Source organism: Podarcis liolepis (genome assembly GCF_965112155.1).
Source record: "Podarcis liolepis genome assembly, chromosome: 2".
In the NCBI taxonomy this organism is placed as follows: Eukaryota; Metazoa; Chordata; class Lepidosauria; order Squamata; family Lacertidae; genus Podarcis; species Podarcis liolepis.
The window spans coordinates 13514850-14085997 of record NC_139555.1 but is presented as its reverse complement, the minus strand read 5'-3'; the positions used below and the strand labels follow the sequence as shown (position 1 = coordinate 14085997).

General features: G+C 47.0%; 14 protein-coding genes, 6 long non-coding RNA genes and 2 pseudogenes across 76 annotated transcripts in view; 12 read left to right on the top strand and 10 right to left on the bottom strand.

Moving 5' to 3' along the window:
* The window catches only part of VDR (vitamin D receptor), an 84804-nt gene extending 74471 nt beyond the window's left edge, over positions 1 to 10333 (top strand). For both annotated transcript variants that reach the window (XM_083490262.1, XM_083490263.1), the window contains 5 exons: positions 41 to 152; positions 473 to 635; positions 1685 to 1836; positions 3159 to 3275; positions 6217 to 10333. In XM_083490262.1, the coding sequence (XP_083346388.1) occupies positions 41 to 152; positions 473 to 635; positions 1685 to 1836; positions 3159 to 3275; positions 6217 to 6476 (804 nt within the window). In that variant the 3' untranslated portion in view covers positions 6477 to 10333. The remainder of the gene's footprint in view (positions 1 to 40; positions 153 to 472; positions 636 to 1684; positions 1837 to 3158; positions 3276 to 6216) is intronic.
* A 3118-nt stretch (positions 10334 to 13451) lies between these two features.
* On the top strand, positions 13452 to 32677 carry MYG1 (MYG1 exonuclease). Its single transcript, XM_083490387.1, has 7 exons — positions 13452 to 13651; positions 16043 to 16155; positions 18845 to 19004; positions 20938 to 21087; positions 25440 to 25562; positions 27178 to 27359; positions 30432 to 32677. The coding sequence occupies exons 1-7, from the start codon at positions 13490 to 13492 to the stop codon at positions 30616 to 30618; spliced, it is 1077 nt and encodes a 358-aa protein (XP_083346513.1). The 5' UTR covers positions 13452 to 13489; the 3' UTR covers positions 30619 to 32677.
* Positions 32678 to 36414: 3737 nt separating this feature from the next.
* LOC310700599 (leucine-rich repeat-containing protein 3-like) lies at positions 36415 to 40921 on the top strand. Of its 2 annotated transcripts, none has more exons than XM_083490521.1 (2): positions 36415 to 36793; positions 40071 to 40921. In XM_083490521.1, the coding sequence occupies exon 2, from the start codon at positions 40141 to 40143 to the stop codon at positions 40891 to 40893; it is 753 nt and encodes a 250-aa protein (XP_083346647.1). In that variant the 5' UTR covers positions 36415 to 36793; positions 40071 to 40140; the 3' UTR covers positions 40894 to 40921. The 2 variants fall into 2 exon arrangements, with proteins under 2 accessions (XP_083346647.1, XP_083346648.1); XM_083490522.1 differs by lacking the exon at positions 36415 to 36793 and adding an exon at positions 36815 to 37658.
* Positions 40922 to 44699: 3778 nt separating this feature from the next.
* Positions 44700 to 71772, bottom strand: AAAS (aladin WD repeat nucleoporin). 2 transcript variants are annotated; one of them, XM_083490050.1, is made up of 18 exons: positions 71642 to 71704; positions 70121 to 70205; positions 68958 to 69084; positions 67936 to 68063; positions 67021 to 67133; positions 66560 to 66651; positions 66185 to 66231; positions 65121 to 65219; positions 63329 to 63472; positions 61291 to 61411; positions 60210 to 60334; positions 59672 to 59732; positions 59003 to 59093; positions 55139 to 55232; positions 53384 to 53451; positions 50512 to 50593; positions 47151 to 47235; positions 44700 to 45134 (listed from the first exon to the last, which is right to left on the bottom strand). In XM_083490050.1, exons 3-18 carry the CDS (start codon positions 69078 to 69080, stop codon positions 44991 to 44993), a joined length of 1617 nt encoding a protein of 538 aa, XP_083346176.1. In that variant the 5' UTR covers positions 69081 to 69084; positions 70121 to 70205; positions 71642 to 71704; the 3' UTR covers positions 44700 to 44990. The 2 variants fall into 2 exon arrangements, with proteins under 2 accessions (XP_083346176.1, XP_083346175.1); XM_083490049.1 differs by lacking the exon at positions 70121 to 70205 and having other exon boundaries at positions 71642 to 71772.
* Positions 52452 to 53262, top strand: LOC310700778. The gene is made up of 2 exons (XR_014522817.1): positions 52452 to 52778; positions 52918 to 53262. It is a non-coding gene; the product is annotated as an uncharacterized lncRNA (long non-coding RNA).
* A 4927-nt stretch (positions 71773 to 76699) lies between the features above and the next one.
* Positions 76700 to 84489, bottom strand: LOC310700643 (rho guanine nucleotide exchange factor 1-like). Of its 4 annotated transcripts, XR_014522659.1 has the most exons (6): positions 83982 to 84489; positions 80388 to 81331; positions 80109 to 80234; positions 78901 to 79064; positions 78190 to 78260; positions 76988 to 77385 (listed from the first exon to the last, which is right to left on the bottom strand). XR_014522659.1 is itself a non-coding variant. In XM_083490620.1 (5 exons), exons 3-5 carry the CDS (start codon positions 80448 to 80450, stop codon positions 77302 to 77304), a joined length of 273 nt encoding a protein of 90 aa, XP_083346746.1. In that variant the 5' UTR covers positions 80451 to 80467; positions 81236 to 81331; positions 83982 to 84489; the 3' UTR covers positions 76700 to 77301. The 4 variants fall into 4 exon arrangements, 3 of the variants coding, with proteins under 3 accessions (XP_083346746.1, XP_083346748.1, XP_083346747.1); XM_083490620.1 differs by lacking the exons at positions 78190 to 78260; positions 78901 to 79064 and having other exon boundaries at positions 76700 to 77385; positions 80388 to 80467; positions 81236 to 81331; XM_083490622.1 differs by lacking the exon at positions 83982 to 84489 and having other exon boundaries at positions 78190 to 78263; positions 80388 to 81839.
* A 3961-nt stretch (positions 84490 to 88450) lies between these two features.
* Positions 88451 to 91221, bottom strand: LOC310700349. The gene is made up of 4 exons (XR_014522577.1): positions 90482 to 91221; positions 89847 to 90162; positions 88797 to 89279; positions 88451 to 88536 (listed from the first exon to the last, which is right to left on the bottom strand). It is a non-coding gene; the product is annotated as an uncharacterized lncRNA (long non-coding RNA).
* A 27129-nt stretch (positions 91222 to 118350) lies between these two features.
* Positions 118351 to 123630, top strand: LOC310700706. 2 transcript variants are annotated; one of them, XR_014522740.1, is made up of 3 exons: positions 118351 to 119071; positions 122955 to 123025; positions 123470 to 123630. It is a non-coding gene; the product is annotated as an uncharacterized lncRNA (long non-coding RNA). The 2 variants fall into 2 exon arrangements; XR_014522739.1 differs by lacking the exon at positions 122955 to 123025.
* Positions 123037 to 158448, bottom strand: SP7 (Sp7 transcription factor). Of its 2 annotated transcripts, none has more exons than XM_083490380.1 (2): positions 158038 to 158448; positions 123037 to 127184 (listed from the first exon to the last, which is right to left on the bottom strand). In XM_083490380.1, exon 2 carries the CDS (start codon positions 127022 to 127024, stop codon positions 125927 to 125929), a length of 1098 nt encoding a protein of 365 aa, XP_083346506.1. In that variant the 5' UTR covers positions 127025 to 127184; positions 158038 to 158448; the 3' UTR covers positions 123037 to 125926. The 2 variants fall into 2 exon arrangements, with proteins under 2 accessions (XP_083346506.1, XP_083346507.1); XM_083490381.1 differs by lacking the exon at positions 158038 to 158448 and adding an exon at positions 130459 to 130477.
* Positions 158449 to 179914: 21466 nt separating this feature from the next.
* On the bottom strand, positions 179915 to 180267 carry LOC310699352 (small ribosomal subunit protein eS21-like; annotated as a pseudogene). Its single transcript has one exon. The product of its transcript is annotated as a small ribosomal subunit protein eS21-like (transcript).
* Positions 180268 to 226900: 46633 nt separating this feature from the next.
* Positions 226901 to 227783, top strand: LOC310697564 (myosin light polypeptide 6-like; annotated as a pseudogene). The gene is made up of 2 exons: positions 226901 to 227182; positions 227533 to 227783. The product of its transcript is annotated as a myosin light polypeptide 6-like (transcript).
* A 2103-nt stretch (positions 227784 to 229886) lies between these two features.
* PRR13 (proline rich 13) lies at positions 229887 to 344735 on the top strand. 2 transcript variants are annotated; one of them, XM_083490595.1, is made up of 5 exons: positions 229887 to 229901; positions 334918 to 334949; positions 338517 to 338563; positions 341079 to 341494; positions 343536 to 344735. In XM_083490595.1, the coding sequence occupies exons 3-5, from the start codon at positions 338545 to 338547 to the stop codon at positions 343572 to 343574; spliced, it is 474 nt and encodes a 157-aa protein (XP_083346721.1). In that variant the 5' UTR covers positions 229887 to 229901; positions 334918 to 334949; positions 338517 to 338544; the 3' UTR covers positions 343575 to 344735. The 2 variants fall into 2 exon arrangements, with proteins under 2 accessions (XP_083346721.1, XP_083346722.1); XM_083490596.1 differs by lacking the exon at positions 229887 to 229901 and having other exon boundaries at positions 334913 to 334939.
* Positions 240384 to 259906, bottom strand: LOC310700755. Its single transcript, XR_014522792.1, has 3 exons — positions 259860 to 259906; positions 253006 to 253083; positions 240384 to 240542 (listed from the first exon to the last, which is right to left on the bottom strand). It is a non-coding gene; the product is annotated as an uncharacterized lncRNA (long non-coding RNA).
* On the top strand, positions 260054 to 289324 carry SP1 (Sp1 transcription factor). 3 transcript variants are annotated; one of them, XM_083490008.1, is made up of 6 exons: positions 260054 to 260226; positions 262692 to 262780; positions 263623 to 265063; positions 278513 to 278681; positions 280177 to 280376; positions 282000 to 289324. In XM_083490008.1, exons 1-6 carry the CDS (start codon positions 260220 to 260222, stop codon positions 282311 to 282313), a joined length of 2220 nt encoding a protein of 739 aa, XP_083346134.1. In that variant the 5' UTR covers positions 260054 to 260219; the 3' UTR covers positions 282314 to 289324. The 3 variants fall into 3 exon arrangements, with proteins under 3 accessions (XP_083346134.1, XP_083346135.1, XP_083346133.1); XM_083490009.1 differs by lacking the exon at positions 260054 to 260226 and adding an exon at positions 260564 to 260766; XM_083490007.1 differs by lacking the exon at positions 260054 to 260226 and adding an exon at positions 260806 to 261421.
* On the top strand, positions 293058 to 327484 carry AMHR2 (anti-Mullerian hormone receptor type 2). Of its 4 annotated transcripts, none has more exons than XR_014522609.1 (11): positions 293058 to 293675; positions 300277 to 300426; positions 306742 to 306822; positions 309995 to 310134; positions 314019 to 314246; positions 314893 to 315007; positions 316541 to 316701; positions 318530 to 318677; positions 323039 to 323175; positions 325783 to 326463; positions 326823 to 327484. XR_014522609.1 is itself a non-coding variant. In XM_083490160.1 (10 exons), the coding sequence occupies exons 1-10, from the start codon at positions 293420 to 293422 to the stop codon at positions 325909 to 325911; spliced, it is 1482 nt and encodes a 493-aa protein (XP_083346286.1). In that variant the 5' UTR covers positions 293058 to 293419; the 3' UTR covers positions 325912 to 327484. The 4 variants fall into 4 exon arrangements, 2 of the variants coding, with proteins under 2 accessions (XP_083346286.1, XP_083346285.1); XR_014522610.1 differs by having other exon boundaries at positions 293395 to 293675; positions 300277 to 300363; XM_083490160.1 differs by having other exon boundaries at positions 300277 to 300363; positions 325783 to 327484.
* A 15250-nt stretch (positions 344736 to 359985) lies between the features above and the next one.
* PCBP2 (poly(rC) binding protein 2) lies at positions 359986 to 384480 on the top strand. Of its 32 annotated transcripts, none has more exons than XM_083490212.1 (15): positions 360068 to 360392; positions 362738 to 362875; positions 363337 to 363360; positions 363455 to 363487; positions 364028 to 364144; positions 366084 to 366215; positions 367569 to 367697; positions 368558 to 368632; positions 370418 to 370504; positions 371321 to 371362; positions 372512 to 372584; positions 372981 to 373019; positions 374025 to 374077; positions 376181 to 376350; positions 384070 to 384480. In XM_083490212.1, exons 2-15 carry the CDS (start codon positions 362807 to 362809, stop codon positions 384104 to 384106), a joined length of 1080 nt encoding a protein of 359 aa, XP_083346338.1. In that variant the 5' UTR covers positions 360068 to 360392; positions 362738 to 362806; the 3' UTR covers positions 384107 to 384480. The 32 variants fall into 32 exon arrangements, with proteins under 32 accessions (XP_083346341.1, XP_083346338.1, XP_083346337.1 ...); XM_083490211.1 differs by having other exon boundaries at positions 374022 to 374077; XM_083490214.1 differs by lacking the exon at positions 384070 to 384480 and adding an exon at positions 379379 to 381468.
* A 5049-nt stretch (positions 384481 to 389529) lies between these two features.
* Positions 389530 to 393252, bottom strand: LOC310700685. Its single transcript, XR_014522713.1, has 2 exons — positions 390366 to 393252; positions 389530 to 390104 (listed from the first exon to the last, which is right to left on the bottom strand). It is a non-coding gene; the product is annotated as an uncharacterized lncRNA (long non-coding RNA).
* A 2425-nt stretch (positions 393253 to 395677) lies between these two features.
* MAP3K12 (mitogen-activated protein kinase kinase kinase 12) lies at positions 395678 to 505755 on the bottom strand. Its single transcript, XM_083489943.1, has 14 exons — positions 505294 to 505755; positions 427955 to 428453; positions 423103 to 423286; positions 420976 to 421167; positions 419324 to 419482; positions 416896 to 417054; positions 414849 to 414957; positions 412433 to 412542; positions 409928 to 410044; positions 407595 to 407732; positions 403896 to 404451; positions 402203 to 402273; positions 398719 to 398992; positions 395678 to 395891 (listed from the first exon to the last, which is right to left on the bottom strand). The coding sequence occupies exons 2-14, from the start codon at positions 428415 to 428417 to the stop codon at positions 395793 to 395795; spliced, it is 2631 nt and encodes an 876-aa protein (XP_083346069.1). The 5' UTR covers positions 428418 to 428453; positions 505294 to 505755; the 3' UTR covers positions 395678 to 395792.
* Positions 505756 to 513174: 7419 nt separating this feature from the next.
* Positions 513175 to 541571, bottom strand: LOC310700580 (pleckstrin homology domain-containing family A member 3-like). Of its 6 annotated transcripts, XM_083490475.1 has the most exons (9): positions 531053 to 531071; positions 530957 to 531010; positions 528450 to 528566; positions 525191 to 525346; positions 521912 to 522048; positions 519430 to 519600; positions 516909 to 516952; positions 514955 to 515112; positions 513175 to 514438 (listed from the first exon to the last, which is right to left on the bottom strand). In XM_083490475.1, the coding sequence occupies exons 2-9, from the start codon at positions 530994 to 530996 to the stop codon at positions 514377 to 514379; spliced, it is 885 nt and encodes a 294-aa protein (XP_083346601.1). In that variant the 5' UTR covers positions 530997 to 531010; positions 531053 to 531071; the 3' UTR covers positions 513175 to 514376. The 6 variants fall into 6 exon arrangements, with proteins under 6 accessions (XP_083346601.1, XP_083346604.1, XP_083346603.1 ...); XM_083490478.1 differs by lacking the exons at positions 530957 to 531010; positions 531053 to 531071 and adding an exon at positions 540447 to 541571; XM_083490477.1 differs by lacking the exons at positions 530957 to 531010; positions 531053 to 531071 and adding an exon at positions 540181 to 540433.
* On the top strand, positions 535345 to 549501 carry TARBP2 (TARBP2 subunit of RISC loading complex). 5 transcript variants are annotated; one of them, XM_083490318.1, is made up of 9 exons: positions 535345 to 535554; positions 538518 to 538697; positions 541586 to 541691; positions 542241 to 542307; positions 543183 to 543252; positions 545107 to 545224; positions 545855 to 545982; positions 546764 to 546956; positions 548940 to 549501. In XM_083490318.1, exons 1-9 carry the CDS (start codon positions 535360 to 535362, stop codon positions 549095 to 549097), a joined length of 1215 nt encoding a protein of 404 aa, XP_083346444.1. In that variant the 5' UTR covers positions 535345 to 535359; the 3' UTR covers positions 549098 to 549501. The 5 variants fall into 5 exon arrangements, with proteins under 5 accessions (XP_083346444.1, XP_083346443.1, XP_083346445.1 ...); XM_083490317.1 differs by having other exon boundaries at positions 543180 to 543252; XM_083490319.1 differs by having other exon boundaries at positions 535419 to 535554; positions 538518 to 538687; positions 542224 to 542307; positions 543180 to 543252.
* A 984-nt stretch (positions 549502 to 550485) lies between these two features.
* On the bottom strand, positions 550486 to 556906 carry NPFF (neuropeptide FF-amide peptide precursor). The gene is made up of 3 exons (XM_083490613.1): positions 555510 to 556906; positions 552877 to 553007; positions 550486 to 550802 (listed from the first exon to the last, which is right to left on the bottom strand). The coding sequence occupies exons 1-3, from the start codon at positions 555645 to 555647 to the stop codon at positions 550679 to 550681; spliced, it is 393 nt and encodes a 130-aa protein (XP_083346739.1). The 5' UTR covers positions 555648 to 556906; the 3' UTR covers positions 550486 to 550678.
* Positions 556907 to 561609: 4703 nt separating this feature from the next.
* LOC310700662 lies at positions 561610 to 566047 on the top strand. The gene is made up of 3 exons (XR_014522675.1): positions 561610 to 561798; positions 562398 to 562490; positions 565709 to 566047. It is a non-coding gene; the product is annotated as an uncharacterized lncRNA (long non-coding RNA).
* Positions 566048 to 571148: the final 5101 nt, after the last annotated feature.

The window sequence follows — 571148 nt, the reverse complement described above, 5'->3', positions numbered from 1 at the left end:
AATTGACAAATAGTTGGAATGGTACCCTTTTTTGTTTCAGCCTCCTGTGAGACTTGATTCCGGCAGAAGAAGCACAAGCAGATCTTCCTCTCTTATGTCACAAGGTTTCTCTTCTTCAGAAGACTCTTCAGACACTTTCAGCTCTTCCCCAGGTAATGTGAAGATTGCCAAATGAGCTCTAGGCCCACAGCAAACAAATCCAGGAATGTTATCTCCAGCTATGGATTTGTTTTTCTCATCTGCCAGATTCAGTTTCCCGTTGTCTTGTAGATCAGAGCTCCTTGGGTTGCACAGCCCACCCCCTCTCATCTTGTGGCTCAGTTGCTGGACTTCAATCCTCCTTCACAGAAACCTTTAATACATTTGTTAAAGCTGGCCTTTTTAAAGCCTTAACTTTTGATTTAAAAAACAAAAAAAGCCCTACACCTGAAATTAAAATTTTAATCTGTGTGCTTTCCCCTCTGTCTTGCAGAGTCCAGGATGTTATCGAATGTGGAACTCAGTGATGACAGCGATGAAAGTGCAACCATGTCCATGGACTTCTCACACCTCTCTATGCTGCCTCACGTGGCCGACCTTGTTAGCTACAGCATCCAAAAAGTGATTGGATTTGCAAAAATGATTCCAGGGTTCAAGTAAGGATGCTTGCTTTGGTTTTTTCAGAATGGTTCTATGCGTTTTCCTTCCCTTGAATGTATTTGTGTGTGTGTTTAATACATTTGTTTTAAAAATTGTACCACACCACACAGCTTCCAGAAGGAGACTTCTGGGTTGGTTGCAACAAAAATAAAAAAATTGAAAACTAAACAGTGTCAATAAAAACATACAGGAAATCATTTCCCCAGGAGAACGGTATTTTTCAACTCAATAAGTTTAGGAACTTAGAATACATTTTCCCAGCTGCCTTCTATCTGGACATAATTTGAGTAAATCCTTCAATATGGCTGTGAGCCAGAACATCCATGTCATTAATGCCTCTGCTTCTCGCTCTCCTCATCCATTTAGCCTGCAGTAAGGTTGCTTATTAAGAAATCTTGTTGTAAATTGAGCATTAATGGAGCTGTTAAATGATTACTCTGGCACATGGCTCAGTTGAATGAGGATTTCCTCAGCTTCTATATGCCCACACATTGCAGGATGTGCATCAGTTATGACTTGACATGATTGAACTTAAGCTGTTCCTATCTACTGGACAGCACTGCACTCCCACAATAAAGAGCAATGGTTATGTCAAGCTGGGAAATTTAACTGGGCTCATAGTTGGAGTTTATGAGTTGTTCATGGATTACTCCGCACTTGATGGCTCTTAACCCAATATGGGGGCTATTTACATTGAAAAGTGTTGTACAAGAATTGGGGGATACAATTCACATATGCTACAGTCAGTGTGTTATGGGCACAAATGGGTGAACCAACCCATAGTATAAATAAAATTATTATTACAGTGTGTTGCACATGGTTCTTCAGAGGAGACTGGAGGCTGACATTCGGAGGGTTGAATAAATGAGATCAGTGAAATGATGAAGTGCACAATTGTTCACTGAGGGAGCTCCTTTGAGTATCACACAGCAAACTGTAGCGCTGGAAGGAAGCAAATAATCAGTTCTAACCCCTATATAATGGAGTGTTATGATGCTGGATGCTTTGAGGTTTCAGATATATATTCTCTCTTCCCTAAATGTAGAGATCTAACAGCGGAGGACCAGATTGCTCTACTGAAATCCAGCGTCATTGAAGTAATTATGCTCCGTTCAAATCAGTCATTTTCACTGGACGATATGTCCTGGACCTGTGGCAGCAATGACTTCAAATACAAAATCAGCGATGTCACTCAAGGTACAGTAGTTTCAGGTGTGAATGGTATAAGATTCCAGTCAAGCACAAGGCTGCTCTGGAGCAGCCACCGAAATGTGCTTGTCTCATCTTGATTTGCTTACAATTAATATTAGGTATCATTATCCCTAGAAGATACAACTCAAGGCCTACAGAAGGCCAAAGTAATGCAAAAGTTAGGATAAGCAGAATCCGTGAGGTAGTGGTCCAATGATTTGCTTAATTTATTGATTAAAATATTTATATATTGCTTTTTGGGTTGTGCAAAATGGTTTGCAAAATATAATTTTGGAAATAATGCATGTTAGGTGATGAGTCCAAGAACGAGGGAGAGTTGTGTATCTCACTTAGTCTATTGATATTTTGGAACCAATTCATGCGATTGCCTTTTCAGGTTTCCCCCCAACTGTGAAGACACCATTGAGTCATTACAGTTAGGGTACGGAGGCGGGCCATTTCCTTGCTTCATAATGGACTCACTTCCAGCTTTTAGCATGCCACTACAAACACTAGCAAAAAACAGTGTTGTGTGATGTGTTCAATAAAAAGCTGGGTGCCTGTTTCAGCATTCAGACAACCACTTTGCCATCTCTGTTCTCCACCTGCAGAAAGTCAAAAGTAACTTCTCCAGCATGGAGAAGGTGGGAAGTTGAAAAAGCAATCGTATAAATTGGTCCTTATAAGTAATGGGTGAATCGTCAGTTTGGGTATTCTGTTCACATCAACAACTGAAGTGCCAGCAGCCCATCATATCCATCATATTTATAATTCTCAAACCCCTAGTTATTTGAAGATGCCGTGGCACTTGCAAAATGGAGCCAAAGTCACAGAATGGGAGGTGTCAGAATGTATCATTGCTAGCCAACCCTGAAATGGCCAGGAGATAATTTAGTGAAATCATACCTAAGTGACTTGCAGGCTGACTATGCTTCATTTTGATGGAGGGAGTGTGCAAACACCAGCTCTCGCATCAGAAGGGAAAGCTCTTGACCCTTCATAGTTCCTGAACGTGTGAGTAAAAATGGTAACAAGGCATCTGAAAATATATATTCTTTGTACAGCCTTGGCACTCATTTTGTACCTGAACATATGTGGAAGTTTCCAGGACTGGAGCGTTTCCTGTTCTGAAAGGAGGATAGTTTTATCATGCCAACTGAGCACGAGCGAGCTCGTCTCTTTTGTGAGGTCTCCAGGCAGGATTGGCTGACCAGTCCACGTGTGAATTTATCTTTAATTTTGCTTCTTGCTCTGTTTCACGTTAGCTGATAAATCTATCAAGAATCTAGAGCCTGCCTCTCAAAAGGGTTTTTATGTTTCTGTTTCAGCTGGGCATAGCCTGGACTTGCTTGAGCCCCTTGTTAAATTTCAGATCAACCTGAAAAAGCTGAACCTGCATGAAGAAGAACATGTTCTCCTCATGGCCATCTGCATCCTTTCTCCTGGTAAGAGAAACTTTTGCCTTTTCCGGCTGTATTTTAATTGTAGATTAAAACCAGCACCAACCACGGGTGGCATCTACAAGCCAGCCACTTCTGGGATATAATTTCTATATAGGAAATGTAGTGGTTGGGAGTTACTCATGCGTAATCCTGCCCCGTTTGAACATCGGATTGCCTGGTTAAACCCTCTGGACTGCACAGCCCATCTCAGCGTGGCTGCCCTTAGTCACTCGTAGAATCTGTCTGTGGGCGTTTCTTAAAGCGTTGCCAACATAAGAGTTGTTTGATGCCTAAGCGTCGCTGCCTCTCACTGCGCGGGAGTCTCCTGCGCAGGGTGGGCGTGGGCAGCAGGGTGCTTGGGCTCTCCTCACTAACTTCCAACGAAGAGTCCTGGAGCCCCTGCACCTCCCTGTCCCGTTGCTCTCCTGGATCCCTGGTGTTACACTCATTCTCTTCCCCTCTTTCCCAGCTGAGTCTCCCCCTAGCGCTGGGACCTCCTCATGCAGAATCAGAGACCCTCTCCTTCTCCCGTGCCTCTGATGTCAGTTCCCTGACAGGAAATAACATGCACAGTGGTGTATGCTGTCCTGTGTGAAAAGAATGCAAGCATCTACTTTGCCACAATTACATTTTGAGTGATGGGTGTACATGGAAGGAAAAATATAAGCCATAAGATTGGATTTTGTTCTGGGTTTTTTTACTATCCCTTCCACAGAGCAGAACAAATGTATCCTTAAAGGTAAAGGGACCCCTGACCATTAGGTCCAGTCGTGGCCGACTCTGGGGTTGCGGCGCTCATCTCGCTTTATTGGCCGAGGGAGCCAGCGTACAGCTTCCGGGTCATGTGGCCAGCATGACTAAGCCGCTTCTGGCTAACCAGAGCAGTGCATGGAAACGCCATTTACCTTCCCGCCGGAGCGGTACCTATTTATCTACTTGCACTTTGACGTGCTTTCAAACTGCTATCGTTACCCTTTGGCAAATACTGAGAAGCCGTAGCCTCCTTCATTGATCATGCAGGAATCTTTGCTACTCTTTTATTATGATTATTCAGGATCCTAATCATTTGTTGATGCTTAGGGAGGGGAGAGAAATTCTCTTCATTTTGCATTCATAGGCAAATCTACCCAATTTGCACTTTCCCATACAACACATAAACTGAAACATAGCCATCCTTCAAAATCCACAAATTTTGCAATAAAATTGTCCAGCCAAGTAACATGTGCAGCAATGCAAATAAATACCAATGCAAATACCTTTATTGGCATTACGAGTTAAAACATTTCAAAACACTAGGATACATTTAAAAGGGACAGCGGTGAGGCTGTCGAGGATCACAAGGTACTTGATCGTTCTGCTTCACCCTGTCTATTCCCTAGAGGGATGATTCATTAAGCACCTTTTCAGGTAAGATGGAGGTTAAAAAGGAAGCCACTGGGGCAGTAATGTCCTTGTCCCTATCCGCTAGGAGGAACATCATTTGGCTTTCTCTTTGAGCTGTGGGTCGCAGGAATGCATATACTAGGGTATAGTGTGCATAAACATGCATGTGTCAGTGAAAATAAGATATAAAAATGCATTACACTAGGGAAACTTGTTTTGCAGAAATGTTTACATTACGTAAAAATTGCAAAAGAAGTACGGTATATTAGGAGAAATTTGTAGCAAATTTCTGATGAATTTCCACAATGACTTCTTGTAAAAATAAAAATGCAAACTGATGATGTGGAGAACTGAATTTAACTACTTCTGATTTCCTACTAGTTTGTTTCCTTAGCACATAAAGCTGAGGAAATGGAGTCTGCTGAAGTAGGGCCTCATTTTGAGTGGCTGCTTTTTCCTGAACATCCAAGGGGGAATCAGCCATTTGCCTGACAGCACAGGGAGGTGCTTCAACATCATCAGCACCTAGCCTCCCCCTCTCCCTTATTTTTAAAAATGTTGCTAGAATGTTGGGATTGCAACGAATGAGCAGCAGAACCCATGGAGTTTTCCTTGCCAGAAGCACAAGGCAAGAAAAAGTCCAGCAAGTGGTGCAAGGGGTCTCTTTTGCTGCCTACACAACAGGGGTGGGGAACCTCCAGAGGCCAAATTCAGTTATCGAGGCCTCTCTGTCTGCCCTGTCCCTGATCCGCACCTTCTCTGAGTATTTTTGCCTGGGCTGGAGTGTTTCCTTGAACCAGGGATGGTGCCACTTGCTTGCTTGGATGGAGAGAGTCACTTCTGACTTTTGCATGGCTGGAATGTAAACTGCCGTACAAAAATAAGAGTCTCATCCATTGCTCCACCCACTTTTTTTGCTGTTTGCCAATGTCATGGGTTCCTCAGAAGAAAAATGGCAGCTGGGAAAGGTTCCCCACCTGCTATAAAAGCTTCAAAAGGAAGGAGATGGCTGCTTTCTTCAATAACCTAAGAACAATCAGCAGGGGCAGTAAGAAAGTAACATGGGCCTCAGCTCTGATAATTGCATAGAACACAACCTAAGCTACATTCAGTGATCTGAACTGTTGCTCTTAAAGGCCCGGTGCTCATTTTCCCCCCATGCAAAAGAGACCTGGGCTGATATCTTCCGCAGCTTTATTTTAGCAGAAATGAAACATGGTATTTCACGATCCTCAGATCTTAATACTCCATTTCACGCCTCTGCTTTTGGCACATGGCATGAAACGTCTTAGAGGATGTGTGAGTGTAACTGTGCAAATTCAGCAATGTTTTGTAGATTTTTAAGAGCCGAGTTGGTACCTCTGAGAGTAGTTGTGGGGATGTCCATAATAGGAAACTAGTATCAGGCAGCATGGGCTGATTGTCGGGAACTAGCATTCAGAAGACAAAAGAGGGGAAAGGACAAACTTAACCACAAGTAGAGGGAACAGAAGACTCTTGTTGTCTTTGTCTTTTTGCCTACCCTGGTCACTGGAGGTGTGTTTATGTTTTCTGTTCCTAGACCGCCCTGGCGTTCAGGACACGGCTCTGGTGGAGTCCATCCAAGATCATCTTTCAGCTATCCTGCAGACATACATTCTCTGCCGACACCCTCCTCCGGGCAACCGCTTGCTCTATCCCAAGATGATCCAGAAACTTGCAGACCTCCGGAGCCTGAACGAGGAGCATTCCAAGCAATATCGCTGCCTCTCCTTTCTTCCGGAGCACAGCATGCAGCTCACTCCGCTGGTCCTCGAAGTCTTTGGCAATGAGATCTCCTGACTCCGTGGCTGGCAATGAAGCCTGTTGAAGTAAAGGGAGACGTCAGGCCAGCTTCCCGCTGGTGGCAAACTGAGAGCTTTGGCCCAAGTTGAAGTTTTGTATATTCTGTCGGCAAGGGTTTTGATTATTTTTTTCCTTTCCACACTACCAGAGGGACTGCGTTGTTTGTATATCTTCAGCCTCATATTTTGCATTGCTGCTGAGCAGCAATTCGCAAGCTAGCCCCTTCTCTCCTGCCTATCAAAACTAAAGAGCTTTCTCACTTGTTGCTTTGCCATGATGAAACCGCTTGTTGCTTTCTTCAATGTTGAGCTTTTCAAGCCAGCAACTGAAACGTCTGTGCTGCGTCTTAAATGGAAGGTGAATGGTTGAATAACAACTGGTGGAATTTAAGATTTGTGATGGATTGGACATGGGATATTCTTTCTTTTTAACACGTTGAGAGCTTTTGGTTCAGAATGGCTATAACATGCAGGGAAGAGTAACTGTTATTCTTGGTGCAAAATGTCAACTCCCCTCACCTCTCATAATTTTCTGCCAAACCTCAGAGCTCTTCAGTACTAGAAAAAGTAGTTATTAACCTAAGAATAAACAGGAAAAACACAAGCTGTGTACACATTACCAGCTTAAAATGCAGCTAGGTTGCTCTTTTCCTTAATTTGGATCAAAGGTGATTTGGGAGGAAATGCAGGAGAGATGGAAGAGAGATACGGATTAAGATAATATCGTATGTACACCTCTTCCGAAACCAGTGGTGGGAGTGCATTGGCTGCAGAGTAAAATGGGGGGGGGGTGTACACAGCCAAGTTTACAGGAATAAATAACCTGTGTCATCTTTCTGACTTTTTTTAGTGTGTATAAATGTGCCTGGCACATTGTTGTCACTAAATAAATTTGTAATGGGAGGAAAATTATATTTGGCCTGTGACCTGGTGTAGACACTCTGGGAGTTGACTTCCTAATAGCCAAGCCCCTGCTTGGAGCGCAGCCTTGTTTCCCAAGAAATAAGCCTGCTAACAACTCACGTCCTGTTTGCAGCATTAGTTCTTACACTGTTTCAGGCACAGCCAGCTGCCAAGAGGAGTACAGAACTGGCTTTTCATCTAGCCAGCAGGCTTGAGTTTGTTCAGGATCACATTGGGTTACTTTAGAGTGGCAAGGGGAAAGCCCTGTTTATCAGGATAAGCCACATGCAAAGTAGCACCTAAAATATTCCAGCCATCATATTGAGAAGTACTCTGCAGAGGTGATTTTCAGATGTCTCCATGCTGGAGCCATAATCAGCCCTTAGTAACACTCAGGAAGGCTGAAAGTGACATTTTGTGAGTTTGACAACTTCTGGACTACTGTATATGACCTCTGGAAAAACAAAGCACATGTGAACTGTGTGCTGAAAAGGGAAGTAATTCATTACCAATATTAAAATAATTTATTTGCAGAGAACATGCTTGGGATATTTAGTTGTGGCTTCATTGGTCCCACAGAATCCAAAGTAAGATTGGAGGATACATGGCTAATAATTGCACAAAACAGAAATGTAAAATTAACTGTCAACAACAGAGAGAGAGCAAAGATGAATATAGATGTTCTCTCCTAGTCGCTTGATAGATAGTGGCCTATTCATGAAATACATACAAACGTACTACTCTCTTCAAACACATAGTGTACATTCACCAATGTGTTATTGTATTTGTGTGGTTTTTTTATTACTGCAATAGCTGCAATTTGCACACTGTATACACAGCTACAGATTGTCACTTAAAATGTCTGGTGAGATGACGAGAATTCAGTTCCGTGAATAAAGGAAGGTCACATTGAACCCCTTAGTTTAACAAATCCTTTGGGGTTGTGCTGGCATATGGGAATAAAGCAGGGTAAGGAAGGGAGCTTCCATTTTTTGGATTGAAATCTCCCTCTTGCTCACTAGGTGTCAGTAGGGTAATAGGGTAGGGTAGAAAGTAATTATGGTGCAAAGTGCCTTGAGTCAGAGCAATGAATCGGTTCCTCCCAAAGTTATGGCTAGATTCTTTTACTCTAAAATTAGTCTTAATTACTAGGATTTGGTAGGATTCATCAAAGTCTTTAACTTCCTTCTATGCTCGTTGGAGAGTTGGCACAAGGGCAGCCCACCCACATGGAGTAAGTCTGTGGTGTCCCACCCCCCAACCTCCCAGCAGTACAACTATTTCCCTTTTCACAGACCTCTGCAGCCTGGCAGTGGGGACGAAGAGAAAGTTCCCATTTGCTTCATGTATCTTTAGATAGATAGGCTTGTAATCCAAGCCTTCCAAACTCATTTTCAAAACCCACTTCAGTTGCAGGGGCAAATATCAGCTGCTTTATTCAGTTCCTTCAGAAAGGCTGGTCAAACGTTTTAAATAAAACAGATATTCTAGGGTTTTTTGGATACTGTAGTGGCATTTGCAACTTTGCATGTAAGCATACAGCCACTTACATGGTTAGCAGTGTTTCAGCCTCCTGCTGTTGCCACAAGTGCCATAAGGTTTGAAAGGGAGATGTGCATCTGCGCGCACACGGTGGGCATGCGCCAGGGAGTTGTGGCAATTCCTCGGCATGCGCCGCTGTGCTGAAAGATGCCCAGCTGCTTATCTAGGAGAACATTATTGAGTGGATGCACTTTGCAAAGCCTGCCTGCCTCCAAAAATGTGAGAAGCAGCTGTGCTAAGTTAGAGGGCATGCTGCTGATTCTGAGAGAGGTTTCTGTGTGTAGCTTTGCTTGTTAGGCTTATTTGCAAGGGGGGAATTAGCAGTTCCTTGCCATTCTTTCTTTGGTTAAGGGATGGAGGGAGAGTGGGACTTGCCTGAAACAAAAAGGCATATAACATTTGTAGGAATCACAGTCTTAGGTGCGAGATTTCCATCCTGTCTCAGGAAATAACCCTCAAGCCTAAAGGGATGGGGGTATCAATATGCTTGTCCTGTCAATGTGGAGAAGAATGGAACCTAACATGCTCCCCCAACCCGTGTGTTATTTTAAACTGCTTATAGATGAGCTAGCCCTGGGTTATTTTTTTATTTTTTAAAGCCAAGCCAGCTCTTAGTTCTATTGTGAATCTTTCGCACAGATCTATTGCTGTTTTTCCTCTGATCCTTTTTTTTAAAAAAAGAAGGCTTTTTGGGGGGTTGTCTTTTGGTTGTCTGCCCTAAGCCATGAGGATAGAAGACTGTTTGCAATCATTGGAAAACAAACCAGGCCGCTGTATTTTCCCAGTAGCTTGGGAGAGTGGTTTAGATACCCAGCTCCTGTGTTAAATCCATTAATGATGCCTACGCTGAACAATTTGCACCAGGTTTTGTGGTATAATTGAATGTGTAAATAGCTATTTAATATGGGTTGAAAATGGTCTATTGTAAAATGTAAATTGGATTTTAGACATTTTAAGGACAATGATATTTGAATCATAGCTGCTCTTTTTTCAGAGATGCTGGGGTTTATTTTTGCCAAGTCTGCATGTGAAAGCCAAACCTGTACAATAAGAGAGGAGTAGCTTCTTTCCAAATGTGAAACAGAAATCATCTCTTGTTGCCTTGTGTAATTTAAATCATGCAATGCACTTTATAAAAAAATCAGTAGAATTATTTAAAGAGACAAATCTATATTTTAATTATAGTGGTGGTAAATATGATGAAGACCTAGAGGCGAATGCTATCTTTTTATTCCTCTGTACATCTTTGGGCTTTTTTTCTAATGGATAAATAGATCTAATATTTAAAAAATCAAAACCTATTCCAGAGCTTTATTGACAGGACAAAGAATGATTGAATACTGTTTTCGTAGTTGTAAGTGTAGAATGCTGTTACCTTATTAATAAAAACGTACTGCTTTGTGAGAAAAAGATCATTTCACTTGAGTGATTTACTTACATATTATACATGTCTACTCAGAATTAAATCCCATTGAGTTTAGTGGGGCTTACTCTCCCAGGCAAGTAGAATAGGATTGCCACTTCATTCTCTTTGGGACAAAGTTGAGCTGCTCATAACCAGGTTTTTAAAAGCAGATTTCCTGGCTGCATCAATTCCCTGTTATATACCCCACAAAGAAGAAGAAAATCCAAATGTACACAGAGCTTTGCTCCACTCTTGCACCGGTTGTGGTGGTGTCTCCATAGGAGTCTGTAGTTCTTATCTCCTATACAGTGGTACCTTGGGTTAAGTACTTAATTCGTTCTGGAGGTCCGTACTTGACCTGAAACTGTTCTTAACCTGAAGCACCACTTTAGCTAATGGGGCCTCCCGCTGCTGCCGTGCCGCCGGAGCCGATTTCTGTTCTTATCCTGAAGCAAAGTTCTTAACCCGAGGTACTATTTCTGGGTTAGCAGAGTCTGTAACCTGAAGTGTCTGTAACCCGAGGTACCACTGTATAGCGACAATTCATTTAAGAACCTGCCTTAGTTCAGTAACTAACAGACACAGACACAGTGAAGAAGCACTTCAAGGATATTTTCAAAGATGCAACATGCCTGAAGATGAAAGCAAAGAAGAGTTTCTGTCCCCAAAGAAGGTGTTTCAACATGCTTTGGGAAGTTTCTTTTAAACACTGAAACAGCGTGTATTCTAATTGGATGGGGGGGCCCTGTGGGCTGAGATTCCTGCATTGGAGGGAGTTGGACTAGATTAAGGTTACCAGATTTTTTTCAATGAATCCGGGGACAGTTTTCAATTTCCTACTAAATAGATGGATTTTGTCAGGGGACTGATTTGTAAATCCGGGGACTGTCCCCGTGAAACGGGGTCGTCTGGTAACCTTAGACTAGATGACCCTGGGGAAGCCTTTCAACTGCACAATTACACACACACACACTTTAGCACAAGGTTATTCAAAATCACTGCTATCTGCCATCCTCATTTGTACCAAACATTAGAAAATGGGGAGCAGCATTGCCAGAAGTCCCTGTTCCACTCTGCATGGGCAGGAAATGCTTTGTTTGGTCTGCAGACTGTCTCGCTCATCTAGAGGGGTGAAAACTGCCTTTTTTGGAAGGAGGTTTCTCAAACTGGGAAAGAAAATGCAGAAGAAAAAGAATAAAATGCTTGTCCCCTAAATATACTTACACATGGCTTCTATTTGTGTTCAGGAAGGCGGGTGGGTAGGACAATTACTGCTTTAAAACAACAACTCAACAACCTTCACCCTTCCTTAAGGAGGGTCACAACAAGCCTATGAGGTAGGATAGACTCATAGCTGTCAACTTTCAGATTTGAAAATAAGGGCTTAGCAGCCTCAAAAATAAGGGATCAGCAGCCTCACCTGTCCTGGGAACAGTCTACGGGATATATAACAATCCGGGATAACAGCGGGAAATGGCGCTGGAATAAGGGAATCTCCTGCAAAAAAGGGAAGGTTGACAGTTATGGATAGACGGAGAGGGAAGGAGTGACTGGCCGAAAGTGAGCATGTGCAGCTGAGGGAGCATTTGAACCCAGGTCCTGTGCAAGACGATATGCAACCCACCACAGTGGCGCGTGTGTGCGTGTAGCTTGGGCTTTAAACATTTGAGAAACGCGTCTCGAGACCATGCCTGGGTGCTCCTCACGTTACTTTTCCGAGACATGACGAAGAAGCATTGCGAGGCTGATGGATTCAACTCCCAGCCCGCTTTTTGGTTGTTTAGTCATTTAGTCGTGTCCAACTCTTCGTGACCCCCCGGAACAAAGCACGCCAGGCACTCCTGTCTTCCACTGCCTCCTGCAGTTTGGTCAAACTCATGCTGGTAGCTTCGAGAACACTGTCCAACCATCTCGTCCTCTGTCGTCCCCTTCACTACTTGAAGAAGTTGGTTCCAGCCTTATGTCATATTCATTAGCCCGAGGGAGTGGACCCTCGTCCATAAATTCATGCCACAATGAATTTGGTAAGTCTCTTAAGGTGCCACAGAACTCTCTCCTGATCTGGCTGCAACAGATTGATAGCAGGGGTAGCCAGCGTGAACTACATTTCAATCATACTTGAACACTGGCCATGCTGGCCGAGGATTATGGGAACTGTAGTTCAAAACATCTGGAGGCTGCCTCACTGATCACCCTTTTAAGGGATAGAATTGTTGTTGTTGTTGTCGTTGTTGTTGTTGTTGTTTAGTCATGTCTGACTCTTTGTGACCCCATGGACCAGAGCACGCCAGGCACTCCTGTCTTCCACTGCCTCCTGCAGTTTGGTCAAACTCATGCTGGTAGCTTCAAGAACACTGTCCAACCATCTCGTCCTCTGTCGTCCCCTTCTCCTTGTGCCCTCCATCTTTCCCAACATCAGGGTCTTTTCCAGGGAGTCTTCTCGTCTCATGAGGTGGCCAAAGTATCGGAGCCTCAGCTTCAGGATCTGTCCTTCCAGTGAGCACTCAGGGCTGATTTCCTTCAGAATGGAGAGGTTTGATCTTCTTGCCTTCCATGGGACTCTCAAGAATCTCCTCCAGCACCATAATTCAAAAGCATCAATTCTTCAGCAGTCAGCCTTCTTTATGGTCCAGCTCTCACTTCCATACATCACTACTGGGAAAACCATAGCTTTTACTATACGGACCTTTGTTGGCAAGGTGATGTCTCTACTTTTTATGATGCTGTCTAGGTTTGTCATTGCTTTTCTCCCAAGAAGCAGGCGTCTTTTAATTTCGTGGCTGCTGTCACCATCTGCAGTGATCATAGAGCACAAGAAAGTAAAATCTCTCACTGCTCCATTTCTTCCCCTTCTATTTGCCCGCTTTTTCACCCCTCCATAAAATCCCCCTGATGGTTCATCCCCAGCAATATTTCCCAAACTTGTAGTCGTTATTTCTGGACTACAAGTCCCATCATCCCTGACCACTGGGTCTTGCTAGCTAGGGATGATGGGAGTTGTAGTCAAAAAAAAAAAAAAAAAAAGCTGAGACCCGAGTTTGGGAAACAGGAGGCAAGACTTCGTAGTGCTCTTGGAGTCTCAGAAATACGGTAGAGGTGGGCGGGGCGAGCGTGGGGGAGGCAGGAAGCAAAGCGCCTTCCCGGGCCGGCGTCCCATCGCTATGCGCATGCGCCGCGTGTTGGCTGGGCTTCCCCGCCTGACTCGCAGCTTCATGCCCGGCCCGAAGCGCCCCCGACCGGCCCGCATCGGCACCCACGGCGGCACCTTCCACTGCGACGAGGCGCTCGCGTGTTTCCTCCTGCGGCTGCTGCCCTCTTACCAGGTACGCAGCTGGGGGCTTCTTGTGCACGGGCCGCTTACTCCGAAGTAACGCGACCCCCCCCCGCGCGCACGTGCGTTGCGACCTCCTTAATCCGGTTCCGATTCGGAAGCCTTTTCGGATAGCCTCCATTTCCTCCCACACCCGAGATTCAATTCACATGTGACGTTCCACCCCCGTGTTGGGTTCTTGCAGGGCCTGATCTTGGGACTCCCAGCAACTGCGTGGATGCGGCAGCCTGCACGCCACGCAACGCCCCCGGGCAATGCACTTGCGCAAATATTTGAATTCCTAAGCTAATTGCACCAGCCGTGCAATTAGAATGAGTGTGCATTGATGTACAAATGGGGGGTCGCGGGGGGTGTCCTATCCTGGTTGTGACAGCAGCGTGGAGATGCGATCTTTAGCTGTTCCGGTATAAATGCACGTGGGCGTAAATCTCCGCTTGCGTATGTGTAAAACCTGGAGGTAAATAGCAGGGAATGTAGCTTGTTTGGTTTGCGGTATTTTATACAGTGGTACCTCGGGTTACATACGCTTCAGGTTACATGCGCTTCAGGTTACAGACTCTGCTAACCCAGAAATAGTGCTTCAGGTTAAGAACTTTGCTTCAGGATAAGAACAGAAATCGTGCTCTGGCGGCGCGGCAGTAGCAGGAGGCCCCATTACCTAAAGTGGTGATTCAGGTTAACGAATTAAGTACTTAAACCAAAGTATCACTGTATCCTTCCCTTTGGTCAAGACAGCAAAAGCAAGCACAAGTTATTAAATTGTAGTTCTTACAACTCCTGGGCGGTGTCAGTGGCCATTCTGGGTGTAAAGAGAATTCCACCAGCGCCATCGCAACACTTTCCCCAGATCGGATCCAGGAGCAGAATAGATGGCAATGCCCAGGCCAGAAGGGCAAGGCAGTTTTTCCCTTTGCATCCACATGTCTATTTATACCTGACAACTGAAGATCACACTCTGTGCAGCTGTTGAAGTTCACCAAAGCTACACCACAATAAAATGTGTTAGTCTTTAAGGTGCCACAAGACCCTGTACAGTGGTACCTCGGTTTAAGAACAGTCCTGTTTACGAACAATTCCATTTACAAACTCCACAAAACCCGAAGTAGTGTCCTGGTTTGCGAACTTTACCTCAGTCTAAGAACGGAAGCTGAATGGTGGAAGGGCACTGGCGGCGGGAGGCCTCATTAGGGAAAGCGCTCTCGGTTTAAGAACGGATTCAGTTTAAGAACGGACTTCCGGAATGGATTAAGTTTGTAAACTGAGGTACCACTGTAGTTTTTGTTGCAATTAATTTGTTGCAAACCACACCAAGTCCTAATAGCATAAAGGCAGGAAGCAGGAGCATTGTGCGGCTGGAATGGTGTTGGTTTATTCCCTGCGGAAAGGCAATTTGAGGATTTCCATCTTGTTAGGACTTGGTGTATTTTGCACTTAATTAGAATTCTGCACCAGGGAACCTATATAGATTATGCAAATTTTCAAGTAGTTTTGCGGTTTCCATAATTTATACAGCCTCTCCTATCAAGCTTTGGAGGGGGCTGGGGACAGAAGTTGGGGGGAGCCCTCTCCTTGCTTTCTGAGATTTCACCAGGTGTTGCCGAGATACTTTAAATACTGTCTTCAGTGTTGTGAGAGGTAGAAACTGTTCACTGTTCGTTTTTTAAAGCTATCATCATACAGGAACACACACCTCATGAAGATCAACTCAAGGGCTTGCATATACAGTGGTGCCTCGCAAGACGAAATTAATTCGTTCCGCAAGTTTTTTCTTCTTGCGAGTTTTTCGTCTTGCGAAGCACGGTTTCCCATAGGAATGCATTGAAAATCAATTAATGCGTTCCTAGGGAAACCGCCTTCAGACCAGGTCCGGGGACAGTCTGTCCCCCGACCTCTTCTGAAGGCTGGGGGGGGCAAGGGCTTTTCTTCCCACCCCCAGCCTTCAGAAGGCTGTTCTGAAGGCTGGCGGTGGGAAGAAAAGCCCTTCTCCCCACCTCCCGCCCCGCAAGCTCCGGGGACAGGAGCGCTTTGCTGCCGACCGCCAGCATTTTAAAAGAGGTCCCCGGAGATTTCCCTATGGGCTTTCTTCTTGCGAAGCAAGCCCATAGGGAAATTCGTCTTGCGGAACGACTCAAAAACGGAAAACTCTTTCGTCTTGCGAGTTTTTCGTTTTGCGAGGCGTTTGTCTTGCGAGGCACCACTGTAGGAGCAAATGGTCCCAGTCACAGCTGTTCATCTGCTTACCTTGTGTATCTTTTTCACCTGAAGGCACCAAGGAATGGTGAAGGGATAGAGATCAGAAACTGCAAAGTGGACAGCCAGGAATAGCACTGGGGCACGTTTTGTTTCACAGCTTTTGTTTGTTTTCGCCCTGCTGTGCCCTCAGGATGCAGAGATCATCCGGACACGGGATGCTCAGCTGCTGTCAGAGTGCGATGTGGTTGTGGACGTTGGAGGCGAGTATGACCCTCAAAAGCATCGCTACGACCATCACCAGAGGTACTGTTGAATTCCTGCAGCCTTTCCTCCCAGTGCTGCCAGCTTACCCTAGCAGTGGACCTTTCAAATCTCTCTTTTTTAAAATGATGTTTTTATTAAATCTTCCAAATCATTACATAACTCCAAACATATACAGTGGTACCTCTGGTTGTGAACGGGATCCGTTCCGGAACCTCGTTCGCAACGTGAGCGGAACGCAACCTGCATGTGTAGGTCGTGATTCGCTGCTTCCGCGCATGCGCGTGACATCATTTTGAGCGCATGCGCGAGCGGCGAAACCTGGAAGTAACCCGTTCTGTTACTTCCGGGTCGCTGCAGGACGCAACCTGAAAAGATTTAACCTGAAGCAAATGTAACGAGGTGTGACTGTATCTCATTTTTTTGTCACACATTTTCTTCTTGACTTCCTGTCCCTCCTTCCCTGGTGGTGGTGGTGTTGCTATTTATTATTATTATTGTTATTATTATTCCCCCTTAAGAGCTGCATTAAAACACATCTATACAGTCAAACCTCAGTTGCCGAACATAATCTGTTCTGGAAGACTGTTCGACTTCCGAAACGTTTGACAACCGAAAACTGAAAGTGGAAGCCTCAATACAATACAATAGGGAAACTCAAAACGGAAGCTGTGTAGCACGTTCAGCTTCTGAAAATCGTTCGAAAACTGAAGCAGTTACTTCCAGGTTTTCAGCGTTCAGGAGCCAAAACGGAGGTGTTCAGGAACCGAGGTTGACTGTATTTATTTTCTAAGCCCCCCCCCCCCCAAATCCATTCTCCACATTCTTCCATTGCTCATATCTCAAATCCTGCACATGATTTCATAGAAGAATGATAGTTTGATCGGTAATCCTTACCAGTGGCTTCCATTCTTTTATGAAGATATCATTTTGTCCTCTTATTTTAGCAGTCAGTTTCACCATTTCCACGTAGCCCATCGGTTTTATAAACAATTCTTCCATTGTGGGGAGTCTCTTTGTCGTTCCATTTCTGCAGTTCTAGCTGCAGTTGTTGCATACATAAAAATGTTAGTCAAGGGTGGTGGTGTTTTTGAATCTCCACCCCTATTATCCCCAACCAAAAGGCTTTAGGTTTTTGGGGAATGGTCAATTTCAACATCTTTTTCAATTCATTGTATATCATTTCCTAGAAACCCTTAGGCTTCAGAGCTTTCAAATCTAGTCCTATCCTATCTAGTGCTGCCCACCACCTTCTCATCTGCTGTGCAGTCCATGCAGAACCGAAAGGATGAAAGACAACAAGCCCAGGAGCAAAGAGACAGGAAGACATCATGGACATCATGTCCTAAATCAGGACAGAGAGCCTGTGGCCCTCCAGATATTGGGCTCCATCAGCTCCAGCCAGCACCAACAGTGGTCAGGGATGATGGGAGTTGTAGTCAAACAACATCTGGAGGGCCACAACCTCCCCATCTTTGCTGTAAGAGGCTCAACCCTAATTAAGGAGAGTTCTGTAGTGGAGAAAACCTTGGTAACTTGAAAAAGTTGTGCAAACTGACATGCCTATTTAGGTGCCCCTAATTCCCTTTCACATTCTACGTTTCCTTAAACAGCTTGTTCCAGATATATAATGCACTTCCCTCCTTACAATATTCCAGTTGCACTGCTGTTTCCAAGAGTTGCCCATTAATGTTGTTGTTTAGTCGTGTCCGACTCTTTGTGACCCCATGGACGAGAGCATGCCAGGCACTCCTGTCTTCCACTGTCTCCTGCAGTTTGGTCAAACTCATGCTGGTAGCTTCGAGAACACTGTCCAGCCATCTCGTCCTCTGTCGTCCCCTTCTCCTTGTGCCCTCCATCTTTCCCAACATCAGGGTCTTTTCCAGGGAGTCTTCTCATCTCATGAGGTGGCCAAAGTATTGGAGCCTCAGCTTCACGATCTGTCCTTCCAGTGAGCACTCATTCTTATCCTTGGAGAATGGAGAGGTTTGATCTTCTTGCCTTCCATGGGACTCTCAAGAGTCTCCTCCAGCACCAAAATTCAAAAGTATCAATTCTTTGGCGATCAGCCTTCTTTATGGTCCAGCTCTCACTTCCATACATCACTACTGGGAAAACCATGGCTTTAACTATACGGACCTTTGTTGGTAAGGTGATGTCTCTGCTGTTTAAGATGCTGTCTAGGTTTGTCATTGCTTTTCTCCCAAGAAGCAGGCGTCTTCTGCAGTGATCATTGAGGCCAAGAAAGTAAAATCTCTCACTGCCTCCATTTCTTCCCCTTCTATTTGCCAGGAGGTGATGGGCCCAGTGGCCATGATCTTCGTTTTTTTGATGTTGAGCTTCAGACCATATTTTGCTCTCTCCTCTTTCACCTTTGTTAAAAGGTTCTTTAATTCCTCCTCACTTTCTGCCATCAAGGTTGTGTCATCTGCATAGCTGAGGTTGTTGATATTTCTTCCGGCAATCTCAATTCCGGCTTGGGATTCATCCAGCCCAGCCTTTCGCATGATGAATTCTGCATATAAGTTAAATAAGCAGGGAGACAACACACACTAATTGCAGTAGTTTGTATATGAAAGCGAGGGTCTCCTAGTTTTGGGTCTGGGGCCCTGGGAAATTTCCATCTCCTTGTGGTTGGTATTATTTGCTTGGAAAGGGGAGTGTTCCAGGCTTTCCTCCCTCCTTTGGGTTCTTTTTTATTGACTCTCCCAGTCCCTCCTTGTTCCCACAGGTCATTCGGGGAGTCCATGCACAGCCTGAAGCCTGATAAACCTTGGCAGACCAAACTGAGCAGTGCAGGGCTGGTTTACACCCATTTTGGCTCTGAGATTTTGGCAAACCAGCTGGGCCTCAAGGAGGAGGATCCTGTCGTACGTGTGCTCTATGACAAGGTACTTGCGTGTGTGCATATCTGTGAGACCCCTTCCCAGCATCAAAAGCCTCTGGAACAGTGGGGGAAATGAACGAACTCAACCGCTTGGCTCTTGCAGGGATGCAGAACCTGTTTTTAATGTTTAATGCTGTTTTTAATGTTTTTAATAATAATAATAATAATAATAATAATAATAATAATAATAATAATAATAATTTATTATTTATACCCTGCCCATCTGGCTGAGTTTCCCCAGCCACTCTGGGCGGCTCCCAATCAGTGTTAAAAACAGTACAGCGTTACATATTAAAAACTTCCCTGAACAGGGCTGCCTTCAGATGTCTTCTGAATGTCAGGTAATTATTTATCTCTTTGACATCTGATGGGAGGGCGTTCCACAGGGTGGGTGCCACTACCGAGAAGGCCCTCTGTCTGGTTCCCTGTAGCCTCACTTCTTGCAATGAGGGAACCGCCAGAAGGCCCTCGGCGCTGGATCTCAGTGTCTGGGCTGAATGATGGGGGTGGAGACGCTCCTTCAGGTATACAGGACCGAGGCCGTTTAGGGCTTTAAAGGTCAGCAGCAACACTTTGAATTGTGCTCGGAAACGTACTGGGAGCCAATGCAGATCTCTCAGGATCGGTGTTATGTGGTCCCGGCGGCCACTCCCAGTCACCAGTCTAGCTGCCGCATTCTGGATTAATTGCAGTTTCCGGGTCACCTTTTAATGTTTAATGCTGTATTGTGTTTTTAATATTCGATTGGGAGCCGCCTAGAGTGGCTGGGGAAACCCAGCCGGATGGGTAGGGTATAAATAATAAAGTATTATTATTATTATTATTATTATTATTATTATTATTATTATTGGGCATCTCCACCCCTCCCCGGCTTGAGGGTCCTGCAAAAGTTCCTTGGTGTATTCCAAAGTATTCTGGGCCAAGGTGGAAGAAGTACAATGTATCCCACATTTCTGAATTAAGACAGGAGGTACATTTCGCTCTTGAGGCCAAAATATTTATTTTTAAACAATGAAAGAGCCAAGAACTATCTGCCCCGGGTCCCCTTTGTTCCTGCACGAGTCACTGCTTTGAACATGCAATCTAACCGGAGGCTGTGTGCTCTAGAGCGCCATCAGGTGGAGCCAATACAAAACGCCAAATGAGGGCATCACAGCAGGACGTTGTTATTAAATGGGTGCAGAGCTAGACTTGGGTATTGCTGTCTGATTGTGGCCACAATGATCAGGGTGGTGAGATCTGGAGTCCCAACAACATCAAGAGGACCACAGGTTAGCCACCTTGGCTGTAGTGGCGGTGGTGGTACTGATCCAGCACTGCTGCAATATGCATATATCTGTGGGGCTTCCCCTTGATGCCCTTTCTGCTACATGTGACCTTGGGAAGTATCTGCCATGCCCCTAAAGTATGCAGGCACGGGGGCTGAATCTTACCTGGCTTCCAGCCTCTCTGTGATCCACAAAACCTACTTTTCCAGGGCAGGTCACTAAACTGAACTTTTTTTTTTTTTTTTGCAAATAAATTTTTATTGGTAATTATACATATTATACATAAGTACGAATAAACGTATACAAAATTCAATACTTAAATTACGCAAAATACAATCATTCCATAAGTCTCGAATACATTGATTTTAGGCTCTGCCGAGCCTTGCACGTCCTTCTACAACTTTGGTAAGTATCAAATAAACTTTATATTCACGTATTTTATTTCTTTCACATACTGGCATTCACATTTCTTTCACATACTTAACCCAATTGTCATGTAGTTTCTGTTCATCTTGGTCTCTTATTCTAACGGTTATTCTAGCGAGCTCGGCATAATTTGTTAAATTAATCTGCCAGTCATAATATTGGGAATGACATCCGTTTTCCAGTTTTGTGCTAACATGATTCTTGCGGCTGAACTGAACTTTCTTGTTCTCTCCCTCCCTCTAGTTGTACGAGAACTTTGTGGAAGAGATTGACGCCATAGACAACGGCATCTCCCAGTGGGAGGGGGAACCTCGCTATGCCATGACCACCAATGTCAGCTCCAGGGTTGCCTACCTGAACCCCCGCTGGAATGACAAGGATCAAGACACCGAGGTAGGGATCTGAATTGTAGTTGTATTTTCCAGCTCTCTGTGTCCCCGGTAGGAAAACGAATGCTGTCAGTCATTTTGCACTCTGCACGTACTCAGAAACACTGGGCCCATAACCTGTCAGTGTTTGTAAAAAAACCAAAAGGGTTCTGACCTCCCTTTGTCGCCTCAGCCTGGTCCTCGGACCCTTGTCGGCACAAAAGAGTCCACGAGAAAAGTATCCTTGCAGGGTACTTTCTGCTTTTATTTTTTAAAGTCTTTCTGCAAAAGCGACTGACCAACTGTACATACATCAACACTACCAGCTTTCAAAAGGAGAGAACTAGACTCCTTAGAAATCAACAAAACAATGATCAACATTCTATACTCTAAACAACGTTTCTATGAATATGGAGGGAAAAACTCCAGATTACTAGCAAATAGATGTAGGAAAAAAGCACTCAAAACAAGAATACACTGCATCACCAAAAAAGACGGCAACATAACATTCTCCCCCAAAGAAATAATTTCAGAATTTGCAGAATTTTACTCCAACCTATACACCTCCCATAACCCACCAGAGAGGGAAATCAAAAAATTTCTAGCAGGACTGACCATGCCTACCCTAACTGATGAGGAACAGGAATTCATGGATAGCCCTATCACCCCAGAGGAAATAGATGCGGTCCTCAAAAACTTGAAACCACACAAAGCCCCAGGCCCAGACGGCTTCACAGCAGAATTCTATAAGAAATTCAAAGAACCCTTGATGCCCTACATGACCCGCCTATTCAACGACATCATAAAAGGGGGCCCCATCCCCAAAACCTGGACCCACTCCAAAATAGTCTCCATCCCAAAACCACTAAAAGACAGCCTCAAAGTAGAATCATACCGCCCAATCTCATTAATAAACCAAGACTACAAGATATTCACATCAATCTTGGCCAACCGCCTAAAAATCTTCCTACACAAGTTAATAGCCCCAGACCAGACTGGCTTTGTCCCTGGCCGCAATATAACAGACCCCATCAGGAAACTACTGAACCTGATCGAACACAGCAAGGCAACCAAATTCCCATTGACAATTATGTCCCTAGACATCCTCAAAGCCTTTGATTGCTTGGAGTGGAAATACATACTAGCAGTACTAACTAACATGAAATTTGGCCCCAACTTCCTACAAATCCTCAAACAAATATACTCCCAAGCCTCAGCAAAATGCAGAACTAACAATATGGATTCTAACACTATAGCTATCCAAAGAGGCACGAAACAAGGATGCCCACTGTCTCCCTTCTTATTTATCCTGGCTCTGGAACCCCTAGCAATCCGCATCCGAGCAGCCACAGACATCAAGGGAGTGGAAATAAAAGGCAGGACCTATAAATTAGGGCTCTTTGCAGATGACCTAATGGTCACAACACCAGACCCCATAAGCACAGCAACCTCCCTAATCAGAGAACTCAACGCATTTGCAATGGTGTCGGGCCTACAGGTAAATTTCACAAAGTCAGAAGCTATGTGCTTCAATACCCCTCCTCACACCCAAAAAGAACTCACGAAGGTCACCAAAATAAAACTTTGCCACACCAAGTTCAGATACCTAGGGGTACAAATAACCAGAAACCTCAATAAATTGTACCTCCACAACTACAAGCCCCTGTGGCGACAAATTAACAAAGACCTAAAGAGATGGAATAACATGAACCTCACTCTCTCAGACAAAATAGCCATGATCAAAATGATCACACTCCCAAAACTAACCTACCTATTCCAAACCCTCCCAATCTGGATCCCCTCAACCCAACTTCACAGTTGGCAGAGAAAACTACACTCTTTCATCTTCTCACATAAAAAACCAAGAATAAGCCCCAAATACCTGCACCTCCCCACCTCAGGAGGAGGATGGGGAATCCCCAACATAGAAGCATATTACAACGCCAACCAAATACGACATATAATCCCATATATACTAGAAGATGAGACAAAACAATGGGTACACTTAGAGAAGGACACAATTGAAAACACCTGCACCACAACATACCCACTCCTCCCAAACAAACTAAAGAAAATTCCCACAACACTTAACAGGTACACACAGACCATGCTCAAAGCATGGAAAACACAAATAGGCAAACTATCCCCAACCCCATCCCCACTAATCCCCCTGGCATACCACCCATTATTCCACCATGCAGCACAAAACCTCAAGATAAAAACCTGGCGAACCAAAGGCTTGTATCGCCTAATAGACTTTTATAAAAATAACAAACCCTTGTCAACACAAGAAATACAAGACAAACTAGAAGACACCCAAATGCCCTGGTTAACACAACACCAACTACATGCCCTCTTAAACAACCCAACAGTAAAATCAGCAGCAACTAGGCCCCTGACAACCTTCGAAAACCTCCTCCTAACAACAAAGGGAAACGGTAAAGGGATGGTATCCGCAATATACAAAATACTACTCCAAAATCTCGCAAATCCCCTAGACGCAATCAAAAATCAATGGGAGAATGACATAGGCTATGAGATAAACCCCACTCAATGGACCAGAATGTGGTCTAAACCCCCCTTTAAATCCATATCAACGAAAAGAAAAGAACTCACACTGAAACTCACCTACAGGTGGTACCTAACACCAAGGAAACTAGCGCTAATACACCCAGGAACCTCACCAAAATGTTGGAGAGGGTGCACCTCCACAGGCACATACTTCCACATGTGGTGGGAGTGTCCCAAAATCCAACTGTTCTGGACAACAGCCATACAAGAAATTTGTAAAATAACTAAGCAAGTAATAGACACCACCCCAGAATTGGCCCTACTAAACATCTTCCAAGACAACAATGCCCATTTACACCACAAAGAACTCATAACCCACCTGCTCTCAGCAGCCAGAAACACCATAACCAGACACTGGAGAGACCTGTCAGGAGTAAGCATGGACCAATGGTATCAAATAGTATGGGAAACAGCCCTACTAGAAAAATTAACTAATAAACTGAAACTGACCCGGGGACAAACAGAAGAAGATGCCTTCACCCCGGTATGGCTCCCCTTTATCACATACACAGCCCAACAGGACAATGACAATAATCCACCAACAGCATACAAATCAATATGGCTAACCTGATCCAAAACACCCACCCACCTCACTCACACACGAAAACAAAGATCACCGCAGCCAATCACAAGCAAACAATCACACCCTAGGCCAACCCCAACCTCTCTCACCACCAAAGGAACACAAGTGAACAACACAAGCACGCTGACACCAAACTCTACATACATTAAACATAATAGAAACACCGCCACCCAATCCCACCCTTATCCATCTTCCCTCTCTCCACCCCCTCTCTTTTTTCTCTCCTTTTTTATTTTTATTTTTATTTTCTTCTCCCCCTAATGCCTCAACAAATGAAACGGATTTGTAAAAATGTTACATGGGGAAAAATATATATGAGGCACTACACTTCTGTAAAACAAGAAAATCCTTAATAAAATATTTAAAAAAAAAAAAAAAACACTACCAGCTTTCACTAACCAACCAACCAACCCAACAACAAACTAACATTTCTCACTCTATATATACAACCCGGTGCTGGCCGCTGACTCATGCTGACCCAGCTTTTTAAGCATTAAAGAAGCAGCGGCCATTTTAGCCGTGACAGGAGTAAATAGACCTCCAAGTAGATTCAGGCATAAAATAATAAGACACATTTGTTAACTTGTGCCTTTCACTAAACGAGGAGCTGGTTCTGAATGATGGTGCTGCATCCTTAAGAACCACAGAGTGTGACCTCAGCGGTTAATTCTGGAGATCTATGGAAAGAACAGTTTAGATTGGCCTCTTCTAATCTGCATGAAGCAGTTGTGAGTGGAGGGCCTCAAGGTGTTGTGCGAGTGTGTACCCCAGATTGGTCAAGCTTTGCAACGTCTCAAAGTGACCGGCAATTTGTACTGGGACGTCCGTTCCAACTTCCCAAAGGCTTTTTCCACCCGTTGCTGCCAACTCGGGTTCAAGTACTCAGGGGCCTGGCACAGCGCCCTAATCTCTTTCCTTGCTCCTTGTGGCGTCTGTGGCCTGGTGTCTGCCTCTGCCTGACCATCACTGGCTAGGACGTGTCTCTCCTGCCCGCTGGAGCAAATCTCAGCTGATAAAGAGCAAAGAGGCAGCAGCAAGATTAAAAACCCGAGTCGTTGGCTTATCTCGAACGGTGTTGAGAGAGGTTGTCCAGGGCCGCCACTTTGCGCTCTCCAAACAGGCCAGTAGCTCAGGCATGTGTGGGGCGGGCTGCATGACCCGAGGGAGCGATTCCACATGGCTTCGGAGTAGATAATTTGCCAACCCTGTGCTTTGTTTCCCAGCCTGGTTTCCAGAAGGCCATGGAGCTGGTAGGCAACGAATTCTTGGACCGCCTCGATTACTACTACCGGGCCTGGATTCCTGCGCGCACCCTTGTGGAGAAGGCCATCCAGCAACGCTTTGAGGTACCACTGCCAAGAGGAGGGATCAAGTACAGTGGTACCTCGGGTTACATACGCTTCAGGTTACGGACTCCGCTAACCCAGAAATATTACCTCGGGTTAAGAACTTTGCTTCAGGATAAGAACAGAAATCATGCAGGGGCAGTGCGAGGCCCCATTAGCTAAAGTGGTGCTTCAGGTTAAGAACAGTTTCAGGTTAAGAACAGACCTCCAGAATGAATTAAGTACTTAACCCGAGGTGCCACTGTACTCTGAACACACCTCTGAATGTGCTTCCTTTCCCGTGAGATGAAATCTCTCTTGAGGTGGCTCCCCAAGGAGGAGAAGGGTGTACACTGCAATTTCAATTTCATGATGTGTGCACATCTTGCTGTTTGTTTGCATGAAGGGGAAGGACCATAGCTAAGTGGCTGAGCATCGGTTTTGCATGCAGAAGGTCTCAGGGTTTAATTCCTGGCAGCTGCTGGTGGGATCCAGGAAAGTCCCCCCGTCTGGAAATCCTGGAGGGCTGTTGCCAGTCAGTGTAGACAATACTGGCCTAGATGGATCAGTGGCCTGTGTTCCTTGCAGGTAGGAGGACATGGGTGGAAATGACTGGTACACTAATAATAATAATAATAATAATAATAATAATAATAATAATAATAATATATTTATACCCCGCCCATCTGGCTGGGCTTCCCCAGCCACTCTGGGCGGCTTCCAACAGAACACTAAAATACAATAGTCTATTAAACATTAAAAACTTCCCTAAACAGGGTTGGCTTCAGCTGTCTTCTAAAAGTTTGGTAGTTGTTGTTCTCTTTGACATCTGGTGGGAGGGCGGTCCACAGGACAGGTGCCACTACCGAGAAGGCCCTCTGCCTGGCTCCCTGTAACTTGGCTTCTCGTAGCGAGGGAGCCGCCAGAAGGCCCTTGGCGCTGGACCTCAGTGTCCGGGCAGAACGATGGGAGTGGAGACGCTCCTTCAGGTATACAGGACCGAGGCCATTTAGGGCTTTAAAGGTCAGCACCAACACTTTGAATTGTGCTCGGAAACCTACTAGAAGCCAGTGTAGGTCTTTCAAGACCAGTGTTATATGGTCTTGGCGGCCATTCCCAGTCACCAGTCTAGCTGCCGCATGCTGGATTAATTGCAGTTTCTGGGTCACCTTCAAAGGTAGCCCCACGTAGAGCGCATTGCAGTAGTCCAAGCGGGAGATAACCACAGCATGCACCACTCTGGCAAGACAGTCTGCGGGCAGGTAGGGTCTCAGCCTGCGTACCAGATGGAGCTGGTAAACAGCTGCCCTGGACACAGAATTGACCTGTGCCTCCATGGACAGCTGTGCCTCTTGCTTTCCACCCTGGCGGAAGCTCACTTTGCACCCTCTCCAGTTGTGGAGCCGTAAGCAGAGAGAGCATGTAATACTGAGGACTCGAAACTTTAAAAGAAATATAGAAAGAGGAGAGGTTAAGACCTCCAGTGGCCTGATGGTGCCCCTAGGTTTTGCACAAGAGTCTGGAACAATCTTACCTGGTGGACATCTCTCACCTTCTTGCACATAGTCCTCCTATGTCTGTTGTTCAGGTGGCGCAGTTGGTGACTATGAATGACATGCATCTCCTTCCTTGGCAGGTTGACCCTAGCGGTGAGATTCTGGTGTTGGCCCAGGGTGGCTGCCCATGGAAGGAGCACCTTTTCAACCTAGAGCAAGAGCTGGATGTGAAGAAGCCTCTCAAATTTGTCCTGTACACGGATCTGGGAGGCCAGTGGCGGGTCCAGTGTGTTCCTGCTGGGCTGCACACCTTCCAGAACAGGTGAGCAAGGACTCTGAAATGCCCCCCCCCACCACTTGTGTGCTGTATTGTGGGATGGGGAGAGCATTTTGAAATCCCCTAGCTCTGCCCCCCCCCCCCAATTCAGGACACCATCTCTCACCCTTGCACCCTAGACTTACATTTTTATTTAATAAAAAAAAACACGAAAAATGAAGATCATGGCCACTGGTCCCATCACCTCTTGGCAAATAGAAGGGGAAGAAATGGAGGCAGTGAGAGATTTTACTTTCTTGGGCTCCATAATCACTGCAGATGGTGACAGCAGCCACGAAATTAAAAGACGCCTGCTTCTTGGGAGAAAAGCAATGACAAACCTAGACAGCATCTTAAAAAGCAGAGACATCACATTGCCAACAAAGGTACATATAATTAAAGCCATGGTTTTCCCAGTAGTGATGTATGGAAGTGAGAGCTGGATCATAAAAAAGGCTGATCGCCAAAGAATTGATGCTTTTGAATTCTGGTGCTGGAGGAGACTCTTGAGATTCCTGTGGACTGCAAGAAGATCAAACCTCTCCATTCTGAAGGAAATCAGCCCTGAGTGCTCACTGGAAGGACAGATTGTGAAGCTGAGGCTCCAATACTTTGGCCACCTCATGAGAAGACTCCTGGAAAAGACCCTGATATTGGGAAAGATGGAGGGCACAAGGAGAAGGGGACGACAGAGGAAGAGATGGTTGGACAGTGTTCTTGAAGCTACCAGCATGAGTTTGACCAAACTGCAGGAGGCAGTGGAAGACAGGAGTGCCTAGCGTGCTCTGGTCCATGGGGTCACGAAAAGTCGGGCACGACTAAGCGACTAAACAACAATAATTCTATCCCTTAAAAGGGTGATCAGTGAGGCAGCCTCCATATGTTTTGAACTACAGTTCCCATAATCCTCGGCCAGCATGGCCAGTGTTCAAGTATGATGGAAATGTAGTTCACGCTGGCTACCCCTGCTATCAATCTGTTGCAGCCAGATCAGGAGAGAGTTCTGTGGCACCTTAAGAGACTTACCAAATTCATTCTGGTATGAATTTATGGGCGAGGGTCCACTCCCTCGGGCTAATGAATTGAATACGACATAAGGCTGGAACCAACTTCTTCAAGTAGTGAAGTGATCACCTAAATGGGCGTCTGAGGAAGATCAAACGTAAATCATAAAAACAAGATCCCAAGGAATCTCCTAGACTTCCGTCCACCCCTTTGTGGGTCCTAATTTAATCATTTCCTCCCGCATCTTCCGATCATTTCAGCATAGTCCCATCGACTTCATCTGCCATTGCCCTCTTCCTCTTCTTGTTGGGTATCATCCTTCCCATTTTCTTTGGATGCCCTTCCTAGAGCTAGTGTCACATACTGGTCAGAGTCTTGGTCTATAACCTGGGAGAACAGGATTCAAATCCTGACTCAGCCACGAAGCTGACTGGGTGACCTTGAGCCAGTCGCAGCCTCTCAGCCTGACCTTCCTGACAGGGTTGTTGTGGGGGATAAAATAAGGAGAAGAACTCTGTACGCCCCCTGGAGCTCCTCTGAGGAAAGGTTGGTTATAAGCATGATAAATAACATTAGATTCAAAGCTTTTGGGTTGAATTAATTTATAATGAATGATTTTAGAGTGTTGTTTGTGCTGTACTTTTGTACTGTTTTGTTGTTGTTGGCCGCCCTGAGCCCGTTTTCGGCTGGGGAGGGCGGGATATAAATAAAATTTATTATTATTATTATTCCTGGGGTCCTTTGGCTGGGTCGGGACGATATGGGATTGGGGGCGTAATTAGTGCCAGCACCGTCCGTTAAGAGTTTGGGTGTAATCTTCGACACCTCCCTTTCCATGGAGGCGCAGATTGCAGCTACAACAAAGGCGGCATTTTTCATCTCCGCCAAGCTAAGCAGTTGGCTCCTTACCTCTCTCGCCCTGACCTAGCCACTGTGATCCACGCAACAGTCACCTCCAGACTGGATTATTGTAACTCCCTCTACGTGGGGCTGCCCTTGAGACTGACCCAGAAACTCCAGCGGGTGCAGAATGCCACGGCGAGACTCCTTCCGGGGTCCTCGCCATGGGATCACATTCACCCGGTGCTATACCAGCTGCACTGGCTCCCAGTGGAGTACAGGATCAGGTTTAAGGTGCTGGTTTTAACCTTTAAAGCCCTATACGGCCTAGGACCCTCGTACCTACGGGACTGCCTCTCCTGGTATGTCCCACGGAGGAACTTATGGTATTCTAACAAAAACATCCTGAAAGTCCCAGGCCACAGAGAGGTTAGGCTGGCCTCAGCCAGAGCCAGGGCTTTTTTGGCTGTGGCTCCAATCTGGTGGAATGCTTTGTCACAAGAAACTAGGGCCCTGCAGGACTTGGCATCTTTCCGCAGGGCCTGCAAGACAGAGCTGTTCCACCAGGCCTTTGCTAAGGCACAGCCTGACCCCCTCCTCTGGTAATCCTCACAGAACTCTAGCCCAATGGTTGCCATTAATTTGATTTGAACTGATTTTATAATGAAATGATTTCAGAATGTGGTATTATTTTATTGTTGTTAGCCGCTCTGAGCCCGGCTTCAGCTGGGGAGGGCGGGATATAAATAAAATTTTATTACAGTGGTGCCCCGCAAGACGAAATTAATTCGTTCCGCAAGTTTTGTCGTCTAGCGAATTTTTCGTCTTGCGAATCACGAAATCCCATAGGAATGCATTGAAAATCAATTAATGCGTTCCTATGGTCAAAAAAAGTCCAAACAAAGCCAAATTTGATACAACAACAGTTTATTAACTGCTCTTTAAAGTCACACATACTGTAAAGAGCAGTTCAAAAATTGAAGGGAAAATAAATTAACTTTATAAACAAAACATGTCTTTGTTTTTAGACAAAGGAAACAAAGTCGCGAGACGTTTTCGTCTTGCGAAGCAAGCCCATAGGGGAAATTCGTCTTGCGAGGCAAATCGAAAACGGAAAAACCTTTCGTCTAGCGAGTTTTTTGTCTTGCGAGGCATTCGTCTTGCGAGGTACCACTGTATTGTTATTATTGTTCTTTCAGTCACTCTTGGCTCTCTGGCTCTCCCTCCCCTCAGGTTGTCGCTTCTGGCCGAATGGTGTGGCTTGCGTGACGAGGAGCTCTCTCAGGCCAGCGGGATACCCGGCTGCGTCTTCGTGCACTCCAGCGGCTTCATCGGGGGGAACCACACCAAGGAGGGGGCGCTAGAAATGGCGCGGAAGACACTGGCGCGGCAGGTCGAACCCGCCGCATGCAGCTCATGAGGCGCAAAGCCCCACACAGTTGGACTCGGGGGGGACGGGGACAGGTTGGGGGCTTGCCATAAACTTTGATTTTTTTAATTAAAAAAAAACAGCTTTTTTGTATCTTTTGTGAGGGAAATTGTTGGTAGAAGCAGAGGGGCTGGGGAAAACCCAGCCAGATGGGCAGGATATAAATAATAACATTATTATTATTACTACTACAGTGGTACCTCGGGTTACATATGCTTCAGGTTACAGACTCCGCTAATCCAGAAATAGTACCTCGGGTTAAGAACTTTGCTTCAGGATGAGAACAGAAATCGTGCGGCAGCGGCAGCAGGAGACCCCGTTAGCTAAAGTGGTGCTTCGGAACGAATTAAGTTCTTAACCCAAGGTACCACATTATTATTATTATTATTATTATTATTATTATTATTATTATTATTAATTAGGGTCACCAACTGGGGGTGGGGCTAGTAGCGCATTTGGAATTTTGGGGAAGCATTATTGGGTGCCAGTCGCAAGACAACTGCAGTACATGTGGTGGGGTATGACCCAAGACAAAATGGCGGTCACTTCTTAAAGAGAGGGAAATGAGACGGGATTACAAAAGGGTGTGGGCAGCCCCCTTCCCCAACTGCTTCATAAGTCGGGGGGGAGGCATCTACATAAGCCGCTGCCCCCACAGTCATTCGTAGAATTTTTTTGCACCTCTCCACAGTTCAGAACGGATAGGAGGGTGAGCATTCCATCTTGCCATCCAGTGAAATATTTGTGGGCACGTTCAATGAAGGAGAGGCTGAGGCAGGGCAAATGGGAACCTCAGCAGGAAGAGCAAACAGCCTCTTGTGCAGTGCAGATTTTTCTGGGTATATTTTACAGAGACTGTTTTGTGGGCACTGCAAGTATGGAAGGGGACACGGGGGGCCTGTAGGTAAGAGGTAAACCCTCAAAGCTGCAGTAGGACAACAAATGAAAGCAAGCCTTTGGGAACGGGTTGAAAGCTTCGCCTGCTCTTCCCAGAGTCTTTCAGGAGTTGGGCACATGGGAAGATAACCCGGGCTTTGGGGGCTTCTATTTATATCCCGCCTTTCCCCTGGACTACGCAGGTGGTGCTGTGGTCTAAGCCACTGAGCCTAGGGCTTGCCTATTGGAAGTTTGGCGGTTCGAATCCCCACGACGGGGTGAGCTCCCGTTGCTTAGTCACAGCTCCTGCCAACCTAGCAGTTTGAAACCACATCAAAGTGCAAGTAGATAAATAGGTACCACTCCAGCGGGAAGGTAAACGACGTTTCCGTGCGCTGCTCTGGTGTCGCCAGAAGCGGCTTAGTCATGCTGGCCACATGACCCAGAAAAACAGTCTGTGGACAAATGCCGGCTCCCTCAGCCGGTAAAGCGAGATGAGCGCGCAACCCCAGAGTCATTCGCGACTGGACCTAACGGTCAGGGGTACCTTTACCTTTTACTTCCCCTGGACTGGAACTCAAGGTGGCTTACAAGACCTACATTGGCTCCCAGGACATTTCCAAGCACAATTCAAAGTGTTGGTGCTGACCTTTAAAGCCCTAAACGGCCTTGGCCCAGTATACCTGAAGGAGCGTCTCCACCCCCATCATTCTGCCTGGACACTGAGGTCCAGCTCCGAGGGCCTTCTGGCAGTTCCCTCGCTGCAAGAAGTAAGGTTAAAGGGAACCAGGCAGAAGGTCTTCTCGGTAGTGGCACCCACCCTGTGGAATGCCCTCCCATCAGATGTCAAGGAAATAAACAACTATCTGACTTTTAGAAGACATCTGAAAGCAGCCCTGTTTAGGGAAGTTTTTTAATGTTTGACTTTTTTTTGTATTTTTAATATTTTGTTGGAAGCCACTCAGAGTGGCTGGGGAAAACCAGTCAGATGGGTGGGGTATAAATAAATTATTTTTATTACAAAATGAAAGCAACATGGATAAAAACAGAACGCTAAAAACATAGAAGAGACTGGTTTAAAAGTAATTACACTATAATAGAATTCAAACAATATAAAAACAAATCATTAAAATACAGATTGTGAAAACGGCACAGCACTATTCAAAGCCCTTTTTTTAAAAAAAAAAAAGTTCCCAAAAGCCTGTCAGAAGAAAATGCTTATCACCTGCCAGAGGAAGGACAAAGAGCTCACTGGGAAGGACGTTCCAAAGTCTGGGAGGCGCCACCACCAAGAAGGCCCTCTCCTGTGTCACCACCAAACATGCCTGTGAGCGTGGCAGGACTAAGGAAAGAGTATCTGTGGATTATCTTGAAGCCCAGGCACCAAGGCAAGTTCATAGGAGGGAAAATGCTGTTTCAGATAGCCCAAGCCATGCCAAGTTCTCCACATGTCAAAACCAGTACCTTGAACTGTGCCCAGAAACAGGAAGTAGAGAATCAAAGTGATGGGTTTGGAAGCAAATACAAGAGGAAAAGGCTGGCACAACAATGACAACTCTCTGCCCAGGAAGTTAAAACTGAATAAATAATGCAAAGCTGTGGAATTCACTTTGCATAATAATATTAATTTTTAAAATCATTTTTTTGTAGTTTGCTTTTACCAACCATAGAGATAGGGACAGTGCTGGCTACCCAGGGCCCTGACCTGTTGCAAATGTTCATTCGGGCAGTTTGCTGGCTTCAGATTTAGGTAGGCATTGCCTCCATGCTTTGAAGCTTCTAGGTTACAACCTTAGGATCAAAAATGGGCTGGGAGCCCTTTTCCACATTCCCTATTGGGAACTTGGAGGGCCACACGGCCGTGGTGTTGGGCCAGGAGCAAAGTGGGCAGTGCAACCAAAGTTAAACCACAGAGCCTAGGCCTTGCCGATCAGAAGTTCGGAGGCTCGAATCCCCGTGACGGGGTGAGCTCCCGTTGCTTGGTCCCTGCTCCTGCCAACCTAGCAGTTCGAAAACACATCAAAGTGCAAGTAGATAAATAGGTACCACTCCGACAAGAAGGTAAACGGCATTTCTGTGCGCTGCTCTGGTTCGCCAGAAGCAGCTTAGTCATGCTGGCCACATGACCCGGAAGCTGTACGCCGGCTCCCTCGGCCAATAAAGCGAAATGAGCGTCGCAACCCCAGAGTCGTCCGCGACTGGACCTAATGGTCAGGGTTCCCTTTACCTTTAATAGTTCCCACACATGCTCCATCCAGGCAAATGAGGTAAAGAGAACGTTGACAGAGGCTGCAAAGCAGGGTTTGTGAGGGGTGTGGGCCTGGGGAAAAGACCAGACAGAAGCCTAGAGGACCATGCCTGGCCACTGGGTCTGAGGTTTCCCCACCCCTGATCGAAAAGATCCAAGCTAGATGGACTAACACAACAGCAACCATCTTCATACCCTGATTAGTGGCTCCTGCACTGAAATTTATTGCATCCAAATTCAGGGACTTCACTGCATTATTTTGCTTTGTTGTTTTTTAGTCGTTTAGTCATGTCCGACTCTTCGTGACCCCATGGACCAGAGCACGCCAGGCACTTCTGTCTTCCACTGCCTCCCGCAGTCTGCTCAAACTCATGCTGGTAGCCTCGAGAACACTGTCCTCGGTCGTCCCCTTCTCCTTGTGCCCTCCATCTTTCCCAACATCAGGGTGTTTTCCAGGGAGTCTTCTCTTCTCATGAGGTGGCCAAAGTACTGGAGCCTCAGCTTCACGATCAGTCCTTCCAGTGAGCACTCAGGGCTGATTTCCTTAAGAATGGAGAGGTTTGATCTTCTTGCAGTCCATGGGACTCTCAAGAGTCTCCTCCAGCACTGTAATTCAAAAGCATCAATTCTTCGGCGATCAGCCTTCGTTATGGTCCAGCTTTCACTTCCATACATCACTACTGGGAAAACCATAGCTTTTACTATACGCACCTTTGTTGGCAAGGTGATGTCTTTACTTTTTATGATGCTAAGTTTGTCATTGCTTTTCTCCCAAGAAGCAGGCGTCTTTTAATTTTGTGACCTGCTGTCACCATCTGCAGTGATCATGGAGCCCAAGAAAGTAAAATCTCTCACTGCCTCCATTTCTTCCCCTTCTATTTGCCAGGAGGTGATGGGACCAGTTGCCATGATCTTTGTTTTTTGATGTTGAGCTTCAGACCATAATTATTTTGCTTAGCACCCTCCTTTTCTTACATTCATTCCTCCTAAGCCCTTTTGCCTCTCCTCATCCAATGCACTCAACATACCTAGTCTCTGGGTTCAATTCTGGGCAATTGAGACATTTCGGTCAATCCTAAATACAGTGGTATCTTGGTTCTCAAACTTAATCATTCCGGAAGTCTGTCCTAGAACTGAAGCGTTCCAAAACCAAGGCCTGCTTTCCCATAGAAAGTAATGGAAAACGGATTAATCCGTTCCAGACTTTAAAAAACAACCCCTAAAACAGCAATTTAACATGAATTTTACTATAACGAGACCATTGAGCCATAAAATGAAAGCAATAATCAATGTACAGTGGTACCTTAGGTTACAGACGCTTCAGGTTACAGACTCCGCTAACACAGAAATAGTACCTCAGGTTAAGAACTTTGCTTCAGGATGAGAAGAGAAATCGTGCGGCAGCAGCAGCAGGAGGTCCCATTAGCTAAAGTGGTGCTTCAGGTTAAGAACAGTTGCAGGTTAAGGACGGACCTCCAGAACGAATTAAGTTCTTAACCTGAGGTACCACTGTACTGTACTGTACTGTACTGTACTGTACTGTACTGTACTGTAAAATAAATAAGATGGTATTGTAGATGATAAAAAATAAAATTGAATTTTTTTCTTACCTGCACTGATAGTCATTGTTTGGATGGGGGGCTTTTATCCATTTCCGCACTCACACAATCAGTAGCTGAACAGGGTTCCACACAGTCACAAAAACAAATGAACAGAAAGAGCCTCAAAAATAAAAACTCCAAACCTAATCCGTTCCGGAAGTGTTTGACTTCCGAAATGTTCGAAAACCAAGGCGCAGCTTCTGATTGGTGCAGGTGCCCCGGAAACAATAGCCGACAACCACATTGGATGTTCGGCTTCCGAAAAATGTTCAAAAACCGGAACACTTCTGGGTTTTCAGTGTTTGAGAACCAAGGCGTTTGAATCCAACAGATTCCACACAAAAAACGCTTATGTCCCTGTGGAGATGGCAGTACTGAATCGGTGGCGCATGCCCTCCTGGCTTGCACTCTTTATAAAGACTTGAGTAATGATATTAATCACCCTCTTTTATTGTCCATTCTGGGTCGCCCAGCCACTGCCACAGTCTCCTTCCTCTTGGCACATCAAGATGAGCAGGTGACGGCAAAGGTTGCAAGGTTTTTAGCTGGGGCAATCAGAATAAGATCCACTATTTGACTATTGATTCAAAACCCTAAAATGTATTTTATATAAAGGTAAAGGGACCCCTGACCATTCCAGTCGTGACCGACTCTGGGGTTGCGGCACTCATCTCGCTTTATTGGCCAAGGGAGCCGGCGTACAGCTTCCGGGTCATGTGGCCAGCATGACTAAGCCGCTTCTGGCGAACCAGAGCAGCGCACGGAAACGCCGTTTACCTTCCCGCTGGAGCGTTACCTATTTATCTACTTGCACTTTGACGTCCTTTCAAACTGCTAGGTTGGCAGGAGCAGGGACCGGGCTACGGGAGCTCACCCTGTGGCAGGGATTCGAACCACCGACCTTCTGATCAGTAAGTCCTAGGCTCAGTGGTTTAACCCACAGCGCCACCCGCATCCCCTGTATTTTATATAACTGACTTTTTATTTCTATTCTTTGTATATCGTATTGTTGTTTCATTGCTATGGCCAATGGCTGGTGTAAACAAAAATTCATTCATTCATTCATTCATTCATTCATTCATTCATTCATTCAACCAAGGCATTTGGGAACCAGGGTACCACTGTACAGCAGAACTGAGTTGCAAAAGCCGAGCTGTCCCTGCTGCTGTTCCTTGTGCAGTCCAGCAGGGGCAGGCTCTCCCCTCTCGGTTCTCAGCGCTTGTGTGTGTCTCAAGCTCTTTTGCTGATGGGCAGTAGACAGAGAAGCTGAGCCAGGAGGATGCACTCCTAGAATCCTGCCCGCAAGGTTTCTGCCACCTGCCCACATGCTCCCAAAGGAAGGCCAGCAGATGTTTCGGGTGCTACTGAGATGGTCCCTGGAGCCACAGTCAGACCGGACCTGTTTCGGACCAGACTGACCACGAGAGCGCTGTTCACACAGGTGTGTTTGGAGCAATGAGAAGTACGGGGTTGGGGGGGTGCAGGGTGAGAGTTGCAACTAAGGCTTAAAACAGACTCCTGTGGTCTTTTGACAGCAGTCCGAGACAGAAACTCAACGGACTGTGCTTTCCCTAGCACTGTATTCAATTGATGGTTGTGGTTTTGAAAAATCTAGAAGATTATCTAACAGGAAATCCTGCTAGAGTGGGGTTTTGGTTTTTTTGTTGTAAGGTGGGGTTACATGGATCTCCCCCTCCTCATTTAACCCCCAAAGCAACCCTGCTAAGTACGCTAGGCTGAGAGGAATGACTGGCCCAAGGTCACCCAGCGAACTTTTTGGATTTGAACCCTGGCTACCCAAGCCCTCTAACCATTACACAACGCTGAGGTTTTGAGTTCCCAAACTGGGGAGGTGTATGGGCCTGCGCTCACGCCCTTGAAGAGCATGCTGAATTTGCAAGGGGGTCTTTTTCACAGCATCAAACCAAGCGAGATGACCCTGCTAACGTCTGCATGCGGCTCTTAAAGGCGCTGCGCAGAGGCTGCTAGGAAATTTGGCAACCCTAACTGAGCAAGTGACTTGAGAAACGCAGTCAACTGTTGAATAAGTCACTCAGTACAGACTAACCCACTTCGTACAAGTTTTGGCAATGTTCCTGAACGAGCCCTTTTTGGGACACGGTAGCTAAACCATTTAATACAGTCCTGAAATACCAGGAGCGTTTTTTTCATCCTTGCGGCTGCAATCCCGTCCCTGCTTAACCTGCATGAGTGAGACCCAAGGGAATGCACTGTTACAGCACAAATCGACGTGTATTTACCTGGAAGTAAGATCTACGGTGTTCAATGGGGAATGCTCCCCTCAGGTAAGCATGCAGAGGATTACGAGCCTTTATCTACTCTAAATCTGTATTTCTGCCACCTGGGTGCTTAATCCTAAAGGACAGAAAGCATGGCTTGCTGGAGAAACCTTGAAAAAAGAGAAACTAGGGCACCAGCAGGAGGAAATATTAAACCCAGGGTTCCTCCAGATGACCTTATTGTGCATTCGCCCTGATTTGCTTGCACAAAGCTTAGATGGACAAGGTCAGGTCTTCAACGTTTTGATTTCCTTTTGTGGGGTGGTTATATGACAATAAGCAGCCGCCTCGATTTGCTTGAGGATTGGTTACATGTCTTATTGTTCATTCAACCTACACTTTTGAGGGCCTTTCCCTGTAATTTTTCCAAACTGCAAGAAGTCTGTCGCTATTTAAGTGGATTTGTTGGGCTGGGGCGACAGGGCGCTTTAATAAACTTTTAGTACACAAATCTAAAATTCCACTATGCACTTGAATCTCAGAAAACTGTGACCGTCTGGAGGAACCTGTATTTAATTCAGAGTGAGATAACAGCTTTTGATATATACTTTGGATCGCCCTCTTTTGGAGGTAGGTGTGTAATTAGTAAAAGATACATGCACAACTCAGGTTATACCATCCCAGTGCAGAGGTGCAACAGATTTACTCACCCCCAGAAGAAGCACAACCAAAACAGTGACTCATACAGAAGCAAACAGGGTGAGCACTGGTTTTCTTACTCAAGGAATCGTAGCTGGAAGAGACTTTGCAGGTTGTTTAATCCAGCATTAAATGGTTGTATTTTGGTAATTCTGCTCCATACATGACAAAAAAGGGAGATCATAATCTTTCAGTTTGTTCTTGTTTCTGACTCCCCTCATTCTGGTAAATTCAGTTAATTTCACCATCGTTGTAAAGTCGTATGCTTTCATAATCCAGTCTTTTTTAATCTTGGTATTTGAGATGGGCGCCATTTGGCAACAAGTGATGCATAATAAAATTTCTTACCAGAATGACATGCTCAGAACTGTATCTTTTCCCATATACCCCAGAATAATCAACAATGGGCTTAAAAGTAATTGACATCCAATTATAACTTCAATAGTCTGAATAGTCTTCCCCCAGTCATCCTTCGCTTTTTCAGATTAGTTGCCACTTTTCTAGAACTGATCATCAAGATTCTTGCTATGTGGTGGAAAGTTAGATAGTCCAAGAGTTTTTAGTGTTATTCTTATTACTTCTCCCACACATTTTATAAGCACTGAACATCATTCACCACCACCACCCCAAGTATTATTCTAATAGACTATTTCCACTGTCGAAGCTGGTTTAGCTGTGATTGTGTGTCTGTCATTCCAATTTTCCCACACTCAGCTACACACACATTTTATTTGCTGCTGAATCAGAGGGGGATGTGAAAACTCTGAAGGGGCATGGCATGGGCATTTAAAAGACCCCCCCCAAACATATTATGCTGTTGGAGGGTATGTGTCAAGAATAAAATATAAAGCAAATTTGGAAAGAGGCTCCTTTCACAAAACTTATGGGTACAGAACTGAGCACAGCAGCCTTTGCAACATATAGCAGGATTTAAAATCTGGAGAGAGAAACGCTAAATAAGTTTTAGAGAAACTAAAGGGCTGGGAGGTGGCAAAAGCCGGGGCGGGGAGAGAAAGAGATCAGTTGTCCCAAATGGTCACTATGGTAATGATCAGATCTCTACAAAGAACCAATTTCCACTTTTAAAAACAAGAAGATCGCAAATCAAGGTGAGATGCAGACTGCAGCGCATACCTGGAGCAGATGTTGAAGCCTGGTTAGAAAAAAATATATATGCTAGTGTGGTCAGTCCTTTTTTAGGGGGGGGGGAGCTACTCAAGGGTACAAAGTACCCGCACATTTTTTCTGGAAGGAAAACATGGGTTAAAAAGGTGGTCCTTACTGTGGTTAAAAAAAAAAAGAAAAAAGGTAAAGGACCGCTGGATGGTTAAGTCCAGTCAAAGGTGACTATGGGGTTGCGGCGCTCATCTCGCTTTCCGGCCAAGGGAGCTGGCGTTTGTCCACAGACAGCTTTCTGGGTCATGTGGCCAACAGGACTAAACCGCTTCTGGCGCGATGAAACACCGTGACGGAAGCCAGAGCGCACGGAAACGCCGTTTACCTTCTCGCTGGAGCGGTACCTATTTATCTACTTGCACCGGTGTGCTTTCGAACTGCTAGATTGGCAGCAGCTGGGACAGAGCAACGGGAGCTCACTCTGTCGCGGGGATTCAAACTGCCAATCTTCTGATTGGCAAGCCCAAGAGGCTCAGTGGTTTAGACCACAGTGCTACCCGCATCCACACTGGGTGTGGTAATATTGTTAAAAGAAACCCATGGAATGTGTTAGGAGGCTCTTTCTCACTGGCTCATTTTTGTCTCCCCTGCCCTCTTTTCCAGGTCAGATTCTGGGCCCTTCTCCACCTCGTGACCCCCACCATACCCAGAGAGAGAGGAGAGCAATGCAGAGATGCCAGCATCGTCCTCCCTCTTCCTCCTGGTCCTGATCCTGCACGGCGGCCTCCCCTGCCCGCAGAGCTGTGACTGCCCGCCGGGGAGCGGCGTGGTGTGGTGCAACCGGAAGGACCTGGTGACCATCCCTTTCGACATTCCCCCCGACACCCGGGTCCTCTACCTGGACTCCAACTGGATCACCCACGTCCCCAACGGGGCCTTCTACGGCCTGACGCAGCTCCGCGAGCTTCACCTGGCGGACAACCTGATTGAGAGCATAGCGCCGGGGGCCTTCCGCGGCCTGGGTGGGGGGCTGAGGCTGCTGGACCTTTCCGGCAACCAGCTGGAGAGGATGGAGTTTGCCCCTTTTGCCATGCTCACCTGGGTCCGGCTAGAGCTGTACGACAACCCCTGGCACTGCGACTGCTCCCTGCAGAAGCTGGTGGAGGCTCTTCCTCTGGACGCAGAGACCGTGGAGGACGTCGTGTGTGCCACTGCGGAGTGGGAGGAATACACCGGGAAGACCTTAGCTCGCTTGCTCAACACCGGCGTCAACTTCTGCCTGGGCCAGCAGAGGAACACGGACCTGGCCATGCTGCTCACCATGTTTTGCTGGTTCGCCGTGGTCATCACCTACGTCATCTATTACGTCCGGCGCAACCAAGCGGAATCCCGACGCCACTTGGAGTATCTCAAGTCTCTGCCCCTGCCCAGCAAGCAGCCCAGCCCGGAGGAGTTGGAAGAAGACACCCTCAGCACCATCCTCTGACAACTGAGGGTTTTGAGGAGCCCCACCCCCAAACAAACAGAAACTGCTTTGAAAACGGTTCTAAAACTTAACTGTTGTCAGCTTCTTCCTATCAAGAAATCTGGGAATTAGGTGTGTGAGTGGGTTGACCTCGGTGGGTTGGTTCCCCCTTAAAACGGCCCTTGGACCCCAGTTCTTGCTTCCCTAACCCTATGACCTCCTAGCAAATGAAAGAGGGCCAACCCCATATGCCTTCAGGGGACGCTGGTTGGAAGCCAAAAATGAGTTGCTTAAAATCCAATTTCCCCCTTCTGCACAATACATTTTTTTCTGAATTACAGGCTGCATTGCTCCTATGCAGCAAACCCAACCCCAACCCCCCCCCCCAGAGAGTCCTCAAGCTTCTCTTTCCCCATTTGCCAGGGATTTAGGCAAAGATATTACAGCTTAATGCTAGGGGGATTAACCATGAAACAATCATAAGTCCCTGTTCCCTTAAATCCCTTATTTTGACTGGGGCGTTTCTGCCCCATCTGTTCTGCTGCAGCCACTTCCCTTTCAGTGGCTTTTTCTGCCTCCTTCCAGTCCCCTTTTCTCCACATTGTGGGGCAGGGAAACCTGCAGACGGAACAGCTGCATTTAATCCTGCCTCTTTGGTGACTGCAGAACGTATATACTAAGTCAGAGCTTTGGGTCTATCTAGTTCAGTGTCATCTACACTGACTGGCAGCACCTCTCCAGGGTTTCAACTGGTTATGAGTGGCTCTCCAGTGCCCCAAGCAGGGTTCTCTCCCAATCCTCCCTGCAGATGGATGGAGCCTGATACCTTCTGCATGCAAAGCAGTTGCTGCAAGCTGCAGCCTTTCTCCTTTCTGGGCTGCAGATAAGAAACCTGTTTCCAAACACACATTTTTCCCACTCGCACATTACGTTTTACAGAGACACACTTTAAACAACTTGGACCAGAGCTTCAAATGAAAGCAGTGTGTGTAAACAAGGTCTCCAGTTTCCCGGTTGTAAGAAATCAATTTTCACAAGCAGCCACCACTATAAAGACGCAGAGACTGGGTGGTTATTCAGTCCCATTCCAAAAATGCAAGTGTTTTCTGCAGAGGAGCAGAGGCTACTCAATGGGAGCTTCCAAGGAAAAGACCCTCCAAACTCAGGAAGTTAGGAGATTTAAGAACCCATAAAACGGCCACTTTTTATTTCAGTATCAAAAAGGAAGTTGAACCCATAGCTGGGATGGCTAAAAGATTCATGCACTGCAGGAGGAGGAAAAGATGATCCCTTGTGGTCCATTCCAACTCTACGGTTCTACGATTCACATTTCTTGGGCCTGAAACAGATTTAGGGCAGGCAATCTCTTTACAATCAGGTACTCTTGTAAGCATTCCAGATCCTTATACTTTGAACACAGATAGCAGGCAGGTATGCTCTTAAAGTGTAAAGGTAGGCTCACTCATAAGATCACTGGTTGAAACTTAGCCAGATCCAGAGTGTTTTTTGAGAGCAATGCAAGGCCCAAGACTCAAACCGGGCATTGGGGTGAGGGAGCGAAAATAATCTTATTTTTATTACTGGATTGCTTTAAATGTCCCCTTTGGTTCTAAAATGCCCCATTGGTTCTAAAAATGTAACTGTCCTTCATGAGACTTCTGAAAGACACAAAATAAAATGTATGATACCCAATAATATGGAGCTTGGTCCTTCTTTCTAAATATGCCTTTGGCGATCTTTAAGAAGAGGCTGTTCAATTTCAGTCCTCAGATTTCATCGTTTCTGCTTATTCCCTAGTGCTGCTGCTCCTAGCCACTTTTAATTGACCAAGCCTTTTAAGTAACTGAACCGAATCTATTTTCATATTTTCAAATAAGAGGCCTTTGTTTCCCTCCTTTGCATGGCAAACTGCTGACCATGCCTTCTTATCTTAAAATAACTCTTCCGGTTATTAAAGACTGCAACTGCTCTAGAGAACTTTTCCCCCCTTTGCAATTATGGTAATCACACGGCACTTGAGCAAAAAGTCTGCAGCAGGGAGGCTCAGATTCAACAGAATCTGCAGAGGCAGCTGATAAAGGCTGCAACCCACCCGACACACACGAAGGAGTCAGCTGTTGCTGAAAACGAGAGACTTTTAAATACAAATGCACGGGATGATGGATGAGGGGGCAAAAGGGGGGGTTTCAGCAGGTGCTGTCGTCTTCACATTGGTACTAAAAACTACCTGCTGAAAAAGAGGTCTTTTAACACCATTCATAATTTTATAACTCTCAAAAGCCCCCAGACACTTGACAGCTGTGCACACAACTGCTTAGATGTTTTGACAGCTGCACACAATACCGGGATCGAGACACATACCGTATTTTTCGCTCTATAGGACACACTTTTTATCCTCCAAAAATGAAGGGGAAATGTGTGTGCATCCTATGGAGCGAATGCAGGCTTTCGCTGAAGCCTGGAGAGCGAGAGGGGTCGGTGCGTCTGCCTGCTTCCCGAAGCCCGGGGATCACTTCGCAGCGCAGCGCACCCCGGGCTTTCGGCAGATATCAGCAAGCCTTGGGAGCCCGGCGGGAGTGCCTGCCGCGCTCCCAAGGCTTGCAGATAGCAGCCTGCATCCCGAAGCTCGGAGAGCGCAGAGCTGGGCTCTCCAGGCAACTATCCGCAAGCCTTCTGAGCGCGGGGGAGTTCCCGCCGGGCTCCGAAGGTTTGTGGATAGCAGCCTGTTCTGGGGGCTGGGGTCGGGGGAAGCTCAGGCTTCCCCCGTGCCTGGGGGTGGAAAATAATGTTTTCCCCTTTATTCCCCCCCCAAAAAAAACCTTGGTGCGCCCTATGGGCTGGTGCGCCCTATAGAGCGAAAAATACGGTATATGCTCCACTATGCGCAGGATACAAGTGCAACAGTTTAACTTCTGTATTGCCCCTAAGATAATACGCTGGAAGGGAAAGCTGCCTTTATACAGAAGCAGGCCTCTGGGCCACACCTAGCTCAGTACTGTTCACACTGACTGGAAAGGTCTTCTGGGGTCACCCCCTATCTGGAGATCCCAGGGACTGAGCCTAGGATCTTCTGCATACAGTGGTACCTCGGGTTACAGATGCTTCAGGTTACAGACTCCGCTAACACAGAAATAGTACCTCGGGTTGAGAACTTTGCTTCAGGAAGAGAACAGAAATCGGGCTCCGGTGGCACGGCGGCAGTGGAGGCCCCATTAGCTAAAGTGGTGCTTCAGGTTAAGAACAGTTTCAGGTTAAGAAAGGACCTCCGGTATGAATTAAGTACTTAACCCGAGGTACCACTGTACAAAGCAGATGCTCTACGACCGAGCTATGGCTCCTTGATCTCTCATTATATGTTTCCCCCTTTTATGAAGTGATACAGATAGCATTGGTCAATTCAGCTCAGTACTGCCTACAGCACTGACTGCCAGTGGCTCTCCAAGGTTTCAGACAGAGGACACTCCCAGGCCTACCTGGAACTGCCAAGCACAGAACTTGGGACCTTCTGCATGCAAAAGGATATGCTCTGCCACTTAGCCATGGCCCTGCCCAACTTCAGTCTCCTGGCCGCCCTCACACCTCTTTCATCCCAGCATGCAAACAGTGGAAAGGGATGCGAAACTGGCAGATCCATAAGCAGCACAACGATCTGTGAAAAAGATCCTTGCTGGGGAGGACGCAGAAATAATTGAAATATCCAGGCACTGCTGCTTGTGCAGATGGAGGGTGTTGACTTGGGATAATTTCCGAGATACGATGCCCTCTGAAGCCGATGACGTAAAAGCCCCAAGAATGCTTCTGTTTGGAAACGTTGAAGGAATAAAACATTCACCCTTTGTTGTTTTTATTTTCTGTCTCAAATGCGAAAACTACAAAGTGGTCCATCTCTGGCAGACGTTCTTCTGGCTTCAAAGGCTGCTTGTGGATAGCCTACTAACACTATCAGCATGTCAGCTGCTCAACGCCTCAACTGCAACTGACAGAAAGAAGACGGCGCTCTCCAAAGTTGGACTTGGGAAGAAGCAGCCTTCACAGTGTGTATCTCCAATGTTCTGAAGGTATCTGCAATGTTCTGAAGGCACACAGGCTGGCAGGGAGGAAGCCCAGGATGTTGACCCTTAGAGTTCAGAAAACAATGGCTGCTCCCGTGTGCTGCTTCTACTGCCCAAGGGTATGAGGGGACTCTGCCCAGGACTGAAAGATGGAAACTGGGCAACCACAAAGAAGAAGGGGATGTGGCTGACCTTTCCTGTTGACCAGCACTGAGAAGAGAGAGAAGAAATAAATAAATGAAGTAGGAGCAGAAGATAACCTTTTGCATATCCTGCCCTGACCTTCCAGGCTTCTCAGTCATACTGTTTGGCCCTCAACAAGAGGGGATCCTTATGGTGGGATGGAACACAGAGGGCCCTTTAGCAGGACCGCTGCATATACACGCCCCTGCACTAGGAAACTTGTTCCAAGAAAAGGTGGGTTCTGTCACCTATAGATATTACAAAACTTGGCATATTTGTTTGCTACGTTGCATCATTTCATCTGCTTCTCGTGGCTGGAAGGAGCCCCTCCCTCCTGGATCTGGCCTCTGAAATGGCACTGGACACACACTTCTCCTGTGCTCCCAAGCGGCGGTTCCCAAACTTTGCCCTAGGCAAGCTAGCACGCCGTAAGAAAACTCCTGGCATGTAACAAAAAAATAAGGAAGCCCCAGAACATCCAACCACAGGGGGAAGCTGCCACTGCCATCCTAGGAAGCGATGCAAGAGTGACCCATTCTCAAAAAGTGGTGGTTTCTTGCATCTCTGAGTTAAATTGCTCCTCTGAGCTTAACTTCCTCCATTAAAGCAGTATGCCCAAATCAGTTCACGAGAAGCACAGGAATTGAGCACAATAAAAGTGGGCAATTTATACTCTAACCCTTTTCAGCTCTTAAGAGGGACGTACGTATGTGTCGGGCTCTCAGAGGTTGGGGGAAAGAGTCTCAAGGGCTAGAAGCTCAATTTAAAAAGCTTGAGATTTGTGGATTGTTGAATTCTGTGCCGAGCCCAGGACAGAATCATACACAAACCTGAGTGGTGCACAAGACACCCAGACCCCAACTGAACAGATCAGCCGCTGCCCTCCAGACACACAGTGTGCCAAAATCACAACAGTATGTGCTCAACAATGATTCCAGAATCCTTAAAGCAAACAAGACAATATGCATTTCACAGCCCGTGAACATTTTGACCCACCCTAAATAAGGTTACTGGTAGCATTCCGAACATTAGCAAAATGCATCCTGCAACTGGTACTAACCCGAATTTGCGTAAAATAGATTATTCAGCTTTTTCACCAAGGAAAAACCCTTGAGCTGATAACAGGAACTAGGCCACCGTTACTGCATAGCTCATGTTAAAAAGGTAAAGGGACCCCCGACCATTAGGTCCAGTCGTGGCCAACTCTGGGGTTGCGGCGCTCATCTCGCTTTATTGGCCGAGGGAGCCGGCATACAGCTTCCGGGTCATGTGGCCAGCATGACTAAGCCGCTTCTGGCAAACCAGAATAGCATATGGAAATGCCGTTTACCTTCCCGCCAGAACGGTACCTATTTATCTACTTGCACTTTGACGAGCTTTTGAACTGCTAGGTTGGAAGGAGCAGGGACCGAGCAACGGGAGCTCATGTTAGCCTAGCAGTAATCCAGGTGTGCTATGGTGCCTGTGTTTGACTGCAGAGCATGTTGAGTCCTCCAATTAATGCCTCATACCAACATGCATGAGGGACGCGGGTGGCGTTGTGGGTTAAACCACAGAGCCTAGGACTTGCCGATCAGAAGGTCGGCGGTTCAAATCCCCGCGACGGGGTGAGCTCCCGCTGCTCGGTCCCTGCTCCTGCCAACCTAGCAGTTCAAAAGCACGTCAAAGTGCAAGTAGATAAATAGGTACCGCTCCGGCGGGAAGGTAAACAGCGTTTGCCAGAAGCGGCTTAGTCATGCTGGCCACATGACCTGGAAGCTGTACGCCGGCTCCCTCGACAAATAAAGCGAGATGAGCACCGCAACCCCAAAGTTGGCCACGACTGGACCTAATGGTCAGGGGTCCCTTTACCGTTACCAGCATGCATTATAGTTACTGTTATCCCTTTCTCCTACTAGTCCACAGGCCCGTCTAGGTGTGCTGCTTAGCCAAGTTAGAAGTCATTCCAGCAGCTCCTATCTGGGGCAATAACAAGCCCTTATCAGCATTCCCACAGGCTATAGCAAATGCTCCTCAAAATCTCGGCGATGGCTTAACGCTTACCACTGTCAGAAGAGCTCCCTTCTTAAAGCAAGGGTGGAAAGCAACTAGTTGTGGCTGAGCCCCATCTTCTCCCTGTAAGAAACCACTGAGGAAAGGAGGGGTGGGGGAAAGAGAGATACAGATATCATTATTACAAGGGACACTCATAAGCTGTTGTGATTTGATGCTGCAGGCCTAGGCTCCAATACAGGCACACAAAAAGTAGTCTTAGGACAAAAAAACAGCCCATTGGCCTTTGCTGCTGTCTTATGTCTGAAACTGCCTCCCAGAGCACAGCCTTAAACTCCCACAAGGCCATCGGGCTTAACCCTTTAGCCTTTTCTTTCCTCCTTAGGTTTATTTATTTTAACCATTCAGATTAATTGAGAGAAGGTTGTGTTGGATTACAACTCCAATGCCAGCAGGTCTGATGAGAACGACAGTCCGCAACATTTGGGGGGCAACAGGTTGGCAGAAGCCGATTCAGACCATGCTGCTTCGATGAATCTACCCTCTTAAGGGAGAGCCGTAGAACCTTTTGCTTACGTTAACCCTGTAAAATACCATGTGTACTGGTGGTATAACCCTAATACTTTCTCAAAGGCATCAGAGAACTGACAGGTGCTGCATTTCTGGGGCACGTGCAAAGGAAAGGGCAGGCATCACAGGGGGAAGCAGTTGTGATGGGGTGAATCCTTTTGGCAGTATTGTCACCACCAGCAACAGTGGAAAAACTGTGCTTGCCAGTCTCCTACCCCCTATGGCCTTTGTGCTAAGGAGGGCATTTGCTTCTGGAGTGCAGAAGTGGGACATTTTAAAGCACTAAAGCTTTAAGTTAAGTGGGACATTTTAAAGCACTAAAGCTCCAGCTTTCATACAACATCCTTCACCTTGACTACAGTGGTGCCCCGCAAGACGAATGCCTCGCAAGACGAAAAACCCGCTAGACAAAAGGGTTTTCCGTTTTTCGATGTGCTTCGCAAGACGAATTTCCCTATGGGCTTGCTTCGCAAAACGAAAAAGTCTTGCGAGTCTTGCGATTTCCCCCCCCCTTTTCTAAGCCGCTAATAGCCTTTAAGCCGCTAAGCCTTTAATAGCCGCTAAACCGCTAATAGTGCTAATCCGCTAATAGGGTTGCTTCGCAAGACGAAAAAACCGCTAGACGAAGAGACTCGCGGAACGGATTATTTTCGTCTTGCGAGGCACCACTGTACTTATCAATTTTCAGGCAAAGCATCTGTTCTCCAAAAAAATTAAGAAAAACATGCACTGGGTTTTAGTGACTAACATACAGGTGAGGATTTAAAAAATGTCTCACCTATTCTAAGATTAAAACACCAAAACAAGATGTTTTGCTAAAAACACCTGCTGAAAGCATTTGTTTAGGCAAGCCTATTCAGACCTATATAAGAGGTTGATTCTATTCTTACTGTTGATTTTCATTGTTTCTGAATGTTTCAAATATTTTTTTTAACTGTTTCTCTTACTGATAATTGCATTGTTTCACCTGTTTTGCAAACTGCTTTGAGGTTTAATTACAATCAAGTGGTACATAAATGTGAAATAAATACACTAAAGCTCAAAATTACAATGCATTAAAACCCATTTACATTAAACGGGCATTAATCAAGCTGCGATCTTTCGTCGATTTGGACTGGGGCAGAATAAATATGTAAACAATAATCCTCAAGAACTCAACTTCTGATTTTTCTATGCATGCATTGTCCTTTCCCGCATCCCACAAGTCTCCAGTGCTATTTTAGGGTAGGAAGTGAGATCAGTAGCATTTACTAGAAGTTAAGACATTCCCTCTTCAGTATTCCTATTAGAACTTCTCCCCTGGCGTTCAGAAAAGGCTGCAACACACATTTGACTGGAAGTTTGGGGGTTTGGTTAAGAGGTTAATTCATCACTGTTGTTTTTGTGCCGACAAATATAGGTTTTGTTTTATGGCACATGCTTCAAAGCTTCTTCTAAACTATTTTTAGACACTGCTTGTGAACCACCTTGAGTTATGAATAGGCGAACTATAAATATTTGAAATAAGTTAGGGCTGTCACTCGATTACAAAGTAGTCTCAAGGGAATAAATCTGATGAGTTTTAAACCCAGTAATAAGAGAATAGAAGAAGTATCTTCTGTTTGTTAAGATGATTTGTGTGTGTGTGTGTATATATATGTGTGTGTGTGTGTGTGTGTGTATATATGAATGAACTATTCTAGAAGAGGCATCCCCTTATGAGAGAGAGGAGTCCTTCTTCTAAGCCAAGCTTTTTTAACAAATGAGGCTCAATCAGAAACAGCTTTTAAATTAAAGAATATTAACTGATCAGCTCAAAATGCTATGGCCCATAAATAAATTAGAGGGCAAGATAATCAGACCTACGGTTACACGCTGAATTGTGGGATTTGGTATCTATGAAAGTTGCCTTGTGCTGAAAACAAACCACATGATGCTGCCCTTTACGGTCTCCTCTGGCTAGCAGAACATCTCTAAGATCTATCTTCTCATCCCATCTTTCCTACAACTGCTGCAACACATGTCACAATTGTCTCACTTGACTTCACTGGTTCATGAGCTCAATTTAAGGGGCTGGTTCTTTAATAAAAACATTTTTTAAAAAAATTAAAGGGCTGGTGCTAAGCTTTTAAAGCCCTAAACAGTGGATGACCTTCTTTCAAATGTCCGTCTTGCACATCCTCTGCTCACCAGAAACTTTGGATCTGTGTTGAGGCCTGGCAAGCAACTGCAGCAGCGCCAACCTTACAGAATGCTCTGCCCACTGAAGTTTGCTGGGCCCAGACTCTTCCTAAACTTTGCATAGGAGGCGTGCAAAAACTATTTAAAAAACAACTTTTTTAAAAAAATTCAGGTCTTTACCAAATGTTTCCCTGTTTTTGTTTTTTTCATTGCTCCCCCAATATACCTGTTTATTGTTGGCAATTTATTATTATTATTGCATCACTGCCACACAAGACACAATCCCTGCCAGCTCCCCCATGCAATGCAATTGTTCTTCAATCATTTTTTAAAGCCTGAACATCTCAGTTTTCATATTAAAAGAAGTGGTACCTCAGGTTACATATGCCTCAGGTTACAGACTCAACCTGTGGGTCCCCAGATGTTGTTAAACTACAACTCCCATCACCCCTAGCTAGCAAGGCCAGAGCTCAGGGACGATGGGAGTTGTAGTCCAACAACATCTGGGGTCCCATAGGTTGAGAACTGCTGATCTAGAGGGTCATATACTCTGACCAGGTTATAAGGCACCTTCCTAACATTTTGACACCTACAGCAGCACAAAGGCTGGAATGACATGGGGCTCACGGATTCCATTTCCAGTTTAAGAGCAACCAGAAAACCAAAGCATGTCAATACGAACCATGGCAAGAGCTCAAACACAGGGCTGTTGCGGGTGCGAAACACGGCAATGATGACCCTGCAGTCGGGAGCATCACGATTTCCTGCCAAAAGAAAACAGAAAAAGGTGAGGGAACAGAGCGACATGTAGAATTTATGTGCAGAAATCTGACAGAGCCTACTGTTTTAGATCTGTAGCCTTTAAAGCCATGATGATAGGCTTTTTAAAAAGTACAGTGGTACCTCGAGTTACATACGCTTCAGGTTACATACACTTCAGGTTACATACGCTTTAGGTTACAGACTCCGCTAACCCAGAAATAGTTCTTCAGGTTAAGAACTTTGCTTCAGGATGAGAACAGAAATCGTGCTCCGGCAGCGTAGCGGCAGCAGGAGGCCCCATTAGCTAAAGTGGTGCTTCAGGTTTAGAGCAGTTTTAGGTTAAGTACAGACCTCCGGAATGAATTAAGTACTTAACCCGAGGTACCACTGTATTTCCAATGCAATCTACAAAGTCTGCTGAGGGCAGGATACTAGGTGGGTAGGGGTTCAGTACCCTTGGTGTCTCTGTTGAGGCTTCTAGAACACCTGGATAATGGCCTGGGCTCAGACTGCAGAGATGGAAGTACACCAGACATCATGTTATGTTTATTTTTCGCAACAAGGGTGGCGACCCTTTTTTCAGACCGAGGGTCGTGTGCCCTTGTAGACAATCTTCCATGGGGCACCATGTCAGCAATGGGAGGAGCCAAAGGCAAAAGTGGATACACCAACTAATGTGACTGGAATGGTGCTTGTTTACTCCCTGCAGAAAGGTAATACAGTGGTACCTTGGTTCTCAAACTTAATCCATTCCAGGAGTCCGTTTGACTCCCAGAACTGTTCAAAAACCAAGGCGCAGCTTCTGATTGGCTGCAGGAGCTTCCTGCACTCAATCGGAAGCCATGGAAGCTGTGTCGGATATTTGGATTCTGAAAAACGTTCACAAACGGGAACACTCGCTTCTGGGTTTGCGGCGTTCAGGAGCCAAGCCGCTCGACAGCCAAGGTACCACTGTGTGCTGGTTTCTACATACACTCACAAACCTCTTGCCACCCGACACCCAGTGAAGCAAATGGCATTAAGAGGGCAGGCAAACGCATTCTAGCCAGGCTACAAAAACACTCAAGGAGGGTACGAAGCAGGGCTGGCAAAAGGTGTGGCTGAACAGAGAGTGTTGCCTGGGCCAGGCAGTGGCCTGCTTTAGTAGGAAAACCACAGTTGTCTCTTTCCCATTGAAACAAGTCTTTCCCATCAAATACGAAGCCACGAGGAAGGAGCAGGTGTGCTTGCAAACTGGTGCTGCTATCGTCCCTCCCACACTCTTTCAAAAGATTCAGGGCTCATGCAAAAAACTGCCTGGTTTAGAATTCGGAATCCCATTTTAGGAATTTTGGACCAAGGTGCAGCCTGGACCTCTCCCTCTCTTTCGCTGAAGCCCCAGCCTTAGAGAGGATCACAGAGTGCTTTAAAATGCAGATTAGAGAAGGGTTATTTTAAGCACTACCAAACACAAGCCATTTCGTGCTCTTAAGCTTACGCGTGGGACACTTGCCATCTCTCCAAAAGGACAGGGTGAAAAAATGGGCTGGTTCTCGTTTTCCTTTTGGGAGCAAGGTAGGGGTGGACATGTAGGGATGTATGGAAGTGAGAGCTGGACCATAAAGAAGGCTGATCGCCGAAGAATTGATGCTTTTGAATTATGGTGCTGGAGGAGACTCTTGAGAGTCCCATGGACTGCAAGAAGATCAAACCTATCCATTCTTAAGGAAATCAGCCCTGAGTGCTCACTGGAAGGACAGATCGTGAAGCTGAGACTCCAATAGTTTGGCCACCTCATGAGAAGAGAAGATTCCCTGGAAAAGACCCTGATGATGGGAAAGATGGAGGGCACAAGGAGAAGCGGACAACAGAGAACGAGATGGTTAGACAGTGTTCTTGAAGCTACCAGCATGAGTTTGACCAAACTGCGGGAGGCAGTGGAAGACAGGAGTGCCTGGCGTGCTCTGGTCCAGGGGGTCACAAAGAGTCAGACACAACTAAACGACTAAACAACAACAACAGGGATGGACATCCTGGTTTTCGGGTGCAAAAGCTCAACAACTTTGCAGGTGTCAGGAATTTTACTTTTTGAAATATGGCAACCCTACCTTAGGCTCGCCATTCAAGAAACGGGGTAGGACGAGGAGAGCCATACAAGTGCCACAAAAACCAAACCACGAGGACTAGAAACTTACAAGTGAGAAGTATGTGCGTATGTATCCTTTGTCCATTAAAACAAATGCACAAAAAGCAACTGGGAAAAGGGCCAGCCACTACCTGCGTGCATTTGAAAAGAACAAAAAAGAGGCAGACACATTTTTCACTTGACTATACACATCTGCATAAGGTGACTGAGGGTGCATATCTGTTGCTCCAAAAAGTAAAATAAGAAGCAATGCTTTATTGGGGTTGGGGGGAATGGGTGTCCCCCCCCCCAAAAATGTTGTCTTCTGATTTGGAATAAAAATTACCATATTGGCCTGAATATAAGCAAGACCGGCAAATAAGCCACACCTTTAAAATTCAAGGGGGGGGGGGGAGAGACAATACCCGAATATAAGCAGCTCCCTTAAAATTCCGCAGGCACTCATACCCAAAAATGTGAAAGAAAATCCTACAGCGATATCGTAAAAGCCAATTTTTAAGGTCGTGGATTTAAGCCGCACTTTAACTTTTCACGGTTGGAATTTGGGGGGGGGGAGTGTGGCTTATATTCAGGCCATTACGCTATGTACTGGCTTATTGTGAGAAACGCACCCAGCCTCCCCAGCTCTCCCTATCTTGTCAAAAGGTTTGGCTGTAGAGGACTTTACCTCTGATGACAACTGCAAGCCTCTCACCACTGGGGTCCCAGACCATGGAAAGAACCTCCCCTCCAATCCTGGAACACAAGAATACAAAGTGAAAGGCCAATAGAGGAACACTCAAGGTAAGACATCCATACTCAGGCCAAAAGAAGAGTTGGGGGTCACAGTCAGGATGTGGAATGATGACACTTGGGAGGGGGGGGAGTGGTACAGTATTTGTCGAGTACTAGGCCTAGGAGACCACCGGATGACCTTGTGCCAGTTACTGTTGGAAAACCAGCCCCATCTGGAGAGGCTGTCCCCTCTCCCTGCTCCTGGAGCTGGCTTACCGGTGATCTGCCTCTGGCTGCGTTCCCAGACAGGTCAGGGAGATCTTGATATAGGCGACATCTCCCAGCTCGGGAAAATGCACACCCACTTCTCCCCCTTCCACAGCGGAAAGAAGAGTAGTCAGAAATCTATTTACATGATGTTTATTTCTGACATTACAGCTCTACAGAAAACGTGTCCCATCACTTCAGTTTCCATCCAGCAAGAGACAAAGACTTCCTGTACATACGCAAGAGGAAGGTCTCAAATTACACACTTCAGAAAGACTTTTCCAGCCTGTGAACTTCCGGGAAGGTTCTTTCCCACAGCTAGCCATATCACATGATGTCAACAAGCTGACTGTCTGCAGCTGCGATGTTCTCATATTGTAACAGTTACTACCTCTCAGCCTAGCCTACCTCATAGGGGTGTTGTGAGGATAACACGAGAAGGGGAAGAACGCTACCTCAAATTCCTTGGAGGGAAGGTGGGATATAAATGTAATAAACCAACAAAAATGATAGCTGCAGGGCAGGACTTTTGCATATTCATACCCTGATTATTAAAACAGGTTTTTAAGATAAACAAGAAAATAATCAAAATGCTAAAGCCTTTATTCATTTCCCGGCTCGTGCGTATTCAGCAGTGGGTATAAAACTTAACATCTTGTTAATTTTGTTCCTATTGTTATTTTTAATAAAGCAGGTTTCCAGCCCTCCGAGACTACACAGATACACTTGCATTCATTCGTTTTATTTGTATGCCAAAAATTATGCTCATAGCGGCTTACAACAAAGAAACAGGACATTTCGAACAAACACTACAAAAATAATTTCAGAATAACGTTGCAAAACAAAAATATAGCAACATATTTAAAAACCCACCACATTTCTATACTATAAATATAACAAGATTACTTAAACAACATGCAGCACCCAATTGCAAAACTAAGAAGGGAGCTTCACTTTCTAGGCTATAAGCAATGCCTGGAAAAATTCACAAGCTGGTTGTGAATAGCAGAGTCCCCTGTAGTGAGAGTTTGGTAAGGCTTCAAAACCACGGCATATCACTTTTTGTCCCTCCTTTTGCATGTGACTGGCAGAATCAGAACCCAGCAAATTAAGCAAATGCTCATGCATTTCCAGGGTAATAAAAGCATGGATTTTTAGACCATCTAATAAATAATCACATGTTGGGGTGGGGTGAACTCTCTCAAAACAACACAGCACCAGTCTCTCTGATTCTGCTCCTAATGATGAAGGGAGTGCAATATAAGACTTTCTGCTCGGAAAGACCCCAACCCCACTCCCTTTCTGAGATTTCACGCAACACTGTCCATGTTCTGAATCCTCTCTTAGCAGCCTTAAAGGGCTAGAATCTTGCACCAACTAACACTCAGTTGTGTGCTTGTGCGGCACTTACAAGACACACGTTTTTCTCCCTTCCTCTCACCTCTCCTCTCCATACAGGGTCTCAAAAGTGGTTTCCGACAGATCAGCCACGATGGAAGCTGTTTTCGACCCACCAACCTGCCCTTGCTGTTCCCCTGAGAAGAGGATGGGAAAAGTCATTCCGAGGGAAACAAAACAATAGGAGGAGGAAGAACATAGGACATTTCCTTATAGCAGGTATGGGGAACCTGAAGCCTGGGGGAAATGGACCCCCACAGGGCCTCTCTACCTAGCCCTTGGACCTAGCCCCAGACCAAACGCCTCATTGGCTCTTCTTCGCACCCTGAGTGCTTTTGCATGGCTGAGAGATGTGTCACTCTCATTTGCCTGGATGGAGGGGTGTGTAAGCTGACTGTGCAAAGTTAATAATCACATTTGTTGCTCTGGCTGCACCCACCACTGATATGCAGCCCTCATCAGGGAATGTGACCCTCAGCCTAAAAAGGTTTTCCACTCCTGCCTTATAGGAAATCAAACTGTCTGTTTCTCTAATCCAGTACTGTCCACCTGCGGGAAGGAGAGTGGGTACTGGCCAGCAGGTAATGGCTTTTCCCACCTGCCTTGCCCTAGGAGCTTTTATAAGAAAGCTGTTTCCAGAGGAAGAACTGGGAGGGGAGACTCTGTTTGCCATCAGGGGGTGGTTGGTTTCACCTTGGTTCCCCCACCTCCAGCCTGAGGAACCTTCAGAAGGGAGTTGCTGCCACAGGCATTATATGGATTTTAAAGAGCAGTGAAACAGTGAAATGTTATGGTTAATTGGGTTGTGGAAAGTGTGTGTATGAACAGGGCATAGTTTACCTTTTGGTTGCTATTTTGTAGGTGCTGTTAATATTGTTTTATAGATTATAAATGCTGTATTGATTTGTTAATCATATACAGTGGTACCTCGGGTTAAGTACTTAATTCGTTCCGGAGGTCCGTTCTTAACCTGAAACTGTTCTTAACCTGAAGCACCACTTTAGCTAATGGGGCCTCTTGCTGCCGCCGCGCCGCCAGAGCACGATTCTGTTCTCATCCTGAAGCAAAGTTCTTAACCCGAGGTACTATTTCTGGGTTAACGGAGTCTGTAACCCGAAGTGTATGTAACCCCAGGTACCACTGTAATAGGACTCTTCCTTAATGTTTAGCTTATTTGCTTTGTTGACAAGCTGGAACGTGTGCAGAGGAGAGAGATTAAGGTGATCAAGGGTCTGGAAACTAAGCCTTATGAGGAGCGCTTGAAGGAGTTTGAAGGATGTATCTCAAGGGCTGTCACATGGAGAAGGGAGCATGCTTGTTTTCTCCTGCTCTGGAGGGTAGAACTCAAACCAATGGCTGTAAGTTACAAGAAAGGAGATTCTGACAAAACATTAGGAAAACTTTCTTGCTAGTAAGCTGTTCAGAAATGGAACAAACTCCCACGAGAGGTGGCAGACTCTCCATTATTGGAAGTTTTTAAGCAAAGGTTGGATGGCCATCTGTCCTGGATGCTTCAGCTGAGATTCCTGCATTGCAGGGGGTTGGACTAGATGACCCCTGGGGTTCCCTTCCAACTCTACGATTCTATGAACAGCGTTTTACAGATTGCAATTGTTTCACTGATGATTCATGAATGCTTCTGTATGATTTACGCTGCATTTGTGGTGTTCTACTACTGCGTTCTTTCATATTATAGTTACTTACTGCTTGTAAGCAGCTTTGGGATTCATTCGAATGAAAATTAGAGAAGGAATTCAATAAATAAAAAACATGACTGGCAGCTGCTCTCCAGGGTCTCAGGCAGAGGATGCTCTTCCCCAGCAGCTGCTACCTGATCCGTTAAAACACAGACACACAAAAGTTCCAGACAGAGGCATAGAAGGGGGGGCACTGGGTGCCACATTGTGGGGGGCGGCGGCACTTACCGCGAGACCTGCAGTGTGCCCAAGCCACGCATCTCTTCTGGGATTGACGCGGTGGCTCAGGCACCTACAGGCTCCACGCTGCACAAAACTGCAGCATAGTGTTTGTGTCTGCCTGCCACCTCTCCCTCAGGCTGTCGCCGTACAGCTAAGGGGAGGGAGAGCAGCAAGGCTCCACATAGCACACCCTGCCACAGCTCCCCCCGTCCCCATGAGTGGCTCGCTCTGCTCCAGGGTGCAGGGCACACATGCCGCCCCAGGCACCCGACCAGCTAGCTACGCCGCTGCTTCCAGAGGTGGTCAGGTATTGTATGTGCACACCTTCATTCAGCTACAGTCTCTCCTCTAGTAGTAGTCAGGAGCGGGAGTTGGTTGGGGGGAGCCAGAAGGAAGCTTTTAAATAGAGGGAAGTGCTGGTATACACAGGATGATAAACAATTGCGTGCGGTAGGTCAGAGTACCAAAAATAAAGGTCTGAAATTAAAGGGTGGTGTTATTTGTGGTAAGTACTAGGTAGGGAGAGCATGGCATCTGCAAGCAACTTTGAGAGGAGATAAATGCCTGTAGCCAACCCCCAACCAGCCACAGAGCTTACTGGGTAGCCTTACAAAAAATCACCTCTCTCTCAGCCTTCCACACCTCACAGGTTTTGTGAGGATGAAGCAGACACCACATAGGCTAACTCAAGGTCCTTAGGTGAAGGACAGCCCACATACGAGATGCTAGATCAGGGGTCTGCAACCCGTGGCTCCGGAGCCGCATGTGGCTCTTTTACACCTTTGCCGCAGCTCCGGGGCGGATACTAGCGAGGGGAGGAGGCGCATTGTGCACCCCGACACTCCCCACTGTGGCAGGCGCTGTACTGGCTGTGACGTCGCATGGGGGCAGTGCGTGCGTTAGTCACGCACCGTCCCGGCGTCACCTTCCCGCCCACCTGCCCGCTACATTGTAAGGGGCATGTACGCTGGTCACTGCATTGAAAGGGGGCATGTATGCTGGTCACTGTTTTGAAGGGGAGTGAAGAACACACACACAAAAAAGGTAACTTGTTAATTTAACGTTTATTTCTATGAGGAGGAGTAATTTTGAGTGGTCAAACAAAGAAATAATAAAAAAGTGACAAAAAAGTTATTTTTATAATGACGAGTTTTGCGGCTCCGTTTTTTTTTCTTCGGAAACAGGTCCAAGTGGCTCTTTTTGTCTTAAAGGTTGCAGACCCCTGTGCTAGATAGAACAGAATTGGAGGCTGCCAGGGGGCAAAGGTCCCTGTCGCAACCAGGATTTCAAAGCCTCCCCCTGTAGCACTTATAGCAGAGGTCGGCAACCTTATCCGAGGATGGGCCGGTCAATGCTCCGTCCGTCAGAGGATGGGCTGGTGTGCGCACACGTGCTATTCCAGATCGGAGGAGTGCCCGTGAGCATGCACGCACGTTATTTCCGGCGCTCCTCCGACCCAGAGGTGCACCGGAAATAGCGTGTGCACATGCGCACGGGCACTTCTTCGTCCCGCACACGTGCACACACGCTATTTCCAGCGCACATCTGGGTCAGAGGAGAGCCCGTGCACATGAGGACAGGCGCCATCAACCCAGAAGTTGGTCCCTGCGCTGCACTGCACCAGTAAGAGCAGGCAGCGGCAGGGGTCAACATGGCCTGGTTAAACAAGCCTCTTGGGCCGCTACCGGCCCATGGGCCTTAAGTTGCCGACCCCAGGCTTATAGCAAGGTTTCCCAAACTTGGGTCTCCAGCTGTTTTTAGACTACAACTCCCATCATCCCTAGCAAGCAGGACCAGTGGTCAAGGATGATGGGAATTGTAGTCCAAAACCAACTGGAGAATCAAGTTTGGGAAACCCAGGCTTATAAGTTAGAAACTTATTGAGACAGACAAGAAGATGCAGTGGTGGGCTTGGAACCCACTTTCTGCATTTGCAGAATCCACACAGCTTTACTAGTTACAAGCCGCTCAAGTTACAAGTTACTCACCGCTATATTCCAGGAAAGACAAAGAATATATCACCGATTCCCCCTGGACCGTGAAGAGCAAGCGGCTGCCGTCCGGACTCCAACAGCCAGTCTTTGGGGGAAGACACATAAACAGACACACTTTTAACTTAGGCGAGGGTCAAGGAGGGTCTAAAAATCCTGTGCTAAACACATAATATGACTTTCAAGGTGAGAAATGCCCCATTCAGCAAATGGGACCTCGTCAGGACTGTTGTAGCCGCGGATATTTCAGAGGCTGACTCATAAAAACCGAGGGGAGTCAGAATGAGGCTTGGGTGAGTCAGGTTGCTGAAAGTGGGGCTTGGAAGAAAACCCATGTGGTCAAGCAAGGAATAAATGGAGGCCTAAGTCTGGGGGGGCAGGGAATCTCAGCAAAGCCACAAACTCGCTGGGCACAAGTTACTCTATGTTTCTACAGCAAATAATAGCCTATATAGATTATTCTAACAGCGATAGGGACCTGTAACCCTGCAGGTGTTGCTCAACGACAACTTGCAACATCCCTGAACGTTGCTCACGCTGATGGGAGTTGTAGTCCAGCAACATCTGCAGGGCCACAGGCTCTGAAAGAGAAACCAATAGAAAAATAAGAGGGCCTGGACGGTTGCTTTTGTCAACATATTCCCCCATGCTGCCTCCCTGACTTACGCGGCAAGGACCTTTGATGGTCGGCCACTTCTCACAAGTCCACATCTGAACTTCCCATACCCTGCGAAGAGAAGCACAAGGGGGTAGAAAGAAGCAGAGTTACTTTGAGTGCAATTCAGTATAAGGAAACGCTCACGGGAGAACTGTGGCAACGAATGCTTCTCCACTTTAACCTGCTGCCATGGTCCAGCACTAGACAAGGCACAGAGGGCTGATCAATGTTGGCTGCTGACCACTGGGATTGGTGGCGTTGGAAAGCAGGGAGGCCAACAGCAGGTGGTGCTAGAGTCAATGGGGGAGTTTCAGTTCTGTTCCCATCCTCTCTGCTCAATTCTTCAAGGGCAACTCTGAGACTAAGGAGGAGGAAACTGGCAGGCAGGACCAACCCCTGGACTGGTTGCAAATAAGAAGGCAGGAAGGTGGGGGGTGGCTGAGGACAGGCTGCGGCTGGTGGGGCAGTGTGCCTCATTTACTTTAATGAAGCAGCCTCTCCTGGGGTTGACCCCATGCTGCTGGCTTCCAGGCCCTCTCTACTCACCTGAAGACTGCTGAAGGTGTGGCTGCTAATACTTTGCTGCCGTCAGGAGACCAAGCCAGGTATGTGACCCCTCCTCCTCCAAACCACTGCAACTGGATGCAGTTTTCTGTGGATACATCCCACACCTAAAGGGAACAAGGTCTGAGAATCAGAGAAGAGCACCACAATCATCGCTCTTAGCCAGGTATCCTCAAACACGGCCCTTCAGCTGTTTTGGGACTACAATTCCCATCATCCCTGAGCACTGGTCCTGTTAGCTAGGGATGATGGGAGTTGTAGTCCCAAAACAGCTGGAGGGCAGAGTTACTGCTTTTAGCAGTATTGGACTTTTATTTTCTGTCTAGCTTTAACACAACGCATGTCTGCAGGAATAAGTTATCTTTCCTTCGACAGCTTGGAAGCCCTTCTGCTTCCACAGCCGATGCCCAGTAATCTCTCATCCTTTTCCTGTGGTTGTGAGCTACAGGCACACGAGGTCATTGAATGGCCACAGCTTTACATGCTCTGACTGCCACCGCTTTTGTGGTCTCCCTCCTGCATCATAAAGGCAGAAATTGCCCATGTCACCAAATATGGTGGCTAGATTGTCAACAGGGACTAGGTGCACTGGCTCCACATTAATTTCTGGAGATGCAGCCCTACGTGGTTAAGGACCCCAGTATCTGATAGAAAGAGTCTTCCACCTGTGCCTCCAAGGGCTTTCCAAGGTGCAAAGGGTGGCAATGAAGGAGTGAGTGAGTCTTCTTAGTAATGGCCCCAACTGATGAATACTCTTTCCCCCAAAAGGCCTTCCTGGCATCTGTATTGTTTCCATGCCATGAAAGGACTTCTCTTTTCTCCCAAGTCGTTTAAACTGCTTAAACTGCTTTATTATTTCTTATACTGCTTTCCCCCTGTGAACTGATGGTGATTCCTTCTCTGGTATTGAGGTATTAGTTGCTTGGCTCAGTGTGTTGCTTCTACTGACCAACGGGTATACTGTTACATTGGATCATTATTAACATTTCATTTGTACATCATCTAAAGGCTCTGGGAGCAGCCAAGTAACACATCTGGTAAATAAATGAACTGCCCTACTTACAAGCATGGCAGTGTCAACAGGTGAGGCTGAGAGTAGCAACCCTCCACTGGGTGCCCAGGCCAGGCTGGTGACGGGGCTGTGACCAGGGTGGCTGAGTACCTGGGCGCAGCCAGATGAAGGCCTGTTGGGGGACAGGAGAGAGAGACAATATCACTCCTCCACAGGCAGGAGGAATGCAAACAAAGAAGCAGTAATAAGCAGGGCTATGTATATTCTGTACACCTGAGATTACACAGCTGTCCTGCAGTCCATCATCCTGAGAATGCTTGCTTTGACTGTATATGCAGCTATAGAAATAGGCAACATGCACATTGCCTAGTGAAATACCAGGAGCCAGAGAAGGCGGAGATGAACATCAAAAGCAGGGGTTGGGAAACCTTTCGCACCCTGATGGCCATGCTCTCTTGTGGGCAACCTTTCGGGGGCCACATAACAGTGGTGGGTGTAGTCAGAGCAAAAATGCTCCCCATCCTTATCCAGGCAAGCAAGAGCTATTATGAGCATTGAGGGGTACATTCCAGCCAAGAAGAACCACAAGTGGCACACAGCAGGGTCACTGAGAGCTGAGACCTGGGATGGGGGTCATAATCTTGAAGGCCGGATAGAGAGGCATGGGGGGGGGCACATTCAGGCCATGGGCCTGAGGTTCCCCACCCCTGATCTAACCTTCAGCAAAGTGTCCATCCCACAAGGGGAGCAAAAGAAGAACCGTCGTGTACTGATTTGCTTGCACCATCTTATCAGATCGGATTGGGGAGGGGGGGCTTAAGAGAGGTACAGTTTTCTGAAAAATGTGGAAAGACAGGTGGATAAAGGTTGTGGAACCTTGAGCTTGTTTGGAGGTTCTAGCAGGGGAGCGCAGCTATCGTATACCCTTGACCGAAGAACGGTACACTCCTTCTGTCTGGGATGGTCGTCCTCTTCCACCGAGCGCGCAGCTTTGGGAGGGACGCACATGGAGCGGTGAGGGAGGAAGGGGACACCCGCCTAGCCAGCCAGATCAGCCGAATCAACCCTGGCGATCAATGGGGTGACAGATGTCGCAGCCAGATCGCCCTCACATCCTATTGGGACAGAGCTTCTCCGAGACTTGATGTCTAATATAAAGGACTACCAAAAAAACCGGCAGAGAGGGACTGAGAGAGATTTGAGGGCCTCGGACGTGAGATCTCCAGGCTGATAGTGGATGGACTGATGGACATTTTTTGGGGATCGAAACCGGGAAGTCAGGGAAAGATGTTAAGAAAACAAGGATTTGAAACTATACTTGTTATTTGTGTTGTGTTTGTTTGTGTTTTTGTGTTTGTTTAAAATTTGCGAAACTTTAATAAAAATGTATATATATATAAAAGATAAAGGTTGTGGAAAGGGGAAGATCAGCTACTTGACATCTTCTGTGGCCCTTCTTTATGTGCCTCCTCCATGAGAAGTCCGGAGAGCGGCAACAAGAGAACACGCCTTTTCTACAGTGGGTCTCCATTTGTGGAATGCTCTCCCTAGTGAGGTTTGCTTGGCACCTTCATTATACACCTTTAGGCACCAGGCAAAAACGTTCCTCTTTAACCAGGCCTTTGGTTGATGCCCTTTTAAAATGCGTTTGGGAGGAGGGGAATTACTGGGTTCTTTCTGTTTTTGTTTCTATTATGTATTTTGTGTTTTAATACTGTGATTTTATGCTATGAACCACCCTGAGACCTGGGGGTATAGGGCACTATACAAATGAACAACAACAGGATAGCCTTTAAAGACAGAGCCCAGGGCGAGAAAGGAATCCCTGACGATCTCAAGCACTTGAAACCTGCTAAGTCAGGAATGGGGGAAACTGTGGGGGCCCATTGCTGATTCCCAGCTCCCATCAGCCCCAGCCAGCATTGCTGATGATTAGGGATGTTGAGAGTTGCAGTCAAGCAACATATGAAGGCCTCAGGGGGTTCTCCTACCCCTTTGCCAAGTGTCTCCTTACAGCTCAGATCGTGGCAACAAGCAGCCACTGGGCCAGTCAAACTTCAGACAGGCCCTGCAGCAAGTGGCTGGTTACCTGGTGGAAAGCGAAGTGGGGTCCAGATGCCAAACCAGCACACAGCTGTGACATGCCACGGCAAGGATAGATGCACACAGCGGCTTCCATGCCACTGATGCCACGTTCCTCTGCAAGCGATGCTTCAGGATCGGGATGGTGGCGCTGCAGAAGAGAAGCAGGGAAGAGGGAACCACAGAATTGAACCAGAAACTTTCCAGCCAAGGGGATAGCCATGGGCTGTATCAGAACAAGAACTGGCAGCACTGATTGGCCCATGACAACCCTGTGCTCTTCATAGCCAAGGATTCTGAAGTCACATTCAAGCCCAATACTTTTGGCCACAGCGTTCTGCTGGTTCACAGGGTGGACTGGACCTCTGCTCATCCTCTATGCCCCTTAGCACAGCTGTGACAACTACTTTTAGCCCCTTGTTTACAATGGCCAACGGTGCTATGGTCAATGGTGTTGAGTTCTACAGAGGGCACGGGCAAAAGATGGTGCAGAAGTCCCCTGCGGTCTGTTCCAGGAGGGGGATTTAATTAGCACCTGCAGGTTGCTAGGATCCTAGGAAAGAATGCTGGACTAGTTCAATCTGTCTTTAACCCAGTCAGCAAGACACTTCTTATTTCCTAAGGAATGCACCCTCAGGAGCACTTAACATTGGTAAGTTATGCTTAACTGACAGGACACTCTTGCATTGTAAAGTTCAGAATGCATCCACGGGCCATGAGGTCACTGGATTAATTAAAAAATACAGTGGTACCTCGGGTTACATACGCTTCAGGTTACAGACTCCGCTAACCCAGAAATATTATCTCACATTAAGAACTTTGCTTCAGGATAAGAACAGAAATCGGACTCTGGCGGCGCGACAGCAGTGGGAGGCCCCATTAGTTAAATTTGTGCTTCAGGTTAAGAACAGTTTCAGGTTAAGAACGGACCTTCAGAATGAATTAAGTACGTAACCAGAGGTACCACTGTATATATGTTGTGCAAGACTGAGGTCAGAGCACCCGTATGGCAGATTACACTCCTCTGGGAATTTTAACTTGTATTTGTCCCCAACACCCTTGGCCAGCTTAGTCCCTAGTCAGCACTGAGGTCTGCTAACCTATTATAGGCTGGGAAATAATTACATAATTCAATTCAAACCTAGAAATGGCAGGGGAGAGCTGGAGTGTCCTCATGGCTTGCAAGGAGACCATCCCAGGAGCCCAAAGAGGATGTCCATGAGGGTGGAGGAAGCCCTGAAGAGACCGGAGGTGCGGGGGGGGGGGAGCTTTGTTTATGCTGCTCAACCTCCCCGCATGACAGCTGATGTGAGAGTTAGCACAGCAGCAGCAGCTGCTTTCCTGTGTGTCCTTCAGCCTTCTGCCGGCCCGTGAGCTTCAATTCTAGTTGCGAATACAGTATTTTTTGGTATGGATTGAAGAGAGAGCAGCAGAGAGGGTGTTTAAAGGGTGCTCCCCACTTAGGCGATTTTCACTTATGCATGCAGGGGCCCAGAACATAACCCCCGTGTAAACAGGGGAGGGGCGTCTGTATTCTTTTTCAAGGCTCAACTCGCTTATTGGGTTGTTGTTTTTTTAAAAACAAGATCACTCTTCTTTGTATTTAACTCAGTTATTTTCCTTGCCCTGAGATGACAAATTTGATTGCACTGCTGCTGCTGCACACTGCTAGAGAGATTCTGGCATGCAAGCTCCATGCTTTGTTCAGAGTTGCCTGTGAGCAGATAGATGGGGCCCTGCCAATCCTAAATAGAAACATGGCTGCTCAGGTGCGGAGAAGAAAACCCCAACCCCCTCACCTGCTTGCGTTGTAAACACGGATGGAGTCATCCAGCAGGGCCACAGCAAACTTGCTGGTGTGAGGATGCCAAGCGAAGGCTCGGATTGAGCAGCCTGCCCTGGAGAGTGAAGACAGGAAAGGGTAAGGGAGCATTAGGCAAGTTTCAATAAACAAAGAGTCAGATGGCAGCTAAGGTATGTGGAAGCTAGACACATTTGGGTGGATGGGACCCAGAGTACACACTCAAGGAAGGCTACATGCAAACTGCTCACCCCCTGAGCAGACTATATTCATATTGTATACATAAGAAGGATGGCTGAGTATTGGTTTAAAGGAGGAGCTCCTCCATCACCAATATTTCATTGCATAACTGCAGGTGAAGTGAGGATCCTTGTTTGTGCTAGTAATTATAAATGGAGAACCAATGAGTGGTAGTTATTCCAGGTTCATCAATCTAGTAAATATAAGAGTGGGGGAAAGGCCAATGGGTGCAGATCATCCTGCAGGGACTGCTTGGGAATAAGCCATTCATACCTATACTGCACAGTTTTAGTGCCTAGATCCAAGGCTCAATCTCACCAGGAGGTACAGGAAGATGTAAACAAATGTGCCACTGCCTCCTTGCTTCAGATCGAAGATGAAGCAGAGCTTTCCCTTACACCCACTGGGTACTTGGAGCTTGGGGGGAAGAGGCAGAGGAAGCTGAGTCATCTCCAGCCTTCCTCTTTAGCTCCAAGCTAGAGAAGGGAGCTTGCCATTACAGCCAAGAGATGCTCCCAGTGCCCCTTCTGTACAGAGCAAGCCTCTGAGCTGTTGGAGGGGGGCTTGTTTTCTGCACCCCCACAGCTCTAATCTTAGAGCTGAACGGCGATTTCCCCCTAGAACTGAATTCGAGATGTAGCATAAGGTCAGGGGCAATCCTTGTCCTGATGGCAACTGTTTTTTTGGACAGTCAAAGCCAGCAAAAAATTGCTGTCCCCTGCCTAGCACCTAAGTAGATGGGAAACTGCTCAAAACCTTACATGCATGCCAAGAAGTGTACACACACACACGCGCACACACACGGGTGGGGAGATAACTTACCAATCCACAGCCTGGGAGAACTGTGCTATCATGTCTTCACTTTGCAGCTTTGGAGGAAATGATAGACAGAAAAATTTAGTACTTCTAACAGCAACCGCTCATGATGTGGCCCAGCTTTAAATCTGGATCTGAAGCAAGCTACGTGTTGAGCACAGTTTCAAGGGAACTGGTGGGTGGCCAACATGTGAATAGGGTGGGGAATAAGATTCCTTCTAGAAAAAAGGGGGAAGGGAAACCATGCAATCAGTGTTCAGTTGCCATGGCTGTCCTCCCTCCCCCTCCCCCACAGCCCTGCTCCCAGTGTGGACCATTAGATTATCTACCAACTGCCAATGTTCTTCGGTCCTGCTCAGGCCTACTTTGCACAAGCCTCACCGACAAATGGGGAAAGAAGGAGCCATGGAGAGAGGAGACCCAACAGCAGAGTGCTAATGTGTAGCGGGATCCTGCCTTCATCCATCGGAGAGCTGCAAAGGCAAGGAAGGAGATGGTGGAAGAAATCTGAGCCATTTGTCAAAGCAGTGTGGAGCCTCAAGACAGGATTTGGCAAGCAATGGGTCTTGATCCTGTACCCCGGATGGGGTGGGGGGATTAAAAGCAGCCCCAAAGAAAAAGACATTGAAGCATCTTTGCAGTGAGTTTAAAGCAGGGATGGGGAGCCTGCGGCCCTCCCTCTGTTGTTGCATCACAGCATCCATCAGCCCCAGTCAGCATGGCCAGTGTTCGAGGTTGATGGGAGTTGATGGGAGTCCAATAAAATCTGGAGGCCTCAAGTCCCCTGTACCTGGTTTAAAGTGAGGAATGGGTCCAATATGTACAACTATATTGAAAGCTACCTAGCTCCTTTGCAGAATCTGTCCAAGGCAGCTCATCCATCTCCTGGTCCAAGTCACCGTCCTCCTCTGCATATGCAAGCTCTTCAAGAACTCCAGCGATTCCAACGTCACGCCTAGGGGCAGAGCATTTTGTGAAATCTCCTGCACCTCAACAGGGGGAGGTGGCGTTGTGCAAATGTTATTTTCATTGTGCAAGCTACTAATGGGCAAATATGCTTTTTAATAGCAAAAGGGAGGTGCATGTAAGGTGTGCAAAACTTTCCTCCCAGGGACCAGTTATCTCCCTATAGTCTGACCTTGCTCTTCAAAGGTGCTTTCTCCTCAGTGGTGCTCTGATAGCAGCATAGGTAAAGGTAAAGGGACCCCTGACCATTAGGGTCCAGTCGTGACCGACTCTGGGGTTGCGGCGCTCATCTCGCTTTATTGGCCGAGGGAGCCGGCGTACAGCTTCCAGGTCATGTGGCCAGCATGACTAAGCCGCTTCTGGCAAACCAGAGCAGCGCACGGAAATGCCGTTTACCTTCCGCCGGAGCGGTACCTATTTATCTGCTTGCGCTTTGACGTGCTTTCGAACTGCTAGGTTGGCAGGAGCAGGGACCGAGCAACGGGAGCTCACCCCATCACAGGGATTCAAACCGCCGACCTTCTGATCATTAAGTCCTAGGCTCTGTGGTTTAACCCACAGCGCCACCCGCGTCGCATAGTACTTGCCTAAGTGAGAAAGCTTTGCATGGTGGGGTGTGGGGAGGCAATCAGTGAGCAGAAGGAAGGAGGAATTTGCATTCTTCCCCTCTGTGCCCCATCTGCTGTTAAGAATGGGTTCTTCCCCCCTTCCCAACTCATCCCTTTTACTATGTGACTGGGGCAGATCAATGTTTTAACAGCCAGGTCAGATCAAATTTGGCCCATACTCACCAGGCGTTGATGCACCTCTTCCATAGTGACTCACGGTGATGGATGAAGGCAGGTTTAGTGTTGTGTTCCTGTCGACTGTGAGCTTTCAGAGTTTCTTTAGGGATGCTCAGGACAGGCAAGTCTTCTAGCTGTACAGCCAACCGAGACAATCAATAGTAAGTGAAAAGGCCTGGGGGGGGGGGGATGCTTGAACAAACAAACAAAACTAGGAAAGAGAATCAACCAAAGCAAAAGTTTTGTTTTACACTGCAGTCCACAGATGCAGGAACTGGAATTCATGGGTACAAAATTCAGAATAGGTAAAATCTCGCACTTTTTGGAAGAAGAGGAGCATGTTTCTAGTCCTTCAAGCTGATTGAAGCACTGGAAAATGTGCAGGCAACACACAGTGAAATAAAAATAGCCAGAAACTGGGTCTACGTAGGACTTTTCTTATTAAAGGTGTAAAGCTTCGTGCGCTGCATAGAACTTTGCCCTTCTTTATGACTACCAGAAGTAGAATGAATTGTGAAAATAAATGTGCAAATCTGCATAAGATATATAGGTCACAGAATTCAGGTGTGGAACATAACTTTTTACTTCTATTTTAAGTATCTAGTACATCAGTGATGTCCAACCAGTCGACCGTAATGATACAGTACATGATACAGGCAACTCCCATTTTGTGCATGTTTGATCTATGCATAACCACGGATCCATGCTCCATGTTCAGCACCAGAAGAGGGCGGAAGAGGCTTACACGCACTCCACTGACACATGCCATGACCTGGAACGTAACCCCTGCATAAACAGGGAGTTGCCTATATTTGTTTACTACATATGCCCACCAGTATTCTTTTCAATAATTTTCTCTGGCTGACTGCTCCTTTTCTGGCTGCACATTTATGTGACAAACAGCATGTTCAATTAGTAGTTATGGAAGCCTTTTGACAGCCAAAATGACTCAAGTACAAGCTAGAACGTCTAGTCTCTCATCGCTACCTAACATTAGTTTCTTCCTGTGACTGAAAACTGTTGCTTACCTGTCCTTGGAAAGAAAGTGGAAGCTTCTCAAAGCTGCGGCCAGAAACCAGGGCATTATTAAATTCATAAAGTGTGATGTCTCCCGGAGGCGGAGGGGGTGGGAAGAGCGCTAGAGAACACATCCTCCTGGGGATCCAGAGAAGAAGCCACAAGTTGCAGCAAGAGAGAAAAAAATTGCTTGTTCAGTGCCATCAAATGTACCATTTTCATATTTTTCTAGTAATCAGTATGATTTGGACTATATGTCTACCAAATTTACAGGCAGCTTGGAAGAACCACCACTTCAAAAGTACTTCAGGTACTTTTCATTTTTGAGAAGGGGAGTCATTTTCAGATTCTTCTAGGAATTGAGATGTCTTAGAAGATATATGTGCTCATTAGGAGGTATCCTAACAAGTCCAACCACCCCAGCCAGTGTGTTCTGCTTATCTTTATAGGAAGAACATAAAAACATTGACTAGTGAATATAGTATGTTTAGTGGGAAAGGGCTAAATGAATCCAGACTCCTCCTGCTGAATTGGTGCTATCAACAGTGATCTAGCCAGTGCTACAGCTCCTGGACTGGGCATGTGCAGTGTAAGAAAGAAAGAGATAAAATGCTTATGAATATATACAATTGTGAGTCATTTCCCTGTATAAAGTGTTACTTAGGTAAAGGTAAAGGGAACCCTAACCATTAGGTCCAGTCATGACCGACTCTGGGGTTGCGGTGCACATCTTGCTTTATTGGCCGAGGGAGCCGGCGTACAGCTTCCGGGGCATGTGGCCAGCCTGACTAAGCTGCTTCTGGCAAACCAGAGCAGTGCACGGAAACGCCGTTTACCTTCCCGCCAGAGCAGTACCTTGCTGGAGCGGACTTGCCAATCAGAAGGTCGGCGGTTTGAATCCCCACGACGGGGCAAGCTCCTGTTGTTCGGTCCCTGTTCCTGCCAACCTAGCAGTTCAAAAGCACATCAAAGTGCAAGTACATAAATAGGTACCGCTCCGGCGGGAAGGTAAACGGCATTTCCATGCACTGCTCTGGTTCGCCAGAAGCAGCTTCGTCATGCTGGCCACACGACCCAGAAGCTGTATGCCGGCTCCCTCAGCCAATAAAGCGAGATGAGCGCCGCAACCCCAGAGTCAGTCATGACTGGACCTAATGGTCAGGGGTCCCTTTACCTTTTTTATCATATGAACACTGGGAGGAGTGTGGAGAGAGAAAACGCCATGGTGTACCTGCAACAGTGAAACTGGACACCCCCATCTGCAACAAAACATGTCTCTCCTGTATTGGTCTCTACAGTAGGCGCTGTGACTCTCCAACAGTTTGACTTTAACCCCCCAAAGCATGCTCCTCCACTGTCTCTTCAGACAGATGGATGCCAGCAACAACCACATCTCCTCTGAGTCTCCTCTTTTCCACGCTAAACACCCAGCTCCCTCAACCATTCCTCATAAGGCTTGGTTTTCAGACCCTTGATCATCTCGGTGGCCCTTGTTTGGTTGTTAAATCGCTTTGGGTCACCCTGAGCAAGATAAAGTAACTAACAAATTCAACAAATGATGACGACGATTTACTTATTCCAGAACATCTTTAATTTTTGTGCACTATCCAAAGATACGGCTTCCTATTTTTGGCGAAGTAAAGAAAGAGCGAGTTAAAACTTGACTTTCAGGGTTCAGTTCGCTTGTTGCGGCGATACTGCGAATACCCTTAACGGCGGCACAGAAAGCTGTCAACTTTAACACAGGATTTTTAAAATGCTGCTTGGTAGCCTGGGAAGCATTATTATGTACAGTGGTACCTCGGGTTAAGTACTTAATTCATTCTGAAGATCCATACTTAACCTGAAACTGTTCTTAACCTGAAGCACCACTTTAGCTAATGGGGCCTCCTGCTGCCGCCACACCGCCGGAGCGTGATTTCTGTTCTCATCCTGAAGCAAAGTTCTTAACCTGAAGCACTATTTCTGGGTTAGCAGAGTCTGTAACCTGAAGCGTATGTAATTGAAGCGTATGTAACCCGAGGTACCACTGTTAAGAACCTTGGGTTAAGAACTTAATTTGTTCCGGAGGTCCGTTCTTAACCTGAGAGTGTTCTTAACCTGAAGCACCACTTTAGCTAATGGGGCCTCCCACTGCCACCACACAATTTCTGTTCTCATCCTGAAGCAAAGTTCTTAACCTGAAGTACTATTTCTGGGTTAGCGGAGTCTGTAACCTGAAGCGTCTGTGACCCGAGGTGCCACTGTATTGGCTGCCTCCCATGCACGTCACAATGCCATGTACAAAATGCAATAAAAGCAGCAGGAAGAAATAGCAAGCTGCTCCTGTTGGCCAGAGCGTGGTGCTGATAACGCCAAGGGGGCAGGTGCGACCCCTGTATGGGGCAGCTATATATTCCTGTAGTGTGGGGAGGGGGGGGCTGGACTAGACGACCCTCAGGGTCCCTTCCGACTCTATGACCCTGGGATGCCGAGGCCTTGCGCTGCAGAGGCAAGGCGGCCTGGTGAAGGAGCGGGCAGCCGCGACGCCTGCACTTCCACAGGTGAGGAGGAGGAGCAGGCGGAAATTCAACAGGTGCGGGTTTGCCTGACCCCGGGGCTGGCTACTCATCGCTTAAAAGCCCCATTCCTCGATTAATAGGGGGTTAATAGGCCTGCCCACCCACCGCCCGCCTCGGAAGCGGCCCTCACTCACCCGCAGGCCCGCCGCTTTCGACGCAAACGCCTCACAGCCGACTTTGGCTTTTCCCGGGCGCCGTTCGGGCAGCGGCGACGGGAGCCGCGAGGCGCCACAAGAGCCTGGCAAGCGAACGCCTCGCGCAGCCGCAGTCGAGGAGGGGAGAGCGGTGTGTTCCATATGGCTGAGCTCGCGGCTCGCCACCTACTGGCTCTGGCGGGTAGCGCAGCACCCTTCTCCCCGAGTCCGGCGCGCGGTGCTTTCTTAAAGGGGCCGACGCCCCGTTGCAACACACAGCAAGAGGTATGCGGGTTGCAGGCTGATACTATTGAATTCTCCCAACCAAGGCGATGTGGTGCTGTGCGCTGCAACATACTTCCTTTCGCAGTAAGACTTGCATGCATGGACATAGCCAGGATTCCCAACCCCGCTGTTTTTCTGTTTTCTTTTTCACGTATTTTTATTTTGTACTTTTCAAGTTTATACATTTCACTAATTTTATGCATTTCTCTAATTTTGCAATCCTTTTGACATTTCAAAACTTGACTTCCTTCCCTCTCCTTCTACTATTCCTTAAATTTATTTTTAATATCTTCTGCATATTCAAATTCTTAATTTGCTCATTTATTCATCTTTAAATATACACTCTTATAAAACGGCAGGTTATTACGATAATTCTGCCAATGTTTTTATCTGTTTATAATTTATCTGTAAATGTTCAATAAACCATTTCCATTCTTTTATTTAAAAATTGTTATCTTGAGTTCTTATTCTTCTGGTAAGTTTCGCCATTTCTGCGTACTCTAAGTTTTCGTATCCATTCTTCCTTTGCTGGGACTTCTGCTTCTTTCCATTTGGGGGCAAGTAACATTCCTGCTGCTGTAGTAGCATACATGAATATGTTTCTACAGTGGTACCTCAGGTTACATACGCTTCAGGTTACAGACTCCGCTAACCCAGAAATAGTGCTTCAGGTTAAGTACTTTGCTTCAGGATGAGAACAGAAATCGTGCTCCGGCGGCGTGGCAGCAGCAGGAGGCCCCATTAGCTAAAGTGGTGCTTCAGGTCAAGAACAGTTTCAGGTTAAGTACGGACCCCCGGAACAAATTAAGTACTTAACCCGAGGTACCACTGTATGTTTTAGGTAGTTCTGTCCCTATAATTCCCCGAAGAAAAGCTTCTCGTTGTTTTTTTTACAAAGGTTATTTTAAACATCCTTTTCATTTTATTCTATATCATTTTCTTTTCTGTTTTCTTTTCTCTGTCACTTCTGTTTTCTTCACTTCTCACTTCCCTCTGTGATCGCATAGTCCCATGCCGTGGGTCTCCATTTATGTGATTTTCACCTGTGTCCTCCTTGGAATATCTTGGGGGTGACCAGGGGCCCATTTGCTTGGGGAACACTGTTGTAAAGCCACCCGTAAAATGGGATAAATGTCCCGGAGAGGTTGCAGTTTTTTTGTGGCAATGAGATAATCTTTTCTAGAGTCCCTGCTCTTGGAGTATGGGCAAAGCAAAGACACCACCTTGTGGTAGTTATTATCATTAAATGTGTTTATTAAAAGTGTACATTGCCCTTAATCCACAGAACTCAGGGTGCTGACAACATAAAAATGCAATATAAAAGCACTAAATACATGACAACATGAACAAAAAATAAACAACCCATGCCCCACCCACCAAATAATAACATTATTAATTAAGGCCTATAAACTCACTTTTATAAATGAAAAACTCTGTAAACATTAAAATAAAATGTTCCATTTCTTTAATCTTCAATCCAAATTTTAAGATTAAAAATTTTAATCTATTTGCCAATCTATTTGTCAATTCCTGCTCACGGGAGTCATCTGTTGGGGCCGGCTGCAGCCACGGACGGCTTTTATTTACAATATTTTGTTCAGGTTGGCGCCCATAGGTGCTAAGTCCAGGGGGGCCTGGGGGCCTGGGCACACATATATTTTTTCATGGACCATTTATTGATGTTTCAGTGCATATACATAATATTTACATAGAATTTCATATTTCCTATACAGTGGTACCTAGGGATGCGAACGGGATCCATTCCGGAGCCCTGTTCGCATCCCGAAGCGAACGTAAACTGTGTCTGCTCATGTGCGGGTCACATTTTGCTGCTTCTGCACATGCGCATGACGTCATTTTGAGCGTCTGCACATGCGCACGTGGCAAAACCCGGAAGTAACACGCTCCATTACTTCCGGGTCGCCACAGAGCGCAACCCAAAAATGCTTATCCTGAAGCATATTCATCCCGAGGTATGACTGCACAGTGGTACCTCGGGTTAAGTACTTAATTCATTCCGGAGGTTTGTTCTTAACCTGAAACTGTTCTTAACCTGAAGACCACTTTAGCTAATGGGGCCTCCTCCTGCTGCCGCGCCGCCAAAGCACGATTTCTGTTCTCATCCTGAAGCAAAGTTCTTAATCCGAGGTACTATTTCTGGGTTAGCAGAGTCTGTAACCTGAAGCGTATGTAATCTGAACATATGTAACCCGAGATACCACTGTGGTCATTATCATTATGGAATGGGACATCCCTATTTCCATTGGAGAAATGTTGGAGGGTATGTCTTTGGGCATTTGTGGAAAGCTCTGCCAAGAGGACTATGTCACTGCAAGTCTTTTGAAAAGGTCCTGAAGGCTTGTTTTTTTCTATTGCATTCTCTTGGATTTTTTAATACAGTGGCACCTCAGGTTACATACACTTCAGGTTACATCCGCTTCAGGTTACAGACTCCACTAACCCAGAAATAGTGCTTCAGGTTAAGAACTTTGCTTCAGGATGAGAACAGAAATAACCCAGAAATAGTGCTTCAGGTTAAGAACTTTACTTCCGGATGAGAACAGAAATCGTGCTCTGGCGGCGTGGTGGCAGCGGGAGGCCCCATTAGCTAAAGTGGTGCTTCAGATTAAGAACAGTTTCAGGTTATAAGAAAGGACCTCCAGAACAAATTAAGTACTTAACCTGAGGTACCACTGTACTGTATTTATACATTCACATTTTCTTTTACATTGTAGATCCAAATTTAGTTTTTACTTAGTTATGTCATACATGAGACATATTATCTCTCCATCACTGACAAAGTGACACTAAAAACAAAACAGCATGATCTCCGTCCCCCTCCTCTCCCTGCAGGGGTTATTCCTTATTCCCCCACTCCCAGTTGCCTTGCTCAACCTCCCCTCCCATGTCTCTTCCCTCCCAGGTTCTCTGTTGGGGAAAATGAAAGATCTCCAGGAGAAAGCCCCCCCCCCCATTGAGGAGATCTGGGACCTCCTGCTTTCCCAGGTAAGGATCCCAGAGCAGGGCAGAGAGGCTGGCGGCAACTGGGAAGGGGCTGCCTGTGGGTCTCCAGTTGAGTTGGGCGCCTTGATTTCCTGATGCTCACCAGGCTTGTTTCCTCTCTCTCCCCTGCCCCCTTCCTTCCTCCCCCCCCCCCCCCAGTTTGGGGTGGCTGCAAGCGAGGAGCTCCAGCAGGCCATTACAAAATGCAGCTTGCAGCAGGCCAGGGACCTGGAGTTCCTTCAATCGAAGCAGCAGAGGGGTGTGTCATCCAGGTAAGCTGTGTGAGAAGAGGCGGCTGAGCTCAGGGAAGGGGCCTTCTCAGCTGCTGGCTTGGCACTGTCTCTCTTTTCCCATGGGGGGCGGGGGTGGGCAGGCAGCCTGTCCTCTTCTCCCTGCTGCTCACTCCCTGGGCGCCAGAGTGCAGGAGAACCAGCTAGGTGGTGTCGATTAGGTGACATACTCTAGTTGCATGGCACCCAAATCTCCAGGTGGTGTGAGATTCCAGGGGGTCTGGGGGCTTTCCCTAGGTTTGGTTTCCTTGGAATGAGGGGCAGCCTCCTGTTCTGACAGCAGCCGCCCAGCTGCCCCGAATGAGAAGCCCCATAGCAAGCAGGAGCTGAGCAACAAGACTCACCCCACTTGCTTTGTTGCTTGTGATCCTGGAGGTGGCTGACTCTCTGAGGTGGCTGATCAGGTGGCTGATCCTGGAGGTGGCTGACTCTTTTGAGAGCCAGTGTGGTGTAGTGGTTAAGAGCGGTAGTCACGTAATCTGGGAAACCGGGTTCGTGTCTCCGCTCCTCCACATGCAGCTGCTGGGTGACCTTGGGCCAGTCACACTTCTGTGAAGTCTCTCAGCCCCACTCACCTCACAGAGTGTTTGTTGTGGGGGAGGAAGGGAAAGGAGAATGTTAGCCGCTTTGAGACTCCTGAAGGGGAGTGAAAGGCGGGATATCAAATCCAAACTCTTCTTCTTCTTCTTCTTCTGCTGTCCAGAAACATGTTGTCTGTCTGCTTCCTTCTCTGCCTCTCCCAGGACATCAAGAGCAGCCCCCTGAACGCCACCACCGCCAGCTGACCAATTTCCTGGGATGTGAGCTGCGGCGCCTGGCCAGCTACTCTCTGCTGCTGAATAACACCATCCAGCACACTAATGGTTTGCGCTGGGAGCTGCTTTGGGTTTCAAACTAAAACAAAACCAACTTTGCCCGTGTCTCTCTCTCTATCACCCTCTCGCTCTGCACCTTCTTCGCTCAGGGGCGAGCTGGGAGCACCAGTACCTTTGCCTGGTGCGCAGTGAGTGCAAGGAGATCCTTGAGGACGACCAGGCAGAGCTGAGGCAGGCAGAGAACCACCAACGGCTGCAAGCCTACCAACAGTGCCTGGATGCCCGATCCCTACGCAAGAGCAGCCGCCCACTGGCCAGGCCCCTCCTGGTAAGGTCTCCTCTTTGCCCTCCCCTCCAATCCCTGGCCTTGTCCTGCTCTTCCCCTCCATGAAATGCTGCCTTTTTCTGCCCCTGCTGCGCAGAACCTTGACCTCATGGAGCACCACATAATCCAGGAGGGGCTTCTGCAGCTGCGCATCAGCAAGAAGAAGACTGTGGGTACATGGAAGAAATGACCTCTCGTGCCCAAACACACACACATGGTAGAGACACAGGCCCAGTCACCGGAGTGGGTGGCAGGGGGCAAATTTTGATGGCGGCTGGGCCCCCAGGACGTGGCACCTATGGATGCCAGCTTGAACAAAATATTGTAAATAAAAGCAGAGACAAGGATCCTCACAGCAGTCCTGAGCAGTGGTGCCGGGAGCTCAGGGGCCCAACTTAGACAAGGAGACTTGAATGGAACTTCTGCCTGACCGTATGAGCAGGAATTGATAAACCAACAGCTGTTGGATAAGGAATTGAAGACGAGGAATAAATTGTCAGAGATAAATACATTACATCAACTGCAACAGGGGGGAAACAGGGATGCATCAAGGAACTAGAGCCGGAAGTTAACTTTTTTGTCTTAAATTTGATGTAATTTGGCACTGATTTGTTAAAAATTGGGGGGGGGGGGACCCAATAAATATTGGCCCCAAAGAAGGAACTTCTGCCGTACAAATGGAGTCATCTTCAAGGAGGATAAGATCAACTACTGAATAACACAATAACTTCAGAACACTTTCTTTCTGTTCTGAATTTGTGTTTAGCAAAATAGTTGCTTTCCTTGCTTAAACAGGCCTCTGGGGCTAGCCTCAGGGGGATCCAAACTCCCTTCTGCAACATAGAGTTTTGAGGAGGAAAATAGGCACTTGCCATCTGTGGCTATCGGAACAGGGTGGCGGTTTTTTTGGTGCTCGTATGAGAAGATGCTGTAGAAGACATTTCAGCACAGCTGGTTTTTGCTAGATGTTCCTCTTTTGCAGCAATTCACAGGCCGTGTAACGCTCCACTGCTTCTCCTCCATCTCCTGCAAAAGGGGGAGTCCAATGGAGAGGGGTTAGGTACCCCTGAGAATGTGGGCAGCCGCCACTTGCCCCCATGGGAAACCTCCTGGGGACTTCTTGCTGACAGTGGGAGGGGCCAAGGCCCAAAGGTTAGGCAGCCATGGATGCAGCTCCCACTTCTGCCCTGTTGGCAGACAGGCCAAAAGTCACCCACCCCCACCTCCTCTGTCCACGTGGCCTCTTGTCCCAGCTCAGGAAAGTGGTCCAGCCAGGCAAAGACCCTTAAGTGGAGCGTGGCGTCAATATGGGGGCTTTGAGGGGTCTCTCAAAGACCCCTCCTCCGGCTCTCTCCTCCAGCTGCTTCTTGCTCCAGGGGCAGACATTGCCCTCTGAGGCTTGGGCCAGCTCCTTCTCCCTTGCCTGTGACTCCAGGTGGGCACGGGGTGGTCGAGAACTGAGAAATAGTGGCAAGGGCGGTTGAGGGGTATGGCAATGGAGCTCAAAGTGGAAACCTATTTTGTTTTCTTGGCCTGGCAAGGGGCTGGCAAGGCTGGAGACCCTGCCCCCTACATGCCCGCTGTCCCTCATCCTTTTGACTTTGGTCCTCCCCCACCAACTCACACAAACACACAAAGCTTCCGCTATTGCATCCTCTCAGGCTCTGGGTTTGGACAAAAGATTCAACTCATTGCCCTGCCTCCCACAGCAGAGGCCATGTGCAGATGTTGGAAAGTGTTCAGAGGAGGAAATAGGACTGGAATAGCAAGGGTCTGCCCCCACTTGCATTTCTTTGGCCTGCTAGGACACCCTCTTGCCCGACTCCTCACCTCCAGCCTCTCAAGCTTCCTTGGGATCTTCCTTGGGATTCTCTGGGTCTTTCTTCCTAGCCGCTCCACCTCTGCTAAGAGACAAGGAACCCTCAGTATAAAAAAGGTCAGCCTTTGAGATGCTTCCAGGCTCTTTGCATGCAGGGAGCCTGCTACCCAGGACGTTTCCTAGTCTTGCCTCCTACGGGGCCCAGGAGTTCCCTGGGTGGCCAAGCAACCCCAATGAGTGAGGAACTGATGCCCACCACCCAGCCCTGTTCTCCAGGCCCAAATACCCATTGCACACCTGCTTAAATTCTACCCCAGGCCAGGAAACCTCAGGGAGATGGCACCTGGTGGGGCTGCCTGCAGGGCAGAATGATGGTTTGCCTGCTGGTTTTGGCACCCTCTCCAGATGGTGCAGGCACCTGCCAGGAAAAGCAGGAGGAGGGGAGACAGAGAGATTCTCTTAAAGCCCCAGAGGAGGGGCTTCGATTCGCCAGTTGGAAAGGCAGGCAACCAAAGCGTGACCCCACATTTATTTCAGCAGCGTCTTTCTTCAGGGGGTTCTAACACTATTCTAATCTATCTATCTATCTATCTATAAGACACACATACCTCTACCCTGCTTTTTGACACTTAAGGTATTTATAGCTTGTTTTAAACTGCTTGAATGGTTGTAATTCACCCTGGGAGAAGGGGAGGGGGGAGAATAAGAGGCAAACATCTTACGCTTATATGATCCTTTTGTTAGGGCTGGACATCACCATCAGAGAGACCATCAGTGTGCTGGATGGCGTTATTCAGCAGCAGAGAGTAGCTGGTCAGGTCTGCATCTCAGACTCAAGGAAATCCTTTAGCTGGTCGTGGTGGTATTCAGGGCAGCTCTCGATTTTCTGGGAGAGGCAGAGAAGGAAGCAGACAGACAACATGTTTCTGGACAGCAGAGAGTCAGCCACCTCCAGGATCACAAGCAGCAAAGCAAGTGGGGTGAGTCTTGCTGCTCAGCTCCTGCTTGCTATGGGGCTTCTCCTTCGGGGCAACTGGGCGGCTGCTGTCAGAACAGGAGGCTGCCCCTCATTCCAAGGAAACCAAACCTAGGGAAAACCCCTGGATCCCTTTGGAATCTTGCGCCACCTGGAGATTACGGTAGGGTGCAACAATAGTTTAGCACCCAAGAGCCACAGAAAAGGGTCACCGACCGTTCAAAGTGAATTTGAGTTATTTTGTACCTTGGTAGGTTCAACAAGCCATAGCATGCAAACCACAACTAACACATATGTAAGCATACTTTTTTGCAGACTCGGCGAACCATGAACTTATTATATTTTAAAAATAAGAAGGGTGTATTTGTGGTTATAAAATATTTAAAAAGTAAGCTTTATTAATTATTTAATAAAACACGTCTCAAAACCCTTTTCTGTGGCACTTAATGCCATTTTTAATGCCTTATTTTGAAAGAGACCAAAATTAGCTTTATTTTGATACCAAAATAAGCCCAATTGGTTGAAAAATAAGTGAAACTGGAGTTTTTTTTCTAAACTGACACAGAAATTGCATTAGCCTAAATCATGTGAAAATAGAATTTAAAAAATATTACTCCTGCGCCCAATTTTGGACCAAAAAATATTTTAAAAAATAATTTAAGGCTATCTCATAGGCATCTACACACAAAATTTTTTTTGAAGTAAATCTGAGTTGTGAGAGCATGGTTGAGTATTAAAATCAGGTGATCTGGCGTGGAATGACCCCTAACTGACATCATCTGGCTGGTTCTTCTGCACTCTGGCATTTGCCCAAGGAGTGAACAGCAGGAAGAAGAGGAAAGGCCTCCTGCCTCCTCCCCCAGAATGGGAAAAGAGCCCCCCAGGGAGAGTGCCAAGCCAGCAACTGAGAAGGCCCCTTCCGTGAGCTCAGCCTCCTCTCCTCACGCAGCTTACCTGGATGAAGTGTTGCAAGTGAGCATCCTTCCGCTGCTTGGTCTGCAGGAACTGCAGGGCCCTGGCCTGCTGCAAGCTGAATTTGATGCCGGACTGCTGGTCCTCTTTGCTTGCACCCACGTCAAACTGGGGGTTAGGAAGGAAAGAAAGAAGGGGGCAGGGGAGAGGAAACAAGCCTGGTGAGCATCAGGAAATCCAGGCGCCCAACTCAACTGGAGACCCACAGGCAGCCCCTTCCCAGTTGCCACCAGCCTCTCCGCCATGCTCTGGGATCTTTACCTGGGAAAGCAGGAGGTCCCAGATCTCCTCAATGAGGGGCTGTTTCTCCTGGAGATCCTTCATTTTCCCCAACAGAGAGCCTGGGAGGGGAGGGAAGATACATGGGAGGTGAGGTTGAGCAAGGCAGGGACAGAAGGGGGACAGAAATGGCCTGCTCTGTTTTGAGTGCCACTTGAGTGCTCAGTGGTGGAGAGACAATGTGTCTCATTTATTTATGTCATTTACATCCCGCTTAATGCTCTGAGATCATTACCTGGGAAAGCAGCTTAGGCATTGGTTCAAATTGAAGCTGACCCAGAAACTCCAGAGGGTGCAGAATGCTGCAGCGAGGCTCCTCACGGGGTCTCTGCCATGGGAGCATATTCACCCAGTGCTTTACCAACTGCACTGGCTCCTGGTAGAGTACAGGGTCAGATTTAAGGTGCTGCTTTTGACCTTTAAAGCCCTTCATGGCCTAGGACCCTCGTACCTACGGGACTGCCTCTCCCGGTATGCCCCATGGAGAGCCTCAAGGTCCATAAATAGCAACACCCTAGTGGTCCCGGGCCCTAAAGAAGTTAGATTGGCTTCAACCAGAGCCAGGGCCTTTTCAGCACTGGCTCCGGCCTGGTGGAATGATCTGTCTCATGAGACAAGGGCCCTGCAGGATCTGCTGATAATATCCTGCTCATTGACATTTTAATAAGTACACCTGAAATAGGAAAATATTGATAATCAAAATGTTTTTCCCCTAAAACACAATAGAATGACAATGACTCAAATTCCACGGTGTTGAGTTAGCAATACGAGCATATAAACACTGCCTTGCAGACTCAGACCAATAGTCCACCTAATCTAATATAATCTACCTTGTTCCACAGTGGCGGCTTTCCAGGGGTTTTAGTCTGTTGGTTGCTTCAAGATTCATAGGCAGAAGCCCTGGCCACCTGACACCCATTTGGCATCTTTGATATGTGAGCAGAGAGAATACAGGGGATGGCAAAAGAGAAAATACTGAACACAATCCTATGCACATCAACAGAAACAAAGCGCTGAATTACACTGATACTGAGAGTCAAGACCCACAGTTCAAAGAGTCCCAACAGAGCATAGACTGGCAGAGTGAATGCTATGTCATACATTGATTAGAAATGGGCTTGGACAATTCGCAAAGACCCCCATCACATTTTATGAGCCACAAATGGATACATAAAACTGCAGGAATGGGGAAGCTGTGGCCTTCCAGGTGCTGTCAGACTCCCAACTCCTATCAGACCCAGTTAGCATGGCTAATGTCAAGAGAGGGGATGGGGATGGTGGGAGTTAGAGTCCACAGCATCTGGAGAGGCATAAGATCCCTGACGCAAAGCAAGGACAGTGACCCAGGAATACATTAAACTCTCCCGGTATGCCCCACGGAGGACCTTAAGGTCCATAAATAGCAACACCCTAGAGGTCCTGGGCCCTAAGGAAGTTAGAGATTAGCCTCAAACAGAGCCAGGGCCTTTTCAACACTGGCCCCGGCCTGGTGGAACGCTCTGCCTCATGAGACCAGGGCCCTGCAGGATCTGATTTCTTTCCGCAGGGCCTGTAAGACAGAGTTGTTCCGCCTCGCCTTTGGCTTGGAGCCAATTTGATTCCCTCCCCCTCTTTCTTTTTTCCTTTCTCCTCCTGTGATGAGGCTGCATTATAATGTTTTGATGTTTTAATGTTGTATTTTAATCTTGTTTTTAAGTTGTAATCATTCAACTTGTTTTTTATTATTGGTTGTTAGCTGCCCTGAGCCTGGCTTTGGCTGGGGAGGGCGGGGTATAAATTATTATTATTATTATTATTATTATTATTATTATTATTAAATTGGTTGGTGGAGGGGTAAGTGCCTGCCCCTCCAAGGGAATTCCGTTAAAGGAATCCAGGGGCTTGCCATTCTTTTCGTCCTTGTCCCTGGCATCGGACTTGGGCCGTGCAAGCCACCAGGAGCATGAGGGTGAGAAGTGAGGGGCTGAGGCTCAGCTTCATTTTCTCCCCAAAATTGTTTCCCTCACTGGCTTCAGCTGGAATCCAGAAGTCAGTTCTGTCCCTGGGCAAGGACAGATAGTCAGAACCAATGCCTAAGCAACCACTCACATGTGTGTATTTAAATAAAGTTGTGGCCAAATTCATGCCAAAAACCTTAAACAAAAATTGATGTGTGAAGTGTGAGTTATTTGGGGTGGCCTGGGGAACCTCGACACGCAAAGCAGCTTGGGTGGGAATGCAGCATTTCCCCTGTGTTGTTCACACAGTAAAATATTTCTGAGACCTGAGGTAAGAGCCACAGAAAGACACCCCCCCAGTCACCACCAGCCTCTCTGCCCTGCTCTGTGCCTCCTCCTTCTCCATCCTTGCAGATTACCATATTTTTCACTCTATAAGACATTTTTCCCCTCCTAAAAAGTAAGGGGAAATGTGTGTGTGCATTATGGAGCGAATGCAGGCTGCGCAGCTTTTGCTGAAGCCAGGTCCCTCTTGCTCACCTGGCTTCAGGGATAGCCGTGCCAAGCCTCTTCAGGGCAATGGGAGGAACACTCCCCCTGCCCTGAAGAGGCTTGGCATAGCTATCCCAGAAGCCAGAACAGCAAGAGGGATCGCTGCTTTCGCTGTGCATCTATCCCTCTTGCTGTTCAGACTTTGCTTCGCTGGAGAGGCGCTGCGCAGCTTTCCCTCTCTGCGCAGCACCTCTTCAGTGCTTAAGAGGCGCTGCTCAGAGAGGGAAAGCTGCGCAGCACCCCTTCAGCAAAGCAGGAGGAGAAACGGAGCCCCTTCCATTTCTCATCCCGCTTTGCTGGAGAGGCGATGCGCAGACAGGGAGAAAATATATTTTTTCTTGTTCTCCTCTAAAACTAGGTGCATCTTGTGGTCGGGTGCGTCTTATAGAGCGAAAAATACGGTGGGTGCCTGTCAGCCACACATTTTGAGGGGATTTTGCCTCTCCTCAAGGAAAAACTCACCGAACTCTGTGCCAAGTCACTACAGTGGTACCTCGGGTTAAGTACTTAATTCGTTCCGGAGGTCCGTTCTTAACCTGAAACTGTTCTTAACCTGAAGCACCACTTGGGGTGCCTCCTGCTGCCGCCGCGCCGCAGGAGCACGATTTCTGTTCTCATCCTGAAGCAAAGTTCTTAACCTGAAGCACTATTTCTGGGTTGGTGGAGTCTGTAACCTGAAGCGTATGTAACCTGAAGCGTATGTAACCCGAGGTACCACTGTACAACTTTTTAAATAGACAAAAGGCACCACAAGTTACGTCTCATTTTCCAAAGAGTGCAGAGCGGATCCCCAGGGCTGCTCTCCTACAGATGGCTAACAAAGTCCTTTCCTCCACTTTTCACACTGGACAGCGAGTGACTAATTCTGGCTACTCATCAGGGCCAGGATAAAGTCCTGACCAGCCACCCAGGGCCATGATGCCAAATTACCCTGATGTTTTCTATATCAAGCCTCCCCCAAATGGTGGTGCCTTCCAGATGTTGCTATGGGACTCCAACTCCCCTCCTCTCCCTCCCCCTGCCCCCCTGGCCTGCTATCTGGGGCTGGTGGGAGTTGGGAAACTGATTCAAGATGCCGGAAATGTACCTGAGGCAGAGAGTCATTCTGCTCCAGTTTTGATGCTAAACTAATGTTAGCAGGCATCCCCGGTTCCCAGTGACAAACCAGTCCCCATACAAAATCCATTGAGGTTGAAAAGTGTCCTCGGATTCATTGAAAAAAATCTGGTAACCTTACGGTAAACCGAAAAGGGAAACTCGGATAATTCACCAGAAAAACTCCCTGGGGAAATTGCTGGCTCACGTAATAACCAGCGTGAGATTTAAAAAGGTCACATGACCAAAGAGCATCTTTAAAAACTGGTCATGTGGCTGGGGCATGAATCTTCAGGATGCCTCCCCTATTGCCCATGACTTTGCCAGCGCCACATTGTGCCATGGGGCTGGAAGACAGAAGATGTCCACAAAGTCAGTTAATCCGAAGGGCTTTCAACTGTTCCAACTGACTTTCAACTGACTAAGGAGCCTTTCCAAAAACTCAAATGGTCTCCTAGGAAACGGAATTCCGCAGCAGGATTCCGCCGCCGGTTGTGATGTCAGAGAATTAAGAATGCGGCAGCTATACTGGTGACTGGGAATGGCCGCCAAGACCATATAACACTGGTCTTGAAAGACCTACACTGGCTTCTAGTAGGTTCCCAAGCACAATTCAGTGTTGGTGCTGGCCTTTAAAGCCCTAAACGGCCTCGGTCCAGTATATCTGAAGGAGCGTCTCCACCCCCATCGTTCTATCCGGACACTGAGGTCCAGCGCCGAGGGCCTTCTGGCGGTTCCCTCACTGCGAGAAGCCAAGTTACAGGGAACCAGGCAGAGGGCCTTCTCGGTAGTGGCGCCCTCCCTTGGAATGCCTTCCCACCAGATGTCAAAGAGAACAACTACCAGACTTTTAGAAGACATCTGAAGGGAGCCCTGTTTAGGGAAGCTTTTAATGTTTGATGTATTACAGTATTTTAATATTTTTTTGGAAGCCGCCCAGAGTGGCTGGGGAAAACCAGCCAGATGGGCAGGGTATAAATAATAAATTATTATTATTATAAGGGAGAGCTATCAGCATGTTTGTGGAACCCAAAAGTTTGCAGAAGTGCAAAAAAAAGCTTTAAAAATAAAACACCTAAGGGGCCGTCTTTCCTGGCCCCAAATAGCCCACACAGGACTGAATACACACAGCTGCGCCGCCACAGACTGCACAAAAGTCTTCCCCAACATGGTGCCCTCTAGATCTTTTCAACAACTCCCATCAGACCCAGCCGAAACATGTCGAGGGCACCAAGTTGGAGAGAGCTGCTGTAGAGTGACAGGAAAGAAAAAAACAACAACTGTGGGATGGGGAAAGCACTCAGACAGGGGAAACACTGCAACATTTTGTTGCAGATTTGTTTCTTCTACTTTCCAGCACTTTGCTCTGGTGGGTAAGGATTTACATACCCAAAGAGAGATGTCAGCAGCTTTGGTTGTCCATATTTGTTGTGCCCACACACAACAAATAGGGTGTGTACAGGCATGTAAACATGCGTGCCTATTTAAGTGTGTACAGGCATGTAAACATGTGCCTCTGTGCGTCCAGGTTTGTACAGGTTAGGTAATGCGAGTTGAAAGCAACAGCGTTCTTGTGCAGTCATATGTGAATATTGTGGCACCGTCCACATGATCTTCGCTTCATCGTGCAAGCCCACATTTGTGCACCTCCTTGTGCATGTGTGTGTGTGATCCCTGTTCCATTTATGCCCCTCCTGGATCCCAGCCGTTGGTTAGGAAAGCTTCCAGTCCCTTCTCGGGGGCTATATTTTCGTCTCACTTTTATTATATTTATCTTTGTTTTTCCTAGCGGCCGCAGAAGTTATTTTAAATTTTTTCAGGATATTAAATAAACGCTGTGGCTGGGGGGGCAGGGGCCCAGAAAACCTAAAATTCCTGCCCCATCAGAAAGAGAGAGAGCGAGAGAGCGAGAGCGCACAGGAAGGGCTCGATAGGAGCCGTGTCTATTTAGATGGAGCCTTAGCCTTGAAGAGATCAGAAGCACCACAAGCCTGGCTCGAGTTCTCTGGTGTCTGGACACAAACATAGGCAAAAGGCAGGCGGGAAGAGTGTGGAGTCAAAGGGAACACACAGTATGTGCCTGGCTGAGAGATGATGATGAATCAGAGGCGTGACCCTTTCCCCTAGTCAGATAACACCATTAGGAAGCTAGTACCGAAAACTGCTAATTATTTAGCATCCAGTGTGTGCCAGGTGGTATACTGTATATTGTATATGCAATATACAGAAATGATGCGCTCCCATTCCAGAGGGTTATATAGTCTGTGTTGGAAGAACTGGGAAGGAGGTCAAGGGGTAGTCAGTGGGGAGGAGTGGGGCAGGAAGTGGTGCAGACTCCCTTTCCCCAGGGAGGCAAAGTTTTCAGAAGCTTGGAGGATTAGTGGCTGGTCAGAAGCAACACCAGGCTGGGGTCAAATGAGATGCACGGCTGCTGCCTAAAATAGCAGCTGCTTGACTCGCTCCACCACCACCCAAACTGCAACATCTAGTAAATTTTACCTGTCTCCTGGTGTCCCAGGGTTCCACATTTTTCCACCCGAAAGCAGGAGCAGCCAGATATGTGGGGAGGAATGCTAGGTCGTCACAGGCAAAGGCAAACTTCTTGTTATTGTTATGGGAGTGGAAGCAGGAGACAGACTGCCATACAGATAGGTGTGCAAGGTAAGAAAAGGTAAGAAAAGGAAGTCTCTAAAAGTTATTAGTCCATCTTGCCCAAGGCCATCCCCTACGGTGGTCTGGAAAGGGCTTCCAAGCCTGCCTCCCTCCCTTAGAGCCATCTGCCTCCGTCTGTTTCAGACCATCTGGAGATATTTGACAACTGGGGTTTCCAGTTTTTGCTTTCCAAATTGTTATAGGAATTCTAAGGTCCCAAATATAAAATAAACACTCATAAATGTACAAGGCAAACATATACATAAGCATGTGGACTGCACGTCTGAGAGGAGTCCTGAAGCCATTTTGACTCTCAAATTGACCTCAAATATTTCTCTGCAAGGAGGAAGGAAATGGGAAAGCCTCCCATCTTTTGCTTACCTGTCTTCAGGCTATATTTGTGTATAAATAGGGTGAGCCTGTGACCTGGATTCGGGAATTAAAGTATTTACCATCACAAAAGAATGGCCAGGCTGCCCAGGTAAAGCAATCAGTGACCATTATCACGTATCCTGGCAGACAGGTTTCCTGCTGTAGACAGCCTCCTGTGATGTATTTCTGCTGTAGACCCGCCTCCTTCTGTGATATATGTATGATGTTTTGGGGGGTGGTCTTGGACTACAGGGTGGGCAATTTCAAGAGCCCATATAAGGGCTTGCGCACCATTGTTCTGGGTTCCTCCTCCCTCCTGCGTGTGGTGAGTGGAGCCACTGTTGCAACAGTTTAATAAAGATCAGGCTTACTAGCTGCTTTGCTTCTCAATATTCTCTGGTTGGCCTCTGTTATTTTCTCCTACCAATAGGGAACCCACTTAAGGACTCTATATGGGCTCTTGGATACCCCATAAGGGGAAAGGAGCAGTGTTTTCTTATAACAAAATGGATTCTGGTATCTCATGTTGAGTGTTTTCCCCATGGATGGGGAACCAACAGTGTTTGTTTAAAAATTAGCAACCAACAACTTAATTTGACAGAGTTTTTCTAAGCATGCATACCCAAATCGTTCTGTTTCTAAAATGTGTATCATTTAAAAAACAGAACAGTGGTACCTCGGATTAAGTACTTAATTCGTTCCGGAGGTCCGTTCTTAACCTGAAACTGTTCTTAACCTGAAGACCACTTTAGCTAACGGGGCCTCCTGCTGCTGCCGCACCGGCAGAGCACCATTTCTGTTCTCATCCTGAGGAAAAGTTCTTAACCCGAGGTAATATTTCTGGGTTAGTGGAGTCTGTAACCTGAAGTGTATGTAACCTGAAGCGTATGTAACCCGAGGTACCACTGTATTCCACAACAGCTTTCAATAACAGAAACATCCCAAGGCTGTGAACATGCCACCAGCTTAAAACATAGATGATGCTTTTTTCAATCTTTGATTGAACCTGGTTTTGGGGGTAAAGGGAAGCATCAAAACACAGCATTCTATGAGAAATTGTGGAATGGATACATATGATTGATATGGAATGTGGCTAATGTCATTTGTGCACTGCTTCCCGAGAGAGCAGTGGGCGCAAACGGGATGCAGAGTAAACAGAAGGATGTACACACCTCCAGTTGCCTGCAAGCATATAAAAATTGGAGTCATAGCTATTTAGAGAAGCTGTAATCCGGAAGAAGGAGAAGCTATAATCTGGAAGGAGAAATCTTTTCTTTCTTTTTAAGACAGACCACCTTGCAACACTAAGTTTTCAAAGGCTGCACCGCAAAAATCAGAAAAGTGCAAAATCAAAAGGATTGCTACATTCCAATCCACACATTAGTTTGGGAGGTGAAAGCTGGTCAGCGCACTTTGAAATACGGACCGATCAACTTCCTCAAGTATGCCTTATTTTAATATGTTTCAACTGCCAATAACTTTCTTGCCACATTCAGAGAAGTATAAATAAAACCAGTGTATAACTACCGTATTTTTCGCTCTATAAGACGCACCAGACCACAAGACGCACCTAGTTTTTGGAGGAGGAAAACAAGAAAAAAAATATTCTGAATCTCAGAAGCCAGAACAGCAAGAGGGATTGCTGCGCAGTGAAAGCAGCAATCCCTCTTGCTGTTCTGGCTTCTGGGATAGCTGCGCAGCCTGCATTCGCTCCATAAGACGCACACACATTTCCCCTTACTTTTTAGGAGGGAAAAAGTGAGTCTTATAGAGCAAAAAATACGGTAAGTTCCCATCTGCACCTTGGTCTGCAAGGTGTGGACCAGGTCCGTTCATATTGGAATTCACAAAGATTTACCGGTAATTTCACAAGCATCCTTAGCTAGCACTCATAGTTAAAAGTGATCCCCTTTCAAAAGGTATTGGAACATTGGTGGCAAGATGATACCCTCTTTCTCTTACCAACTTTCACTCCTTCCTCCTGAAAATTCTTTTTGCTAGGTGAATTTATTCTTATATCTGTTCCAATCATTGCCGGATTTACGTATAAGCTAAACAAGCTATAGGTTAGGGCCCCACTCTCTTGGGCCCCCCCAAAAAAAACTAAAGAAAAAAAATTGGATGTACATTTCCAAAATATAAGATAAAAACCAAATTAAAAAACCTACATACAACAACAGTGTTTTGTTTGAGTAGGCTCCTATGATGTAAATAATGGGCCCCGCCTGCTGGCCTGCTCCCTAAAATATCACTGGTTCGCTCATTTCTATATATAGGGCAGTGTTTCCCAAACTTTTTTGGGCAACGGCACACCTGTTTACTGAAAAAAATCTCGCGGCACACCACCATTAAAGCCCCGCCCCGTGACGTCAGCGCGCAGCGTCACGCCGGGAGGGACGCACGAAAGTGAAAGTTTTTTCCCTCCCCCTTGCCGGGGAACCTCCAAGCTTTGGGGGTGGGAGGAGGCAGCAGAGCGAGGGACTGAGGGACGGCGGCAACTGAGGCGGCGGCGGCTGTTGTGGTGGTGGCGGCGATAGCGGGCGGAGGAGGGGGCGGCGGCGGGGCTTGAGGAGCCGTCGCCGGGAGTTGCTGCTGCTGTTGTTGCTGCTGCTGCCCGGACATGCCGGCCTCCTCCTCCTCCGCTGTCTCGCGCTCCTCACTTTTGCACGCGCTGCCCCGCCGCTCGGCACCACCACCGCGGAGCCGCCCCCGGCTCGACGCGGATCCTCGCCGCCGCCGCCTCTCACCGCCCGACTCGCCCGCCTCCCTCCCACGGCACACCAGCCAATGTCTCACGGCACAGTAGTGTGCCGCGGAACACCGGTTGGGAAACACTGATATAGGGTACCTACATTCTGCATGGACTGGTTGCATGGCAACACGTGCAAATGGCTTTAGATACCTATTAGGTCCATAAATTACCATATAGCATATATTCAAAACAAAAAACAGCGACAATTTGTTGTTAACAAAGGACAGGTGGACATATAAAGGGCCCCATTACCTTCAGTAGCTTAGGACCTCGTCAAACCTAAATCGGGCCCTGGTTCCGATGTAATTGCATATTAACTGAACATATCATTCCTTATCACCAACGGGATTTTGGATAATGAACCTCCTTTTGTTTCATGGAGTAAAATGTGTGAAATCTGGAAAAAAAGAAAAGCCACATTCTTTTCACTGTCATTCCAGTGACACACCAGAATGAAATTATTCCGACAGGCAATGGCAGAGATTGAACACTCACGCATTTCTCAAAGATAGATAGCACTGCTGCTTTCTCCCTCCCAGCCCCTTTTTTCTGCCAAGCTACCACAAAAAGCCAAGGAATGAACTGCAAAGCATTCGAGAAAGGGAACCACTTCATAGGCAGTTGCCTTGGACCTTGGGCAAAGACCTCCCCTCTCCCCCGGCTGCCACCCACAACAGCCACTCAGGCGAGTGTGGTTAGTGGAAGAGTCTACACACCATCAAAACACACCGAATGGTCCGATTAAAGGACGACCTCCCAGAAAGTCAATCACGAATCATCATCCACATAAATTGGGCAGGGAGCCACGAGTTTCTCCCTCCTTCACTCCCAACCCCTCTGCGCAGGCCTGTTCTTTGGAAGAGCCAAGGTTCCTCATGCCTAGGAAAAAAACAAAATGAAGGGAAGGGTGAACGAGAGATTTAGAGAAAAGCTTTGAAGACTTTGCCTGAGTTTTGGTTCCCCTCAGCTCACCAGCTTCACAAATTACCAAGAGTAAAAAAGAAGAAGAAGAAGGGTTTGTGTGGATGTTCTTTATTAACCTTGAGGGAAGATTTCTAAAAGAATGAACTGCCCTGGAAAATGTAAGGAGCCGCAAGCAGGCGAGGACGGGCCAAATTAAGCATTGTGAGTTTGATCCAGATTGAGGCTACAATCCTAAACCTTGGAGTAAAGGTAAAGGTACCCCTGACCATTAGGTCCAGTCGTGGACCACTCTGGGGTTGCAGCGCTCATCTCGCTTTACTGGCCGAGGGAGCCGGCGTTGGTCCGCAGACAGTTTTTCCGGGTCATGTGGCCAGCATGACTAAGCTGCTTCTGGCGAAACCAGAGCAGCGCACGGAAACGCTGTTTACCTTCCCGCCAGAGTGGTACCTATTTATCTACTTGCACTTTGACGTGCTTTTGAACTGCTAGGTTGGCAGGAGCAGGGACTGAGCAACGGGAGCTCACCCCATTGCGGGGATTTGAACCTTCTGATCAGCAAACCCTAGGTTCTGTGGTTTAGACCACAGCGCTATCTGCGTCCCACCTAAACCTTGGAGTAAGCCTCACCAACTCCAACAGGACTTACTTCTGGGTAGACATGATTGCAGGAAGACTGCAGGAAACTTCCGTGAGTCTGCAGAAATAATTCTGGGGGGACGGGGCAAGATCCATGACTTTCAATTTACGGGTTGTTGACCTATGACTGAACCCCACATACCATCACATGATGCTGAAGAGAAGCATCGAACAACAGTGGTGATTTACTGCATTGTGTGGTTTTGTACATTTCAGAACTAAATTCTGCCAAAGTGATTTACTTGCCCCTGTAACAATAACAGAGTACAACACTAGAAAGACATACAGCTTTCATTTGTCCACTGAACAACAATACTGTAGAACTCTAGTCTAAACTAAATTAAACCTCTCTAAGGCTGAATTCCAGATATTTTACACCAAACCTGCCTTGGTTGCGGTGAGTGCCAGAAACAGGGTCTGAAACCAGTCAGATTCTTCTAAGCCTTGCCTATCTGCAACAAAAAGGAAAATATAACACAAAACGGACCACTCTTTAAACGGAAACGGGTGTCTTTGAGGGCGTTGGTCAAAATGGTCACTAACTTACAGTATATACATTTCTCCTTGGAATAATTGTTCTTCAACTTTTCTCTCCAAACACAAGCAAGACAATTGATCCTCACTTCTTCACCCTATAGTGGCTTTTTAAACTAATAATAATGCTTTTATCTTTTCTACCCCGCCCATTTGGCTGGGTTTCCCCAGCCACTCTTGCTACCCTAAGAGTTTTAACTGACGGGTGCCATAGAAACATTCTAAAAAGTTACGTAAATAAATTTTACAAAATATAATTTATTAAGGCTATATGTTTTGCCCACTGCAGCTGTGGATGGAGAGGTGATTTCGCACGTGGCCATCCCAGTGCCGCGCTCTCAGAAATAAAAAATAGGGCCTACAGCCATGAAAACCCCCACTCATAGCTTCACTAAAACAGACCTTAAGGTGAGGTCTCTCGCCTGTAGTAGTTAAGGACAAAACTGGGTGTCTTCTGGAAATCTGTGAGTGGATCTCTTGTCTCTTTTAAAATTTATTTTAAAAGTAGTAACAGAGCATTAAGAATTATGATGGGTAGGTTTTCCTGATCTGAATCCTTTCCCCACCCATCCCAGCTGCTCTTTGCCCCATTACAGTAAACATGTTGTTGTTGTTGTTTAGTTGTTTAGTCGTGTCCGACTCTTCGTGACCCCCTGGACCAGAGCACGCCAGGCACTTCTGTCTTCCACTGCCTCCCACAGTTTAGTCAAACTCATGCTGGTAGCTTCAAGAACACTGTCCAACCATCTCGTCCTCTGTTGTCCCCTTCTCCTTGTGCCCTCCATCTTTCCCAACATCAGAGTCTTTTCCAGGGAGTCTTCTCTTCTCATGAGGTGGCCAAAGTATTGGAGCCTCAGCTTCACGATCTGTCCTTCCAGTGAGCACTCAGGGCTGATTTCCTTAAGAATGGAGAGGTTTGATCTTCTTGCAGTCCATGGGACTCTCAAGAGTCTCCTACAGCACCAGAATTCAAAAGCATCAATTCTTCGGCGATCAGCCTTCTTTATGGTCCAGCTCTTACTTCCATACATCACTACTGGGAAAACCATGGCTTGAACTATACGGACCTTTGTTGGCAAGGTGATGTCTCTACTTTACTTTTACAGTAAACATACAGGTATATTATTGCTATATCTGTATTGTTGCTCCACTCTCACTGCACTTAAACAGGGACAGAGTAAAGCAGGGATGGAAAGACACTGAGGAGCTTGGTTGTTGTTTTTTAGACGAACCAGATTTAACAAGGAAAAGGTGGTACAATGCATAAGCTAACACCAAAAAGTTAACACAACAGATCCTTTCTGAACTCACTTTTCACTGCACTCAAACTTTTTTTAACTGCCAGTGTCACCCCCTGCTCATTCTACTCAAACCTCTGCCATTGTTTAAAATCTACACTTTTTAACACTTTGACCTCATTAATTATCGCAGACAAACACATACCTGCTGATACAATATGCATGTTTTTTTTAAAAAAAACCTTAAATGCTGAGTTAAGCAGAAACACACTTAACATCATCAGGTCAAGTGTTGTTTGGCACTTAGCCAGAATCTAAAGATATATGAATATTATTATTCAGGAAAGTTTTTAATGTGTGACATTCTAATGTATTTTTAATCTTTGTTGGAAGGCGCCCAGAGTGGCTGGGGGAACCCAGCCAGATGGACGGGGTACAAAGAAATTATTATTATTATTATTATTATTATTATTATTATTATTATTATTATTATGTCACCTGAAGGTATGATTGAGAGTAGATCTCATGTTCAAAAGGGGTCTGCTGTGGAAACTAGTGTCCTGTGTTCAATCCTAGCTCAGATTGTAATCTCAAATAGCTCAATACAAATCCCAAACAGCCACAATTTGTTAACAAAAAACATGAGCGCTCCCTCTGTCATTGTAACATGCAGTATTATTCAGCCTGTGTCATTACTGTGACATCATCACACCGGGTGTTTTCCTGTCTGACATCATAAACAACTGCTGGGCAGTGCTGAAGGCACTTCTAGACTAGCTGTTTCTTGAGCATTCAGGTGGATAACGTTTCGGGGGGGGGGGGGATTGCACAAAGGTTATGTGACGTCACCTATTTACAGAGCATGGGCATTAATAAAAAGTGCATAACTCACTAGCATCTTTGAGATTTGGTCGCTCATCTCCAGTGCAATTTTCTGTCACTTTTCCTTATCGAATCGACATTTTTTGCAGCTAGCAGAGGGACGGGAGGATTGCACCAGAAATTGTGGAATGGCAATGTCATGTACTGAGTTGAATAGGATCCAAAAAGCAGCAGTCTGATTGGTCCTAGAACAATAGGATTCAGAATGCAGCAGTCTGATTGGTCCTAGAACAATAGGGTCCAGAATGCAGCAGTCTGATTGGTCGAAGAACAATGCAGCAGTATGATTGGTCCGCAGGAGCCACCCAATCCAGCTCCAGGTGGAAGTGAATCCGCAACCTGATTGGCCTACAGGAGAATCCCAGAATTAGCCAACCACGTGCGACCCATTTTGTAAATAATGTATATAAAGCAGATATTGTGGGGGAACATTCATTCCTCACTACTGTACTATGAGCTGAATAAAGAGCATGAAATCCACTCTCGACTTTGAGTATATTTCAGGCAACCAATGGAAAAGGGTGGCAGTGGGGAGAGAGAGAGAGAGAGAGATAACAAACAACCATTTTTGTGTGCAAATAAACATCTGGAGGAGTCCAAGCTCAAAGCGTAATGCCATAACGGTGCTATGACCTAGCAGAGGAAGAAGGAGAGAAGAATTTGATGCCTGTCATCAGCATCAGGGCATCCCCCAGGGAATCCTATCGCCAGTCAGGAGCAGCAGTTGTAACCATTTGCATGTGTCTCGCCGCTGCAGCCTAGCCAGCGTTGCAGTTGCTCCCACCCGCCCCTGCCCGCTCCCTCTTCTGTGTTTGTACTGGCAGAAAGAGATGCTGATGAATTGAAGGCCTCTCTCTCTCTTTTTTAATCTTTCAGAAACCAAAAAAGCCCCAAACTGAAACTCCCACAGATCAAAGGGCTGGCTGGAGCCCAAGGCGCTGTGAAGAGCCGGCCTGCGGCAAAATTTGCTTGGCACAGCTCAGCCCCTATGGAGCCACCCAGCACACAAGCTTGACTTTGGAGGAGGCCTTGAAAAACTTAGCCAAGGATGGGGAAGGGGGCGCACGTCACATTTCCAGAGATGTTGCACCCCATCTACCAGGTACGTGGCAGAGACCATTCAGCCTCTGAATTTAACGTTTGCAATTCATACGTAACACTGCAGGGGGTTCAAAGTACTCATTCAATCTGCACGATAACCCTGAAAGGTAGGCCAGCTTAGAATAAATAATAATAATAATAATAATAATAATAATAATAATAATAATAATAATTTATTATTTATTATTTATTATTTATACCCCGCCCATCTGGCTGGGCTTCCCCAGCCACTCTGGGCGGCTTCCAAAAAATATTAAAATACCGTTGTAAAATAATATGGTGGGTGGGAGTCTGAGAGAGAGAGATACAGTGGTACCTTGGGTTACATATGCTTTGGGTTACATACACTTCAGGTTACAGACTCTGCTAACCCAGAAATAGTACCTCGGGTTAAAAACTTTGCTTCAGGATGAGAACAGAAATCGTGCAGCGGCGGCACAGCAGCAGCAGGAGGCCCCATTAGCTAAAGTGGTGCTTCAAGTTAAGAAAAGTTTCAGGTTAAGAACAGACCTCCAGAACGAATTAAGTACTTAACCTGAGGTACCACTGTACTCTATTGGAATTCAGTATACGCCACTGGGTGGCGCTGTGGCCTAAACCACAGAGCCTAGGACTTGCCGATCAGAATGTCGGAGGTTCGAATCCCCACGACGGGGTGAGCTCCCGTTGCTCGGTCCCTGCTCCTGCCAACCTTGCAGTTCGAAAGGACGTCAGAGTGCAAGTAAATAAATATGTACCGCTCTGGTGGGAAGGTAAACGGCGTTTCCGTGTGCTGCTCTTGTTCGCCAGAAGCGGCTTAGTCATGCTGGCCACCTGACCCAGAATCTGTCTGCGGACAAACGCCAGCTCCCTCGGCCAGTAAAGCGAGATGAGCGCCGCAACCCCAGAGTCGTCTGCAACTGGACTTAACGGTCAGGGGTCCCTTTACCTTTAAACACCACCTTATAAGGCCATAACAACAGGAGCTTATGTGGGGGTGGGGTGGGGGGGTGGGAATGAATTAAAAATGGGAGCTTCATGGTTCACAGCAGACCTTCCAAGTTTCCCTATTTTCCAGGGGCAGTCCCGTCCCGGGACCCAGCTATACAGCTGCAAATAAAATGTTTTCAATGTGTTGTGAAGCGCAACATGCAAATGCGACACTAGATAGCGACAGTGAGCTATGCCAAATTCAATGTCTTTTTCAAAACCTTTTATATTTTAATATTTTAATGTTTCAATATTTTAATGTTGTATTTTAATTTTGTTTTTAAGTTGTAATCTTTCAACTTGTTTTTATTATTGCTTGTAAGCCGCCCTGAGCTCGGCCTTGGCTGGGGAGGGCGGGATATAAATAAATTATTATTATTATTATTATTATTATTATTATTATTATTATTATTATTATTAAAATTCCACAGCATGTTTTTTAAGTGTGTAGATTCCATCTAGTTTCTGATTTGATCCCGGAATGCCCCACTCTTCCTTAGAACGTCCCTATTTTCAACTGTGAAATATTGGTGTGTATGGAGATATGTGAGCCAAGGAGATAAGTAACTATACAACATTTAGAAGACATCTGAAGGCAGCCCTGTATAGGGAAGTGGGTTTTTTTTAAATATTTAACGTTTTATTATGTTTTTATATATGTTGGAAGCCTTCCGGAGTGGCTGAGGAAACCCAGTCAGATGGGTGGGGTATAAATTAATTAATTAATTAATTAATTAATTAATTATAATTATAATAATATTTGCATACCGCCATATACCCACCTCAGGGTGGTTTACAGCATATTTGTGATAAGTAGGAAGGTCCATTCTCCTGGCGTATGTAAGCAAAGTGGGTTTTAGGGGATGTAGCAACTCTCTTCCCAAGCAAATACACAAAATACTTCTCCACAGACAGCAGTGCTAATCTTTACTGTGCCTTTTTTTGGAACTGTATTCTGAATGCCTTTCTTTCAGAAATGTAACTCTATGCCTTTCGGCCGCCTCTGAATTTGTAAATGTAACGGCAGGATCTCTAGCTTGAGGTCTGGCAATAAGATTTTATGAGGAAAAGCCAAATAAACTGGGTACGTTTGTCCTAAAGAAAATGTTTTTTGTTTGGTTGTTGCTTTTTACTCTATCTATAGCTCAGCTCTTTCCATAAAATGAGGTCACAGCCTCACAGAAAACAAGTGCAGAACAATAAAATATCCATTAAAGTGATACAATCAGCAATATTTCCAAACAAAATGAAAGCATAAACAACAGCACATTTAAAAACAACAAAAACAACAACAACAAAACACTCGTATTATATTATTGCAAAGGATTTTGGGTAGAAAGAATAATAGAATTATAGAGTTGGAATGGACCATATTATAATTATTTAGTCCAACCCCTTGCAATGCAGAAATCTTACACTGAGAAAGGAGGTATCTTATCTCGCTGGAGGTAGTTCCGCAAGTGATACGTTGCTATAAAAAAAAACGCCTTGCATTTTGTAGCTTCCATCTTAAGCTTTGAGGCACGAGGCATGTGGAAATTTGATATGAAGGGAGAGGGAATATGCTAGCAGCGTTCAGAGATTTGAAACAGGCCAGAGGGAAGAGGGGAAAGAGAGAGAGAGTAAAATACAGAGAGGGAGATGTAGGAGAAACATTAGGATAAAAAGCATAGCAGTACCCCCCACCCACCCTGCCTATTGGTATTTACCGTATTTTTTGCTCTATAAGACTCACTATTTCCCTCCTAAAAAGTAAGGGGAAATGTGTGTGTGTGTTATGGAGCGAATGCAGGCTGCGCAGCTATCCCAGAAGCCAGAACAGCAAGAGGGATTGCTGCTTTCACTGCGCAGCGATCCCTCTTGTTGTTCTGGCTTCTGAGATTCAGAATATTTTTTTTCTTGTTTTCCTCCTCCAAAAACTAGATGCGTCTTGTGGTCTGGTGCGTCTTATAGAGTGAAAAATACGGTATATATTTATTTAAAAGGAGTGGAGAACCTCTGACCTGGGGGCCGAATATGGTCTTTCAAGCCTCATTATCTGGCACTCTGGGCTCTTCTCTGGGCCTCACCCCTCGCCAGTCCTGCTTTGCACCATCTTTTCCCTGACAGGCCTCAAATTCCAAGTGCCTCCAGAGTCCAGGCAGCTCCATAGCCTGACTTGGTATAAAGTAAGAACCTTTTAATGAGGGCGAAAGAGGAGAGCACAAAATATGGTTTGAAGCTCAACATCAAAAAAATGAAGATCATGGCCACTGGTCCCATCACCTCCTGGCAAATAGATGGGGAAGAAGTGGAGGCAGTGAGAGACTTTACTTTCTTGGGCTCCATGATCACTGCAGATGGTGACAGCAGTCACGAAATTAAAAGACGCCTGCTTCTTCGGAGAAAGGCGATGACAAACCTAGACAGCATCTTAAAAAGCAGAGACATCACCTTGCCAATAAAGGTCCGTTTATTTAAAGCTATGGTTTTCCCAGTAGTGATGTATGGAAGTGAGAGCTGGACCATAAAGAAGGCTGATCGCTGAAGAATTGATGCTTTTGAATTATGGTGCTGGTGTAGCACCCTGCTTGTGGTTAACGCTTAGCTGGAATGAAATATTCAACGCAGCAATAGAGAATTTAAAATAATTATTTATTTGTCAGACAAATAAATGAGAGGCACAGTGGTATATGGTTACCAAGCTCTGGCCTGGCCTCCTGCCATTATGGCCAGCACTTATATTCCCTTAATCCAGCCCCCTTTGCTCCTCCTTGGGCTGCCTCTGTCCAATCAGCCTGGTTGGATTTCCTATTGGCTGATTGCTATAACCAATCACAAAAAGATACACCCATATCCTTCTGTCCTTATAAGGAACACAAACAGCTATATATTGTTACATCTATAAATGACAAATAAGTAGTAATATATCTTACATGTGTCTCAACAAGGAATCTTAATTACCAGCTCACCTCTTGCCCTTCCTGCCCTATTGCCTTCTAAAACAAATGGTTAATCTTAAATTTTTATCTTAAACATATGTCAAGGATCTTGAGTTTCACATCAACATTGAAAGATATCCTTCATTTGAAGGTTTCTAAACAAATGTCTGGCAGCTAATATATCAGGACAGCATTTGATGGCGTCTTCTTGTCTGGCAAGAGGCTGGACTGGTGGCTGACTTAATTTCAAGATAAATACAACTCTTCTAGCATTTGTTAAATCCTTTGCATAATTACATTTAAGCCAATATATTTAAGCTAATATATTTCATACATTATCATAGGTAACCTTTTAAAAGAATAAAGCTTCTTAAAGTAGAAAGGAAGGAACTCAGTAAAAAAACAGTTTTTAAAGAAGGCTCTTTAGTTTACATCTTCCCCCCCTTCTCCAGCCAGTTGCTTTGTTTCCATTAGCTCTTCCCAAACTCTCTCAGTTTAAGAAAGAAACAGTTTTAAAAAGACTTCCCCAAAAAGCCTCTCTTTCTCTGTCAGCTAGATGTTTTTTCTCCCATTTACCTCTGGCCTTAGAAAATACAGCTCAAGGTTTTAAAAGAGGCCCATGGTATCATTTTACTATTTGCCCATTCCTAATTATATTTATCTCTGCCTTTGTTATCTTCTGTAACATGTAGGGTCAATGTCCTGCTCTTAGTCTGTAATTTCAGCTTTTACGACTTTGAGAATTGCTTTCTGCTATCAATCAAAAAGGGGGCCCCTTGTCTTAGGAGAATGGCCAAGGTTTTCTCTGCCTGGCATTGAAACATTTGAAAATCTACTTTTGAAAATCTAAGCCCTCTTTAATATACAAGTCCTGATCAAACATTAATAAAATGCAGGCTTATGCCTGATGCCTCATTCCCCCCTTTCAAGCTCAAGGACCTTCATCCCAAGTGTCCTTGATAGCTTGACCTTCATCATGTTCCTGAGGTAAAGCTCTATATAGGGCCATGATATGAGGTAGAGTTTCATTTGAAACCATCTTGCTAATTGTACTTCTAAAACATGAGATGATACATGGCATCATACATAAAACCATTACCACTACTGTCAAGAAAAACAAGCAAGACAATAGTATCCCTTTGAGTCCTGTGACATTAGGTAACCAATTGGTGAGCCATCCCATATCCCATCCTTCCCATGTTTGTACTGGGACATGTGCTATATTCTCCATCTTTGTGGCCAACACACGGATTGCCTCACCATTATCTGAAATGTTAAAGCAACAGGCATTCCCTGTCAAGTTCAAGACTCCACATAGGCCTCCCTGCTTGGCAAGTACATAATCCATTCCCATTTTCAGCTGCAAAATGGCGGCTCTACTTTCATCCAATTGTTGTGCAATAAGTCTCAAACTCCGGGCCGTTGCATTGGTTACAAGTTCCACTACTGCTTGCAATCGAATTATTCTGTTTAGATTATAAATAGGATCCCGTGCCCCTTGTATGAGCTCACCAGGATTCCAGGAGGCAGGATCATAATAGGCTATAATGCGCTCTGGTGGCCAATCATCAGTACCGCTCCAACTTTGGGTACTTCCTCCTGCTATATGAGAAATATCAGCGTTTCTTCGTGTTCGCTTGGGCAAATTAGTAGGCATAATCCACATTGGTGGTAATACCCATCCCAGGAAACAAGTCCCACTCCATTTGGAGGGGAGTTTCTTGTATGCCCATTCTCCACATATCCACCACAACCATCGTGTCTGAGGTCTTTGGTACGTGGAGTACAGAAGGCGAAATAGCAAAAGAGGTAGAGAGTTCACAGTGCAGTATGTTAGATTGCCTTTTTCTGTCACAGTTATGTTCCATACCACTTTCCATGCATGAATAAAAGGAGGTGCACAGGGCAAGGCATCCCGAGTTCGATAGGTAGTATCGTGTGCCCAGGTATTCTTAATATTATCCCAAGTATAGTGACAATGAGAAGAGCCTATCATGGTGGAATCAGCTGCATCTGATGATTTATGTACACAGAATTCCCCTTGTACAGGTATAACTCGTAATGGTTTAGTTGAGTTCCATCCGGGGAAATTCTGTACTTCTGTCTGGTTTGGTATATCGCTTACCATACCAATGGCATCTAATGGTATCGGTAATAAGGGCATACCTCCCTCTGAATCATCTGGCCCAAGAGAGCAAACAAGGCAATTGGTCCTATTTGCAACATTGGCTACCATTTCAGCTAAACCTACCCACATATTGTGGTCATGGTGGAATCCATATTTAGTCAATTTGGCCAGATTCAAGGACCCTTCCCCTTCCCAAGGGATCAGGATTAATAATAGAATCATGTTGATGTCTAGCATATGCATTCCTTCCACAAAAGATTACCTTATAGTGATAGCAAATAAATATTAGTCCCAATATAATTCCCCCAGTGACAGAAATGGGGAACCACCAAGACCAAAACATATATCCCGAGGATCCCCAATGAGTAATATCTCTGATAATTGTTCCACAAGGGGGTGGGCAGTCAATTAATTGTGTAAGAGAATCTTTCCTTTCACAATCGCTGGTTCAGATGCTCCTCAAGCTTCAGGCGTGCGCAGGTCAGCCAGCTTCCAGGTTGTGGCTGCAGCAGGCCGGTCGTCTAATGTTGCCCGTGACCTAGCCCGTTCCCGGTAGGGCTAGATACAGGGGTTTTTGGAGAGAGTCAGTTTAAAAGGATTAGAGGGGTCACCTTTGCACGTCCAACTGCCTTCGGACTTCTTCAAACGGGAGTGATGAATCCAGGGGGTCACCTCAGCTACCTTCACCGCTGTTGGAGTAGAGAGCAAGATGGTGTAAGGTCCACGCCACTTAGGTGCAAGTGGATCACGTTTCCACTCTTTCACCCATACGCTATCGCCAGCCTGGAACTGATGAATCGGCTCGGCAATGCTGCACGGCGTGCGCTCGAGGACCCACCTGTTAAGAGAAACAAAAACACGGGAGAGAGATTGCACTTGTCCCTGTGTCACATGGTCTCCTATTTGTTTAAGATCAGCTGGAATATCCTGAACAAAGGAGGGCGGTCTCCCATACAGGAGCTCAAAAGGTGACAACTTAAGTCTTTTTGTGGGTGCACACCGAACACGAAACAGTGTTATGGGTAACACATCTACCCATCCCAATCCCGTTTCCTGGGTTAATTTTGCCAATTGGGTTTTCAGAGTCCGATTCATTCTTTCAGTTTTCCCTGAACTCTGAGGCCTATAGGCTGCATGCAGTCTCCATTTCACTTGTAGGACTCGACATACTTCTTGTACTACTTGATCAATGAACGCTGGCCCATTGTCACTTCCAATGCATCTAGGTAATCCAAACCTCGGGATCAATTCAGTGAGGAGTCTCTTAGTTACCTCTCGTGCCTTTTCAGTTCGGGTGGGAAAAGCTTCAACCCATCCGGTAAGAGTGTCTACAAACACAAGGAGATACTTGAATCCCTTAGAAGGGACCAGCTCTGTGAAGTCCACAATTAGGCTTTCCATGGGGACATATCCCACATGTTGGATTCCAGGAGGTTGTACCGGTCCCTGCCTGGGATTGTTTTTAGCACAAAGAACACATTTCTGTGAAATGCAAGTTGCTAATTGTGATAGGTTAATAATATACAACTTCCGACTGAGACTCTCTCTGGTTGCAGTACCGCCAAGGTGAGTAGATTCATGATAATTTCTTACAATTGTGCCTGCTAGATGATGAGGTACATAAATCCTATTGTCTGGCAGGATCATCCAACCGTCCTTCACAACTGCTCCCTCCTGTTCAGCCCACTTCCTCTCTTCTGGGGTATAGTGAGGTTTAACTTCTTCTGGATCTACCTCTGGTATGAGGGCTGCTATAAATCCTCCCACAGGCTTTTGGGCTGCCTCTCGGGCTGCTTTGTCAGCAGCATGATTTCCTCTGGTTATTGGATCCCTTCCTCGTCCATGACCTTTGCAGTGCATTACAGCAATCTGTTCTGGAGCCCATACTGCTTCTAACAGGATTTCTACTTCAGGTCCATATTTCAAGGCCTTCCCGTGGGCTCCTATTAGACCTCTTTCTTTCCATAGAGCACCATGTGCATGCAGGGTTAAGAAGGCATATTTAGAATCAGTATAGATGTTTGCCTTACATCCGGCTGCCAATTGCAGAGCTCTAGTTAAACCTATAAGTTCAGCTTTTTGTGCTGAGGTGCCAGCAGGCAAAGCTTCAGCTTCCACAACTTCCTCATTGGTGACCACAGCATATCCTGCTCGTCTGGCACCTTCATGCAGGTAACTGCTACCATCAGTATAATATACAACATCTGGATTTTTCAATGGTTCATCTTTCAGATCGGGTCTACTGGAATAAACTTCATCCATTATTTGGAGACAATCATGTGATTCTTCATCATCTACCTCTGGTAGGGGCAGCAAAGTCGCTGGATTGAGCATATTCACTACTCGTAGATGAATCCTGGGATTTTCACACAATAGGCCTTGGTACCTAGCCATCCTTGGGTTCGTTAGCCAATAACTACCCTTATATTCCATGAGTGTCAGAACAGCATGAGGTACATTCACATACATTGTCTGGCCGAAGGTAAATTTATCAGCTTCTTTGACAAGGCTTGCAGTGGCCGCTACTGCCCTTAGGCATGGAGGCCATCCTTTTGCTACTGAGTCCAATTGTTTTGACAAATAAGCTACTGGACGGTTCCAACTTCCTAATCTCTGGGTCAGGACTGCCGCTGCAATCCCATTCTGTTCATGTACATACAGCTGAAAGGGTTTTTCCGAATTAGGCAGTCCAAGGGCTGGGGCCTCCATAAGTCGTTGTTTGATAACTAAAAAGGCTTGTTGCTGCTCAGGTCCCCATACGAATGGGTCCTTTTCTGCACCTCGAGTGCTTTCATGTAAGGGCTTGGCCAGACTGCTGAAATCAGGTATCCATAGTCTACAAAACCCTGCTGTTCCCAGGAATCCTCTGAGTTGTTTCCTTGTGGTAGGTTCCTTGATAAGGCAAATAGCTTCTTTCCTCTCTGGCCTCAATGCTCGTTGTTGGTGTGAGATGTCAAAGCCCAAATATTTGACCTTTTCTAAACATAACTGTGCCTTTTTCTGGGAAACTCGGTAGCCAGCTTGCCAGAGCAAGTGGAGCAGTTCCTCTGTACCTTCTTTACAGGTATCAAAATCCTTTGCTGCTAGTATAAGGTCATCTACATATTGCAGAACCACCTTTTCTCCAGGTATTGAGGGGTAACTTGTTAGATCCTTCGCCAAGGCAGTGCCAAATAAAGTTGGGGAATTTTTGAATCCCTGGGGCAATCTCGTCCAAGTTAGCTGGCCTTTTGTTCCTGTCAAAGGGTCTTCCCACTGGAAGGCAAATATAGGTTGGCTCTGTGGTGCCAGCCGGCAACAGAAGAATGCATCTTTCAAGTCCAATACAGTAAAAAATGTTGCTTCTGGTGGGATCAAACTCAGCAGGGTGTATGGGTTTGGTACATTTGGGTGCAAGGTCTCGATAGCCTGGTTTACGAGCCTCAAGTCCTGCACTGGCCTGTATTCATCTGTCCCAGGTTTTCGAACAGGCAAAAGGGGTGTGTTCCACTCTGATTGGCAGGGCTTAAGCAGACCATATTTTAATAGGCGGTCCAAATGTTTCTGGATGCCCTCTGCTGCTCGCCGGGGTAAAGGATATTGCTTTACAGATACAGGGGTAGCCATAGGTTTTAAGGTTACTACAATTGGAGCTATATTCTTGGCCATTCCTGGTGGGCTATTTTCGGCCCATACTCCTGGTGGCACCTGTAGAGTTCGGAGGAGCTTGTTTAACTCTGTATCCAATGTGGGTTGGACTTGCAGGGCTGACATTAGGCGCCATGATTGTTCCTTAGGTACGGAGAGGGAAATTATTCCTGCTGCCTTTGATGGCAATTTCATTTCTGGACCTCGAGGAGTGAAGGTGATTTGGGCCTGCAATTTGGACAGCATATCTCTACCTAAGAGAGGTATTGGACACTCAGGTATATATAAAAACTGATGGGTTAAACGATGTCCCCCAATCTGGCATTCCAAAGGTTGGAGGAAAGACCTCTTAGCTGACTGACCAGTGGCACTTTTAATGACTACACTTTTGGATGCCTTTTTCTGCAATAGTTCTGGGAGTACTGAGTATTCAGCCCCAGTATCAATCATAAAGTCTATTAAATGGCTTCCTAATTGGATCGTGACCGTGGGCTCCTGGAAGCCTAACTTTATGGAGTCCGGTCTTTCCTAGTCTTGGGTAAAATCCTCCTCTGCCAGTCCAATGACATTGTCCCTACTCCGTCCTTGTCCAGGTCTCTGATATCTTCCATCTCGGATCATTCCCCGTCCCCGTCCCTGGTTTCTTGGGCCGGAGCCTGGGCCTGGGCCTGGGCGTACTTCTTCCAACCTCAGGGGTTCAGGACATTCCCGCTTCCAATGACCCTCCTTCTTGCAATTTGCACATTGATTCCTTCCCAGTGGTGGATTCCTTCCCCGCCCTCTTCCTCCATTTAAGGGGCGGTAGTCTTGCTTCACTGCTGTGGCTAGCATTACCATCTTTTCCTTCTGCCACTTCTTCTTCTCTTGTTTCTCAGCCTCATCCCTATTCCGATAAACTCGGCGTGCAATGGCCATAATTTGGCTCATCAGCATCCCTTCCCATCCTTCTGATTTCTGAATTTTCTTACGAATGTCAGAAGCGCACTGGGCCACAAATGTAGCAGTAATCATTCTGCTGTTTTCAGGGGCTTCAGGGTCAAAAGGAGTCCATATACGATAGGCTTCTTGCAGCCTCTCTAAAAAGTCTCCTGGACTCTCATTTGGTTTCTGTTCTACTTCTGAGACTTTAGACATGTTAGTGGGCTTCTGGCATGCCCTGCGGATACCTTGCACAAGCGTCTGGCGGTAGGTGGTAAGTCTGGCCAGGTGAATTACATTGTTTGGATCCCAATTAGGATCTTCCAAGGGAAAGTTGTCTTGGAGATGACGGTCAATATTAAAAATATTTCCCACTCTGGCCTGCTCACGCAAATATATCTGTGCCTTTTCAATTATGTCTCTCCTTTCCTCAGTGGTGAACAGAGTATTCAGGAGCTGGCGGCAATCTGTCCAAGTAGGACTATGAGTATTTATTATTGAAGTCACCAAGTCCATCATAGCCTGAGGTTTTTCTGCGAAAGATGGGGTGTGTGTTTTCCAATTCATCAGATCTGTAGTCGTGAATGGAATATATTGCAGGGTCGAAGTTCGAGGTGGCCTTGGTCCAGGTAGCCCGTTAACCAGCACAGGCTCCTCAAGTGCATCAAATACTCTTCTGAGAGGGGCTACTACGTGATCTTTCTCTTCGCTTTGCTCTAGGGGCCTTAAATCATAGGGGATGGTATTTGTCCCAAGGCGTTCTTTTAGCAGCTTTATACGCCTGGCTGTATTGCTTGCTGACCGATTAAGGTCTCCCTGTAACTTCTGTAATAATTCTCTAGGACTTGGATGTACAGGGGTTTGGGGTAGGCAATCAGTTGTTTCACTAAAAGAGACTGTAGATGGAGTTCTACTGGGACTCACAGATGGAATAACCACTTCTGCTTGGGCTTTATTATAGGCCTCCAATGCCTCCTGAAGATATTTATCATAATCTATCAAGGAATCAAGTTCTGTGACTCCAGCCCCATTATTCATTCCACTTTCTTGCCTTGGGGTTACAACTGGTGGAGTGTTTGGATTAGGCTCCCTTCGATGTGGAGCATAGGGTGGAGGTGGAAGCAGCTCTTCCTCTGGTCCCTCAAAAATGGGTTTGAGTTTATTTGGCAAGATTCCTTTTCTAGCTTCGGCTTTTACAGCCAATAATTTGCATCGTTGGACTTTGCATTCCCTTATCCATGGAGGATTTTTATTTAATGTGCTCAGCCAGGAATCTATATATGAAAATTGTTCTGGGCACCCTCCAATTTCTTTGGCAATGTTAGACCAAAGTTTGCTTACTAAATTTATATCAAAGGTTCCTTGAGATGGCCATCCAGTATTTTGCTTCGGCCACTCTAATTCACATAACGTTCTCAGGCGCTCTGGCGTCATTTTGACTCCATATGCCCCTGAGAAGGCTTTCTTAAAATTATTTAACATACATTCAAGAGGTGTATTTTCCCCTTTTGAACCCCCAACTCCCATTGTATGGCCCTGTGAAGTATCCACTCAGTCACTCACACACACGCTTCGTGGGGTTTCTTGCCCAGATGGAGTCGCCTCACTGGGAACCGAAGTACTACCCACTCCACACTCAGGTCAGCTACAGATTGCTCTGTACTTTCTCACACATACAATGCGCTGGATACTTCACCACACACTACCTCCCAACTTCCCCTTTTCCCCCACCAGACCACCATCTGATATACCCAACCACCTAGCGTACTCAGTTCCCACTTACTGAGACGCAGAAGTTTGATCAAGACTTCTCTTCCTCCCAATTAATTGGAGGGCCAAAACCCCTTAGTGCACTTACCCCTGGTTGGTTCCGTTTCCCCCCGGTCCGTCGCCGCCAGTGAGCAGGGTATCAGACAGACGAGACTTCTGCGTTCCCCCTGGAAAAATTTACCAGTGCGCGCTTGGGTAAGCAGTTTAGAGATCCTCTCTCTTGTACCCTGCTCAGTAGAGCGAAGGGGCTGCGTTCCAGCAGACCACTTATCCGAGTCACAGGGCACCATAAAATGTAGCACCCTGCTTGTGGTTAACGCTTAGCTGGAATGAAATATTCAACGCAGCAATAGAGAATTTAAAATAATTATTTATTTGTCAGACAAATAAATGAGAGGCACAGTGGTATATGGTTACCAAGCTCTGGCCTGGCCTCCTGCCATTATGGCCAGCACTTATATTCCCTTAATCCAGCCCCCTTTGCTCCTCCTTGGGCTGCCTCTGTCCAATCAGCCTGGTTGGATTTCCTATTGGCTGATTGCTATAACCAATCACAAAAAGATACACCCATATCCTTCTGTCCTTATAAGGAACACAAACAGCTATATATTGTTACATCTATAAATGACAAATAAGTAGTAATATATCTTACATGTGTCTCAACAAGGAATCTTAATTACCAGCTCACCTCTTGCCCTTCCTGCCCTATTGCCTTCTAAAACAAATGGTTAATCTTAAATTTTTATCTTAAACATATGTCAAGGATCTTGAGTTTCACATCAACATTGAAAGATATCCTTCATTTGAAGGTTTCTAAACAAATGTCTGGCAGCTAATATATCAGGACAGCATTTGATGGCGTCTTCTTGTCTGGCAAGAGGCTGGACTGGTGGCTGACTTAATTTCAAGATAAATACAACTCTTCTAGCATTTGTTAAATCCTTTGCATAATTACATTTAAGCCAATATATTTAAGCTAATATATTTCATACATTATCATAGGTAACCTTTTAAAAGAATAAAGCTTCTTAAAGTAGAAAGGAAGGAACTCAGTAAAAAAACAGTTTTTAAAGAAGGCTCTTTAGTTTACATCTTCCCCCCCTTCTCCAGCCAGTTGCTTTGTTTCCATTAGCTCTTCCCAAACTCTCTCAGTTTAAGAAAGAAACAGTTTTAAAAAGACTTCCCCAAAAAGCCTCTCTTTCTCTGTCAGCTAGATGTTTTTTCTCCCATTTACCTCTGGCCTTAGAAAATACAGCTCAAGGTTTTAAAAGAGGCCCATGGTATCATTTTACTATTTGCCCATTCCTAATTATATTTATCTCTGCCTTTGTTATCTTCTGTAACATGTAGGGTCAATGTCCTGCTCTTAGTCTGTAATTTCAGCTTTTACGACTTTGAGAATTGCTTTCTGCTATCAATCAAAAAGGGGGCCCCTTGTCTTAGGAGAATGGCCAAGGTTTTCTCTGCCTGGCATTGAAACATTTGAAAATCTACTTTTGAAAATCTAAGCCCTCTTTAATATACAAGTCCTGATCAAACATTAATAAAATGCAGGCTTATGCCTGATGCCTCACTGGAGGAGACTCTTGAGAGTCCCATGGACTGCAAGAAGATCAAACCTATCCATTCTTAAGGAAATCAGCCCTGAGAGCTCACTGGAAGGACAGAGCCTGAAGCTGAGGCTCCAATACTTTGGCCACCTCATGAGAAGAGAAGACTCCCTCAAAAAGACCCTAATGTTGGGAAAGATGGAGGGCACAAGGAGAAGGGGACGACAGAGGACGACATGGTGGGACAGTGTTCTCGAAGCTACAAACGTGAGTCTGACCAAACTGCAGGTGGCAGTGGAAGACAGGAGTGCCTGGCGTGCTCTGGCCCATGGGGTCACAAAGAGTGGGACACGACTAAATGACTAAGCAACAACAAGCTTCTCCAGTTCCTACTTCATACTCCCTCGCTTCTTTCAGGAGAAGCCCTGATCCCTGGATATCACAAATGAAAGGATTGCCCTCCCTAAAATGAAGTGATACATTTATTAAGAAACCAGAAGCCTTTCTACTTGGAATAATAGGATTGGAATTGCCCAAAAAAAGATGGTAGACTGTTTTTGTATGCCACTACAGCGGCTAGAATTTTATTAGCAAAAAACTGGAAATCGCAAGAAATACCAACAATAGAAGAATGGCAGATGAAGATGTTGGACATTTTGGAGCTGGCTGACCTGACTGGAAGAATCCGTGACCAGAAGGAAGAGGAGACATAAGAGGATAGGAATTAATTCAAAGAATATTTAGCTAAATATTGTGATATAAGATAAATAGAAAATTCTTGGAAGTAACAAATAGGCCTAGGGGTGGAATAAGATTAGGTAGTAGTGAATATTAAGGATTAGAATTAATAAAGGAGAAGAGGTTAGTAAATGAAAGGAGTCAATATTGTTAGAAATATGAATTTGAAGAACTGTTATATAAGTGATATAATGAAATTCAGTTAGAGGGGACTGGAGGAGGTCAGTTATCAATGTGATGAGAGTTGGGTATTTGAAGAGATAATTTGTGTGTGTGTGTATTTAGTTTGTTGTAGTGTTGTATGTTTTTCTATGTTGTGTGTTTTGTTGTGTCATTTTTGGAGATAAACGTTGAAAATAAAAAATGAAAATAAAAAAAAATTGGGGGGAAAACAGTCGGGGATGGAGGGCAGGTGTGGCGGGGGTTTGGAACAGCAAGACCTTCTCGGCGGTAGCCCCCATTCGTGGTGAATGCTCTTCTGAGGGAGCGGCACCTGGCGCCTAGTTTGATGTATTTCTGGCACCAGGCGAATATATTTTTATGTCCCTGCCGAAGGGCAATATGAATCTTTTGAATCAGGGGCAAGGAACCTTATTTTAAGATTGAGGGCCACATTCCCTTCTGGTCTTCTTCCTGGGGGCTGTATTCCGGAGGTGGGTGGGGCTGGAGGCAAAAGTGGGCGGAGCAATTAACCTGCTGCTGCCTTGTACCTAGTCGCACTATTTTGCTAGCTCAGTGTTTTCTAGTGGCTCTCCAGGGTTTGAGACAGGATTCTTTAGCTACCCTACCTACAGATTTTAGGACTTGAACCTGGGAACTTTAGCATGTAACGTGCGTAATCTGCTACTGAGCTGCAGCCTCTCCTTGTGAGATGAGTTTTAATAGGTGGGAGAGAATATATGAATTGCAATTTATCCCTCCAGGCCCCCACATGTGTGGGTTGATCATGCAAACAGATCAGCTTACCACTTTGTTTAAAATGTGGGGCTGAGCAAAGTTCAAAGTCCCCTCCTTAGCAGAAAAGTTGAAAGCAGAGGAATCGGCTGTGACGCCTTCTTTTAATTAAGTCCAGCTGTGAAGCAAGCCGGCTCCCCCTTTCTTATCCCACGTAACAAAGAATCAGACGACAGACTGATAAGTAAGTTTAAAAATGCAATTTACTTACTCACAGTCATGCATTTGTTAGCAGCAGCAGCAGCAAAATAAATGCAGGCGAAATACTTATATCTACATTATAAGCAGCCTCAGTCTACTGGATATATGTTTGCTCCCATCGCTGGTCAAAGAGGAAGAGAGAGAGGGAAGGAACAGGAAATACTTCTTTGAAGAGAGAAGGGGAAATGACGTCACACAGGGCCTTCTCTACCAATTATGTTTCTATGGTCGGAATCCGCCTGTCAGCAAGGAGCCTATCAGCTCCTTTATATGCTAATTCGCAAGAATATGCATCGTTAGATTTGACCTCAAATCTCCCACAATCCTTGCGGATGATCTGTGCGATGGTGGGAGGAGGGATCTGACAGTGTCCAAACATTTCTTCAAAGAAATAATTTGCCATATGGGTCAGACAAGAAGGGGTAAAATGCAGAAAGATAGGTGAAAGGGTTGAACCAAGTTTTCAGAAGCTTCCATTTTTCACACTGAGAAGTTCCATTTTGGAGAAAGGGGCAGGGGAGTGCATTAAGTTTGATTTAAGTCCGATGAAGCCCCTTAGAGCAGGGGTCAGCAAACTTTTTCTTGTTTTTGCCACATGGGGGCATATTGACGCAGTCCTGAACAGTGGAAAAATTGCACACACACCCCCAATACTATAGTACAGGGATCAGCAAACCTTTTCAGCAGGGGGCCGGTCCACTGTCCCTCAGACCTTGTGGGGGGCCGGACTATATTTTTTTGGGGGGGGGGGGAGAACAAATTCCTATGTCCCCCAAATAACCCAGAGATGTATTTTAAATAAAAGGGCACATTCTACTCATGTAAAAACACACTGATTCCCAGACTGTCCGTGGGCCGGATTGAGAAGGCGATTGGGCCGGGTCCAGCCCTCGGGCCTTAGTTTGCCTGCCCGTGCCTTAGAGGGAGGGGAGGACCTGCTTTTTTTGCTGCAAAATTGCAGTCCTTCCTTTTCTTTTGTCAATTCTCCTCCTTCACAGTGTCACCATGACACTTTAAAGCAAAATAAAAAAATTCCTTCCAGTAGCACCTTAAAGACCAACTAAGTTAGTTCTTGGTATGAGCTTTCGTGTGCATGCACACTTCTTCAGATACACTGAAACAGAAGTTGCCAGATCCTTCTATATAGTGAGAAGGTGGGGAGGGGTATTACTCAGAAGGGTGGTGGGAATGGGAGATTGGCAGATAGCTGAGATGAGCCTGTTGACGACTCTTAACGACTGCAATAGGTCTTACAGGAAAAGGCAAGGGGTGAGAAGGTGAAGAATGGCTTAGTCATGAATTGCAACTCATTACCAAACTTAAAACCATGGAGAGACCTGGTTTGAACAAAGACATTGGATTCTTATCTCATTATACATGACTAAGCCATTCTTCACCTTCTCACCCCTTCTCACCTATCTGTAACTTTAAAGCAAAAACACTCTCCAGCTATTTTTGGACTACAATCTCCATCATCCCTGCTAGCAAGGGATGGTGGGAGTTGTAGTCCAGAAACAGCTGGAGGCCCAACTTTGGGAACCACTGCTCTAAAGCAAGGAAACCGCGGCCTGCCAGATATTGTTGGACTCCACTGCCCATCAGCCCCAGCCAGCATGGCCAATGGCCAGGGATGATGGGAGTTGTAGTGTAGCATCACCTGGAGAGATGGAGTTTCCCTATTCCTGCTTTAAGGGCAGTAGACGCTTCCACCCGTGTTTGCATGTCACTGAAATTATTCCCCCTTTTGCAAAACATCCTATTTAAAAAAGCGCGATGGAGCTCCACCCTAGTAAATACTGTACATAGTATAAATATTAGGGTGTTGTGTGTTGTGGAAGAAGCCTGTTGTTGTACGTAGGCTAAGACCCTGCCTGCCTGCAGACTGTCTCGCCAGAGTGGTGCATGCTCTAGTTATCTCCCGCTTGGACTACTGCAATGCGCTCTACGTGGGGCTACCTTTGAAGGTGACCCGGAAACTGCAATTAATCCAGAATGCGGCAGCTAGACGGTTGACTGGGAGTGGCCGCCAGGACCACATAACACCAGTCCTGAGAGATCTGCATTGGCTCCCAGTACGTTTCTGAGCACAATTCAAAGTGTTGGTGCTGACCTTTAAAGCCCTAAACGGCCTCGGTCCTGTGTATCTGAAGGAGTGTCTCCACCCCCATCGTTCAGCCCAGACACTGAGATCCAGCGCCGAGGGCCTTCTGGCGGTTCCCTCATTGCGAGAAGTGAGGTTACAGGGAACCAGACAGAGGGCCTTCTCGGTAGTGGCACCCACCCTGTGGAACACCCTCCTTTCAGATGTGAAGGAAATAAGCAGCTATCCTATCTTTAAAAGACATCTGAAGGCAGCCCTGTTTAGGGAAGTTTTTAATACAGTGGTACCTCGGGTTAAGAACTTACAGTAATTTGTTCCGGAGGTCTGTTCTTAACCTGAAACCATTCTTAGCCTGAGGTACCACTTTAGCTAATGGGGCCTCCCGCTGCCACCGCCGTGCAATTTCTGTTCTCATCCTGAAGCAAAGTTCTTAACCCGAGGTACTATTTCTGGGTTAGTGGAGTCTGTAACCTGAAGCGTCTGTAACCCGAGGTACCATTGTATTTAATGCTGTACTGTTTTTAACATTTGATTGGGAGCCGCCCAGAGTGGCTAGGGAAACTCAGCCACATGGGCGGGGTATAAATAAAAAATTATTATTATTATTATTATTATTATTATTATTATTAGCAGGGTTTATCCCGTGGAATGGAATTGGAAGCTGCTTAGGGAGTTTCTGTGCCTTCTTTTCCTCAAGAATTTGGGCTGGGGGCAGGGAACTGGGCAGGCGTCTGTCAGGGATGCTTTAGAGCTAGGATATCCTGTCTTAAGGCCGTGGGTTGGACTCCTTGACGATGTACCGATTTCCTTCCAGCTCAGGGCTTCCGTGGGGTTAGAGGCGAGGGCTGCACGTGGCCATGTGTTTTCGCATAAGGCAAAGGAAGAACAGATGTGCTCCCAGCTGCGCCTGGCTACTGTACATGAACGGTGGGTGGTCCACGCAGAGGTCGTTCTGGTGAGCGCTTTGAAGGCTGCTGGAACTGCCATGGGAGACTTCGCCCCAGAGGGAGGCTGGGCGGCGTTTGCAGGCAGCAGATGCCTTAAGCCAGAGGCTTCTTTCTGGAGGTGCGAGGGAAGCATTTTATCAGGCGGTGCAGTTTGGTAATGTTAGACTCTTAAGCATCATGATCTTATCTCCCCCTCTCCCCCCCCCACCCCGCCGTATTATATAGCAATGTGTAAACTGTAGTAAACCAGCTCTGCTGTGGCTTGTTGTCCTCATGGTTTCTGGCCAAAAGCCCTGCACAGATTTCAGAACCAGGACAATTTTCCTTTTCATCGTTGCGCACGATTGCCAGTTTGCTCTTTTCAATTTTGCAAACTGGCCTTGCTGCCATGCCATTCGCTCCATTGCATTCCAGAGCAACTTCCCTTAAAGGCCAGGGATAGCTCAGCTGGTAAAGTACAAGACTGTTCATCACAGGGTTGTGTGTTTGAGCCCCACACTAGGCAAAAGATCCCTGAATCGTAGGGGGTTGCATTAGATGACCCTTACGGTCCTTTCCAGCTCTGCAATTCTATGATCCTTCGCGGAAATGTGTTATAGGACTGGTTTTTTCAAAGATTGTTGTCCCTGTTCCTACAATAGGAGTGGGGAACAACAGCCAAGGTGACATTTTTCCACCACCACATCAAGCAGTTGGTCCCTTACCTTTCCCGCCCCGACCTGGCCACAGTGATCCATGCGATGGTCACCTCCAGGCTTGACTACTGTAATTCGCTCTACGCGGGGCTGCCCTTGAAGCTGACCCAGAAACTCCAGCGGGTGCAGAATGCTGCAGCGAGGCTCCTCAGGGGGTCTCTGCCATAGGAGCATATTCACCCAGTGCTTTACCAACTGCACTGGCTCCCGGTAGAGTACAGGGTCAGATTTAAGGTGCTGCTTTTGACCTTTAAAGCCCTTCACGGCCTAGGACCCTCGTACCTATGGGACCGCCTCTCCTGGTATGCCCCACGGAGAGCCTCAAGGTCCATATAGAGGTCCCAGGCCCTAAGGAAGTTAGATTAGCCTCAACCAGAGCCAGGGCCTTTTCAACACTGGCTCCAGCCTGATCTCTTTCCGCAGGGCCTGTAAGACAGAGTTGTTCCACCTGGCCTTTGGCGCAGAATCAGTTTGATTCCCTCCCTCTCTTTCTTTTTCCTTTCTCCTCCTATGAAGAGATTGCTCCCTAATTGTTTTAGTGTTGTATCTTAATTCTTTTAAATTGTATTTTAATCAACTTGTTTTTATTATTGGTTGTTAGCTGCCCTGAGCCCGGTCTTAGCTGAGGAGGGCGGGGTATAAATAAATTATTATTATTATTATTATTATTATTATTATTATTATTATTATTAGACCTGGGGTCTGCACTGATGGGCAATATTCCAGGTTGACAACATGCCAGAGGGACCTGAGGCTAAAAATGGGCAGAACAAATGGATGTGATTCCAGTTTTATACAGAAGGCTACATTCGCCATGCAAAAGCCGTAGATTTCTAGAGACCACCACCCTGAAGGGACAGAACAAATATTAAAAATTGGCAAGCCTGCCACTATAGGGAGAGCGTTTTTCCCCACACTTTTGGCCCATGGAACTGGGTAGTATTTGGGGGCACGTCTGAATGTCAGAGACTTAATTCCCATTGTAGATTGGAAGCCTCAAATAAACATGTCCTGGTTGGTTTGTTTTTGCCTCTTTGCCCGTGTTGTTACATTGACATGTGACTGCGTGGGCATGAGCTACCCAAAAAGTTGGTAAAACTTTCCAGGATCTGGACCAAAGAGAGGTATTGGCAGGATTGTGTCCAGAAAAGGAGGCAAAAGGAGAGCTCAGGGTAAAGACTGAAGCAGCGGTCTTAATTTTTTCCAAATGCAGAACCTCCTTTTAATCCCAGGCTGCAGCATGTGACCCCTGTTTCATTTATTTAATTCTGTTGTCACCTTTACTCTTTCTGCCTAGTTCTGTCCTTTTCATTCCTTTTCCCTATCTATTAATCTTGCTTCAAAAGGCAGTTATAATGCTACTGGCACAGCCCATCTTAAGTAAGGTTGCTACTGTCCAATGGCGTAAAGGAAACATTAAGATTAAGAGGAATTTAAGATGTGATCCTATAACTATTTACCGTAATTTTTGCACCATAACACTCACTTCTTTCCTCCTAAAAAGTAAGGGGAAATGTCTGTGCGTGTTATGGAGGGAATGCCCACGGGTGGCATGCCTACAGATTTTCCTCCTCTAAAAACTACATGCATGTTATGGTCGAGTGCGTGTTATAGAGCGAAAAATACGGTACCTGGAAATAAGTCCCAAAGCGGCGCTGTGAGTTAAAGTGGCGCTGTGAGTTAGACCACAGAGCCTAGGGCTTGCCGATCAGAAGATCAGTGGTTCGAATCCCCGTGACGGGGTTAGCTCCCGTTGCTCGGTCCCAGCTTCTGCCAACCTAGCAGTTCGAAAGCACGTCAGAGTGCAAGTAGATATAAATAGGTACTGCTCCAGCGGGAAGGTAAACGGCGTTTCCATGCGCCGCTCTGGTTCGCCAGAAGCGGCTTAATAATAACCCGGAAGCTGTATGCCGGCTCCCTTGGCCAATAAAGCGAGATGAGCGCCACAACCCCAGAGTCGGCCACGACTGGACCTAATGGTCCTAAATGGACCTTTACCCTTACCCTTAAGTCCCACTGAACTCAAGGGGATTTACTTCTGAGTAAGCACTGATAGAATAGAGCTGTGAAATGTGCATGCAATTCGGCTCCCCTGGTTTCAGTACCTGGCATACTTAGATTTATTGTTTTTGCCACATGGGGGCATATTGACGCAGTCCTGAACAGTGGAAAAATTGCACACACCTCCCCCCAATACTATAGTACAGGGATCAGCAAACCTTATCAGCAGGGGGCCGGTCCACTGTCCCTCAGACCTTGTGGGGGGCCGGACTATATTTTTTTTGGGGGGGGGAGAACAAATTCCTATGTCCCACAAATAACCCAGAGATGCATTTTAAATAAAAGGACACATTCTACTCATGTAAAAACATGCTGACCGTTCACGGGCCAGATTTAGAAGGTGATTGGGCCAGATTCGGCCCCTGGGCCTTAGTTTGCCTACCCATGCTATAGTACATTTGAACCTCCACCCTGCTAGTGGTGGCATATTTTCCCGGACATTACTGGGATTTGAAAGGTGGAAGGTAGTGAAACTGGAAAAATCACGTCTTTTTGCGTTTTTGTAAAAAAAGAACTTTGGGGTTTGTCTTTAAAAAATCTCAAAAACTTTTGGGGGATTTTACTTTTTGAAATATGGCTGTTTTCCATGTGCCCTGAATGGTGCCTAAATTATAATAATAATAATTTATTATTTATACCCCGCCCATCTGGCTGGGCTTCTCCAGCCACTCTGGGCGGCTTCCAAAAAAAAATATTAAAATACTGTACTACATCAAACATTAAAAGCCTCCCTAAACATTCAACAAAATTCACCTTTTCTTCATTGAAGTCTCTTCAGTTCCATGAAAAGCCCCACCACCTCCTTTATTCCCATATGTTGTACTAATAGCAGTTACAAAATGTTAGGATGAAAATTCCAAGTTAATTTATATACCTGCCAACAGAATTTAGTGGGCATGGGATCACCCAGTGAAATCAATTGGTAGTGGTGTAGATCCAGGAAAGCCAAAATAAAGCACTTCACACAATGCATGTTTTTTGGAATCCACCGGCTCATGCTGCAGTCCTATGCGTACTCAGAAATAGGACATAAAATTATAGAAGTGGGAGGGTAACTCAAAGGTCATCTAGTCCAACCCGCTATTTCTGATGCAGGAACTCCTTTGCTACATCATCCCTGATAGGTGGTCATCATCCAGCCTCTGCTTGAAAACCTCTAACAAAGGAAAGGCCACTACTTTCCAAGGCAGTTTGTTTTCTGCTGGAGTTCAGTGTGAATTCCCCCCATGTAAGTTTGTACGTGTTGCAACCTGAGAATGATTCAAAGGGGGGCCAGAAAAATAATAATCATGAAGGGTAGGACTGTTAGTGGCTATTAGCAATGGAAGCTACGCGAAGTCTTCACGTTCAGAGACAGAATGTCAGCAGCTGGGAGTGACAGCAGGAGAGGGCTATGGCCTTAATTTATATTAATTGATGAATTTGTTAATGCACCAAAGCATTTTTATCCTGCTTTTCAGTCTACAAGTATCAGTGATGAGACAGCCCTTTCCTACTCTCAGGTTTACAGTCTAAAAGACACGACACAAAAGGAAAAAAGGTTGGGAGTGAGGAGGAAAAGAGCAAACTCATACACTAGTTATTGTTTACTCAGTTCTTGAAATGAGTTGCTAGCCTTTCAGCAGGGCTGACCGACAGGTTCTGCAGTCCCATCTCTCTCCCTTTCCTATATATACAGTCATACCCTGGAAGTTGATCAGCCTAGCTCTCGAACGTTTTGGCTCTCGAACGATCGAAACCCAGAAGTGACTGTTCCGGTTTTTGAACGTTCTTTTGGAAGCCGAACGTCCAATGGGGCTTCCGATTGGCTGCAGGGTCTTCCTGCAGCCAATCAGAAGCCGCGCTTTGGTTTTCAAATGTTTTGGAAGTTGAACGGACTTCCGGAATGGATTCTGTTTGACTTCCAAGGTACAACTGTATATCCTGTTGGAACGGCTGCTGCAGATACTGAACTAGATGGGATCTTGGTCATATCTAGCAAGGGTCTTCATCTGCTCTTAATGAAAACCAAAATAAACAGGGGAGAGGTAGCCAGAAATTGAACCTGTTTTCGCAAAATCTTCAGCTGGAACCATATTATATGTGAGCCACATGGAAGTATCCTGGATGTACAGTATAATTAAAATGAACCCAGTAAAAATCCTGCAGTGCCTTTCTGCTGGTAATGGTATTGTGCTCTCCTCTTGACTGGCTTTCAGTAGACTTTCCCACTTTGCTTTCCCCAGATCTGTCTCAGCATCTAAAGATCAGGCTGCAGGAAAAGAGGGGAAGAGAAGTGTGTACTTTTTTGGTGCGGAATCACTTCATAGTTTATGACGGGCTTTGTATATTGGACTTGTAACATCTGACATACTGTGGAGAACCAGTCATTGAGGAGCAGTGCTTTTAACTGTGAGGAAACATCAGCGGAGGTGAGGAAGAAATCTGGCTTAGGTCATAGCCAATGCTTCTATTCCGCTAGCACAACAGACTTCACAGGGGGCGGCCTTTGTTTGTGGAAAGTTACCGTATTTTTTGCTCGGGGTATAGAACTTTTGGAGGATTTTGGCAGACTGTCGGGCTTCAGATTAAATAGGAGGAAAACAAAAATTCTAATAAAGAATATGACGGAACAGGACAAAATTCAATTGGAAGAAAAAACTGGTATTAAAATCGTGAATAAAGTGAAATATTTGGGGATTTGGCTTTCACCTAAAAATATAAATCTGGTTGAAGACAATTATAGTAAGGTTTGGCAGGACATTAAAAAAGACCTAGATACCTGGCACAGACTGAAGTTATCATGGACAGGGAGGATGTCCGCTATTAAGATGTGCATTCTTCCGAGACTATTATTCCTGTTCCAAAGTATTCCGATTATCAGAGGTACCTCCCTCTTGAAGAACTGGCAGAAAACCCTGACCAAGTTTATTTGGCAGGGGAAGAGAGCCAGAATAAAGTTTAAATATTTAACAGATTCAAGAGAGAGGTGTGGATTTGCAGCCCCGAACATTAGACTTTACTATGAAGCAGCCTGTTTGTGTTGGCTAAAGGAGTGGGCCACCCTTAGAAATACAGATCTGTTGGACCTAGAGGGTTTCAATATTAGATTTGGGTGGCATGCCTACCTTTGGCAAGAGAAAGGGGAAGTCCACAGAGGATTTTCCAATCATATAATTAGAGGCCCATTATTAGAGGTGTGGAAGAGGTATAAAAAACTGATAGAAAGAGGCATCCCATGGTGGTTATCACCAACTGATATTATTAAAATCAAAAAAACAAACATGACTGATGAAAGATGTACATATGAGGACCTTTTGGTGAAGACAGAAGCGGGATGGAAGGTGAAGCCCTATGAGCAATTGAAAGACAGAATAAAAGAGTGGTTGCACTTCCACCAGATTAACGCTTTATGGAGGGAACATAAGAGAGTGGGGATGAATGAAAAAAAATCAAGGTTTCAGATCGAAATTTTGGAGAGTCATGACAAACTCCTCTCCAAAATGTATAAACAACTACTGGAATGGGATACCAAAGATGAGTCGGTGAAGGGTGTGATGGTAAAATGGGAAAAAGATCTTGGTCATAATATAGATTATAATAAATGGCAGATATTGTGGACGAAAGGGGTGAAATTTACAGCATGTGTAGCCCTCAGAGAAAATTTAGAAAAAATGATATATCGCTGGTATCTGACCCCAGTAAAGTTGAGAAAGATGTATAAAACTGCTGATAACATCTGCTGGAGGTGTAGGGATAAGGTCGGGACCTTTTTTCATATCTGGTGGACCTGTGATCCAGTAAAGGAATTTTGGAAACAAATATATGAAGAACTGAAAAAAATTCTGAAGTATGATTTCCCCAAAACCCCTGAGTTGTTTCTTTTAGGTATGATTGGCAAAGAAATAAAGAAAATAGATCAAACCTTTATCCAATATGCTATGGCTGCAGCGAGGATTCAAATTGCGCAAAAATGGAAAACTCCCGACTTACCCACGGTCGGAGAGTGGCAAATGAGGCTTTACCAATATATTGAATTAGCGAGACTAACTCAAAAAATAAGACAAAATAATACAGTTAAACTTAAAGATGAATGGAATAAATTCTTAATTTATTTTGAGACAAGCCAGGGAATAAATAATCTATCAATAGACGATAACTAAATTCATCAATGTAGAATTTGTTAGCAATACTGTAAAACCAATATAAGAATAGGTAATTCCAAAACCGAGTCGGACGGAAGTTTTTGTTATGTATATTTGGTTTTTCTTTTTTCTTTTTTCTTCTTTCCTTCCTTTCTTCTTTCTTTTCTTTATTTTTCTTCCTTTTCTTCTCTTTTATGATGGAATTTTGCTTTTTTGTATGTATACACTTGTACATTGATGTAAAAGGTGTATTTTTCTTAAATAAAGGTATTAAAAAAAAAAAAAAGACTCATTTTTTCCATCCTAAAAAGTAAGGGGAAATGTGTGTGTGTCTTATGGAGTGAATGCAAGATGCGCAGCTATCCCAGAAGCCAGAACAGCAAGAGGAATTGCTGCTTTCATTGTGCAGTGATCCCACTTGCTGTTCTGGCTTCTGAGATTCAGAATATCTTTTTTCTTGTTTTCCTCCTCCAAAAACTAGGTGCGTCTTGTGGTCTGGTGCGTCTTATAGAGCGAAAAATACGGTGGTTTGAGAATGATCTTCCTATTTGATGTAAGTTCAGAGAAGTGATTTTGTGCTTTGGGGCTCAGAACCTCACATCTGCTTTATACCCAGGCTCTTGGGCAAGTTACTTACCTTTTGGCCTCACCACAATTCTGCGAAATGGGCACTGCCATATCGTGAATGGGCCCACGTCCACAGCAGCCATTTGTAAGTGTCCATGGCACGTTCTCAGAGTTCCAAATGTGCCCATTGGCCCAGAATAGCTGAAGACCCTTCTTCCATCCTTTTAAAGATGGTTTCAGACAGCAACACAACAGTGTTGCCACAATGGCGCCCAGTTATCACTTGTGAGGAAGAGGACCTCCCTTTAGGCTGGGCTTGGACAATATAGTGAATCCCAAGGAGTTAAAGTCAAGGCTGGCTGGTGTTAGCTGTAATTGCTGCTCCTTCTGACGGGAGCTTGTCTCTCACAAAGGTCCATTGTGCCTTTGCGAAAGCCTTGCTGACAGAAGGCCTTTGTTCCAAGGGGGGCTGGGATCTCTGGTAGTCACCATTTCCCAAACAACAGTTTGGGGGCTTTGCGATGATTGCCCTGCGGGAGTGCGATTCCTTCTCCGCTATGGGAACTAAACGCAGGAAAATCCCATATGGCCCCCCGGCTGACCTCCAGAGGCAATATCTACCTCATAGTCACTGAGGTTACCTACAGGCAAGCTGACGGATTCTCAGGCTAATGAGGCAATGTAGTTGCTACCATTATTTATTTTTTTAAAGCTCCAAAAAGTGCCGGGACTACAGCTGCTGTCTGCCCCCACCCATCCCTTAAGAAACAGCAGCGTCCCCTGTCCCATTTAGGATGCCTTTTTTGTCCCAATTCCAAAGTCATGAAAAAATAAAATTGGCATTCAAGTTTTCTCCTTTGTGCGCTCACCCCAATTTGCTAGACACCTCGGAAGTTGAACATCTACCAAGGAATCTGTACATGTCTGGCCCTGAATGTCGCTGTATTTCAGGGGATTGTGGGGGCATGTATAAGGGTAAACACTCAGTTCACGTGCAGAAGAACTGGGACTTGCCCAGGGTAGGCAACCTAAGGCCTGGGGTCCAGATGAAGCCCAATCGCCTTCTCAATCCGGCCTGTGGATGGTCCGGGAATCAGCATGTTTTTACATGAGTAGAATGTGTCCTTTTATTTAAAATGCATCTCTGGGTTATTAGTGGGGCATAGGAATTCATTCATCCCCCCCCCAAAAAAAATATAGTCTGGCCCACCACATGGTCTGAGAGACGGTGGACCCGGCCCACAGCTGAAAAAGGTTGCTGACCCCTGGACTTGCCCATTGTGAACTGACAGAATACCATAGATCAGGGGCGAGGGGACTTCAGTACCGTGTAGTCTTCTTTTCTAGAATCCCTGTGGCCTTAAATTTACAAAGCAAGAATGAATGCCGCACTATTAAGCAGCTCTTAAACAGTTGAGGCATGCCTAGTCTGTGTTAATAGATCCCGAGTGCGAAGTCTTCTTACGAACATCCCGATGCCTGCCTCACCTAGTCCAGCATCCTTTGAAGAAGCCCTAGCAACCGGCAGACCCCAGGCGCTCCACCGGAAACTGGCCAGGAATGCTCCAATAGGTGTGCTCCTTGTGCATCCCTTTCCTAAAAGTCACAACAAACTTTGCAGCTGTGCCCTGCAGAGGAAGATCCACTACGGTGACTCTTTCCCCTTTTAATCTTGTGAGTTGCAAGTTTGATTTATTATGTGATTTTCGAATGGTGTGTTGTAACTCTCCTGCTTGTTTTGCGACCAAAAGGCAGCTTTTAAAAATAAATAATAGTAGACCTCAGGGTTACCCAGCATGACTGTGAGGCTGTTAAAGGCCCAACCCATAAATAGCCACATTGCAAGCCTTAGGAGTGCAATTTTATTTGAATTGTGGTACAGAAGCACTGGATTGTGCTTTCCTCCAAACATAAGACTCGAGTTTCTTTAAGCTTCCCCCACAACATAGCTTATATTTTATTCTTAATTAAATTAAAAACAAGCAAAGTCCAAACTGTTATTTTTTTTAAAAAAATATCCATGTGAGATGTGCCACTGAGCAGGCAAAACGTAGGTTTTTTCAAAAAAATTTTTTTTACTTCTGTTGCTGAAATAAGTGTACCTCTCTCCTTACACAGATGCTGAAGCCTATCTGGCTCACTTGCTTAATAATGGGCACCCCTCACTCTCCCAAGAATGTTTAGGCATGCTGACACGATCAGATGATGTGTACCCTCTTCCAGCCAATGAGCAATGTGGGAAGAAACACCCAACATAAAGCCACAACCTGAAAAAGGAATTTTTCATGGCAGCCTCTTTGTAATGTGTCGTGCTTCCAATGCCCCTGAAACGGCAGGCTGATCTAAGGGAAATGGAAGTAGTTCAGCAATATGCGTCCACAGAAAGGCACTGTCCCCAAATCAAGAGTTGGCCATACCGTTGGGCAGAGAGAGGTCGCCCCTGTTTGTTACTTCTGACCACTGTCTTCTGCAGGAGGTCAGCTGTGTATGCCTCTTGGCCAGTCCTACACCCCCAAAATTAACCTGCTGAGCCTCAGGTATGGTGAAGGCTCATCATAAGCCCTGAAATAAGATTCACCTGCCAGTCAAATCAGCTTCTGAACGTGGAATGTGGGACGCGGTCCTGTTCTTCGCCACAGGTGGCAAAATGTCTTAGACCAGGTCTGCCCCCCCAAAATAGGGGTTTGTGCCAGTGGCTCCCCATCACTGATGATTAAGCCAGAGGTCTTGAAGCAAACTAAACCCTTTCCCCCCGAAATATGTGCACTTAGCAAATTGAAAATCTGGCTCCGTATTTCTGATATTAACAAGGGGTTTTCAAAATCCCAATGGATCGTAAAAAAACGACACAGAACTTAAACAAACAAACAAAAAAAAGCATTTCAAGATTATAAATACTCCATTTTTTTCACCTTACGAAGCGAACAAAAAACAAAAGAAACCGAGCAAGTTATAGATCATGCTGTTTTGCCCAGAGCAAGTCCCCCAGTTAACAGAGAGACTACCCTGATAAGATAACAGATGCCTCACATTACAGAGGCCTCTTGGAGAACCTAGTTGCCTCCTTTCCTCTGTTAATTTGTCATCATAATTTAAGGCATAAATATACTTCTAGATTAAATACATGGGGAGAGGGAGCTCCAAGGGTCTTGTAGCACCTTTGCGGGACAACTTGCCCCTTCTTGACTTCTACAGAGTGGTTGGCCTTCGTTCCTCTCCAACCCTCTTTACCTCTGTGCATCTAGCAGAGTGCATCAGAAGAAATTTCCACGTTCTCTGGATTTCAATGGAAATAGAGTCCCGTTTTTAACAGTATGGCGCCATGTCCATCAACTGTCTGAATATAGTCTCTTATCCATGTGGACGGCTTCCATTCCCATGGTCCTCAGCTTGGTACATGTATTCTAAACCAGAAGCAAAGGCATGGCTGGCACCTGCAAAAGGCAGGCACCGTCTCTGGAGCGATGTTATACCACCAACACTCTGCTATGGCCTTTGCCAGACTTGCATTGACAGGAGAGGGAGCGATGGAGCCCTTGTTGTGTGTGAAGAAAGGAGAGATGGTTGTGTAAATGGATGCCCATCCGTCCCCCTACAAAACTGTCCTCTGAACTTGCCTGCTACTGCCCAAGAGCAACATGCTTCATTTTAAATTGAATGGGATTTTAATGGCAAAGCTCCCATTACCTGTACAAATCCCCGACCAATGGCTCCCAATTGCATATAAAAGGGCTTCAAATTTATTCATGCTCCACCAGTCAGTTCTATTTCCCATTAGTCCCGCTGTCAACTGCATGTCCAGACTCGGAGATGGCTTCTGTACCTTTAAGAGTGTCACCAGTTACGGCTTTTCTTATCAGTGCTGCAGTGTACCTGAAAAGCCGCCTCTAGTGGAATTTGCCCTAGCTTGCCAGTCTTAAAGGAACAGCAGCCCCTTCCAAATCTGGACCTGTTAAGCCTATTTGCCATGTCCTGAGCTAGAGATTGCGCTTGCCTCTTTAAGAGCTCTGGACCAGGGGTATGTTCTGTGGAGACAGGTATTCCACCTTAGTCTCAAAGCTGCTCCAGACCTCTCACTGTCTTCTTCTCTCCACCTGCTGCAAGACTGCTGCTCACTGCACAAAGTTAGAGGTGATTCAAACTGAATCCTCAGTGGGTTACGCTAGACAAAAGGTGATTCCTATACATACCCTGAGAAAAACCCACTTTATTCCTGCCTGGCCTGCTAGTTGGCCAACTCTGCATGGCACAACTTCAGATTTCTTGTCCATTCCCTTGAGTGACCATGCCGAGACCAAGGCAGGGATGCGCTTTGGTTGTAACCATCCAGAGGATGACCGGAGACTTAGCTTCAAGATTTTGGCTTGGATATTTGTGTCTTTGGCCACAAAGCCGTGGACCTTCAGGGGTCTCTCAGCGAAGTTCGTTTGGGGGGTTGGAAGGGAAGGGAAGTTTGGCACGAGGTCTGCGTCTGTGCTTTCCCCTGGGGAATAAATTATTTCGCTCAGAGGCGTTAAAAAAGGGGGTCGGTGGTGTGGCGCAACAAAGGCGAAGCAAGGACTCAGCACCAGCGACCTAGATCTCCAGCAGGTTGCTCTGCTCTGGGCTGGTGGCGTCCTTCTCGTCTCCAGGGAGGCCGTCCTGCAAGGCGGCGCTGGGAGAACTGGCCACTGCGGCCGCCTCTTCCCGTTCTGCTTCGCCCTCGGGGGGCTTCCCTACCCCCATCTCGTTGTGGGTCTTCTGGTGCTTGCTGAGGTGGTCGCTACGGGTGAAGCGCTTGTTGCAAAGCAAGCAGGTGAACTTCTTCTCCCGGGTGTGGGTGCGGACGTGGCGTTCCAGCTCGTCCGAGCGGGTGAAGCGCTTGCCGCAGAAGAGCCAGTTGCAGACGAAGGGTCGCTCCCCGGTGTGCCACCGCAGGTGGGCCTTGAGGTGCGAGGCCTTCCCGTAGACCTTCCCGCAGCCCGGGATGTGGCAGCTGTGGATGGGCTTCTTCCGCAGGCTGGCTGCCGAGGCCCCGAGCCTCTCCAGCTCTTGGCAGTTGGGGCAGTCGCAGGTCGACCGGCCTGCCGTACTCCCAAAGGAGCCGCCTCTTCCGGACTTCAGTCCGATCCCGCCTTCCATCAGGGAGTTGTTGGCCACCGGCTTGGGCTTGTACATCTCTTGGGGCAGCACATGTTGACCAGAAGGGAGAAGGTGCGACGAGGAAGTGATGCCCACAGCCGGGTATGGAGCAGGGTTTAAGGTGGTGAATTCGGAAGTGTAACTGGGCAGTTGGGGGCTGATGGGAGCCTGGCTGGGCATGGTCTGCAAGGAGCTCTGAAGTCCATCTGACTGGGGCTGGGAGCTCAGCCAGTTGCTGTTGGAGTGCATGTCCCACCAGGAAGCCGTGGGGTTGCTAGAGGCGGTGGAGATGCCCGGGTGGATGCCAGCTTTGTACCAGGAGCCATAAGGGTGTGCCATGTCCAAAGAGGTGTAGACACTGGGGAGGCAGTCGGAGGAAGGGTGCCCCTTGGATACCAGCAGGGATGATGGGTCTTGAGATGTTGGGGAGGCTGGGAAGGAATGGGAGAACGGGCTGTAATCATTGCTGTAAGTGGTGGAAGCTTGAGGGCTTGCTGAAGGAGACAGGAGTCCATTCCCGTTAGGGAAAGTGGCCGTATAGGAATCTCCCATGCCTTCTGCGCTCCAGATTTTTGGAGCAAAAGGCTCCACACCCAGAAGATTAGGTTTCTTCCCCAAGCTTTCCCTCTGCTTTTCCCAACAGGGTCAAATCCAATTTGTGGCAAGTGTCCGTCAACATTCCCAGGGGGCTGGAGCCCTTGGAAGCTTCTTCCTAGATGTGGGACGGGGGTGGGGAAGAGAGAAAAAGAAAGCAAAAATCTTTGGCAAAGGGAAATTGAAAGCAAAAATCTTTGGCAAAGGGAAATTGAATATATAGTTTGTGATTACTGTTTTAAACAAATTACTATTCAGCATGATGTCTGAACTTCGGCTTGTGGTTTGCCTCCCCAAAAGCAGGAACGGTAAGCCAAGAACAAGCCTCAGCTGCAGCTCATGGTTTGTTTGGAAAGAAACAAACCATGAGCCGGGTTCAGATAAAACCATGGCTTAGCACACAGCTTTGCTCAAGAGCAGGGTAGGAGCAAAGGACCTGCGATTTTGACAAGCTGCACTAGCATCTTAACTTTAAATCTTTGGTTTAGCTTATGGCTTTAAGCAATGTGCAGCCGAGGCGACGACTGTGTGATGATACTGATAAGTCACTGAGCAAACCCTATTGAAACAAATATGAGCCATGAAAACATGTGGCGTTTTTGCACAACTTCACTTGGATTAAACTAGTCTCGTTGTTTTTGCAATTGCTGATAACCGGCTTTTCTGTCACTTTCCCCCTTCTTGGAACTGAGCTGTGAGCTACATTCGCCATGGGGTTCAACTTTCCTGTGAGATGTTTTCCACACCCCAACAACACTCACCGAGAGAATCAGAACCATTACTTAACAGGTAATTTTCCCGTTCCTATTCTGGGCTGCTGGCTGTGTTAAATTCTGTCCACACCTTCCCTTTGTTCTGTTGGTTTCAATTAGATGGTAAACCATATGGTCTGGAACAACTATCTGCTTCCATACAATGCCTAGTTGTTGCATAACAGTGGTAGTAAAGGGAGGGCCTTTTTAGGTTTATTGGAAAAATTCATGCCCTGTATCATGGAAAAGGTCCCCATTTCGTATCCAGAAACAAAATTTGAAAAGACTTGAAATTCAAGTAGTTTTGCATTTCATTCTGGCTGTTTCACAAATCTCACCTTGTGGCATCACAGCCAGAGGTGAAATTCAAACCCTGCTTCTAAAAGCAAGGAAAAATACTATTACAGTGTCTGTCTGTCTGTCTGTCTGTCTGTCTGTCTGTCTCTCTTTGACATCAGAAATGAGTCTGGGCAAATGCATGAATTTTATCTTTAAGAACTGTTGACTCTTAATTCTAGCATGTACCTACAAAGTTCATTTCATTCACCCAACTTGACTAAGACAGAATTGACCACAATATGAACACCCACAGCACATTGTCTAAATGAAAACCATTTTAAATTAGTTGAACTGTAATCTCTTCCAAATTGACTGTAAGGTATAAAGAAGGGACAGGGAAGCTCCCATCTGCCCCAACCAACATGACCAATGGTCAAGGATGATGGGAGTTGCAGTCCACCAACATCTGGAGAGACAAAATTTCGCTATCCTTGAGATAAGGCACACATTGCTTATATACTTCCCTGAGACTATGGCTGGTCAGTCATTAAGACATGTTGCTAGACTACAAGACAGGGAAGAAGGGACTGTAGTCTAGTGTTAGAATGCATGCTTTGCATAGAGAAAGTCTCTCGCTTAATTCCATATTTAATCCCTTTAACCTATGGAATAAAGGACTGGGTGACAAGCAATGGAAAGGACTCTCTGCTAGTGGTCCAGGATCCAGTGCTACTCAGAGTAGACAACTGTGGGTGAGATGGACAAATAATCTGACCTTGTATAAACTTGCATTTTACAGCCCCATATAGAGGTGGACTTTGATACTATGACATTCTTGCCCCTGCCCCCTGCCCAGAAAAATAATAATTTTATTTTCACAATAATTCCTTTTGGTACAGTTGCTTTTTTATGGATCTCCTCAGCAGGTACCCATATAAATATAGGGTTGTTGTTGTTGTTTTGTACCCCTCAACTCCGCACCCTGTGTGGCACCAGTCTTGAATCTGGCCCTGGCCCTTCCTCCAACTCAATTCTCATGGTAAGGTTCTGCAAGACAGGGAGTAACTACAGAAGTATTTTGAAAACTTTGGAAGATCAACAACAGCAGGGGAAAGATAATGTGTTTGGGGGCTCCGTTAATTTGTCTTGCACGGCGAAGCTTGTCACGGGCAATGCATTGACTAAAAAAAAGACTGTGTTGAAATGGTACAAAGGTTAAGTTGCCGAGGCCGATACGAAACATCTCCATTTCAAAAGGCCAGACTTTCAGGAGAACCACAAACATTGGGAGAGAGCGTGCTTGGCACATCTTAACAGTGGGCAACTGTGTTCCCTGCTGCAATGGTTTCTCTTGGGTGGGTTACGCAGCCACAGTATTTGTATTGATGCCTTCTCCTTCATTAGCATGAGATGGAGACCACTGGCTTTAGGCCAGAGCCTCCTGATCAGATTGAAGGCATTTGCACTTTCATTTTGCACATGACGTGCTAACACAAAGCACCGCTTGAAGAAGTTCTACCCAGGGTGCCATGTCCTCTGAGCATCCATGGCTGCTCCTTACAAGTATGGCATTTGGCGAGTGGTTGAGAAACCAGCAGGGTGGTGCTGTGGGTTAAACCACAGAGCCTAGGACTTGCCGATCGGAAGATCGGCGGTTCGAATCCCCGCAACAGGGTGAGTTCCCGTTGCTCGGTCCCTGCTCCTGCCCACCTAGCAGTTTGAAAGCACGTCAAAGTGCAAGTAGATAAATAGGTACCGCTCCAGCAGGAAGGTAAACGGCGTTTCCCTGCACTGCTCTGGTTCGCCAGAAGCGGCTTCGTCATGCTGGCCACAGCTGGCTGTACGCCGGCTCCCTTAGCCAATAAAGTGAGATGAGCGCCGCAACCCCAGAGTCGGTCATGACTGGACCTAATGGTCAGGGGTCCCTTTAGCTTTACCTTTTAGAGAAACCAGCACTCAAAGAACCTCAGCTTATGCTTAGACAGGAGGGCCACAGAATTCGGTATGTGTGATGCAGAGAGGTTTGACAGGTGATGGTGTGCAGGATAATTGTCAGTGGGTGTTACAGGCATCTCACTCGCCCTTTTCTGACTCTCATGCATGTGTTCTCAATCCCATATGGGACGGGGAAGATGATCAGGTATTGTGGATGAGTGGCATCGCTCAGTTTGCACCAAAAGAGTTGCCACTGGGCGGGCAGAGGAGACTGAAAGACCGAGGAGCCAATGAGAAGAGCCTCTTTCGCACATCATGATGAACATGCGCACATGGGATCACAGCCACTGGCATCTCTTCAGAGGAAGGCATGGGAAAACCCTATGCGTGTCCTGACCACAAGCAAGTGCAGTCTCACTCCCCCACCTCTCACCGCAACAATGTGCATGTTCCTCATAACATCTTATCCGGAGACCTGCTCCACACAATGTAGGAAGAAGAAGAGTTTGGATTTGGATTTGATATCCCGCTTTATCACTACCCTAAGGAGTCTCAAAGTGGCTAACAATCTTCTTTCCCTTCGTCCCCCACAATAAACACTCTGTGAGGTGAGTGAGGTTGAGAGACTTCAGAGAAGTGTGACTAGTCCAAGGTCACCCAGCAGCTGCATGTGGAGGAGCGGGGAATCAAACCCGGTTCACCAGATTATGAGTCCACTACTCTTAACCACTACACCACACTGGACACTTAGCATTATGGCAGCTGCCCTCCACTTGCCTACTGAAGATCTTCCTCTTTTAACCAGCCTTTTCCAGTCTGCATCTGTACTAAAATAGTTTTTAAGTTTTTTAAAACAGCTTTATCCCTTGTTGTTTTCTGCCCTGGGATGAAGGGCGGGATACAAATTTAACAAATAAACAACCAGCGCAACCCATCAACTTCCACAATTTTATACTATCATGAGTCTCTAATGTAGGAGTGGAAAATATTTTTTGGGTCTGCCAGCCAGATCCTGATCAGATTCTAGCCTAGAAGGTGGATAGTGGATCTGGAAGGTAGACCTGTCAAATGCCTGGCATCACTGTGTGCTGTGATTTCAGTTTTACTGTTCATCAGCTGATGGGAAGTAGAGTTCCCAGGATTCTTCGGGGAAGTCACATGCCTTCCCCATATGATGTGGATATGACCTAATTTGGGGAGAGTCAACATCAGCACTCTTCACCCTTGAACACTGACTGGGCTGGCTGGGGCTTATGGGAGTTGGTCCACCAACATCTGGAAGGGACCATGTTTTCTACCTCTGCAATAAGTGGTTCAAGTTAGCCCTTGGGAATTAATCATATGCATCTGCTTTAAAAACCTCTCAGAGTAAAGAACTCAGTGTAACTTCACAGACGCAGAACAAGGCTTAAGATAATGATGAGAACAGACTAAGACAACCATGCAATTTATATGACATTATTTGTAAAGTCATCACTGTACACCAGAGAACAAGAGGAACTCAAGAAAACAAGCAAGGCAATAGCTGTTGTATGGTCAGTTTTGACCACAGAAGTGGAGGAAGAAGGAAGGATAAGAGGAACACGCAGGAGAAGCTGAGGCCGCGGCGTCTCTGCCTTAATCATCAGGTTTAGCAGGAGAGAAGGAAATCTCAGGTTTGCAGGCTAGCAAGCCTAGATAAATAATATTTAAGTTACATCTAATGCCAATGCAGAGATCGGCAGAACTTGTGGGGCTGGAAATGGCACAAAATCCTATAACAGTAACTGTCCTATTTAAAGCTATTCTCTCTGCTCAAAAACACACTTCTGTGCTAGCAAACAGTAAGTGTGTAGGGGGGGGGAATGCCAAGTTATATCGTAACCCATCCCTGCCATCTAAATCTTGCTTTTGAACATCTTATTATTATGGCGACTTCTGAGCAACTCCTGTTTTCAATCTCCCCAGGTTCCCTCCCCCCACTGCCCCGCTTAATGGCTTCTTTTAATTAAATTATGTTGTGGCATTTTAAACCAAGCTCTTTGCCTCCCCCAAACAACTTCCTCTTCATTTGCCCCCTTTATGTTTTTCAGTCTGGTGTTTCACATGAGCACAGTTTTCCAAGACCGACATGTGGTACCACATTATTATCATCATCATCATCAAACACATCAGATGCACTCTGTTCTCAGTTAATCCCTCAAAGGCTTAAAATGCAGAGGAGCTGGGAACCTGTGGCCCTCCAGATATGGCCAGACTCGAACTCCCAACATTCTTGATCATTCGTCCTGCTGGCCAGAGCAAACAGGGGAATTCAACGGCATTTTGGGGACCCAGCCCTGGCTTAGAGAGCCTCCCTGCTTGGGGTCCCTTTATCTCGTCACCATGGCTCGTGTTGAAAATCTTTCAGTGAGCAAGAGAGGAGAAGCCTCTTCTAGAATTAGAACATTTCCGTGACAAAAGATTCTTCCCGATTCAATAAATAATAAAATAATAATACTAGTTCAAATTTGCATTCATTACTATAAGTACAATGCATTATCTCCCTACCTACGGGACCGCCTCTCCTGGTATGCCCCACGGAGGACCTTAAGGTCCATAAATAGCAACACTCTAGAGGTCCCGGGCCCTTAGGAAGTCAGATTAGCCTCAACCAGGGCCGGGGCCTTTTCAACACTGGCTCCGGCCTGGTGGAACGCTCTGTCTCATGAGACCAGGGCCCTAAGGGATCTGATTTCTTTCTGCAGGGCCTGCAAGACAGAGCTGTTCCACCTGGCCTTTGGCTTGGACTCAGTCTGACCCTTATGTTTCCCTCGCTTTATGTGAACCATTGGCTACTTTTAAAATGAGACTGCATTTTAAATTGCATTTTCACCTGTATTTTAAATTGGTTATTTTTTTGTTTCCCCACCCCCTATTATGTTTTTACTGTAATCTTTATTGCTAGCCGCCCTGAGCCCAGCTCTGGCCAGGGAGGGTGGGATAGAAATAAAATTTATTATTATTATTATTATTATTATTATTATTATTATTATTATTCATTAGAACTCCCTTTACCAGCTGGGAGTTAACTTGAGCACTGGCACAAAAATGGAGGGATATATTCCTTCACATTTCTCAAGGAATAGTTTCAGAGAAAAAGCTTTATTTCTACCATCCATGAACTGGTAGAAGGAGCAAGTGTGATAGTTCACAAAAGGCATGCACGAGTTCACAATCACGTGCACAGAGTTTATATACCCCTTCCAGTTCCCTCCCCCTTTCTCCTCCTTCAGGAGTCCTGCCCATGAGTTCCTCTGAGCATGAACAGAAAGCTCCTTCTTTGGGACTCTTTTGGGACTCTTGGCACCCTTCCCAGGAAATGTAGGAGGTGAGGACAGGTGACCCCACCTAGGCCCGAAGTCACACACCCCCCAAGCCTCAAACTGTCCAAAATTCCTTTTGTCTTCTAAAAATCCAAAACAGCTTTTCTCTGCTCTTCTCTGCTTTTCTCACAAGATGCTGTGGCAAGGGCAAACCATTACTTTTTATCAGTACAAGAATGCTTCAAAAAGCTAATGAATAGACTCTGTCAGAGCAGGCCTGAGAGCTGAATCTTATCTCATTCTAGTTTGCAACACCTTTGGACATGCTGAACCGTTCTCATTCCTGGGAAGGGTGCCAAGAGTCCAAAAGAGTCCCAAAGCAGGCGCTTTCTGTTCATGCTCAGAGGAACTCATGGGCAGGACTCCTGAGGGAGGAGAAAGGGGGAGGGAACAGGAAGGGGTATATAAACTCTGTGCACATGATTGTGAACTCGTGCATGCCTTTTGTGAACGATCACACTTGCTCCTTCTACCAGTTCATGGATGGTAGAAATAAAAGCTTTTTCTCCGAAACTATTCCTTGAGTGTCTGTTGACTCCCATCTCCCATTCCCGGGCGCAATATTTTTCCCACCCGAGGGCAAAGCCTCATAAGGCTACAGTTTCCCCACCCCCTATTATGTTTTTACTGTAATCTTTATTGTTAGCCGCCCTGAGCCCAGCTCTGGCCAGGGAGGGTGGGGTATAAATAAAATTTCTTCTTCTTCTTCTTCTTCTTCTTCTTCTTCTTCTTCTTCTTCTTCTTCTCCATTAGAACTCCCTTTACCAGCTGGGAGTTAACTTGAGCACTGGCACAAAAATAGAGGGATATATTCCTTCACATTTAAACTGGATTGGGTTGCTTTCCCAGGTCACATACTGGAGAACTGGACTTTACATTCAGTGTTAGTGGCAGAGTGGTAAATGCTGTACCTCCCACCTACTCTAGTCCTTCCACCCATCCGCTTCCCTCCAAATACCCCAAAAAGGGTTTTTTAATTGCCACAAGAGCAGTGGCGTAGCGTGGGGGGTGCAGGGGGGTCTGGCAGCACCGGGCGCAACATCTGGGGGTTAGGGTTAGGGGGCGCAAATCCACGGGTTAGGGGGGTGCAAATTACTTGCCTTGCCCCGGGAGCCGACAACCCACGCTACGCCACTGCACAAGAGCAGATGGAGGTAGAGGATGAGGAGGCAGAACCTGGAAAGGAAGATGTGGAAGATACAGCCGCTGGACCATCTCCCTCTGCATCATTCACCTGAAAGGTGAAGCCCACTTCTCTGCATGCAAAACACGTGAGTTATAGCAACACCACCCATCTGTCAATCTTTGGGGGAAGAAGGATGTTTCCCTAGTGGCTCAGGAGACTCCTGTGACCAAGGCAGTCCTCAGAAGCTTCTGAAATGGCCGTCAGAAAAAGAGGAGCAGCTTCAGTTGGGTGAGTTGGGCTCTGATGTGTCTCAGAGTTGCCTGCTGTGTAGGACTACCGTTTTGGGTCTAGTTACACCAAGGAAGGAACCTTCAAGTTTCCTTTTATGAAGCAGTTCCTTGCAGGAAGGGATACATCGCCCAGTTCATATTGCACCCTCCTTTGACCACGCGGCGCATAATAATTCACACGAAGCAGCAAGGGGTGGGCTAATTTATGCAGGAGTGTCTATTATGATTTGGACTAGATCAGGGATGTCCAACAGGTAGATTGCAATCTACTGGTAGGTCACCAGGCTGTCCTAGGTAGATCACCGGGGTGTCGTAGGTAGATCAATTGAAAAAATTGTGGCCTCTCTCCCTCTAAAAAGCTCAACAACTATGCCCCCCCCCCAAAAAAAACCTCAACAACGTTGGGTAGTTAGCCACCATCTTGGGTAGATCGCTGCCCAGTTAGCTGCCATCTTGGGTAGATCACTGCCAGTTTTTTTTTATAGTGGGAGTAGATCACAGTCTCTTGGGAGTTGCCTGGACTACATAAGTGTTCTTCAACCTTGATTTCCCAGATGTTGCTTTGGACTCCAGCTCCCATCATCCCCAGCCAGCTTAAGCAATGGTAAGGGATGTTGGGAGTTGTAGTCCAATAGCATCTGGGAACCCAGTGTTGATGAACACTGTACTAGATGACATTTCAATTCCAACTTACAAAAAGTACTTTGGAGATGGTCATGACCCACAGGGATACTGGCCAACACCACCACTTTCGTAGTTCATAAACACTCTGGGACATTACTAAGAGTTTGTTTAAAGATTTAGATGTGTTATCCACAAGTACAAGAACAAGGCATTCCAAAGTGTTTCAACATAAAAAATAACATGTAGGAACGAATCCCTTATGTCCTAACATTGTTAAGTTGTGTGATTCTCTAGCCCAACTATTAGCTGCCACCAATGGGTTGTCAGAATACTACGTAAATTGCACTTTGCCAATCTGCTGCCATCCAGATGTTTTGGGCTACAATTCCCATCAGCCCCGGCCAGGACAGCACAGCAAAACATCCAAAGGGAGAAAGGGAGAATTTAACAAAGGGCTGCCATTGTTGGCTGCCAGCACGTCTTACAATAAATATTTATTGCCCTCATATTGTGTATCTTCATATGCCTTTAAATACTGCGCACCAAGACTGGCAATCCCAGAATCATAGAGAGGTAAAAAATCAAGAACTCGTGGTCTTTACAACATGATTGACAAGTGTACAACAACACACTCACATTTTGAGATAACAAATGCCACTATCCAAAACAAAATTTGAAATCCAAACTTCACGTGCCAACTTTTGAGTGGCACAATGTGGTATCAAATCAGAACTATGTGTGAATATCCCTTTTGGATCCAGTCTACAGTTGTCGGATATCGGCACCTAGGAACTGGGTGACGGCACTCCTGAAGAACCCCAATAGATTGTTGGCCAGTCAGGCACTGCTGAATGGAAGCCAGATCCCTGCAAGTCAGGTGCTGATTGAGTCTCAGTTCCTTGCGCTGTCAAATGAAGAACTAAATTGTCCAGTTTTGTGTCACCAAAACGAGATGTCTGCATAAATTTTGCATGTGCTGATTTATATTCACAGAGTCAAATGTAGAAATAATTACTAGAATACCTGTATAACATCCTAGTGGGAAAGGCTGACTAGGTGTGACCTCTGTGTCTGTTCAGTTGGCTGTCGATGGGCAACTTCAATACCCCATTTCTGCTTTCCTCCCTTCTTTAGGGCTCCATATCTTTGAAACAGCCTTCAACCAAACAGCCATTCAAATACAGGACTCCTTAAAAATGCTGAATAAAGGCCTCAAAAAAACTTCAGCAGGTGTCTTAAGTCAGTTTTTCAATGTTATGATCAGTTTTAGCTGATTTTATGTCTATTTTATCTTACTGTGCACTGCTTGGAGAGTAAGGGGTTAAGAAAGAATGAAAGAAAAATAGAGGACTGCCCCCCTGTCAGCCCTTCAAATAGAAGACTGTTCTCCACAAGGTAGAACACATGGGCACCCCAGAAGGAATGGAAGGCCTTGTAAGCCATGGAAAAGGAAGTCTGTGTAGCTCAAGGGAAGCAAGTGATCTGACATTAAACAAGCAATGCATGAATTTGAGCCAGGGATCAGTAAAAAAAAAGGTAAAGGACCCCTGGACGGTTAAGTCCAGTCAAAGGCGGCTATAGGGGTTGTGGCGCTCATCTCGCTTTCAGGCTGAGGGAGCCGGCGTTTGTCCACCAACAGCTTTCCAGGTCATGTGGCTAGAATGGCTAAACCACTTCTGGCGTAACGGAAACCGTGATGGAAACCGCAGTGCACAGAAACGCTGTTTACCTTCCCGCCGCAGTGGTATCTATTTATCTACTCGCACTGGTGTGCTTTCGAACTGCTAGGTTGGCAGGAGCCGGGACAGAGCAACGGGAGCTCACCCCGTTGTGGGGATTTGAACCGCCAACCTTCTGATTGGCAAATTCAAGAGGCACAGCGCCACCCGCATCCCCAGGGATCAGTACCAAAGACTGTTTAGTATGGAAGGAGTTCATCACTGGAGCCTATGAAGACACATCTAATATGTCAACTATTCACCATCATGGATTGTGGAAGCCCCTACCTATCTGCATTTAGAAGGGAAGGCCATTGTGGTCTGAGAATAAGCACAAACCCAAGTCTTTATTTTTGTTTCAGTCAAAGAAATTAAGTACTTAACCACTAGCTCTTCTTTAAGACTGTTAACCTAGCACAGCCTTCACCACCTTGGTGCCCCCTAGCTGTTTTGGACTACAACTCCCATCAGCCAGGACAGCTGGGGCTGATGGGAGTTGTAGTCCAACAACACCTAAAGGACAACAGGTTGGCGAAGGCTGTCCTGCCAGAATCTCAGCCTGCCCTGCTGGGTTAGGCTAGGAATCCACAAAACCGGCATTTACCTTGAGTGGGAAGCCATCACTATGCCTTCTGCACAATTCCTTCCTGGTTCCCACTGTTTACTTTTCCTCCATCCTCTGAGCCAAGCAGGACTTTGAATGCCTGTGGCAGCTGTGGGAGGACAGTGATCAACAGAGCCTGGGAAGGGAACAGGACAGAAGGCTCTGCAGTGGCAACTTCTTCCACTGCCTCGGGACTTTTCGAACTAGGGCTACAGCCTAGCAAATATGAGCAATGAGTCATAGGCCTTCTATTGCAAAAGCCAGCAAGCGATTTGCCTGGAGGTCAAGAAGTAGATTCCTGCCCTGCTGGAACTGTAATTTCTATCCCTGCTCGTTGTGTAGTTGGCTTGGAATTTGTTTGCTCCTGAAGAGAAATTGTCATCTTAGAAGCTGTGTTTTTTTATGTTTCATATTTCGTTATTTGTGGTTTACACCATCCTTTTCTCCCTCTCTTTCTCCCTGAGTTGGGGCTGTTTTTATGAGGATTCCGGTCATGCTGACAGGGTAGGCTGTCTTTTCCAAGCATAACAAGTCAACAGGGCCCACAATAAGCTGGAAAATGCGCTTTTTGGTGTGCGCACACACGGCTTGTTTTGCAAAACGGACTTTGTAAAACGTTTGGTTAAAAGGTAGCAGTTTTACGGTGAGGCAAAACGCGGATGGGCTTCATCATTCAAGCTCGTCTCCTGCATCATAGACACACACCAATTAAAAACCAGGGGTTGTCAGTGAATCTTTTGAGCAAGGTTAGCACAAGGAGAAATCAACTGTGACTGTTATGCTCTTTAAAGCCACACTGATTTCAATGGAAGAAATGTAAACACTGTAAACTCTTTCCTGCTTCCTTTTTCAGATTTCTATGCTTTTCAAAGCTCTGGTTCATTTCACTAGATCTGATTTTTGCCCAGATCCCTTGGAAAAGTGACATTTGTGTGCACACTTTCCCTCTTTCCGTGGTGGCTGAGCTGGGGGAAGGGAGAGAGGTGTGGTCAAGTGTGGGCCCATGGCACTGACTTAGAAATCCTAACTTGATCCTAACTTGACCATCAGCCAAAATAAAGTTGTTTACCCCAGGATTAGAGATAAGGTTCTCAAACGACAATGTAACTAAGGGTGGAGCGTAGTCTGCCAGGTGACCTCGGTCACTGCAGCAACAACTTAGTGAAAAGCAGATAATGTACTCATCAAAACACCCCATTGCTCAATCACCCAGTGGCCAATTTGTTCAACCAGACTGGCTTGTTCAGAATATGGGTGCAGATTTTGGCAATCATAGAAGTAGCAATGCAACAAATTCCTTTTTACAGCCCTATCATCTGGCTGACCAGCTTTCAGTAACTTAGGCCTAGTGAGGTGGGAAAACTGGGCTATATGAGCCTGTCCCTGTGAAAAATAAATGTGAGGGGAAGGATAAGTTTATCACCGCAGTGAGACTTGGCCTTAGTAAAGGTAAAGGGACCCCTGACCATTAGGTCCAGTCGTGGCGGCACTCATCTCGCTTTATTGGCCGGCGTACAGCTTCCGGGTCATGTGGCCAGCATGACTAAGCCGCTTCTGGTGAACCAGAGCAGCGCACGGAAACGCCGTTTACTTTCCCGCCGGAGTGGTACCTATTTATCTACTTGCACTTTGACGTGCTTTCAAACTGCCACGTTGGCAGGAGCAGGGACCGAGCAACGGGAGCTCACCCCGTTCCGGGGATTCGAACCGCTGACCTTCTAATCGGCAAGCCCTAGGCTCTGTGGTTTAACCCACAGCGCCACCCGCGTTCCTTGGCCTTAGTAGGGACCCATAAATGTGGCTTACATTGTAAGCTGTGTATAGCCTGAAAGGAGATGCAGTAGTACAGTTCTAGCGTGGCCACTTATTTAGGAAACGCATCAACCCGAAAGAGGACAATCTGCATAAAATGTGCAAAATCTAATTTATATGTATAGGTGCGCATTTAGAAATACTTAATAGAAATTAAATAGAAAGAGGCACATTTAGAAATAATTAATAAAATTTAAGCAGGGATGCAATACAGCTCACCAGGTGTGACTAGGTGAACTGTGTTCCTGCTCAGCCTACTGTCCAGGTGCCCAAACGTTGGTGAGTGAGATGGCTCAGTCGGTAGAGCATGAGACTCTTAGTCTCAAGGTTGTCTGTTTGAGCCCCACATTGGGCAAAAAGGGGGTTGGGCTAGATGACCACTGCTCCCTTCTTAGGGTTCTTCAAACCGAACCTGGACTGAGCAGCCTGTCCTCTGGAAAGCTGTAAGCAAATCAATAGGGAGGCAAACATACAGCCCACTTGATCCTCCTTTCACCGCATGTGCCAGCAAACTTAGAAGTCTTCCATTAACCCAGTTTATCTATATCAGGAAGCTTTGTAACCAGATAGGAGATTGACCCATGGTTTGAAGTTGAATTAATATCCTGGCTTATTCCAAAGCTGCTACCCACATTTTCCTGATTCAGGTGTAAGTGGGAAACTATGGTCAGAGGCTTAGTGTTTGTGTGAAAGGAAGAGTGAAGGAATGACTTATTCACGTCCCAGCTTTTAAAGCCAATATATTGACCCAACTGACTGAGTGTTAAGAACACTAGAAAAGGCCTGCTTGAACAAACCAAAGGTCTGTCTACTTTTCTCTTCCCAACAGATACTTCTGAGAAGCTTACAAGCAAGACACAAAGGCAACAGCCTTCTTTTGTTGTTCATAGTCCACATCTTCTGGTGTTGCCTCTCTCTGAGCATCTATTGTGGTGCGTTTTCATTTATGAAGTTTCCGTGCCACTTTCCATAGAAGTCCCAGAGCGATTCACAAAATGTTTCGATAAACCACAGCAATAAATACACACTGACATTACCAAGTCAACAAGCAATGCACATTCAACACTCGATTTGAAACAGCCTCAGAGTTCAGAGGAGGGTTTGGGGACTAAAATCGCTTTGGCTGAAATTGCAGAAGCAGGGAACCTGTGGCCCTGCAGGCATGGCTGGTCTTCATGAGCCCAAGCCAGCATCACCAGTGATCAAGGATGATGGGAGTTCTAGTCTGACAAAATCTGGAAAGTCACAGGTTCCTCTTGTCTTTGACCAGAGTTGGACAGCAGTATAAATCTGCTCGTTCTCTGGGACCTCTCAGTGGTACTTGATACTTCCATAGGGAGCAGGAGTCTGTGGCTCTTCAGATGTTGGTGGACTCCAATTCCCATCGCCCCTAGCTATTTGCCATGTTGTCTGATGCAAGTTGGAGACCAAGAACGTCTGGAAGGATACAGATCCCCCATCTCCGCTAGGGAGCGATGCTTTCTCTCTAGCAGCACCTACTTTGCAGAATCCAGTGCCAACGGAAGCGATTCTGGCTACGTCTCTACTGGCTTTTTGACACAAGCTGTCCACATGACTTTTCAGAAGGAGCTGCATGTTGGCTAAGGACTATTGGAACTGTTTGGGTAGTGGGGCTGGCCAGGATTTCTGCTGGAGTCTTTTGGGCTGTGTTTATTTTGATACCAATTTTAAACTGTAAAAAGTGTCCCTGGTGATTGATTTTGATGTTTTATTTATTTATTAAACATTTTCCTTGCATTTTTATTTGACATTCCTTCCATCACAGAGCCCAAGGCAGCATAAATACAGCACCCAGGTGGTCGCCCATCCAAACATTGACTGGGCCCCAGACCTGCCAAGCTTCAGCAAGGCTTGTTTCATAGAATCATAAATCATAGAATTGTAGAGTTGGAAGGGACCCTGAGGATCATCTAGTCCAACCCCCTGAAACGCAGGAATATGCAGATGCCCCATATGGGGATCAAACCTGCAACCTTGGCTTTATCAGCTCCATCCCCTAACCAACTGAGCTATCCAGCTGGTTTCTTATCCAGTTGGCAATAGCCTCAAGTGCCTTCAAACCATACCCTGGGGTCTGTCTGAAGGCACAGGAGGCCCGGATTTTCACACCACCATCGTGGCAGAGAAAGTAGCATTTAAATGACGAATAAATCTATGGTTCCAGTTACAGATAGGCAGCCGTGTTGGTCTGCCATAGTCAAAATAAAAAAATTCCTTCCAGTAGCACCTTAAAGACCAACTAAGTTAGTTCTTGCTATGAGCTTTCGTGTGCATGCACACTGTGTATCTGAAGAAGTGTGCATGCACACGAAAGCTCATACCAAGAACTAACTTAGTTGGTCTTTAAGGTGCTACTGGAAGGATTTTTTTTATTTTGAATAAATCTATGAACACTGATCCAATGAAGGCATGATTGGGAGGAGTTGGGACGAGTGATGTGCTACCTGGCAACAGCCTCCGCATCGCTATGCCCTTCTTTCAAATCCCATAGCTGTAGAACCAGCTTACATTTCTAACAAGGTCATGTTCACTTTTGCTCGTTGGTTTCAGCTTGTGGGTTTTCTGCAGTGTCCTGGAGACATTCCTGGACTCTGAGAAAACCGAGAGAGGAGACAGCAAGCCCATCCCAGACTCGAAATCACCAGCAAATGGAGACAGGACCTTTCTTGGAGTGGGGAGGCATTAACATCCATTTGCTTTCACCACAGACAAGATCAATAGAGTCCTGCTGGCTACAGACTCTCCTGGGACATTCAGTGCCAGGCTTATTCACACAGGTCTGGTGTCCCACAATTTTGGCAGCGCCGTTTTAATTTGCCGGCGTTGTTGTTGTCGTCTTGGGATTCTCTGCAAACATTCCTAGCCTTACACTCCCGAAATCTGCTTCTCCCGAGCCAAATGTGGCCTGTTCAAACAGGCTGGAGATTCTTGCTGGCTTCTGCAGCACAAACAGAAGCCCCTTCGGATCACAGGCAAGCCAATGGGGCCGGAGGTAGGCCAAAATGGCTTTGGGGAAGGTGGTTGGCTACCACATCTTACTGGCTACTGGGCTGGTGCCAAGCAAGGAAGCACCACTGTCTCCCCTTTCAGCCCCAGGAGAAGCGAGAAACACCAGGACTCTCAGTTACTTGCACAAAATATGAAGGCACTTGGGCACACAAGGATGGCATGAAGAGTTTGGTCCAGGGGTCGCCCAAGATTTAAGGCTCATCAGCACAACTGGATTTGGGGGGAAAGTGCCACAGGTCACAGACCCTCTGGTCACTTCTCTCCCCATAAGAGAGAGTGAAAATATTGATTCCCTATTTGTATATTTGTATAAATTAGGTAAAGGTAAAGGGACCCCTGACCATTCGGTCCAATCGTGGCCGACTCTGGGGTTGCGGCGCTCATCTCGCTTTATTGGCCGAGGGAGCCGGCGTACAGCTTCCGGGTCATGTGGCCAGCAGGACTAAGCCGCTTCTGGCGAACCAGAGCAGTGCACGGAAACGCCATTTATCTTCCCACTGGAGCGGTACCTATTTATCTACTTGCACTTTGATGTGCTTTCGAACTGCTAGGTTGGCAGGAGCTGGGACCGAGCAACGGAAGCTCACCCCATCGCGGGGATTTGAACCACTGACCTTCTGATCGGCAAGTCCTATGCTCTGTGGTTTAACCCACAGCGCCACCCGCGTCCTTGTATAAATTAACTATCCCAAAATACAGACGTGCCTTCACACTGGCCAGATTGGATGTGATGCCCTCCGCCGTACTTGAGGGCAGATACCAAAAGATTCCAACTGAGGAACGACTCTGCCCCTGTGGAGATGGCAATCTGGAAACAGTGGCTTGTGTTCTCCTGTCCTGTCCCCTTTATAAAGATCTGAGGAATGAGATCATCACCCCACTCTTACTTACCATCCCAGGCCGCCCATCTGAGGCCACACTGTTCTTTCTTTTATCAGACCAAAATGATCAGACGACAGCAAAGGTTGCTAGGTTTATCGAGGGTGCAATGAGATTAAGGGACACTATCTGAACGATAATCTTGGCCATTTGATTGCTCTTTTTACCCACTGCTGTCTTTTTTAATCTGTATATATATTTATATACAGTGGTGCCTCGCAATACGAATGGCTCGCAAAACGAAAAACTCGCAAGACGAAAGAGTTTTCCGTTTTTGAGTCGTTCCGCAAGACGAATTTCCCTATGGGCTTGCTTCGCAAGAAGAAAGCCCATAGGGAAATCTCTGGGGACCTCTTTTAAAATGCTGGCGGTCAGGAGCAAAGACTTTCGCCCACCTCTTCTGAAGGCCGGCAGGGGGCAAAAGTCTTTGCTCCCCCCCCCATGCCTGCCTTCCCGGGACAGCGGAGACTTCTCCGCAGTCCCGTGCGATCTGGGACGGCTGTGGACAGAATTCCTGCAAAGCAGGGGACTTGACTAGATGTCCCTTGGGTTCCCTTCCAGCTGTACAATTCTATGATTTTATGATTTTATGACGTTTTGACAGGTGTCCAACAAAATCTCCAAACGCTTCACATAGAGAAGCATGCAGAGCCAGCTTCAGGTTTCCAGGGTTTCTTGGGTATCAGTGGGCCAACCCCTTCCCCCTTGACCCCTTCCATTTAAGCTAAAACGAATTAGACCAATATGCCACTGCCCAATTTCCAAAGAAAAGCACAAACTTTACTACTTCACTAGTCTTTTCCATATTTCTTCCAACAGTGTAAGTTAAAGGGCAACTTCTACACACGTAAAAAGGTAAAGGGTAAAGGGACCCCTGAACATTAGGTCCAGTCGTGACAGACTCTGGGGTTGCGCGCTCATCTTGCTCTATAGGCCGAGGGAGCCAGCGTACAGCTTCCGGGTCATGTGGCCAGCATGACTAAGCCGCTTCTGGCGAACCAGAGCAGCACACAGAAACGCCGTTTACCTTCCCGCCGGAGTGGTACCTATTTATCTACTTGCATGTGTGCTTTCGAACTGCTAGGTTGGCAGGAGCAGGGACCAAACAACAGGAGCTCACCCCGTCGCAGGTATTTGAACCGCCGACCTTCTGATCGGCAAGCCCTAGGCTTTGCGGTTTAACCCACAGCGCCACCCGCATCCCTTTCTACACACCTACAAGGGAGTAAATCTTACTGAACTAATCAGGACTTTATATATATGCCCAGGTGAATCTATTTGCCACCTGATGGGGTGGGGAGAGAAGCCCAGTTGCTTCTGCAGCAAGAATTTGGCATGGAAATGTTAGTTGTATTGCAAGCAGCACATGTCCTCTGAAAGATTATAAAGAAACAAAGGGGGGATCCATACACCATATGAACATAAAGAAGAACAACACAGAGCAGATGCAGACAACCAAATGCAGATACTCTGTTCAGCCAAAGGAACCCAAATCATACTATTGTTTTATTTTTAAAATGGAATAGGCCGCCTTGTAAAGCACAACTCATCCAAAGCAGGTAGAGTAGAATTAGGTAACTTCCAGTGCAAGCAAACCTTTCCTCAGAGAGCCTTTGATGAGGCTCAGGTATAATTCGGCATATTCAAGCCACAGAGCAATAGATCGGATCTCTCTCTCTCACACCCCATCCTTGGTCTAGGCAGTAGACCTTTAAAGCCCTAAACGGCCTCAGCTTTAAAGTGCATCAACCCCAGCCATTGGTCAAGAATAATGGGGGTTATATTCAAACAAGCAAGTTGTCTAACACAGATCTCCCCTCGGAGCTGCACTTTTCTTATGAGGAGACTGCATTGTCTAGTCTCCTCACAGGATGTTCTCTGTACTGTACTTTGAAACAGAATGTGGTGAAACTTGATATAATGCACAGAAGGACTCATATTCTTCTTGACCAGGTTCCAGCCATTTTGTATACCAAAGCCAAACCACTTAGGTTCTTCATAAGAAGCTGCCTTATGCTGAATCAGATCATTAGGTCCGCCTAACTCAGTACAGTGGTACCTCAGAAGTCGGATGGAAGCCGTTCCGGAAATCCGTTCAACTTCCAAAATGTTCGGAAACCAAGGCGCGGCAGCCCTGTTGGACGTTCGGCTTCCAAAGAACATTCACAAACTGGAACAGTCACTTCCGAGTTTGCGACATTCTTGACACGAGGAGCTTTTCTCATATTAAAAAGGGCGTGTGAGCGTTTCCTCGCTGCTTGGAGTCCAGATTGAGAGAGTGTTGCTTGGCCGTCAGAGAGAGGCAAGCCCAAGAAAGTTTGGTGACTGAACTAGAAGTCATATGGTGCCCCCTCCAGTGGCAGTAAAATGTAATTAAAAAAACCATGGCTCCCTATACAACAATTGGGAGTTCGGTGGAACGTACTCATGAGTAAACATGAATATGATTCCAGTTACAGATAGGTAGCCGTGTTGGTCTGCCATAGTCAAAATAAAAAAATTCCTTCCTGTAGCACCTTAAAGACCAACTAAGTTAGTTCTTGGTATAAGCTTTCGTGTGCATGCACACTGTGTATCTGAAGAAGTGTGCATGCACACGAAAGCTTATACCAAGAACTAACTTAGTTGGTCTTTAAGGTGCTACAGGAAGGAATTTTTTTATCATGAATATGATTATTGTAAATAATAGTAACCCCCCCCCATAAAAAGTGCTGGTCTTTAATGCTTCCCCCAAAATCCACCATCTGTGGCAGGCTGTGTCACCCAACCTAAAGACTGGGGCCAACCCTCGCAAAAATTCCTACTGTAGCTTTCCTTGAGACAATGTTACTTAAGTATATTGCCCTGAATGAAACTTAATTCAAGTATCATCAAATTGTGCTGGAATCTAGACCACTTAATGCTGATCTTTGTTTTTCTGGAGTCAGGTACCGCGTAGAAAACCCAGCCGAATTCTCACAGCCAAGGAATTGGGGAAAACAAAACACAACAAGTGCGTCCTTTTTCACATCCTGTTGACTCATATTTGGTCTGTGACCCGTGAGTTGAGAAACCCACTTCTAAAATCTTGGCAAGAAGGGATGGTGCCATTGCTCCCTGGGGAATTCCTTCGACTCTTTGTGCTGGGAAATTCGGAGAGAGATCAAAGGGATGTGTCTATAGGATGGGGTGTGGGGTGAGGAGAATAGACTCACACCTGCGCTCTGACCTCTGACCTCCTAAACAGCCTGGAGCTCTCCATCTCAAGAAATCAAAAGGAAGGTGAACAACAAGAAGATGCCCCCAGAAAAGGGGGGAAATGGCCAGTCACTACTTGTTTGGACTTAAAAAGACAAAAAAAACCTTATCACTGCAGAACTGCACCACATAAAGACGTAAGATTGGGTCCTATGTGGGGATCTGTTGATCATTCAGTGCCTTGCAAAATCAATTGACCCGCTGCCTATGGGAATAGACTGTGGCATTCAGAACACAACACAACAGACAGGATTTTTACATCACGACATCCGACACAGAGTTCCCAATTTCAGCTGCCCATCAACACAGATACAGCAACATCTCAAATGCAGAGAAATCGGACGATTCCTATGAATGTATTCATGACACAGGTCAGGGTCCAGAGAGCATCTTAAGTTGACACGAGGGCCTTGTGCTACCCCAGCAGAATTTATTTTTCTCCTTTTCCTTTGAACAGCTGGCCACCGTGCCATATCACGAATTGTTTTCGAAACTCCCCCTTCATTTCAAAAACAGTTTGCCATGCAGCCGAGAGAGGCTGCTATTTGAGAAAAATAAAGCATTCTTTGGATCCACACAGAGATGATTATGCAGTGCTCAACTGTTCCAATTCACTTTGGATGAACAACAGGACGGGTTCTCGTAGGGATGGCCTGAGCAATCCATCACACTCGATGGACTGTTAACATTTAGGGAGAGATCTGTTCCTCCCTTTGCTTGCTGCCATTTGCAGAAATCGGATTTTTGAGAACAGCTTTCTGTCTCTTCACATTTTCGGTCAAGAGTTCCTTATCGTCCTATATTCCATACCTTTAGTGGTCTCTTTGGTGCACTATTTTATATCTCTGAACTCACAAAACCCTGTAACAAGGAGTTCCACAGGTCAATTGCTTCTTTGCTTTTTAAAAAGTCATTCTGCTTCTTTCCTCAAGAGACAGCGTAAATGGCAGGCCTCTCTTTACTTTTTCTATATATATTTTTATGTTTGCAGGCATTGATTTTATTAATCCCCATAAAGGAGCGTTTGGCTTTGTGCACCCCAAACATTTAAAGCATGTGACTTTTCCCAACGAATCATGGAAACTGCAGTTTAACCCCTCACAGAACTACAATTCCCAGCACCAAACTACAGTTCCTAGGATTCTTTGGGGAAAATCATGTGCTTTAAATGCATAGTGTGTACACAGGCTTAACTTCCATAGGAGAAAAGCCAGCTTAACAACAGACTACTCTGCTGGAAATCTCTTAGGAACAGTTAAATCTGGGTGATGTTGTAGCCGCCATCAACTGCTGAACACTCTGGACAAAAGAGAAAAAACTATGTAGGCAGATATATAAGAACTGTGCTCCTGTGTAATAGACATATACTGAAATGTGGAAAGATCCAGTGGACAAGATGAGAGATGGGGAATCCATGCCCTTCCACATGGTGTTCAACTTCAACTTTCATCAGCCCCAGACAGGATGGCCATATGCCCAGGTTGGCATCCATCTTGGGAGACCCTGGAGGAGTGTGTCTTTGTGGATGAAGTCAAACTGTTAGAAGGTTAAAGCACCTGCTCCAACTGTAGAGACTGATCCCGGACCAGTGGCGTAGCGTGGGTTGTCAGAACCCGGGGCAAGGCAAGTAATTTGCGCCCCCTAACCCGTGGATTTGCGCCCCCTAACCCTAACCCCCAGAAGTTGCGCCCGGTGCGGCCGGCCCCCCCTGCACCCCCCACGCTACGCCACTGTCCCGGACAGACATGTTTTGTTGCGGCCGGGGCAGATGAAGGTGTCTGGCTGTTAGGGCTGGGTGATACCTGGTTGTTAACATTGTTGCATAAAGGTAAAGGGACTCCTGACAATTAAGTCCAGTCGCGAACAACAATGGGGAGCCGGCGTTCGTCTGCTTCCGCAGACAGTTTTTTCTGGGTCATGTGGCCAGCATGACTAAGCCGCTTCTGGCAAAACCAGAGCAGTGCACGAAAATGTTGTTTACCTTCCCGCCAGAGCGGTACCTATTTATCTACTTGCACTGCATGCTTTCAAACTGCTAGGTTGGCAGGAGCACGGACCGAGCAACGGGAGTTCGCCCCGTGGCGGGGATTCGAACCGCTGACCTTCTGATCGGCAATCCCAAGCGGCACAGTGGTTTAACCCACAGCGCCACCTGCGCTAAACATCAGCAGCTAAACACCGCGATTTGCTGATATATCACAATGTTGGAAGTGTATCTTGGCGGCCTCTTCTTCACCACTTTAAGGAAAGAAGCAGCAAGTGAGATATGTCCCCAACCCCATACAGTGGTACCTCAGGTTACATACGCTTCAGGTTACATACGCTTCAGGTTACAGACTCTGCTAACCCAGAAATAGTACCTCGGGTTAAGAACTCTGCTTCAGGATGAGAACAGAAATCGTGCAGCGGCAGCGCAGCACCAGCAGGAGGCCCCATTAGCTAAAGTGGTGCTTCAGGTTAAGAACAGTTTCAGGTTAAGAACGGACCTCCAGAACAAATTAAGTACTTAACCCGAGGTACCGCTGTACTGCTCTGACTCGCGTGAGCAAGAGCAGGATGGGGGCTGGGTGAACTGAGGGGCGGGCAGTTTCACATGCCCCACAGTTGATGCCCCACAAAAGAATCTGGCACACTTCAGCCGGAAGGGGTGTGTGCTTTCTTAAACCAGAAGCCAGAGGGATGGGGGGAAGGCGGAGGCAGTCGTACGGCCGAGGAACCTGTTCCTGCCAGTCAGTCGCTCCAGGAGTGACCAACCAAGAGGAAGAGTCCACCTGCCCATCCTGCATGTCCACCACCTCTCAGCTGATCAAGCCCCACACTCTGGCTCTCAGGAGCTGGAGGTGAGAGGCTTCCTTAAACCACTCAGCTGGGGGGCGGGCAGACTCTCAGCATAGCAGTTTAAGGAAGCCCCCACCTTATGCTAAGATCAGCTGAGAGGCAGCAGGTGCGCAGCCTTTGCACAGGTGGACTTTTCGAGCTGCCGATACACCACAGGTCCCCAGCCAGCGCCAGCACAGCGCAGGCAGGCAGAGACGGGAGTGAGGCGCACTGTGCTGGTGGAGGCTGGGGAGCTGCGATGTATCGGCAGCTGGAAAAGTCTGAAACCGGTATAGTGACCTGAATTTCTTGATTTATCGCCCAGCTCTACTGATGGTAAGGGTGGCCCTGTGGGTTAAACCACAGAGCCTAGGGCTTGCCGATCAGAAGGTCGGCGGTTCGAATCCCCGCCACGGGGTGAGCTCCCGTTCCTCGGTCCCTGCTCCTGCCAACCTAGCAGTTCGAAAGCACATCAAAGTGCAAGTAGATAAATAGGTACCGCTCTGGCGGGAAGGTGAACGGCGTTTCCGTGTGCTGATCTGGTTCGCCAGAAACGGCTTAGTCATGCTGGCCACATGACCCGGAAGCTGTACGCCGGCTCCCTCGGCCAATAAAGCGAGATGAGCGCCACAACCCCAGAGTCGGCCACGACTGGACCTAATGGATTTGATGAAGAAGAAGAGTTTGGATTTGATATCCCGCTTTATCACTACCCTAAGGAATCTCAAAGTGGCTAACATTCTCCTTTCCCTTCCTCCCCCACAAGAAACACTCTGTGAGGTGAGTGGGGCTGAGAGACTTCAGAGAAGTGTGACTAGCCCAAGGTCACCCAGCAGCTGCATGTGGAGGAGCGGGGAATCGAACCCGGTTCACCAGATTACAAGTCCACCGCTCACCTTTACCTTTACTACTGATGGTACTGCTGCAGATGCGCAATGGCATTTCTTCTCCTCCCAGCGGCCATTCCTCTTCTGGTCACTGCTATGGATGCACAACCTGACTGTCTGTCTCCAAACACTGTGGTCATTGCAAGGGATTCCCACAAGGTCTCTGCGTGTATTCTTTTCTTCTCCAAATTACCCCCCTTCTTCTACCAGCACCGAGGGCCTTCTGGCAGTTCCCTCACTGCGAGAAGCCAAGTTACAGGGAACCAGGCAGAGGGCCTTCTCAGTGGTGGCGCCTTCCCTGTGGAACACCCTCCCACCAGATGTCAAAGAGAACAACAACTACCAGGCTTTTAGAAGACATCTGAAGGCAGCCCTGTTTCGGGAAGCTTTTAATGTTTGATTTATTATAGTATTTTAATATTCTTTTGGAAGCTGCCCAGAGTGGCTGGGGAAGGCCAGCCAGATGGGCGGGGTATAAATAATAAATAATAATAATAATAATAATAATAATAATAATAATAATTATTATTATTATTATTATTATTATTATTATTATTATTATACCATCACTTTGTAGCAGCCCAGATTCCCAGGACTATGTTTACCTCAACCATCTAGTTAGTTTCAATCAGATTTCCTGACCCATCCTCCAAGCACGTCCCCTTTGAAGTAAATCCCAGTGAGTTCAAAGAGGCTTCCTTTCTTCATCAGAATCACATAATCATAGGAGATGAAAGGGATAAAAATGGCGGTAGCTCCCTAGTCAAACCTAGGCCCCAAATACAGGGCCAACGGCCATTATCTGCCTATACAACTCAGACCACAGAGTGCATGAGGAGAAAGCAAGGTTTCACGGGGCAGTCAGGTCAGGGAAGTTGTTCTAGGTGACTCCAGCCAGTCAATCCATGCACACTACAGGAGAAGGCAGAACACTTTAATCCGCTTCAATTGCACAAGCCTAAATATTACGGGATGCACCTGAATCCCTTCCACAAAACAGTGGCAGGCACCTAAAAATTACCTAAGGGTTAAACCACAGAGCCTAGGACTTGCCGATCAGAAGGTCGGTGGTTCGAATCCCCAAGACGGGGTGAGCTCCCGTTGCTCGGTCCCTGCTCCTGCCAACCTAGCACTTCAAAAGCATATCAAGTGCAAGTAGATAAATAGGTACCACTCCGGCGGGAAGGTAAACGCGTTTCCATGTGCTGCTCTGGTTCACCAGAAGCGCCTTAGTCCTGCTGGCCACATGACCCGGAAGCTGTATGCCGGCTCCCTCGGCCAGTAAAGCAAGATGAGCACTGCAACCCCACAGTCGGTCACGACTGGACCTAATGATCAAGGGTCCCTTTACCTTTACCGCTGCCATTGCCAGGAAATTTGATTTGGTGAGCATTTCCACTTGTCCTGTGCCCACAAGGCAAGGGTCCAAGCAGTTTCCCCCTCCCTCCGCTCCTTTCCCAGGGAAAACCCACTCTTTAGTGCTAAATTGGAGCAAACGTCAATCCAGAGAAAATCAAAATTGCTGTTTGCTCCGATTGAGCGCTAAAGAGCAGTTTCCCCTGATTCAGGTGGGGAGCAGTGGGGAGCAACAGCCAAGTGTAAGTGTGGCTAAGCCCCAAGTTCAGGTATCGAGGGACAGTGAGGTGCCTTCTCCCACTTCTCTTCCTCTGCACCATTCATCACCATATGCACCTCTATCTATCACAGGAGTCGGGAGCCATCCAGATGCCAGCTGTGCAGTGGTTTAGCATCTGGATCCCACATTGCTTTCCACCAGGTAAGTAGCCACTTTCCCCTTGCAATTTGATTGGTGGTGGTCCAATGGTCACAACCTGAGCCTTAAGGAAACACTTAGCACAGCACCTGGCATTTAGTAGCCGTTGATAACCTTATTGTGCAAGAATTTGACTAATCCAGGTTGGTGACCATCACTCTCATCACCTAAATGGACAATGACCAAATGGTCAACCTGATTATTTTTTTTGCATGCTTTTTTAAAGATGCACCTGCTTGCCTAGACCTTTTGAGGAGAAGTGAAATACATGGTGATAAATCAGCAGAAGCAACTTATCTGTGATTGTTATCTGTGATTTATGATTTATCTGTGATTGTTATAAATTTTGCAATACTGCGTGGCTTATTTTGTTTTGGATTTTTATGGTTAATTATTACCGTATTTTTCGCTCTATAAGACGCACCAGACCACAAGACACACCTAGTTTTTGGAGGAGGAAAACAAGAAAAGAAATGTTCTGAATCTCAGAAGCCAGAACAGCAAGAGGGATCGCTAGGCAGTGAAAGCAGCAATCCCTCTTGCTGTTCTGGCTTCTGGGATAGCTGTGCAGCCTGCATTCGCTCCATAAGATGCACACACATTTCCCCTTACCTTTTAGGAGGGAAAAAGTGAGTGTTATAGAGCAAAAAATACGGTACTTTAATTTTTACTGTGTGCTGCCCTGAGACCCTTGGGCGGAGGGCAGGCTACACATATAGGGGTGGCAAAACTGGTTCCCTTCACATATTGATTTTATTGTTCTCTCTTTTTTGTAAACTGCTTTGAGGTTTTATTTTTTACAGTCAAATGGTGTGTACATTTTATGAAATAAATCAGTGTTTCTTATTTTACCTTGCCCTTCAACGTGTTGCTGAGGCAGATTACAGCCAAAAAATAATACCAGTGTTTATTTTCCTGAGGGAACATTTCAGAAAGTGGTAAATTCAAAGGAGCTGGTAGGTATTAGTCCTAATTAGAGATATCCCCAAGCAGTGGCGTAGCGTGGGGGGGTGCAGGGGGGCTGGCCGCACCGGGCGCAACATCTGGGGGTTAGGGTTAGGGGGCGCAAATCCACGGGTTAGGGGGCGCAAATCCACGGGTTAGGGGGCGCAAATCCACGGGTTAGGGGGCGCAAATTACTTGCCTTGCCCCGGGTCCCGGGTGCTGACAACCCACGCTACGCCACTGTCCCCAAGAGTCAGTCCCTTTCTGTTCTCCCTCCTCATGAGTCCTCCACATATATCTAAGGCAGGGCAGCAGAAGACTGCTCTAGAACGCCTGGACCTCAGTAACCCATGAGAAGTTAGAAGAAATACCATGACAGCAACTCCCAGGCAGATGAGCCCAGCAGATGCAGCAACGGTAATCATAAAAAGGTAAAAGGTAAAGGGACCCCTGACCATTAGGTCCAGTCGTGACTGACTCTGGGGTTGTGGCACTCATCTCGCTTTTTTGGCCGAGGGAGCCGGCGTACAGCTTCCGGGTCATGTGGCCAGCATGACTAAGCCGCTTCTGGCGAACCAGAGCAGCGCACGGAAACGCCGTTTACCTTCCCACCGGAGCGGTACCTATTTATCTACTTGCACTTTGATGTGCTTTCGAACTGCTAGGTTGGCAGGAGCAGGGACCGAGCAATGGGAGCTCACCCCGTCACGGGGATTCGAACTGCCGACCTTCTGATCGGCAAGTCCTAGGCTCTGTGGTTTAACCCACAGTGCCACCCGTGTCCAACGGTAATCGTAGAATTGGAAGGATCAAACCTGCATATATCTCTAGAAACCTGAAAGGTTTTGCGCAACTCACGTGGTTAGCATCGGAATCCCAAAAGCAGGCTTCCTCAACCTCGGGAATTTTGGCCTACAACTCCCATGATCCCTAGCTAACAGGACCAGTGGTCAGGGATGATGGGAATTGTAGTCCCAAAACATCTGGAGGGCCGAGGTTGAGGAAGTCTGCCCAGAAGGATCCAGGCGCAGAATGCAAAACAAAATTTAGAACGATGTGCTGCTTTTGAGAAGACTGCTTCGTGGACACTCTGTGGGGCACAATCCCAAAACTGTTTTGGGGAAGAAGACCCCACTTGGGGCTGCTACTTCCATCACCCCTTCCCTCAAGACACACTTCAGACCCAGACTGTGCTATCCTGGAGGGCACTGGGTCCTATTCACAAGGAATTTGACAGGAGTGCTGCCGATGGAAGCAAACATCAGGTGTGGAACCGCATACCCACCCAGTTAGATTAGGGCCGTGGCAGCATAAGGGGTTAAAGGCCTTCTTCTTCCAATAGCACAGTCCAAACCAGTTCACACGCTGCCGGACAGGCAGCAAAAGCCACACAAAACCCACAAAACCATGCCAGGTTTAATAAGAACCTGGGAAATCCTCCCTAGGCCATAAAGCTAACTGGGTCACTCGCTCCCAGCCTAATCTCCCTCACAGGTTTGTTGTGAAGATGATATGAAGAGAGGGAGAGATATGAACACCAACTTCAGCTTCTTGGAGAAAAGGTGGCACATTAATGCGGTATCGAAGCAGAGGGTTTTCTTGGTTCCATTGCAGTGATTTCATTTTTTACCATCTAGTTCATTACAGAGAGAAGAGAAGCTACTTCACATTGCTACCATTGGTTCCAGTAAAGCAAAACCGGCCTTAACATAAGGGCAATTTACCACAGCGGCTGATTTAGCCCCACGGACACCAAGAGAACAAAGCCACTTTCAACCACCAGTTAACTCCCTTGCAAAAAGAACAATTTCTGCTATTGAAGGACTCTGCTCCAAAGTAAATTGTTCACCTCATGTTGAAATGGGGGAATATCGATGGGAGGGTCCCTAGCTCACTGGAAGAGAATGTGTTTGCACATAGATGGTCCCTAGGTCACACCCACACCATATATTTAAAGCATATGACTTTCCACAAATAATCCTGGGAATCCTAGTTTCCCCGTCAAAGAGCGATAATTCCCAGCACAGGTAAGAAACAACAGTTCTCGGGATTTCATGGGAGAAGTTATGCGCTTTAAATGTGTGCTATGGACACGACCCACACTGACATACCCTACAACATTTCTCCAATGAAAATAGGGGTGCCCTATTCAATAATAATAATAATAATAATAATAATAATAATAATAATAATAATAATATTCCATCCATCTGTGTAGGTTGCCCCAGCCACTCTGGGCGGCTTCCAACAGGTATAAAAACATAATAAAACATTAAAAAAAAACTTCCCTGTACAGGGCTGCCTTCAGATATCTTCTAAAAGTTTTATACAGTTGTACTTGTTTTTCAAACAAAATGTGTTCTGGAAGTCCGTTCGACTTCCGAAATGTTCGAAAACCAAGGCGCGGCTTCTGATTGGCAGCAGGAGCGTCCTGCAGCCAATCGGAAGCAGTGGGAGCCGTGCCGGACGTTCAGTTTCTGTGGCAAAGTTCGCAAACCGGAACACCTACTTCGAAGTTTGTGGCATTCGAGTTCCAAGTTGTTTGTGAACTAAGCTGTTTGAAAACCAAGGTATGACTGTAGTTACTTATCTCCTTGGCTTCAGAGTCGCATAACTCCATACCCTCCAACATTTCTCCAATGAAAACAGGGATGTCCGAAGGAAAAGCAGGACATTCCGGGATCAAATCAGAAACCGAGACGGCTTCTGCAAATCCGGAACTTTCCCTGGAAAACAGGGATACTCGGAAGGTGTACTCCATGTCCTCCATGTCTCCAGCTCATGATCAGGTCAGGTAGCAAGTTCTGGGGGAAAGCCTTGCCTGAAAGAAACCACCAGCCAGAGCAGACAGCTCTGGGGTTATAAAGACCAAAGACTTGACGCAGTGCAAGACACCAGATGTTCAAAAAACCCTCAGTGGTTGTTCAAGACAGGAGCAGCCACAGAAGGTGGCAATGGTGGGCATTTGTCAGGTTCCCAAGACCAGCAGAGGGACCACCATCCTAACAACAGTACCATCTCCACTTCGCAGGAGACCCAGTGCAGCCTCACTTTGCATCTCGCTCTTTTCGGGTTGGAGGTGCTGAACATGCTATGTACCCACAAAATGTTGGAGCCAGCTCTTAATTAGGTTGAGTTTCGGAAGAGATACTATGATCTTCAACAACAAGTAATCTGGCGCTCCAGTGAACCAAGAATGGATCACCATCAGCCCGGGGACTAGACTGTGCGTCTCCTGTTGCATTGCTGCTGGTTTATACTTAAACGTTTGGCCTGCTCCCTCAACTGAGCACTAAGAACTCCTTCCTTGCAGAGTTTAGAGACGCAGAGGAGCTGATCTGCGTGGGACAGGAAAAACTCCCGCTTAAATCTTACGTCCATTTTGGGCAAGCTGCTATCACTCAGCCTCAGTTCCCCATCTTCGACGCAGAGGTTAAATAATACTAGCCTAGCTTACAGGGTTGTTGTACGGATGCTAAGGATTATTGGTATTTTAAATGCACCTCTGGAAAGGAGGGAGATGGTTTAGCCAAATGGACCAAACATGCCAACATAATCCTGATAACTAAAATCAGATTTCTGAATGGTTTGAGTGGTTTCAACGATTCCTACCATTATTTCAAAATGTGTGTGTGTCTACAAGGATCCTTCACAGAACCATCTTCTATGCCAGAGCTGATTAAATGTGCATTTTTATTAGTGGACTTAAAATGTTTTTAGTGATCGCTTAAGAGTCCTAATACTTACAAGATAATTTTATTTAGTTCCCTGAAACAAGCCGTTCTTTTTAACTTGGAGCACCTAAGACAAAATCGAAGAATGGAATCGTGGCCGTTCAAATGCCACTACCTTGATGAAGTCCATCGCCCCTTCTTCTCCATTTCCCAAAGTTGCACATTTTAGCCTTGAAGGAAGGGGCGTCTGTCTCTAGGCTTTTCTTTAATGTGGAACATGACCTTATTAACGCACCTATTTCCAGACTGTATTGCTCACAACTTTTCTTTTTTTAAAAAAAAATCAAACTTCAAACGACTTGCAGTTCCTTTAGAAAAAGGGGGGGGGAGAACTGCTCAGTGCTGGTTTTATTTTCCAGTCAATCATTAGTTCCATTTTTAATTAAAATGGCTTGTTATCATTTTAACCCTTTCAGGTCCTCAAACCCTAAACCTTTACTTTGCTTCATGGCTGGATCTTCTTCTTTTTTTTAAGCCACCCACAAATCTTAATAACAAAGTTGTAAACAGAAGAGCAGGATGGGGGGGAAAGAAAATATCTGTAGCCAATAAAATCTGAAAATAGCCCTGAACTAAGATTCTGTCCTCAGCCGAAACCTAAATATTTGTGAATACAGTGGCTGAACATTTGGTTTTCTTCTGCGTGTTTCTCAATCCTCACTCCAGAAGCTATGGAGGTGGGGAAAGATATCTCAAAACAGAATCAATTTCTCTGGAACAAAACTCCTCTCTTTCAAAATCAGATTGGTGAAACATTTGCAGTCTATTTAATCTTTTTTTTTTTGGTGCTGCTGGTGGTGAGGAAATAACAACACACATATAAACACACATCAGGAAATGGAATAGTTGGTTTTTGTGTTTTTTTTTCAAGTATCCCTTCATGACAAACTAAATACAGATGACAAATACTAGGCAGCTCAGCAGAGCTGTACCCCTAGACCATCAAATGGACTCTATATAAAATTTCAGGCAAAAAAACCCCCATCCTTATTCTATTTTGCTAACCTCTGACCCACTCTCGCTTTTGTTGTGCACAATTGCACACCTTCCCCCCAACCCCTTAAACTCCAGGTTCTGCCTGTTGCGTTATTTAGAAAGCTGCAAAAGCCCATTTATAAAAGGAAACGGAGGAGGGAACGGGTGGGTGGGTGGGTGGAGGGAACAGAAGTAAAATTACTCCTTACTTTTTCCTCAGCTGCTTGAGGTCTCTGGGTTTTGGTTCCCACCTGGTCTGACAAAAGATCCCTCTTGCTTCTTCAAGTCAGGGCTCTCTGGGGCCCCTGATCCCGCACAGCAGGGAGATCACCTCCAGCACTGGCGATGCCATCGCTGTCCCAGCCTGAGGGGTTTGCTGCGGAGTTTTGAGGAGGAAGGAGAGAGACAAGCAAAAGAGAGAGAGAGAGAGAGCTGGTCTGTAGTTGGAAGAGAGAGAGAGAGCGAGAGAGCGCTCCTCTGCTTTACAAGATCCACCCTCTAATTACAGCCTGGGAGCCTTTGAGGACCCGCTAGTATCCAATAAAAGAGGAGGAACTGTGGTGCAGAAGGGGATGTAGTCAACATCTTCAGATTGGGTTTTCCTCCTCCACCACCACCTCCCTCCTTCCCCCAGACTTTGGAGGGAGAAAAAGAGGAGGGGAGCAGGGCACAGAGAGGGATTAAAAAGAGAAGAATGGGGAAACAAAAGCACAGGGAGGGAGGGAAAGGAGCAAAGGGCGAAAAGTTGGAAAGGTAAAGAAGGAAAAAGAGGGTCCAAGAGGGGGAGCGGGGAAGCCCACCAGTGGCCAAGCAGGACAGGTAGCTAAGAAAGCTACCAGTGGCAAATCTACCCAGGGATGGCTGTGGGAAGGATTCGGGCATTGCAGGGGGTTGGACTGGATGACCATTGCGGTCCCTTCCAACTCTCCAATTCTATGATTCTAAGATTGCAGCTCCAATGACTAATAAACAGATTTATTCATAGTACAGTGGTACCTTGGGTTAAGTTCTTAATTCGTTCTGGAGGTCCGTTCTTAACCTGAAACTGTTCTTAACCTGAAGCACCACTTTAGCTAATGGGTCCTCCTGCTGCCACTGCGCCACCAGAACACAATTTCTGTTCTAATCCTGAAGCAAAGTTCTTAAGCCGAGGGTTAAGAGTCTGTAACCTGAAGTGTATGTAACCCGAGGTACCACTGTATATTTCTTTTGGTAGATCTTTTTGCCGGTTGGCACCGAAGATGGTTTATTTTTTTTAAAAGTACATCAATTATCCTACATTTCTTCTATCGTGGAATTTTAAGGCAGCTGTGAAGTTGTGATTCCCAGGCAGTCTTCCATTCAGGCAGTGACAAGACCCAAGCAGGCATGGCTTCCGCAAGGTAGCTCCATCGGTGTGCAATGTTGGGCTCTCAGCCAAAGTTGCACTGTGATTGCACCTGATAACTGATTATCTGCAACCTTTCTGTATTCCTTACATCAGCCATGTGAGGTAGACCAGTATTGTTGGCCCCTTATTACAGATAAGGCCTAATGCCACCCAGTGAGCTCACGCTGAGGCTTGAACCTAGAACTTCACTCATTGCCTACGTGCTCTTGTAAGGCGATAAACAAATTCCATTCCAACATTTCAAAATGCAGGTTTTCCCCTTTTTTCTCTTCTGTTCCTTGAGCCCATCAATCTGTTCTTCTCTGTCCACTCTTAAAAGACAGAGAGCCATCAGAAAGCCTTCACTTTAATCCCAGGATTCTTCAGAAAGGACCAGGAAGATTTCTGTGTGGAGAGATGCTGCCAGTCAGAGTTGTTGTTGTTGTTTAGTCGTTTAGTCGTGTCTGACTCTTCGTGACCCCATGGACCAGAGCACACCAGGCACTCATGTCTTCCACTGCCTCCCGCAGTTTGGTCAAACTCATGTTCGTAGCTTCAAGAACACTGTCCAACCATCTCGTCCTCTGTCGTCCCCTTCTCCTTGTGCCCTCCATCTTTCCCAACATCAGGGTCTTTTCCAGGGAGTCTTCTCTTCTCATGAGGTGGCCAAAGTATTGGAGCCTCAGCTTCACGATCTGTCCTTCCAGTGAGCACTCAGGGCTGATTTCCTTCAGAATGGATAGGTTTGATCTTCTTGCAGTCCATGGGACTCTCAAGAGTCTCCTCCAGCACCATAATTCAAAAGCATCAATTCTTCGGCGATCAGCCTTCTTTATGGTCCAGCTCTCACTTCCATACATCACTACTGGGAAAACCATGGCTTTAACTATACGGACCTTTGTTGACAAGGTGATGTCTCTGCGAATCAGAGTAGACGATACTAAACTGGACAAATGGTCCAACATAGTATAAGGCAGATTTTTATGTTCTCATCTTCTCCACCTTGGGACTGAGCGAGCCACTTGGCATAATCAGTAATGCCATAGCACAAATACAATTGTTTGTGTTGATCAGTTGGCTTTTTTTCCTTTTTCTTTTCTTTTTTGCTGGCCAGCAGCTTGATATGGAGACACTTAGCAGGCAAAACTTTTCTTGATCTACCTTCTAGGGAAACCTTTGCAATTTCTTGGGCCATTGTTCAGTGGGAGATTGAGTACAGAGAGTCCCAGGTTCCAGCAGCCTCATACTGCATGTAAATGGATTGTGAAAAAGACTATGAATCAAAAGTGGAGATACTATATGTACTTTTCTTTCTTTCTTTCTTTCTTTCTTTGCTTGTTACACAAGAAAATCTTTAGTAATAAAAAACTTTTTAAAAGAAAAGAAAATCTCAGGAGTGAGGAAACCCTCTCTAGCTGAACTCTTCCATGGTCTCAGCCAAGCAAAGTAGAAGGATTATTACTATTGTTTTATTATCTGTTAAATTTGTGTACCACCCCTCATCTGAAGATCACAGAAATGCACAATGAGAACACAAAATGCATAATAAAGCAAAAACAAGAGTAGAAGATGGGTTTGTGCGATCTAAATCCATGTACATTGGGTGGCTGTTTGGAAAAGAAAAGAAAAAAGTGTGGCAGCAAGGTCAGTTTAAAAATTGTCATCTGCAGCTGCCTGGAGCTTTTGCTACTAATGCTGTTTCAACATCACAGTTCCAGGAAGATGTGTCCAAAGATTCAGAAGGGAGCTTCCAGGAGAACAGAGGACCTGAAGACAAACAAGACGCTCTGGGTATGTTCATCCTAGAGAAAAGCTGTCAAGAGGAAGAGGCTGTGGGTTCAGATTAGAAGAGAGTATTAAGTTAAACATCATATTTCTTCATAGGAAGGCTGAGGTATGTGGTGGAGGGAAGCACAGAAGAAAGATGCTCAGGGAACTAAGTGGTGGTGGATTGGCGGTGCATGATTTGCAGAGAATCAACAAGGGCTTCTTTCGTTTAAAAAAACCTCTCAGGAACAGTCACAGCTACAAAGAGGCCCCTCCTCCCTTCTAAACTAGGCTAGAGGTTTTGATCTGCGGTAACTCAGTTATAGATTTTGTACCTGTATATGCAGGTCACATCTGGCTCCAGCACACACGCACACATGCACATTGTTTTGTACCTGGGACCTCATACACGCCATGCCCTTAAAGTCCATTTGGAGCGCATGTTTTCCACCCAAGGATTCTGGACACTGCCGTTAACAATTCACAGAAGACTTGCAATTTCTAGCAGCCCTTAACAAATGACAGTGCCCAGAATTCTTTGAGGGGGCAGCGTGTAGCTGTATGTAGCCTAGCTCCAGTCTCTGGATCATGAGATTCTAGTAAATAGGAATAGATTGATCGATCCTGCAGAGCTGAACTCTGCCCACAGTGTACAGGGAGATTAGAATTCAAATCAGCCGCTTCTTAGTTCATTCGGTAGTTTGGGGCTACCGCTAATTGCTATCTCCTAAACAACATTGCAGGGCAGGGCTGTTGAGAGGCTAAAATGGCAAATGATATTTTTACATTTATGTCCCATCATTCTTCCAATGATCTCAGAGTGCTGTACATAGTTCTCCCCGTTTATCCTCAACAACACCCCTGTGAAAAAATAGTGACTGGACCAAGGTTACCCAGTGATCTTCAGTTTTCCATGGACCGGTGACACCCAGGCTGGGCTACTGCCATGTGCTCTACATGGGGTTGCCTTTAAATATGATTTAAAGGTAAAGGGACCCCTGACAGTTAAGTCTAGTCGCGAATAACTCTGGGGTTGCAGCACTCATCTCGCTTTACAGGCCGAGGGAGCCGGCATTTGTCCGCAGACAGTTTTTCCGGGTCATGTGGCCAGAGTAGTGCACAGAAACACTGTTTACCTTCCCACCAAAGTGGTATATATTTATCTACTTGCACTTTGACGTGCCTTCGAACTGCTAGGTTGGCAGGAGCTGGGACCGAGCTACAGGCGGTCACCCCGTCATGGGGATTCAAACTGCCAACCTTCTGATCAGCAAATCCTAGGCTCTGTGGTTTAACCCACAGCGCCACCTGCATCCCCTTTTCTCCTTAGGACGTCCCTTTTTCATTGGATAAATGTTGGGGGGTACGGAGTTATCTGACCCCCGAGCTGTCTGAAGGCAATCCTGTATAAAGGTAAAGGTAAAGGTACCCCTGCCCGTACGGGCCAGTCTTGACAGACTCTAGGGTTGTGCACCCATCTCACTTAAGAGGCCGGGGGCCAGCGCTGTCCGGAGACACTCCTGGGTCACGTGGCCAGTGTGACGAAGCTGCTCTGGCGAGCCGGCACCAGCACAGCACACGGAAACACTGTTTACCTTCCCGCTATAAAGTGGTACCTATTTATCTACTTGCACTTAGGGGTGCTTTCGAACTGCTAGGTGGGCAGGAGCTGGGACTGAAAGATGGGAGCTCACCCCACCGCGGGGATTCGAACCGCCGACCATGCGATCAGCAAGCCCTAGGCGCTGAGGTTTTACCCACAGCGCCCTATTATCCTGTATAGAGAAGGTTTTTTTAATGTTTAATGTTTTGTTACGCTTTTATATATGTTGGAAGCTGCCTAGAGTGGCTGGGTCAACCCAGTAAGATGTGTGGGACAGACATAGTCAAATTATGGAATGGGACATCCCTATTTCCATCGGAGAAATGTTGGAGGGTATGTCTTTGGGCATTTGTGGAAAGCTCTGCCAAGAGGACCATGTCACTGCAGGTCTTTTGAAAAGGTCCTGAAGGCTTGTTTATTTTCTATTGCTTTATAAGGTTGCTGAATTTATAACATTGTTTTAGTAGAGATACTTTATAGGATCTCCATGCTTTAATTGGGCTGGCTGTGTTTTTAGTGTTATGGGTGGTTCTTACCTGTTTTTCATTTTTAGTATTACGGTTTTCTTGCATTTGGGGGCTTACTTTGAGGCTTGAGAGGGTATTTATCCTTAAAAGCAGCTTATACATATTTTAAATAAATAAATAGGTCTAAGCAAAGTCCTGGCCAAGCAGGGATTCTCCCCAGTGTAAGTCACACCCGCACTGTGGATTTTAAATCACATTTAAAGCATGTAAAAAGGTAAAGGTAGTTTGTTAAGGCTGCTGGGAATCATAGCGCTGTGAGGCGTAAACTACAGTTCCCATGATTATTTGTGGGGAGCCAACCTGACTCTTCTCACAGCGCAGGTAATAATAATGATTACTCATGGGATATTAGTAGCATAGCAGCAATAATAATTTCCGTAGTATATTTGGCACGTTTCAGCTGAATTTCCTGGGGGACTGTTCCCTTCTATTTTAACATGAACTGAAAGTCCCTTGGATGTTCCTATCCAGAGTCGCCATGTATGAGCAGCACTAACCAATATAACGTTTCTTCCCCTCCTCTCTCCCCCCTCTCTTTATGATCGCCCTCATCCCCTCTGCCTGACACAGGAGACCTTGCTGTGGAGCCAATGAGCCTTCCCCTTGCTTGTATTTTCTCCTTAGTTAGGAAAAGGAAAAGCCACTAATTAAAGATACAGCAGCTCTTGTGGTCATTTGGAGTCTGCGCTTTGCTAACATTTGGAAGTGTTTAGTTTTTTGTGCATCTGAAGTTGGGGGGGGGGACGGCGGCGGTGGGGAGAGCAGTGATTGGTGGAAGGAAAAAGAAATCAAAGATCACAGTGGCATGCGCTCCTGACCTCAAATTGATTTTCCAGCATGACATTAAAGCTTTAAAAAAAAATGCTTGTGCGCGCATGTGCACACACACACACACACACACACACACAGAGAGAGAGAACACAGCCAGGAAGGCAAAGATGGGGACTACCCAGCCCAGGGAACACGTTGACAGGGTGGGAAATCCTCATTTCAGTTGTATCCCCTACCACTGCTGCGTCCAAACGCTGTCCACTCCCTGCTGTTGTTGCCCACTCAACACTTTCCTGGAGAGCTTTGTGGCGTGTTGGAAAAGAAGGAATTGAACTATTATGTGTTCTATTTACTCAAAAGCCGAATAAAAGTTGTGTGAGAACTTCACTACATAACAAAAGTTTTGTGCTTCGGCCACCGAAGGCAACATATATTTGAGCTGTACAGTGGTACCTCGGGTTACATACGCTTCAGGTTACGTATGCTTCAGGTTACAGACTCCGCTAACCCAGAAATAGTACCTCGGGTTAAGAACTTTGCTTCAGGATGAGAACAGAAATCATGCAACGGCGGCACAGCGGCAGCAGGAGGCCCCATTAGCTAAAGCGGTGCTTCAGGTTAAGAACAGTTTCAGGTTAAGAATGGACCTCCAAAATGAATTAAATACTTAACCCGAGGTACCACTGTATTTTAATCCTGCCCTGCCTACAATGATCCCAGATGCCAGCAGACAAGACCTACACTTTGCCTTCAAAATAATCCTGCAAGGTAGCTTAGGCTGAACGAAGGTGACTGGCTGAAAGCTACCCAGGACTGAGCAACGATTTGAATCCATGTAGACTAAGGACACATCCACACAATACCTTTAGAGCACACGGGCTTCCCCCAGAGGATCCTGGGAACCGTAGTTTACTCCTCACCCTCACAGAGCTGTGATATCCCAGTACCCTTAACAAACTATAGTTCCCAGGATACTTTGAGAGACGTATAGTGTGGAAGTGACCATAGCACAACTCACTGGCCACTGCAAGGAACTAGACCAATTCTTCCTTTGGAAATGGCTCTTCGGAGGGAAGGCTGCGTCTGGGCAGCTGTGCATTGTGCGAAGAGAGAATTGGGAGGGGAGAGGCAAGGTGCTGCTGGCCACCAGTGGCGTAGCGTGGGGGGTGCAGGGGGGGCCGGCCGCACCGGGCGCAACATCTGGGGGTTAGGGTTAGGGGCGCAAATCCACGGGTTAGGGTCGCAAATTACTTGCCTTGCCCCGGGTGCTGACAACCCACGCTCCGCCACTGCTGGCCACCCTTTCATTAATTGATTTATCTGGAGGAGCCTTGCCCCACAAAAAGCATATTTAAAAGATGCCATTCCCACAGCAGTTTACAGTGCCATCCTAACCATGTAAATCCTAACCAAGTAAATTCTGTTGGATACAACGGGGCTTATTCCCAGGTACACTGGGCTAAGATTACAGCCTAAATATCTGAGACTCTTGATGAGCTTCCGCTGTGCAAATTTATCCCATTCAATCTGTGTGCTTAGTTTTCCTGCTGCTGGCTGGCGGGTTGGCTTTTATTTTTATTTTTCCTTATTTAGTTTTCGTGTGTTGACTCATCTTTTTTATATATATATAAAAAAAATATGGGCAAGGTCCTCTGTCTGCAACCCCTTTCTCCAGGAAGGGAGCAGCAGTTAGCATGCAAGTGTGCCCCACAGCTGATGATGAAATCCACTGGTCTGGACCTGCAACGGAACGACACAGAAAAGCCATTTCCTTCCATGTTTATAAACAACAAGCCTTTCCATAGTTTAAAAAAATCATTACTGTACCTGTTAAGTAGATACCTTTGGACCATGTAATTTAAAAAATGTTAGGATGCAACGGAGTACATGTTAGCCTTGTTGGTTTTGCTTTCTGCATGAGTCAAAAAAGGGCAGAGACGGTAGGGAGGCATGGAATTTGAAATCCAGGATGACGGAGCCTCCATTTGGAGTTGCAGGTCTGGCTGGGACAAGGGAGGAGTCCTGGAATAAGGCCCCTTCCAGACTGTTGCTCTTATGTGGCAGAATTCAGGTTGCAACTGTTCATTTGTTGCACGTCGGTTAAAACCTTTACAGCCAGCATTGCAAAAACCTCTCCGCAAAAAACAAAACGAAACAGGAGGATTGCTCAATAAACAGATTGTCTGTAAGCAACCTGAGAGACAAAGGACCCATTTGCAGGTTACAGTAAACCAGGCATCCCCAAACTCAGCCCTCCAGCTGTTTTGGGACTACAACTCCCATCATTCCTAGCTAACAGGACTAGTGGTCAGGGATGATGGGAGTTGTAGTCCCAAAAACAGCTGGAGGGCCGAGTTTGGGGATGCCTGCAGTAAACCATGGCTAATGGTTTGACCGTGATCAAGGAGATCGCTTCCGTTTCGCTGCTCTCCTAGTGTGAGCAGAAGCAACAAACCACAATAGGGCAGCCACTTGAATTTTCTGGTTCGGAAGTAGTGATAAGCCAGGGATCATGGTTTGTTGCTCCTGCTAGGCACTGGCAGAGGAAGAGGAGTGCGGGGGGAGCATACCAGCCCCGGCAGCGAGATCCCGGTGGGGTGCCATCACGGCTGTCGTCCCCCACCCACGCTGGACGCCACACCCGCCACTGCTACTAGGGAAAGATTGGAGCAGGAATCATGTAAGGTAAAGGTAAAAGGACCCCTGACCATTAGGTCCAGTCGTGACCGACTCTGGGGTTGCAGCGCTCATCTCGCTTTATACTGGCCGAGGCAGCCGGCGTACAGCTTCCAGGTCATGTGGCCAGCATGACTAAGCCGCTTCTGGCGAACCAAAGCAGCGCACGGAAACGCCGTTTACCTTCCCGCCAGAGCGGTACCTATTTATCTACTTGCACTGGTGTGCTTTCGAACTGCTAGGTGGGCAGGAGCAGGGACCGAGCAACAGGAGCTCACCCCATCGCGGGGATTCGAACCACCGACCTTCTGATCGGCAAGTCCTAGGCTCTGCTGTTTAACCCGTGTCCCAGGAACCACGTGCACATGTACAATAAACCATTGACTATGGCTTACCCTGGTGGCATGTGAAGGCAGCCCCAAAGTGGTTGCAAGCTGGAAAGATTGAGTTTAGAAGAGCACAGAGCGCAGAAGAGTTGCTGAGCAGCAGTAGCACCTTTGGGTAAAGGAGACCTCGCCATTGCTCTCTCACCTCTTTCCCCATCCCCTGATGTAAGGATAAACAGTAAACTGGTTCCTCCATGGGCTTATCTCCCAGGTAATCAGTTTGATCTGCCTTCTCCATCCTGAGGGCAGTACGGAGGGGGAAGGGTGTGTGAGCACAGAGCCTTGCTGGTTTAATACGCACCCCCTTCCTCCAACATCTGGGGTGGCAGCATCAATCTGGCATGATATAGGCACACTCATAGGAAATATCACATGTGAGTCCACGGAGCAGTAAAAAAGAAGGAAATAAGTTATTAGCCAAAGTCATGTTGCTACTGAAAACCTGTAACTCACGAAAGCAGGAGGAGAGCTGGTGGTGGTGTTGAAATGTTGAGAGCAACAAATATTTACAAAGAAAGAAAGAAAATAAACTGGACCAAACCAGACTGCATTCGCAACATGGGGTAGGGGGACAAGCATATGGCTGTACTTTATCTTTAAAATTATCGTTGCAAAGATTGGTAATCAGAGAATGTTTTTCAAGAAATCAAGTTGTTTTCTTCAGTAGCTGCTTGAAAAAGAAGTCTCCTTTATCGGTAAAGCAATATTCCAGGGTTTGGGGTTTTTTTAAAATCAAACTGAGATTGTAGGAATTTGTGTGGATTTACATTATTGCAGCATTAGCAAAGAAAGTCAGTAACAGAAGGGGTATTTTTTGACCAAATGGAATATTATAGTCTGGCCTTTCTTTGACTTTGTCCACAGCTACCCTCCAAAATCTTTGTACAGTGGTACCTCTGGTTACGTACTTAATTCGTTCCGGAGGTGCGTTCTTAACCTGAAACTGTTCTTAACCTGAAGCACCACTTTAGCTAATGGGGCCTCCCGCTGCTGCTGCACCACCACAGCACGATTTCTGTTCTCATCCTGAAGCAAAGTTCTTAACCCGAGGTACTATTTCTGGGTTAGCGGAGTCTGTAACCTGAAGTGTATGTAACCCGAGGTACCACTGTACAGTGGTACCTCTGGTTGCGAACAGGATCCATTCCGGAGGCCCGTTCACAACATGAAAAGAGTGCAACCCTCAGCAGTGCGTCTGCGCATGCGCGGGTTGTGATTCGCCGCTTCTGCACATGCGTGTGACATCATTTTGCGCATCTGCGCATGCACGAGTGGCGAAACTCAGAAGCAACCCTTTCCGATACTTCCGGGTCGCCGCGGGATGTAACCTGAAAGAACGTAACATGAAGCGGACGTAACATGAGGTATGACTGTATATGCAGACAGATTTTAAAAATGTATAAAAATTGTCGACTATTGTTTAAGTATCTAGATACAATTTTGAAAGCCAGCAAGAAGCAAGTCTCAGTAAGGAGCCGAAAGACAGCCCACAATGAATTGTTGATGGAGATCAAGATTTCTTGGCCTTTGACCTTGCTGGCTGGGGCTGATGGGAGTTGGAGTCCAACAATATCTGGAGGCAACACCACTGGCTACCCCAGCATAGTTTATTTCCCAGCCAGTATGACGCAAGGTGACGTTGCATACGATCATATCCTTGTCCAACTGGTGTAACCCAAGGATTTACTGTGGCACTGCTAAGACTGGAGTACACACACACAAAAATCCTGTACCAGGCCTTCTGGATGGAGTAGCAAAAAAATAAATAAATAAAAGACCACCACAATCTGATTGGGACTTAAACATAATCTAATATACCAGTGGCCTCAAAACAGGATACATCTAAAACTCCCAACTTAAGTATTAAAGAACAGTTATGCAAGGTTTGGAAAACTGCTGAAATGGCAAAACTCCCAAAAGGCTTCCATATAAGGCAGGAAAATGTACCCGATACTTTATAAAAATCATTATTAGATTCTGTAAACATCAGAACAAAATGAAGATAATCAATACAATCTTGCCCCAGTATTTAATATCTCTGCAGCTGTTCCAAGTCATGTAAGCCGAATCACATTAACTCTTTATTATTCTTCCCTGCGCAATCATAACTTTGATATTTTATTTGGTATTCAGTCTTTTTCTTATATTTAAGAAAAACAGGCTGAGGATCTGCGCTGTGTCCAGAGATTTGGCACTGTAGCTGGGGCAAGGCGGTACCCTCTTGATGCCTCTCTGCCTCCTCTCCGCCCAGTTACTGCTGGTGTAATAAGCTGAACAGTGCTGCTAGGGCAGAAGGCAAGGAGCCCAACAGTAGGTGGCGCCAGAGCCAGTGGTAGGTGCAGCCTGAAGCAATGACAGGCAGAACCAACAAAATGTATTCCCATCCTCCTCCCTGCTGAGTTCTTGAAGGGAACCAGTGCAAAGTTTATTCATTTAAATTCATTCAAATTTATTTAAATTTACAAACAATCACCAAGCAAACAAATAAAATAATTTCCATAAGTTCCCTTGCACTTCCTCCTTCCCCTTTGTGGGTTAACTTTTTTCTCCTGCATCTTCTCTATTAATCCAATACTATTAAATCTCCAATAAAACCATTGTCCAACATTTAACTGCAAGCGTCATTCCAGTCCTACTAATAATTTCAATTGTTTACAACTAATCTTTTAGGTACGGTAAATTATATATTTCCCCCATTCCTTATTGAAATTTTGGTCTACCTGATTCCTAATTCTTCTGGTCAGTTTTGCCATCTCCAGTTTTGTCCATCAGTTTAATCTTCCATCTTCTCTGGTAGGGACTTTGCATTCTTTCCATCTCTGGGCTAATTGTGTCCGGGCAGCAGCGGTCGCATACATGAAAAGTCTCTTCTGGTCACTTGGAATTTCAGCACCTACAATTCCTAGAAGAAAGGCTTCCAGCTTTTTCTTTTAAGAAAAGGTTATCTTAAACACACCCCCCCCATTCATTGTATATCATCTCCCAAAATTCTTTTACCAATTTGCAAGTCCACCACTTATGGAAGGTGCCCCCTTTTTCCTTACATTTCCAGCATGTAGTTGATCTCGTTTAATACATTTTAGCTAATTTTGCCAGGGGTTAAATACAGGATAGGTGTGATATAGGCGTCTTTCCAAGAACCTGGCACCCTCCCTGTGTTTAATATCCCATTCATTACATCTTTTAATGGTTGTGCCAGAATACCAGTGCAAAGTTTAGAGGTGGTATGTAACTACTATTGCGGGCACACGCGTTAAACCCTGTCTGTTCTGCCTACCCCTTTTCCCCAAATGATGAGACAAGAGACCAGAGCATGGGTTCAAATTGGCCACAACTTTATTGAGCTTCAGAAGTGGGAAACTTGGCACAGCCTTTGGCAGGTAACCCTCTCAGCCCGCCTGGCTAAGGATATGCAGGCAGTTGAAGCCCAGCAAACTTACACAGCATGCCCTTCCACCGACCTCGTCCCGGGAATTTGACCTACATGCCGCCGCTCTAGGGCCAGGGACTCCCGGTTTTGCCCTTTAACGGGCCCTGCAAGCGCTGCCGCATGGGGAGGGAGAATGAATGCATCCCCCCCCAACTTGATGTTAGACTAAAGGATACCTTGCCAAGGCCTAAAACCACCAAAGTTGTGATGAAATGCTATGGGGAAGGTGAAACCTGCCAATGCAGGGAAAATTCCTTCCCAGTTCTGAATACAGCAACCATCTTACGACCGCAGCAGCGCCCGCTGACCTGGAACGCAAAATATTAGCCTGTAAGGAAAAGTATCTTTAACTTGAGGACCGCTGACCTAGGATGAAATTATGGAGGCAAGAAATTATGAATTTGAGGGAGGGTGGGTGGGTGATCCTGGAAGGAAGAACACCAAAAGAGGCTTGGACAACAGGGTCAGCCTCTTTTCTTTGACCTTAGCCTCACCACCGGCCAGTCGTCCATTGTCCTCCCTGGCCGAGGGTGGGTCAAAGGCCAGCCCAAGCAGGTGGGTGGCACCCGCCCAGGTGAGCCCCGCTGGGTGCCGCAAACCCCGCCCACCTGTGGGGAAGGGAGGGCAGAAATTACCAGCTTTGGGAAACATGTGTTTATGTCTTTATGTGCCTCCACTTGACTCTGATCAGGGCTACAGAAAGCCTATTTCTAAATATCCTCTAGGTAGCGGAACAGATTTTCCAAAGACCCTCTTTGTGTACTCCTTGGCAACCGTCCACCTTTGATATGACTCTTCAGGCATGGCTGTTGAATTGTTGCTGTTGTTTAGTCATTTAGTCGTGTCCGACTCTTCGTGACCCCCATGGACCAGAGCACGCCAGGCACTCCTGTCTTCCACTGCCTCCCGCAGTTTGGTCAAACTCATGCTGGTAGCTTCAAGAACACTGTCCAACCATCTCGTCCTTCGTCGTCCCCTTCTCCTTGTGCCCTCCATCTTTCCCAATATCAGGGTCTTTTCCAGGGAATCTTCTCTTCTCATGAGGTGGCCAAAGTACTGGAGCCTCAGCTTCAGGATCTGTCCTTCCAGTGAGCACTCAGGGCTGATTTCCTTAAGAAAGGATAGGTTTGATCTTCTTGCAGTCCATGGGACTCTCAAGAGTCTCCTCCAGCACCAGAATTCAAAAGCATCAATTCTTTGGCGATCAGCCTTCTTTATGGTCCAGCTTCCATACATCACTCCTGGGAGAACCATAGCTTTAACTATACGGACCTTTGTTGGCAAGGTGATGTCTCTGCTTTTTGCAATAGGCCCATTTTCTCGGTGGAGCAAGCAAGGCGTGGGACCATTTTGTCTCTGGTTCTGAGTCTTTTTGGAGCTAAATTGTTACTTTGAAAGAATGGGCACAGCAAAGATGGCAAGTTAAATGGGTGTGATTTAAGGAGCTTGCAGGGGCTGGTCTTCTTGAAGCCTTGGACTAACCCTCCTCCTTTATATTTCTAGTTGCACCCTTGGAGTGCAAACCAAACTTTGATAATGGTAGATCCATCCAGGCTTAAGATAATACAGACATGCTTACTCTGCACATAGCTTGAGAGTGTAACTCTTCAGGTTGTGTCCTCAGGAGTTGAAACCACCGACTCCCTTACCTCCTGTGGCAACATTTGGATGTCATTGTTTGCTGTGGGGCCCTTCTACTCAAACCCTCCCCTTTCCATGCCCTCCTTCATTGTGCTAGCGCCATGGCAACAAGGTCCTGGATGAGGAAAATCCACCCTCCTCACAGGTTCCTGGTTTTGGAGGTAGAAGACAAAAGGCTCCACAGGTGAGATAGGCCTTGGGCAAAAATGCATGACAAAGACACATTCCTGCTTAACAAAAGGATGGATGGGAGGTTGGGGAGCAGAGCAGCTAATAAAGGAATATCTCCCAAATAGCTAAGGGCGTTTTGAGGAACTTGCAGAGGATGCTGGTGGTGTGAAGAAAGTTCTTATTCATTTTTAAAGTCAGGATTGCTCCTTCAGGTAAAAACATTTCAGCAAGAAGACAGGCCGTGCATCATGGGGAAAAAGAAAAAGAGGACACAGGTTTGAATATGTTAATTTATATGCATAGATGCAGTTTTTAGAAACGCATCTCTCTTTTATAGCGAGGAAGACTGTGCAGGCGAACTGTGTTCCCTGCTCAGTTTGCTGTCCAGCTGCTAAGTTACTGTTCATGGGCAACTTCAAGGCCTCTCCTGCCTTGTGGTCCTGGACTGGGTAGCTTTTCAATTAGAAGTCTTTGTTAAACAGAGGACTGACATCCTTTCAAACAGGGGACTGAGCTCTCTGTAAAGTAGAATGGCCACTTTACTTTAAAGGGGTGCACTCAGAACAATTTAGCTTGGACTAGTTACATCTTAGGGATGGTGGTGCTGTGGTCTAAACCACAGAGCCTAGGGCTTGCTGATCAGAAGGTCGGCGGTTTGAATCCCTGCAACGGGGTGAGCTCCCATTGCTTGGTCCCAGCTTCTGCCAACCTAGCACTTTGACATGAAAGCATGTCAAAGTGCAAGTAGATAAATAGGTACTGCTCCAGCGGGAAGGTAAACGGTGTTTCCGTGTGCTGTGCTGGTTTGCCAGAAGCGGCTTAGTCATGCTGGCCACATGACCTGGAAGCTGTCTGCGGACAAATGCCGGCTCCCTTGGCCAGTAAAGCAAGATGAGCGCCGCAACCCCAGAGTTGTGTTGGGATACTGCCAGGGAGACAAAGTCCATCATGGCCCCAAGCCGTCTGCCAGACGATCCATCGATCTCCCGTAGGCACGCAGTATCAGCAATTAGCGACATGAGTTTCTAGAAAATATCTTGCCACATTCTAGAGCTCATGCACACTCTATCAGCAGATAATGCACAGCAAAAGTCGCACTCAGGAGAGCATTATTTACAAGTTTTATTCAGCGTTGATCAGAACAAAGAAAGACATGACTGCCTGCGTCAGTGTCTCCAGCACAGAGAGTGAAACAAAAGCAAAGACACAACAGAAACATCATGTGAAAACAGGAAATACGCAGACTCTGTGACTTACAGCCTGCTCCCTTTTAAGGTGGAACGGAAATATCCTAACAAGTTGTCCGCGACTGGACCTAACCATCAGGGGCCCCTTTAGATACATCTTAATGCCCTTCAACCATTGCACCTTGCTTATTGTTTAACTGATTAAATCAAGTGGCAGAAGCTGGGTCTCTCTCTCTCTCTCTCTCTCTCTCTCTCTCTCTCTCTCTCTCACACACACACACACACACACACACACACACCAAGCACTAACTAATCAAAACAACAGGCACCATGTTCCCTTCCTAAGCTAGAGAAAGGGTTGCACAGCTTCTCTCTCTGCCACGTGAATTATGACACAAATGGGCTCATTGCACAAGGGCCTGTAGGTTTGATGCCCCCACATCTCACCTGAGGTGATGGGGAAGGGTGCTCCCAGTCCTTTGCCACAAGGAGGAAAACAGTTGTTACCTCAGAGTTGCTACCACTCGAGAGTAGGCCAGTCATAGAAGCCAACTCCTAGGGGCCGAGATCCATTTGCCCCCCCCAATAAAATACTGAGGGGCCAGGCACCCCCAAAGTTGACGGGCATTGCCATTCAAATGATGTGTGCACACCTCACCTTGTGATCGATTATGCAAGGAGGGGCTTACCTGGGCTCTCCAATATTTTATTCAAGCTTAGAAGAATGGCAGGCAAAGATGATGGAATATGCAGAATTGGCGGAAATGACCGGGAAAATCCGAAACCAGCGTGATCAAGCTGGGGTAAATTTGTACAACATTTGAAGGACAATTGCAAACAATTAACCACACTAGCAGGATTGATTTAAGAAGACTTGTATATGATTTATACCTTTTTATATTTATTTTAAAAGGTGATAATTGGAATGATTGAAAGATAAACAGGAAGAGGAACACATGCTATGTCTTAGAAAGGAATTATGAAAACCATGAGGTGGGAGGGAGGGTTGATCAACTCGTATGAGCAAAATTAATGTGAATAATAAGGATGTATTTAAATATTGTGAAATGAAAACTTAATAAAAATATTTCATTCAAGCTGGCACCCCTGAGGCCAGTAGCTGTTGTGTATGCTAAAAGCTTAAGTTGATGCCGTTTGGCCACAGGCTCCTGCAGTTTTCTTCCAATTGCAGCTACCGTGTGGTTTCCTCCTCAGTCTAGTTATATTGCAATAAAATAAGAGTGTGTTGAAGGCCTAGCTATGTGGCTATTACAGTAAAATGGGGTTTTTTTTCCCCTGGGGGTGGGGGGCCAAGGGCACAAGGGCCCCTAGGTACAACTCTGGCAATCAGACCTTGGGCCCTTATCCTCCATAAGTCCCCAGCACCTCTTGCCATTCCCTCCACCTAGAACTTCAACCAAGATGGCTGCCACCAACAGCGATTCCTATGGGACCCTTTGGTCCATTCAGAGTTTTGCGGTCACCCGACCAAAGGGAGTGAGCTGAGGAGAAATGAAAGGGTTATAAATAAACACAGCATTTAGGTCCTTTGGCTGATTACAGGGCAGAGCCGCAGTCTGGCGGTGCAGGAAACTTGCTCTCTTATTTTAGCATCTTGTGTTTTGGGTGACCCGACTCCCAGGGCCACGAGCGGAGCCAATCTCAGTTATCTCGATACTGTTGTTCCATGTCAGTAAAGAGATATTTGGAACTGTTGGAAGTCCTTTTTATTCTGCGTTCATGATTAATTGTGCTCATGAAGGTACTGAAGCGGTTATATGTGATCCCACTCTCTTTTTTATGGTTGTATATTTCAATTTTACAAACATCAAATAAAAGCAGAAAGCAATATACATATCCCCTTTGACTTCCCTCCCCCCTTTTGTGGATCCTTACGTTATAATTTTCCCTCCGCATCACCTTTATAATTCCAATTTTTAACTATTCTTCAGTTCAAAATTTTAACTACATATTTTAAATCAATCCTGCTAAGGAATTTAATTGTTTACAGTAATTTTTCAAATAGATCATATACTTTCTCTTTTATTAAAAATGGATTCTTCCTGGTTTCTAATTCTTCCTGTGAGTTTTGCCATTTTGGCATAGTCCAATTTTTCCATCTGCCATTCTTCCTGACTGTATTTTCCTTCCATCTGTGGGCTAACAATATCCGGGCAACTGTGGTCATATACATAAACAGTTTTTTCTGGTCTTTCGGTATCTCCGCACCTAATATTCCTAAAAGAAAAGCTTCTGGTTTCTTCCCACTCTCAACACGTTTGAGGGCGGAGAGGCAGCTTTGTTTCTGGTCAATGTGTCTCTTGTAACTCCCTGCTGAAATCCTCTAATTTTTATGCCCCCAATTCTTTATTTTCTGCTCTGCTTTTGTTGCAGTGTAGCCCCTGCAGACAACGTGATAGCATTGGGGTAGCATGGCAGAACAACTAATAAGGCTGATTGATGTTTGGAGAGTTCAGTCTAAATCCATCACTAGTTCGCTATTATTGCTTCAATGGCATGTTGCTAATGTTGTTGTTTAGTCATTTAGTCGTGTCCGACTCTTCGTGACCCCTTGGACCAGAGCACGCCAGGCACTCCTGTCTTCCACTGCCTCACGCAGTTTGGTCAAACTCATGCTGGTAGTTTCAAGAACACTGTCCAACCATCTCGTCCTCTGTCGTCCCCTTCTCCTTGTGCCCTCCATCCTTCCCAACATCAGGGTCTCTTCCAGGGAGTCTTCTCTTCTCATGAGGTGGCCAAAGTATTGGAGTCTCAGCTTCAGGATCTGTCCTTCCACTCAGGGCTGATTTCCTTCAGAATGGAGAGGTTTGATCTTCTTGCAGTCCATGGGACTCTCAACAGTCTCCTCCAGCACCAGAATTCAAAAGCATCAATTCTTCGGTGATCAGCCTTCCTTATGGTCCAGCTCTCACTTCCGTACATCACTCCTGGGAAAACCATAGCTTTAACTATACGGACCTTTGTTGGCAAGGTGATGCCTCTGCTTTTTAAGATGTTGCTAATACATCCACAAAAAAGAACAGTCTGGAGGGGGCCAGGGATTTCCTCGGTTCTTTCTCTCCCCCCCCCTTCCAAAGCACTGCTTCTGTCACAAGACAGAAGAGAAAGTATCTGGTCACAGAATGAATAGAAATGTGGCCAGATGTGACAGCAGTGACAAATATGTCTGGAACCAATAGAGGCAAAGAGAGTAACTGGCTGACAGACTCCAAAATGGAGGTATCACTCATAGGATGAGGTTATCAGATGCCCCTCATAAGGAGAGCGTTGTGGGGTCAGGCTGAAAGCTCACCCAGTCCAGCATCCTATTTCTCACAGTGGCCAACCAGATGTCCCTAGGATAGGCAGCTCACAAGCAAGGCAGTTATCTCCCCACTTGTGATTTCATTTTGAAAGGCATGCTGCTGCTTCCGAACCATAGCATGTCTGTACAATATGAGTTTTAAAAATTGTTATGTACTAAGCTTGGATCCTAGAATGATAGGCAAGTAGGATCCTTGAATGCAACAACTGATTGGCTTGCAGGAAAAGACCAATCAGGCTCCAGGAGGAAGTTAAACAGCCTATTAGGCTGGTAGGATCGTAGAATGCAACAACTGATTGGCCTGCAGGAGAAGACCAATCAGGCTCCAGGAAGGGAGCAGAATCAGCCAATCAGACGGGACTCATTGTGTAAATAATGTATATAAAAGCCTGAGGTATGGGGGGCAATTAAATCACTGTTTTACAAGCTGCAATAAAGAGCATGAAATCACTACAGGACTCTTCCAAAAAAATTTCAAAATATATTTTTGAAAAAAATATTTCAAAAATTGTTTCTAAGTTGTATTTTAAGCTGGTGGTAATAAACCCTGGTACCTAGGGGTGAAAAACAGGTTGTCAACAACAACAACAACAACACCACGGGGTGCCCTTTATTGCCAGACCTAGCTGTAATCCTCACAGCAGCCACCAAGAGAAATGAGTCTACATTCACAAGTGATGTTTAAATGTACTGTTGCATTTTTCCTCTGCCTTAAATTTCTTAAAGCGCACATTTTTGAAAGGGTAAAATGTAGACTTTCAGTCAAAAGATAACAATTCTCCTCTGCTTTTGGTACAACGGCCCCATTCTGGAATCAAAAGCATTCTATGCATCGACATCCTAAATTTCAACAGAGCGGGGCAGGTACTAGAGACAAGCCAAAGGCAGAAAGCAGTATCAGAGGTCAAAGTCAGGCCAAAGGTCATTCCCAAAGGAATCGACTTCAAGGGACTAACACAAGGATGAACCGGGGAGGTAGTATCCTGAGCAGCAATGGGAAGGCGAGGCTATGCACACATTTTCAGAGCTATTTCCCCTCTTTTTAATAAAGTGGCTCTAGGCGCATTTCAGCAAGGGGATAACTAGAAAAGCATAATTAAGAAACAAAAGGACATACACATCTGCCGAATGAGCTTTCAGGTCCCTTCATGGATAAGGAATTGGGTATTTATGCCCAGGTTTAGATGAAAGCGTGTCTGTTATGTACTGAGTTGAATAGGATCCAAACTGCAGCAGTCTGATTGGTCCTAGAACAATAGGATCCAAAAGGCAGCAGTCTGATTGGTCCTAGAACAATAGGATTCAGAATGCAGCAGTCTGATTGGTCCTAGAACAATGCAGCAGTATGATTGGTTGGCAGGAACTACCCAATCATGCTCCAGATAGAAGTGAATCCACAACCTGATTGGCTTACAGTAGAATTCCGGAATTAGCCAATCATGTGCAGACCATTGTGTAAATAATGTATATAAAGCAGATACTTTGAGGGGACTTTCATTCATTCCTCCTCACCACTATGAGCTGAATAAAGAGCATGAAATCACTTTGCGACTCTGAGTATATTGCAGTGCCAAAAGCTCATCTTCATCGGAACTTCAAATGGTGCAGGGATAAAGTACTTGTATGTATTGCAGCAGCTTTCATGAAAACTCTACATCTGTGCAAAGCTCTGTCCAGGCAGGGTGTGTGTGTGTGTGTGTGTGTGTGTGTGTGTGTGTTTATATTGCACATCTTGTCAACCCGGACTTGTTTCAGAGTGGTAAGTGACACTGCTTCTCTTACCACTAGAGTCCCCCCCAAAATTGCCCAGGCTTCTGCTCTGCCAAGGCTTGTTAGAGGACACTACAGCAAGAATTGGATCACAACTACTCCGTTTAAATCACATGGCTTGCCCCAAGGAATCTTGGGAACTGCTGCTTACATCTCACAGAGCTACAATTCCCAGCACCCTTAGCAGACTACAATACATTTCTGCCATTGGTTTTCTGCTGTTTCATACAACTCAGTGAATCTCCTTTATTACAGATGCCCGAATCACCTCTGATATGTCCCTTATTTTTCAAAATGTGGCATTTCACATGTGCATATCTGATATGCCCTAATTCTGATCACTTTTCCAAATGTGACTCTCTGGTTTCAACCATGAATAGACTTTTCTTCCTCCCTCTTTGTCAATTTCCGGTCTCTCCAAGGGAGGCAAGGACTGTGGAGGGTACATCTTTGGGTGGTAGGGGGCCCGGGGGGGGGGGGCGGGTGGCGCGGGAAGGGAATATAATTGAAGGGAGTGTTCTGTGCGGGGTATACTTTGTAAATTAGATTTCTAGTGGAATCCAATTTGGAGCAGACAGCGCCGGGTTGACAGCTACTAACTCGATTACCTGCACCTTCTAATGTTCATTCTGTGGGAATTGCCAGCCGGCTCAGCTTGCAAGGCGGATGGGTTTGATTTAGCAATGGCTTCAGTGGGGCATTTGCAGATTTGGGGAGGGGGGAACAAGCCCTGCTGTGAAGTGAAGCCATTGCGTTTCCCTCAGCCTCGACTGAGATGCTCAAGGCAACCGAAAGGCGCATGGGCAGCAACGCTTGGAAAGCCGCACCACTTCTCAGAATGCGTAGCTGCCATGTCGTGCCTGTTCCGTCAGGGCTGTGCCCAAGTCTGCCTGATCTGGGGTTTTAAGCATGTCTGCCCCACTGGTCTTCAAGCTCAGGAGCCTGGACTGCTCAGTTTTCGTTTTTTGTTTTTGTTTTGCTTTCCAACAGTTTTGTTGTTGTTGTTGTTTAGTGTTTAGTCGTGTCCGACTCTTCGTGACCCCATGGACCAGAGCACGCCAGGCACTCCTGTCTTCCACTGCCTCCCGCAGTTTGGTCAACTAATGTTCGTACCTTCGAGAACACTGTCCAACCATCTCGTCCTCTGTCGTCCCCTTCTCCTTGTGCCCTCCATCTTTCCCAGCATCAGGGTCTTTTCCAGGGAGTCTTCTCTTCTCATGAGGTGACCAAAGTATTGGAGCCTCAGCTTCAGGATCTGTCCTTCCAGTGAGCACTCAGGGCTGATTTCCTTCAGAATGGAGAGGTTTGATCTTCTTGCAGTCCATGGGACTCTCAAGAGTCTCCTCCAGCACCAGAATTCAAAAGCATCAATTCTTCGGCGATCAGCCTTCTTTATGGTCCAGCTTTCACTTCCATACATCACTACTGGGAAAACCATAGCTTGTACTATACGGACCTTTTATAACGAATTTCACATCATGCTTCTTCATCATGCTTTAGAAATTCTTGGATATTATACCATCGTTCTTTGCAAGGCGCAGGACTGAGTCATCAGAAATCCCCCATTCTGTGAATTGCTCCACAAATTGCGTACGTTTTGAATTGGCCATTGACACTGCCTGTGACTTTATCAGCCTCAGAAATATTCATCTGGATGGAGGCATGGTCTTTAGCACCAATTATCCAGTTGCTAGCAGAGCATTTACGAGGAACATAGAGATCCACAAATTCCCCAGCGTCGTTCTGCATTGTGTTTTTCTAGGGTTTTGCCACAAGTGACGCGCAGCCAGAAATCCCTCCTCACGCGCCGCAAGCCCAGGCCGGAAAGCCTGGACAGCTCAGTTAGTTAGAGTGTGGTGCTGATAAAGCCACTTCTGGTTTTTTTTTATAATAATGTTTATTAAAGTTTCACAAACAATAAAAAATTCCAAAATTTAAACATAAGAAAAACTACAAAGATATAAAAATACAAAAACAAAACACATAGAAAATACGCAATAGAAAACAGTTAACAAAAGAAAAGAAGGAAAAAAAGAACAAAAAGAAGAACCAAAAAACAAAACAGAAAATAGATTAGTATTTTCATATCTTATACTTCATTCACTAGTTTCTTGATCTCCTCTCACCCCCCATTTTGTATTCCAGTTCAGATATTAAATTCAGCAAATCCTTACCCTCTAGCATTTATCCTATTATCCTATCCTATTAACCTATTATAAGTATCAATTTTCCAATTATCAATCCCTATTTACACTGATAAAGCCACTTCTGCACTAAGGAGGAGGTGGGGTTGCGGGCTTCACGGCCCCTCCACACACGCAACGGCCCCACGCAATTGGGGGGATTCCTGGCCGTGTCACCCCCTAGTCAGCCAATCGGCTGGCTCAGGGGCGGGGCCTGCCCTATAAAGGCAGGACGCAGCCGGGGATCTCCCTCTTTGCTACCTGCCCTATAAGGTTTTCTTTTTGACCTTGCTATGGACCTTGGTTGGTCGCCATTGAGGAGCCTGGTAGGAATTTTTCCACTTGGCAAATTGGCACCAGCCACTTGGTTTTCGCCTACCTCGTAGCAAATCATCACAACTTCCTGGGTATTGGCGCTTAGGCATTGGTTTAGTTCTGTAGATGGATGGGAGGGGGGCAGCCCCATCACCTGCCCCGCATATTGAAGGGTATTCCGCTAAAGGATTCTGGGGGGCGTGGCCCTGTCCAAAGCCTAGGGAGGTTAGGGCCTAAGGCATGCCCCCTATCGGTGACCCCGGGGGAGTTCCTAGTTGATGTGCATCAGCAGGACTCCCCCTACTGGTAGTTAACCCTTCCCGGACTTCAAGCAGACGGGCTGGATATAGTCGGTTAGGACCAATGCCTAAGCCAATACCATTCATCACCTGTAACCAATAAAGTTGTGGCCTTTTTTAGCCCATTAACCTTAATAATTGTGTCATGTGTCATCATTTCCACCTGGGGGGGGGGGGGACTCGCCACCAATATCAAGGTTGCAGGTTCAATCCCCGTATGTGACAGCTGCATATTCCTGCGTTGCAGGGGGTTGGACTAAATGATCCTCAGGGTCCCTTCCAAGTCTAGAATTCTATGATTCTATGGGTAGCTCTTGGGACAGTGAAGGCACCATCTCTCAGAGAATCACTTAGGGCAGGAATGGGGAACCTCGGGCTGTGATTCCTTTATTGTAGGGGGTTGGAGTAGATGGACTTTGGGGTCCCTTCCAACTCTACAGCTCAATGACTGAAGTGACTCTTTGATCATTCCCATTCCATGAAAGATTCCAAAGGGACAGAATTAGAGCAAGGACCATGCATGAAAACTGGCTTACTGTTCTGATGTAAGCTGCATTTACTTGGAAGAAGGTTCTGTTGAAACCAGTGAGACTGTTGACTATGTTCAGGACCGGGATATCTGTGCAGTGGAAGTTGGTGGTTAGAGATTTTGGGATTGTATTTCTAAGCTCTGAGAAAGGAACTAAGTATAATGGTTTAGAACAGGATGGCGTAAAGCCCTGGAAGGGAAGCGGGATTTAGATATTTAGAATGAGATTCCTGGGCTTTTATCCCCAGCTTTGCCACTGGGCTTGGCAACCCTGTTTTTTGGATGTTTTCCTAGAGGTTTCGTGTCATGAAGAAATGTCTTTCAGAGACTAAGAGACCCAGAGACAAATTTGCTGCGGAGCAGCAATCAGATTTTTTTTGCTGATAACAAAAGTCGATCTGATTCTCCGTTTGTATTCATCCTGAGAATTCCCTCTACTGGTTTTAATTCTTCTAAGTAGCATTAGGGCCCTGGAAATGAATCTTTAATTCTTGGAGGCTCCAGAATAATCCTGCAGGGCTCACTGGCAACCTGAGCTACCACTAGCAATGCATGCTTAAAACATTCCTGCACAAGTTTGTGACCCACTGATCTGAACACAGCCTACCAATCTTGGAAAAAACTGAATCTTGAATTTTCAGTACCCCATTTTTCTATTTTGCAAAGTGTTGTTGTTGTTTAGTCGTTTAGTCATGTCCGACTCTTCGTGACCCCATGGACCAGAGCAGCCAGGCACTCCTGTCTTCCACTGCCTCCCGCAGTTTGGTCAAACTCATGTTTGTGGCTTCGAGAACACTATCCAACCATCTCGTCCTCTGTCGTCCCCTTCTCCTTGTGCCCTCCATCTTTCCCAACATCAGGGTCTTTTCCAGGGAGTCTTCTCTTCTCATGAGGTGGCCAAAGTCTTGGAGCCTCAGCTTCATCATCTGTCCTTCCAGAGAGCACTCAGGGCTGATTTCCTTAAGAATGGAGAGGTTTGATCTTCTTGCAGTCCATGGGACTCTCAAGAGTCTCCTCCAGCACCATAATTCAAAAGCATCAATTCTTCGGCGATCAGGCTTCTTTATGGTCCAGCTCTCACTTCCATACATCACTACTGGGAAAACCATAGCTTATACTATACTATACTATACGGACCTTTGTATGTTCCTATAAAAGGGTTGTGCTGTGGGTTAAACCACAGAGCCTAGGGCTTGCCGATCAGAAGGTCGGCGGTTTGAATCCCTGCGACAGGGTGAGCTCCCGTTGCTCGGTCCCTGCTTCTGCCAACCTAGCGGTTCGAAAGCACGTCATAGTGCAAGTAGATAAATAGGTACCGCTCCGGCGGGAAGGTAAACGGCATTTCTGTGCGCTGCTCTGGTTCACCAGAAGCGGCTTAGTCATGCTGGCCACATGACCCGGAAGCTGTATGCCGGCTCCCTTGTCCAATAAAGCAAGATGAGTGTCGCAACCCCAGAGTCGGTCACGACTGGACCTAATGATCAGGGGTCCCTTTACCTTTACATTCCTGTAAATCAGGGTCATTTAGGGTTACAATGGTGCCCCCAAAAGCTTCTCATCTGCCCATCACTGCCCCCTTGGTCATCTGGTGGCAGGGGTGGTTATTTATTTTTTTCTCCCTTGAAAAGTACATAGAGCAAGAGGAGGAAGTTGAAAGAGTGGTACACTTTCGCGCTTCTTTATTCAACTCTATGCGCTTTTCAAGGTTCATGCTAATTCCACTGGATGTGACTTCATTGCAGATCCCTTGGGAAAGCATGAACAGACATGCACTGTCTCTCTTTCTGTCTCCCCTCTGGGGGTCTGAAGGGAAAGAGAAGAGACCAGCGGGTAGGTGACTCCCAAAAGCCAACACATTCATCAGTGAATTAGTTAGCTGTGTGCAAATATATATTATTTTGATGCACCTTTCCATTTCCCTTTCTCCATATTTGTGTTAATAGGACACAATGCAGACAGCTAGAGCCGGATTATGAGGGCTTCAGTTTAAAGCAGCAGCTGAGTGAGATCAGTTTCAAACTCCAGCCTGAGAGCAGGGGCATATCAAGGGTTGGCCAGTTTGGCCTCTACTAAGGGGGCATAAAAATTGTGCCTCTCTACTCTAGCTTGGAAAGGCTTGGAGCCCATCCACTCCCTGGGCTGCATTTGTGCCCCAGCCCTGAGATTCTGGCTGCCTAGATGTCACAGGGGCCTGTCGGTCAGCAACCACCCAGTTCAAAGATGGAGTTAACTTTTATTAGCAAGAACATGATCTCCATAGACTTGATTGAATGTCAGGCCTAATGAGCAGAGTAGCTCCTTACTGGCAGTCTTCCTCCATGGAAATCAGATGCCGAGACTAAAATTCCTCACCTTCTCGGGGCTTTTTCCAAGCAATCAGAGACTGAGCCTACATGCAGCCAAGCAGCTCTTCCGCCCTTTTCATGCCTCTCCTGGTTCCGGGAGACAAGTGGGGAGGGGAGCTTTTTGCAGCAAGAAAGAGAGATACCCTTGCCTCTTCCCCATCCTGACTCCTCTCTGCCTCTTGGCCTCCCTTCACCCACTCTCCTTCTGCAGCTTCTGCCTCTGATTCTGGGCTGTTCTCTGTCACAGACTCTCCCAGCTCACTAAGCCCTGTTACCTCTTCAGCTTCTGAAATTTGGGGCATGGCTTCTGCTTTTTGTGTGTGTAGAGTCCTGGATTTCTGCCCTGAGGTACTGCCCCCTGATGGCACCACTGAGGAAAGCTTGTCTGAGCAATGGGCATAAGCTAAGCAACAGAGGAAGAATGTATCATTTCAGTGTCTCAAGCTGCATGGAAACAGGGCTGGTTTAAAAAAACCAGTGCTGACAGGGGACATTTTACATTTCACATTGGCGCCTTCTTTTTGTACCTCCAGCCCCTCTCTCAGAGGAGGCGGCAAATGAAGTCCACACACATCTGGGCATTGGCCCCCCGTCAGCAGGAATGATGTCTGAGTCACGGCTTCGCATGTCGCTACACACCAGCAGCCGAGCGAAATAAAAGGGAGGCAGGAGAAAACTGGCACAGCCTCTGTGAAGACACCCACAGTAGCAGATTGCGACGAATGCTTTTCCTTCTGCTTCTTAAACTGGGAAATTAAAAGCAGCTGAGGGGAAATCCAAATGTTATCTCAACCGCGTAGCTGCTGCCGATAATCACTTCCACCAAAAATCGTTTCCACGTGCTCAGGGCTCCACGTGGCTGTGGTAATGTATGGAGGATATCCTGTTTACCAGCCCCTTCACCCCCCCAAAAGCTAACCCAAGTTGCTGGTAAATGGGTGCATCTTTCACAGGAGGTGGGACTTTTACTTATTCTTCGACTCTTGCTGTGTCTATGGTGGCTGTAGGAGTGTGAAAGACACTTACTGTGTGGTACCCACATGACATTACAGTGGTACCTCGGGTTAAGTACTTAATTCGTTCCGGATGTCCGTTCTTAACCTGAAACTGTTCTTAACCTGAAGCACCGCTTTAGCTAATGGGGCCTCCTGCTGCCGCTGCACCGCCGGAGCGCGATTTCTGTTCTCATCCTGAAGCAAAGTTCTTAACCCGAGGTACTATTTCTGGGTTAGCGGAGTCTGTAACCTGAAGCGTATGTAACCTGAGGTACCACTGTATTGAGACACACTACAAACACATACATCCAGTGTTTTTTTTCTTTAAAAAAAATGTTTAGGGGCACTCTCCTTTTACCTACTCATATTGAAATACTGCCCCTCAATGAGGCCAAACTAAGATTCACAAAAGGTTAAGGGGTATGCGTCCCCCTGCGTCCCCCAGAAAAAAGCACTGCGTAACATCCAATACAAATACATATTTGACTTCGCTCCCCCCTTTTGTGGTTTCTTTCTTAATTTTAGTTTTTTACACTGCATCTTCTACTTTACTCCATTTTTAAGTTAATCTTCTATTTCTCTCCATTATATTTTTAACTGCTTGTTTTAAGTTAATCCTACTAATGAAATTACTTGCATACCTAAGTTTTCCAAATATTCCACAAATTTCCCCCATTCTTTAGGGGGGGGGGAAATCCCTCTTGTTTTCTTATTACACCTGTTAATTTTGCCATTTTGGCACAATCCATTAGTTTGATCAGCCATTCTTCCTTGGTTGCTCCAGCATGCTTTGTCCACCTCTGGGCAAACACCATTCTGACTGTGGTTGTGGCATGCAAAAACAATTTTTTAAGATCCTTTGGAATCTCTATACTCACTATCCTTAAAAGGAAAGCTGCTGGGGGTTTTTTACTAAAAGGTATCCTAATCATCTTCTTTAATTCATTAACATTCATTTCCCAGAAGGCTTTTGTTCTCTTATAGGAACACCACATGTGATTAAAAAGTCCCTTCCTTTTCTCTACATATCCAGCATGAATTTGATTTTGATTTATACATTTTTTGCAAGCCTACTAGGAGACAAAAGGGATGTGGGTGGCGCTGTGGGTTAAACCACAGAGCCTAGGACTTGCCGATCAGAAGGTCGGCGGTTCGAATCCCCGCGACGGAGTGAGCTCCCGTTGCTCGGTCCCTGCTCCCGCCAACCTAGCAGTTTGAAAGCCCGTCAAAGTGCAAGTAGATAAATAGGTACCACTCCGGCAGGAAGGTAAACGGCATTTCCGTGTGCTGCTCTGGTTGGCCAGAAGCGGCTTAGTCATGCTGGCCACATGACCCGGAAGCTGTACGCTGGCTCCCTCAGCCTATAAAGCGAGATGAGCTCCGCAACTCCAGAGTCGGCCACAACTGGACCTAATGGTCAGGGGTCCCTTTACCTTTACCTAGGAAACCTGAGGAAGCATCAATTGTTGGTGCAGAATCTGCCGCTGACCCTTTAGCCCAGCGACTTTGAGAAATACACAACTGTCAGCCCAGTCCCTGCTCAAAGTCCTAAAACGCCGATGGCTTAGGGACCCTGCTTAGCCTTCAAGAGTTGTGATTAATGAACACAGGAGACTAGATTTCCAAACAAGGGTGACATTGGTGTATGTAGCCCTGCCAAGCAGGTACATCACTCAGATATCTTAGCTCTTCTCCCCGCAGCTGATGCAGCTCTTAAGTTGCAGGCAGACAACACCTTCTCCAGACAGTTGGATGGGGGCCTGTAGTGGGCATTGCTGCTTATGTACACTGGTCTTGATGTTTTCTCTGGCCAACAGGTTTTTCAGGCTTTTGTGGTGCTTTAAAAACTTGGAAAACATGTTTGACCAGAAGTGACAGTAGGGCAAAGGACACGGGCATCTACATCAGGAATGGGGAACCTGAGGCCCTCCAGCTATGGTTGGACTCCAGTTCCCATCAGCCCCAGCCAGCAAGGCCAGCGCTTCAGGGATGATGAGAACTGTAGTCCAGCAAACATCTGGAACACCACAAATTCCTTGCCCCTGATATTTAGGTAAAGGTAAAGGGATCCCTGACCATTAGTTCCAGTTGTGGCCAACTCTGCAGTTGCGATGCTCATCTCGCTTTATTGGCTGAGGGAGCCGGCGTACAGCTTCCGGGTCACGTGGCCAGCATGACTAAGCCGCTTCTGGCAAACCAGAGCAGCGCACGGAAACGCCGTTTACCTTTCCGCTGGAGCGGTACCTATTTATCTACTTGCACTTTGGGCTTTCAAACTGCTAGGCTGGCAGGAGCAGGGATCGAGCAACGGGAGCTCACCCTGTTGCGGGGATTCGAACCGCCAACCTTCTGATTGGCAAGTCCTAGGCTCTGTGGTTTAACCCACAGCGCCATCCGTGTCCCTTATGCCCCTGATATTTACTTTTTTAAAAAAATTGTATGCCACTTGATTGTAGCAAAACCTCTGAGTGGTTTGCAAGAAATATTAAAATTATAAATAAATGAGGAACAATCACATGCCATGCCTCTTTTAAGAGCTATTGTATGTCTGCAGTCTTACACTGCTGAAGCAATCCTAGAAATCATCGGAAGCCTATGATGGAGTTATTCCTCCCTCTCTCTCTCTCTCTCTCTCTGTGTGTGTGTGTGTGTGTGTAGGAGGGGCTCCCTCCAACCATCTTACCCCTAGGGGCTAAAGATCTGAGGGAACTCCTCGCCCGAACAGGCGCTTCTCCTTCAAAGAGGAAGCAAAATAAACTGTAGAATGAGTTCCATGTGCAGAGGTTGGTGTGTGTGTGTGTGTGTGTGTGTGTGTGTGTGTGTGTTTAGGGGAAGGAGTTGGGGGGTGGGGAGTAAGAAAGGCTCTTTGGATGGGTAGAGGGGAGCCTGGAAGCCACAAGGCACCGGGCAGGATGGGTCCCACCCAAGAATCAGGGAAAGAGAATATGGCAAAGAGAAGCAAATAATTAGGGGGAGGCGGGAACAGAGCGTTGCCCCCCGAAGTGTGTGCCTTTGCATGTGAGCACACACAAAGAAAATCTGCTATGGAGATGTGGGAGCCGCCAATAAACTGGTTTCATTCTGATAATAAAAGTTTGTCGCAGATTGATTCTGCATTCCCCTGCAGTGTGTCCATTTGAAAACAGATGCAGGTGATGCCAGCAAGGAGTGTGTGGGTGTGGGTGGGTGTACTGAGTTGAATAGGATCCAAAATGCAGCAGTCTTATTGGCCCTAGAACAATAAGATTCAGAATGCAGCAGTCTGATTGGTCCTAGAACAATAAGATCCAGAATGCAGCAGTCTGATTGGTTCTAGAACAATAAGATCCAGAATGCAGCAGTCTGATTGGACCTAGAACAATAGGATCCAAAATGCAGCAGTCTGATTGGTCCTAGAACAATAAGATTCAGAATGCAGCAGTCTGATTGGTCCTAGAAGAATAAGATCCAGAATGCAGCAGTCTGATTGGTTCTAGAACAATAAGATCCAGAATGCAGCAGTCTGATTGGACCTAGAACAATAGGATCCAAAATGCAGCAGTCTGATTGGTCCTAGAACAATAAGATTCAGAATGCAGCAGTCTGATTGGTCCTAGAACAATAAGATCCAGAATGCAGCAGTCTGATTGGTTCTAGAACAATAGGATTCAGAATGCAGCAGTCTGATTGGTCCTAGAACAATAGGATGCAGAATGCAGCAGTTTGATTGGTCCATAGGAGCCACCCAATCCAGCTCCAGGTGGAAGTGAATCCGCAACCTGATTGGCCTACAGGAGAATCCCGGAATTAGCCAATCATGTGGAGCCCATTATGTAAATAATTTATATAAAGCAGACGTCCTGGGGGAACTTCCATTCCTCACTACTATGAGCTGAATAAAGAGCATGAAATCCACTCTCGACTCCGAGTATATTTCAGTGTGTGTGTCCATTCCTGCCCAGTGATGTTGTCCAAGGTCACAGTCCCCCCCCCCCCCCGCTTTCTTCTTCATTCACCCAGGGCAAATGCAGAGAGGAAGAAGTGTGGATACCTTAACAAATCGGAAGGTTTTCAAACTTTTTCAGCAGGGGGCTGGTCCATTGTGGGGGGCCGGACTGTATATTTTTGGGGGAAATGAACAAATTCCTATGCCCCACAAATAACCCAGAGATGCATTTTAAATAAAAGGACACATTCTACTCATGTAAAAACACACTGATTCCTGGACAGTCCGCGGGCCGGATTTAGAAGGCGATTGGGCTGGATCCGGCCCCCCGGGCCTTAGTTTGCTGACCCATGGTGTATGTAGTAACCCCATCCCACCCCTTGCAGACAGCAGGATCTAGAATACAGTGGTGCCTCGCAAGACGAAAATAATCCGTTCTGCAAGTCTCTTCATCTAGCGGTTTCTTCGTCTTGTGAAGCAACCCTATTAGCGGCTTAGCGGATTAGCGCTATTAGCGGTTTAGCGGCTATTAAACGCTTAGCGGCTATTAAAGGCTTAGCGGATTAGTGGATTATCGCCTTAGAAAAAGGAGGGGGAAAGCGAAAAAAAATCGGAACACTCACAAGCGTTTTCGTCTTGCAAAGCAAGCCCATAGGGAAAATCGTCTTGCGAAGCAGCTCAAAAACGGAAAACCCTTTCGTCTAGCGGGTTTTCCATCTTGCGAGGCATTCGTCTTGCAGGGCACCACTGTAAATCTAGATTGAAAGCAGCACATTGAGGATGAGCAGGAACAATTCTGGATGGGGGGGGGGAACACCCTATATTTTTGTGCTACAAACTGGTTACGTGTGTACGCAGCTCAAGCGAAGGATGTAACATCGAACATTAGGATGGTGCCTCTGTTTCCTACAACTGGGACCCATTTCCCCCTTTCCTTTATGTGCAAACTTTTTTATTTTTGAGGGGGTGGGGAAAAAGTGATTAAAATTTGGTGGGTGGGCCATCAGAGGCCAGATAAAAAATACCTCTGTGGCTGCTGCTTGATTGACTCTAAAAGGCATGGAGCTATTCTGGACTGCGTGCCTCTGAGTCAACAGGGAATTTCCTCCCAATTCTAAGATGAGATTCAGAGGTGGGATTCCCCCCCCCCCCGGACCACAGCAGGAGGGGCAATCCCTCCCCCTTCCATGCCTGCTCCAGCCCCACCAATTATTAATTCCCCCCTCCCACGTGCATTTTTAGGGGGAAACAACTTGCACATTAAATATAAAGAAGTGTGTGACATGACGCCTAGTCCAGCCCTTAAGACTAAACATTTTGGGTTTGGGAGTTAATTATCCAGACTAAAAAGTCTTATCTGGCCATACAAATCACTCCTAGCCTAGTTCAGCCGTTAGACTAAAAGTTTTGGGTTTCGTAGTTAATTGTCCAGACTGAAAAGCATCGTATGGCCATACAAATCTGCCCGATGTGAGATGCAGGCCGCCTCCATCTTGTTTAATCCCTGCATCTTCTTCTCCCTGCCTGTCCTCATGCACACCCCTTCGGCTCTCTTGCATTCTCTCTCCCTCTTTCTCCGAAAAAGGCCAATCCCTGGCCGTCCAAGGAGCCTCCCTCAGCCCCGGATGTTTCCCTTGTGGTCAGAGGCCCTGAAATAAGCTCCTCTAATGGGTGTGTGGGCTGTGGCGGCCGCTCGCTCCACCCGAAGCCCCACTTGCCTTTGCCAGCTGCCACTGGGCTCCAGACAGCTCAGCAGCGGAGGGGATGGGGACGGCCACAAGCATGTGGAAGCTACCTCCCATCGCTTTCTTCCCTGCTGGAGCAAGGACAGAAATACCGGGCGAGGGAGGGTGCCAGAGGAAGAATAACTTCGGTCCGCAAAGGGCTTCCTGCAAGGACGCACGCAAATGCACTGTGTGGGAGCTGACAGGATCCCTGAAGGAGCTTAAGGAGGTTCACCTACAGCCCTGGGCCAGGGCTTAAGTTGTAAACAAAGAAGTGCACATTTGCCCTCTGACCCAGAGGACTAGATCGGTACAGCCCGTCAACTTGTGCACATGAACAGCACACACAAGAGAGGCTCAAAGGCACCGGCTGCGCAAAGCCATCCTTTTTTTTGTCCTCTCACAACCTAAAGCGGGACGATTCTTTACCCGAGGGCCACATTGGCTTCCAGGGGCCACATGCCAGGCCTGGGCTGGTGGGAGGGGGAATGGGTGTGGCAACCATATACCCTCCAGCATTTCTCCGATGAAAATAGGGATGTCCCGTTTCAAAATAAGAAGAATTTTATTATTTCTACCTGGGTTGCCCCAGCCACTCTGGGCAGCTTCCAACATATATTAAAACAGAATAAAACATAAAACATTTTTTAAAAAAACCTTCCCTATTCAGGGCTGCCTTCCAATGTCTTCTAAAGGTTGCATAGTTCCTTATCTCCTTGGCTCAGGGGTCTCATAATTCCATACCGTCCAACATTTCTCTGATGAAAATAGGGACACCCTAAGGAAAAGCAGGACATTCCGGGATCAAATCAGAAACTGGGACGTCTGTAATCCTGGGACTGCCCCTGGAAAATAGGGGCACTTGGAGGGTCTGCAACCAATGCGGCTTTTCCCATTTGGGGAAGAAATGGAGGCAGTGAGAGATTTTACTTTCTTGGGCTCCATGATCACTGCAGATGGTGACAGCAGCCACGAAATTAAAAGACGCCTGCTTCTTCGGAGAAAAGCAATGACAAACCTAGACAGCATTTTAAAAAGCAGAGACATCACCTTGCCAACAAAGGTCCGGATAGTTAAAGCTATGGTTTTCCCAGTAGTGATGTATGGAAGTGAGAGCTGGACCATAAAGAAGGCTGATCGCCAAAGAATTGATGCTTTTGAGTTATGGTGCTGGAGGAGACTCTTGAGAGTCCCATGGACTGCAAGAAGATCAAACCTCTCCATTCTTAAGGAAATCAGCCCTGAGTGCTCACTGGAAGGACAGATTGTGAAGCTGAGGCTCCAATACTTTGGCCACCTCATGAGAAGAGAAGACTCCCTGGAAAAGACCCTGATGTTGGGAAAGATGGAGGGCACAAGGAGAAGGGGACGACAGAGGACGAGATGGTTGGACATTGTTCTCAAAGCCACCAGCATGAGTTTGACCAAACTACGGGAGGCAGTGGAAGACAGGAGTGCCTGGTGTGCTCTGGTCCATGGGGTCACGAAGAGGTGGACACGACTAAAAGACTAAACAATAACAACAACAGTAGGCTGGTTTCTGTGCACTTGCCACCACAGCCATCTCTGTTCGCCATCCGGGCAAGCGAGAAGTATTATTAGAGTTCATGGATCCATTCCAGCCAGTTGCAAGTGTTCCAATTCTATGATTCTGTGATACTGAGATGAAAATGATGCAAAGTCAATGCACATTTTAATGTGTAGTCCCTTACAGAGTTTTATTTGGTAACAATATTTTACTAAATATTTATTTAGTAATAATATTTTATTCTTTTTTTCCCCATAGAGAATGTTACATTTGTTACTCGACGATTATATTCCAGTTCAACAAAATTTGTGACTTCCCACTTACCCAACATCAATGTTTATAACTCAAATTGTGTACAATTGCGTCGTATCTAATTTCATCCTCTGTAATATATTCTGCTGTTTTCTTGCGCTTCAAACCCCACTGTGGTCTTCGCATATAGAAAATAACATTTTAGATAGACTAGAAAGCGTTTCCAGTCTCCTTTAAAAGTTTCTACATTTTATCAGTGCTGTCAATTTTGCCATCTCTGCCTATTCCAAGATTTTCACCAACCATTCTTCCTTTGAGGGCGTTCTCTCCTCCTTCCATCTCTGTGCATAAATAATCCTTGCCACTATAGTCACATACATAAATACCGACGTTAAGGCTTCCTTTGGGGTTTTGCTGTCTAGTATCCCCATCAGGAAAGATGCTGGTGTCTTGGGGAAAGTCACTTCAATTTTTCCCTTTATTTCATTCTTTACCATGTCCCCAAAGGCCTTTGCCTTTTTCATGGTTTGACTATGGCTGATGCACAAAACCAGTGTGCGCTTGTCAAGTCGTACGGGTGGACACACAGCCTAAATTGTGGCTGTGTGTCCTCTGGCACAGGAGGCGGAATAGGCAGCCCCAAAGTCAACCCGGAGGGTAGGGGCAAAGCCATAAAGTCGGACTTCGGGGGCCTAGGGCCAGGGGGGACTGACCACCAGACCACACTGAGTCTTTTTGTTTGTTTTTTACTAATGTATCCCTTTTTGCCTCTCCCATGGCAAATCCGCAGATGGTTTGGCCAGAGCTGGCTCGGATCTTTCTCCAAAACCTCTGGCTCAACTCCCTCTTTAATTAACAAGCAGAGCCCTGTTGCTTTTTAAAAAAGCGTTCCTTTTTTTACATGCCTCCTATTCTCCCATGTAACCTCTGGAAATAAAAGTAGAAACGTGGGCAACTGATAGGCCTTGAACAGCTCTCGGGAGCTGACCGCCCTAGCGCCATGGGTGTTTTGGAGGCAGGCTCCAGAGCCCAGGCTGGCCTAGTAGACACTGAGCGTCTTATGTTCTCCCCCTCCCTGTTCTGAGCCACCACTTCATTGGGCTGCAGCATCTCATGCGCTCAGGATGCATGCCGAGTCAGGCACAAACCATTGCACACTCGAAAAACAGCCTCAGAGTCCACCAACGCCCAGGACAGATTCGCCAACTCCCTGTGCTTTGCAGAGAGGTGCGTTTTCATAGGCTGCCACACTTGTCCGTCAGTAGGTTGGATGCAGCCTCTGAAGTTCTGGAAGCTGGGCTTTGGAACTTTGTGGTTTGCTCCCCTTCCCTGATTCCCTCTGACCTACTGTCTAATTAGCACCAAGGCCTGGGGCTAAAAATACCTTTGAGCGCAGGGCTGGGCAAGCTCCTCTCTGTTCCTTTCTTGTTTTGCAGGCTGTGTGGTCACCACGGGGAGTGGGTGAGACCCACCCAGCCCTCCCCATGCCAACCTGGCAGATTGCAAATGTTGGCCACAAAGCCATGCACCACTGAAGTTATTTCTGTCCCTTTGCATTGGCTCTCGCTGTCCTCCAGCCTGGGGGGTTTGCAGGGTTCCAGCCCTGATTCGGAAGGCACATTGACAGAGGCTGCAGAGCTCTGGGTGCGCCTTACGACACAGCTCTGACCGGAAGGGCGTTCCCACGTTGCGTTCAGTAAGCGTACAAACTGTGCACACAGATACTTGAGCTGCACACTTCTGCAGTTGTTCGCAGGTCAAGTTTAAGGAGTGTGCAGTCTGTGTGCCTGTGTACACAGTAGCTGAGCTGTGCAAAGAAAGAACGTCTGTGTGTGTGGTGACAGCTTGCACATGTATTCAGTATAACACGTGAACGAGCTTACAGGAGCAATATCGATCAATGGATAACAGTTCCCACTATTTTACAGGACTCTCAAAAGCAGCTTGACAACATCAAGAGAAACACACACACACACACACACACACACACAAAGAACATCAGAATAAGTGTCTCTGCTTCCTTTCAGAAAAGGATGAGTGCTCTTTATTAGAAAACAACAGGAAGAGACGGTGTCTCATTTTCTCCCCGCACACTCCAAACATGGTCTTGAGAAATCAAGGGAATCCATCACCCCATCGCTGCATGCACCATGGGGGGGAAATGGGAAATTATTCCTGCTGCTGACAGTGGAATAAATACTGTCCCATTCTGGTACTAGTGGCCTCAGATGTTCCATATAGAAAGGAATTCAGAATCCACCCGCCCCAGATAGAAAAGAATTAAGAGGTGCACTTCAGACTACCCATCCTTCAACCAAAAGCTGGCAACCATTGAGAATCCCTTCCCTGGGACTGATGGATGAATGGATAATTGCCCACAGCCTTAAAGCAGAGGACAGCAGCGTATCTGCCGATGCCCTGAAAACAAGAGATAACCATCCTATCAATTGAGAACAATGAAGAGTCTGGCTGTCCTGCCATTAATTTTCGCTGGCTGGCATCTGTCTGTCTCAGGAGGCAATGGAGGAGTCAAACTGCTGGAAGGTTGCAGCGCCTGCCATAAGGTTGGAAGGTTACAGAGGCCGTAGAGACTGATATGGGAGAGACATGTTTTGTTGCAGCTGGGGCAGAGGAAGGCGTCGGGTTGTCTTGCCGCAGGTGCACCATGGCGTTTCTTCTCTCTGGTCATTCTGCCTATGGTCACTGCTCTGGGTGCACAGCCGCCCTGTCTCCAGGCACTGTGGTCATCTGCAAGGGAATCGCATACAGCCGGGTTCATGTTGCCAGCCTTCGTGTCCTGTTTGCAGACATCTTTGTAGCGCATAGTTGGTCTGCCCACGGGCCTGGTGCCTGAAGCCAGCTCCCTGTAGAGCACATCTTTGGGGATCCTGCCATCTTCCATTCTGCGTACATGGCCAAGCCAGTATAGACGTTGCTGAGACATTGCACTCAGGCCCATAGTCAAAGGCTTGAGACATTCTCATGTGGAAGCGTCACGTGAGACACCCAAACAGATGTTTAGGATGAGTTAATACAGTGGTACCTCGGGCTACATACGCTTCAGGTTACAGATGCTTCAGGTTACAGACGCTTCAGGTTACAGACGCTTCTAACCCAGAAATATTACCTCAGGTTAAGAGCTTTGCTTCAGGATGAGAACAGAAATTGTGCTCCGGCAGTGGGAGGCCCCATTAGCTAAACTGGTGCTTCAGGTTAAGAACAGTTTCAGGTTAAGAACGGACCTCCAGAACAAATTAAGTACTTAACCCGAGGTACCACTGTACTTGCCTTTCTAGATCAAGCTAAGAGGCCATTTAGTCAGGGACATCTTGCCCATAGAGGCAAGTGGAGCGGGGCACCAGGGCACCGAGTTCTAGAGGGCACCAGGAAAGAGGCGGAGGCTGGGTGCGGCACCTCCCGGCATCAGCTTGCCGCCCTCGCCCGCCTCGCTGAAGCAGCTGCCAGCAGTGCCCACCTCCTCCAGCCCCGCAAAGCTGCCAGCAGTGCCGTAAAAAGGTCAGCAACTCTGGGAAATGGGGGCAGCGGCGCTGGAGGGATCTTTGCACCACAGCGCCAGATATACTTAAGACAGCCCTGCGTTTAGTCCAGCGTATCTGCCCATCAGCAGCAAGGCCAATGTCTCTGGGTACTCCATTAGCAGGGCATGAAGATATTCTTCTTCCCTTATTTCATCCTCTCAGCATCTGGTATTCAGAAGCATACTTCCTCTGTCAATGGAGGTTTCATTTTGCCGTATCTGATTGTGGCTATTAAGAAATTTGTTCCAGGCTTTAAAAAACACGCAACATCCTCGAGCACTGGGAGCCCCAATTTGGCACCAAGATAGCCTCAGACACCCAGCTCCACGTACTCATGGCCCCCACGCCTCATTTTTTAAAGGTGGTTTTTTCTACAGTTTACGAACTTAATCCATTCCGCAAGTCCATTCTTAAACAGAAACCGTTCTTAAACTGAGGCGTGCTTTCCCTAATGAGGCCTCCTGCCGCCAGTGCCCTTCCACCATTCAGCTTCCGTTCTTAGACTGAGGTAAAGTTCTCAAACCGGGACACTATTTCCGGTTTTGCGGAGTTTGTAAACCAAATTGTTCTTAAACCAGACTGTTCTTAAACTGAGGTACCACTGTATTTGGTTTGGGGGAGCTTGCCTGGTTGTTGGGGTTGTTTTACCTGTGTTTTGGGGAGGGGAGTGAGTGTTAGTCTTTCTTCTGTGAAATGAGTATTTTGTGGTGTCCACAGTTTCTTTGATTGTCAAATGAGCCGCATGCCTAGATAGGTCGGGAACCCCTGATCCTGTGCCACATTTTGTAGCGGTAAATTACATCAGTTGTGGAATAATGTCTCTATCTATCTGCCTATCTATTTATTTGTCTATCGTTTTGAGCCAGGGCTCATCACAGCTTCACCCTGGAATCTGGTTTCAATGTCTGGGGAAAAGGCTTCTGATAAAGAAACATGGCTTGCAGGGAAGCACCTCACAGTTTAGCATTTAGGCTTTTTAAAGATTCCTATCCCTCTTTATCTGAGCTGATATATAGATTTTGGGGAAATGCTTAAATGGGGGGGGGGGAGAGCTTGTCCAAATATTATCTCGGGTGTCCATGTTATCTTCGAAAAACTGCTGCTCCTCTTAGTCTCAGCTCCTCGCCTTTATAATATGGACACCAAACCTACCTTGCATTGTTGCTGTACAGATTGAGATAATATATGCAAGTTCTTTTGGGCACCCAACAAAAAAATGTTATCGAATCGCTGTTATTTATCCGTCTTATCCTCCTTTAAATCCTGGGACCCTTTTAATTTTCAGCGCAAGGAAACTGGCAAGCAGGATGTGTTGAAGTGGGTGTGTTTATTGTGCAGACCTGGGAGTGGGTGGGGAGGGGAAGCAGGGGGTATGTTTCTTTTTTTGGTGGAGAAGCCAGGGCAGCCCCTTTTCTGTGTTGGTCCTGCCATCGCTCTGTGGCCTAGGCTGGGTTTAGATGAATCATCATTTTGAGTGAACACACAAACCATAATTAGCTTTGGAATATAAATATGGAAAGTTCGGCGAATGTTACTGACCAATATAGCTCCCCGGCTCATTATCTGCACCCGGGCTGCTCCACGCAGCTATTTTCTGAACAAAGGGCTTCGCTTCACTTTTCAGTTATTTAAATAAAGCTAAGGGAGATTTATGAGACTTAGAAGCTGGGAGAGAGATGGCAGCGCAGGAGGAGATGCTTGGCTGTTCAGCGTAGCCGCTGTGGAGACAGAATCTCTCCCTCTGAGGAGAAGTCAGAAGCAGATCTCATCCTGGCTCCTGAGTCTTGGACGGAGGGAGGAATGGATGGGGTAGGGGAATAGCTGAGGATTTACCTCAGCAAACACACTGCGGGCTGCTTTTGGGGCCAAAGTGAGCTAAAGTGACTCGGGTCACACCCAAATCGTACATTTAAAGCATTCTTAAAACTTTATTTCCTTTAGACTTTATTTCCTTTATGGATAACAACGACACAGATTCTTTCAAGTACCGGACTGATATATCTACTTTGGGAGCTCGTAAATTTCCTTTTTCTGATACAGTAGAGAAAGCGGGGGGGGGGGGGAGTTTGTTAAGGGTGCTGAGAATTATAGTTCTGTGCAGGGTAAACTATAGCTTCCAGGATTCTTTGGGGGAAGTCATGACTGTTGTAGCAGGAACCCCCCCACCCCAATCATTCTGTTTGTACAAACTTCACACACACACACACTCACACACTACATACGCCACATTTCTGTTATAAATTCATAGAAAAAAATCAACCATACATCGGATTTGCACTGTTCCATTTTTATTTTACTCCATATGACAAGGACTATCAAAGGGGGGTGGCTTGGTTCTGGTCAGCCATAATCCCTTCACCATCCCAGCACATCCACAGGAGCCCTACCCAGTTGCTATGCCAACCCTGATGATCCCAGACAGAAGACAATCAAGATCACAAAGAACTTGCATATGGGAGTGGATTCAGCATGGACTGAAACAAAGGACAATGATCAGATCTTCCCGGGGGGGGGGGGGCGGGGCAGGAAACTGCAAACTCCCCTTTGTCTCCTGGAAGTGACTCATGGGGAGGGGGAAAGGAAGAACCAGCCAGGTGACAGGACACTCAGGTTACCACCACAACTCCTCCCTCAACCCCTCCTTTCTGTAATCTGAAGAAGTGTGCATGCACACGAAAGCTCATACCAAGAACTAACTTAGTTGGTCTTTAAGGTGCTACTGGAAGGAATTTTTTTTATCCTTTCTGTAATGTATGCATGATGTTTCTGGGGGTGGGCTTGACCTAGAGGAGGGGAATTTCAAAAGTTTTTATAAGACCTTGCACACTATTTTTCTTGGTCTTTCCTCTCACCTGCAAGTGAGGGGAGCACCCTGTCGCTACAGTCTTTCTTCAATAAAGACCAAGCCTACAGGCTGCTGATTTGCTTCAATTTACTCTGGTTGGTGTCTTTACTTTTTGTCCAAGGGAGCCCTCGGATTTTTCCGGTAACACTGTTAAGGTGGTAAGAGCGCTATAAATGTAAGGTGTGGCTGTGACCTCAGACTGTCATTCCGCTGGTGGAGATTCAACTCACCTTGAATGGCACCACCTCTCTCATTCTATGCCTGTTCTTCCTGAAAACATACAAACTCAAGGATCCATCTTGCCCAGCACCCTGCTTCCAACTGGGGTCAGCCAAATGTCTCTGGGAAGCCAGTAAGCAGAGTATGAAGGCAACAACCCCCCTCCCCAAACCACAACTGTTATTCAGATATACACTCAGAGCCATCTTTCCCATAGGGCTTAGTGGCTCGTTGCGCCAGGGCGCCGGCCTCTCGGGGCGCCCCAGTGAGTGGGGGAGCTGCGCGGCTTTGCTGGCGGCCTCCCCTTTCCCTGCACACTGCCAGCTGCACCCCACCAACTATCTTTCCTTCCTACCCTCCTCGGCCCGTCTCCCTCTGTGGGCGGCACATTGGCGTTGCTGTTGCTGCTTGTTGTTTTTTTAATAAATATTTTATTAAGTTTTCACAATAGACAAGCTTACATAGACAAAGAAAATACAAAATCACAAAAAACAATACAATACAAAAATACAAAACATTAAACACATCAAAGGAAAAAGGGAAAAAAAGAAAAGAAAAAAGATAAAAACACATATAGTAACAAAAAACAAAAATTCCCTCTTTCTTAATTTCTCATTTTCAATTAGCTTATTTTCCCGACTTCCTCACGTCTCCCGTTCTTGTATCCCTTTTTTAAAAATTAATTCAGCAAATTCATATCCTGTTAATTTATCTATTGTTAGTCCAATCTTACATTTCACTTTGTTGCTAAAGCCCCTGCGATTCATTTCAATGTCCTTAACATTCATAAATTTTACAGTATTTCTGCAAATAGATTTTAAATTTCTTCCAATCTTCCTCCACCGTCTCCTCTCCCTGGTCTTGGATTCTGCCAGTCATTTCCGCCATCTCCATATAGTCCATTAGTTGCATCTGCCGTTGCTGTTGCTGCTTGTGCTGCTCCTACAAGTGCTCTGTGGTGGTAGCGCGGGCGGCGGCGGACGAGGAGCAGCTCCTCCTCCTCCACTGCCTCCTATCCCTCGGCCACGGGAATCCCCTCAGCCGCCTCCCGCGAGCTGCTGTCGTCGCCGCCTGAGGAAGCGGCGGGAGCAGCGGTGACGGGAGTGTGGTGTAGTGGTTAAGAGCCATAGTCTCGTAATCTGGGTAACCGGGTTCGCGTCTCCGCTCCTCCACATGCAGCTGCTGGGTGACCTTGGGCTAGTCACACTTCTCTGAAGTCTCTCAGCCCCACTCACCTCACAGAGTGTTTGTTGTGGGGAAGGAAGGGAAAGGAGAATGTTAGCCGCTTTGAGACTCCTTGTTACCTGCCAAGCTTGGGGAACAGTGCTGGCTAAACTGCAGAGCTGGAACAGCCAACAGGAAGATCTTGTTGAACCTCACGCTTCAAGGCAGATGATTAAACTAGCAGCGACTCCACTGCTGCTAAGGTAGCTAGGTTCTCATGATGTGGCTGTGGTGGCTGCTACTGCAGACCCTCGACGTGTCCCTATTTTCCAGGGACAGTCCCAGATTTGCAGAAGATGCCCCAGTTTCTGATTTGATCCTACAATGTCCCAGTGTGGTGTAGTGGTTAAGAGCGGTAGTCTCGTAATCTGGGGAACCGGGTTTGATTCCCTGCTCCTCCACATGCAGCTGCTGGGTGACCTTGGGCCAGTCACACTTTTCTGAAGTCTCTCAGCCCCACTCACCTCACAGAGTGTTTGTTGTGGGGGAGGAAGGAAAAGGAGAATGTTAGCCGCTTTGAGACTCCTTCAGGTAGTGATAAAGTGCGATACCAAATCCAAACTCTTCTCTTCTTCTTCTCCTCTGTGTCACCGGTGCCTGCTGCCCCACCACCACCACTCCCTGGGGCACAGGGGGTGGCGTGGCAACCGCCTCCTGCTCCTCGGGCCTTCAGGCCGCTGGGCAGCAGCGCCAGCAGCGGGCTGCCGTTGTCAGGCAGAGGAGGAGGAGGCAGCATCTCAGAGCCTCGCAAGCAAGTGCAGGGTTCCGGCGGTCCGGCCAGCCGTGCCGCGGCCACCACATCGGCGGCGTCTTCTATGGGCGGTGACTCCTGGGGCTGCAAGGTGATCCGCAAGTTGGGCCCCGAGTTCTAAATTCTGGGAAAGGGAGGGGTGCCGGAGGGATTTTTGCACCACGGCACCGGATATGCTTAAGGCAGCCCTGTGTACACTGCCTTTGAATATGGAGGCTCAATGAAACCATAATGCTTAACTGACAGGCCTATGAAAGGCATCTCACCCAACGGCCACCACTGCAACTTACGGCGGTGCATTTCATAGTTAGCAGCCGCACGGCTGCTGCTCACTGGATAGCTCAGTCAGCAGAGCATGAGACTCTGGATTCCTGCGTTTCAGGGGGTTGGACTAAATGATCCTCAGGGTCCCTTCCAACTTACAGTTCTATGATTCCCGCCATCCTAGCTTCATTGGGCGCCTGACAGCCTAGTATTATGAGAGAGGGAGGCACATTTCATAGAATCATAGAATCATAGAATCATAGAATCATAGAATCATAGAATCATAGAGTTGGAAGAGACCACAAGGGCCATCGAGTCCAACCCCCTGCCAAGCAGGAAACACCATCAGAGCACTCCTGACATATGGTTGTCAAGCCTCTGCTTAAAGACCTCCAAAGTAGGAGACTCCACCACACTCCTTGGCAGCAAATTCCACTGTCGAACAGCTCTTACTGTCAGGAAGTTCTTCCTAATGTTTAGGTGGAATCTTCTTTCTTGTAGTTTGGATCCATTGCTCCGTGTCCACTTCTCTGGAGCAGCAGAAAACAACCTTTCTCCCTCCTCTATATGACATCCTTTTATATATTTGAACATGGCTATCATATCACCCCTTAACCTCCTCTTCTCCAGGCTAAACATGCCCAGCTCCCTTAGCCGTTCCTCATAAGGCATCGTTTCCAGGCCTTTGACCATTTCTATATATACCCTTTCTCCACACCCTTTATAATTTTTGGTACATCTATCCTATTTAAACATATTTTTCTCCAAACGAAAAAAGTAAAGCAAACTCTTTTTCCTCCTGGAGAAGATGCTATAACGCACTTCTTTATTTAGCTAGATTTCTTACCTGCCTTTCACCAAAAGGTCCCAGGGACAAACAGCAACGCAAATCTCAATTTTTGGCATTTTGGCATATAAGTCAGTCTATAAATTATTACTATTATTAAACAGATAAAATCATTACAGTTAATGACAAAACTGGAGGCTGCTGCCCCTTCCCGCTCTGCTTGCCAACCCAAACACCCACCCTATGCGCTGTGTGAATAAATACTTATTTTCCTCCGTCCTTTTTACCTGTCCTGAAATCATCTGTCTCGGCAACAGACCCTTCTACAGAGAGTTTTGCCAGGGAGGAAGGTGGCTGCTGCTCTCAAGTTCGCAATCTAAAAACAGCACAAAAGGAAAATGATTAGGGAGGGAGGAGGAGACGAGCAAACTCAGGTTCAAGGTCTTAGTTACACAGTGTCCTAATGATAAGCCAGGATAGAAACATTTCAAGGAGAAGAGCCATCAAGATCTGCTTACAACCTGATATGCCATCTGCTGCCGGCTGACAAGATGATGGAGTCATTCAAAAGGGCTGCTCAGGAGAATTAGGATGAATGAGGGAAAGACACAGAATAATATCTGCCAACGTCAGGGGATGACTTGCATGAATTGGCTGTTGCTGATCCAATACGGCAGAAGAGTCTTTCATAGCACCTGAGGTACAATACATTTCAGTGGCGTCAATTCACACATTCAGCCGCCAGTCACTGAGTACAGAAAAGTCAAATGATATATGTGTAAAAACATCGCAAAACACTGAGCTCCAGAAAAGGCTGGCATTCCTTAAAAGTAAAGGGACCCCTGACCATTAGGTCCAGTCACGAACGACTCTGGGGTTGCGGTGCTCATCTCGCTTTATTGGCCGAGGGAGCCGGCGTACAGCTCCCTCATGTGGCCAGCATGACTAAGCCGCTTCTGGCGAACCAGAGCAGCGCACGGAAATGCCGTTTACCTTCCCGCCAGAGCAGTACCTATTTATATACTTGCACTTTGATGTGCTTTCGAACTGCTAGGTTGGCAGGAGCAGGGACCGAGCAACGGGAGAACCACCGACCTTCTGATCGGCAAGTCCTAGGCTCTGTGGTTTAACTCACAGCGCCACCCACATCCCTCACTTTTCCTTAGGATGTTCCTATTTTCATCGGATAGATGTTGGAGGGTATGGACCCCTGAGTCATCCGAAGGCAGCCCTGTAAAAGGAAGTTTTTAAAATGTGTTTTATATATATATATATGTTGGAAGCTGCCTAGAGTGGCTGGGGTCACCCAGTCAGATGGTTTGGGTATAAATAGTATTATTACTGTTGTTGTTGTTGTTGTTGTTATTATTATTATTATTATTATTATTATTATTATGCAATAGGGTGTCCCTGTTTTCATCAGATAAATGTTGGAGGGCATGCATTGCGTTCCAGTCTCTCACAAACCAGCTACAGATTTTTAATGCGCTGCACTTCTTTTGTGCGTTCGACACACTTAGGACCATCAGCTTTCAAAAGGTGCGAACACACGGGGGGAGCAGAAGTGAGATCATGTCAGTTATTGCTGAGGCAATCTCTCTCCCCCCCCCACCCAAAAAAGGCTTCCAAGCCACACTCATTCAGCCCCATCTCAGGGTTCACCGCAGGCTGAGAATGGTTCCCTAATTGCAGGCTCCAAAGAGAGGCGGCCGGGCCAGGCTTCTGCAAGCCACATGAGAAGCGACACCGGGGTAAGCGGAGGCTCTCCGGGTCTGGCTCGCGGCCCCCACCCCACCCCCATCGCAGACGTCATGTGGCAGTGATTGAGCTGTGGTTGCAAGACCTCATCAAAGCCACGGTCCCCGTGCACAACAAGCTGAATACGCAGCAGGGGGTGGGGGGGACTGGGGTGGGCGGAGGTTGAGAGAGAGCGAGATGACTGCAGCATCCAAGCAGCTCACTTGAAAGGGTTAAAGGACCTACTGCCATCCGCATTCTTAGGAACTGGGGTTATCTGCCGCTATGGCTTTGTTATAAGAAAAGAAAAAAAAATCTGCTCCTTTTCCCTTATGGGGTACCCAAGAACCCGTATAGAGTCCTTTAAGTGGGTTCCCTATCGGTAGGAGAAAATAACAGAGTATATTGAGAAGCCAAGCAGCTAGTAAGCCTGATCTTTACTGTAATAGAAAGTAAAAAGGTAAAGGGACCCCTGATCATTAGGTCCAGGCGTGACCGACTCTGGGGTTGCGGTGCTCATCTCGATTTATTGGCCAAGGGAGCCGGTACAGTCTCCGGGTCATTATTAAGCCGCTTCTGGCGAACCAGAGCAGCGCACAGAAACGGCATTTACCTTCTCGCCAGAGCGGTACCTATTTATCTACTTGCAGTTTGACGTGCTTTTGAACTGCTAGGTGGGCAGGAGCAGGGACCCAGCAACACCCTGTCGTGGGGATTCGAACCGCCAACCTTCTGATCGGCAAGTCCTAGGTTCTGTGGTTTAACCCACAGCACCACCTGTGTACAGTACTGCAATTAATCCAGAATGCGGCAGCTAGACTGGTGACTGGGAGCAGCCACCGGGACCACATAACACCGGTCCTGAGAGATCTGCATTGGTTCCCAGTACGTTTTCTGGGAGTCATTTTGGACTCACAGCTGTCCACGGAGGCGCAGGTTAATTCTGTGTCCAGGGCAGCTGTCTACCAGCTCCACCTGGAACGGAGGCTAAGACCTTTCCTGCCCACAGACTGTCTCGCCAGAGTGGTGCATGCTCTGGTTATCTCCCGCTTGGACTACTGCAATGTGCTCTACATGGGGCTATCTTTGAAGGTGACCCAGAAACTGCAATTAATCCAGAATGCGGCAGCTAGACTGGTGACTAGGAGTGTCCGCCAGGACCACATAACACCGGCCCTGAGAGAGCTGCATTGGCTCCCAGTACGTTTCTGAGCACAATTCAAAGTGTTGGTGCTGACCTTTAAAGCAGTGTTTCCCAACCTTTTTTGGGCAAAGGCACACTTGTTTCATGAAAAAAATCTCGAGGCACACCACCATTACAGCCCCGTGACGTCAGCGCGCAGCGTCACGCCGGGAGGGACATGAATTGCTAGCAAATTACATAATCACCTCCTTGAGGGCTGGCTCATCTTCTCCGAAGGCAGAACCCCATTAATTAACAGCACAGACTCACACCATAGCCAAGACGAGGGGGGAAAACCTCAGTCATGCACATGTGGGGGCTAAATGAGGACGAAGACCGGGCAGAGAGCAGGGTTCAAATCACCCCACCTGGCCAGGACAATCCCTGGGTGCTCCCTTGGGCCACTCGCCTGACCCACCTCGCAGGGCTGTTGTTGCGAGGATAACACGGGGAGAACCACGCGCGCCCCGGGAGCTCCTTGGAGGAGAAAGCGGGCGATGAATGCAATGCACGAAATATATGAGAGGCGACCAGGTTTTGCAGGTGAGGGGCCCCCGCCAGCCTCCGCTTCCAACACCCGGCGCAACGACGCCGAAGTTTCCCCCCGGGCTCGGCTCGGGGAGTAGCGCTGCTCCCCCCCCGGCTCCCCTTCGCCCTCCCGGCTCTCTCTGCCGCCCACTGGGGACCCCCCTCACCTGCCAAGTCCGGAGCGCCGGTGGAAGTTGCATGCATGCATGCAGGGCGCCGCGTTGCCATTGCATTGCACTGCACTCCATGCAACGCCTGCACGCATGCATTGCCTTGCACGCCCGCCAAGGGGTCTCCCCGCGGTCCGATGCGTCCCCTCCGGCGCGGATGCAGCATTGCAAAAATAACACCCCCCCGACGCAGCCCCTGCCTGCCCGGCCGCCGCCGCTGCGCTCATTCCATGGCCGGGAGAAGAGCGCTTCAAACAAAACGCCCGGCCCGCCAGGCCACGCTGGGAAACGTAGTTCGTGCACCCCGCGCGGGCGCGGAGCCCAAGGGCGAGGGGACTACGGATCCCGGCAGCCCCCGCGCCAGGGAGGGAGGGGGAGAGGCCGGGTGCAGGGATGGAGGGACGGGTGGGCGAGCGAGTGAGTGAGTGGCAGCCGCCAAGCCTTGGCCAAGAGCCAGGAAGGGCCTCCCCGGAGGAGGAGGAGGGAGGCGCAGAGCGGGAGGGAGGGAGGGAACCCCAGGGGTTATCTAGTGACGGCGCCCCAATCAAAAATTTGACTTTAAAAAAAATATATCTTTCGAATTTTTCAATTTTTCCCGCGGCACACCAGGCAACATCTCGCGGCACACTAGTGTGCCGCGGAACAGTGGTTGGGAAACACTGCTTTAAAGCCCTAAACAGCCTCAGTCCTGTATACCTGAAGGAGCGTCTCCACCACCATCGTACAGCCCGGACACTGAGGTCCAGCACCGAGGGTCTTCTGGCGGTTCCCTCATTGCAAGAAATGAGGTTACAGGGAACCAGACAGAGGGCCTTCTCGGTAGTGGCACCCACCCTGTGGAACACCCTCCCTTCAGATGTGCAGGAAATAAGCAGCTATCCTATCTTTAAAAGACATCTGAAGGCAGCCCTGTTTAGGGAAGTTTTTAATATTTAATGTTGTATTGTTTTTAACACTCGATTTGGGAGCTGCCCAGAGTGGCTGGGGAAACTCAGCCAGATGGGCAGGGTATAAATAAATTATTATTATTATTATTATTATTATTATTATTATTATTATTACTGCTGCAACAGGGTCCCCACTCCCCACAGGCAGGAGGAAGGTGAGAACCCAGAACAATGGTATGCAAGCCCTTATGTAGACTTTTGAAATTGCCCACCCTGTAGCCCAAGACCACCCCCTAAAACATCATATACATCACAGAAAGAGGCGGTCTACAGCAGAAATCCCGTCTGCCAGGATACCTGACAATGGTCACTGATTGCTTTACCTGGGCAGCCTGGCCGTTCTTTTGTGATGGTGAATACTTTAGCTCCTGAATCCAGGTCACAGGCTCAACCTATTCATACACAAATGCGCCCTTAAGACAGGATTTGTAAGCGAAAAGACAATGGGAAGGCTTTCCCCATTTGCCTCCCTTACTGCAGAGGAATCAGCTGAGGTCATTGGGAGAGTCAAAATGACTTCAGGATTGCTCTTCCATACTATTTCAGACACATGGTTTATATACCGGTACTTATGTATATATTTGCCTTGTACATTTATGAACATTTCATTTATATTTGAGACCTTAGAATTCTTGTGACAGCTTCTTTGTAAAAACATGTGGAAAGGAGCTTCACATGTAACCATGTGTTATATGTAGGGCTGCCTCTGAAGACGGTTCAGAAACTTCAGCTGGTGCAGAATTCAGCGGTCTGGTTGCTCACAGGGGCAAGACGGTCTGAGCGTATTACACTGGCCCAACTGCACTGTCTGCCAGTTAAGTTTCTGGGCCAAATTCAAAGTCCTGTTTTTGACCTTGTTGTTGTTTAGTCATTTAGTTGTGTCCAACTCTTTGTGACCCCATGGACCAGAGCACGCCAGGCACTCCTGTCTTCCACTGCCTTCCGCAGTTTGGTCAAACTCATGCTGGTAGCTTCGAGAACACTGTCCAACCATCTGGTCCTCTGTCGTCCCCTTCTCCTTGTGCCCTCAATCTTTCCCAACATCAGGGTCTTTTCCAGGGAGTCTTCTCTTCTCACGAGGTGGCCAAAGTATTAGAGTCTCAGCTTCAGGATCTGTCCTTCCAGTGAGCATTCAGGGCTGATTTCCTTAAGAATGGATACGTTTGATCTTCTTGCAGTCCCTGGGACTCTTAAGAGTCTCCTCCAGCACTGTAATTCAAAAGCATCCATTCTTCGGCGATCAGCCTTCTTTAAGGTCCAGCTCTCACTTCCATACATCACTACTGGGAAAACCATGGCTTTAACTATACGGACCTTTGCTGACAAGGTGATGTCTCTGCTTTTTAAGACGCTGTCTAGGTTTGCCATCACCTTTCTCCCAAGGAGCAGGCGTCTTTTAATTTCGTGATTGCTGTCACCATCTGCAGTGATCATGGAGCCCAAGAAAGTAAAATCTCTCACTGTCTCCATTTCTTCCCCTTCTATTTGCCAGGAGGTGATGGGCCCAGTGGCCATGATCTTCGTTTTTTTGATGTTGAGCTTCAGACTATATTTTGTGCTCTCCTCTTTCACCCTCATTAAAAGGTTCTTTAATTCCTCCTCACTTTCTGCCATCAAGGTTGTGTCATCTGCATATCTGAGATTGTTGATATTTCTTCCGGCGATCTTAATTCCGGCTTGGGATTCGTCCAGCCCAGCCTTTCGCATGATGAATTCTGCATATAAATTAAATAAGCAGGGAGACAATATACAATATACTAGGTTTTTGACCTAGGACTCAGCTAAGGTAAAGGTAAAGGGACCCCTGACCATTAGGTCCAGTCGTGGACGACTCTGGGGTTGCAGTGCTCATCTCGCTTTACTGGCCGAGGGAGCCGGCGTACAGCTTCCGGGTCATGTGGCTAGCATGACTAAGCCGCTTCTGGCAAACCAGAGCAGCGCACAGAAACGCCGTTTACCTTCCCGCCAGAGCAGTACCTTTCGAACTGCTAGTTTGGCAGGAGCAGGGACCGAGCAATGGGAGCTCACCCCGTCGCAGGGATTCGAACCGCCGACCTTCTGACCGGCAAGTCCTAGGCTCTGGGGTTTAACCCACAGTGCTACCCATGTCACAGGACTCAGCTACACAGCTGCAAATAAAATGTTCTAAATGTGTTGTAGAGTGCAATATACAAATGTGACACTAGATGGCGAAAGTGAGCTGTGCCAAATTTAATGCATTTTTCAAAACATTTTTCAAAAGCATTTTCACAGAGTTTTTTATATGTAGTAGTAATAATAATAGTAATAATAATTTATTTACACCCCGCCCATCTGGCTGGGTTTCCCCAGCCACTCTGGGCAGCTTCCAACAAAATATTAAAATACAGTAGTCCATCAAACATTAAAAGCTTCCCTGAACAGGGCTGCCTTCAGATGTCTTCTAAAAGTCTGGTAGTTGTAGTTCTCTTTGACATCTGCTGGAAGGGCGTTCCACAGGGTGGGTGCCACTACCGAGAAGGCCCTCTGCCTGGTTCCCTGTAACCTGTAGTGTGTAGATTCTACCCTATAAAGCCTTAAATGACTCAGGACCACACAACCCCAAAGACTGCTTCTCCCCATATGAACCAACCCAGACCCTGTGATCAGCTTCTGAGGCCCTTCTTCATGGACCTTCTTCACAAGAGGTCCAGAGGGTGGCAACACAAGGATGGGCCTTTTCTGTGGTGGCTCCCTGTTTGTGGAATGCTCTCCCCAGGAAGGCCAGCCTGGCACCTTTATTACATATCTTCAGGTGCCAAGTAAACATGTTTTCATATAACCAGGCCTTTGGCCGATTAACATTCTATGGCTTTTAAAATGTGTTTTTATGTTGTGAACAAACACATACACAAAGAGGACTGAATCCAGCTAAGTCAGGGTGAAAGCGGAATAACTTTTGCCTGCACTATGGAACTTCCCTTCTCTCTCCTCCCTCTATGTGCCCCTGTCCCCCCCCCCCCCGCAAAAAAAATCTGCTCTGGAGGGATAGTGGAAAATCCAGAGAAGATTTGGGGAGGCGCAGGTAGAGGAGATGAGGAAAGGGAAAGAAGAGGGAGTTCTGTTGCACCTGCGGAACTCATTTTGCTTTCACAGTGGCTTAGCTGGACTTAACCTAAACCATGGGTAGGCAAACTAAGGCCCGGGGGCCGGATCCGGCCCAATCGCCTTCTAAATCTGGCCCACGGATGGTCTGGGAATCAGCGTGTTTTTACATGAGTAGAATGTGTCCTTTTATTTAAAATGCACCCCTGGGTTATTTGTGGGGGCTGCCTGGTGTTTTTACATGAGTAGAATGTGTGCTTTTATTTAAAATGCATCTCTGGGTTATTTGTGGGGCATAGAAATTTGTTCTCCCGCCCCCCCAAAAAACCCCAATACAGTCCGCACCCCCCACAAGGTCTGAGGGGCAGTGGACCGGCCCCCTGCTACGAAAGTTTGCTGACCCGAGTCCTAAACTGTCCTCAGGAAGGCAAATTGCCATCCTTCCGCTGAACTCAGTAACATCAGACTAACCACTAAACCAGACACCCAGCAAAATTTGCACTGAAGGCCTCTGGAAGCACCCAGCCGCGCTGATGAGCATGAACGCCATCCTTTGAACCCATGCAACTGAACGTGGAGGCATATATTTCTTTATTTGTTAAAGCGTTTCTGTTCCAAAACATGGACATTGGTGCTGGATGACCAAATAGGCAAAGTAGGCACAGACCTATGGGCCTTTTAGGGGCCCCGTGGCAACAGATCAAAGTAATATTGATTTGATCTTGAAAGAAAATGACAATACAATTATGTTCAATAACATAATACAGTCGTACCTTGGATCACGAATGCATTGCGAGTCAAACGCTTTGGCTCCCAAACGCTGCAAACCTAGAAGTGAGTGTTCTGGTTTGTGAACGTTCTTTGGAACCTGAACGTTGACACGACTTCCGTGGCTTCTGATTGGCTGCAGGAGCTTCCTGCAGCCAATCGGAAGCCGTGTCTTGGTTTTGGAAGTCAAACGGACCTCCAGAACGGATTCCGTTCGACTTCCGAGGTACCACTGTATATCAATTTGTTTAATAACATTAATGGTTGTTAATGGTTGTTTTGTGTAATGAAATTGCTTTATTTTATTATTGGTTGCTTATAAAAAACATATTAGGAGATAATTTGCAAGCCCCACTCCCGAGATTTCAACTGCCTAGGGTAAGGTTACCAGATTTTTTTCAATGAATCCGGGGAAACTTTTCAACTTCAATGGATTTTCTATGGGGACTGATTTGTAAATCTGGGGACTGTCCCCGGGAAACGGGGGTGTCTGGTAACCTTAGCCAGGTAACCTTAGACCTCCACAGGGTTTAATCCGGCACTGATGGACTGGACGCCCTCCATCGCAAGGGGTAACAATCACAGCTTTAAATGAAACAAATACCGTATTTCTTGCTCTATAACTTTTTCCCTTCTAAAAAGTAAGGGGAAATGTGTGTGTGTCTTATGGAGTGAATGCAGGCTGTGCAGCTATACCAGAAGCCAGAAGAGTAAGAGGGATCGCTGTGCAGCAATCTCTCTTGCTGTTCTGGCTTCTGAGATTCAGAATATTTTTTTTCTTGTTTTCCTCCTCCAAAAACTAGGTGCGGCTTATGGACTGGTGCGTCTTATAGAGCGAAAAATACGGTACATTAAATACATTAAACTGGCACAATATCAGCAGCAAAGCCGACAACATGGCTAAGTGCTGAGCTGGCAGAACGGGTGGTACTGCTTCACCCTGTTTTAATTCCCCACCAGGTTAAAAATGCTCTGCAGATAGAAAAGCAACTAAGCAAAAGGGCTGAGGCAGAACTTTCTCTCCCTGCAGTTTTTCTGGGCTTTTTTTAATGATTGCAAGCAAGATAGAGTAGCCCTGCTTTCTTCCCTTTCAAGGGCTGCCTAACTAGTCCAGTTAAAAGATCAACAGTATACAAAGAGAGAACAGGGAGATCTTGAGGTTGCCCATCAACGGCGCCTGAGCGACCGACAGAGGTTGTTTGCTCGCTGCCTTTCTCACTAGAGCAAGACGCACTGTATCTTAGAGCGGGTAGAGTAGCTATAAAGAAACGAGTGCTTCTGTGCGCATGCTAGTCAGTTACCCTGGCAAAATGTGAAGCTTTCCCTAAACTGTGCAAATCAAATCATTTCCTCTTGGCACGGGTGTTTTGCATTCAGCGCCACTTTCCTCTCTTCCTGCCTCTTGTCTTGCCCTGGCTCTCCTCCTACTGTACAGTGGTACCTCGGGTTAAGTACTTAATTCGTTCCGGAGGTCCGTTCTTAACCTGAAACTGTTCTTAACCTGAAGCACCACTTTAGCTAATTGGGCCTCCAGCTGCAGCCACACGATTTCTGTTCTCATCCTGAAGCAAAGTTCTTAACCCGAGGTACTATTTCTGGGTTAGCGGAGTTTGTAACCTGAAGCGTATGTAACCTGAAGCGTATGTAACCCGAGGTACCACTGTATTTGGGTCCTGCACCTGTTGCTGCTGGGAGGTGGGGCGGGGCGGGGCAAGCAAGCCTCTCACTAGCTTCTGCACACCTGCCCAGGTGCACACCTGACACACAGCATTTCCTGAGTCTGCAGCCTTTTGTCCCACCCCATGTGGCCAGGCACACCTAGGCTCATTTTGGCAAACTTTTTGCATGGGGAGCCAGGACCGCCCGCATAAAGGGACATTGCATCCTCATGGGGGGGGGGCGGACGGACCCCTATTTGTTCCAAAAAAATTTAGAGGTCCACTCCCACGCACAAAAGCACTGTTTCTCACATTGGTGCGCGCTTGCCTGCTTCCTTTGCACCCAGCTGAACTAGTGTAATAACTTCCTCTAGAGGGCAGAAGTGCACAAAAAGCATAAAAAGGTAAAGGGACCCCTGACCATTAGGTCCAGTCGTGACCGACTCTGGGGTTGCGGCGCTCATCTCGCTCTATGGGCCGAGGGAGCCGGCGTTTGTCCACAGACAGCTTCTGGGTCATGTGGCCAGCATGACTAAGCCGCTTCTGGTGAACCAGAGCAGCGCACGGAAACGCCGTTTACCTTCCTGCTGGAGCGGTACCTATCTATCTACTTGCACTTTGACATGCTTTTGAACTGCTAGGTTGGCAGGAGCAGGGACTGAGCAACGGGAGCTCACCCCGTCGCGGGGATTCGAACCGCCGACCTTCTGATCAGCAAGTCCTAGGCTCTGTGGTATAACCCACAGCACCACCTGCGTCCATGCACAAAAAGCATGGATTGGGATTTTTTTTTGCATATACATGTACAGGACCAGCTGGTTTTGAATCTGCACCACATGGCTTTGAACCTACACCGTCTAGATGAGGAGCAGGGGAGCATTAGTCTTCTGGACTGTTATGTACTGAGTTGAATAGGATCCATAATGCAGCAGTCTGATTGGTCCACAGGAGCCACCCAATCGAGCTCCAGGTGGAAGTGAATCCGCAACCTGATTGGCCTACAGGAGAATCCTGGGATTAGCCAATCACGTGGGGCCCATTGTGTAAATAATGTATATAAAGCAGACATTCTGGGGGAACTTTCCTCCTCACCACTATGAGCTGAATAAAGAGCATGAAATCCACTCTCAACTCCGAGTATCATGGATGTTACGGAACTACAACTCCCATCATATTATAATATGCACCTAAACTTAGGGAAGGCGTGTGTTTTTCCACCTCATGCGACAAAATACCTTCAGCCGGCCGTAGGGACTCTTTATCAGACATTATATATGCCTCTTCATACCACCAATTCCGCACAGCCCAAGACATTTTTGCCGCCTGAGGCGCAGGGCAAGATAACCCTAGTCCATATGCAAAAGCCAAGCAGCTGTGTCGTACTTCAATGCCGTCGAAGGGGCAGCGTCTTCCGCTACACCTGAGAGATGCTGGCTAGATTAGGGTTGTCTGTGTGATGTGCTCAGGTATCTCCCCATTTCTGCTCCCCCTGCAGCATCTGCTGCCTGAGGCAACTGCTTCACTCTACCTAACGGTAGGGCCGGCCCTGACTGTGGCAATCCCCTGAGCCTCTCTAGCCCCTCTGCAGTGCCGCCGCATTTATTTACGAATGCCATGCGATCAAAGGCTTGACACCCTTCTCATCCGAAGCTGCCTTCGCCAGCTGAGGCACGCTCGCTCTGTAACACATCGGATCGAGAGCCAGCCTGAAGGGTTCGGCTAAGAGGAGTGCCGATGTCAGGAAGAGAGCGAAGCCTGCAATTATAAGCCACATGCTGACAGGCAGAGACTCCCGCACGTGCGTGTCCCTCTCCGGCGTGTTAATCCCAACGCTTTGCAACTTTCCTTTCGCAAGATAGCATTCCCTTGGCAGCTTTCCACCCTTTCTTCTGACAATGGGCTGCTTCTGTGAGCCTGTCAGCGAGAGCCAGGCCCCTTCCCAGGAGGAACTGGGCTTCGGGGGGGGGGGGTGCGGAGGCGTGCAAAACCCAGTATCCCAAGAATCTCAGCTTTCACGTTCAAGGAAGCACATTTCCCAGCTCTTCAAGCCCCCAAGATGGGCCTGACAGTGATGGTGTGGGGTGAGGAGGAAGAGGAGGGAGCGTGCATGGCGAGATCTCAGCAGCAAAGAAGTGCTCAGCTAACTTTGCAAGAAGAAGGCCATTTCAGCATACAGTCAAACCTCAGTTGTCCAACGTAATACAGTCATACCTCAGGTTACAGACGCTTCAGGTTGCATTTTTTCGGGTTACGGACCCGCCGAAACCCAGAAGTACCGGAATGGGTTACTTCCGGGTTTTGGCGGTTGCACATGTGCAGAAGCACTAAATCGCGCTTTGTGCATGTGCAGAAGCGCCGAAGCACAACCGCGCATGCGCCAACAGGTTGCGAACGCTGTGGGTTGCAAACGTGCATCCCGCACGGATCATGTTCTCAACCTGAGCGTCCATTGTATGTTCTGGAAGACTGTTCGACTTCCAAAACATTCGACAACCGAGGTGTGGCTTCCGATTGGTTGCAAGAGCTTCCTGCCCTCAAGCGGAAGCTGCGTCGGACATTCAGGTTCCGAAAAACGTTTGAAAACTGGAGCATTTACTTCCAGGCTTTCGGTGTTTGGGTGCCGAAGCGTACGATAATGGAGGCGTTTGGGAACCGAGGTTTGACTGCACCCTCCAATATTCCTCCAATGAAAATAGGAACGTCTTCTGCCATAATAATAATTAGTGCTGTTTTTGTAGCACTAGAAGGGACCTCGAGGGTCATCTAGTCCAACCCCCCGCAATGCAACAATATGCAGCTGTCCCATACAGGAATCAAACCTGCAACCTCAACGTTATCAGCACCACACACTAACCAGCAGAGCTATCTCCCCCCGTCCTTTTAAAGATGCACATATCTAAATTCCATTGCGTGTGCAGCAACAGTCACTATTCCTCCCACGGGCCTCCAACCTGGGAGAGGTGTTCCCTCTCTAGACGGTTCTTTGGTCTCCAGATGTGCGAGAGGCCTTGTCCTCTCTCTGTGCTCACGAGAGAGAAAGTTAAAGTGACTGGGTTCAGGGCTGCCTCTCTCCGCACCCCCCTGCGAAACTCTTGCCAACAGCAGCACTGGGGAGGGTTTCTGACTCTTGATATATCCAGGAACTGCATTTCTGTGGTTCTAACCAAAATTGCTGGAACCAAGTGGCGGAGCCCAATGGCGCTGCCTTGCCCAAGGCCCAGCCTTTGGTGGTTACAGCCCCGGTACCAGGCATTCTCCCTCCCTCCCTCCCTCCCTCCCACCCCCAGGCTCCTTTTCAAACAACGGGAAAGGGTCCCCCAGTTTGCAACAGCGAATCCTCCTCTGTTTGCCTCTCGTTGCAGCACCAGAGAAGGAGCTCAGGGGCAGTGGCGTAGCGTGGGTTGTCAGCACCCGGGGTAAGCCAAGTAATTTGCACCGCCTAACCCATGGATTTGCACCCCCTAACCCATGGATTTGCGCCTCCTAACCCTAACCCCCAGATGTTGCGCCCGGTGCGGCCGGCCCCCCCTGCACCCCCCACGCTACGCCACTGCTCAGGGGCACACAAGTGCAAACAGCCTCTCCAGCTGTGCAGGTATATTCTGTGAGTTAAGGGTGGCTACTAAGCTGTCGAACGACAACTCCCATCAAATGACAACTCCCCCCAGCTATTGGCCATGCTGGCCAGGCCTGATGGGAGTTGGAGGGTCATAGGTTAACAGCCTAAAATTGAGTGATTGTAAGTGATGCACCTCTGTGGGGGATTGGCTGGCATGCGCATGCTCCTTCTTTGTTTATGCGCTTAGCTAGAGCAAGAAAGCTAAGAGTTCCTTCCTTTGGGCACTGCAGATGCAAAGCTATCAAGAGCTTAAAAACTGCCTTGCATACATGTTCTACCGCATGTGGTGGACGTGCAAGATAACAAAAGCATCCTGGGAAATGATATACAATGAGTTGAAAACAATGTTTAAAATAATGTTTGTGAAAAAACCAGATGCACAACCTGAAAAAACGTATCATGAAGCAAACGTAACATGAGGTATGACTGTATTTATGTATGCGCCAACAGCAGCGTGGATACTACTGGCCCAGAGACGGAAAGAAGATCGTCCCGATCAGAGACGAATGGCTGATGAAGGTGATGGACTACGCTGAAATGGAGAAAATGACCGGGAAAATCAGAAACCAGGAAGAGAGGAACTTTAAGAAGGAATGGGGAAAATTTACAATGTACTTAAGAGAACACTGTAAACAGCTAGAAACTTTGGCAGGATTTGAGTAATGCTTGTAATGAACTGAAAACTAAGGAAAAATTATTTAAGAAAAACAGAGAAAATATGTGAAGCAGTTGAAAAAGATTGGAAATGGTAACTGTGGAAGGAATACTGTGCCCAGTATTGTCTTCTGACACTGGCTGGCAGCAGCAGTCCCAGTCCTACCTAGAGATAGACTCATAGAATGATAAAGCTGGAAAGGACCCCAAGGGTCATCTATTCCAAACGCCTGCAATGCAGGAACAAACACCAGGGACCTTTTCTTCTCTTCAAGTGCATGCACTGGTCGCAGGCCTGCAAGCCACAGTCAGGGCGCTTCCAAGCATCCTCTTTATTGAGCATTCATCCATCTGACCATTGGTCCACCTAGCTCAGTAGGTCTACTCTGACTGACAGCAGCCCTCTGGGATTTCAGGTAGGGCAAGTATCGGTACCCAGCCACCAGGGATGGAACCTGGGGCCTTCTGCTCTGCCTCTGAGCTACCATCCCATTCTGATTTGTTTGCAAGGAAGTCAGCTGATGTCCCATCGAAGCAAGCGCAACACCACAATTTCCGGCGCATTCTTCTGCCGCTTTCCTTTATTGCAAAAAGTCCGGTCTTTGGGGGAAGTGGGTTTGTTGCGCAAGATCACCCCAATTATTATTATTATTATTATTATTATTATTATTATTATTATTTATACCCCGCCCATCTGGCTGAATTTCCCCAGCCACTCTGGGTGGCTCCCAATCAATGTGTTAAAAACAGTACAGCGTTACATATTAAAAACTTCCCTGAACAGGGCTGCCTTAAGATGTCTTCTGAATGTCAGGTAATTGTTTATCTCTTTGACATCTGGTGGGAGGGCGTTCCACAGGGAGGGCGCCACTACCAAGAAGGCCCTCTGCCTGGTTCCCTGTAACCTCACTTCTCGCAATGAGGGAACCGCCAGAAGGCCCTCGGCGCTGGATCTCAGCGTCTGGGCAAAATGATGGAGGTGGAGACGCTCCTTCAGGTATACAGGACTGAGGCCGTTTAGGGCTTTAAAGGTCAGCACCAACACTTTGAATCGTGCTCGGAAACGTACTGGGAGCCCCAGGCCCGGTCAACTCTACTTGCGCAGCCTGCATTTGCCAGTACGTTACTTAATCCCACCCGAAAGTAGGAACAGTCTGGAAGCACTCTCAGTTGAAGTGTTCCTGCATGGGGGAGCAGGGTGTATATTAGATATCCACGTGACAATCAGTATGAAAGGACTTTCTGTGTGAAAAGCAAAGAACAGTAAGCGGGATGTTAAGCCCTCGCACATGAAAACACTTCTCTAAACTGAATCTGGACTCAATGGACTGTTGTAAACATTTTAACAAATCCTTATGGAGGGCTACATGACCTAAGCTACATGATCAGCAAAATCTCATGATGTATTTATTGACTGCTTGGCCTCCGACACCTGCAGTCAAAAGCAGACTTCTGTTTTGGTTCAACTACACTTTGCTGCTTTTGTTTGGAATTGCTTTATTATATTTGTATATAAACTACAGTGGTACCTCGAGTTAAGAACTTAATTCGTTCCGGAGGTCCGTTCTTAACCTGAAACTGTTCTTAACCTGAGGTACCACTTTAGCTAATGCGGCCTCCCGCTGCTGCCGTCATGCGATTTCTAGTCTCATCCTGAAGCAAAGTTCTTAACCCTAGGTACTATTTCTGGGTTAGCGGAGTCTGTAACCTGAAGCGTCTATAACCCAAGGTACGGCTGTATATTTATTCCTTTATTTGTTGGGCCGGACTGAGAAGGATGGGCAAGAAATAATAATAATAAATAGCAATAGCAATAAGGAGTCTAGCAACAATTACATCCAGGGAGTTTGCTGATGACGTAACTCAGCCTGAAACCTTCTTTCCTGTGCAGTCTGCAGCATAGCTACTCCTGAATCCATGCTGGAAGCAGCAATAGCAAAATATGTTGTTGTTGTTGTTGTTGTTGTTGTTGTTGTTGTTGTTGTTGTTGTTGCTGCTGCTGCTGCTGCTGCTGCAATGAAACAGTCAGTTTCAATCAGCTACTCTTCAACACATTGCAGTTACCTTTTATAACTAAAACCTGATGGTGGGCGAATTCCTCTTGACTTACCTGCAATTGGCTCACCATTTACCATCTATCTTGGTTATAAATCAGAAAAAGCAATTCCACTTTCTGAGAGTACTCGCCTGGCTTGTAACATTGGAACTCTCATACCCATGGTGAACTATCATATCCTGCCACCTAGGATAATGGATGCTTCATAAGACCACCGATTATAGAGAGCTCCCTAGACCACAAACAGACCATCTTACAGCGTGGTCATTTCAAGAGGGGTTTGTCCCTCACAGCCGTGCAGTCAGCCCTTCAGCCAGCCTGCCCAACATGGATCCCATACCTTCTTCGTTCTTCTTCCCAGCAACCCTTCCTCAAAACTCTCTTTTCCTGTCACGTCACACCTCGGCAACCTTCCAAACTGAGTCTCTGTTCATGCTTCAGGACAAGGGGGAAGGACAGTTCTCTTGCATTGCCAATGGCCCTCAGTGGCCCTTAATGGCCCTAGCTTGCCCAGGTCATTTTGCATAGGCTAGCCCAGGAATTCCTCTGCAGCTTCTTTCCTTCCTTCATATCCCCAACACTCAAAATCCTAGCATTTACAGTCATACCTCGGGTTGAAGTAGCTTCAGGATGAGTATTTTTGGGTTGCGCTCCGCGGCGACCCGGAAGTAATGGAGCGCATTACTTCCGGGTTTCGCCGCTCATGCATGCACAGACGGTCAAAACGACGTCACACGCATGTACGGAAGCGGAGAATCGTGACCCGGGTTGCATTCGCTTCTGGATGCGAACGAGGCTCCGGAATGGATCCCGTTCGTATCCAGAGTGAAATATACTCAGAGTCAAGAGTGGATTTCATGCTCTTTATTCAGCTCATAGTGGTGAGGAGGAATGGAAGTCCCCTCAAAGTATCTGCTTTATATACATTATTTACACAATGGGCTGCACGTGATTGGCTAATTCTGGAATTCTCCTGTAGACCAATCAGGTTGTGGATTTACTTCCATCTGGAGCTGGATTGGGTGGATCCTGCAGACCAATCATACTGCTGCATTGTTCTAGGACCAATCAGACTGCTGCAGTTTGGATCCTATTGTTCTAGGACCAATCAGACTGCTGCAGTTTGGATCCTATTGTTCTAGGACCAATCAGACTGCTGCAGTTTGGGTCCTATTCAGCTCAGTACATAACACAGAGGTACCACTGTATTAATTTCTGTAGTTTAGGACAGGGGTCAGCATACTTTTTCAGCCATGGGCCGGTCCACTGTCCCTCAGACCATGTGGTGGGCCGGACTATATTTTGGGGGGAAAGTATGAACAAATTCCTATGCCCCACAAATAACCCAGAGATGCATTTTAAATAAAAGGACACATTCTATTCATGTAAAAACACACTGATTCCCGGACTGTCTGTGGGCCGGATTGAGAAGGCGATTGGGCTGCATCTGGCCCCCAGGCCCTAGGTTTCCTACCCCTGGTTTAGGGGGTCATCTCCACCTCAATCTATAACAATATGCAAAATGGCCAGCCAGCAGAATAAATTGCTGACCGGAGATCTTTTGGGAGGTAGCCGATAAGATCCAAACGTGGTAAAGGAACAGATTGGCTTTGTAGTGCTGCTTTACCACCCAAAGAGGGAGGGCAGGGAGGACTGCCGCCTGGCGCTGCCCACCCCACGCTTGGTCTGGGTCCTGCAACCATACTCTGCTCCCTTCCCCTGAGTTCCCTTGCACTGGCGCCAAGGGGAATAGCTTTTTTTCCAGAACCACAATCCCTAGGCAAATGGGGAAGACCAGCAGCCCAGGCCACAAGCCATGGGGAGTGCATGAGCCGGGGAGAAACGCCAAGCAGGCCACACTCTGCACCCCTTTTGCCTTTGTAACAATTTCCGATTGGGCTGCCTGAATCAATCCAAAGAGAGAAGCCACTTCCTGGAACATTTTCTACATCCGAAACCACAGGAGAGGGCCCCCGTCGCCAGCGGGGAGGGGAGGGTGATCAAAGCCAGATGGTGGGCTGGGCAGGGAGACGACAGGGAGGGGGACAAGCTTGTACGACAACACACACACACACACACACACACACACACACACACACACACAGAGGCAGGCAGGCACTAATATTCAACACGCATGGGAAATCGCTAATGCAAAGGCAGCCAGCGGGAGAAATCTCTGCAGAGAGCGCTCTAATCAGAGGTGCATGCCTTGCGATGTATACAGAATGCATGCATGCTGCAACCAGTGGGTTGGGTAAGAGGCATCTCTGGCAAGGGCTGTCAGTCTTTGTCTTGTAGCCCCGCCCCTCCTCCTCTAGCCACACCCACTGATCACAACTCAGTCCCATCTGCGGGCGCACCACTTCTGTAAAGAAAGAAAGAAGCAGGAGATCCTCCTTTTACATAGAGGAGAAGTACTTCCGAGCATGTGCAGAGTGGCTTTCCCTTGACCACTGAGCTACTACAGGCAGTCCCCATAACCTTGAGAGGTCGTATGATGACCGGTATTTTTGCAGGAGGGATACATGCACATACCGGAAATGTAGGTTTGTGCAGTTGAAGTGGGTTAAAGGGATCTGCCACCTCAGTACAACAAATCCACTTAAAAAATAAAAATGGACTTTTTTGAGGTTAGGAAAGTATTGGGGAAACACACCAAAAAGTGTGGGATGAATGGATGAACAGTGGATTGGAAGGAATGCTTCATATATCCTTCAAGTAAGCAAATCAGGATGAAAGCTCTATAAACATAATAACATAGGGAATTTCCTTACACAGAGTCGGGCCACTGGGTCCATCTAGGTCTGTACTGTTTTCAATGACTAATAGCAGCTCTTTAGGATTTCAGGCAGAAATCTTTCTTAGCCCTACCTGGAGATGCCAGGAATTGAAACAGGAGCCTGGTGCTCTATCCCTGAGCTATAAAGGTAAAGGGACCCCTGACCATTAGGTCCAGTCGTGGTTGACTGTGGGGTTGCGGCACTCATCTCGCTTTAGTGGCCGAGGGAGCCGGCGTACAGCTTCCGGGTCATGTGGCCAGCATGACTAAGCCGCTTCTGGCGAACCAGAGCAGCGCACAGAAATGCTGTTTACCTTCCCACCGGAGCGGTACCTATTTATCTACTTGCACTTTGACGTGCTTTCGAACTGCTAGGTTGGCAGGAGCAGGGACCCAGCAACGGGAGCTCACCCTGTCGTGGGGATTTGAACCGCCGACCTTCTGATCAGCAAGTCCTAGGCTCTGTGATTTAACCCACAGCCCCACCCACGTCCCACCGTGTCCCTATAGCTCTTCCCTAAATAGGTCACCTGGAAAAGCCTAGTGTTATGGGACAGGGCTCCCCTCCCCCCAGGGCAGATGGCAGCAGAGCCCATCACAGTCTTGCTCTATAAAGCCATTATAGGTGCTGCTTCCTCTAAAACTCATATCCCCTATGATTCCTGGATTTTAAATTATAGAATATATCAGTTATGTGACACCCACCCACCCCGAGCCAAGGAGATAAGTAAGTATACAACCTTTAGAAGACATCCGAAGGCAGCCCTATCTAGGGAAGCTTTTTTAGTGTTTAATGTTTCATTATCTTTTTATATATCTTGGAAGCCACACAGAGTGGCTGGGGTATAAAGAGTAAAATTATTATGATAACTATTGAATAGGACGTCCCTATTTTCACTGGAGAAGTGTTGGAGGGTACGCAATGGATCTAGATTGTGTGTGGACTACACACACAAAACAAGAAGTTTCCATTGATTCTAGAATAAAATGTCTGGTGTCTACGCAGCCTTACTGTCGGCGGGCAACTTCATGGCTCCTGCTCTCACTTTCTATCATTCCTCATCTTTAAAACAGACTTGGACTGGGTAGCCCTCAAACAGAGGGTGTGTTCAAACAGAGGAGTGCACCATCAACACAGAGGACTGTCCTACACAAAGTGGGGCACCTGGCCACCCTGTTCATAAAAATCAGCAAATAAAACTAGCTACCCCATTTGCTCTGTATCCCACAGTTTCTCGGGATGGTCGCTAGTTTCTTTAAAAAGTGCAAAGCTTCAGCAAGGTCCTGACATGAGAAATTCCCTGCTCAGCATCCCGATTTCCACCACGACAAGCTTCACATATTCCACTGCTGAGGACAACTCAGAGATGGCTAAGGGCCACTTCATTTCTCCCCTAAATCTGCCCCGCGGCCTAATCTTTCTGGCCTCGGCTTGGAATTCCTTCCGATTGCTGAGCAGTGACATAACCCCCAAGCCTGAGGGATTAATCCTATTAGATCATCTTTACATCCTAGAGAAACCTCAGTCTGTTTTCTCTGGTCACCATCTGAGGCCAAGAGAAGCTCGAGATGTTAACTTCTTGCTGTCAGGAACTGAGCCTGAGGAACAGACAGGATTTAGCCCATGCTGAACTGCAAGGCGAGGCATAAAGATTAGCCCAGAAAACTTCCTTGCTCCAATATTCTCTGACCCACATAAGAGGATTCCAGGTCAACTTTCTGATTGCTTGAAACAATGTGTGGCTTTTACCAATGGCGTCTTCCTTGCCTCAAAGTTGCTGAATGGCTATAGATGTCAGCAGGCAATAAAGTTTCTTTCCAGGCTGTGAAAAGCATTGTCTTGTGGATTTTTATCCCCCCCTCCCCCCCAAGATCAAGCTGCTGTTAAAAGCAGAAGCACAGGCCAGGCCTGTTTTTGTACAGTCAGTTGGCAACCCTAAAAGCAATCCAGTGTTTGCTGTATGGCACATGCATTGCCCTGAAGTTGGCCTTCATGAGGCCTCGTCAATCAGTTATTGAACTGAGAGGTGCACAGAATATCCACTGTTGACTGTCCATCTCCCCACTCTGCCACTGCTGCCTCCCTCATGGCAAAATTTAGACTGGAAGCTCCTAGGAGCAAGGGAATATGCATTTTTTTAGTTTATGTTGCTCTGTAAAGCAAAGGTATGTTGATGGTGGTATAGAACTTAGTACTATAGAGGAAAGAGTCTCCTCCTTTAAATTCCTAGGAGTTTATCTCAGTGAAGACCTTACTTGGAAAATAAATACAACCCAGGTGGTTAAGAAAGCCCAACAGAGACTCCATCTCCTCAGAGTCTTGTGGAAGAACAATGTCAATCAACATTTGATGATCTCCTTCTACTGGTCAACAATAGAAAGTGTCCTTTCATACTGCATCACGGTGTGGTACGCTGGTTTGACATCAACTGATAGGAAGTGCCTACGGAGGGTGGTGAATACAGCACAAGATATTATGGGCTGTCCCGTGAATCCACTGGATGAAATAGCGGAAGAACGTTGCCTCAGGAGAGTGAGGAAAATTCTCAGGGTTGATTCTCACCCTGGCCGGCACTGTCTTGATCTCCTGCCCTCGGGCAGAAGATATAGAAGCATGATTAGTCACACCAACAGGGTAAAGAATAGCTTCTATCCGTGGGCTGTTAGGCTGCTGAACAAAAAGATAACAACAGGGCAACTGACTTTCGGGTTTGGTGGGTGTGCGTCAGTAAACAAGGGGAATTAAGACTAAGAGAGCTGGGGGGGGTGCTCGTGTAATCTCACTGTATACAAGTTGTACAGGTGACAATAAAGTATTTCAATTGCTACTAGTAGGGTGGTTGTTATCTAAAGCTAGTTTCCACAACGTGCCACCACCTTCTGGCAAACCAGAATCTGGGATGCTACTATGTAAAAAGAAGCAGACTCGACTCTGATGGCATGCCATACATTTAAAGCATACACCTCGAATCCTGGAAACTGTAGTTTACCCCTTTGAGAGAAGCCTTAAGCTGACTACACATGACATACCTTTAAAGAAGCCCATTCTTTCCTGCAAAGAATTATGGGTACTGTAGTTCCCCCTGACAGAGTTCCAATTCCCAGCAGCCCTTAACAAACTACAGCACCCAGAATTCTTTGCAGGAAAGAATGGGTTTTGAGTGGGCTTTAAAGACATAGTGTGCACACAGCCTATATGTGCTTTAAATATGGGGTGTGTGTACAGCCACTCATATTGACTGGTATCGGTTTGTTATGGGGGGGTAAATAGATCACTGCACTTCAGTAAGGGCAATATGTGCTTTCCACCTCTGACATTGTTGAGCTGTCTGCAAATGGGTTTGGGGTGTCTTCCTAGGCACTGCAACAACCCTCCAGGAATCATTGTAATACCCGGGACTTTCTCCCCTGCAAGCTCCACTTATCAAAATGACGAGCAGTTTAATTATAACATTCTAACACCTGCTTCTTGGGAGAAAAGCAATGACAAACCTAGACAGCATCTTTAAAAGCAGAGACATCACCTTGCCAACAAAGGTCCGGATAGTTAAAGCTATGGTTTTCCTAGTAGTGATGTATGGAAGTGAGAGCTGGACCACAAAGAAGGCTGATCGCCGAAGAATTGATGCTTTTGAATTACGGTGCTGGAGGAGACTCTTGAGAGTCCCATGGACTGCAAGAAGATCAAACCACTCCATTCTGAAGGAAATCAGCCCCGAGAGCTCACTGGAAGGACAGATCGTGAAGCTGAGGCTCCAATGCTTTGGCCACCTCATGAGAAGAGAAGATTCCCTGGAAAAGACCCTGATATTTGGAAAGATGGAGGGCTCAAGGAGAAGGGGATGACAGAGGATGAGATGGTTGGACAGTGTTCTTGAAGCTACCAGCATGAGTTTGACCAAACTGCGGGAGGCAGTGGAAGACAGGAGTTCCTGGCATGCTCTGGTCCATGGGGTCACGAAGAGTCAAACACGACTAAACGACTAAACAAACTAAACAACAACAACGTCTGCAAAGCATTCGTTCTTGTCTTGTATGCTCTCAAGTGAAAACAAGAGGATTTGTACACTAGGTGGCAGCAAAGGCTTACTTTTCAACCCATTCTCCAATTGCCAATATTGGCAGGATAAAGTTTGGGATAATTCTATCCTTTCTAGCCATTTATATATAGAACCTTTAATCCCGCAGATACTTGGCGGTCTTTATCGCTTTTACCTTCTCTCTGAGGTGGATCACCATTATTCCCATTTCGCAGATGGGGAACCGAGGAGCTATGATTTACCCTAGAGCACTTAACAGGCCCAAGGCAGAGGTGGGGTTTGAACCCAAATCTCTATTTACCAGACCAAATAGTTAAGCTGTGCCGCCTGATCCCAACCTTGCTAACTCAGCAGTAAGTCCCATTTTGCCCCATGGGCCCAATTCTCAGGTGCGTCTAGGCTTGCAGCCACCATGCGCCTATTCCCAATGCCACTTCATATGTAGTCCCCAAAATAATGGGGGGATAATAATAATAATAATAATAATAATAATAATAATAATAATAATAATAATAATTTTTATTTATACCCCGCCCTCCCCAGCCAAGACCGGGCTCAGGGCGGCTAACAAGCAATAATAAAAACAAGTTGAATGACTACAACTTAAAAACAACATTAAAATACAACATTAAAATATTAAAATGCAGCCTCACCACAGGAGGAGAAAGGAAAAAAGAAAGTGGGGGAGGGAATCAAATTGGCTCCAAGCCAAAGGCCAGGCAGAACAACTCTGTCTTACAGGCCCTGCGGAAAGAAATCAGATCCTGCAGGGCCCTGGTCTCATGAGACAGAGCGTTCCACCAGGCCGGGGCCAGTGCTGAAAAGGCCCTGGCTCTGGTTGAAGCCAATCTAACTTCCTTAGGGCCCAGGACCACTAGGGTGTTGCTATTTATGGACCTTGAGGCTCTCCGTGGGGCATACCGGGAGAGGCGGTCCCGTAGGTACGAGGGTCCTAGGCCGTGAAGGGCTGTCAAAAGCAGCACCTTAAATCTGACCCTGTACTCCACCGGGAGCCAGGGCAGCTGGAAAAGCACTGGGTGAATATGCTCCCATGGCAGAGACCCCGTGAGGAGCCTCGCTGCAGCATTCTCCACCCTCTGGAGTTTCTGGGACAGCTTCAAGGGCAGCCCCGCGTAGAGCGAATTACAGTAGTCAAGCCTGGAGGTGACCGTCGCATGGATCACTGTGGCCAGGTCGGGGAGGGAAAGGTATCCTTAGGGATGCTTAGTTCAGGTCACAGGGGAATTGTGTCTTATTGGTCCGGGTCGGAAAAGCTGTTCGGTTGGGTAACCAATATACGTGAGGGGCCCCCACTATTCAGGCCAAACGTGAAGCCGGGCGTTCAGCGACGTCAGGATGTCAAACGGAAGGTGTTATCTCTGCGCTGTGCTGCTGTGTTCTTTGTTCTCCTACGACTACCCAAAGGCTGACCTTCAGTCGATCCATTTTTGCTACGCGTCAGCCAATCCGGGGCGAGTGTCTGCATGCTGACCTCAGAGCCCAACCAGCAGAAAGACTTTGCACGAAATCAGAGCAGAAGAAGGGAAGTGTCAGAGCACCAGGCTGAGAGAACTGCGAGCAGCTGGAATTATGTGTGACTTCTCGGAAGATCAGGCCGCTGAGCTCAAGGCGGCTTTCCAGCTCTGTGACAGAACTGAAGATGGCAAGATCCTGTACTGCCGGTTGGGTGAAGTCATGAGAGCCCTGGGCCAGAATCCTACCAATGCTGAAGTCATGAAAGTTCTGGGGAACCCTAAGAGTGATGAAATGAATGTGAAGACCCTGAGCTTCGAGCAATTCCTGCTGTTATGTACTGAGTTGAATAGGATCCAAACTGCAGCAGTCTGATAGGTCCTAGAACAATAGGATTCAAAATGCAGCAGTCTGATTGGTCCTAGAACAATAGGATCCAGAATGCAGCAGTCTGATTGGTCCTAGAGCAATAGGATCCAGAATGCAGCAGGAACCACCCAATCCAACTCCAGGTGGAAGTGAATCCGCAATCTGATTGGCCTACAGGAGAATCCCAGAATTAGCCAATCACGTGGGGCCCATTGTGTAAATGATGTATATAAAGCAGACAGTTCGGGGAAACTTCCACTCCTCACTACTATGAGCTGGATAAAGAGCATGAAATCCACACTCGACTCCCGAGTATATTTCACCTGCCCATGATGCAAACCATTGTCAAGAACAAGGATCAAGGCTGCTTTGAGGATTATGTGGAGGGGCTGAGGGTCTTTGACCAGGAGGGCAACAGGACAGTCATGGGAGCGGAGAAACTCCATGTGCTTGTCACCCTAGAAGATGACCGAGGAAGAAGTAGAGATGCTTGCGGCCGGCCATGAAGACAGCAATGGCTGCATTCACCATGAAGAGTTGGTGCGGATGGTTCTGAGCAGCTGAAGATCACCTCTAGCTTCTCCCCATAACCTTTTCCAGTTTATCCTTAAAATGTTTGTGCCTTTTTATCTGTGTCTGAAACCACTTTTGGTTCCCTCTTTCTTCCATCTCTTGGTTTAGTCCTTGAGGCTAAAAGGAAAGGAAGAAAAAACATTTGTCTAAAGTGGGTTCTCCTGATGGGTAGGAAAGCAAACTGCTGGCTTTTCTTGCATCACTTTACTTCCAGGAGTGTTCAGCTTATTTCCTCTTGGTTTCTTTAATAAACTGTTCCCAAAAATGTCTTACTAAAAACAAAGACAAATGCTGACCTTCTGTTTCAGACCCTCTCTGTTTCTTTCCCCCATCCCTTTATTTTTCTTGACTCGAGTTCCACAATGGATTAAAAAAAAAAAGGAATTTCAGATACGTTCAATTGTTCAGAGCCAGTTTTAGACCTGACCAGTAGATGTCACTGAAACCATGGGATATGGCTAGAAAATAATATTTCCCCACCAGACCTTGCTTTTGTTTTTGTTTCAAATGCACTGCTGTTTCCTCTGCCCAACGCAGTGTGAGTCAAATGTTATTTGCTTCTACACTGAACAGCACCGCATTTAGGACTCATGTTGGCATCTGGTTGCCAAATGTTACTGATCTGAAGGCAAGGCTGCCGTCAATGTGACGCATAACAAAATACAGTGGTACCTCGGGTTACAAAAGCTTCGGGTTACAGACTCCACTAACCCGGAAGTAGTACCTCGGGTTAAGAACTTTGCTTCAGGATGAGAACAGAAATTGTGCTCCGGCGGCACGGCAGCAGCGGGAGGCCCCATTAGCTAAAGTGGTACCTCAGGTTAAGAACAGTTTCAGGTTAAGAACGGACCTCCGGAACGAATTAAGTTCTTAACCAGAGGTACCACTGTACAGTCTTCAGAAACCCATTAGACTACATTCATTACTCTCTTTCTTCAAAATAGCAATGATTATGCTGCCCTTTGGTGTTTTTTGATTGAGGATCAAATGGTTAAAAGCAAAACAGCCACAACAGTCTACAGTCATACCTCATGTTATGTCTGCTTCATGTTATGTTCTTTTAGGTTACGTCCCGCGGTGACCCGGAAGTACTAGAAAGGGTTACTTCCAGGTTTCGCCGCTCGCACATGCACAGAAGTGGTGAATCGCAACCTGCATGGGTGCAGATGCGCCGCTGTGGGTTGCACTCTTTTCATGTTGCGAACGGGCCTCCGGAACGGATCCTGTTCGCAACCAGAGGTACCACTGTACTGGACTTACGCCAGAAGCTTTCCATATAGGAAGACACATTTTTTTTTTAAAAAAAAAGATATTTATTAATGTTTCACAAACACTAAAAACAAATTCCAACATTTAAACTACAAAAGCAAAACAGATAAAAGATACACAATAGAAAAACAGTTGATAGAAGAAAGAAGAAAAAATAAAGAATAAAGAATAAAAACAAAGAGAAAAGCCAAAAATCAAAACTAAAAATAAATTAATATTTTCAAATCTTATATTTTCTTCACTAGTTTCTTGACCTCCTCACATCTACCATTTTGTATTCCTGTTCAAATATTAAATTCAGCAAATCCTTACCCTCTAACATTCATCCTTACTCCATATATTAACCTATTATTATAACTATCCATTTCCAGTTATCATTCCCTATTTACATTTTCTTAAGCATCTCTTTACCAGTACCACTTATTTTCAATCAAACGTCATTTCAACATTCCTTAATTTTACAGTGCTTCTGCAGGTAATCTTTAAACTTCTTCCAATCTTCCTCCACCGACTTTTCTCCCTGGTCACGGATTCTGCCAGTCATCTCTGCCAGTTCCATGTAGTCCATGACCTTCATCTGCCATCCATATAGGAAGATACATTTCAAGAGTCTGAAGCTCCACTTTAGCTAATGGGGCCTCCCGCTGCTGCCGCGCCGCTGGAGCACAATTTCTGTTCTCATCCTGAAGCAAAGTTCTTAACCTCAGCAGAAGACCAGGCAGGCACTTGAAGCATATGTAACCCGAGGTACCACTGTAGTCTTCTGTGACATTGTGGAATCTGGAAGAGCAAACCCTTTTAGAGACGGCCCCAGACATTAACAGCAGGGAGTGAGAAAATGTAGCCCTCTACACATTGCTAGACTACAAATTCAAGATAGACTTGTAGAGTTGGAAGGGGGTCTTCAGGGTCTTGCAGGAATCTCAGCAGGATCAGACATGACAGATGGCCGTCCAACCTCCCATGACTGACCATTGGCCATGCTGGCTGGGGCAGATAGGAGTTGGAGTTTAACAACAGATTCCATCTCTCTGTATAACAGGAAAAGGATGAAGCGTAGCATGGTGGCTCAGGCAGATAATGACTTCCTGCGAGTGCTTTGTTAAGTTGTGGGTTGACATAGCAGCCGGCACAGCGATTTCTTCAAGTAGCTCTTTATTATGATAAGCTGGAATAGAACTGACTGTGAACAGCCCAGAGTTCCCGCCTAAAATAACTGCCGCGGACCTGAGTGAAAACTATCTACAGACCTGAGTGAAAACTATATACAGTATCCCCCTGTTGGCCCAGGGTGAAACTACACTACATAACACCCCTCCCCACCGAGATAAAGCGTTAGTTACAATCGTAATGGTTCCCTTATATACAGCACTACGCGTAATGGTTCAATTAGGCCCAAAAGCATATCGGTTACATTTCCCATACTTAGACCAACAGTGATACCTGTCCAACAACATAGTCCTTTAAATAAGTTGGGCGCTTGGAAACTCTGCCAGACCGCCGGGGACTGGTAGCCAAGTCCGGAGGGCCACACAGTTCTCGCTGAGGCTGTGGTGCGACCCTAGGTGGCGTTGGAACCAACTCCCCTGGATCCGCTGCTGTGGGTGGAGCCTCCGCAAGTGGAGTGGTCTGAGTCTGTTCTGAAACGGCTTGGTTCGGCTCCACGCTGGCAGTTTGCGAGGGAGGTGTAGGTGGGGCCTCGCCATCTGTACGTGTCTCTTCTGGAGCCGCAAGCGCAGTTGGGGGCACCTCGGTAGTGTCCAAGTCCCCAACCCTGCACCTAAGCTGGTCTATGTGCCGTCGCCACAAGCGTCCGTCTTCGAGTGCCACCTGGTACGAGCGAGGTCCAGTGACTCCCACTACTGTGGCTGGCACCCAAGGGATGTCCCCCACATAGTTCCGGGCAAAGACCTGGTTTCCTGGGACAAATGACCGTGGTGCGTTGGCACAGCCTGGGGGTTCAGCCACGGCAAAGTCTGGGTGTAGCCGGTCGAGCGGTGACCTGAGGCGGAGGCCCATAAGCAGTTCAGCAGGACTCCTCCCTGTGGCCGCATGAGGGGTGATGTGTTGCACGAACAAGTATTCGGCGACCCGCTCATGCCAGTCTCCCCGGTCCAGGCGCGCCAGTGCCTCTTTTGTCGAGCGCACCATTCTTTCCGCTTGCCCGTTGCTGGATGGATGAAAGGGTGCCGTTAGGGCATGGCGGATGCCCAGTCCCAAAAGATACCGCTCAAACGTGCCTGACGTGAACTGCGGTCCGTTGTCAGAGACAAGGACATCAGGACACCCATGCGTTGCAAACAGGCCTCGCAGCACCCGGATGACAGCTTCGGTAGTGGTGGAGGGCATCAGGGCGACCTCCAGCCATTTGGAATAGGCGTCCACCACTACCATAAAGGTCCGGCCGTGAAAGGGGCCAGCCAGATCGATGTGCACCCTCGACCAGGGTGTCTTTGGCATCTCCCAGGTGTGTCCCTTAGCTGCCGGTGGTGCAGGCCTCGACTCCTGGCACGCTTGACAGGCGGACACCCAGGCAGTGATGGCATCGTCCATATTAGGCCACCAGACGTAACACCGAGCCAACGCCTTCATTTTGACAATTCCCGGGTGGCCAACGTGCAGAGCCTCCAGGACGCGCTGACGGAGTCCCTGGGGAATCACGACGCGGTCTCCCCACAGCAGACAGCCGCGATGAGCTGAGAGTTCATGTTGTCTGGTTGCGAAGGGCTGGAACTCTGATGCAAAAGGCCCTTGTGGCCACCCCCTCCACACCCAGTTGAGCACCCGGCTGATGGTGCGATCCTGGGCAGACGCGGAGGCCACAGTGGCAGCCGATACAGGCGCTGCCGGAAGATCCTCAATCAGAAGGAGCGATGAAGCTGGAGCCGGGTCTTCCACAAATGCTGGAAGAGGGCAATGGCTGAGGGCGTCGGCATGGCCCATCGATTTCCCCGGGCGATGGATGAGCCGGTAGTGGTAGGCAGCCAGGAAAACAGTCCATCGCAGCATGCGTGGTGAGAGGACCAGTGGAGTTGGACGACCACTGGCGAGGAGGCCCAGGAGTGGCTTGTGGTCAGTGATGAGGTCAAAAGTCCTGCCATAGAGGTATTCATGGAACCTCTTCACTCCAGCCACAAGTGCCAATGCCTCCTTGTTGAGCTGGCTGTAATTCCGTTCCGTCGGAGATAGTGTCCTGGAAAAGTAGGCGAGCGGTGCTTCTCTTCCATCTGGAAAACGGTGACTAAGGACAGCACCGATGCCAAAAGGTGAGGCGTCGCAGGCAAGGACCAGCGGCCTGGATTCACTGTATTGTACCAGCACACTGTCTGAAGAAAGGAGAGCCTTGACCGCGTTGAAGGCCGCCGTCTCCCGATGACCCCAGGCCCAAGGCGTCTTAGTGCTAAGGAGTCGGTGAAGAGGCTCAGCCATTGTGGCTTTGTGGGGCAGGAACATGTTATAAAAGTTCAGCAGCCCCAGGAATGCCTGCAACTCCGTTTTGTTCTTTGGGGTGGGGGCCTGCTGGATAGCGCGGATCTTGGATGTGGTTGGATGAAGGCCGGAGGCATCGATAAGATAGCCCAGGAACTCTACCTGTGGAACGGCGATCTGGCACTTCTCCCTCTTTACCTTGAGCCCGGCCTCCTGGAACCTGGTCAGCACGGCACGGAGGCGCTCGAACAGCTGCTGGTGTGAGTCTGCAGACACCAAGACGTCATCAAAACATGGTACCACGCCCGGAAGCCCTTGCAGGAGACGCTCCATAAGGCTTTGGAAGATGCCAGGAGCCACACTCACCCTGAACTGCAACCGGCGGCAACGGAATGCCCCCCGGTGGGTGACGATCGTCTGGGCTTCAGCAGTGGCATCATCGACTGGCAGTTGTTGATAGGCTTGGGCAAGGTCCAGCTTAGCGAAGACCTTACCCTCACCCAGGGAATGCAGCAGGTGTTGGACAACAGGAACCGGATAAGCGTGCTGCTGAAGTGCCTTGTTGATCGTGCACTTGTAGTCAGCGCAGATTCTCACCGACCCATCTGGCTTGACAGGCGTGACGATGGGGGTTTCCCACTTTGCGTGGTCAACCGGCTCCAAAACTCCTTGGGCGATCAGTTTGTCCAGTTGTTCGTCCACCTTAGCCTTGAGAGCAAAAGGAACCCGGCGTGGCTTTAGCTTGATGGGGGCGACTTGTGGATCAAGGCTAAAGGAGATGGGCGTACCTGTATATTGCCCCAAGGTGCCGTCAAAAACCTCGGCAAAGTCTTTGACCAGACCCTCAGTCTCTGCGTTAGAGATGCAGTTGATGCCGGTGACTTCCAGGCCGAGGGCATCAAACCAGTCTAGCCCTAGGAGGCTTGGCCGCTAACCTTCGACCACCACCAACCGGAGCAGGCCCGAAAAATCCTTGAAGGCGATCTGGAACCGGCCAACGCCTACCACGGGAATGTCGTTTCCCTGGTAGTCTCTCAGGTGTACGCGGTGAGAGTCGAGTTGCCTTTTGGACACTCTGGGTACCAGTCTTTTGATGGTGCTCCATGACACGATGGACAGGGCAGACCCAGTGTCAATCTCCATGTCACATGGAGCTCCTTCAATGAGCACCATGACGTTCAGCTTGCGTCGCGTAGGCGAGTCGGTTTGGCCAATCGTGGTTCCAGACAGGCAGCGGCAGTTGGTGAGAGCGAAACAACTTTCCTTGGCAGACTGGAGTGAAGACTTGGACTTGCGAGTCGATGAAGGGGGGGTGTCAGACGGAGCCGATCGGCAGACCTTAGCGATGTGGCCCCTTCTGGAACACTTCCTACAGATGGCGTCTCTGAATCGACACTTGGCACGGGAATGGTTGCCTCCGCAGCCAGCACATTCCGGTTGGCCCTTGGACTTCTGTTGGAACTTCCTGCGCTCCCACTTTGTCTGGTGCACGTCATCGTCTTCACTGGAGGATGCCTCATCACTGCTGGCCTCTTCATGATGCACCGGAACTGGCTCCCTAGCAAGACGCGGGCTGCTGGACTTGCGGATCTCCTGGGCGGAGCGTTCAGCAGCTTCTGAGGCCACCGCCTCCTCAATGGCTTTCTGTAGCGTGAGGTCTGGCTTGGCTAGGAGACGCCGTTGCAGATGGATGTCCCGGACCCCGCAGACGATTCGATCCATCAGGGCATCGTCTAAGTCTCGGAACTCACAGTGCATTGCAGCCTGTCGCAGGGCGGTGGTGTAGTTGTTGATTGACTCCCCCTCTGCCTGGTTCCGGTGGTAGAACGCATGGCGGGCAGCAATCTTGGACGGCTTTGGTGCGTAGTGGTTGCGGAGCTTCTCTTGGATCGTGTCCCATGGTGTTGCCTGGACTGCTTCAGGCGCAACCAATGCTCGGGCCGTCTCAAACACCTCAGGCCCACAGAGGCTGAGGAATAGGCCCCGCTTCCGATCCTTTGATACTGCTGTCAGCTCGTTGGCTTGGAGGTAGCAGTCGAACCGAGCGAGGTAGGAGTCCCATGATTCAGAGGCTGGCGCAAACGGCGGTAGAGGCACGAGTGAAGCCATGATTCCGATGCCGGCGTGAAGGGCGATGGATGGAACACAGTGCTCTAGCCAAAACAGTCAGCTCTGAATTGGTTCTGCCCAGTGATTTCGCTCAGTGATTTCGCTCTGTGATTCAGCTCAGTGATTCAGCTCAGTTCAGAGGCTGGCCGCATCTGGCTGTGCTCTGATGTCCATCTATGCCATCCTCGTCGCCAGTGTTAAGTTGTGGGTTGACATAGCAGCCGGCACAGCGATTTCTTCAAGTAGCTCTTTATTATGATAAGCTGGAATAGAACTGACTGTGAACAGCTCAGCCGGCCTTGATTTATAGGCAGCCGGCTGTCAACATTGTAACCACAACAGCCCAGAGTTCCCGCCTAAAATAACTGCCGCGGACCTGAGTGAAAACTATCTACAGACCTGAGTGAAAACTATATACAGTATCCCCCTGTTGGCCCAGGGTGAAACTACACTACATAACATGCTTCATGGATGCAGAGTCCAGATTTGGACCCAGCTATTTCCAATCGCTATGCTACAGCGACTGGCCTCATGGTGTAGAACCTCCATGCTCAAGAGAAGAATATCAGGCACAAGAGACAAATAACATAGGAACCAGCAGCCTATATGTCCTGCTTGTAAGCTGTCCAGAAACCCTTGTCTGGTGGCCCACTGGTAGAAAACAGGACTAGACTAAGTTTTATTCCGGCCGGGTGGACTCTCCTTAGAACTTTAGGGCAAATAAAGTGAATATGTTTGCCCTGATAAGAAAACTCTGCCCAGGAAGGCTTATCTGTGACAGCCATTTCGCACAACCAAGCTATTGTACGACAGCCGCCATTTTGTCGCATGAGGAATATCGCTGCTCTGTTGACCTGCCTTTCCTATGTTTGGTTTCTTTGGAACTTGGTCAGCATTTTGGAAAGTGGGGGAAACAGAGGCAGGTGCTCAATTCTCTTCCCGCCAATGAATTTATGGGTTGCCCTGGCAATTTGGAGGATAGCACCGCACTGCCCACTTTGTATGTGAGCCAGGGATTGGCCTGGAAGAAGCACGGTGGCACATCCTCTTGCGCCAAATTCATCTTCTGCACAATTTCCAGGAGACTTTCCCCCCTTCTTTCATAAACACTGGCTGCGCGCAGACAGCTCTGAAGGAGGATCCATCTGTGGCGCCACTCTGTGAGCCAAGTTCAAGCGGGCCTCCGTCCCAGCACCGACACATGAATGCAGCCATCGATCTGGCAGGGCTGAGTAGCTCATTGATCCCCCTGCCAGCTTTGGGGAGGAGTGTCTGGGAGCTCAAGCAAGCGGCTTTCAAAGAATTCTTCCAAAACTCTTTGGTCGGAGGGGGAGGATTTTCTGAGATGAAGTGGATAACACTAAAAAATGGATTAGACTAGAGATCAAACAATGCAAATATATATGCGCACATGCCCTCCTCAAATTAACAGGGGGAGAAGAGTGGGAGGCACCCCTCCCTCTCAGCTTTGAAGGAAAACACAAGCCTCTAGCCAAATCTGTTCATAGCAGAAACACAATTCCTCATAGCGCATGATCCAGCCCATATTAAGCGCTTTTAAGTCCCAGAGATTTCAGAAGAAACCTTTGGCATATAGTTATGTGCTCCCCACATCTCCAGGCCCCAAGAAGTTGTCACATTCACCCTGGTTCAGTTCCCTTTGGAAGGAGTTCGCTCACGGGAGGCTTACGGGCATTTTGTAACTTTTGAGTTTATTTACAAAAATACAGGTGAGGCAGAGGCACAACTTGAATTGAGGGTCCCCAGCGTGGTGCCTGTGGGCACAATGGCACCCGCAGATGCCCCCTAATTGGTGCCTAGCGATATCTGCTTTCAGAGGTGCCAACTTTTAATAACGTATGGGGGGCAGGAAAGCCCTGCCTCACATAATTGATTGCAAGACACTGCACACACGCCACTGGAATGGTAGTGCCCATCAACTTTGGGGGGCAGCCACCTCAAACATTTTATGGGTGGAGTGAGACTTCAGCCCTGAGGGGTTGGCTACTATATGTTTGCTTTCCTGTGTGATAGGAATTTTATGGTCTTAGATATATGGCAATATTCATAACCGCACTTACCGTATTTTTCGCCCTATAGGACGCACCGGCCCATAGGACGCACCTAGATTTGGGGGGGGGGAATAAAGGGGGGGAAATTATTTTTTTCCCCCAGACGCGGGGCTGGGGCGGGAGAAGCCCGAGCTTCCCCCGACCCCAGCCCCCAAAATGGGAGCCAGAGTGGCTCCCGGAGCTTGCGGGACTGGGGGTGGGGGAAGCCCGAGCTTCCCCCACCCCCAGCCCCCAGAAAGGGTCCAAGAGCGATGGCGAAGGTGAGCGCACCTTTGCCATTGCTCCCGGAGCTTGCAGGAGCTGGGGGTGGTGGAAGCCCGAGCTTCCCCAGCCCCCAGAGCAGGTCGGAGAGCGATGGCGAAGGTGCGCGCACCTTCGGCATCGCTCTGGGACCTTGCGCGGGCTGGGGGCGGGGGAAGCCAGAACTTCTCCCGTCCCCAGCCCCCCGAACGGGTCGGAGAGCGATGGCCAAGGTGCGCACACCTTCGGCATCGCTCTGGGACCTTGCGCGGGCTGGGGGCGGGGGAAGCCGGAGCTTCCCCCGTCTCCAGCCCCCCGAACAGGTCAGAGAGCGATGGCGATGGTCTGCGCATGTTCGCCATCGCTCTCAGGGCTTGCGAGGCTGCGGGTTGGAGAGCGATGGCAAAGGTGTGCGCAGCTTTGGCATCGCTCTGGGAGCTTGCGCGGCTGGGGGGGGATAGCTTCCTGAAGCCTCTCGCTCTCCAGGCTTCAGCGAAAGCCTGCATTCGCCCCATAGGATGCACCCAGATTTCCCCTTCATTTTTGGAGGGGAAAAAGTGCATCTTATAGGGCGAAAAATACGGTACATAGATCAGCACAGGAAGGCCAACCTGGAACCATTTTGATTCCTAAACTGACCAAATGTTTTCTCTGCAAGGTCAAACTGGAAAAGTCTCCCCATTGTCTCTTTCCTCACAAATCCTGTCTTAAGGACACATTTAAGATATGAATAGGGTGTGAGCCTGTGACCTGGCCCAGGAAATAAGTATTTTATCACTACAAAAGAATGGCCAGGCTCCCAAGGCAATCCAATCAAGTAACTTGCCAGACAGGAGATAAACAACGACAGGAGAAAAACAACATGCAAATGTTTTGTTTTAGACAGCTTGTTTTTGTGAAGGTGTGATGTATATGAGGGGTGGTTTTAGATTACACCCCTTCTGTGATGTATGCATGATGTTTCTGAGGCGTGGTCTTGATCTACAGGATGGGAATTTCAAAAGTCTTTATAAGCCCTTGCACAGCATTTTCTGGGTTGCTCCTCCTCTCCTGTGGGTGAGGGGAGCACCCTGTTGCAACAGATCAATAAAGATCAAGCTTACTAGCTGCTTTGCTTCTCAATATTCTCTGGTTGGCCTCTGTTATTCTCTCCTACCAATAGGGAACCTATGTAAGGACTCTATATGGGCTCTTGGATACCCCATAAGGGAAAAGGGCAGATTTTTATTTACAACACCTGCTCAACATTTTTTTTAAAAAATGAGCAATTTTCCCTTTTTGGTTGCTTGTTTGGGGAACTCTGTTTCTTGTCAGGTACTGCCCACTTTTTTTGTCTGTGTTTTATTTGTTAGGTAGAGGTGTTTTGCCTGGGGTTTTTTTTTGGGGGGGGGGTTCTGAGCATCGCCTGATTTTCTTCTGTGAAACATGTGTTCTGTGCTGTCCATGACAGCATGGGCATAGCCAGGGGGAGGAGGGAATGGTGGGCAGCTGCCCCCACTAAATCAAGTGAGTAAATAAAAACACTTAACTAAAGTAGAAACTGTAGAAAGATTTTGACAGATTTTTTTGAGCACTTGGGGTCAAAAGAAAGCAATTTAAAACAACCGTCGCTGAGACATTTCATTCCGAATCTGCTAGGCAGAGCCAGACAGAGGATGATGACGGGTGGGTGTCCTGTCCCGTCCCCTCCCCATCATAAATTCTGGTTATGCCCATGCATGACAGTTTCTTTGATTCCCAAATGTGACTCTGGACCCAAAAGGGTTGGATCTTCCTGGCATAAACACTCCAGTTGATGTTACAGATAGGTAGCCGTGTTGGTCTGCCATAGTCAAAATAAAAAATTCCTTCCAGTAGCACCTTAAAGACCAACTAAGTTAGTTCTTGGTATGAGCTTTTGTGTGCATGCACACTTCTTCAGATACACTGAAACAGAAGTTGCCAGATCCTTCTATATAGTGAGACGGTGGGGAGGGGTATTACTCAGAAGGGTGGTGGGAATGGGAGATTGGCAGATAGCTGAGATGATCCTGTTGACGACTCTTAACGACTGCAATAGGTCTTACAGGAAAAGGCAAGGGGTGAGAAGGTGAAAAATGGCTTAGTCATGTATAATGAGATAAGAATCCAATGTCTTTCTTCAGACCAGGTCTCTCCATGGTTTTAAGTTTGGTAATGAGTTGCAATTCAGCAGCTTCTCTTTCCAGTCTATTTCTGAAATTCCTTTGTAGTAAAACAGCTACTTTGAGATCTTGTATAGAATGTGAGACCTGGTCTGAACAAAGACATTGGATTCTTATCTCATTATACATGAAGCTGAGGCTTCATGATTTGGAGATCAGTGTTTCAGTGCATCTGAAGAAGTGTGCATGCACACGAAAGCTCATACCAAGAACTAACTTAGTTGGTCTTTAAGGTGCTACTGGAAGGAATTTTTTATTTTGACTCCAGTTGATGTCTTTGAAAGACTACTCTCCTGCTTTCATACCAGGCCTCTAGGGAGATGGGCTGTCATCACACTGCCTTGTCTCAGGTGTGCACATTCCGGGAGACCATAGCCAGGGGTCAAAACCAAGACCTCTTGTGTGTTACAGCTGCCCTGTTCCACTGATCTCCAAATCAGCTCAGATCACCTTCACTCCTGGGTCCACAAAAAGGAGACATGCCAAGGGACGCTGTCGTCTGAGTCTTTCCTCTGTGTCTGTGTACTAAGGTGCAGGTCATGAAGGAGTGGTGAAGTGGTTAAGAGCTGTAGACTCGTAATCTGGTGAACCGGGTTCGCTTCCCCGCTCCTCCACATGCAGCTGCTGGGTGACCTTGGGCTAGTCACACTTCTTTGAAGTCTCTCAGCCTCACTCACCTCATAGAGTGTTTGTTGTGGGGGAGGAAGGGAAAGGAGATTGTTAGCCGCTTTGAGACTCCTTTTGTTGTTGTTTAGTCGTTTAGTCATGTCCGACTCTTCGTGACCCCATGGACCAGAGCACACCAGGCTGCCTCCCGCAGTTTGGTCAAACTCATGCTGGTAGCTTCGAGAACACTGTCCAACCATCTCGTCCTTCGTCGTCCCCTTCTCCTTGTGCCCTCCATCTTTCCCAACATCAGGGTCTTTTCCAGGGAGTCTTCTCTTCTCATGAGGTGGCCAAAGTATTGGAGCCTCAGCTTCAGGATCTGTCCTTCCAGTGAACACTCAGGGCTGATTTCCTTCAGAATGGATAGGTTTGATCTTCTTGCAGTCCATGGGACTCTCAAGAGTCTCCTCCAGCACCATAATTCAAAAGCACCAATTCTTCGGCGATCAGCCTTCTTTACGGTCCAGCTCTCACTTCCATACATCACTCCTGGGAAAACCATAGCTTTAACTATCCGGACCTTTGTTGGCAAGGTGATGTCTCTGCTTTTTAAGATGTTGTCTAGGTCTGTCATTGTGATAAAGAGGGATATCAAATCCAAACTCCACCTCCTCCTCCTCCTCTTCTTCTTCTCCTCCTCCTCCTCCTCTCCCTCTCTCATTTAAATAGATGCTTGTAGCTGCCCCATTGCTGCAGCTAGGGAAGCCCATCTCTGGTGGCGAGAACCAACTAGCAAGGAGCTCATGGAGGACACTTTGTCCACAGCCCCTTCAAACTTGGTCCTGGTGGAAAAAGGAGATTGACCCAGTCAGCATTTTGCTATCTATGACTGCTTCCTGCAGATGCTTACCTGATCCCTTACAAGTGTTAATACAATCATGTAAACAATCATCCCTTATCAGCCAACCTAAAAGGTCAAAGGTGGGCCTATTTAACATAGCTTTAAGCTCTAATGATCACCGGCTGTAATTTTTGCATCTCATTGCCATTCAACTCCCACCTCCTTTATGTGCCTGGGCTTAAGTGTCCCAAAGGTTAGGCAACAAAATGTGTTAGTCTGGGTTCTTTGATTGTTTCTCCTAAAATTGCTTAGGATCTAAGGTGTTAACTGTTCTTTATAGAAATTCACATTCACATCTAGGCAGGCTAGGCAGTGCTTCTAGGCAGCTAACAAAACAATAGGAACAACAAAACAAGGATAAATGCAAATGACAAAGAGGCATGCATGCATAGGGGAAGGGTGAGGTATATTGGACTGTTGGGTTCTTTTTTTATTCCTGATGCTGTTTTGTATGGAATTCATGTTTACTATGCATGTTTTAATAGTACTACCATTTTGCTTTGTTCTTATGTATTTCTGCCCTGTGATTGTCGTATGAAGGACACGCTATAAATATGGTTGGGTGGTGATGCTTTCTTCCTGCAAGCTTCCCCACACTCAGCCTGTTCTGGAAGGGATAATTAGCTATACCCAAATGCCAGGCACCAGAAGGGGCCAGCCTATGACAGCAACGTACAGTACCCGAGGTGGCAGCAAATCATTTCATGCCTAGGAGAGGGAGCTTATTCACACTAACCATTTGCCCCTCTCTTTCCAGGCAGGGGCCTGCACTTTAACACTCCATGTCCGAGCGTGTGGTTTGCTGCCCTGAGCATTCCCTGCAAAAATCTGCTCTCTAAAGCTGAATCGGAGCAAACGTCTATTCGGGTTTTCCGTGGATTGATGTGAACTCCGATTGAGCTTTAGAGAGTGGGTTTTTGTGGGGAAAGCTCCAGAGAGAGAGAGAGATGGGGGGGGAGGGGGGGAGGAAGGAAGGAAGGAAGGAAGGAAGGAAGGAAGGAAGGAAGGAAGGAAGGAGAGAGAAGGGTGAAGCGCTTGGATACGGTGCTTTAAATCATGGACCGGAAAGAGTAACTGTGGATAACCATTAACTCAGTTCTGTCTTCAACAGAGCTGTTTGGATTAAGCTTCATGAATCGGCAGCCTGTTTACTTCGCGAAAGCAGAGCTGAAGTGACAAATATAAAAGCAGTGAGAAGCATAAGCTGAGGAGGAGGAAAGCCCCAGGCCATCCAGCACTTCAGTGCAGGAGACAAATCTTCTGCGTCCCTTCCTAGGGTGCCAGCCACTAAGCCTTGAGGCTTCCTCTCATTGGACGAGAATAATTGCGGGCTCAGCTGACCCATTTGCCGGGTTTCAAGGTGTGACCAAACATTTAAATTGCATGTTTTCATGGCTACACCCACAGTTAATTGAATTTACTCTTTACCAATGTGGGAGGGGAAAATTAGTTTTCAGCCCTGGAGCATTATTCCTGTAGAACACAGATTAGCTAAGGGGTCAGCAAACTTTTTCAGCTGGGGGCCGGTCCACTGTCCCTCAGACCTTGTGGGGGGCCGGACTACATTTCTTTGGGGGGGGGGATGAACGAATTCCTGTGCCCCACAAATAACCCAGAGATGCATTTTAAATAAAAGCACACATTCTACTCCTGTAAAAACACCAGGCAGGCCCAACAAATAAACCAGCGATGCATTTCAAATAAAAGGACACATTCTACTCATGTAAAAACACTGATTCCCGGACTGTGCGCGGGCCGGATTGAGAAGGTGATTAGGTTGCATCCGGCCCCTGGGCCTTAGGTTGCCTATCCATGGATTAGATTATTTCATAATGCAGTTAACAAGTAAAAAAATGTGAGTAGATTCTATAGTGTGCATCTTGTGGGGCAACTAATATGAATACAGTGCTTGACTACTGTAATTTGCTCTACGCGGGGCTGCCCTTGAAGCTGTCCCAGAAACTCCAGAGGGTGCAGAATGCTGCAGCGAGGCTCCTCATGGGGTCTCTGCCATGGGAGCATATTCACCCAGTGCTTTTCAAGCTGCACTGGCTCCCGGTAGAGTACAGGGTCAGATTTAAGGTGCTGGTTTTGACCTTTAAAGCCCTTCACGGCCTAGGACCCTCGTACCTACGGGACCGCCTCTCCCGGTATGCCCCACGGAGAGCCTCAAGGTCCATAAATAGCAACACCCTAGTGGTCCCGGGCCCTAAGGAAGTTAGATTAGCTTCAACCAGAGCCAGGGCCTTTTCAGCACTGAATGCTGTCGTTTACTCCTCGCAGAGCTACAATTCCCAGCAGCAAACTGCAGTGCCCAGAATTCTCTGAAGGAAAGAAAGTGTTTTGAATGTGCTGTAAAGGTGTGGTATGGACACAGCCTACGGGTGAAGCAAGACAGATTCTTCCTCTGGATTGGTAAATAAGAAGGCAGGCATGTGGAGGCTGTCTGAGGTTATGGGGCAATGCCGTTTGCCCTAATGGACTGCATTTCTTCAGAAGCTCTCACCCACGTGTCCTGTGTTCAAATTATGATGGAAGGGGACTCGTAATTAAATCTACAAGCATCGTTCCTGCAATTCTGTCCAAATCGTGGCTCCCTTGTAGCTTTTGAAAGCCATACCAGTAGTGATCTTTCAGACCACTGGTCACCAACCTTCTTTTGGGCCAATGGCGACATATATAATTTGGGGGGTGTGCCATGGGAGCAAGTCACAAAATGGCTGCTGTGGAGGTTGTGGCATAACACAAAATGAATGCCACATCTAAAAAGAGCCAAAGAAGTGACAAGGCCACAACACTGAATGCTCACGTTCCCCCACCAACCAATGCAGAGAAGGGCACCGACATCAGCTATCACCACGCTTGCTCACAGAGAGAAGCTCTTTGTTCAGAAGGTGGGTGTCCAATCATGGCACCCAGTGGAATGTGGCCGTGTTTAAGGGAGCATGTTCAATGCAGGAGAGACCGAGTTGCTGCTAAGCTAACAGAAACTGAACAGGAAGAGCGAACAGTCTCTCATGCATTGCAGACCCTCCAAGTGCCCCTATTTTCCAGGAACAGTCCCGGATTTACAGAAGCCATCCCAGTTTCTGATTGGATCCCAGAAGGCCCACTTTCCCGTTTTCATTGGAGAAAAGTTGGAAGGTATGGAGTTATGTGACCCCTGAGCCAAGGGGATACATTATACAATCTTTAGAAGACATCTGAAGAGAGCCCTGTGTATGGAAGTTTCTTAATGCTTTATTATGTTTTTATATATAGTGGTACCTCGGGTTAAGTACTTAATTCGTTCCGGAAGTCCGTTCTTAACCTGAAATTGTTCTTAACCTGAGGTACCACTTTAGCTAATGGGGCCTCCCGCTGCCGCTGCGCCGCTGGAGCACAATTTCTGTTCTCATCCTGAAGCAAAGTTCTTAACCCGAGGTACTATTTCTGGGTTAGTGGAGTCTGTAACCTGAAGCGTATGTAACCCAAGGTACCACTGTATGTTGGAAGCTGCCCGGAGTGGCTTGGGCAGCCCAGTCAGATGGGCAGGGTAATAATGATGGTAGTGGTGATTGAATAGGATGTCCCAATTTTTATTGGAGAAATGTTGTGGGGTATGGCATTGTGGATTTTTGAGAGGATATTTACTGAAACATTTTGCGGGTGCCGTAGGAGTTGCTCATGAATACCCAGGCGCCTATGGGAACAGTGATAACCGCTGTTTTCTAATTATCTTGTAGGGCTACCCTCTTTAGATGGTCATGTTAAGCCAATACTGCTGTTTTTTGGGGGCCCTCCTGTTATTCTGCCTTGGATGTCTGCTCCAAACTCCTGCCCTGATGGTACCACTGCAAAAAAAATAAGGGAGCCAGGTCACTTCTGCCCAGTGGCGTAGCGTGGGGGGTGCAGGGGGGGCCGGCCGCACCGGGCGCAACATCTGGGGGTTAGGGTTAGGGGGCGCAAATCCACGGGTTAGGGGACGCAAATTACTTGCCTTGCCCCGGGTGCTGACAACCCACGCTATGCCACTGCTTCTGCCCCCCACCTTAACTCAAGAACTCAATGTCCCCCTTCTGTTCTTTAAATGAAACCCCCTCATCACTGAGCGTTAACTGATGCAGACACCCCACAGGTCTGCCAAGGCCGTCACACGTAGTTCAGTCCCAGGGCAACTTCCCCTGATATTGCCAGCATGTCTGTGGCTACAAAACTGAGTTGAGACTGAACAGAGCCACACAAAAAATGGCAGGGGGAGAGGAGGGAGCTGACAAGGCAGCCCCAGATGCTTTACAACTCTGGCGAGAGATCAAAGAGGGAGACTCATCCTTTTCGCATTGAACTTGCTTCCCTTGCCATCACCCCCCCATCCAGAGAGATCCCCATCAATGCACTGATGCTCCAGACCAGGGTCTCTGTGGTGGCTTCAAGTCTAGCTTTGTGTGAGCATTCGCAGGGCAGAACAAATCAGGCCACCTGGCATTCCATGGTCGCAAACAATGATTACTGTTTTGGAGAGGACATGGAATTGGGGGAGGAACAGGAATGGCCGGCATCCAGAGAACAGAGATTTGGGAGCGAGTTAAAGGATTTTTTGCTCGGAAGCTGCAAAATGGAAATAAGGGGAGGTGATTAATAATAATAATAATAATAGTCTGTCATTCAAAGTGGAAAGACCTCTTTTCTTAAAGATGTTGGATGGAGCAGGTCTACAGTTCCTTTGTTGGGTGAGGGGTGTGGCCAAGGAGCCTGGCTCCAGTTGTCGGATTTGGTGGTATCTAGCAAAAAAGTAAAGTAGGTCCTGCAAACCTGAAGCCTGCCCGTTACCTTGCTTCAGGGCATGTTGCCCTCCAGACCCCCCTGATCATTGGTCATGGTGAATGGGGCAAATAGAAGTGGTAATTCAAAATATCTCCAAGCTACCATATTGGCTACCCTGGCTTTAAAGGTAAAGGGACCCCTGACTGATAAGTCCAGTCACGGACGACTCTGGGGTTGCGGCGCTCATCTTGCTTTACTGGCCAAGGGAGCTGGCATTTGTCCACAGTTTTTCTGGGTCATGTGGCCAGCATGAGTAAGCCGCTTCTGGTGAACCAGAGCAGCGCATGGAAACACTGTTTACCTTCCCGCCGGAGTGGTACCTATTTATCTACATGCACTTTGACGTGCTTTCGAACTGCTAGGTTGGCAGGAGCTGGGACTGAACAATGGGAATTCACCCCGTCACGGGGATTCGAATTGCTGACCTTCTGAGCGGCCAAGGCTCTGTGGTTTAGACCACAGCGCCACCCGCATCTTAGTACACCTTATAAAGTACACCTGCCTTAGGGTGTACTCTATAACCTTTTGGTAACTAAACCTCATGGAATGTCTCTTGCCACCATACAATCCACTCCACTTTGCATAAAAAGGTAAAGGTAAAGGGACCCCCGGCCATTAGGTCCAGTCATGACCGACTCTGGGGTTGCGGCACTCATCTCGCTTTATTGGCCGAGGGAACCAGCGTACAGCTTCCGGGTCATGTGGCCAGCATGACTAGGCTGCTTCTGGCAAACCAGAGCAGCACACAGAAACGCCATTTACCTTCCCGCCGGAGTGGTACCTATTTATCTGCTTGCACTTTGACGTGCTTTCGAACTGCTAAGTTGGCAGGAGCTGGGACCAAGCAACGGGAGCTCACCCCATTGCAGGGATTCCAACTGCTGTTCTTCTGATCAGCAAGCCCAAGGCTCTGTGGTTTAGACCACTGCGTGTCTTAGTACACCTTATAAAGTACACCTGCCTTAGGGTGTACTCTATAACCTTTTGGTAACTAAACCTCATGGAATGTCTCTTGCCCCCATACAATCCACTCCACTTTGCATACCATCCTTTAAAACAGTGGTGTGCAGGCAGTGGACTAGGGGGACTAGCCTAGTCCCCTAAACATTCCCCTGGCACCTCCTTCCCAAAGCCCAGGAAGCTTCTGTCCAGCTTCCAGAGGGATGTGCGATGGTCTGACGGGGTCCAAGAGCCCTCCTGCCACCTTCCCAAAGCCTGCCTGGCTTCCCGCTCTGCAACTGAAGCTGAGGTATGCAAAGGAGGAGTTCTGCTGGAAAACCACCACGCCTCTTTTCCAATCTTAGGAGCAGCTTTGAAAAATGTAATAATAATTTTAAAAGTTGCACTAAGAAAACCAGCTCCTCTGAGCATGCCTGGAGTGCTTTTGTGCTGGGCACCTGCATTCCCCTTTCCGGCTCAAGCCCCCAAGCTTCAAGGACAGAGAGCCTGATGTTTGGGCAGAGCAACAGCGCTAAAGATTCTGAAATCCAGCAGGGAGCGTGAGCAGGCCTCACCATTTTTCAGAGTGCAGAAGAAGGAACAACACATGGTTGGTGGGCAGGACGCCTCTCTCTGAGCCAGCCTTCCTGGTTCCTTCTCTTCAGGCCAGGGGGAGGGCATGTTCAGCCTCACGGGAGACGGGGGAAGTCCACGCCACACCCTGGGTCCTGTGCTGGGGGAAGATAAGACCGCTGGATCCGTTCTCTTGCCTGCCCTTCCTGCTGCTGATTAACAGGAGAGAGGAGTGGCTGAGAGAGCTATAAAGCGAGGCGCCAGTGATCGAGAAAGTTGCCAGAGTGGTTGATGTCAGGGGCTCCTGAGCAACAAACCGCAGTGAAGCGGCCAACCCACAAAATATCACAGCTCCAGAAGAGGGGATGCCCTGGGACCCATCAGCAACATCCCTTAAGCTGAGACTGAACTCCAGTCAAATGCCCTGCCTGAACTGAGAGCAGGAGGAGACTGGGAGTGAAGCCCACCTCGAAGCAGTCCATGCAGGCTGAACCCCGGCACTTCTCTTTTGATAAGTTACTCCCTCTAAAACAACATGGGTCACTTCTGTAAGCCTTTGGCTAAAGCACCATTGATGACCTGTTTACTGAGTATTCATTCTGAATTGCTTGCAGGGTGTTTATATATAGACTTCCTCTTAGTTGCTTGCCCCACATACATTTCCCAACTGCATCAGTACATTTCCCCACAATTTTCAAACCAGTGTTTCTTTTTTAAAGGGGGGGGGCTGAAAACCTGCGTTTTCAGTATGTACAGTGGTGCCCCGCAAGACGAATGCCTCGCAAGACGGAAAACTCGCTAGACGAAAGGGTTTTCCGTTTTTGAGCTGCTTTGCAAGATGAATTTCCCTATGGGCTTGCTTCGCAAGACGAAAACGTCTTGCAAGTTTGTTTCCTTTTTCTTAACACCGTTAATACAGTTGCGACTTGACTTTGAGGAGCAACTCATAGAACGCGGTGTGGTAGCCTTTTTTGAGGTTTTTGGTGATTTTTGAAGCTTTTCCAAAACTTTTCCGACACCGTGCTTCGCAAGACGAAAAATTCGCTAGACGAAAAAACTCGCGGAACGAATTAATTTCGTCTTGCGAGGCACCACTGTATGTGCTTTTGGGTTTTTTTTTATTTACATCCTGCCTTTCTCCCTGTGCAGGACCCAAGGTGCCTGACAACCTGAATTAAAAACAGGTAAGAACTAAAACGCGGGTGGTGCTGTGGGTTAAACCACAGAGCCTAGGACTTGCCGATAAGAGGTTGGCGGTTCGAATCCCTGCGACAGGGTGAGCTCCCGTTGCTCGGTCCCAGCTCCTGCCAACCTAGCAGTTCGAAAGCACATCAAAGTACAAGTAGATAAATAGGTACCGCTCTGGCGGGAAGGTAAATGGCATTTCCGTGCGCTGCTCTGGTTTGCCAGAAGTGGCTTAGTCCTGCTGGCCACATGACCCAGAAGCTGTACGCTGGCTCCCTTGGCCAATAAAGCGAGATGAGCGCTGCAACCCCAGAGTTGGTCACGACTGGACCTAATGGTCAGGGGTCCCTTTACCTTTTTAAGAACTAAAAACACACCAGCTGTAAATATTTTTTAAAAACAATTACCGTACCTTTCCATGTATAAGACTATGTTCTTTTACTCTAAAATAACGTTCAGAATCTGTGCTCGTCTTATACACGGATAGTATCTCCCCCCCCCATTTTCTTAAATTGGAGTTCCCAAAAATAGGGGGCGTCTTATACATGGGGGCGTCTTGTAGACGGAAAAATACGGTAAGTAGGCTACTGTGTTAAAAACAGCATTGGTTCAAAACGTGAACAATTCTGAAAAGCACAATGTCAGTCCATCTCAACCCTACTTGAAGATGCCAGGAATTGAACCTGGTACCTACTGTGTGAAAAACATGCTCTACCAGTGAGCTAAAATTGAGTGCATCAAAGTTCCCCTGCCAGCCCAGCACAAGCCCCTTCCCCAGGCCATGGGGGCTTGGCTGCACTCTCTTCCACCTGCACTCTCCATCCCCTGACTGCTAACCCACCGCTGCTAGTATGGCAGCTGGGTCTTCGTTTCAGAAACGTAGCCCTTGGAGTCAGGGGCCAGAGTCAAGGAGGCAAGCGTTGTTTTACTTGGCCCTGGAGCCAATACAAGCGGGTGGGTCTGCTGTATGTGTGATTAAGGCGAGCAGAAAAGTTATTCCACACAAGGTGAAAAAGCCTGTGACTTTTCACGTGCCTCTGTTAGCTTGCAGCCCTCAAGGAATTGTTCCAGGCCGAACCCCAGCGATTCCCAGTTGGATTTAAGGGTATGTGCCCTACTCAGAAGGAAATTCCACTGAATTCAAGGAGACTAACTCCCAGGGAAGTGGGGTCAGGACTGCTGCCTAAAGAACCTCTCCTGCAATGCTATGCTGGGTCACGGCGCCGCCGCAGCTTGCTAACTTCCCTTATTTCAAATTGTTGATCTGGTAACTTTAGTCTAGTGGATGGGGACAAACACAAGCCTATGCCTGTCAGATAGGAATCCGAACTTGGCTGCCAAGCACATTCTATGCCTGCGTTTTGCTGGGGTTGGCGTGGTGTCTACGCCCTTCCCTCCTTCTGAAAGGTAACATTAACAAAACAGCCTCCCTAAAATAGCTCCTAGGCCACCCAGTAGCTGCCGGCCCGCATCTGCAAGCCTCTCTCTGGGCAAGTTGGAGCAGATCGGGAAAACAAGCCACACCCCAGAGGGACGTTCCTAAGCGCAACTCAGAGCACACCAGGGTAGCTTACTGAGAAAGCTCAACCCCTAAACAAGGCCGCCCTCGTCTCTGTGGGCTGGCTCTGCTTTGACATGGGTTTGTTTTCTTCCTGAGAAGAGAATTGCCATAGATCTGAACTGCTGGTTTAAATTACAGGCTCTTCACAGGGAGAAGCCAGCAGCTTGGTTTGTGTTCCCTTGGACTGGGGAGAATTTAGAATTTGTTTCTCTAGGATCTGAGAAGACGCAGGAAGCTGGGCTCGTATCTGAAAGATCTGGGTACAAGTGCCACCTCAAAAGCAGACAACTTAGTCTTCTCCAATTCTGTCATCACGCATGGAGGTGGAATAATAATAATAATAATAAATGATTTATTGATACCCCACCCATCTGGCTGGGTTTCCCCAGCCACTCTGGGCGGCTTCCAACAAAACACTAAAATACAATAACCTATTAAACATTAAAAGCTTCCCTAAACAGGGCTGCCTTCAGATGTCTTCTAAAAGTTTGGTGGTTATTTTTCTCTTTGACATCTGGTGGGAAGGCGTTCCACAGGGCGGATGCCACTGCCGAGAAGGCCCTCTGCCTGGTTCCCTGTAACTTGGCTTCTCGCGGCGAGGGAACCGCCAGAAGGCCTTCGGCACTGGACCTCAGTGTCAGGGCAGAACGATGGAGGTGGAGACGCCCCTTCAGGTATACTGGAATAGACTTTATCCACTGTCTTGTTCCATCTCTACACAAGTGGAATGTGGCAAAAGAGAGGATTCTGCGCATGGACAGATGTGCCCATATAGAACCTCACCTTCTGATGAATGCGTGGCGGTCAGGGATGGGGTCAGTGGATGTGATGCTGCTTCCCGTTCAGCCAATGCATGTGTTATAAGGGGGGGAAACTGCTCCTTGCCCTTATGGGGTATCCAAGAGCCCATATAGTGGCTCCCCTATCTGTAGGAGAAAACAACAGAGGCCAACCAGAGTACAGTCATACCTTGGTTTTCAAACAGCTTAGTTCTCAAACGTTTTGGCTACCAAATGCCGCAAATTCGGAAGTGAGTGTTCCGGTTTGTGAACTATTTTTGGAAGCAGAATGTCCGGCGTGGCTTCTAACTGGCTGCAATCAGAAGCCGCGTTCTGGTTTCCGAATGTTTTGGAAGTCAAACGGACTTCTGGAACGGATTCCGTTCGACTTCCAAGGTATGACTGTATTGAGAAGCAAAACGGCTAGTAAGCCTGATCTTTATTAAACTGTTGCAACAGGGTCCTCACACTTATATAGCCCTTATATAGACTTTTGAAACTGCCCACCTTGTAGCCCAAGACCACCCCCCTAAAACATCGTGCATACATCACAGAAGAAGGTGATCTACAACAGAGAAGGTGGTCTACAGCAGAAATCCTGTCTGCCAGGATACCTGACAATGGCCACTGATTGCATGGATGATGGGAAGGGGGGCTATTGTGCTGCCCTAAGCAACAAACTCTTTAAAACTTCACGAGGGTGCTGTGAGAGCTGCTTTTTCCATTGATTGATCCAGTGCTATTTTTCTAGGTGACGGAACTCACCATGAACGCCTCCCTTGCTCTCCTATAATGGCAATGGTGCCCACCTAAGAGGTGCCAGAAAGGAGTTCGAGTTGTGGCTGAAAAAAAGCCCCCGATTCATCCCACATCACTGCTGTTAATAGTTAAGGCATGGAACACCGTAGGCAGAGGGGCTTAAGTGCGGCTTTACTCCCTCACCCACCCCCAACCTGCCCTGGTGACATTTTTCTGATAAAGATCCTCACGCTAGGCTTGTCATGGGATGAATTCTGTCTTTGGTATTTAATGGGCATACTCATAAATGATATACGATATCTTTATTGTCATTGTCCCATGCAGAACAATGAAATTGAAAAACTACATAAAACATTCAAAACCCCCTAAAAACTCTGAAACCCCATTTTAAAATACACTATACTATAGAGACCCCTTATGCTGCATTTAGAACCAGAATTGCATTAACGTAGAAACTGTTTCTCAGGCGGCTAGTCCTAGTCTTTATGACCCCGTACCTTCTTCCAGAAGGCAGAAGCTGAAAGAGATCATTTCCGGGGTGCATACTATCCTGCGCTATCTCTGCCGCTTTCTTATGGCACCTGGCAGCATAGATTTGATCCAAGGTGGGAAGAGTGCACCCAATTATTCTCTCTGCAGTCTTTACAACCCTGGACAGCATTGTTTTTCCCCTGGCCGTGCAGCTCCCAAACCACACACACAGACCATAAGTTAATACACTCTCCACAATGCAATGGTAAAATGCCATCAACAGGTCCTTTGAGAGATTGTTTTCCCAGAGGATTCTCAGAAAATATAACCTCTGCTGTGCTCTCTTCATCAGGTCTTTGCTGTTTTCTCCCCAGGTTAGGTTAGGTCATCTTTTGTTTGTTTGTTTCTTTATTGCATCCCTAGCCCACCTTTCCTCCAGGCTCAAGGTGGTGTGTGACATGGTTGTCTTCCCGTTTTAATCCCCTCAACACCCCTGTGAGGTGGGCTAGGCAGAGAGACTGCGACTGGCCCTAAGAACACCCAGTCAATCTGAGATTTGGGAGAAGAAACAATGGAAGAGGACTGGAAAAAATTTAAGGACTATTTACAAAAATATTATAAGCTGTATGAATGTTAAGAAATTGCACGATTTGGAAATTTTAGCTTCAGCAATTAGATTTGGTGAAACAGGAAACTAAGTTATAAGTAAGAAAAGGTTGAAACTTAAAGTAATATTATATTTAATCTAAGGTACAAGTAATTGATAAAAAGTACTTTAAATTTAAAAATATAATATCTGAAAGGTATAAAATAAGACATGAAACAAGGTAATAATTTGCTGATATTTTTATTGTAAAGAACGCAGGGTGAGGAAGATGTGGGGAAGTCCAGTTGGTTGTATAAAAGCGCTTTGGAAAGTTGGTTTTTTTCTTTTTTCTTTTTTGTATTTCTTATATTTTGTGTATATCTTTGAGTTTGTATCTGAAAAATGTAATAAAAATATATTTTTTTTAAAAAAAGAACACCCAGTCAGTTCCACGGCTGGGCAGGGATTCGAATCCTGGTCTCTCTAGTCCTAGTCCAACACTCTTAACCTCTACACCACAATTGGTTCTCAACCTCACGTATCTGTGAAATGGGAATATCAGTGACCTATCTAATGGGGGGGGGGGAGATTGCTATGAAGTAAAACCATAACTAAGAATTTAAAGTATATTTTCAGTCTTCATTTTTTAAAAAATGAAAAGTTGTGTACCGGTCCTAAGATGAATAAATGAAATGAGTATTAAATTCTGAAGCTGTTCTCATAATTTTTAGTGGGGTATTCACTTAACCACTTCACAGTACAGGTCTCTCTCACCCAGACGCACGTCACATTGTTTATTCTTATTTAATGGCCCTGCATAACCACACTGTGAAAGAAGAAAATCTGGGTTAGATTCAGGAGCTGGGAAGATGCTAGAGTTGTATGCGGTGAGATCCAGTACCGGTATAGACACCCACATGTTATCATTTAAGCAAAAATAATAGGATAATTCAAGTTGCAATTACAGTGGTACCTCGAGGTACAGATGCTTCAGGTTACATACACTTCAGGTTACAGACTCCGCTAACCCTGAAATATTACCTCGGGTTAAGAACTTTGCTTCAGGATGAGAACAGAAATCGTGCGGCGGTGGCAGCGGGAGGCCCCATTAGCTAAAGTGGTGCTTCAGGTTAAGAACAGTTTCAGGTTAAGAACGGACCTCTGGAACGAACCCGAGGTACCACTGTACGTTTATTTACAATTAAATAAATGTAGTTCTGTATTTTCCATTAATTTTTACAAGTAGCTTCTGTGTTAGTACAACCACAGCCAGTCTCTAGTCATAGACAAGATTAAAGGATTAGAAATGGCGTGAAGATTAGTTCTGCTAGGATTTGTCCTTTGCCAATGTCTTCTTTCCTTGGGGCACTACTGTATTGTTCTTTGAAGAGAGACATGCTTTGTTGCTGTTGGATCAACTGAAATGCTCCTCATGAGCTTGTGACCCACAAGCTTGTTGCTGGCCGCGCCTAAATCCTCCTGGGGTGACTGTGGGTTGAAGGAGGAAGGGCTCCTGATCTCCCTAGGTGAGAGTTGTTTTCACCTGTTGGATTTGAACATGCTCATTGGCTGTTGAATCTTTGGGAGGTTTGCTGAAGTGAGAATTGAGAGGAGCGATAAATAAGTGAATAAAATGTGAGTGGGTGGAAGGTTATTGTTTAATGAGTGGGTTCTTGCTATGGTTCTTGAATTCCTGATTTGTATTATTAAATGTGAGGATGCTTTTTTGCAATATTCATGGACTTTGAAAAGCTATATATTGTAATTATGTTGTACGCTCTTGCTTCTTTATTTGGTATGATTCACTTTACTTGCGTTCATTTTACTTGCATACTCATGAATATTGGGTTGTCTCCAATCTAGTGCTACATTAAAGTCACTTAATGGTAAATGCGTTCTATGGATTTTTGCGCCAGCAGACTGGTGTTGTGCAAGAGACTGCATAAGCAGTTTGCTGGTAAGTTTGTTGCACAATAAATTGTGCAATCTGTTGCACAACAAGTTTCCACTAGCAGAACATTAAAACTCACCTATCCATGCTAGTGCACAGAAAATGTTGGATACAGCCCAATGTTTAGAGATTTATTGCTCAATTTTGTTACTTAAAATGTATAATGCTGTTTTTGTTATTATTGCCATCTGCTGCGTAGAATTTGTATTTTTATATATGTAACCTACTTTGGTTTTTGTTGAGATGTAAATTGCTTTGTGATTTCTTGAAATACAAAGTTGGTATACAGTACAACTTAAATAAAAATGGATACATGTGTATCCCTCTTACCTCTATCAAAATGAACAGGATGTGGTCCGCTGATTCCCATTTCTTTTACACAGACGGCATCCTTCCTTTCCTCAATTATATTTATTTAATGTAATAATAACAGAGGAAGATAGCTAAAATCAGTTAAGTTTCTGAACCGCCTCCCCGGTGAGAACTAGTTGCTGAAGAAGATGCTGAGTAAAATCTGCATTTTCAGTAAACAGGCAATTAGCTGTAATTATGACTCATCGGCTCCAGACTAATCAAAAAGCTACTTAACCGCAAGCTAGATGACAAAATGTTCTTTAAGCGTCTCATTTCCAAGCTGGAATTGTCAATGGGGCAGTTCTACAGCAGAATTTCAAGATCTGACCCAGAGACAAGAGATAGCAGCAGGCCCCACCAGTCCTGGTGCTCAGATGATACTTGAATGATCTGTTTCTCATGCCTTCTGCTGCTTGCTATATTGTTGAATACCAGTTGCTGGGAGATCCCAAGCAGGGAGAGTGCTGTTGTGCTCATGTTCTGCTTTGCAGGCTTCCCATCGGTGAAGGGTTCTCAAACTGTGGTCTGCTGGTGTTTCATGAGCTTCATTTGCATGGTTTGCAGCATGTCCGCTAAAAGACAATTAAAAATCATGCAACGTCTAGCAGAGCACATTGCAATTGCTACGACGAGCAGGAAAACCATTAAGTGGTTTGCCAAGACCCTCAGCCATTTTCAGGTGGCCTGTGGGGAAAGAGGAGTTTGGGAACAACTGACACACATATCTGGTTGGCCACCATAAGAACAGGATGGCATCAGTATTACCGATGGAGAATAGAATGTCCCTGTTTTCATCTGAGGAAAGTATGCTGGACTTGAATGGCATTTGGTCTGATTCAGTGGGGCTCTTCTTCTGAAACAAGCAAAAATCTAGTTGCAGCCAGTGAAACTTGGATAGAAGTTACTTTGGTCGAGATCCAGGCCAGTCCAAGCTAGGGCCATAGGCAGCCATACCAGGTATTGGACCTAGGGTGTACATTGATGATTCTAGGTGCTTGAAGTGCAGAACTCTTTACCATTTTGACAAGGCAAGGGCAGAAGAAATATTATTTATACAAGGCATTTCCAATTTCTAGATCCTCATCTTCCATTCCAGTTCTTAGATGATATTATATTCCTTTCTGTACCCACAGGAAGCTCTGGGACCAAAGCACACCTGCTTCTAGGTAGCTGCCTAGGTTAGGCCTCAGCCCGGGATTATGCAGCAACTGGTTCAATAGTTATTGTGGCAGTAGTCCTGAAGTGTTACAAACCATCTTGGCAATCTCCTTCCAAAAACAAGGGTCCTGTGCCTTTAACAGCTGCATGACAGACCAACATGAAATTGAACTCCCCCTTCCTCATGCAATGCCAGGAAAAGCTGTTGTTCTTTTTTGCCTGCAACGCTGTTTTTGGCACAAGCATTCTACCGAATCTTTTTAAAACTGCAATCCTACCAGAAAGCTGGGAGTCCAAAGTAAGCTAATAAAGAAAAGCAATCAAGTCCCTTTGCAAGAAATCATCCATTTTGAAGTCTGTCAGACACAAGTTTAGCAAGATCAGTTACTGAACCAGAGTTGCATGGTAACGGCATGCCAGCTGGCCAACCAACTTGAGTGCTCATTGTGTTTGTGCTGTAATGGTAGGCTGGTACCGCTCCAGCACCAACCCTGCAAGGTAGCCTAGTGGCACTGGGTAGCCCATCATATTCTTGCTACTGCCACTACCTGCTTATGTGTCACACACAGCAAGGGGTTATGGTAGGTTAACAGACAGCTGAATTCCAAATCTCCTGCTTAGCAACTTCAGTCTGCTTCCCCTCCTGCTCTCCCAGCATTGTGTGACTACCAGTTACATAGCCCAAGATGTCTAAGGAATGTGGGAGGACAACCAGCTCTTGAGTGTGTCCAGAAACCAGTACACCCCGAGAATCCAATCCATCAGTTTATTCAAAAGTATAGGTAATAAGGGAGATGGGGAGAAATAGCAAGTATGTAGATAAAAACTGAAATAAAACACAGTACCAGAATATGGGTATTTCGGTAATCAGTGACTTTCATGGCCCGGGTGGGTGCTGATTGACAGGTGTCATTTTCCAGGCAGTCACCTATTCAGGAAGATGTCCAGGGGGAGCTCAGGGATGAAGCAAGAAGGGTGACAATGCCAGGAGGTAGGGGCTGTCACTGTGTGAGACACAAGCATTTCTTCTGGATGTGAATTGGGAACTTGACTGACTTGACTCCTCTGCTTTGCTTATACATGATGGAGGGCTGGGTAATCTTAACATGACAAACTAGGGACAGTACAACTGCGCCACAGGGCCCTCTACCCAGGAAACCAACCCAGGTAAAGTGGATCCTGAATATCACGCTGGCCTGCAGCTCAAGCAGATCTGCTTATAGCCACTTAACCAGTGGCTCCAGTTCCTGCTGCAGAGCTATTCGATGATGTCTCTGGATCATCAACTATAGCTCTGTCCCTCGCAACTCTTCAAAGCACTTAGATATGAAACTAGGCATCAGCAGAAGTTTCCATATTGGGGTTTTTTTTGTAGCTGCTGTTTCTTTGCTTTTATGGGTTCTGCATCCTCTGCATTTCTGTCTAGGGGCTTTTCCTTCTCTTCAAAACTTGAATGGTTGACTAAGAAACACTTATTTTGGTTGCCCTCTGATCTCCAGAAGTGAAATGAAAACAATTCCCTCGGATGGGAATGGGGGCGTGAGGTCATACTTGGTAGAGGCAGAATTTTCCAGCTGCTGGTTTAACATAGACAGCAGCTGCTCTCACGCTGCAATTTGGGCTTTCTCCAAGAGGATATCCAGTACAACACTGAAAGAATAGCAGAATTTTGTCCTATCCTTTGCGTCTTTCCTGAAGCTTCCAACACTTACAAGGGGAAAAACAACTTCACTTCATCTGTTACAAAGTTTAGGAAGCAGTGACTATCCTGCTTATATTTCTTTTTGCTGCAGAGCACCAGAGCCTCACTTTTATTTTGTTTTTACATTAACACCGTCTTTTCACATTTGGTTCACACGGGTGCAAATGAAGGCCTGCATGGATACTTATTTCTTAGCTCAACATTTCCTCCCTTAACTTATCCAGGGATGAAAATATTTGACCTTGTGGTATACAAAGTTTCTCTAGGTCCATGTGAAATGATTTATCCATCCCTGGAATGGAAGAGGAAGGCAAAGTGGGTCCAACCAGGGAAATCCCAGCTACAGATTAATGCAGGACACTTGGTCAGATCCTTTCAGTTTGGAGGAAGAAGGGATTACCAGGTTTAGAAAAGGGGGGGGGGGAGTGCTGGAGCAACTTCCCTACAAGGAAAGGTTGCAACTTTTTAGTTTGGAAAACAACAGGGGGTGGGACATGATAGAAGCCTGTAAGACAATACATGGTATGGATATAGGAGACAAAAGAAGGTACTTTTTCACAGTGCATAGTTAAGAGTTTGCTTCCATGAGATGTGGTGGCCACCAGCTTGGATGGCTTTAAAAGAGGATCAAACAAATTCATGGAGGATAAAGCTATCAATGACTACTCGTCATGATAGCTCTATGTCTAGTGCCAGAGGCAATCTCTGGACAAAAATTGCTGGGAATTACAAGTAGAGAGGGTGCTATTCCACTCAGGTCCTGCTCATGGGCTTCCTATAGACTCCTGGCTGGCCACTGAGAACAGGGTGGGTCTTTGGTCCAGCAGCAGCTTTTTTACATTCTTAAGGTGAGATAACAGGATTCAGACATGAGTTATCTGACCAACACCCAAAGCTTTAGGGAAAGATATTGTTCCTATTATATGGAAAACTCTGTGCAATCCTTGAGAGTCTGGTTATCTAAACACTTGCTTAGATGGATTTCATTTTGCTGACCTTTTCACCCTACATTGACCAGTTTGCATTAGCCAAAGTTAAGACCAAAAGGAAATTATTGCACAAGGTAGCTCTGATTGGATGTGACTTGACTGTAAACCTCAAATGAAATGAATTATTGGCAAAACAGTTAAAACCAGCTATTCAGAACAACATTCAGTGATAAACTAAAATCAAAACAAAACAGACATCTGTGTAGAAGCAGCTGTAGAGCTCGAAGGGATCCTGACGGTCATCTAGTCCAACCCCCTGCGATGCGGGTTTGTCTAACCAAAAATACTTTTAGCAGGTGCCTGCCTGTTGTCAACCGGCAGTGAGTTCCAAAGTTTAGGTGCTGCCACACAACAAGATTGATTTCTTACAACTGCACGGCAGATATTAAGTGTCAACTGTAGCTGACCCACTGGGTATTTGGGTAAACATGTGTGGAACTGAAATTCAGCTTCCACTGACAACAGTGGGGTTTCAGTTTAGACCACCACAGGTATGAAACCAGGAGAAAAAGAGGCTGTGGGGAAAACGAACAGCTTTAACAATTGGTCTTGGTAACAAAAATAATACGGAAGAAACAGATCCGCCTGGAAACCCTGGCCCTTAAACTCACGTGCCTCTGAGCACGTGCAGAGTGACCCGCTCCTTTTCTGAAGGGCGCCGTTTCTAATTTCTGTGGCTGCTGCTCTAAAAAGCGTGGTATGCGCAACACGTGAGAAAAGAACAACACCTGACCCTTCCTCCTCCCCGGGTCTCCATCTTCTTTTCGATGGCAATTAGCGCAAAAAAAATTTAACTGTCTCGCCCAGCCACTCAAGTTATGACCGGATGTGAGACCTTTCGCCAATTCCCAGGAAGAAAAAAAACCCCCACTCGCGTCACTTCTCGTTACATAACCGCTTCATTAAATGGAGGAAAAAGGCGGGACGTCGCCCTCTGCGCCTGAGCTAAAATGGCGCCAACATCCGTCACCTTTTCCTTAAAAAACAACCACACACCGCAGGGACCGCCTCGCCCATTGGCCAATTTAAGGAGGTCCCTCTTCCTCATTGGGGCAGACTGTTTTTCTCCTGTCTCTTCTTGGCGCTGTTTGGCTAAGCTTTCCATCACTCTGAAACGCGTCTTTCCCTCACCAGTCTCTCTGCGGAAGATGATTGGCTACATTCCGTGTCATTCCCCGCATTATCCCAGGCCTCCCCAAACCCACTTTGCGAAACGGTCTTGTGGGCGGAGGGGAGAGCCTCAGCCGTGATTGGATTACAGGCAATTCAATCACGAGTTAAGCCGCACAATTTCATCACGCCCGTTCAGGCCTCAGAACCCCCCTTCCCGCGATTGGCCGTCGGCGCCGCCTGTTATTAGCTTTGCCCCCACTCGGAACAGCTAGTTTAGAAGAGCTTTCGGCCAAGCGCCGCCTCCCACGCCCTCCCGCCATTGGGTGGGGCCTCACCTAGAGGCGTTTCCCGAAAGGCCTACCGCCGCGGAGCTTTTCGTAAATTACTCCTGCTCCTCTCTCACTTCCCCCTCCCGCCCCGCGACAAAACCCCGCCTCGTTTCCGCCCTAATGGCCGGGCGTCACGCCACTCACGGCTAAACCCCGCCTCCCGCCTTCCCCTCCCGGCTCCGTGATTGGGCGCCGCGGCGGGAGGCGTGCCCTCCAGTTCGGGGCCGTGTCGGCGCCAGCTCCCTCCCCTCGCCAACCCTTTGGCGGTCACCGGTGGGGTTAGGCTGCCTCGTCACCGACTTCGCTGCCCCCCGCCCCGCCCACCCCTCTGGCGCCACTTGGGTTCGCCTCCCCCCGTCGGCCAACATGAGCGGTAAGGACGGGACCATCGCGGGCGGGCGGGGGGCGCCGCCTCCCTCCCCGCGCCCCGCCCCGCCCAGCCCCCCGGGCGGAGGGACCCGGGCGGGGGAGGGGTAACGAGCCCGGCTGAGGGGAGGGCAAGCCGGGCGGGAGCCGCCGAGGGCAGGGGAAGCCCTTCGGGGAGGGGCCCGCGGGAAGGGGAGCGGGGCTAGTGCATTGGGGGGTGGAGGAAGCGCAGGAGGAGGAGGGCGGCAAGTCGCCTCAGGGACCAGGGCAGGGCCCAGCGCGCGGGTGTGCCGGGGGGGTGTCCAGGGCGGGACCAGGTGGGGGCAGGAATACGGCTGGGGGTGGGAATTTCCCGGCGGAAAGGAAGGAAGGAGCAGCCGCCGCCGCCGCTCCTCCACCACCGGAGGAGCCTCCGTCGCCGTGCGGCCCAAAGCCGTGAGGCAGAAGCAGGCGCTTGTCTTGTGTTTAAAGGAAAGGGAAAATAGGTTTCCTTCCCTGCGCGACTTGAGCTGGGGCTCAGGCTGCGGTAATCCTCAGAATAACCGAGGTTAGTGAAGGAGCGGCGGAGCGTTCCTGAGCATGTGCAGAGTTGCTTTCCCTCACGAGGTTGCCCGCATGGGGCGGGGGGAGGGCGGCAGGAGTAAGTATAGCTTGGCTAAGCACTTTGCTTCCGAGGTGGAGCATGAGGGTGGTGTGTTCGAGCCCCACGTTGGGCGAAAGATTCTTGCATTGCAATGGGGTTTGGGCTGGAGAGCCTCGTGGTCCCTTCCAACTCTACGATTTGGTTGACAGAAACTCAAGAGAGGCCTAGGCCCATATGCCAGACACACATCTCCTAAATATAGGAAGGCAGCCTTCAGGAACTTACTGCTGGTTCTTTTTTAAAACAAACCCATGCACACTTGGATTTCCCAGATAATTTCTCCTGTTCTGTCTTTTCCATAAACTGTTTGGGGCCTTAAAATAAGGTTGTATTCACTTGGAACCCCTCAATGATTAGGACTTGAAACTTTGCTTGGCAAGCTTTGCTATACACTAAGAGTATGCAAGGCTTAGAGCAGTGCAGAGCTCCTTGTTGGGTCAACTGCAAGTCAGAAGTTTGCATAACTCCTGCGCCACTTGGGACTGACTCATGCAGCTGCTTCCCCAGGTCCAGACAGATGATGATGATGATTTTTTTTTAATGGCTTCATACCTGAAAGGTATGAAGGGGGTTCCAGGGTATCTTGATACATCACTACCAAATAAAGAAGTGTGTTTCAGCAAGGAGGATACCTTTTTTCTTATAGCGGCATGCCACCGAAAATTAAAATTTTAGTGACATGTTGTGAGGAAGGCTGTTAAAAATAGGCTTGATAATTCCCCATGGGGGAAACCCCCCCCCCCATATGCAAGTGTAAAGGGCACTCTGAGAATATTGGGTGGTATTCCCAACTGAGTTTTAAATACTGAAACATGGAAAAAGCTGTTCATGTTGTATATGGTAGTATGGGAGCACAGAGTCTATTGGATCTGCTAAGAAGATGGTTTTCCACCTGGCTTTCAGCCTGAGTTGTTTGCCAGATTTGCTATTTAATGTGCGTCTCTAGAGCTTGAAAAATTGCTTCTATACCAGTAATGAGGAGGAAGTGATCCTTGTGGTGCAAGAGATGTGACAATCCTTGAGTCACCATTTCTTTGCCTAGCCTGCTTTATGTGGTGGTTGTGAGTTTGTAGAGCAACAATTATGATTACCGGTAACAACAGCTTGGTTCAGTGAGGAGAGGCCATCTTATTTTCACATATGTGACAGCAGCTCCTCCCACTACCCTGCCACCGCCATCTGACTTAATTTTTCATTGATGATACATGATGCATATCACCCCCTTCTGGTATGTTGGTTGGTGCCCTTTAAAGGCTAACTGAGATGTTATTGTTGCATTTGTACCCTGCCCTTTCTTGAAGGAGTTAATGATATCATTCCTTCTCATCCTCTGAACAGTTCTGTGAGGTATGTCAAGCTGAGACTTGCTCAGGGATGCTCATAAACTTCGTAGCTAAGCAGGAATTGGAGTATGGGTCTTCCTGGTCCAATCCCAGCACTGTTCACTACACTAGTGCTCTGTTTTCTCTAACATCTGCCCCACAACACACTCTCTTCCTTCTGCTCCCCCGCCCCCAGACCTTAACTCAAGGTTAGCTCTTCAGGGTGCTAGATGCTTTTCAGCATATTTTCCAAAGGCAAGGTACTTATATTTTCCATTATCCAATACAACACCGGGTGCGTAACCATCATACTTTTGAGTTGTCTGCAGTGAAGTGAATTACTTAACAGTAACTACATACTTAGAATGCTCAGTCCCCATTTTTTAAATCTGTATTTTCAAACTGTGTTCTTCCTCCTGGTAGAGCTGCTTGCTTTATAGTGCGTGTTTGACCATTCTGTCTTCACTCTTTTCTTTTTTCCTTCCTGCACCCCCAATTCCCATGCAGACCATGATATTTCAGAAGAAATGGTTATTGTCAAAACTGAGAAGGTAGAAGAAAGCTGCAGTAATGATGGACGGAACTGTGAGGGCCAGGTAAGTGTGGGTTCTAAAATAGGCAATGGTTTCTGTGTGTATGCGGGGAGCTTTGATGAATATGATGATGAAACGTTCTCGTTTTCAGTTTCATTGGATTTAACAGTTTCATTTGCATTCCTCATGAACATTCTCTAAAATGTTAGAATTCTTGCAGCCTTTTGTGCTTGGAGACTGTGTAGGGGGGAAATAGAGCAGTGTTTGCAGTCATAGAAGATGGTGGGTTAATTAAAGGCCCCTCCTCCAAATTCTAGGAGTGCCCCTGTGAGCTTTAAAATTTGAACTTCCTCATTTAAGAATTGTTGGACTGTGCAGCTGTCTTACCCAGGGTGCCTTTGGTTTGTGGGTTCAGTGTCTGATCAGATGCCTGTGACCAGCAAGCAGGATTTGAGCACAAGAAGATGGCTTCCAGGATCTGGTATTTAGAAGTATTGCTGCCTCCAACTGTGGAGGCAAAGCATAGCCATCTTGGCTAGTAGCCTTTGATAGTCCTATCCTCCATGAATCTGCCTAATCCTCTTTTAAAGCCATCTAGGTTGATGGCCATCACTGCCTTCTGTGGGTTTTGAAGGCTGTTTGTGATTGAAAGTCACACTGTGGTGAAGGATGTATTTGTTAGAAATCTTCTTGGAGGTGAAAGCTGTTCTCCCTGCAGCTGATCTGTACTGTGCTTGTGAGTCCGATGTTTGCAGTCTCTGCTGCTTGTAGTGGGTGGTTCAACAGCTTCCAATAGGCTGTCTTGCTTGCATGCTCCTCCTTAGCTTTTCCTTGTTTTGTACAAACCCCCGGAAAGTGAGGCAAGTGCCTGACTCCTCCTCTCTCTGTCTTGTGTTCCCTGATAGGAGTCCCAGCCTTCCCCTCTGGCTCTGCTGGCTGCAACATGCAGCAGGATTGAATCTCCCAATGAGAATGCTGATGGATCACAGGGACAACAAGGAGGCTCAAATGAACTGGACCTCACTGCTGCAACTCATATCTCCCAGAATGCAAATGGTTGGCAACTAATTTCTACTCCCTCTGGGACTTCTGACTCCCCCAAAGACCAAGGGAACACAAGCAATGACGAGAATGATTCGTCATCCAAAAACCGACCTGCTACCACAGGGCAGTATGTGGTTACTACCACCCCTAACATGCAGGGCCAGCAAGTCCTCACGGGCTTGCCAGGAATGATACCCAGTATTCAGTACCGGGTGATTCCCCAGTTTCAAACTGTGGATGGCCAACAGTTGCAGTTTGCCACCACCCCTACCCAAGTCAGCGTCCAACAGGATGCCAATGGCCAATTGCAGATCATCCCTGGGACGAACCAGCAGCTCATTGCAAATCAGTCGGGGACAGGCAATATCCTGGCCGCCATGCCAAATCTTCTGCAGCAGGCTGTCCCCATTCAGGGAGTGAATGCCCTGTCAGGGCAGACTCAGTATGTCACTAATGTGCCCCTGGCTTTGAATGGCAATATCACTTTGTTGCCTGTCAATAGCATTGCAGCCAGTTTGGCACCCACTTCTCAGTCGGTTACTCTAAGCACCTCTGGCTCTAGCGAGAGTGGCTCTCAACCAGCAACATCTGGCGCCTCTGTCAGTTCCTCCAGCACGGCTGTGTCCCAGGCCAATTCTGCCGCTTTCTTTACCAATGCCAACAGCTACAATACCACTACCACAACAGGTAATTTGAGCATCATGAATTTTTCCACCAGCGGCACTCTGGGAACAAACGTTCAGGTGCAGGCGCCTCAGAGGACAGGAAGTGCTCAAAATACTGATGCTCTGCAGTTGGCTGGAGTGACAGTCCAGCAAGGGCAGCAGAAAGATGCTGATCAAAACCAGCAGCAGCAGCAACAGCAGCAGATCCTGGTGCAGCCTCAGCTTGTTCAAGGAGGGCAAGCTGGCCAGACTTTTACTACCCAAGATGCCTTGCAGAACCTGCAGATCCAGGCTCTCCCCAATGCTGGTCCAATCTTTATTCGAACACCCACTATGGGGCCAAATGGGCAGGTGAGCTGGCAGACGATTCAGCTGCAGAATCTTCAGGTTCAGAACCCTCAAGCTCAGACAATCGCCTTGGCTCCCGTGCAAGGAGTCTCCCTGGGGCAGACAGGGAGCACCAACACAACACTGACCCCCATCGCTTCTGCCTCTCTGCCCAGTGGCACCGTCACTGTAAATGCCGCTCAGCTTTCCTCTGTGCCAGGCCTTCAGACCATTAACCTGGGGGCCCTGGGATCTGGGATCCAGCTTCATCAGCTGCAAGGGCTTCCACTCACTATAACAAATGCCACAGGTAAGTGGGAGATTTTAGCAAGGCATATGGTTGGGGTTGAGATCAGTTTCTATTTTAGAAGGGCAAGTTTCTTCCCTTCATTGCTAGTGGAAATGCATTGGAAGTGTCAGTGCAAACATGCTGAGGATTGCAAATGAGGACACAAACTACAAAACGTACAGTTGCCTTTCCAGTTCTGAAAATGTCCAATTCAGTGTATCAGTGTATTTTCAAGGCTTTGCCGTATTATTACAGTGCCCAGTTGAGGGTTGTGTCATATTTGAGGGCCACCGTTTCAGAAAGTTTTAAAAATGTAAAAATTGTAGAATGTCCATATCTTTCCATGGCATAATGCCAGTTATAATAACATCATAAATTTACGTTGGGACCTTCCATGCAGACTATTTATTACTTCTCATTTTCTAATAATAATAATAATAATAATAATAATAATAATAATAATAATATATTCTATATACCCTGCCCATCTGGCTGGCTTTCCCCAGTAATATTCTAGGTAGATTTAGATGGCTGTTAATGCTATGATGGCTGCTTGCCTATAAATATACTTTTTGATGCTTGCGACTATGTAGAGAGCTGGCCATTTCTGGAGTGACCAGCCAAGGGGCAAAGCAGATCTGGCACACTCCCAGCAACCATTTTTGAAATAATAGAGTTGTGGAGGAGTGTAAAAAAAATGCTTCTCTTATTTATTTCTCCACAGAAGCTGCTTTTGTGTAGTATGATCTCATGTAGCTGCAAAATGTGTAAATACCAAATCTGAACCCAACACCTAGATCTTTTCCATCCAGTCACTTCCCTCCTTCCTGGTGGAGTGATGACCAGATGGAAAAGACCCTCAAGTTTGGCTGGATCCACAAAGCTGCAGCGCGCGCACACACACCACAGCATGATTAAGTAGTGCTACAGGGAAACACCTTCCACCCAGCTGCAGAAAATGTCCTAAAGCAAACCCTTGCACTCAAGGGCTACAGAGATGGCTGAACTCTTAGGCTTTGCCATGTTTGGAGGGTCTGAGGGCATGGGGAGAAATTGATGCCATAAGTGATTGGCTCTCCGCCTGGTTGCATTAACCAAGCTGTGGTTTGTTTATTTATTCTTTTTGAGGCTCCCTGTGTACAATCAGTCATTTAAATGTGGAATTTCCCTCCTTTTGTTCATGTAACGTAACAGTATAACACAAGATTTATACAGCCACTGGTTAGGGATCCAGTCACTGTGTTCCCGCATTCTGAGATCACTGTTTCCAAAGTTCACTGAGGATGCTTTATGCATTGTTAACTCCTCCCTTGCTCAGTGATATCAGTGGATGGCAAAGAATGTGCACGTAAAACCCTTGTGGCCTGGGAATTCAGGATTGCACATATGGAAGAGGAATAAGAGAAATTCCAGAAGCTGAAGAGGACGGGTGGGGGGAAAGAATAAACATGCTGTGTTGAGTCACAAATGCCAATGAGCTCAGAGTATCCCTCAAATAAGTGTGTCCAGGGTTGTAGCCTAGCTGTGTTACATTCATTCTTGTGACGTGATGTCGAATTCAAAAGATCTGAAACCATAAGATAATAGATATTTATTACATTAACTTTAGGATGAGACCTCTGGGACTTGGAAGCAGCAGAATTGTATCTTTTAAAATGAATAAATTGTATGCTGTTGACACAGGGCTAAACTGCATGTTACAGTGAAGCTTAGTATTTAGAGTTCCTAACATAATTCCCCTTTTCTAAAGTCTGAGGTATGGGCTGCTGAGAGGGAGATATAATCTCCCATATCCCTTAGTGCAGGCACCCCCAAACTCAGCCCTCCAGATGTTTTGGGACTACAGTTCCCATCAACCCTGACCACAGGTCCTGTTAGCTAGGGATGATGGGAGTTGTAGTCCCAAAACAGCTGGAGGGCTGAGTTTGGGGATGCCTGCCTTAGTGCTACTCAGATATTACTCACACACCTCAACTGCTATTGATTATAAGTGGAAAAACTTGTGGTTTAATCCAAAAAGTTTTCCTTTCTGTGAGGAGGAGGAGGAGCTCCAGGGAGACGGTTGGAGGGCGGTGCTGCTTTTACCAAAGATGATGTCCTTCACCAGACCTTGATAGTCAGATAGTCCAAGGATAGACCACATGTCACTGTGACGCTCTTTGTTGTTGTAGATGTCTGACCTATGTCTTCAATCATAGAAGCAAAATAATGTGTGAACCAACAGCTCATTGTCCTTGGCCATGGCTACTCCCAGGATCTGCAATGCTTAAAACAGGGATGGGGAATCATTTCATCTGCAGATGTTTCTGGTCTCCCAATTTACATCGCCACTGACTTGTTAGCCATTCTGGCTAGTGCTGATTGGAGCTGGAGCCCAGTAACATCTGGAGGGCCAGAGGTTCTATAGACTTGCTCTGAAACATGCACAGAAATGAAGGAAGGTTGCTATTGCTAAGATGTAGCTGGTAGGTGCATTGCCCTCACGAATGCAGATGTGGGTATAACACTTGGTTGCAATGCAGCCCAGTCTCAGCCTGCCTGTTACATATGATAGGTGTCAGGTTGTGGGTAATAACTGGGTTTTTGTGTCACATTATCTGCAAATATAAACCTTGTTTTGCATTTGCATGTCTTAAAAATGAGAATAAAGTGTTTTAGCCCTTTTGGTTGTAGTAAAAAGAAAACCTAAAGCAGTGGTGGCCAAACTTGGCCCTTCAGCTGTTTTGGGACTACAATTCCCATAACCCCTGGTCACTGGTCCTGTTAGCTAGGGATGATGGGAGTTCTAGTCCAAAAACAGCTAGAGGGCCACGTCTGGCCACCATTGAAGTGTCTGACCTTAAGTTTTCCAGTAGTACAGGCATGTTCAAAGTCTGTTTCGAGGGGGCCTAATCTGGCCACCGGTCAGTTTAATCTGGTTCCTGTGGCAGTTTATTTCCTGGGGTAAAATCCTAAAAAACCATTGACAACTTCAACCCTAAAAAAAAAGGTCAAAAACTTTGGTTGGCCCTCAGAGCCCTTCACTTCATCAAACCTGGCCCTCTTTTTAAAAAGTTTAGACACCACTGGTCCTGAGCTGTGCAGTTTCCATCTGTTTCTCCTACAAGTCTCTTAGGCAATTGGACAAAGGATAGTTGTGTGAGCTAAGTTGAGATTTGAACTAGGAACTCATAACTGACCCTCACCAATTGGTGACATTAACCATTCAGATTCATAATCAGTCCAGCAAAGACAGGGCATTGCATACAGCAGCCTTTGCCAACTGGGTGCCATCCGGATATTTCAAACTACAGTTCCTGTCAGCCCCAGAACCATATTGAACAGGCCAACTCCATCAGGCCTCCTTGCTCACTCCATCAGTTCTGGGGTGAGAGACCAGCTCCATCAGGCACCTCCTGCCCCTGAACTGACAGCTGGTCATCATAGGAACTACTCTTTAATAATTGGTGCCTTAGTTCAGGTTTAGATTTTCCTCTTCCCTCCCTGTCCCTCTTCCCTTTAGTGTCACTTTTTTATTGTAAGCTTGTGGCGAGATAGGGTATGGGGTACAAATGCTGTAAGTAAATAAATAGGATAAAGGAGGTTTTTACGCAGCTATACAGTGTGGAGGTAGTTTGAATGTATATTTAGAAAGACAAAGAAAGGATGCAGTATGGCTATGATATCACTGTTGAAATGTGTAGCATTCAGAATGGCACAAAGGCTGCCATTTGTTACAAAGGGCCACTGGTGAGCAAAAAGCATGATTCTGTTGCAAACAGTCTACTCTTAAGACAGTAGATTAAAAACAAGACCATAGATTTGTATAAAGGTACTCTAAAACTAGCTGTTGGCACTCAAAATGTGCGGCCTTGTTTTGAAAGAGATCTAATACTGCTTGGAAAAAGTAATTCTGTTTGGAAAGCCTGTCTTGTTTGTTCTTGCTCCTATTTTGCATTGGTTTCTGGGAATGGAGCATGTTTAAACATTAAGTAGTGCATTTGAAAAGAAGTCTCTCCAGTGAGTTGGAGAACCAGAGAATGATTTTAAAGTGTTGCCGAGTTTAGCTTCTCTTTCTTTCACAAAGGGTAATTAAGCTGCTTTGGGAAAACTGTTTTTGTAACGTGCAGAACTGCAGGTGAGGTTTTTGTTCTTGGCATCTTTCCACATAGCTGCTTGTTTGCAAATGTGTCCCTCATTAGTAGTCATGGTTTAGTGTACATCCTGCTTCTCTCACATTGTGGTGTATCAGATTTTCATGCTGAGAGGGCTAGATCACATTCAGATTATTATAAGAATATTGTGTCCTCAAAAATACGTTGAGACAGTCTGAACTCTGCACCAAGGAAAGTGAAATTCTGTAGCCCACAAAAATGGCATATTTACTTAATTTATTTTTGATTAACAGTTTCTCATTCTGTAAATCATGGGCAAGGATGTTTCCAGGGCAGTAAAGTTCTGCCTTCTGACCACAGGAAGCCTTATTGAGCAATTCGTCTGGCTGCTGAGATTTCTGCAGGCATTGCCCACACACTTCAAACATATATTCACAGCCGCAAGGGGTAAATTAAAACACCTTTTTTATAAAAAAGGGGGGGGGCTCAGCTCCCTACAAAGCTGAATTCAATGCCCATTGCCACTTTTCTGCATTCCTGCATGTGCACAGCCCGTTTTGAGCCTACTGAATGTGATGGTAGAATATGGGGTAGTTGAGAACAGGGCATGGTTGTCGTGCCTCCAGTATGTGCCTTATTTTGGTTTCTTTGAATGCTTGTTTTGACACAGTCCTTCATGTTATAGCTGCTTTTAGCCGTTCATTTCCTTTCCTCTTCTCTGACTTCCCTTGGAGTTGCCAGCATCCTATTGACCTGATGCAGGGTTTCTCAACTTGGGTTTCCAGCTGTTTTTGGACCACAACTCCCATCATCCGTAGCTAGCAGGGATGATTGGAATTGTAGTCCAAAAACAGCTGGAGACCCAAATTTCGGGTCCCATCCACCTGTCACTTTTGGCCATCTTAAGGTGTGATTCATCATGTAGGTGAGACTAGTCAAACTACTGTTTTAGTGTAATCCAGGCCACTTCCGGTGATAGAACCCCACATTGAGTATGGCTTACTAATATTCAGCATGATGATTAGCCAACACTGAGCTAGTTTGCGAAATTAAAACACACTGAATGGCAAGTTTGAAGAGAGACAAGGATGTTGGTTAAAGAAAGAGCAGTGAGCCAAAAGGCGAAAATTATATTTAATTCATTCTGCTCAACTAGAGAGCAAATGTATTCCAAGGGATAATTCATGGTAGCCATGTGTGAGGTTTAGAACAATTATTATGTTTTATTTAAAAACTAAAAAAATATATCAAAGGGAGCATATATATGAGCTGCAGTTCATCATGCTTGTGAAATAATAAGTAAGTTTTGCAGATCACAACACATATGCGTTGTGTCCCAATTATTTCTGGCATGGTTCTTCAAATAAAGCAAACTAGAAAGTTAAGCTTCTGAAATCAAGTTGTTTGTTCAGGAGCTAACAGTGCAACTTTCAACTTCTCTGTGGCGAGATGTGGGGCTCTTGCCTCTTTTAGTGCACAAAATATTTAATAAGTGAAGTGTTTTTTAAATAAGGAAAGAGTGTTTGAGTACACAGAATGTCTAGGCCCGAAGACAACTCTGTTCTTTCAGTGGCTCTGCACAAACGTTCATTGTGCCGTTAGGCCATGAACAAGGCACTAAGGCAAATTGCATGACTGTGTTCTAGTTTGGGTGCTTGCTTCCTTTCAACCCAAAGGTGACTAGGAATCTGTGTCCCTCCAGATGTTATTGGACTACAACTCCCATAAGCTAATGTTGGCATTTAATCGTGTTGATAGTCCAGTGGAAGACATTTATTTGTAAAACTGTTGTGCAAGGGATGAGACTTTAAAAAGTTATCTTGGCATAGATATTTCTTCACAGCTGGATAGCTAAGTTGGTTAGACCAGTGGTTTTTAACCAGTGTGCTGTGGCACCCTGGGGTGCATTGAATGATGGTCAGGGGTGCCACGGGCAGCACTGGCCTCTGCCCCTCTTTCCTTCCCTCCCTCTTCTGATGCCTTCTTACATCTCTGCCTCCCAAAGGCTTGCACAGCTGTTTATTGCAGCAGCCCTGGCTATAAGCTCCACAGACGAATGGTGTCTCTGGGAGGCACCTCTCTCTGGGGTGGGGGTGGGGTTGCAGTTCAAAGACCAGGGGCGGCAGCAGCAGCTGCCCAGAGGACTCCCAAGGAAAGGGGAGAGGAGGCTGAGGGAAGACTCCACAAGGGTGTTTGAGAAAGGGTGGGAGGCTGCCAGCTTTGCAGGCAAGGGGTGACATAACTGGGCTCCTGAACCCCATAGGGGTGCCACAGAAAGAATGCAGTTGGTAAAGGGAGCTGTAGACTCAAAAAGGTTGAATACCTCTGGGTCAGAGCATACTGCTGATAACACCAAGGTCGCAGATTTGATCCCCATATGAAACAGCTGCATATCGGGTTGGACTAGATGATCCTCAGGGTCAATTCCAACGCTATGAGTCTATGCTTTCTGTAAGGGATGTGCTATGGGTGAGTTCATCAATGGGAAGCCACATGGTTCCCTTGGATTGGAGTGTAGGAGAGAGACCCATGAGCTTTGCATTGACACAGAATTGCCCCCATCTACTCTCCTGATAGGGATGCAGGTGGCACTGTGGGTTAAACCACAGAGCCTAGGGCTTGCCGATCAGAAGGTTGCCGATCAGAAGGGACGCGGGTGGCGCTGTGGGTAAAACCTCAGCGCCTAGGACTTGCCGATCGCATGGTCGGCGGTTCGAATCCCCGTGGCGGGGTGCGCTCCCGTTGCTCGGTCCCAGCGCCTGCCAACCTAGCAGTTTGAAAGCACCCCTGGGTGCAAGTAGATAAATAGGGACCGCTTACTAGCGGGAAGGTAAACGGCGTTTCCGTGTGTGCTGCGCTGGCTCGCCAGAGCAGCTTTGTGACCCGGAAGTGTCTGCGGACAGCGCTGGCTCCCGGCCTCTAGAGTGAGATGAGCGCACAACCCTAGAGTCTGTCAAGACTGGCCCGTAGGGGCAGGGTACCTTTACCTTTACCTTACTCTCCTGATAGGGACGCAGGTGGCGCTGTGGGTTAAACCACAGAGCCTAGGACCTGCCGATCAGAAGGTTGGCAGTTTGAATCCCCGCAAAGGGGTGAGCTCCCGTTGCTTGGTCCCTGCTCCTGCCGACCTAGCAGTTTGAAAGCACGTCAGAGTGCAAGTAGATAAGTAGGAACCGCTCCAGCGGGAAGGTAAACGGCGTTTCCGTGCGCTGCTCTGGTTCGCCAGAAGCGGCTTAGTCATGCTGACCACATGACCCGGAAGCTGTGTACCAGCTCCCTTGGCCAATAAAGCGAGATGAGTGCCGCAACCCCAGAGTGGTCCGCGACTAGACCTAATGGTCAGGGGTCCCTTTACCTTTACTCTTCTGATGGCAGTTGGCGGGGGGGGGGGAGTTCATATATAACACAGCAAGCACTGAATTTGTGCTATCTTGTTCATGGCAAACTTTCCAAATGGCTGGCCATGATCACCACATTAAACATAAAGTTAAAGGAATCCTGGTAACACATGGTAAAAACAATAACAACCTGACACATTTTAATCCTTCCTCTTGCATTCTTCCTTAGCTCATACTTGAAGTATGGGGCAATACTGGCTTCTTTTGTTGTTGTAACACTCCAGTCTGCTTTGTGAACATGTATGCTGGCACCAACCCTAAAATAAAGCTGTTGAGCAAAACTCTCTTTATTTGGAGGAGAGGTCCTCAGAACATCTAGTCATTTGACACAGCATTGACAGGTTTTTGGCTTTTAGTCCCAAGTTACCAAATTTTTCTTATTGATGACTCTGCAATCTTTTAGACTTCGAGTCTTAGCACTTCATGCAGAATGAAGAAAGTGTTAATTTTGTGTGTGCATGCAATAAAGTAGAGAGATCAGTGTTTAGCAACTTTGTGAACTTTGACCAGAGGATTCTTGGGCAAGAACTGCCCTCTGCAGCATGCCCTCATTTTCTCCTTTCAGTTCTCTACTCAGTGGATGATAAGCAGGAAAGACACCGTGAGAGGGAGGATAGCTGAATTAGGCTTCTTGGTTTTGAGGATTAGCTGGTTTCAGCTTGCCTAACAAGAGAAGTGGCCTTAGTGACTGGGGAAGTTGCTTGTTCCTGACCTCCCCAAGCTAGCAGCTGTAGCCTTTGAAGGCCTTGAGTTGCAGCCCTCCCTGCACCTTGGCCAACTCTACAGATACCCTTGTTGGATTTATCCGTAGCCCCACCTCACCCTAAGAGGTTAGAGTTCAGACTTCCCTGGGGCATCCTGCTTCTCTTCCAGCTCCAGTTTCATTGAATCTGATTTCTATCCAATTAGCCATTTGCTACTACTTTGGTCTAGCTAGCCAAAAACTACCCGTGACGTTGTTGGAAGGGTTGGCCTGTAATTGATAGCCACATGGGCACTTCCTAACTTCTTTATTCTTTAAATGTTTCTGGGTGGCAAACTGTGGTATACACTCATTTTGTCTTGATGGTGCAGGTAATTCAAACTGATCTGTCATCTACCTCTTACAAGTCAGACTTCAATATAGGTTCCTTTTGAGATATTAAAAGGAAAGGGAACTGGGGACTTTACAAGCAAAGAATATCACATAGTTTTTGAGTGGAGGGCATAATATTGTCTCCATTCTATTTAGTGATCTTGTATTGTAATGGAAATAGCCTTAGGAAATAAAAATGTGTGTGCCCTTAACTCTCAGCCTCACTTTGTTTAGAATTGCCCCTGCAGATGAATCAGCCAAAGCTTTGATTAATCTGCGGTTTAAAGCTTGCTTTCATAATATTTTTTCTTCAGCCATCATCTCTGCTACTTGCAATGAATTGGATCTGGATTGTGAGCTGGTATAGGGAACCTTAGGGAAGTGAGGTGTATTATTGTCCAGATGTACACAGGCATTCCAAGTAAAAAGTAAAAGAGCAAATGCCTGATAAGAGAACACCTGTGACTTCTACTTTAGTGCTGGAAGGTGCCTCGCAAGACGAAATTAATTCGTTCCGCAAGTTTTTTCTTCTTGCGAATTTTTCGTCTTGCGAAGCACCGTTTCCCATAGGAATGCATTGAAAATCAATTAATGCGTTCCTATGGAAACCGCTTGCCAGGCTGGCGGTGCGGAGAAGGGCTTTTCTCCCCACCGCAAGCCTTCAGGACAGGTACGGGAACAGAGGGGAAGGGGCGCAGCGCTTCTCCTCTGTTCCCGGGGCTTGCGGTGGGAGGAGGGTTTTTCCTCCCCACCGCCAACATTCAGAACAGCATTCTGAATGTTGGCGGTGGGAAGGAAAACCCTCCTCCCACTGCAAGTCTTCAGGACAGCCATCCGAAGGCTGGCGCGGGGAGAAGGTCTCTCCACCCCACCGCCAGGCTTCGGAGGAGGTCCGAGGGCAGTGGGGAAGACGCGCTGCGCTTCCCCGCTGTCCTGGAGATTTCCCTATGGGCTTTCTTGCGAAGGAAGCCCATAGGGAAATTCGTTTTGCGAAGCGCCTCCAAAACGGAAAACCCTTTCGTCTAGCGGGTTTTCCGTCTTGCGAGGCGTTCGTCTTGCGGGGCACCACTGTAGTCGAGTAATTGGGATCTAGAATTTTCTGTACCCCTCTTTGCGTATCTTCTTTTGAGGCTTGGAAATTGAAACAGGAGTTGGGGCATGCTGGGGCTTGTGCAGAGACTGCACTTTATCCCTTGGCTGCTAGAGGGCATTGCCGGTTTTGACTTCAAGATAAAACTCTCAACAAAATAAGAATTAAAGAATCCAGGAGCAATTTGCCCAAGTGAGGATTTGTCAGGAAACAACTACCATCTGCACCAAGGCATGGATTGAGAACCTTAGGTGCAAGAGCAGGCAACAGGCATGGCCCTCCACAATTCTGTATGTGGCCTTTAGGATTCTCTCCAATCCATATCTGCTACCAGCCCTCCTTAAGTACTTTGCTTGCCTGGATGGAGAGGTGTGTAGAAACATCTGTGGCCGGAATGCAGCCTTTATTCTGGCCCTGTCCACCCACCACTGGCATGCACTCCCCCCAAGTTACCCACAAGGAAATACAGCCCTCAAGTTGAAAAAGGTTCCTGCCTCTAATGTAAGGTAATGTGGGGACAAAAGGCAAGGCAAATAAGCCTTAAAATGCAACTTGTTTATAAGTGTACAGCAACAGACGCTGGAGGGCAGAATTCAGATTCCTAGAAGCCGGCGTCAGGTTCTCATATTCCATAGATTCCCGCCTCCCCAAACTCTCCCCTGGTGTTAGAAATAAGATACGCAATCTTGAGTAACTTCATAGTCCTAACTGCAAGCAAATTAAGCCAGGCATCTGGACACATATAAGTTTTACTGAGAGCTAGAACCCCAACACAGATTTTGAAGACTGGTGTATGCCAACGTCACTGTCTTCAGTAGGTCTCAAATCTCAGTGTAGTCCTCAAAAAAGGTTCAGTAACTAAAGTGAAGTAATCTTACTCAGAACCAGCTCCACTAGTTCTGTCAGATGTTTCTATGGCTACAAGAAACAGCAAATAAAAAAGAATGGGCACATTTTAACTTGTGTTGGATCCCAGTACCTAATATTGCAATTTGCTTGGCACATGAATCAAACTAGATTTGAAGCTCATTATTACTATTCGCAAAGTAAACAGAATAAAGTTTTACACAGCAGTAAGTATTTCTTGCATATGCTTGCCTCTTCTTAAAATAGTGTATTAATGTAAATCTTGTGCCTCATCACCAATACTTCATTTATTTTAATGTGTCATTTCCTCACATTTATTCCATGTCTCTTTGCTGACAGTCCTGGTATTGTACCATTTTTAAATTTCCGCCTGGAACCAGATTTTTCTTTAGTGTGGTGAGCTAATAAACAAAAACTTGGGAGTTGTAATTAGGTCCAGTTTACAATTCAGACATACTGGTTTAGCAGGTCTCATGTTTGCGCAACTATCCGGTGTTACCGATGTCAGAACTTCCTTGTACGGCATGTGACTACTCCGGGCAACACATAGGCTTGTTAATAGGGAGGCGAGAACATATTACTTAGACCAAAATGCAGTGAAGAGATAAAATAATTCCAGTGGTGCAATAGGTCAGTGTCTCTGGCTACTAACCAGAAAGTTGGTGGTTCGAGCCCACCCAGGGATGGCTGTGCGCAGGATTCCTGCTTTGTGCAGGTGGTTGGACTAGATCACCCTCAGGGGATCCTTTCCACCGCTACAATTCTGTTTCCAACACACCCTTGTATTCAGTAAATCCCCCCTCCCTCAAAAAAAACAGCAACCCAGGCATAAACAAATACTCCTTGCTGGGTCAGATCAAAGATCTATGCAGGCCAGCATCCTGTTCCTCACAGTGGCCAACCAGGTGCCTCTTGTAAGCTCAGATGCCCGGCCATGAGGGCAGCAGCCTTCTCTTTCTGTTGTTCCACAACAAAGGGTTGTCAGAGGTAGCTGCTGATAGCTGGCGGTGGAGATGAGTGTCCTAACGCCTAGTTCTCAATCGTATAATGCACCAGTTGTTTGTGAGGGTGTTCAGCCCTCCACCCTCTTTTCAGTGTAGAATAATATACTAGGCTTGGCCTGTGCCGTTACAAGATTATCAGGATAATTCATTTGAAATACTTTGAAAACTTCAAAGCACTATATGAAATGCTGAGTGTCTAACCTGGGACCAGAGTGTGTGCGCGTTTTACTAGATAACCCCTATGGCATAGTCGCCCCCAGCATTACCTGAGAATCACACCCACCTTAGACAATGGTGCATTTTTGTCCCATACTCTTGAGATGTATTGCAGGTTGATTGACAGCAATGGCTTTAAGGAGCGATTGTGTATCTTCTTTTAAATGGAAGCCGCGTTGCAGAGCTAACTGCGCAATTTGTATTGCAGACTCCTAACGGCTTTATGTATGCCTTGGTCCGATGGAAATGAGTGAGCTGGACCATACTACTGGCATATGCTAATTGCCTCTGAAAACAGATTGCTCAGCCTGCTGCGTTTTGCATCTGTTACGATTTGCGTGATATTCCTCTCCCCGCCTCACTCCCCCCAACGCGTGAAAATAATCAAGCAGCGAAGCTTGTAGGAAAATAAACTATTTGGGAAGTGTAGCGGGAAGTTATGGAAGAAGCAATTAGATGACAGCATAAGAATGGCCCAATAAAATGGAAACTAAAATTGATAGGCTTGAAAGTGTCCCACTCATTCAGGGTTCCCCTCCCTTTACAAAATGTTTTATATCCTTGCCTGCATTTGAAAACTCATCAGTGTTGTGCTATAATTCCTATGGTTTTTGTAATTGGATATTGGCTTTTGAGAGAGAGGAGGAGAGAATATGGTGCATGGGCTGTTAACAGATGATTTTTCAACTTTATGTATGCTTTCTGTGATCATAGTAATTAGCCAGCTAGCAGGCTCCCAGGAAAAAAACCCCCTGATATCTTCCTTAGGAGAAGCACTACTTAAACTATTCTCTCTCCCAGCCTGCTGTATTTATTGCCTTTTCTCTCTCTATTATTGGGATGGTTCGCATCTGTTTTGCAGATTAGCTCCCCGGGTGCTACTACAATCATTTCCCGTTAAACGGATACTTTAAAAAATCTTTCTGTTAAGCCCAGCACTTTGTAAGTTCCCAAACAAAGAAACTTGAACAAAGCTGTAATGTGTAATACATAAGGTAAAAACTTTACACTTCAAAAGAATCTAGGCCCCAGTGCAACCTACTGTAGTGGTGGGGATTTAGTAGCTTCAGATATTTTTCATATTCTTAGACAACAGTACTGAGTAAGTACTGCTTTGTCCTCCAGGGTGGCTACAAGGAGTTAGGAAGTGTTCACCTCGTTTTGGATCAGCAGCAGTTTGTGTCTTCTGAACCCGACAAGCTGTGGTTAATCTCAGCTGTGGTTTAAATGAAGGTAGCTAGCTTTCAACAAACCATAGTTAAGATGAACCACAGTTTCAAGCTTAATGATGAACTGCAGTTAGTCAAAACAGAGAAGCACTGTGCACACAGCAGGACTTTGCCTTCCTCCTTGCACAAGCACTTGGAATCTGCTCTGGAGGGGACCTCCAAGCCCCTGTAGCAGATTTTGAGAGTGCATAGGGGGCTGCAAGGGAGAGGAGGGGAAAGAACCATTGGGCAACATGTGGATGGGTATTTTTTTGGAAGTTGCCTGTGAGAGATGCAATAACTGTTCCTCATTGGAAAATGTGAAAGCTCTCCATTTGCACTCCAAAGAGTAATTTTCTCATTTCCTTTGGGGTGGGATGGGGAGAGAAACTACCCAGACAGCTAAACTGAAAAGCCAAATGTGGTGTTGGTTTTAACCGGATTGTCCTTTTTCTGTAGGTTGTGTGTACCATTGCCATTTTGATAATGAAATACAAAGCAAAATTGTTTTCCCGCAGGTGATCATAACACCCACCTCAGCCTTCACGGCACTGGTGGCGACGGGCTGGCTGATGATGGGGCAACCGTTGAAGAAGGAGAGGCCAGCCCGGACGCTCAGCCGCAGCAAGGTCGAAGAATGCGCAGAGAAGCATGCACTTGCCCCTACTGCAAGGACAACGAAGGAAGGTAAGGTTGTGCAGGCATAGCATGTGTCATTAATGTGTTGTCCGCTGTGGTGCAACTGAGAGATGGAGTTGGTTTGGAGTTCTTTGGTCACCTTTTGCATCCAGGACTTTCATAGCAGCAAGTAAATACTGGGAATTGTTTTGAGGAGGAGGAGAAATATCTGCAGGAGGGTAGCCAGCCCTCCTTGTTCCCTCCCAAAATTACAGTTCCTGGGTTCCATGTGAGTGGGGTGGGAGAGAATGATTTGTTCAACCAGTTTATTTTCTGTGACTTAGCCACATTCACCCTGCTGCAAGATTTCATTGCTTAGAGCTGCCTGGGTACGATGTCGGTGGTTTCAGGTGAAGTTGTGCATCTTGTAGCTCCATGTAGACCAAAGTTTTGCTAGGGTTACGTGACGGGGAGCTACAATCAGGCTTATGTTGCCTTTGCTTCCCATTGCAATACTAACCAAATCAAGCTGCTCCTGGTGCTCAATGGGAAATGAGGTGTTCATTTTCTGGGTGCTAGGAACCAGTGGGGAGCCTTCCAACAGTACCCATGGATTCTTTCCTCCACCTCTTATCCAGCATGATTCCTCCATTACCATCTGCATTTATTTTGCTGTCCCATTTATTTCCTACATTTCCCCACCCAATTATGGATCGGGGCTTAAAAGAAATAAATCACATTTCCAGAGCCGAATAATGTAGCATCTGCCTATACCACTCCAATGAATGAGCATAATTAACCGTGCTACAGAAACTCAACTTCCTTGTTGTAGCAATTAAACATAAACTGCCTGTATTCAGGACATGAAACTTGCACAAGCAATTAGTGCAAAGTAAAGGTAGGGGTGGGAACGAGGTAATTTATGGCCATTGTTTAAAATATTAGCCATAGATGAGCAGAGAGCACCTGCTTAGATATGTTTGTTCAGCATTTTGCCTTTCAGTCCACTAGAGGCCTCTCAAGGTGGCTTGCAATTGAAATAACCATCACTTAAACCAGCAAAGAAAAATTTAAAGCACATGCATTTGAGATAGGGAATTGTCTCCTTGTAGTTACAGGAGCTATTGACTCTCTTCCTGATCTCTTAGAACAGGCTAGTCTATAAATCTGCTCGAGAGAATTGAAAAATAACTGCCCACTATTGTGGGAATCTGATTCCGAGGCTGATAGGAAGTGGTCTCGTTGGCCTTATTATTTGTGTAGCTGTAGAGCATCTAATTTTAAAGGGAGATCCCTGTTATATTATTGTATTGGTTTAAAGTGGGTTGGAAATACACAACACACACACACACACACACACACACATTTTAGAGATGTGCAGGATGTAACATGATGCTGGTCTCAAGGTAAAGACTGAGAATTGGGAAGGGATTCAGAAGACGTAACAGACTGAGAAAGCACATTAATATAACTGGGATTTATTCACTTAAACATAAGTCTAGTGAAAATACACTGAGTATTTCCAAAAATACTAAAAGGATTCTATGTATGGAACTATTTTTAGGGGCACTGGGGATCCAGGGAAAAAGAAGCAGCACATCTGCCACATCCCAGGCTGTGGGAAAGTGTATGGGAAGACATCTCATCTGCGTGCCCACCTTCGGTGGCATACCGGAGAGCGGCCGTTTGTGTGTTCCTGGATGTTCTGTGGCAAGCGCTTCACACGCAGCGATGAACTGCAGCGACACAAGCGGACACATACAGGTAAGTGCAAGGATCTAGTGTGGTTTGAACAAGCAGCACCATCAGCTCACGGCAAAGGAATGATTGGAACAAGTGCTGTAGGAATGTTGGAACCCTTTGTGAATGCAAGGCTGATCTCATCCAGCGGAACCCCAGAATTCCCTAGTTATGTGTTTCTTATAAACTCCGGATTCCAGCTGCTACAGAGTTATTTCTAAAGGGCAGCTAGTCACCCTCTCTGCTGTGGATTGAAGACCCTTCTTCAGGCTATGAATGAATGAATGAATTATTTTGGTCACAGACCAGTTCCAGCTCACATACAAAATCAGGGAAGTCATGAAACACAATAGGGATACATTTAAATTTGCAGTTCGGTAGAACAGGGACAGTACAGATATAGCAGCAGTTAAAATATATAAATTAGATCTTACTAAAATATAGTGAGTCTTCAGGCTATGGTCTCACAAACAGGAACAGTATCCAGCAAATGTGTCCTGCCAGCACAAGGATTACTGCTTTTGCAGTGGGGAATCCCCCCCTTTCCTACTCACCCCCATACACTGTACCCTCCCTAAATCTGCTGTGGAAGATTTGGGGGATCCCCTAGAACAGATTTGGAGGAAGTTCTGTTGCACAAACATAAATCATTGTGCTGACAGAACACATTCATTGGATATTGCCCAGGTTTAAGAAATGGGGAGATGTTATTTTTATAGCATCCGTACCCTTGGTCACTCCACATTTAAGCTGTGTCCCAATTAGAGCAGAAATATAACACATTAAGAATTACAGCTAGTGGAGTAACTGTATGCCAGAACATTGCATTTTAAATGTTGCACTACGCACATTCCTTTAGAAGCTTCTTTTTCAGATTATGCTTTGCATATCGTTTGTAAAAACACAGTTGCTTTCCAAAATTTGCTGAAGCTAAAATTAATACTACTAAAAACGTGTTTCCTATAATGGTAGATGAAAGTTACTATAAATCGGCAAATAAACTTGAGCAATAATGGAAACGTAATTAGAAATAGCTTATGAAAACATTTTTTTAAAAAAAACCACACACACCCAGCAACAGACATATGCAGATGGCATAAGGCAGATATCACCGAAAAAGACAGTTAGAATGGATGCTGTTTCAGAGAAGGCCATGCCATGCGGTGTGCTAGCTCATCTCACCTTGCACATGGGTCTTCCCCAAAGCGAAGCCCTCTCTGCAGATCTTAAGGAAGTTTGCTGGGAGAAGGCTTCTCTTGGCACAACGCTGGGTCTTAGTTATTTAGGGTTATAAAAGTAATAACCAACACTTTGACTTGGACACAGAAGGAAATGGCAACAATTTCATCTGCTAAAATAGGTGCTGTGTGCTGTGTATAGCTAGACATTGTCAACACACAAGCACTTGCATTCCACACTAGTTGAAGCTTTAGAGCCTTCTTCAAAGGCCACTTTGTGAGTGTCTTACAGTAATCCAGACAAGGACACAAGAGCATGGGTGGTGGTAGAGGCCAGATTCCAGCTGGTTTGGGGTACCACTTGCTCACTTTCTATAAGCAAGTGCTTGCTGGTGGAAGGGCTTTGATCTCTAGCCTTTTGAGTGTGGAGGGGGGTCTATGCAGTCTCATCCTCATTTCCTTTCTGCAGGGGAGAAGAAGTTTGCCTGTCCAGAGTGCCCCAAGCGCTTCATGAGGAGCGACCACCTCTCCAAGCACATCAAGACCCACCAAAACAAGAAGGGGCCCAACAACGTGGCCATGGACGTCTCTGCCGTCTCCATGGACACCGGTGCTTCAGCAGAGGGCACTAGCGGGGCAACACCCTCGACCTTAATTGCGACCAACATGGTGGCCATGGAGGCAATCTGCTCCGAAAGCATCGCGCGCCTTGCCAGCAGCGGCATCAACGTCATGCAAGTGGCAGATCTCCAGTCAATCAACATCAGCGGCAATGGATTTTGAGGCACCGCGGACTGCGTGGTGGAGGTGTTGTGCAAACGTGGGATACTCAAGGTAGCAATGGGTCCAAGGGATGAGATCTTTCATTACACAAAAGGTGAAAGATTAGGGACTCAGCTGCACCACCCAGCCTCCAACCCCCATTGTGGTCTCCCAGGAATACTGCTTGCAAAATAAGGCCTGCTTGCTGTCCAGGTCAGCCCTCAGATGCCTGATGTGATTACCTGGGGAAATGATGGAGATGGCCCTGAGCTGTTTGACTCGTTTTGTTTTGCTCTCCCCTCCCCCTACCCCCATAAAAGTCCACCCCCTTGTTAGGTACCCCAGATGCCATCATGCCTTGGTTCTAAATGTATATGATCATTGAAATACTTTTTAGCAGAAAAATAAATCTATATTATTATTATTATTATTGTAATTATATAAAGCTATAAAATATGTTCATTTTGATGAGAGGTTAAAATTGCTGTGACCAAAGTCTTTGGTCGTTGTTCAGATGCCTTAACTTGGAACTCCTTGAGCTGTTAGGTGGTGCTCAAGCCTATGTTCAGATGCTATATTGCAATTTTACATTGTAAGTATAAAAACATAAATTTAGCTTTTTGTATGCTTGGCTTTTAGGTTTGTCTTTCTTCTCTCCAACCCCCATTTAAAAAAAAACAATAATTTGGGTACTTTTTTGTTTGTTTGTTTAACTTTATTTCCTTGGGGTTTTTTTGTTTGGTTTTAATTCTTATTTTTCTCCTTTTGGAGAGAAGTGCATCTGTGCACATCAGCTATTCCCCCCCCCCCCACCCTGCACGCCGCCATGTGGTAGGGTCCATGACCTGAAACATGTTCTATTCTGATTTTGTTGCGGGAGGTAAGCAATTAAGATGTATTCTGCTGCTGCAGTCACTTCTAGGCCTGTACATTAGGCACAAGCCCTATTCACAAGCCCTATTCACTTTCTGATTTGAATCAGTCAAAATCTCGTATAATAAAACCTGCAATGGAACTGAGGCCCAAGTAACCTGGTACGCATGCAGATGATGTGCCAAGCATGTTACATATATGGTGGTGTGTGTTTTGAAAGGGTGAGCTCTTTACTGAGCCAAGGAAGTGTGTACTGTGGGACAAGATAGATCTAGAGCTTTGTATCTCGTTGTGTTTTTGTCTGTTTGGTAGGTGAATGGTATACCAAATAGGAAAGGAAGATGGGTATCTTGGATTTGTGTTTATTTTTTAAAACCTCAAGCAAATGCATTGCACTTCTCCAGTTCTATTTAAACTGCCTTTGGTAGCATTCAGCTCCCTTGCAATATTGTGCATTCCCATGTGGGTGCAGTATGAATAGGAAATGCAGCAGCTGGGACTGGGTGTTGTTGGCTCTCAGCAAGCTGCAGAAGATGTGTGAGGGCCAAAATAAATGAAGAAGGGAGAGGGTGCCTTTTGAGGAGCAACGGGGCCTTTTGATCTTCTGTACTTAGCAGTATTTTAACATTTCCCCAGAGCCCTGGGCTTCAGTGTGAACCAGCCTGACATTCTATGCATCACCACAGTTGGCCATACTCCGCCAGTGCCTTACCCTTTCTTCTTCCTCTTCGTCTTACCCAGCTGTTAATTAAAAGTCATCTCTTCTCCCCTTGGGCTATTGAAGCAAACTGCTTTCGCTTCAAGTAGTGAAGAGAAAATAGCAAATACTGAATTTCAGGAAGGTGACAGCTTTTACAGGCATCCTGTCTCTTTTTAACATCTTTCAGCAGGAGAATGATGCTTACTGCAGTGCGTAGGCCACCCATCTTTGCCTTAGAGTGCTCACAGGGGTCCGTGACTTGGTAGCCAGCCATTATGTTTGGCTGTCACTGCCATGGCCCCAAGTCCTGCCTAAACTGCTTTTCAAGAGCAGTGACCAAGTCAAATCATTTCTAACTGCTTTTCCACTCTCCGGCACACCCAGCTGCCTTCCTTTCTCTGCCTTGTTCTACCTCTGCCTTCCAGCTTTATTTCACTTTGCCACGTCCCCCTGCACACCAGTAGCACCAGAAAATACACACTATGCTCTAAATTACCAGCCAGTGTCTCTTCTGTCCCTAATCCAGCCGTCAGATCTTGATGCTAGCATGCAGTGTTTTAGGAAGACTGGCGTAGAGCTGTGTTTCTGTTGGGCAGAGGTGGAGGAAATGACTCTGCCATCTCATTTCGTCAGGAGTTTGCCAGAATCAAGCTTGTAGTTGCTGCTGCTGACCGGGTGGCTGTGTCTGCAAGGCCCCTGGAGTCATGCTTTCATGATCTTCTGCAGTTTCAGACCATAAGGCCATCTCCTGCATGGCCTGCAGTATTTGTTGAGCTGAGGGAGAATGGAAACCGGTCTTTAGATCAAAGGTATAAGACAGGAAACTGTCCGTATTAGGGGGAAAAGGAACTGGTATGAGAATATTTTGTGAGTTCTGCAGCGTGGATGAATTATCCAGTTTTTTTTTGCCCTATGAGCTTGGCTCTTCGGTTTAGCTTTCTTTTCATTGAGACAGAAGTATTAAGGACTTCCCCCTCTTGGTTCTGTGAAGCTTGGTGCCCACCCCCTGTTATCATTTTGCTCTTAGTTCAGTCACTATATCTTGTCATGCAGATATTGGGTTGCAAAGAGCAGGGCTGTATCATAGGAAACAGTTCATGCCAAAATTTGTGTGCGCGTTTTGAGCATTATTAAATAGGAACTTCCTGTGCCAGCCTAGAAAATGAGGCATTGGCATGCCGATACCTTGGCTTCTTCCTCCACACCAGTGAAAAACCTCTGATTATATTTTCACTTCAGTGTGCATGCACCAAATCCTCAGAGATGCACATCGAAATAAATTGATGAGCCTCTGCTAGAAACATCCTTCTGTCAGTTTTATAAGATTCGGAATTGCACCTATAAAACTTGCACCCCAGTGTGAAAGCAAGTATGATTATCACTTTGTACACGCTATGCATTCACTCACTTGTAGAAAGACCAGTGAAATTGTAAGTAGTAAATGTTATGGCTTAAAGGGGTTTTATTTCAGCATGTGTGAATGAAAACTGTCTCTTGAAAACATTCTAATATCTCTGCTGGATTTGATCTGGCAAACAGATTGATCTTGCTGCAAGATCACCTTATATGGCACCTTTTCCAAACCAGTGTTGCTTCAAAAGCAAGACGTTTTTCTGTGCCAAAAGGACTTTTTGGGTACAGTCAGGTCAGAGATAGATTGTCCCAAGGAAGTAAGGATTTTAAAAGTGTGAGTGGCTGTTTATTCTGAGCAAGTCTGCTTTTACAGTGATGGATCTTAAGCGTTCCATGAAAGTCAGGTTAACCATGTTGTTACTGAAATGACTGAACACAGGCTTTGGGAAGGTGGAGACAGGGAAGTAAAATACCCCATGATAAGCAATAATACAGAAACCTCTGGTCCTTAATTTTAGTTTTTCTCTGGGTCTGCCATTTTAGTCCCAGTGCTTCAAATTTATATTGACAGAGATGGTAAGGATCTCTTTTTAATATGCTGTACATTGAACGCTTCCCCTTTTGCCAGAGAGCCGTGTTGTGTCTTCTAGAATGCCCAGAAGGTGTTGATTTCCAATCAGTTGTCTTCAGCACCCATTTTCAAGCTGCTTTTCCTTAAGGAATTAATGGAACTTCAGGTGTTCACTGTTTAGAAAACAGTGAGCATCGCTGTGGCCTGTCCCAGTCATCCTTGTGGACTGCATTATAGGTCTTCTGCCTTGTCAATCTGCAAAAAAAGTATTTGCCTATTCATCTTCTTGTACAGATTTTCTGCAGCTAAGGAAACTTGTTTTCTTTTAAAATCCATAGGACATTTTCTTCTTTATTCTGAGTGTGGTTTGTTCAATCTCAGGCTCAGTGTGGCATAGGAGAAGAATCCATTGGTAGCCAGTAACTAGAATTTTGTCATGTTGTCAATTATATCAGGAGTGTTGTGTAGCAAATTGCCCACCCCAAAGGATATATTGGTCTTACTTGCTGAATCTTCGCAGTGTTTTTTTTTTCTTTTTAAAGAGCACTATTGCCCAACTTATACCACAGGGGTCACAAAGTAGAAACCAGGTGTTTTCAGCCCATGATAGAAGTATAGGAAAACTGTGAAACTTGAACACTAAGGGTTGTTTTGTTCAATGCTAGTCCTGCTCAAAGTACACTCATTTAAATGCATAGACCTAAGTTAGTCACGTTTATGAATTTCAGTGGCTCTGCTCTGAGTATGATTGGCATTGGCTAGAACCCTAAGGAAGGGAAGTAGCTCTTGCTATAAATCCCTCTACTTTATTGAAAGTATTTGTGTGTTTTTTTAAATAAACAACCCAACAATCTTAACGATCTTTCAAAACTAGATGCATTGGAGGGGTCATGTTTTGGAAATAGCGGAAATTCTAGATCCCTTGGTAGAATGCAGTATCTCCCAATGTTTTACAAACGGTGCCTTAACTTGAGATGCCCCAGGGGCAGCAGTTGTTGCACCTGCTTGCAGAATGCCACTGGTTCTCTCTGTTCATCTGTTTGCAAGAACTGAAGTCCAAAAACAAGCCGAAGTGTTCTAGGCATCTTCCAAAGTAACTTTATCGGCGGCAGTATTCCAAATATTTAGCAGAACCTCCAGGGTTGCTCTCTTACCAGACTTATGTTGCTTTTGCCAAGTAATACCCTTTATCCATCCATCCCCATTCCCTAGAAAACGCCCTCCACTCAGGTAGTATCCCATCTACCTGTCCTCTCAATATAGCAAGTTATCTGAAATGTGTTATCATGCCCCATCTTTAAGCAAAGCAGCAGCAAAAGTTTTATTGTAAGAAAAAAGACATACTATGAGTGCCTTTTGTGGGGAGTTCTAAAATGACGCTTGCTTTTTTAAAGTTTTTAGTTTTCTCATGGAAGTGGCCGTTAAGTTGAGACAGCCTGGTGAAGGACAGAGTGGCACTATTTAGTAGCATTGTGCTGTGGTTGCATCATGCCAGTGGTGCCCAGGGGATATGGACTTCCACCTGTGTCCTCTGCATCTCTCCTGCTTCTCCTGTTGCCAAGCTGGAGTTGATATTACTTACCTAGTGTCTGCTCCAGGGGTCGGCAACCTAAGGCCCATGGGGGCCGTTTAACCGGCCCATGGACCCCCGCCGCCCACCCGCTTGGCTCCCGTGCGCCACGCTAAACCGGCGCAGAGCAGAGCGGAGACTGCCTTCCACAACGCTGGCCGGCTTCCCATTGGCTGCAGGAAGCTCCTGCAGCCAATGGGAAGCTGCACACGCCTCCTCCGCACCGGAAGGAGCGCTGGAAATAGCATTTGCGCACACTCGCACTCAGGCCCACCATGGCGTCTGCGGGACCGTGAACCGGCCCAAGCCACAAAAACTTTGCCGACCCCTGGTCTACTCCCTGTCCCCCGCACAGGTCAGGGCTCTGTTTCCGGAAGTCTTCATTCCTAGCCATGCCTGCTCACACCGCCTGCTTCTGTGGCGCAACAGGGTGGGGTGGGGAGAGACCGGAAGCATCTTAAACTTCCTGTGAGGTTTCAAAAAGGGATTCGTCTGCAGCAGTGTTCTTCAACCTTGGGGTCCCCAGTACAATATTGGGCTATAACTCCCCCCATCCCCAGATGAGCGTAGCCCAACGCTCAGGGATGATGGAAGTTGCAGTCCCCGCATCATCTAGGGACCTCAAGGCTGGAGAACGCCAGTCCAAATTGCCACATGTGTCTGCTTCATGGCTAGTGCAGGATTATGACCTATGCCAGAATGGCACCGTGACTCTTGCCTGTCTGTGCCGGTTGTGAGGGTCTCTCATGACTTGTCACTGCTTGAGCCCATACACACACTGCCTAGTGGCATACTTAGATAGAAGCATCCTTTGCTGTACGCACACTGAAAACAAAAGACTCGAAACAAGTCACAAGTGGTTGGTTTTTCCCCCTGGGCTACCTCTTCAGGCTGCTGATGAGGTTTGGGTGTGTTGGAGAATTGCCTTATTGATTGCTCCCCCAATTGAGGGCAGAGGAAGATCCACGTCTTTCGGAAATTAGCATGTCCAGGAGAGGAATCCACACCTGACATGCTGGGGTTTGGGGGCATTTGTGGCTTTTTGTTTGTTACTTTAAATAAACTTTAGGTTCGGGTGGCTTTATTTGTGGAGAATCATTCAGAGATGCAACTGCAAAGTGGATCTAGGAAAAGCTTTACTATTTGATTCCTCTGATTTTGTGTAAAGTGGCCCAAAATCCGAAACGTGCAAAGCGAAAGGAGAGGGGGGACGACTGTATATTATTATTATTATTTTATATTTTCTTAAAATAACTTACAATGTTCTTTCTGGAATCAGACGTGCCTTTTCCTTTATATACAAGGGTTCTATATAGCCAAGCCAGTGCCATCAGCCTTCAGTGGCTCTTCTGTCGCGTTCTGTGCCTTCAAACAGCTTTGTCTAGCTTTAATCTTGTCACAGTCCAGTCTAAATGGGCAGCTGGAGTTCAGCAGTTAACTTATTCCCCTACCCCGGTCCAAAGGTGAAAGGAAGAGAGCGCTGACTTTTTGCATGCTCTGCAATGGAAAGGGGCGGTTGTGGAGGGGAATGAGAGTTTCTGCCCAGTTGCCATTCCCAGGTTCCGCTAACGTTTCATAAACGTTTTTCATTATGTTCAGTGGCTTTGTAATCCTCTTCCGCAGTAACCTGGCTGCCTCTGTCACCTCTCCCAGGAAGGGGGAAGGTGGGTAGCGATCCAAGTCGTCTTTGGTGCTTAACAGCACAGTTCTGCAGACACTTAAAGCCAACCTGTAACACTGGCAATAAAATAATTCTTGTCTAGCTGTGTAAAAGACTGTTTGTTTTATCTTGTAATAATGTATGTGCTTCTTTTTTTAAAAAAAAAAAATCCAATTCCCGATGTAATGATGTCTGAAACACTTTTTAAAAGTGCTATTTTTGTACAAAGATTAAAGTAGTTTGGCTCCTTTGTATACTGATTACAATTTTTTTTAAATGAAAGGAATAAAACAAGTATTTACAGAGTTTGTTTTTAATCTGCCTAGCCACACGAGCAGTATATATTGCACACACAAACATAAACATGTGCCTTCCTTTAATATTTTGTGGTGTGCGTGCTTAGCCCCCAAACTTTCCGCCTTGAATAACTCTGGTTTCTAACCTTTTTCTCAGGCTTCTTTAGCCCTGTTATTCCAGTCCTCACATGTTAGGTCAAGATTCATGTTGACAGCAGGACTCTCTATCCTTTTAGCTCCATCCTTGCCCTTTGATGTTCCTCCTGCAAGACCCATGTAGTGTTAAAAGGACTAGTGAAAATCCAGGGGGGGAGTGGGCGGATTGTGACCTTCTTGCAAAACAAAGTTGACGTAAATCACTTCCGACCATTGCTGCAGCCTGGCCTTCCGCGTTCAACAGTGTATCCATATCTGTGGACACTCAGCACGAACCTTTTGTGGCTTGCTTCTCTGCATTCTTATTAACTGAAAAGGGCAGCATTTTATTATTATTATTTTTTTTAAAAAAGCTTAACAACTTTTGTGTCTGGATTTTCAATTCTTAAAATATGACAACCCTAATTATACCTCGCCTTTTTCCCTGACACAAGGCAGCTTACAGATAAAAATAAGAACAGTTAAAAACATGGGGAGATCATTAAAGAACAATTAAACATTGATAGAATTAAAACGACATACACAAAACTAATAAAACAATATACAGTGGTACCTCGCAAGACGAATGCCTCGCAAGACAAAAAACTCGCTAGACGAAAGGTTTTTCCGTTTTCGATTTGCCTCGCAAGACGAATTTCACCTATGGGCTTGCTTCGCAAGACGAAAACGTCTCGCGACTTTGTTTCCTTTGTCTAAAAACAAAGACATGTTTTGTTTATAAAGTTAATTTATTTTCCCTTCAATTTTTGAACTGCTCTTTACAGTATGTGTGACTTTAAAGAGCAGTTAATAAACTGTTGTTATACCAAATTTGGCTTTGTTTGGACTTTTTTTGACCATAGGAACGCATTAATTGATTTTCAATGCATTCCTATGGGATTTCGTGATTCGCAAGACGAAAAATTCGCTAGACGACAAAACTTGCGGAACAAATTAATTTTGTCTTGCGGGGCACCACTGTAAATAATTACAATAAAAACAAGGCATTTAGCTGTTCCATTAAAAGCTGTTAGTTCCCAAAAGCGTGTTTGAATATTTGAGCGTCAATGTGGCAGCCAGACTGGTGACTGGAGTGGCCACCGAGAACATATTACATCAGTCCTTAAAGACCTACATTATCTCCTAGTACGTTTCCAAGTGCAATTCAAAGTGTTGGTGCTGACCTTTAAAGCCCTAAACGGCTTTGGCCCAGGATACCTGAAGGAGCGTCTCCATCCCCATCGTTCTGCCCGGACACTGAGGTCCAGCTCCAAGGGCTTTCTGGCATTTCCCTCACTGCGAGAAATGAGGTTACAGAGAACCAGGCAGAGGGCCTTCTCTGTAGTGGCACCTGCCCTGTGGAATGCCCTCCCATCAGATGTCAAGGAAATAAACAACTACAGTGGTACCTCAGCTTACAGACACTTCTGGTTACAGACTCCGCTAACCCAGAAGTAGTACCTCGGGTTAAGAACTTTCCTTCAGGATGAGAACAGAAATTGGGCTCCGGCGGCGCGGCGGCAGCAGTGGGAGGCCCCATTAGCTAAAGTGGTGCTTCAGGTTAAGAACAGTTTCAGGTTATGAACGGACCTCCGGAACAAATTACGTTCTTAACCCAAGGTACTACTGTATCTGAGTTTTGGATGACACCTGAAGGCAGCCCTGTTTAGGGAAGTTTTTAATGTTTGAAGTTTTATTCTGTTTTTAGTGTTCTGTTGGGAGCTGCCCGGAGTGGCTGGGGAAACCCAGCCAGATGGGCTGGGTAGTAATAATAATAATAAGAAGAAGAAAATGTGAGATGTTTTTGTATGCATGAGCTTGGTGCTAATGCTTTTAAGCAAGAATGCCCAGGCAGGGTCACTTAAGAGCTTAAAGCATTGATAATCTGTGACCAAAGATCTTGAGTCTGCACTCCTGCTTGAAATTTACCGCACAGTCATGGACTATGAAGATTGGAAGGGGGAGAGTCTGTACTGCTAATGCACCTACTTTACATCTCTTGTTTCTGAGCAGATAAGAGGCAACCAGGAAGTGGACTTTGCTATGTCTACAGAGAGAGCCCTTTATCAGCCTGGTTGTTGAAAACAAGGCTGAAGTTCTCAACCGCAGTCCTGGCGGTGGCGCTGGCAGTCTCAATGCCACCAGCAGAACTGTTTACCGTATGCAACCAAGTACTGCCAGTGCTGCTCACATGTACCGGTGGTAGTGAAATATAGAATCATAAGAACGGTAGAGTTGGAAGGGACCATGAGGGTTCATCTTGTCCAACCCCCCAAAATTCAGAAATATTTTGCCCAATGGGCTCAAACCCACAGCCCAGAGATTAAGAATCTCATGCTCTACCAACTGAGCTATATTCAAGCAGAAGGCTCTGCCCCAGGTGAGAAAGTTGGCAAAATGTTTGTTAATCTATGCCATCAAAATGGAAGCTTTTATCATTTCATCTGCTCGATATTTAGTGGAGACACCAGTATGCTCTTCTGAACAAAACGGCAGCCTGCAGCCAGCCCAGGGGTGGTGACATAGAGGGCAAGACACTTTGCATGAGATGTAAGCTTCCATCTACTGGGCCCCATGTGAGTCCCCCACCCCACTGCCCCCCGGGTGCCTTAGCCCACAAAAGTTTAGACCACTCATTCATTGGGTTGCATTTACAAGTGGGTTGTGTTGTGATCGTATGGAGCTGTGATTTGCTGAGTCGGACTGTTGATTCAACCCCTTACAAGCTCAATATGATCTGCTCCAACAGATAGCAGTTCTCATAAGTTCTCAAGATCTTTTCCTGATTCACTGCCTGAGATCCTTGAACTCCAGATGCTGAGGATTGAACTTTGGATGCAAAACATGCGCTCTGTCCTAGCGCTGTCATACCATCGAAAATGAAAAGTAAACCCTCTCCTGAACATCTGGAAGGAAGGCCTCAAGGATGCTGATATGTCCACCCCCCCAAAGGAAATCCTTTTTTTAAAAAATCATTTTTATTTGATTTTACAAATAGAATTTTATAACAATCCAAATGCATATCCATATACAGAGATTACTCCGAATCTTGGGACTCCCCCCCTCCATCCCCTTCATGGGTCCTATTGTCAACATTTACAAATGCATTTTATTCCATAGTCTATATTTTATATCAATCCATATTGTACATAATTTTGTTACATTACAAGTGAGATTAAAATCCTGTTAATGTTTTCATCTGCTTGCAGTGGTCTCTTTAAATAAAATATAATTTTCCCCTATTCTTTTTTAAAGTTTTTGACCTCTTGGAAATTCAATGGGATGTAAGTACACAATTCTGCCAATTAACCACCTCTGTCCACCTACCCACACTATATATTAATGCCTATAGCACAGATCCCTTTCCTTGGAGTGGGGGAGGAGGGTGTTGATGTGATCTCATTTCTGTGTTTTTTTAACAAAGCACAAAAATGACCCCAACAATATCTTAACATGCAGTGCTGAGTGCTTTTGCACATATTCAATTTGATGTTGAACATACCCATTTGAGTGGACCTTGAATGAATATTGCTGAGAATCTTGTTCCACCCACTGAAAACCTCCTTGTCTCTCCCCCTCCCATAACAATATTCTTTAAATCTGAAACTCTGTCCTTGAGCTGCCTAGGGGGGCACCCCAGGCTAGGGTATCTAAGATCTCCCTCCTTGAATTTGCAGGGAGTTGTTTTGCTGTCTCGTGGGAGGTGTTTTTGTATGGTGGCATTGGAAGCTGTTATACCCAGTCTGCTTAGGCATGAAGGCAGACCCACTGGAAATCTGTCTTGTCCCTCCTTGCCTAGATGTGCTGCCTCCCTCGCCTGCTTCAGTGCTTGCGGTCACTCGCTGACAGCAACCAGCCCCATCCCACACGCTGAAGCCAGCCAAGTCCTTCCCACCTGGGCCCGGAGGAGGAACTCCTAGGCGGGCAAGCTAGGTTTGCATATCCAGTTCAGGTGCTCTTGGAGGGTAGATGGGGCCCTGCAGGCTGCTTTGGAGACTGACTGCCTGGCTAATACTACTGAGATGCCAAGCGATGAGCACCAGTGCCCTGAGTAAAAACCGCAGCTGCGTCTCCTATGGATCTAATGCCCTGATGGAAGGTATGGAGCATCTCAAGGGCTTAATTTCGGAGGACGGCCACAACAGAACCATCCAGTGCCCTCACAACCAGTGCTGCTTTGGTATCTGGAACCTGACCCAAGGACATCTCCAAGCCAAGTTGCAAGGTGAGGACCAAAGGCGGACAGAGGAGCTGCTACAATTCTTCCTTAGGGGGTTGGGTGGTAAAGGGGGCAGGTTTGGATGCGGTGGTTTGGCAGGAAGACGGAAAGCCCAAAGCTCACGTGATTTCGGATCCAAAGGGAGGTGGGATTTTAGAGCACATAGACAAGGACTGTGCTGCATGGCGTGGGAATGAGATGATGGGGACTCTACAAGCTTAGGACAAAGGGGTTTTCTTTATGCCATGTCCAATTATGGGTCCATTTGGTTCAGTATTGTCTATACTGCCTGGCAGAAGCTCTCCATGATTTCAGACACGGTTCTCTCCCAATCTTACCTGGAAATCCTGGAAACTGAACCCAGGACCTTCTGCAAGAAAAGCATATGCTCTTATCATTGAGCTACGGTCTTGCCCAGCGATGCATGCATCTCATCTCTAGATCCATAAGCCTGCAAGAGAGAGATCAAAGGGTCATCCAGTATACCTGAGTGTCCCTAATGCAGGATCTCTTCCCTGCCTTCCCTTAAAAACTACTATGCTAGACTGAATGTTCAAGCAGAAATATATTGGCACTTGGGCGGAAATGAAGCCTGGGAAATTAGCACCATGAGAAAGGGAGAAACTGAGCAGCAGCCGCTACTCGCTGCTGTTGATTTCCGCCAAATTAAATTCATCAAAAGTGATTCCTTGCAGCATGGAGTGTAGTGCAAAAGATCTGAGAGGTTTTATAGTGAATTCAGAGCGGTGTGCTGCCTTTTGCTTCCGGGATTTGATGGATTTCCCAGGGTGATTTGTTGGAGAAGGGGTTGAGGGGCTAGTGGAGGAACAGCTTTGCACCATAGCTCTGTGGCTGGGTGCTGGGAACTGTAGCTTGGGGGGGTAAACTACAATTTCCAGGTGTCTTGGGTCGGGGAATGCACTTCAAATGTATGGTGTGTTTGCAGCCTGCTTCTGTGTGTACGTAGTAGATTCTACTGGCTGATTTGCAAGCACATTCATTATCCGATGTCTCATCGCTGGATGATTTGCGGCTGAATGAGTGAATTGCTTCCACCACCACCCGGTCGAAGTGCTCTGCTTGATAATAAGTGAGAAGATATGAAATCATAGAACTGTAGAGTTGGAAGGGATCCCATGGGTCATCTAGTCCAACCCCCTGCAAAGCAGGAATCTCAGCGAAAGCATCCAGTGTAGGAATGAGTACTGTCACATAACGGCTTGTCGGTGCAACTGATCACAGCTGAGGGGCTAAGGCAGAGCCTTCAGATTAACTAAAAATGTGAAAAGGCTTTTTCAATTTGTATACATGCTTGCCTGGACTCACCCACCCTGATATATGGCAGGTTACAAGCATGCCAAATGTTTCCTGCGTATTCAGTTTTACATTGTATGGTGATTTTGGTACCTAGGCTTCCACAAACAGGGACGTGGGTGGCGCTGTGGGTTAAACCACAGAGCCTAGGGCTTGCCAATCAGAAGGTCGGCGGTTCGAATCCCCGCGATGGGGTGAGCTCCCGTTGCCCGATCCCAGCTCCTGCCAACCTAGCAGTTCGAAAGCACAAAGTGCAAGTAGATAAATAGGTACCGCTCTGGCGGGAAGGTAACCAGCGTTTCCGTGCGCTGCTCTGGTTCACCAGAAGCGACTTAGTCATGCTGGCCACACGACCCGGAAGCTGTATGCCGGCTCCCTCGGCCAATAAAGCGAGATGAGCGCCGCAACCCCAGAGTCGGCCACAACTGGACCTAATGGTGAGGGGTCCCTTTACCTTACAAGCATGCCAAACATTTCCTGCGTATTCAGTTTTACGTTGTGTGGTGATTTTGGTATCTAGGCTTCCCAAAACAAACTGCGCATGAGCCACGTTATGCTCAGAAAGAGTTGCACTTCACCACACATTTAATGCACATTCAACGCACATTTAAAGCATGTGGCTTCCCTCAAAACATCCTGTGAACCATAGTTTGTTAAGGGTGCTGGGGAGGGTGAGGGAAAACTACAGTTCCCACGAATATTTGTGGTAAGTCACAGGCTTTGAATGGCACCTTAAAAGTGTGGTGTGGATCTGCCCAATGATCACTTGGAGCCCTCATTTATTTATTTATTGCATTTTCCATCCCTTTATTTTCCAAGAACATCATTTTTCTTCAGCTACCCCGTTTTATCCTCACAACAACCCTGTTATGGGCTAAGAGACAGTGACTTGCTGACGGTTACCCACTGAGCTTCAGGGCTGAGTGAGAATTTGAAGTTGGGTTCTCCTCTGCTGTAGTCCAGCACTTTAACCACTATGCCACACTTCCTTCCTTCCTCAGAATATGAGAGAAGAAGGAAAAAAACTAGTGGAGAACAGATATCTGGGGGGTGTTTGGCTTAGAAATCGCTCCCAGCCAACATATATCAGACCCCAGCTTATGAAATGTATCGCTGCAAACCTTTAGTCCCTCACTGTAGCTGTTTGAAAAGATAAAAACGAAGTTTTAAAAGACGAAGAGAAAGCTCCCGGCCAGCGTTCTCACACACGCTGACCCTTCTTCCCTCCCTTCCAAAGAGGGCTGAGGAGCTGGCGGTTGCTATGGGGAGAGACGAGGAAGATGAGGTCAGGGTGCACCTTGCGCGAGCGCGTACCAAAAAAAGCAGCAACTCCCACCTTTCCTCCTGCCGGTTCGGCCGGGAGAGGAACCTTTTCGTTGCCACACGTGCAACTACCTGTGGCTCAAGTGAGAGCTCACCAGTGGCAGACTTCCCCGCTGGAAGCCTGGCATTCCCTTCCTCACCACAGAATCCTACCCACTTTCACTCCTCAGCTACTTAGGCTGTGATGTTTATCTCAACTCTGCAAAAAAAACAACAACCCCAGGCTTCCCAAGGGTGTTAAGGAGAGCATGTGACTCGCAGCAGTCCCCAGATGTTGTTGGACTACAACTCCCATCATCCCTGAGCTCTGGCCTTGCTAGCTAGGGATGATGGGAGTTGTAGTCCAACAACATCTGGGGACCCACGCCTGAGAGCCGCTGCAAGGAAAGTGGGCCATCTCCCTAAAGCTGATGGCAGGTGAGGGAGAGCAGGCCTGAAGGAAAACCTTGCGTCAGGGCTGGGTAACTGAGGGCCACATTTCTTGCTAAGCAGCTTTCTAAGGGCCACATGCTAGTAGTGAGTGGGGCCAGAGGCAATCGGTGGGCAAAGCACTAGGTGCGAATTACAGTGGTACCTCGGTTTACCAACTTAATCCATTCTGGAAGTCCGTTCTTAAACTGAGGTGCACTTTCCCTGATTAGGCCTCCTGCCGCCGGTGGCCTTACACTGTTCGGATTCTGTTCTTAGACTGAGGTAAAGTTCTCAAACCGGAACACTATTTCCAGTTGCGGAGTTTGTAAACCAAATTATTCTTAAACTGGACTGTTCTTAAACCGAGGTACCACTCTATATCTTTTTTCAGTAGACTACTGTAGTGGTACCTCGGGTTACAGACGTTTCAGGTTACAGACGCTTCAGGTTACAGACTCCGCTAACCCAGAAATAGTACCTTGGGTTAAGAACATTGCTTCAGGATGAGAACAGAAATCGTGCGGCGGCAGCTGTAGACCCCATTAGCAGAAGTGGTACTTCAGGTTAAGAACAGTTTCAGGTTAAGAACGGACCTCCAGAACAAATTAAGTTCTTAACCTAAGGTACCACTGTACTACTCTCGGTCTCTCTTCTCTTCCTCCATCCAGAGAAGCAAAAAGCACTATCAGAGTTCAAGGGCACATTCCAGCCAAGCAAAAATATACAGAATGCAAAATAGGGCCTGTGAGGAACACGGGTGTAACCAGGATTTTTGTTCTTTTTAGGGGGAACCAAAGTTGCTGAGCTTTTTTTGGTTTTGTTATTTGTTAGCATCCATTGGGGGCAGGCAGTAGTGAAAGTATTATTACTATTGCTATAGTTGATTGATTGATTGATTGATTGATTGATTGATTGATTGATTGAATTTGTATACCATCCTATACCCACAGATCTAGGGCAGTTCACAAGATAAAATCACAGGATTAAAACACAAAATGCATAATAGGAACAAGAACCACCCAATTATCCCCCCTCCTCCCCAACACATTTTAAAAGTACAGGCAGATTTTGCAGGCTGTGAGCCAGCAGCAACCAGGCCCAGAAAGAGGGGGGGGGGGGCCATATGGGCCACTTGGCCTGGGCCTCCGATTCCAAAGGGGACCTCGGTCAGCATATTCAAGGCGAAGTTGTTTGATTTTTCCTGCGTAATTCAAGAATTTGCAGAAAAGAAAGCTAGGAAAGCATTTTTAAATGTAAATACTTAAAATAATCATTTTCTCTATGTATTTTTAAAAAGCACTATTGTATAGTTATATTTTCCACTTTGTCTTTATATGCAGATACGGTTCAAGCCTTGAAATAAAATTACTGTATTTTTCGCTCTATAAAATATTGTATTTTTCGCTCTATAAAATACAATAAAAATATTGTATTTTTCGCTCTACTGTATTTTTCGCTCTATAAAATATTCTAGCTGAGCAGCGAAAGCAGTGATCCTTCTTGCTGTTCTGGCTTCTGGGATAGCTGCGCAGCCTGCATTCGCTCCATAAGACGGAGACACATTTCCCCTTACTTTTTAGGAGGGAAAAAGTGAGTCTTGTAGAGCAAAAAATACGGTATTTGTCAGCATAACTTTTGTGAAAATTATTTATATACAGTGGTACCTCGGGTTAAGTACTTAATTTGTTCCGGAGGTCCGTTCTTAAGCTGAAACTGTTCTTAACCTGAAGCACCACTTTAGCTAATAGGGCCTCCTGCTGCGGCGGCGGCACCAGAGCACGATTTCTGTTCTTATCCTGAAGCAAATTTCCTAACCTGAAGCACTATTTCTGGCTTAGTGGAGTGTGTAACCTGAAGCGTATGTAACCTGAAGCATATGTAACCCGAGGTACCACTGTACTTACTTACAGTGGTGCCTCGCAAGACGAAAAGAATCCGTTCTGTGATTCTCTTCGTCTAGCGGTTTTTTCGTCTTGCGAAGCAAGCCCATTGAAGGATTAGCGGATTAGCGCTATTAGCGCTGTTAGCGGCTTATCTGCTTATTGGATCAGCTGATAAGCGGCTTAGTGGCTTAGAAAAGGGGGGGGGAGGAAAAAAACCCAGCAGGAACTCGCAAGACATTGTCATCTTGCGAAGCAAGCCCATAGGAAATTTGTTTTGCGAAGCACCTCCAAAACGGAAAACCCTTTCGTCTAGCGGGTTTTCTGTCTTGCGAGGCATTCGTCTTGCGGGGCACCACTGTATTTATAAGTCTTCAGTTATCCCCAGGGTAAAAGGGGGGGCTTTTTTTACCTTACCCTCTGCCTGGCTCTGCAAGGCCCTGGCAGCAGCCAAAGGAGGTGGAGCAGTAGCTCAGGGGAGACCGATATTGAGCACAACTTTGCACCCAGCTCTTTGGCCCTGGGCTGTTGGTTTCCATAGAATGCTGCTATGGGTTCTTTCAAGTCCGGGGCTTCTCTTGTGATTCTTAGTGTGGGCTGGGCACTAATTCAGGGCAAACCAGTGTGGATGCTTGGAGATGAGAGACGCATGCCCACAATGCAATGTCCAAATGCAGGGTGAGAATCAGGATATGGGCCAATGGTTAATAATAATAATAATAATAATAATAATAATAATAATAATAATAATAATTATTATTATTATTATTAATTTATACCCTGCCCATCTGGCTGAGTTTCCCCAGTTGCTCTGGGCAGCTCCCAATCAAGCGTTAAAAACAGTACAGCGTTAAATATTAAAAACTTCCCTGAACAGGGCTGCCTTCAGGTGTCTTTTAAAGATAAGATAGCTACTTATTTCCTTCACATCTGAAGGGAGGGCGTTCCACAGGGCGGGCACCACTACCGAGAAGGCCCTCTGTCTGGTTCCCTGTAACCTCACTTCTTGCAATGAGGGAACCGCCAGAAGGCCCTCAGTGTTGGACCTCAGTGTCTGGGCTGAAGGATGAGGGTGGAGACGCTCCTTCAGGTATACAGGACCGAGACACAAAAATTCAATTTATTTGAATTCTAGTCCCTACAAAATATGTGGGGGGAGGACCCCAGGTCCCACAAGGGCTAAGTGAGGGTTGGCTGGAGGAAATGGGAGGAACGGTGGAAATCAGATCCTGAATTCAAATCCCAGCACAATTATGGGCTTCCTGGGATAGCCTTGAAGAAACTGTTCTCTCTTGGTCCCTTTCCTATTTTCTACGGTGTTAATTTCATAGTGGCATATATATTTTTAAGACACTGAAGGACCTGCAGGCTGAATTTGAAGCCCCTTTTCCTGCTCATTGTTCTCTGTATTTGTATGCTGCTGCTTCTAATGTTGTTTTTCCCCCCCCTTTCCATGTTTATCTGTTAAATTTATAGCTGTCTGGGGCACTTGCAAATCCGTGAAAAGCAGAAAAACAAAATACGGTAACATTTAAACTATGCAAACAAAGCAGATAAAACTGGCACACAAGGAGAGGGTCTGCTTGGAATCTAGCTCTCAAGGTTACGGAGATGCCGATGTTCCCTGGATTAAACCGTTTATCTGAACTCCCTCTTCTCCCTGTCTTCTGCCCATCCAGGTTGCTGGATCAGTGAAAAAGATGCCTGCGATTCTGCAGCCTGTGAGTCCCGATCTTCTGAGGATGCCAAAACGGTTACTTTGTCCTGTAGGTGCAGATCTGATTTGTGTAATGCTAACATCAGCCATGTCGGGCCTCGAAAGAGGAAGGGTAAGGAGGTTTATGGGGTCCGGGGCCGGTGGGGAGTTACAGGATAGAACAGGCACCCCCAAACTCGGCCCTACAGCTGTTTTGGGACTACAACTCCCATCATCCCTAGCTAACAGGACCATTGGTCAGGGATGATGGGAATTGTAGTCCCAAAACAACTGGAGGGCAGAGTTTGGGGATGCCTGGGATAGAAAGTCGAGAGGAGGAGGAGGAGGCAGGGCATGGATTGCAACTGAGCAGCAAATGTAAGGACCATTAAAGTGAGAGAAATCCGAGCACAAAAGAAGCTTTTTGGGGGGAAGGTTGCTGAGCTTTTTTTTGGGGGGGGAATTCAGACATTTTGCCAGTTTTCCCAGTTCTCTCCCCTGCCCCCAAATACTGCTTCTATCATTTAAATTCCGGACGTATGGCAACCCTAGAATAGAAACTAACAGCACAATCCTAACCGCATGCATTAAAGCACATTGTGTACCCTACAAAAAAACTGGGCAACATACTTGGTTAAGAATGCTTGGCATTGTAGCTACAGTTCCTGGGATTCTTTTGGAGAAGTTAGGATTGTAACCATAGGAGTGTAACTCTAATACAGTGGTGAAGTAAGGGACCCTTGACCATTAGATCCAGTCGTGACCGACTCTGGGGTTGTGGCTCTCATCTCGCTTTATTGGCCAAGGGAGCGGGCGTACAGCTTCCGGGTCATGTGGCCAGCATGACTAAGCCGCTTCTGGTGAACCAGAGCAGCGCACGGAAAGGCCATTTACCTTCCCTCTAGAGCGGTACCTATTTATCTACTTGCACTTTGACGTGCTTTCGAACTGCTAAGTTGGCAGGAGCAGGGACCGAGCAACAGGAGCTCACCCCGTCGCGGGGATTCAAACCGCCGACCTTCTGATCGGCAAGTCCTAGGCTCCGTGGTTTAACCCACAGTGTCACCCGCGTCCCTAATACAGTGGTACCTTGGGTTAAGAACTTAATTCGTTCTGGAGGTCCGTTCTTAACCTGAAACTGTTCTTAACCTGAAGCACCACTTTAGCTAATGGGGCCTCCTGCTGCCGTCACGCCGCCAGAGCACGATTTCTGTTCTCATCCTGAAGCAAAGTTCTTAACCCGAGGTACTATTTCTGGGTTAGCGGAGTCTGTAACCTGAAGCGTATGTAACCCGAGGTACCACTGTATTCCCTTCCCATGTCTTTTCTTCCTCCTTCACACTTCTCTTTTCTTTTCTCTGCTGTTTGCTGTCCAGGCTTTCTCCAAACCCCTGTGAGAAAAATTGTGTCTCCCCTCCCACATCCCACCCACAGGTGCACTCCTGCATATCAGGGGTGGGGGTGACCCACTCACTCAGCAAAGACCTTGAGAGTCTCGCAGCACATTTCTGAGTCAGACAGATAAGTACAATTTGGAGAAGGAGGAGCTGCTTGCTCCGATGGGAACCATCAGATTGCAGGACTAGGGCTCCCTTCCAAAACATCTCCTCCAAGAAATGTCCTGAACCCAGGGGGTTCACATGGAACTTGGGAGGGCAGAACTGGGTCCAATTCTCTGGTTTTCTAGTGCTGGAAGCACAGGGGTGTCTATGGGTAAGCACAACAGGAGCACACATTCGAAGCCTGAGTCCTAGAACCTAGAGCCATGGTTGTGTCGGCCCAGCCATGAGGCAAGGTGAAGTGTATCCTGCCTCAGGCAGCAGGATACAAGGGGGCTACGTATTCTGATGTAGAACTTTATTCTCCCTTTGTTCCTAATGTAGATCTTCACTCGCCCCTTCTTCCCTGTCGGGGAGGGAGGTGGCATTTTGCGGTCTGCCTCAGGTGCCAGAATGACTTGGGCCAGCCCTGCATTTCACCCATTAAATTTTTGAGATGTATACAGAGCTACAGTTCTCAAGAGTAGCTTAACTATCAACCCCTCTTCCCAGGGAACCTGGGAACTGTAGTTCTGTGTGGGAAATAGAGGTCTCCTGACAACTTTCAGCACCCTTCAGCTACATTCCCAGGATTCCTTGGGGGAAGCTATGACTTCACAAAGTGATATGGTTCAGCTTTAAATGTATAGTGCACATGGGGTCTTATATTCTATGTACTCCTTCAGATTTGATGTGTACACAACAACAAAAGTGCTTAACACCTGCATGGGATCAAGGCATAGAATGCTAGGCTTGGCCATGGCTCCCAGGCAAGCATATGCACAGTGTGAAAGCACATCTTTTCACTGTCGGTCCTACTCTGGTATTTGAGACAGTTGTTCAGCCCTGGATTCAAAGGCATCTCTCCCAGCCTGCCTTCAGCCAACCTGCCCAAGATGGATCCCAGTCTTTCTTCCTCCTCCTCCTTTCCAGAACATCCTGCTAAAAACTCTATTTTCCTGTCACTTCAAACACACATCCCATCGTCTTGGCAACATCTGTCTCCCCAGGCCAAAGGATTCCTAATGGATGGCCCATCAATTTCTTTTGTCATGTTAACTGATTTCCTCTTTACCAGGCCAGCCGGGCAGGTTTGCATAAGCCAACCCAGATATTCCTTCTCTGTCACAGCGCCGCAGCTTGTACTTTCATCCGTATCCCAATTAATCAAAATCCTAACAGGGTTTTTTAGGGTTTGGGGGGGTCCCCCCTCAAATCTATAACAATATTCATTAAATATGTTGATATAAACGTCAACACATTATTACAGCCACTCCTTGAGATGTTGTGGCCCTTGCTTTTTAATTCTGAAAGGGTCCCTACCTCAGGAGTTCTTCTGAACCTGAATTTGACCTTGAACCCTTGTAACACAGGGATTTTCAAAGCTGGTTCCTTTGTTCATAAAACATCTATTCAACCTCAATGTAACAATCAATTGTAAACAACTAATTGTTTGCCTCACACGATGTTCTCTTGGTGGGCAGCTGTTCAAAGCAGGCGGATGGAGAGAGTGAAGGGAAAAATAAGGTTTATTTAGAGGCCTTAGAGTTGCCAGTTGACTAGTATAATAGAATCATAGAGTTGGGACCCCAAGAATCATCTAGTCCAACCCTCTGTAACGCAGGAATCTCAGCTAAAGCATTCATGACAGATGCCCATCCAACCTCTTCTTAAAAACCTACAAGGAAGGCGAGTCCACCACCTTCGGAGGGAGACCATTCCACTATCGAACAACAGTTACTGCCTGGAAGTTCTTCCTGATGTTCAGTCAGAATCTGTTTTCTCGTAACTTGAAGCCATTGGTTTGTATACTATCCCCTAGGGCAGGAGAAAAAATGTCCTGGCTTGTTCTTGTGCCATTTTAACAACATGTAGACTTGCAGTTTGTGAAAATGGAGAACACTGCCTCCTCCAGGCCGAAACAAAATCCACCACTTTTATGGACTTAACTGAACCAAATCTAGTACAGTGGTACCTCTGGTTGCAAACGGGATCCGTTCCAGAGCCCCGTTCGCGACATGAGCAGAATGCAACCCACGTCTGCACGTCTGTGGGTCGCGATTTGCTGCTTCTGCACATGCGCGTGACATCATTTTGAGCGTCTGCGCATGTGCAAGTGGCGAAAGCCGAAAGTAACCCTTTCCGGTACTTCCAGGTCGCCGCAGGACGCAACCTGAAAAGATTTAACCTGAAGCAAACTTAACAAGAGGTATGACTGTATAATGTACGCAAATGAGCAGAAAGCTTTAAACAGGGAATCTGAGTATTTATTTATTTGTTATAATTCTATCCTGCCCTTCCAAGGAACTTGGAGAGGTGTGCATTGTTATGGCCTAATATATTATCCTCGCAATCAGCCAGGAGTAGGCAGATTTCAAGCTTGACGTATCTACATTGTTTTTTTGTTTTTGTTTTACTAAAACTCTTAAATCCACTAACCAGTCACAGAAGCAAAACGATGGAACAGGGGAGCTCTGCATGCTTAGAATTAAGGGTGTCTCACAACACATGCTCAGCCCAGGAATTTGTTTTTGCAACCAGACATGACCTCCCAGCCCTTTCACACACAAACTACTCCTGCTTCCCCCTCTCCACTTCCCATTTTTTCTGCCTTTCAGCCACCTAATTCTGGGGGGGAAACAATCTTTTTGTTGTTGCTATTGTTAAACAATTGGGAGTGCAGAAACAGTTACTACAGTGGTACCTTGGGTTACATACGCTTCAGGTTACAGACTCTGCTAACCCAGAAATAGTGCTTCAGGTTAAGAACTTTGCTTCAGGATGAGAACAGAAATCGTGCTCTGGTGGCACGACGGCAGCGGGAGGCCCCATTAGCTAAAGTGGTGCTTCAGGTTAAGATCAGTTTCAGGTTAAGAACGGACCTCTGGAACGAATTAAGTACTTAACCCGAGGTACCACTGTACTACAAACAGTGCTTTTTTCTGTGGGTACGTATACCGCTAAACATTTTGTCAATCTTTGTACTTTTGTCCATTTACTGTACAGTGGTATTGAAGGAGTTAAGTACTTAATTCGTTCCGGAGGTCCATTCTTAAACTGAAACTGTTCTTAACCTGAAGACCACTTTAGCTAATAGGGCCTCCTGCTGCCGCTGCGCCGCCGGAGCATGCTTTCTGTTCTCATCCTGAAGCAAAGTTCTTAACCTGAAGCACTATTTCTGGGTTAGCCGAGTTTGTAACCTGAAGCGTATGTAACTTGAAGTGTATGTAACCTGAGGTACCACTGTATTTATGTCCTCCAATTTGAACTATAAAGTGGTGATTTTCTTGAGTCAAAATGAGAGTACCCCTAAACATTTTTTTAATAGAAAAAAGCACTGACTACGAATCACCCTGAAATATGTCAGCAGCAGACTGACATTTTGCTCACCCCTGGCTTAGGCTGAGATACAGCATTTGACCCAAACCATCCTCTGAGTGTCAGGGCTGAGGGAGGAACTGAAGCCGGCTCTCTCGTCTTGGCAGTATAGCTTTGCTGAAAGCAATCTGTTTTGCAAACATCCCTAGAGACAAAAGAATGAGAAAAGAAAACAGCCATGTTCCCTCAGAGAAGCTAGACTACACAGGACACTCTTTCCCCCTCAGGAGTGCTACACTAGGCCTTGGCCAGATAAAGAAAGGAAACAAGCTAAGCATTGCTTTGCGAAACTGAAGATAGCTTTGCAGCGAGTGCAACCCAGGCTGCATTTTATTTTATACAGTGTATGTCATGGGCAGGCAAACTAAGGCCCGGGGGTCGGATCCGGCCCAATCACCTTCTAAATCCGGCCCACAGACTGTCTGGGAATCAGTGTGCTTTTACATGAGTAGAATGTGTCCTTTTATTTAAAATGCATCTCTGGGTTATTTGTGGGGCATAGGAATTTGTTCATTTTTTTCTCTCCAAAATACAGTGGTACCTCAGGTTAAGTACTTAATTCATTCCGGAGGTCCGTTCTTAACCTGAAACTGTTCTTAACCTGAAGCACCACTTTAGCTAATGGGGCCTCCTGCTGCCGCCGCGCCGCCGGAGCACGATTTCTCTTCTCATCCTGAAGCAAAGTTCTTAACCTGAAGCACTATTTCTGGGTTAGCGGAGTCTGTAGCCTGAAGCGTATGTAACCTGAAGCGTATGTAACCTGAGGTACCACTGTATAGTCCGGCCCCTCACAAGGTCTGAGGGACAGTGGACCGGCCCCCTGCTGAAAAAGTTTGCTGACCCCTGGTGTATGTTCTACTCTTTGCAGAACAGCGTCAGGAAAAGGCAGGCCCCTGCTCTCAAGAAGCTTTACAATCGATTGCAGCCTTTGCTAGCAGGTCCCTTCCAGCTATCTGGGGCCATGCGCAACTCCCACCAGCCCCAGACAGAATGTGTAAGGGCCTTGCACCGTTGCTTCTTTTGCGCAAGTTTGCACAAAGTTCTGTGTTGCAGCGACTGCCTTTCCTGGTTCTCCCCGCTGCCCCCCGCCAGAGCACTGCAGAGCACAGCAAGGCCTTCAAACATGGGAAGGCAACGGGGAGGATGCAGGAATGTTGGCTGTCGAGATGAGAAGGGGGCTGCCTATGGAGTGGGAGATGTTCTTCCCCCCCCCTGCCCAATTTTAATTTTAATTAAAACATCAGAGGAAAGTGCTGTGGAGATGGAGGGAAGCTGATGCCAGGGTTGGGCAGAGAGGTCTTGGAGAAGGATATGCCAGAGGCCCGCGAGCACCTGGAGGGAGGGAGGGAGGAGTGGCTGGTGGGATTGAAGCCCAAGGCTTGGAGCCAAGAGGCTTGGGAGTGCACACCCTGGGAAAGGGGTTTGCAAGAGATTGTTCTCCTTCCTCCTCCTCCAAAATGTGGAACGCGCTGAACCGATTCTCCCACCGCAGTGGAGATGTTTGTGATCACCTTCCCCTCTTATCTCTGCAGCTGCGTCACTGCCCAGTGGGAACATCTGGATCATTACCTCCTGCATTCTTCTGCTCTTCCTGGGCTGTCTGGCGTTTCTAGGTATTGTGACTTTGGGGGTGGGCGTGGGGGCAAGGCATTTGCTTTTTATTTATTTATTTATTTTATTCAAAGTTATAACAAAACATATCATCCAAAAACATATCCTTATTCCCCCCCATTTTTCCTTCCTCCCCCCTCCCCCCCATAGAACCCCCCACCCCGACTTCCCTCAGTTCCAGTCTTTGGTTTCTCCAATAATGCTATTTTCTGCATGTTACAGAGTTGTATAGATCCTCAAACTGTTTAGCTGATTATTATCAGTAAAAGAATTGTGAATGTTTATTCAAAACCTGCCAAGGAGTCTAGTTCGCTTTGTTGCGTCTTCAGATACTTTGTGAAAGGTTCCCATTCATCCTTAAAGTCGCAGTTATCCTTGTCCCGTAGCTTATATGTCAATTTTGCCAGTTCTGCATAGTCCATCAATTTTTCTTGCCATGATTCTTTAGTTGGGCTTTCTTCAGTCTTCCATCCTTGTGCTACCAGAACTCTCGCGGCCGTTGTCGCATACATGAAGATGTTTTTCAACTTTTTTGGCAGGTCTTTCCCTACGATCCCCAACAAAAATGCCTCGGGGTTTTTAACAAATGTTAAATGGAACATTTTCTTCAATTCATTGTATATCATTTGCAATAAGGGTTGCTACACAGCAACATTCAGCTAGAGGCGAGGGAAGAAGGGAGCATATCTGCAGGCTGCTCAGAGAACGGCGACAGCAGAATCTCTGCTTGCCTTACATAGAAAACCCAAACGCACAGAATGGGCGCCAGGAGTCAGCATTTCTGGGCACCAGCTGATGCCCAAACCTTAGCAGGGGCTCTGATGAAGACCCCTCCCCAAAACCCACTGGCCTTGCACTTCCTCCTGCCAGCTCTCTCCAAGCATGTAAACAGTGACTTCTGTTTTGCTGTCTCCTGGGTAGCGATGCAGATTGGGCTAGTGATATGGACTGGATAAGAGCCCATATAGTGTCCTTACATAGGTTCCCTATTGGTAGGAGAGAATAACAGAGGCCAACCAGAGAATATTGAGAAGCAAAGCAGCTAGTAAGCTTGATCTTTATTGAACTGTTGCAACAGGGTGCTCCCCTCACCCGCAGGAGAGAGGAGGAACCCAGAAAAATGGTGTGCAAGGCCTTATAAAGACTTTTGAAATTGCCACCCTGTAGATCAAGACCACCCTCAGAAACATCACACATACGTCACAGAAGGGGTGTAACCTAAGACCACCCCTCAGATATATCATACCTACATCACAGAAAAGGCGGTCTTAAAACAGAAATTTGAATGTTGTTTTTCTCCTGTCATTGTTTATCTCCTGTCTGGCAGGTTACTTGATTGGATTGCCTGGGGAGCCTGGCCAGTCTTTTGTAATGATAAATACTTAGTTCCTGGGCCAGGTCACAGGCTCACACCCTATTCATATCTTAAATGTGCCCTTAAGACAGGATTTGTGAGGAAAGAGACAATGGGAGGTTTCCCACTTTGACCTTGCAGAGAAAGCATTTGCTCAGTTTAGGAATCAAAATGGTTCCAGGTCGGTCTTCCTGTGCTGATCTATGTACGTGCTTGGTTGGTACACTTATGAACATTTAACATATATCTAAGTCCTCAAAATTCCTATCACACAACACATGGCTTAACTATGGAACTCCCACCCACAGGAGAGGCAGTGATGACTCCCAACTTGGATGGCTTTAAAAGAGAATTAGGCAAACGCATGGAAGAGAAGTCTATGGGAGGCAGCACAATGCTTCTGAATACAGTGGTACCTTGGTTCACAAACTTAATCCATTCCGGAAGTCCATCCATTCCAAAACCAAAGCGTTCCAAAACCAAGGCGCGCTTTCCCATAGAAAATAATACAAAACGGATTAATCCGTTCCAGGCTTTTAAAAACAACCCCTAAAACAGCAATTTAACATGAATTTTACCATCTAGCGAGACCATTGAGCCATCAAATGAAAGCAATAATCAAAGTACTGTACTATAAAATAAATAAGACAGTATTGTATATGAAAAAAATTAAAATAAAACTTTTTTATTACCTGCACTGATGATAGTCATTGTTTGGATGGGGGAGGAGGGCTTTTTATCCATTTCTGCAGTTTCACAATCAATCAGTAGCTGAACTGGTTTCCATACAGTCACAAAAACAAATTAACCGAAAAAGCATCAAAAACGCAAAATAAATAGCAAAAAGAAAAGCGCCAAACTTAATCCGTTGCAGAATTCCATTTGACTTCCAAAATGTTCAAAAACCAAGGCGCAGCTTCTGATTGGTGCAGTTGTTGCATCTACACAATGAGTCCCGCCTGATTGGCTGATTCTGCTTCCCTCCTGGGGCCTGATTGGTCTTTTCCTGCAGGCCAATCAGTTGTTGCATTCAACGATCCTACCAGCCTAATAGGCTGATTAACTTCCTCCTGGAGCCTGATTGGTCTTTTCCTGCAGCCAATCAGTTGTTGCATTCTAGGATCCTACTTGCCTATTGTTGAAAGGCAGTGACTGGCCCAAAGTCACCCAGTGAGCTTCATGGTCAAGTGAAGATTTGAACCTTGGCTTCTCCCAGGTCCTAGTCTGACACTTTAACCACTACATAAAAGGTAAAGGGACCCCTGACCATTAGGTCCAGTCGTGGCTGACTCTGGGGTTGCGGCACTCATCTCGCTTTATTGGCCGAGGGAGCCAGCGTACAGCTTCCGGGTCATGTGGCCAGCATGACTAAGCCGCTTCTGGCAAACCACAGCAGCGCACGGAAATGCCGTTTACCTTCCCACCAGAGCGGTACCTATTTATCTGCTTGCACTTTGATGTGCTTTCAAACTGCTAGGTTGGCAGGAGCAGGGACTGAGCAACGGGAGCTCACTCCGTCGCAGGGATTCGAACTGCTGACCTTCTGATCGGCAAGTCCTAGGCTCTGTGGTTTAACCACAGCGCCACCCGCGTCCCGAAACCACTACATACCTCACTGAAATTTCAAGTTTGGGTGAGGAAAGTCTGAGCAGGATTTCTAGTGGCCAGGGATCATGGCTCTTCATTGCCTTCGGCCCTCCCCATGACCAGCAATACAAGTTAGGCAAACATAAGAACACCTGCGTAATTTGTGCAGGACTTTGATAATTTTGGGACGTGTCTCTTGCTGCAGGAGCAAATATATTTTTCTTTCCTTGTAGTTCTAAGGCAGTGGAAAGTCCTTGCTGTGCTCCTGAGCCCAGAAGAAAGCGGTGAGCTCACCAAGGTCACTACGAGCTCGGAGCCAAAAACCGAGAGGAAACTTCCCACACAGGAGCTTCCAGACCTCCAGTTCCTTCAGGTATCAGTTGTGGGGGGACCATGGGCCCATTGAGAGTCGCCCTAGTTTGCTTGCTTTATCCGTGGGAAACGCCAACCTGGTTTCGGGGGCAGCATTTGGGCACCTGAGGCAAAACACAAAATGGCGCTCCTCCCCACAGGGGAAGAAGGGATGAGGGAAGATCTACGTCAGTAACAATAAATATACTGTATTTTTCGCTCTATAACACGCACCAGACCATAATACGCACGTAGTTTTTAGAGGAGGAAACCAAGAAAAAAAATATTCTAAACGAAATAGTGGATATATGATTTTTGTGGTTCATGCTGTGGCCACAGACATGTGATCTGACAGTGAGTTTGGAGTAGCCCAATGCAAAAATCCTGAGGATCCATGTGGATCCATGCTTTGTAACCGCGGAGGAGGGAAGGAAGGGGAACCATGGATCCTCTTCTCACGACTGCAGCAGATTCCCCCCCCCCCTCCAGCCGCAGGCATTCGCTCCATAACACGCACAGACATTTCCCCTTACTTTCTAGGAGGAAAAAAGTGAGTGTTATGGTGCAAAAAATACGGTAAACACGAGGAGCAGGGTGGGAGCAGACCAATAGCATCTCTTCTTTTCCAAGAGGATGGAGCACTACTGAGGAGACGGCAGATCCAGCCTCCAAGGAGTGCATTGCAGCTGTTGCTGGCACCATGGCAGCGCAGACAGTGCATTTCTTGGAGGCTGGATCTGCTGCTCATGTGGATCTTGCCGCCTGAGGCAGTTGCCTCACTTTGCTTCATAGGTGGGCAGGCCCTGGTTCTCTTTTGCATCTGACCTTGCTGTATCTCTCACACGCACCAGTGTCGTTTTTGCCTTCTCCTTACAATCCTAACTGCTTCAAGTGACGTTAAAGTAGGGTTGCCGTTTTTCAAAAACTGAAAATCCGGACAATCTCCATACCCTTACCACAGCGAAAAGACCGATATAATAATAATAATAATAATAATAATAATAATAATAATAATAATAATAATAATATAATGTAATTATTTATTATTTATACCCCGCCCATCTGGCTGAGTTTCCCCAGCCACTCTGGGCGGCTCCCAATCAAGTGTTAAAAACAATACAGCATTAAATATTAAAAACTTCCCTAAACAGAGCTGCCTTCAGATGTCTTTTCAAGATAGGATAGCTGCTTATTTCCTTCACATCTGAAGGAGGGTGTTCCACAGGGCGGGCGCCACTACCAAGAAGGCCCTCTGCCTGGTTCCCTGTAACCTCACTTCTCGCAATGAGGGAACCGCCAGAAGGCCCTCGGCGCTGGATCTCATACCGATGAATTGGAAAAATAAAAACGCGGTTCCCTTCTACGATTGGATTGAAGGCTTATACAAACTTGCAACATACGAACCACTTGCATATAAATGCAGGCTTGCCATGGGCAAATTCAGTGACATTTGGAATCCATTCTTACAAATACTGTAATAGGTTAAGATCAGGTGAAGTACAATAACAACTTTGTAAAATATATAGTTTTGGGTTCCCTCCTCCCCCGTTTATTTTCCCTTCTGTTTCTCTTTTGTTTTTTTCTCTCTTTTATTTACGTCTCACCATGTTTAGCGCACATATAATTATGTACTTTTTGTACTTTCAATAAAGATATTGGAAGGAAGGAAGGAAGGAAGGAAGGAAGGAAGGAAGGAAGGAAGGAAGGAAGGAAGGGAAAGATCTCCATTATTATTTATTTATTTTTGAAGCTTTATAACTATTTTTTTCAGAAACCCACACTTCCAGTATGGGCTGCCATACGCCCGGGTGTCTAGACACATTGGTGGCTTTTCGGAAATTCCACCTGGACACCATTATTGATGGACGGATCCTGCCTATGTCTGGGAGATTCTGGACATATGGCAGCCTTAGTTAAAGGGCTCTTTCTTAATTGCTTTGTAGTGTAATACAAATGTAAACCTGACATGGGCCCAGAGGATTGTCCATTTGCATTACTCATAATGGCTCTCCTTGACTTCCTGTTTGACATTCAACTATCTAATGTTGACGCATCAATGGCATAAGAGTAGCTCCATACACCCCCACCACTGCTGTTGTATTTCTTTGTCATGATTGCAAAAGAGAAGGCTTGCCTTGTGATGGCAGTGTTGTCCCAACAGACACCCAGAAGGAAAGAAAGCACCCTTTGATGAGTAGTGTGCTATTTGTGCCGTGTCTGAGAGTTGTTCATCTGGTATAGAAAGCAGAAGAAAGCCATTTTTAGACCGATTATATAGTCCAACCACTGTGAACAGTCGTGCTGCAAACTAATTGGAGCAAAATCCAGTTTAAGGCTCATCTGTGTGGAGGCATTCTGTGAATGGCTAAACTCAGAATTCTGAATACCAGCAAAAAACTACAGTTCCCAGAATTATTCTCTAGGAAGTGGGGGAGAGGGGTTGCCTTTGCTGTTAAGCTTGTATTTATGCCTTGAGGGTCGCTGCCCTTCTGTCTTTCCCCACTCTAACCACAAAGACTAGAAGCTTGCACGGTTTGTGAGATGACGATCACATGGGGTAGAAAGCAAGGTATGCTCAGTTTCCAAATGTCTTCCAGATTAACAGCTTTTTGAACTTAAATTGTGCATTTCAAGAATAATGGGATCTGCTATACAGGGCAAAGCAGAGCCATCACCTTGTCGACAAAGGTCCGTATAGTTAAAGCTATGGTTTTCCCAGTAGTGATGTAGGGAAGTGAGGGCTGGACCATAAAGAAGGCTGATCGCCGAAGAATTGATGCTTTTGAATTATGGTGCTGGAGGAGACTCTTGAGAATCCCACGGATTGCAAGAAGATCAAACCTCTCCATTCTGAAGGAAATCAGCCCTGAGTGCTCACTGGAAGGACAGATCCTGAAGCTGAGGCTCCAATACTTTGGCCACCTCATGAGAAGAGAAGACTCCCTGGAAAAGACCCTGATGCTGGGAAAGATGGAGGGCACAAGGAGAAGGGGACGACAGAGGGCGAGATGGTTGGACAGTGTTCTCGAAGCTACTAACATGAGTTTGACCAAACTGCGGGAGGCAGTGGAAGACAGGAGTGCATGGCGTGCTCTGGTCCATGGGGTCACGAAGAGTCAGACACAACTAAACGACTAAACAACAACAACAACATACAGGGCTGTGCTTAGAGTTAGGAAGTGGATGCTAAAATTTGCCGAAGACTGGTCCTCTCCAGATGTTTTGCATTATATTATTATTATTATTATTATTATTATTATTATTATTATTTATTATTATTATTATTATTAAATTACATTTTTATACTGCCCTTTATCCAAGGATCCCAGGGTGGTTTACAATATAAAAACAGAAAAATAAATAGCACAGTAACAAACTAAAACAATAACACACACACATGAGTTTAAAATTAATTACCGTATTTTTCGCTCTATAACACGCACCCGACCATAACACGCACGTAGTTTTTAGAGGAGGAAAATCCGTAGGCATGCCACCCGTAGGCATTCCCTCCATAACACGCACAGACATTTCCCCTTACTTTCTAGGAGGAAAAAAGTGAGTGTTATGGTGCAAAAAATACGGTAATTAGGCAAAGGCCTGGGAGAAGAGGAATATTTTTGCCTGGCACCTAAAAATATCTAAGGTACCGAGTGAACCTCCCTGGGGAGAGCATTCCACAACCAGGGAGCCACCACAGAAAAGGCCCTGTTCTCTTGTTGCTGTCCTATGGACCTCTCATGGTGGAGACACACAAAGAAGGGCCTCCGATGATGATCGCAAGGTCCGGGTCGGTTCTTACTATTGCTCATGCCAGATGGGGGTGGTGGGAATTGTACTCCAAAGCATCTGAAGGGCGCTGGGTTGGGGAAGGCTCTTTCACCCCAATTCTTTTTTGCCCCACAGGTTCTTCATGAGGGGCAGTTCTCCAAGCTGTGGCAAGGAACATTCCGCCAGCAGCCCGTGGCCATCAAAGCCTTCCCTGCGTTGTGCTACCGGCAATTTGCAGCCGAGTGGGCTGTGCACAGCCTCCCGCTGATGAGCCATGACAACGTTGTGCAGCTTGTGGCTGCCGGGTGTGGAGGACCACACAAGGAACAGGGGGGCCTCCTGGTGCTGACGCTGTACCCTCTGGTGAGTGCCACGCGCAGGAACTAGCGATGTGATTCAGGTTGTGCCCAAGCAATGGTGCACACAAGTGGCAATTTATACATGTGTGTCTGGAGCAAATATTTGCCTGCATATAATAATGCACAAACGTTATTTGCCTGATTACAAGCACAGCACAGTGCATTTTATGTGCTTACCTTCTTGTTCTATAAGTTGGAACGACTCTGGGGTTGTGGCGCTCATCTCGCTTTATTGGCCAAGGGAGCCGGCGTACAGCTTCCGGGTCATGTGGCCAGCATGACTAAGCCGCTTCTGGCGAACCAGAGCAGCGCACGGAAACGCCGTTTACCTTCCCGCCGGAGCGGTACCTATTTATCTACTTGCACTTTGACATGCTTTCAAACTGCTAGGTGGGCAGGAGCACGGACCGAGCAACGGGAGCTCACCCCGTCACGGGGATTCAAACCACCGACCTTCCGATCGGCAAGCCCTAGGCTCTGTGGTTTAGACCACAGCACCACCTACGTCCCTCTAAAGGAGTACAGTAGTCCCCAGCTAAGGCCTTATTCTCACAGTCAGCAGTCTTCTCAGTTCTGCAATTCTCACACACTTGCAGTTGTCAGACTGCTCTAGTTTATGTGCATTGAGTTGCATGGTGCTTTCTTCACAGGGGTCCCTACGGCATTTCCTCATGCAACATGTTTGTTCCTGGGACGTCAGTCTCAAACTAGGGTCCTCCCTTGCCAAGGGCCTTGCTTTCTTACACAAGGAGCTGTGGAAGGAAGGTAAGAGGCAGTGGGCCCAGGGGTGCTCATCATCATCATCATGCGTTTTATTGTTCCTTAGATGTCTTGGAAGGGGTGGTACCTCTGGTGGGGAACATGTTGTGCTCCTTCTGGGTAGTTTGTCCACTAGTGTTCTCATTGCTCTAATCTGTGGCTCCAAGAAGCTGTGAGCGACAGCAGCCACCCCGTGGGAACAGCTGTGACTAGCTGGCTAAACCAGGTGAGGGCAGCTGATGCGTCTTAAATGGTAAGTTAGGGACTTCCCCTGCATGCAAAGACAGTTTCCAGTGGAAGGAGCTGGCGAAACCAATAGTGGGCCCAATGGACAAGAAGGCGCTTTCTGCACAAGCTGTAGAGGAAAATGAGAGTCGCGTTGTAAGAAAAACAGCTCCTTTTCCCTTATGGGGTATTCTGGAGCCGGTATAGAGTTCTTAAGTGGGTTCCCTATTGGTAGGAGAAAATAACAGAGGCCAGCCAGAATATACAGTGGTACCTCGGGTTACAGACGCTTCAGGTTACAGATGTTTCAGGTTACAGACTCCGCTAACCCAGAAATAGTACCTCGGGTTAAGAACTTTGCTTCAGGATGAGAACAGAAATCGTGCAGCGGCAAGAGGCCCCATTAGCTAAAGTGGTACCTCAGGTTAAGAACAGTTTCAGGTTAAGAATGGACCTCCAAAACGAATTAAGTTCTTAACCTGAGGTACCACTGTACTGAGAAGCAAAGCAGCTAGTAAGCCTGATCTTTATTAAAGGAACTGTTGCAACAGGGTCCCCACTCACCACACGCAGGAGGGAGGAGAACCCTGAACAATGGTGCGCAAGCCCTTATATAGACTTTTGAAATTGCCCACCCTGTAGCCCAAGACACCCCCCCCAAAAAAAACATCATACATACATCACAGAAGGAGGCGGTCTACAGCAGAAATACAGCACAGGAGGCGGTCTACAGCAGAAATCCTGCTTGCCAAGATACTTGATAATGGTCACTGATTGCATTGCCTGGGCAGACTGGCCATTCTTTTGTGATGGTTAATATTTTAGTTCCTGAATCCAGGTCACAGGCTCACCCTATTCATACGCAAATACGCCCTTAAAACAGGCTTTGCAAGCAAAAAAACAATGGGAAGGCTTTCCCCATTTCCCTCCCTTACTGCAGAGGAATATTTGAGGTCATTGGGAGAGTCAAAATGGCTTCAGGATTGCTCTCCCATACTATTTCAGAAACATGGTTCATATATTTAGATATGTGTGCATTTATGAATATTCTATGTTTGAGACCTTAAGAGTCTCATAACAGTCGAATGGGATTCGTCAACCTGGGAAAGTAGCCCGTCTAGGAGAAAGAAAATTCCCCTCCCCTGCTACCTGAGATCTGCTTGGGGGTCAAACCTTTTCCCATGCAGCCCCTGTGCTGTTTCTTCCTCTATCTGCTTTCTCCCCGCTGCTCATTGTCTTGATAAGTTCATGGTGGGTGAAGCCTGAGCTTTGGGTCAGCCATGCCACTGCTAATGCTCTTCCTCTTGGTACCAGGCCTGTATAAACCTGGGGTGGCACACCGAGACCTGAGCAGCCAGAATGTGCTGGTGCGGGAGGACAGGACCTGCGTCATCACGGATTTCGGCCTCGCCATGGCTCTGCCTGGGCGCCACGAGGCGTGGAGAGAGGGCCCCACAGAAGGCATTGTCCGCAAGGTACCTGCATTGCTAAGGGGTTGAACGGAACGAGAAGCAGTTTGAAGAGGGGTAGCTTCAAGGCTTGGCAATATCGGGGCACAAGAAGATAGTGGGGGTGGCAATTGCAGGGCTGCTCAACCATTAGACAGAGGGAGCTGCTTCATGCGGGAGATGTTGCAGGGACAAAGCAGCAGCAAAGCAATAGAGGACACAGCTATGTGCCACGTGACATAAATATTGATTCTATAAGCTGCCTTGGAACTGGGCTGCGTAGGGCAAGGGAGTCCTCAGTGCTTTGCAAAACTTACTGCCTGCTGCTCTGGCTAAGGAAATTGCTCAAAATATGCAAAGTCTGCTTCCTTTATTCAGTTCACAGAATGTACCGTATTTTTCGTCCCATAGGACGCTCCGTCCCATAGGACGCACCTAGTTTTTTGGGGGGGAAATAAAGGAAAAATTTTTTCCCTTTATTTCCCCCCCCAAAGCAGGTCGGGGAAACCGAACCAGGTCGAGGAACAGCGGGATGGCGGCGCTGCGCCTCCCTGCTGTCCCCCGAGCTTGTGGGGCTGGCCGATGTCTGCCCGGTGCGAGGGGCGCGCTGCTTTAGGGTGCCTTGCCGGCCGGGCGGCAGGCTGCTATCTGCAGCATGGGGAGCCCTGCGGGGAACTCCTGCAAGGCTCCCCACGCTGCGGATGTCTGCCTGGCGCGGGGGGCGCTCTGCTTCAGGGCGCCCCTCGCGCCAGGTGACAGGCTGCTATCCGCAGCCTAGACATCCCTGCAGGACCTCCCACAGGGCTGCCTAGGCTGCGGATGTGTTCCTGAAGCCTGGAGGGCGAGAGGGGTCGGTGCGCACCAACCCCTCTCGCTCTCCAAGCTTCAGCAAAAGCCTGCATTCGCCCCATAGGACGCACCCAGATTTCCCCTTCATTTTTGGAGGGGGAAAAGGGCGTCCTATAGGGCGAAAAATACGGTATTTCCTTCTCACATTTACACCCCACCTTTCCTCCAAGCCACTCAGGGTTGCCCCAGTTTTCTCTCCTGTTGTATTTTAATTGCTGCAACCTGCCCTGGGACTTGAAGGTGAAGGGCAGGTAATAAATTGTAGTGACAACAGCAACAACAACAAGCCTGTGAGGTAGTTTAGGCTGAGAGAGCAGAACAGGCCCATCATCACCATGGGGTTTGAAGTCAAGTCTCTCTCCAGCTGGAAGACAGAACTCTAATAAAACATGATGCCTTTATCATCTTAGTTGCCCTCCTCTGCCCACGTTCCAGCTTGTCAGCATCCTTCTTAAACTGTGGCGCCCAGAATTGGACACAGTATTTCTAGTGTGGTCTGACTAAGGCAGAATAGAGCGGTACTATTACTTCCCTTGATCTGGGCACAATCCTTCTGTTGATGCAGCCTAGAATAGCATTAGCCTTTTTTGCTGCTGCATCACACTGTTGACTCATGTTCAGCTTGTGGTCCACCAAACCCCCTAGATGCTTTTCACATGTACTGCTAACAAGCCAGGTATCCCCCACCCTATATTTGTGCATCTGGTTCTTCCTGCCCATGTGCAGAACCTTACATTTGTCCCTATTGAAATTCATTTTGTTAGCTTGCGCCCAGTTCTCCCATCTGTTAAGGTCATTTTGAATTCTAATTCTGTCTTCTGCAGCATTAACTACCCCTCCCAGTTAGGTGTCACCTGCAAATTTGATGAGCATCCCCTCAATTCCTTCCATTTAGCTTTGGCCCAGGGTGTACAAGGGCAGGATGTGCCAACTCTGAGCATAACCATTTCCTATCCAAAGCTTGCATTAAGCAGCTGGTGTCATAATTCACCCACATTCTCCCTAGGCAGGGGCTCCACGCTACATGGCTCCTGAAATTCTGGACGAGAGCTTGAACCTGCAAGACTTGGGCTCGGCGCTGAGGCAGGCTGACGTCTACTCCATGGCACTGGTGCTGTGGGAAAGCCTGATGAGATGCTCTGCACTCTTCCCAGGTGAGCAAACGAGAGAGAGGATGAGAGAGGCAGCCTAGCACTGCTCATCCACAGCCCCAAAGGTCATCACCCCATTACAGGACACGGGTGGCGCTGTGGTCGAAACCACTGAGCCTCTTGGGCTTGCCAATCAGAAGGTCGGCGGTTCGAATTTGCATGTCAGGGTGAGCTCCCGTTGCTCTGTCCCAGCGCCTGCTAACCTAGCAGTTCGAAAGCACACCAGTGCAAGTACATAAATAGGTACCACTGCGGTGGGAAGGTAAACGGCATTTCCGTGTGCTCTGGTTTCCGTCACGGTGTCCCGTTGCGCCAGAAGCGGTTTAGTCATGCTGGCCACATGACCTGGAAAGCTGTCTGGGGACAAACACTGGCTCCCTCAGCCTGAAAGCCTTGCAACCCCATAGTCACCTTTGACTGGACTTAACTGTCCAGGGGTCCTTTACCTTTTTTCATCACTCCATGCATCTTTTTATCAACATTATTCCTATTTCTGGGCGCTTCCAGGCTGTCTCTATTTTGGGGTGGGATTCGGTCACATACCACAAATTCGGGTTGTGCAGTTAGAGTTGGGGAGGAGGGTACGTCACAGCAGAGCCACCAAAACACTAGACATTTTACAATAAGGAGGATAACACATCGTCTAACCTCACTGCAAATAAATCCAATAGCTGACTGTTGTCTAATCTCCCTGCAAACAAGTCTGGGTGAAGGCCCAATGAACAGGTCATCTGGAAGCAGACTCTGTCGTTCCACAAAAAAATGTTTGTAGCTTTTCACAAATGCAACAGGCCAGCAAATGGTGAGGCTGAACACAGAGCATTGCAGTTTTGGCAGCTTCTGGCTCACTCCCCACCTGCTCTACCTTGGAGAGTTCAAAAAGCTCTCATGGAACAAGTGTTTTTTTAACTCCTAAAGCCCTTGCCCATGGCTGCAGAGTGGTCTGGCTCTCTTGCACACTGGCCGTCAGCAGCGTCAGTGACAAGCCTGTGTGCTCTCCAGACAGGGCCAGCCTGAGAGCTTTTGGTCCCCTGCCCCCAAGATCTGGGCCCACGCCCTGGTGGGGTGAGAGGAGTATGCTGCCTGAAGAGGGTTGCTTCATTGGTGCACTAGCCATGCCAGGGCAGCAAGCTAGCTTAGGGGCTGCAGGGCAGACCACAATGATGCACCTTTCTAGAGACTTTCCACCCCTCAAAATTTGTCACCTGAGGCAGCTGCCGCACTCTGCCTCCAGGTAGAGCCGGCCCTGCCTCCGGATGCTGTTGGGCTCCATCTCCCATCAGCCCCAGCCAGCAGACGCAATGGGCAGGAATGATAGACTCCAGCAACACTCGGAGGGCCACAGATTCCTCATTCCTGATCTATAGCTATTTGATCCGCTGGCACTGTTAGGAGGTGGTTCTGCTCCCTGAGGCATACTGCCACCTGGTTTGCAGATGCTCCCGCCTTGTGACAGTGGCCTCAAGGTCCCACTGCCAGATGCAGGGAAACAGGATGGCTTCTGAAGTGAGGGTGATGGTGTGGATTGTGCTACCACCTGGTGACAGTTCCAGGGCATGGCATGCTGTTGATGAAAAACAAGCATTTTCTGCTCACGCACTCAGCTTTTGGGATGGGATTGAGCTCCTGGCGTGAGGGTATCTTGGGAGGGTTGCCATATGCCTAGAATTTCCTGGACATAGCCGGAAACAGTGTCCAGGTGGAAATCGGAAATCACCATGTCAGAAGTTGGTGAATTTCCTTAAAAATAGCTGTGTCCAGATTATTACTTTTTGAAATATGGCAACCCTATACAGTGGTACCTCTAGATACGAACAGGATCCGTTCCAGAGCCCCATTCTCATCCTGAAGTAAACGCAACCCACATCTGCGCATGCTCGGGTCACTATTTGCCGCTTCCGCGCATGCGCGTGACGTCACTTTGACCGTCTGCGCATGCACGAGTGGCGAAACCCGGAAGTAACGCATTCCGTTACTTCCGGGTCGCCCCGGAGCACAACCCAAAAGCACTCAACCTGAAGCAACTTCAACCCGAGGTATGACTGTATCTTGGTATTCACGCTATCTCCCATTCTCAGTTTCCTTGATCCTCTCCCTCTCTCTATTCTTCAGACATTTATATTGCTCCTGACAAGAGCCTTCTCACTTTACCTTGAGAGTTGTCCTTGTGAGTCATGGCTTTGCTGAGTCACAACATCGTTGGCACCTGGAGTTCCCGGCCTCTTGCTAGGGCCCGGGGCCCTGGGGCCCCACCGCTAAAGCCTGCCCCTGAGCCTCAGTTTTACAGTGCTTAAGGTGTGGAAGCAGCCAAACCTAAGAAATGCATATTCTTGCTAGTTAGCATGAGGAGGAGTTAGTTCTACAGAGCTGTATTGCTGATAGGCAGACTCATATAGACTCAGGCTATAGAAATACAATTGGTAGAGAGGGCTCTGTGTGATGTCATTTCCCCTTCTCTCCTGGAAAGGAAGGAGCATATAGTGCTTCCTCTTCCTCTCTCACTTCCTTTTGACCAGCCATGAGGGCAGCCATGTCTTGTGCTTGCTCCATCTCCTGGCACATGCCGGACGCTGGTTATACTGTAAACATAAGTATTTTGCCTGCATAGGTTTTACTGCTGCCATTGCTGTGAACCGATGCATATAGTAAGTAAATCTCAATTTTAAACTTACTTTACAAGTTTTTGCCTGATTCTTTGTTAAGCAGGGTGAGAGGGGGGAAGGAAACCAGATTACTTTCTTAGCTTCACGTGCTCAAATCAATTCCTGTGCTTTTAATTTTGCTGCCAAGGATGGGATTTTGAAACTATTCAACCCACACAGATAGGTGCCTGAAGGGATAAGTTGCAATTAATATATCCTGCCCATGAAAACCCATCCCACACAGGGAGCACCAGGCAGTGTGGAGCCACCATTTAAATTTATTGATTATTTATTAAATTTCTGTACTGCCCTATATCTGCAGGTCTCTTAAATTTCCTACAATGACCCAGAATGATTGCTATGGGAAGGGCATTGTAGCAGATTTAAACGGCATCTCCACACTACCTGGTTCTCTTTGATGAGCTGCTGCCCATCATCACCAGGTAAGCCTGCCATTGGGCCTGCTCACTGGCAAAGCAGAGGGATCCCAAGAGAGCACTTTGTCCTCTCAAAACTGGAGCTGGCCCAGAGTGTGTACCCAGGAGGGGCAGGGATGCCATCAGTGATGTCAAAGGCCAGTCGTATAGTGGTGCTCATCAAGCTTCCCCATGTCCAGGTTGCTGCCAGTAGCTAAGAAGGATCAGGGCCCAAAGCAGTGGCGGTTGGGGTGTCTGTGTGGTGTGAGCGCAGTGGCAGGAGTACCTAGTTGGGTCTGCTGCTGTGTCCACACCGCACTGGATTCCTTGCCTCTTGGTTACCAGCAGTAAGCAACACCACCCTGCTTCAGGCCACAACTATCAAAGGTACCATCCAATGTTTGTTCATGACACTCAAGACAGGAACCGTAATACACAACCGCTCCACTAGTTGGGCAAAGAAGTACTCCCCACCCCCCAGTAAATATGTTGGAGCTTGAATGCTGGGAACATGCCTCCAAGCTGAAGTGCTTCCGTGAGGGAAGATGTCTGTTTTTTGGCTCTGCCTACCCTGTGCCAGATTTACGTCTAAGCTAAACAAGCTATAGCTTAGGGCCCCACTCTCTTGGGGCCCCCCCAAAAAAATTAAGGAAAAAAACTGGATGCACATATCCAATTGTATTTCAGTTCAACAATTACTTTGATAAAATACATATTATTTTTGTGTGCAAATAGCTTTAGATACCTATTAGGTCCATAAATTACCATATAGCATATATTCAACACAATTTGTTGTTGACAAAGGACAGCTGGACCCAGTAATGGCCCCATTACTTTCAGTAGCTTTAGGGCCTCATCAAACCTAAATCTGGCCCTGTACCTACCACTGCTGTTTGGGTTAGTAGAGTGATTACACCTCAAAAACTAGACTACAGGCACTTTATTCAGAGCTCCTGCATGAAAGCTTAAAAAAAAAAAAATCCTTTCCACTTGGTGGCACTCAACACAGTAACTATAACACCGGATAACCTCTGTGATTTGACCTAACTCACAGCAGGGCTGAGAGATGCTGGCATGGACACTCACTCGCCCTCACACAACTAGGCTGAGCTCACTGAAAGCCGTTTCAGACGTTACAGCTGCCATAAGGAAATAATATTTAGCAGTCTCTGAACGGGGACGCTGAAGTAGAAACAGGTTCTAGTTTGTGGGGTGCTGGTAGTGCAGTGGTAGTGCAGTGAGCCTGTTGTGCTGACAAGATGGAAATCCCCCGTCTTCAACCTCACCGGCTTCTGCCTCTCTCCAGAAAACAGGGTCCCTGAGTTCCAGCTGGCCTATGAAGCAGAGCTGGGCAGCAACCCTACATATAGTCAACTGAGGAGTCTGGCTGTCGTGGAAAGGGGTCGGCCGGCCATTCCAGCTGCTTGGAGGAGAATTGGGCAGGTAAGGTGAAGAAAGGTCTTTGCTCTTGTGATAGGAATTTTGAGGTCTTAGATATATGTTTAAATGTTCATAAGTGTACCAACCAAGCACGTACGTAGATCAGCACAGGAAGACCGACCTGGAACCATTTTGATTCCTAAACTGAGCAAATGTTTTCTCTGCAAGGTCAAAGTGGGAAACCTCCCATTGTCTCTTTCCTCACAAATCCTGTCTTAAGGACACATTTAAGATATGAATAGGGTGTGAGCCTGTGACCTGGCCCAGGAACTATGTAGTTATCATTACAAAAGACTGGCCAGGCTCCCCAGGCAATCCAATCAAGTAACCAGCCAGACAGGAGATAAACAACGACAGGAGAAAAACAACATTCAAATTTCTGTTTTAAGACCGCCTTTTCTGTGATGTAGGTATGATGTATCTGAGGGGTGGTCTTAGGTTACACCCCTTCTGTGACGTATGTGTGATGTTTCTGAGGGTGGTCTTGATCTACAGGGTGGGAATTCCCAAAGTCTTTATAAGGCCTTGTGCGCCATTTTTCTGGGTTCATCCTCCTCTCCTGCGGGTGAGGGGAGCACCCTGTTGCAACAGATCAATAAAGATCAAGCTTTCTAGCTGCTTTGCTTTTCAGTATTCTCTGGTTGGCCTCTGTTATCTTCTCCTACCGATAGGGAACCTATGTAAGGACTCTATATGGGCTCTTGGATACACCATAAGGGAAAAGGGCAATTTTTGTTTACAACACTCTCCCAAAGGGTCCTGCTTTAGAATCTGCTAAGGGTTTTGAAATCTTTTATTCATTTTTAATAAAATTGTTATTGGTTTTTCAACATTTATATAAACACAATCAATACACAATACAAACAAACAAACACATAAACACACAAGTATAATTTCAAATCTTCTTTTTCGTAAACCTTACTTCACCGACTTCCCCGTACCTCCCCTTTCTGCATCCCTATTTCCAAATTTATTTCAGCAAATCCTCCCCCTTACATTTATCTAATTTTCCCTTGTTCTTCTCTTTTACTTGATCTTTTACAGCTGTAATCCCCTTTTTTCTATAACCTCAACATTTTAACACTCATTAATTTTACAATATTTCTTGAGATAAATTTTGAATTTCTTCCAATCTTCTTCCGCCGTCTCTTTCCCTTGGTTTCGGATTCTGCCAGTCATTTCAGCCAGTCCCATATAGTCTATCACCTTCATCTGCCATTCTTCCAGAGTGGGTAGATCCTGTGTCTTCCAATACTTTGCGATGAGAATTCTTGCTGCTGTAGTAGCATACATAAAAAAGTCCTATCTTTCTTTAACACCAACTGGCCGACAATGCCCAAGAGAAAGGCTTCTGGTTTCTTGGGAAAAGTACATCTAAGTACCTTTTTCATTTCATTATATATCATTTCCCAGAACGCCTTGATCTTCGGGCACGTCCACCAAAGGTGGTAGAAAGTACCTTCAGTAAGGGTTTTGAAATCTTGGGGCGCCTCCAGAACGTCAGTATTTTGTGGGAGCGATTCAGTTGCGAAGCAGAACTTTGGGTTTGCACAATTAAAGTGGATTCAAAGAGCTCTGCCGTTCTAGGGCAACAAATCTTGCCCAGTGCTACAGAGTCATTCTTGGTTAAGGAATGATAATGAAAACTTGAACTGTGGGTGGGAGAGGAGGAAAGTGTTTTTAATACTGAGGGAGAAAGACTCGTAATCTCTTGCAGTTTACGGCAACTTTGCGAATCAGCCTACCGATATTAGCAGATGATTGAAACGAAAACATTGTCTGCCCACATGGAAGTATGTCAGTTGTTTATGGTACTGCAAAGGGGATGACAAAATGGCTGCCAGTCTTTTTAAATATATAAAATGGCAGCTACTGTGTTACTTAGAAGCCTGCTTTCTAGCCATTAAAGTAGGGTTGTCATATTTCAAAAAGTGAAAATCCGGACACAAAGTTGTTGAGCAAAACTCGAAATCTGCCAAAGTCTAAACATCTAGACTTCTGACATCGGTTGCCATATGTCCAGATTTTCCCAGACATTTCAGCGATTTCCTGTCCAGCCTTTTGCCTGGCAGGGGGGCCAACACAAAACCTTGGAGTCAGCTTGAGGTCAGCAAAAAGAGAATAAGAGCATTCGTTTTAAGACAGCCAGAGACCTTTCGGAAGCTGAAGATGGCAGAGATCTGGGAGCGAAGGTCTAAGGCAGGGATATGTAAGGAGATAAGAATGAGAAGAGGGTGCGACAAGCCTGAGGAAAACCTTGAAGGCAAAAGCAAGGACTGTTGAGCTGGAGGTGAGAGGAGGAAGAAAGCCAGTGGGGGGATGCATAGTTGTCAACATTTCCCTTTTTTAAAGGGAAATTCCCTTATTCCGAATAGGATTCCTTGCAAGAAAAGGGAAAAGTTGACAGCTATGGGGATGTGAAGAGGCACAGCTCACTTGCAGACAAATGGGTTGTTGTTTTTTTGCAGGCCTGTTTAAAGGCAACATTTCACCTTCTGGAGCACATGCAGTTCCAAACATCTGCCCCTGCAATGCCTTCCCACTCTAATGATTCTTCCAGTTCTCTGTGTCTCCTGACACCCATTGCCGCTTCTCTGTGTTTCTCCCTAGGCTGCCGCCTGTCTACAGGAGCTCCTCGAGGACTGCTGGGATCCTGAACCAGAGGCTCGCTTGCAAGCTGAATGTGCCCATCAGAGGCTGCAGAAGCTGTACGCTGAGGGCCTCGTGAAAGAGTTGTGACGAGGCTGAAACACATTATGCTTCACAGCCTGTTTAAGCCCTTGCTTAAAATAGTTCTTTTGCCTTTTGTCAAGAATAAGCGGCCATGAAGGAAAGTCCCACCAAGCATGGCTTCTCACCATGATTTTGGACCTCATCAAAGTGGAATAGATGTGTTTCGTTTCCTTTGTTTTTATAAACCTTGTCCACTTAATCAACTCAATGAGCTCTGTCCACTTAGTCAACATGAATTGCACTTGTTTACCAGTGGGTCCCAACCTGCACCTTCCTCTCATTTCATCCAGCCATTCTTGGGCTCTCAATCACTTGAATCTTCCCATTCCTACATCACTTCCTGCAGCACTGCAAAAGCCATTTATATACCATGATTTGGGCTGGGATCCTAGGCATATTTTCCTAGGAGTAAGGATCACTGGGACTTAACTTCTTAGTAGATCTACATAGGACTGCCGTGTAAGATGTCCAAATGAAGAAATTGGTACTGGGCACAAAATTCAGTATCCTAAGAATGTCTGTTTTTCTGTCAAGCAAAATACAAGTCCCTATCCGCGGGTGGCGCTGTGGGTTAAACCACAGAGCCTAGGACCTGACGATCAGAAGGTCGGCGGTTTGAATCCCCACAACGGGGTGAGCTCCCATTGCTTGGTCCCTGCTCCTGCCCGCCTAGCAGTTCGAAAGCACGTCAAAAGTGCAAGTAGATAAATAGGTAGCACTCCGGCGGGAAGGTAAACGGCGTTTCTGTGCGCTGCTGTGGTTCACCAGAAGTGGCTTAGTCATGCTGGCCACATGACCCGGAAGCTGTACGCCGGCTCCCTCGGCCAATAAATCAAGAAGAGTTCTGCAACCCCAGAGTCGGTCACGACTGGACCTAACGGTCAGGGGTCCCTTTACCTTTTTATCCTTTCGTTCAGTAAAAATAGGCTTAAAAGTATATGTACAATGGCTAGTTAAGGGAGGGCTGATGAGTGGGCTTCAGTGCTCAGTGGAGCTTCTTGCCGCTCTTTGTCCAGCAGCAATAAAACAAATATATGCACATTTGCCACACACCAAATAAGTTTATACAAGGCATTTGGCCTGAGACCCCAGATAACTGCTGCCAGGACTTCAAAGTCCTTCACATATTGCTAGTATGCAAAGGTTTGGCAAATTGCCCTCTTTGAACAGGTATCTCGTATAAACTAAACGTGTCCAAAGGGCAGAGCTTGAATGACAATTTTTTGCTATACGGCATGATTTTATTTCTTATACAAATATTGAGGCACCTTGTCCCCCAGTATCACTGGTATATGCAAAATGCCTGGCTCATCTGAGACTTTGTGGAACCTTTATTCTTAATAATGATGGAACTCCCAGGTGGAGAATACTTTTATTTTTATATATCTTGTAAAGGGAATCGTTCTATGAGTCAGTACTTTATTGTTATCCCTCTGAAGCTGAGCTGTATCTTTGTGCTTTTGTCCCTCCTGGCTGTGACGTTTTACGGTTTACATTTTTTATTCTTTGTTTTCTCTCTCTTTTTGTAATGTTTGCACTTTTTAAAACAAAATCAATAAAATATTAAATATACAAAGTCCTTCACATGGATCATCTTATTTATTTAAATATATATATATTATGGCCAGATAGTAGCTTATGTCCCCGGAATGAAATTAAGTAATAAAATTACAACGCTTTCCTTGCGTTGTACCATAGGTTGGTCAGTGCTATTATCCCCATAATACAGATTGTGACAGAGAGACTAATGCCTGCTCATGGGTTCGTGAGAGAGGTGAGCCTGGAACTGGTTCATAGCTCAGTCTCATGGCCACTGTACTACATTCACAATGACAATACACTTTTAAGAAAGTACGTAAAATGGTGTGGGCATGTGCTAACTTGTCATGTTGATGTTACAGGCACTAGCCAATAAGTGGCTGCGGCACTTGTACAAGACTATTCCATACAGTAATTGCAATAAACATAGTAAGTGGGGCAAAGATAATAAACATTTCCCCAAAGACAGCCCTGTTACATGGAAATTCAGTTGCTTTCAAGATGGACTCTAATGGAAGTGGATCTATTTTGCCTGTTTCCATACACAAGGCAGGGTAAAAGCTGGTGTGCTGGATTTAGTTTTAAACTTGCAAAGGAAATAATTGGGTTCAAATCCTCACTCATTCAAGAACCACACCGGAGTAGCTTTGGGAAGGTCAACGTAATCTTGGTAAGTATAATTGGTTTAATTCACACTGAAATGGGAATGGCTATGTATATCGGTGAAAGAGTTTAACTGGAAGATTCCATTGCAGCTAAATTAAGAACACAAAGGAGTCTCTGAACTCATTGATGGGTTGATACTTAACTATTATTGTTCTCAGGTAGCTATGACGTGGTGTTTTAACTTTAGATCACACGAAAGGTATTAAATTGCAAATTCGCCATCTTGGAAGGAGTTCTTGGTTCCCAGGCTGTGAGAGTGTGGGTGAAAATGAAGCTCTCCAGGTAAACAGCCTGTCAAGGTGCAGGCTGTGGGGAGAGACAGACCTCTGCTTCTAGGTCTGTTGGAATTATTTCATATTTTGTAAGAAGATGCTGAGTTTATGCCTTGGAGTGGCATATGTATTAGGGAGGTATTTGGATGTTTCTATTATGTTATGAAGAATGTTCTGCAAATAAAGCTTTAATTAAACTTATGGGCCTTGACAATGTTTTATTTCCCAAAAAACGAGTCTGTTTTCATGCATCAAAGTGTGCAATATTAATATCTGCAACAAATCTGACTCTCAGGGTTGTTGTGCAAATAAAAATGTGTCCTTGGTGGGAGGATGGGGGTACAAATGGAACCAAATAAAGGATCTGTTTGTGATCTCCTTCAAGCGCTCGAAATAAAGAGAGCAGAAGCTTCTGCTGCTCAGCGATGTTCTCCTTTTGACATTCAGCTGTCAAGCGGAATTGCATTCCTGCAGCCTCATCAGAAGAGAAAGGGTGGCTTTTTCCTACATTATGCACTGAGCTGCTTGGCTGCATGCCAGAATCTGTCAGAAGTGCATGGCCCGTGTCCTTGGCACAGGTGCTCACTTGCACACACATGCTCGGCTCTGCACACTGGAGCCTGGCGTCTTATTTATAGCTGGGAAGGTCGATTAGTCACTTTTTAAACGAAACTTCACTTAGAGCCTTTTCCACACAGTGATTTTTCCCCCCAATGGTTGCTATTTGGGACGATGTTAGGCCTATTTAAAGGCTGTATATGGACATTTTTTTAAAATGTTCGGGAAGTTGATCGAGAGTGATGTAGAGGGCATATTCTAAGGGCATAACTAGACGCAATGACGAACGAACATAAGGTTGCTACTAAAAATGGCAGCCCTGTGTCATGTTCTCCCTCCTCACCCCGCACTGTGAACCTAGGGAAACATGTGACTTGGCATCATTATGTCACCCATTTCTTTTCCCTCAACCTGGTTCTGCAGCTGATGATGTGGAGGAGGGCTGGGCATTATCTGGTTCTCAAGATTGTGATATATCACCAGGTAAAGATTGTGATATACCAGTATATTACAATGTCTGAAATAAAGATGGAGCTATGTAGAGGCATTGCTTCTTGGGAGAAAAGCGATGGCAAACCTAGACAGCATCTTAAAAAGCAGAGACATCTTGTGTTCAAAGAATATTTGCAAAATCATATTGAAAAACCAGAACTCCTATTAGAATAAACAAGTTCCACTAGAAATACTGAAATATCAAATAATATGGATAACAATGTGTAACAGAAGAAGTAGAAAGTTGGTTTAATAGTGTGTGAAAGAAAGTAATAGAAATGGAAAGAAATTGAAACTGAGTAGATTGGAAGTCAAGCACAGGGTGGGGTGAGGGGTCAGGGACGGTGGTGGGAAAAGGAAGTATGTGCGGGATTGTATATGGGTATGTGTGAATATTTTTAAGGATTGTATGAAATGTATGTCTGTTTGTATATCCATAATATGTATGTATAAGTGTATTGATGTTGAATTATTCCAATAAAAAATCTATTTTAAATTTTTTTAAAAAGCCGACAAAGGTCCATATAGTTAAAGCTATGGTTTTCCCAGTAGTGATGTATGGAAGTGAGAGCTGGACCATATAGAAGGCTGATCGCCGAAGAATGGATGCTTTTGAATTATGGTGCTGGAGGAGACTCTTGAGAGTCCCATGGACTGCAAGAAAATCAAACCTATCCATTCTGAAGGAAATCAGCCCTGAGTGCTCCCTGGAAGGACAGATCCTGAAGCTGAGGCTCCAATACTTTGGCCACCTCATGAGAAGAGAAGACTCCCTGGAAAAGACCCTGATGTTGGGAAAGATGGAGGGCACAAGGAGAAGGGGACGACAGAGGACGAGATGGTTGGACAGTGTTCTCGAAACTACCAGCATGAGTTTGACCAAAATGCGGGAGGCAGTGGAGGGCAGGAGTGCCTGGCGTGCTCTGGTCCAGGGGGTCACGAAGAGTCAGACACAACTAAACGACTAAACAACAAGAAGAGGCATGGGTGGCTTCATGTTTTTCCCTGCATTGTGATTTTTGCCAGCACCTGCTCTTGTGATTCACTGGCCCCTGCAGGAAGCAGGGGAGAGCTAAGTCGGCAGAGCTAATGGGGGCTGCAGGAATCAAGGGAAGCATTGGCTGGCTTTATGGTTTTCCTCACATTGTTATTTTTGCATACCGCGCACGCGCACGCGCGCACACCCCCCCACACACCCAACCAACCATGATTTGTGGTGTATTGCCAGGTCAAAAATTATGAAACTGATACCACAATATGGACTTCAAACTGGTTTTAGACGATATATTGATATATCGCCCAGCCCTAGTGGGCCACAAGGAATTGGGACAGTGTGATGATGTCATGTCATAACAAACAGAGGAAGGGGAAGATTGTCCTGGAGTTACCTTTCCTGCAGCACCCTGTTACACTTTTCAGACTTGGGACCCACTTTTGAGTCCTAACATGGGAGCCACCTTTGCATTACAGTGGTGCCTCGCAAGACGAAATTAATCCGTTCCGTGAGTCTCTTCGTCTTGCGTTTTTTTTCGTCTTGCGAAGCACGGCTATTAGCGGCTTAGTGGCTATTAACGGCTTAGTGGCTTAGCGGCTATTAACGGCTTAGCGGCTTTAAGAAAAAGGAAACAAACTCGCAAGAACTCGCAAGACGTTTCGTCTTGCGAAGCAAGCCCATAGGGAAATTCGTCTTGCGGAACGACTCAAAAAATGGAAAACTCTTTCGTCTTGCGCGTTTTTCGTCATGCGAGGCATTCGTCTTGCGAGGTACCACTGTATTACAGGCGTCTCTCCTCCCCCCCCCGCCCAACTTACATGTGATCAACTGGTGTGCGACTACGTATACGCTTGGTGCTGGGAATTAATTAAATTCAAACCAGGAAACGGCAAGAAAGAGTTGGGCAGTTCTCATGGTTCATGAGAAGACCCTTCTAGGAGCCTGAAGAGGACATCAGTGAGGGCAGAGGAAACCTCCAAAAGACCAGAGGTGCAGTGGGGTTTTGTTAAGGCCAGGCTTCCTCAATCTCGGCCCTCCAGATGTTTTTGGCCTACAACTCCCATGATCCCTAGCTAGTAGGACCAGTGGTCAGGGATGATGGGAATTGTAGTCTCAAAACATCTGGAGGGCCGAGGTTGAGGAAGCCTGGTTTAGGCTGCTGTGCTTCCCCACCTAACAGCTGGTGTGTGGGGTGGCGCAGCAGCTGCATGCATCTTCCAACCTCCTGCTGGCCCCAGAGCTTCAATTCTAGTTGTGGATATTTTTGGTTACAGTATTTTTTTGTATGTAGTGAAGAGAGAGCAGAAGAGTGGGCGTTTAAAGGGTGCTTCCCACTTACGCAGGCCATTTCCTCCTCCTCATTTAATGTCAGTGTTGGTACCACTTAGAATCATAGAATTGTAGAATCGGAAGGGCCACGAGACTCATCTAGTCTACCCTCTGCAGTGCAGAAATCTTTTGCCCAACTTGAACCCACAACCCTGAGATGAAGAGTCTCATACTGTGTTGACTGAGCTAAGTGTGCTGCTCTTCCCCTCATTTTGAAATGATATCTATCCATATTCTGAAAAGATTTTTTTTTCATACTATACTAAACTAAACTGAAATATTTAAATGTTTCTTTGTCCTTGAATATTCCCACCACACTTGCAATCCTTTCCTGCCACACCCTTTGAGAACACTACTATTTCAGGTGGCTTTTTAGCAAAAGCTGCTGTGGTTCTGTAACGTTTTAACTTGGAATAATTTTTTTTAATAGTATTATTATGACTGGTTTTATTTATTTTTCTGGATAATTAGTAGAATGCTTTTTGTTATCTGCTTCCTGTTATTTGTTTGGTTTTGTGAGGTTATATTTTAGAAGCTACCTTCTATGGTAGCTACTCTAAAAGGTAGCTTATTAATATTTTAAACAAAGAAAGAAAGAAACAAATATTGGTGTGTACAGCTGCCCATCCTGAAAGCAACATGAGAGAGTTGGATAGACTTCAGGACTGCAAAACCAGTTTTGTTCTTGTTCTTTTCATAGAGATCCACCCATCACCCACATGCAAAATAGTGGCTGGGCTTTGAGCCAGATGCAAAGTGGGTGTCTCAACTGCATCCCTGCAATTGGGTGTCTTGTATTAGTTTACAAACCCCAGAACAACTTAGGTCCGGGGTACCTTAGGGACTGCCTGAGCCCTTATATCCTAGCTCAATTGCTGAAACCATCTGGAGCATCATTTTTTTTTTTTTTTTTGGTAAATATTTTATTAAGTTTCCACAATAAAAGACAAAGAAAATACAAAATCACACAAAGAAAATGACCAATACAATACAAAAAAAACCAAACATTAAACACCTCAAAAGAAAAAGAAAAAAGAGATAAAAGCACATATAATAACAAAAAACAAAAATTCCTTCTTTCTTAATTTCTCATCTTCAATTAGCTTATTTTCCGGACTTCCTCACATCTCCCGTTCTTATATCCCTTTTTTAAAAAAATTAATTCAGCAAATTCATAACGTATTAATCTATCTGTTTTTAGTCCAATCTTACATTTTACTTTGTTGCTATAGCCCCTGCAATTCATTTCAATGTCTTTAACATTCATAAATTTTACAATGTTTCTGCAAATAAGTTTTAAATTTCTTCCAATCTTCCTCCACCGTCTCCTCTCCCTGGTCTCGGATTCTGCCAGTCATTTCCGCCATCTCCATGTAGTCCACCATCTGGAGCATCATTGGCCATCCCACAAGTTGGTGAAGCTCATTTCACATCAGCAGAAAACCAAGTCTTTAGCGTCATTTGCCCAGTCCTGTGGAATGCTCTCCCAGTAAAGTTTCAGCAGGCATCTTGCATTTTAACCTTCAAAGATTTGTCTATGCTGCCAGGCTTATGATTGCAATTAAGTTAAACATCTGTACAGTGGTACCTCTGGTTACGTACTTAATTCGTTCCGGAGGTCCGTTCTTAACCTGAGACTGTTCTTAACCTGAAGCACCACTTTAGCTAATGGGGCCGCCTGCTGCCGCCACGCTGCCAGAGCACGATTTCTGTTCTCATCCTGAAGCAAAGTTCTTAACCCAAGGTACTACAGTGGTACCTCGGGTTACATACGCTTCTGGTTACAGACTCTGCTAACCCAGAAATAGTACCTCAGGTTAAGAACTTTGCTTCAGGATCAGAACAGAAATTGTGCTCCGGTGGCGCAGCGCCAGCAGGAGGCCCCATTAGCTAAAGTGGTGCTTCAGGTTAAGAACAGTTTCAGGTTAAGAACGGACCTCCGGAACGAATTAAGTACTTAACCCGAGGTACCACTGTATTTCTGGGTTAGCCGAGTCTGTAACCTGAAGCGTATGTAACCTGAAGTGTATGTAACCCGAGGTACCACTGTAATAGTTAGCTGATGATCTGTGATTTAATTTTTTTGCATGGTTTTTATTGTGTATGTATAATGTATAGAGTTGGATACGCTATATCCAGCCTTTATTGATGGGCAGTTTTAAGGTAATAAGCCTAATTTACTTCTAGGGTATTAATATATTTCCCCACCATTATTCATCCCACACTTTTCAGTGCATTCCTCCCATCACTTTTCAAACCGCAAACAACTCTGATCCCTTTTTTAATGGATTAGTTGTGCTAAGGCATATCATTGCCGATTTTGTTCAGTGAACTGACATGAGACCTCTGGGTATAGGGCAGTATATAATTCAATAAATAATAAATTAATCCAACTTAATTGAGCAAACCAAAAGTGCCTGAATCCCTGGGGTGGGTGGGTGGGAGACAGTCAAGAAAGGTGCCCCGAGACAACCATTGCTGCCTTTTTCAAGTTTCAAAGCTGCAGCATTTTTAAAGAACAACACAACCCAGTAAATACCAACTTCTACTCCATATAACAGAATGTTTTCATCTTTAAACTGTTTAGCCTAGTTGCATTGAGAGCTATCTTTGACCGCAACCACTACATAAAAATTAAAAAAACGTTCTGATGAGCGCATGCGAAAATATTGACCAAGTGTATTCTGCATGCCAAAATTATTAGTTATTACAAATATGAAAAGAAACAAGAGTCTCAGTTGGAATGATTCTTTTAAGGCCGAAGTAATAAGTGGAATAACACACCCTCCAATATTTCTCCAATAAAAATAGGGATATCCTAAGGAAAGTGAGACATTCCGGGATCAAATAAAAAACAGCTTCTCTAAATCAGGGATGTCCCTGGAAAATAGGGACAATTGGAGGGTCTGGAATAATCCCAGATCAAGGCTGGTTCCTTCCTTCCTTCCCTATCTGCAGCCCGCGCCCGAACAGTCATTGGTGGAAGGCGCCGCCTCTCCCGCCTGCTTGAGCCGCAGCTTCTGATGGACACGCAGCCTCTCCTATGGGAAGTTGGCGGTAGCGGCCGCGAGCCAATGGGCTGGAGGGACATGCAAAACAGAGCCCAGCCGCCAGGAAGGCTTCCAGGAAGTAGCTGCTTCTGCTGCAGAACTTGGAAGGTAGAAGGCGGAGAGAGGTTGCAAAGGTGAAGGTAGGTAGGTAGGTGGGTGGGTGGGACGGGGTCCTTGCAATCTGGTAGGATTTCTTGCAATTTTTGTAATTTGTGGAAGGGTTTTCTATGTCTGGATGTATAAATGGGCTCTTAAAAGTTTAAAGGGAAAGGCAACTTTTAAGGGATATTCTTGCTGGATCAGTCGCTGCACAGCAGTGAATTGACGATTGGAGCAAAATCCCATCTTTCGTCTCCCATTTCTACTTTTACTTTTATTGTTGTTTTATTTGTGAGTTTATTTGAGGTGAGCTCAAAGCGGCGTACAAAAACTTACATTATTATTTATAACGATTTTATTATTTCTACCCCGCTCATCTCATCTGACTGGGTTGCCCCAGCCACTCTGGGCGGCTTCCAGCATACAGTATATAAAAACATAATGAAACGTTAAAACCTTCACTATATAGGGCTTTCTTCAGGTGTCATCTAAAGGTTGCGTAGTTACTTATCCCCTTAACATCTGATGGGAGGGCGTTCCACAGGGTGGGTGCCGCCACCGAGAAGGCCTTTTAAAAATAAGAGTTAAAAGCCTCCTAAAATGCTCATCGATAGCATATACATAAAAAGGCACATCACTTGTATGCATGTAGTGTGGGAATGTTTTCCACCCACTTGCCTCAGCGGTGTTAAGGCTTGAGATATCTGGTGGGTTTGTGATGCAGGTGAGACTCGAATCATGAGCTTCTTGGACCACTTCGGAGACTCTTAGCTTTTAGTCAGTGCTGAAATTCTATATACTAATAGCAGACTCATCCTCGATGAGTCTGGGCTGTAGCCAAAATGGTACCATCTGCGGGCAAATCCCACAATCTGCAGGAGTACAAGCATTTTAAAGGGGGAAAGAACTCATAAATGGGGGTGTGGACACCCACAAACAAATCATTGAATGAGCATGCGCAGTAGGCATAGAACGCATTGCTGAATTGGTTGTTGGGGGGACGACGACTGGAAAACAGGTGGGGTGTGTGGAATAGAGTATCCTGGAAAAGGAGTAGCTAGCTGGTTGGTTGAAACCCTGAACAGGACCACTCAACACTGCAACATTTGGTTGCTGTTCCCATTTGTCTGTACAGGCTATGCAAATTAGGTTGGGTGCTTTTTGCTTAATGTGACTGGACTCTAATGTTAGGCAGAGAAGATAGAAAGAGAGACATTGATAAGCAAGAGGAAAGAAGATCCATTAAGGTGAGACTTAGGTGTTCAGGAGAGGGTGTGTTGAAGGGCAGTGGATCTTAATGGGCAGTGGAGATGACAGCAATGCTATCCCATTCATTTTGCCCTCCCCCTTTCTGCAGGGCCCACCACTTAGGGGCGTGTTCAGAAACCCTATGAAAGGGAGCTGAATCCTGACAAGACATAAGTACTGTTTTTGGGGGACAGGAGGCGGGCGGGTGTGGAGGACTCCCTGGTCCTGAATGGGGTAACTGTGCCCCTGAAGGACCAGGTGTGCAGCCTGGGAGTCATTTTGGATTCACAGCTGTCCATGGAGGCACAGGTCAAGTCTGTGTCCGGGGCAGCTGTTTATCAGCTCCACCTGGTACACAGGCTGAGACCCTACCTGCCTGCGGACTGTCTTGCCAGAGTGGTGTATGCTCTAGTTATCTCCTGCTTGGACTACTGCAATGCGCTCTGTGTGGGGCTACCTTTGAAGGTGACCCGGAAACTACAACTAATGCAGAAAGCGGCAGCAAGACTGGTGATTGGGGGCGGCCGCCGAGACCGCATAACACCGGACTTGAAAGACCTACATTGGCTCCCAGTACGTTTCCGAGCACAATTCAAAGTGTTGGTGTTGACCTTTAAAGCCCTAAACGGCCTCGGCCCAGTAGACCTGAAGGAGCGGACACTGAGGTCCAGCTCCGAAGGCCTTCTGGCGGTTCCCTCACTGCGAGAAGCCAAGTTACAGGGAACCAGGCAGAGGGCCTTCTCGGTAGTGGCACCCACCCTGTGGAACGCCCTCCCACCAGATGTCAAAGAGAACAACTACCAGACTTTTAGATGACATCTGAAGGCAGCCCTGTTTAGGCAAGCTTTTAGTGTTTGATGCATTACTGTATTTTAATATTGTGTTGGAAGCCGCCCAGAGTGGCTGGGGAAACCCAGCCAGACGGGTGGGGTATAAATAAATAAATAAATAAATAATTATTATCATCATCATTATCATTATTATCATTATTATTATCATCTTTAAACCATACTTCTATATACTTCCATACTTTGTACCCATCAAGACTGGGGATTTTGGCCTTCTTGGACCAGATGTGGGATAATAATTTGTTCTGTTTTCTAGGCTTTATCAAAATGTTAGGTTCCTGTTGATCATAGGTCAGTTAGTGTTTATGGAAACTTCCTTTAGCTCAGGAAGTTTGGTTCCTTATACACTTCTGCCCCATTATCTCTTGAAATATTGCTGCGTTTAGAACTAATAACAGTAACATTTTTTGAATGTTTTAATCTCATGAGCAGCACACTGATGATAGACTGTTTAGTTTTGTAAAAGAACCATATTTATTATTATTTATTAATTCCATTTCTATACCACTTTATGTTTTTAAGAAAAAAAACTCAAGAGAGGTTTAAAACACCAAATAAAACAATATGGAATAAAACATTACCAAAGAAAGTCAAATATAAAGTACACATTCAAAGCAACTTAATTAACAGGAAGCTAAAATATTATCTTAAAAACTTCACATTTAAAATGTAGATAAAGCTGGAGGATGGCATGACGGAAAGACAGCCTGGAAATTATAAACGTGAAATGATATAATTGACCTATCTAGTTTTGAATCTTGAATCTTGTATGAGTAACACAGTGATGATGTATGGTTTAGATTTCCAAAATAACCTTATTTAGATACTTAAGATTCAGATAAACCTAATTTCATACTGATTTTAAAGATGGAAAAAATCAAATTAGAAAAAACGTGAGCTGGAAGGGAAAAATTAAATACACATGGTTATACAGTGGTACCTCGGGTTAAATACTTAATTCGTTCTGGAGATCTGTTCTTAACCTGAAACTGTTCTTTACCTGAAGTACCACTTTAGCTAATGGGGCCTCCCGCTGCCACTGGAGCACGATTTCTGTTCTCATCCTGAAGCAAAGTTCTTAACCCAAGGTACTATTTCTGGGTTAGTGGAGTATGTAACCTGAAGCGTATGTAACCTGAGGTACCACTTTACTTTTCACTTGCCTTCCAATAATTTATCCCTCACATGCTTTCAAACATACATAACTAGATCCATATTCACGACGGCTAGGGACTTATTATTTTAAAAAACAAGTTGTCAGAAACTTGAATTTCAGTCTGTGTACCTCATACTATTGTCCATGGATAATCCTTGTCTTAAATTCTCTGTAGTAGAATCTGTGTAGTTCTGTCTGTGTAGCCTGTAGTGCTTATCTTTTTGCAATTTGACCTTATGATATGAACTTTGTTATGAGCAGAAATCTTTCCCACCTACTTGATTTATGAGCTTGTTTATGCAGTAATTGATAGCCTTTAACTTTACGTGGTTTATGCTAACAATATCTTTCCCTACCCAGGTGACACATTCTCCTCTCCTTGAGAACCATGTGGGATCCCAATGCAGGTAAGTGGGAAGAATGATTGATGGGTTTATCTGGGGTACCTCTCTAGGGAATATGCATAGGGATGGGCACAGAGGTGGCAACTATTACGTTGCATGTGAGCTACCCCCGGACAGGAGGGGATTTTGTGATAGGCGTTGGCTGCCTCCAGAAGGGCCCTGAGTGCTTTTTACGCACTGAGTCATGTGCCTGTATCCATGCATTAAATAGCTGCCACGCTATTTTTTTTAAAAAAAGAAAAGAGAGTTAGCTGACTTGGTAACTCCCAAGGCATCTCTCGTGCCATTGTGCTGGTGTACCTAATCAGCATTAAAACTCACCTGGATGGCAAAGATCTTGCAAGTTCTCTGTGAGGGAAGTCCTGCCAAGTGGAAAAAACAGAAAGCATTTTAAGTCCAGTCACAATTGGCTTGGGCCAGTCTTGCTTTCCGCAACAGAACTAGGTTGTCTCAAGTCAAGGACAGCCATTTGTTTTGCCTGACCTCACTGCCTGTGAGTTGTCCTCAGCGATTCAGCAGAAGGCTCAGTCTGACATTGCTAGCTGTCGCTAGTGATGTCTTGTTGCTTTTGAAAGACCCTGTGCTTTCTCCGGGGCCAACCACATGGCCTCCTTGGACCTCCTGAATCCGAATTTCCTTCTCCCGTTAGTGTTAGTGGAGACTTGCTTTCTGAACGTTGGAGGTCCTTGGTTGATTGAGGTTGAAACTTGTGTGGCCAAAAGGGCAGGGGCTGCTCTAGAGAACATGCAGAAATGTGGAAGGAAGAAAAAGAAGAAGAGTTTGGATTTGATATCCCGCCTTTCACTCCCTTTGAGGAGTCTCAAAGTGGTTAACAATCTCCTTTCCCTTCCTCCCCCACAACAAACACTCTGTGAGGTGAGTGGGGCTGAGAGACTTCAGAGAAGTGTGACTAGCCCAAGGTCACACGGCAGCTGCATGAGGAGGAGCAGGGAATCGAACAGGGAGCAGCTGAAACTGTAGGAGATCTATAGCTCACTGGCAGAGCCCAGGCTTTGCAAACAGAAGATCCTGGGTTTCAGATCTTCCCCATCAGTTTTGCCATTTCTGCATATTCCATCAATTTTGTTTGCCTTCCTTTGTTGGTAATGCTTCTTCTTCCCAATAGCATTCTCGCTGCCGTCGTTGCATACATAAAGAGTCTTTTATCTTCTCTCGCTACTTCTTTCCCTACTAAACCTAAAAGAAAGGTTTCTGTATTTTTAACAAATGTATTCGTAAACATTTTCTTTAATTCATTATAAATCCTTTCCCAGAAGCTGTTTATCTTACAACATTACCATCACATATGGAAAAAAGTACCTTCTTTCTCTTTTCATTTCCAACACATATTTGATTTAGTTTTATACATTTTTGCAATCTTACTTGGTGTTAGATACCAATGGTACATCATTTTCATGTGATTTTCTTTCAACGCACAGCATGCTGTAAATTTTATTTCTTCTCTCCACAACTTTTCCCAAGATGAAAGTTGGATAGTATACCCAAAATCACTAGCCCAATGCGCCCCACACAGTTTCAGCTATGCCTTCACAATTCATAAGGGCTTGCACCCCCACCCAAATGAAAGCTGAGATTCTTAGGGAGCCAAACTCTGTAGGCAATACCATGACGGCAGTTCCAAGTAGGCCTTGAAAAGACCCCTTTGTTTGGGAAATTCTGAGCTGGATGGATCACTGCTCTGACTTGGTATAAGACGGTTTCCTATGTTTTAGAGATGGTGTCTTGCTCATGTTGCCTAGTATACATAGACCAGTGGTCAGCAAACTTTTTCAGCAGGGGGCCGGTCCACTGTCCCTCAGACCTTGTGGGGGCTGGACTATATTTTGAAAAAAATATATGAACTTCCTATGCCCCACAAATAACCCAGAGATGCATTTTAAATAAAAGGACACATTCTACTCATGTAAAAGCACACTGATTCCCAGACAGTCCGTGGGCCGGATTTAGAAGGCGATTGGGCCGGAAGTGGCCCCTGGGCCTTAGGTTGCCTACCCATGACGTAGACGGAATCAGCGGCGTAGCGTGGGTTGTCAGCAAGGCAAGTAATTTGCGCCCCCTAACCCCTAACCTGCCGCCGCTGCCAGCTTCTTCTTGCTGCTGCCTGGTCTGGTCTGGTGTGGTCCTCTCCCGCGCTCAGCGCTGCGCTGGGCGGCCGCTGCACTGTCCCTCCCCCAGATAGTCCCTCGCTCTCTCTCCGCACCGCACGCCTGGCACCCACTCCCTCCACAGTGGGCGGCGACCCAGCGGCTCGGATCGGATTCGCACAGCCAGCACTGCAGTGAGAGAGAGTGAGTGAGCCAGGTAGGGGCAGAGAGCTGCGAGTGCGAGCGCGCCCCCCCCCAGATGTTGCGCCTGGTGCGGCCAGCCCCTCCCTTCACCCCCCACGCTACGCCACTGGACGGAATGGTAAGATGCTTCAGGTTGACTGCTGCGTGTTTCATTTAGCCTTGAAACTGATAAGATTTCCTATTTTCCCTCTCTCCCTTTTTTGTTTTAGGCCAGCCAGGCGCCTACCCAGGAGCTGCCTACCCTCCCAACCCTTCTTATCCAGCGGGCTTCAACCCTGCCCACCCCCCTCCTGTGAATCCTGCCTTTCCCCCAGGTCCAGTACCTGTTGGCCCATATCCTGGGCCCCCAGCAGGGATCCCTGGGCAACCTGCATACCCACCAGGTCATTCTATCCTGCCACCGTATGCTGGACATCAACCTGGTTACCCTGTCCCCCCTGGCGGTCCTTACCCACCACCTGCCCCAGGTATGCCTGGAGGGATGGGGGTGAATCCTTTGCTGCCTGGGGCTGTTGCCATGGGGACCCATGGGATGGATAAGAAGGCAGCGAAGAAGATGAAGAAGAAGATGAAGAAGGCGCACAAGATGAACAAGCCACAAAAGCACCACAAGATGCATGGGAAGGTGTGTGGAAGAGGAAGGGAGGGTTGGGGAAGAACAGGAAACTTGGACTTTCTTTACTTGCTGCTGTGCCTCAAGAAGCTAGCCAATCTGGTGCTCTTCAGATAGCCAGTGTGGTGTAGTGGTTAAGAGTGGTGGACTCGTATTCTGGGGAACCGGGTTCGCGTCTCCGCTCCTCCACATGCAGCTGCTGGGTGACCTTGGGCCAGTCACACTTCTCTGAAGTCTCTCAGCCCCACTCACCTCACAGAGTGTTTGTTGTGGGGGAGGAAGGGAAAGGAGAATGTTAGCCGCTTTGAGACTCCTTAAAGGGAGTGAAAGGCAGGATATCAAATCCAAACTCTTCTTCTTCAGATGTTGCTGGACTCACATCATCCCTGACCGTTGTTCATGCTAGATGGGGCTGATGGGAGTTGGAATTCAGCAACATCTGAAGGCTAGGACTGGGCGATATTTCATCCCAAACTGGTTTGAAGTCCATTTTGTGATATCAGCTTCATAATTTTTCACCTTGGTATATAACATGAATCGTTATGTATCTTAGGCCTGGGCAATATATTGTATAAAACCAGTATGAATTCCATATTGTGATATCAGCTCAGTAATATTTGACCTGGTGATATATTGTGAATCGTGATTGTGTATGTGTGCCTTGCAAAAATCACGATGCAGGAAAAACTGTGAAACCAGCCAATGCCTCTATGTAGCTCCATCCTTATTACAGGCATTGTGATTATAGCAGTATATTGCAATGTTTAAAAGGTAAAGGGACCCCTGACCATTAGGTCCAGTCGTGACCGACTCTGGGGTTGCGGCGCTCATCTCGCTTTATTGGCCGAGGTTGCTGGCGTACGGCTTCTGGGTCATGTGGCCAGCATGACTAAGCCGCTTTTGGCGAACCAGAGCAGCGCATGGAAACGCCGTTTACCTTCCCGCCAGAGTGGTACCTATTTATCTACTTGCACTTTGATGAGCTTTCAAACTGCTAGGTGGGCAGGAGCAGGGACCGAGCAACGGGAGCTCACCCCATTGTGGGGATTCGAACCGCCAACCTTCTGATCGGCAGGTCCTAGGCTCTGTGGTTTAACCCACAGCGCCATCCGCGTCCCATTTCGATGTTTAGCTGGCAATATATCACAATATTGAAAACCAGGTATCGCCCTTCCCTACTGGGGGGCATTATGTTGAGGGAGGCTGCCATGGAGGTAGAGGAGAAAAGGCCTGGTGGTCTGAGGTAAATGGTCACTGGGCCTTCAACTGTGAGCTAGACAGGGTCTGTGGGGTTTGTGATTAGAAATATTTTAGGGTGTAGCTGTAAATTATGGGGAGTGATGCTGGAGGAGGGTACACCGTGTGGTTGGGGAGAGGTACTCCTTTATGCAGGGAAGAGCTCTGACCTCTGACAGCCTGGTCCTCAGTCAAACTGTGGACATGCGTATTGGCCGTCTTCAGAAAGGAGCAATTGTGCCAGTTGGTGGGAAAAGGAGTCCCAAGAGAGAGAATGGGAGAAGAAAAAAATGGAACCGAAACAGATGGAAAGGGTGGAGGAAAGCCTTCTGCAAAATGGAAGTGGATCCCAAACAGAGTGATGGAAAGGGTGGGGAAAGTCCTTTGCAAGTAGTCACTTTGGACCGCTTGTTATTTGGGGATGGGTCAGTGAAATGGACCAAGATGGAGGACGGTGGGAGGCAGCAGCCATAGCAAGGGAGAGAAAACAGTGGCACTGGTGGGGAGGAGCTCTATTCAACGCTGCAAGTTCCCCTTCCCATTAACTCTGGCTTCTCCCACCATCGGCTGCAAACTCCAGTTGTCTTTGTCCATGGCAAACGGCCCTTCGCAGTGGTTCAGAGTCTGTCTTTTTCCTTCAACCAATCTGTGTGTATAGGAAACAGTAATTTCAGATGATAATGAGGCATTAATATCCCCAATTGACATTTTCTTGAGCTGAGCTCTGGGATAGATTAAAGCCCTGATTAGATTTCGGTAGCAGTAACACTGAGTCAGAATTGAAGTCTCATGAGCCTCCCTCTTCTTCTGTTTACAGCATTCCTCCTCCTCTTCCAGCAGCAGCGACTCCGACTGAGGCCTGTTCCTACCTCCCAGACGTATCCTCTTCCCGCAAACGCTGATCCTTGCGCCAGTTTTCCTGCTTCCAACAAGCGCTGATCTACTTAACTGTCACCAGATAACAATGAGGGCTGCTTGTGGGTCACCCATTATTTACAGGGTTTGGCCAAAGTTTATCCCAACGGCATGCGCAACCTCCTGCAAAGTCTGATGGGAGCTCTGGTGCTGATGATTTAAGCAGGGTTGGTGGGGTCAGCAAATGAGTCTTAAGAAAGTCAGAATGTGAGGCCACCAATTGGCTTAAGTAAAGTTCATCTGCAAATGCGTGGCAGCTTTTGCTCTTCTGAAATGTAGGCTGTTCAAAATGGCAGCCAATCAGGTTGTTTCTCGGCACCCTGAAGCTTTCTGATTGGCTTCCTCAGGCAGTTGGGGTCCAACTGAAGGGATAAGATGTGCTTTAAGTGACAAACAAGCGGGCCTTCAGATGGCGTTGTACTAGACCTCCCATCATCCCATGTTGGCTGGGACTGATGGGAATGGTAGTTGCAACAACATCTAGATCAGGGTTTCGCAAACTTGGGTCTCCAGCTGTTTTTGGACTACAGTTCCCATCATCCCTGACCACTTGTCCTGCTAGCTAGGGATGATGGGAGTTGCAGTCCAAAAACAGCTGGAGAACCATGTTTGGGAAACCCTGATCTAGAGTGCCAAAGCATAGCCACCCTTACTTTAGGCTGAGGTTTGAACGGGAGGTGATGGATCCAAATTGGCCCAAGAATTTCAAAAAATGGCTCCCGCTCCTCAATATGATCGTCTTTCCTGTGCTACCTGGGGAAGTGGCAGATAGAAGTGAAGAGATTCGGAAAGTGTGTGTTGCTTATTTAATATAAGGTTGAATGATAGGTTTCTTAATATTGCAGATAAAATGTGCTTGATCAGGGTTGATTATGCTCCATTGTGCGAACGTTTCAGTAGCTTTATTATATTATTTCAGAGGCATGATTCATTTTTTTAATATAACTGAGGATGAAAATCTTGTTAGGGGCGTGTTTCAGAAAGCTTAAATACTAAACTTAAACATGGGGAAATAACACATTGGTCGTTTGCGTCACGTTTAATTGTAATGCTATAACCATGGGCACAATTTTTGGTGGATTAAAGTGGGTATCTGATCCAAGATGGCTGGAGTATCTTAATGAATTGCAAAAAAACTAGGATCACACGAAAGCTCATACCAAGAACTAACTTAGTTGGTCTTTAAGGTGCTACTGGAAGGAATTTTTTTATTTTGACTATGGCAGACCAACACGGCTACCTACCTGTAACATCCTCGCCTGTAATGATAGAATACTCTAAGCCTTGGAGGGAGCATGTTCTCATTTTAACTCACAATTGCTCTTTTTCCCTGCAGAAAGGGGCTGCTTAGGGAACAACCAGATGTGCTTGGAGAATAAAAGGAACAAGTTGCAGCTGACCAACCAGTTAAAAAGTGCAAAGAGATTCTAAGCAAAATGGCTTCACACAGCTATCCTTTAAAACTCTTCCTTGTTCTGGCAATTGTTAGTGTTTTAGCATTTTCGTTTAATATGTATTAAATGCATATTAAAGGCCACCCTGGGATCTTTGCAGGACGAGCAGGTTAAAAAAGTTCCAAATAAATAATTTTTAAAAATATCATGGTGCATGTTTTGAGAGTGCGAGGGAAAGCTTTGTGGAGTATAAACAGCAAGTTTAAGCGTGTCATGGATTCTCCAGATTGTTCAACAAAGAAAGCGGGAGCATCGCTGTGCAATATCCAGTGCACATTAGCAGATCATAATTGTCAACATGCTAATTACTGTGTATCAGGATGAATCATCTTCTGCTTGTTTATTTCCTTTTGACATTTTGCTATTATAATTCAGCAATTGAAAAATGGCAGTTACAAAAATGACTCGGCTAATCCTGGGCCTGATCCTGTGCTGGTGTAAAGCAGATACTGTTTTGTACATTGACACAATCTCCACACGTGGACCTTGCTGACAAACAACAACATTTGTGGATAAAAAGTACATTTGCCTTGTGCCTTCCCCACGTCAGTCTCTTAAAACTGGTCCAATAAATGTAAATGTCACCCTCTGGACTCGTTTGTGGAGCCAAAATGGGAAGTGCATAATTATTCGTTTAGATTTCTATCTCGCCTTATATCCAAAGGTCCAGCAGTAGGAAGCATTAAAAGTAATGGACTGAAAGGCTAGAATATTTCAACATGAAAGTTGAAATCCCCTTTCCCCTCCTAAAATGAGGCTTGTAAAGAGTCAATTTTCCCTAATCACCTGTGGGGAGTTAGACTTGTCTCCAGGTAACCAGGCAAGTTTATCCAGCTTTTGTTAAGGAAGACATTTGTTCTCTCTACCCGACTCCTGCTTTTAGCTTCAATATGTATACGTTTTACACAGATGTGTGTGGGTAAGCAGGCTAATAAACATTTTTATTTGGGGATAGGATCCTTTTGCGGATGTGTTGGCAAAGCTGCCCAAAACATTTATCTGAATGAAAAGGACTTGCGATTCTTCCAAAGCAAACCAGCGCCACTGTTGACCATTTGGCCCAACCGCTGAGTAGTATGACTGGTTGCCTTTTTGACAACCTCCATTTGCCATTCCAGGGTAACAGCCCAGGCACGTTTCTTTGGCCACTAGTGGGTCACTGCAAAGAGCTGGGGGGCTGTGCAAGGCTTGATGGGACACAGCTTGTGCAGTCCCATTCCAGAAGAGATTCGTACCACGTCAGACATCGGAGAAGGGGAATGGGGGCAATGCCCAAAGCCCTCTGCTGCTATTCTAACGTAACCGATGCAAAGCACTGTGTTTATGAAAACAAAGGGCTCTGGCTGCACCACCTTGTTTGCAGATAATGGTTTAATATGAACAAGCTGCAAATTTGCAGGCTCCCAAACAGGAGGTAGGGACGCGGGTGGAGCTGTGGGTTAAGCCACAGAGCCTAGGACTTGCTGATCAGAAGCTCAGTGGTTTGAATCCCCGCGACGGGGTGAGCTCCCGTTGCTCGGTCCCTGCTCCTGCCAACCTAGCAGTTCAAAAGCACGTCAAAGTGCAAGTAGATCAATAGGTACTGCTCCAGCGGGAAGGTAAATGGTGTTTCCATGCACTGCTCTGGTTCGCCAGAAGCGGCTTAGTCATGCTGGCCACATGACCCGGAAGCTTTACGCCAGCTCCCTCGGCCAATAAAGCGAGATGAGTGCCGCAACCCCAGAGTCAGCCACGACTGGACCTAATGGTCAGGGGTCCCTTTACCTTTAAACAGGAGGTTGCTGTTGGCTTGCTCCCAGTGTGGTGTAGAGCCAGTGTGGTGTAGTGGTTAAGAGCGGTAGTCACGTAATTTGGGAAACCGGGTTCGTGTCTCCGCTCCTCCACATGCAGCTGCTGGGTGACCTTGGGCCAGTCACACTTCTCTGAATTCTCTCAGCCCCACTCACCTCACAGAGTGTTTGTTGTGGGGGAGGAAGGGAAAGGAGAATGTTAGCCGCTTTGAGACTCCTGAAGGGGAGTGAAAGGCGGGATATCAAATCCAAACTCTTCTTCTTCTTCTTCTTCTTCTTCTTCTTGCTCCTCCTGGCGTGGCTAAGCCATGGTTTGGTTTAGCATTTGATCTGGTCCCAGACTCGTGGTTTAGCTCTCTTTAAACCACACGAGTGGTAAACTATGGAACAAACCTTGGTTGTAGCTTCTGGTTTGTCTGGAGACAGCTAAACCGTGGGTCTGGGTTCAGGCAAAGCCGAACCATCAGTGCAGCAGCAGAACAAACAGATGAATGGCAAAGGGCACATGCCAAACCAATGAGGGTGCAAATTGGGATGGGTGAGGGGTGTGGCGAGGGAGAGAGGGTGACCTATGGAGACTCCCAGGGGCCAGATAAGGCAGACATAGGAAGTGCTATGTTTGGGTCCTAATTCTGAGGTTCCCTTTCCCTCTTCCTTCAAGAAGGAGCTAATGAATCTCTGGCAGAATAGTCTCAACATCTTCACCAAACTTCGAGGTTTGGGGGGGTAAGCCATGATTGTTAAACTGATATAATATCAAAATATGTGGCATGGATGTACAATCTCCATATACATATGGCTGGCTGCCAACCTTCGACTCTTCACTACGGACAGCTGCCTTCTTTCCCCAGCCCAGCCCAGCGGACCACGAGCTCAAAAACCTGCTCCCCCGTGACTTGTCTTGTTTAGAAAAACGGGTCGTTGACTTTAGCCTTTCAAAAGACGGACTCTATTGGATGGGTAAATGGTATTCCCAATTTTTTGAACCGTTCTCCCTAGAGCGGCTTAAATTTTTAAGTCACATTAAGGGACTGATGACATTAATATATATATGCTTTCGTAGATATATATATATATATATATATATATATATATATATATATGCAGGTTTTGGTGTTCTCGGGTGTCTTCCCGTGTAAAAGTTGGGGTGTCTAGGCGACGTTTCGACGAGGTCTCACTCGTCATCTTCAGGCTGGTGCTTTCGGCTTCTTGTTACTGGAACAGAGCGGGATCTCAGTGTTTGAGTTCCTATAAATACTGTAGAGGGGTGTGGTGTATTGCCTCAAAAGTTCTGGGCAGAGGGGAAGTTCCCAGGCTAGTGTTCTTTTCTTCTTTTGTTCCTTAATTACTTGAGGGATATCTTGAGTGATTTCTTGAGTGATATTCTGAGTACCACTTAGGTGGGTCATTAGGTGTGGATTAGTTGCTAAAGCCTTCGTGTCTTGACCTCTTGAATTTGTGAAGAGTTTTTCTGGGAAGATGGCTGTACTGCACTTAGTTGTGCTTTGGCTTGGCTTCGTGTATAGGGGCGAGCTGTGGTTTTGTGCCCTGTGCCAGCCAGATCTGTGTAGGGATTGCAGGGGGGTGCAGCATCCGGAGTTGCCACTATGGTTTGGTTACTGGATGGTGTCTGTAATTTATCTGTGGAGAGGGTCTGGGTTTGGGTCTGGTGTGGTTGATTGGTGGTGGCGTTCTGTGTGCCTCTGGATCTGGTGTCGGTTTTTGTGGGGAGGGCTAATTTCCAGATGTCTGGCAGGCGGGACGTGTCGTCACGCTTGTTCATGTTGTGAGGGTGTTTCTCTATCTCGATGGCTTCCATGATTATTCTCTTGTGGTGATGTTCCATGTTAAAGAGCAATTTGGAATCTGCAAAATTAATTTCGTGTCCTGTTTCTTTCATGTGTTGGAAAAGAGAGGAAGATTTTTCTTCTTTTTTGACGGCATTCTTGTGTTCTGCGATACGTGCATTTATTCGTCTGTTTGTTTGTCCAATGTACGTGGCTGGGCAGACTTTGCAGGGTATTTCATAGACCCCTTGGTTTTCCAACTGGATTTTATCTTTGGGGTTTCTGAGGATATTGGCTATTTTTTGGTTGGTGCAAAAGGCTGTTTTGATATTGTGTTTATGGAGGATTTTGCTAATTTTATCTGTAGTGCCCTTGATATAAGGAAGGAGGGCCATGCCATTGTTTTCTTCCGTGTCTTGGTTTTTGGGGGGTGTTTCTTTTTGGATTAGCTTCTTAACCCTGTTTTGCTGGTATCCATTGGCGATTAACACATTTGAGAGATTCTGTAACTCAGTTGTCAAGTGGTCTTTGTCAGCCAGGCGTTTGGTTCTGGAGATGAGGGTCTTGGCTACGGAGTTTATTTGTGCAGGGTGGTGGTGTGATTGAGCATGTAAGTAGCGGTTGGTGTGTGTTTTTTTCCGGTAGATAGTGTGTCCTAGGGAGCCATCAGGTTTTTTGTAGATTAGGACGTCAAGGAAGGGAAGCTGGTTGTTGGCTTCTATTTCCATAGTGAATTGTATTTTGGGGTGTAGGCTGTTGAGATGTGTGAGGAAGCTATCTAGTTTTTCTTTCCCGTGTGGCCAAATTACAAAGGTGTCGTCAACATATCTGAGCCAAAGTTTGGGTTTGTGTTCTGACTTGTCTAAAGCATTGGTTTCAAAGTGTTCCATGTACAGATTTGCGATGACCGGTGAGAGGGGTGATCCCATAGGTGCTCCTTCTATCTGTTTGTATCTTTGTCCATTGTGGATGAAGTACGTGTTGGTTAGGCAGTGGTTGGTCAGGTCCAGGATGTATTCGGGGGGATTGTATTTGTTTTGAATGGCTGTCAAGGCTTCATTAATGGGCACTTGTGTGAAGAGAGATACAACATCGAAGCTCACAAGTAGGTCATCGGGATGTAGGTTTTGCTTCTTTATTGTTTCTATGAACTGGAAGGAGTTTGTAACGTGTGAAGAGATGGATTCTGCATAGGGCTGAAGTTGCTTAGCGAGAAATTTAGCGAGATTTTGTAGAGGTGAGCCTATGGAGCTGACTATTGGTCTGAGTGGTGTTCCTTCTTTGTGTATCTTGGGGAGGCCGTAGAGTTTGGGGCATCTGGATGATTTTTCTCTGGGGATGATTCTTAGCTGGATTTCTTCACTGATAGGAGAGGCTTTTATTTTGGATTTGGTGGTTTTTTCCAGATAGGTGGTGGGATCTGTTTTTATAGGTTGGTAGGTAGGGTCTTGGAGTAGATTTGATAGTTTTGCTTGGTAGTCCGATGTGTTCATCACAACAGTGGCATTACCTTTGTCTGCTGGGAGAATGATTATGTTGTTGTCTTTCCTCAGGTTGGTGAGTGCTTTCTGTTCTTCTTTGTGTAAATTGCTTCTGGGTGGTTGTATCTCTCTTCACACAAGTGCCCATTAATGAAGCCTTGACAGCCATTCAAAACAAATACAATCCCCCCGAATACATCCTGGACCTGACCAACCACTGCCTAACCAACACGTACTTCATCCACAATGGACAAAGATACAAACAGATAGAAGGAGCACCTATGGGATCACCCCTCTCACCGGTCATCGCAAATCTGTACATGGAACACTTTGAAACCAATGCTTTAGACAAGTCAGAACACAAACCCAAACTTTGGCTCAGATATGTTGACGACACCTTTGTAATTTGGCCACACGGGAAAGAAAAACTAGATAGCTTCCTCACACATCTCAACAGCCTACACCCCAAAATACAATTCACTATGGAAATAGAAGCCAACAACCAGCTTCCCTTCCTTGACGTCCTAATCTACAAAAAACCTGATGGCTCCCTAGGACACACTATCTACCGGAAAAAAACACACACCAACCGCTACTTACATGCTCAATCACACCACCACCCTGCACAAATAAACTCCGTAGCCAAGACCCTCATCTCCAGAACCAAACGCCTGGCTGACAAAGACCACTTGACAACTGAGTTACAGAATCTCTCAAATGTGTTAATCGCCAATGGATACCAGCAAAACAGGGTTAAGAAGCTAATCCAAAAAGAAACACCCCCCAAAAACCAAGACACGGAAGAAAACAATGGCATGGCCCTCCTTCCTTATATCAAGGGCACTACAGATAAAATTAGCAAAATCCTCCATAAACACAATATCAAAACAGCCTTTTGCACCAACCAAAAAATAGCCAATATCCTCAGAAACCCCAAAGATAAAATCCAGTTGGAAAACCAAGGGGTCTATGAAATACCCTGCAAAGTCTGCCCAGCCACGTACATTGGACAAACAAACAGACGAATAAATGCACGTATCGCAGAACACAAGAATGCCGTCAAAAAAGAAGAAAAATCTTCCTCTCTTTTCCAACACATGAAAGAAACAGGACACGAAATTAATTTTGCAGATTCCAAATTGCTCTTTAACATGGAACATCACCACAAGAGAATAATCATGGAAGCCATCGAGATAGAGAAACACCCTCACAACATGAACAAGCGTGACGACACGTCCCGCCTGCCAGACATCTGGAAATTAGCCCTCCCCACAAAAACCGACACCAGATCCAGAGGCACACAGAACGCCACCACCAATCAACCACACCAGACCCAAACCCAGACCCTCTCCACAGATAAATTACAGACACCATCCAGTAACCAAACCATAGTGGCAACTCCGGATGCTGCACCCCCCTGCAATCCCTACACAGATCTGGCTGGCACAGGGCACAAAACCACAGCTCGCCCCTATACACGAAGCCAAGCCAAAGCACAACTAAGTGCAGTACAGCCATCTTCCCAGAAAAACTCTTCACAAATTCAAGAGGTCAAGACACGAAGGCTTTAGCAACTAATCCACACCTAATGACCCACCTAAGTGGTACTCAGAATATCACTCAAGAAATCACTCAAGATATCCCTCAAGTAATTAAGGAACAAAAGAAGAAAAGAACACTAGCCTGGGAACTTCCCCTCTGCCCAGAACTTTTGAGGCAATACACCACACCCCTCTACAGTATTTATAGGAACTCAAACACTGAGATCCCGCTCTGTTCCAGTAACAAGAAGCCGAAAGCACCAGCCTGAAGATGACGAGTGAGACCTCGTCGAAACGTCGCCTAGACACCCCAACTTTTACACGGGAAGACACCCGAGAACACCAAAACCTGCATTCCTGTACCCGTGAAAATCTACGAAAACATATATATATATATATATATTTAAAGGGATATATATATATATATATATATATATATATATATATATATATCCCTTTAAATAGCAGGACGAAAATAGAAAAGCATGCTGAGACGCTCCTCTGCTACCACAGCCGAGTGACTAAAGCAGTTCTCCACAGTTTGAGACCCCCGGCAACAGAAAAGTCCTCCTTGATAAGACCCAAAGACCTCCCTTTCATTTTATTTGTTTGTAAACGAAAAAATAGCAAGGTGCTCATATAAGCTGTGCAGTACAACATATAAGGCTATTTAAAAACAACAACCCTAACAACAACCAATACTGTTTGGTTTCAAATTAGTTAGAAAATCACCATAATTATTATCATGTATTCAATTTATGCCACCCTTTCTCAAAAGATCCCAGGGCAGTACACAACATTAAAAACACATTACAATTAACTAATAAACTGAAACTGACACGGGGACAAACAGAAGAAGACGCCTTCACCCCGGTATGGCTCCCCTTTATCACACACACAGCCCAACAGGACAGTGACAATAATCCACCAACAGCATACAAATCAATATGGCTAACCTGATCCAAAACACCCACCCACCTCACTCACACACGAAAACAAAGATCACCACAGCCAATCACAAGCAAACAATCACACCCTAGGCCAACCCCAACCTCTCTCACCACCAAAGAAACACAAGTGAACAACACGAGCAACGCTGACACCAAACTCTCCATACATTAAACATAATAGAAACACCGCCACCCGACCCCACCCCTATCCATCTTCCCTCTCTCCACCCCCCCTTTCTTTTTTTCTTTTTTCTTTTCTTCTCCCCCTAATGCCTCAACAAATGAAACGGATTTGTAAAAATGTTACATGGAAAAAAAAAATACGAGGCACTATACTTCTGTAAAACAAGAAAATCCTGAATAAAATATATATTAAAAAAAAAAACGCATTACAGAACATCAGTACAGTGGTACCCCGCAAGACGAACGCCTCGCAAGACGGAAAACCCGCTAGACGAAAGGGTTTTCCGTTTTCGAGGCGCTTCGCAAAACGAATTTCCCTATGGGCTTGCTTCGCAAGACGAAAGCCCATAGGGAAATATCCGGGACAGCGGGGAAGCGCAGCGCGTCTTCCCCACTGTCCTCGGACCTCCTCCCGCCGCCGGGCATCGGAAGGAAGCTCCGGTGCCGGGCGGGGGGGGGGGACGTCTCCTCCCGCCGCCGCGCATCGGAACGAAGCTCCGATGCCCGGCGGGGGGGGGGACGTCTCCTCCCGCTGCCGGGGATCGGAACGAAGCTCCGATGCCCGGCGGGGGGGGGGGGAAACGTCTCCTCCTGCCGCCGTGCATCGGAACGAAGCTCCGATGCCCGGCGGGGGGGGGGGGGGACGTCTCCTCCCGCCGCCCAGCTTCGGATGGCTTTCCTGAAGACTTGGGGTGGGAGGAGGGTTTTCCTTCCCACCGCCAACATTCAGAATGCTGTTCTGAATGTTGGCAGTGGGGAGGAAAAACCCTCCTCCCACGCAAGCCCCGGGAACAGAGGGAAAGCGCTGCGCGCCTTCCCCTCTGTTCCCGTACCTGTCCTGAAGGCTTGCGGTGGGGAGAAAAGCCCTTCTCCGCACCGCCAGCCTGGCAAGCGGTTTCCCTAGGAACGCATTAATTGATTTTCAATGCATTCCTATGGGAAACCGTGCTTCGCAAGACGAAAAACTCGCAAGAAGAAAAAACTTGCGGAACGAATTAATTTCGTCTTGCGAGGCACCACTGTAATAAAAACATAGTAAGAAGCATACTGACAGAAGGACAGATAGTCAAATAATTAATGACACTCCCCCGCCCCACACTTTCACAGGCCACAGATGATTTAACGGCCATAGGCCTGGGGAAAGAGGAATGTTTTTGCCTGGCGCCTAAAGACATGTAATGATGGCACCAGGTGAGGCTCTCTGGGGAGAGCGTGCTGTAAAGGCATGCAAGACAGGGATAGTTTCTGCTAAAGGTAAAAGGTAAAGGACCCCGAGACAGTTACCGTAAGTCCAGTCAAAGGCGACTCTAGGGTTGCAGCGCTCATCTTGCTTTCAGGCCAAGGGAGCCGGCGTTTGTCCACAGACAGTTTTCCGGGTCATGTGGCCAGCAGGACTAAACCGCTACTGGCGCACGGAGGACCGTGACAAGTGCCGGAGCGCATGAAAACGCCGTTTACCTTCCCGTTGCAGTGGTACCTATTTATCTACTTGTACTGGTATGCTTTTGAACTGCTAGGTTGGCAGGAGCTGGGACAGAGCAACAGGAGCTCACCTCGTCATGCAGATTCGAACCACCAACCTTCCGATCAGCAAGCCCAAGAGGTTCAGTGGTTTAGACTACACTGCAGGGCCTGCGTCACTCAAGGCACGATCCCTAGTGATGGCCAAGTGACCCCCTGCTCTGCAGGCTCATCAGCTGAGTACCATGTTGCCAGCCCCCTGTTCCTGTGAGCACCTTGGCTAATGGAGGCTTCTGAACCAGAAACTGGGGCAGCCCCACAAAAAAGCACGTTACAGCAATCAAGCCTTGAGGTTACCAAGGCATGAGCCACTGCTGTTTTAAAGGTGCATTCTATATTTGACATCTTTTAAGACAATATTTTAAGTTTCCTGTTAGTTATGGTGCTTTGAATGTATACAGTGGTACCTCAGTTTTCAAGCGTCTCAGAAGCTGAACGCTTTGGGTTTCGAACACCCAGATTTCAAAAACCCGGAAGGAAATGCTTCCATTTTCGAACGCACCTCGGAAGTTGAATGGCTTCCGCTGCGTTTCTTTCAATTTTCTCCATTGATTTTGCTGACTGCCCTTTGCGCCTCGGTTGTTGAATGTTTCAGAAGTCGAATGGTCTTCCGGAAGGGATTACATTTGACAGCTGAGGTACCACTGTATTCTATACAGTGGTACCTCAGGTTAAGAACTTAATTCGTTCTGGAGGTCCATTCTTAACCTGAAACTGTTCTTAACCTCAGGTACCACTTTAGCTAATGGGGCCTCCCGCTGCTGCTGCGGGATTTCTGTTCTCATCCTGAAGCAAAGTTCTTAACCCAAGGTACTATTTCTAGGTTAGCAGAGTCTGTAACCCGAAGCGTCTGTAACCTGAGGTACTACTGTATTCCATAGCCATCGTTATTAGCTGCTATTGGCAAAACTGTCTCAGGAATTTTATTTTGAAGCAGGGGTGAGAAACCTTGGGCCTAAGGGGTCAAAGGCAGCCCCCACCAGCTTCTGACTGACCCTTGATCCCTCCCTCACTGGCGCTGCTCCATTCCAGCTGTTTTTGCCTGGCTGGAATGTGTCCTTGAAGTCTCTGATAATGCCTCTCATTGTCTCGATGGAGGATGCAGAGGGGGGCACAGTGTGTATAGACACAGGCTCACTGTAAAAAAATGTAAAATCTGCTTTAATTGTCCCTGCTGACCAATGAATGGGAAATGGTCCTCTGAAGATGGCCCAGAAGGGAATGCAACCTTTGGAGTGAAAAAATTCTCCCCCCCCCCACCTTTGGAAAACCATCCAAGTTAGAAGCTCAGTCCACCTGCGAGGCATTGTGATCTGCCAGGTGTTGCAAATGAAGGCAAGGTGTGTGGTGTTGTCTAGCCGGCTTGATTGTGCGGCTCTGTCTGGGAACTGGGAGTTCTTGCTGGCGACAATCCTGGGTGTTGAGGAAGCTGAGTGGGATGGGAGGGAGACTTTGTTTGCAAGTGCTCTGAAAAGAACTGCCCCTTCTTTTTCTTCTACTCTCCACCCAGAATGTTAAAGAAGGGAAGCTGTGTCAATTTTAACTATCTTTTCACACAACAGGGAAGACTGGAATTGATTTGGCTACAGCTATGCATAAGACTGGGTTCTACGAGCCCTATTTAAAATAAAAACACATCTTTGCACATATCGTTTTTAACCAATTCAATCTTTATTGTTAGTTGTGCCCTTGTTGTATTCACACTCCACAGAGGCCCATCAGTTTCATACTCTATTGCTTTTCAGAAAGATGGAGGTGCAGTGATTTAGACAAGCTCTTTGCCAAACAGGGTTGCTTCCAGGCTCTCACTATTTTCAGTTGGGGTTCAGCCACATACTGGAAATTTAAGGTTGCGCAATTATACTTGATAAGGCAGTCTTGTGAAACAAACCCACTTCCTCAAAAGACTGGACTTTTTGTGATAGGTAAAGTTCTGCGGAAAATGTACTGGAACGGACTTGCTTTGATGCAAAATAACCTCACCTCCCTGAGTGCATGCTCATTAAATAGCCAAAGTTGGCTAATCTCCCTGCAAACAAATCAGAATGAATAGTCCATGGAAGCATGCTTACATGCTACTAAGGAGGGGGTTAGTTTTAGTTTATCTCTTAGGTTCCTTACACATTATACGTTTAAAGCAGATTAAAAGTACATTTCCCCCCCCTCAAAGAATTTGGGGCACCTGGAAATTGTAACTCTGCGAGAGGTGAACTACAGGGCCCAGAATTCTTTGAGCTTTGAAACTGCTTTAAAGGTACAAGCAAGCGCACAACTATAGTCAGTTTTCTTTTTTTAACTGCACTTGTTCCAATTTTATTATTTAGATCCCTTTGTCTCTCAAGTGTCAACTTAAAATAATTTTCTCCATATGCAGACATAGTAAGGGCTTGTTTGCATACACATTATGAAACATGGACTTCCTTCTCCTCCTAGCTGTTTTTTTTTAATGGATCATTTTCATATCCTTGTCATAAAGACAGGTACAGCCTTTCTTTAGCAACCAGGACACAGAGCAGAGCAGGATTTACCTCTGTATCCTTGAATAGCTGAATGTTCCTGTGAGATTGAGAATAAATTAGCAAATTGAAATAGCACCGACATTGTGTGAGAGTTCACACCTGTTAAAATAAAGAAGGCTGTTCACACTCTGATCTGTTTTATGCCACTGTCAGTTTCCTTCATGTATTTCTACACATTCACCCCCGGGTTTGCACAACTAAGCAAAATGAGGACCTTTTCCTACAAGGATGCAGCGTTCACATAGGGAAACGAATGTATAACAGTGAGAGTACAGATCACATGGATGTCTATTTTGCTGCAATTGTACTCAAAGGTGTTCAGCACAATGAAACACAGAGGCTTTTTTCAGTCCTCTCCCCCCCCCCCAAAAGAACTACTGAAGTGATTGCCACAAAAAGCACCTTGAAGACTAAGAGACAGAAGCTTTCGTGGATCAGAGCACACTTCCATCAGTACTTTGTTACTGAACCCTTTATTATGTGGAAGTGTTTGTTTCATGGTGTGGACAAATTATCTTTTTTCTTAGGGCTAATTCACAGATTCTGTTTTGCCTCTCTGCAATGTCCCTTAGGGTTGTTGTTTTTTAAAGAAGTATTTCCTTCATCACTGCATAATCATTGCTGCCCTTCATAAATCTGGGATTTGGGGACAGTGTTTCTGCGTCAGACTGATTCATATAAAACTGTAGACAACTAACATTTACTTAGAATAGGCCTGTTGAAATTAGTGAGCCTAAATTTGTCATGTCCATTAATTTAAATGGGCTTATTGTGAGTGTGATTAATGCTGGCTACAACCCAATATTCTTTAATTATTTAGTTTTATTTTTTTACACTTGCCTAAGGTGATGTACAAGGACGCGGGTGGCGCTGTGGTCTAAACCACTGAGCCTAGGGCTTGCCGATTGGAAGGTCGGCAGTTCGAATCCCCGCGACGGAGTGCGCTCCCGTTGCTCAGTCCCAGCTCCTGCCAACCTAGCAGTTCGAAAGCACGTCAAAGTGCAAGTAGATAAATAGGTACTGCTCTGGCAGGAAGTTTCCGTGCACTGCTCTGGTTTCACTAGAAGCAGCTTAGTCATGCTGGCTACATGACCTGGAAAAACTGTGGACAAATGTCAGCTCCCTCGGCCAGTAAAGTGAGATGAGCGCCGCAACCCCAGAGTCGTTCGCAACTGGACTTAACTGTCAGGGGTTCTTTACCTTTAAGGTGATGTACATACTGAGTGTAAAAACAAAAAAATAATTATGTCACTCTTCTTAAAACATTAAAATACTATAAGAAGGGGGAGGGAAGCCATCTAAGACACAGCAGCAGCTTCAATTATCTTCAAAAATTGCATGGAATAGTCAACTATGTTAGCTGGCCTGCCTGGGGCACCATGACTGAAAAAACCCTTCAAAGTTTAGAGCTCTCTAGTTGTAATATCTCAATTACTTGTCAAAGGGGCTAATGGCTAGAGATGGCTCAAGTCCATCCATATTTTTGTGTAAAGTTGAAAACACTACCATCTGTGTACTAAGCCAGCAGAACAAGGCTACAAGACCAGGTATTTTGGGGGGCGGCTGTCAAGTCTCACGAAGACCATGGCTTGGATTATGTTTCCAAATGTCAGATTCTGCCCAAACTCTTTTGTCACTGAGCAATCCTATTCAAAGCACACTGTGGGAATGTGGGTGGAATTCCAAGGTCAGTTTCAGAGAATGTGGCTTCTTGGCAGGCGTGATCCTTGGAAACACCTCTCCCTTCTAAAATGTGATGATTGGTAGCCAACTTGTGCACCCTGCTCCCTAAAAGGCAGAGCTCCTGGATATTAGCCAGAGCCTAAGCAGCAGTCACGAAATTAAAAGACGCCTGCTTCTTGGGAGAAAAGCAATGACAAACCTAGACAGCATCTTAAAAAGCAGAGACATCGCCTTGCTGACAAAGGTCCGTATAGTCAAAGCTATGGTTTTCCCAGTAGTGATGTATGGAAGTGAGAGCTGGACCATAAAGAAGGCTGATCGCCAAAGAATTGATGCTTTTGAATTACGGTGCTGGAGGAGACTCTTGAGAGTCCCATGGACTGCAAGAAGATCAAACCTCTCCATTCTTCAGGAAATCAGCCCTGAGTGCTCACTGGAAGGACAGGTCTTGAAGCTGAGGCTCCAATACTTTGACCACCTCATGAGAAGGGAAGACTCCCTGGAAAAGACCCTGATGTTGGGAAAGATGGCGGGTACAAGGAGAAGGGGACGACAGAGGACGAGATGGTTGGACAGTGTTCTCGAAGCTACCAGCATGAGTTTGACCAAACTGCGGGAGGCAGTGGAAGACAGGAGTGCCTGGCATCCATGGGGTCACAAAGAGTCGGACATGACTAAACAACAAAGCATGTTTCGGAAACACCCCAAGATCCATTTATCGAAGAGCTTCTTTTAATGGCTGGCGGTCGTAGATTTTTACTGTATCGTTTTATTCGGATGCTTTATGTTGTTTAAATCGCATTACCAATCTCAAACCTTTCGAGCAAGCCAGACTATGTCTACACACACATACAGTTCAGATTCATCACATGTGTAAAAGTCAATGGTAAAACTTGTGTGCTTTGGCTAGAGACATCATCATGGTGATGGGTGTGGAAAATATGTCACAAGGGGACATTTCCCCCTCACAAAGGCGTCCCAAAGCACATGTCCTAATGGAAGCAAAGGCACTGACAAGGGCGCCCTGGAGAACAGGGTCGGGGGCGAGGGACTCTTCTCAGCCCCCAATCCGATTCCGTCCCAGCTCTTTTTGTCAGTTTACTTTGTCCTATAAAACTTAACAGGAGCTCCTCTCAGCCACTTCTGCCCCTTCCACCTCCTCCTGGTTCCTCTCTCTCAATTATGCTGAAGTCCTGTTGGGAACAGCCTTTGTATCTGCATATGCACAAACGCAGCGCGCGAGAGATGGCTGCTTCCTTTCTTCCTCCCTCCGTCCCTTTCCTCCTCTTCTCCATAGTTCCCTGCTAGAGCCACGCTGCTTTTGGAAGACTACGCAGCACGCGGCCTGCAGGGGGTACCTCACCGCTCTTTCGCTGGGCGACGCTCTAGCCAGCGCCCCCGGCTCGTTTCCAACGGCCCCCTCTCTATGGTCGGCATTGCAACGTCCGCTGGGGAAAAGACGCGCTGGCCGGAGCGCCTCTGTCGTTCCAGCGCGGAAGAGGTCTGCAGGGGGGAGGAGAGGGGAGGGCTCTTATCGTTTCCGGGTCAAGGCGGGGTTGAAATCGCCCCGCTCTCCAGCTCCCCCTCCCAGACCCGCCGAGGCCGCCGCCGCAAGAGCAGCTGCCGCAGCCCCTTCCCGCTGCCCTTGCCCTCCTCCCGCCGCCGCCATCCCGCCCGCCCGCCCCGGCTCTCTCCTCCTCCCCTCCCCCCGTCCCGCTCCCTCCGCCCGCCCCGGAGACCCGCGCACCACCCGCCCTCCCTCCTCCCGCTCCCCCCCGTCCCGTCCCCTTCCCCGCCCCAGCGAGGGAGCGAACGAACGCGTGAGCGGCCGGGCCTAGCCACCCCGCCAGGTAAGGGCTTCCCACTGCCCCTCGGAAAGTACTCGTCTTTCCCCCCCCTCCTCCTCCCCCGTTCCGAATCCCCGGCCTCGAGTAGCTGCGCTCTTCCGCCAACCCTGCGCCTCGAGCCGGGCCGGGTCGCTACGCGAGCCCGAGGATGCGCTTGCGGCCTACTGCGGCCGGGTCCCACCCGAGTGCGTGAAGCGCCTGGAGTCGGTGGGTGGGGGGAGGGGTGGCGCTGTTGCTGCCATTTGCGTCTCGGGGAGGAGCGGGCCCCGCGTGGAACGCGGCTGGGGGGGGGCGCAGTGGACTGGATGGCTGCGTGCGTGTGTATGTATGTAGTTGGGGGGGCGCTCTTGCTGCGTCACATCGAGCGGGATGTGGGCCCAGGCCTCTTGCGCGCGAGGGAGAGTGATGGCGGGGGGAGGAGGAGGAGAGAGAGGGGCGGGGATTTCTCTTTGAGCGGGGGGGGGAGGAGGAGGTGGTTGACGCTAAGGCGGCCGGCTGTGAGTAAGAGAATGGAGAGAGGCCTGGCTCGCGGGCCCAGGCGCAAGGCCGGCGGCGGCAGCAGCAGCAGCAGCGGGCGGGCGGATCTCGTGGCTGGAGCGGGCGGGGAGCGGGAGGGGTGGGGAAGAGAAAACAGGACAGTTGCGTCGTGTTATTTCAAAACGCGTCCCGCCAGCTATACAGCGCCCCCTTCTTATTTTTTTATCCCTTCGATTCTTTTTTTAGGCAGCTCTTCTCCACTGGCGGAAAGTCATTGTGAGAACTTTATAGCGCAGCTTTAATAATAGAAGTATAAAAATTAAAATATAGCCCTGTTTCTATTAAACTGCTCGGTGGAAGGAGATTTTTTTTATATAAAAAAAGTAGTTTTAGTATGAGGATGTGAGATCTGTTTAATTTGCCCGTTCCCCTCACCCTCGACCCCTCCACGAGTTTGAAATAGGTTTGACTCTAAACTTAGGCGATGCAAGGTGCAGATCTGCAAGTTTATAATTGCTCGCTAGAGTGGGCAGCTTTAGGGTGGGAGATGGTTTGAGACCTTGGGGAAGGTAAAAAACTAAATAGGAACTTCACTGGCTGGTGGTAACTTAAAAGAAAAAATGCAACTTTAGGCTTCCGGTGGTTGGAGGATTGGCCTGTGTGGCTTCTTTATAAAACTAAAATCGGTTTAGGGTTGACAACCTTCCTTTCCATGCATTTTAACTTAAAATCGATAACATGGCTCAAGGTGTTATTGTAGGTAGTAATCCCAGTAAATAAATTTCTTGAATATTGGAAGTTAAATGGATTAGTTGAGATAAATAAGAATTCAGTGTTTACATTGTTAAAAGATAGGTACCAACTTGTGCAATGTTGCAGAAACAGCAAACTATTGGTGTCTTTTAAGAGTTAAGTCTTTTATTTGGATTTTTGCTTTTTGATCTTAGACTAGTGTTAAAAATTATTTTCTTAACCTGATTCATAGTTCTTTTAGAATAAAAAAGTTTTCAGCTTGGAAGTTGCTTGCTGTTATTTTTTTCCTTCATATATATGAAAGAAAATAACTTATATATATATGACTTTCACTTGCTTTGAAAATGACTTCATGTTCTCTAATAAGTCAATTATCCCTAAGCCTACTTAAAAGGTGACTTCCTGTCACTGTTCAGTAGTATGGAAAAAACACTGCTCATGCTTAAAAACTGTTACTTTACATGGTTAAAGTTAAGTTTCATGGCATGGGTAATGGGGTTCTTGTTACTTATAGTTGACAAAAAGAACCATGAAGTTCAGCAGCAGGCATACATATTGTCAAATATAGACGGAATATTTAAAAAAATAAATAGTGCAGATGAAGCTGTGAAAGTGACTGGGAAGTGCTTCTGCTGAAGCTATTTGTAGTTTGCTGAGCAATGGAACTGGAAACTGAAAGTGACAATTGATCTCTCTCTCCTTCTAGCAAAGGAAGGAGGAGGTCAAGTTGTTCAAGGGGATATGTCTATTCTGTGCCATGAGTGTTCAGGGGATCGTCTTTAACCAGTAGTCTCCAATGGGCATTAACACATTTGGCTACTAAGTACTACCTGACCAGTTTGTGAATAAACACATAGGAGGTGTAAACTTCTGCGCATCAACTGATTAGTGACAGTAAGCACATGCAAATCTGTGGCTTTGACAACTTGTCGGTGACAGTCAACTGGGCCTGTTCCTCAGTTTAAATCTAATGCAAGATACATGTAATGCTGAGGCCTGTACAGTATGGAAAAAAGAACAAATACAGGACATCAAAGTGTTCAGATACTGCCAGAAAACAGTATTAATGAGTTAATTCTTGTGTGGCGACAGTACAAGATAATATTTTTATTTTATAGGTTGATTTTCCTTCCAGCGACCAAAGATTTGACCACTTTCAAGCCTGACTTAACTGAATACAGCTCAAGATGGACACTGGTGTTATCGAAGGAGGTTTAAATGTCACACTTACTATTCGCCTACTTATGCATGGGAAGGTACTTGCTTTTCCTCATCTTGGTTGCGTCAGACTGAAACTAGGTCACAGTAAATGCCTTGGAAAACCCAGTTGTCTGATCAAATTAAAACATCAGTTTGCTCTTGGCATACCATGTTCTTTGTAGTAGAGCGCTCAGTTAACCCCAGTGGAGAATATAATATTGTAATAAGTTGGTTGGGTGTGTCTTGGAAAAACAACCAAGCTGCCTCCTTAAAATATATTTAATTAGAGATTTACAATATTTTGTTCAATCAAATATAAAGCTGCCCTGAGCATCATCTAGTAGGGATGCTTCATTCAACTTTTAAATGTCCAAATTTGCACTGTTATGCAGATGAAGGCTTGTTTGTACGTAGAGGGTGGGTATAAGCAGAATATTGTCTATATACTGAAGGGTGGGCTTATATTGGATTGTCAGAATGATTGAGAACTACATATTTCTTATGTTTGCTGTTTCAGGAGGTTGGAAGCATCATTGGGAAGGTGAGTGGTCCAGTGTAATTATTATATTCTTTCCTTAATTCAGATTAGTGACACTAATAACCAGTTTCTCTTTTTTCTGTGTGTTTGTGTGTAGAAAGGAGAATCTGTAAAGAAGATGCGTGAAGAGGTAGGTTCTTGGGGATAAGAGCAGTGAAAACAAATCAAGGGAAAGTTAAATATGGCAGTAAGGGGCTCCTCACCTGGTAGAAACAGTTTACTGAGGCGATAGCAGTCAGTTTGAAAGATACGACATTATTCATGACCAGTATCAACTTGAACATAGCAGTTTATGACTTTCCAAAAAAACCCAACCAGTCTTGATGGGAAGGAGTGGTAGCTATTGGTATCTCAACTTCTGAAAGCTGTGTTTGTCAGTTTGGCAGTATCTCTACTAGGTACTTCTGATCTGCCTAATGCACTAAAACCTGCAGCCTTATCCTTTGCATATTTTTTTGGAGTAAGTCACAGTAAATTCATTGAGCCTTAATTCCAAAATAAGTGTGCATAGAATGGCTGTCTTGCTAGAAAGTCAAACGTTGGTGGTGGAAAGAGGCAGAATTAGAAAGGGGAGTCTCCTTTGACCTGCCTTGCAGAGGGTGGGCTGGATGGCCCTTGGGGTCCCCTCCAACTCTGATTCTATAACTCCATTCCCCTCCCCCCTTTTTAGAGTGGTGCTCGCATTAACATCTCAGAAGGGAACTGCCCAGAACGGATTATCACTCTTGCTGGACCCACTAATGCAATTTTCAAAGCATTTGCTATGATCATTGACAAACTGGAAGAGGTATGTGACACACACCCCCTTTTTTTTGATGGGTTGAATGATGTGTGTTCCATCTGCTGATGTGTTGGAGGTGATGTAGACCCATCGTTTCTGGCAGTATTGAATGTGGTTACCATCTTTACTGCAAACACAATGAGAAATACAAATGGGCTTTATTTACTCATACACCACATTTTGTGGGAACGTGGAATTTCAATTCTACACAGTAGACTCCCTTGAGTAGAAAATTTGGGAGGGCAGGGATGAATCATGATATTTGGTAGTGTAGTAATGGAATGGCTGTCTGATTAAAACAATTTGATCGTTGCTCAAGAATATAGAGAACTTCATATCTTAAAGCATTTCTCCAAGTTTGGCAAACTAGTTCACTTTTTATGTTGCTCAGTTACAAGTTTACTGCCAAATTCGGATTGGTACAATGTTCCAAATTGCAATTGGTTTTCAGTTGCCTTTCAAATTAGTAGCTTGGTGAAGTTGTCAATTTACTTAGGATCTTTGCAATGTTCATTCGCCCTGCTGTTTCATTAGAACACTATAGGAATAAACAAAGTTTGAAGCATAAGATTGACTTTCTGGCAAGCTAAAATAAGTCTAGCAAGATGGGAAGGTACTTCTCTAGTGATATCTCTTAAAGCAAAATGCCTGTTCACTTAACCGCAGCTGTATGATTTGTGGTAAGCTGTGCCTCTTTAAACTTTTGAAATTCAGTGCTTGAGCATTAGCAGAATGTCAGTAACCCGAGAACACTTTTTGCTTCCCTACCCTCCCCCACAAGGTTTGAGCTTCTGTCCTTGACTTGTGAAAGATGGTGTCTTATTGCTCCTGGCATGGAGATTTGCAGTTTGCTTAACAGAATAGCTGCTGCAGCTATTGAGTTTAGATGCTTAGGCTGTGCTGTTTGTAAGGCTTACATCATAGCCAATGTATGAAAGATACTGAATATAAGCTCTGGCACTAACAGAGGGTTTTTGTTTCTTGAGTGCCAGGCCTTCATGAATGTTGTGCAGGCTTGGCTCTACTGAACCAGTTTAGAGTTGACATCTGGCTGCAGCTATTTTTTCACTATCTTACAGTGTAGAATGATGGACAGCCTATGGGATGCAGAGATTATCTACTCTGAATTTTTGCTGGATAGAAGCTTACTTCTAGACACCCACTATATTCTTGGTTCATGCTACAAGAGAAATCTCTGGAAAAGTACATGGGGGAGTTAATTAGCTAGCCCAAGGGCACTATAAAGTATATCTCCTTATTAAGAATATAACTAAGCTTAAGAAAATTGTACATGTTCCAGTTCATGCTCCCAAGGTGGCTTATTAACAATTAATGAGCATGCTTTTTGCTTTCTACTCATACTCCATCAAGGAGTTTATGGTGCAGGAAAATTGAGTCATCAGGATATTATGGAAGAACAAGGTGAATTAAGCAGCTTAGCAATATTTTAAAATTTTTATCAATACAGCTTCTGGCTGTGACTATATGAGAACAGTTTCCTAAGCAAAAGCGGTTGTGAACCAGAGGTTGCCAGTGTTTTGGGGCCTGTGGGCACACTTGCAAACCGGATAAACTGTTGTGGGCACTGTATAACCATCACAACCAAGCACACATTGTGACCTATTCTATAGGCTGCAACAGAATACTTCTTTCAAGCCTAATTTCAATGAGGGGGGACCTAGTGAGCAGCAGGGAAGGCTACTGTCGGCACATGTGCATTTGCAGGCAGTATATTGTGAACCCTTCTGTAAACATAAGTGCTGCATAGATAACAAATTGATGGACTATAATGATGGAACAAATACTTGGACTCTTTGGTCCTCTACACAGTGTATGCATTGCCGGAACCTCACATTTTTTTGTCTCTTGAGCATCATCATTTTGTTTAAATTTTAACCTCCATTTGAAATTTTGATAGTTGAAGTTTGTTAACTTGTGCTTTCAGGACATCAGCAGCTCAATGACCAACAGCACGGCTTCTAGCAGGCCCCCCGTCACTCTGAGACTTGTGGTACCTGCCAGCCAATGTGGCTCTCTCATTGGAAAAGGAGGCTGCAAGATCAAGGAGATAAGAGAGGTGTGTACTTAGACTTGCGAAGTTTGCGTGTGTTGCAAAATGCTACTTGTTCCCCCTTCACCACGACCCCGCCCTGTGCCAAATGTATTGAGGTTGAATGCCACACATAGACTCTGCGTCATCCTGCTTAATACAGCCGCTTATATTTAGTGCTCATGAAACTGAGACGAAGAGCGGCTGGAGCCAAGAGCAGTGGAGTCAGGTGCTTTTTGTAAGTTTGTATTCCCCTTTTGGTCTCCCGTCCTTTATCTCCAGGGTCAATTTATTGCCAGATAAGTGGCAGACTAAGGCCTTTAAAGAAGTTGAGTTGTATGCAAGGCTGGCATCTGGGATTTTTATTGACCACATTACCTAACTAATCAATCTCTTTCCATCCCCCTTTCCAAATTAAATCCATTGGTGCTATGAATGCGAAGACATTGGAGTGTTAATACCTCAGCTAATGTATCAGCATAGAATAACTATTAATATTCACCTTTGGGGGCCCATTTAGAGCCTTTCCTCCATGTATCTTGATTGTGCAATATTTCTCATAATTTGAGTCTTGGGAGAGGCCCCAGTTCTATTTGATTGAAAGCCCTCATTTTAAAAACAAATTGGTGCATGGGTTGAAACATTTCAGAACAATAAATATGTCTACATGGCATATTAAGTGGTACAGGCCAGGTTAAAACTTTACATAACTGCATCCTCAAAAATATGATAGCTGCATTTTCATTATGTGCTTCAGTCCATCCATGAGTGTTTAGGGTGGATTATAATGCATTCTGATTTTTATTGCCCATTTCTGCCTCTTGCACCACTTTAAAATTGAGCTAGCCTAGAAATAGAGATTTCCTTTTAGCTATCCATTTGCAGTTGGTTTCAATTGTCTTGACTACGTACTCTGGGCAGAATGCCATGTTGGCAAGCACTCCTACTTAACGTCAGCTGCAGGCCTACAGATACCAATTGCCAGTTCAGCATTGCTGCTGTGGCAAAGTGTTAAACATAGGTGAACTATTGTCTCCTAATGTTTGGCCCTGGTCTCACAAACCTACACTAACCTTTCCATTTGATTAGGATTGTATCCATTATGGAGTTTGCTTTCTCTGCTCCCATCCTCCTCTGCTTAAGAGGAAAGAAGAAGGTTGGTTTTGGTTGGCTTTCCATCTTGAAGCCCTTCCATTAGTTCATTTCCTGCCTCAACCAAGGGTGCATGCCTCTCTCCTGGATAATTTCCAGGACTAGTTCTGAATCACTTTGGAGAAGAAGCTAAGTTATTGCTATTTGATTGCGTAATAAATCAGCTGTCCTTCTGTGAGGCCACTAAACATGAGGCTGGAAACCTGACTTGGTATTTTTGATCTTAAGAGCACGGGGGCACAGGTCCAGGTGGCTGGAGACATGTTGCCCAACTCAACTGAGAGAGCGATCACCATTGCCGGGATTCCACAGTCCATCATTGAGTGCGTCAAACAGATCTGTGTGGTCATGCTGGAGGTGAGTAATGGTGGAGTGACCTAATTTATTTAAGATACTAGATTAAAATGAGTAAATGCACACACAATGCACAAATAAATGAGAGAGGCTACAGAGGGATTGTTGCTAAAAGCTTTTGAGACAAGCAGAAGGGCAAAAGGAGCATTGTCACTGGATTGTGGCCAGCTGCTTTCTAGTTTTGGAACAGTTGCTACAGAATTCTCATACTGACAGCTGCTTCTCCCTAGTGGTGGTGTAGTTTTGGTTTTAAGTGATGCGAAGGTCACTGGATAGTTTCAAAGAAACCATTGGTTCTTAGTGGGTTCATGTCCACAGTATTTCCTGGAAGAGAACCACGAGAGCCAAGTCAGTATAAAAGCAGTTTAGGCTGCCTGAAAGCAACACCTGCAGTACAACTGAAGGTGCACTTGGAGGTATCAATCCTTGATCTAATGTGAGCAGCTCACAAAAAGCTCAGATTGGTGATTACTTGATGTAACAAATAACTGCAGTCTGATTCAACCCGAGACCCTGCAAAGTGGTCTTGTGCATGCTCCTCCTTTTGTTGTAGTGGTTTGACCTTCTGCCCACTTGCCCATGACACCTCGGCGAAGTCTGCCTTGCATGTCTAGAACCACAGATGTGAGAAAATTCTGAAGAAATCTAAATCAATGCTTTGTGTCTCGGATTTTGGTGACACTACTGCCTCCACAGCAGTGCCAATCAAATGAGGAATTGTAGAAGACTGAAGTGGGGAGCTTATTAGTTCAGACAGCTAATAAACTGACCCATATAGCTTTGTGACAGATGCTTAACCAGTGTCTTGTAACCAGAGTCTCTATAATTAACCATGTTTTTCCTCTTACTCTTTTATAATCTAGTCTCCCCCAAAGGGTGTCACCATCCCCTACCGACCCAAGCCATCCAGTTCTCCTGTCATCTTTGCAGGCGGTCAGGTAAGGACATTCCTCTTGTTGGGCATGGGTTGGGGGCAATAATATAGTAGCCTACCAAGCTTCAACACTGCCAGCACACATCAAACCACTCTGCATGCTTTATCACCTGTGCTGCCCATCTGGCCAGCATAGTGCTACCTCTGCTGCTTTGGTTTTGTTCTTTGGAGGCTGCTTTCAAATGTTCAACAGGCTCTGAGGTCCTTTGGGAATTGTAGTCAGCAGTGTGGGTTGGGGGAGTTAGCTGGAATTTGAAATTTGCTCCAGACGTAAGACCACAAGTAAGCCCACAATTTTTTCTGGCCTTCAATTTAAGACAGTGTTCATATTAGTGGCTGATTGCAGTAGGCTTCGAATTATTCTGAACAGTTGTTCTAAAGCAGCAGGGGCTGAATAACGAGGACAGGTGTTGGGAGAACTGGAACCCAGAGGATTGGGAATGTGAGGTGGAGATATGGCTGATACTGAATCCAAAATTCAGAACATTCTGGAATTACTTCCTTTTACTAGATGGTAATGACTTAAGGATGATTTAAATGTTGCTTGTTAACTACAATTTGGGGAGGACACATTAAAGAGATGCCAAATAATACTGGATCTGACTCGCTTCCCAATGCTATTATGTAATTGCTTCCAGTACACAGAAAGGTTGGATACAGATGTGTTAAATTTTTGGTAAAACAGTGCATTGTTGCGGCCATTGCAGGATGGGACTTCAGTCTCTCGGCTTGCTGGAATCCTGTTACCGTTACCATGGATTTCATTGAAACATGTGTGCTTGAGTGGGCTGTGCGAGTTCAGATAGATCCTACAAGGCATTTTAAAGTTGTAGCTGGACTTGCAGATACTTGCAACTGTTTTAGGCAGATAGATCTCACGTGAGGTTGAGGCATGAGGGTTTGAGAAGCTAAAGCCTCTCAGAACTTCATGCCCAGAAAAGACTTCTGCATAAGTATGTGGAGTGGAGTCGGAACACTCTGGGGACTTTGTCATTGGACTGCTTTTGAGCACAGTGCCTCAATGCCCACCTGTATTTTTTATTTTTATTTTTAAAAGAAGGCTATACCAACAGTGCAGAAGCTTCAAAGTGAGTTTGGTGGGGTGAACTAAGCAAATATTTGCAAGCCTGTCTAAGAGCCCTTTTGGCTAATGGGTGGGGTATAAATGCTGTAAAGGCTGGCTGTGAAAGTGAAAAATGGCAGAGCAGGGTGTTAATGGATAGTTTCAGTCAGTAATAGAAATTTAGAGGCAGCACCTGGACAGGTCTGGCTGTAGTTCACCCAGTGCTTATACATTCACATGCCACTTATATTGGGCTATCTGGCTGATACCTCTTGCTGGGGGAAAGGTGCTGTCGTGCTCTTGTTCTTGCCTCAATCCCTTCCCTTTTCTTTCCTGCCCCATTCATATTACCTACCCTCCCAGAGGCTCTTGACAGCTTGCTAGGCAGTTAATTGGCAGTGGAAAGGCACATGGGAGGTTACTGAAGATATAGTGGCAGAACCTCACTTGCATCCTGAGGTTGGTCTTGTGGCAGGTTAGTCCTGTTATGCCTTTAGAGAGCAAGACTCCTTTTGCCTGTGCAGGCCCCCCTGCCCCTGAAGGTGCCGACAGTTGGGAAATCTCGCATTGTCTGGTGCTACTGATGTGACATGAGTTGGAGTAAGCCAGCGTCTGTCTTTTAGTACAGGTTAGCCCTTGATCAGAGTAAGTTTTATATGACTTTGGTGTTGGCGAAAGGTTTTGGATTGACAGCCCTGGAGACTGAAGTCCTCTATTTATCCACAGGACAGGTACAGCAGCGGCAGTGCAAGCTACCCCCACACCGCCCCATCAATGTGCCTCAACTCTGACCTGGAGGGACCACCTCAAGAGGTGAGAGGGGAGTTCAGTCTCCATGGCCCATTCAATCCTTGGCCTCTTTGAGACTGCCAACAAGGGTGGCAAGACTGGTGGTGGCGGCTTGTGCTGTGAACTCCTGTTCATTGGGAACTGGATTAAGGCCACCAAACACTACCTGGCAGGCCAGTAGTCAGCCCTGCAGGTGGTAACTGCTTCGTCAATTCCAACCTGGGCTGCACTCCCCCCCGCCCCTGGCCTGCAGGTGAGAGACTTGTGCCCTCAAAGCCTCACTTAGTGTTAAGCAAGTCCCCACGCAGTGAGTGCCTTGCTGGGTCACTTCAGTAGGGTAATCCCCAGAACCATCACGTTTGGCTGCTTCTCTCTCCCTATTCTTCCAGATGCATTTCTGCCATCCAGCACCTGACTATAGATTGTCCACTGCAGGTTCCTAGGCGTGTGGATTGATGGGGTGACTTAGTGGGGTGGGGATGAACACTCAGCTGGTTCCTCTTAGCTTTAAAAGCAGTTGGAGGCATAGGACGTCTGGTTTGGAGTATGCCTAGGGCAGGAGGGCTTGTAGCACTGTCCAATCCTCCACTACACAACAAATCTTCACCAACAACCAGCTGCTAATACTATAATCCTTTTTGCGGTGGGGACCAGTTTCCCTTCTCACACTACGCACACTAGCAAATTCAAGCAGCCCCCTTAAGAGAACTGCCTGCCTTCAGGCTCCCCACCAACAATTCTCCCCCCTCAGCTCTCTGGCTTCCTGGCTAGTTGAAATCTGTCTGTCACTGGGTGGCTGTCCAATGGTTTTTAATAGGACTGTTTTCCTCCTTTTTGTAGGCCTATACCATTCAAGGACAGTATGCCATTCCACAGCCAGATGTAAGTTTTGTTTACACTTCTTGTCTTGAAATCACCCCACTTCTCCCTTCAAAATTTCTCCATGCTTTCTCAACAAGCAGCTTTAGAAGTCTGTTTTGATTTGAAGCTGAAATCTGACCAAAAACGATCCTCAAATTTTGTTCAGCACTTCTTTGTGTAGCCAATCTTAATCTGTCCTTTTTCTGCCGGCCTGTGACACACTTGCACAGCAAAGCTTGGTACACTTTTCCAAGTTTCAGTTCCCCTCTCCCCTCCCAATTTGATGTCAAGCCCCCCAAACAAACAAAACAAAACTCCATGGTATACTGTCATTGTGGTTCTTGGTACAGGGCATAGGGCATCTTGGTGTAGTGCACTTCACCGTGGTGGTGGAGGAGAGGCTGGCCTCAGACTTCTGCTTTGCTTTTGTCTCCAAACATGATACTCTGCATCATGTATAGTCACTGTGCAGGTGTGGCTAGGAGGTGGCGGGGCTTTTGCTTGGGGTGCCTTTCCTTGGCACGCTTTCTTTTAATAAAGCCATTAGCTATCTTTGCTTGACGTAAAAGGATGTTTTTCCTTCTTTACCCAAACCTTCTGGTATTTGAGCTAGATGCAGCACTTGCAGTTTCTCAGTGAAAGATACATAGGGATTTGATCTCTGCTCATAGCATGTTTAGAACAGGCAAGGGTGGGGCTGGGGTAAGTAGGTGTAGGGGAGAGAGCTAGAAAACTGCACTGTTTAATACTGGGGAGAGCATCTGACTCCATTCTGGTCACTCCTCATGATATACCTCTCCCCTCCAAATGCTTGACAGAGTCCTGCATGGTGTAGTCCCAAGCACCACTGCAAACCAGCCTCTGTGTTACTTTGCCTGTTCGTGCTTGTCTCCTAGTGTTCGTCACAATTCACTGCAGATGCCTTCTGTTGAGCCAGGGGACTCTTGAGATGGGTGTTGGCCTCATGCCCCATGGTGCTTTCCTTCTGTCTGCACCCATCTCTGCTCAGGGAAGCGCTTGCACCTTAACCCAGTTTTCCCTCTCCCAAACTCCTGCCCCAAGGGGCAGCACCTCATGCTCAGCTTGCAGTGTCTGTTTTCCTTTAAATTGTATGCTAAGCAAGTAAGCCTCCGAATTTCCTAACATCAGTCTTTCTCTCTTTCTTTCTAGCTGACCAAGCTGCACCAGTTGGCAATGCAACAGTCACACTTTCCAATGTCTCATGGCAACACTGGATTCAGTGGTATGAAAACTCCTCCTTTCTTGTACAAGCTACCAGTCCAAGAGTCTTTCTTCACTTGGCCTTTAGTGCAGATGCTTGGCTTAAGCGCCATTATTTTACACACACACACACACACACACACACACACACACACACACATCTATAATCCACAGGTAACCATCTTGGGGTGAGGGTGGATTTCACTGCCCTGAAATGAGATCAGATTGCTATTAGGTAGAGTCTTCATGTTGCTTTCCTTCCCTCACCCTTTCAACAGCTTTGCCAGTTACCTCTTGCCTTCCAGCTGCTGCGATCCTGACACTAGTGCCAAATTGTGTAATAGTTTGTCTTGTGGCTGAAAGCCTAATAGGGCTTCAGCTAGGACCATCACACTTACTGTCCCTTGTATCTTGACAGGCGTTGAATCCAGCTCTCCAGATGTGAAAGGCTATTGGGGTAATGACTGAAAAAAACAAACCAAACCTGTAGTTAACTCTATTGTGTGTTAATACTGGTGGGAGAATCTTTCCCAGGCAGCAAATTCTGCTAACCCATATAGTACAAAGGAACTGCAAAGTAGTGTTAGGTGCAAAGGCCAGGCTTATTAAACCTTCCTTCTCTTGCGAAGAAATCTAGCTGGAAACTGTTGGCGAGCAGGGCATAATAGAATGAATGAAGTGTCTTATTTCTCATTTGGTAACCAGTTTGTTTGCTTGTGAAGGTGGTAGGTCAACCACAAGTGTTTCTATAAACAGCTACACTGGACCAATAAAACTAAAGGTTGGACCATGCTTTTTGTGGCATTACTCTTTTCTCCATTTTGGTCAATGCAAATGTGTTCCTCCACTTCTTGCGATGTTTTTGAAGCAAGAAGAACATTGACATACAACTATAAGGCACAAATGGGAAGATGAGAGTGCATGTTTGTTTGGGGGGTCTGTCTTTGCTACAGCTTTGTAGCACTCTGTAAAAAGGTCATCCCGGCTCATTTGTTCCTTCTTTATTTGAACAGAGTCGCTACTTCACCCCCACCCTGGCCAAATAAAAACCATTCTGTTGGTGCTTGCCTTATAGCCAGAGGGTGGAGTTTTTAAGACAGAATGATCCCCCTCTCCCTATGCATTGCTCTGGGGGTTATTCCAACCCCTCCGGCCAATTTCGGGGGTATATGCAGATGAGGGGGGAGAAGGCCCATTGCTCAAGGGGAACCCCTCGTGCATGGCTTGTGCTGACGGGGCTCGTTAGGTGAAACCTGCCAATTGATTTTAACCCTGGTGCTTGGGAAGAGGGGCTTGGATTTAACATCTTGCACCTCGCTCTTCTCCTGTTTGAGAAACTCTTCAGGTTAGCAGTTTTTCCTGCCGCAAATGCTAGCCTGACCGGTCTGGCCTCTGTTCAGTGCCCGCCCCCCTCGCCGTGCCTTGCGTTAAACTGGTCTCGATCTCTTTTGTGTCTCAGCAGGTTTGGATGCATCAGCTCAAACTACTTCTCATGAACTCACCATTCCAAATGATGTAAGTATTTTTCAGAGATGCAGAATTCTAGGAAATGGTGGCTTGCAGATGGGACAGAGCTGCAACTTTCAGATGGGCCTGCTTCCAAGAGTCACGCGGCAGGGAGTTACAGCACTGCTCCTGTCCTACGCTCTGGACAGCTGCCCTCCATGTGGAGGGACATAGCAGAGTCCACAGCACTGCTACAGATGGCAAGGAAAAAGCAATTGGACTGTGGTACTTTTTGTACTTTCTCATTGCAGTCCTTCATAACCACAGGTTAATCGAAACAGGTGGAGGGATGCAGGATGTGCAGCCCTTCACAGGGCGCCATATGGATTTTTGTGTGGGGAAATCTTGAGCATACAAATACATAGAAAATTGGGTGCAACCAAATCTGATGCAGCTGGCAGCAGTGCATGGGCCTCTCTGTGCTCTTGGGAGAGGATTGCAGATGAGAACAATTGAGATAATACAATGGTCTGTTAGATTTTTGCAGGCAGTTTCATGGGGTAACTTCAGGCCACCACAGAACTATCAACTGCTGAAGCTGGCCAGTCTGTTTGGCTAACCCAGAAGTAGCCCAAGAAAAGGCTTGAGTGCCTATTTGGACCTTAGTGTATTTGTGCTCTGCTTGCACAGATGTACTTTATGGGTGGTTATACCACCAAGCTTTGTTTACAAACAAGGTTTTAGGTTCTGTTCTCTGTGGGTAATGTTACGGCAGCCTGTAGAGCAGAAGATAGTCTGGTAGTCTAGCGACTGCCGGGAGTGTTGTGAAGCATGTAAGATTTTGCTTTCTCTAAAAAGAGACTTCCGTTTTAACAAAAGTGCATGTTATGTATTTGTTAAATTTGTAAGCCACCCTATACCCGTAGATTTCAGGGTGGTTCACAACATAAAATTACTATATAAGAAACACAAAATACATAATAAAAAATAAGAACAAAGCAAATCAATCATCCTTCCTCCCACAAGGGAAGGAGGAGTGTTGTCACCTGGTGCCCAAATGTGTATAATGTGTTTGATGTGTATAATGAAGGCACCAGGCAAACCTCTCTGGGGAAGCATTCCCCAAACGGAGCCAGTGCAGAAAAGGCCTGTTTTGTTGCCACCCTCTGGATCTCTCTTGGAGGAGACACATGAAGAAGGGCCTCAAGAGGAGGATGTCTGGGTCTGAGTAGGTTCATATGGAAGGAGATATGTACTTGGAATTAAGACTTTAAAGAGATCCAGAGTATAGATTTGACTTCTAAAATTTAGGTATTTGTGGATGACTGGGGATTCTAGTAAAGAAAAAAGAATGCTATAAGGAACAGTCTTAATAGGTAACGTGAACTTCAGAAAAGGGACTTTGTTCCTATAACAAACTAAAGTTGGAGAAGTCAAGACAAACTTGATCTTAGACAGGCAACTGAATTTTTATTAGAGTTTTAAGTTCGATTCCCCTCCACATTTTTAGGTACTGTGGAGATAAAACGTTTCCTAAGCATAAAGGGAACTTGACCAGACTGATGATTCTTTTCTTGGTCTGCAGTCATGGTTTTGGATGATCTCTCAGATTTCATCTAAAATGAGTGTTTTCGCCTTTTCCAGAGCAAGCGGACTGACAAATTCAGATTGGCCACAAATAATAGTATCCAGAGTGTCTTAGTGGTGCAAAGCTTGTTTTCAGTATGCGCTCATGTTTTCAGTACAGCTGCATCAAGGATAGAGAAAGAACAATTACAGTAGAAGCCTTTTAATCTGCCTTTCATTCAGAATCTAATGTGTGGAAATCTTGAGATTCAGAGAGAACAAGCATGTGAGCATAGTGTCTCCAATATGAGATAATATATAAAGAGTTGTCTGAATAGTTCATCAGTACAAATGACTCTTGCATAGATAGGCACACAGATACTATATTTGTTGGGAAATAATCCAAGTATCATTCTTGAGGTAACAAATGTTTACCTGATAGTGAAAACACAGAAGTAGGCATATGCTAATCAGATAATGAGTTGGAATTTAACTAGCTTCCCAGAGCTTAGGCCTGCACTTGACCTAAAAAGAGAATAGCAGGACAAAATGATTGTTTTGGAATCCTAAGCTCCGTTTTGACCATTAACATCTTTTGTTTCTCAGCTGATTGGATGCATCATTGGGCGTCAAGGCGCCAAGATCAATGAGATTCGCCAGATGTCTGGGGCGCAGATCAAAATTGCCAATCCAGTGGAAGGATCTACTGACAGGCAGGTTACCATAACTGGATCTGCAGCCAGCATTAGCCTGGCTCAATATCTAATTAATGTCAGGTAAGTCTATTCAAATGGCATGCTGCTTGATAATGCATGTATGAGTTGGCAGAACAGGGGAACGTGAAAGCTGACTAAAATCAGGGCAACATTTTGAAAAAGGCTGTTTCTATGAGCTGAAATAGAACAAAACCACCTTTCTTCTTACCACTTCCCTGGTGCAAAAGCAGCCCGTGCACCAGACCTCTCCATTGACCTTCTAGTAGGTGGTATGGAGGAAGGAGAATAGAAATAGATGGGATATGCAACACTCATATTCCTTGGCAGCGCTTAGGCTTTTTACTAGAATATTTCTGGTTTGTGACAGCCAACCAATATTGCTTCTTGAAAGTCCTATGTCTACATCGAGGTAGACTAAACTGGAGTCTTGCTGCTAAGATGCTTAACTATTCCTTTAAAAAAACAGAAACAGCTGGTGCCTTTTTTGAGATCTGGAAGCTATGCAGCCCAGTTTACTGTAGTTAATAGAGGAAAGGGAAGAATTGGGACTGCCCCAGGGGTGGAGCTTTCTGCACTGCAAAGGCTGCAGCAGCTCCCTTTCTCCCTGAGTACTCTTGCTAGCAGCAAAACCCTCAGCTGTGGGCTGCAGCAGTTCTCTGCAGCAAACAGTGGCTGCTCCTTGGGCCCTGTGCTTAAAAAGCCTACTTGGCAAGAGGCCCTCTGCAGCTTTTGAGCAGATCAGATGATCTCATAAGGCAAAAGTGAAAGCATCAGCTTAATGGAGAGCATTGACTTCAATAATTAAAAACCCAGGCATGAGCAGCTGGCATTTCATGTCCTAGATTTCTTCCCTCTCTTTCCAACATAGCTAACGTGTTCATTGCAGAATGACAGGTTAATGATTAGAATCTATGGGTTAGCTTCTGGCTCCAATGTAAGTGCCTTCCTTCTGTAATGTAGCAACGTTAGGCTTGCCTGTGAGCTTTCAGCTCTAAACTGCCCACTAATGAGTTAATGCATTGCAGGGGGCTGGATTAGATGACCCCTTGGGCACCTTCTAACTCTTCAATTCAGTGATTGGCTAATAGCAAAACACAACATCTGTACAAGTAGGTGCTCTCCCAAATACGTATCTGCTATGATTTTTAAAGCAACACTGCTGCATTTTCATTGATCCTTTGCCCAGAGGAAGTTGAGAGCACCTCAATTTTCAAAGAAGTGGCCATTTGGGATGCTCAGGAAATAGTTGATTTCAGGTTAGTTCCCCAGCTGTACCAGTCAGAAACTAGGAAGTTTCTGCCACCAAATTTGAAGTTCTGTGCAGCATTCATTGACTTGCTTCTTACAAATAGCCAGTTTCTGCAGTTGAGAATTCCTTCTTGGAGGTGCACAGACACAGTATTTTTGCATTGTGGTGGCAAGCAGCAACCACTTAGTTATACATTAGCTGATATATTACGGCCTGCAAGAAAGAAGGCTGCTATGTAAGCGGCTAGATGACACTTGGAAAAAATTGTAAGAGAGATTGCTAATAGGTACTCCTCCATTCTGAACTCCTTAAGGGCTTAGGGTACTTTTCTAGTGTCTAAAAAGCCTAAATTCTGTATATAAAACAGGTAAAAAGAGTTTGCTTGCAAAGTTACAGTATAAAATATTGAGGGGAAGGGAACTGCTATATAAACAGCCATCCGTAGAGTTTCACATTCTGTCATTCTTACCAACTGTCCTTCAAATCCTGTCTTACTTGATGTGAACTGCTAAATGTATTTTGCAAGAATCCCAGGTTGTCAAGGCTGGTTTAAGCTAGGAGGACCAGTAATTTCAAACACCAGATTCTGGAGCATATAGGTCTCAAGATGGGGATAGAGTGTGGGTCATTTTGATGATACTGATGATACTGCTGCATGTGTTCAGCTCTTACTGGGCTGCATGTTACTGGTGTAACATTGGTTAGAATTCATTCAGTTCAGAAACTCATTTAAGAACAGTGGTCATAACTGTTTCCAACTATCCCAGTGTTCCGGGCATTCCAATAATTCTTTTGCCAATTTTCAATGGAGCTCCTCAAGTGCTCTGTTGAAGCTTAATCCCATGAACAAATGAAATTGTGGAAGATTGCTCCTGCAACATGAGATGAAATTGCTATTCAAATAAAATACATGGCTCTTTTCTTTAGAAGCAGCCTACATTTCCACTTGCTGTAGTTCAGTATGCAGGAAAACCTAACTGAGAACCACAATGTTGTATCTGAAAAAAAGAGATGTGCCTACCATCTGCAAGCTCTTCCTTATTCTAACACAAATAAAGCCTTCCCTTGGGTGTTTGGCTTGTTTTATTCATTTTTTGAACCATTTTTTAAAACAAAAATTATCCTCTGGCTGGATGAGGAATAGCCTCCCCTGCTGTTTATTGACTGTAAGGATGTAGAAAACTGGATTGTGTTAAAACCTCTGACAGTTGCACAAAGGGTTTGTTCATTAAGACTTCCCTGATAATTACGGCAACCTTGGAGTGGAACACAATGCACTGTTAGAATTGGTTTGCTACCTAAATGCATGTTTTGAATACTGGCAGGAACTACAGCCTGCCTGCATTAAATCTGAAGGGACAGCTGCATGGGGGAGGGAGGGAGGGAGAGTGGTGTGTTGCAAGATATTGTCAGGAACAGATAGGATTTCAGCTGCCTTGACTACATTAGGTTTAGTGGCAGTTCTCTGCAGCTTCAACAAAATGTGTGTTGTAGTATTCAGTATTGAAGCAACCAAGTTTCTGCTTCTGGAATTGAGGAAAGCAAAACCTGGAGCTATTATTCATAATGGGATTGGGATTGGAACTGTTGTGTAGGCTGGGATTTTTGTTTTGTTTTGATGGTGGTGGGGGGAGTGTTATTAGTGCACCATGGTACACCTAAGAGAATGTTGAGATTCCCTTGCAGTCAGCATTCTCTCCCATCCCACCTTCTGGCTATGCTGTTTCCAAAGCTTCCCAGATTAGTTTCATGCTATTTAAGCTGTTTGTGTCCTGTGCTTTTTGTGTGGTGTTCCCATCCACCCACCCGTATTTTTGTTCCTTTTTTCCTCTGTTACAGTTTAGAAAGCGCTAAACCCTCCTCCCAGGCAGCCTCCGTCACGATCCCCGACCACCTCAGCATCAACCTCTCTCAACCCTCCACCCCTTCTTCTTCTTCCTCCTCCACCACCACCCCCTCGCTTGCGACAGCGGGGGTCTCCGACGCACCCTCCAGCCTCCCCAACCCTCTTCCGACCGCCCCCTGTGTCTCCAGTCTGCTTGGCATGAAACCCGTCCCTCTCCTGGCTCTAAATGTTGTGTCTGCTGCTAAGGGTGCCTCCACCACCTCAGCTGTGCCATGTGTTACTAACAAACTGAAAACGGAAAAACAGAGATTCTCTCCTTACTGAGTGTCTGCTTGTGGCCTTAGAGGAACAGCAGATTGTTTTTCAGCAATGGGGATCCCATAGAGGAGACTTGGAAGAGCTTTTTTTAAAACTTCAAAAAGAAAAGTGAGCTTTGTGATTCCTTTAGGATGGAGTTTCTTTTTGCTGGCAACCTCCACTAGGTCAAAGACAATTGAGCAAGTGTATTAATCAGTTTGAGTCCAGTAGTGATCTTGATTATGTAGCTTGTAGCTGTTGCTTTAGTAGTTTTGTTTGCATTGTTACATGGAATAAGGTGGGTGGGGAGGGAGCTGGGTGGGCAGGGAATGCTAGGGTCCGTTAACAAGATAACTCACTTGCAATTCCTTGGTTTAAGCTGTGCAAAGAGGCTACTTTGGCCAAACTTGTCTCAATGTCTGTCCTTTGTAATAAAGCTGTCACGGTGAGAACATGCACAGATGTGCCTGAATTGGGACCGAACTCTGACCACAAGCCGATTGAATCTGACATTGCACCCCCAGGCTAAACTTTTTTTTTGAAAATTATCTACACTACTGCACTGCACTAACACCATTATTAAGTATATAAACTTTCCTATGGAGGCTCTGATACCTAATACGCAATTGTGAGGGTGTGAGCTGTAATGGTGCTGGGGGCGGGTACAGACCCTGAATACTATTCCTGCTCTTGTACAAACTGCCACTTGCCAGTGTACACAACTCACCTGCTCAGTAGAAAAAGTAATATTCTTTGTGTGCACACCCTTCCCATGTAAAAAAAACTGCAGCAGACCTTTAAAAAGCTTGGGAGATTCTGATGCCCATCTTTCTCCACACCCAAGACTTTTATTAGTCACTTAAGAGAGTGAGAGAACCTGGAGTGCGACATACACGCTGTAATGAACAGCTGTGACAATGCTGCAGGTGTTGCTTTCCTTTATGGCATCTTCTAAAATAGCACTTGAAACCTGTTCAGCTTTCTGATACTTAGTCCTTAGAGGTGGATATTTCAGACACCTAGAGATGGGGTTTTAGAAGCACCTGTCTCCTGATGGCAATACAGCCCATCTGAATGGATGTTCCCTTCCTGGCGCATGCATTCTGCCTTGAGAGGTGATAATCTGTAGAGGCTGGGCAGTTGGCTTCACTTGTTCTGGTCTCTCAACTTGGGCTTTTGAGGCCAGCAGCTGCCCGTTTCCTCCACTAAAGGCTATTTAAAAGCCGTGTGGGAAAACCGGGCAGACAAAACAGATAATGCAGCAGGATGACATGCTGTTGTGTTGAGCATAGTACGTGCTCAATTCTTTCTGTCTGCACCTAAAATCACTTGATCTTTAGCCTGGGGTTGTCACATGAACACTACAGACACTTCCTTTTTTTGAGCTCTCTTAGACTTTCCAAAAACATAATAATTCAGGCAACATTGAATAAGAAACGGTGACAGCTGGAACTGCTAAGAATCTTGTGTTATCCTTTGTATTAAAAGAACGTTACTAGAACAAGTTTGAAATGATGACTGATGGCTTGATTCTGGGGCTGCACTAGTTAACTCTTTGCATCCAGGGAGCTGGGAGGGCCTGGCCTTATCCTATCATAGGGGACGGGGAGGCCATCAACTGGCTGACTTAATGCAGTTCTGTCAAACCCTTTTTCCTTGAGTAGCAGAAGTCTTTTTTAGTACTTTGTTTCTGCAGTTTGACTTTCACAATTGTAACTTTTTTTAAAAAAATTGTTCTGCTCTGTAGTGTAACCACATAAAGTAAAAATTGTCCACTCTTAACCAAGTTTTTGGGCTGGCCGTCTTGTTTTATAGTGTTCTGTAGAGGCTGACTTAATGGGCTTTAATTTGTTCTCGACTTGCAAGTCTGGTTATGTGTTGTCCAAAAGCTATTTGTTCATGCAGCACTACCACTAGCCAATGGTGTTGAGCTCCAAGCGGGGGGAAATTGAGATCAGAGCTTCGTTCATGTTCCCTTTTTCTATCCAGCTGGCATCCATGTGGGCCTGTAATGACCTTTAATTTCTATTAGCTCTATGTTGAGGTAGGCAAAAGTTGTTCCACTGTCAAATTTTATCATAGCAGAGGTACACTAAGCATATATTACTGAACTGGTTTCCCAAGAATCCTATGAATGGTGTGTCCACTCTTGACATCTTTTAGAATCTTGCCCTTGCCTCCCGTAAATTTTCACTCCCATGTGCAAGTGGTTGCTGGGGGATAATGCAGAGCAGATCTGCTTCCAAGGTTTGGGGCCCTTTCAGAGAAATGCAAATAAGTTGATCTCCAGCAGAGACTCATTCAGTGAGGCTCTGAAACAAGCTGCTCTCTGTGTCAACCTGATTACTTTTGTAGCCTCATCCATGGGTTCATGACTTGTCCATTTCTTGCAGCAGAAATCTTTTGTTATAACTTGATTTGCTAGTATCTTGCTTCAAGACATGTCAAGTAAACACTATTTGCAGACACAATGTTGGGCTTTATGTGTTCGCTTCCTAGTGCTCCCAGTAAAATTGTCATTCTAAAAGAACCTTACGTAAATTTCTCCCGGATTGGCAGAATTTATGCCCTTACCCCAAGATACCCCTTCACAGTGAGGACCCAACAGCAAAGGTTTGGTTACCTTATCTAGTTGAGAGATGTTGACCGTAGGCCATCACAGCACACAGCGCACATGCTTCTCTGCCCTGAAATGGACAGAATTGGCATTGAGGAAAGGTTGTTTTCTTCCAACTCCACTTAACAAACCCCCTTCCCCCTGTTCTTTACAGGCAAGGGGTCAGAGAATCATGCTGCTAAAAGCCAGACAGTACAAATGCTGGTTCATGGGGGAATAGAGTACCACACCTTTTCTCTTAATTTGAGGAAATCGTCTTTGCTCATGCATATCTGCAGTTTTTGCAAAACTACACTTTGAAGATATGTGTGGGGTGGTGAGATGGGGCATCCTGCAGACTCCCTTTCCAGTTCTAGAAGAACAAGCCAAACTGCAGTACAAGCCAAACCGCAGCACAACAAACTGCACAAACTTTTCCCATCATAAGCTATTCCTATTGCACCCTTGAAGGGTTCTACCCTGCCCATTGGACTGTCAGTTTCAGCTCTTTGGGGCTTCACATTCTAAAAGAAGCAGAAGAATATTTAAATGATCCGGCCACATGGGCAGGGTCTGATCATGGGGGTCTTTCACACCGATAGTGGCACAATCCTTTGGGAAAGACCTGCACAATTTGGCTGCACCCCTGGGGTTGGATCCTCTTGAATATTCTCCCAGCAGTGGAGGAACTGCTTGTGGATGCACACACCTTGCAGAGCTAGGAGAGCCTATAGGAAGGGCAGCTAGTTTGCCTTGGAACATAGAAGGTAAGTTTCGTACAGCTTGGCTCCACCTCTTGGATAAGATCTCAACTTCTTAGATTGGTTGAATTGTAGTTGGGCCTTGAATGTTGGTTTCTGTAGGCCCTTGTGGGGTCAGCTTGCAACAGTTGCAAATGTGGGAAGGGGTGCTAGTGGAAGTCCTCCTTTAAAGAACCTTGTGTATTAGGGATTTATGCAGTCCCCTCCCCCTGCCCATCCTCCCATCAGCAATGGACAAAAATGTGCCTTTGTGTTAATGCTGGAGTAGCAAATTGATTGCTGAAGCAAATGTGGGTCTTCTTAAGCACTGCTTATTTAAAGCCTCATGAGCAGTGAACTCATCTGATCAGAGTGACGTGGCTTAGAATATGGTAAAACTTCATAGGCTGAATAAAACAACAGTCTGGCTTTGGGCTTTAATCATCAGGCTACTGTAAAAGTTGTCTGATTTATAAATTGAACTATTTCTGGCTTGCCTTTTTTATTATCTGACTGGTTAATTCTTGGCTGCTAACCATGGAACTAAATTGCCTAGCCATTGCATACGTTTTGGTGGCTTCCTTCAAGAACAAGACACTCAGACACACAAGGCAAACTGAGCCACAGCTTGCATGCTAGCAGCAACAGAGGCCACTATGTTGTGCCTACTGCTAACAAAGCTCAATGACGGAGGAGTTCTGGTGACTGCCTGGCCCAGCAGGAAAGCAACATTCAGGAGCCACTGAACCTTTAGGACCATCTAAAATTTACTGCAGCCGCACATACTTTGCGGATAATATATTCCTTCTGGGCATCTTAAATGACAAAGGGGCCTTCCGGCCCACTGCTGATCTACAGCTGCTTCTATATTGCCTGGCATGGTGTGGGCTGCGGGGCACTGGTCTGTGAGTGATGTGGGAACCAAAGGGTTTTGTTCTGGCTTTTGATTATATCATACGTTTGGGGTTTAAAATATTTGTAGTACGACTGGGTAGGATTTTGTCTTAACAGAATTTTTAAAAAAGGCCTTTAACCTTTGTTCTCGTTGTAGGCTTTCTTCGGAGACTGGTGGAATGGGAAGCAGCTAGGACAATGCAACCGCCTCACTCATTACCCGTTTCTGCTGTTCATCCCCATGATCCATCTGTGTAGTTTCTGAGCAGTCAGCGATTCCAGGTTTTAACTAGTTTGTAAATTTTCAGTTCTACATGCTTTACCCATCCACTCATGATTTTTTTTTTTAATTGCAGCATTTTAATTCCTTTTCTCTGTTCAGCTGTTAAAATGCTGATTCATATTTTAGTTTATAAGCTTCTCCCCCTTTCTTGGCTCATGAAGTTTTTCTGTTATGTCATGAGATGTAAGAGTGGAATTAATACATTTCAGTTTAGTTCTGTAATGTCAGAAATTTTTCAAAAAAATAAAAAGATGGACTGGAGCTTTTTTCCTTGTGAATAGAAAATATTGTGGTGCTCTTGAGTTTTTATAGCTGGCCTTTATTAACCGTCTGTGACTCCGTAAGGCTTCAGTAAGCTGCTTTGCTTGGAAATGCTTAAAAAAGGTCCTCCCTTGGTGACCTGTATGGGTTTGAGAAGTGACTGCTCCTAGCTTTCTAGTATTATCTAAAAACCCCTAGAGAAGCAGGTTAAAAGCCGCCTTCTCACACTGGAGAGGGAAGGGAGGAGTAAATAAAATATGCAAAACATGTTAGCCCACTCCTAATGCACGGGACACTAAACTTCTATGAAAACTTGTATAACTGCTGTATGTTGGAAGTTTCCTCACAAAATCTCCCTTCCAAGTGAGCTGTGTTTGTGGGGGGCCTGAAACTCTTCAAGCCACCCAAATACCTAGGCTTTCATTTGGAAGCTTGGGGCAGGCTCTGAGCTACGCCTCTATTACTGAAGTCGGTTTTTATTTTCAATATGGGATGCAAATTGAGACGGTCAAATCTCATTATGGTAAAATAAAGAAATTCTAATTCCCCAGGACTCTATGCTGCAATGCTTTCCTGTAACTGGGTCAGGCCTTTCACAATTTCAGGAGATGAATGCTAACTATACAATGCAGGTAGCCGACATTGCGTTTCCTAGAAGTTGGACCATGACTTCCCAAAGCCCCAGCCAGCACAGCCAGTGTTCACAGATGATGAGAGTTGTAATCCACAACACCTGGAGAGTACTAGCTGCCCTTCCAATAGAATATATGCAAGATGCCTGTTTGATATCCTTCCGGTATGTAAATGTGAAATGCACACGTTAATATTTCTGCACATTGAACCAAGCCATCCACCTTATGAGGGCTTTGAGGTAATCTCAGTGCGTGAACAAAATGCCACTTTAAAGAGGTTGAGGGGCAGTATTGCTGTATGAGTAGGAAAATGAGAGTACCCCTAAACATTTTTTTTTAGAAAAAAAACCACTGACTGTAAGCCATTACAGTGGTACCTCTAGTTACGAACTTAATTCGTTCCGGAGGTCCGTTCTGAACCTGAAACTGTTCTTAACTAGAGGCGTGCTTTTGCTAATGGAGCCTCTTGCTGCCGCTGCGCCGCCAGCACACGATTTCTGTTCTCATCCTGGGTCAAAGTTCTCAACTCGAGGTAACGTCCAGGTTAGTGGAGTTTGTAACTCGAGGTACCACCATACAGTGGTACCTTGGTTTTAACAGCTTAGTTCACGAACAACTTGGAAATTGAACGCCGCAAAGCCCTAAGTAGGTGTTCCGGTTTGCGAGCTTTTTTCGGAATCTGAACTGTTCTGTTTTGAGTGTTACACTTTCTTTTTCAGTGCCACACTTCTGTTTTGAATACCCCCGCTCCTGCTTGCACGGGAGTAGGAGCTGGATCGGGGCAGCTCAGCTGGGTAGGGGCATGCTCCGTCACACTTTCCATTGAGGGGTTCACTGCTGGGGGCGCCTTTAAACTTCCCCTTTGAGGGGAGAAGTTTAAGGAACCCCCACCTCAGCATCAGAGCCGCTGCACCAACTGAAGGCAGCCAGGCGGAATAGTTGCTGTGGTGGGGAAGGTGGAGGCAGCCTGCCAGCTACATCTGAGAGCCCCTAAACTGCTGCGGCGGCAGCTGTCAGACTGTCTGCATTGCCATGCGATGCTCCTTTAAACCTCTCTATTGAGATGAACACAGCCACGCACCCCTCAATGGAAAAGTGTGACAGAGCCTGCACCTCTCCAGCTGAGCAGCCAACAAACTTGGGAAAAGCAGCAACACAACACATTGAAAAAAGCAGACCAACCTCAAATGAATCAAAATCGCAAGAAAACATAAAACAGCACTGACTCTAACCCTAATTCTCATCCTTCTTCTAACACTAACCCAATCCTAAAATTAACCCTAACCCAGAAATGGTCTTGTTAGATAGTAAAATTCATGTTAAATTGCTGCTTTAGGGGTTGTTTATAAAAGTCTGGAACGGATTCATCCATTTTGCGTTACTTTTTATGGGAAAGCGCGCCTTGGTTTTAGAACGGACTTCCGGAAAGAATTAAGTTTGGGAACCAAGGTACCACTGTAGTGGGAATGTTTTGTCCTCCCGATGTTCCTGAACGAAACTCCCACCAGCCCCAGCAAGCATTGCCAATCACTCGGGGCGATTGGAGTTGTAGTTCAGCAACGTTTGGAGGGCCAGATGTCCCCCATCTGCTGTAAGTGTCATCCTGAAAAGCCAGTTTTGAATGGGCAGCTTGCTGTGCCGGTCTCGATCCTCCCTTGGTTAAGCTGGGAGCAAGCAAACCATAACATTGGCTTAGTGTTCTATCTGAACCAGTGCTCCTGGCTTGTTTCTCTCCAAGCAAGTGGGAACCAATAATAAACCTGCGTGGCCTTGACAGCCACAGGGCTAATAACTGACTTTGTATTGGGGAAAATTGGCTGCATAGATATACAGTGGTACCTCGGGTTACATACGCTTCAGGTTACAGACTCCACTAACCCAGAAATATTACCTTGGGTGAAGAACTTTGCTTCAGGATGAGAACAGAAATCGTGCTCCGGCAGCGGGAGGCCCCATTAGCTAAAGTGGTGCTTCAGGTTAAGAACAGTTTCAGGTTAAGAACAGACCACGAGAACGAATTACGTTCTTACAGGTACCACTGTAGTAGGAAAAGGAGTGAATCTAGCTGAGATTGGCACTAATGTCCGAAAAGGAGAATAAAGGATCTATCTAATTCCTCTAGGCTTTGCCTGAGGGACTTTTGTCAAAGCAGTTCGTTCCTCAAACTTTGCTGTGCCATAGATTGGTTAGCGAGAAAAAGATTCCCTGTTGAGGAGGTGCATACGCTTTTGACTTGTGCTTCCTTCGGTCTTACTCCTCTGTTTCAGAATCTAGGTGTTATAGCAGAGTGCTGTGCAACCCACAAAGTCCTCAAAAGTGGAATCCCACAGCTAGCCTAAAAGCAAGTGTGTTGCATTCAGTGTAGTGCTCAGGAGATTATTTTGCCAGTGTAGCATTTCTGCTCACCCAATGGAACCATTTCCCATATCCTAACCTGGCGTGCGAAGACAGGAGTGCCTGGCGTGCTCTGGTCCATGGGGTCACGAAGAGTCGGACACGACTAAACGACTAAACAACAAACCTGGCGTGCTCTTCTGGGGGTTCCCCCTGTCCTCCAGAGTAGAATGAGAGTCTTTGGTCTGCTTTCTGCTTGCACAACAAGTTGGTTGAGTACAGCCCAGTGCTTTTACATAAGGATTTTAAGATCTCATTGCAGGCACCAACTCAAAATGGTTTTGACAGGGAAAAGAATGTAAACAATGACCTGACGCTGCTACTGGCAGCTTTTCACCAACATCATTTGCCTTGAAAGACATCTACAGCTACCACAAGAAGTGTGTGAGGTCTTGGTACCCTTGCAATACAGCCACGACTGTCCGTATTTCTTAAATGTCCTTGAGGAAAGGACAGTGAAACCTGAGCTAGTTTAAAACTTGACAAATCTCTTAACACTTTTATTTCTAAAGATGCATCTGTGCTCTAAACTTAGAATCCCAGGTTTGCCAGTTCTCCATGCAAAAAAAGAATAGAGTGAAAGATTCCATTGAGGGACAAGCAAAAGTTTTTTTTCATTAAATTCCTAGAGCTGCAGACTTTCCGGGATTGCTCTCAAGTGCAACAGTCTATTTCTGTCATCAGGAGGGCAAGGAGGTTGTGCAGGGCACTGCCTGCTGACAGTTTCAATTTCATTCAGCCCACACCATTCAAGCATTCCCTGTCCACCTAAAGCTGCTTTTTCACTGTGGAAGCTTAAGTTGTGTGTGCCCTAATACCACACAGCTCTTCTGCTCTTCCACTGCATCTGTGAATATACAGAATGTAGGTATCCAGTTGTCACAAGGCAGCTTAAACTAGGTCTGGGAACAGTTTCCTTGATTCCTGAAGAGAGTACGGATTTGGTTTCTTCATGTGTGGTGCAGTCTGTAAGACCTCAACTCCTGCAGTCTTAGTCCCTAGTCTGCCCACAATTTTGGGCTCCAGGAACTCTCTTCAATCTTGTGACTGATCCCTGTGACTGGCTTTATGCCTCTCGCTTGAGGCAGGATGGGGATCTGCAATGTTCAGGGGTTTCTATAACTCATCGGGGTCAGAGCTAACATTTGGCCAGGGCTCTTTATACCTCCCACAAAGCCCCTATCTTCTCTCCCAGCTTGTTTCCTGTGCTAGCCAGCTAACTCCAACCCCCATTCTTTTTCACTTGATTTATTCTCTTTTCCAAGTCTCTTACTTGCCAAAAGTTCTGAACTTGCCTATGGGAAACAAATTTAAGTGTGATATAGATTCTTTATGTGTGTCGTTAAGTACTACCTCCAATGTTGAGTACAGTGGTACCTCGGGTTACAGACGCTTCAGGTTACAGACTCCACTAACCCAGAAACAGTACATCGAGTTAAGAACTTTGCTTCAGGATGAGAACAGAAATCATGCGGTGGCGGCGCAGCAGCAGCAACAGGAGGCCCCATTAGCTAAAGTGGTACCTCAGGTTAAGAACAGACCTCCAGAACGAATTAAGTTCTTAACCCGAGGTACCACTGTATTCATTTGGCTGGCATATGAGATTGGAACTGAGGTTCTCTTCCTAGTGGCTGCAGGCAACTCAAAACAAACAAAAAAACCTTTGTTGGCATCACTTTGCTCTGATTTTCTTAATGGGAGGGACAACAAAGTCGGGCGCAGAAGCCCTGATTGCAGCCATTGGCAAACTTAATTCTGCCGCTCCTCTGACTTCTGAGATTTTAGCAGCCAGTTATCCTTGCAGTTTCAAGCATATTTTTATAGCCCTAGGGTTTGTCGCTTGCTTCAGAACAAGTACTTAGAGCTTGAAGTGCTAAGAATTGGGAGCCTTGGCGACATTCAGCAGAGAGGACATCAGTCGAATGGAATGCCTTCCTCACTGGTACCTACCCCTCCTCTTCCTCCTCCCCTCCCCACTTAGCACATTCAATTTTGTGTCTGGAACCCTTGAGGAAAGCACAGGGCTGCATTGAGAACATGCAAACGCTGAATACAAAATGGTCTTTAATTGAAATCTGCAGTGCCATTACTCATCTAGCAATGTTATTACCATACAGACATGATCTATCTTACAAGGGTGGATGTTAAAACAAGTGAGGAGGATGCACAGATCCAAAGTGGTAGGAAGTATGGCTTCACCTAAGGGACTGAGAACTTTCCTTCCACAGGAAGAATGACAAACTGGGCTGGGAGTGGTCGGAATGGGTCGGATGTCATGCTCGCTGTGCAGCGCAGCCTTTTCGAGGGACCAAGATGCTGTGAGAGCCTGACGAGGGGTGCGAAGGAATTAATGCAGCCAGGAAGAGGCTGAGCAGAGACCCTTGGGAAAGGACGAGGCACAAGTCAACCCTAGCAGTTGAAAGTTCAGTATTGACAGGGGATCTTCTCCACCTTGAGCTAATGTAAAATGGCTTGTATTATTTCCATGGGGACTGGTTCTCAGTAAGTGAGGGTGGGCTGTTGCAAAGGAGTACTTTCTTCATTCCATCTATGGCTGAATGCAGTTTGTGGTTGCCTGATGATTCCGGTTGCCAATGGGGTGCCCTGTGCATTTATGAAAAACTACCGTATTCTTTGCTCTATAAGACTCACTTTTTCCCTCCTAAGAAGTAAGGGGAAATGTGTGTGTGTCTTATGGAGCGAATGCAGGCTGCGCAGCTATCCCAGAAGCCAGAACAGCAAGAGGGATCACTGTTTTCTCTGTGCAGCGATCCCTCTTGCTGTTCTGGCTTCTGGGATTCAGATTTTTTTTTCTTCTTGTTTTCCTCCTCCAAAAACTAGGTGCGTCTTGTGATCTGGTGCGTCCTATAGAGCGAAAAATACGGTACATTTCTACTGCCAGGCTTTTGGTCCAGAATTGTCTCCTCTGACAGGCAACCCCTCTCCAAGATGCGAGACAGCGATCTCTCCCTGCTGTGCTACTTGAAGATCTTTTAACTGGAGGTGCCAGTGGTTTGAACTTGTGACCTCATACATGAAGCATGTGCCCTGTTGCTGAAGTATGGCTCTCTACTAATCTGTTCTGGGGCAACTGCAAGCTGTAACGTCTCCATTTGAGGAGGCTGGTTCTCAGTACATTTTTAATCTGTTTCCAACATGGCTCACAAGACCCACAGAGCACAGAAAGGTGTTTTGTTAAGTGTAGCCTCTGGTGGTTAGGCACCCAGTGTGTATCTGCTCAAAAAAATAAAATAAAATAAATGCCACTTTGAAAGACTTAGCAACATTACAGATGGTCAGAACGAAACAGCTAAAAGGCCTTAGAATCCTGCAAAACCTGGCTGCATGTTCTAGAACTACCTTTAGAAACACTTTCTCTTATTTTTGGGCCAAAAGTTGGGAGTTCAGAACCATGTGCAGCTGCATCAGATCAAAGGCCTATCAGGCCTATCAAGGGACCAGCTGGATGTTTCTGGGATATTTGTCCCAGCTACCCTGAGAACACCTGATATGTTGAAACCATGATCTTGAAACAGATGCTCATTTGCTGTGTGAGATGGAACCTAATGCATGTATGGCTCCTCTACCCAATCAGGAACCCCAGCTGGTCAGGATTCCTGATTGGTTAGAGCAGCCCTAATATGCACCACTGTACGGTCCTTTGTCCCTAATACCAAATGTGTTTCCAGTGGGGTGGATGTGTTCGCATGGGAGGGCATGTTCCCATTACCCTCTGATGTGTTCAGTGAACGCATGTAGGAAATCATATAAACACATGCATTACAAATTTGTAAAGTTTTTTTTTATGTACCCAAAACAAATACCTTTAAAATAACCTGCCTTTGTTGCAATTTAATCTTGAATATATTTAAAAAGGGGGTGTCTTTAAATCTAGAGAATTTTTCTTGCCTTCCTTCCCACCCCTAACATTTCAAAATAACATTTCTTATCTTGTAGAGCTGCCAAGCTTAACAATCAGAGCTCCATATCTGGAGGGGCAAGCTAGAAAGTGAAGTCCAAGCAGATTTGCCAAACCAAGGCTTGAGCGTACATGGGAAACCACTGTTAAGATCTTGTGAAGGGAACTGAAATGACTATCTGGGCTCTGCCTTAGAAAGGATCAAACCCTTCCAATTCAGGGAAAATTTAAGCACGCTCTGAACTGCATAATTTAGTCTATTTGGGCTAAGAGGGGCAAGAAGCTACGATACACGTGAATTTTCAGAATTGTTGGTTTTTCATGGAGTTTTAATTAGACATTTTACATTTAAGATTACTTTGCCATCGCAAGTCTTCAGGATGGGCCAAGCAGTGTATTTAAACAAGATTAGTGTGAACTGGCTGTGTTCTTCTAAATCTTTGTGAGATTTCCCATCGCGCTGTTAGCAGATGCTAGTTCAGATGTGCCCCCCCCCCCCAAATCTCACGCCTTGCTTGAAAGACTGTGACAAGGAGGGCTTCTGGCTGTCCTTACTGCTGGGGAAGTATGTAGGAAGCAGTCTGTCTCCACCTCTCGCCTTTGGTTGGAGTAACTCTACAGTATTGAACACTCTGAAAACTGCTGCCAGCTGGAGATTGGCTTGCAATGTCCTGTGTGCCTAACTGCAGAGCTGGCAGATTTCATACTCTTACTACCTGCTGTTGGAGTTAATGGACTTTTTGGCACAATCCCTTTAGCCCATCTGTTCAGATGTCCTATAACTGAGCTCTTGCCTGGAAGACCTGGGGCCTCAAGTTGATGGAAGAAATGGGCTCTGACATCTCAAGGAGGTTGCGCAATGGTTTGCCTTTACCTGCTAGGCAGTGCTGCTTGCTTTCCCTGCTCACACCATCTACCAGGGGGGCACGTGGGCGCTGCCCTGTGGCCTCAAGAGACCCCAGTGGAAACAGTACTGGTTGCATTATCACAGGGGCTGCAAGTTTTAAAGGGATTGACCAATTTTTCGCGGGGAGGTTCCCTCCTCCCCTTTTAAAAACCTATTTAAACAAAGCAACAAATATTCAAGCATCTTGAAATCCTTTCTTTGCCCTGTGGGAAAAGCAATAGCTCCAACGATAACTGGAGCCATTTGGAAGCAGAACGGTGGTGCAAAATTGGGAGAACCTTAAAGTTTCCTTTTTTATTGAAAAGCATGTTGCTAGTCCTTTGTGAGGCTGCTGTGCAGCAAATGCACAGAAGATTCAAACATGTAGGTGGGGGCGTGGAGGGTTTGTTGCTCCTAGCTGCCAGTGCCCACTGACTTCAAACTTTTATTGCTCTTTGCAATTCTATGCATCCCTGTGGGCTAAAAAATTCTCTTCAATGGAAATTGGGTTTAAGTGCCAGATTCTGTTTAGCCAACAGAGGAGGTACAGCTGTGCAAAGAACAATATAGTAATACACACATCTCTTCGGCTGGTCTATTTAATAATAATAATAATAATAATAATAATAATAATAATAATAATAATAAATTTATTTATACCCCACCCATCTGGCTGACTTTCCCCAGCCACTCTGGGTGGCTCCCAATTGAGTGTTAAATATTAAATATTAAAAACATCCCTAAACAGGGCTGCCTTCAGATGTCTTTTAAAGAGAAAATAGCTGCTTATTTCCTTCACATCTGAAGGGAGGGTGTTCCACAGGGCGGGCGCCACTACCGAGAAGGCCCTCTGCCTGGTTGCCTGTAACCTCACTTCTCGCAATGAGGGAACCGCCAGAAGGCCCTCTGCGCTGGATCTCAGTGTCCGGGCTGAACAATGGGGTGGAGACGCTCCTTCAGGTATACTGGGCCGAGGCCGTTTAGGGCTTCAAAGGTCAGCACCGACCCAGTCACCAGTCTAGCGGCCACATTCTGGATTAATTGCAGTTTCCGGGTCACCTTCAAAGGTAGCCCCATGTAGAGCGCATTGCAGTAGTCCAAGCGGGAGATAACTAGAGCATGCACCACTCTGGCAAGACAGTCTGCGGGCAGGAAGGGTCTTAGCCTGCGTACCAGATGGAGCTGGTAGACAGCTGCCCTGGACACAGAATTAACCTGCTGAATTAGAGCTGAAGGAGACTGTCCACGTGAGCCGAGCTGAAGAGTGGGCTGCCTTTGTTTGCACTGTAGCAGATCAGATCCCTAAAGCAAAGCTGGTGCAGCAGTGGCGCATGGGGGCCTTGGATTAGTGGGCAGTGGAAAGAAATTTCCCAGCATGCCACTCTTAGCACCACAGAAGTTGGAGCAGCAGGTAAAGGTGGAGCAGCAGGTGGAGCAGCATGCAAAGCCTACTCCTGGTTGCACTGAATTCTCCCGACCAAAAGCTGCTGCATCCCCCCTTAAATAGGAAAAAAAGCAGCTGTGGCAATAAAACCAAGCAAGGAAGGGCAGGCAACCCCTGCCCCCTTGTGGGCAGAAAGGGAATTAGCACCAGGGCAGTGCTGCTGTCAAAACGGGCAGGTCTTTTGAACTGGAGCATGCATTGCGGTTAAAATGCCAGACTTGGTTTGCATTCTGCAGCTCGCGTCTGGGGAGGGCTTTCGACGATGGGAGCAAGCGAACCACAGCCAGCCAGCCTCCCCCCAGAAGGAAATCAGATGGCCAAGCAGGGACACCCCCTGTTAACATGTCACAAATCAAGCCAGGTGTATTTTGCAAGCATTCAGGTGCACTGTTATCCGTTTCGCTGCTGTTCTGGTAAGGACTGTGAGCAAGGATCTGGCAGGAGGCAAAATGCGCACTGGAGGGGGACCCCCCCATATGCAAATAAGCTGGGCAGGGGGTGTCACAAAAGCCGCAGCTCATCGTGCTAGTGAGCAGAGGAAGACATTTTTTAGCCAGTTCAGCTTCGTTTCAGGAACTCGTCTCTTTCCCAGTAGTCTCAGCTTAGTTGTCCCCCACCTCCGCCGCCCAGGCTGCTTTGTCAAAATGGCAGAGGGTGGGTAGAAATGTGCTGGTCCCAAAATCTGTGGCTCAGAAACCCTGCCTTAGTTTATCTTTTTGCACCAGGAGCGGGTTTTCCCCTCTCTTTTAAAAAACCCTTCCGCGTCCACCCCTGCTCTAAGCTCTCACACCCTTGGTGTTTATAACCAAACACAAATAAACGACAAACGTTAAAGGAGAGGGACATATTTCTCCAAACCAGGACCTTCACCTGAGAAACCAAGAGGAAAGGGGATTCTTCCTCGCTGGGGTACGCTCAACAGACTCCCCTTCCCCCCTTTTTAAGCGTTAAAAGGCTTTCGCCAGAATCGAGCGTTGGGATCAGAAATCCCAATTCCTGCCTTGTCCGTCCGTGCGCACGATCTCTCTATCTCTCGCTTCCCTCCCCGCTCCCCCCCCCATTACACAGACCCATCTGACAGAGACACGTGTTAAGTGCAAATGTAAACATTTCTCGTTATAAATTAAAAAATAAATAAATTACTTGAAAAGTGCAGTGCATGTTGGTGCCAGCAGGGGAGAAATGGAGCAGGTTTTTCTCCCCATTCCACCATTGGAATGGGCCACATCAAGAGTGTGTGTGTGTGTCTGTGTGTGTGTTTCCGTGTGTGTGTGTGTGTACACATATATACAGTATGGGAGGGAGGGAGGAAGGAAGGACTGTTGGAAGAGAAGAGGGCTTGTTGCGCTCAGGCTTTGGTTGTTACTTTTGGGGAGGGCTACATTGGGGGCAAGGGGAAGGAAAACAACTTATTCCCAAGCTCTGGGTAGGGGGAGGTTTCCGTGCTGACTGCGGCCCAAACATGCATTGAGTCCAGATCAGAAACAGTCTGGCACCTGGAATGTGCCTGGTCCAGCTAAGATGTTTGAGCCTTGCCAGTGCGCCGAGAGCTCCTTGCCGCTTCATTTGGTAGAAGAACGCACCATTCCCCAGCCCGGGTCTTCTCTTTCTGCCCCACGGGCCCATCGCTGACTCCCTGGGCCTGGTTAGAGCTCGTTGGTCCTCAGCCGGGGCCCACAATGTCCAAGACTCATGAGGCAGCAGAACAGAAGGGATCGACTCTGCTCTCTGGGTGTATCGAAGGCCTCTCCTGCTTAGTTGCGGGGCTGACGGCTGCAGGGTTTGCGTGTCCTTTTGTTCCACATCTCCAGCTGCCCCAAGTGAAAACTGCAAGCCCCGGTGGCAGGGAAGGGGCCCTCAACCCCACAACCAGTCCAGAAAAAGGCAGGGACGGGACGCAGGGATGAGGCGCACTGGCTCTCCTTCCAGAGATTATGAGATATATAGATTTATATAGAGCTTTTATAGATTATTTATATAAATATCTGGGGAGGTGGTTGTGGTGCAGGGAAGGGCCAGGGGTCTGTACAACCTGGGGAAGGAAAAGCCAAACGGGTGCAATCACAAACTGGGCATGTCCTGAAGTCTCTGCATCTCCCCGCTGCCTGAATGGTCCAGTTCGGCACTGTCGCAGTCCGAATCCTCGTAGGCAGCAGCGTCCTGGAATGAGAGGGAGAGTGTGAGGAAATCGGGGCATGTGGAGAAATAATACCCAATAATATAATAATAATAATTTATTATTTATACCCAGCCCACCTGGCTGTGTTTCCCCAGCCCCTCTGGGTGGCTCCCAACAAAATACTAACAACACAATAAAACATCAAACATTAAAAACTTCCCTATACAGGGCTGCCTTCAGAGGTCTTCTAAAAGGCAGATACAGTGATACCTCTGGATACAAATGCTTCTGGTTACGAACGCTTCAAGTTATGAGCTCTGCTAGCCCGGAGGTACCTTCTCTTGGTTGTGAACTTTGCCCAGGATGCGAACGGAAATCGTTCGCAGCAGGAGGCCCCATTAGCAAAAGCGTGCCTCAGGATAAGAACGGTTTCAGCTTAAGAACGGCCTCCGGAACGAATTAAGTTCGTAACCAGAGGTAGCATTGTAGTTGTTTATTTCCTTGGCATCTGAAGGGAGGGCGTTCCACAGGGCGGGTGCCACTACCAAGAAGGCCCTGTGGTTCCCTGTAACTTTGCTTCTTGCAGTGAGGGAACCGCCAGAAGGCCCTCGGTGCTGAACGATGGGGGTGGAGATGCTCCTTCAGGTATACAGGACCAAGGCCGTTTAGGGCTTTAAACACTTTGAATTGTGCTCAGAAACGTACTGGGAGCCAATGTAGGTCTTTCAAGACCGGTGTTATATGGCGACCACTCCCACTCACCAGTCCAGCTGCCACATTCTGGATTAATTGTAGTTTCCAAGTCACCTTCAAAGGTAGCCCCATGTAGAGCGCAGTGCAGTCCAAGTGGGAGATAACTAGAGCATGCACCACTCTGGCGAGACAGTCCGCAGGCAGGTAGGGTCTCAGCTTGCATACCAGGTGGAGCTGGTAGACAGCTGCCCTCGACACGGAATTGACCTGCACCTCCATGGACAGCTGTGAGCCCAAAATGACTCCCAGTCTGCGCACCTGGTCCTTCAGGGGCACAGTTACCCCATTCAGGACCAGGGAGTCCTCTGCACCCGCCCACCCCCTGTTCCCCCAAAACAGTACTTCTGCCTTGTCAGGATTCAACCTCAAACTGTTTGCCGCCATCCATCCTCCAACCGCCTCCAGGCACTCACACAGGACCTTCACCGCCTTCACTGGTTCTGATTTAAAAGAGAGGTAGAGCTGGGTATCGTCCGCATACTGATGAACACCCAGCATGAGGCCACCTGTGGCCCTGAATTGGGCTGCAAGGCAGAAGCTTTAACCAATGCTCTGCTGGATCAGGCCAGTCCCTCACCTAGTCCAGCATCCTGTTCTTACAGTGGCCAACCAGATGTCTGAGGAAAGAACGCAAGCAGGACATCATTGCAACAACACTCCCCTCAATCTGATATTTAGAAGCATACCGCCTCTTGACGGTAGAGACAGAGCATAGCGGTCCTGACTAGTAGCCACTGATAGACTTATCTTCCTTGAATGCATTTAATCCTCTTTCAAAATGGCCATCGTTGCCCCTTGTGGACATGAGTTCCACAGCTTAACTATGCCCTGCATGAAGAAGTTTTTGTCTGTCCTGAATCTCCCGACATTCAGCTTCACCCGATGTTCAAACATTGCTTTGAGAGAGGGAGGAAACCTTTTCCTGCCCACTTCCATCATACCAGTGGATACTCATCATTAAAGCTGGGATGGGGGACCTGGGACCTTCCAGATGTGACTGGACCACGGCTCCCACGGTCCCTAGTGAGCCCAGGGCTGACGTGACTTGCAGCCCAGCAACCTCGATGCGGGTGGCGCTGTGGGTTAAACCACAGAGCCTAGGGCTTGCCGATCAGAAGGTCAGCGGTTCGATTCCCCACGACGGAGTGAGCTTCCGTTGCTCGGTCCCTGCTCCTGCCAACCTAGCAGTTCAAAAGCACGTTGAGGCAAGGAAGAAGGGCTACCCCTATGCTATCCATATAATCAGTTATCAGTAATCAATATGTTCAATATATATTCATATATGCTTACACAAATCAAGGATTACAGTACTTTATAATCCACTAACTTTCTCGTGCTACAACGTCAGAGTGCAAGTAGATAAATAGGTATCACTCTGGTGGGAAGGTAAATGGCGTTTCTGTGCGCTGCTCTGGTCCGCCAGAAGCGGCTTAGTCATGCTGGCCACATGACCCAGAAGCTGTACGCCGGCTCCCTCGGCCAATAAAGCGAGATGAGCGCCGCAACCCCAGAGTCGTCCACAACTGACCTAATGGTCAGGGGTCCCTTTACCTTTACCTTTAACTTTGAGAGGGCAGCAGGATCCTTTAAAGCAAATATTCCACACCCAGAAAAATGAAAAAGCTAATCTTGCATGTGATCCACATTTAGGTTCCTTCTGCTAGGCACAGGGAAGGGCAAAGGGTTTGTCAGGGAGAGGGGTTGAACGCTGGCAATCTCACTCGGTTCTCCCTCTGGCTTGGGAATTTCCCCCCAAAAGGCGGCCCTCCTACGCAGCTTGAAATTTAATAATGTAAAAATAAAATAGTGAGCTATTCCACTCACAATCAATGCTGAATTCTGTCCGCTTCCACGTTTGCTGATGGTGCAGTCTTATGCACATTAACAACAGACCAGAAGCCACCAAAACCAGTTAAGTGCAGGAACAGGCAATGGCCTTGGGGGCTGCACTTAACCTACATTTTGGGCTTTCCTGCACCAGTAAAAGTGACCTCACAGCCTTCTCAAAGCTCCTGCATTGCCCAGGTTCACCACCAGGGGGAAACCCACAGGCAAAACAAAGTCCCGGCCTCTGAAATGGATGCCAGCACCCTGCCATTCTCGCACTGCACCCACCTCTCCAGGGTTCTGCTCGGCACTGAGCTGGCGTTTGACAAGCTGGATGGCCGCCTCCTTTTCGGACAGCCCGTCCGAGTGCCCCAGGATGTCGTCGTCCGAGCGCTCGGCATCCAGGCGCTCGTCTGTGTTGGTGCTGGCCACATCTGGCGTGCCGCCGCTGTGGGACGCTGTGGTGCCCTCGCTGGCAGTGCCCTCCTCGCCGTCCCCATCGGAGAAGTTCTCGGAGCTGAAAGTGGAGAGCGACTGCCGCTTGCTCATCGCCTGAGGCCACCTGGGTCAGGTGAGAGAGAGAAAATATGAAGCCCTCTGGCAACATGGACCCATGATGTGTGGCAATGGGGGTGCCAGGCTAGTCAACCTCACTGGCCTCCAACTCAGCCACTGTGGCCAGGGCCAGATTTAGGTTTGATGAGGCCCTGATCTACTGAAGCCCTTTATATGTCCAGCCGTCCTTTGTCAACTACAAATTGTCTTTTTTTGTGTGTGTTGAATATAGGGGACATGAGTGGAGCTGTGGGTTAAACCCCAGAGCCTAGGACTTGCCAATCAGAAGGTTGGCAGTTCGAATCCCCGCGACGGGGTGAGCTCCTGTTGCTCAGTCCCTGCTCCTGCCCACCTAGCAGTTCAAAAGCACGTCAAAGTGCAAGCAGATAAATAGGTACCGCTCTGGCGGGAAGGTGAACGGCGTTTCCGTGCGCTGCTCTGGTTCGCCAGAAGTGGCTTAGTCATGCTGGCCACATGACCCGGAAGCTGTACGCCGACTCCCTCGGCCAATAAAGCGAGATGAGCGCCGCAACCCCAGAGTCGGCCATGACTGGACCTAATGGTCAGGGGTCCCTTTACCTTTACATGCTATACAGTCATACCTCGGGTTACAGACGCTTCAAGTTGCGCGATTTCGGGTTGCACACTGCGCTGAACCTGGAAGTACCAGAACGGGTTACTTCTGGGTTTCGGTGCTTGCACATGTGCAGAAGTGCCAAATCGCGACCCGCGCGTGCGCAGACGCAGCACTGCAGGTTGTGGACGCTGCGGGTTGTGAACGTGCTTCCCACACAGATCACATTCACAATCCGAGCACCCACTGTCTGATAATTTATGGACCTAATAGGTATCTCAAGCCATTTGCACATAACAAGTAGGAGCCTACACAACACAAAAGACTGTTGCTGTATGTAGGTTTTATTTTGTTTTTTATCTTATATTTTGGAAATGTACATCCAGTTTTCTTTCCCTTTAAATTTTTTGGGGGCCCCCAAGAGAGTTGGGCCCGAAGCTATAGCTTGTTTAGCTTATACATAAATCCGGCACTGACCGTGGCCCATGGTTAGAGATGGGAGCCAGAGTCCCACAAAATGTGGAGGGTACCATGCAGGCTACATCCGTGAGCTATGGGATGGCTGCACACATGGAATGTGTGTCTGCATTAAGGAATGCTTTCCTGGTTGTCTAAGTGGTTTGCCCGTTGAACAGACTGCCTTGGAAGATGCAGGCATCGGACTTTAAAACAGACTAATGAGTATTATACATAGGTAAAAGAGGATTTCCTCTATTCAGTGGCGTAGCGTGGGTTGTCAGTACCCGTGGCAAGGCAAGTAATTTGCGCCCCCTAACCCGTGGATTTGCGCCCCCTAACCCTAACCCCCAAATGTTGCGCCCGGTGCAGCCGACCCCCCCTGCACCCCCCACGCTACGCCACTGCCTCTATTCAACTTTTTTGAGGAAAGGTTATAATCGTGTATAAAAGTCAGAGCAGAAATTGGTACAGTGGTACCTCATGTTACTTACTTAATCCATTCTGGAGGTCCGTTCGTAACAGGAAACCGCTAGTAACATGAGGTGCGCTTTTGCTAATGGCGCCTCCCGCTGCTGGCAACCCGGGGCAAAGGTTGCAACAAGGGGCATCTACTTCCGGGTTAGCGGACCGCGTAGCCCGCAGCGTTTGTAAGGGGGACGGTACGTAACACGAGGTACCACTGTACTTGTTCATGCAATGTGAATGGAGAAGGGATGAGAGGATTTTGAAATGAAAATTGGAAAAGATATTGTACTTGGGACAGCAACGAAGGGAGGAAATGAATCGATTTACAGTGGTACCTCAGTTTTCAAATGTAATCTGTTCTGGAAGACCGTTTGACTTCCGAAACGTTCGAAAACCGAAGTATGAATTTCCAGAATCGTCTACATCCGGAAAACTCAATATGGAAGCTGCGTGGCACGTTTGGCTTTCGAAAAGCTTTCGAAAACCGAAGCAGTTAGTTCTGGGTTTTCGGCGTTCGAAAACCAAAACTTTCGATGTCCAGGACGTTCGAAAACCGAGGTACCACTGTATTTCAGTCACTGACCAGAGTGCCAGAGGGAGGAAAAAATAAAGAACATATGGAGGTGGAAAGTCAGCTTTTAAATTTGTATTGAATTTGTATTACCGTATTTTTCGTCCCATAGGACGCACCTAGTTTTTTGGGGGGGAAATAAAGGAAAAAAATTTCCCCTTTATTTCCCCCCCAAAAGCAGGTCGGGGAAACAGAACCAGGTCGAGGAACAGCGGGATGGCGGCGCTGCGCCTCCCTGCTGTCCCCCGAGCTTGTGGGGCTGGCTGATGTCTGCCCCGCGCGAGAGGCGCTCTGCATCAGGGCGCCCCCCCCTGCGGGGTGGCAGGCTGCTATCCGCAGCGTGGGGAGCCTTGCGGGGAACTCCTGCAAGGCTCCCCACGCTGCGGATGTCTGCTTGGCGCGGGGGCAGCAGGCTGCTATCCGCAGCCTAGACATCCCTGCCGGACCTCCCGTAGGGCTGCCTAGGCTGCGGATGTGTTCCTGAAGCCTGGAGAGCGAGAGGGGTCGGTGCGCACCGACCCCTCTCGCTCTCCAAGCTTCAGCAAAAGCCTGCATTCGCCCCATAGGACGCACCCAGATTTCCCCTTCTTTTTTGGAGGGGAAAAAGTGCGTCCTATAGGGCGAAAAATACGGTAATTTGTTTTTTAAAAAAGAGGAACGAAGGTTTTTCAGCAGATGCTGATTGGCCCCTTCACCTATCAAGAACAATTCTCTCCAGCAGCGAACAGGCACTCACAACCGGTGCCCAACTGACAAGTGATTTCAGCTGAGGGTTGGGGAAGAATGGCCTTGTGGGCCAAACTCAATCCCTTGACTGACTTGTTACTGCATTGCAGGGGGTTGGACTAGATGACCCTTAGGGTCCCTTCCAACTCCACAACCTTATGATTCTAAGACTGGCTCCTGGGCCAGAGGTTTGCCCACCTCTGAGGTGCACTAATGACACAAAATAAATAAACAACAGGAGCCTGCCAGATGAGTCCAAAGCCAGTTGTGTGAAGACATTTCCACCTGTCCTGAATCAGCTTCATAGTAATGCCTGATCTATCGTTGCACAGAGATTGATTCTGTTGTGGGGGGATGAGACTCAGGGCTAACCACCCCCATCTTCCACCAGTCGTACTGGGCTAACCCAGGCAAACACTCACCTTTGCCGAAGAGGGAGCTCGACTTCGCTGTCTACCTCACCTTCCTCCTCCTCCGAGGAGACCCCGCGCTTCTGAGCCGAGAAGAAGAGGAAAAAAAGGAACTCTGTCATGGCTAAAATGAGACTGGAGTAAACAAAACCCACCAACCTCCCAATATTCTTAAAAAAACATATTCCACCATTTTCAGTGCTATTGCGGCAGCTAGACTGGTGACTGGGAGTGGCTGCTGGGACCACATAACACCGGTCCTGAGAGATCTGCATTGGCTCCCAGTACGTTTCCGAGCACAATTCAAAGTGCTGGTGCTGACCTTTAAAGCCCTAAACGGCCTCGGTCCAGTATACCTGAAGGAGTATCTCCACCCCCATTATTCAGCCCAGACACTGAGATCCAGCGCCGAGGGCCTTCTGGCGGTTCCCTCATTGCGAGAAGTGAGGTTACAGGGAACCAGACAGAGGGCCTTCTCCGTAGTGGCGCCCGCCCTGTGGAACACCCTCCCGTCAAATGTCCGGGGACCCTGTGTGTTCGCCACAGGCACCAATTTGTATAAAAATCTGTGCGTGCTAATCTATAGACGAAGAAGCAAATTTGGACATAATTTCAGTGGAATAATATCTCAATGCTGCGGGGAAGAATGTGACCTGTGGGCCTGTCCAGGTATGGATCCTTGGTGGGGAGCTTCAAGCCCCCTATTTGTAGGGTTCTTTATCATTAACATGGACTTGGGATGGGGCAGCCCTTCAAAAAGAGGAGCCTGGCCACCCGACTTCTCCATTCAGTTCAGTCCAACAACACCTGGAGGGCCATTTGCACTTAGCATAAACAGCCGGAGTCTGGATCAGGGGTAGGCAACCTAAGGCCTGTGGGCTGGATGTGGCCCAATCGCCTTCTCAGTCCGGCCCACAGACAGTCCGGGAATCAGCATGTTTTTACATGAGTAGAGTGTGTCCTTTTGTTTAAAATGCATCTCTGGGTTATTTGTGGGGCATAGGAATTGGTTCATTCCCCACCGCAACACAGTTCGGCCCACCACATGGTCTGAGGGACGGTGGACCGGCCCATGGCTGACCCCTGGTCTGGATGGTCTCAGGGTCTTTTCCCATGTGAATTTTCGCAAGATTTGAGACCAGTACAGTGGTGCCTCGCAAGACGAAAAGAATCCGTTCTGTGATTCTCTTCGTCTAGCGGTCTTTTCGTCTTGCGAAGCAAGCCCATTGACGGATTAGCGGATTAGCGCTATTAACGGCTTTTAGAGGCTTTTAGCGGCTTATCTGCTGATCGGATCAGCTGATAAGCGTCTTAGCAGCTTAGAAAAGGGGGGGGGGGAGGAAAAAAAACCCAGCAGGAACTCGCAAGACATTGTCGTCTTGCGAAGCAAGCCCATAGGAGATTCGTTTTGCGAAGCACCTCCAAAACGGAAAACTCTTTCGTCTAGCGAGTTTTCCATCTTGCGAGGCATTCGTCTTGCGGGGCACCACTGTATGTGCATCTTTCACAAGAAACAAGGCCTGCTTTGCAAGGGCTCCAGGACTCTGGATTTACCCTCCCTTGGGATGTTCATTTGCCCTCTTCTTATATATCGTTTTGGAGGCAGGAAAAGACATATTTTATTGGGGGAGGGGGCAAAGAGACCTCAGCCCCTAGGGACTGGCTCCTATGGAGGGAAGGAAGAGCGCCCCCTGCCCGGCCCTACCTGACTCCGGGTGACGGCTGCCCGATACAACATGGCCGCTGGCGTGAGGTGCTGGGATTGCGGTGCGGCCGCTGCCCGGCTGCCCCTGCCCTGCTCCTGCTCGGCTTCCTCTCCCGGCTGCAGCCTGGCCTTCCCTGGGGGGGCCGCGGCGCCTTGTCGCGAAGAGGGTGACTCGGGGCTGCTGGAGCAGGGGACGGAGGCTGTGTCTTCGCTGGGCGTCTCGCTGCAGGGCTGCTCGGCTGGCGGGGATTCAGGGCCGGCCGCCCCCTTGCGGCCTTCGGCTCCCAGGGTGGTGGAGATGAGGTCGGGGCTGGAAGACGACATCTTGCGCAGCAGGAGGTCGTGCTGGAGCCCCCTGAGGGCCGCACAGGGCTCTAGGCGCTTGGCTCCTCCCGGGTCGGCCAGCTCCCCACAGCTGCCTCGGGTGCTGACCTTGCGGTAGCGGGACTTTGCCCGGCGACTGCGCCCGGGCGACGGGGGCCCTTTCTGGCACACGGGGATGGCCAGCTGGGGCAGGGTGGGGTCCATGATCACCTCCGTCTTCAGAATGTCAGGCCTGTGGAAGAGAACAATTGTGGCATGATAATAATAATAATAATAATAATAATAATAATAATAATAATAATAATAATTTATTATTTATACCCCGCCCATCTGGCTGAGTTTCCCCAGCCACTCCGGGCGGCTTCCAATCAAGTGTTAAAAACAGTACAGCATTAAATATTAAAAACCTCCCTAAACAGGGCTGCCTTCAGATGTCTTTTAAAGAGAAGATAGCTGCTTATTTCCTTCACATCTGAAGGGAGGGTGTTCCACAGGGCGGGCACCACTACTGAGAAGGTCCTCTGTCTGGTTCCCTGTAACCTCACTTCTCACAATGAGGGAACCACCAGAAGGCCCTCGGCGCTGGATCTCAGTGTCCAGGCTGAACGATGGGGGTGGAGACGCTCCTTCAGGTATACAGGACCGAGGCCATTTAGGGCTTTAACGGTCAGCACCAACACTTTGAATTGTGCTCGGAAACGTACTGGGAGCCAATGTAGGTCTTTCAAGACCGGTGTTATGTGGTCTCGACGGCCACTCCCAGTCACCAGTCTAGCTGCCGGATTCTGGATTAGTTGTAGTTTCTGGGTCTCCTTCAAAGGTAGCCCCACATAGAGTGCATTGCAGTAGTCCAAGCGGGAGATAACCAGAGCATGCACCACTCTGGCGAGACAGTCCGCTGGCAGGAAGGGTCTTAGCCTACGTACCAGATGGAGCTGTTGGACCACAGTTGTTTCAGTTTGATACTCTGGTTTCACCTCAGATCGTATAAATCTTTCGCCCTTTTCACAGTTGTTTCAGTTTGACCTTTTACAGCGGCAATGGGGAACCTTGGCTTTGGGAGTCCAATTCTCCAGCCCTCTCTGTCTGACCCTCAGGCTTCTCTGCAGGCCATACCCCACACTGGCCCTTCTTTGCATCTCCCTTGAACTCTGAGAATGCTGCCTTGCCTGAACGGAGGATGGTGTGTGTGTCTGTGTGCATAATAACTTACCTCAAGGACCACCTCTCCCCATACAAACTGACCTGGACCCTGAGATCACCATCTGAGGCCCTTTATTGTGTGCCTCCTCCATGTGAGGTCCAGAGGGTGGCGAGGCCTTTTCTGTGGTGGCTCGCCTGGGACCTTCGTTGCATATGCAGTGGAACGTCGGCTGTCGAACATCTCTGTTCACGCATGTTTCGGCTTTCGACGCTGAAAGCCTAGAAGTAACCGCTTCGGTTTTCGAACAATTTTCAGAAGCCGAACGTTTTGAGTTTCCCTATTATATTGAGTTTCCCTATTATATTGAGTTTCCCTATTATATTGAGGCTTCCGCTTTCAGTTTTTGAACGTTGTGGAAGTCCAACTGTCTCCCGGAACGGATATGTTCAAAAACCGAGGTTTCACTATATTTAGATGCCAGACGAAAACATTCCTCTTCAACCAGGCCTTTGGCTGATTAATATTCTACAACCTTTGAAATGTGTCTGTGGCAAGGGGGGCGGTTATTGTTTTGCTGTTTTCTTTTACTTATTTTTATGTTTTTATCCTGTTTTGTACTCTGCGAACTGAAGGGTGATCTATAAATCTAATGCCCAACCATGGCATGTGGCCCCAGAAAGTTGCTTGGAAGGGAATCAGGCCTTTGGGGTGAAAAAATTGTTCCCCACACTGTCAGCATCCCCTGTTGGGTCTTGTTTTGTTGTTCCTGGTTTGCTTTATTGATTTTCATGCTCTTTTACTGTCACTGATGTCATATTCCTCTAATTATTATTACTGATTTTATATGCTACCTTTCCTTTCGGGAAGGAAGACCATTTGCAGGCAAATAAAAGCCAGCAACAAAGGAACAAATAGGAAGCCGATTATAAAAATATATAGCTACCCCTTATTAGAATACATAGTGAAACAGTTTCATCAAAACATCTGTAATTTTAAGCTGTATTTTAAGCCGTATTTTAATTAACTGTTTGTTTGTTGTTGTTTTCTATTATGTTTTATTGTAATTTATATTTGGTGTTAGCTGCCCTGAGCCCGGCCCTGGCCGCGGAGGGCGGGGTATAAATAAAAGTTTATTATTATTAATAATAATAATAATAATAATAAAGATTTATAATAAACAAGCCCATGAACCAGCATAATAGTTAAAACAGTTAAAAGAACAATTAAAGCAGGAGGTTCAAGTCAGGAGATCAGGGGAATGCTTGCTAAACAGGCGTGTCTTCAAGAACCGGCGGAATGCCAATACTGATAAGGCCTCTCACATTTCACATTTCCACAACAATGGTGCCACTAGAGAAAAAGCCTGCCAAGCCGATAGTTATCAGGTTGTAGCAAAATAACCAGTTCCATTTGTTGAGCTTAATGCACTGAAGCCGTGCTTCTTGGTTACTGGAAATTATTTCCTGCCTTCATTTGAGTTTTGAGATTCCACCAAATACTGACCAAAAAATTGCTGTGCTTGTTTGGAAATCATAAGGGCTATAAACTTGGTTTTATTTTTGGCAAACAACAAAAAGCAAGGACTTTCAGGTTCCTAGATTCTTCACCAGATGCCAGTCACATTTGCAGATCTGTGTATTGCATGCAACTGACATTGTAAAAAGCCCTTTGCACTAGGGCTTATTTTGAAGCCCTGCATTTTAGAAGGTTGCATTGGAAATGAAACACCATTAAGTGTACCCTATTCAAACATATGTATGTGTACAGATATGTTGATGAAGAGACAAATTCTGTGCCCAGGAGAGCGAAATCCTGCACCCAGAAAAGCTGAATTCTGCAAGCTGAATAAATTATGCAAACTAAGCAAAGATGCCTAATTTATTCTTCATTTTAAAAATACTATGCATAATGTACGGGCATGTGAAGGAAGCCAGGAGCTATGCAACAGAAGCCACAACCACAGCAAAGCTTATTAAGCCATTCCTCTGACTTCTGAGATTGGACAAGGCATTGCCTACATAGTTTCAAATGCACCTGTGTAACGATGAGGGCTAGAAGCTTGCTTGTTTTAAAGAAACAAAAGGAAGGAAGCTGAGATTCTCAGGGAGCTGAGTTGTGAACTGTACTCTACATCTGCACTCCCACAAAATCATGCCACACAACACTGAAAGCGACAGAGACTCTTCATCAATCCCTCTATTCTTCGCAGGCCTTTTCCGGCCACTCCTCACCTCTTGCTGTGCGGAGAGAGTTTCTGAGGCACGTTCCTCTTCTTGATCAGCTTTTCCACGGTGTTGCCATGCAGGAGGCTGCGTGAAGGGTGGTGCTTAAAGAGCCCAGGATACTTCTTCTCCAGGGCTTGCTCCCGCCTACGGATGGAGATGGAAAAAACTGAGAACGTATGAGGATGGACTGCGCAGACACCTGACCGCTGGGTGGAATGGATCCTTTGGGGGGCAGGAAGGCAAGCTACAAATATTGTAAATGGTTGTGCAATCAAAATACATTAACTACAGCAAACAAGGATGCCCCAACTAAACACACATGCATACACATATGTTATCCAAGTTTACAGGGAGGTTGTTACAGGGTTCCCTGGGACACAGGAAAATAGGAAGTTGCCTTGTACCCAGTCTGACTAATGGTCCATGTATCTCAGAATTGTCTACTGAGGTTGAATCCTGACAAGACAGAAGTACTGTTTTTGGGGGACAGGAGGCGGGCGGGTGTGGAGGACTCCCTGGTCCTGAATGGGGTAAATGTGTCCCTGAAGGACCAGGTGCGCAGCCTGGGAGTCATTTTGGACTCACCACTGTCCATGGAGGTGCAGGTCAATTCTGTGTCCAGGGCAGCTGTTTATCAGCTCCATCTGATACACAGGCTGAGACCCTACCCGCCTGCGGACTGTCTCGTCAGAGTGGTGCATGCTCTGGTTATCTCCCACTTGGACGACTGCAATGCGCTCTACCTTTGAAGCTGACCTGGAAACTACAACTAATCCAGAATCCGGCAGCTAGACTGGTGACTGGGAGCAGCTGTCGAGACCTTATAACACCAGTCTTAAAAAGACCTACATTGGCTCCCAGTACATTTCCGAGCACAATTCAAAGTGTTGGTGCTGACCTTTAAAGCCCTAAACGGCCTCAGTCCAGTATACCTGAAGGTGCATCTCTACCCACATCATTCTGCCCGGACACTGAGGTCCAGTGCCGAGGGCCTTCTGGCGGTTCCCTCATTGCGAGAAGTGAGGTTACAGGGAACCAGGCAGAGGGCCTTCTTGGTAGTGGCGCCCGCCCTGTGGAACGCCCTCCTATCAGATGTCAAGGAAACGTTTCCGAGCACAATTCAAAGTGTTGGTGTTGACCTTTAAAGCCCTAAATGGCCTCGGTCCAGTATACCTGAAGGAGCGTCTCCACATCATTCTGCCCGGACACTGAGGTCCAGCGCCGAGGGCCTTCTGGCAATTCCCTCACTGCAGGAAGCGAAGTTACAGGGAACCAGGCAGAGGGCCTTCTTGGTAGTGGCACCCGGCCTGTGGAACGCCCTCCCGCCAGATGTCAAAGAGAAAAATAACTACCAAACTTTTAGAAGACATCTGAAGGCAGCCCTGTTTAGGGAAGCTTTTAATGTTTAATAGATTATTGTATTTTAGTGTTCTGTTGGAAGTCGCCCAGAGTGGCTGGGGAAACCCAGCCAGATGGGTGGGGTATAAATTAATAATAATAATAATAATAATAATAATAATAATAATAATAATTCAGTTGGGATCTGGCCAGAGTGGCTGGGGAAACACAGCCAAATGGGTGGGGTATAAATAATAAATTTTCATAATTATTATTATTATTATTGTTACAGGGTTCCCTGGGACACAGAGAAATAACGAGCTGCCTTGTATCCAGTCTGACCAATGGTCGATGTGTCTCAGTATTGTCTACAATGACTGGCAGGGGCTCTCCAGGGTTCCAGACAGGGGTCTCTCCTGGTTCTACCTGGAAATGCCAGGAATCAAACCTGGGACATCTGGATGCAGGGTAGATGCCTAGCCATTGAGCTATGGCCCTTCTCAACTGGGTTTGCCCTGGCTCACACCTCATTCCTTGTATAGCCTCAAATGATGCTGTGGGAATCATTGGGCTTATGGGGGAGAAACCCGCCATGCTTCTCAGATCCACAGATTGGATAATGCTGCCGTCCTTCCTGGTCCAAGCTCTCTGGCATAGCAAGCCAGAAAAAGCTTGCCACCTAGAGGTCAGGAGCAGCCAGAGGCATCAGGATCCTTCCCAGTTTCTTTAGGGAACGGCTGCAGCTCAGTGGACTTTGGACTTTGTGTCCAATAGGACTAGGAGAGAGATCTCTGTCGGGAAACCTGGACAAAAAATTGGCCCGGTAAAAACCAGTTGCAACGTCTAGCACCCCTTGCAGTGGGATCCACCAGATGTTTCTGGGACTGCAGCTCCCATCATCCCTTGGGCCCTGCTGGCTGGGGCTGATGGGAGTTGGAGTCTGACACCACCCAGCAGGCCCCAGGTTTCCCTGCCCAGTTTTTGAGTTTTCGCCTTCTCACCTGAGCAGTTCCTTCTCCTTCAGCTCCAGCTGTAGCATGAGGGAGTTGAGCTCCATGTACAGGTTGTTGGCTCTCTCCAGCTTGCGCTCGTAATGCTCCCGGATGTCCAAAGCATGTCTGGGGAGGGAGAGGAAAGCAGCTGTCAGGCATCTTATACGGACAGGCCTTGGGAGCCGTGTCTGAGCTCTGCTGCTGCTGGGCTGCTTTTCAGAATTGGCAGCAGTAGAGAATCCGCGACCAGAAAGAAGAGGAACACCAAGAAGATTGGAAGAAATTTAAAGACTATTTGAATAAATATTGTACTATTAAAGATATGTAACCACTTGAAAGAAACAATTAGGCCTAGGAATAAAATGGAATTAATTTTATAAATAAGAAAATGTACGATAAGGAAAGCTATGTAATATGATTAGGACTGTGATATGGTCTTTTGAAACACTGATATTGGAAACTGCTACATATAATTACTAAGAAATTCGGATGGAAGAGATTTGAGGAAGTCAAATACTATGTTTATGAAGATGGATGGTACTTAATTTTAATTAATTAAGTGGTAATATGTAGTATGTATCTTTCTTCTTTTTTCTCTTTTTCTCCTATTTTTTGTTTGTCTTTATTATTGTTAATCTCTTCTTTTTTATTATGTTTATCTACTGAAAATAATAAATATTATATTAAAAAAGGAAAAAAAGAATTGGCAGCAGTGTCCCAAATGGTGAGGGGCACTGTCTCACTATGCTGTCTGCTACAGGAGTGGATATACATGTGAAGAATAATAGTTTAATTCACACAAAATGGAAAATGTGTATGTATTAAAAGTAAAGGGACCCCTGACCATTAGGTCCAGTTGTAACCGACTCTGGGGTTGCGGCGCTCACCTCGTTTTATTGACCGAGGGAGCTGGCGTACAGCTTCCGGGTCATGTGGCCAGCATGACTAAGCCACTTCTAGTGAACCAGAGCAGCTCACAGAAACGCCATTTACCTTTCCGCCAGAGCGGTACCTATTTATCTACTTGCACTTTGAGGTGCTTTCGAACTGCTAGGTTGGCAGGAGCTGGGACCGAGCAACGGGAGCTCACCCCGTCACAGGGATTCGAACCGCTGACCTTCTGATCGGCAAGTCCTAGGCTCTGTGGTTTAACCCACAGCGCCACCCGCGTCCCTGTGTATGTATTAAGGAAGATTTAAAATGGAAAATGGATAAATGTGTGTTGCTAAAACAGGGGTTTTTCCACAAGAGTTCTTCTAAAGGACTCTTGAGTTCTTGCAGAGGTAATGATGAACTGTTCTCTGGTAGCTAACGTGTGAGGGTTGTAACCTGGGATCATGTGAGGAGGGAGCAGCTTCCAGTCTTTGCTTCCCAAAGTCAATGGAATGAAGATGCAAAGTGGGTTGTCTCTCTGAACGCTACAGGGAAAACAATGCAAGTAAATGGCTCTCCTGAAGGGAGAGAAAACAGACTGGAGGCTGGAAAGCAGGCTGGAGAGAAAGAGAGACCTTTGTTTATATGTCAGTTGGATTATTTCAAGGGACACAGGTGGCGCTGTGGGTTAAACAACAGAGCCTAGGACTTGCCGATCAGAAGGTCGGCGGTTCGAATCCCCACGACGGGGTGAGCCCCCGTTGCTTGGTGGTCCCTGCTCCTGCCCACCTAGCAGTTCGAAAGCACACATGCAAGTAGATAAATAGGTACCGCTCCGGCGGGAAGGTAAACACCGTTTCCGTGCGCTGCTCTGGTTCGCCAGAAGTGGCTTAGTCATGCTGGCCACATGACCCGGAAGCTGTACGCTGGCTCCCTCAGCCAAAAAAGCGAGATGAGCGCTGCAACCCCAGAGTCGGCCACGTCTGGACCTAATGGTCAGGGGTCCCTTTACCTTTACCTTTGGATTATTTCATATTTTGTAAGATGCTAAGCCTGTGCTGCGCAGCATAAGATACTGTATGCATATTTTTGAGGCTTTAATTCTGTTTTGAAGAAAGTCCTGCCAGTAAAAGTGTGAATTGCCTGGGCAGTGTTTCCTTTCCAAAGGAGTCAGTTCGTATGCTTCCAGTCGCTTCAAACTGCTCAATATTTAATATCTGCAACAACATAGAATATGCGCCACACTATCTATAAGCACATGCTCCTAACAGGGGCAGTTGGGGCTTGTCAGCCTGGGAAGGTAGCTCATCTAGGAGAAGGAAAAGTCTGATCCTAAACATCCACTGCTTTGCAGGAGGAGAAAAGGCTAAGACGTAAACCCTACAAAAATCTGGAGTGGAGCCCTAAGGCAGTTGAATGGCGCCTTGTACGCCTCCTTCCAGCAACTCCTGCAGCCCAGCTGGTGCCCAAGGTTTTGCTGTTTTCCTTTGCACCACATCAGTGAGGCCCAGGCCCACCCCCAGAGGCCCACTCCATTGTCTCTTGAGACAGATGCCGCCGCTGCCACTGCCACCAAGCTCTTGACAACAGGGAGGAACCTTCTCAACCGTATCATTCCTTCTCCAATATCCATCACCTTACCTGAGTTCTTCTCGTCGCCGGTGGATCAGCTCCTCCTCCAAGCGGTGCAGACATGTCCCCTCTGACTTGATCTTTTCAAAATGTAGCTTCACTTCCTCCCTCCATTCAGCCTGGGGGGGGGGGGGAGAAGAGGAGACATAGATAAGCTTCTCTCCTGGATTCTGAACATACACAGCTGAAACTACAGTGGTGCCTCGCAAGACGAAAAGAATCCGTTCTGTGATTCTCTTCGTCTAGCGGTTTTTTCGTCTTGTGAAGCAAGCCCATTGATGGATTAGCGGATTAGCGCTATTAGCGGCTTTTAGCGGCTTATTGGCTTATCGGATCAGCTGATAAGCGGCTTAGCAGCTTAGAAAAAAGGGGGGAACCCGCAGGAACTCGCAAGGCATTGTCTTGCGAAGCAAGCCCATAGGAAATTCGTTTTGCGAAGCACCTCCAAAACGGAATACTCTTTTGTCTAGCGAGTTTTCCGTCTTGCGAGGCATTCGTCTTGCCGGGCACCACTGTAATGGAAAACAAGAAGCGACACGGCTTTGGTCTTCTGGCAGAGTTCAAATGCCTGAGCAAGGAAACACTGCACTGTGTCCATGGGCAGAAGATAGGAACATGCATGCAACCCCCACCCCAATGCCCCCCCTGCATGCCACTGGTTTCAGATGCATTGGCGAGGAGGGCTGCAATGCGTTTGTGTTGGTGCTATGTCGCTAGACAGTCCTAGAATGTATTGTTTGAGATAATAGTGCCTCACCAGGTCTACTCTATGCAACCTTAATATATGATCTTCAAATATCTCAAGGGCTGTCCCATGGAAGATGCAGCAAGCTTGTTTTCTCCTGCTCTGGAGGGTAGGACTCAAACCAATGGCTTCAAGTTACAAGAAAGGAGATTCCAACTAAACATGGGGAAGAACTTTCGGACAGTAAGAGCTGTTCGACAGTGGAATGGTCTCCCTCTAGAGCAGCCTCTCTCAACCTGTGGGTCCCCAGATGTTGAACTACAACTCCCATCACCCCTAGCTAGCAAGGCCAGAGCTCAGGGATGATGGGAGTTGTAGTCCAACAACATCTGAGGACCACTGCTCTAGAGGTTGTGGACTCTCCTTGGGGTTTTTAAGCATAGGCTGGATGGCTAAATGTCTTGCTCTGCTTGAACCACATCAGTGAGGCTGTGAGGGGGGTGGGTCTTTTCATCTGGGCATCCCAAGACCTCCACACATATTGCCCAGGCTTGTGCCCCAAGAGGTAACTCTGGCGCTACTTATGCAGAAGTAATCCATTGCCTCTCGAAACAGACAGATATGCCCACAAGAATGGTGTAATGCAGGATGAAAGATGATATAGACATTTAATAAATAAATGAATAAACAACAACAACCTTCCAGGGCCTGCATGCTGAGATCAATTTTCCCTTGGTCCAGTAGGCTAGTTTCTACATGCACCTCTCTCTATCCCTTGTTCAGGCAAGCAAAGAGGCATTCAAGGACCTGTTCCAGCCAAGTAAACACACTCAAGGAGTGGGTGATGCAGGGCCAATAAGGGCTGTGGCCTGGAGAGAGTTCCAATGCCAAACAGAGAGGCCTCATTTGGCCCACGGGGCCGAGGTTCCCCCGCCCTGGCTAAGAGTGTCAGAGGGGGACCTAGCTTCAAACCCAAATCCAGCCACGAAATTCAGCGAGTGACCTTGGGCCAGTCACCCAAACCTACACCTAACTTATCTCACAAGGCAAGGATAAGATGGAGGGGAGAACCCTGTACACCATCATGAATCTACAGAGAAATAGCGTATTTTTCGCTCTACAGGACGCACCGAACCATATGACGCACCTAGTTTTAGAGGGGGAGAACGGGGGGGGGGGGAATCTCTCCCTCTCTGTGCAGCGCCCCTTCAGCAAAGCGGCAGGATAAACGGAGGCCCTTCCATTTCTCCTCCCGCTTCGCTGAAGGCGCGCTGCTCAGAGAGGGAAAGCTGCGCAGCGCCTCTCCAGCGAAGCGAAGCCTGGAGAGCAAGAGGGATCTTGCTCTCCTGGCTTTAGTGAAAGCAACGCGAAGCCTCTGGAGCGCAGCGGCAGCTCCCCCTGCACTCCGGAGGCTTCAGGGATAGCCGCCCAAAGCCTCTGGAGCACGGCGGGAGCACTCCCGCTGCTCTTTGGAGGCTTCATGTTGCTTTCGCTGAAGCCATGGAGCCTGCATTCGCTCCATAAGACGCGCACACATTTCCCCTTAATTTTTGGAGCAGAAAACGTGTGTCCTGTAGAGCGAAAAATATGGTAACTATGGCAAATAAATAAAACAACACATAGGCTGGTGAGAAAGAGAGAGGAAAGCTCCATAATAACCTCTACAAGGAAAATGGAGAGGAAGTGACTGTGACCCCCAATGGGGGGCTGGAAGAAAGGCACTGGCCCAACAACACCCACCTGGGATTTGAAGTAGGTCTCTTGCGGTGTAGACAGCACATCGGCGGACGCGATGTCAAGGTGGAGCAGGATCTGGCGGAAGGAGGGTCGGTTCCGAGGTTTGCTGTTCCTGGATGGAGAGAAACAGACGGATGGAGCTGGTGTGGACATGAGCTAATGGTAAGCCTCTGCCCAGGCGGCTCTCCCTGAGTACAGTGGTGCCTCGCAAGACGAAAAGAATCCGTTCTGTGATTCTTCGTCTAGCGGTTTTTTCGTCTTGCGAAGCAAGCCCATTGACGGATTAGCAGATTAGCGCTATTAGTGGCTTTTAGCGGCTTATCTGCTGATCGGATCAGCTGATAAGCGGATTAGTGGCTTAGAAAAAGGGGGGGGGAACCCCAGCAGGAACTTGCAAGACATTGTCATCTTGCGAAGCAAGCCCATAGGAAATTCGTTTTGCGAAGCACCTCCAAAATGGAAAACTCTTTCGTCTAGCGAGTTTTCCGTCTTGCGTCTTGCGAGGCATTCGTCTTGCGGGGCACCACTGTACTTGGTTGTATTTGATGGCATGCAGGAATGGAATGGGGAACTGGAGGTAGCATGCAATTGGTGTCCCTCCATAGATGGAAGGCATCAGTCAGCAGAACCACCGCTCAGTAGGCTATCTGCTTTGCCTGCAGAAGGTAATTTCCCCCCAAATTTGCTGCGGCTATTGCAAAGGGAGCCACTACCATGCTCATTTCTGGGTTCCCATCAGGGAATTTTGTGCAGCACAGGGTGATAGCTACATCTTTAAAATAAAAATAAATGCTTCCTATTTTTGCTAAAATTGACGGATTAAATAAGGCATAGGTCAAAAATTTTAATTCCGAAACAATGGAAATGTTTAAATGATTATTTATACAAGCAGGGCTCAAATACGAAAGTTTGGTTGCATCTAGACTAAGCTTGTGAAGAATACAGAGAACATAAAGATTTGATAGATTATGAAAGAATCGAAGGAAGGGAAATGATTGAAGAACAGATGTAAATGTGAGGAAGATAACTAAGAGTCGTGTGGTGGAATGCGGTGGAAGTATTTTATAATATTTTAACTAAGATTTATATCTTGCAGTATTTGAAGCAAGAATTTGGTAATATTCCAGGCTATGAAAAGTATTTTTTTCTTTAGTTTTTTTCTTTATATCTTTTATTTTTCCTTTCCTTTCCTTTTATTATTTTTTATTAGTTTTCATTTTGGAAAATATGTATATAAGTGTGTTTACAGTGTTATGTATTGTTCTTTGTTTTTCTTTGTTTAGCTTCTATTTTTTGAAAAATGTAATAAAAATTAAATAAATAAATAAATAAATAAATAATAAAATGCCTCCGGTGATATTCTGATTGCTACATATCTGAGGTAAATAAATATGGAGGAAGATTCTGCCCCAATCCTCCCCATGGCCAGATGTTCTTCTCCTTGTGTGAAGTGTGTGCCACACAGTTCTGGCAGTGGGACGGAAATGTTTGCACATGACACACTGGCAACATTTGACAACACAACACATGATAATAAAAAAATATTATTTATACCCCACCCATCTGGCCGGGTTTCCCCAGCCACTCTGGGCGGCTCCCAGACAGAATATTAAAAACACAATAAAACATCAAACGTTAAAAACTGTCGTAAACAGGGCTGCCTTCAGATGTCTTCTAAAAGTCAGGTAGTTGTCTATTTCCTTGACATCTGATGGGAGGGCATTCCACAGGGCAGGCGCCACCACCGAGAAGGCCCTCTGCCTGGTTCCCTGTAACCTCACTGCTCACAGGGAGGGAACTGCCAGATGGCCCTCGGAGCTGAACCTCAGTGTTCAAGCACCATCCTGCACGAACAGCATCCCACAGAGCACAACGACACACAGGTGCCTTTCACTGGCCTGCCAGCGAGTCTCCAAAAATGACTTAGCTGTGTATAATATTCAGTGATTTGGGTGGGGAGAGTCACACATCTAGGTTCCAGGTTCTCACTCCTGATGCAGAGAGAGGCGTCTGGGCTTTTCTCACTCTTTTTTGCATCTCACGGACTTACCAGCACTGTCTTAGCAGGATCTTGAAACCGTCAGGGCAGCTGGTGGGAACAGGAAGGTGGAGGCTGTTGCTGCCCACCCCCCAGATGATGGCGGAGGAGTCCACATCCTTGTAAGGAATCTCTCCCGTCAGCAACTCCCAGAGGACGACTCCAAAGGACCTGTGGTGGGGAAATTAAATCTCAGAGCCCATCTGGCATGTAGCAACTGACTGCATTCTGTTCCCATTTCCACAAAACTCTGCAGCAGTTTTCCAAGAATTGATGCTTTTGAACTGTGGTGCTGGAGGAGACTCTTGAGAGTCCCATGGACGGCAAGAAGATCAAACCTATCCATTCTGAAGGAAATCAGCCCTGAGTGCTCACTGGAAGGACAGATCCTGAAGCTGAGGCTCCAATACTTTGGCCACCTCATCAGAAGACCCCCTGGAAAAGACCCTGATGTTGGGAAAGATGGAGGGCACAAGGAGAAGGGGACGACAGAGGACGAGATGGTTGGACAGTGTTCTCGAAGCTACCAACATGAGTTTGACCAAACTGTGGGAGGCAGTGGAAGACAGGAGTGCCTGGCGTGCTCTGGTCCATGGGGTCACGAAGAGTCAGACATGACTAAACGACTAAACAACAACAAAGTTGTTGAGCTTTTTTGGAGTGTGTGGGAGGGGTCTACCTGTTGGCCATCCCAGGATAGAGAACGTAGAAAACCCTCACACCTTCCTCTGCATTCCTCCCTCTTCTTCCAGTCTAATTTTGTGTGGTAGAATCATCTAGCATTTTAATTCTGCTCTTCCTCAAGAAGTTACCCAAACTAAATAGACAAGTTAAAATGTAAATTAACTGAGAAATGATATTTCCCCATGATATCTTGTGGTGTCTCTTTCTTCCAATGGCCCCTGAAAAGGGTGAGGTGTGGTATTTTCACCAAACCAGGTAGATTATTCCCCCCGCCCCAAGCAGTTGTTATACCCCCTGGCTGCTTGAGAGGGAGAGGCCAGACAGCAAGACCCCTTCCATCAGCCATGTTGGTCAGGTCTGTCTGCCATTCAGCTCCCCTCCCCTCACAAAAATGCCTCAGGCAGTAGTCAAGTCTACTGATTTCCACACTTGCATTCCCATTCTGTATCTCGTCTGTTAAATTGCAGGCTGTTGTTGTTTAACTGCCTGGTTTTTCTGCCTAGCAGAAAAATTGGTTATATAAATGTCAATCAATAAATGTTTGGGTTCGTCTTCTTTTTAAATGCCTATGTTTATTAGTTGCTATAGCAAAAGAACATAAAGACAATTCCTGCCTGCACAGATGCCATCTAAATATGGCAGCCGTGGGGAGCAGGAAGTGTTCAGCACAGATTGCCAATTTCTGGACTATGTGCAATATAGATGTGTACTGTATATTTGTGAAGGAGGATGCTAGAATATGAAAATTCAAGGGTGTCTTTGCCCATATGGAACATGAACACATGCACAATGCACACAGATCTGAAGGCTCAGCTCTGTATCACATATTATCTGGACTTTTGGTTGATGGGGACATGTTCCAGAACATGGATGTGGAAGCTGGAATCCTTCAGAGGAGGAGGAGGAGTTTGGATTTGATATCCGGCCTTTCACTCCCTTTAAAGATTCTCAAAGCAGCTAACATTCTCCTTTCCCTTCCTCCCCCACAACAAACACTGTGAGGTGAGTGGGGCTGAGAGACTTCAGAGAAGTGTGACTAGCCCAAGGTCACCCAGCAGCTGCATGCGGAGGAGCGGGGAAGTGAACCTGGTTCCCCAGATTATGAGACTACAGCTCTTATCCACTACCCCACACTGGCTCCAGATATTGCTGGACTTCAGCTCCCAGCAGCCCCAGCCAGAATGGCCAACATTCGAAGATGAACAGGAGTCTGGAGAGCCTTTGGGTCTCTGCCCCTGTTCTGGGTCCTCCCCTGTCACCTCTCTGGGATGGGAGATTTTCCTCTTCAGATTGGCACTTGGGGTGCGACCTGAATTTTTAAATCCTCTTGTTCCACTCTTGGAAGCAGTTCCATTGAGTGGTCCCCATCTCCCTTCCTTGTATTTTATTCTTTGCGTTGGATTTTAATCGCCTCACAATGATTCAATTAAACTGCATTCACACCCAACGAGCTCAAGCCAGAGCACATGGCTCCCCCAACCCCTGTCCATGTTTATATCTTCACAACAAGCCTGTGAGGTAGATTAGGCTGAGAGGTAGTGGGTGGCCCAAGGTCACCAACAAGCTTGATGGATGAGGGAGGATTTCTCCCGGTCCTGTTGCAGAGGGTTGGGGAGCTGCTGAGAAAGTCTCCATTTCCACGATGGCTGCCTTCACATTTCTGTGTCTGGGTGTGTTTGTGTTCTTGTGGCCTACCGAGCCCTGATCCCTCCCTCTTCCCACACCTCCCCTATTCTGGGCAGGCCCATCTCCTCACCAGATGTCAACCTTCTCAGAGACAGGCTCATTCCGAATGACTTCTGGGGCCATCCAGGCCACCGTTCCGGCGAAGGACATCTTGGTGCTCTTGTCACTGAGCTCTTTGGAGGTGCCAAAGTCAGAGATCTTCACCACATCATCGTAAGTGATCAACATGCTATTGGGTGGGTGGGGAAGGGAGAGCAGAGAAGAAGCATGAGGCACTGAAGTGTTGATCTTCCCACCGTGCACATGACCAAGGAAAAAAAGAAAGAGAAGTCATGCTCTCAGCAGCCAGCAGGGGGAGCACAGCAAGAGGATAACTTCCTTTCTAAGGAAAGGAGAAGCATTCTGGTTCTAGACTGCTCCTCCACATGGGGCTGGACTAGATGACCCCCGGGTCCCTTCCAACTCTACAATTCAATGGTTCTATGCTCTAGAGTCTAGACAAAGAATCTGGATTACCTTGCTGGTAATTTGGCAGGGAGGCAGAATACATACTGCCCCTTGCAACCGTGACATGTTGAAAGTCCTAGTCCTATTGCCACTTTAAAAGCAGTGCTGATTCTGACCTGGTACCCTAATCCCATCTTGTGATTGAAGTCCGTGTCGTGATATTGCTTGCAGAGGTTTTGACTTGGCGATATATCACATATTACGATGTGCTTGTGCATGCTATGCAAAAATCACAATGTGGGGAAAACCATGAAGCCAGCAAAGCCTCTACCTATGTGCATAGCTCAGTCAGACTGTCCTTCCCCTTATTTCGGACATTGTGATATATCAATATATCACGATCTTTAGCATGATGTTAAAAACCAGATATTGCCCAGCCCTCCTGTTCACTTTTACATAGTTTCATCCTTATTTCATACATTGTGATATACAGTGGTGCCTCGGGTTAAGTACTTAATTCATTCCGGAGGTCCGTTCTTAACCTGAAACTGTTCTTAACCTGAAGCACCACTTTAGCTAATAGGGCCTCCCGCTGCCGCCGCACCGCCAGAGCAAGATTTCTGTTCTCATCCTGAAACAAAGTTCTTAACCTGAGGTACTATTTCTGGGTTAGTGGAGTCTGTAACCTGAAGCGTATGTAACCTGAAGTGTCTGTAACCTGAAGGGTATGTAACTCGAGGTACCACTGTATTGGTATATTGCAATGTTTAGTTGGTGACATATTGCAATACCCAAAACCTCTCTTCCTCTCTCTCTTTCTTGGCGATCACTCGTGGCCGAGTAAGATGGTCTTCCATGAACGCAGTCATAGAATCATAGAATCATAGAGTTGGAAGAGACCACAAGGGCCATCGAGTCCAACCCCCTGCCAAGCAGGAAACACCATCAGAGCACTCCTGACATATGGTTGTCAAGCCTCTGCTTAAAGACCTCCAAAGAAGGAGACTCCACCACACTCCTTGGCAGCAAATTCCACTGTCGAACAGCTCTTACTGTCAGGAAGTTCTTCCTAATGTTTAGGTGGAATCTTCTTTCTTGTAGTTTGGAGCCATTGCTCCGTGTCCGCTTCTCTGGAGCAGCAGAAAACAACCTTTCTCCCTCCTCTCTTAGCGGTGTTTCCGTAAAACCAGATATCCCCCAGCCCTGGTGCTCACTGTCCCCCGGTAACTCCCAGCCACGTCTCCCCACTGTAAGTCTGCCCCCTCCCCTTCTTACTTGGGTGACTTGAGGTCACGGTGGATGATCTTATGCAGGTGCAGATAATTCATGCCGCCGGCAATGCCCATGGACCAGTCGACCAGCAGCGAGGGGGTGACCTTGCGCCCGGCACGCAGCACTTCGTACAGCTGTCCCTGGGCACAGAACTCCATGATGATGCAGTAGCAGGGGGCCTGGGTGCAAACACCCCTAAGAGGAAGGAAGAAGCACAGGGCATCAGTGGCGTAGCGTGGGGGGTGCAGGGGGGGCTGGGCGCACCGGGTGCAACATCTGGGGGTTAGGGTTAGGGGGCGCAAATCCACGGGTTAGGGGGCACAAATTACTTGCCTTGCTCCGGGTGCTGACAACCCACGCTACCACTGCAGGGCATGTTAGAGGCCAGCAGGAACACGCAGTTAAGCAGTGCTCAGCATAACACAGAGCAGGGATACAGAATTCTGTAAGCTTTATCGCAGGACTAGGGCAACAACAACAACAACCCTAAGTCCAAGGGCCATATTTCCTTGTGTGCAACCTCTTGGAGGCCGCAGGCCAGTGGTGGGTGGGGCCAGAAGCAAAAGAAGGAGTGGTCAAAGGCCAACAGATGCAATTTTTACCTTCATATGGCAGACAGAGTCTCCTTCATTGGAGATTTTAAAGCAGAGTTTGGATGGCCATCTATCAGGGATTATTTAGCTGTGATTTCTGCATTGCATGGGTTGGACTAGATCACCCTTACTGTTCCTTCCAGCTACAATTCTATGATATTCCCGTCATGCAGAAGTCAAAGGGTGGCCCTAAAGCCCTAAACAACCTCAGCCCAGTATACCTGATGGAGCGTCTCCACCCCCATCATTCAGCCCAGACACTGAGGTCCAGTGCCGAGGGCCTTCTGGTGGTTCCCTCGCTGTGAGAAGTGAAGTTACAGGGAACCAGGCAGAGGGCCTTCTCGGTGGTGGCACCCGCCCTGTGGAACGCCCTCCCATCAGATGTCAAGGAAATAAGCAACTATCTGACTTTTAGAAGACTTTTAGAAGGCAGCCCTGTTTAGGGAGGTTTTAATGTTTGATGTTTTATTGTGTTTTTACTATTCTGTTGGAAGCTGCCCAGAGTGGCAGGGGAGGCCTGGCCAGATGAGTGAGTATAAGTAAAATAACAACAACAACAAACCTAAGTCTTACTCAGAGCAGACCTACTGAAATCAAGGGACCTAACATATTCTGTCCTGCTTTTAATGTTTATTGTTTTATGTATATAAAAAGGTAAAGCTACCCCTGCCCGAAGGCCAGTCGTGACTGACTCTAGGGTTGCGCACTCATCTCGCTCAAGAGGCCGTGAGCCGGCGCTGTCCGAAGACACTTTCGGGTCACGTGGCCAGCATGACGAAGCTGCATCTGGCGAGCCAGCGCCGCACACGGAAACGCCGTTTACCTTCCCGCTATAAAGTGGTCCCTATTTATCTACTTGCACTTAGGAGTGCTTTTGAACTGCTAGGTTGACAGGAGCTGGGACCGAACGATGGGAGCTCACCCGTTGCGGGGATTCGAACCGCCGACCTTACGATCGGCAAGTCCTAGGCACTGAGGTTTCACCCACAGTGCCACCCACGTCCTTATTAATGTATATATATAACTGTATATTGTTATATATATATAAAATTGCCCAGTAGCACCTTAGAGATCAGCTAAGTTTCTTCTTGGTATAAGCTTTCGTGTGCATGCACACTTCTTCAGATACACACTTCTTCAGAAGTGCATGCACACGAAAGCTTATACCAAGAACAAACTTAGTTGGTCTCTCAGCTGCTTCTGACTGCGTCAGACCAACACGGCTACCTACCTGAATGTATATTGTTGTGTAATGCTCTGATATTGTATGACAGGGCAGTAGCAAACACTTTCATAAACACTCTTCATATAAATTCTCTGGTGGGCACCAAGTTGCAGAAGGCTGAACCAAGCACACACACAGGTAGCTATATGCTCTCATGGGAAAGATGGCTTGTGCCCAGCGAAGGTGAGCAGGTGAACAACCCAACAGGAGGAGGGTCTATTGCTTGGAAAAGGCAACTTCCACACCACACTTGGGCACTGTCCTCCTGGAAGCCGGCAGGTCACCCCCCCATCACCCAGATCCCACACTCACTTGAAGGTGATGATGTTGGGGTGCTTCAGTTTCCGCAGGTGCTTGATGTCTGTCTCCTTGAGGTCTCGCACCTTCTTGACGGCCACCTCCTCCCCATGGAAGCGTCCCAGGAAGACAGCGCCTTGGGCCCCACTGCCCACCCACTGCAGGTCCATGATCTCTTCGAAGGGCACCTCCCAGGGGTCTGCATTTGGGAGGGAGAGAAGGTGGCTGTCGACAACCGTTCAAGGGAAGAAGGAGGAGGAGGAGGAGGAAGGCAGACTCTCTACCAGCATGGATCACTCCTTCCGCCAAGACCACAGGGCTTGAGGGAGACATATCCCTCATGTAGGAATCACGAAAGCAAACGTGTATTAAAAGGGCAAACGGAAACACGGCAGAGACGTAACATTCAGTATTCTGAGAACCTCAGCTCTTGGTTAAAAAATAATACCGTATTTTTTGCCCTATAGGACGCACCGTCCCATAAGGTGCACCTAGTTTTTTGGGGGGGAAATAAAATGTATTCCCCTGACCCCAGCCCCCAGAACAGGCAACTCTCCGCAAGCCGTGGGAGCCCAGCGCCGGGCTCCCACGCTTTGCAGAGAGCTGCGCAAAGTCTGGGCATGCTGAGTTCAGTGCGCCCAGGCTTCAGCATGCAGGCAACTCTCCGCAAGCCGCGGGAGCCTGGCGCGGGCTCCCATGGCTTGCGGAGAGCTGCGCAAAGCCTGGAGAGCGAGAGGGGTCGGTGCGCACCGACCCCTCTTGCTCTCCAGGCTTCAGCGAAAGCCTGCATTTGCCCCATAGGACGCACATTTCCCCTTCATTTTTGGAGAGGAAAAAGTGTGTCCTATAGGGCGAAAAATACGGTACTCAAACCGAGTTTCTATTCCTCATGGCAGTGAAGATAGCTTGAAAGTGTGAGGCCAATGTGTAGGGAAATTGTAGAATCTCTCTCTCTCTCTCTCTCTCTCTCTCTGTGTGTGTGTGTGTGTGTGTGTGAGAGAGAGAGAGAGAGAGAGAGAGCTATTGCCAGTCAGTGTTGACAATTCTGAGCTAGAAGGACCAACAGCCTGACTCTGTAGAGCAGGTTCCTATGTCCCTGTGATGGAGCGCTGCCCAGTCCAATACATTTTGGCACCTGTGTAGAACCACAAAATGGTGCCCGCCCACCCTGCCAAGGAACAGTTCCCTACATCAGGAACAAAGGGGGAATAAATATCTACATGGGGATCTGCTGCCCCTGTGGATCCTGCCCCCTGAGGTGGTCACCTCCCCTTGCCTCATGGGCCAATGCTCCTCACAGCTCTTTGCTTCTCCCCAGGCAGTTGCCCCCTGCCCACCTCATGGGGCCATTTAAATCCCAGCTATGCATGAACTGGTCACGGAAAGGTAGCTCCAGTGTAGCTGGGGGAGCAAAAGGAAAAGGATCAGAGGGAGGGAAATGTGGGACTTGATTCTGCATTTTGAGCCTGGAAATTGTCCAGACCCATCCACGTGTTTTCAAAGGAGGAGGAAGTACAGTGGTACCTTGGTTCTCGAACGTAATCCATTCTGGGAGTCCGTTCAACTCCCGAAACCATTCGAAAACCAAGTCGCGGCTTCCAATTGGCTGCAGGAGCTTCCTGCACTCAAGCGGAAGCCGCGTCGAATATTCGGCTTCTAAAAAACTTTTGCAAACCAGAACTTACTTCTGGGTTTGCGGCGTTTGGGAGCCGATATGTTTGGGAGCCAAGCTGTTCGAGTACCAAGGTACCACTGCATGTAAGAGTCATTCAGTTGTAACAGCTGGAAATACCTGTCCTATTTGTTTCAGAAGACCACAGGTGAGAGAAAATGGGCTGATGACCCCTTGTGTATGAACACACACGCCAGCATCGTAATAAAAGGATGGTCCACATTCACTTGGATGGTGTGAGGTCATCAACAGGTGAAATGCCCAACACCCACCCTACTCAATACTTTTTAGTCCTTAGGGTTGCCAGCTCACAAAGCTGCGAGGCCAGGGGAGGCCACAACTGGCAGACTCTAGAGCAGGGGGAGCCAATGGGAAGAGGCATCATCAGAAAACTGAGAGGCAAGGAAAGGTAAGCCTTTGCTTGGGGGATTCTGTAAGGGGATCCCCATACGCCTCTTCCATCTATAAGCTGCATGGCAGTGCTCTTCCCGGATGTAGGGGTGTAGCTCAGCAGTAGATCATCTGATCTGCATGCAAAAGGTCCCAGATTTAAACCCCAGCATCTTCAGGTAGCGAGCATCTGCCAGTCATTGTAGGCCTGAGCTAGACTGACCAATGGCCTGACTCGGTATAAGGCAGCTTCCTATTTATGGAGGCGTGTTAATCCCAATGAGTGACATCAGCAGCCATTCATCCAATCCTGTTCCTCACCTCACATCTATTTGCATGGTAAGCAACCAACGCACCTCACCGTAAGGAAAGGGTTAAGCTGCCCTGCTAAACAAGCCTGGAGTATTGAGAATGAATTCAAGTAAGCAACACCTACCACAATTGCCGTCTGGGGCAGTGGCGTAGCGTGGGGGGTGCAGGGGGGGCCGGCCGCACCGGGCGCAACATCTGGGGGTTAGGGTTAGGGGGCGCAAATCCACGGGTTAGGGGGTGCAAATCCATGGGTTAGGGGGCACAAATTACTTGCCTTGCCCCGGGTGCTGACAACCCACGCTACGCCACTGGTCTGGGATGGAAAAATCTCCCCGCGGGATTTGTAACAAAACCCATCTTGGCAGGTGCACGCACCCAATCTATATTACATTGGCTAGGCACATGCTGCTAGAGGATGTTCCTTCTCCCTGCAGTTCTTTGTATTTGCAGAACTGAAGTGGTCGAAAACAGCACTTTGACTTGGGCCCAGAAGCAAACTGGCAAATAGTGCAGATCTTTTCAGGAGAGAAGTATGCAACGCGACCCCTTTGGCTAGAAAACATTAAGAGTCTAATGGCTGCGTTCTGGATCAGCCGCCGTCTCTAAGGCAATCCCAGGTAGAGCGCATTGCAGCTATCCCTGACCACTGAATGTGTCCCCAGGATGGAGACTGATTCTCCCAGGGATGCACTTTGCATCTCAAGTTATATAACCAGTGAAGCTGGCCGGAGCCACGCCTGGGCACAGATGCCACCCGAGAGATTGGCGTTGCCGTGTTTGTCTGGGCAGGAATGTGCCAGAAAGATCACAGGGCAGACGAATGGCCTCTGGCCAAAGTGGTGCATAACATCCCTGCTGCCACCACATCTGATTTAGGGCACTTTCAGATTGCCAGTAATTTGTGGGACAAATTCAGGCACCCGCCAAACTTTAGGTTCCCACCTTTAAAGTGCATTCTTAAACGGCCGTGTCACTCTGGAGCTACAAATCTGCTTTTCAAAATCAAACCAAAAAAATCCCATACTTTTTGCAGTTGAGGAGGAATGTACAGAAAAGTGTGAGATGAACTATCAGGAAAATTTGCAAACACCCCACAAGAAAATCAGGATGAATGCTCATTGTTGCATTAACCACCCCACAAACAAATCGGAACGAATGTGCAATAAAGACCAGATATAATCTAACCACCATGTAAACTTTGTGCAAGCAAATCAGGATGAATGCTCGATAAACAGGTCATCTGGAGGAGCTATTAGCTTCACAACTGCATGGTTGAACAAACCTGGGATGCAGGAAAGTGGCTTAAAGGTAAAGGTAAAGGGACCCCTGACCATTAGGCCCAGTCGTGACCGACTCTGGGACTGCGGCGTTCATCTCGCTTTATTGGCCGAGGGAGCCGGCGTACAGTTTCCGGGTCTTGTGGCCAGCATGACTAAGCCGCTTCTGGTGAAACCATAGCAGCACACGGAAACGCTGTTTACCTTCCTGCCGGAGCGGTACCTATTTATCTACTTGCACTTTGTGCTTTCGAACTGCTAGGTTGGCAGGAGCAGGGACCGAGCAACGGGAGCTCACCCCGTCGCAGGGATTCGAACCGCTGACCTTCTGATCGGCAAGTCCTAGACTCTGTGGTTTAACCTACAGTGCCACCTGCGTCCCTTTATTGCTTGCTTATTGCTGTAAGTCACTTTGAATGGTGTATGCCAGGGGTCACCAACCTATGGTCCGGGGGCTGGATAAGGCCCAAGGGACTCATTTATCCAGCCCGCAGCAACCCCTGCCGCCCGCTCTTACTGGCGCGGTGCAGCGTGAGGACCCACTTCCGGGTTGGAGGAGCACCGAAAATATCTTGTGCGCATGCACACAGGCCTCCTCCAACCCGAATGTGCACTGGAAATAGCATATGCGCATGCGTACGGGGACACACTCCCCCACCCTCTGGCCCGCCACGCAATCGTCGCTGGAGATACTGGCCTGAGGCAAGGAAAGCTTGGAGACCCCTGGTGTAAGAAAATAAAAAGTAATATATTTAAATAATACAGTGGTGCCCCGCAAGACGAATGCCTCGCAAGACGGAAAACTCGCTAGACGAAAGAGTTTTCCGTTTTGGAGGTGCTTCGCAAAACGAATTTCCTATGGGCTTGCTTCGCAAGATGACAATGTCTTGCGAGTTCCTGCGGTTTTTTTTCCCTCCTCCCTTTTTCTAAGCCGCTAAGCCGCTTATCTGCTGATCCGATAAGCCAATAAGCCGCTAAAAGCCGCTAATAGCGCTAATCCGCTAATCCGTCAATGGGCTTGCTTCGCAAGACGAAAAAACCGCTAGACGAAGAGAATCACAGAACGGATTCTTTTCGTCTTGCGAGGCACCACTGTAATAAAAAAATAGGTGATCAAATCCAGGACTTTCTTGCACACAAAGGATGTACTCTGCCCCCTTCCATTGTTGTTCCTATCACACTAAGATTCCTTTAATGCCCCCCACTGTCTCCTCACCTTCCTGTTGCTGTTTGTGTTCAGTGGAATACGCCTTGCCAATCATGGTCCAGACAGGCTTGAGGCAACCAAACAGGCCTTCCAGGAAGCCGCTCCCCGTGTGGCAGTGAATCCGTACTTGGTCGGCGTGGTAACGGGTAGGCCGCACCTCGGGGTTCCCGGGGCCGGCCCCTGCGCCAGCCCCGCCTCCCCCGCCAGCTTCGTTCTCGTGGAGCTGCAACACGCTGTTGGCAAACTGGTCGTGTGCCTCCTCGCTGGGACTGGGGCTGTGCCCACTGCCCCCGCCTCCACCCCCGTCGATGGGCAGCACATCTCTCAGCACACACTGGGTGGGCGTCAGGTCCTTCTCAGGGGTGCAGTCCGAGGCGTCGGGGTCCAACTTGCGGAGGGAGCTCTCCGTCAAGATGGTGTTGAAACTGCCAAAGGATGGAGAAGGTGTGCGGGTCTCGTGGAGGCAGGCCATGGCGGTGTCTAGCTTGAGGTAACGTCCAGCTAGTCCCTAAGTGGGAAAGAAATAGAGACAAAAAGAAAGCATGGTGAATAAGGCTACTAATAGCATTACAGTGGTACCTCTGGTTACGTACTTAATTCGTTCCGGAGGTCCGTTCTTAACCTGGAACTGTTCTTAACCTGAAGCACCACTTTAGCTAATGGGGCTTCCTGCTGCCGCCACGCCGCCAGAGCACGATTTCTGTTCTCATCCTGAAGCAAAGTTCTTAACCCGAGGTACTATTTCTGGGTTAGCGGAGTCTGTAACCTGAAGCGTCTGTAACCTGAAGCGTATGTAACCCGAGGTACCACTGTACTGAGTTTGTCAGATTTGAAGAGCAACGTTTTGACATATTAATAACTATATTCTGAGCCTGGATATCAAAAGGGAATTGGATCAGAGAGTTAGTTACATCTTATATCCCATAATCCTGCCCTGTTGCTGCCCATCGCAGAAGTCCCTTTTCATTCGACTGCTGCAGAACTGCCTACAGGGAACAGTTCAAGGAGCACAACTGCATGTGACTTACAAGTGCATATATTTCAACCCCAATGGGAGGTGATTGTGAGTGAAGAATTGCCGCGTGTGTGGATTGCGGCATCCTTCTCCTGTCCACTGTTGTGATTCCCTCCCCCCCCCTTTATTTCCAGGTCTATTTTTTAAAAATATATATAATTTTTATTCATTTTCTCATCAAACAATAATTTCAATTTACATCACCAATCCAATCTTTCCATGCTCTGCCGAGCTTAAGACTTCCTCCCCCCCCTTCAACAATCTTTCTATTACCAATTTATAGCTCACTTTTGTAACTTAAACTGTAAAATCCACGTCGTAGGAGTTATTTCAGTCCTGCTAGTGTCTTCAAACTTTTACAATGATTATTAATTTAATCAATAAATTTACTCCAGTCTCTCTGGAATTTTATGTCCTCCTGATTCCTGATCCTGCAAGTCAGTTTTGCCAATTCTGCATAGTCCATCATTTTTGCCTGCCACTCCGCAATCGTTGGTATTTCTTGCAATTTCCACTTTTGGGCTAATAAAGTTCTTGCCACAACTGTGGCATACAGAAATAGTCTTTGGTCTGCTCTCACAATTTCTCCCCCCATCAGCCCCAGAAGAAATGTTTCTAACGCCTCTCTTTTTGCTCCAAGAACCAGCCACTGGTATTATATGAGTTTGCATATTGTTTGATACTGGATCCTAAGCTATAAGCCAGTCAACACTCTTTCCTGTTAAGTCTCATTCCTAAGCCACTATTTGAGCCATTCATTATTCGTTGCTTATGTATTCATACATTTAGCCAGTGGTGTAGCGTGGGGGGTGCAGGGGGGGCTGGCCGCACCGGGCGCAACATCTGGGGGTTAGGGTTAGGGGGCGCAAAATCCACGGGTTAGATTACTTGCCTTGCCCCGGGTGCTGACAACCCACGCTACGCCACTGCATTTAGCCCAGTCCCTTTCCCCAATTTAAAGCAACACTAATGAACTAGTCATTGAACTAGACAACACTATTACTTTAACGGGCAGTGGTGACTTTCCTGGGTCTCCAGCCGGGGGGGGGGTTGGAGTGGTCCGGCGAGTGTTTGTGATGGCACGGAGAAAATGGCTTAAATAAAAATTGCAGAGGTTCAAAATTGGGAAAGGAGTACGACAAGTCTGTATATTGTCTCCCTGCTTATTTAACTTATACGCAGAATTCATCATGCGAAAGGCTGGGCTGGATGAATCCCTAGCCAGAATTAAGATTGCCGGAAGAAATATCAACAACCTCAGATATGCAGATGACATAACATTGATGGCAGAAAGTGAGGAGGAATTAAAGAACCTTTTAATGAGGGTGAAAGAGGAGAGCGCAAAATATGGTTTGAAGCTCAACATCAAAAAAACGAAGATCATGGCCACTGGTCCCATCACCTCCTGGCAAATAGAAGGGGAAGTGAGAGATTTTACTTTCTTGGGCTCCATGATCACTGCAGATGGTGACAGCAGCCACGAAATTAAAAGATGCCTGCTTCTTGGGAGAAAAGCAATGACAAACCTAGACAGCACCTTAAAAAGCAGAGACATCACCTTGCCGACAAAGGTCCATATAGTTAAAGCCATGGTTTTCCCAGTAGTGGTGTATGGAAGTGAGAGCTGGACCACAAAGAAGGCTGCTCGCCGAAGAATTGATGCTTTTGAACTACGGTGCTGGAGGAGACTCTTGAGAGTTCCATGGACTGCAAGAAGATCAAACCTATCCATTCTTAAAGAAATCAGCCCTGAGTGCTCACTGGAAGGACAGATTGTGAAGCTGAGGCTCCAATACTTTGGCCACCTCATCAGAAGAGAAGACTCCCTGGAAAAGACCCTGATGTTGGGAAAGATGGAGGGCACAAGGAGAAGGGGACGACAGAGGACGAGATGGTTGGACAGTGTTCTCGAAGCTACCAGGATGAGTTTGACCAAACTGCGGGAGGCAGTGGAAGCCTGGCGTGCTCTGGTCCATGGGGTCACGAAGAGTCGGACACGACTAAATGACTAAACAACAACAATGAACTAGCCATTGAACTAGACAACACTATTAGTTTGACGGGCAGTGGTGACTTTCCTGGGTCTCCAGCCAGGGGCGAGGGCGGGTCCGGTGATTGTTTGTAATGGCATGGAGAAAATGGCTTAATTAAAAATTGCAGAACTATAGCTGCAGGTCCCCCTTGTTGGGACAAGGAGGAACTTGGTATTTCTAGCTGCTCATTCTGTAGCTCAAAGGCATTCGCCTAATGCGATAGCTTCCCACCCTGCTTAAGGAGCCCCTTGCAATATGCCGTGATGTTCCCTAACCTTCTCCAGTCCATCTAAAGGAGTCTGAAAGTCCTTTGGTCCAGGCCCTAGCTGATTTCAGCAGCAGTTAAATGCAAAGCGGCTGCAGCATAACACAAGTTAAAAATGGCTGCCAGGAGAAACAGTTCAGAGGCTTTCTTCTAAAATTGGTTCCCCGGAAGCAGTGTAACAAAGGCAGATCTCAAAAAAGGGACTTGCATATGGACAATGTAAAAGAAACCTTACGAAAGGAGATTGGAGAGAGAGAGAGGGGGGGGGGAGTAAAAGCAGGCCTGAGGGTGAGCAGGGTGGCCTGGGTAAAAGCTACAAGGCATGTATGGGAGCCCCAAACAAATGGACTGATTAAGGAGATGGAATTGCTGGCCTGGAAGAAATGGGACGCTTAATGGAAAGCCAGAAGGAAAAGGACACAAGACCTTTAAAAAGGATGCTAAGAAGCTTTCATGTTAATATAGTGCATGGCGAAACCAACAAAGACAGTCTTAAAAGTGCCAAGGGGATTACGCGATCAGAGCAGTGAGCAAGAAAAAGAAGTTTAGCATCAGAAAGCGAAGACGGATAAAAGAATAAAAGGAGAACTTGCAGGGCATCTCTCAGCTGCAGGGATGGACGGACACACACATGCACACACACACACACACACACACACACACACGCACCACCTTTGCAATTCAGTTGATCAAATGTTCAGCTTTGAGTCTCATCCTTTCTTGCCCATGCTTGACTCATTATTTTTATGTATTTAAGGCTGCAATCCTTTATCTGTTTACCTAGGGATAAGCCCAGTGGAACTGCATGGGACCTATTTCTGAATAGACTAACATTTTTAGGGTTGTAGCCAACTATGTTAGCTATGTCCAATAACTTCAGTAGGTCTACTCTGTGTAGGATGGGTTTTTAAAAAATAAATAATCTGAATGGTATTTTATATATTTATGTTACCCACCTTTCAGACTACTGTATCATGTGGAAAGGTAGCATATAAACATATTAAACAAAAAATTGGCATGCTTTAAACAGGCTGCCTTTTCAAAAATGGCTACCCATTTATTTATCACCTTGTTAATATTCCTAATAGAAGAAATGTTAATATTTAAAATTAATTGCAAGCAAGAGGGCCAAACTAGACAGGATGCTGAATGTACCACACAATATTTGGCGAATCTTTCTGTAAATAACAGCCCTTGTGAGACCTTATCGGATCAGAACTGAGGCTTGAGGCAGGGTTTTTTAAAAAAAGAATTCTTCTTGCTATTAGCCCTGGCAGAGAAGCCTCCGTTGCAGATATGGCCTTGATAGGATCAAGAAACCAAAGGTAGAACAAACAAGTTTTGGATATTTTATCTTAAACAGGAAACCGAAGATGACAGGCATATGTCAGATGAAAAGAATTCAAAGTCCATCAGAAGTGATGGAGGTGGGGGAGGGTTTTGTTTAAATAAAATAAAAAAGACAGCGGGAAGCAGTCTTTTGATGGAAACATCTGTGTGCCGAGACGGCACGTTGAGAGCCTGTGGAGAAGTGGTTTTGCTGGCTTCCTTCTTCTGGGAGATCAAGGCCAGGGTTTTATGGTGTGCAAAGGAAATTCTACATCTGATTCTAGCCTTAGATGGGGCCCCAAAGCAATCAATTCTTCTCATATCCCAAGGCTGTCAATTGCCATTATTTTTCAAGGGGAAAAAAATCTCTCACTTGGGGGAAAAAACACCACCTAGATGCAATATATCTTGGTTCTTTTCAGAAGGAAAAGAAGAACTAAGCTGTTGAAAAGCTAAGGAACACAAAAGATCGTGTGTGTGCTTGCGCGAGAGAAAAGCATTTACTGATGGTGCTACATTAATCACAATAAAAATCTTCTAAATGTATCATATCCTGTCTCCTCCTTGCACAGCAGTACATGTATATGTGCAAAGCTAGATGACCAGCCACGAATATCATTCCCTAAACCCCAAGCTCAAACATTTCTCATAAGCGCTGTAAGATTTGAATAAACTTTAGCATTTGTATTGACCCTTTTGTGCAGATCGTCTCAGCAATGCTTGCAACAAGCACCTTGGTTTGTACTACAATACAGCAGGAAAGAGCACATGTTCAGATAGGAAGGTCGGCATTTATTCTCCCCATGTGGCAGGGAATGTGCGAGCCCATCTGGTGAGTTCATGGCTGAGCTGTGAATTGAGCTCATAACTCATGCTCTCAACCAAGGATGAGGACCATATGGCCCTCCCGATGATGTCAGACATCAGGTCCCTAGACTGGATTGCTGATATTCAAGTCATGGCCCAACAACATCCGGGTGCTGTAGATGCCCCACTGCAATGGGGTGATGCAGGGTGCAACTGTGGCTGGGCGATATCTGGTTTACAACATTGCGATATATCACCAGCTAAACATCGCGACATACTGATGCCAATATATCACAATGTCTGAAATAAGGATGGAGCCACATAGAGGCATTGGCTGGCTGCACGGTTTTTCCCCCATTGTGATTTTTGCATCATCATCATCATCAGTTATTATTTATACCCCAGCCACTCTGGGTGGCTTCAAACAGAATACAGTGGTACCTCAGGTTAAGAACTTAATTTGTTCTGGAGGTCCATTCTTAACCTGATACTGTTCTTAACCTGAGGTACCACTTTAGCTAATGGGGCTTCCCGCTGCTGTGCGATTTCTGTTCTCATCCTGAAGCAAAGTTCTTAACCCGCAGTACTATTTCTGGGTTAGCGGAGTCTGTAACCTGAAGCGTCTGTAACCTGAAGCGCATGTAACCTGAGGTACCACTGTATTAAAAACAATAAAACATCAAACATGAAAAACTTCCCTAAATAGGGCTGCCTTCAGATGTCTTCTAAAATTCAGATAGTTTTTTATTTCCTTGATATCTGATGGGAGGGCGTTACACATGGCGGGCGCCACCACCAAGAAGGCCCTCTGCCTGGTTCCCTGTAGCCTCACTTATCACAGGGACGGAACCACCAGAAGGCCCTCGGAGCTGGACCTCAGTGTCTGGTCTGAACAATGGGGGTGGAGACGCTCCTTCAGGTATACTGGGCTGAGGTTGTTTAGGGCTTTAAAGGTCGGCACCAACATTTCGAATTGTGCTCGGAAACGTCCTGGGAGCCGATGTAGGTCTTTCAAGACTGGTGTTATATGGTCTCGGCAGCACATACACACAGTTGTACTGAGCTTTGGAACCCCCCCCCCAACCCCAACCCCCCACCATACAACAAAAGAGGATCTCTCTGTCCCTTCTCAACTCCAGGCTGGTTTGGCTCCACTTTCTGCCATCATGTGCTTGCCAAGTGGCAAGGAGGATTGCGGAAGGGCTGTTTGGTGATTTAAGGAGCAAAGGGAAGAGGAAGACAGGTGGCAGCTTCAGGTCCAACAAGACTGCCCTCTTTCTTGTCATGGTGCCATCTGCCACCAAGAGGCAGGATACCACTGAATACCAGTTGCCAGAAACCGCAGGACATGCTGCACTCATGTCCTGCTTATGGCCTTTCTATAGGATGCTGGCTTAGATGGACCTTTGGCCTGGTCCACCAAGGCTCTAGTTGTGTCTGTGATGGCCTGGGAATCTGATTCAGAGGCTGAACTGGAGGAATCCCAGCCTGCACAGGAGTCCCCGCCTCCAGGGCCGGGGCAGTGCCTTGAATCTGAAGGGCCCGCACCTGTGCCGGATCCTCAGGAGCAGACACCAGATGAATCCACTCTAGCTCCGGGGGTGATTGAGGACCTGCAGGTGCTACTCTCCCAGCCCTTTCAGGGGAAGGTGAGGTTGCCTCTGGGTCCAGGAACCCTCCAGCCTCTCCGGAGCTGCAGAGGCTCAGGGCAGAGAGGCGGAGGGAACTAAGTTCTCGCAGGAGGAGTGCTCGCCTTAAGGCCAGGAGAGGCGAGTCACCTGTAGGCCGGGACCGCCCTAGGCCCCAGAGGAGATAAAGGCCAGTCAGCCCAGTCCCAGGTTGTGGGAGCAACATTGTTGGAAACCTGTTTCTGCCAGCACCCAGACCTGTTTTTCCGAAGTTCCCGACCGTGCCCGGCTTCTTGCTTTGGACCCCGCTTCACCCTTGAAAGATAATCTCCAGACCCTTGACCCAGGATCAGACTCTGACCACGCCTCACGGTAAATCCCCCCCCCCGGACCAGCACAGTGTCCTTAACTGCCCTGCAAGAAAGGGCAAGACAGCGGCAGGAGGCGGTGACAACAACAACAACAGCACCACCACAGTAATGATCCAGATGACGTCTGTCAGCAGAGCATCTATTAATATTTTCAATAATGGAAAAAACAACAACAGTCGACACTTGATCATGCTCTAACTAAACTCTTTTGTTTGCTCGTTAATAAATGAATGAATGGATAACCAGCTCTTTTGTTTGCTTGTTATTGTGTTGTTTTTAATGCGTCCATTTGTATGAATGTGAGCTGCGAAGCAGGCTATAATTCTATGGAGTAAATAAATACAAAAATGCCTGCCTGCCTGCCTGCCTACCTATGCAGGGTTTTGGGATGAGAGGAGCTGTCCTAATTCTTGGACACCTGCCCAAGAAAGGTTTGCATGCATCGGTCTGCACACAGCACGTGGTTCCTGATCAATGGCTTCCTGTACCAAGCAAGGTGCCATGTGGTCAAGTTTAAAGCAGCCAGCACAAAACCTGCTCCTGTGGGATCACTCGTCACCTCTTTGAAGAACAAAAATCCTAAGGTTTCTCTTTTCAGGGATGAGCATAGCAGGATTGCTAGAAAGGTTTCAAGAGCCCAGCGTTGACTGTACTCAAAATTCAGAGTGGTCTCCAAAAACGTTTTACTCAAAGGAAAATTAATCAACCTAAGTTCATCATGTCTATTAATTTCAGTGGGTCTTCTCTGAGTAAGACCAGCACTGGATAGTTTATAAACCTTTCAAGTGGGGTTTTTTTTTGGGGGGGAGGCAGATTTGTAAAAATATGTTGCAATTACATACATATGGTTATAGGCCAGTCACCTTTCTTTCATATTTAAAACAGAAGAGTTTGGGCCTTTGGCACACATCCAGTATACCTGAAGGAGCGTCTCCACCCCCATCATTCTGCCCGGACACTGAGGTCCAGCGCCGAGGGCCTTCTGGCGGTTCCCTCATTGCGAGAAGCAAAGCTACAGGGAACCAGGCAGAGGGCCTTCTCGGTAGTGGCGCCCGCCCTGTGGAACGCCCTTCCAGCAGATGTCAAAGCGATAAACAACTACCTGACATTCAGGAGACATCTTAAGACAGCCCTGTTCAGGGAAGTTTTTAACGTGTGATATTTTACTGTATTTTTGGTTTCCATGGAAGCCGCCCAGAGTGGCTGGGGAGGCCCAGCCAGATGGGCGGGGTATAAATAATAAATTATTATTATTATTATTATACTCTCAGTATACAGGCCCATTTTTTAAAAGTGTAATAATAGTCATTCAGTTTGTTGAGTTGGCATCTGAGGAATCATCATATTTTTATCCCAATATTGAACTTAAAAAGGCTCCCATAATTACAAGTGAACTGAAAGATGGGGTGAGGTGGGGGTGGAGCTAAAACCTCTTCCCTCTCTGACTGGTGCCCCAGATATTTACAGTCTCCCAAATGTTTCTGTTGGGAGCCACTTGGAACTGGTTTATTAAATTTGCCATGCAGGTAGCGCTATGCCCTTGATTCACAGCTTTCGCTGTGGCCCATGCTCTCTCCATGGTGCTGAATTCATCCACCATCTGCCTCCTTTGTTGTTTGTGTATTCTCTCATGGGTTGACTATTGGGGTTCCTTCTGAAACACGTCCCCTTCCTATCCACAACTTAAGGGAGCAAGCAGAGGGTGTCCTTAGCGCATGCACAGGTTTTTAAATTTGCATCCTGCCAACCACATGTGGAAAGTCAGAAACCTGTATTTATCCAGATCTGAAGAGGTGCTTCAGAAATGGCAAAGACACGTCACTGCAATTGGTTATTTCCTGCTCTCTTCCTTACTCCTGCCTAGATCGTACAAATAGAAATGATTAATATCAGAAGCACTCCTGGTATTTTTAGGTTTTTGAGCACTGTTTGAATTTACTCCGTTGTGACAGCCATGACAGGAGAAGAGGGCATGTAGAGCAGTACAGCACTCAGCTAAGTGAATGCATAGCAGATGCCCTTTCCATTCTCTGTGCTGAAGAGTTCTGTGGAACAAGCATGCTTGCATCATTTTGCCCCATCCAACGTGCCAGCACCAAAATAGATTACATTACCCTAGCGGCGGGGCACCAGGACTGCTGTGGGAAGCCTCCAGTTCCTGGAACCTGTCCTCCTCTTTTATCTGGGCTGCACTCTGAGCAGAACTGCCATCTGGCAGAGGACTCAAAGCCATTACTAAAGGGAAACCTTTTCACGGGCCAATTCCACGTCACTAGGTGATACAACGGCATTGGCGTATCCCAGCCAGTCTAGTGACTCCACTTGTCCTTCATTTTCACCTGAATATGCTTGGAAAGCTCTTTTCTTTTTTTCTAAGATTTTTTATTGATACAACAAGAAAAAAAAAACAAATACCAAATTACACACAGGAATAACTATAGACACATAATTTTCTTAGCAAACAATTTAACATATTGGTCTTAACACTAAAGACCCAACCTCCCGTCTATTCCATATTTCGATTTCATGTTACTTATTGCCAATACACACTTTTAACATAATTAAACTTATTCTTAATATATCTAATTTCGTATATCTACCTTGCAACTATTACTGAAGTTCCTCAAATGCTGCAACAGAATTTAAACTACTATATTTATTTTTCAGATATTCTTTGAAAATCTCCCATTTTGAAACAAATTCCTGTTTTGATTTATTCTTTATTTTTTCTCATAGACCATCTAATTCGGCATATTCTATCAGCTTTCGGATCCAATCTTGTATAGAGGGGATTTCATTACTCTTCCATTTTGCCGTGATCAGAACTCTTGCTGCCGCCGTTGCATATAAAAAGATATCCTTCCTCTTTTGTGGAACATCCAAATCTGTTATTCCCAGGAGGTAGGCCTCTGGTTTTTTATTGAAAGAGATCTTTAGCATTTTTTGCAGTTCTGCATGGATACTCTCCCAGAATACCTGTATTTTCCTACATATCCACCACATATGGTAGAATGTTCCTGAGTTTCCGCCCCTCCAACAATTACTTGACACATTTTTATACATTTTCGAAAGGGAAAGCTCTTCTCTAATCACCGATACACACACAAAGTCTACACCTCAGAACAAAGTGCCGCTCATCAGAAGGGTTAGCCAGTGGCCTTGAAAAACTGCATATGTGTGCATGCTTAACTTTCTGAAGCCCAGACTCTGTGTTTGAGACAATATAAAGCTGAAACTTGGGATGAGCATTAAAGATAGACTATACCAACCTCCCTCAGCCTGGCATCTTTCAGGTGTTGTTAGACTATGACTCCCATTAGTCCTAGCCAGCATGGAATGATGGGAATTGTAGTCCAAAATGTCTAGAGGGCACCGGGTTGGGGAATGCTGGGTTGGACAAAGACCCAAGGCTTAAGCCTAAAAATAAGCAGCTCAGACAACAAATACAGATCGTGGGATGGAGACTAGGTCACAAGAGCAGGAGACAAATCGTCATTTTTATCCTTCTAATCCCAGCCTTGCCCAGGTCTTCTTTTCAAGTGGTATCTTAGCCACAGATTATCCATTATGTTTATAGATGAAGGGGTGTGTGCACGCAAGGTGACATCATCCCCCCCACTTTTGCAGTTGCCAAATTCTGCAATCTTTTGAGCTACACTGAACTCTTCCCCACCTAACCGAGATAGCAGTAGCAAGAAGTTCAAAATGAACAAAATAAAAAAAGAAATTGGGCAACATGGAATTAATCACTGAGAACTTTGGGGTCACATAGAATTCTTACTTAGCAAGAAAGGGACTCGTTTCCAGCTATAGAGAGAGCTGAAAGAAAGCAAGGTGATTGAAAAGAACAAGATCAATTTCTGTAGGTGCACTGTGGACATTTCTAGGCCACACAGAACTTTTCAGCATCCAGAAAGGAATACAAAGAATATATTTTCAATACAGCTACAGTAACAGAAATAGCACAACTGGTTTCTCTGGCAACTATTTCTGGAAGACGACACTTTTGTCTACCTCAAAAACTGGCATATTTATACACCTACAGACGTTGGCCTAATAAACTTATCTCCTGGCCTATTAGGTCAACGTCTGTTGGTGTATAACTATGCTAAACTTTTAAGTCATTCTCAGCTCTGTAGAGAATGGAGTTATCTAAGAATGCTGACATTTTTACTCGTTTTAAGGGCATTCTTATCTAATCATAACAGGCAACTCCACCCAAAGCCAAGAATTTTTAAGATCTTATAATTTCAGTAAATAACACCTAATAATGATGACAAAACAAAAACCACATTAATTTAGAGCTTTAGTGACTGTTCCTCTTGCATTGCCTTCAAAGTCTTACAACAACCTTCAAAGGTTGGTATGTATTATTTTCTCCATATTGTATGCCCTAAACTCCACCACTAGAACAACTGAAAATTGCTTAACTCTGGCTGGACTATAGCCCAGCTTTTTAACTGGTCAAACACAGAAGCAACACATACACTGATTATTACATAGTGGGTATTCACAGATTTCCCATCCCACTGCAATATTTAGGACTCCTTTCTTCTCTTCAATCTCCTTCCCTGTACGTGGTTCTCTCACTTTTTAATATGCTTATGCAGCCCTTCATCTCCTTAGAGCTGGACTGACTCATAGCCTTTAAAGGATTTATCCTCATCGCTCCTCTGTAATGAGAAGCAGGGCCAGGGGTATTATCCCATAATGGGGGAACTGAAGACCAGCCAGTCTTACATGACTTGCCCAAGGTCATGCAAGAAGACTGTGGCACAGCGGGATAAACTGGGACCCAGGTGACAGCTGACCGTCCACAGAACTCAGATGCAACCCCAGGCAATGATGTGCGTGGGAGAAAGCGCTCCCGTAATTCTATTGACAATGCACAAAACACCAGGGAGAAGTAGCTCATATTTGCCCTGGGTAGTCACAGAAAAGCAGGCTTTCCGTCACTAATAACAGAAGGCTGGGTTCTGTCCCAAGAGCCTGGCTATGCCCATACATGAAAAAAGCACCACTCTTTGTAGGATGGATGGAGCGGCTGCACATATTCTCTGTCTCTTTCTCTCTGCTCCCTCCCCCATGTGACTGTCCTGTAGAGTTCTGGTGAGGCTAGTGATTGGCTCATAAACTGTGCGTATGCAAATGAAGCCCAGTGCCCCATGGGAGCCTCCTTGCAGCTGGCATTTGTAGAAGCATGTGGCATCAGGGGCGGCACCAGACAATGGGGCTACTCTCTCAATTGATTTTGGCTTCCCCCAAATCTCGCCAAGGAAGCAAAACTGTGTTTTTACTATTTTTTGTTGGGAGCCACCCAGAGTGACTAGGGCAACCCAGTCAGATGAGAAGCATATAAATTTATTTATGTTTATTATTATTATTAAATGAGGTGGGCAAGAGCGTTACAGAAGACCAGCTTTGATTCCGATTCTCAGCAGTGCAATCAGTGGGACGGGTTGGGGGTGGAAGGATGGCACCCTTTTTCTAGTTTAGGGAACCTCGATTGCTTTTGGCAAGCTAGTTTCAGCATGGCCCCCTTCTCAGGAATGGTAACCAAGCAAATATTTGTTTTAACGGCAGAATTCAGTCTTCAGGAAAGAAAGGGGGACGGCTTTAACTGGAGGAGGGGCTGTGGTTGCAAGAAACTGGACCTCAGAGATTAAAAGGCACTGACAAATAAAGACGACAGAGAGAATTAATAACAAAGATGGATAGATTGGATGGGGGGGAAAGACGGACAAGATACAAATGGGAGTGTAGATGAAGCAAAGACAGGACTGCAAGATTCGGGAGGATGAGTGTGTGCAAACATGGTGCCTTCAAGGTGCTGTTGGACTCCAGCTTCCATCAGCTCCTGCCACCATGGTCAAGGGTTAAGGATCATGGGAGCTGTCATCCAACATCTGGGAGGCACTACATAGGTGGAAACAGATGGATTTCTACCTCCCTCTTGGTCATAGCTGTCAGCTTACAGATTTGAAAATAAGGGACCAGCAGCCTCAAAAATAAGGGATCAGCAGCCAAAATAAGGGATTTTCTGGGCACAGGTATGTTCAACTTCTGAGCCCCTCCAAGCCAAAGGCAGAAAGCCCAGCCAGAGGCCAAACAAAGCCTCAAAGCGGTGGTTCCCACAGCACATCAACCTGGCAAAGGGGGATGCAGCAGGGAAAACCACTGTCGCCTCTCCACTGGGAAGCGCTGAGCAAAGGCAAGTCCCCAGGCAACGCGGCCGATTTGATCGGCACAAGGCATGCAAGCTCCACCCCCCAGTCGTTCTTAGACTCCTTAGTGGGTGAGCAACGCAGCCAAGCAACACAGTTGGAGCCTCCCTCCTCCCTGGCCAGCAGAGGAGCTGCTTCCTTTGAAACCTGGGAAATTTAAGGGACATCTTCCATAAGGGACAGGAGCGGGACATGGCGCTAGGATAAGGGACTGTCCCGCCAAATAAGGGACGGTTGACAGGTATTCTCTTGGTGTATGAGGCAGACAAAGCAGAGAACTCCGGCAGGCCTAAGGATGGTAAGATGCAGAGCTGCTACCAACAGGGATATTGGGGGGGGGCACTTGAGGACTTGTTGCACCTTCTCTTGAGTTTTGGGTTTCCCACAGTGGATTCAAGCGTACCTTCTTTTTTATATATAAATATATTTATTTGATTTTTCAATGTAAAATTTTACAGAGATATATCAAACATAAATAATAAAAACAAGATTCCAAGGAATCTCCTGGACTCCCATCCTCCCCTGTGTGGGTCCTATTATTAATCAGTTCCTCCTGCAGCTTTTACGAGAATCCAAACCCTTTACTTCTTCCATTATGTTCAGAATCAACATTAAACTACAAGTGCTATTCCAATCCTACTAACGATTTTAGCTGTTTACAGTTGTCTTTAAGATAGGTTATAATCAAGTGTATCTTCCTATCTGCAGCCCAGGTGAAGCACAAGGAGAGGCGTATGTGGACAGAGGGCTAACAACTTGCAGGCAGAAATAAATATAAAGCTGAGTAGAGCAGAGAGAGAAGTGAGGGTACTGGATTGTTGGGTACAAAGAGCAAAGATTGAATTGTAATCAGAGAGTCCCGAGTGTCACTGTGATAACTGAGTTTTCCTTGAGCATGCCTTGAGCAGGAATGGGACAATCAGTGGCCCTCCTGGTGTTTTCGGACTCCAATTCGCATCATCCTTGAATACTGACTAGGGCGCAACAACAAAACCTGGAAGGCCACGGGTTCCCCAGCCCTGCTCTTGGGCAACAGGAGCCCTTCTTGTTGCCAAAAGTCCTTATCTCTTCTCTGCACCCCAGGAACCATAGTCCTGTTTCCTTCTGAGTTGCTCTCGCTGCTTGGAAGGCCAAAGCTGCCAAAATTCACTTCCCAAGAGTAATAGCAGACCTGGGGTCCTCCTCTGCTAACTAACTCAATCACTTACAGTTTTCATAATTACTAAAGGTAAAGGGACTCCTGACCATTAGATCCAGTCGTGGCTGACTCTGGGGTTGCGGCGCTCATCTTGCTTTATTGGCCGAGGGAGCCGGCGTACAGCTTCCGGGTCATGTGGCCAGCATGACTAAGCCGCTTCTGGTGAACCAGAGCAGCAGAAACGCCATTTACCTTCCCGCCGGAGCGGTACCTATTTATCTACTTGCACTTTGACGTGTTTTCGAACTGCTAGGTTGGCAGGAGCAGGGACCGAGCAACGGGAGCTCACCCCATCGCGGGGATTCGAACTGCCGACCTTCTGATCGGCAAGTCCTAGGCTCTGTGGTTTAACCCACAGTGCCACCTGCGTCCCTTTTCATAGTTACTAGTTGTGTTTTAATTGTTGTAACTTGCTATGGGCCCTTAGGGTGCAGGGGGGATAAGAATTTGGGAGAAGAAGGAGGAGGGGGGGAAGTAGTTTGGAGGTACCCCAGGGTACCTAGTCCAATTGAAGACAATGAGGAAGAAGCTGAGCTGTGCATCCCAACTTAGTAGAATGGAGGGTCTTGGGCTGGGGTAGAAAGAATACAGATGCATAATTTCCTTTGCTCAATACCCTTGTGCAGTGTTGTTTACCGTATTTTTCGCTCTATAACACGCACCTGACCATAACACGCACATCGTTTTTAGAGGAGGAAAACAAGGGAAAAAACATTCTGAATGAAACAGTGGATGTATCATTTTTGTGCTTCATGCTGTGGCCACAGACATGTGATCTGATGGTGAATTTGGGGTGACCCAATGCAAAAATCCTGAGAATTCCTGTGGATCCATGCTTTGTAACCACGTTTTTGCACCATTGCAGCCCCAGGCAACAGTGGGTGCGTGATTTTCCTGGTGCCATGGACATGCTATGTGATCTGATGGTGAATTTGGGGTGACCCAATGCAAAGATCCTGAGAATCCATATGGATCTATGTTTTGTAACCACATTTTAAGTGGGGAGCGAAGGAAAAACAAAGAAGGGACATGAGAGGGGTGTGCAGAGAAGCAGCTGGCTAAGAATGCAGGAGAGGGATTTAAGGGAGGGAGGAAAGAAAGGCAAAAGTTTCTCCCCGCCCAAGCCAGCCATCTCTCTCTCTCTCTCTCTCTCTCTGTCCCTCCCCCTCTCTCTCCCTCCCGCCCCCCTCTCTCTCTCCCTCCCCCTCTCTCTCTCCCTCTCCCCCAGCAGAACTCTGCTTTCCCCTCTGCTTGCCTGGAGGGGAGGGACTTTCCCTGCTCTTTGTTCCGTTTCAGCAAACACAGCAATGAAACAGAAGCGGGAGGGCAGTAAGACCCTGAGGCAGAATGCAGGAAAGCAGCCACTTCCTCTTTTCAGGTTTCCCTTCTCCGTGAAGCGCGATTTAATTTTTGCCTGATTTTTCGGCTCCAGGGACCACACATTCGCTCAATAACACGCACAGACATTTCCCCTTCCTTTTTAGGAGAAAAAATCTGCGTGTTATAGAGGGGAAAATACGGTATTTATTTGCATTCACAAGCTCTTCCTCCATTGCAGATAATGGGGGCAGGGAGTCTACAGCATAAAAACCAAGATATAACAGATCAACATAAAACATATCTGACTGCTATTCTGGGCCCAGATATGTCCAAACTACCATCACAACACACCATTAATTTATTCACTCCCAGTGTGGTAGCAAAAACTTTTTAAAACAACAGGGACACATGGCAGAAAATAAAAATAATGTATTTTGAACATAGCAATATGAAATCCCTGCTCCCACACGGGATTATCCCTTGACCCTTTAAAACTACGCTCAAACAGCAGTAACAGCAGCAAGAATATTATTGGCCCAAAAATGGAAGCAAGAAGATCTACCAACATTAGAAGAATGGAGGATGAAACTGATGGACTATGCAGAATTAGACAAGCTAACAGGAAAGATCCAAGACCGGCGGGACCAGAGGTTTACCGAAGACTGGACTAAATTTACTGAGTATTTGAAAAGTATTTGTGATGATCAGATTACGTTTGTAGGACTACAAGAAGTTCTGTGAGGAGTAACTTAAGAAATATTGTAAAAATGGAAAGGGAGAAATGATTTGTTAGAAAAGGTAAAGGCAATATTAAGTTAAGAATTGCAGGAGAAATAATCAAGACGGAAGACTATCAGAGATGCTGAAGGAAGTCCAAACAAGGACATATGTTTAATAATTTGTGTGGTATGCCTAAAAAATTTTTGTATGCTAAAAATTAATTAAAAATATTATTAGAATAAAACCTCTATCCCCCCAAAAAAATAAAAAATAAAACTATGCTCAAACATATCCAAATGTTACTTAGGCTTAGCACCTGGTGAATTTCCAGAGGCAGGGAGTTCCACAGTTGTGGCATCAACCACAGAAAACAGCTCTCTAGCAGTTGTTTTTGTGTTCAGGCAAAACGCACAGCTGTTAGTGGGGTCAGGCTGTGGCTCAGTGGTAAAGTTTCTGCTTTGCATCTCTAAGGTCCCAGATTCAATCCCTGCCATTTCCTGTTAGAAAGGATTTGAGAGAAGGGGGGCAGAAAGGACCTTCGTAGCCCAAGGCCTCAGAGAGATGCTGCCAGCCAGGGTGGAGAATATTGGATGAGCCAAAGGGCTGGGTAAATTCTGCCACTGATAACAAGGTAATGGGTGATAGTGGGCCAGGATCTAGTGCTGAATGCACCCAAAGTTTGTTCTACCATCCCATTATCATGACAATTGAGCATGGAGGATAGATGGCATCACTCAAGGGGCCAGATATGGCTCAGGGGCCGCCAGTTGCTGATATTTGATGGTACTCTCAATTCTCTTAAAAAAGCACTATGGAGCAAGTGGAATATCACAGTATAGACCAATTGCCATCTCTGAACTAGACAACGTGTTCAGAAGCCCTTTTCAAACAAACTCTGTACTGTTTCCCGTGGCTGGTAACACCCACCCAGACTTAGCCAAAAGCTCTTCTCTGTCTCAGGTCCCATGGTTTCAGCCTTCTCAAACTTGAGACCAGTCTTCTCCCAATTCCCTCTCCCTTCAAAAACAAATGGAAACTGGAGGTATTCCACAAGACTTTACTCAGAGTTGACCCACTGATATTAATGAACATGACTAAGTTAGGTCCATTAATTTCAGTGGGTCTACTCTGAATTCAACTCAGACCACCACCACCCCAATTGCACACTCAGCACCTAACAGTGCAGTCCTAGGCAGGGCTATTCAGAAGTAAGTCCCGTTGCAAAACCCCCACCATCCCAGAGCATTGCAAAACAAAGCAACCAGGAAACTGTCCTGCAATGCCTAGAAGGAAAAGAAAAGCCATACAAGCCTGCCCCAAATCCTGACCCTCTGTGTATCTTTCTGCAAAAACAGGGGCATCTTGCTCACCTGTGCTTGGTCCCCTCAATCCAGCAACTTGAGTTATTCCCAACTCTGTGGCCGGCGTCACTTGTCCTTTTATCCTTGCAAATTCTCTCTCCTATTTAACCGTTTGCCTTTTGGCCTCTTCCAACTTCAGACAGTTCAGGGCAGGTGGATCCCAGCTGCCCTCACATCAGCGAAGGTGACAGCACCATGTGGTTTTTGTTTATCTCCTTTCCAACAGGAGAGAACTTCAGTGCATCATCTGTTTATCTGTCTTATCTGCCATCTATCTATGCACCTACCCATCTTCCTCAAACCCTTTCAAAAGCCCCAGGTCACATCCATTTAAGCTGTGTCCTCAGCAATCTGTAAGAATCCCCATTTCGAGCACAATTTACCTAGCCACCCATGGATATCTACCCTGTCACCTAAGGCTACAATTCCATGCATGCCTGGGAATGAGCTCTCCCGAGCAAACATGCACAGGGTCAGGTTGCATGCCTACCTATCTAACTTAGCCCTCCGAGTTCAGGGATAAACATGCCTCCTGCCACCCATCCCTAACAGAATCAAAGGAGACAGCTATTTACCTTCCAAAGCACAGATACCCATGCCCCCCTCCCTCCTGGCTCCCTCTCTCCTACCCATGTGCTGTCGTTGCTGCAGTCCGAGCTCCTCTTGCTGCCTGCCTGCCTTTTCCAATTCCTTCCTTCCTCCCTCCCGTCTCCTCTGGAGTTAATCTCTCTCCTCCTTCCCCTCCTCGCACAAGGATGCTCTAGCCAATGGGCTGCGTTGGCGGCCCTCTCTGCTGCAGGTAGCTCAGTGGCTCGGCTACTGATGTCATCGCAGTGGAATGCGGGAGCCAAGGTGAAGCGGTGCCATGTGTTTGGCGGAGGGGGTTTTTACGTGCCCGGGATCAGGCCTGAGGCGGGAGAGGGCTTGGGAGGACAACAGCATGCCTCTCTCTCCTCCCACACCCACCTGAGCACTTTCCTTTTCTGTAAAAGTGCTGGAGCAGAGGTCAGAATGAAACCTCCTGATTCCTCTGCAATCAGGCTTCCAGCTAGAGCTTTTTTGCATCTCAGAGGGCTCCAAAACTGCTGCTGAGAAGGGGAGAGGGTGGCAGCTGAGAAAGAAGACGCAGGAAATAGAAACTGTGAAGACAAGCATATTCACAGCTTGGAGGAACCTGTGAGAAGCCTGTGGAAAGGAAGGTTCCCCTCTCCCCCACTAGGTTGTTTCTGAAGGTCCTCTAGTCCAACCCTGAACATTAGGGCAAGGTCTCCCTTATCAAAGGGTGGCGCTGTGGGTTAAACCACAGAACCTAGGACTTGCCGATCAGAAGGTCGGCGGTTCGAATCCCCGCAACGGGGTGAGCTCCCGTTGCTCGGTCCCTGCTCCTGCCCACCTAGCAGTTCGAAAGCACACCAGTGCAAGTAGATAAATAGGTACCACTGTGGCGTGAAGATAAACGGCATTTCCATGCGCTGCTCTGGTTCGCCAGAAGCGGCTTAATCATGCTGGCCACATGACCCGGAAGCTATACGCCGGCTCCCTCGGCCAATAAAGCGAGATGAGCGCCGCAACCCCAGAGTCGGTCATGACTGGACCTAATGGTCAGGGGTCCCTTTACCTTTACTCCCTTATCAAATAACCTAAATAGAGTGCTCTAATTTACTTTCAGCAAGATCAAGTGGGGAGGAGTCTAGTTTTGTCATCTGCGCAGCCCAGAACCTCCCTGCGCGCTACCCAGGCTTGCACCCCAGAGAGGTCACTTTGGTGCAAGTGACCCCGGAGGCATCCTCCATTGTCTCTTGAGACAGACAGGTGCCAGCAACAACAACTCCCATCATCCCTGAGCATTGGTTATGCTAGCTGGGGCTGATGGGGGTTGTAGTCAGAGAGCATATGGGGTGCAATAAGTTTCCAGCCTTTGCTTTAGCAATATATTTTGGGAATCTCAGGCCCACAGGCTCAGTTAGATCTGCCAGGCTTTGGACATAAGTCCACCAGGCTGTTTTGGGAAAATCACACCCACTTTTCCCAGCCCCGGCATGGGAAAGCTCAAGCCTTTGTTGTTGTTTAGTTGCTTAGTCGTGTCCGACTCTTCGTGACCCCCTGGACCAGAGCACGCCAGGCACTCCTGTCTTCCACTGCCTCCCACAGTTTGGTCAAACTCATGCTGGTAGCTTCGAGAACACTGTCCAACCATCTTGTCCTCTGTCGTCCCCTTCTCCTTGTGCCCTCCATCTTTCCCAACATCAAGGTCTTTTCCAGGGAGTCTTCTCTTCTCATGAGGTGGCCAAAGTATTGGAGCCTCAGCTTCAGGATCTGTCCTTTCAGTGAGCACTCAGGGCTGATTTCCTTCAGAATGGAGAGGTTTGATCTTCTTGCAGTCCATGGGACTCTCAAGAGTCTCCTCCAGCACCATAATTCAAAAGCATCAATTCTTCGGCGATCAGCCTTCTTTATGGTCCAGCTCTCACTTCCATACATCACTACTGGGAAAACCATAGCTTTTACTATACGGACCTTTGTTGGCAAGGTGATGTCTCTGCTTTTTAGGATGATGTCTAGGTTTGTCATTGCTTTTCTCCCAAGAAGCAGGCGTCTTTTAATTTCGTCACTACTGTCACCATCTGAAGTTCAAGCTACTGTTATTTAAAAAAAGAAAAGAAAAATCTGAGGCTCGCTCTAAGAACTGGGAGTGCTCTGAACATGGACAGAAAGACACAACAAATTCAAAAAGCGCTGGCTTTCTGATGCAAAAGAAGAATCAGGACCACACTTAAAGTTTGCATGCCTCCCTCTTTGGCACATATGACTTGAACTCTTCATTTGCAGGCATGGCTTGATGCCTGCAAAGGAGGAACATGCTCCTGATTCATTCCTTTGAAGTGGAGTCACCTGATACCATGATGATGTCAGGTGACTGACAGGTGGGCAGCCCCACCCACTTGTCTAAGCGGTCCATGGCTCTGTTTAGGATCTGTTGACGACAAACTTGGATAGTCTATACCTGTCTTCCTGGGGAACCTTGTAGTTTATTATCACAGGCTCCCCTCTGCTTATCTATGGGCTTGCTGCCACCACTGCTGCCACATTACGGGTAGTTTAATGGCCAGCGGGTATTTGCTTCAGTTGGGAGCAAATTTGGCCCTGGTGTCATGAGTTGCCACACCATAGACGAGAGCAAGTGAGCACATGAGCATTATTTGCAATGCTCCAGGGGTGAGCAGAAGGTGGGTTGGGATCTTTTGGCAGATTGCCAGATGATTTGCAGCAGGTCGGCAAGGGTTTCTGCTCCCAATTGTTTAGACAAGACAATGGGTAGGCAAATTAAGGCCCAGGGACCGGATCCGGCCCAATCACCTTCTCACTCTGACCTGTGGACGATCCAGGAATCAGCATGTTTTTACATGAGTGAATGTGTCCTTTTATTTAAAATGCATATCTGGGTTATTTGTGGGGCTTAGGAATTCATTGATGCTTTTGAATTATGGTGCTGGAGGAGACTCTTGAGAGTCCCATGGACTGCAAGAAGATCAAACCTATCCATTCTTAAGGAAATCAACCCTGAGTGCTCACTGGAAGGACAGATCCTGAAGCTGAGGCTCCAGTCCTTTGGCCACCTCATGAGAAGAGAAGACTCCCTGGAAAAGACCCTGATGTTGGGAAAGATGGAGGGCACAAGGAGAAGGGGAAGACAGAGGATGAGATGGTTGGACAGTGATCTCGAAGCTACCAACATGAGTTTGACCAAACTGCGGGAGGATGTGGAAGACAGGAGTGCCTAGTGTGCTCTGGTCCATGGGGTCACGAAGAGTTGGACACGACTAAACGACTAAACAACAACAACAAGGAATTCATTCACTATTATTTTTCAAAATGTAGTCCGGCCCCCCACAAGGTCTGAGGGACAGTGGACCAGCCCCCTGCTGAAAAAGTTTGCTGACCCCTGGACAAGACAGTCAGTGGTTAATGTGTTGGACTAGGACCTGAGAGAGCAGGGTTCAAATCCCCACTCAGCTATGGAGCTCACTAGGTGACCTCAGGCTAGTCACTCACTCCCAGCCTAACCTACATCGCAGGGTTGTTGTGAGGGTAAAATAGGGAGGGGAAGAACTCTGCACACTACTTGGAGCTCTTTGGCGGAAAAGAGATATATATGCATATATATATGAGATATATATATGCATATATAAAGAGATAAATATGGGATATATATGCAAAAACAAAACAAAATCACAGCATCAGCAACAACACCCATCCACCCCCCAAAACTAGAATCCCTGATCCACAATAACTCAGACATACGTAGATTTGCATTTCTAGGCATTCTATGGCTCAGGATTTAAGGAGGCAATTAACTTCCCCTTCTTTAAGCCCCTGTTTTGTAATTGGCTCCTTGTCTGCCCCACCCCTCCTGACCACTTGGCTCCCATTGGTGGACCTTGGGGTAGAGGGGCGGGGTTCTAGTACAACACGAAGTAGATCCCCCCCAAAGCTTAAGTCAGCTGTACGTAATTAATGATTCGCTCTTCTTCTTCTTCTTTCTTTCTTTCTGCAAAGGTTGCCTAGGGAAGGATCCCATGGGCCAAAGGACACACTCAAAATAGAACAGCCTTTCTTGGGCAGCTCTGTGAGCTATGACTCATTCTCTACTTTAGTTCTACCTCAGTTGCACACGGCTGTTCTTTAGTCCAGTTAAGGGCTCAGCCCAGTTCCTAGTCTGGTGTATTTGGGGCTGGTGAATTTGAGCTGTGGGCGGAGCCAAGAGCTATTCGGATCCGGGGACAGCTGCCCCTTGTGGTGAGCCCCCGAAGTGCAGGCAGCAACTTCTCAGTGAAGGATCCCGAAAGTGGCAGCATATCCGTCCAGCCACAGAGGGCCCAGTGTTAGAAATAACAATAATGATCATAATAGTAATAATTTATTATTTATCTCTCGCCCATCTGGCTGGGTTTTCCCAGTCAGTCCAGGCGGCTCCGAAACAGAACATTAAAAACACGATAAAACATCAAACATTAAAAGCTTCCCTAAACAGGGCTGCCTTCAGATGTTTTCTAAAAGTCAAGTACAGTGGTACCTCAGGTTACATACGCTTCAGGTTACATACGCTTCAGGTTACAGACTCCGCTAACCCAGAAATAGTGCTTCAGGTTAAGAACTTTGCTTCAGGATGAGAACAGAAATCGTGCTCCGACGGTGCGGTGGCCCCATTAGCTAAAGTGGTGCTTCAGGTTAAGAACAGTTTCAGGTTAAGAACGGACCTCCAGAACGAATTAAGTACTTAACCCGAGGTACCACTGTAGTTGTTTATTTCCTTGACATCTGATGGGAGGGTGTTCCACAAGGCGGGTGCCACTACCAAAAAGGCCCTCTGCCTGGTTCCCCGTAGCTTCACTTATCACAGTGAGGGAACCGCCAGAAGGCCCTCAGAGCTGGACCTCAGTGTCCGGGCTGAACTCAGATACAGTGGTACCTTGGGTTACAGACGCTTCAGCTTACAGACTCCACTAACCCAGAAATAGTACCTCGGGTTAAGAACTTTCCTTCAGGATGAGAACAGAAATCGCGCAGCGGCGGCAGCAGGAGGCCCCATTAGCTAAAGTGGTACCTCAGGTTAAGAATGGTTTCAGGTTAAGAATGGACCCCCAGAATGAATTAAGTTCTTAACCTGAGGTACCACTGTACTGTATATAAGCTGGGTGACAAGCAGCTCCTTAAACCAAGGTTACAGTCACCAAACAGAATGTCTAGTGGACATTTTTGGGCAAGATGTTTCTAAAGTCTTATTTTCCAAATGATGGATTGACTGTGATTGATTCTCAGTTAAACATCTGGTTAGTTCAGATAACAACCTTAAGCTTAAGGCTAAGAGCTTTGAGAACTTAAAGAAGAAAAGTCACTCTATCCAGAAGCAGTCCACATATATATTGGTCTATTACAACCTATTTTTCTTAATGGTGACACAGACCATTAATAACATAATAATATTCTTCACAACTGAAAGCGGGACAAGTGAGGCTGAGGTAAGTGAAGACAAGCTGCAACAATTAACTATAACATTGTTCGCTGCTCCTGCTCAGGCTGCACAGAAAAAGTGGGTTTCATGTTAAGAAAGGACCTCTGGAACAAATTAAGTATGTAACCAGAGGTACCACTGTATATGGGAAGGGCTTGAAATGAGCTTTGTTGCCATTGTTGCCTCCAAAATTTCTCATGCAGATTCAAGTTCTAGTTATGTATAACTTGTCTATAAACATATAATAATAAAAGGATAAAATCTGCGCTTGACTCTACAAGGAGGCAGGAAAACTACACAGCACTGACACTAAAAATTGTAACGAAAAGAAACAAATGGCACAGGTCTGAAGAACTTCTGCATTTAAACCACAGAACCTAGGGCTTGCCGATCAGAAGGTCGGCGGTTCGAGTCCCCACAACGGGGTGAGTTCCCGTTGCTCGGTCCCTGCTCCTGCCAACCTAGCAGTTTGAAAGCATGTCAAAGTGCAAGTAGATAAATAGGTACCACTCCAGCGGGAAGGTAAACGGCATTTCCGTGCGTGGCTCTGGTTTACCAGAAGCGGCTTAGTCATGCTGGCCACATGATCCAGAAGCTGTACGCCGGCTCCCTCAGCCAGTAAAGCGAGATGAGTGCCGCAACCCCAGAGTTGTTCGTGACTGGACCTAACGGCCAGGGGTCCCTTTACCTTTACCATTAAGACAAGTATAGGCCAATGACCTTCAACCAAGCAAAACTTGAATTTCATGGATGAAACTGGAACATGGGTGCTTTAAAACTTGACTTCAGGTCCTCAAACTCCCAATTGAAAGCCAGAAACTTTGCTCTTCAAGGCTTCGATCTCCTTGCCCCCAGTTTTGCAAAAACCCTCTGCTGGGTTGGATTTACAATGTCAAAAAGAAATTGCACCTGTGTGCTGCACAGGTATGCTCACCAGGGAGCCGAGATCGATGGCAGTTCCCCATTGCATCTGCCCTTGGTGGGAAACTTGGGCTTCCTTTTGCACAGTGTGCATTACACCTGACAGGAGTTGCCCTGCTCCAGGCGGTCGCTTGCTCGCATGTGCACGTGAGCTGCTTACATCTATCTGCACACACACACAACTGGCAGAGACATTGCTTGGTCCCCAGTTTCCTCTTGAGCTTTAGCAACAGCCATTCTCCCTCCTCTGGCCAATTAAGTCCCACCAAACGGAAATGAAATTAAATTGGCTAAAGCTGCCCAGGGGTAATTAATCAGGGTTCTTCTACCTTTTTGGCAGCCTCTCTGTCTGGCTATTCATCATCAGAGTGCCTTGAGATTTTAAGTGAAACACAGCAGCTGGAGTGAATGATGTAAAAGGACAAGTCTCCAGGAAACGTCCTCACCGGGCAGGCGGGGGCTCGCGTATGTATGATTTTCAAGGGCTGCTACATGAGGCACAGCCTCCCCCAACCTGGAGCCCTCTAGATGTTGTTCAACTCCCATGAACTCCAGCTAAGCAGACCCAATGCTCAGGGATGATGGGAGTTGTAGTTCAACCAGGTCCCAGAGGATGCCATCTTGAGGAAGGTTGAGGCAACCTCTGATAAAAACCTCCAAGGAAGGAGAGCCCACAACCTATTGAGGGAGTCCGTACTACTGTTGAACAGTTCTTCCTGTTCTTCTTCAATAGGAGAGAAAGGGGGAGACCAGATCATGTGAAAGGTATCTTTTTCCGAGATGCCTTTGATTAGAATAGAATCATAGAATCATAGAGTTGGAAGAGACCACAAGGGCCATCGAGTCCAACCCCCTGCCAAGCAGGAAACACCATCAGAGCACTCCTGACATATGGTTGTCCAGCCTCTGCTTAAAGACCTCCAAAGAAGGAGACTCCACCACACTCCTTGGCAGCAAATTCCACTGTCAAACAGCTCTTACTGTCAGGTAAGATTAGTCACCAATGGTATGTGAGACGTTATGATAGAGCAATGCTCCAGCTGTTATTAACCCAGGATAGAACAGGATACAGTGGTTCCTAGAGTTAAGTACTTTATTCGTTCCGGAGGTCCGTTCTTAACCTGAAACTGTTCTTAGCCTGAAGCACTACTTTAGCTAATGGGGTCTCCCGCTGTCGCCGCACGATTTCTGTTCTCATCCTGAAGCAAAGTTCTTAACCCGAGGTACTATTTCTGGGTTAGAAGAGTCTGTAACCTGGAGCGTATGTAATCTGAACCGTATGTAACCCGAGGTACCACTGTATTTTAATGCCACCATCATCACAGAGATGTCTGGGGAGGGGATATATTGATTCAAAATGTGTTGTCCTGTAACATTTGAATATTTATATATTTTAAAATAAAATAAAATAGAAAATAGAAAGTTCTTTCTGATGTTTAGTTGGAATCTCCTTTCCTATAACTTGAAGCCATTGGTTTGAATCCTACTCTCCAGAGAAGGAGAAAACAAGCTTGTTCCCTCTTCCATGTGACAGCCCTTGAGATCAGAGGTCAGCAAACGTTTTTTGCAGGGGGCCGGTCCACTGTCCCTCAGACCATGTGGGGGGCCGGACTATTTTTTTTTGGCGGGGGGGGGGGGGAAATGAACAAATTCCTATGGCCCACAAATAACCCAGAGATGCATTTTAAATAAAAGCATACATTCTACTCATGCAAAAACACCAGGCAGGCCCCACAAATAACCCAGAGATGCATTTTAAATAAAAAACACGCTGATTCCCGGACCGCCTGCAGGCCGGATTGAGAAGGCGATTGGGCCGGATCTGGCCCCTGGGCCTTAGTTTGCCTACCCATGCTTTAGATCAGCCTTTCTCAACCTGTGGGTCCCCAGATGTTGTTGAACTACAACTCCCATCACCCCTAGCTAGCAAGGCCAGAGCTCAGGCATGATGGGAGTTGTAGTCCAACAACATCTGGGCACCCACAGGTTGAGAACCGCCGCTTTAGATATTTGTAACCACATAGCTGCCCTAGAGGGAGAGGTGAGGGACTCACTGACTTGGTGGGGGACAGCTGCCATTGGGCTTCCTCCCCCCAATCCACCCCCTTAACATAGCTCTGCTTTTATTTTATCCTGCCTTTTATTTAGATTGTCAACCAAAGGTCAAGGCCTGTGTCATTTCTTTAATTTTTTTCATAGCACTTAGAAAATGTAGCCATAACAACAAGAATGCTTAACAAACCACAGAGAGACAAAGAGAGAGGGAGGGAGGGAGAGGGAGCTGATGCTGGCGGAGGACATAATGGAAGTCTGCAATGTTTATTTATTTGCAAAAAAATCTATACCAACCCATTTTTAAAAAAAATCACAGCAGTAAATAGCATAACATCAACAATGAAATTACTTTCATCAATCTGGTAAAAAAGGACAGGATTCACCAACTAACCATAACAGCAGAAGGCCTGTGCAAGGGTTCTGCTGTACAATGGATCTCCTAGCCCCATCATCCTCATGCACCCCAAACTTGTCTGGGGGGTGTCAGGAGAACCTCCAGAACAGCAAATGGTGGGGAGGATTGTTCCATCTGACAGACTGATATGCTTGCACAGGCAGGACATAAGTTGTTGCTGGCATCTGTCTGTCTCAAGAGATAATGGAGAGAGCTTCTGGGGGTCAAGTCGGTGACCTCCAGGAGTGTCAGTGTGGCCCCACAACCATGGTTGCTGGGGCCATGGGTACCATCCACTGTGCATGGGCCTAGCCCCAAAATTTGTGGGTGCCTGGCCCCTTCATGGGGAATTTTGTGGGTGCCCAGGCACCCAGGGCCGCAGGGAGTTGGCACCTGTGGTGCGTTCCCGGGCAGTGTGTATGGAGGTCTTGGGCTGCCCAGACAACAAGAACCCTCTCTAAGCCTGGCAGGCGTGGTCCAAAGGAAAGAAGAACAATATGTTTGGCACCAGCTTGGTGGCAGGAGTTGCCAGAAGGAGGCGTACAAGATTGCCATCCAATCCTACTTCAGATTTGTGTAGGGCAGGGGTCAGCAACCTAAGACCCATGGGCCACAAGAAGCCCATGGGGGTCATTTAACTGGCCCCCAAGCTGCCCCCAACCCATGTCGCCCACTCGGCGAGTCCCTGCATGCTGTGCTAAACCGGCACAGAGTGGCAAGGGGACTCACTTCCATGCTGCCAGAAAATGTGTCTGTGCATACACCATCACTGGAAATCGCATCTGCACAGATGCCAGAAATCACGGGCGTTCGCACTCGCACACGCACGCACGCGATCCAGCCCACAGAGTGATCTCCGCTGGAGTGAACCGGCCCAGGTGAGGTAAACCTTGCCGACCCCTGGCATAGGATTTATGTCTTGTTGTTGTTGTTTAGTCGTGTCCAACTCTTCATGACCCCCTGGACCAGAGCACGCCAGGCACTCCTGTCTTCCACTGCTGCCCGCAGTTTGGTCAAACTCATGCTGGTAGCTTCGAGAACACTGTCCAACCATCTCGTCCTCTGTCGTCCCCTTCTCCTTGTGCCCATTTATGTCTTAGCCTTTTCTTCTCCAGAATATATCCCAGAACACTGATTTCCACCCAAACCAGTAGATCAATACATCAATATAGCTGGATGACCCCTTAGGTGTAATCACCTGGTTCTGTACCAAGGTGTACAGAGACAAAGAAGCGAGAAGTTATTCAGACCCATCTCTTGTAGTAACTGGAGCTAAAATGTTACTTGTAAGGCAGATGACAAGTCTCTTTATGAATGTTTTTGTTTAGTCAAAGGGTCTTTTCTAATTTCTTTTTGCTATCACGAAACAACAACAAACTCGTACAAGGGAAACATGTAAATCAATATCTGTGCCACTATAGCCCAGAAGCTGTACGCCGGCTCCCTCGGCCAATAAAGCGAGATGAGCGCCGCAACCCCAGAGTCGGCCATGACTGGACCTAATGGTCAGGGGTCCCTTTACCTTTACCTTTATAGCCCAGAAACCAGTATTTGCACCCCTGTAGTAGTCCATTCAAAATGGATGCTACCAAAGGATAACTGTGGCCAGGCTGCCTGTGCCCAGAAGGAGTTGCAACAGGGGCACAAGTCTCAGCAGGCAGCAGCTGCTGCAGTTTTTGTGCCGCAGTGTCTGTTTGGGTCTCCAAAAACAGCATCTGATCTGAAGGCATCCCCAGACTGCAAACCTGATCCTTCAGAAGGACTCCAGTTTGCAAAGCTAGTTTGAGAACACAATAACAAATCAGTAGGAGACAAAACACTTCCAATGTTTTGCACTTCTCCAGCCTAAGTCGCTGCAGTTCTGGGTCGGTTGCTCTCCAAGGTGCTGATTTTTAATAGAGAGCTATCAAGTTGCGGGGAATAACTCAGTGTGGCGTTATATATACCACAGGGGTCAGTATCAGGCTGCAGTTTGTAGCCAACACACTGTCTCTGCTCCTCTTTGCCATAGCAAGGGTTTTACATTGTTTCCAGTACTACACAAAATATCTTCTTTTTTTTAAGGTGGGAGGGGGAGAGATTACAATATGAAACGAAGGGACAGAGCATCATGCTCTAGGCTGCTCCTCACCCACAACAGGATACATCAAAGGGATGAGAGGGCCCCAAATTACCACCTTCCTGAGAGTCCCCAAGCCATGACGCTTCCCTTTTATGAGGAGTGAAGGTCAGTTGTGTGATCACAGCTCGGAGGTGACTTCATCCTCTACCCAAAAAGCCTCCCTCTTCCCCAGGGAAGGCTGGGAGCAGGGATGATTGTGCAGCTTAAGCTTCCGGGTATGATTCACCACTGTGGGGGAAGGGTTGGGGAGCCTTGGCCCATATGTCCAAGTCTGTGTTGTCTCCTCCTTGCTACCACTTCTGCTCTGGCGGCTCTTCTTGTAGGGACCCTTGGGATATGCAATCTGAGCTACCCAAGCGTTGAGCTGCTCAGCTGCTAGGCCTTTTCAAATGAAGTCATTTCCTGGTTACTTCCACTGCACTGCCCCCATGCCTGGGGGTGCAGAGGAGGAGGGCAAAGGGCAGGGCGCCACTTCATTACACAACCAGGCCCTCATGATGATGAAATTGCCTCGTAAATGGAAGATCTTCCTTCACTGGTAGACAAGATGGCGGCTTCCATGCTGACCCCCAACATGGGGGAGTAACCTATACATATTGAACTGCCACCTTTTCTCAGTGTCGCTCCCCTTCATTACATACACAGCCCAACAAGATGACAACAACCCCCCACAAAGACAAATGAATCGATATGGGTAAGTGGACCCAACAACCCCCTCCTCACACAAACAAAGAAAACTCACAGCAGGCGACTGAAGGCAACTAACTGTGCCCTGGGCCCCCCAGTCTCTCTCACTGCCAATGAAAACTAATAAATGAATGGGAAAAGAACCTACCGACATGATGCTGACACTAAAACCTTGTACAAACACTGTGTAAAAGAATGAAAGTTCACTACCACCTTTCCCCACCTCCCACTTTGCCTCTTCTCCCCCAACCTCAAACTGGTCATAACATTATTGTCTCACATTGAATGAAAATGATCTACAGTGGTACCTCGGGTTAAGAACTTAATTCATTCTGGAGGTCTGTTCTTAACCTGAAACTGTTCTTAACCTGAAGCACCACTTTAGCTAATGGGGCCTCCCGCTGTTGCCGCGCCGCTGCTGCACAATTTCTGTTCTCATCCTGAAGCAAAGTTCTTAACCCAAGGTACTATTTCTGGGTTAGCGGAGTCTGTAACCTGAAGTGTATGTAACCTGAGGTACCACTGTATAGAAAAGTCTCAGTGAACTGAAAGCTGAGATGCCATATGCACTTTTGTTACCCAAGGAAATCTTTAATAATTTTTTTTTAAAAAAAGAACTGCTTTTCAGCTTTTGAATTTAAACTGTCCACCTGCGACCCGCAGCATCCTGAGGGGGCAAATGTCAGTGTCCCCTCTTTGCAATTCTGCTGAGGGAACTCAGCCCAAGTTTGCCAAGTACAAAGCACGGTTGACAAAAACTAGAACAGGTGTTGTTGTTGTGGTGGTGGTGTGTGTGTGTGTGTGTCTGTGTGTTGGGTCTGGCCTGCGCGAAAGGGTCCAGAGCAGCGCTGGCAGCAAGTCAAGCCGCAGCGAAAGCAAGAAGGCGGCCTATTGAGGGATGTGCTGACAAAGCTGTGGGGAAGGAGGGGGTGAGCTCTGCCTCATAAATCCCAAGTGGGAGGCCGCTTTCTAGCTCTCGGCTCTTCCTGGAAACCACGTGAGTGACAAATACAAGAGGGAGGCGCAAGGAAAGGGGAGGGGGGCCAAGGGATGGAAGGCTGCGGTGCTGCCATAGCAACAGATGCAAGAGAGGAGAGCAGCGCTGAGCATGAAGTCAGCACTAATATTAATCGCTGACTCCACAGTGGGTGGTACGCAGGGAGAGAGAAGGGAGGGGCGGGGAAGGAAGGAGGGCAGCTGGTCTTAAGGGTAATGCAGGTGTCACTTTGCTGCTTTAAGATGAAGAGTCCAGTGCATGAGAGGAATTAAGGTGAGAAGGGTGGTTGGAAGGAGGGCAAGGATTCCTGTACCTTTAAGGGCTGAATAAGAGGGAAACAGGGATGCGGGTGGCGCTGTGGGTTAACACACAGAGCGTAGGACTTGCCGATCAGAATGTCGGCGGTTCAAATCCCCACAACGGGGTGAGCTCCTATTGCTCGGTCCCTGCTCCTGCCAACCTAGCAGTTCAAAAGCACGTCAAAGTGCAAGTAGATAAATAGGTACCACTCCGGCAGGAAGGTAAACAGCGTTTCCGTGCACTGCTCTGGTTCACCAGAAGCGGCTTAGTCATGCTGACCACATGACCCGGAAGCTGTGTGCCAGCTCCTTCAGCAAATAAAGCGAGATGAGCACCGCAACCCCAGAGTCAGCCACGACTGGATCTAATGGTCAGGGGTCCCTTTACCTTTTACGAGGTAAACAGGGCAGGAGCACCTTTGCTTATGACAAGCTGTACCTGCTTACAAACACAGACATACCTTATTTGACACAGCTCTTATGACCAGAGAATTGTAGTGTGGAAGAAAAAATAGGGGGGGTTGGCTTTTGCTGCCCAACTCCCCAAGCGACTCTGGGTCCCTTGAGTCCATGACTGGTCAGAGAAGAATGGATGGAAGCAGGATCCGGTGAAAGTAAGGCAGATCTTTTTTTTTCTGTTGCAACAGAAGGTGGGAGGTGGGAGAGACCCAGAACAAAGGTGTGCAAGCCCCCTTAAAGACTTTAGACATTGCCCAACCCCTTAGCCAAAGACCACCCAAAAGGCATCATACATCCATCACAGAAGGAGGCGGTCTCCAACACAGATTTGAGAGTGAGGCTTCTCTCCTGCCTGCCAGGATGCCTGATAATGTTTTGCTGATCCTGCTTCCTTCCATTCCTCTCTGGCCAACCATGGACTCTGGGGAGTTGGGCAGCAAAAGCCAACCCCCCATTTTTCTACCCCAGTAGCGTTGGAAGGGACCACAATGGTCCAACCCCCCTGCAATCTTCTGCCCAACATGGGGTCAAAGCCATGACCTTGAGATTAAGAGCCTCATGGTCTGCCTGACCTTTAAAGCCCTACACGGCCTCGGTCCAGTATACCTGAAGGAGCATCTCCACCTCCATTGTTCTGCCTGGACACTGAGGCCCAGCTCCAAGGGCCTTCTGGCAGTTCCCTCGCTGCAAGAAGCCAAGTTACAGGGAACCAGGCAGAGGGCCTTCTCGGTAGTGGTGCCTGCCCTGTGGAACGCCCTCCCACCAGATGTCAAAGAGAAAAATAACTACCAAACTTTTAGAAGACATCTGAAGGCAGCCCTGTTTAGGGAAGTTTTAATGTTTTAATAGGTTATTGTATTTTAGTGTTTTGTTGGAAGCCACCCAGAGTGGCTGGGGAAACCCAGCCAGATGGGCAGGGTATAAATAATAAATTATTATTATTATTATTATTATTATTATTATTATTATTATTATTATTATTACTACTACTACTACTACTACTACCTGGTGCCCTCAATTTGTTTCGGACTACAACTCCTGTAGCAACGAAGAGGAAAGCTCAGTGCATGTGAATGGGTACGCACATTAAAGTTGGGAGTGTGCCCTTCTCTTAAGAAAGGAACACAGTAGAAGCCCTGTCTAGAGGGACAGTGTTATTACCACTGTTCCACCCTGTTCTCAAGGTTCTGCTCATGAGACCATAATGGACAGAGTATGGATCAGAGGTAGGCAATCTAAGGCCCGAGGGCCGGATGTGGCCCAATCGCCTTCTCAATCCAGGCAGCGGACGGTCCAGGAATCAGGGTGTTTTTACATGAGTAGAATCAGGGTGTTTTTACATGAGTAGAATGTGTCCTTTTCTTTAAAATGCATCTCTGGGTTATTTGTGGGGCACAGAAATTCGTTCATCCCCCCCCCAAAAAAATATAGTCCGGTCCCCCCAGTGACGTAGCGTGGGGGGTGCAGGGGGGGCCTGGCCGCACCGGGCGCAACATCTGGGGGTTAGGGGGCGCAAATCCACGGGTTAAGGGGCGCAAATTACTTGCCTTGCCCCGGGTGCTGACAACCCACGCTACGCCACTGGGTCCCCCACATGGTCTGAGGGATGGTGGACCGGCTGGTATGGATGGTGGATCACTGCTGCCCCAGAAAAGTCTTTTATGGATCTTTTGCCAGTTTGGTGGTGACAGTGAAATCAGTGGCAGCAGCGAAAAGAATGAAAACTGAGCTGTATATGAGAAAGTGGGCCAAGAGACAGCACACTGCCCTCTTTCCAGCACTTGGGGAAAGGCAGATCACATGCTCAACTCCCTCCCTGCAAAGCTCTGAGCTCAGGGACTCTCCAGAATTTATCCCTTCTCTTGCTGGGTGGAGCAAATACAGTGGTGCCTCGCAAGACGAAATTAATTCGTTCCGCAAGTCTCTTCGTCTTGCGAGTTTTTCGTCTTGCGATGCACGGTTTCCCATAGGAATGCATTGAAAATCAATTAATGCGTTCCTAGGGAAACCGCCTTCAGACCAGGTCCGGGGACAGTCTGTCCCCGGACCTCTTCTGAAGGCTGGGGGGGGGGGACAAGGGCTTTTCTTCCCACCCCCAGCATTTTAAAAAACCCCGGGACAGCGGAGGACTTCTCCGCTGTCTGGGCGATCTTAAAATGCCGGCGGGCGGCATTTTAAAATCGCCCCGGGACAGCGGAGGACTTCTCCGCTGTCCGGGGCGATTTAAAAGCCCCTGGGAAGGCAGGCAGGGGGGACAAAGACTTTCGCCCCCCGCCCACCTTCAGAAGGTGTTCCCGCCCCGCCGCCCGTCTTCGGAGCAGCGTTCCGAAGCCGGGCGGCGGGGGCAGGTGTTCCCCCCCCGCGCTGCGCTTCCCCGCTGTCCCGGATATTTCCCTATGGGCTGTCGTCTTGCGAAGCAAGCCCATAGGGAAATTCGTCTTGCGAAGCGCCTCCAAAACGGAAAACCCTTTCGTCTAGCGGGTTTTCCGTCTTGCGAGGCGTTCGTCTTGCGAGGTACCACTGTATTGGTTCTGGATGTGTGAAAACCATGTTCAAAATCCCTGCTTAGCTTCTATGGGTGCTTCCGGACAGGTGTTTATTGTGGGATCAGTGCTCCTCATGCATGCAAGTCCCCGTCCCCCCCCAGATTCCACACAATATTGTTGGCATCAAAATGCTCCTCACTCCAATTTACCGTATTTTTTGCCCTATGACTCACTTTTTCCCTCCTAAAAAGTAAGGGGAAATGTGTGTGCATCTTATGGAGCGAATGCAGGCTGCGCAGCTATCCCAGAAGCCAGAACAGCAAGAGGGATTGCTGCTTTCACTGCGCAGCAATCCCTCTTGTTGTTTTCTGGCTTCTGAGATTCAGAATATTTTTCTTCTTCTTGTTTTCCTCCTCCAAAAACTAGGTGCGTCTTGTGGTCTGGTGAGTGAAAAATATGGTAATTCGCATTTACCCTTTCTGGAGTGTGTGTGCATATTGCTGCCAATGTTTTCTTTGTGACTTTGGATAAGTCAGCATCTACCTTGGGATGTTGCAGAGCTAAAACAAGGTAACTCTTGGGAAGTCATGAATAGCTATTGCTTTCACTTCCAGAAATGTAACTGTTGTCTATTTACACAGCAGGATAAATGTTTGGAACGCAACAGCAAAATTCTCAATGATTATTGATGATTTCTACACTCTCCAAAAGCAGCGACCTGCTGAGCAGGATAGGGCAAGGTTTCTATTGAATGGAGGGCTATGATGAGCACTAGCAAGGCTAGATAGATATAAATTATCTAGCCCATGTTTGTTTTGAATGGAGAACATAATGAAATAGTAAGTTGAATTGAATGGACAGCTAGTTTCTCTTTGTGCCTCGAGCCAAATTCAACTGAGCCTATGCTTTTAATGAGAAGCAATGTGAAACAGTTGTAGGATCCAAGGTTATATGCAATGCACAACAGTTTGGAAAATCGTATTGCAATGAAAATGGCAAATCTGCTTTGGCAGATAACTATCCCAAACAGTTGGTGTCAATTTTTGCCAAAGGAAATGGCAATCATGAGGAATGATGGGTTACAAATATTTTAGCTTGTGCATTGTCACATCCGGAGTGGGCACTATCTAAAAACAAATACCTTGGCAAAAAAATATATATCTGTATGTATTAATACAAAGGCTGAGAAGGAATCATGAGGACGTAGTAGTAAACACAGCAAATTCTAAATCCACAAAAGCCTTCGCATGGAGGCTGGATTTAACAAAAACACAGAGCACAGTTGAGCCAGATTTACTTTTTACTACCCGCAGGATTGGGCTTGAAATTCAGTTAGATTGGATAAACAAGAAGTTTAGATGAGCTTGCCTGCCATTAACTGGCTCCCTAGATCAGGAGTCAGCAAACTGTTTAAGGAGGGGGCCGGTTCACCACCCCTCAGATCTTGTGGTGGGCCGGACTGCGCATGCGTGCGCGCACGCACACGCATATGACGGATGGGGGCTTCTCTCTCTCTCTCTCCCCCAGCCCCTCCCCTTCCCCGCTTTCCTACCTCCTCCACCACTCTGCCTGCGGTTGGGGTTAGCTTTGAATGGACATTGATGGAGCCTTGAGCTTATTGTAAACACCCCTAGCTGCACAGGGCCACAGCTAGCTAGGAAAAGGATAACTCAGAACTACTGAAGTAGACTCCAGAAGAAGAGCAAAACCAATTTAAAATGCCAGCAAAACCTCTAAATGGCAATGACCCCAGGAAAAACTTGCCCAACCAGAAATATTTTCATTGCCAGTTTGTCACTTTAGCTCCTGCTTTTGTAAGGAGTTTTGCATTCATAACTGCAATACAAACCATTGTTGGCTTAGCTAGTGTTGCATCTGGCTAAAACAAGATGGGCCAGCTTTCCTGGGCGCCAGGTGTGGGGCCAGCAGGTGCGCCAAGCTCCAGCTGAAGCCCCGCAATGCACCCATCACGATGCCCACAGTGCAGCCATGGATGGAGAGGCCAGTGGGCGGATGGCGAGTCTGGGCCTTGCCTCAGTGTGTGGGCAGCGAGGCTTCAGATTGGCTGGTGCCAATCAAAGCCCAGCTCCCTTCCTCCACAGGGCGAAGAGAATCCAGAAAAAGGGAGGGAGGGAGGGAGGGAGGAAGGAGGCGCTGCTGTGGTGTGTGTGTGGGGGGGGAGGGAATGGCGCTCCCCAAAAAATTGCAAAAAAAAATATGGCACAGCCCAAAAGATCACGCTGATCCAAGCAGCGATTCCAGGACCATCTGCAGGCTGGATCCAGAGGGCAATTGGGCCTGATCCAGTCCGCGGTCCTAGGTTGGCTGACCCATGCCTTAGATACTATGCACGATGGATCTGGATTCCAAAAAAGTCTCAGAACTTCTGGGTTCTTTTCCTACTGAGATCCTCCTTTCGTCATCATTTATGGGGATTGCAAGGTGGTGGTAATGTAGGAAGGCCCTGGACATGGTTGTGTGTTGTGGATGCTTATGAGCAGACTCCAGTTGGGGTCACTGAGGGTCCTGCAGTTCCCTGGTTCTGTTCCCCTTCCTCCAGTTGGTATCACAGTCGGCTCCCCAATCTCAAAGGCGATTAGCAGCTCAGCGCTGATCCCTCATGGGGAATTTGCAGCTAAACAGATCATGGCTAGATGGAAGAGGCCTATAAGAATGCGCTGCATCCTTCAATAAATCTCCCCCCCCCCCTCTTTTGGCAAGCCAACAGTAGGGATGGGCGGAATCCAGAAGATCAATGCCTTTTCTAGATCCGTTTCCTTCAGACCTAAGCAATGGAGTTGTACATATTTTTAAAAACCAATTGCAATTCAACATTCGTCTAGTTCTGTGGGAACCTCTTTTGTGGTTCTTTATTCTATTCTCTCTTTATCTCTCCCCTGGTTTTGTTTGCAATCACGTTGCATAGTGGCCTCTCAAATGGAAAACAAGTTATCTGGGGTGATTGGGCCATAGCTCAGTGATAGACTGCATGTTTTGCGCATAGACGTTCCTAGGCTGTGTCCATAGCAGTTAGCATAAGATGGGAACTGGCCTCTTCCTGAGAAATTGGAGAGCTGCTACCAAATTGGCCTAAGCAATACTGACCCAGATGGACAAACAATCTGACCTGATATGAGATTCCTATATCACAAGGTTGGTGGGACAAGACTGCAGGAAGCGGTATGTCTCAAAAGGGTCAAAATACCATGACAACTGAGAATGTGTGACTGAGCGCGCTACCAAACTGTTAGCATTTTCCAAGAGTGATTCAGCCACACCAAAAATTCAGGTTTGCGCATTTAAATTCAGGTTTGCCGCAGCGAGACTCCTTACGGGGTCCTCGCTGCGAGATCACATTCACCCGGTGCTATACCAGCTGCACTGGCTCCAGGTGGAGTACAGGGTCAGGTTTAAGGTGCTGGTTTTAACCTTTAAAGCCCAAAAGGCCTAGGATCCTCGTACCTATAGGACCGCCTCTCCTCGTATGTCCCACAGAGGAACTTACGGTCTTCAAACAAAAACATCCTGAAGGTCCCAGGCCACACGGAGGTTAGGCGGGCCTCAACCAGAGCCAGGGCTTTTTCAGCCGTGGCCCCGATCTGGTGGAACGCTCTGTCACAAGAGACTAGGGCCCTGCAGGATTTGACATCTTTCCACAGGGCCTGCAAGACAGAGCTGTTCCACCAGGCCTTTGGCCAGGGCACAGCCTGACTCCCTCCTTTGGCAATCTTCACAGAACTCTAGCCCAACGGTTGCCATCAATTTGATTTGAATTAATTTTATAATGAAATGATTTTAGAATGTTATTTTATTGTTGCTAGCCGCCCTGAGCCCAGCTTCAGCTGGGGAGGGATATAAATAAAATTTATTATTATTATCATTATTAAAAGGGAATTAAAGTACTCTGTTGCCCTCACACAACATATTCTCCCCCCCTTTTTCCCCAAAACAACAACAACTGGACTTTGGGAGTTTTGAAAGTGATGAGAAATGCATTGAAAAGCATGAGATGAATGAACAACAAGAAGATGAGTAAATACCCCACAAGCAAATCAGGAACACAGGATGAATGCTAATTGTTGTGTAACCTCCCTGAAAACAAATTGGAATGAATGCTCAATAAATGCCATAACCTCCAGGTAAGCTTTGGGCAAGGAAACCTAGAAGAATGCTCCATATACAGGTCATTTGGAGGAGTCCTGAAAATACGAATACAGTGGTACCTCGGGTTACATACACTTCAGGTAACATACGCTTCAGGTTACACACTCCGCTAACCCAGAAATAGTGCTTCAGGTTAAGAACTTTGCTTCAGGATGAGAACAGAAACTGTGCTCTGGTGGTGCGGTGGCAGCAGGAGTCCCCATTAGCTAAAGTGGTGCTTCAGGTTAAGAACAGTTTCAGGTTAAGAACGGACCTCCAGAACAAATTAAGTACTTAACCCGAGATACCACTGTAGTATAGTTATTTGAGTAGTACAAAAATGCCAGAAGCAAGCAAAGCAGATCTGGCAAAGTCACTGGAGTAAGCATGTAAGCTGTGAGAGGACAACGCTGCAAGTTTGACGGAACTGCAGAACTCAACTCTAGTGCAAAGCTTGATGTAACCCTGTGGCAATCCTAAATCTCTACTGCCCAAAGAACACTGATGGCAGACGTGATCCAGCAGTACTGAAACGGGGGCAGAATGACCCGGAAGCTGTACGCCGGCTCCCTCGGCCAATAAAGCGAGATGAGCGCCGCAACCCCAGAGTCGGCCACGACTGGACCTAATGGTCGGGGTCCCTTTACCTTTACCCCACCCATCTGACTGGGCAGATCATTCTATGCAGCTTCCTACATATATAAAAAGTAATAAAACAGTTAACATTAAAAAAACTTCCCTCGGCTGGGCTACCTCCAGATGTCTTCTAAAGGTTGTATATAGTTACTTATCTCCTTGGCTTGGGTGTGTAGGTGTGTCACATAACTCCATACCCTCCAACATTTCTCTGATGAAAATAGATACGTCCTAAGGAAAAGCGGGACATTCTGGGATCAAGTCAGAAACTGGGACGGCTTCTGTAAATCCATGACTGTCCCTGGAAAATAGGGACACTTGGTGGGTCCTTCAGAATAGCTCCACTAATCCTTACCTACCTACTTGAGAAAGCCTTTCGCAGTTGAAAACGACCACTTAGCCACCGCCCCCTCCTTGCTGCCCACAAAGATATATAAGCTGAGAACAGTCGAGCACTTAGGAGATGAAAAAGAAATCGTGACGCTTTCTTTGCGTCTTGTCCAGCAAGAAGTGCCCAGCTCCGGAGACCACCTCCCCAATTTCCCCCACCCTCCCCGCAGCCATCTGGGTCCCCTGCCACTGTTTGCCTCGCAACAGCCTCGCAAATCTCCCCGACGACGCGGCGTCGCCAATCGCCTCGGCCACAGGGCCTCACGTGAGCGAAGTCCCAGCCAGGATGCCAAAAAGCCCCTCATCTGCCTGGGCCTGGGAGGGGAGCCAGACATGCCGTCACCCTTGTTAAATGGAGCAAGACGATTCCCAGAGTCAATTTGAATTTTTCATAAGTTCCACTTTATAAAATATTAACGGGGGGGAAGGGGAGAGGGAAGGGCCTGGGATATTACGGAGAAAGGGAAGGAGCCGGGGGGCAGCAGGTGACAGAGGCGTAGGGGTCGGCCAACGGTGGCAATGCTCATGACAGGTTCCTCCGATTGTTGGCAACCCCAGAGGTGGCACCAGAGGAAGTTAACCGAGGCCTGTTCATCTTTTTTAAAGAAACAAGGGCCAGAATATGCCTGCTAAACGGTATCAGGTATGACCTGAAAGTGGGACGCGGGTGGCGCTGTGGGTTAAACCACAGAGCCTAGGACTTGCCGATCAGAAGGTCGGCGGTTCGAATCCCCGCGACGGGGTGAGCTCCCGTTGCTCGGTCCCTGCTCCTGCCAACCTAGCAGTTCGAAAGCACGTCAGAGTGCAAGTAGATAAATAGGTACCACTCCGGCGAGAAGGTAAACAGCGTTTCCGTGCACTGCTCTGGTTCGCCACATGACCCGGAAGTTGTACGCCGGCTCCCTTAGCCAATAAAGCGAGATGAGTGCCGCAACCCCAGAGTCATCCGCGACTGGACCTAATGGTCAGGGGTCCCTTTACCTTTACCTATGACCTAAAAACTACATGTGGTGCTTCATTTTTTTCAGGAGCTGAACATTATGCTGGAAACAAGTTTGCACTCCTAGCTTGAATTCTGCCAAGCGTTCTGCTCCACCAGTGGGGTTTCTGAACACTGGCTTGTGGCGTGAGAGGCGGTAAGGTTGCAGCATCAGCTTCTTGCATGAAGGGAAGGAAGCAAATGTGTTATTTGTTACGCTTATTTGTTGCTGTTTACACAAACGTGTCTCAAAGCAATTATATCAAGTAGGGGTAATGTGATGGGACAATGAGCTGCTTGTGCGTAAAATCCAAGTCCCTCAGAGTTTGGTCTAACTTGCAAACCTCTGTCTGTAACGGAGCCCCTTAAGCATGGCTCCGTCAGTCGCTAGCAGATTCCGACAGTGGCTGCTTTCGGAATCGTTTCCAACATAAAAGCTCCTTAACGGAAACGCGCCTTCTGGACTCTCTGCGTGACAGTTTCCGGCGAGGAGTGGGTGTCCCTACAGGAGGTCCTGAAACCTCCCCACTGTTCTCGCTGGAGGTGTCTCTGAGCCATCCCTCCAGCTCCCTTTCTCTCAGCTCACCTCCTCTCCCCCTGCTGGTTCCCTCTTCAGCTGCTGAGTCTCTCCCAACCTGTGTGAGCCCTTTCACCTCCCTTCCTTCCGATGGCAGTTCACTGACAGGTAATATCTAGAGGAAATGATATATAATGAATTGAAAAAGATATTTAGAATAACGTTTGTAGAAAACAACAACGCAGAAGTCTTCCTTTTAGGAATTATAGGGACAGAACTACCTAAACTGTATAGAAATTTATTCATGCGTGTGACTACAGCGGCAAGAACGTTACTTGCCCAAAAATGGAAAGAAGAAGAAGTCCCAGCGAAAGAAGAATGGAGACAAAAACTTATGGAATATGCAGAAATGGTGAAACTTGCTGGAAAAATAAGAAATCAAGACAACAAACTTTTTATAAAAGAATGGAAATGGTTTATTGAATATATACAAAAAAACCTGTAAACAGATAAGAACATTGGCAGGATTAGCGTAATAACCTGCAGTTTTATAAAAGTATATATTTAAAGTAGATGAAAAAATGAGTAAATTAATTTGGAATATGCAGAAAATAAAAATAAATAAATTTAAGGAACTGCAGAAAGAGGGGGAGGAAGTCGAGCTTTGAAATGTTAAAATGATTGTCAAATTATTGAGATGTACAAAACTGAAAATCATGAAAAAAAAAGATCTGCAGGGCCGTTGAGTGGGGAGGGCCTCATTCCTCTGTGGAAAGCCTTCCAGGGGCCGCATATCAGTGCTGGGTGTGACGAAAGTTGGTGTGACCAGACACAACCCTCTGTCCTTCATAAGAGGTACAGTGGTACCTCGGGTTACAAACACTTCGGGTTACAAACTCCACTAACCCGGAAGTAGTACCTCAGGTTGAGAACTTTGCCCCAGGATGAGAATGGAAATTGGGGGCCGGCAGCGCAGTGGCAGCAGGAGGCCCCATTAGTGAAAGCGCGCCTCAGGTTAAGAACGGTTTCAGGTTAAGAACGGACCTCCAGAACAAATTAAGTTCGTAACCTGAGGTACCACTGTATTATCACAGTTCAGTGAAACATTCCAGCCACGTAAAAATCACTCGAGGGTGCAAACATCTACATGTAATCTACTAGAATATTCTTTTTCAGGTGTACATATAAAAAATATCTGTGAAGTGATCCTAAGAGACCTGTATAATCTTGTGGTACTTAATACATCTATACTCGCTTGGAGCAGCCATCCGTCATGTCTGCTTTGGTGGGACGCGTATCAGTCCCTCTCTGCGTGCTGATCTCATCCGAAAATCACAAACACCTTTTAATAGGCACAGCAGGTGCAAAACAACCCCTGTTTGATGGGATTTTGAGCAAACTGCTGTGACTTTTCTAGAGCTTGAAGGACACGGCGGCAGAGCTGACTATCATCATAATTCCTCTCTTGCAATTATCTCCTGCTCCAAGCCGCTCGCATCAAGCGGCGACCGCAGCAATTGAAGCTCTGAAAGCATCATCATTAGCCTGTTCGACGCAGTCGTGCCCAGGATCATGACAAATTGGACATTTGGCCCTTGGAAATGGCTGCGTGGCAATCGGGCAGCTCGCTTCTTGAAGCAAATGCAACCTCTGCGATGAACAAGCTCTGTACGAGGAGCCTAAGGGTTTCCAGGGAGCAGGCACGAGAGTGTTTGTTCCTAGCTCCCCATCCTCTTACAGCAGGCTGGGCCTGTGCTGGACATCTGAGCATTACATAAGTGCCCCTTTAGCACCACTGCTTCCATGTTCCTCAACACAGGAGTGGGGACTTGCCAAGTAGCCCTGATCCCAAGGGTTCGTGTGAACAGCACGGCTGTTTCTAGTCACAGAGCCTTTGCACAAATCATTGTGCACGCAAAGATTTCTGCACGACCAGGCTGGAGCCCTGTGCAACTGGAGTTTGCTATCTAACGCTGCTCTTTATTGGAGATGTAACTGGACAATGCTTCGTTGGAACACATGCTTTTACTGTGTCCCACACTTACATAGCGTGGAGAGAAAGTGCTGGACTGTATAAACAAGACACTACAGAAAAAATTGACATTTTCAGAGGTGAATATGCTCTTGAACTATATACCCATTGTATGGAAATTGGCAGCAGGACAGCAAAACATGGATTCCACAAGCCCTAATGGAAGCCCAGAGGCTGATACTGATGAATGGGAAGAATAGAGATACGATTTCCCTTAATCAATGTCTTGACAACATGACAACACTGGCAGCATATGAACAGACAGCTTATAGACGCAGACTTTCTTTGTGTAAACACAATGATATTTGGAATGAGTTTACCCAGAATATATTAGGTTATTGACAATTGTATGTGTATTGGGATAAAAAGAATACACACATCTGTATATTAATGTATGGTAATGTAACAGTATTTTTTTTTTATTTTCTTCATTCTCACTCACTTTTGTCTTTCTTCCTTTTCTTCTCACTCTATCTTTTTATAAATGAAATTCTTCTAATAAAATATTATTTAAAACAAAAACAAAACAAAAAAACCTTGAGTTTCCTTGCAACATTTTGGTTTTGTAGCCTTCAAATCCAGTGGCATCAGAACCAAGGAGAATTTTGCAGGCCTAGGAAGCATAGCTGTCAACTTTTCCCTTTTCTTGCGAGGAATCCTACTCGGAATAAGGGAATTTCCCTTAAAAAAAGGGAAACGTTGTCAGCCATGATAGGAAGATCGGTGTGTACCAGTTTGTAGCATTACTTCTTCTTTGGGGTAGTTCAGAAATAGGCTCATTTATTCATTCAGAATACTTATATCCCACTTTCCAGCACTGAGAGGCCCTCAAAACAGCTTGCAAAAGATTTCATAGAATACAATCCCGGTCAAGTGTCGTTTCAGGAGCAGAAGTACCAAGATGTGTCACCTTTGAAGGTGACCCGGAAACTACAACTAATCCAGAATGCGGCAGCCAGACTGGTTACTGGGAGCGGCCGCCGAGAACATATAACACCAGTCTTGAAAGACCTACATTGGCTCCCAGTACGTTTCTGGGCACAATTCAAAGTGTTGATGCTGACCTTTAAAGACCTAAATGGCCTCGGTCCTGTATACCTGAAGGAGTGTCTCCACCCCAATTGTTCTGCCCGGACACTGAGGTCCAGCTCCGAGGGCCTTCTGGCGGCTTCCTCACTGCGAGAAGCCAAGTTACAGGGAACCAGGCAGAGGGCCTTCTTGGTAGTGGCGCCCGCCCTGTGGAACGCCCTCCCACCAGATGTCAAAGAGAACAACAACTACCCAACTTTTAGAAGACATCTAAAGGCAGCCCTGTTTAGGGAAGCTTTTAATGTTTGATGTATTACAGTATTTTAATATTTTTTCTGGAAGCTACCCAGAGTGGCTGGGGAAGCCCAGCCAGATGGACGGGGTATAAATTATTATTATTATTATTATTATTATTATTATTATTATTATTATTATTATTATTTCAACATGACTCCAGGATTATTTGGGAAGCATTTCCCGCCCCCTATCCTTGGTCTTCCCTCATGTTACCAGGCACCAACCCCACTGCAAGGCAGTGGGGCTGTGCAGCTAGATCACAGATAGTGCAGGGTGGAGGCAAGTTCTCCTTGCTGGCAGCAGCTCCCACTGAGGACCTCAGAGGCAAGGCAGGGGAGTCACGCAGCCAAAACTCGCTCAGCCCACGATGGACGCCATGGTGGAAGAATCCAGAAGGGCTGTACAGCTTGCTGGGAGAGAACTGGCAAAACAGGAGATGCACAACTCATCGAAGTGCTGCAGCTCAGCAACAGTGTGTCTGTTTTGAAGGCATAAGGTGCTAAGTTCAATCCCTGGGACCCTCTGATCGGGCTGAGGGAGACCCCAAAGAGCCACTGCAACCCTGCTATCCATTCACCTCATTGTCATACAGTGCTCAGGGTTTAATGCAGTATATCAGTGGCATTGCTGTGGAGAGGTTCTCAGATGCATGTATTTTGAGTTCATATTATAGAGATAATAAATGTAATGGTGGCAACACAGGTCTCAACTTACTAAACTTACTAAACTTACTAAAAATTGATTTTGAGCTGAAAAAAGTGACCTGTAATGGCCTGGGGCTCGGACTCGGAACCAGAGGAGACTCGGTCTGCACCAGATCCTTTGCCTCAGGCATCATCTAAACCAAGTCTGGGGCCTGATCCTGAAGAGTCCCGGTCTGCACAGGTTCCCCTGCAACAAACACCAGCTGGGCCGAGTCAGGGGCCTGAGCCTGCCCTTACCTCGTTGCCTCCAGTTGGGCCATCACTTACAGCTGCTCCACTACCAGTTTGGTCAGGGGAGGCTGAGGCGGCCTCTGGGTCTAGTGACCCACCGACGTCTCCCGAGCTGCAGAGACTGAGGTCTGAGAGAAGGAGAGACCTGAGTACTTACAGGAGGAGTGCTCACCTTCGGGCGAGACAGGGAGGTGAGTCACTGGGTGATCAGGACCAGCCGCTACCCCAACAAAGATAAAAGGCTGTTGGATCATGCCTGAGATCTGTCCTTGCCTGGTTTCCTGCCTCGTGTCCTGCCTTCGCTCTGTCGGACTAACTCCCAGCGGAACCTTTGGATCCTGGACTGGACCGCGTTTCACGGATTACCCCCGGGCCCAGCACACAAGCTATCCATTCACCTCATTGTCATACAGTGCTCAGCGTTTAATGCAGTATATCAGTGGCATTGCTGTGGAGAGGTTCTCAGATGCATGAATTCTGAGCTCATATTATAGAGATGATAAATGTAATGGTGGCAACACAGGTCTCAACTTACTAAAAAAAAAAAAAGTACTGAGCTAGATGGGCCCACTTGGGACAAGGCAGTTTTGTATGTTCCTAGGATCCAAAATAACAATTTATCCTCTCCCTGCCCCAGAACAGGCCTGCCCCAAGGCTGTGCAGGCTTGCAACAAAGTGATGAACCAAGCCAAATGAAGACTTAATATAACAGCCTACCACGACGTTTCCAATTCCAAGTGTTGGTGCTGACCTTTAAAGCCCTAAACGGCCTCAGCCCGGTATATCTGAAGGAGCATCTCTACCCCCATTGTCCAGCCCGGACACTGAGATCCAGCTTCGAGGGCCTTCTGGCAGTTCCCTCACTGAGAGAAGCAAAGTTACAGGGAACCAGGCAGAGGGCCTTCTTGGTAGTGGCGCCCGCCCTGTGGAACACCCTCCCATCAGTTGTCAAGGAAATAAACAACTGACTTTTAGAAGACATCTGAAGGCAGCCCTGTTTAGGGAAGTTTATTAATGTTTGATGCTTTATCGTGTTTTTAATATCCTGTCGGAAGCTGCCCAAATGGGCGGGGTATAAGTAATAAATTACTACTACTACTACTACTACTAGGGGCTCAGCAGGTGATAGAGAGACTTCTGGCCTGAAACTCTGGAAAGAATCACTGCCAATCAGATTAGAATCATAGAATTATAGAGTTGGAAGGGACCCTAAGGATCATCTATTCTAACTCCCTGCAAGGCAGGAATATGCAGTTGTCCCATACAGGATCAAACCGGCAACTTTAGCATTACCAGCACCACACTCTTAACCATCCAGATTAGGCCATTGATGGGGAACCTGGAGCCCACCAGATGTTGGACTACAACTCCCATCACCCCCGACTATTGTCCATACTGGCTGGAGCTGGTGAGAGTCGAAGTCCCATCAACATCCAGAGGGCGACAGGTTCTTCTGCACCAGTAGCTTCCTAAATCGGGCAGGCTTATTCTGGAACGAAATACTGCAGACACCACTGCATGCTTTCTCACTGCAACGAAACCCAACTGTTGCTCCCAGCATGAAGTCAGGAGCAAGGAAGCTGTTGCACTGCAAAATAGTTGCAGCTTAAGGACAAAACAGAAGCCTAGTGGCTGTCATGGATGTTACCCGGGGAGTAGAATCATAGATAAGAACTCAAGCAGCAGAAGATTCAGACTGGGCAAAGGGCTCGCAGGAACTGCTGCCAAGTTTTCAGCAAAGTTCTCTACAGCTGTACTCCGTCTGACTTCTTTGCCCTGCTTACGATTCCCAGCTTGCTTGCCCTGAAATCACCCCCTCCCAAAAAATACCTCCCTTCCCTCATCTCTTAATTTCCTTTGCAACAAGCCCCAATCCCCCAACTCCTCAACTCCTTAACTCGAACCACCAATCAGAAACGGAGATCAGGGGGCTGGGAGGGGTCTTTTTTGAGGTCACTGGAGTTGGCAGCTGGAGAGTTTGAACCATCCCTCGCCTGTTCTTGCTGCCAGATGAAAAATACATCATCCGTCCCGGGAGAAAGGTGGAATTGATTGGGAGAAGGGGCCGGAGGGGCTGAAACCTTCTCCCCCAATTAGCTGGTCTTCCTGGAGGAGACTGTCCTCGTTGCCCTTCAAATGTCCTGCTCCTTCCAAATTTGCTTTCTTCACGGCGGATATGTAAGGCCACTTTGAGAGCTATATATTCTTCTGACGTGGAAAATGAAGCACAGTTTTCATGCATGAGTCACAGAGTGCTATTTGTACTGCATCTGCCATCAGCATACATCTGCTGGGAAGCAGCTGCAAATTATGGATTCCTAAACTGGTGTACAAGGAGGAAAACGCACCTGCTGGCATTTCGGCTATTGAAATATATATCAACTCTATTGTGTACATCTTGACCCACTATAGAAGGGATGGGAAACCTTTGGCCTAGCTGTTGAACTACAGCTCCCATCATCTCCGGCTCTAGGCCGTTTCCTTATGGGGTTCCATTTTGCAACCTGGAGGTCCCAGCTGTAGATTTTATCTCTCCCACACACCCCATGCAATGGGGAGGTTCAGAAAACCCCCACTCCTCCCACCTCTTCTGGCCACGGCTGCAGATGGTTACAAAGAGTCTCTTGATACCCTGCCCACTAAAAGGTAAAAAAAGGTAAAGGACCCCTGGATGGTTAAGTCCAGTCAAAGGTGACTACAGGGTTGGGGCGCTCATCTTGCCTTCAGTCCAAGGGAGCTGGCGTTTGTCTGCAGACAGCTTTTCCGGGTCATGTGGCCAGCAGGACTAAACCGTTTCTGGTGCAACGGCACACAGTGACGGAAGCCAGAGCACACAGAAATGCCGTTTACCTTCCCGCCACAGTGGTACCTATTTATCTACTTGCACTGGTGTGCTTTTGAACTCCTGGGTTGACAGGAGCTGGGACAGAGCAATGGGAGCTCGCCCCATCACGGGGATTCAAACCGCTGACCTTCCAGTCAGCAAGCCCAAGAGGTTCAGTCATTTAGACCACAGCACCAGCTATGCCCCATCCTGCCCACTACTGACATGACTTGCTGGGATGCCCCTACAGTTGATAAAAAGTGACACCTTTACAAACAGAGCTTTCCCCAGTACAAAACTGAAACGAAGAGGAAAACCTCCCACGCTTAAATTTTTCATGTCCAGCAGGAGTTAAAGGTGCAAGATGAAAGTTGCTAATAAAAGATGGCAGCCAAACTGTGGCTAGTGCAAGAAAAAGCACCACAGAAAGTGATCCGGACTTCTGGGAAGACATTATGAGAGAGAAGGGTGGGTTGTCGTTCTGCCAGGAGCTGCCAGTTTCTCTCCTGATTGCTTCTGCTACAGGATTGCACCCCTCTACTTGCCTCATTCTCCCATGAACTGAGGGCAAAGCTGCCCCCCAACTGCTAAGGTAGAGGAATGGAGAGGGGTGTCCCATCTCCTTCCGAAGGGTCTGCCATTGCTGTGGCCTTCTTGAAACACAGCAGATAAAACTTTTTCTGGATTTCAGGAAGGAGGTGGGCCTCACTTAATTGTTAGCGGTGTCTGTAACCCGAGGTACCACTGTATATCCTTCCGCCTTGCACATATGCAAGCAAATCTTTATATTTGGCCTTTATATTTAGCTGAAAATTTGTTTGCTCACTTTCCAAATACAGTGGTACCTCAGGTTAAGTACTTAATTCGTTCCGGAGGTCCGTTCTTAATCTGAAACTGTTCTTAACCTGAAGCACCACTTTAGCTAATGGGGCCTGCTGCTGCCGCCGCGCCGCCGGAGCCCGATTTCTATCTTGAAGCAAAGTTCTTAACCTGAAGCACTATTTCTGGGTTAGCGGAGTCTGTAACCTGAAGCGTCTGTAACCTGAAGCGTCTGTAACCCGAGGTACCACTGTACTGTTTGCTGAAGCTGCCTTACCACATTGCGGGTCAGGGCGGTGTCGTAGTCAGAGGGTTGGACTAGAATCCGAGACACCCAGCATCGAATCGCCACTTCGCCAAGAAGCTGTCGCTGGGTGACCTTGAGCCACTCAGTCTCTCTCTCTCTCTCTCTCTCTCTCTCTCTCTCTCAACCAAAATTACCTTACACGGTTGTTGAGAGGATAAAATAGGGGAGTAGAGAGGGCTGTGTACAGCACGAAGGTCAGAATAAAAATTAAATCGAAATTGCATTGTAATTAAATGTATCTACTCCCCAAAATGGAGAATAAAGGCCTGCTGCCATTCACTTTGTAAAAAGAAAACAGAGCACATGGCAATGGGTGGAATTAGCCCAACGGCGTGAAGAACATCTTTTCCCACTTTAAACAGCTGATGAATAAATAATAGGCACGCTTCCCCTAATGAAGTCACGGCTATCCCGTGGGGCGGTTCTCTCGCTGCAGGCTGGATGCCAGAGCTCAGCACACCAGGCATAAGCAAGGTGCAGAAATCTGCCCCGACTTCAAAGGCCACGCTGCCCTCAGCAATGGTCTGGCCCTGCTCTGAGGCCCAGGCTCTGCAAAGCAGCCTTGAGACCAAAGCCTCTGTCTGAATGAACAGAGGAATTATATCAATTTATATTACCTTATGGGATGTGGGTGGCGCTGTGGGTTAAACCACAGAGCCTAGGACTTGCCGATCAGAAGGTCGGTGGTTCGAATCCCCGCTACGGGGTGAGCTCCCGTTGGTCGGTCCCTGCTCCTGCCAACCTAGGAGTTCGAAAGCACATCAAAGTGCGAGTAGATAAATAGGTACCGCTCCGGCGGGAAGGTAAACAGTGTTTCCGTGCGCTGCTCTGGTTCGCCAGAAGCAGCTTAGTCATGCTGGCCACATGACCCGGAAGCTGTATGCCGGCTCCCTTGGCCAATAAAGCGAGATGAGCGCCACAACCCCAGAGTCGGCCATGACTGGACCCAACGGTCAGGGGTCCCTTTACCTTTATATTGCCTTATATCAATTTATTTGTTCACCTAGCCCAGTATTGTCTGCTCTGATTGGCAGTAGCTCTTCAGATTCTTGGCCAGAGGATAGGTATTTTCCATAACCTGCTGCCTGGTTGTTGTTTTTTATTATCTTGAGATATCTGAACCTGAGCCTTTCAGCATGCAAAGTATCCTTTTACTTTTCACGTGATTTTAACTTTTTATGATTTGAATATGTGGTTTTCAGTGCTTTTCCCCCTAGAAAAAAGTGCCAGTACTCACCATGAAGTTGTTACCTGTTGCCTGTAACTTTTAACATTTTTTTTTTAAAGGTGCTGGTACTCTGTGCCCTTGAATAGCCCCAGCAAAAAAGCACTGATGGCTTTATGTTTTATATGGTTGTAAACAGATGTGATACATTTTAAATGATACAGCGGTATATATGTTTTTAAATAAAAGGTAAAGAAATAAAAAATACAGTTAGCCCTCCTGTTCGTTGAGATCTGGGGAAGAGGGATCCATTTGCAGTGCCTGCCTGCCCGCCAAGACATTGCATGGACAATACTGAGTAGCAGGGACTTTTCGACCATTGCCCCCAAGGTTATGGCATGAACTCATGGGGGCAGCCCAAAAGCTACATAAAACACAGTTTTAAAAGGGGGGGGGGTACTGCTGCAATGTTTTCTGGTGGAGGGGTTTCTTTGCTGGTGGAAGATGTCATTTATGGTTCCGCTGTAATTGGATTTGTTTTTATTGTGTTTTTAAAGTGATGAATTGCTAGTTTTATTTTTAATAGGGTTTCACTGTCAATGTCGTTTTTAATCAATATGTGAGCCCCTTTGAGCGTAGTAAAGCCATGGCAGAAATTATATAAATGAATGATACATCTGCTATTATCTTTGGAAGGAATAGCACTCACACCAAACCTGACATAAGTTGGTGGCTTGGTTTTACCCTATATGTGCATAACCACTGCAAGTAGACCTTTTGCTGTCATCTGGTACGGCCATGTGCTGGCAATTATTTCATCCTTCCCCACACTGTGGCCACGATCTACTAACAGCCACTGTTTAAATGTGGCATGTGAGGGAAGGGTGGGGTGGAGAGAGAGAAGAACCTTTGGTTCAGCAAGGTTGTATTATTATTATTATTATTACCAATTAATTTTATCGATTTCCCAAATTTTTACAAGCCATTTCCAAATCAATTCAATTTCATACCATTTTCTAAAACTGGCTCCCCACTCTCCGGACATAAGATATGTCCAAGATGAACCCCTACTGCTGCATTTTGTTCTCAGTTAACATCCTCCAGTATTTATCCAGCCGTTCAACAAGGTTCGGCTATGGCCCCGGCCTGGTGGAACAGTCTCTCACAAGAGACTAGGGCCCTGTGAGATTTGACATCTTTCCGCAGGGCCTGCAAGATGGAGCTGTTCTGCCAGGCCTTTGGTCAGGGTTCAGTCTGACTCATTTTCTCTTAATAATAATAATAATAATAATAATTATTATTTATACCCCGCCCATCTGGCTGGGCCTCCCCAGCCACTCTGGGCGGCTTCCATAGAAACCAAAAATACAGTAAAATATCACACGTTAAAAACTTCCCTGAACAGGGCTGCCTTAAGATGTCTTCTGAATGTCAGGTAGTTGTTTATCGCTTTGACATCTGCTGGAAGGGCGTTCCACAGGGCGGGCGCCACTACCGAGAAGGCCCTCTGCCTGGTTCCCTGTAGCTTTGCTTCTCGCAATGAGGGAACCGCCAGAAGGCCCTCGGCGCTGGACCTCAGTGTCCGGGCAGAACGATGGGGGTGGAGACGCTCCTTCAGGTATACTGGGCTGAGGTTGTTTAGGGCTTTAAAGGTCAGCACCAACACTTTGAATTGTGCTTGGAAACGTACTGGGAGCCAATGTAGGTCTTTCAAGACCGGTGTTATATGGTCTCGGCGGCTGCCCCCAGTCACCAGTCTAGCTGCCGCATTCTGGATTAGTTGTAGTTTCCGAGGCACCTTCAAAGTTAGCCCCACGTAGAGTGCATTGCAGTAGTCCAAGCGGGAGATAACCAGAGCATGCTTGTATACGGACAAGCATGGAGGAGGTTCCCAGCCAGCTCATAGGTCCTTACAATATCAGTGGAAACAGTTGGTCGTGGCGAGTATTAACCGCTTTCAATTTTAACCTGAAGATTGCCACTGGTCCAGTTTTAATTTTAAATTGTTTGAATTAATTGTGGGATGTATCTTAATCATAGCTGTCAACTTTCAGATTTGAAAATAAGGGATCAGCAGCCTCGAAAATAAGGGGTCAGCAGCCTCACCTGTCCCGGGGACAGTCTATGGGATATCTAACAATCCGGGATAGCAGCGGGAAGCAGCAGGAAATGGTGCTGGAATAAGGGAATTTCCTGCCAAAAAAGGGAAGGTTGACAGCTATGATCTTAATTGATTAATCACTTGTTTTTATGCATATTGTCTTATTTATATGATGTTAGCCGCTCTAAGCCAAGCTTTGGCTGGGGAGGCGGGATACAAATAAAATTATTATTTTATGTTTATTATTATTATTATTATTATTATTATTATTATTATTATTATGGCATTTTCTGTTTGTTTACAGAAGGATATTTCCCTTGGACACTTGAGCCACTGAAGGAGGTTTGACATGCATATTCAGGACACAATTCTACACTTCCAAGTTCACATATCCACTCAACACACACACACACACACACACACACAGAGAGAGAGAGAGAGAGAGAGAGAGAGAGAGAGAGAGAGAGCTTTCCATTTTGGGGTAAGAGGGGGAAGCAGAGTTGTAAAAAGAATTACAGTGCAAATCCTGCCTTGAAAATTGAGATGATGATACCCCACCCATCTGGTTGGGTTTTCCCAGCCACTCTGGATGGCGTACAGATATTGCTGAGAGATCAGAATGACACAGCTGATGATTGACGTCAGGGATGGGGAGACCAGGTGTTGTCGGACTTCAGTTCCCACCAGTCCCAGCAAGCAAGGCCAATGATAATGGATGATGGGGCTTGTAGTCTAGCAACATCTAGTGGGTCACAGGTTCCCCATCCATGATCTATGTAAGAAAACAGCAGCAGCAGCCTGATCCATCCCACTCCAGGACTTTTTCAGAGCAATAACTTATGTCAAAGTGATACCTTTTGACCATTGTCATCAGGGTTCAAAATCAGCCACTTGTGACCAGTTGAAGATGGCACTTGACATTTCCACCATCTGGCTGGCTGGGGCTGAGTCCCATTTATGTTTGTGGTGTCCAGTGAAGTAAAAGTAAAGGGACCCCTGACAGTTAAGTCCAGTCATGAACAACTCTGGGGTTGTGGTGCTCATCTCGCTTTATAGGCCGAGGGAGCCGGCGTTTGTCCACTCCTCAGACAGTTTTTCTGGGTCATGCGGCCAGCATGACTAAGCCGCTTCTGGCGAAACCGGACCAGCACACGGAAACGCCATTTACCTTCCCACTGGAGCGGTACCTATTTATCTACTTGCACTTTTTGGCGTGTTTTCGAACTGCTAGGTTGGCAGGAACTGGGACCGAGCAACGGGAGATCACCCCATCGCGGGGATTTGAACCGCCGACCTTCTGATCGGCAAGCCCAAGAGGCTCAGTGGTTTAGACCACAGCGCCACCCGCATCCAGTGAAGAATTGCTATGAAAAATGTGATGTTAAAAATGTGCCACTGATGTGAATTGTGTATTAGTTCATGTGTTTTGAAAAAGAAAGAAAGTGCTGCTTAACTGGAAAAAAGGCGACTAGCCATTCTGTTTTTGCACCCGTAACCATGCTTCCGGGAGCCATGTGGCGAATAGCGTTTTTCTTCCAGTTTCTAACACCGATTGTCATTTGACTAGTGCACTCACAATCGTGTGCAAGTCAATGGACTCAGGAAATTAAGCAGACTACATCACAAGTGAAAAGGCAAGGGGGTTGCAGCAGTGGCGTAGCGTGGGGGGTGCAGGGGGGGGCCAGCCACACCGGGCGCAACATCTGGGGGGGGCACTTGCAGTCTCAGCTCTCTGCCCCTACCTGGCTCACTCACTCTCTCTCACTGCAGTGCTGGCTGTGCGAATCCGATCCGAGCCGCCGGGTCACTGCCCACTGTGGAGGGGGGGGTGCCAGGCGTGCGGTGCGGAGAGAGAGCAAGGGACTATCTGGAGGAGGGACAGTGCAGCGGCCGCCCAGCGCAGCGCTGAGCGTGGGAGAGAACCACACCAGACCAGACCAGACAGCAGCAAGAAGAAACTGGCAGCGGCGGCAGGTTAGGGGTTAGGGGGCGCAAATTACTTGCCTTGCCCCGGGTGCTGACAACCCACGCTACGCCACTGGGTTGCAGAAAGAGGGAGAGGACTTGTTATGGAATTGCTGAAAAGGAGGGGAAGTTAGTCAGGCTTACAAGATTTCTCCTTCCCACAGTGCACACACACACACACACACACACACACAAAACTGGGCACTTACATACAGCGTCTATATAAAATGCAGATAAGCACCCTCCCCTTCGTGTACTAAACAGATTAATTAATTAAACCAAATTCAAAGCAAGTTCAAAAAAATTGCTCCAGGCATCCGCTTGTGAGAGATTGGTGGAGAAACGCATAACCTGTCAGAAATAATATCTGGCAGACATTTGCTGATACACTGAAATAAACTCTCTCTCTCACACACACACACTTCCCACCTGTTGCACCGGTTTCAGAGACGCTGCTGAGAAATGGTTTCAGCGTTTTTGAGGGGCGCAGACTGAAGCGCTATCAAATCCTGCAAAATCAGTTTCATCCAGGCAATCACCCGCACACACCTTGCACCCAAAACCGTAGGAATACCATCCAATCCCACCTCTAAATCGCTGGAAACCCAATGTCTGCACACAGTGTGTATCTGGCGCCAAGGCCCCTTCCCCCTGGACTTGCGTGAGCTGCTAAAGCAGACGTAGCCTTAAGCCACGTCTGTGCTACTATTGCTGTCACAATTTGTCAAGCTCATCTGGAGGAGGCGGGGGGGGGGGACGGGACGGACGACGAGACACAAATAAATGCAACAGTTCAAGCTGATCCTTCTGTATTTATTTACCGTATATTCCCACCCCTTGCTCTCATGGTGGGTTACAGAAGTTTTAGGAACAACATTGTGTGGGATCAGGGCGGATTTCATTTAAATCAAATCGATTTAAATCACGATTTAAATCCCTAGTCAGTAAGACTTGATTGAAATCACTAGTCAGTAAGACTTGATTTAAATCATTTTTTTTACAGAAAGACTCATTCTTGCTGGTAGAATCTTAATATTTACAACCAGATGAAGGTTTCCTTTTTGGAATAATAAGTTTTCAGAGTAGATTTTGCAGTTATATCAAAAATTACTGATTTGGTTATACTATTTGAAATACAAAGACAGGTAATTATGAAATTGTTGGTTATATTTGGGCAACTTTTCTGCTGTACTTTATTGGAAGGAGAGAAATAATCATTTCCTTAATAACAATTGAAACAATTTATTTAACTAAACAATAACATTATAGCATACGTATCCATGTTTATTAACTGATGTGGTTAAACAATTTAAAAAAACACAACTTAGACTGAGTTTTAGCATACACGAAAAACTTAAAACAAAACCATCTTGGAGGATAGGTGGTTGATGCCTCGTTTTTCAACACAGTTTAAAGATAAAAGAAGACTGTACCCTAAGAACAGTCATACCCATCTTGCAATGATCAGAGAGAGGGTCTTCTCTTACTGCGTTGGGCTCCCACCCTGTGCAAAACCCCTCTTCTCGGAAATTAGACAAGCACTGACAGTGCTTTGTTCCCGGAACTTGATGAAAACATGGTTATTTATTCAGGCCAGGCATAGGCAAACTCGGCTCTCCAGATGTTTTGGGACTACAACTCCCATCCTCCCTGACCACTGGTCCTGTGAGCTAGGGGTGATGGGAGTTGTAGTCCTGAAACATCTGGAGGGCCCAGTTTGCCTATGCCTGACTCAGGCCTTCAGGGCCCATTAAGAAGAGTCCTGATGGATCAAAACAAAAGCCCATAAGGTCAAAGAATCACAGAGCTGTAGAGTTGGCAGGGACACCAAGGGTCATCTAGTCCAACCCCCTGCAATACTTGTCCAGCATTCTGTTCTCACAGTGGCCAGTCAGATGCCATGGTGGGAAGCCTGAAAGAAGAACATAGGTGAGACAGCGCTCTCCCCTGATGTGATTTCCCCAGCAACTGGTATTCAGAGACTTACTTCCTCCAATGGTGAAGGCAGAGCAGTCAGTAAAAACTACCAACCTACCTACCTACCCATCACCTTGCCAACAAAGGTCCATATAGTTCAAGCTTTGGTTTTCCCAGTAGTGATGTATGGAAGTGAGAGCTGGACCATAAAGAAGGCTGATCGCCGAAGAATTGATGATTCTGAATTATGGTGCTGGAGGAGACTCTTGAGAGTCCCATGGACTGCAAGAAGATCAAAACTATCCATTCTGAAGGTAATCAGCCCTGAGTGCTCACTGGAATGACAGATCCTGAAGCTGAGGCTCCAATACTTTGGCCACCTCATGAGAAGAGAAGACACCCTGGAAAAGACCCTGAAGTTAGGAAATATTGAGGGCACAAGGAGAAGGGGACGACAGAGGACGAGATGGTTGGACAGTGTTCTCGAAGCTACCAGCATGAGTTTGACCAAACTGCGGGAGGCAGTGGAAGACAGAAGTGCCTGGCATGCTCTGGTCCATGGGGTCACGAAGAGTTGGACACGACTAAACAACAACAACACCTACCTATCTAAAATTGACACATTGTGGGGTTCTTGGGGGGCTCATAAAATGTTTTTGGCACCACAGTATCACAGTGTGGGATTTATGTGAGCAGCCTGTGAAAATGTATTTAAAAGAATAATTAATATGGGGGGGTTGGGGTGCCCACTAAATATCATTGTGGCCTCACAGTAGGAGAACCACAGGAGCAAATTCTTTAAAAAAAAAAAAAAATGACATATTTTGGGGGTTTTTTTGGGGGGTGTTCCCAAGAACATCTTGAGGTGCCATATGTGGTCTAGGGCTCCCCTTAGTGCGTTACAACATCATTCATATATACACATGCACTGTGGCTAGGGAGGGCCAGAATTCTCAAGAAATTAAAATGAAAAGAAATCAGTTTTTCTGTGCTGTACTGGTCTGGTAAACCTAATGGATAGATAGCTTCTGCTGCAGGTGAGGAAGCGCTTGGAAGGCTGTCTTGCTCACGTCCATTTGTCTTTGGGTTCAGAATTAGGGTTTCCTCCTGCCAGCCAATGGGGACGCGGGTGGCGCTGTGGGTTAAACCTCAGCACCTAGGACTTGCCGATCGCATGGTCGGCAGTTCGAATCCCTGCGGTGGGGTGCGCTCCCGTTGCTCGGTCCCAGCGCCTGCCAACCTAGCAGTTCGAAAGCACCCCCGGGTGCAAGTAGATAAATAGGGACCGCTTACTAGTGGGAAGGTAAACGGCGTTTCCGTGTGCGGCTCTGGCTCACCAGAGTAGCTTTGTCACACTGGCCACGTGACCCGGAAGTGTCTGCGGACAGCGCTGGCTCCCGGCCTCTAGAGTGAGATGAGCGCACAACCCTGGCAAGACTGGCCCGTAGTGGCAGGGGTACCTTTACCTTTACCTGCCAGCCAATACTTTACTGTTCTGTGAGGTAAGCAGTGCTGGGTCTGATTTGCAAAGCCAAATTGGTTGGCTCCACCCCTAGCCCTTTCCTGGATCTGTCCTGCCTGCTCCAGCTCTGCTTCCTGACATCTCCCAGAGGGCTAACATCTTTGAAATCAAAAGCTGGCAACCCTATTTATGATATTTATGGGTTCTTCATATTTCTGGGACTCGGCCCATGCACAATAAAGAGAGAATTTATTACACTTTGCCCATCTTACTTTGTGAGGGCAGAATTATGTGCCCAAGCTTCAATCAATCTCACATTTAGTTTCATAAATATTTGCTTGATAAGGAAAAACATAACTTCTTAGGACAGCTCCAAACACTAAGCGGGCTTTATTTCATTGTTTTAATGCTAGCCAGCAAGGGACATCTGATTTGAAGAGTTATAATATTTAGTAATGTTGGGCTTTTTGTCATATCCTGCCTGAAAACTGCAGTTCCGAAGGATAGGTAAAGGTAAAGGTCCAGTCGTGGCCGACTCTGGGGTTGCAATGCTCATCTTGCTTTATTGGCCGAGGGAGCCAGCATACAGCTTCCGGGTCATGTGGCTAGCATGACTAAGCCGCTTCTGGTGAACCAGAGCAGCACACGGAGACGCTGTTTACCTTCCCGCCGGAGCGGTACCTATTTATTGACTTGCACTTTGACATGCTTTCGAACTGCTAGGTTGGCAGGAGCAGGGACCGAGCAATGGGAGCTCAGCCCGTTGTGGGGATTCGAACCGCCGACCTTCTGATCAGCAAGTCCTAGGCTCTGTGGTTTAACCCACAACGCCACCCGCGTCCCTTCCAAAGGATAATATGGGGCTTTAATAACTTTTTGGCAGCAAGCTGCTTGGCAAGTCTTGTATCCCAGTCCAGCCTTGAGCAGGTCTACAGTCTTGTCCCTGACATCCTTGGACAGCTCTTTGGTCTTTTGTCATGGTGGCTACTTTGGAATCTGCTGGATTGTTTGCTTCTGTTGACATGTGTCTTTTGTACGGGTACTGTAACGAGCTGGGATTACAGGTAAGACCTCTCCCTTACAGCAGGTGCTTCTAATCTCAGCTCCTTACATACAGTGAAGATACCAGTTAGCCTGACATCTGGCTGGTTGATAGGGGATCAAATACTTATTTCCCTCATTATAATGCACACATCAATCTCTGACTTTTGTCTTCTGGGTTTCTGGGGTTTTTCCTGTTGTTATTCTGTCTCTCACAGCTACAATAAACCTACCATTAAAATGATGGACTGGTCTTCGTCAGAGGGCAAACGGGCAAATTTAGCAGGGGATCAAATACTTCTGCCCCCCTCACTGTAGATGAGCTAGCCAGTGGTTTTCAAAATGTCTACTGAACATGCAGAACGTGTTACAGATGGACTTGTCTGTCATGGAAGCACTGCAGAGAATTATGGATCATATTCTAAGGTGCATTCTCGGTTCATGCAATGTCTGTTGAGCATCAGTTCTGTTGAGCCTCACCAAATTAGACCTCCTCTCCAGAACATCTTCAGCTATCTTCTGTGGCTCCAAATTTCAGGGGAAGGTTGGTAGTGGCAGGTAAGCCAGCTGTCTATATGGGAAGCCCATCTGACATTGATAATCATTTCATTGAAGAATCCCTGACAAGCCTCTGGGAATGCAGAGCTCCCTGGACCACAGTTCTGAAAACCACTGAGCTACATTGCCCAAACTGTGCCAGATTAAATGGCCACACACCTATCCCCACATCATGGCTATGCTGAGGTTCAGCAAGCTCATTTTCGCACTTTCCCCAAATGTGTCAAACTCTAGAGCAGTGTTCTCCACCTTTGGTTCCCCACATCCTGTTGTTCTATAACCCCCAAGAAGTTTAGCCAACAGCCAGGGATGGACGGAGTTGTATTTCAACAACATCTAGAGTACCAAGGCTGAAGACCATTGCTCTAGAGCAGGGTTTCTCAAACTTGGGTCTCCAGCTGATTTGGGGCTACAATTCCCATCATCCCTGACCACTGGTCCCACTAGCTAGGAATGATGGGAGTTGTAGTCCAAAAACCCAAGTTTGGGAAACCCTGCTCTAGAGCCTAGCCTTCATCCCTCAGATACACTAAGAGATGCTCTCATAGACCTTGCAGCAAAAGGGAGAGGGGAAGATTTCTGCGACTGCTCTCTAGAAGTCTAGATCTGGATCTTGAGTCTTACCCCGGCACAACCGAGAGCACCGCCGACCTGCCACTTCTAATCCCCTATTGTTAGAATCTATTATTTATTATCTGTAATGCTATATAATTCCCCCAGCTATATTATTAAATCTGCAGAAGTGTTCGGAGATACCTTTGAATAGGATGCGCTCAGTGGAAATTAATTGCATTCTTATTAGGCTGACAGGTCCCCTTTATACACATGCAAATGAGCAGCAAAGAGCTCTAGAGACACTTCTGGGAAGGGAGATGTGTGTTACTGGAACGCCCTCCTCCGGGGGGAAACTACATCTCGGGCTCCATCTAGTGACTGCAGAGCTTCTCAGCACTGCAGACCCTGCCTCCTTCCAGCCGTAGCTCTGGCTGCCATTTCTCACAAGCCTTATCTCCGAGGCTCAGGGTCCCGCAAAACGGCAGATGAGATTTCTCAACTGCACCACTTCAGATCGCATGCAGAAAATTAGATGTCAAGGAGAAGAATAACTTGGGAATGATGCCAGTTTTCTATGTGCAGGGAATCGAGAGGCATGGCTAAAGCAAGAGTGGCTGACCTGTTGTTGGGACTCCAAAAATGGTGTATGTTCATATACCTGAAGGAGCGTCTCCACCCCCATCGTTCAGCTGGACACTGAGGTCCAGCTCCGAGGGCCTGCTGGTGGTTCCCTCACTGTGAGAAGTGAGATTACAGGGAACCAGGCAGAGGGCCTTCTCGGTAGTGGCACCCGCCCTGTGGAACGCCCTCCCACCAGATGTCAAAGAGACATCTGAAGGCAGCCCTGTTTAGGGAAGCTTTTAATGTTTAACTGACTATTGTACTTTAATATTCTATTGGAAGCCGCCCAGAGTGCCTGGGGAAACCCAGCCAGATGGGCGGGGTATAAATAATTTATTATTATTATTATTATTATTATTATTATTATTATTATTATATACAGTGGTACCTCAGGTTACATAAGCTTCAGGTTACATATGCTTCAGGTTACAGACTCCGCTAACCCAGAAATAGTGCTTCAGGTTAAGAACTTTGCTTCAGGATAAGAACAGAAATTGTGCTCCAGTGGCGTGGCGACAGCAGGAGGCCCCATTAGCTAAAGTGGTGCTTCAGGTTAAGAACAGTTTCAGGTTAAGAATGGACCTCCAGAATTAAGTTCTTAACCCAAGGTACCACTGTATCTAACTGTTAGAAGATATTTGAAGGCAGCCCTGTTTAGGGAAGTTTTTAATATTTGATGTTTTATCGTATTTTTAATATTCTGTTGTAAGCCACCCAGAGTGGCTGGGGAAACCCAGCCAGATGGGCAGGGTATAAATAAGAAATTATTGTTATTATTATTAACTCCCATCATCCCTGACCATGCTGGCAGAGGCTGATGGGAGATGGAATCCAACAACATCTGGAGGGCCACACATTCCTGATCCCTGGGTAAAGGAAGACGGCTGGAGTAAATACCTGCAAGAGTTTCTTCCCTCCCACCCCTCAAAAAAAATACTGTGCTACTGATTGGATCTAATTGGCTTTTTATGCTGCCCACACGCTTCAAGTAGCTTGGCTGTCTCTCTAGGGGTGTGTGGGCTTTTTCCTGTTTGTTTTTGTTTTTTAATAGCAGCTGACATCTTCCCTTAAAAAAACAAAAAACTTAGGTCTGCAATCCTATACAGTGGTACCTCGGGTTTCAGACGCTTCAGGTTACAGACTCCAATAACCCTGAAGTAGTACATCAGGTTAAGAACTTTACCTCAGGATGAGAACAGAAATTGTGTGGTGGCAGTGGGGGGCCCCATTAGCTAAAGTGGTACCTCAGGTTAAGAACAGTTTCAGGTTAAGAACGGACCTCCAGAACGAATTAAGTTCTTAACCCGAGGTACCAATGTACCGTTGTCTCCAAGTGACCTTACAATGCCAGGAACTGTCACGAAAACCCTGAAGCCATCACGGAACGGTCTCCTCGGGAGATGGTGGACTCTCCATCCTTGGTGGTTTTTAAGCAGAGCTTGGATGGCCATCTGTCATGGATGCTTTAGCTGAGATTCCTGTATTGCAAGGGGTTGGTCTAGATGACCCCTGGGGTCCCTTCCAACTCTATGATTCTACAATCGTGGCTTCTCACTTTCTCACACTGAGTCCCGAATTTCCATCTGTCTTGAGGTATGCTAACAGGAAATGATTATACACCTAGGGTGGGGAACTTGCGACCTTCGAGATGTTGCTGAGCTACAACTCGCATCAGTCCCAGAAAGCCGAACCAATCGCCAGGAGTGAGAGAAGTTGCAGTTCTGTGGCTGGAGCTGATGGGAAATGTAGTCCAAAACACCTCAAGGGTGAAGGCAGTTGTGGCCATTTATCTGGGAGTAATCCCATTTTACTCAATGGGACTCGCTTCTGAGTAGAAGTGCACAGGGTTGTGCTGTAAAGAAAGTAACATTACCATCATACTGAAACAGTATTCACAGTATTCAAATTATCTCTGTCCCATGAGACTAGGGCCCTTCAGGATTTAACCTCCTTCCGTCGGGCCTGTAAGACAGAGCTATTCCGCCTGGCCTTTAATTTGAATTCAGCCTGATCTTTTATTTCCCTTCCCTTCCCTCCCCCTTCCCTTTTATGAAGATCACCCACTCCGAGACCCCACAGCTAATTCTCCCCTGGCCTCCTCGCTGGCCCAAGTAGGACCAATTCAGCCAGCTAGCCCTGGGGATTATCTAATTGATTTTTGATTTTTGAATTTTATTGTTATTCATGTTTTCATACTGTATTTTATGCTGCTTTTATAATTAAGTGTTTTAAAGTGTTTTAAATTTGTTGTTACCCACCCTGAGCCCGGTTTTTGAACTGGGAAGGGCGGGGTATAAATAAAATTATTATTATTATTATTATTATTATTTGAATACTGTAAATACATGGGGCGTGTGGGGTCTCAGGGTAGGGATATACACCTTTGGTTGCCACCTTGCACTCAGCTCCCATCTGTGGCTCCTAGAAGCTGTCATCATGCAACTGCAAACCCAGGAAATGAATTCAACTGGCTGGCTAAACCAGGTGAGGGTAGCTGATGGGTCTCAAACCCACAGTAACTTAGGGACAACAGTCCTGGTGCATTGAGCAGACAAGACCAAGAGTGGGTCCAACAGTGAAGAAGGCAGTTTCTGCACATGCCATAGAGGGAATTTGGGAATAGATGGGGCTCGTCAAACTGGGCAAGTAGCCCATCTAGGAGAAGAAAAACTCTGATCCTAAACCTCTGCTGCCTTGCGGCATATCTAGACTAAGGAGTAAACTCTACACAAATCCAACTTGGGGTCCGTAAGATGGCTGGATGGCGCCTTGTACGCCACCCAGTGTGGTGTAGTGGTTAAGAGCGGTAGACTCGTAATCTGGTGAACCAGGTTCGCTTCCCCGCTCCTCCACATGCATCTGCTGGGTGACCTTGGGCTAGTCACACTTCTCTGAAGTCTCTCAGCCCCACTCGCCTCACAGAGTGTTTGTTGTGGGGGAGGAAGGGAAAGGAGAATATTAGCCGCTTTGAGACTCCTTTGGGTAGTGATAAAGCAAGATATCAAATCCAAACTCTCCTTCCGGCAAGTCCTGCAGCCCAGCTGCTGCCAAATATATTGCTCTGCTTTCGTTTGGACCACATCCGTGAGGCTGAGAAGGCAGGGAGTTGCCATCTGGGGAGCCCAGGACCTCCATAGACACAGCTCAGGATTCCACCCCGGGGAAGTCACTTTAGTGCTGCTAACAGAGCAGTTTTGCTTCACGCCCCTGCCCCCCCCCAAGGTGTACTCCATTGTCTCTCAAGACAGACAGATGCCGACAACAACAGTATATACATATATTCATTGATAACCCAACCCTATCCTTGCATTTGCAGAGTGGCCAATAGAAGGGAATATGGCGCTCAGGAATATGGCTGAAAAAGTCCCCCCAAGCCTTCTGCAAGTATTATTAACCGCCGCCCCCCCATATCATCATCTGAGGCCCTTCTTTGTGTGCCTCCTCCATAAGAGGTCTAGAGGGTGTTAACACACAAGAACAGGGTCTTGTCTGTGGTGGCTCCCCATTTGCTCTCCCAGGGTCGCTCATCTGGCACCTTCCTTACATATCTTTAGGTGCCAGGTGAAAACATTCCTCTCCTCATAGGCCTTTGGCTAATGAAACAATCTATGGCCTTTTAAACAGGTATTGTTTTTGCTTGTTATTATGTTTTTGTGTTTGTATATTGTAAGCCGCCCTGCGATCCTCAGAGGGCTGTACAGAGATTTAAGAAATAAACAAACATTAAAGCCCTTCACGGCCTAGGACCCTCGTACCTACGGGACCGCCTCTCCTGGTATGCCCCACGGAGAGCCTCAAGGTCCATAAATAGCAACACCCTAGTGGTCCCGGGCCCTAAGGAAGTTAGATTAGCCTCAACCAGAGCCAGGGCCTTCTCAACACTGGCCCCGGCCTGGTGGAACGCTCTGCCTCATGAGACCAGGGCCCTGCAGGATCTGATTTATTTCCGCAGGGCCTGTAAGACAGAGTTGTTCCGCCTGGCCTTTGGCTTGGAGCCAATTTGATTCCCTGCCCCTTTTTCTTTTTCCTTTTTCCTTTCTCCTCCTGTGATGAGGCTGCATTTTAATATTTTAATGTTTCAATATTTTAATGTATTTTAATCTTGTTTTTAAGTTATATTCATTCAACTTGTTTTTATTATTGCTTGTTAGCCGCCCTGAGCCCGGCCTTGGCTGGGGAGGGTGGGGTATAAATAATAAATTAATAATAATAATAATAATAATTTTAGATGGAAGGAAATGGAGGCTGAGTGCTGGTGGGGAGTGTTTTTCCATGTGGCAGAGGCAGGATCCAGCCTGAGACTCTTAATTTCAGGGTCATAGGTTGGGGAAAAGGTTCCTGCACATCAAGGGTTGGACTAGATGACCCTCGGGACCCCTTCTAAGTCTAAAATCATATGTTTCTATGATTCATAGCTTAGCCTCTCTGCCATTGTGTTACACCAGCCATTTACCGGTCTGTAAGGGTATGGACTGAAGCAGTACTGCACAGGGCACCACGAGCCTCACAGACCAAGCTGCCGTGCTCACTTTCTCCCAGGGCTGCCGTCACAACAATGACAACGGTCATTAAATTTCAACAGTAAAACATCATGATTCAGGCAGCGGTGGGAAAACACGAGAGGCGCTTCCTGGAAGTCAAGAGAGAGACTGTTAACGGAGGAGATTAGGGGGTAATTGATAAAACATTTCCCCATCTAGAGCAGAGATCAGAGGGAGGGAAAGTGACTCACCAGCCCAAAACACACACACACACAAAACTGACCCGATGGAATACAAATGACAACGGCGCAACTTCTGGCACAACTTCTTCAAGGTGAGCTCCTCTGCAATGCCAGGAGGAAACTGGGTCTTGTGAGAGGCCCGCAAAATCTCGCTGGAACCCAGATGCAGCAGCCACTTCTCCAGCAGCCATGGCAAGGGTGGATAGGGCCCCTGTGTGGGCACCAGCCCTTGGGATTCTGCCGCCCGAGGTGGCTGCCTCAGTCCAGCTCATGGGTGAACCGGCCGTGGGCAGAATGGGCATTAGTTTATTTAAAACATCTGACCACAGCTCAGAAATGATTACTCAAACATACAAATCTCCCAAAGATAATTAAATCCTAGCTGTTGTTGTTATTGTTATAGATCATAACAATCAATCAATCAGCTGCAGGGCAACATAAAAATTTGTCACCATGGACTTCAGTGGGCTTTAGAGAACTTCCTGAGGTAACTCTGAGGAAGCTCATTCTGACTTCTTATTTTTTTTAAAAAAATAATATTTATTACTTTTCCAACAGTTTAAACAATACAAAAAAAGAGAACAATGCAATACAAAAACACTACAAAACACTAACACATTAGACTAACAAAACAGAACAAAAAACACATCAAACAACATCAAATCAACATCAAACAATTTCGATATCTTTCATTCACTTGTTTCAACGACCTCCTCACACCTCCCTTTTTGTATTCCACTTCTGTTAATTGTTTCAGCAATTCCTTTCCATCTTCCTCTGTTTTCTATCCTATAATTATCTTAACATATTCTAACCTTATTTTTTCCTTTAATACTCTATTAATCTATTTATACTTAGTTCCTTATAACATTTCTACTAAAGCCATATAACTCCATTCCAACATTTTTCTAACATTCATTAATTTTACAGTGTTTCTGTAAATAGCCTTTAAACTTTTTCCAGTCTTCTTCCACCGACTCTTCTCCCTGGTCTCGGATTCTGCCAATCATTTCCGCCAATTCCATGTAGTCCATCAACTTCATCTGCCATTCTTCCCGGGTGGGTAAATCTTGTGTCCTCATTCTGACTTCTTAGGGCTACAGCAGGAAAATGCTCTGCTCTCTCCTACTGCCAAACTCACCCCCTAAGTTCTCTGCACTGAGCCCTACCAGAATATCTTAGCTCAGAGGTGGGGAACTTTTGCCCCTCCTGATGTTGCTGGACTACATCTGCCGTCAACCTCAGCTAACCTGGCCAATAGCCAAGGTGGTGCTGAATCCCAACATATTGAGGATCAGAAGTTCCCCAGACCTGTCTTAGCTGAAGACTTCAGAATCGTAACAATGATGCTAGGCCTTCTGGTGGTTCCTTCACTGCAAGAAGTGAAGTTACAGGGAACCAGGCACAGGGCCTTCTTGACAGTGGCACCTGCCGTGTCGAACGCCCTCCCATCAGATGTCACAGAAAAATAAACAGTCAAGACATCTGAAGGCAGCCCAGTATAGGGAAGTTTTAAATGTTTGATGTTTTACTGTGTTTTTAGTATTTTGCTGGGAGCAGCCCGGAGTGGCTGGGGAAACCCAATCAGATGGGTGGAAGAAGAAGAAGAAGAAGAAGAAGAAGAAGAAGAAGAAGAAGAAGAAGAAGAAGAAGAAGGCGGCTGGCCAAACTAGGCGAGATGTCTATATAAGGGCTTGCACACCACTGTTCTGGGTTCCTCCTCGCTCCTGCATGTGGTGAGTGGGGACCCCTGTTGCAGTTCTTTGAGTAAAGATCAGGCTTACTAACTGCTTTGCTTCTCAATATTCTCTGGTTGGCCGCTGTTATTTTCTCCGACCGATAGGGAACCCACTTAAGGACTCTATACGGGTTCTTGAATACCCCATAAGGGAAAAAGCAGCAGGTTTTTTCCACATCAGCATATTGAACACAATTGCTTTCCCTGCATTGTGAGGGCTTTTGGCCAATTGCCTTCTGTCCCTCCCACCCCCTCACCCAGAAAGAGAGAGAGAGAGACTCTTCCTTGCCCCTCCTCTGCCTGAGGATGAATTAAGCCAAGAACAGCAGGTACAGCAAGGACCCTGCAGTGACCAGCTGCCTACTTTGCCTCAGATGGAGCAGAAATCAGCCACCTCTTCAGCTGCTCCCCTTCCCCAAAGCCTCTGTCTTTGGTTGAGGGCCCAGCAGCAGGGAACTGAACTACCTTGCACCAAATCTTGGGACACAACAGACAGAGCCTCCCGAGAGACCTTCCTCAGCAAAGCCAGAGAGGATTCGGTTTGTGCAGGGAACAATTTTGTCCCTCAGCTCTTCATATACAGCTCTTCACAGTACGTTTCCAAGCACAGTTGAAAGTGTTGGTGCTGACCTTTAAAGCCCTAAACGGCCTCGGTCCTGTATACCTGAAGGAGTGTCTCCACCCCCATCATTCAGCCCAGACACTGAGGTCCAGCGCCGAGGGCCTTCTGGCGGTTCCCTCACTGCGAAAAGCCAAGTTACAGGGAACCAAGCAGAGTGCCTTCTTGGTAGTGGCACCCGGCCTGTGGAACACCCTCCCACCAGATGTCAAAGAGAAAAACAACTACCAGACTTTTAGAAGACATCTAAAGGCAGCCCTGTTAAGGGAAGCTTTTAATGTTTAACTTACTATTGTATTTTAATATTCTGTTGGAAGCCGCCAAGAGTGGCTGGGGAAACCCAGCCAGATGGGCAGGGTATAAATCATAAATTATTATTATTATTATTACTGTATTATTATATACTGTTTTTGCAAAGAGAAAACTAAAACATCCCACCCACTGAAGGAGCCCACCTATAATTAAAAGCCAAAGGCTTTGTGGAATAAAACTGGTTTTGCCTGGCAACTAAATGCCATGTGAGCCTTCCTGAGGAGAGTATTCCACAAGTGGGGAGCCACCACTAAAAAGGCCCCGTTCTGGTGTTGCCCTCCATGGAACCTCCCATGGAGGGGGCACACGGAGATGATGATCACAGGGTCAGTTCCTTCCTTGGGGGTTTTTAAGCAGAAGTTGGGTGGCCATCTGCCATGGATGCTTGAGCTGAGATTCCTGCATTGCAGGGGGCTGGACTAGATGACCCCTGGGGTCCCTTCCAACTCTACAATTCTGTGATTCTATGTGGGGAGAGGTGGTCCTTGAGGTATTGGTTCTGGAGCTGCATAAGGCTGATCAAAACCAGCACAAATTGGTGGCCAGTGCACTCAGGCCAGGATTTTTTATTATGTTTATTGATTGATTTTATATACTGCCCTCAGGGCAGTTCACAGAATAAAATAAAGATATAAAAACACAAAATACATAACAAAAAGAAAAACAACCTAATACACCCCCAAACCCCCCCCCCATTTTAAAAGAGCATATGATGTAAATCAGGTCGACCAATGGCCTGGTTAAAAAGGAATGTTTTTGCCTGTTGCCTAAAGGTGTATAATTGAAGGCACCAGGCGAACTTCCCTGGGGAGAGCATTCCACAGACAGGGAGTCACTGCAGAAAAGGCCCTGTTCTCGTGGTGCCACCCTCCGGACCTCTCAAGGAGGAGGCACACGAAGGAGGGCCTCAGAAGATGATCTCAGGGTCCGGGTAGGTTCATATGGAAAGAGGTGGTCCTTGAGATACTGCGGTCCTGAGCCGTTATGTGCTCAGACTGTTTTGCTCTGGTGTGCAGCCTGGCCACTGACTTCTGCACCAACAGCAGTTTCCAAACCGTCTTGAAAGGCAGTCCCCCATATAATGTGTTGCAGTAAACTAATCTAGAAGTTAGGCTATCCCTGTCCAGATAGGGGCACAGCTGGGCCACCAGCCAAAGCTGATGGAAGACACTTCATGCCAGCAAAACCATCTGAGCCCAAGTGACAGCAATTGATTCAGAAGTACCTCCAAGCCATGTACCTGCTCCTTCAAAGGGAGTGTCGTCCCATCAAAACCAAGTCACCTCCCATCCATTCATCCCATCCCACCAACAATGCCTTATTCTTGTCAGGATTAATCTTCAGTTCATTGGCTCTCATTCAGTCCATTAATGAGAAAAAACATCTATCTAGCACATCTACTGCCACATCTGCAGAGATAAATTAATCCTTATGTAACCAAAAAAGGACCGTCCACAGAGAACAAGGAGGGATCAGCAGGCTAAGGTTTGAAGAAGCATATTTTTTAAAAATAAAATTGTATGTAAGAGAGAGGGACCTTAAATACAGCCTAACAAGGACTAATGAGGAAGCTCAGTGGCCATGAAATGCTGACTGACAGTTAGGAAGGTGGTAGTGGTGGAGGAAAATAACACAAGAAGAAGAGGGAATGCAATGGAGTACACTATTCTTAAAAAAAAGTACATGGCGGGATGGCTCCCAGAACAGGAGCACTACACACTACAACATTTTGCTGCAGGTCCCATTTGCTCATCGCTGATTGCCTGATGTTCAATAAGAAGAAATAAAGTAACAGGACCTGTAAACAGGGAACTTTTAATTAAAGGCACAGGAGTCTACACTGGAGAGGCTGGTTCTGCAATTGTAGAAAAATCACAAATCAGGTCTGGAAAAACAAGGGAGAAATCAGTGTACTGCAACAATTGGACAATGATGTCAGGTTTTCTGTAAAAAGTGAGAGAACACCGGATGTTATTTACTGAAAGGAGAATTAGAGTAGACACAACTCAGGGTAGTGGCTTTTCAATTGAATCAGAACTCCTTGCCTTATCTTCTTCACAGATGTATTTAACACTCTGAGTTTATCTTAAAACGTAACTTCTAATGCAAGAGAAGCTTCCCACTTTTACTAAGCTATGTAAACCAAAGCTTTGCACTTTTATTAAGCAATATAAACCAAGCACGGCATCATCAAATGTTTCAGTCTGCCTCCTATCTTCCAAATATTGCAGCAGGACTATTTCATTCTTGCTCCTTCCTTCAGCAACGGGAAACAATATTTGAATTAAATTCAGAATATTTACCAGCAAGGCTTTCAGCATGGATCCTGAGTGCTGGACTTACGTGGAGCCCTGAGATGATGCTGGAATACAACTCTCATCATCAGAGCCCAACAACATCTAGAGGTCTACAGGTTCTCCACCCTGGTGTAGGCCAGCCAAAACTCACTTCAAAAGAAATCAAAAGGCGTATGCCACCCTGGGCATGTTGTGTTTATGTCCTGGCACTGAACAAACTTTGCCCTCCTACCAGCCAGCTGCTAGCAGTGGTGGCTGATTTACTTTCCCCCCAGAATCAGAAATCTCTGCCACCCCAAAGTCTTGCCAGGATGATATCAGCAAAGTCAGGTGAATCTGAACTGTCTGGGACCATTCTGACGTTAGAAGCAATGTGGCCAACCGATATCCTTTCCTCTATGCCTCATTTACATGCCATAATTCTATTGGCTGTACAAAATCAGAGCTTTTGGAGCTGAGCTTGGCTGGCAGATGAAGTTCTTCTGGGCAGAGCCATTTTGGTCTTGCCAAGTTTTCGTCATAAATCCTATCGGATTCTGTCCTTCGCTACCCGGAACACTGCTTAAAATTTGAGAATTGACTGGATGCGGTTTTCAAAAAAGCATCGCTTCCAACAAAGCCAAGCTGACAAAAATATACATCCATAATCATAGCTGCCTCCAAACCTCAGCAGGAGACCCTTTCCTTAAAGGATCTGATTCCACTGCCACAGCTAGAATCACAAGTGTGTGTGTGTGTGTGTGTGTGATGCCTCAAACACAGGCTGAAATCAAATATCATAGCAAAGAGAATATACGTGGTAGCTCCCATGCGACCCAGTGACAGCAATCTTGCACACCACCAGGTCTAACCCACGCTAACCACATGCTTCCACCGAGACGAAGGAGGGACTCTCACGGCAAGGACAATGAGTATTTGTACATAGACGCGCATTGCTGGCTCTTTTAATTAACCCAGGGGGTATTGTTGCCTGGCAATTAGAGCACGGAGCAAGGATGTTTACATTCAGTCCTTGGCTCAAGGAGGAAATCTAGTTCTAGAGCACATCTGCACTATGGATGTAAACTGGGTTCCAAAACTCTCCCACGAAAGAACTCTGGGCACTGTAGTCCTGTCACAGAATAATAGAGCCGTAGAGCTGGAAAGGAGCTAAAAGGTCATCTAGACCAACCCCCTGCAAAGCAGGAATGACAGCTGTTGAGGCAGTAAGAATCACAAAAAAGGTATCAGCAGTTTCATGAAAAGAGAGCTTGGGGCAAGCGATGGCAATGAAACCCGTTAATGTGAAGACATGTGGGATAGGTAAAGGTAAAGGGATCCCTGACCATTAGGTCCAGTCATGGCCAACTCTGGGGTTGTGGCGCTCATCTCTCTTTATTGACCGAGGGAGCCGGCGTACAGCTTCCGGGTCATGTGGCCAGCATGACGAAGCCGCTTCTGGCGAACCAGAGCAGTGCACGGAAATGCCATTTACCTTCCCGCCAGAGCGGTACCTATTTATCTACTTGCACTTTGAGGTGCTTTTGAACTGCTAGGTTGGCAGGAGCAGGGACCGAGCAACGGGAGCTCACCCCATCGTGGGGATTTGAACCACCAACCTTCTGATCGGCAAGTCCTAGACTCTGTGGTTTAACCCACAGCGCCACCCGCGTCCCGAAATGTGGGATAGTAGTCAACAAAGGTTAACTCTGAGTAGACACATTGAAATGAATGGACCTAACGTAGCCCTGTTTATGCATTTCAGTGGGTTTACTCTGAGTAAAAGTTTGGTGAACACTGCATTTTATAGTGATGTGCAATTAAAGGCAACGTCTTGCTGGCCAGGACTTTTGGATTTTCTTTCCAGTGCTACCACCCACCACCTATGAAGAACAATATCTCCTCTCTGTTTCGGTTTCCGGCATAAAAGGCAGCTTCTGCGTCGTGTCACACTCTAGAGCAGAGATGGCCAACTTTGAATTCTTGGACTACGACTCCCATCAGCCCCATCCAGCATGGCCAATGGTAAGGGATGATGGGAGTTGTAGTCCAACAATGTTTGAACAGCGCTCAGTTGACAATCCATGTTCTAGAGCCACCAAGACACAGAACCCAGGGTGGGATATGCAAATGAAGGGGTGGAGTTATGCAGATAGGCGCTTACTTGATTCTTACTGAATCCCACCAGGCTGATAAACACCAAGGTTGACAGAATGAGGGCCAGTGTGCAAGTAGAATTTACACAGATTTGAATCCACACCCATCTACACAGCTCCCTGGGTGACCTTGACCCAGTCGCTTGTCTCAGCCTAACCTATTTCACAGGGTTGTTGTGAGGATAAAATGGGAAGCGAGGTGATCCATTAGTAGCTTGGAAGAAAGGGCAGGACAAAATGGCCTAAAAAATAGACAGATTTTACAAACTATTGGAGACATCTCATATGCAACATTTATTTCATTTCCAAAAGGTTTGGGCAGGAAATCTACCTGACAATCCTGGCTCCATGTTACTTAGTGGGATCAGAACATGCTATTTTCCACCTGTTGGAATAGTCTTAGTAATATTTCCACTGATTCATTTTCATAATGTATGTAATTGTTCCAGAGCAATTTTTGAAATTCACCAGGTGCAAGTGAAGATGCCATCTGGAGGTGCATAACTAGGGATCTTTGGATCTTGCCTGTTTTCACACACTAACAACACATCCTGTCGAATTCTATCCATGATATTTTATCTGCACAATCGGAATGAATTGCAGGAACCAAAAAAACTCTCATTGAAAAATACAACTGGCCCCAAAATGGCAACTAGACATTCTGTGTTGGCAACTGTAACCCTGGTTTAACGAGCCACTGGGCACCTAGCTTATATATCTGAGTTTCTATTCTAACACTGAGAGTTAACCCAAAGAGAAACCGAATACAGTGGTACCTCGGGTTACAAATGCTTCAGGTTACATACGCTTCAGGTTACAGACTCTGCTAACCCAGAAATAGTGCTTCAGGTTAAGAACTTTGCTTCAGGATGAGAACAGAAATCGTGCTCCGGCAGTGCGGCCGCAGCAGGAGGCCCCATTAGCTAAAGTGGTGCTTCAGGTTAAGAACAGTTTCAGGTTAAGAATGGACCTCCAGAACGAATTAAGTACTTAACCCGAGGTACCACTGTACCCTGTTGCCTTCCCTGCTGTACAGTACAGTGGGCACACAGAAGCATGTCACTATCTTTCAAACAGAATTATTATTTTGTTTGTGGTAGTTGGAGATCCCACCGTAGGTATAAAGGTAAAGGTAAAGGGACCCCTGGCCATTAGGGCTGGGGTTGCGGCACTCATCTCGCTTCTCATCGAGCCAGTGTGGTGTAGTGGTTAAGAGCGGTAGTCACGTAATCTGGGAAACCGGGTTCGTGTCTCCGCTCCTCCACATGCAGCTGCTGGGTGACCCTGGGCCAGTTACACTTCTGTGAAGTCTCTCAGCCCCACTCACCTCACAGAGTGTTTGTTGTGGGGGAGGAAGGGAAAGGAGAATGTTAGCCACTTTGAGACTCCTGAAGGGGAGTGAAAGGCGGGATATCAAATCCAAACTCTTCTTCTTCTTCTTCTTATTGGCCGAGGGAGCCGGCATACAGCAGCGCATGGAAACGCCATTTACCTTCCCGCCAGAGTGGTACCTATTTATCTACTTGCACTCTGATGTGCTTTCGAACTGCTAGGTTGGCGGGAGCAGGGACCGAGCAACGGTTGGAGATACCACCGTAGGTATAGCCAGTTTAAAAACTGTTGAAGGCTTGTGATAGGCAGGAGTCCTGCTGTATCAGGCCAAAGGCCCATCTAGTCTAGTGTCCTGGCCTTGCAGTGGTCAGCAAGATGCCTAAAGGAAACTTGCAAGCAGGAGACCTGAGGACAACAGCCCTTTGCCCACCTGCGATTCCCAGCAACTGGTCTTCAGAGGCATCCTGCTGGGGACATTGGAGATAGGACATCTCCAGCTTGGGAACAAACATAGGAACATGGAAAGCTGCCTTATGCCAAGTTGGAGCATTGGTCCAGCTAGTTCTCCATCATCTCTACGAACTGGCAGAGCCTCTCTCTCTTTCAGAGACGAGTCTTTCGCAGCCCAACTTGGAAATGCCAGAGACTGAACCTAAGACCATCTGTATTGCAAAGCAAATCCTTGAGCTATGGCCCTGGTAGATAAATTAACCCCAGACCTTTTCCAAACACATGTGAGCCGGTCAATATACAGTTTATTCTAACCCAAAATCCTTCAGTCTGAGAGGTGCAACCCCTAAGTGGAGGTTTCATCTGTCCTCAGGTTTGTACCAAAATCACTTCAGGACTCCACATGCCAAAAACATCGATAAGGAACCCTGGTGTCAAACAAAACAAAAACGAAACAACTGAGCTGCGATGTTCTGAAGCATTGATTCAAAGGATTCGCATGGTTGCATCTGACCAGACCAAGATAGTAAGGGGGTGCATAGTGCCCCCTGCTGGATGAGGCCCTGAAGCACTTCCGTGCCCCCTCCTTTTTCAACAACACAAACTTGCTTAAAGGCATCCTCTCCTAAACCCCTCTGTGCTTCCACATCCCCCAGCTCCATATCAGAAATACATGCTGATCCTAACCTTCTCACTGCAGCGGATGAACAGATCACATAACACCATTCACGTAACAAAAGCTACCATAGAGATATCAACATTTTCAAAGGTAGGGGGGTCCATGGGTTGGCTTTTGAAAAATGGGGTTCTATAGTCCTAAGCTAGTTGGGAACCACTTAGTGAATACAGCAACATAACCCCCATCCACCCTATAGCCATGTGGCATGCCTGTTGTGGAGGGCTGGAGGCCTACCAGAGATAAGTGACTTTCCCAAGGTCATATAGGAAGTGTGTGGCAAAAAATGAGACTCTTTATTGTCCGTATTCTAGTTTATAAGCCCCAGCTGAGCCTCTTTGCTTCATAGCACCTAATAGTGTGGGAGGCTTCCCTCCATCTCTTCCCCCCCATCCTAAAATAATAAAAAAATAGGGGGGAAGCTACCAAAGATTGCATAATGAGACTATTGAAATGAGACAGATGGATGGAAAAGCAGAATGGAGGGGGGGGGGTGGATTTGCTTTCCTCTGCTCCAGCAACTGACTCTTCCTACCTAAAAAACATCTCCCCCGACTCCAACAGTCATAGTTCTTCCATGGGGGAAGAGGAGACTACAGCTGTTCTCTTCCACAACCTTAGCAATACACTCCTGAATTCACTTAATGGAAATTAGCTGCCCCTGTAACACCATTTTTACAATCTAGTGAATCCCATATTCAGGGTAATATAAAAAGGGTAAGCGAGGGGGGAGGGTGGCCTTCCTTGTTTTGTAGGCCAAGGGGGGGATTCTAAATCGTTTTTACAATTCTAAATATAGGGCCAGTATGGTGGCAATTTTTCTCAGAGCATAAAATATGTGCTGAATGTGGGGTTTTGTTTGTTTTGGAGCACCAGATCTGAAAGACGAAGCCAACAAATAACAAGAGAGAGTGTGCCTCTGAGCACACGCAGAGTCCATTTCCTCATTATTAACTACGGTATAGCAGATCCCAAACATCTAATCGTCGGGGCATGATTTCCACAGCAGAGGTTGCTGTTGTCAGGCAGGTTTGAAGGGGCAGCCCCTCTGAATTAAACTGGAATAATAATTTAGTAGTGGTTATTCTAAATTAGATAAAGGGGAGAGGTGCAAGCAGACAAAACTCTTGTATGGCTCTGGCGCTGGAGACCATGAAAACAGAATCCCCTCTTCTCCCCTCCCCTCGCCTGGGTCCTGGCTCCCCCTCCCCCTTCCCCAGCTGCCAGCCCTGGGGAATCTCAGTCCATCTGCCTCCTCATCCTTCACTCGCCTCCTCTCTTTCCCCTCCAGCATCCTCCACACAGGGCCCAAGGAGGACCACTCTGCGGGCAAAGGCAGGCCACGGGGAGGGCAGCCCCGGCCAGCCACTTGGCCTCGAAGCAGCCGCATCCTTCCATCTCTGGCTCTAAGCAAAGTGGACGGGTTGGGGGGGGGGGGCGCCGAGAGGAAGCGCAGAAGGTGAAACCCAATCCAAGGGACCGATGGCGCAATTCCATCCTTCATCCACAGTTCGATTGAGGCTGCTGCGCCCTGCCTGCCGTCCCTGCAACCATCCAAGCAGGTGGGGGGGGGGGAGACATGGGGGCTGTTCTTCGGAAAGGGGGGTGGGAAGGAGAGGGCATCCTTCCGCCTCCCCCCCTCCCCGTCAAGATTACTTGTAGGGCTATGTAAAGACCACAGCCGTGCCTTTCCCCCTCCTGCAAAGTCACACCGTGGAGGCAAACCGAAACAGCAAATATTTGCGGGGTGGGGGTGTTGAAAGAGAGGAGGACGCAAGATGAACCCCTCCAAGCGGTGCTCAGCAGAGATCTGAGCCAGCATCAGGACCATCAGCAGCAACAGCAGAGAAAAAGCATCCTTTCGCCAGGACTGGACATCCTTTGCTCCGCGCCATCATTGCCTCTCCATCCATCCATCCCTCCATCCAGACCTCCCCTCCCCCACCAGCTCCATCCCCGGGCGGCCCGAGCCTCTGCCCAACCCCGCACCATAATCCATCTCGTCTCCTAACCCCGATCTCCCCACCCCGATACCCCAGATGCGGATCCTGCGCCCCGCCGCCCCTTACCTCCGCCCGGCAGCGCAGCCTCTCCTCGCAGCCGACGATCCAGCGGCTGCAGCGGCAACAAAAGCGCCCGCTCCTCCTCCTCCTCCTCTTCCTCCTCCTCCTCCTCCTTTCCCCCCGCTCCGTCAGCCGGGCAGGCCGGTCCCCATCTGGCTAATCACCGCGCTCCCCGGACACGAGCGCCGCCGCCGCCAGCAGCAGCTCCAAGGAGGACGATGCGCATCTTCCGCGGCCAAGGCGCGGCGCAAAGATGGAGACGTCCAGGGGGTCCTCCCGGAGCCGGCGCGGGGTAGGCCTTGGGGGCCCGGGCTTCCTCTCCGCTTCCCCGGATCCGCGCGCTCCTGGCCGGCCGCCGCGCACGACCAGCACCGCCAGCTCCGCTCCCTCCCTGCGGCCGGTGCCACCCCGGGGACAGACACGCCCTGGGCCGGGGGGACTTGGGACGGCCTCGGCAGAGCCGGCCAAGCGCCAGCCTCTTAAAGGAGAAGCGGCCTCGCGTGGAAGCGCGCGAGGTAGCCTCTTCGCCCCCAACAGCATAAAAGACGCTTCTTTTATTGGTTACATTTGTATACCACCTCCTCCCCCTCTCCGGTTCGTCCTCTCAACAACCCCGTGAGGTAGGCTAAGAGACGGTGACTGGCCCAAGGTCACACAGGGAGCTTCTTGGCTGAGTGGGGATTTGAACTCGCTGTGGTCTAAACCACGGAGCCTAGGACTTGCTGATCAGAAGGACGGCAGTTCAAATCCCCGCAACAGGGTGAGCTCCCGTTGCTCCGTCCCAGCTCCTGCCAACCTAGCAGTTCCAAAGCACAAAGTGCAAGTAGATAAATAGGTACCACTCCAGCAGGAAGGTAAACGGCGTTTCCCTGCGCTGCTCTGGTTCGCCAGAAGCGGCTTAGTCCTGCTGGCCACATGACCCGGAAGCTGTACGCCGGCTCCCTCGGCCAATAAAGCGAGATGAGCGCCGCAACCCCAGAGTCAGCCACAACTGGACCTAATGGTCAGGGGTTCATTTACCTTTTTACTCCCAGTTTGAATTCCAACCATGACACCTATAGGAGCTGACTCCTAGTGGTTGAAGGGTCTTTGTGCCCCCCATAAAATATTTGCGGGGGCCACCCCCCCAGTTGATGGACATTGCCATTTAAATGGTGTGTGTTCACTGCATCATATGATCAAGAAGGGCTTACCTGCCTCCCCCCATATTTTATTCAAGTTGGCACCCCTGATATGCCATACTGGCTTTTAAAGTATAATAATAATAATAATAATAATAATAATAATAATAATAATACTTTTATTTATACCGCACCCTCCCCGGCCAGAGCCTGGCTCAGGGCAGCTAACACCAGTAAAATTACAATAAAAACATAATAGGGGGGAAAAAGAAAGGAAAAACAAAAACAAAACCCAATTTATAATTGGGGTTAAAATACAATTTCAAATGCAGCCTCATTTTAATAGTAGCCCATATACTGCATTCCAAAGCAGCCCCACATATAGTGGTACCTCTGGTTACGTACTTAATTCGTTCTTGAGGTCCGTACTTAACCTGAAACCATTCTTAACCTGAAGCGCCACTTTAGCTAATGGGGCCTCCTGCTGCTGCCATGCCACCAGAGCATGATTTCTGTTCTTATCCTGAAGCAAAGTTCTTAACCTGCAGCACTATTTCTGGGTTAGCGGAGTCTGTAACCTGAAGCGTATGTAACCCGAGGTACCACTGTATATTATCAGAGTAGTCCTTACAGCAACCCTGCAAGAAGGTCAGTGTTCTCATTCCCATGTGGAAGAAAACAAAAGGAAGGGGCGCCGGGCATCTTATTATATTTATATTCCACTTTTTCCCCAAAGAGTTACCTGCTTCTCCCTCTCCCTCCATTTTACCATTGCAACAACCCTGTGAGGAGGTTGGTCCGGCGCTGAGAAAGGCTGTGACCGGCCCAAGGTCACCCCATGAATGAGTTGAACCTTGTCTCCCAAGCGCCTTTAAAAAAAAAAAAAAAATATTGGTTTTACAACATTTTTTAAACAATACAAACAAATAAAAAGACAAACAAACATGTATAATTTCATAACATTTTTTCATAACCCTCATTTCTCGGACTCCCCCATACCTCCCCTTTCTGCATCCCAATTTCCAAAATTATTTTAGCAGCTTCTAAATAATTTTATCAAATGTGTGTCCTCTTAGTCTTTTCTTCGGCTTAATCTTATGTCACTGTAATCCCTTTTTCTTTCTCAACACCTCGACATTTTAACATTCATCAATTTTATAATAGTTCTTAAGATAAACTTTGAATTTCTTCCAATCCTCTTCCACCGTCTCTTTCCTCTGATCACGGATTCTGCCAGTCATCTCAGCCAGTGTCATGTAGTCCATCACTTTCATCTGCCATTCTTCCAGGGTGGGTAGATCTTGTGTCTTCCAATACTTTGCGATGAGTATTCTTGCTGCTGTCGTAGCATACATAAAGAAAGTTCTATCTTTCTTTAACACCAATTGGCCGACAATGCCCAAGAGAAAGGCCTCTGGTTTCTTAGGGAAGGTACATTTAAGTACTTTTTCCATTTCATTATATATCATCTCCCAGAAGGCCTTAATCTTTGGGCACGTCCACCAAAGGTGGTAGAAAGTACCTTCAGATTCTTTACATTTCCAACACTTGTTATCAGGCAAATGATAAATCTTTGCTAGCTTGACTGGGGTCGTGTACCACCTATAGATCATTTTCATAATATTTTCCTTTAAGGCATTGCATGCCGTGAATTTTATCCCGGTGTTCCACAACCATTCCCAGTCAGCAAACATAATGTTATGACCAATGTCCTGTGCCCACCTTGTCTCCCAAGCTCCTAGTCTGACGCTGCTGCACCACATGGGCTCTTGTTGTAGGTAGAGCATGAGACTTGATTTTAGGGTTGTGGGTTCGAGTTCCACATTGGGCAAAAAAAATTCCTGCATTTCAGGGGGTTGGACTAGATGACCCTTGGGGACCCTTCCAACGCTACAATTCTATGGAATCGGAGTGTGCTCCCCCAACAAGGGATGTGAGGATATCAGTGCTGGTGCAGGAGCTGGCATTTCAGGACTTCAAGCAGCAGGTATAATATCAGTATTGTTAGCAGGATTGGGGAATCTTTTTCAGCCCAGTGCCACGTTCTGTTATGGGCAATATTTCAGGGGCCACACAGGGAGAGGATTGAGGTTTGGACAGGTAGGATGGTTCCTGGTCACTCTGCTATCTGCGTCCACAGTTATATTCACCACCCCCTCTTGCCTTGAGATAGGGAATCCAGGGGGGGTTGATGGACTTTGCTGAAATGGCTAAAATGACCAGAAGAATCAGAAATCAAGAAGACCAAAATTTTAATAATAGGGGAAAATTGTAACTTATCTTAAAGACCATTGTAAACAGTTCAAATCGTTAGTAGGATGGAGAAGTAAAAGATTTGGATCATCAAAAAAGATGCGGGAGGAAGAGATTAAATTAGGACCCACAAAGGGGAGGATGGAAGTCCAGGAGTTTCCTTGGAATCTTGTTTTTATTCTTTATGTTTGATATATATCTGTAAAACTTTAATTTGAAAAACCAAATAAATAAATTAAAAGTAAAAATAAGAGAACCCAGGGGGGTGATTTACAGTGGTACCTCTAGTTGCGAACGGGATCCGTTCCGGAGGCCCGTTCGCAACCTGAAAAGAGCGCAACCTGAGGCACCGTATCTGTGCAGGTGTGCGGCACGATTTGGCACTTGTGCGCATGTGCAAAGTGCGATTTAGCGCTTCCGTACATGCGCGAGTGGCAAAACCCGGAAGTAACACTTTCCGGTACTTCTGGGTCACCGCAGGACGCAACCTGAAAAGACATAACCTGAAGCGTCCGTAACATGAGGTATGGCACTACTGTGAAAGGGATGGGGAGGGAGCTGAGGCCTCCCACGATTTCGCCTACTGCTGCCTCCACTATCTGCCACTATCTGAATTAGTTATCAAGAGTCTGCAAAATCTGGCTTTCTTTGTAGCTTTTGGGGGTTTGGAGTCAAAACCGTTGTCCATGCCTGAAGCAGCAAGCGGTCAGTGCTCAGAAAGCAAGACTGCAATTCATTCAGGGCAGAGGAGCAGTTGGAGGATCATCCAGATGTTGATAGACTACCATTCCCATCATCCCAGACCATTGGCCTTGCTGACTGGAGATGATGGGAGTGAGTCCCACATGGGGATGTCACCACAGTGGCTATTACCGATTAAAGCTATTGAGAGTCTCAACCCAATGCCAAGCTAGTTGAAACTTAAGCTACAATTCTGTGTCCAGATCTAGGGAAGAGGTAAATGTAAAGGTAAAGGTAAAGGGACCCCTGACCATTAGGTCCAGTCGTGACCGACTCTGGGGTTGTGGCGCTCATCTCGCTTTATTGGCTGAGGGAGCCGGCGTACAGCTTCCAGGTCATGTGGCCAGCATGACTAAGCCGCTTCTGACGAACCAGAGCAGCGCATGGAAACACCGTTTACCTTCCCGCCGGAGCGGTACCTATTTATCTACTTGCACTGATGGACTGATCATTTCTTCGTCAGAGGGAAAACGGGCAAATTTAGCAGGGGATCAAATACTTCCCCCCCTCGCTGTACCTGCTTGCTGATGCTTTCAAAGAACTCTAAAAGGTTATAGAGACAAGACTTACCTTTGCAGAGGCCATTCTGATTCTTCTTCAGCAAGAATCATTATGTGATCATTTTATCTTCAAATATGCTTTCAACCAATTTACCCAGAACAGAAATCGAACAAACGTGCCTGACTTCCCAGATCCACCCACTATTATCCATTTTCTAAAAAACTGGCATTGCCTTGGCAACTTTCCAGTTCTCCTGTACAGAGGTCGATCACAGAGACAAGTTACATATTTTTGTTGCAAGGTCAGCAAGTTCGCATTTGAATTCTCGAAGATCACTGCTCTGGACACACCTATCTGGTCAAGATTCCCATGTTCTGAAGTAAACCTTCTGGTCTCCTCTTGCTACCCATGCTGGTGTCCTCTTGGCCTTCGGTAGTACCTTACCTGATTTAGAGTACGTAGCCTGGCTGATCTACTATCGTGGCTTTGAATATCCCCCCCCCCCTCTTGAATTCCCCTTTCATTTTCCTTTTTACCAATCTCGCTGTTATTATTATTTTCGGAAATGTCCTCCTTAGTGGAAGTTGTGCTGGACTTACTTGGCCATTGTCAGCTCGTGTGGGTGTGGGTGTATGTGTGGGTGTCCTGAGGGATTGGGATCATAGACTACAGTGGTACCTCGGGTTACAGATGCTTCAGGTTACAGACTCCACTAACCCAGAAATAGTACCTCGAGTTAAGAACTTTTCTTCAGGATGAGAACAGAAATCACGCGGCGGAGGCGGTGGGAGGTACCACTTTAGCAAATGGTGCCTAAAGTGGTACCTCAGGTTTCAGACGCTTCAGGTTACAGACTCCAATAACCCTGAAGTAGTACATCAGGTTAAGAACTTTACCTCAGGATGAGAACAGAAATTGTGTGGCGGCAGTGGGAGGCCCCATTAGCTAAAGTGGTACCTCAGGTTAAGAACAGTTTCAGGTTAAGAACGGACCTCCAGAACGAATTAAGTTCTTAACCCGAGGTACCACTGTACCATTGTCTCCAACTGACCTTACAATGCCGGGACTGTCATGAAAACCCTGAAGCCATCATGGAACGGTATCCCTTGGGAGGTGGTGGACTCTCCTTCCTTGGTGGTTTTTAAGCAGAGCTTTTTAAGCAGGTTTTTAAGCAGAGTCATGGATGCTTGAGCTGAGACTCCTGCATTTCAGGGGGTTGGTCTAGATGACCCCTGGGGTCCCTTCCAACTCTACAATTCTACAATCGTGGCTTCTCACTTTCTCACACTGAGTCCTGAATTCCCATCTGTGTTGAGGTATGCTAACAGGAAATGATTATACACCTAGGGTGGGGAACTTGCGACCTTCGAGATGTTGCTGAGCTACAACTCGCATCAGTCCCAGAAAGTACCACTGTACAGTGTTGAGCTGGATTGGGATCATAGACTACAGTCCAATGCACACATGTATATATCCCATGAACACAGTAGGGCCTGCTTTCAATTGGGTGTAAGTAGGTCACACTGCAAGAACTGCAAGTCCATCTCCTGCTTTTTGATAAATTGGTTGACCATTTTTTGCACAGGACCATCATCTCAGCGTAGGTCCCTTTCTGTGATACTGAAGAAATAACTTGCTGCCAGAAGCTGTTCTCCAGATCTAGGCAGCTTTCTTTCAATTGCTTATTACAGTAAGCCAGCAAGTGTCCCCTTAACTCTCAGCTTTGCGGATTAGTTGATTAATCTACCAACTGAAGCTTCATAGAATCACAGAACTGTAGAGGTGGAAGGAACCCTGAGGCTCATTTCGTCCAAGCCTCTGCAATGCAGGAATATGCAGCTGTCCCACATGGGAACTGAACCTGTGACCATGGCGTTATCAGCACAGTGCTCTAACCAACTGAACCAGCCACCTGTGTGTTCAGCTTGCCGCCCCATTAAGCAGCATTATTCCTTAGTTAATCCTATATGTTTAATAATAATAATATTTATACCCTGCCCATCTGCCTGGCTTTCCCCAGCCACTCTAGGCGGCTCCCAACAGAATTAATGATGATAATAATAATAATAATAATAATAATAATAATAATGCAATAAAACATCAAACATTAAAAACTTCCCTAAACAGGGCTGCCTTCAGATGTCTTCTAAAAGTCAGACAGTTTTTTATTTCCTTGACATCTGATGGGAGGGTGTTCCACAGGGCGGGTGCCACCACCGAGAGGGCCCTCTGCCTGGTTCCCTGTAGCTTCACTTCTCGCAGGGAGGGAACTGCCAGAAGGCCATTGGAGCTCAGTGTCTGGGCTGAATGATGGGGGTGGAGATGCTCCTTCAGGTATACAGGACCGAGGCCGTTTAGAGCTTTCAAGGTCAGCACCAACACTTTGAATTGTGCCCGGAAACGTACTGGAAGCCAACAGCCTTCATGCACTTCCACTGTAGTACTCAAGTTTATATTTTGATCTGAAGACTGCTAAGTGTCTTAAGCAATTCCTAGGAAGGTGCACGAGCTCCAAATGTGTGTGCGCCCTTGCCACCTATACACCCCTCCCATTAACTTCAGTATCACAGCTCTGCACATGTCTTCCCTAATGAATGCGCAGAGCTGTCCAACAACACTGAAAGGAATGGGAAGTGTCAGCTGGTGCAGGAGCTCTGCAAACTGGTGCAAAAGAGGCTTGGGTTTGGGTGCTGGTTCTTGCTGTAGGCACCAAGGAGATGAATGGAGTGCCTCTGAATCTGTTTGGGGGTGGGTGAGCATATGCCCTTCCCCTTGCTCAAGAAACTACTAAGGAAGCAGCCTGAGCTGCCATAAAAACCCAGCCCTTGCCCACTCAATTATTTAAAGTACCCAATAAAGAAATTAAATGCACGCCAAGGAAGCCGCTGTGTAGGGGAGGCAGAAAAGCAGAGTGCAATATGAGAGCCAGAAATAGCCCCTGATGTTCCTGGTATGTTTCTGCCGTTATGAGTCACCTGCACCCTGGTTCTGCGACGGGCTTTGGTGATGCAACAATTGTTTATATAAAAGAAACAACCACCTGTTCCTCGGTGCAGACAGGGAACATTTGCAGGTGCGCACAGACCCCCGATTTTGCCGCCGGTGTAGCAGACGAGACGACCCGTCCGATCGCCTCGCTTGCTACAGCCATTTCAAGCAGCCAGGAGAAGGGTTTTGTTTTTCTGGGCTCTGCTTCTCCTACAGGAAAACACCGCCGGTGCCTCCTTCCAGCCCCGCAGGGGAAAAGCAACATATTGTCATGACGCAAGTGTTTGTTTCAAAATTAGAGTCTTCATTCAAAATTAGAGTCTGATCTTTGGGCAGGGCTTGTCATGGGAACGGGCTCCGGAGACTGGGGATTTGCGGGGTGTCTGTGTGCGTGGAACAGGGAGAAAGGAACGAGAGAAGGGAGAACCGCCCAAGATCCCTACAAAAACGGAGGTGGCAGAGAACCCCACAAGACAAAACAGTAAGTTTCCGTACAGCAAACAACAGTAGAGTCAATTCGATGTTTGGTATGTGACTGGTTGTGGTCACCTCACCCCGGTCCCACACTGTGCAGAGGGAAGCAGCCCAAAGTTGCTGTGAGGTCAGATGTCCAAAGAGGCTGCTGTTTCTACATCGGGCATTCGCTCAGGGCCAACGCCTCTGCTGAAGAGAAGCAGGGAGAAAGCATCGAGAAGAATACTACAACCTGTCCTGCAAGTTCGATGCCGGGGTGTGTAGGTGTCTCTTTGGGGGAAGAGCGGCTTGCAGGAAGAGCTATCTGCTGAGGAAGGAGGAAGAATGCTCAGCAAGGAGGTCCTTCCTGGAGCAGATTCGTGGGCAAAAAAAGATCCTGGCCGAGAGTCAAACCAGCAGGGCACTTCCCAAGACATCCGGGAGCAGAGCAACTCTAAGGTTTGACCGAGCGACAGATCTTATGCCGGTGAGAGGGATGAAGGTGCTCTACATCTGCCACAGACCGCGAGTCCCCGGGCTCCAGCTGCACCGGTGACCAAACCTCTGACCTAGTAAGAGCATAGGACCACTGGGGACAGCCCCCGGAGAGAGCTGGGGGCAACCTGTCCAATCAGAAGCTGCCTCCCAAGCACCCCAGGCTCTCGTCAGGACCGCCACTTCCGTCACACCCAATCCAGCATGGAGAGCTAATCACTATCCCACTGCCCAGACCCCATCCCTTCTCAAGGAGGACTGCTTTGTAAAAGCCAGCGGACCTGGGCAGCATTCTAAGACGCACCTTGGCAACTACAAGACTGAAGCACAGAACCAAGTCTGGCATCTACTCCTTGCCCTTCATGCACACCGCCTTCCTAGGAGCAAAGGATGCTTCCACCATCGCACCCTGCAGGCCAAGGCTATTCCTAAACTAGAGGAGGGAGCCCCGGGCCAGTTCTTCTAGCTAGCTAGCGAGCTAGCAGCAAGGATGGCTCCAAAGTATCGACAAGAGCTGCGGCAGTGCCAATATCCGGATTACAGTCGTTGGTCCCCGCCAGCTGAGTCCACCGGAGAGTCCTGGGCCGACGAGAGGACGTCTGAGATGAAAAAGAGGGAAAAACTGGGAGTGAGAGAGATTGGCGGCTTCCACTTCTGAGCACAGACATCCTACCAACACCCTCTGAGGCCACACACCCCACCCAGAGGCAAGGGTTAAGCTCCCGCAAAAGCCAGGGATAGCCACGTGAAGCCCCCACAGAGCAGCAGAATGAAGGCTCCCCACTGCCCTGCAGAAGCTTCGTGCAGAGGAGCTAGAACAGCGAGGGGGAGTGCTGCGCAGTGCTCCCTCTTGCTGTTCTGGCTTCTGGGATAGCCGCGCAGCCTGCATTCGCTCCATAAGACGCACACACATTTCCCCTTACTTTTTAGGAGGGAACAAGTGCGTCTTATAGAGCGAAAAAATACGGTAATTATAATTGCTAATGGAAGAAAAGCAGCATGCTCCAATTATTATTGTTTCTATAGGGCCAAGGGGAAGGCTGCCTGCCTATCAAAACTCACCGCCTCTCCCCTCCCACGTTAACCTCATGCAGTTATCTCGTGGCAGCCCCTACCAACTGCTTCTTCAACGATGGTGCTGGGGGCGCTTTCGGACTGGGAACCCGGCTGCCCCCACTGCTGCGAGCGGAACATCACCATCTCCTCCAAGTTGCGCAGAACCGTCACGGTGCCCTTGGCGGGTGCGGGCAAGACCCGAGCCTGCTCCAGAGCTCTGCAGGGGAAGATTTCCAGGGAACTTATTCCCGAGTAAGCATAGGTGGGGTGTGCTATACAAAATAAGCATCTTAAAGGTAAAGGGACCCCTGACCATTAGGTCCAGTCGTGACCAACTCTGGGGTTGCGGCACTCATCTCGCTTTATTGGCCAAGGGAGCCGGCGTACAGCTTCTGGGTCATATGGCCAGCATGACTAAGCCGCTTCTGGCGAACCAGAGCAGCGCACGGAAACACCGTTTACCTTCACGCCAGAGCGGTACCTATTTATCTACTTGCACTTTGACGTGCTTTCGAACTGCTAGGTTGGCAGGAGCAGGGACCGAGTAACGGGAGCTCACCCTGTCGCAGGGATTCGAACTGCCGACCTTCTGATCGGCAAGTCCTAGGCTCTGTGGTTTAACCCACAGCGCCACCCGCGTCCCAATAAGCACCTTGCGTAAGATAAATACGGACTGCAGAATTCATCCCTGGCTTGGGCAGGGGGGGGGGGGGAGAGGAAAGAGGCACTCTCATTTCCATAGCACAACACAAGGCATTTCCTGTTGCCCAGATCCGCTGTAGAGAACAATCAGGCAACGGGACAACGAAATAAAACAACTTAGAACCCAGGAGGTTTGGAATGCGGGCTCTGTCAGCTTGGAATTTTTTCTAAGCAGGCCTGGTTTGTAATGGGGTTGTCACGTGCCAGCAGGGTGGATTTGGCTTAAATCAAATCGATTTAAATCACGATTTAAATCACAAGTCAGTAAGACTTGATTTAAATCTTTTTTTTTTTTTTTTTTTTACAGAAAGATTCATTCTTGCTGGTATAACCTTCATATTTACAACCAGATGAAGGTTTCCTATTTGGAATAATAATTTTTCAGAGTAGTTTTTACAGTTATATCAAAAATTACTGATTTGGTTATACTATTAGAAATACATAGACAGATAATTATGTAATTATTGTAAGGTTGTAATAAGTTAACTGTTTATCTTTGGACAACTTTTCTTCTGGACTTTATTGGAGGGAGAAAAATAATCATTTCCTTAATAAGAATTTAAACAATTTATTTAACTAAAACAACAAATGTATCCATGCTTGTTAACTGATGTGGCTAAACAATTTGTTTTTTAAACTTAGACTGAGTTTTAGCACACATAAAAACTTAAAACAAATCCTTAAATCCTAAACTATAATGCAACTTAAACAGAAAACTACCTTTAGAATGATTTTTCCTCCAAAAAGTAATAATAATAAAAATCCAATTTAAATTTTTAAAAATCCTATTTTTTATTTTTTAAAAAAATCATTGGTTTTTATCCACCCTACTTGCCAGCCCTTCCCCTAACCCCTTTCCCAAGCGAAAAACCTTACCCTTGAAAGAATAGGATACCTAGCAGCAAAGAGGGCACGAGGCATTTTGCAAGGCTTGAGTGAACCCCAGTCTAACCAACACTCCTTTTAGCTCAGTTCTGGTGACACTGAGAAGCAGGGGTTTGAACAGGGAACAATTCCAGCCCAACCGGGAGATGCTGGGGACTGAAGATGTGACCTTCTGCATGCTTTCTCGTCTCTGCTGAGCCTTCCCTGCCCACCTTTCTCAGTAAGATTCTTTGCTTGGGAAGGTGGGAGGGGAACTGGCAGAGAAAAGAGAGGGTGCCTTGCCAACTTTCTCAGCCAAGGCTCAAAAGGATCCACATTTCCCCCCTACTGAGCACTGCCCAGGAATGCTTGGGCAAAGCAAACAGTTTTTTGAGTCGGGCTAGAGTGTGTCTGTCCATCACTTCTTACCTTCCTATGAGTGCTTACCTTTCTGATGAGGCTATGCCTGTGTGGCTCATGGAACGCCTTACCTGGAAAAATAAAAGTGGGGGGTGGGATTCCATGGCAATGAGAATGCAAGCACAATGTAACAACGTCCCGATATTCCAGAGTGGCACATTTGTTTGTGAACCGAATCTGTATCTTGCCCAGTAACCAATGCCCTCTGGGAAGTGAGTGATTTAAAAACATAAAAATTGAAAAACAGGCCACATGCAAAAATCAGACGGGCTATAAGACGATATAAAACCAAATAAAGCACAAATAGCAAGCTGTACATTAGAAATCTTAAGATAATGCAGGAATAATTAGAGCCTCTCTGCTGCGTTCACCCTCGCAAATGTGGATTAGGGTCACCACTCCAGGCACAGCAAATTGAAAAATCATCAAATTACTCATCATCCTTCAGCCTCTCCTTAACCAACCTGCTCCCGTTTACAAATGGAACACCTACCGTATTTTTTGCTCTATAAGACTCACTTTTTCTCTCCTAAAAAGTAAGGGGAAATGTGTGTGCGTCTTATGGAGCGAATGCAGGCTGCGCAGCTATCCCAGAAGCCAGAACAGCAAGAGGGATTGCTGCTTTCGCTGCACAGCAATCCCTCTTGCTGTTCTGGCTTCTGAGATTCAGAATATTTTTTTTTCTTGTTTTCCTCCTCCAAAAACTAGGTGCGTCTTGTAGTCAGGTGCGTCTTATAGAGCGAAAAATATGGTATTTTGCTTAAGGAAAATATTTTTAAAATGACTGACCCAAATTAAGGCTGCAATCCTAAACCCACTTACTTGAAATCAATATGACAGACTTCTGCATAGAACTGTTTAGGATTATGCTGCAAATCAACTCAAGTACTGCAGCTCTAGTTGAAAGCAAGTCAACTTACAACAACAACAACAGTTTAAACCCTGCCCATCTGGCTGGGTTTCCCCAGCTACTCTGGGCAGCTCCCAATAGAATATTAAAAACGTGATAAATACATCAAACATTAAAAACTTCCCTAAACAGGGCTGCCTTCGGATGTTTTCCAAAAGTCAGGTAGTTGTTTATTTCCTTGACATCTGATGGGAGGGCGTTCCACAGGGCGGGCGGGCGCCACTGCAGAGAAGGCCCTCTGCCTGATTCCCTGTAACCTCACTTCTCTTTTTAATAGATATTTATTGAAGTTTCAGAAATTATATAAAGAAAACAAACAAAACACAGACAAAAAACAAGTATAATTTCGATCCCTTATTTTCTTATACCTTACTTCGCTGACCTCCTCCTACCTCCCCTTTCTGTATTCCAATTTAAAATTATTTATTCAGCAAGTCCTCTCCCTTAATTTCATTTAATTTTTAACCTTTCTTTTATTTTAACTTAAACATTACTGCTGTAAACCACTTAGCTTCTAAACCATCATCATTCTAACATTCATTAATTTTGCAGTGTTTCTCAGCCCTTCCTTCAATTTGTTTTTGATAACCTTATTTTCATTTAGTTTGGTTCATTTAAGGAAAAAGAAAGAAAAAGAAGAAAATCCAATTTTACCTTGTCCAAACTTAAGCATCGAACTTATACATCAGTTCTTATTCTTAAAACATTTTTTCTAAGGTCGACCAAGATTCCCTTCCACGAATTTCCCAATTTACATAACAATAACAAACAAAATTTAAAAACACGAAATACATTATAAGTATGAACCCCCCTGTAACCTCACTTCTCACAGTGAGGGAACCGCCAGAACCCACATTAGGTTTTTGAGATATGAAAGTGTCCCATTGTATAGGACAGGAGTCTTCATTTCTCACCACAAATAAGCTCTCTCCAGACTATCCTCTGATGACATACAAAAACACACCATCACTTCTCATACCAGGGTTTCTTCAAAACCTTAACATCGTGAAAAATGGGGGGTTCTCAAACTAGCTCTTCAATTAATACCCTCCCTTGTAAGTCCAAGGGACCCAAGAGACTAAATTAACAAAGGTAAAGAACAGGGCACCGCAGCAGGTAAAAGGTAAAATGTAAAGGACCCCTGGACGGTTAAGTCCAGTCAAAGGCGACTATGGGGTGCAGCGCTCATCTCGCTTTCAGGCCAAGGGAGCCGGCGTTTGTCCACAGACAGCTTTCCAGGTCATGTGGCCAGCATGACTAAACTGCTTCTGGCACAACAGAACACCGTGACAGAAGCCAGAGCACACGGAAACACTGTTTACCTTCCTGCCACAGTGGTACCTATTTATCTACTTGCACCAGCATGCTTTCGAACTGCTAGGTTGGCAGGAGCTGGGACCGAGCAACGGGAGCTCACCCCATCACAGGGATTCGAACCGCCGACCTTCTGATCAGCAAGCCCAAGAGGCTCAGTGGTTTAGACCACAGCGCCACCCACTCCCACGGCACTTGTGAAATTCCCTTTCCATGGAATATTATATATGTATGTTGCATTTCAGACTTTAATCTGTTAGTACTTCCTATCTGGGTGGAAAGGCAGAATATAAATACAAGGAAGGAAGGAATGATTGGACTCACCCGGTGAGAATGTGGGAGTTTGGTACCCACAAAGTCAAAAGGTTGGGGGACCGTCAAAGGATGGTACAGCTCAGGAGCCAATCGGGTGTTTGCAAATTTCATGCACTCTTCTAGCGTGGAGATGAACTGGCTGCAGGTTGCTCGCAACAAGGATGACGCTTCGTTCATCTTCTGGAGGAAGCCAAGAGCAGGAAGAGGAGTGAGGAGGAAGCCTGACCAGCCTGGCCTTCAGGGCCTCAGCGCAAGTCCCAAGAGACTTAAGCCCAGGGCCAGTTCAAAGATTCTGCTGCCAAGGTAACCTAGCTCTGTGCCACCTTAGTGCCCATACAGGGGGCGGGGGCAGCTTTCAAATAAATGGTCCTGTACGTGAAAACTAAGACTGCGCAGCCAAGTGGGAGGGCTGCACCACAAGCACCGAAATGAACAAATGGGATGCTGCCTAGGCACACTGAGCTCAGTACAGACAAAACTCCTCTTGAGGTAGCAGAGTAGTTCATCCACTCCTTTGGCACTGGCTCTCCAAGGTTACAACTTTGAACACCGCTGTGGATGGCGTCAACCAGGAGTAGTGCCCTGTCGGTTTTCCACCCCAAGAAAACAAAAACGTCTTGGACCAACCCTGCCCTTGCTCCATCTAACCACGTCCACAGCAGTAACAGCTGCCTCTCATAACCCCAAAGCATCTCTGAATATAACTGGGGTGCCTTATGGATCGTGGGCTGGGCTTCTGTTCCTTAATTCCAAGGGCTACAACAATCCTTGGCTGTTTTCTCTCGGCTCTCCTATAGCAGGAATGGAGAACCATCAGCACTCCACAACCACTGGTTGTGGAGTGCTGGGCTGAGGTTCAGCAGGCCAGCGTTCCGCATTCCTGCCCGACAGAGGTCAGAGGGAGACCACATTTTGCTCACAAATGACCCAGGGGGGTACGTTCTCCGCTAAGCACCCTGGAACAGAGGAGTGGGGCACCTTAGGCCCACCAATATGTTCCTGGAATACAACAGCCCATCAGCCCTTGCAGTCATGGCCAATGGGCAGGGATGCTGGGAGTTGGAGTTCAGCAACATTATTATTATTATTATTATTATTATTATTATTATTATTATTATTATTATCATTATTATTATTATTATTATTATTACCCCGCCCATCTGGCTGCATTGCCCCAGCCACTGTGGGCGGATTCCAACACACACAATAATAATAATAAAACATCAAACATTAATTGTAACAATCATTTGTTGTTGTTTAGTGGTTTAGTCGTGTCTGACTCTTCATGTCCCCATGGACCAGAGCATGCCAGGCACTCCTGTCTTCCACTGCCTCCCGCAGTTTGGTCAAACTCATGCTGGTAGCATTGAGAACACTATCCAGCCATCTCGTCCTCTGTCGTCCCCTTCTCCTCACAATAACTTTAAAATAAACAACTTATACCAAATAAAGCAGTATGCAATAATGCATTAGAATCCAATAGTAAACACTAAAATTAAACATCAGAAGGTAATAATTAAACAGTTTACCCTTATCAATTACAATAAAAAATGACTCATCTATAATCAACAAAAATAGCAGCAAACCACAATACCCAAAATACCACAAATCATACAAAACAATGTAAAATGATTAAATTAAGAAACAAAGACACAAAATTATTATTATTATTATTATTATTATTATTATTAAATGGCCACTGGTCCCATCACCTCCTGGCAAATGGAAGGGGAAGAAATGGAGGCAGTGAGAGATTTTACTTTCTTGGGCTCCATGATCACTGCAGGTCACAAAATTAAAAGATGCCTGCTTCTTGGGAGAAAAGCAATGACAAACCTAGACAGCATCTTAAAAAGCAGAGACATCACCTTGCCAACAAAGGTCCGTATAGTTAAAACTATGGTTTTCCCAGTAGTGATGTATGGAAGTGAGAGCTGGACCATAAAGAAGGCTGATCGCCGAAGAATTGATGCTTTTGAATTATGGTGCTGGAGGAGACTCTTGAGAGTCCCATGGACTGCAAGAAGATCAAACCTATCCATTCTCAAGGAAATCAGCCCTGAGTGCTCACTGGAAGGACAGATTGTGAAGCTGAGGCTCCAATACTTTGGCCACCTCATGAGAAGACAAGACTCCCTGGAAAAGACCCTGATGTTGGGAAAGATGGAGGGCACAAGGAGAAGGCGATGACAGAGGACAAGATGGTTGGATAGTGTTCTCGAAGCTACCAGCATGAGTTTGACCAAACTGTGGGAGGCAGTGGAAGACAGGAGTGCCTGGCGTGCTCTGGTCCATGGGGTCACGAAGAGTCAGAAACGACTAAATGACTAAACAACAACAAATCCCTGAACTCTCCTCCCAGCTGCTTCCGCTGTTCTCATCTGGTGGGCCAAAGGTTCATCACACCTGCAGGAACAGGTGCTTGCAAGCATGCAATGTTCCCTGATGCCACGGCCCCCAAACAGCATGATCCCTCCAAAGCTGCCTTCACCTGGAGGTCAAGAGGGGAGCCATTGTCTTGAGGATGTGTGGCATCCTGTACGGCGAGGACCTGCTGTGTCAGCACGTCGCAATACAGTCGCAGTTCGGACAGCTTCCTCCCGAGGGACTCGTTGCTTAGGTCCAGATCTGAGGAAGACAAGCAAGCAGAGCAAGAACTGAAAAAGGGATCGTAGAAAAAATGAGCAGCGCGCACAAAGAGTCTTTTCCCTTTTGCTGAGAGCGGAAGAGAGCTGCTGTTTATAACAGCCAGGTGCAGTGAAATTTCTATTTGGAGCAGAAAGCAGTGGTGACAGGTACCAAAAACAAAAAAAAAGGGGGCATGGGGGGTGGGGACACAGAAAAACATGGCACAGCTTTACTGCCAGCTTGGAGGGTGTGAGATTAATGCAGAGCCATAACTAACAGTCTTCAACATCAGCAGTGACATCTAGACCATGGGAGCATTTCAGTCCTGTTCTTGAGTTTGTTCAAAATCTAAAAGAGCTTATCTTAGTATTCCTTTTTTTGAATTTGTGCTATGTAGGTTTTTTAAAACCTTTTTGTAAAGGCAATACTAGAGTTTTCACAGCCGAGCCCTCAACTCCTTATCGCTTCTGCTTGGCTTGCTTTAAAGAGGCCTGTGTCTTAAACTTAATATTGAGGTTTTCAAACCTTTTTTTGTAAACTCGGGGGAGTGTTTCAGCCCTGTTCTCGAGTTTGTTTAAAATCATTTAAGGTTTATGATTTCTCTATTTCCTTCTGAGGAAACAGAATAGTTCAGTGAAACAAGGTTTGTAGCCGGCAGCATCCTGTTAAGGCTTTGTTCAATTCTAGGTTTTTCTAATATTTTCCTTAAACTTTGATTTTGTTATTTAGTTTAATTCTATAAGATAATATTTTCAGTTGATTACTTCTCGTTTCAGGGATTTTCACAGTATTTCATTTGTTTTGTATAACTAACTGGTTGAGATTGGCAGTCAAATAACATTTGCTCCCTGTGCCACACTGCCCTCTGGTGGACCATCAAGGATTCCAAGGGGAAAGTGATATACAGTGGTACCTCGGATTAAGTACTTAATTTGTTCCGGAGCTCCGTTCTTAACCTGAAACTGTTCTTAACCTGAAGCACCACTTTAGCTAATGGGGCCTCCTGCTGCCACCACTGCACGATTTCTGTCCTGAAGCAAAGTTCTTAACCTGAAGCACTATTTCTGGGTTAGCGGAGTCTGTAACCTGAAGCGTATGTAACCCGAGGTACCACTGCACTGCAAATGTCATCTCTTCTGCAAGTAGAGAACACAACCAGTTTTGTACCGCGCTGGGTGGTTTGTTTCTATGGCTTGAAAACCCACTGCTTCCCAAAGGTTCAGGGAGAGTAACAAAAGGAAAAATATATTCAAAATCAGTAAAATAAAAGAAAGACTTCATCTTGAGCGGTTCCCAAACTTTCTGCCTCCCTCCCCCACTGCCCGGGGATCATTTCAGAGATGCCGAACATCCTGACGACCACCTAATGGCTTTTCTGCCTGCTGTAGCGGCTCTAATGGGCTTTGTTTGTATTTATACTGCTTCTTTTACTTCTTATATTGCACCTGGTGGCATGACAAGCTGCATTCCATAGAATTCAAATTGAAACACAATATAAGAAATAAAATAAGCACTAAAATACAATTAGAAATCAAGATGAATGCAGGCACGCCACGGACAACCTGAATGAGGCTTGCAGACTATTGGTGGTCCATGCACCAATGGTTGGGAACCTCTGATCTCAATGTTTTTAAAACATCGCCCTCTAGGGCGTGCCGAATTTTTCACCTTTCAAATTCCAAACATGAGGGGGTGCTAAAAAGTTGTAACGCAACTTGGGAATTCCAAAGATATCTGGGTTAAAGTAATATAACTCAGTCTTGCTTGGTAAGTAAAACATGGGGGGGAATTGCATTGCTGTATCCGTCTGTCTTGAGAGACAACAGGAGAGGGCATCATCAACAGTACAGTGGTTACATATGCTTCAGGTTACATACGCTTCAGGTTACAGACTCCGCTGACCCAGAAATACTACCTCAGGTTAAGAACTTTGCTTCAGGATGAGAACAGAAATTGTTCTCTGGCGGCGCGGCGGCAGCAGAAGGCCCCATCAGCTAAGTGGTGTTTCAGGTTAAGAACAGTTTCAGGTTAAGTATGGACCTCCGGAATGAATTAAGTACTTAACCCGAGGTACCACTGTATAATCAAACTGTTGGAAAGTTGCAGCACCTCTGTGGCAGTTCCATGTTAGCTTGACATCCAGTCAGATTTCCCCATTCTTTCGAGGGAAAAAGCCAGGTGCTCAAGGAGAAACCGTTGAAATCAACCTGGGAGAATCTAGTTACCGGTAACTGGTTACAGTGGTGCCTCGCAAGACTAAATTAATTCGTTCCGCAAGTTTTTTCTTCTTGCGAGTTTTTCGTCTTGCGAAGCACGGTTTCCCATAGGAATGCATTGAAAATCAATTAATGCCTTCCTATGGAAACCGCTTGCCAGGCTGGCGGTGCGGAGAAGGGCTTTTCTCCCCACCGCAAGCCTTCAGGACAGGTACGGGAACAGAGGGGAAGGGGCGCAGCGCTTCTCCTCTCTTCCCGGGGCTTGCGGTGGGAGGAGGGTTTTTCCTCCCCACCGCCAACATTCAGAACAGCATTCTGAATGTTGGCGGTGGGAAGGAAAGCCCTCCTCCCACCGCAAGTCTTCAGGACAGCCATCCGAAGGCTGGCGCGGGGAGAAGGTCTCTCCGCCCCACCGCCAGGCTTCGGAGCAGCCTTCCGAAGGCTGGCGGCGGGAGGAGGTCTCTCCGCCCCACCGCCAGCCTTCGGAGGAGGTCCGAGGACAGTGGGGAAGACGCGCTGTGCTTCCCCGCTGTCCCGGAGATTTCCCTATGGGCTTTCGTCTTGCGAAGGAAGCCCATAGGGAAATTCGTTTTGCGAAGCGCCTCCAAAACAGAAAACCCTTTCGTCTAGCAGGTTTTCCGTCTTGCGAGGCGTTCGTCTTGCGGGGCACCACTGTACTTTCTCTTCCCCAACAAGGCATGCGCAAGACCTACAGACTTAGACTGAGTTGAGAGCCCTCAGGTGGACTAAGCAGGATCAAGGATGTTTGCTAAGGAGGTGTGAGACTTAAACACCTCACTCTTATCATGGTTTAACCGGAAGTTCCCACCTTCCATTCCCCCAGCTCTGCCAACACCATCCTCGGATCTCAGCCCCACAATCCCACTCTGGGCTTGTCAGGACAAAGCTATTTGCAAAGAACCAACCTCTCTCTTTCTGGCTCCTGCTGTCCCCGAGGCAGGCCTTGGAGCTGCCCAAAGCCACGAGCCATTTCTGTCTCTCAGCGGCGCCTCCTGCCTTCAGGTAGAAGTACTGCTCACCAGGGATGACCAGCTCCATGCGAGTGGGGTCAGTAGTGTGGACTATGGAAGCAGTTAGGGAAAAGAGAGCGGAGAGGATGTTGAGATGCCAGTGGCTTCATACACAAGAGGCAGGGCAGGATCCAAAATAGTCCTTCCAGTAGAGTCCCCTCCCTCTCCCCTTCCCATATGCCCCTCCAATAGTCTCTGGAGCAGGCTTCCTCAACCTCGGCCCTCCAGATGTTTTTGGCCTACAACTCCCATCATCCCTAGCTGGTAGGACCAGTGGCCAGGCATGATGGGAATTGTAGTCTCAAAAACATCTGGAGGGCCAAGGTTGAGGAAGGCTGCTCCAGATGGTTGGGAAACCTCAGAAAACAGATTTAAGGAGGTATGTAGGGGCAGAGGAAGGTGACAGAAGCATAGCTGGGGTGGTGGGGGTCAATGGGCGCCGCACCATGGGGGGCACTTACCATGGGGTCTGCAGCGTGCCCGATCCATGGCAGTGTGGGGCTTGCATTAGCCCACCACCTCCCCTTCAGCTGCCCTGCAGGACCACTGCAGGTGGTGGGCAGACTCCTTGGAGGCTGTGTGTCACACGCCCCGCCCCCAGGCGCAGGGCATACGTGCCGCCCCGGACAACCGAGTGGCTAGCTATGCCACTGGAAGGTGAAGTTCTGTACACACCCATAATTCCTTGTCCTAGTGGAATTATTTCATGGCGTACCTCCCTCTGGACATACACAATCACACTTTTGCATTCTACATTAAATAACCTTATCTGCCCAGTTCCCCCGCTCGTCCAAGATGATGCAGTTAAAGGGGAGAAGTTCATCTTCTAGTCACTCTGAGATGTTTTGGGAGCTAAATGGGGCCACATGAAATTGCCTTGAGCTTGTGCCTTGGAGGCTAGCAATACAGCCAGGGGCCTGGACCCAATATTTCAGATCACCCAAAAGACATGGGTCTGTTAGAGTGAAGAGGGCTTGAGACAAGAGCTCTGGAACCACTGGTTTCTGTGCTGGATGTGGAGGAAGGAAATTCTCCTCCTCCACAACCAGCATGAAAATGCACCAGGTTAGCAGAAGGGGGGGGGGGTGAGCCTTCTCTCCTCCAGCAGCCTGATTTATAAGATGGCAAGTTTTGTTTACCAGCTCCACCTGGTATGCAGGCTGAGACCCTATCTGCCCGCAAAATGTCTTGCCAGAGCGGTGCATGCTCTAGTTATCTCCCACTTGGACTACTGCAATGCACTCTATGTGGGGCTACCTTTGAAGCAGACTTGGAAACTATAACTAATCCAGAATGCTGACCTTTAAAGCCCTAAACTGCCTCGGTCCAGTATACCTGCAGGAGCGTCTCCACCCCCATTGTTCTGCCCGGACGCTGAGGTCCAGCGCCGAGGGCCTTCTGGCGGTTCCCTCACTGCAAGAAGCCAAGTTACAGGGAACCAGGCAGAGGGCCTTCTCGGTAGTGGCACCCGCCCTGTGGAACGCCCTCCCACCAGATGTCAAAGAAAAGAACAACTACCAGACTTTTAGAAGACATCTGAAGGCAGCCGTCTTTAGGGAAGCTTTTAATGTTTAACAGACTACTGTATTTTAATACTTTGTTGGAAGCGCCCAGAGTTGCTGGGGAAACCCAGCCAGATGGGCGGGGTATAAATAAATTATTATTAATATTATTAGCCTTCAAAGAGGTTAGCAGTCTGTGTTTCCATACAGTCTACGAAGGAGGGGGCTTCCTCTCTTCTGAAGCCAGCAGGGAAATGAAGGCTACTAATTGATGGACTAATTTTTAAAGTGAAATGTTGAAGGCACAATTACAGACAATTCCAACAAGAAAGAAAAGTGGGAGGCATCTAAAAAAAACAGTGTGGCTGCATAAGGAGCTGAGATTTAAGAAGGGCATGTACAAGAAATGGAAGAAAGGGGAAATCACAAAGGAAGAGTACACATGAGTAGCCAAAAATTGAAGGATAAGGTCAGGCAGGCGAAAGCTCAGAATGAGCTCAGGCTTGCAAGAGAGGCTAATAATAATAGGTTTCTTTGGCTGTGTTTGAAGCAAGAGGAAGAACAAGCAAGTAGTTGGTCCTCTGTGTGGAGAAGCCAGAGAAACTCTGTTGGGTGACAGAGAGAAGGTACAACTGCCCAACACCTACTTTGCCTCTGTCTTCATCCAAAAGGAAAGTGATGCCCAACCTGGTGATAACAGAATAAATGATGCAAGGAGAAAGCTGCAGCCCAAGATAGGAAAAGAGGTGGTAAAGGAACACCTAGCGACTTTAAATGAATTCGAATCCCCAGGGTCTGGTGAGCTGCATTCAAGGGCACTAAAGGAGCTTGCAGATGCAATCTCAGAGCCTCTATCTATAATCTTTGAGAATTCTTGGAGAACAATCGACTACATGGAATTGGCAGAAATGACTGGCAGAATCCGAGACCAGGGAGAAGAGTTGGTGAAAGAAGACTGGAAGAAATTTAAAGACTATTTACAGAAATATTGTAAAATTAATGAATGTTAGAAGGATGTTGGATAGAAACTAAGGGGTTTCCAGCTGTAATGCTTTAGGAGATACGGGAAAAAAAGGTTTATAAATGGGTAAAAGCTTAAGGGTAAGGATTTGCTGAACTAACAAATTGAAGTGGAATACAAAGAAGGGAGGTATGAGGAGGTCTGGGGAAATAAGCGTAAGGAAGATATGTTATGGAAAATTATTTGTTTTTTAACTGTTTTTATGTTGTATTTTGTTTCTTTTTATTTTTTATTTTTTCATTGTTATATCTTAAAAAACTTTAATAAATATCTTTTTTTTAAAAAAAGAGAATTCTTGGAGAACAGGTGGGGTCCTTGCAGACTGGAGGCAGGCAGATGTTATCCCTATCTTCAAAAGGGGGGAAAGAAAACCCAGGTAAGTACTGGCAGGTCAGCTTGATGTCATTACCTGGAAAAGTCCTAGAACAGATAATTGAACAGTCTGTGGCCATCGGTCATGGATGCTTTAGCTGAGAGTCCTGCACTGCAGGGAACTGGCCCCTTCTAACTCTGCAATTCTATGATTCTAATATTTTGGAGGCAGGTCAATTACATTTGTGGGCTTATATATAAGGTGACGTTTAAACAGCTTCCCCTCCCCACTTGCCCAAATAGCACAAAATGCCCCAACCTTTGATCTCACACACAGCCATCTTGATGCTGCCTTTGCTGCCCTTTCCCACGTCATCCTGTGAATCATAATAGGAGAGGATGCCATTCTCTAGTACGAAGTATCGTGGCTGCCAACCTGTGGTGGGAGGAGAGGGAAAAAGAGAGATGTGGAAATGAGGATCCTTTTTCCATGGCAAGTCAAGCTCTCTCACCACCAGTTTCACAGGAGAATCAAATTTTAATTAAATTGCCCACATGTAAACAGGAACATGACTGAACGATTCCTTTTGCATACACGTATATTGCAGCACTCATTCCTAAGTGAGGTGGAGACAATCTAAGTGGGAGATCTTCCAAAGTCCTACTGGTAAGAAAAGGAAGGGGTGTTTCCTTCCCTATGCAGTTCTTTAAAACAAAAAACAAACCTGCCTTTCCACTTAAAACACCATCTCCAGGTTGGCTGGGGAGAGAGATCCTAGAGTTCTCTTAAGATCAAAGTGGGACACCCTGTTTTGGGCTTAAAACAGTACACCACTGGCATTAGAGCTAAGCCAGAAGAGCTTTACACAGGTGTAGCAGGGACCTGTGAAGCTGGCATGCCCCTTGGCAAGGTAAAGCTTTCCTCCGCTAACAGATATACTCCAGCCGTTCCCAACCCCCTCCAGATAGCAGATCCGAAGGTTAGGAAGCAAGGCGTATAGAGCCATCCTACATTTTCATCTTTGAACAATAGCTCAGTGTCATCAAAAGCTCATGCAGACATAAAAACGTAAAGGGACCCCTGAGCATTAGGTCCAGTCGTGACCGACTCTGGGGTTGCGGCGCTCATCTCGCTTTACTGGCCGAGGGAGCCGGCGTACAGCTTCCGGGTCATGTGGCCAGCATGACTAAGCCGCTTCTGCCGAACCAGAGCAGCGCACGGAAACGCCGTTTACCTTCCCGCTGGAGTGGTATCTATTTATCTACTTGCACTCTGACGTGCTTTCGAACTGCTAGGTTGGCGGGAGCAGGGACTGAGCAACGGGAGCTCACCCCGTCACGAAGATTAGAACTGCCGGCCTTTTGATCGGCAAGTCCTAGGCTCTGTGGTTTAACCCACAGCGGCACCCGTGTTCCCATGGAGACATACTTCAATACAATTTTTAAAATACAGTGGTATCTCGGGTTACAAACTTAATTCGTTTCGGAAGTCCATTCTTAACCCGAACATTCTTAACCTGAGGCACCCATTCCCTACATAGGCCTCCCGCAGCCCCGGAAGCAGATTGCGTTCATATCCCGGGGCAAAGTTTGCAACCTGGAGCACCTACTTCTGGGTTTGCGGAGTTCGTAACCCGTAGCGTTTGTAAGTAGGACGGTGCGTAACCCAAGGTACCACTGTAAGGGTTTTTTGAAACAAAATACAGTAAAGCTAAGGGTTGGGGGATGCAAAGACCATGGGAGGGAGCATGTAGTCCTCTTGATTTTTTATTTTTTTTACTCCCGTTCCCATCAGTCCCAGCCTGCAGAGTCAATGGTCAAGGATGATGGGAGATGTAGTCCATCCGCATCTGGAGGGCTACATGTCCCCCACTCCTGACACAGGTATATGTGCTTTAACCATAAATACACAAAACATCACCGTGGGGATGGAACACTGACTATAAATAGTGTTTATTTAAACCAGCTTTGTAAGGCAGTATTTGTTTATTTTCTTGGAGATTGCAGCCCACTTTTGCCCCTGGGCCAGGCCAGGGCGGCACTTGGGAGGCTGCTCTGACAAAACCCTGTAGCATTTGCTAGAGAAGATCTCCTGCGCATTTATCAAATGGGTGACAGGAAGATGCTCCACAAGCAAAGTCCCCCCTGCAGCATGCTGGAAAGAACTGGCCACCCCATGTCTTGCTTTGCTTCTGTATTTGTGGGCACGCCTCCTATGGGAAGTGGTCAGACAACTACAGTGAGAAACACAGAAAAACCACAGAAAACAAGACTCCTGGTTGACATGGACGACTCATCCTGCTCAGGAGCACCAGGAAAGTGACTCACTACAATGGAGAGTTGGTCCAGCACGGCCCTAACCCTTTAAAAACAAAAAAAACCACACAGACAAATGAAACCACCAAACAGAAGTCAATGGGTGACACTTATTCCTTCCCCTCATCTCCGCTGCTGGAGAAAGAGCTGCACCCGTTGAATTTTTCCCAGTTACGCAACTGCTACAAGGCGCAGAGAAAGATGGCAGCCCTTAAAACCCTTTGGCCCGGGGAAGGAGTGGGTGCAAGTGAGATTCGGTTTCCTGGAAAAGGGATTAAGTCGCACAATGAGCAAGGGAGCATTTTGGGGGGCTGGGGTTAGGGGGGTAGGGGTGGGAGGGAGCCCGGACTCCTGGGTTCTATCCCCTGCCCTATGGGATAGCTGGGTTGCTAAGGAACGCGAAGAAAGGGGTACATATGATGGGGGGGAGCAGGAGGCGACGAAGGCAGAGGCCGCCTCCCCAAATGCAAAGCCCGACCCACTTGAGGACTCTCTCTCTCTCTCTCTCACCCGAAAGATAGTTGGTCCATTTCAGCAGCGCTCCCTCCATCACCAGCCCGGCTCGCTTACTGCCGCCGGTGCGCCGAGCAGAGCCAATTGCGGCTCCGGGCCGGTGGGGCCCGACCAATCGCGGGGGAAGTTGAGGGCGGGGACCAAGAACGGGGGGAAAAGGGACTTGCGGGGACGCGGGAGGGAAGCTAGGTAGGAACCAATCAGGCTGGGAAATGGATCGGGGGAACAAAAGGTGGACGGACGGAGGGGAAAAGGAGCGCTCGGAGCCGCCCGCCTTCCTCCGCGCAGTGGCTTATGGGCAATGTAGTCCCACTGGTCGCAGAGCCGTTGGACTCCGCGAGCCCGTTTACTAAATCGGCAGCCCTGGACACTGAGTCCCCTAAGTTCATGATCCGTCAAAGAAGAATGGATGGAGGCAGGAGTAATAATAATAAAAAATTATTTATACCCCAGCCACTCTGGGCGGCTCCCAACAAAACACTAAAATACAATAACCTATTAAAACATTAAAAGCTTCCCTAAACAGGGCTGCCTTCAGATGTCTTCTGAATGTCAGGTAGTTGTTTATCGCTTTGACATCTGGAGGGAGGGCGTTCCACAGGGCGGGTGCCACCACCGAGAAGGCCCTCTGCCTGGTTCCCTGTAACTTGGCTTCTCGCAGTGAGGGAACCGCCAGAAGGCCCTCAGAGCTGGACCTCAGTGTCCGGGCAGAATGATGGAGGAGAAGAAAAGAAGGAGGAAAGCAAGGAAGATATTTATTGTTGAAACAGAGTTTTCCCCGTCCCTCCTTTGCAAAGAGGTTAGGACCCAGAACAAGGCTGTGCAAGTACAGTGGTACCTCGGGTTACATACACTTCAGGTTACATACGCTTCAGGTTACACACTCCGCTAACCCAAAAATAGTGCTAAAGTGGTGCTTCAGGTTAAGAACAGTTTCAGGTTAAGAACGGACCTCCGGAACGAATTAAGTACTTAACCCGAGGTACCACTGTAGTTTTAAATAAGACTTTAGAAATTGCCCAGCCCCCAAGCCAAAGACCACCCAAAAAGCATCATCCATAGGTCACGGAAAGAGGCGGTCTACAACAGAAATCTGAAGGTGTGGCTTGACTTCTGCCTGACAAGATACCTGGTAATGGTCACTGAATGTATTCCCTACCCAGTCTGGGTCATTCTTTCAAGATGGTAAATACCTTAGTTCTTGAATCCAGGTCAGAGGATTCATACACAAAATATGTCCTTAAGACAGAATTTGTAGGATTTGTAAGTGAAAAGAACTACTGGGAAAGGTTTCTCTGAGGTCTTTCCTTCTGCAGAGGAAATATTTAGAATCATTAGGAGCCAATATGGCTTTTGGGATTGTTCTATAGTCCATCAAACACTGCCCACTAGTGTGGACAGGGAAACATCAAGTTTGGAGTCCTAAAACTGAAAGTGCCTCATGTGTGCATAATCTTTCACATGAAAACAGTGACTCATGTACACATAAATGCTCGTGTGCACACAGCTGTAGTTAGACATCCTTAAGCTTTGTGTCAAGCCATAGACTGCAAATTCTATAAACACTTACAGTGGTACCTCGGGTTACATACGCGTCAGGTTACATACGATTCAGGTTACAGACTCCGCTAACCCAGAAACAGTGCTTCAGGTTAAGAACTTTGCTTCAGGATGAGAACAGAAATCGTGCTCTGGTGACGCGGCGGCAGCAGGCCCCATTAGCTAAAGTGGTGCTTCAGGTTAAGAACAGTTTCAGGTTAAGTACGGACCTCAAGAACGAATTAAGTACTTAACCCGAGGTACCACTGTACTTGGTAATAATTCCATTAAATCCATTGAATTTACTTTAAAGAGATTAAGATTCCCGCCCCCCCTCCAATAAGTGCAGCAAAGACCTGCACCAGCAGTTGGTACTTCCAGGAGGCTGGGGAAGAGACTATTACAGTGGTGCCTCGCAAGACGAAATTAATCCGTTCCGCAAGTCTCTTCGTCTTGCGGTTTTTTCGTCTTGCGAAGCACAGCTATTAGCGGCTTTAAGAAAAAGGAAACAAACTCGGAAGAACTCGCAAGACGTTTCGTCTTGCAAAGCAAGCCCATAGGGAAATTCGTCTTGCAGAACGACTCAAAAAACGGAAAACTCTTTCATCTTGCGCGTTTTTCATCTTGCGAGGCTTTCGTCTTGCGAGGTACCACTGTATTGTCCTCCCCAACGTTTGCGTTTGTGCTGCTGTCAGCCTTCTCTGGAGGGGAGACGTGGGAGCCAGTTGTATGTCGTCTAGCCTGTATCCCATCTGTATGTCATCTGCCCTTCCCAGCTGAACTGCATTTAAGACAGCTCCTTGGAGTGCAGCAAAATCAGTACCAGAAACTTTATTGTCAGTTAACTTTCATTTTTGCCATTTATGCATGTACTTAAGCTTGGATTGGTGGTTTGGTTTGGTGTTTTTTCTTTTTCTTTTTTGTAATACTGTACTGAATTTATTCTGTAACTTGCAGATATTTTTTTGGGGGGGGGTCATTCTGTATACGTACTTGCATTTCCAGTGCTCTCTTATTTTTTCATGTTTTGATTCCCCCCCCCCAAAGCCATTTTGGGATGCAGCTTGTTGTGGGGAAAGCGGCATATAAATACAGTGGTGCCTCGCAAGACGAAAAGAATCCGTTCTGTGATTCTCTTCGTCTAGCGGTTTTTTCGTCTTGCGAAGCAAGCCCATTGACGGATTAGCGGATTAGCGCTATTAGCGGCTTATCGGTTTAGCTGATAAGTGGCTTAGCGGCTTAGAAAAAGGGGGGGGAGGAAAAAAACCCGCAGGAACTCGCAAGACATTTTCGTCTTGCGAAGCAAGCCCATAGGAGATTCGTTTTGCGAAGCACCTCCAAAACGGAAAACTCTTTCGTCTAGCAAGCTTTCCGTCTTGCGAGGCATTCGTCTTGCGGGGCACCACTGTAAGAACCAATCGGTCACGAACCCGTTACCTTGGATAGCTCAGTCGGCAGAGCGTGAGGCTCTTAATCCCAGGGTTGTGGGTTTGAGCCCCACATTGGGAAAGAGACTCTTGTGTTGCAGGGGTTTGGAGTAGATGACCCATGTGGTCTCTTCCAATTCTTCAATTCTATTATTCCTTGCTTCATCCATCATTATTGTGTTTAAGCCGAGCGTCGCTTTGGCAGGGTGTGGGTACTTGTACCAGGTGCCTAACAGTATGCAACGTTCATGAGCGTAGATCTCAGAAATGATTGATAAGCATTAAAAAAACCCACCTCAATTAACTGTAGTTTTACGCCGCCCCCCAGCAGAATCCTGCCTCCATAATGTCATATTTTGGGGGGGATTTTTACCCGTGATCTCCCAATGAAGCTCAACAACTTTTCAAGTGATCTCCCCCAAAATAGCTCAACAACCTTTTGCCCCACCCCCTTAACAAAAACCCTGTCTACGCCCACGGCAACCGGGGCCGGATTTAGGTTTGATGAGGCCCTAAGATACTGAAGGTAATGGGGCCCTTTATATGTCCAGCTGTCCTTTGTCAACAACAAATTGCTGCTGTTCTTTGTGTTGAATATATGCTATAATTTATGGACCTAATAGGTATCTAAAGCCATTTGCACATAACAAAATATGTATTTTATCAAAGCAATTGTTGAACTGAAATACAATGAAGAAGTATATTAATAGTGAAATACAATTAAGAAGAAGTATATTAATAGTGAAATAATTATTAAGCTCCAACTTAAAATGATTTTTTATTCATAACAAACTTAATAATGCAAAAACATTGGCATTTGGCAATAACAACAGTTCCTTTAGAAACACAATTTACAAAGACTCACAATCTAGTCTCTGGAAGCTTTCTATAACATGAAATAATAATAGGTGAAAATATATGATGCAAACTACTAATAATGATAAACAGCAGAATGTAGGCACCCTATATACAAAAATGTGCAAACCAGTGATATTTTAGGGAGCAGGATAGCAGGCGGGGCCCATTACTTACATCAGAGGAGCCTACACAACACAAAACACTGTTGCTGTATGTAAGTTTTATCTTATTTGTTTTTTATCTTATATTTTAGAAATGTACATCCAGGTTTTTTTTCTTTACTTTTTTTGGGGGGTGGCCCCCAAGAGAGTGGGGCCCTAAGCTATAGCTTGTTTAGCTTATACGTAAATCCGGCACTGATGGCAACGTTTACCTGTACTGACGGCAAGCGAAGAAATAATACCTATTTGCCTGTCGCTGTATCTGTGACCCTCGGAGACTCCTTCTCCCAGCGTGCAGCGCTGGACAAGGCCCGGCCTCTGATCGCTGTGCGGCCGAACGGCCTTCTGGGAGTCGTAGTCCCCGTACCGAAGCCGCCTGGCGGCCTGGGCCCGGCGCCGGACTCCAACTTCCAGGATGCGCCTCGCAGCGTTCCGGAGGCGGCGACGGCGGGGTGGCACCAGGGCCGCCGCTTCCTCTCTCCCGGCCATTGTGAACCGGGCTGGCGGGCGTTGCGGTGGCGGCGGCGGCGGCGGGGCAGGAGGAGGGAATGAGCGAGGAGGAGGCGGAGGAGCCTTGCGGGAGCGCGAGGAGCTGCGGCGGCTTCCCCAGGTGAAGGAATCCGCCCGCGCCGTTGCTAGGAGACGGGCGGGGAGGGGCGGGGCGAGGGAGGGAGGCAGGAGGAGGAGGAGAAGAAGAAGCCCCGCCCCCTAGAGCGCCGTTGCTAGGATACCCCTCCTGGAAGAAGCAGCGCTCGGGCCTACGCTGCCATGATAACGGGAAGGCCCAAGCGGGGCATCACCCATGGCCTGGGCAATTATGGGAGGAGGGACTCGGACAGAGGATGGGTCCCGACTAAGAGGGGTGGGGCTGGGGGCGACAGCGACCCCTCCTGCCTCTCCCTAGGGGTGCGCAGTCTAGAGGACAACTCCGTATTCAGAACAATCCTGCAGCTGTCTATCCAGATGCCTGTCGAGGCTGAGTCCCAAGAGGACAGGTATAGGAGCGCAGCCTTGTTGTCTGCCTTTCCCATGACCCAGATAGAGCGGCTCCATTGGTAGAGAGCAAGACCCGTAATCCCAGGGTTGTGGGTTGGAGCCCCACGCTGGGCATAAGATGCCCGCAGTGCGAGGACGTTGGAGTACAGTGGTACCTCAGGTTACATACGCTTCAGGTTACAGACTCCGCTAACCCAGAAATAGTGCTTCAGGTTAAGAACTTTGCTGCAGGATGAGAACAGAAATCGTGTGGCGGCAACGGGAGGCCCCATTAGCTAAAGTGATGCTTCAGGTTAAGAAGAGTTTCAGGTTAAGTACGGACCTCCAGAACGAATTAAGTACTTAACCTGAGGTACCACTGTATAGGGGACCCTCACGGTCCCTCCCCACTCCACAATTCTGTGGAAACTACCGTATTTTTCGCTCTATAACATGCACCAGACCATAACACGCACATAGTTTTTAGAGGAGGAAAACAAGAAGAAAAATATTCTAAACAAAATAGTGGATATATGATTTTTGTGGTTCATGCTGTGGCCACAGACATGTGATCTGACAGTGTGTTTGGAGTAGCCCAATGCAAAAATCCTGAGGATCCATGTGGATCCATGCTTTGTAACCACGGAGGAGGGAAGGAAGGGGAACCATGGATCCTCTGCTCATGACTGCAGCAGATGCCACCCGCAGGCATTCGCTCCATAACACGCACAGACATTTCCCCTTACTTTCTAGGAGGAAAAAAATGAGTGTTATGGTGCAAAAAATACGGTATTTCCTGGGACCGCACCAGCTTTCTGCATATTTATAGGGACCTCGGTGCCGCTGAGGGGCTTACTCCCAAGTAGGCGTACATAGAAGTGCCTCAGCAGAGATAAGCGTTAATGACTTCGTTAAGACTTACCGTATTGTAAGGGGGCACAGTGGAGCAGGAACCGGCAAGCCACTCCAGTATCCCTGCCAAGAAAACTCCATGGACAAAGACAACAGACAGGAGTGCCTGGCGTGTTCTGGTCCATGGGGTCACGAGGAGTCGGACACGACTAAACGACTAAACAACAAAAGGGGGCACGGAGCTGCAAGCCAGCAGAAGTTTATTTTGAGGGAAGCTTGTATTATTTATTAAATTTGCATACTGCCCTATAGCCGCAGGTCTCAGGGTGGTTCACAGCATAAAATGACTAGATAGAAACACAAGATGCATAACAAAAATAAAAATAGGAACAACCCAATAATCCCCCCATTCACCATTTAAATTGGCATTGGATGTCAGTCAGCCAAAGGCCTGGTTACAGAGGAATATTTTTGCCTGGTGCCTAAAGGTGTGTAAAGTGGCAGGCAAGCCTCCCTGGGGAGAGCATTCCACAAATGGGGAGCCACTGCAGAGAAGGCCCTGTTCTTGTGTTGCCACCCTCCAGACCTCTTGTGGAGGAGGCACATGAAGAAGGGCCTCAGAGGATGATCTCAGGGTCCAGGTAGGTTCATATGGAAAGAGGTGGTCTTTGAGGTATTGCTGAAAAACACTCCCCAAGCAACACCCTTGGAACAACTGTCCAAGTAGGACTGGAACCATTTGCAAAGTGGTGTCACCCACCCCTAACTTGGGACAGCTGCTTCAGAAGGATAGCATGGTCAATGGTATCAAAAGCCACTTGAGAGGTCAAGGAGAATTAACAGGGGCACATTTTCCCTGTCTCTCCTGAGAGTGGTCATCATACAAAGCTGTTTCTGTGCCAAAACTGAGCCTAGGAAACTGAGGAAATATCCCCTGGATCTGGTCCATGACCACCTTGCTCAGGAAAGGGAGATTGTATGATCAAACATTTGTTCTTCAAGTGTTCTGGAATCAAGGCTTATAAGGATTTTGGTTTTCTCAGAGGCTGTTTAGCCATCATAGCAAAACTGAGCTTGCTTGTACCAGGAAACTTACTAACACGAAACAATGGCTGCTGCCTTTATGCTGGAGAGGAGAAGCTGTGGTCCTGCAGATGTTGTTAGATGCCATCTCTTATGAGACCCACCGGCAAGACCAGTTGGTAGGGATAATGCGAGTTGTAGCCCTAACAACAGGTACCCTGTCCCTACCTAATTCTATTTTTGTGAGCATCAGGCTGGCTGCTCTTGCTTTTTGTCTGATCCAGCAAGGTAACTTTTCCATACTTCCTAAATTAGAAACCCCACGTCACTCATAAGAATGCATTGAAAGACCGTACTTATCCCGGTTAAAAGACAACAAGAGCTAAGTAATCCTCATTAAGAAATCTTTGGGGTGTAACCTTCATTTCTTTCCTGCTTCCTTATCCCTCCCGTCCTCACTAGGGCCTCTGGTCCATGAAGCTGGGAGGGATGGGATGACCTCATTGTACATTTGCTGTTGAAGGGACTTTGGCAGTAGTGAAATCTCTGGGAGTTTTGGAGGCTCCCACCAATGATAGAAGGTGTGGGGGGAAGAGACAAGCACATCCTTTGTTGCAGACAATGGAATCATGGAAGACAGAGAAACACTACTAGGTAAAAGGAGCCCCGGTGGAAGAGTAAGGTGGCTTCCAAGATCCAACCTTGTCTCCTTTTGACCCTCAGTATAGAGCAAATGCTGGCGTCCAACCCTGGCAAGACCCCTATCAGCCTGCTGCAGGAGTATGGGACACGCATAGGCAAAACCCCTGTGTACGATCTACTGAAAGCCGAGGGACAAGCACATCAGCCCAACTTCACCTTTCGCGTCACTGTTGGAGACATCAGCTGCACCGGTTAGTTGTGGTAAAGAACGGGAGTGTGGATAAACCAGTTGAATTTGGGCAGGGGAGGAAGAGGAGAGGTTAAGAACTCTCATATTTGGGGGTAGGATAGAGAAGATTGCATGTCTTCTGCAGTCCTTCATATTTGTCTCAGCAGCAGAAAGGAGATGGAGTTTCTCCAGTTGTGCTTTTGAACTGGGCCTTCTGCTGCTTCCAGTTAACTTTGGGTTTGCACCTACTTTGAGGGGCTCCCAGTAATACAAGCTCCTCTTTAGCACACTGGTCCCCTTACATTTTATCCAGGAGTGGAGAATCTTTTTGGTTCCATGGGCCAGATCCTACACCCACTTGTCAAGAACGCAACATCATTATGATGTCACATAACTGATAGATGGGTTGTCATGCTCACCTGCCAGAATCCATTGCATGGGGTTCTTAGCTGGCTGTTGAGCTGAACATAACATCCCTCCCCACTAATACAAATAAATAAATAAATTGGAACCTTTAAGGCCACAGATAGGGAATCTGTGGCCCTTCAGATGTTGTTGGACGCAAACTCCTCTTAACAGCCCCAGCCAGCATGATTTAAGTTTGATTTGACATGTGTATTAGAGGGGTAGGGGAGCTGGAAAAAAATTGCATCTGGCAACCAATGTGCCCCTTTGGTTTCAGATAATACATGGGTAAAGGTAAAGGGACCCCTGACCATTCGGTCCAGTCGTGGCCGACTCTGGGGTTGCAGCGCTCATCTCGCTTTATTGGCCGAGGGAGCCAGCATACAGCTTCTGGGTCATGTGGCCAGCATGACTAAGCCGTTTCTGGCAAACCAGAGCAGCACACGGAAACGCCGTTTACCTTCCCGCTGGAGCGGTACCTGTTTATCTACTTGCACTTTAACGTGGTTTGAAACTGCTAGGTTGGCAGGAGCAGGGACCGAGCAACGGGAGCTCACCTCGTTGCAGGGATTTAAACCGCCGACCTTCTGATCAGCAAGTCCTAGGCTCTGGTTTAACCCACAGCACCACCCGCGTCCCTAATACATGGGTAGACGAGTCTAAAAAGCCTGGGACACAAATTTTCACAGCCCTCTAGTGGCTATGGTGGCTCATTTACCAAAAGTATCGTATTGAGCGTTATCTTTGGAAGTGTATACTCAATTCTGACCAAACTAAGCCTCCTAGAGCAAAATATACATCAGGCCTTATAGACTCATCTACCCATGTACTATCTGGAACCAAAGGGGCACATTGGTTGCCAGATGTGGAATATATTGGCATTATCTTCAGCTCTCCTTCCCTGCTATGTTTTGCTTTTCCAACTACAGTGTTGAGCTCAAAGCAGCCCACCATAATAACAACAGCTGTAAAAATTAACAATCGTATCAAGAGCACAGTACAGTAGCATATAAACAAAGCAAAAACAAAATCAATTCATCAGTCAATCAACACAATTCAGTGTAAACACAGAGTGATTCAAAATATCTGCCCTGTGCCAGTTGAACTTACTCTCTCTGCAAAGGGGCTTCTTAACCCACCAGGGCAGCAACAGCAGCACATTCCAAGGTAGCTTTTCTGGGTTGTAGTCTGGCAACAACTGGAGGCTACCAAGTTGGAGAAGGGTGTCCTGACTCACTACACCTAACTCAATTCTAGATTTGGGGAGTAGAATGCAGGAGATCCTAGTTTCTAGACTTCTTTTTGTAACCTGTTTGATACCCTCTTCCTCTCAGAACTTGGGACCTTGAGCTGCTTGTTTGTTCTGTCCCACTCACCAGATGTCCTCACAGGGTTGGGTTTCTCACTGCTGGGCTCTTGGCAGCTTTTCTTGGAGAGCTCATTGGCCTACTGTCAGCTGACCATCAAGAGAACAGGAAGCTGGACTAGTTGCTCCATTCACTTGATCCAACACTCTCTTCTTAGAAAGTCATGCAGAGCTGTAACAAGATATAATCAAGAGGCAGATTAGGGCAAGGGTGGAGCCACAGGCTTTGAAGGGAACCTCCACCGAGGCTTGGCTGACACTGCTTCTCAGGTGACAGTTGAGTTGCCAAGGCCTGATTGTGATGTCATACATAGCTGCAATGACAGATCCTGTATATGGTTTGAACAGCCTTGCTAAAGCCCAGCATTTTCCCCTGATGATACTGCTACTCTTTGCCTACATACATGGCACCGGACCCAACAAGCAATAATACCACAATTTCTACCCCTTTATTCCATGATTTTTCACAACTACTTTCACTACTATTTTACTTGTCTTTTTCCTTTCGCCATGATTTTAATGTCAATTAGCCTCACGCTGTTATATTGCTATTATCAGCCAGAGTGGCTTGGATCCTGCAAAAGGCACTCACTCAGCCCCTTCTTCCCTCTAGCCCATCATTAACATTTAGCTTCAGCAGGGGTGGGATTGAATTTGTAGGAATTAAATTTTACTCTCAGTGACTGGACGGTCATAGTTCATTTTATTTTTTTAGACTCTACTTCTAAATGTGCATGTTTGCTTAACTTGGAAGCACATTCCCTCATATCTTAACTGTCTGTGGAGGCATGGAAGTGCATGGGGATGTAGGAGAAAGAGTGAGCTTTCAAGCACCACCCTCTTCCCACACTGCTCTTTATTGCAGTTCACAGTGGCATATAGTATGGAATGCTGTTGCAAATGAGATGCAGTGCTGTGCTCTGTCCATGTGCTGCATTTGTGAAAAATACCAGCACAGTGACACTTTGCAAACAAAAGGAGCTTCAGTGCGGATTGCACCTGGATTTGGTCGGCCTGGAAGTCTCATATATGCTACCTTCCATTATGGAAGGAAGGCCGGGATATAAATAAGTTTCTGTGTTTGCCCTTCCGAGTTGCCCTTGCATCCTTGTGTACCGACTCGCTTTCTCTCCCTTCACCTGCCCTTAGGCCAAGGCCCTAGCAAAAAAGCAGCCAAGCACAAGGCAGCAGAGGTGGCACTCCGGCTTCTCAAGGGAGGAAACATGTTGGAGCCAGCAGCAGCGGAAGAAGCCAGGTGAGGGCTATGCACAGTCTGTACAGAAGGCCGGAATCCCCCCTTCTCCCATGCACTTATTAGAAAATGAAATCCCCAGGGAATCTTCGGTCTACAACATCCTCTCTAGTTGCTTACTGTCTATGAAAGGTAATTTGCGGACAGTTAGGACAAAAAGGTTGTTGATAAGTAAGCCAGTAAAGCCAGTAAGTGCTGACATCGTGTCACGTGCAAACCAGGCCAGTGAAGGACAGAAACTTTAACAAAAGAAGTTGAAATCTGCATTCCATGATGCAAATTGAGCAGCACAGTCACAGGTGCTCAGGTTGCGCACAGACGTGGGAACAGGAGAGTTCCGCATCGAGCATTGTTGCACAGGCCTCTGTGGTTGAGGGAAGTTTGGGTGGAGGGAGCCTTGCTAGAGAACAGGAAGGGCCTGCGCCCAAGTTCTGGGGGGTGACACGGGAGCAGTCTCTCTTTTCGGGAAGTTTCTTCCACTGCATGCGCTCCTGCTACTGAGCGTGCTTTAATTTTGTCACCTTGTATTCCGAAGCTCTCCTTTTTCTCTAGAGCCCTTGGCTCAGACCACCGCTCCAGTCAACGCACCTGTACCCACCTTGCCGGTTTCGTCTCCCAGGTAATGGGATGGAAGCGAAAGACAAAAGCACAAGGAGTGGGCTGCCCAGAGTTCTCTGGCTGCTTCTCATGCACCCCAATTTCCCCATAGGCCATCAGTGCATACTGGAACAAGCTGGTGCCTGTGGCAGGTCCTTCCCTTGTGTCTGACCTTGCTCCCCCCCCCCCCCGGGGTTTTCCCATGGGCTGCAGAGCATCAGCTTGGGTGTGGGATGGGTACACATTCCAGCAGGTATTCTCCACTCGAAGTACAGGAGGGGAAGTAAGAGATCTTGCTTGCCCCTGGAGACACAGGCTATGGGTGGCTGTGTGGTGGTTAGTAGGAAGACCCCCTTTCAGTCTACCATCAATTCCCCTCTTAACGCTGATTGGAGGAGGGTCCATGCCTTGCCCTACAGTGGAGCACCAAGTAGGCCTGGGCGATGTATCGATACATTGTCCAGGACTGGTTTGAGGGCCAGAGTACAGTCACACCCTACAGCATATCTTGGGTGGGGCTTACCTGTGCCTTACCTTCTCAGGCTGCTGCCTCCTTCCTCCCTGTGCCGGGCGTTGGTGGTGGAGGGAGCTGTGGTGGTTTCACCCCGGCACCTCGCGGGGCTGATCTTCCTTCCTTTTCAACACCGCAATGTATCGCTATACCATGAGGTTTAGGTGGTGATACGTCACGATGTCGAAAAGCCGACATCGCCTAGCTCTCGCGCCAGTTGTAGGCGAGGCTCTCTTTGACGAGGCCCCTTCTCGGCTGTCTCCCCGGAAGGGCTCCTATGTTCCCCTACCTCTGCCTACTTTGTAGCGTGGGTGGGGTGTTTGGATTTGGGTCAGCAGAACCACCAGGGAGAACCCTTCACCTTGTGTCCTCTTTTTACCTAGAAGTTCTGCAATGGACATGAAGTCCCCAGTATCACCACAGCAGTCGGAGTGCAACCCAGTTGGCGCCCTGCAGGTAGGTCGCTCTCTCAGCTGTGACTTCCTTCAGCCCCAAGCGCTTCCAGGAGGAGGGGTATTGGTGAGTGAGCTTAGTCAGAAGTTGGTAGATCCACACTTTGCCCTACAGGAGAAAGAGTACTTCCCAGCAGCACCTTGTCCTACCGATTGCCTGTTTCATTCTTGAGATATCTGAACCTGAGCCTTTCAGCATGCAAAGTATCTTTTTACTTTTAATGTGCTTTAAACTTTTTATGATTTTTTTAAAAGATATTTTATTAGGTTTTAACAATAGAAAAGTTTAGAAAAATACAAAAACGAAAAAGATACAAAATTACAAAATACAAAAATACAGACATTAAACACACAAAAAAAGAAAAAACACATATAAAAGGAAACAAAAATTCCCTCTTTCTTAATTTCTCATCTTTAGTTAACTTATTTTCCTGACTTCCTCACGTCTCCCATTTTTGTATCCCTTTTAGAAATTGGTTCAGCAAATTCAGGTCCTATTAGTTTATCTATTATTGATCCAATCTTACATTTTACCTTGTTGCTAGAATCCCTGCAATTCATTTCAATGTCATCAACATTCAAAAATTTTACAATATTTCTGCAAATAGGTTTTAAATTTCCTCCAATCTTCTTCCACCAACTCTTCTCCCTGGTCACGGATTCTGCCAGTCATTTCCGCCATCTCCATATAGTCTTTTTATGATTTTAATATATGGTTTTCAGTGCTCTCCCCCCTCCCCCAAAAAAGTGCCGGTACTCACCATGAAGTTGTTACAGGGAGTGCCACACTTTTAACATTTTTTTAAAAGGTGCTGGTATTGTGTGCCCTTGAGGATCCCCAGCAAAAAAGCACTGATGGCTTTATGTTTTTATATGGTTGTAAACAGCTGTGATAGAAGGGAAGCGGGTGGTGATGTGGGTTAAACTACAGAGCCTAGGGCTTGCCTATCAGAAGGTCAGCGGTTCGAATCCCTGCGACGGGGTGAGCTCCCGTTGCTCGGTCCCTGCTCCTGCCAACCTAGCAGTTCGAAAGCACGTCAAAGTGCAAGTAGATAAATAGGTACTGCTCCAGCGGGAAGGTAAACGGTGTTTCCATGTGCTGCTATTGTTCGCCAGAAGCGGCTTAGTCATGCTGGCCACATGACCCAGAAGCTGTACGCCGGCTCCCTTGGCCAGTAAAGCAAAATGAGTGCCGCAACCCCAGAGTTGGCCACGACTGGACCTAATGGTCAGGGGTCCCTTTACCTTTTTAGGCTACCTTAAAGTCCTGGTTTTGGAATGCAAGCTGGTATCCCAAAGGGAAAATTTGTTGTCACCATGCAGCACTTTTTCAAAAGGCTCTTTGGTATGGGAGCTTTTGAAGCCATATTAAGTAAGCTTGGAAGTGCGCACAAGACTTTTTTGCTTGTGGAATTTAGGATAGGAACAACATGTATTTGCTGTAGCTCTGGAACGAAATTGGGCACACCCACCTCCAAGTGGATTCCAAACAGAGGTGACAAACAGGATTTTGAGCAGAATGCTGCTCCCATTTGCTGCATCATCCAGAACTACTAATAGTCTGTAGGTTTGTATCCATCCACCTTTTGGCAAACCACTCTCGGATCCCAATATGACTGTATAGCAAGGCTTCAGTACCCTGTCTTGATTTTCCTCCCAGTTACACTTTACAGCCCAAATCTACATATGTGCTTTCTCCAGAAATAAGTACTGCCTAATTTAATTGGGCTTATGCCCAAACTGCTGCTTTAGATGCCTCCGCTGCAATGGTAGTGTCCTGAGCTGCCAATCCCTCTAGGAATCCAGGCACAGAAAGGAAGAGGCGAGTGCTTTTCTAAAGCTGTCTCTCTCTCTCCAGGAGCTGGTGGTGCAGAAGGGCTGGCGGCTCCCCGAATACACTGTTACTCAGGAGTCAGGGCCAGCGCACCGCAAGGAATTCACCATGACCTGCCGGGTTGAAAGGTTCATTGAAATAGGTACGGCATCAGCGGACTTGAGTCCCCATCTGCTCATGCTTTTAAACTGTGTGTGATTTGCAGTGCCCTCAGGCAGTGCCCTGAGCCTTTCCCATAAAGGCTCCTTACAACTTCGGAGGCAAGGGCCAATGCATCTGACAAGAGGAATGCAGGAAATCAGAGGGAAAGCATCAAGCTGCAGCCAGAGAGGACTTGGGAGACTATGATTTGGGCTGTAAGGACCAGGAGTGCACAACTGCAGTCCCATAGGCCAAGTGTGTCAGCTCTGCAGGCACTCAAGTTAGGCTCCCCGGTTGGCTGCAAAGCTTCTGCGCCAAGGAAAGACAGAACCCCACACCATTTGCAAGAGGACAAGCTGTGTCAGTTATGTAAAAACAAGCTCTTTAACAGCTGCTGTTGTGCTTTCTGCGTCAGGCAGGGTGGATGGGCTGCAAGGCAGGATCAATGCACAGGAGCTAAAAAAACAGCAGTCAGGCTTGATGGGGGAAGCCTGAGGGAATCGGGAAGAGGTGTAGGTTCTTGCAGTCCCCTTGCACCCCAGGCTGTCCTCTACCCTTCTCTGCCCTCTCCTCTTTCAACATATCGCAGCCCCCTTCCAGATCACCATTTTGCCATTTCTTCTCTCTCTAGGCAGCGGCACCTCCAAAAAACTGGCCAAGCGCAACGCCGCAGCCAAGATGCTGGTGCGGATTCATAATGTGCCTCTGGACCCGCGAGAGGGCAGTGAGGCCGAAATGGAGGAAGACCAGTTCTCTATTGTGAGTCTGAGCAGTGGGGGGAGAAGCCAGAGTCGGGCAGCTGTAGATGAGCTTATTATGCACCTTGCTGATGGGGCATGACAGGCTTTGCAGAAACTGGGAACTTGCTCCAAAGAGGGGAGCAGCCTCTTCGGCAAATTAAGCAAGAAGTAGCGATGGCCACTAACTTGGATGGCTTTGTAAGAAAATTAGATAAATTCATGGAGGATAAGGCTCCATCAGTGGCTGCTCGATGCGATGGTCTCCACCGAATCCCTTGGGAGTCCCACCTTGGGAACCCCCAAAACATCTTGAGGGCCACAGTTCCCCCATCCCTTGGTTAGAATCATAGAATCATAGAGTTGGAAGAGACCACAAGGGCCATCGAGTCCAACCCCCTCCCAAGCAGGAAACACCATCCGAGCACTCCTGACATATGGTTGTCAAGCCTCTGCTTAAAGACCTCCAAAGAAGGAGACTCCACCACACTCCTTGGCAGCAAATTCCACTGTCAAACAGCTCTTACTGTCAGGAAGTTCTTCCTAATGTTTAGGTGGAATCTTCTTTCTTGTAGTTTGGATCCATTGCTCCGTGTCCGCTTCTCTGGAGCAGCAGGGTTAGGATGAAGCCGTGGCCACGAGAGTTGCTTGAGGAAACTTGCAGAGGTTGTGGCCTCTCGCTTCTTGGTCAGCACCACCTGGGAAGGCAGGGAGGGAGCTGTGCCTTGCTGAGAATGATGGAAGGTGTGCAGCCAGAAGAGACATCCAACCTGTGTTTGATCTTTCTCTCTTCCACTCTTCAGATTGCAGGAACCAAGGTGGATGGAGTAAAGGGTCGGGGGCCTGGCTGCACCTGGGACTCTCTGCGCAACTCAGTGGGGGAGAAGATCCTGCACCTCAAAAGCCATCCCCTGGGAGTGCTGAATGCTGGCTTCTGCAGCCTCTTGCAGGAGCTGTCTGAAGAACAGAGCTTTGATATTAGCTACCTTGACATCGGTAAATAATGAGGCACAGGGGAGGGGGAGGAATTGCTTTCCTTGAGAGAACGGCCAGACCCTAACTTTTCCGAAAGGCCCCCTGCGTATGTGTGCATCCTTATTGATTTGAATGTGCGAAAATTTATATTTTCTGCTTGCAAGTTGAGCAGTCAAGTGACCCCCAAAAAACACCCAGAAGTACCCCAACAAGTGGAAAGCTACCCACATGACCACTCACGAAACGCTCAAGAAAATAACCTGGGAGGAGCTTGGATTCTGTCTCAGTAATCCACTGCAGGGCAAGCAAAGGCTTTGGTCAGGGCACAAGCTAGACTTGGGGACAGAACTTTGGCATTCATCAGTTTACCAGGTGTGGTGAAGCCTATGGACCACATAAGCCCACATTGCAAGGTATTTTGTGGCTTCCAGGGACTCTCCACCCTCATTTCTTATTTTCTAAAATAACTAAAAATAAGATGTTGTTGTGCCTCTGCCCTTTTGTCTTCCTCATGGTTATGTTCTGAGAACCCTGCCAAGTCCCTCTCCCCACATGAAAGGGAACTGACAGATGACTTACATCAATATCTGCTGTAGCATCATTACTTGCCCCGCACTGGGTCATGGGGGCCTGACTCCAGCCATATAAGGCCAGTTGCCCTGTGGGAATGAAAAGGGAAGTGAGCTGCGACATCCCAATTTATGCCAGCCTGTGAATCAACAGTTCCTTATGCCTCCATACATCCGCTATCCCCAGACTTGAGCATTAGGAAATGTGCACATTTTGCTTTCCTCTTGCTCTGCTGTGCTTTAATCCGCAGATGCCGAATTTGAATTAAATTGAATCCTTCCATTTGAAGAACCAACCTGTTTTAATCTTCATAGAATTGCAGAGTTGGAAGGGACCCTAAGGGTCATCTAGTCCAGCCCCCTGCAGTGCAGGAAACACGACTAAAGCATCCCTGACAGTTGGCCATCCAAGCTCTGCTTAAAAACCTCCAAGGAAGGAGAGTCTACAACCTCCCGAGAGAGACCGTTCCACCTTCAAATAGCTCTTACTGTCAGAATATTTTTCCTGATGTTTAGTTGGAATCTCCTTTCTTGTACCTTGAATCCATTGGTTTGAGTCCTACCTCAAGAGCAGGAGAAAACAAGCTTGTTCCATCTTCCATGTGACAGCCCTTAAGATGTTTGAAGATGGCAGTCAGATTTCCTCTCAGTCTTTCAGGCTAAACATATCCAGCTCCTTCAACTGTTCCTCATATGGCTTGGTTTCCAGGCCCTTGGCCATCTTGGCTGCCCTCCTCTGCTCACGTTCCAGCTTGTCAGTATTCTTCTTAAATCGTGGAACCCAGAATTGGACATAGTATTCCAGCTGTGTTCTGACCAAGACAGAATATAGTAGGACTGACGTCCCTTGATCTGGACACTATATTTCTGTAGATGTAGCCAGGAATAGCATTAGCCTTTTTTGCTGCTGCATCACACTGTTGACTCATGTTAAGCTTGTGGTCCACCAAGACCCCTAGATCCTTTTCACATGTAGAAAGTTAGTAAAGGTAAAGGGACCACTGACCATTAGGTCCAGTCGTGACCGACTCTGGGGTTGCGGCGCTCAACTCGCTTTATTGGCCGAGGGAGCCGGCGTACAGCTTCTGGGTCATGTGGCATGACTAAGCCGCTTCTGGCAAAACCAGAGCAGCGCACGGAAACGCCATTTACCTTCCCGCCAGAGTGGTACCTATTTATCTACTTGCACTTGGACATGCTTTTGAACTGTTAGGTTGGCAGGAGCAGGGACCAAGCAACGGGAGCTCACCCTGTTGCGGGGATTTGAACCGCCGACCTTCTGATCGGCAAGCCCTAGGCTCTGTAGTTTAACCCACAGTGCCACCTGCGTCCCTTAAAGTTAGTATCCACCTTGAACTTTCCAGACAGAGAAGGCTGTACGCAGAGGTGTTGTTTTGCTGGCCTGGATGATGCGGTACCTTTTCTCTTCCTGCAGATGAGATGAGTTTAAGCGGCCTGTACCAGTGCCTGGTGGAGCTCTCAACACAGCCGACCACAGTGTGCCACGGCTCAGCCATGTCCCGCCACGCCGCGCGCGCAGATGCCGCCCGCAATGCCCTTCAGTACCTGAAGATCATGGCAGGGGGCAAGTGAGGCCACACGGAAGACTCTGGGCACCCGCGATTCCTCAAAACAGCTTGTCTCCATCTTCCAGCCTGCTAAAGGATGTACCCTTATTTCTGCCCATCGTTTATGGGCAGGGGCACCGACCTCCCTGATGTTCTGTGGAGGGTGGAGAAGGGGCTGTGCTTCAAAACTGAATTCAAGACTCGGAGAGGGGTTTGCTGTACCTGCAGCAGAGACTTGGCTCGCAGAGACTTGTAGCTCTGAGCACTAAGTGCGGGGGGGGGGGGCTGCTGGGAGGTCAGGGTAGTCCCACCTCTGTGGGTCACCTGATGCCAGTCACCTTGTTTTTTTCCTCGTTGTGGAGGGATAAACACTGACCATTTCTGCCATAACTGGGAGTTGCAATAAACCAGATTTTTTTTAATAAGAAAGTGTCTTCTTTTACCTACTGAGCCCGCCCTGAGATGAGGGGGCCTGCACCCCTCCAGATCTTGCAACTGCCATGATCCTTGGTCATTGGCCATGCCAGCTGGGGCTGATGGGAGTTGGAGACCACCACCAACAGGGGAAGGGGGGGGTGCTACAGGTTCCCCACAGTTGCTGTCCACAGACACATCTAGAATTGTACACCTGCTGACCACTGCTGCTTCAGGCCGAGGCCCTAAGGCAGAATTAAATGGTCCCATTATCCATTCCACTCCCCCTCCTTCCTGAGTCGAAGCAGTCAAAGATGATCGAATTGTGGAGTCGCAAGGGACCCTGATGCTCATCTCATCCAACCAACCGCCTGCAGTGCAGGGAATTGAACCTGCAAACTTGGTGTTATCAGCACTACGCTCTAACCAATGGAGCTATCCAGGCCAAAAGGCAGTTACTTCTGAATACAGGGGATGCTCCCACTGCTGGCATTATCATATACTTTCCAGAGGCATTTGGGTGGCTGCTCTTAGAAAGAAGATGAGATGGAGGCAAGTAATTTGCTTGAGACCAAGGCAAAGGAGAGATGGCAGCCCTAATAATTTTCCCTTCCCAAAAGCATCATTCGTTAAATTTGCTGAGACACACTTCAAATTGCTCCTTCCTCTCCAATGGTAGCCAAGCGGCCCTGGAGCTGTTGGGTCGCTATAGACGGGGGCATTTTTCTCTGATTTTCCTCTCCATCCTCCTCCCTCGTGAAGAAATTTTGTGGGACTCTTGGCACACCTTGCTCTGGTGACCAACTTCCCATGTTGTGACCCCCCCCCCAGTGGCAGAGAGTTCCATAAGTTGATTGTGTATTATGTGGGGGGAAATATAAGATTTACAGAACTGGTATATGGCAACGCCGCCTGAATGAGTCTTGACAATGTCAGGAGGACCACGGGTTCCACATCCCTGCTCTAGCCCACCTACGTGACAGAAAAGATTGTAGTAGGTTCCAAGATGTAACCATTTTTATTATTAGCAAGGGGCAAAGCACAAACCCCTAAACAGGAGGGTCAGTCACCTGGGTAACCCAGGGACGACACAGAAGGACGAGTGGAAGGGGAGGCTTTTCGACCCAGTGCGGCACTAGTTCTCGGTGCAAGGACCGGGTGGTGGCAGTTCTGTGCGTTGCTGTCCTCGACTTCATTTCTTCTTGCCAAAGCGCTGCGGAACAGCCATGCTCAGAAACTGAGGAGCCACGGCGTCCCAAGCCCGTGGCTTGATTAGGCCACCGCTGCTGGAGCTGGCCCGGGCCTCACGGCCAAATCTGCAGAAATAATAATAATAATAATTTATTATTTATACCCTGTCCATCTGGCTGGGTTTCTCCAGCCACTCTGGGCAGCTACCAACAAAATATTAAAATACAGTGGTCTGTTAAACATTAAAAGCTTCCCTAAACAGGACTGCCTTCAGATGTCTTCTAAAAGTCTGGTAGTTCTCTTTGACATCTGGTGGGAGGGCTTTCCACAGGGCGGGTGCCACTACCAAGAAGGCCCTCTGCCTGGTTCCCTGTAGCTTGGCTTCTTGCAGCGAGGGAACCACCAGAAGGCCCTTGGCGCTGGACCTCAGTGTCCGGGCAGAACGATGGGGGTGGAGACAGAGATGGAAAGCAGCACAAAGCAGGTTGCCTGGGGAACATTTTTGGCACTCAAAAACACAGCACTTGTAGCTCCCTGGCCTCTTTGTCCTGCAGGTCATCACTTCTGTCAGACGGATGGTGAGAAGGAAGCAGAGCTGTGCAGCTAGGTGTCTTGGAATAGTGTTTTGCTTTCCCCCACCGTCCCTGTCCCCAGGAGAACAGAATTGCATCATCCAGAACTACTGGAACGAACCAGAGTCCCCTTATTGTTGCTGCAGGAATTGATGGGTGGAGATTTGAACACAAGACAAGGGAACGATTGAAAAACGGTTCAGTTTTTAGGGGCATTGCAAGCACAGCTTTTGCAATGGGTGTTCCGAGCAGTTGCGGAAAAAAGGTCGTAGGGATGAAGGGTCTAAGAAAGACCCGTGAAACTGACAGGTGGGAATGGTCATTTAGATAGCAAGGATGCTGTGTTTGTCTTTTAAAAATTGACAAATGGGGGAGCCTATGCCTGATCTGGGGACGCGGGTGGCTCTGTGGGTTAAACCACAGAGCCTAGGACTTACCGATCAGAAGGTCGGCAGTTCGAATCCCCGTGACAGGGTGAGCTCCCGTTGCTCGGTCCCTGCTCCTGCCAACCTAGCAGTTTGAAAGCACGTCAAAGTGCAAGTAGATAAATTGGTACTGCTCTGGTGGGAAGGGAAACGGCGTTTCCGTGCACTGCTCTGGTTTGCCAGAAGCAGCTTAGTCATGCTGGCCCCATGACCCAGAAGCTGTATGCCGGCTCCCTCGGCCAATAAAGCGAGATGAGTACCACAACTCCCGAGTCGGTCACCACTGGACCTAATGGTCAGGGGTCCCTTTACCTTCACCTTTTTATGCCTGATCTGTGGGAATTGTGAGGCCTTGGAGAAGCTAGAACACCTTCAAATACTATTCGGATGGAAAATACTCAAACCATTGTCAAGAGACAACTTGAGGAGTTTGGATTTGATATCCCGCTTTATCACTACCCGAAGAAGTCTCAAAGCAGCTAACATTCTCCTTTCCCTTCCTCCCCCACAAGAAATACTCTGTGAGGTGAATGGGGCTGAGAGACTTCAGAGAAGTGTGACTAGCCCAAGGTCACCCAGCAGCTGCAGGTGGAGGAGTGGAGACGCGAACCCGGTTCACCAGATTACGAGTTTACCACTCTTAACCACTGCACCACACTGGCTCTGGATCTCCCATCCCAGTCCATGGCCAAAATGAAACAACAGATGTAATTCCAAGAACTGGAAAATTAGCACAAATGGAGCTTTAAAAAGGAAGGGGAAATTAAATGAACCGCCCCCTCCATTCACTTGTGCTCCCCCTAGTGTAGCCAGAATACAGTGGTGCCCCGCAAGACGAATGCCTCGCAAGACGGAAAACTCGCTAGACGAAAGAGTTTTCCGTTTTGGAGGTGCTTCGCAAAACGAATTTCCTATGGGCTTGCTTCGCAAGACGACAATGTCTTGCGAGTTCCTGCTGGTTTCCCCCCCTCCCCCCCTTTTTCTAAGCCGCTAAGCTGCTTATCAGCTGATCTGATCAGCAGATAAGCCGCTAAAAGCCGCTAATAGCGCTAATAGTGCTAATCCGCCAATCCGCCAATGGGCTTGCTTTGCAAGACGAAAAAACCGCTAGACGAAGAGAATCACAGAACGGATTCTTTTCGTCTTGCGAGGCACCACTGTATGTGCTTCTGCCTGGCTGCATCGACCCCCACACTCCTTACCTTTGGGGCTGGAACAGGAAGGAGGGGCTGCGACCAGGTCTCTGCACAGCATGAAGGAGGGAGCGGAGAAGGACCCCCAGGGGATGCTCCTCAGGGGGAATCTGGACAGGATGGTCCTCATTTTCTTGCAGCTGGGTGGACAAATAAAAAGTCGGGGTCATTGGAGAAATTCAACAAGAGACGAGTTCCCTGCAAGACCAGGAAGTAGCTTGAGGACCAGGGAAAACAGCATAGGCATCGCATTATTCATAGAATCAAAGAATCACAGAATTGTAGAGGTGGAAGGGTCCATGGGGGTCATTTAGTCCAGGGTCGGATTTAGGTTTGATGAGACCCTTAAGCTACTGAAGGTAATGGGGCCCTTTATATGTCCAGCTGTCGTTTGTCAACAACGAATTGCCGCTGTTTTTGTGTGTTGAATATATACTATATGGTAACTTATGGACCTAATAGGTATCTGAAGCCATTTGCACATAGCAAAATATGTATTTTATCAAAGTAATTGTTGAACTGAAATACAATTACATTTTCTGGGGGCCCCCAAGAGAGTGGGGCCCTAAGCTATAGCTTGTTTAGCTTGTACGTAAATCCAGCAATGATTTAGTGCAACTCCCTGCAATGTGGAAACCCTTTTGTTCAAGGTGGGATTTGAACCCACAACCTTGAGATTACGAGTCTCATGCTGTACAGACTGAGCTGGCTGGCTCCTCACAGTTGCGTAAGGATGGTAAATATTGAACAGCAGTCAGCTCTATCCACCCAACGTAATGTCAAGCCAATTATATTTCTTGCAATTTCACACACACACACACACACACACACACACACACACACTTTGTACACCAAAAAACAGCTGAATTTCTGGGGATTGCCTTACACAAATATTGTGAATATTGGCAAAATCCAACAGAGTCTTGTGACACCTTTATTATGACATAAGCTCCATCTGGTGGAATGGTCTCTAGTCCACTAAAGCTTATGTCATTTGCCTGGGCTGTCTCCAACAAGTTTCACTTAGAGTAGACGCACTGAAATAAATGGACCCAAGTTAGTCCCGTTTATTAATTTCAGTACATCGACTCTGAATAGCAATGGATACAACTCTTTATATTTAAAGGTGCCAGGAAGACGCATTGTTGGTTTCGCTTCAACACAGGCTTAACATGCTCTGAAAATTGTGTGAATATCTGTGCATATTTGCTTCTTACACATAATTTCATTTTCTCTGCATGGGGAGAGTAAGCAGCTATGCAGGGTACCTGTGGACCACCAGGAACTCTGACTGATCACCTTATGCTTTTGGCTTTCTGGGATTCACACTCACACTTCTTCCGTGTTTAGAAACTTGCTTTTAAAAAGGAAAGGAAAGGAAAGGGAGATTCTGAGGATTCTTGTGCCTTGCGTATGCTAGAGCTACGTTGTTGTCACAGGGTATATACCCAGCCCTAAATAAAACCCAGGAGGAGCTCGGGTTAACATCTTAATAATGCAAAGCACTTTGCATACCTTCACAGGAATCTTTTGCAACAGCACTGCATGGTAGGTATGCACTATTATGCCCATTTTGCAGGTAGAAAGGACTAGATAGCATGGCTTGCTCAAGGCCACCTAGTGAGTTTGTGGCTGAGGAGGATTTGATCCCAAGCTCCATCAGTCTTAGAGCCTCACAGATTGCAATGATGCCACCCTCTCCTGGGGGGGGGGCAACTGCCTGGATCTCAGCAAGCGTCTGGGAAAGAAAGAAAGAAAGAAAGAAAGAGGAAGGAAGGAAGGAAGGAAGGAAGGAAGGAAGGAAGGAAGGAAGGAAGGAAGGAAGGAGGAAAAGGTCCTCATTTGCCAATCCCACTCTGGGTTTATGTTATACTGACTTTCTGGAGGCAGCAATGGCTTCCGGCTTGGCCAAACTTTTCTCCCTCTCTTAATTGGGTAGAGGACCCAAAACACCTCCACAAGTCCCTGTGGCATAATGGTTAGTGTGCTGGACTAGGACAGGGTAGGTAAAGGGACCCCTGACCATTAGGTCCAGTCGTGACCAACTCTGGGGTTACTGTGCTCATCTCATTTTATTGGCCGAGGGAGCCGGCGTACAGCTTCCGGGTCATGTGGCCAGCATGACGAAGCCGCTTCTGGCGAACCAGAGCAGCGCACGGAAACGCCGTTTACCTTCCCGCCGGAGCGGTACCTATTTATCTACTTGCACTTTGACGTGCTTTTGAACAGCTAGGTTGGCAGGAGCAGGGACCGAGCAACGGGAGCTCACCCCGTTGCAAGGATTCAAACCGCTGACCTGCTGATCGGCAAGCCCTAGGCTCTGTGGTTTAACACACAGCGCCACCTGCGTCCCCATAGGGTAGAGTCAGGTTCAAATCCTCACTCAAGCCTCACAATGAGCAGATTGGGGATTTTAAGCCCAGGCTTGTTCACTGTGGGACTCTGGGTCTGTTATACTCTCTCAGCCCAGCTGACCTCCCAGGGCTGTGGGAGGAGGATAAAAAAAGTGTGTGTGTGTGTTTGTGTGGTGTCTGTGAACAGAGCCATGCCCACCACCCTGCAATAACTGACTAAGCAGCATTGAAGTTCGCTTGGCACCCTCCCCTGCCCTCTAGGCCGCCGCCTCGTCGAAGGCCACTCACCATCCAGCTGAATAGTCTCTCAGGGTAGCCGTCGGGCTCCTCTGCCTCTTGGGAGCCGATCCCCTCCTCAAGGCTTCGGCTTGGCTTGAGGCTGCCGGAGAGCAATGCCAGGGCGAGCAGAAGGCGGGCAGCTTCCATGTTGCCAGGCCTGCTCTCTCTCAAAGCGCTTCCCTTTTTGCTTTGGCGCTGCCTTTATATATCTGTCTCCGGAGCGGGTGATGGTGGTGGGGCAACAGCAGCACAGGGTGGGATTGATGGCAGCGACGGCGACCCATTTGTAAGGCGGGTTTGCGAGGGGGGCCCGTTGGCACCTCCCCGTGACGAGCGGAGAGGGACCGCCACAGGCCCCCCGACAGAGCCTCCGCCACCGCTGGCTGGGGCTGATTTGTGCGTAATTGAGAGGATAAATCCAGCCCAAAATGGCTCTCTTAAGTCCTGTTGGGGATTTGGTAGCTAATTGCTTGTACGTCGCCGTTTGTACGCCACCGGGGGGGACGGAGGCCTAGATTCTTCGCCGGACACTGACCACTTCCCTCACACTCCCCAAGGTCTCCCACCGTCGGCTTGATGGGTCTGTGAACGCTAGAGGCGACTCGGGACCAGACATTTGTCACGTCGCTGCTTGCACAGCCGGCTCTGCAAAGCCCCCGTCCCTGGGGCGTTCACGTCGACGAAGCCGAGCTTTTTACAGCTTAATGAAACCCATTTACCAAGAAACGGGAAAACAGGCAGGCGACGGGGACAAGGATGGAGGTGGGGGAGAGCTGCTGAGGTGGGGAGAGGTTGGCGTGCAGGCCCAGGCCCCAAACGACGCAGCCCTAGACCTTCAGGTGTGGGGTGTGGGGGGGTCTCATCCATTTTAAGTTGGTGTGGATATTTTCTTTCCAGATTTGCCACACAGAGGGCTACTACACCATTCATTTTTTTTGGGGGGGGGACAGGCTGGACAACTGGGGACAGGCAGAAATCGAGAGACCTGGCACTGGAAGTAACTCCACCTGTTGGATTTCTGCCTATCAGACAGCTGGTTAGAAGACACTGTGCCTGCTTCTAATAAAGGTGGCTGGAACAGGCAAGACTTTGGATAAAAGAAAACAGTTGAGAGAGACAGCCTCTCCTGATCACTCGCTCCTTGCTCTGTGTACTGCCGCATCGGACAGCCAGGCTTCCCCCAGCACAGGCTGGCAGGCAGCGCAGCATGGCCCCGCTTGGCTCCAGTGGGGGGCGGCTCCAGGAGCATCAGCGACTTGCCTGCCCCGGGCACTAGCAACCCATGTTACGCCTCTGTCAGAAGAAGGAATAGCTGCTATGAAACAGAACCTGGGTGAAGGGAGATAGCTGGGAAGGGGGAGACTCAAAACACAGTGCAATCAAACCTAGTAGCCGCAGCAGTAGGTCACATGAAAAGGGCTCAATGTGTTTGCGGCAGCTAGACTGGTGACTGGGAGTGGCCGCCGGGACCACATAGCACCAGTCCTGAGAGATCTGCATTGGCTCCCAGTATGTTTCCGAGCACAATTCAAAGTGTTGGTGCTGACCTTGAAAGCCCTAAATGGCCTCGGTCCAGTATACCTGAAGGGGCGTCTCCACCCTCATCCTTCAGCCCAGACACTGAGGTCCAACACTGAGGGCCTTCGGGCAGTTCCCTCATTGCGAGAAGTGAGGTTACAGGGAACCAGACAGAGGGCCTTTTTGGTAGTGGCACCCGCCCTGTGGAACGCCCTCCCTTCAGATGTGAAGGAAATAAGCAGCTATCTTCTTTTTAAAAGACATCTGAAGGCAGCCCTGTTTAGGGAAGTTTTTAATATTTAATGCTGTATTGTTTTTAGCACTTGATTGGAAGCTGCCCAGAGTGGCTGGGGAAACTCAGCTAGATGGGCGGGGTATAAATAAATAATAATAATAATAATAATAATAATAATAATAATAATAATTGTCCTCCCTCTGCTGGGTCTGAGAAGCAGATTGGGTGAACTAAATCGCCCCCGAGTTTCACGACGCCCCTAAAACATAGCCAGAGCCGACAGTTGTGGAATAGCAACACAACACACTTTGGCACCGCTCATTTCGTTCCAATGCACCTTGAACTAATCCAGTGAGTGACGCCTCTTCCCCTTGCCAAGCTTTTCCATCTACAAGAAGAGGAATAATAATAATATAATAATAATAATTTATTATTTATACCCCGCCCATCTGGCTGGGTTTCCCCAGCCACTCTGGGCGGCTTCCAAAAGAATATTAAAATACTATGATACATCAAACATTAAAAGCTTCCCTAAACGGGGCTGCCTTCAGATGTCTTCTAAAAGTCTGGTAGTTGTTGTTCTCTTTGACATCTGGTGGGAGGGCATTCCACAGGGCGGGCGCCACTACCGAGAAGGCCCTCTGCCTGGTTCCCTGTAGCTTTGCTTCTCGCAATGAGGGAACCGCCAGAAGGCCCTCGGCGCTGGACCTCAGCGTCCGGGCAGAACGATGGGGGTGGAGACGCTCCTTCAGGTATACTGGGCCGAGGCCGTTTAGGGCTTTAAAGGTCAACACCAACACTTTGAATTGTGCTCGGAAACGTACTGGGAGCCAATGTAGGTCTTTCAGCGGCCGTTCCCAGTCACCAGTCTGGCTGCTGCATTCTGGATTAGTTGTAGTTTCCGGAGACGATGGAGTCCTGACAAATGTTTTTGCGAGGTGCCCCCCCTCCTTCCTGCACCACCCTCCAGCAACACGAGAAAGCGAGACATCAGCATAACTGCATATTAATCTCTACGTCATGTTTTGCTGGAGGCCTACAAGGAACCATCTGACCAGCTCCTGACTGATGGTCCCAATAACAGTCAACTCCTCGGAGCAGGGACAGGTTAGTATTCATCAGCGGAGTTGTGTGCGACCCATTCATCACGCACAGCAGTACATTTCCTTCGAGGGGGTGGTGGGGAGAAGACGATCAGCTTGCATCCGAGGAAGACTGGGCTTCTCTTTCCCCAAGCAAGCCCTGTTCCCCATATAAATAAGAGGCAATGTTCCTGTATGGTGTGCCCTTGCAACATGGGTGTAGCCAGGATTTATGTTGGAAGGGGGGCACAGCAGGACACCCACCCACCCATCATCGTCCTCTGTCTGGCAGATTCGGAATGAAATGTCTCAACAACAGTTGTTTTAAATTACTTTCTTCTGATCCCATGTGCTCAGAAAAATCAGCCAAAATCTTCAGCCACTTGGAAACTAAGAGAAGCTTCCAGAACCGAGCTACCTGCAACATGATTGGTCAGTTTGTGGATTCCACACCTATCACTCAATCGGGTTGCCAGTTGCGGCACTAGAATGCGCCACAGCATCACACAAGCATTTCAGTTTCATATACAGTGATACCTGGGTTTTCCAATGTAATCCGTTCCGGAAGACCGTTTGACTTCTAAAACGTTTGAAAACCGAGGCGCAAAGGTCAGTCTGCAAATTCAATAGAGAAAATTGGGGGGGGGGCACTCAGTGGAAGCCATTGGACTTCCGAGGCGCGATTGAAAACGGAAGCATTTACTTCTGGGTTTTCGGCGTTTGAAAACCGAAACCTCCAACTTCTGAGACGTTTGAAAACCGAGGCACCACCAATTTCTGATTATCTCCACTTTTAGTTAAGTGTTTTTATTTATTTACTTGGTTTGGGTGGGCAGCTGCCCCCCCAGCATGCCCATGCCTTGCACTAAAGATCACCTGTAGATGAAGACCAGGAAACAGGCAAGCTACAAGAACTAGGAAAATATCACCAAAGATTGGCATAATTTTTAGGGTGGAGGTCTTGTTTATATTTTGGTGTTGACCTATTATGGCAGCAGGGGGGAACTTCTGGCTTCGCCATGCGGCCCATGAGACTGCTTTAGCCACATTGCACAGACCTGCCCTATAATATCATAGGCGATGCCAGGTTTGTTGCCGCCCTGGGGAAGGAGCCCATCAAAGGAGGCATTTTCCATGGGCAAAGGAATAAAGAAAGGCCACCAATTTGGTCAGCTGTATGTCAGGACGTGGGTGGAGCTGTAGGTTAAACCACAGAGCCTAGGACTTGCCGATCAGAAGGTCGGCAGTTAAAATCCCCGTGACAGGGTGAGCTCCCGTTGCTCGGTCCCTGCTCCTGCCAACCTAACAGTTCGAAAGCACGTCAAAGTGCAAGTACATAAATAGGTACCGCTCCAGCGGGAAGGTAAACGGCGTTTCCGTGCGCTGCTCTGGTTCGCCAGAAGCAGCTTAGTCATGCTGGCCACATGACCCGGAAGCTGTACGCCGGCTCCCTCGGCCAATAAAGCGAGATGAGCGCCACAACCCCAGAGTTGGTCATGAGTGGACCTAATGGTCAGGGGTCCCTTTACCTTTATGCATTTAGTTCCCTCATATTTTGGGACATAATCATATTTATTTAGGTGAACAAATAGTGCCCCCACCCCTGCAAAGGGGCTGTGCACAGGGACTCGTGTAATATCTGCCACCGCACTCTGGAGGGCAAGTAACAATACTGGGACATGGGGTCCAGTTTGCAGGTTATTGGTTCCTGCACTCAGGGAACTGAATGGAGACGGACTGTCTTTAGATCTCCTTTTGTACTCGGTAGTTGCTGCGAATTCTGGTGGAGCAATGCTGCCATCGTGTGGTTGAGAGCAGGAAATGCGGGCTAAGATATGCGACTAAACAGGGAGGCTTATTATATTAGCGAGGTTTGGAGAGACTGAAACTGCTTTCCATTAAAAAAAGGCGAACACTCTGCAATTCTACGACGCCACCGCGGGGGGATCGCACACTGGCAACCAGAACTCGAGATGCTGCCGTGAATCTAGGGCAGCCCTCCCCCCCCAAAAAAAAATCTAGGGCACACATATACCCAGCAAGCCTACGAAGATCCCCAATAGTGGAGCTAAGAACCAATTAAATAGCATTTAAGCTGATTCGTCCTCTTCCTTTTAACTCACAGGGGATCAATCTGCTGGTTAAAATAGGTGGTGGGATCCTGCAATCCTCAGCATGTTGTTGGACCAGAACATGGGTAGGCAAACTAAGGCCCGGGGGCTGGATCTGGCCCAATCGCCTTCTAAATCCAGCCCACAGACTGTCCGGGAATCAGTGTGTTTTTACATGAGTCGAATGTGTCCTTTTATTTAAAATGCATCTCTTGGTTATTTGTGGGGGATAGGAATTCGTTCATTCCCGCCCCCAAATATAGTCTGCCCCCCCCACAAGGTCTGAGGGACAGTGGACCTACCCCCTGCTGAACAAATTTGCTGACCCCTGGACTAGAACTCTCAACCTGCTGGTGGAAGCTTAAAGACATCTGAAGGGGCACATTTCCCCAAGACCTGCATTGAGCTACTTGGAAGATAAAGGTGGTATAAAAATGTAATGAATAAATAAATATATATATATATTTTGGGGGGGTGTCTTGTTGACTATCCCCTTCATGGATCACTGCCTTGCCATGACGAAGGGGCTTGATTAACTCAGAGAAGCTATGAGCTATGCTGTGCAGGGCCACTCAAGTTGGACAGGTCATAGTGGAGAATTTTGACCAAACGTGATCCACCTGGAGCAGGAACCGGCAAGCCACTCCAGTATCCCTGCCAAGAAAACTCCATGGACAAAGACAACAGGCATATAGTGCCTGGCGTGCTCTGGTCCATGGGGTCACGAAGAGCTGGACACGACTAAACAACAGCTTGTTGACTGTGCCACTGGAGAAAGTTCTGCTCACAGAATGAATCCAGGAAGAAGAAACTCCTTGGAAAAAGGACACTAGCTCTGAGTGATAGAGTCCAGCATCTCCACCAGTAGGGCTAGGAAAGGTGCCCCCCCCAAAGTGGCAGCCCCTGCCAGTTACAGCAGACAAGACTGACCTAGGTGGACCAAGGGACTGACTCAGTACAAAGTAGCTTCCTTTGCTCCTGAAGATTGCCTTAATGCAAGAGCCCCGGGGGCTGGGAGATTAATCCACGGTCCATTTAATGTTTCTTAAAGAGCCAGGGAGACTCCAGGGGACACAAACAGCACCAAGCCGAGCCAGGCAGTGTGACTCCGCTATGATGCAACCCCCAGTGGCATTTGGTCGTTCTGGTAACAGGTCCATTGTTGGCTCAGACTTTCTTGTTTGGAAACAAAGCAGAGGTCTGAGGAAGCAGCGCAGCCTAGCAGTTGACGCACCAGCTATCTGGATCGCTGGCAGGAGAGGACTTCCTCCATGGCTGGCACTGGTACCTCTAGTCTCCACTGGCAAACTTAAGGAGAGCCCTGGTGGCTCAGACCACAGGCCTATCTCAGGGTGAGGGGAACTTCAGGCCCTTGGGGTGAAGCCTTCTAGGACCAGATGGAAGTCTGGAAGTCTTCCTAGGTCACATCCCCTCGGACAGCCAAACCGATCACCAGCTCTGCTTTGCCCTTGCATTGAATGTTTTCACTTGGCTGGAATGCATCCTCTGAAAATGCCCGTGTGTGTGTGTGTGTGTGTGTGTGTGTGTAGAAGCTAGCCTACTGCACAAAGGTAACATTTACACCTGTTGTTCTGTCCACTTTTGACAGTGGCATGTGATTCTTGGAAGGCTGGCCACGAGCGAATCACAGAGCTGGAAGAGGCCCCAACTCTAGGCCAACGCCCCACGATGCATGAATCTCAGCTAAAGCATCCCTGACAGATGACCATCCAAACTCTGCTTAAAAGCCTTTCAAGGGAGTCCGTTCCACTGCTGAACAGCTCTTACATCCAGAAAGTTCTTCCTAATGGAATCTCCTCACTTGACTTGTAACTTGAAGCCATTGATTTGAGTGCTACCCTCCAGAGCAGGAGAAAACAAGTTTGCTCCCTCTTCCATGTGACAGCCCTTGAGATATTTGAAGATGGCTATCGTATCTCCTCTTTTCCAGGCTAATGAGATTCTTGAAAAAGGTTTCCCACCCCTTGCCGATCTAGTCCTGTTTTCTGTTTGCACAGAAACAGACAGGGAGCTGAGGTGAAGGGTAAGATGGCGCCCACTCTCCCATTCATCGTACTGAAGTTCGTTGGACGGGCCATTGGCTCTAACTTCAACACAAGGCAGCCCCCTCCATCTCAGCTGGGGGCAGCGGGCTAGTTTAGGGGGTACAGGGCAGACTGGGTGACACACAGTTCTGCCTGCCATCTGAGGGGACTGGCCAGGGAGCTCAGCTCAGGAGGAATGGTGGGGGTGGAATACTGCCACCTCACAAAGACTTCCCAGCACCTGCCACCTGAGGTGGCTGCCTCACCACAGAGCCACTCCTGGTGGACAAACCAGAGGCCTATAGGCCAGGCATAGGCAAACTTGGCCCTCCAGATGTTTTGGGACTACAATTCCCATCACCTGTGCTGGTCCCGTGGGTTACCCGAGAGGCGAGGTCCAAGTCCGGTCCGTGGTCAAAGGTGCAACGTGGAGGCAGTCTGTAGTAGCTGAAGCTGGGTGCAGGGCAGGGAGTCGGGTGAAGTCAGGAACAGGCTTGCAAGCAGGGAGCCAGAGCGGGTCACCAGCTCTGGCAGGAAAGCAGGACGGGATTCAGGCAGGAACTAGCAACCAACAATGTTGCTCCCGCAACTTGGGACTGGGGCTGGCCGGTTTTTATCTGCCCCAAGGCATAGGGCAGCCCCGGTCCACAGGTGGCTCGCCTCTCCTGGCCTGGAGGCCAGCACTCCTCCTGCGGGAACTTAGTTCCCTCCGCCTCTCTGCCCTGAGCCTCTGCAGCTCAGGAGAGGCTGGAGGGTTACCAGACCCAGAGGCAACCTCAGCTTCCTCTGCCACGGCTGAGAGTGGAGCACCTGCAGGCAATGGGTCCTCCATCACCTCAGGAGCCAGAGCAGACTCAGCTGGTGCCTGCTCCTGAGGATCCAGTACAGGTGAGGACCCTTCAGGCTCAAGCCCCAGCCCTGGCTCAGCTGGTTCTGGAGGCGGGGAATCCTGTGCAGGCTGGGATCCCTCAGGTTCAGCATCCGAGTCTGAATCCCAGGCCATCACATCATCCCTGACCACTGGTCCTGTTAGCTAGGGATTATGGCAGTTGTAGGCCAAAAACACCTGGAGGGCCGAGTATGCCTATGCCTGCTATAGGCACACCCAGAAGCAGATGAGCGCACTGGAAAATAAATAAATTCAGATGACGACAACCTGTAAAGCAGATGACAACCTCAACAGCCTTCAGCTGGGGATCCCTGAAGATCTCCTTGTTTCAAACACTGCTCTTAACATCTGAAAAAAGGCAGACCTCTATAGCCCCATGTCAGACCTACAGTCTCTCCCCCCACAAAAAAAGAATTAGACTTGAAGAAGACTCCCTATCTGCTCTAACAGGAAGGTTTTCCAGGAATGAGGGGCATTTCCAGGAGGCAGTGGTGGCAGAGATGCTTGTACAAGGGCTTAGGTTCAATCCCCAGCATTTTCAGGTAGGTCTGAGAAGGATCTCACCTGAAACCAAATGCAGAGCTAAATGGACCAATGCTTTGACTTGGTGCAAGGCAGCTTCCTATGTTCCTAAGGGATCACCTCCCCCCATTAAGACGCCTGTGGAACCAATTGGAAGAATTTGCACTTCTTCTACAAGCAACACACATTCTGCATTTGCAAGGACTTGCATGGCTTGCTATTCCCAAAATAAATTCCTGCACTGCAGACTAGATGACCCTCGCGGTCCCTTCGAACTCTACAGTTCTGCGACTCTATAATAGCACTCCCATCCTGTGTTCCTCAGCGGCAGATACTCAAGACGTAGGCTGCATTTGACAGCGATAGTTACTGGTTTTTAGCCAGAAGACAGCGAGAGTTTTCTTTTGTTTGGATAGGCCTTGAGCTGTCATCCTGGGGTGGCAGGGAGGACAGATAAAGACATTCTCCTTCACCTTCCATTTCCATCTACAGTGGTACCTCGGGTGAAGTACTTAATTCGTTCCATTCTTAACCTGAAGCACCACTTTAGCTAATGGGGCCTCCTGCTGCTGCTGCGCTGCCGGAGCATGATTTCTGTTCTCATCCTGAAGCAAAGTTCTTAACCCGAGGTAATATTTCTGGGTTAGCGGAGTCTGTAACCTGAAGCATATGTAACCTGAAGCGTATGTAACCCGAGGTACCACTGTATACTTGTAAATATTCCAGCCAATAGCTATGCCCACTCTTAGGGGAGAGTCTGTGTTGCTGCGTGGCAGTGCAACTGCGCTGCATGCAGAAGGCACCATGTTCAAACCCTGACATATCCCGTGAGAGGGGACAGGGAGCAGGTGGTCAAAGAGATCCCCCCTCCCAGCCCCCGGAGAGCCACGACCGGGCAAAAGCACAGCCCACAGGACGACCTGTGGGTGGCTGTTTCCAGCGTGACTCGAAGAGGAATAGAAAGACGCACTTGAGAGAAAGGATCCGTCGAGAAAGCAGAATCCTGCCCCATCCTAGCCTTCGGAGGCAGAAGCGCCTTGGTGATGCAGAGAGCGAGAGGGAATGCAAACAAGCTTGTCCACGTTAATATTTTAATGTTACATTTGCAGCATAAATAAAAAGGCACATTATATGTTTGGTAAGAACAGTGGCTGAAAGAACAAGTTGGTAAGTGCCGGGGTTGGTGGTTTCTTTCGTGTGTGTGTGTGTGTTTTTTTTAATGTACATAGTTTATTTGTTTTAAAAATAGCAGGATACAAAGATGAAACGCCACAGCTCACCCAGGCCTGTGGTAGCAAAAAACACAGGGCCACGGGAACCACGAGACAGGCAAAAAATGCTAGCTTGTGAGGACCTGCTCACAGGAGCACTTCGGTGAATTATTGGTTGGCTTACCAGTTAAGTAGATGCATCTTTCCGCCTTTCTGGCCCACCCCCTCCAGCAGCCCCCTGCCCAGTCACGTAGCTATCAAAAGGCAGAAGAGTCTAAGCGAAAGTCTCCGTTGAGAGAGGGAGGGGCTGGGAACCTCAGACCTGCATACATTTCAAGAAGTGACATGCCAACAATGTCATTGCATAAGGAATGGCAGCCATCGAGGAGAAAAGAGCTGATATATGCCTATATATTTCTATATATATATATTCATAGATACGTATTTCACTTTATGAGATACTAAACCCCCTTTTGTGGTTAAGCATTCAGGGATCTCTCTCCCCCACCCTCCTACACTCAACTTATTGATCGTAAAAGCTCTCCATATAATATATCTATATTTGAAAACATAACAATTTTTTTTTTTAATAAAGGAAATAACCGGGCAGATACTTGTGGAAAAGGAAGGCGTCGCACGAACTCCCGCATAGCTTGAAGTTTTGCAACAATGATGGAAGGCTTTGTGAATATGGAGAGAGATGGAAGAGATGGGATTCGGGAAGTGGAGCCACGTTTTGGAAACCAGGAGCATTCACACGCCGTGTGTTACCAGTTTGGAAGATTTTAGGACCAAGATAAGGCTTGCAAGCATCTGGGGCGACTCTCATCCACAAAGGCAAGTTTGCTAAGATGCTTGTACATGGAGATCTCCGATAGCAAAGTTTATTTCTCTCTGTCCCAGAAATGTGAAGAAAATGTGGATTTTCTGAGGAGGAGGACACAGAAGAAAGAGGGAGACGAGAACATATCGATGTGACAAGGTGGGTTCTGCTCTAAGGTAGGCTTAAAATATGGGAAGGGAAGAAAGAGACATACCGTATTTTTTGCTCTATAAGACGCACCAGTTTTTGGAGGAGGAGAACAAGAAAAAAAATATTCTGAATCTCAGAAGCCAGAACAGCAAGAGGGATCGCTGAGCAGCGAAAGCAGTGATCCCTCTTTGCTGTTCTGGGTTCTGGGATAGCTGCGCAGCCTGCATTTGCTCCATAAGATGCACACACATTTCCCCTTACTTTTTAGGAGGGAAAAAGTGAGTCTTATAGAGCAAAAAATACGGTAATTCCCTTCCCCCTTTAGACGCTGCAAGTGGGAGTACTGCTGGCTGGAGTCAAAATATGAGCACTAGCTTAGCTCAGGTCAAAATATAAGAGAGAAGCAAACAGACTTCCCACAATGAGCCGGTGCACGACTGTTTTGTTCCTTACCTCCTTGCTATGCCACCCTGCAATGGGTTTCATTCCAGTATTTTTGTAGAAGCAAGTCTCTCTCCAAGGGAATCTAGTTCAGCTTATGTCACCTGAACATACAGACTCCTTGTCTACTTCAAGTATTGCCAAGTTTTCCTGAGCCATCCTATTGCACTGCAATTTTCCTTACCAACGTGCTTGTTCAGCTGAAGCTGCTGTTCCAAATACATTGGAAGGGCCATAGAATCTTTTATTGCTAAGTGAGGACAACCGGTATGATGCAACTGGCCTCCTCACCTAGGCTCCTCCTCCTCAAAACTCTGATACGGTCCGGACTTCCCGGGACAGTTGTGCAATTTCTGCAACACCACTATCAGACACAGCGCTACTGAGAACAGGGCCTAAGAGTCAGGAAAACCCGCTGCAACGAGCTTCTTCTCTCCATCTTAAGAGCCTGTTCTGACACTGACACCCACCCACACCGGATGCACCCGTTAGAATGATTTCCCGTCCCATTAGAATGATTTGTCAGAATGAGGGCTCTTACACCTTGCACAAATAGAACCTGTGGTAAAATCAACCTCAAATCATGGACTCATTTCGAAAGGAAGTTGAGGCAACACATTCAGACAAACCCCTTTCTTATGCAGCCTTGGGAGCTATTTGAAAATGCTGTCCTGGTGGGTGAAATAAATGTGACTTCATAAAGCACTCTTTGGCTGTGCATGTATTTGCAAATATGTATAATATGCACGTACCGAGCTGGAAAATTAACCCAATATCAACAGACTGCAACATAAAAGGCATTCCATTTTGACATAATGCGCTAGGGATTATGCTTACTGCTCTTTCACCTGCTGCAACTTGTCTCCTTCAGAGCACAAACGATGCCTATGCTCTCCCAAGCATGCAGCAAGGACATATAACGTGAGCATGCTGTGAAAATCTGTCCCCCGGACGTCACTTTGCAGGCTGTTAGCAAATTATGAACATTTAAGGGGGGGGGGGAACGAAGGAAGGAGTGTTTGCTCAGCTCAACTTAGCCTTTGCTTTCAGCGTCTGGCTCTTAAGATTCAGAATAAAACAAAATAATAGGCCCAATAAATACGTTCACACCGCTCCCTGTAGCCACTTGGGGTGGAGGTGGGTCCATATGCCACCACTGCTTCCCCAAAGAGCTCTGCACGTACTTCTGGCATTTTCCACTATGCCAATGCGTATTTCCCTATGGGAGTTGCAATGACATGATGAAAACACCCTGCAACATAAAGAAGGCAAGGTCTTCCACACAAACAGCTCAACATGTGGCCCCACTTCCATGCTGTCGTGCTTCAAGATGCAACCACACTGCTTTGCATGCAGAAGGTATTGGGTTCAACCCACAACACCCCTGGGTAGGGCTGCGAGTTTCCTGTCTGGAACTCCTGGACAGCCTCTGCCAATCAGTGTGGACAATACTAAGCTACAGGGACCAACGGCCTGACTCAGCGTATGCAGCAGCTTCCCATGCAGTTTTGTACTTGTGAATTAGGCCAGAGGCTCAACGCGCAATTTGATGAACCAGCAAGATGTGACAGCTGCGCTAGAGCAGTGGCAAGAAACAGATCTCTAAAAACGAAAAGAAAAAGCCATCGAGCTGCACATTCAAAGGTTGATGTTGTCTGGCTTCTGCACTGCTGCTGAATGGAGGCCAAGTAGGACAAGGTATTTTGCTGTAGAGCAGGGGAATTTTCTTTGGAAACAAATGCATGTACAAAGGAAGCAAGCGAAAGTAGCCCTACTGTTTGCAATCTGCACAGGTTATCTACATACACAGAAGATAGACCTGCATGTTTTGAAGACGCAGCCTCTTGAAATCAGGTGCAGAAATCCAATGCATTTTGGCTGTAAAACCCTTATTCAGGGTGAAAATATCTTTGTTCAATCCTTACATAAAGTAAGGGCTGGGTCCCTCAACTTAAGGCAAGCCAATCAAGCCTAGAAAAACAAGAAGCACCATTTTATATTAGCACAGCATGAACGACGTGAAATGTACCGGGGCTTCACTAGCTTATTCCCATAACCTGTTTGCAAATGTCAGCATCATCTCTTCCCCAGTTTCTTCTGCCTACTGCTGTTGCATCCTCCAATTTTTTACTTCTAGAACACACAAAGTTACTTTGCCTACTTTTTGAACAGAGCTGGAAACGGGAGTTCTACCACTTGCTGAGTTCCAGTTCTACTCAACCAGAGGTCTTTCTTGCTTTCCACAGTGGCCAGACAGCATCTACCACTTTGTATCTGCAGCACCCATTCACGCAGTCCTAATTAGATTCCCAGAAGGACAGTCACGTCAAATCTGTTGCGACAAAAATGAAGCATCCCGCAGCCCCTTAAAGACTAGCAAATTCATAACAGCGTAAGTTTTCATGGACTAGGGACCACATTTGTGTCTTTGAGGACTCTTTGTTGGTCTAGCCATACTGAAAACCTCCGCTTCTCTTTGGTCTACGCATTTCGTACTGAGGGGAAGGGTGGGTTGGGTATAGAAAAACAAGAAAAACTGGAAAATGCAAAAACAATTCCAGTGCAAACTTTAAAAAACAACAACAAACAAAACAGTGGCAGGATTAGTTTCATTCATAGTTTTAGTGGTAAAGTACTAGTGAATGCAACCTAGCATATGTAGCTGGATCTGCAGGTTTTTTTGTCTAAAGCTTCATGTCAACACACTGTATTTTTCGCTCTATAGGACGCACCGGACCATAGGAGGGGGAGAACAGGGGGGAAAAATTCTCCCCCCCTCTGCTCAGCGCCACTTCAGCGAAGCGGCAGGAGAAATGGAGCCCCTTCCATTGCTCCTCCCGCTTCGCTGAAGGGGCGCTGCGCAGAGAGGGAAAACTGTGCAGCGCCTCTCCAGCGAAGCGAAGCCTGGAGAGAAAGGGGGATCGGCGTGCACTGACCCCTCTCGCTCTCCAGGCTTCAGGCGGCTATCCGCAAGCCTTCGGAGTGTAGCGGGAACTCCTGCTGCGCTCTGAAGGCTTGCGGATAGCTGCCTGAAGCCCCCGGAGCGCAGCGGGAGTTCCAAGGAGCCTGCATTCACTCCGTAAGACGCACACACATTTCCCCTTAATTTTTGAAGGGGAAAAGGTGTGTCTTATAGAGCGAAAAATACGGTACATGTCAATCAAAAGATATCTATCTATCTTTCTATCACTGCTGCTCCTCATCCAGCTTTCACCTTTATTAGGCCTCCATGCCTCCCCCTGCTAACGAACTTCCTGTTAACATGCAAAGAGCCCTGCTGGATCAGGCCAAGGGCCCTGTTCTCTCGGTGGCCAACCAGATGCCTACAGAACTCCCAGCAACTGGAATTCAGAAAGGCATAATGCGCCCAATAGTGGATGGAACATGTTAGGAGTTACAAAGGGGCAGGTGAGGCACAGTAAACCCACTCAATGAAGCCTGAGAAATATGCTAGCCTTATTGCAGCTCAGCCTCTATACCATCTGGGGCAGTTATGGAGTTTCCCGACTATTCCTGGCATGTGGGTTGTAAGGGTGGGGTGGAACCACAAGAGGGAAGAAGCACATGGGAAACAGCATTACCTACATTACCAAAAGACAGAGCCAGGACTGGGCAAGACCCTCTAGTTGGGCACCCTTAAATGGTGAAGGGAAGGAGGATGTCCTTGTTTTGTACTGGCCACCCCAGAAGGTTGAAGCAGCCGGGCGACTTTCTAGCCGCCTTAATGTTCTTTCCCATCTAAACTATGGAAAGGGCTGCCTGCGAATACCTGGATTCAATTTCTGCTCTTCTGATCATACATAAACACACCCTAGGCTCAGAAGGAACAGCATTCCAAGCCGTAATACATTATTTGCAAGATATAAGCCAGAAAAGCAGAGTTGTTCCCCCACCACTACCTCAATGAAATGCGGATCAAGCACAAGGGCCCAAAAATCACACACACCAGCCAAAACATTCCGTATCCTATCAAAAAGGAAACAATTTTGTGGAAAGGGCAGGCACGCCTGTAAATTAGCAAACTGGATATGGCACTAACAGGGGCCCGGAGTTTCCTCCAACACACTGCACGGTCTGCAATGTGAGAGGGAAGGGATTCCGCCAAGCTGCTCAGATGTGGGTAGTTGGTAAAACGGGATGGAGGTGTGATGGTGAGACAGAATGATTTATTGTTCGAATGGAACCAAAACCATCTGTGTGAATTAAGCTCTTTTCTTTTCTCTCTTTTCTTTTTAAAAAGAGAGTTCTTTGGAGAAAGGGAAGGGAGCAAAGGTGTTATATAAAAGCAGTTAAAGACACTAAGTTGGGGAAAGTACTTTTCATCGAGAGATGGACAGGGGGTGAAGGAACTCTAAAGAAAAGGAAGACAAAACCCAAAACTGAGGTAAACGATTGTCTCCAGCTAGAGATTTGGAAAGGAATATCCAGAAGGGTATCGAACGTCATCCAAAGGCTGTTCTGGGAAGGCAAGCAAGGAGAAATATCTCCAGCTGTGTGCATAGCAGACGAGAACCAAGAAAAGAAAGCATTCTATTTGCAGTTGCCAGCCATTTTTTAAAACCTGTGTTTAATAGCGAAATGTCTATAGAAATGAAGGTCAAGAAAAGGGGCTGACCACAAA

What these genes read in the sequence shown, in the direction of transcription:
- MYG1 (XM_083490387.1), top strand. Translation starts at nt 13,490, where the DNA reads ATGCGCATGCGCCGCGTGTTGGCTGGGCTTCCCCGCCTGACTCGCAGC. An exon ending in ACAAGGATCAAGACACCGAG is followed by an intron (nt 21,088 to 25,439) that starts GTAGGGATCTGA and finishes TTTGTTTCCCAG; the next exon opens with CCTGGTTTCCAGAAGGCCAT. An exon ending in CTGCACACCTTCCAGAACAG is followed by an intron (nt 27,360 to 30,431) that starts GTGAGCAAGGAC and finishes CCCTCCCCTCAG; the next exon opens with GTTGTCGCTTCTGGCCGAAT.
- LOC310700599 (XM_083490521.1), top strand. Translation starts at nt 40,141, where the DNA reads ATGCCAGCATCGTCCTCCCTCTTCCTCCTGGTCCTGATCCTGCACGGC.
- AAAS (XM_083490049.1), bottom strand. Translation starts at nt 69,080, where the DNA reads ATGTGTTCTCTAGCGCTCTTCCCACCCCCTCCGCCTCCGGGAGACATC. An exon ending in AGATTCTGCAAAGGAGCTAG is followed by an intron (nt 66,652 to 67,020) that starts GTAGCTTTCAAT and finishes TTGCCTTTGCAG; the next exon opens with CTCTCCGATGGATGAAGGCA. An exon ending in CCCACTTCGCTTTCCACCAG is followed by an intron (nt 61,412 to 63,328) that starts GTAACCAGCCAC and finishes GTCCCCCAACAG; the next exon opens with GCCTTCATCTGGCTGCGCCC.
- LOC310700643 (XM_083490620.1), bottom strand. Translation starts at nt 80,450, where the DNA reads ATGAAGGATCTCCAGGAGAAACAGCCCCTCATTGAGGAGATCTGGGAC. An exon ending in GGGACCTCCTGCTTTCCCAG is followed by an intron (nt 80,235 to 80,387) that starts GTAAAGATCCCA and finishes CCTAACCCCCAG; the next exon opens with TTTGACGTGGGTGCAAGCAA. An exon ending in ACTTGCAACACTTCATCCAG is followed by an intron (nt 77,386 to 80,108) that starts GTAAGCTGCGTG and finishes CCCCTTTTGCAG; the next exon opens with GAGATGGAGGAGAAGCAGTG.
- SP7 (XM_083490380.1), bottom strand. Translation starts at nt 127,024, where the DNA reads ATGGGAGATTCCTATACGGCCACTTTCCCTAACGGGAATGGACTCCTG.
- SP1 (XM_083490007.1), top strand. Translation starts at nt 261,352, where the DNA reads ATGCAGCTGCTTCCCCAGGTCCAGACAGATGATGATGATGATTTTTTT. An exon ending in AATGGCTTCATACCTGAAAG is followed by an intron (nt 261,422 to 262,691) that starts GTATGAAGGGGG and finishes ATTCCCATGCAG; the next exon opens with ACCATGATATTTCAGAAGAA. An exon ending in ACACAAGCGGACACATACAG is followed by an intron (nt 280,377 to 281,999) that starts GTAAGTGCAAGG and finishes TCCTTTCTGCAG; the next exon opens with GGGAGAAGAAGTTTGCCTGT.
- AMHR2 (XM_083490159.1), top strand. Translation starts at nt 293,420, where the DNA reads ATGGGGCCCTGCAGGCTGCTTTGGAGACTGACTGCCTGGCTAATACTA. An exon ending in GGGCTGTCTGGCGTTTCTAG is followed by an intron (nt 306,823 to 309,994) that starts GTATTGTGACTT and finishes CTTTCCTTGTAG; the next exon opens with TTCTAAGGCAGTGGAAAGTC. An exon ending in CAGAAGGCATTGTCCGCAAG is followed by an intron (nt 316,702 to 318,529) that starts GTACCTGCATTG and finishes CATTCTCCCTAG; the next exon opens with GCAGGGGCTCCACGCTACAT.
- PRR13 (XM_083490595.1), top strand. An exon ending in ACCACAAGATGCATGGGAAG is followed by an intron (nt 341,495 to 343,535) that starts GTGTGTGGAAGA and finishes TTCTGTTTACAG; the next exon opens with CATTCCTCCTCCTCTTCCAG.
- PCBP2 (XM_083490203.1), top strand. Translation starts at nt 362,807, where the DNA reads ATGGACACTGGTGTTATCGAAGGAGGTTTAAATGTCACACTTACTATT. An exon ending in ATGCCATTCCACAGCCAGAT is followed by an intron (nt 371,363 to 372,511) that starts GTAAGTTTTGTT and finishes CTTTCTTTCTAG; the next exon opens with CTGACCAAGCTGCACCAGTT. An exon ending in AACTCACCATTCCAAATGAT is followed by an intron (nt 374,078 to 376,180) that starts GTAAGTATTTTT and finishes TTTGTTTCTCAG; the next exon opens with CTGATTGGATGCATCATTGG.
- MAP3K12 (XM_083489943.1), bottom strand. Translation starts at nt 428,417, where the DNA reads ATGGCCTGCCTCCACGAGACCCGCACACCTTCTCCATCCTTTGGCAGT. An exon ending in ATCCTGCTAAGACAGTGCTG is followed by an intron (nt 414,958 to 416,895) that starts GTAAGTCCGTGA and finishes CTCTCCATCCAG; the next exon opens with GAACAGCAAACCTCGGAACC. An exon ending in CTCTCTCCGCACAGCAAGAG is followed by an intron (nt 404,452 to 407,594) that starts GTGAGGAGTGGC and finishes TCTCTTCCACAG; the next exon opens with GCCTGACATTCTGAAGACGG.
- LOC310700580 (XM_083490480.1), bottom strand. Translation starts at nt 530,996, where the DNA reads ATGGAGGGAGCGCTGCTGAAATGGACCAACTATCTTTCGG. An exon ending in ATGGACCAACTATCTTTCGG is followed by an intron (nt 528,567 to 530,956) that starts GTGAGAGAGAGA and finishes CTCCCACCACAG; the next exon opens with GTTGGCAGCCACGATACTTC. An exon ending in CAGGAGCCAGAAAGAGAGAG is followed by an intron (nt 522,049 to 525,190) that starts GTTGGTTCTTTG and finishes TGTCTTCCTCAG; the next exon opens with ATCTGGACCTAAGCAACGAG.
- TARBP2 (XM_083490315.1), top strand. Translation starts at nt 535,713, where the DNA reads ATGATAACGGGAAGGCCCAAGCGGGGCATCACCCATGGCCTGGGCAAT. An exon ending in GCAGCAGCGGAAGAAGCCAG is followed by an intron (nt 541,692 to 542,223) that starts GTGAGGGCTATG and finishes TGTATTCCGAAG; the next exon opens with CTCTCCTTTTTCTCTAGAGC. An exon ending in TTGCCGGTTTCGTCTCCCAG is followed by an intron (nt 542,308 to 543,179) that starts GTAATGGGATGG and finishes CTTTTTACCTAG; the next exon opens with AAGTTCTGCAATGGACATGA.
- NPFF (XM_083490613.1), bottom strand. Translation starts at nt 555,647, where the DNA reads ATGGAAGCTGCCCGCCTTCTGCTCGCCCTGGCATTGCTCTCCGGCAGC. An exon ending in AGAGACTATTCAGCTGGATG is followed by an intron (nt 553,008 to 555,509) that starts GTGAGTGGCCTT and finishes TTGTCCACCCAG; the next exon opens with CTGCAAGAAAATGAGGACCA. An exon ending in TTCCTGTTCCAGCCCCAAAG is followed by an intron (nt 550,803 to 552,876) that starts GTAAGGAGTGTG and finishes TTATTTCTGCAG; the next exon opens with ATTTGGCCGTGAGGCCCGGG.